General features: G+C 44.1%; 2 protein-coding genes and 1 non-coding gene across 7 annotated transcripts in view; 1 reads left to right on the top strand and 2 right to left on the bottom strand.

Moving 5' to 3' along the window:
* The window catches only part of LOC121289262 (ubiquitin-conjugating enzyme E2 U-like), a 704797-nt gene extending 543400 nt beyond the window's left edge, over positions 1-161397 (bottom strand). For both annotated transcript variants that reach the window (XM_041208515.1, XM_041208516.1), the window contains exons 1-3: positions 161316-161397; positions 158722-158870; positions 157478-157559 (exon numbers count right to left, since the gene is read on the bottom strand). In XM_041208515.1, coding sequence (XP_041064449.1) covers positions 157478-157559; positions 158722-158787 — 148 coding nt within the window. In that variant the 5' untranslated portion in view covers positions 158788-158870; positions 161316-161397. The remainder of the gene's footprint in view (positions 1-157477; positions 157560-158721; positions 158871-161315) is intronic.
* Positions 161398-174779: 13382 nt separating this feature from the next.
* On the bottom strand, positions 174780-533102 carry ror1 (receptor tyrosine kinase-like orphan receptor 1). Of its 4 annotated transcripts, XM_041208398.1 has the most exons (9): positions 532787-533102; positions 284469-284537; positions 261566-261853; positions 249779-249815; positions 205922-206049; positions 204710-205027; positions 202864-203109; positions 201241-201443; positions 174780-177945 (listed from the first exon to the last, which is right to left on the bottom strand). In XM_041208398.1, exons 1-9 carry the CDS (start codon positions 532923-532925, stop codon positions 176518-176520), a joined length of 2856 nt encoding a protein of 951 aa, XP_041064332.1. In that variant the 5' UTR covers positions 532926-533102; the 3' UTR covers positions 174780-176517. The 4 variants fall into 4 exon arrangements, with proteins under 4 accessions (XP_041064332.1, XP_041064335.1, XP_041064333.1 ...); XM_041208401.1 differs by lacking the exon at positions 202864-203109; XM_041208399.1 differs by lacking the exons at positions 284469-284537; positions 532787-533102 and adding an exon at positions 263109-263177.
* On the top strand, positions 309667-309816 carry LOC121289482. Its single transcript, XR_005945579.1, has one exon. It is a non-coding gene; the product is annotated as a U12 minor spliceosomal RNA (small nuclear RNA).
* Positions 533103-576716: the final 43614 nt, after the last annotated feature.

Below are 576716 nucleotides of genomic sequence, written 5' to 3'. Positions count from 1 at the left end.
AGAGAGAGAGTAAGGGAAGACAGAGAGAGAGAGAGTAAGGGAAGACAGAGAGAGAGAGAGAGAGAGAGAGAGAGTAAGGGAAGACAGAGAGAGAGAGAGAGAGAGTAAGGGAAGACAGAGAGAGAGAGAGAGAGTAAGGAAGACAGAGAGAGAGAGAGTAAGGGAAGACAGAGAGAGAGAAAAGGAAGACAGAGATAGAGAGAAAAGGGAAGACAGAGAGAGAGAGAGAAAGGAAGACAGAGAGAGAGAGAGAAGGGAAGACAGAGAGAGAGAGAGAAAGGGAAGACAGAGAGAGAGAGAGAAAGGAAGACAGAGAGAGAGAGAGAGAGAGAGAAAGGAAGACAGAGAGAGAGAGAGAGAAAGGGAAGACAGAGAGAGAGAGTAAGGGAAGACAGAGAGAGAGAGAGAGAGAAGGGAAGACAGAAAAAGAGAGAGTAAGGGAAGACAGAGAGAGAGAGTAAGGGAAGACAGAGAGAGAGAGAGTAAGGGAAGACAGAGAGAGAGAGAGTAAGAGAAGACAGAGAGAGAATAAGGGAAGACAGAGAGAGAGAGAGAGAGAGAGAGAGAGAGAGAGAGAGGAACCGAAGACAGAGAGAGAGAGAGAGTAAGGGAAGACAGAGAGAGAGAAAAGGAAGACAGAGATAGAGAGAAAGTAAGGGAAGACAGAGAGAGAGAGAGAAAGGGAAGACAGAGAGAGTAAGGTAAGACAGAGAGAGAGAGAGAGAGAGAAAGGGAAGACAGAGAGAGAGAGAGAGAGAGAAAGGGAAGACAGAGAGAGAGAAAGGGAAGACAGAGAGAGAGAGAGAGAAAGGGAAGACAGAGAGAGAGAGAGAAAGGGAAGACAGAGAGAGAGAGAGAGTAAGGGAAGACAGAGAGAGAGAGAGTAAGGGAAGACAGAGAGAGAGAAAGGGAAGACAGAGAGAGAGAAAGGGAAGACAGAGAGAGAGAGAGAGAAAGGGAAGACAGAGAGAGAGAGAGTGAAAGGGAAGACAGAGAGAGAGAGAGTTAGGGAAGACAGAGAGAGAGAGAGTAAGGGAAGACAGAGAGAGAGAGAGAAAGGGAAGACAGAGAGAGAGTAAGGGAAGACAGAGAGAGAGAGAGTAAGGAAAGACAGAGAGAGAGAGAGAGTAAGGAAGACAGAGAGAGAGAGAGAGTAAGGGAAGACAGAGGGAGCGAGAGAGAGAGTAATGGAAGACAGAGAGAGAGAGAGAGTAAGGGAAGACCGAGAGAGAGAGAGAGTAAGGGAAGACAGAGAGAGAGAGAGAGAGAGAGAGTAAGGGAAGACAGAGAGAGAGAGAGAGAGAGAGAGTAAGGGAAGACAGAGAGAGAGAGTAAGGGAAGACAGAAAGAGAGAGAGAGAGTAAGGGAAGACAGAGAGAGAGAGAGTAAGGAAGACAGAGAGAGAGAGAGTAAGGGAAGACAGAGAGAGAGAGAGTAAGGGAAGACAGAGAGAGAGAGAGTAAGGGAAGACAGAGAGAGAGAGAGAAAGGGAAGACGGAGAGAGAGTAAGGGAAGACAGAGAGAGAGAGAGAGAGAGAGAGAGAAAGGGAAGACAGAGAGAGAGAGAGAGAAAGGAAGACAGAGAGAGAGAAAGGGAAGACAGAGAGAGAGAGAGAGAAAGGGAAGACAGAGAGAGAGAGAGTGAAAGGGAAGACAGAGAGAGAGAGAGTTAGGGAAGACAGAGAGAGAGAGAGAGTAAGGGAAGACAGAGAGAGAGAAAGGGAGACAGAGAGAGAGAGAGAGAAAGGGAAGACAGAGAGAGAGAGTGAAAGGGAAGACAGAGAGAGAGAGAGTTAGGGAAGACAGAGAGAGAGAGAGTAAGGGAAGACAGAGAGAGAGAGAGAAAGGGAAGATAGAGAGAGAGAGAGAAAGGGAAGACAGAGAGAGAGTAAGGGAAGAAAGAGAGAGAGAGAGAGTAAGGAAAGACAGAGAGAGAGAGAGAGAGTAAGGGAAGACAGAGAGAGAGAGAGTAAGGGAAGACAGAGAGAGAGAGAGAGAGAGAGAGAGAGAGAGAGTAAAGGAAGACAGAGAGAGAGAGAGTAAGGGAAGACAGAGAGAGAGAGAGTAAGGGAAGACAGAGAGAGAGAGAGAGAGAGAGAGAGTAAGGGAAGACAGAGAGAGAGAGAGAGAGAGAGAGAGAGAGTAAGGGAAGACAGAGAGAGAGAGAGAGAGAGAGAGACAGAGTAAGGGAAGACAGAGAGAGAGAGAGAGAGTAAGGGAAGACAGAGAGAGAGAGAGAAAGGGAAGACAGAGAGCGAGAGAAAGAAAGGGAAGACAGAGAGAGAGAGAGAGAAAGGGAAGACAGAGAGAGAGAGAGAAAGGGAAGACAGAGAGAGAGAGTAAGGAAACAGAGAGAGAGAGAGAAAGGGAAGACAGAGAGAGAGAGAGAAAGGGAAGACAGAGAGAGAGAGAGTAAGGGAAGACAGAGAGAGAGTAAGGGAAGACAGAGAGAGAGAGAGAGAGAGTAAGGGAAGACAGAGAGAGAGAGAGAGGAAGGGAAGACAGAGAAAGAGAGAAAGGGAAGACAGAGAGAGAGAGAGAAAGGGAAGACAGAGAGAGAGAGAGTAAGGGAAGACAGAGAGAGAGAGAGTAAGGGAAGACAGAGAGAGTAAGGGAAGACAGAGAGAGAGAGTAAGGGAAGACAGAGAGAGAGAGTAAGGGAAGACAGAGAGAGTAAGGGAAGACAGAGAGAGAGAGTAAGGGAAGACAGAGAGAACGAGAGAGTAAGGGAAGACAGAGAGAGAGAGAGAGTAAGGGAAGACAGAGAGAGAGAGAGTAAGGGAAGACAGAGAGAGAGAGAGTAAGGGAAGACAGAGAGAGAGAGAGAAAGGGAAGACAAAGAGAGAGAGAGAGTAAGGGAAGACAGAGAGAGAGTAAGGGAAGACAGAGAGAGAGAGTAAGGGAAGACAGAAAGAGAGAGAGAGTAAGGGAAGACAGAGAGAGAGAGAGTAAGGGAAGACAGAGAGAGAGTAAGGAAAGACAGAGAGAGAGAGAGTAAGGGAAGACAGAGAGAGAGCAAGGGAAGACAGAGAGAGAGAGAGAGAGTAAGGGAAGACAGAGAGAGAGAGAGAGAGAGAGAGAGAAAGGGAAGACAGAGAGAGAGAGAGAGAAAGGGAAGACAGAGAGAGAGAGTAAGGGAAGACAGAGAGAGAGAGAGAGAGTAAGGAAAGACAGAGAGAGAGAGAGAGAGAGTAAGGAAAGACAGAGAGAGAGAGAGTAAGGGAAGACAGAGAGAGAGAGAGTAAGGGAGACAGAGAGAGAGAGTAAGGGAAGACAGAGAGAGAGAGAGAGAAAGGGAAGACAGAGAGAGAGAGAGAGTAAGTGAAGACAGAGAGAGAGAGAGAGTAAGGGAAGACAGAGAGAGAGAGAGTAAGGGAAGACAGAGAGAGAGTAAGGGAAGACAGAGAGAGAGAGTAAGGGAAGACAGAGAGAGAGAGAGAAAGGGAAGACAGAGAGAGAGAGAGAAAGGGAAGACAGAGAGAGAGAGAGAGAAAGGGAAGACAGAGAGAGAGAGAGAGAAAGGGAAGACAGAGAGAGAGAGAGTTAGGGAAGACAGAGAGAGAGAGAGTAAGGGAAGACAGAGAGAGAGAGAGAAAGGGAAGACAGAGAGAGAGTAAGGGAAGACAGAGAGAGAGAGAGTAAGGAAAGACAGAGAGAGAGAGAGAGAGTAAGGGAAGACAGAGAGAGAGAGAGTAAGGAAGACAGAGGAGAGAGAGAGAGAGAGTAAGGGAAGACAGAGAGAGAGAGAGAGTAAGGGAAGACAGAGAGAGAGAGAGAGTAAGGGAAGACGAGAGGGAGAGAGAGAGAGAGAGTAAGGAAGACAGAGAGAGAGAGAGAGAGAGAGAGTAAGGAAGACAGAGAGAGAGAGTAAGGAAGACAGAAAGAGAGAGAGAGAGTAAGGGAAGACAGAGAGAGAGAGAGAGTAAGGGAAGACAGAGAGAGAGAGAGTAAGGGAAGACAGAGAGAGAGAGAGTAAGGGAAGACAGAGAGAGAGAGAGAAAGGGAAGACAGAGAGAGAGTAAGGGAAGACAGAGAGAGAGAGAGAGAGAGAGAGAGAGAGAGAAAGGGAAGACAGAGAGAGAGAGAGAGAAAGGGAAGACAGAGAGAGAGAAAGGGAAGACAGAGAGAGAGAGAGAAAGGAAGACAGAGAGAGAGAGAGAAAGGGAAGACAGAGAGAGAGAGAGTAAGGAAGACAGAGAGAGAGAGAGTAAGGGAAGACAGAGAGAGAGAAAGGGAAGACAGAGAGAGAGAGAGAGAAAGGGAAGACAGAGAGAGAGAGAGAGAAAGGGAAGACAGAGAGAGAGAGAGTAAGGGAAGACAGAGAGAGAGAGAGTAAGGAAGACAGAGAGAGAGAGAGAAAGGGAAGACAGAGAGAGAGAGAGAAAGGGAAGACAGAGAGAGAGTAGGGAAGAAGAGAGAGAGAGAGTAAGGAAAGACAGAGAGAGAGAGAGAGAGTAAGGGAAGACAGAGAGAGAGAGAGAGTAAGGGAAGACAGAGTGAGCGAGAGAGAGAGAGTAATGGAAGACAGAGAGAGAGAGAGTAAGGGAAGACAGAGAGAGAGAGAGTAAGGGAAGACAGAGAGAGAGAGAGAGAGAGAGAGTAAGGGAAGACAGAGAGAGAGAGAGAGAGAGAGAGAGACAGAGTAAGGGAAGACAGAGAGAGAGAGAGAGAGAGAGAGAGAGTAAGGGAAGACAGAGAGAGAGAGAGAGAGTAAGGGAAGACAGAGAGAGAGAGAGAAAGGGAAGACAGAGAGAGAGAGAGAAAGGGAAGACAGAGAGAGAGAGAGAGAAAGGGAAGACAGAGAGAGAGAGAGAAAGGGAAGACAGAGAGAGAGAGTAAGGGAAGACAGAGAGAGAGAGAGAAAGGGAAGACAGAGAGAGAGAGAGAAAGGGAAAACAGAGAGAGAGAGTAAGGGAAGACAGAGAGAGAGTAAGGGAAGACAGAGAGAGAGAGAGAGAGAGTAAGGGAAGACAGAGAGAGCGAGAGTAAGGAAAGACAGAGAGAGAGAGTAAGGGAAGACAGAGAGAGAGAGAGAAAGGGAAGACAGAGAGAGAGAGAGTAAGGGAAGACAGAGAGAGAGAGAGTAAGGGAAGACAGAGAGAGAGAGAGAAGGGAAGACAGAGAGAGTAAGGGAAGACAGAGAGAGAGAGTAAGGGAAGACAGAGAGAGAGAGTAAGGAAGACAGAGAGAGAGAGTAAGGGAAGACAGAGAGAGAAGGGAAGACAGAGAGAGAGAGTAAGGAAGACAGAGAGAGAGAGTAAGGGAAGACAGAGAGAAGAGAGAGTAAGGGAAGACAGAGAGAGAGAGAGAGTAAGGGAAGACAGAGAGAGAGAGAGTAAGGGAAGACAGAGAGAGAGAGAGAAAGGAAGACAGAGAGAGAGAGAGAGTAAGGGAAGACAGAGAGAGAGTAAGGGAAGACAGAGAGAGAGAGTAAGGGAAGACAGAGAGAGAGAGAGAGTAAGGAAGACAGAGAGAGAGAGAGTAGGGAAGACAGAGAGAGAGTAAGGAAAGACAGAGAGAGAGAGAGTAAGGGAAGACAGAGAGAGAGCAAGCGAAGACAGAGAGAGAGAGAGAGAGTAAGGGAAGACAGAGAGAGAGAGAGAGAGAGAGAGAGAGAAAGGGAAGACAGAGAGAGAGAGTAAGGGAAGACAGAGAGAGAGAGAGAGAGTAAGGGAAGACAGAGAGAGAGAGAGAGAGAGTAAGGAAAGACAGAGAGAGAGAGAGTAAGGGAAGACAGAGAGAGAGAGTAAGGGAAGACAGAGAGAGAGAGTAAGGGAAGACAGAGAGAGAGAGAGAGTAAGGGAAGACAGAGAGAGAGAGAGAGTAAGGGAAGACAGAGAGAGAGAGAGAGTAAGGGAAGACAGAGAGAGAGAGAGAGAGAAAGGTAAGACAGAGAGAGAGTAAGGGAAGACAGAGAGAGAGTAAGGGAAGACAGAGAGAGAGAGAGTAAGGGAAGACAGAGAGAGAGAGAGAGAAAGGGAAGACAGAGAGAGAGAGAGAAAGGGAAGACAGAGAGAGAGAGAGAGAAAGGGAAGACAGAGAGAGAGAGAGTGAAAGGGAAGACAGAGAGAGAGAGAGTTAGGGAAGACAGAGAGAGAGAGAGTAAGGAAGACAGAGAGAGAGAAAAGGGAAGACAGAGAGAGAGAGAGAGAAAGGGAAGACAGAGAGAGAGAGAGAGAAAGGGAAGACAGAGAGAGAGAGAGAGAGAGGGAAGACAGAGAGAGAGAGAGTAAGGGAAGACAGAGAGAGAGAGAGAAAGGGAAGACAGAGAGAGAGAGAGAAAGGGAAGACAGAGAGAGAGAGAGTAAGGGAAGACAGAGAGAGAGAGAGAAAGGGAAGACAGAGAGAGAGAGAGAGAAAGGGAAGACAGAGAGAGAGAGAGTGAAAGGGAAGACAGAGAGAGAGAGAGTAAGGGAAGACAGAGAGAGAGAGAGAAAGGGAAGACAGAGAGAGAGAGAGAAAGGGAAGACAGAGAGAGAGTAAGGGAAGACAGAGAGAGAGAGAGTAAGGAAAGACAGAGAGAGAGAGAGAGTAAGGGAAGACAGAGAGAGAGAGCGAGTAAGGAAGACAGAGAGAGAGAGAGAGAGAGAGTAAGGAAGACAGAGAGAGAGAGAGAGTAAGGGAAGACCGAGAGAGAGAGAGAGTAAGGGAAGACAGAGAGAGAGAGAGAGAGAGAGTAAGGGAAGACAGAGAGAGAGAGAGAGAGAGAGAGAGTAAGGGAAGACAGAGAGAGAGAGTAAGGGAAGACAGAAAGAGAGAGAGAGAGTAAGGGAAGACAGAGAGAGAGAGAGTAAGGGAAGACAGAGAGAGAGAGAGTAAGGGAAGACAGAGAGAGAGAGAGTAAGGGAAGACAGAGAGAGAGAGAGTAAGGGAAGACAGAGAGAGAGAGAGAAGGGAAGACAGAGAGAGAGTTAGTGAAGACAGAGAGAGAGAGAGAGAGAGAGAGAGAGAAAGGAAGACAGAGAGAGAGAGAGAGAAAGGGAAGACAGAGAGAGAGAAAGGGAAGACAGAGAGAGAGAGAGAGAAAGGGAAGACAGAGAGAGAGAGAGTGAAAGGGAAGACAGAGAGAGAGAGAGTTAGGGAAGACAGAGAGAGAGAGAGTAAGGGAAGACAGAGAGAGAGAAAGGGAAGACAGAGAGAGAGAGAGAGAAAGGGAAGACAGAGAGAGAGAGAGTGAAAGGGAAGACAGAGAGAGAGAGAGTTAGGGAAGACAGAGAGAGAGAGAGTAAGGGAAGACAGAGAGAGAGAGAGAAAGGGAAGATAGAGAGAGAGAGAGAAAGGGAAGACAGAGAGAGAGTAAGGGAAGACAGAGAGAGAGAGAGAGTAAGGAAAGACAGAGAGAGAGAGAGAGAGTAAGGGAAGACAGAGAGAGAGAGCGAGTAAGGGAACACAGAGAGAGAGAGAGAGAGAGTAATGGAAGACAGAGAGAGAGAGAGAGTAAGGGAAGACCGAGAGAGAGAGAGAGTAAGGGAAGACAGAGAGAGAGAGAGAGAGAGAGTAAGGGAAGACAGAGAGAGAGAGAGAGAGAGAGAGAGAGAGTAAGGGAAGACAGAGAGAGAGAGAGAGAGAGAGAGAGAGAGTAAGGGAAGACAGAGAGAGAGAGAGAGAGTAAGGGAAGACAGAGAGAGAGAGAGAAAGGGAAGACAGAGAGCGAGAGAAAGAAAGGGAAGACAGAGAGAGAGAGAGAGAAAGGAAGACAGAGAGAGAGAGAGAAAGGGAAGACAGAGAGAGAGAGAGAAGGGAAGACAGAGAGAGAGAGTAAGGAAGACAGAGAGAGAGAGAGAAAGGGAAGACAGAGAGAGAGAGAGAAAGGGAAGACAGAGAGAGAGAGAGTAAGGGAAGACAGAGAGAGAGTAAGGGAAGACAGAGAGAGAGAGAGAGAGAGTAAGGGAAGACAGAGAGAGAGAGAGAGGAAGGGAAGACAGAGAGAGAGAGAAAGGGAAGACAGAGAGAGAGAGAGAAAGGAAGACAGAGAGAGAGAGAGTAAGGGAAGACAGAGAGAGAGAGAGTAAGGGAAGACAGAGAGAGAGAGAGTAAGGGAAGACAGAGAGAGTAAGGGAAGACAGAGAGAGAGAGTAAGGGAAGACAGAGAGAGAGAGTAAGGGAAGACAGAGAGAGAGAGTAAGGGAAGACAGAGAGAGTAAGGGAAGACAGAGAGAGAGAGTAAGGGAAGACAGAGAGAGAGAGTAAGGGAAGACAGAGAGAACGAGAGAGTAAGGGAAGACAGAGAGAGAGAGAGAGTTAGTGAAGACAGAGAGAGAGAGAGTAAGGGAAGACAGAGAGAGAGAGAGAAAGGGAAGACAAAGAGAGAGAGAGAGTAAGGGAAGACAGAGAGAGAGTAAGGGAAGACAGAGAGAGAGAGTAAGGGAAGACAGAAAGAGAGAGAGAGTAAGGGAAGACAGAGAGAGAGAGAGTAAGGGAAGACAGAGAGAGAGTAAGGAAAGACAGAGAGAGAGAGAGTAAGGGAAGACAGAGAGAGAGCAAGGGAAGACAGAGAGAGAGAGAGAGTAAGGGAAGACAGAGAGAGAGAGAGAGAGAGAGAGAGAGAGAGAGAGAGAGAGAGAAAGGGAAGACAGAGAGAGAGAGAAAGGGAAGACAGAGAGAGAAAGTAAGGGAAGACAGAGAGAGAGAGAGAGAGTAAGGAAAGACAGAGAGAGAGAGAGAGAGAGAGAGTAAGGAAAGACAGAGAGAGAGAGAGTAAGGGAAGACAGAGAGAGAGGGAAAGGGGCGACCGAGAGAGAGAGTAAGGGAAGACAGAGAGAGAGAGAGAGTAAGGGAAGACAGAGAGAGAGAGAGTAAGGGAAGACAGAGAGAGAGAGAGAAAGGAAGACAAAGAGAGAGAGAGAGTAAGGGAAGACAGAGAGAGAGTAAGGGAAGACAGAGAGAGAGAGTAAGGGAAGACAGAGAGAGAGAGAGTAAGGGAAGACAGAGAGAGAGAGAGAGAGAGAGAGAGAGAGAGAGAGAGAGAGAGAGAAAGGTAAGACAGAGAGAGAGAGAGAGAAAGGGAAGACAGAGAGAGAGAGTAAGGGATGACAGAGAGAGAGAGAGAGAGTAAGGAAAGACAGAGAGAGAGAGAGAGAGAGTAAGGAAGACAGAGAGAGAGAGAGTAAGGGAAGACAGAGAGAGAGAGTAAGGGAAGACAGAGAGAGAGAGTAAGGGAAGACAGAGAGAGAGACAGAGAAAAGGAAGACAGAGAGAGAGGAGAGAGTAAGGGAAGACAGAGAGAGAGTAAGGAAGACAGAGAGAGAGAGAGTAAGGGAAGACAGAGAGAGAGAGAGTAAGGGAAGACAGAGAGAGAGAGAGTAAGGGAAGACAGAGAGAGAGAGAGTAAGGGAAGACAGAGAGAGAGAGAGTAAGGGAAGACAGAGAGACAGACAGTAAGGGAAGACAGAGAGAGAGAGAGAGAAAGGGAAGACAGAGAGAGAGAGAGAGAGAAAGGGAAGACAGAGAGAGAGAGAGAGAAAGGGAAGACAGAGAGAGAGAGAGAAAGGGAAGACAGAGAGAGAGAGAAAGGGAAGACAGAGAGAGAGAGAAAGGGAAGACAGAGAGAGAGAGAGAGTAAGGGAAGACAGAGAGAGAGAGAGAGTAAGGGAAGACAGAGAGAGAGAGAGAGTAAGGGAAGACAGAGAGAGAGACTAAGGGAAGACAGAGAGAGAGAGAGAGAAAAAGGGAAGACAGAGAGAGAGAGAGAGAGAAAGGGAAGACAGAGAGAGAGAGTAAGGGAAGACAGAGAGAGAGAGAGAGAGAAAAGGAAGACAGAGAGAGAGAGAGAGTAAGGGAAGACAGAGAGAGAGAGTAAGGGAAGACAGAGAGAGAGAGAGAGAGAGAGTAAGGAAAGACAGAGAGAGAGAGAGAGAGAGAGAGTAAGGAAAGACAGAGAGAGAGAGAGTAAGGGAAGACAGAGAGAGAGAGTAAGGGACGACCGAGAGAGAGAGTAAGGGAAGACAGAGAGAGAGAGAGAGAAAGGGAAGACAGAGAGAGAGAGAGAGAGTAAGGGAAGACAGAGAGAGAGAGAGTAAGGGAAGAGAGAGAGAGAGAGAGTAAGGGAAGACAGAGAGAGAGAGAGTAAGGGAAGACAGAGAGAGAGAGAGTAAGGGAAGACAGAGAGAGAGAGAGTAAGGGAAGACAGAGAGAGAGAGAGAGAAAGGGAAGACAGAGAGAGAGAGAGAGAAAGGGAAGACAGAGAGAGAGAGAGAGAAAGGGAAGACAGAGAGAGAGAGAGAAAGGGAAGACAGAGAGAGAGAGAAAGGGAAGACAGAGAGAGAGAGAAAGGGAAGACAGAGAGAGAGAGAAAGGGAAGACAGAGAGAGAGAGAGAGTAAGGGAAGACAGAGAGAGAGAGAGAGTAAGGGAAGACAGAGAGAGAGAGAGAGTAAGGGAAGACAGAGAGAGAGAGTAAGGGAAGACAGAGAGAGAGAGAGAGAAAAAGGAAGACAGAGAGAGAGAGAGAGAGAGAAAGGGAAGACAGAGAGAGAGAGTAAGGGAAGACAGAGAGAGAGAGAGAGAGAAAAGGAAGACAGAGATAGAGAGAGAGTAAGGGAAGACAGAGAGAGAGAGAGTAAGGGAAGACAGAGAGAGAGAGAGAGAGAGAGTAAAGGAAGACAGAGAGAGAGAGAGAGTAAGGGAATACAGAGAAAGAGAGAAAGGGAAGACAGAGAGAGAGAGAGAGAGTAAGGGAAGACAGAGAGAGAGAGAGAGAGTAAGGGAAGACAGAGAAAGAGAGAGAGAGTAAGGGAAGACAGAGAGAGAGAGAGTAAGGGAAGACAGAGAGAGAGAGAGAGTAAGGGAAGACAGAGAGAGAGAGAGTAAGGGAAGACAGAGAGAGAGAGAGTAAGGGAAGACAGAGAGAGAGAGTAAGGGAAGACCGAGAGAGAGAGAGAGAGAGTAAGGAAGACAGAGAGAGAGAGAGAGAGAGAGTAAGGGAAGACAGAGAGAGAGAGTAAGGAAAGACAGAGAGAGAGTGAGGAGAGAGTAAGGGAACACAGAGAGAGAGTAAGGGAAGACAGAGAGAGAGAGAGAGTAAGGGAAGACAGAGAGAGAGAGAGAGGGAAGGGAGAGAGAGAGAGGGTAGGGAGAGACAGAGAGAGAGAGGGTAGGGAGAGACAGAGAGAGAGAGGGTAGGGAGAGACAGAGAGAGAGAGGGAAAGGAAACACAGAGAGAGAGAGGGAAAGGAAACACAGAGAGAGAGAGGGAAAGGAAACACAGAGAGAGAGAGGGAAAGGAAACACAGAGAGAGAGAGGGAAAGGAAACACAGAGAGAGAGAGGGAAAGGAAGACAGAGAAAGGGAAGACAGAGAGAGAAGTAAGGGAAGACAGAGAGAGAGAGAGAGAGAGTAAGGAAAGACAGAGAGAGAGAGAGAGTAAGGAAAGACAGAGAGAGAGAGAGTAAGGGAAGACAGAGAGAGAGAGTAAGGGAAGACAGAGAGAGAGAGTAAGGGAAGACAGAGAGAGAGAGAGAGGATAAGGGAAGACAGAGAGAGAGAGAGAGAGAGTAAGGGAAGACAGAGAGAGAGAGTAAGGAAAGACAGAGAGAGAGAGGGAGAGAGTAAGGGAAGACAGAGAGAGAGAGTAAGGGAAGACAGAGAGAGAGAGAGAGTAAGGGAAGACAGAGAGAGAGAGAGTAAGGGAAGACAGAGAGAGAGAGAGAAAGGGAAGACAGATAGAGAGAGAGAGAAAGGGAAGACGGAGAGAGAGAGAGAGAGAGAAAGGGAAGACAGAGAGAGAGAGAGAGAAAGGGAAGACAGAGAGAGAGAGTAAGGGAAGACAGAGAGAGAGAGAGAAAGGGAAGACAGAGAGAGAGAAAGGGAAGACAGAGAGGGAGAGAGAGTAAGGGAAGACAGAGAGAGAGAGAAAGGGAAAACAGAGAGAGAGAGAGTAAGGGAAGAGAGAGAGAGAGAGAGAGAGAAAAAGGGAAGACAGAGAGAGAGAGAGAGTAAGGGAAGACAGAGAGAGAGAGAGAGAGAGAAAGGAAGACAGAGAGAGAGAGAGAGTAAGGGAAGACAGAGAGAGAGAGAGTAAAGGAAGACAGAGAGAGAGAGAGAGAGTAAGGGAAGACAGAGAGAGAGAGAAAGGGAAGAGAGAGAGAGAGAGAGAGTAAGGGAAGACAGAGAGAGAGAGAGTAAGGGAAGACAGAGAAAGAGAGAGAGTAAGGGAAGACAGAGAGAGAGAGAGAGTAAGGGAAGACAGAGAAGAGAGAGAGAGTAAGGGAAGACAGAGAGAGAGAGAGTAAGGGAAGACAGAGAGAGAGAGAGTAAGGGAAGACAGAGAGAGAGAGAGTAAGGGAAGACAGAGAGAGAGAGAGTAAGGGAAGACAGAGAGAGAGAGTAAGGGAAGACAGAGAGAGAGAGTAAGGGAAGACAGAGAGAGAGAGTAAGGGAAGACAGAGAGAAGAGAGAGTAAGGGAAGACAGAGAGAAGAGAGAGTAAGGGAAGACAGAGAGAGAGAGAGAGTAAGGGAAGACAGAGAGAGAGAGAGAAAGGGAAGACAGAGAGAGAGAGAGAGTAAGGAAGACAGAGAGAGAGTAAGGGAAGACAGAGAGAGAGAGAGAGGGAAGACAGAGAGAGAGAGAGAGAGTAAGGAAGACAGAGAGAGAGAGAGAGTAAGGGAAGACAGAGAGAGAGAGAGTAAGGGAAGACAGAGAGAGAGAGAGAGTAAGGGAAGACAGAGAGAGAGAGAGAGAAAAAGGGAAGACAGAGAGAGAGAGAGAGAAGGGAAGACAGAGAGAGAGAGAGTAAGGGAAGACAGAGAGAGAGAGAGAGAGAGAAAGGAAGACAGAGAGAGAGAGAGAGTAAGGGAAGACAGAGAGAGAGAGAGTAAGGGAAGACAGAGAGAGAGAGAGAGAGAGAGTAAAGGAAGACAGAGAGAGAGAGAGAGTAAGTGAAGGAGAGAGAGAGAGAGAGAGAGAGAGAAGGGAAGACAGAGAGAGAGAGAGAGAGAGTAAAGGAAGACAGAGAGAGAGAGAGAGAGAGAGAGAGTAAGGGAAGACAGAGAGAGAGAGAGAGAGTAAGGGAAGACAGAGAGAGAGAGAGTAAGGGAGACAGAGAGAGAGTAAGGGAAGACAGAGAGAGAGAGAGAGAGAGAGAGACTAAGGGAAGACAGAAGAGAGAGAGAGTAAGGGAAGACAGAAAGAGAGAGAGAGAGTAAGGGAAGACAGAGAGAGAGAGAGAGTAAGGGAAGACAGAGAGAGAGAGTAAGGGAAGACAGAGAGAGAGTAAGGGAAGACAGAGAGGAGAGAGAGTAAGGAAAGACAGAGAGAGAGAGAGGGAGTAAGGGAAGACAGAGAGAGAGAGAGAGAAAGGAAGACAGAGAGAGAGAGTAAGGGAAGACAGAGAGAGAGAGAGAAAGGGAAGACAGAGAGAGAGAGAGAGAGAAAGGAAGACAGAGAGAGAGAGTAAGGAAAGACAGAGAGAGAGAGAGTAAGGAAAGACAGAGAGAGAGAGAGAGAGTAAGGAAAGACAGAGAGAGAGAGAGAAAGGGAAGACAGAGAGAGAGAGTAAGGGAAGACAGAGAGAGAGAGAGAGAGAGAGAGTAAGGGAAGACAGAGAGAGAGAGTAAGGAAAGACAGAGAGAGAGAGAGAGAGAGTAAGGGAAGACAGAGAGAGAGAGTAAGGGAAGACAGAGAGAGAGAGAGAGTAAGGGAAGACAGAGAGAGAGAGAGTAAGGGAAGACAGAGAGAGAGAGAGAGAAAGGGAAGACAGAGAGAGAGAGAGAGAAAGGGAAGACAGAGAGAGAGAGAGAGAGAGAAAGGGAAGACAGAGAGAGAGAGAGAGAGAGAAAGGGAAGACAGAGAGAGAGAGTAAGGGAAGACAGAGAGAGAGAGAGAAAGGGAAGACAGAGAGAGAGAGAAAGGGAAGACAGAGAGAGAGAGAGAGTAAGGGAAGACAGAGAGAGAGAGAGAGTAAGGGGAAGACAGAGAGAGAGAGAGTAAGGGAAGACAGAGAGAGAGAGAGAAAAAGGGAAGACAGAGAGAGAGAGAGAGAAAGGGAAGACAGAGAGAGAGAGAGAGTAAGGGAAGACAGAGAGAGAGAGAGAGAGAGAAAAGGAAGACAGAGAGAGAGAGAGAGTAAGGGAAGACAGAGAGAGAGAGAGTAAGGGAAGACAGAGAGAGAGAGAGAGAGAGAGAGAGTAAAGGAAGACAGAGAGAGAGAGAGAGTAAGGGAATACAGAGAGAGAGAGAAAGGGAAGACAGAGAGAGAGAGAGAGTAAGGGAAGACAGAGAGAGAGAGAGAGAGTAAGGGAAGACAGAGAGAGAGAGAGAGTAAGGGAAGACAGAGAGAGAGAGAGTAAGGGAAGACAGAGAGAGAGAGAGAGAGGGAAGACAGAGAGAGAGAGAGAGAGGGAAGACAGAGAGAGAGAGAGGAAGGGAAGACAGAGAGAGAGAGTAAGGGAAGACAGAGAGAGAGAGAGTAAGGGAAGACAGAGAGAGAGAGAGTAAGGGAAGACAGAGAGAGAGTAAGGGAAGACAGAGAGAGAGAGAGAGAGTAAGGGAAGACAGAGAGAGCAAGGGAAAACAGAGAGAGAGAGAGAGAGAGAGTAAGGGAAGACAGAGAGAGAGAGAGAGAGATAGAGAGAGAAAGGGAAGACAGAGAGAGAGAGAGAGAGAGAAAGGGAAGACAGAGAGAGAGAGAGTAAGGAAAGACAGAGAGAGAGAGAGAGAGAGTAAGAAAGACAGAGAGAGAGAGAGTAAGGGAAGACAGAGAGAGAGAGAGAGTAAGGGAAGACAGAGAGAGAGAGTAAGGGAAGACAGAGAGAGAGAGAGAGAGTAAGGGAAGACAGAGAGAGAGAGAGAGAGAGAGAGAGTAAGGGAAGACAGAGAGAGAGAGAGTAAGGGATTACAGAGAGAGAGAGAGAGAGAGTAAGGGAAGACAGAAAGAGAGAGTAAGGGAAGACAGAGAGAGAGAGAGAGTAAGGGAAGACAGAGAGAGAGAGAGTAAGGGAAGACAGAGAGAGAGAGAGTAAGGGAAGACAGAGAGAGAGAGAGTAAGGGAAGACAGAGAGAGAGAGAGAAAGGGAAGACAGAGAGAGAGAGAGAGAGAAAGGGAAGACAGAGAGAGAGAGAGAGAAAGGGAAGACAGAGAGAGAGAGAGAGTAAGGGAAGACAGAAAGAGAGATAGAGAGTAAGGGGAAGACAGAGAGAGAGAGTAAGGGAAGACAGAGAGAGAGTAAGGGAAGACAGAGAGAGAGAGAGTAAGGAAAGACAGAGAGAGAGAGAGAATAAGGGAAGACAGAGAGAGAGAGAGAGAAAGGAAGACAGAGAGAGAGAGTAAGGGAAGACAGAGAGAGAGAGAGAAAGGGAAGACAGAGAGAGAGAGAGAGAGAAAGGGAAGACAGAGAGAGAGAGTAAGGAAAGACAGAGAGAGAGAGAGAGTAAGGAAAGACAGAGAGAGAGAGAGAGAGTAAGGAAAGACAGAGAGAGAGAGAGTAAGGGAAGACCGAGAGAGAGAGTAAGGGAAGACAGAGAGAGAGAGAGAGAGAGAAAGGGAAGACATGGAGAGAGTAAGGAAAGACAGAGAGAGAGAGAGAGAGAGTAAGGGAAGACAGAGAGAGAGAGTAAGGGAAGACAGAGAGAGAGAGAGAGTAAGGGAAGACAGAGAGAGAGAGAGTAAGGGAAGACAGAGAGAGAGAGAGAGAAAGGAAGACAGAGAGAGAGAGAGAGAAGGGAAGACAGAGAGAGAGAGAGAGAGAGAAGGGAAGACAGAGAGAGAGAGAGAGAAAAGGAAGACAGAGAGAGAGAGTAAGGGAAGACAGAGAGAGAGAGAGAAAGGAAGACAGAGAGAGAGAGAAAGGGAAGACAGAGAGAGAGAGAGAGTAAGGGAAGACAGAGAGAGAGAGAGAGTAAGGGAAGACAGAGAGAGAGAGAGTAAGGGAAGACAGAGAGAGAGAGAGAGAAAGGGAAGACAGAGAGAGAGAGAGAGAGAAAGGGAAGACAGAGAGAGAGAGAGTAAGGGAAGACAGAGAGGGAGAGAGAGAGAGAGAGAAAGGGAAGACAGAGAGAGAGAGAGTAAGGGAAGACAGAGAGAGAGAGAGTAAGGGAAGACAGAGAGAGAGAGAAAGGGAGAGACAGAGAGAGAGAGAGAGTAAGGAAGACAGAGAAGAGAGAGAAGAGAGTAAGGGAAGACAGAGAGAGAGAGAGTAAGGGAAGACAGAGAGAGAGAGAGAGTAAGGAAGACAGAGAGAGAGAGAGAGAAGGGAAGACAGAGAGAGAGAGAGAGAGGAAGACAGAGAGAGAGAGAGAGAGGGAAGACAGAGAGAGAGAGAGAAGGGAGACAGAGAGAGAGAGTAAGGGAAGACAGAGAGAGAGAGAGTAAGGAAGACAGAGAGAGAGAGAGTAAGGGAAGACAGAGAGAGAGAGTAAGGGAAGACAGAAAGAGAGTGAGAGAGAGAGAGAGTAAGGGAAGACAGAGAGAGAGAGAGAGAGAGAGAGAGAGAGAGAGAGAGAGTAAGGGAAGACAGAGAGAGAGAGAGAGAGAGAGAGAGAGAAAGGGAAGACAGAGAGAGAGAGAGAGAGAGAAAGGGAAGACAGAGAGAGAGAGAGTAAGGAAGACAGAGAGAGAGAGAGAGAGAGTAAGGGAAGACAGAGAGAGAGAGAGTAAGGGAAGACAGAGAGAGAGAGAGAGTACGGGAAGACAGAGAGAGAGAGTAAGGGAAGAAAGAGAGAGAGAGAGAGAGTAAGGGAAGACAGAGAGAGAGAGAGAGAGAGAGAGAGTAAGGGAAGACAGAGAGAGAGAGTAAGGAAAGACAGAGCGAGAGAGGGAGAGAGTAAGGGAAGACAGAGAGAGAGAGTAAGGGAAGACAGAGAGAGAGAGTAAGGGAAGACAGAGAGAGAGAGAGAGAGTAAGGGAAGACAGAGAGAGAGAGAGTAAGGGAAGACAGAGAGACAGAGAGTAAGGGAAGACAGATGAGAGAGAGAGTAAGGGAAGACAGAGAGAGAGAGAGAAAGGGAAGACAGAGAGAGAGAGAGAGAGAAAGGGAAGACAGAGAGAGAGAGAGAGAGAGGGAAGACAGAGAGAGAGAGAGAGAAAGGGAAGACAGAGAGAGAGAAAGAGAGAAAGGGAAGACAGAGAGAGAGAGAGAAAGGAAGACAGAGAGAGAGAGAAAGGGAGAACAGAGACAGAGAGAGAAAGGGAAAACAGAGAGAGAGAGTAAGGGAAGCCAGAGAGAGAGAGAGAGTAAGGGAAGACAGAGAGAGAGAGTAAGGGAAGACAGAGAGAGAGAGAGAGAGAGAGAAAGGGAAGACAGAGAGAGAGAGAGAGAGAGAGAAAGGGAAGACAGAGAGAGAGAGAGAGTAAGGGAGACAGAGAGAGAGAGAGAGAGAGAGAAAAGGAAGACAGAGATAGAGAGTGAGTAAGGGAAGACAGAGAGAGAGAGAGTAAGGGAAGACAGAGAGAGAGAGAGAGAGAGAGTTAAGGAAGACAGAGAGAGAGAGAGTAAGGGAATACAGAGAAAGAGAGAAAGGGAAGACAGAGAGAGAGAGAGAGAGTAAGGGAAGACAGAGAAAGAGAGAGAAAGGGAAGACAGAGAAAGAGAGAGAGAGTAAGGGAAGACAGAGAGAGAGAGAGAGAGTAAGGGAAGACAGAGAGAGAGAGAGAGTAAGGAAGACAGAGAGAGAGAGAGTAAGGAAGACAGAGAGAGAGAGAGTAAGGGAAGACAGAGAGAGAGAGTAAGGGAAGACAGAGAGAGAGAGTAAGGGAAGACAGAGAGAGAGGAGAGAGTAAGGGAAGACAGAGAGAGAGAGAGTAAGGGAAGACAGAGAGAGAGAGAGTAAGGGAAGACAGAGAGAGAGAGAGTAAGGAAGACAGAGAGAGAGAGAGAAAGGGAAGACAAAGAGAGAGAGAGAGAGTAAGGGAAGACAGAGAGAGAGTAAGGGAAGACAGAGACAGAGAGTAAGGGAAGACAGAAAGAGAGAGAGAGTAAGGGAAGACAGAGAGAGAGAGATAGTAAGGGAAGACAGAGAGAGAGAGTAAGGGAAGACAGAGAGAGAGAGTAAGGGAAGAGAGAGAGAGAGAGAGTAAGGGAAGACAGAGAGAGAGAGAGTAAGGGAAGACAGAGAGAGAGAGAGTAAGGGAAGACAGAGAGAGAGAGAGAAAGGGAAGACAGAAGAGAGAGAGAGAGTAAAGGAAGACAGAGAGAGAGTAAGAAGAGAGAGAGAGAGTAAGGGAAGACAGAGAGAGAGAGAGAGAAAGGGAAGACAGAGAGAGAGAGAGTAAGGGAAGACAGAGAGAGAGAGAGGAAGACAGAGAGAGAGAGAGAGAGTAGGGAGAGAGAGAGAGAGAAAAAGGGAAGACAGAGAGAGAGAGAGAAGGGAAGACAGAGAGAGAGAGGAGGGAAGAAGAGAGAGAGAGAGAGAGAGAGAAGGGAAGACAGAGAGAGAGAGAGTAAGGGAAGACAGAGAGAGAGAGAGTAAGGGAAGAGAGAGAGAGAGAGAGAGAGAAAGGAAGAAGAGAGAGAGAAGAGAAGTAAAGAAGAGAGAGAGAGAGAGAGAGTAAGGGAAGACAGAGAGAGAGAGAGAGAGAGTAAGGGAAGACAGAGAGAGAGAGAGAGAGAGAGAGTAAGGGAAGACAGAGAGAGAGAGAGAGAGTAAGGGAAGACAGAGAGAGAGAGAGAGTAAGGGAAGACAGAAAGAGAGAGAGAGGGAGAGAGTAAGGGAAGACAGGGAGAGATAGTAAGGGAAGACAGAGAGAGAGAGAGAGTAAGGGAAGACAGAGAGACAGAGAGTAAGGGAAGACAGAGAGAGAGAGAGAGAAAGGGAAGACAGAGAGAGAGAGAGAGAAAGGGAAGACAGAGAGAGAGAGAGAGAGAAAGGGAAGACAGAGAGAGAGAGAGAGAGAGAGGGAAGACAGAGAGAGAGAGAAAGGGAAGACAGAGAGAGAGAGAGAAAGGGAAGACAGAGAGAGAGAGAAAGGGAAGACAGAGAGAGAGAGAAAGGGAAGACAGAGAGAGAGAGAGAGTAAGGGAAGACAGAGAGAGAGAGTGAGTAAGGGGAAGACAGAGAGAGAGAGAGTAAGGGAAGACAGAGAGAGAGAGAGAAAAAGGGAAGACAGAGAGAGAGAGAAAGGGAAGACAGAGAGAGAGAGAGAGTAAGGGAAGACAGAGAGAGAGAGAGAGAGAGAAAAGGAAGACAGAGATAGAGAGAGAGTAAGGGAAGACAGAGAGAGAGAGAAGGGAAGACAGAGAGAGAGAGAGAGAGAGAGTAAAGGAAGACAGAGAGAGAGAGAGAGTAAGGGAAGACAGAGAGAGAGAGAAAGAAGACAGAGAGAGAGAGAGAGAGTAAGGGAAGACAGAGAAAGAGAGAGAGAGTAAGGGAAGACAGAGAGAGAGAGAGTAAGGGAAGACAGAGAGAGAGAGAGTAAGGGAAGACAGAGAGAGAGAGAGGAAGGGAAGACAGAGAGAGAGAGGGAAGACAGAGAGAGAGAGAAGGGAAGACAGAGAGAGAGAGTAAGGGAAGACAGAGAGAGAGAGAGTAAGGGAAGACAGAGAGAGAGAGTAAGGGAAGACAGAGAGAGAGAGAGTAAGGGAAGACAGAGAGAAGGGAAGACAGAGAGAGAGAGAGAGTAAAAGAAGACAGAGAGAGTAAGGGAAGACAGAGAGAGAGAGAGAGAGTAAGGGAAGACAGAGAGAGAGAGAGAGAGAGAGAGAGAGAGAAAGGGAAGACAGAGAGAGAGAGAGAGAGAGAGAAAGGGAAGACAGAGAGAGAGAGAGAGTAAGGAAAGACAGAGAGAGAGAGAGAGAGAGTAAGGAAAGACAGAGAGAGAGAGAGTAAGGGAAGACAGAGAGAGAGAGAGTAAGGGAAGACAGAGAGAGAGAGAGTAAGGGAAGACCGAGAGAGAGAGTAAGGGAAGACCGAGAGAGAGACAGAGAGTAAGGGAAGACAGAGAGAGAGAGAGAGAGAGAGTAAGGGAAGACAGAGAGAGAGAGTAAGGAAAGACAGAGAGAGAGAGAGGGAGAGAGTAAGGGAAGACAGAGAGAGAGAGTAAGGGAAGACAGAGAGAGAGAGAGAGTAAGGGAAGACAGAGAGAGAGAGAGTAAGGGAAGACAGAGAGAGAGAGAGTAAGGGAAGACAGAGAGTGAGAGAGAGTAAGGGAAGACAGAGAGAGAGAGAGTAAGGGAAGACAGAGAGAGAGAGAGAGAGAAAGGGAAGACAGAGAGAGAGAGAGAGAAAGGGAAGACAGAGAGAGAGAGAGAGAAAGGGAAGACAGAGAGAGAGAGAGAGAAAGGGAAGACAGAGAGAGAGAGAGAGAGAGAAAGGAAGACAGAGAGAGAGAGAGAGAGAGAAAGGGAAGACAGAGAGAGAGAGAGAAGGGAAGACAGAGAGAGAGAGTAAGGGAAGACAGAGAGAGAGAGAGAAAGGGAAGACAGAGAGAGAGAGAAAGGGAAGACAGAGAGAGAGAGAGAGAGAGAAAAAGGGAAGACAGAGGGAGAGAGAGAGAGAGAGAAGGGAAGACAGAGAGAGAGAGAGAGTAAGGGAAGACAGAGAGAGAGAGAGAGAGAGAAAAGGAAGACAGAGAGAGAGAGAGAGTAAGGGAAGACAGAGAGAGAGAGAGTAAGGGAAGACAGAGAGAGAGAGAGAGAGAGAGAGAGAGTAAAGGAAGACAGAGAGAGAGAGAGAGTAAGGGAAGACAGAGAGAGAGAGAAAGGGAAGACAGAGAGAGAGAGAGAGTAAGGGAAGACAGAGAGAGAGAGAGAAAGGGAAGACAGAGAAAGAGAGAGAGAGTAAGGGAAGACAGAGAGAGAGAGAGAGAGTAAGGGAAGACAGAGAGAGAGAGTAAGGGAAGACAGAGAGAGAGAGAGTAAGGGAAGACAGAGAGAGAGAGAGTAAGGGAAGACAGAGAGAGAGAGAGAAAAGGAAGACAAAGAGAGAGAGAGAGTAAAGGAAGACAGAGAGAGAGTAAGGGAAGACAGAGAGAGAGAGTAAGGGAAGACAGAGAGAGAGAGAGAGTAAGGGAAGACAGAGAGAGAGAGAGAGTAAGGGAAGACAGAGAGAGAGTAAGGGAAGACAGAGAGAGAGAGAGTAAGGAAGACAGAGAGAGAGAAGGGAAGACAGAGAGAGAGAGAGAGTAAAGGAAGACAGAGAGAGAGAGAGAGTAAAGGAAGACAGAGAGAGACAGAGAGAGAGAAAGGGAAGACATGGAGAGAGTAAGGAAAGACAGAGAGAGAGTAAGGAAAGACAGAGAGAGAGAGAGAGTAAGGGAAGACAGAGAGAGAGAGCGAGTAAGGGAAGACAGAGAGAGCGAGAGAGAGAGAGTAATGGAAGACAGAGAGAGTAAGGGAAGACAGAGAGAGAGAGTAAGGGAAGACAGAGAGAGAGAGTAAGGGAAGACAGAGAGAGAGAGGAAGGGAAGACAGAGAGAGAGAGGAAGGGAAGAGAGAGAGAGTAAGGGAAGACAGAGAGAGAGAGTAAGGGAAGACAGAGAGAGAGAGAGTAAGGGAAGACAGAGAGAGAGAGAGTAAGGGAAGACAGAGAGAGAGAGAGAGTAAGGGAAGACAGAGAGAGAGAGAGTAAGGGAAGACAGAGAGAGAGAGAGAAAGGGAAGACAGAGAGAGAGAGAGAGTAAGGGAAGACAGAGAGAGAGAGTAAGGGAAGACAGAGAGAGAGAGTAAGGGAAGACAGAGAGAGAGAGAGAGTAAGGGAAGACAGAGAGAGAGAGAGTAAGGGAAGACAGAGAGAGAGTAAGGAAAGACAGAGAGAGAGAGAGTAAGGGAAGACAGAGAGAGAGCAAGGGAAGACAGAGAGAGAGAGAGAGAGAGAGAGTAAGGGAAGACAGAGAGAGAGAGAGAGAGAGAGAGAGAGAGAGAGAGAAAGGGAAGACAGAGAGAGAGAGAGAGAAAGGGAAGACAGAGAGAGAAAGTAAGGGAAGACAGAGAGAGAGAGAGAGAGAGACAGAGAGAGAGAGAGAGAGAGAGAGTAAGGAAAGACAGAGAGAGAGAGAGTAAGGGAAGACAGAGAGAGAGAGTAAGGGAAGACAGAGAGAGAGAGTAAGGGAAGACAGAGAGAGAGAGAGAGTAAGGGAAGACAGAGAGAGAGAGAGTAAGGGAAGACAGAGAGAGAGAGAGAAAGGGAAGACAAAGAGAGAGAGAGAGTAAGGGAAGACAGAGAGAGAGTAAGGGAAGACAGAGAGAGAGAGTAAGGGAAGACAGAGAGAGAGAGAGTAAGGTAAGACAGAGAGAGAGAGAGAGAGAGAGAAAGGGAGACAGAGAGAGAGAGAGAGAAAGGGAAGACAGAGAGAGAAAGTAAGGGAAGACAGAGAGAGAGAGAGAGAGAGTAAGGAAAGACAGAGAGAGAGAGAGAGAGAGAGTAAGGAAAGACAGAGAGAGAGAGTAAGGGAAGACAGAGAGACAGACAGTAAGGGAAGACAGAGAGAGAGAGAGAGAAAGGGAAGACAGATAGAGAGAGAGAGAAAGGGAAGACAGAGAGAGAGAGAGAGAGAGAAAGGGAAGACAGAGAGAGAGAGAGAGAAAGGGAAGACAGAGAGAGAGAGAGAGAGAGAAAGGGAAGACAGAGAGAGAGAGAGAAAGGGAAGACAGAGAGAGAGAAAGGGAAGACAGAGAGAGAGAGAAAGGGAAGACAGAGAGAGAGAGAGAGTAAGGGAAGACAGAGAGAGAGAGAGAGTAAGGGGAAGACAGAGAGAGAGAGTAAGGGAAGACAGAGAGAGAGAGAGAGAAAAAGGGAAGACAGAGAGAGAGAGAGAGAGAGAAAGGGAAGACAGAGAGAGAGAGTAAGGGAAGACAGAGAGAGAGAGAGAGAGAAAGGAAGACAGAGAGAGAGAGAGAGTAAGGGAAGACAGAGAGAGAGAGAGTAAGGGAAGACAGAGAGAGAGAGAGAGAGAGAAAGGAAGAAGAGAGAGAGAGAGAGAGAGGAGACAGAGAGAGAGAGGGGAAGACAGAGAGAGAGAGAGAGAGGGAAGACAGAGAGAGAGAGAGAGAGAGAGTAAGGGAAGACAGAGAGAGCGAGAGTAAGGAAAGACAGACAGAGAGAGAGAGTAAGGGAAGACAGAGAGAGAGAGAGAGTAAGGAAGACAGAGAGAGAGAGAGAGTAAGGGAAGACAGAGAGAGAGAGAGTAAGGGAAGACAGAGAGAGAGAGAGTAAGGGAAGACAGAGAGAGAGAGTAAGGAAGACCGAGAGAGAGACAGAGAGTAAGGGAAGACAGAGAGAGAGAGAGAGAGAGAGAGTAAGGGAAGACAGAGAGAGAGAGTAAGGAAAGACAGAGAGAGAGAGAGGGAGAGAGTAAGGGAACACAGAGAGAGAGAGTAAGGGAAGACAGAGAGAGAGAGAGAGTAAGGGAAGACAAAGAGAGAGAGAGTAAGGGAAGACAGAGAGAGAGAGAGTAAGGGAAGACAGAGAGAGAGAGAGAGAAGGGAAGACAGAGAGAGAGAGAGAGAAGGGAAGACAGATAGAGAGAGAGAGAAGGGAAGACAGAGAGAGAGAGAGAAGGGAAGACAGATAGAGAGAGAGAGAAAGGGAAGACAGAGAGAGAGCAAGGGAAGACAGAGAGAGAGAGAGAGAGTAAGGGAAGACAGAGAGAGAGAGAGAGAAAGGGAAGACAGAGAGAGAGAGAGAGAGAAAGGGAAGACAGAGAGAGAAAGTAAGGGAAGACAGAGAGAGAGAGAGAGAGTAAGGAAAGACAGAGAGAGAGAGAGAGAGTAAGGAAAGACAGAGAGCGAGAGAGTAAGGGAAGACAGAGAGAGAGAGTAAGGGAAGACCGAGAGAGAGAGTAAGGGAAGACCGAGAGAGAGACAGAGGATAAGGGAAGACAGACAGAGAGAGAGAGAGAGAGAGAGTAAGGGAAGACAGAGAGAGAGAGTAAGGAAAGACAGAGAGAGAGAGTAAGGAAAGACAGAGAGAGAGAGAGGGAGAGAGTAAGGGAAGACAGAGAGAGAGAGTAAGGGAAGACAGAGAGAGAGAGAGAGAGTAAGGGAAGACAGAGAGAGAGAGAGAGTAAGGGAAGACAGAGAGAGAGAGAGAAAGGGAAGACAGATAGAGAGAGAGAGAAAGGGAAGACAGAGAGAGAGAGAGAGAGAGAGAGAAAGGGAAGACAGAGAGAGAGAGAGAGAAAGGGAAGACAGAGAGAGAGAGAGAAAGGGAAGACAGAGAGAGAGAGTAAGGGAAGACAGAGAGAGAGAGAGAAAGGGAAGACAGAGAGAGAGAGAAAGGGAAGACAGAGAGAGAGAGAGAGTAAGGGGAAGACAGAGAGAGAGAGAGTAAGGGAAGAGAGAGAGAGAGAGAGAGAAAAAGGGAAGACAGAGAGAGAGAGAGAGAAAGGGAAGACAGAGAGAGAGAGAGAGTAAGGGAAGACAGAGAGAGATGAGAGAGAGAGAGAAAAGGAAGACAGAGATAGAGAGAGAGTAAGGGACGACAGAGAGAGAGAGAGTAAAGGAAGACAGAGAGAGAGAGAGGAAGGGAATACAGAGAAAGAGAGAAAGGGAAGACAGAGAGAGAGAGAGAGTAAGGGAAGACAGAGAAAGAGAGAGAGTAAGGGAAGACAGAGAAAGAGAGAGAGAGTAAGGGAAGACAGAGAGAGAGAGAGAGTAAGGGAAGACAGAGAGAGAGAGAGAGTAAGGGAAGACAGAGAGAGAGAGAGTAAGGGAAGACAGAGAGAGAGAGAGTAAGGGAAGACAGAGAGAGAGAGTAAGGGAAGACAGAGAGAGAGAGTAAGGGAAGACAGAGAGAGAGAGAAAGGGAAGACAGAGAGAGAGAGAGTAAGGGAAGACAGAGAGAGAGATAGAGAGTAAAGGAAGACAGAGATAGAGAGAGAGTAAGGGAAGACAGAGAGAGAGAGAGTGAGGAAAGACAGAGAGAGAGAGAGTAAGGGAAGACAGAGACAGAGAGAGAGAGAGAGAGTAAAGGAAGACAGAGAGAGAGAGTAAGGGAAGACAGAGAGAGAGAGAGTAAGGGAAGACAGAGAGAGAGAGAGTAAGGGAAGACAGAGAGAGAGAGTAAGGAAGACAGAGAGAGAGAGTAAGGGAAGACAGAGAGAGAGAGAAAGGGAAGGACAGAGAGAGAGAGAGTAAGGGAAGACAGAGAGAGAGAGAGAGAGTAAAGGAAGACAGAGAGAGAGAGAGAGTAAGGGAAGACAGAGAGAGAGAGAGTAAGGAAAGACAGAGAGAGAGAGAGTAAGGGAAGACAGAGAGAGAGAGAGAGAGAGAGAGTAAAGGAAGACAGAGAGAGAGAGAGTAAAGGAAGACAGAGAGAGAGAGAGTAAAGGAAGACAGAGAGAGAGAGAGAGTAAGGGAAGACAGAGAGAGAGAGAGAGAGAGAGAGAGAGAGAGAGTGAGTAAGGGAAGACAGAGAGAGAGAGAGAGAGAGTAAGGCAAGACAGAGAGAGAGAGAGAGAGTAAGGCAAGACAGAGAGAGAGAGAGAGAGTAAGGGAAGACAGAGAGAGAGAGTAAGGGAAGACAGAGAGAGAGAGAGTGAGGAAAGACAGAGAGAGAGAGAGAAAGGGAAGACAGAGAGAGAGAGAGAAAGGGAAGACAGAGAGAGAGAGAGAAAGGGAAGACAGAGAGAGAGAGAGAAAGGGAAGACAGAGAGAGAGAGAGAGAGAGAAAGGGAAGACAGAGAGAGAGAGAGAGAGAAAGGGAAGACAGAGAGAGAGAGTAAGGGAAGACAGAGAGAGAGAGAGAGAGAGAAAGGGAAGACGGAAAAAGAGAGAGTAAGGGAAGACAGAGAGAGAGAGTAAGGGAAGACAGAGAGAGAGAGAGTAAGGGAAGACAGAGAGAGAGAGAGTAAGAGAAGACAGAGACAGAATAAGGGAAGACAGAGAGAGAGAGAGAGAGAGAGAGAGAGAGAGAGAGAGAGAGAGAGAGAGAGAGAGAAGGGAAGACAGAGAGAGAGAGAGTAAGGAAGACAGAGAGAGAGAGAAAGGAAGACAGAGAGAGAGAGAGAGTAAGGGAAGACAGAGAGAGAGAGAGAAAGGGAAGACAGAGAGAGTAAGGTAAGACAGAGAGAGAGAGAGAGAGAGAGAGAGAGAGAGAAAGGGAAGACAGAGAGAGAGAGAGAGAGAAAGGGAAGACAGAGAGAGAGAAAGGGAAGACAGAGAGAGAGAGAGAGAAAGGGAAGACAGAGAGAGAGAGAGTGAAAGGGAAGACAGAGAGAGAGAGAGTTAGGGAAGACAGAGAGAGAGAGAGTAAGGGAAGACAGAGAGAGAGAAAGGGAAGACAGAGAGAGAGAGAGAGAAAGGGAAGACAGAGAGAGAGAGAGTAAGGGAAGACAGAGAGAGAGAGAGTAAGGGAAGACAGAGAGAGAGAGAGTAAGGGAAGACAGAGAGAGAGAGAGAAAGGGAAGACAGAGAGAGAGTAAGGAAGACAGAGAGAGAGAGAGTAAGGAAAGACAGAGAGAGAGAGAGAGAGTAAGGGAAGACAGAGAGAGAGAGAGAGAGAGAGACAGAGAGAGAGAGAGAGAGAGAGTAAGGGAAGACAGAGAGAGAGAGAGAGTAAGGGAAGACAGAGAGAGAGAGAGTAAGGAAGACAGAGAGAGAGAGAGAGAGAGAGAGAGTAAGGGAAGACAGAGAGAGAGAGAGAGAGTAAGGAAGACAGAGAGAGAGAGAGTAAGGGAAGACAGAAGAGAGAGAGAGTAAGGGAAGACAGAGAGAGAGAGAGAGTAAGGGAAGACAGAGAGAGAGAGAGTAAGGGAAGACAGAGAGAGAGAGAGTAAGGGAAGACAGAGATAGAGAGAGAAAGGGAAGACAGAGAGAGAGTAAGGGAAGACAGAGAGAGAGAGAGAGAGAGAGAAGGGGAAGACAGAGAGAGAGAGAGAGAAAGGGAAGACAGAGAGAGAGAAAGGGAAGAGAGAGAGAGAGAGAGAGAAAGGGAAGACAGAGAGAGAGAGAGAGAAAGGGAAGACAGAGAGAGAGAGAGTGAAGGAAGACAGAGAGAGAGAGAGTTAGGGAAGACAGAGAGAGAGAGAGTAAGGGAAGACAGAGAGAGAGAAAGGGAAGACAGAGAGAGAGAAAGGGAAGACAGAGAGAGAGAGAGAGAAAGGGAAGACAGAGAGAGAGAGAGTGAAAGGGAAGACAGAGAGAGAGAGAGTTAGGGAAGACAGAGAGAGAGAGAGTAAGGGAAGACAGAGAGAGAGAGAGAGAAAGGGAAGATAGAGAGAGAGAGAGAAAGGGAAGACAGAGAGAGAGTAAGGGAAGACAGAGAGAGAGAGAGAGTAAGGAAAGACAGAGAGAGAGAGAGAGTAAGGGAAGACAGAGAGAGAGAGAGAGTAAGGGAAGACAGAGAGAGAGAGAGAGAGAGTAAGGGAAGACAGAGAGAGAGAGAGAGTAAGGGAAGACCGAGAGAGAGAGAGAGAGTAAGGGAAGACAGAGAGAGAGAGAGAGAGAGAGAGTAAGGGAAGACAGAGAGAGAGAGAGAGAGAGAGAGAGTAAGGGAAGACAGAGAGAGAGAGAGAGTAAGGGAAGACCGAAAGAGAGAGAGAGAGTAAGGGAAGACAGAGAGAGAGAGAGAGTAAGGGAAGACAGAGAGAGAGAGAGTAAGGGAAGACAGAGAGAGAGAGAGTAAGGGAAGACAGAGAGAGAGAGAGAAAGGGAAGACAGAGAGAGAGAGAGAAAGGGAAGACAGAGAGAGAGAGAGAGAGAAAGGGAAGACAGAGAGAGAGAGAGTAAGGGAAGAAGAGAGAGAGAAGAGAGAGAGGAGAGAGAGAGGAGAGAGAGAGAGAGAGAGGAGGGAAGACAGAGAGAGAGAGAGAGAGTAAGGGAAGACAGAGAGAGAGAGAGAGAAAGGGAAGACAGAGAGAGAGAGAGAGAGAGAAAGGGAAGACAGAGAGAGAGAGAGAAAGGGAAGACAGAGAGAGAGAAAGGGAAGACAGAGAGAGAGAGAGAAAGGGAAGACAGAGAGAGAGAGAGAGTAAGGAAGAGAGAGAGAGAGAGAAGAGAGAGAGAGAGAGAGTAAGGGGAAGACAGAGAGAGAGAGTAAGGGAAGACAGAGAGAGAGAGAGAGAAAAAGGGAAGACAGAGAGAGAGAGAGAGAGAAAGAAAGGGAAGACAGAGAGAGAGAGTAAGGGAAGACAGAGAGAGAGAGAGAGAGAAAAGGAAGACAGAGATAGAGAGAGAGTAAGGGAAGACAGAGAGAGAGAGAGTAAGGGAAGACAGAGAGAGAGAGAGAGAGAGTAAAGGAAGACAGAGAGAGAGAGAGAGAGAGTAAGGGAATACAGAGAAAGAGAGAAAGGGAAGACAGAGAGAGAGAGAGAGAGAGTAAGGGAAGACAGAGAGAGAGAGAGAGAGAGAGTAAGGGAAGACAGAGAAAGAGAGAGAGAGTAAGGGAAGACAGAGAGAGAGAGAGTAAGGGAAGACAGAGAGAGAGAGAGAGTAAGGGAAGACAGAGAGAGAGAGAGAGTAAGGGAAGACAGAGAGAGAGAGAGAGTAAGGGAAGACAGAGAGAGAGAGAGTAAGGGAAGACCGAGAGAGAGAGTAAGGGAAGACCGAGAGAGAGACAGAGAGTAAGGGAAGACAGAGAGAGAGAGAGAGAGAGAGAGAGTAAGGGAAGACAGAGAGAGAGAGTAAGGAAAGACAGAGAGAGAGAGAGAGAGAGAGTAAGGGAAGACAGAGAGAGAGAGTAAGGGAAGACAGAGAGAGAGAGAGAGTAAGGGAAGACAGAGAGAGAGAGAGTAAGGGAAGACAGAGAGAGAGAGAGTAAGGGAAGACAGAGAGAGAGAGAGAGAAGGGAAGACAGAGAGAGAGAGAGAGAAGGGAAGACAGAGAGAGAGAGAGAGAATGGGAAGACAGAGAGAGAAAGAGAAAGGGAAGACAGAGAGAGAGAAAGAGAAAGGGAAGACAGAGAGAGAGTAAGGGAAGACAGAGAGAGAGAGAGAGTAAGGGAAGACAGAGAGAGAGAGAGAGAAAGGGAAGACAGAGAGAGAGAGAGAGAGAGAAAGGGAAGACAGAGAGAGAAAGTAAGGGAAGACAGAGAGAGAGAGAGAGAGTAAGGAAAGACAGAGAGAGAGAGAGAGAGTAAGGAAAGACAGAGAGAGAGAGAGTAAGGGAAGACAGAGAGAGAGAGTAAGGGAAGACAGAGAGAGAGAGTAAGGGAAGACAGAGAGAGAGAGAGAGGATAAGGGAAGACAGAGAGAGAGAGAGAGAGAGAGAGAGTAAGGGAAGACAGAGAGAGAGAGTAAGGAAAGACAGAGAGAGAGAGTAAGGAAAGACAGAGAGAGAGAGAGAGGGAGAGAGTAAGGGAAGACAGAGAGAGAGAGTAAGGGAAGACAGAGAGAGAGAGAGAGAGTAAGGGAAGACAGAGAGAGAGAGAGAGTAAGGGAAGACAGAGAGAGAGAGAGAAAGGGAAGACAGAGAGAGAGAGAGAGAAAGGGAAGACAGAGAGAGAGAGAGAGAGAGAGAGAAAGGGAAGACAGAGAGAGAGAGAGAGAAAGGGAAGACAGAGAGAAAGAGAGAAAGGGAAGACAGAGAGAGAGAGTAAGGGAAGACAGAGAGAGAGAGAGAAAGGGAAGACAGAGAGAGAGAGAAAGGGAAGACAGAGAGAGAGAGAGAGTAAGGGGAAGACAGAGAGAGAGAGAGTAAGGGAAGAGAGAGAGAGAGAGAGAAAAAGGGAAGACAGAGAGAGAGAGAGAGAAAGGGAAGACAGAGAGAGAGAGAGAGTAAGGGAAGACAGAGAGAGATGAGAGAGAGAGAGAAAAGGAAGACAGAGATAGAGAGAGAGTAAGGGACGACAGAGAGAGAGAGAGTAAAGGAAGACAGAGAGAGAGAGAGGAGGGAAGGGAGACAGAGAGAGAGAAAGGGAAGACAGAGAGAGAGAGAGAGTAAGGGAAGACAGAGAGAGAGAGAGAGTAAGGGAAGACAGAGAGAGAGAGAGAGAGTAAGGGAAGACAGAGAGAGAGAGAGAGTAAGGGAAGACAGAGAGAGAGAGAGTAAGGGAAGACAGAGAGAGAGAGAGTAAGGGAAGACAGAGAGAGAGAGTGAGGGAAGACAGAGAGAGAGAGTAAGGGAAGACAGAGAGAGAGAGAAAGGGAAGACAGAGAGAGAGAGAGTAAGGGAAGAAAGAGATAGAGAGTAAAGGAAGACAGAGATAGAGAGAGAGTAAGGGAAGACAGAGAGAGAGAGAGTGAGGAAAGACAGAGAGAGAGAGAGTAAGGGAAGACAGAGAGAGAGAGAGAGAGAGAGAGTAAAGGAAGACAGAGAGAGAGAGAGTAAGGGAAGACAGAGAGAGAGAGAGTAAGGGAAGACAGAGAGAGAGAGAGTAAGGGAAGACAGAGAGAGAGAGTAAGGGAAGACAGAGAGAGAGAGTAAGGGAAGACAGAGAGAGAGAGAAAGGGAAGACAGAGAGAGAGAGAGTAAGGGAAGACAGAGAGAGAGAGAGAGAGTAAAGGAAGACAGAGAGAGAGAGAGAGTAAGGGAAGACAGAGAGAGAGAGAGAGTAAGGAAAGACAGAGAGAGAGAGTAAGGGAAGACAGAGAGAGAGAGAGAGAGAGAGAGTAAAGGAAGACAGAGAGAGAGAGAGTAAAGGAAGACAGAGAGAGAGAGAGAGAGTATGGGAAGACAGAGAGAGAGAGAGAGTAAGGGAAGACAGAGAGAGAGAGAGAGAGAGAGAGAGAGAGAGAGTAAGGGAAGACAGAGAGAGAGAGAGAGAGAGTAAGGGAAGACAGAGAGAGAGAGAGAGAGTAAGGGAAGACAGAGAGAGAGAGAGAGAGAGTAAGGGAAGACAGAGAGAGAGAGTAAGGGAAGACAGAGAGAGAGAGAGTAAGGGAAGACAGAGAGAGAGAGAGAAAGGGAAGACAGAGAGAGAGAGAGAAAGGGAAGACAGAGAGAGAGAGAGAAAGGGAAGACAGAGAGAGAGAGAGAAAGGGAAGACAGAGAGAGAGAGAGAGAGAGAAAGGGAAGAAGACAGAGAGAGAGAGAGAGAAAGGGAAGACAGAGAGAAGAGAGTAAGGGAAGACAGAGAGAGAGAGAGAGAGAGAAAGGGAAGACGGAAAAAGAGAGAGTAAGGGAAGACAGAGAGAGAGAGTAAGGGAAGACAGAGAGAGAGAGAGTAAGGGAAGACAGAGAGAGAGAGAGTAAGAGAAGACAGAGACAGAATAAGGGAAGACAGAGAGAGAGAGAGAGAGAGAGAGAGAGAGAGAGAGAGAGAGAGAGAGAGAGAGGAACCGAAGACAGAGAGAGAGAGAGAGTAAGGGAAGACAGAGAGAGAGAAAAGGAAGACAGAGATAGAGAGAAAGTAAGGGAAGACAGAGAGAGAGAGAGAAAGGGAAGACAGAGAGAGTAAGGTAAGACAGAGAGAGAGAGAGAGAGAGAGAGAAAGGGAAGACAGAGAGAGAGAGAGAGAGAAAGGGAAGACAGAGAGAGAGAAAGGGAAGACAGAGAGAGAGAGAGAGAGAGAGAGAAAGGGAAGACAGAGAGAGAGAGAGAGAAAGGGAAGACAGAGAGGGAGAGAGAGTAAGGGAAGACAGAGAGAGAGAGAGAAAGGGAAAACAGAGAGAGAGAAAGGGAAAACAGAGAGAGAGAGAGAGAAAGGGAAGACAGAGAGAGAGAGAGTGAAAGGGAAGACAGAGAGAGAGAGTAAGGGAAGACAGAGAGAGAGAGAGTAAGGGAAGACAGAGAGAGAGAGAGAAAGGGAAGACAGAGAGAGAGTAAGGGAAGACAGAGAGAGAGAGAGTAAGGAAAGACAGAGAGAGAGAGAGAGAGTAAGGGAAGACAGAGAGAGAGAGAGTAAGGGAAGACAGAGAGAGAGAGAGAGAGAGAGTAATGGAAGACAGAGAGAGAGAGAGAGTAAGGGAAGACCGAGAGAGAGAGAGAGTAAGGGAAGGCCGAGAGAGAGAGAGAGAGAGAGAGTAAGGGAAGACAGAGAGAGAGAGACAGAGTAAGGGAAGACAGAGAGAGAGAGAGTAAGGGAAGACTGAAAGAGAGAGAGACAGTAAGGGGAAGACAGAGAGAGAGAGAGAGTAAGGGAAGACAGAGAGAGAGAGAGTAAGGGAAGACAGAGAGAGAGAGAGTAAGGGAAGACAGAGAGAGAGAGAGAAAGGGAAGACAGAGAGAGAGTAAGGGAAGACAGAGAGAGAGAGAGAGAGAGAGAAGGGGAAGACAGAGAGAGAGAGAGAAAGGGAAGACAGAGAGAGAGAAAGGGAAGAGAGAGAGAGAGAGAGAGAAAGGGAAGACAGAGAGAGAGAGAGAGAAAGGGAAGACAGAGAGAGAGAGAGTGAAAGGGAAGACAGAGAGAGAGAGAGTAAGGGAAGACAGAGAGAGAGAGAGTAAGGGAAGACAGAGAGAGAGAAAGGGAAGACAGAGAGAGAGAAAGGGAAGACAGAGAGAGAGAGAGAGAAAGGGAAGACAGAGAGAGAGAGAGAGAAAGGGAAGACAGAGAGAGAGAGAGTGAAAGGGAAGACAGAGAGAGAGAGAGTAAGGGAAGACAGAGAGAGAGAGAGAGAAAGGGAAGACAGAGAGAGAGAGAGTTAGGGAAGACAGAGAGAGAGAGAGTAAGGGAAGACAGAGAGAGAGAGAGAGTAAGGAAAGACAGAGAGAGAGAGAGAGAGTAAGGGAAGACAGAGAGAGAGAGAGAGTAAGGGAACACAGAGAGAGAGAGAGAGAGAGTAAGGGAAGACAGAGAGAGAGAGAGAGTAAGGGAAGACAGAGAGAGAGAGAGAGAGTAAGGGAAGACAGAGAGAGAGAGAGAGAGAGAGAGAGTAAGGGAAGACAGAGAGAGAGAGAGAGAGAGAGAGAGTAAGGGAAGACAGAGAGAGAGAGAGAGTAAGGGAAGACAGAGAGAGAGAGAGAGAGTAAGGGAAGACAGAGAGAGAGAGAGAGTAAGGGAAGACAGAGAGAGAGAGAGTAAGGGAAGACAGAGAGAGAGAGAGTAAGGGAAGACAGAGAGAGAGAGAGAAAGGGAAGACAGAGAGAGAGAGAGAGAAAGGGAAGACAGAGAGAGAGAGAGAGAGAAAGGGAAGACAGAGAGAGAGAGTAAGGGAAGACAGAGAGAGAGAGAGAGAGAGAGAGAGAGAGAGAGAGAGAGAGAGAGAGGAACCGAAGACAGAGAGAGAGAGAGAGAGTAAGGGAAGACAGAGAGAGAGAAAAGGAAGACAGAGAGAGAGAGAAAGTAAGGGAAGACAGAGAGAGAGAGAGAAAGGGAAGACAGAGAGAGTAAGGGAAGACAGAGAGAGAGAGAGAGAGAGAGAGAGAAAGGGAAGACAGAGAGAGAGAGAGAGAGAAAGGGAAGACAGAGAGAGAGAAAGGGAAGACAGAGAGAGAGAGAGAGAAAGGGAAGACAGAGAGAGAGAGAGAGAAAGGGAAGACAGAGAGAGAGAGAGAGTAAGGGAAGACAGAGAGAGAGAGAGTAAGGGAAGACAGAGAGAGAGAAAGGGAAGACAGAGAGAGAGAGAGTTAGGGAAGACAGAGAGAGAGAGAGTAAGGGAAGACAGAGAGAGAGAGAGAGAAAGGGAAGACAGAGAGAGAGTAAGGGAAGACAGAGAGAGAGAGAGTAAGGAAGACAGAGAGAGAGAGAGAGAGTAAGGGAAGACAGAGAGAGAGAGAGAGTAAGGGAAGACAGAGAGAGAGAGAGAGAGAGAGTAAGGGAAGACAGAGAGAGAGAGAGAGTAAGGGAAGACAGAGAGAGAGAGAGTAAGGGAAGACAGAGAGAGAGAGAAAGGGAAGACAGAGAGAGAGAGAGAGAAAGGGAAGACAGAGAGAGAGAGAGAGAAAGGGAAGACAGAGAGAGAGAGAGTAAGGGAAGACAGAGAGAGAGAGAGTAAGGGAAGACAGAGAGAGAGAGAGAAAGGGAAGACAGAGAGAGAGAGTAAGGGAAGACAGAGAGAGAGAGAGTAAGGAAAGACAGAGAGAGAGAGAGAGAGTAAGGGAAGACAGAGAGAGAGAGAGAGTAAGGGAAGACAGAGAGAGAGAGAGAGAGAGAGTAAGGGAAGACAGAGAGAGAGAGAGAGTAAGGGAAGACAGAGAGAGAGAGAGAGTAAGGGAAGACAGAGAGAGAGAGAGAGAGAGAGAGTAAGGGAAGACAGAGAGAGAGAGAGAGAGTAAGGGAAGACAGAGAGAGAGAGAGTAAGGGAAGACAGAGAGAGAGAGAGAGAGTAAGGGAAGACAGAGAGAGAGAGAGAGTAAGGGAAGACAGAGAGAGAGAGAGTAAGGGAAGACAGAGAGAGAGAGAGAAAGGGAAGACAGAGAGAGAGTAAGGGAAGACAGAGAGAGAGAGAGAGAGAGAGAGAGAGAAGGGAAGACAGAGAGAGAGAGAGAGAAAGGGAGACAGAGAGAGAGAAAGGGAAGACAGAGAGAGAGAGAGAGAAAGGGAAGACAGAGAGAGAGAGAGAGAAGGGGAAAGACAGAGAGAGAGAGAGTTAGGGAAGACAGAGAGAGAGAGAGTAAGGGAAGACAGAGAGAGAGAAAGGGAAGACAGAGAGAGAGAGAAAGGGAAGACAGAGAGAGAGAAAGGGAAGACAGAGAGAGAGAGAGAGAAAGGGAAGACAGAGAGAGAGAGAGAAAGGGAAGACAGAGAGAGAGTAAGGGAAGACAGAGAGAGAGAGAGTAAGGGAAGACAGAGAGAGAGAGAGAGAAAGGGAAGACAGAGAGAGAGAGAGAAAGGGAAGACAGAGAGAGAGTAAGGGAAGACAGAGAGAGAGAGAGAGTAAGGGAAGACAGAGAGAGAGAGAGAGAGTAAGGGAAGACAGAGAGAGAGAGAGAGTAAGGGAAGACAGAGAGAGAGAGAGAGAGAGTAAGGGAAGACAGAGAGAGAGAGAGAGTAAGGGAAGACAGAGAGAGAGAGAGAGTAAGGGAAGACAGAGAGAGAGAGAGTAAGGGAAGACAGAGAGAGAGAGAGAGAGAGAGAGAGAGAGTAAGGGAAGACAGAGAGAGAGAGAGTAAGGGAAGACAGAGAGAGAGAGAGAGAGAGTAAGGGAAGACAGAGAGAGAGAGAGAGAGTAAGGGAAGACAGAGAGAGAGAGAGTAAGGGAAGACAGAGAGAGAGAGAGTAAGGGAAGACAGAGAGAGAGAGAGAAAGGGAAGACAGAGAGCGAGAGAAAGAAAGGGAAGACAGAGAGAGAGAGAGAGAGAAAGGGAAGACAGAGAGAGAGAGAGAAAGGGAAGACAGAGAGAGAGAGAAAGGGAAGACAGAGAGAGAGAGAGAAAGGGAAGACAGAGAGAGAGAGAGAAAGGGAAGACAGAGAGAGAGAGTAAGGGAAGACAGAGAGAGAGTAAGGGAAGACAGAGAGAGAGAGAGAGAGAGTAAGGGAAGACAGAGAGAGAGAGAGAGGAAGGGAAGACAGAGAGAGAGAGAAAGGGAAGACAGAGAGAGAGAGAGTAAGGGAAGACAGAGAGAGAGAGAGTAAGGGAAGACAGAGAGAGAGAGAGAGTAAGGGAAGACAGAGAGAGAGAGAGTAAGGGAAGACAGAGAGAGTAAGGGAAGACAGAGAGAGTAAGGGAAGACAGAGAGAGAGAGTAAGGGAAGACAGAGAGAGAGAGTAAGGGAAGACAGAGAGAGAGAGTAAGGGAAGACAGAGAGAGTAAGGGAAGACAGAGAGAGAGAGAGAGTAAGGGAAGACAGAGAGAGAGAGAGAGTAAGGGAAGACAGAGAGAGAGAGAGAGTAAGGGAAGACAGAGAGAGAGAGAGAGTAAGGGAAGACAGAGAGAGAGAGAGAAGGGAGAGAGAAGAAGAGAGAGAGAGAGAGAGGGAAGAGAGAGAGAGAGAGAGTAAGGAAAGACAGAGAGAGAGAGTAAGGGAAGACAGAGAGAGAGAGTAAGGGAAGACAGAGAGAGAGAGAGAGTAAGGGAAGACAGAGAGAGAGAGAGTAAGGGAAGACAGAGAGAGAGAGTAAGGAAAGACAGAGAGAGAGAGAGTAAGGGAAGACAGAGAGAGAGTAAGGGAAGACAGAGAGAGAGAGAGAGAGTAAGGGAAGACAGAGAGAGAGAGAGAGAGAGAGAGAGAGAAAGGGAAGACAGAGAGAGAGAGAGAGAAAGGGAAGACAGAGAGAGAGAGTAAGGGAAGACAGAGAGAGAGAGAGAGAGTAAGGAAAGACAGAGAGAGAGAGAGAGAGAGAGTAAGGAAAGACAGAGAGAGAGAGAGTAAGGGAAGACAGAGAGAGAGAGTAAGGGAAGACAGAGAGAGAGAGTAAGGGAAGACAGAGAGAGAGAGAGAGTAAGGGAAGACAGAGAGAGAGAGAGAAAGGGAAGACAAAGAGAGAGAGAGAGTAAGGGAAGACAGAGAGAGAGTAAGGGAAGACAGAGAGAGAGTAAGGGAAGACAGAGAGAGAGAGAGAGTAAGGAAAGACAGAGAGAGAGAGAGAGAGTAAGGGAAGACAGAGAGAGAGAGAGAGTAAGGGAACACAGAGAGAGAGAGAGAGAGAGTAAGGGAAGACAGAGAGAGAGAGAGAGTAAGGGAAGACAGAGAGAGAGAGAGAGTAAGGGAAGACAGAGAGAGAGAGAGAGAGAGAGAGAGTAAGGGAAGACAGAGAGAGAGAGAGAGAGAGAGAGAGAGTAAGGGAAGACAGAGAGAGAGAGAGTAAGGGAAGACCGAAAGAGAGAGAGACAGTAAGGGGAAGACAGAGAGAGAGAGAGAGAGTAAGGGAAGACAGAGAGAGAGAGAGTAAGGGAAGACAGAGAGAGAGAGAGTAAGGGAAGACAGAGAGAGAGAGAGAAAGGGAAGACAGAGAGCGAGAGAAAGAAAGGGAAGACAGAGAGAGAGAGAGAGAGAAAGGGAAGACAGAGAGAGAGAGAGAAAGGGAAGACAGAGAGAGAGAGTAAGGGAAGACAGAGAGAGAGAGAGAGAGAGAGAGAGAGAGAGAGAGAGAGGAACCGAAGACAGAGAGAGAGAGAGAGTAAGGGAAGACAGAGAGAGAGAAAAGGAAGACAGAGATAGAGAGAAAGTAAGGGAAGACAGAGAGAGAGAGAGAAAGGGAAGACAGAGAGAGTAAGGTAAGACAGAGAGAGAGAGAGAGAGAGAGAGAGAAAGGGAAGACAGAGAGAGAGAGAGAGAGAAAGGGAAGACAGAGAGAGAGAAAGGGAAGACAGAGAGAGAGAGAGAAAGGGAAGACAGAGAGAGAGAGAGTGAAAGGGAAGACAGAGAGAGAGAGAGAGTTAGTGAAGACAGAGAGAGAGAGAGTAAGGGAAGACAGAGAGAGAGAAAGGGAAGACAGAGAGAGAGAGAGAGAAAGGGAAGACAGAGAGAGAGAGAGTGAAAGGGAAGACAGAGAGAGAGAGAGTTAGGGAAGACAGAGAGAGAGAGAGTAAGGGAAGACAGAGAGAGAGAGAGAAAGGGAAGACAGAGAGAGAGTAAGGGAAGACAGAGAGAGAGAGAGTAAGGAAAGACAGAGAGAGAGAGAGAGAGTAAGGGAAGACAGAGAGAGAGAGCGAGTAAGGGAAGACAGAGAGAGCGAGAGAGAGAGAGTAATGGAAGACAGAGAGAGAGAGAGAGTAAGGGAAGACCGAGAGAGAGAGAGAGTAAGGGAAGACAGAGAGAGAGAGAGAGAGAGAGAGAGAGAGAGAGTAAGGGAAGACAGAGAGAGAGAGAGAGTAAGGGAAGACAGAGAGAGAGAGAGTAAGAGAAGACAGAAAGAGAGAGAGAGAGTAAGGGAAGACAGAGAGAGAGAGAGAGTAAGGGAAGACAGAGAGAGAGAGAGTAAGGGAAGACAGAGAGAGAGAGAGTAAGGGAAGACAGAGATAGAGAGAGAAAGGGAAGACAGAGAGAGAGTAAGGGAAGACAGAGAGAGAGAGAGAGAGAGAGAGAGAAGGGGAAGACAGAGAGAGAGAGAGAGAAAGGGAAGACAGAGAGAGAGAAAGGGAAGACAGAGAGAGAGAGAGAGAAAGGGAAGACAGAGAGAGAGAGTGAAAGGGAAGACAGAGAGAGAGAGAGTTAGGGAAGACAGAGAGAGAGAGAGTAAGGGAAGACAGAGAGAGAGAAAGGGAAGACAGAGAGAGAGAAAGGGAAGACAGAGAGAGAGAAAGGGAAGACAGAGAGAGAGAGAGAGAAAGGGAAGACAGAGAGAGAGAGAGTGAAAGGGAAGACAGAGAGAGAGAGAGTTAGGGAAGACAGAGAGAGAGAGAGTAAGGGAAGACAGAGAGAGAGAGAGAGAAAGGGAAGACAGAGAGAGAGAGAGAGAAGAGAAAGGAAGACAGAGAGAGAGTAAGGGAAGACAGAGAGAGAGAGAGAGTAAGGGAAGACAGAGAGAGAGAGAGAGAGTAAGGGAAGACAGAGAGAGAGAGAGAGTAAGGGAAGACAGAGAGAGAGAGAGAGAGAGTAAGGGAAGACAGAGAGAGAGAGAGTAAGGGAAGACAGAGAGAGAGAGAGAGTAAGGGAAGACAGAGAGAGAGAGAGAGAGAGAGAGAGAGTAAGGGAAGACAGAGAGAGAGAGAGAGAGAGAGAGACAGAGTAAGGGAAGACAGAGAGAGAGAGAGTAAGGGAAGACCGAAAGAGAGAGAGACAGTAAGGGGAAGACAGAGAGAGAGAGAGAGAGTAAGGGAAGACAGAGAGAGAGAGAGTAAGGGAAGACAGAGAGAGAGAGAGTAAGGGAAGACAGAGAGAGAGAGAGAAAGGGAAGACAGAGAGAGAGAGAGAGAAAGGGAAGACAGAGAGAGAGAGAGAGAGAAAGGGAAGACAGAGAGAGAGAGAGAAAGGGAAGACAGAGAGAGAGAGAAAGGGAAGACAGAGAGAGAGAGAGAAAGGGAAGACAAAGAGAGAGAGAGAAAGGGAAGACAGAGAGAGAGAGAGTAAGGGAAGACAGAGAGAGAGTAAGGGGAAGACAGAGAGAGAGAGAGAGAGAGTAAGGGGAAGACAGAGAGAGAGAGAGAGGAAGGGAATACAGAGATAGAGAGAAAGGGAAGACAGAGAGAGAGAGAGAAAGGGAAGACAGAGAGAGAGAGAGTAAGGGAAGACAGAGAGAGAGAGAGTAAGGGAAGACAGAGAGAGAGAGAGTAAGGGAAGACAGAGAGAGTAAGGGAAGACAGAGAGAGAGAGTAAGGGAAGACAGAGAGAGAGAGTAAGGGAAGACAGAGAGAGAGAGTAAGGGAAGACAGAGAGAGTAAGGGAAGACAGAGAGAGAGAGTAAGGGAAGACAGAGAGAGAGTAAGGGAAGACAGAGAGAGAGAGAGTAAGGGAAGACAGAGAGAGAGAGAGTAAGGGAAGACAGAGAGAGAGAGAGAAAGGGAGAGAGAGAGAGGGAAGACAAGAGAGAGAGAGAGTAAGGGAAGACAGAGAGAGAGTAAGGGAAGACAGAGAGAGAGTAAGGGAAGACAGAGAGAGAGAGAGAGAGTAAGGGAAGACAGAGAGAGAGAGAGGAAGGGAAGACAGAGAGAGAGTAAGGAAAGACAGAGAGAGAGAGAGTAAGGGAAGACAGAGAGAGAGCAAGGGAAGACAGAGAGAGAGAGAGAGAGTAAGGGAAGACAGAGAGAGAGAGAGAGAGAGAGAGAGAAAGGGAAGACAGAGAGAGAGAGAGAGAAAGGGAAGACAGAGAGTGAAAGTAAGGGAAGACAGAGAGAGAGAGAGAGAGTAAGGAAAGACAGAGAGAGAGAGAGAGAGAGAGTAAGGAAAGACAGAGAGAGAGAGAGTAAGGGAAGACAGAGAGAGAGAGTAAGGGGCGACCGAGAGAGAGAGTAAGGGAAGACAGAGAGAGAGAGAGAGTAAGGGAAGACAGAGAGAGAGAGAGAAAGGGAAGACAAAGAGAGAGAGAGAGTAAGGGAAGACAGAGAGAGAGTAAGGGAAGACAGAGAGAGAGAGTAAGGGAAGACAGAAAGAGAGAGAGAGTAAGGGAGACAGAGAGAGAGAGAGAGAGAGAGAGAGAGAGAGAGAGGAGAGAGAGAGAGAGAGAGAGAAAGGGAAGACAGAGAGAGAGAGAGAGAAAGGGAAGACAGAGAGAGAAAGTAAGGGAAGACAGAGAGAGAGAGAGAGAGAGAGTAAGGAAAGACAGAGAGAGAGAGAGAGAGAGAGAGAGTAAGGAAAGACAGAGAGAGAGAGAGTAAGGGAAGACAGAGAGAGAGAGTAAGGGACGACCGAGAGAGAGAGTAAGGGAAGACAGAGAGAGAGAGAGAGAAAGGGAAGACAGAGAGAGAGAGAGAGTAAGGGAAGACAGAGAGAGAGAGTAAGGAAAGACAGAGAGAGAGAGAGAGAGAGTAAGGGAAGACAGAGAGAGAGAAAGGGAAGACAGAGAGAGAGAGAGTAAGGGAAGACAGAGAGAGAGAGAGTAAGGGAAGACAGAGAGAGAGAGAGTAAGGGAAGACAGAGAGAGAGAGAGTAAGGGAAGACAGAGAGAGAGAGAGAGAAAGGGAAGACAGAGAGAGAGAGAGAGAAAGGGAAGACAGAGAGAGAGAGAGAAAGGGAAGACAGAGAGAGAGAGAAAGGGAAGACAGAGAGAGAGAGAAAGGGAAGACAGAGAGAGAGAGAAAGGGAAGACAGAGAGAGAGAGAGAGTAAGGGAAGACAGAGAGAGAGAGAGAGTAAGGGAAGACAGAGAGAGAGAGAGAGTAAGGGAAGACAGAGAGAGAGAGTAAGGGAAGACAGAGAGAGAGAGAGAGAAAAGGGAAGACAGAGAGAGAGAGAGAGAGAAAGGGAAGACAGAGAGAGAGAGTAAGGGAAGACAGAGAGAGAGAGAGAGAGAAAAGAAGACAGAGAGAGAGAGAGAGTAAGGGAAGACAGAGAGAGAGAGAGTAAGGGAAGACAGAGAGAGAGAGAGAGAGAGAGTAAGGGAAGACAGAGAGAGAGAGAGAGAGTAAGGGAAGACAGAGAGAGAGAGAGTAAGGGAAGACAGAGAGAGAGAGAGAGTAAGGGAAGACAGAGAGAGAGAGAGAGTAAGGGAAGACAGAGAGAGAGAGAGTAAGGGAAGACAGAGAGAGAGAGAGAGAGAGAGTAAGGGAAGACAGAGAGAGAGAGTAAGGGAAGACAGAGAGAGAGAGAGAGAGAGTAAGGGAAGACAGAGAGAGAGTAAGGGAAGACAGAGAGATAGAGAGAGTAAGGGAAGACAGAGAGAGAGAGAGTAAGGAAAGACAGAGAGAGAGAGAGAATAAGGGAAGACAGAGAGAGAGAGAGTAAGGGAAGACAGAGAGAGAGAGAGAGAAGGGAAGACAGAGAGAGAGAGAGAGAAGGGAAGACAGAGAGAGAGAGAGAAGGGAAGACAGATAGAGAGAGAGAGAAGGGAAGACAGATAGAGAGAGAGAGAAAGGGAAGACAGAGAGAGAGAGAGAAAGGGAAGACAGAGAGAGAGAGTAAGGGAAGACAGAGAGAGAGAGAGAGAGAGTAAGGGAAGACAGAGAGAGAGAGAGAGGGAAAGGGAAGACAGAGAGAGAAAGGGAAGACAGAGAGAGAGAGTAAGGGAAGACAGAGAGAGAGAGAGAGAGAGAGTAAGGAAAGACAGAGAGAGAGAGAGAGTAAGGAAAGACAGAGAGCGAGAGAGTAAGGGAAGACCGAGAGAGAGAGTAAGGGAAGACCGAGAGAGAGACAGAGGATAAGGGAAGACAGAGAGAGAGAGAGAGAGAGTAAGAGAGAGACAGAGAGAGAGATTAAGGAAGGAGAGAGAGAGAGAGGAGAGAGTAAGGGAAGACAGAGAGAGAGAGTAAGGGAAGACAGAGAGAGAGAGAGAGAGTAAGGGAAGACAGAGAGAGAGAGAGTAAGGGAAGACAGAGAGAGAGAGAGAAAGGGAAGACAGAGAGAGAGAGAGAGAGAGAAAGGGAAGACAGAGAGAGAGAGAGAGAGAAAGGGAAGACAGAGAGAGAGAGAGAAAAAGGGAAGACAGAGAGAGAGAGAGAAAGGGAAGACACAGAGAGAGAGAGAGTAAGGGAAGACAGAGAGAGAGAGAGTAAGGGGAAGACAGAGAGAGAGAGAGTAAGGAAGAGAGAGAGAGAGAGAGAGAAAGGGAAGACAGAGAGAGAGAGAGAGTAAGGGAAGACAGAGAGAGAGAGAGAGAGAGTAAGGGAAGACAGAGAGAGATAGAGAGTAAGGGAAGACAGAGAGAGAGAGATTAAGGGAAGACAGAGAGAGAGAGAGAGAGTAAGGGAAGACAGAGAGAGAGAGAAGGGAAGACAGAGAGAGAGAGAGAGAGTAAGGGAAGACAGAGAAAGAGAGAGAGTAAGGGAAGACAGAGAAAGAGAGAGAGAGTAAGGGAAGACAGAGAGAGAGAGAGAGTAAGGGAAGACAGAGAGAGAGAGAGAGAGTAAGGGAAGACAGAGAGAGAGAGAGTAAGGGAAGACAGAGAGAGAGAGAGTAAGGGAAGACAGAGAGAGAGAGAGTAAGGGAAGACAGAGAGAGAGAGAGTAAGGGAAGACAGAGAGAGAGAGAGTAAGGGAAGACAGAGAGAGAGAGTAAGGGAAGACAGAGAGAGAGAGAGAAAGGGAAAACAGAGAGAGAGAGTAAGGGAAGACAGAGAGAAGAGAGAGTAAGGAAGACAGAGAGAGAGAGAGAGTAAGGGAAGACAGAGAGAGAGAGAGTAAGGGAAGACAGAGAGAGAGAGAGAGAAAGGGAAGACAGAGAGAGAGAGAGAGTAAGGAAGACAGAGAGAGAGTAAGGGAAGACAGAGAGAGAGAGTAAGGGAAGACAGAGAGAGAGAGAGAGTAAGGGAGACAGAGAGAGAGAGAGAGTAGGGAAGACAGAGAGAGAGTAAGGGAAGACAGAGAGAGAGAGAGAGAGAGAGAGTGAAAGGGAAGACAGAGAGAGAGAGAGTTAGGGAAGACAGAGAGAGAGAGAGTTAGGGAAGACAGAGAGAGAGAGAGAGTAAGGAAGACAGAGAGAGAGAGAGAGTAAGGGAAGACAGAGAGAGAGAGAGAGAAAAGGGAAGACAGAGAGAGAGAGAGAGAAGGGAAGACAGAGAGAGAGAGAGTAAGGGAAGACAGAGAGAGAGAGAGAGAGAGAAAAGGAAGACAGAGAGAGAGAGAGAGTAAGGAAAGACAGAGAGAGAGAGAGTAAGGGAAGACAGAGAGAGAGAGAGAGAGAGAGAGTAAAGGAAGACAGAGAGAGAGAGACAGTAAGGGAAGACAGAGAGAGAGAGAGAGAGTAAGGGAAGACAGAGAGAGAGAGAGAGAGAGTAAGGGAAGACAGAGAGAGAGAGAGAGAGAGAGAGAGAGAGAGTAAGGGAAGACAGAGAGAGAGAGAGAGTAAGGGAAGACAGAGAGAGAGAGAGAGTAAGGGAGAGACAGAGAGAGAGTAAGGGAAGACAGAGAGAGAGAGAGAGAGAGAGAGAGTAAGGGAAGACAGAGAGAGTAAGGGAAGACAGAGCGAGAGAGAGAGAGAGTAAGGGACAAGAGAGAGAGCGAGAGAGAGAGTAAGGGAAGACAGAGAGAGAGAGAGTAAGGGAAGACAGAGAGAGAGTAAGGGAATGCAGAGAGGTAGAGAGAGTAAGGAAAGACAGAGAGAGAGAGAGGGAGTCAGGGAAGACAGAGAGAGAGAGAGAAAGGGAAGACAGAGGGAGAGAGTAAGGGAAGACAGAGAGAGAGAGAGAGAGTAAAGGAAGACAGAGAGAGAGAGAGAGTAAGGGAAGACAGAGAGAGAGAGAGTAAGGGAAGACAGAGAGAGAGAGAGAGTAAGGAAGACAGAGAGAGAGAGAGAGAGAGAAAGGGAAGACAGAGAGAGAGAGTAAGGGAAGACAGAGAGAGAGAGAGAGAGAGAGTAGGAAAGACAGAGAGAGAGAGAGAGTAAGAAAGACAGAGAGAGAGAGAGTAAGGGAAGACAGAGAGAGAGAGTAAGGGAAGACAGAGAGAGAGAGTAAGGGAAGACAGAGAGAGAGAGAGAGAGATAAGGGAAGACAGAGAGAGAGAGAGAGAGAGAGAGAGAGTAAGGAAGACAGAGAGAGAGAGTAAGGGAAGACAGAGAGAGAGAGAGAGGAAGGGAAGACAGAGAGAGAGAGAGAGAGAGAGAGTAAGGAAGACAGAGAGAGAGAGAGAGAGAGAGAGTAAGGGAAGACAGAGAGAGAGAGTAAGGGAAGACAGAGAGAGAGAGAGAGTAAGGGAAGACAGAGAGAGAGAGAGAGAGAGAGAGAGTAAGGAAAGACAGAGAGAGAGAGAGGGAGCGAGTAAGGGAAGACAGAGAGAGAGAGTAAGGGAAGACAGAGAGAGAGAGAGAGAGATAAGGGAAGACAGAGAGAGAGAGAGAAAGGGAAGACAGATAGAGAGAGAGAGAAAGGGAAGACAGAGAGAGAGAGAGAGAGAGAGAAAGGGAAGACAGAGAGAGAGAGGGAAAGGAAGGACAGAGAGAGAGAGGGAAAGGAGAGACAGAGAGAGAGAGAGAAAGGAAAGACAGAGAGAGAGAAAGGGAAGACAGAGAGAGAGAGAGACATAGACAGAGAGAGAGGGAAAGGAGAGACAGAGAGAGAGAGAGAGTAAGGGAAGACAGAGAGAGAGAGAGAGTAAGGGAAGACAGAGAGAGAGAGTAAGGGAAGACAGAGAGAGAGAGAGAGAGAGAGAGTAAAGGAAGACAGAGAGAGAGAGAGAGTAAGGGAAGACAGAGAGAGAGAGAGAGAGTAAGGGAAGACAGAGAGAGAGAGAGAGAGAGTAAGGGAAGACAGAGAGAGAGAGTAAGGGAAGACAGAGAGAGAGAGAGAGAGAGAGTAAGGAAAGACAGAGAGAGAGAGAGAGAGAGAGAGTAAGGAAAGACAGAGAGAGAGAGAGTAAGGGAAGACAGAGAGAGAGAGTAAGGGACGACCGAGAGAGAGAGTAAGGGAAGACAGAGAGAGAGAGAGAGAGAAAGGGAAGACAGAGAGAGAGAGAGAGAGTAAGGGAAGACAGAGAGAGAGAGTAAGGGAAGACAGAGAGAGAGAGAGGGAGAGAGTAAGGGAAGACAGAGAGAGAGTAAGGGAAGACAGAGAGAGAGAGAGTAAGGGAAGACAGAGAGAGAGAGAGTAAGGGAAGACAGAGAGAGAGAGAGTAAGGGAAGACAGAGAGGGAGAGAGAGTAAGGGAAGACAGAGAGAGAGAGAGAGAAGGGAAGACAGAGAGAGAGAGAGAGAAAGGAGAGACAGAGAGAGAGAGAGAGAAAGGAAGACAGAGAGAGAGAGAGAGAAAGGAGAGACAGAGAGAGAGAGAGAAAGGGAAGACAGAGAGAGAGAGAAAGGGAAGACAGAGAGAGAGAGAAGGGAAGACAGAGAGAGAGAGAGAGTAAGGGAAGACAGAGAGAGAGAGAGAGTAAGGGAAGACAGAGAGAGAGAGTAAGGGAAGACAGAGAGAGAGAGAGAGAAAAAGGGAAGACAGAGAGAGAGAGAGAGAGAAAGGGAAGACAGAGAGAGAGAGTAAGGGAAGACAGAGAGAGAGAGAGAGAGAAAAGGAAGACAGAGAGAGAGAGAGAGTAAGGGAAGACAGAGAGAGAGAGAGTAAGGAAGACAGAGAGAGAGAGAGAGAGAGTAAAGGAAGACAGAGAGAGAGAGAGAGAGTAAGGGAAGACAGAGAGAGAGAGAAAGGGAAGACAGAGAGAGAGAGAGAGTAAGGGAAGACAGAGAGAGAGAGAGAGAGTAAGGGAAGACAGAGAAAGAGAGAGAGAGTAAGGGAAGACAGAGAGAGAGAGAGTAAGGGAAGACAGAGAGAGAGAGAGTAAGGGAAGACAGAGAGAGAGAGAGTAAGGGAAGACAGAGAGAGAGAGAGTAAGGGAAGACAGAGAGAGAGAGAGAGAGAGAGTAAGGGAAGACAGAGAGAGAGAGTAAGGGAAGACAGAGAGAGAGAGAGAGAGTAAGGGAAGACAGAGAGAGAGAGTAAGGGAAGACAGAGAGAGAGAGAGAGTAAGGGAAGACAGAGAGAGAGAGAGTAAGGGAAGACAGAGAGAGAGAGAGTAAGGGAAGACAGAGAGACAGAGAGTAAGGGAAGACAGAGAGAGAGAGAGAGAAGGGAAGACAGATAGAGAGAGAGAGAAGGGAAGACAGATAGAGAGAGAGAGAAGGGAAGACAGAGAGAGAGAGAGAGAAGGGAAGACAGAGAGAGAGAGAGAGAAAGGGAAGACAGAGAGAGAGAGAGAGAAAGGGAAGGAAGACAGAGAGAGAGTAAGGGAAGACAGAGAGAGAGAGAGAGAGAGTAAGGGAAGACAGAGAGAGAGAGAGAGGGAAGGGAAGAGAAAGAAAGGGAAGACAGAGAGAGAGAGTAAGGGAAGACAGAGAGAGAGAGAGAGAGAGAGTAAGGGAAGACAGAGAGAGATAGAGAGTAAGGAAAGACAGAGAGAGAGTAAGGGAAGACAGAGAGAGAGAGTAAGGGAAGACAGAGAGAGAGAGAGGATAAGGGAAGACAGAGAGAGAGAGAGAGAGAGTAAGGGAAGACAGAGAGAGAGAGTAAGGAAAGACAGAGAGAGAGAGAGGGAGAGAGAGTAAGGGAAGACAGAGAGAGAGAGTAAGGAAGACAGAGAGAGAGAGAGAGTAAGGGAAGACAGAGAGAGAGAGAGAGTAAGGGAAGACAGAGAGAGAGAGAGAGTAAGGGAAGACAGAGAGAGAGAGAGAAAGGGAAGACAGAGAGAGAGAGAGAGAGAGAAAGGGAAGACAGAGAGAGAGAGAGAGAGAAAGGGAAGACAGAGAGAGAGAGAGAAAAAGGGAAGACAGAGAGAGAGAGAGAAAGGGAAGACAGAGAGAGAGAGTAAGGGAAGACAGAGAGAGAGAGAGAAAGGGAAGACAGAGAGAGAGAGAAAGGGAAGACAGAGAGAGAGAGAGTAAGGGAAGACAGAGAGAGAGAGAGTAAGGGAAGACAGAGAGAGAGAGAGTAAGGGAAGAGAGAGAGAGAGAGAGAAAAAGGGAAGACAGAGAGAGAGAGAGAGTAAGGGAAGACAGAGAGAGAGAGAGAGAGAGAAAAGGAAGACAGAGAGAGAGAGAGTAAGGGAAGACAGAGAGAGAGAGAGTAAAGGAAGACAGAGAGAGAGAGAGAGAGTAAGGGAAGACAGAGAGAGAGAGAGAGTAAGGGAAGACAGAGAAAGAGAGAGAGAGTAAGGGAAGACAGAGAGAGAGAGAGAGTAAGGGAAGACAGAGAAAGAGAGAGAGAGTAAGGGAAGACAGAGAGAGAGAGAGTAAGGGAAGACAGAGAGAGAGAGAGTAAGGGAAGACAGAGAGAGAGAGAGTAAGGGAAGACAGAGAGAGAGAGAGTAAGGGAAGACAGAGAGAGAGAGAGAGTAAGGGAAGACAGAGAGAGAGAGTAAGGGAAGACAGAGAGAGAGAGTAAGGGAAGACAGAGAGAGAGAGTAAGGGAAGACAGAGAGAGGAGAGAGTAAGGGAAGACAGAGAGAGAGAGAGTAAGGGAAGACAGAGAGAGAGAGAGTAAGGGAAGACAGAGAGAGAGAGAGAAAGGGAGAAAGGGAAGACAAAGAGAGAGAGAGAGTAAAGGAAGACAGAGAGAGAGTAAGGGAAGACAGAGAGAGAGAGTAAGGGAAGACAGAAAGAGAGAGAGAGTAAGGGAAGACAGAGAGAGAGAGAGAGTAAGGGAAGACAGAGAGAGAGTAAGGGAAGACAGAGAGAGAGAGAGAGAGAGTAAGGGAAGACAGAGAGAGAGAGAGTAAGGGAAGACAGAGAGAGAGAGAGAGTAAGGGAAGACAGAGAGAGAGAGAGAGTAAGGGAAGACAGAGAGAGAGAGAGAGTAAGGAAGACAGAGAGAGAGAGAGAGAAAAAGGGAAGACAGATAGAGAGAGAGAGAAAGGGAAGACAGAGAGAGAGAGAGTAAGGGAAGACAGAGAGAGAGAGAGAGAGAGAGAAAGGAAGACAGAGAGAGAGAGAGAGTAAGGGAAGACAGAGAGAGAGAGAGTAAGGGAAGACAGAGAGAGAGAGAGAGAGAGAGAGTAAAGGAAGACAGAGAGAGAGAGAGAGTAAGGGAAGACAGAGAGAGAGAGAGAGTAAGGGAAGACAGAGAGAGAGAGAGAGAGAGAGTAAGGGAAGACAGAGAGAGAGAGAGAGAGAGAGGAGAGAGAGAGAGAGAGAGAGTAAGGGAAGACAGAGAGAGAGAGAGAGTAAGGGAAGACAGAGAGAGAGAGAGAGAGAGAGAGAGAGTAAGGGAGACAGAGAGAGAGAGAGAGTAAGGGAAGACAGAAAGAGAGAGAGAGAGTAAGGGAAGACAGAAAGAGAGAGAGAGAGTAAGGGAAGACAGAAAGAGAGAGAGAGAGTAAGGGAAGACAGAAAGAGAGTAAGGGAATGCAGAGAGGTAGAGAGAGTAAGGAAAGACAGAGAGAGAGAGAGGGAGTCAGGGAAGACAGAGAGAGAGAGAGAGAGAAAGGGAAGACAGAGGGAGAGAGTAAGGGAAGACAGAGAGAGAGAGAGAGAGTAAAGGAAGTCAGAGAGAGAGAGAGAGTAAGGGAAGACAGAGAGAGAGAGAGTAAGGGAAGACAGAGAGAGAGAGAGAGTAAGGGAAGACAGAGAGAGAGAGAGAGAGAGAAAGGGAGGGAAGACAGAGAGAGAGAGTAAGGGAAGACAGAGAGAGAGAGAGAGAGAGGAGTAAGGAAAGACAGAGAGAGAGAGAGAGAGAGTAAGGAAAGACAGAGAGCGAGAGAGTAAGGGAAGACAGAGAGAGAGAGTAAGGGAAGACCGAGAGAGAGAGTAAGGGAAGACCGAGAGAGAGACAGAGGATAAGGGAAGACAGAGAGAGAGAGAGAGAGAGAGAGAGAGTAAGGGAAGACCGAGAGAGAGAGTAAGGGAAGACCGAGAGAGAGACAGAGGATAAGGGAAGACAGAGAGAGAGAGAGAGAGAGAGAGTAAGGAAAGACAGAGAGAGAGAGAGGGAGAGAGTAAGGGAAGACAGAGAGAGAGAGTAAGGGAAGACAGAGAGAGAGAGAGAGAGTAAGGGAAGACAGAGAGAGAGAGAGAGAGAGAGAGAGTAAGGAAAGACAGAGAGAGAGAGAGGGAGAGAGTAAGGGAAGACAGAGAGAGAGAGTAAGGGAAGACAGAGAGAGAGAGAGAGTAAGGGAAGACAGAGAGAGAGAGAGAAAGGGAAGACAGAGAGAGAGAGAGAGAAAGGGAAGACAGAGAGAGAGAGAGAGAGAGAAAGGGAAGACAGAGAGAGAGAGAGAGAGAAAGGGAAGACAGAGAGAGAGAGAGAAAGGGAAGACAGAGAGAGAGAGAGAGAAGGGAAGACAGAGAGAGAGAGTAAGGGAAGACAGAGAGAGAGAGAGAAAGGGAAGACAGAGAGAGAGAGAAAGGGAAGACAGAGAGAGAGAGAAAGGGAAGACAGAGAGAGAGAGAGTAAGGGAAGACAGAGAGAGAGAGAGAGAAAAAGGGAAGACAGATAGAGAGAGAGAGAAAGGGAAGACAGAGAGAGAGAGAGTAAGGGAAGACAGAGAGAGAGAGAGAGAGAGAGAAAAAAGGAAGACAGAGAGAGAGAGAGAGTAAGGGAAGACAGAGAGAGAGAGAGTAAGGGAAGACAGAGAGAGAGAGAGAGAGAGAGAGTAAAGGAAGACAGAGAGAGAGAGACAGTAAGTGAAGACAGAGAGAGAGAGAGAGAGAGTAAGGGAAGACAGAGAGAGAGAGAGAGAGAGTAAGGGAAGACAGAGAGAGAGAGAGAGAGAGAGAGAGAGAGAGAGAGAGAGTAAGGGAAGACAGAGAGAGAGAGAGAGAGAGTAAGGGAAGACAGAGAGAGAGAGAGAGAGAGAGAGAGTAAGGGAAGACAGAGAGAGAGAGAGAGTAAGGGAAGACAGAGAGAGAGAGAGAGAGTAAGGGAAGACAGAGAGAGAGTAAGGGAATGCAGAGAGGTAGAGAGAGTAAGGAAAGACAGAGAGAGAGAGAGGGAGTCAGGGAAGACAGAGAGAGAGAGAGAGAGAAAGGGAAGACAGAGGGAGAGAATAAGGGAAGACAGAGAGAGAGAGAGAGAGAGTAAAGGAAGTCAGAGAGAGAGAGAGAGTAAGGGAAGACAGAGAGAGAGAGAGTAAGGGAAGACCGAGAGAGAGAGAGAGTAAGGGAAGACAGAGAGAGAGAGAGAGAGAGAGAGAAAGGGAAGACAGAGAGAGAGAGTAAGGGAAGACAGAGAGAGAGAGAGAGAGAGTAAGGAAAGACAGAGAGAGAGAGAGAGAAGGAAAGACAGAGAGAGAGAGAGTAAGGGAAGACAGAGAGAGAGAGAGTAAGGGAAGACCGAGAGAGAGAGAGAGTAAGGGAAGACAGAGAGAGAGAGAGAGAGAGAAAGGGAAGACAGAGAGAGAAAGTAAGGGAAGACAGAGAGAGAGAGAGAGTAAGGAAAGACAGAGAGAGAGAGAGAGTAAGGAAAGACAGAGAGCGAGAGAGTAAGGGAAGACAGAGAGAGAGAGAAAGGGAAGACAGAGAGAGAGAGTAAGGGAAGACAGAGAGAGAGAGTAAGGGAAGACAGAGAGAGAGAGAGAGTGTAAGGGAAGACAGAGAGAGAGAGAGAGAGAGAGAGAGTAAGGGAAGACAGAGAGAGAGAGTAAGGGAAGACCGAGAGAGAGACAGAGAGTAAGGGAAGACAGAGAGAGAGAGAGAGAGAGAGAGAGAGAGAGTAAGGAAAGACAGAGAGAGAGAGAGAGAGAGAGTAAGGGAAGACAGAGAGAGAGAGTAAGGGAAGACAGAGAGAGAGAGAGAGAGTAAGGGAAGACAGAGAGAGAGAGAGAGTAAGGGAAGACAGAGAGAGAGAGAGAAAGGGAAGACAGAGAGAGAGAGAGAGAAAGGGAAGACAGAGAGAGAGAGAGAGAGAGAAAGGGAAGACAGAGAGAGAGAGAGAGAGAAAGGGAAGACAGAGAGAGAGAGAGAAAGGGAAGACAGAGAGAGAGAGTAAGGGAAGACAGAGAGAGAGAGAGAAAGGGAAGACAGAGAGAGAGAGAAAGGGAAGACAGAGAGAGAGAGAGAGTGAGTAAGGGAAGACAGAGAGAGAGAGAGTAAGGGGAAGACAGAGAGAGAGAGAGTAAGGGAAGAGAGAGAGAGAGAGAGAGAAAAAGGGAAGACAGAGAGAGAGAGAGAGAAAGGGAAGACAGAGAGAGAGAGAGAGTAAGGGAAGACAGAGAGAGAGAGAGAGAGAGAAAAGGAAGACAGAGAGAGAGAGAGAGAGTAAGGGAAGACAGAGAGAGAGAGAGAGTAAGGGAAGACAGAGAAAGAGAGAGAGAGTAAGGGAAGACAGAGAGAGAGAGAGAGTAAGGGAAGACAGAGAGAGAGAGAGAGAGTAAGGGAAGACAGAGAGAGAGAGAGTAAGGGAAGACAGAGAGAGAGAGAGTAAGGGAAGACAGAGAGAGAGAGTAAGGGAAGACAGAGAGAGAGAGTAAGGGAAGACAGAGAGAGAGAGAAGGGAAGACAGAGAGAGAGAGAGAGAAAGGGAAGACAGAGAGAGAGAGAGAGAAAGGGAGAGAGAGAGAGAGAGAGAGTAAGGGAAGACAGAGAGAGAGAGAGTAAGGGAAGACAGAGAGAGAGAAAGGGAAGACAGAGAGAGAGAGAGAAAGGGAAGACAGAGAGAGAGAGAGAAAGGGAAGACAGAGAGAGAGAGAGTTAGGGAAGACAGAGAGAGAGAGAGTAAGGGAAGACAGAGAGAGAGAGAGAAAGGGAAGACAGAGAGAGAGAGAGTAAGGGAAGACAGAGAGAGAGATAGAGAGTAAAGGAAGACAGAGATAGAGAGAGAGTAAGGGAAGACAGAGAGAGAGAGAGTGAGGAAAGACAGAGAGAGAGAGAGTCAGGGAAGACAGAGAGAGAGAGAGAGAGAGAGAGTAAAGGAAGACAGAGAGAGAGAGTAAGGGAAGACAGAGAGAGAGAGAGAGTAAGGGAAGACAGAGAGAGAGAGAGAGAGAGAGAGAGAGAGAGTAAGGGAAGACAGAGAGAGAGAGAGAGTAAGGGAAGACAGAGAGAGAGAGAGAGTAAGGGAAGACAGAGAGAGAGAGAGTAAGGGAAGACAGAGAGAGAGAGAGAAAGGGAAGACAGAGAGAGAGAGAGAAAGGGAAGACAGAGAGAGAGAGAGAAAGGGAAGACAGAGAGAGAGAGAGAAAGGGAAGACAGAGAGAGAGAGAGAAAGGGAAGACAGAGAGAGAGAGAGAAAGGGAAGACAGAGAGAGAGAGAGAGAGAGAGAGAAGGGAAGACAGAGAGAGAGAGAGAGAGAAAGGGAAGACAGAGAGAAGAGAGTAAGGGAAGACAGAGAGAGAGAGAGAGAGAAAGGGAAGACAGAGAGAGAGAGAGTAAGGGAAGACAGAGAGAGAGAGTAAGGGAAGACAGAGAGAGAGAGAGTAAGGGAAGACAGAGAGAGAGAGAGTAAGGGAAGACAGAGAGAGAGAGTAAGGGAAGACAGAGAGAGAGAGAGAGAGAGAGAGAGAGAGAGAGAGGAACCGAAGACAGAGAGAGAGAGAGAGTAAGGGAAGACAGAGAGAGAGAAAAGGAAGACAGAGATAGAGAGAAAGTAAGGGAAGACAGAGAGAGAGAGAGAAAGGGAAGACAGAGAGAGTAAGGTAAGACAGAGAGAGAGAGAGAGAGAGAGAGAAAGGGAAGACAGAGAGAGAGAGAGAGAGAGAAAGGGAAGACAGAGAGAGAGAAAGGGAAGACAGAGAGAGAGAGAGAGAAAGGGAAGACAGAGAGAGAGAGAGTGAAAGGGAAGACAGAGAGAGAGAGAGAGTTAGTGAAGACAGAGAGAGAGAGAGTAAGGGAAGACAGAGAGAGAGAAAGGGAAGACAGAGAGAGAGAGAGAAAGGGAAGACAGAGAGAGAGAGAGTGAAAGGGAAGACAGAGAGAGAGAGAGTAAGGGAAGACAGAGAGAGAGAGAGTAAGGGAAGACAGAGAGAGAGAGAGAAAGGGAAGACAGAGAGAGAGTAAGGTAAGACACAGAGAGTAAGGGAAGACATGGAGAGATAGAGAGTAAGGGAAGACAGAGAGAGAGAGAGAGTAAGGGTTGACAGAGAGAGGGAGAGAGAGAGAGTAAGGGAAGACAGAGAGAGAGAGAGAGTAAGGGAAGACAGAGAGAGAGAGAGAGTAAGGGAAGACAGAGAGAGAGAGAGAGAGAGAGAGTAAGGGAAGACAGAGAGAGAGAGAGAGAGAGAGAGAGTAAGGGAAGACAGAGAGAGAGAGTAAGGGAAGACAGAGAGAGAGAGAGAGAGTAAGGGAAGACAGAGAGAGAGAGAGAGTAAGGGAAGACAGAGAGAGAGAGAGTAAGGGAAGACAGAGAGAGAGAGAGTAAGGGAAGACAGAGAGAGAGAGAGTAAGGGAAGACAGAGAGAGAGAGAGAAAGGGAAGAGAGAGAGAGAGAGTAAGGGAAGACAGAGAGAGAGAGAGAGAGAGAGAGAGAGAGAGAAAGGAAGACAGAGAGAGAGAGAGAGAGAGAAAAGGGAAGACAGAGAGAGAGAAAGGGAAGACAGAGAGAGAGAGAGAGAAAGGGAAGACAGAGAGAGAGAGAGAGAAAGGGAAGACAGAGAGAGAGAGAGTAAGGGAAGACAGAGAGAGAGAGAGTAAGGGAAGACAGAGAGAGAGAGTAAGGGAAGACAGAGAGAGAGAGTAAGGGAAGACAGAGAGAGAGAGTAAGGGAAGACAGAGAGAGAGAGAATAAGGGAAGACAGAGAGAGAGAGAGTAAGGGAAGACAGAGAGAGAGATAGAGAGTAAAGGAAGACAGAGATAGAGAGAGAGTAAGGGAAGACAGAGAGAGAGAGAGTGAGGGAAGACAGAGAGAGAGAGAGTAAGGGAAGACAGAGAGAGAGAGAGAGAGAGAGAGTAAAGGAAGACAGAGAGAGAGAGAGTAAGGGAAGACAGAGAGAGAGAGAGAGTAAGGGAAGACAGAGAGAGAGAGAGAGAGAGTAAGGGAAGACAGAGAGAGAGAGAGAGAGAGTAAGGGAAGACAGAGAGAGAGAGAGAGAGTAAGGGAAGACAGAGAGAGAGAGAGTAAGGAAAGACAGAGAGAGAGAGAGAAGGGAAGACAGAGAGAGAGAGAGAAAGGGAAGACAGAGAGAGAGAGAGAAAGGGAAGACAGAGAGAGAGAGAGAAAGGGAAGACAGAGAGAGAGAGAGAAAGGGAAGACAGAGAGAGAGAGAGAAAGGGAAGACAGAGAGAGAGAGAGAGAGAGAGAAAGGGAAGACAGAGAGAGAGAGAGAGAGAAAGGGAAGACAGAGAGAGAGAGTAAGGGAAGACAGAGAGAGAGAGAGTAAGGGAAGACAGAGAGAGAGAGAGTAAGGGAAGACAGAGAGAGAGTAAGGGAAGACAGAGAGAGAGAGAGAGAGGAGAGAGAGAGAGAGAGAGAGGAACCGAAGACAGAGAGAGAGAGAGAGTAAGGGAAGACAGAGAGAGAGAGAGGAAGGGAACAGAGAGAGAGAGAGAGTAAGGGAAGACAGAGAGAGAGAGAGAAAGGGAAGACAGAGAGAGTAAGGGAAGACAGAGAGAGAGAGAGAGAGAGAGAGAAAGGGAAGACAGAGAGAGAGAGAGAGAGAGAGAAGGGAAGACAGAGAGAGAGAAAGGGAAGACAGAGAGAGAGAGAGAGAAAGGGAAGACAGAGAGAGAGAGTGAAAGGGAAGACAGAGAGAGAGAGAGAGTTAGTGAAGACAGAGAGAGAGAGAGTAAGGGAAGACAGAGAGAGAGAAAGGGAAGACAGAGAGAGAGAGAGAAAGGGAAGACAGAGAGAGAGAGAGTGAAAGGGAAGACAGAGAGAGAGAGAGTTAGGGAAGACAGAGAGAGAGAGAGTAAGGGAAGACAGAGAGAGAGAGAGAAAGGGAAGACAGAGAGAGAGAGTAAGGGAAGACAGAGAGAGAGAGAGTAAGGAAGACAGAGAGAGAGAGAGAGTAAGGGAAGACAGAGAGAGAGAGAGAGTAAGGGAAGACAGAGAGAGAGAGAGAGAGAGAGTAAGGGAAGACAGAGAGAGAGAGAGAGTAAGGGAAGACAGAGAGAGAGAGAGAGTAAGGGAAGACAGAGAGAGAGAGAGAGAGAGAGAGTAAGGGAAGACAGAGAGAGAGAGAGAGAGAGAGAGAGTAAGGGAAGACAGAGAGAGAGAGTAAGGGAAGACAGAGAGAGAGAGAGAGAGTAAGGGAAGACAGAGAGAGAGAGAGAGTAAGGGAAGACAGAGAGAGAGAGAGTAAGGGAAGACAGAGAGAGAGAGAGTAAGGGAAGACAGAGAGAGAGAGAGTAAGGGAAGACAGAGAGAGAGAGAGAAAGGGAAGACAGAGAGAGAGTAAGGGAAGAGAGAGAGAGAGAGAGAGAGAAGAGAGAGAGAAAGGGAAGACAGAGAGAGAGAGAGAGAGAAAGGGAAGACAGAGAGAGAGAAAGGGAAGACAGAGAGAGAGAGAGAGAAAGGGAAGACAGAGAGAGAGAGAGTGAAAGGGAAGACAGAGAGAGAGAGAGTTAGGGAAGACAGAGAGAGAGAGAGTAAGGGAAGACAGAGAGAGAGAGTAAGGGAAGACAGAGAGAGAGAGTAAGGGAAGACAGAGAGAGAGAGTAAGGGAAGACAGAGAGAGAGAGAAAGGGAAGACAGAGAGAGAGAGAGTAAGGGAAGACAGAGAGAGAGATAGAGAGTAAAGGAAGACAGAGAGAGAGAGAGAGTAAGGGAAGACAGAGAGAGAGAGAGTAAGGGAAGACAGAGAGAGAGAGAGTAAGGGAAGACAGAGAGAGAGAGAGAGAGAGAGAGTTAGGGAAGACAGAGAGAGAGAGAGTAAGGGAAGACAGAGAGAGAGAGAGAGTAAGGAAGACAGAGAGAGAGAGAGAGAGTAAGGGAAGACAGAGAGAGAGAGAGAGAGAGTAAGGCAAGACAGAGAGAGAGAGAGAGAGTAAGGGAAGACAGAGAGAGAGAGAGTAAGGAGAAAGACAGAGAGAGAGAGAGAACGGAAGACAGAGAGAGAGAGAGAAAGGGAAGACAGAGAGAGAGAGAGAAAGGGAAGACAGAGAGAGAGAGAGTAAGGGAAGACAGAGAGAGAGAGAGAAAGGGAAGACAGAGAGAGAGAGAGAAAGGGAAGACAGAGAGAGAGAGAGAGAGAGAGAGAGGGAAGACAGAGAGAGAGAGAGAGAGAAAGGGAAGACAGAGAGAAGAGAGTAAGGGAAGACAGAGAGAGAGTAAGGGAAGACTGAGAGAGAGAGAGAGAGAGAGAAAGGGAAGACAGAGAGAGAGAGAGTAAGGGAAGACAGAGAGAGAGAGAGAAAGGGAAGACAGAGAGAGAGAGAGAGAGAGAGAGAAAGGGAAGACAGAGAGAGAGAGAGAAAGGGAAGACAGAGAGAGAGAGAGTAAGGGAAGACAGAGAGAGAGAGTAAGGGAAGACAGAGAGAGAGAGAGAGAGAGAGAAGGGAAGACGGAGAGAGAGAGAGAGTAAGGGAAGACAGAGAGAGAGAGTAAGGGAAGACAGAGAGAGAGAGAGTAAGGGAAGACAGAGAGAGAGAGAGTAAGAGAGACAGAGAGAGAGTAAGGAAGACAGAGAGAGAGAGAGAGAGAGAGAGAGAGAGGAAAGGAAGACAGAGAGAGAGAGAGAGTAAGGGAAGACAGAGAGAGAGAAAAGGAAGACAGAGAGAGAGAGAAAGGGAAGACAGAGAGAGAGAGAGAAGGGAAGACAGAGAGAGTAAGGTAAGAAGACAGAGAGAGAGAGAGAGAGAGAGAGAAAGGGAAGACAGAGAGAGAGAGAGAGAGAGAAAGGGAAGACAGAGAGAGAGAAAGGGAAGACAGAGAGAGAGAGAGAGAAAGGGAAGACAGAGAGAGAGAGAGAGTAATGGAAGACAGAGAGAGAGAGAGAGTAAGGGAAGACAGAGAGAGAGAGAGTAAGGGAAGACAGAGAGAGAGAAAGGGAAGACAGAGAGAGAGAGAGAGAAAGGGAAGACAGAGAGAGAGAGAGTGAAAGGGAAGACAGAGAGAGAGAGAGTAAGGGAAGACAGAGAGAGAGAGAGTAAGGGAAGACAGAGAGAGAGAGAGAAAGGGAAGACAGAGAGAGAGTAAGGGAAGACAGAGAGAGAGAGAGAGTAAGGAAAGACAGAGAGAGAGAGAGAGTAAGGGAAGACAGAGAGAGAGAGAGAGTAAGGGAAGACAGAGAGAGAGAGAGAGAGAGAGTAAGGGAAGACAGAGAGAGAGAGAGAGTAAGGAAGACGAGAGAGAGAGAGAGTAAGGGAAGACGAGAGGGAGAGAGAGAGAGAGAGTAAGGGAAGACAGAGAGAGAGAGAGAGAGAGAGAGAGAGTAAGGGAAGACAGAGAGAGAGAGTAAGGGAAGACTGAAAGAGAGAGAGAGAGTAAGGGAAGACAGAGAGAGAGAGAGAGTAAGGGAAGACAGAGAGAGAGAGAGTAAGGGAAGACAGAGAGAGAGAGAGTAAGGGAAGACAGAGAGAGAGAGAGTAAGGGAGACAGAGAGAGAGAGAAAGGGAAGACAGAGAGAGAGTAAGGGAAGACAGAGAGAGAGAGAGAGAGAGAGAGAGAGAAAGGGAAGACAGAGAGAGAGAGAGAGAGAAAGGGAAGACAGAGAGAGAGAAAGGGAAGACAGAGAGAGAGAAAGGGAAGACAGAGAGAGAGAGAGAGAAAGGGAAGACAGAGAGAGAGAGAGAGAAAGGGAAGACAGAGAGAGAGAGAGTGAGGGAAGACAGAGAGAGAGAGAGTAAGGGAAGACAGAGAGAGAGAGAAAGGGAAGACAGAGAGAGAGAGAGAGAAAAGGGAAGACAGAGAGAGAGAGAGTGAAAGGGAAGACAGAGAGAGAGAGAGTAAGGGAAGACAGAGAGAGAGAGAGTAAGGGAAGACAGAGAGAGAGAGAGAAAGGGAAGACAGAGAGAGAGAGAGAAAGGGAAGACAGAGAGAGAGAGAGAGAGTAAGGGAAGACAGAGAGAGAGAGAGAGTAAGGGAACACAGAGAGAGAGAGAGAGAGAGTAATGGAAGACAGAGAGAGAGAGAGAGTAAGGGAAGACAGAGAGAGAGAGAGAGTAAGGGAAGACCGAGAGAGAGAGAGAGAGAGAGTAAGGGAAGACAGAGAGAGAGAGAGAGAGAGAGAGACAGAGTAAGGGAAGACAGAGAGAGAGAGAGAGAGAGAGAGACAGAGTAAGGGAAGACAGAGAGAGAGAGAGAGAGAGTAAGGGAAGACAGAGAGAGAGAGAGTAAGGGAAGACAGAGAGAGAGAGAGTAAGGGAAGACAGAGAGAGAGAGAGAAAGGGAAGACAGAGAGAGAGAGAGAGAAAGGGAAGACAGAGAGAGAGAGAGAGAGAAAGGGAAGACAGAGAGAGAGAGAGAAAGGGAAGACAGAGAGAGAGAGTAAGGGAAGACAGAGAGAGAGAGAGAAAGGGAAGACAAAGAGAGAGAGAGAAAGGGAAGACAGAGAGAGAGAGAGTAAGGGAAGACAGAGAGAGAGTAAGGGGAAGACAGAGAGAGAGAGAGAGAGTAAGGGAAGACAGAGAGAGAGAGAGAGGAAGGGAAGACAGAGAGAGAGAGAAAGGGAAGACAGAGAGAGAGAGAGAAAGGGAAGACAGAGAGAGAGAGAGAGAGTAAGGGAAGACAGAGAGAGAGAGAGTAAGGGAAGACAGAGAGAGAGAGAGTAAGGGAAGACAGAGAGAGAGAGAGTAAGGGAAGACAGAGAGAGAGAGAGTAAGGGAAGACAGAGAGAGTAAGGGAAGACAGAGAGAGAGAGTAAGGGAAGACAGAGAGAGAGAGTAAGGGAAGACAGAGAGAGAGAGTAAGGGAAGACAGAGAGAGAGTAAGGGAAGACAGAGAGAGAGAGTAAGGGAAGACAGAGAGAGAGAGTAAGGGAAGACAGAGAGAAAGAGAGTAAGGGAAGACAGAGAGAGAGAGAGAGTAAGGGAAGACAGAGAGAGAGAGAGTAAGGGAAGACAGAGAGAGAGAGAGAAAGGGAAAGACAAAGAGAGAGAGAGAGTAAGGGAAGACAGAGAGAGAGTAAGGGAAGACAGAGAGAGAGAGTAAGGGAAGACAGAAAGAGAGAGAGAGTAAGGGAAGACAGAGAGAGAGAGAGTAAGGGAAGACAGAGAGAGAGTAAGGAAAGACAGAGAGAGAGAGAGTAAGGGAAGACAGAGAGAGAGCAAGGGAAGACAGAGAGAGAGAGAGAGTAAGGGAAGACAGAGAGAGAGAGAGAGAGAGAGAGAGAGAGAGAGAAAGGGAAGACAGAGAGAGAGAGAAAGGGAAGACAGAGAGAGAAAGTAAGGGAAGACAGAGAGAGAGAGAGAGAGTAAGGAAAGACAGAGAGAGAGAGAGAGAGAGAGTAAGGAAAGACAGAGAGAGAGAGAGTAAGGGAAGACAGAGAGAGAGAGTAAGGGGCGACAGAGAGAGAGAGTAAGGGAAGACAGAGAGAGAGAGAGAGTAAGGGAAGACAGAGAGAGAGAGAGTAAGGGAAGACAGAGAGAGAGAGAGAAAGGGAAGAGAAGAAGACAAAGAGAGAGAGAGTAAGGGAAGACAGAGAGAGAGTAAGGGAAGACAGAGAGAGAGAGTAAGGGAAGACAGAAAGAGAGAGAGAGTAAGGGAAGACAGAGAGAGAGAGAGAGAGAGAGAGAGAAAGGGAAGACAGAGAGAGAGAGAGAGAAAGGGAAGACAGAGAGAGAAAGTAAGGGAAGACAGAGAGAGAGAGAGAGAGAGTAAGGAAAGACAGAGAGAGAGAGAGAGAGAGAGTAAGGGAAGACAGAGAGAGAGAGTAAGGGACGACTGAGAGAGAGAGTAAGGGAAGACCGAGAGAGAGACAGAGAGAAAGGGAAGACAGAGAGAGAGGGAGAGAGTAAGGGAAGACAGAGAGAGAGAGAGAGAGTAAGGGAAGAGAGAGAGAGAGTAAGGGAAGACAGAGAGAGAGAGAGTAAGGGAAGACAGAGAGAGAGAGAGTAAGGGAAGACAGAGAGAGAGAGAGTAAGGGAAGACAGAGAGAGAGAGAGTAAGGGAAGACAGAGAGAGAGAGAGAGAAAGGGAAGACAGAGAGAGAGAGAGAGAAAGGGAAGACAGAGAGAGAGAGAGAGAAGGGAAGACAGAGAGAGAGAGAGAGAGAGAGGGGAAGACAGAGAGAGAGAGAGAAAGGGAAGACAGAGAGAGAGAGAAAGGGAAGACAGAGAGAGAGAGAAAGGGAAGACAGAGAGAGAGAGAGAGTAAGGGAAGACAGAGAGAGAGAGAGAGTAAGGGAAGACAGAGAGAGAGAGAGAGTAAGGGAAGACAGAGAGAGAGAGTAAGGGAAGACAGAGAGAGAGAGAGAGAAAAAGGGAAGACAGAGAGAGAGAGAGAGAGAAAGGGAAGACAGAGAGAGAGAGTAAGGGAAGACAGAGAGAGAGAGAGAGAGAAAAGGAGACAGAGAGAGAGAGAGAGTAAGGGAAGACAGAGAGAGAGAGAGTAAGGGAAGACAGAGAGAGAGAGAGAGAGAGAGTAAGGAAAAGACAGAGAGAGAGAGAGAGAGAGAGTAAGGAAAGACAGAGAGAGAGAGAGTAAGGGAAGACAGAGAGAGAGAGTAAGGGAAGACAGAGAGAGAGAGTAAGGGAAGACAGAGAGAGAGAGAGAGAGAAAGGGAAGACAGAGAGAGAGAGAGAGAGTAAGGGAAGACAGAGAGAGAGTAAGGGAAGACAGAGAGAGAGAGAGTAAGGGAAGACAGAGAGAGAGAGAGTAAGGGAAGACAGAGAGAGAGAGAGTAAGGAAGACAGAGAGAGAGAGAGTAAGGGAAGACAGAGAGAGAGAGAGTAAGGGAAGACAGAGAGAGAGAGAGAGAAGGGAAGACAGAGAGAGAGAGAGAGAAAGGGAAGACAGAGAGAGAGAGAGAAAGGGAAGACAGAGAGAGAGAGAAAGGGAAGACAGAGAGAGAGAGAAAGGGAAGACAGAGAGAGAGAGAAAGGGAAGACAGAGAGAGAGAGAGAGTAAGGGAAGACAGAGAGAGAGAGAGAGTAAGGGAAGACAGAGAGAGAGAGAGAGTAAGGGGAAGACAGAGAGAGAGAGTAAGGGAAGACAGAGAGAGAGAGAGAGAAAAGGGAAGACAGAGAGAGAGAGAGAGAGAGAAAGGGAAGAGAGAGAGAGAGAGTAAGGGAAGACAGAGAGAGAGAGAGAGAGAAAAGGAAGACAGAGATAGAGAGAGAGTAAGGGAAGACAGAGAGAGAGAGAGTAAGGGAAGACAGAGAGAGAGAGAGAGAGAGAGAGTAAAGGAAGACAGAGAGAGAGAGAGAGTAAGGGAATACAGAGAAAGAGAGAAAGGGAAGACAGAGAGAGAGAGAGAGTAAGGGAAGACAGAGAGAGAGAGAGAGAGAGTAAGGGAAGACAGAGAAAGAGAGAGAGTGTAAGGGAAGACAGAGAGAGAGAGAGTAAGGGAAGACAGAGAGAGAGAGAGAGTAAGGGAAGACAGAGAGAGAGAGAGTAAGGGAAGACAGAGAGAGAGAGAGTAAGGGAAGACAGAGAGAGAGAGTAAGGGAAGACAGAGAGAGAGAGAGAGAGAGTAAGGGAAGACAGAGAGAGAGAGAGAGAGAGAGTAAGGGAAGACAGAGAGAGAGAGTAAGGAAAGACAGAGAGAGAGAGAGGGAGAGAGTAAGGGAAGACAGAGAGAGAGAGTAAGGGAAGACAGAGAGAGAGAGAGAGTAAGGGAAGACAGAGAGAGAGAGAGTAAGGGAAGACAGAGAGAGAGAGAGTAAGGGAAGACAGAGAGAGAGAGAGAGAAGGGAAGACAGAGAGAGAGAGAGAAAGAAGGGAAGACAGAGAGAGAGAGAGAAGGGAAGACAGATAGAGAGAGAGAGAAGGGAAGACAGAGAGAGAGAGAGAGAAAGGGAAGACAGAGAGAGAGCAAGGGAAGACAGAGAGAGAGAGAGAGAGTAAGGAAGACAGAGAGAGAGAGAGGAAAGGGAGAGAGAGAAAGGGAAGACAGAGAGAGAAAGTAAGGGAAGACAGAGAGAGAGAGAGAGAGAGTAAGGAAAGACAGAGAGAGAGAGAGAGTAAGGAAAGACAGAGAGCGAGAGAGTAAGGGAAGAGAGAGAGTAAGGGAAGACGGAGAGAGAGAGTAAGGGAAGACCGAGAGAGAGACAGAGGATAAGGGAAGACAGAGAGAGAGAGAGAGAGAGAGTAAGGGAGGACAGAGAGAGAGAGTAAGGAAAGACAGAGAGAGAGAGAGGGAGAGAGTAAGGGAAGACAGAGAGAGAGAGTAAGGGAAGACAGAGAGAGAGAGAGAGTAAGGGAAGACAGAGAGAGAGAGAGAGTAAGGGAAGACAGAGAGAGAGAGAGAAAGGGAAGACAGAGAGAGAGAGAGAGAAAGGGAAGACGGAGAGAGAGAGAGAGAGAGAGAAAGGGAAGACAGAGAGAGAGAGAGAGAGGAAGGGGAGACAGAGAGAGAGAGAGAAAGGGAAGACAGAGAGAGAGAGTAGGGAAGACAGAGAGAGAGAGAAAGGGAAGACAGAGAGAGAGAGAGAAAGGGAAGACAGAGAGAGAGAGAGAGTAAGGGAAGACAGAGAGAGAGAGAGTAAGGGAAGACAGAGAGAGAGAGAGTAAGGAAGAAGAGAGAGAGAGAGAGAGAGAGAGAAAAAGGGAAGACAGAGAGAGAGAGAGAGTAAGGGAAGACAGAGAGAGAGAGAGAGAGAGAAAAGGAAGACAGAGAGAGAGAGAGTATGGGAGGACAGAGAGAGAGAGAGTAAAGGAAGACAGAGAGAGAGAGAGAGAGTAAGGGAAGACAGAGAAAGAGAGAAAGGGAAGACAGAGAGAGAGAGAGAGAGTAAGGGAAGACAGAGAAAGAGAGAGAGTAAGGGAAGACAGAGAAAGAGAGAGAGTAAGGGAAGACAGAGAGAGAGAGAGAGTAAGGGAAGACAGAGAAAGAGAGAGAGTAAGGGAAGACAGAGAGAGAGAGAGTAAGGGAAGACAGAGAGAGAGAGAGTAAGGGAAGACAGAGAGAGAGAGTAAGGGAAGACAGAGAGAGAGAGAGTAAGGAAGACAGAGAGAGAGAGAGTAAGGGAAGACAGAGAGAGAGAGTAAGGGAAGACAGAGAGAGAGAGTAAGGGAGACAGAGAGAGAGAGTAAGGAAGACAGAGAGAAGGAGAGAGTAAGGGAAGACAGAGAGAGGAGAGAGTAAGGGAAGACAGAGAGAGAGAGAGTAAGGGAAGACAGAGAGAGAGAGAGAAAGAAAGGGAAGACAAAGAGAGAGAGAGAGTAAAGGAAGACAGAGAGAGAGTAAGGGAAGACAGAGAGAGAGAGTAAGGGAAGACAGAGAGAGAGAGAGAGTAAGGGAAGACAGAGAGAGAGAGAGAGTAAGGGAAGACAGAGAGAGAGAGAGAGTAAGGGAAGACAGAGAGAGAGAGAGAGAGAGTAAGGGAAGACAGAGAGAGAGAGAGAGAAAAAGGGAAGACAGAGAGAGAGAGAGAGAAGGGGAGAGAGAGAGAGAGAGAGAGTAAGGAAAGAAGGGAGAGAGAGAGAGAGAGAGAGAGAGAGAGAAAAGGAAGACAGAGAGAGAGAGAGTAAGGGAAGACAGAGAGAGAGAGAGTAAGGGAAGACAGAGAGAGAGAGAGAGAGAGAGTAAAGGAAGACAGAGAGAGAGAGAGAGTAAGGGAAGACAGAGAGAGAGAGAGAGAGTAAGGGAAGACAGAGAGAGAGAGAGAGAGAGTAAAGGAAGACAGAGAGAGAGAGAGAGAGAGAGAGAGAGAGAGTAAGGGAAGACAGAGAGAGAGAGAGAGAGTAAGGAAGACAGAGAGAGAGAGAGAGTAAGGGGAAGAGAGAGAGAGAGTAAGGGAAGACAGAGAGAGAGAGAGAGAGAGAGACTAAGGGAAGACAGAAAGAGAGAGAGAGTAAGGGAGACAGAAAGAGAGATAGAGAGTAAGGGAAGACAGAAAGAGAGAGAGTAAGGGAAGACAGAGAGAGAGAGTAAGGGAAGACAGAGAGAGAGTAAGGGAAGCAGAGAGAGAGAGAGAGAGTAAGGAAAGACAGAGAGAGAGAGAGGGAGTCAGGGAAGACAGAGAGAGAGAGAGAGAAAGGGAAGACAGAGGGAGAGAGTAAGGGAAGACAGAGAGAGAGAGAGAAAGGAAGACAGAGAGAGAGAGAGAGAGAGAAAGGGAAGACAGAGAGAGAGAGTAAGGGAAGACAGAGAGAGAGAGAGTGAGGAAGGAAAGACAGAGAGAGAGAGAGAGACTAAGGAAGACAGAAAGAGAGAGAGAGAGAGAGAGAGTAAGGAAAGACAGAGAGAGAGAGAGAGTAAGGGACAGACAGAGAGAGAGAGTAAGGGAAGACAGAGAGAGAGAGAGAGAGAGAGAGAGTAAGGGAAGACAGAGAGAGAGAGTAAGGAAAGACAGAGAGAGAGAGAGGGAGAGAGTAAGGGAAGACAGGAGAGAGAGAGTAAGGGAAGACAGAGAGAGAGAGAGAGTAAGGGAAGACAGAGAGAGAGAGAGTAAGGGAAGACAGAGAGAGAGAGAGAGAAAGGGAAGACAGAGAGAGAGAGAGAGAAAGGGAAGACAGAGAGAGAGAGAGAGAGAGAAAGGGAAGACAGAGAGAGAGAGAGAGAGAGAGAAAGGGAAGACAGAGAGAGAGAGTAAGGGAAGACAGAGAGAGAGAGAGAAAGGGAAGACAGAGAGAGAGAGAGAGTAAGGGAAGACAGAGAGAGAGAGAGAGTAAGGGAAGACAGAGAGAGAGAGAGTAAGGGAAGACAGAGAGAGAGAGAGAAAAAGGGAAGACAGAGAGAGAGAGAGAGAGAGAAAGGGAAGACAGAGAGAGAGAGAGAGTAAGGGAAGACAGAGAGAGAGAGAGAGAGAGAGAAGAAGACAGAGAGAGAGAGAGAGAAAGGGAAGACAGAGAGAGAGAGAGTAAGGGAAGACAGAGAGAGAGAGAGAGAGAGAGTAAAGGAGACAGAGAGAGAGAGAGAGAGAGTAAGGGAAGACAGAGAGAGATAGAGTAAGGGAAGACAGAGAGAGAGAGAGAGTAAGGGAAGACAGTGAAAGAGAGAGAGAGTAAGGGAAGACAGAGAGAGAGAGAGTAAGGGAAGACAGAGAGAGAGAGAGAGTAAGGGAAGACAGAGAGAGAGAGAGGAAGGGAAGAGAGAGAGAGAGAGAGAGGGAAGAAGACAGAGAGAGAGAGAGAGAGGGAAGACAGAGAGAGAGAGTAAGGGAAGACAGAGAGAGAGAGTAAGGGAAGACAGAGAGAGAGAGAGAGTAAGGGAAGACAGAGAGAGAGAGAGTAAGGGAAGACAGAGAGAGAGTAAGGGAAGACAGAGAGAGAGAGAGAGTAAGGGAAGACAGAGAGAGTAAGGGAAGACAGAGAGAGAGAGAGAGAGAGAGTAAGGGAAGACAGAGAGAGAGAGAGAGAGATAGAGAGAGAAAGGGAGACACAGAGAGAGCGGGAGAGAGAAAGGGAAGACAGAGAGAGAGAGAGTAAGGAAGACAGAGAGAGAGAGAGAGAGAGTAAGGGAAGACAGAGAGAGAGAGAGTAAGGGAAGACAGAGAGAGAGAGAGTAAGGAAGACAGAGAGAGAGAGAGTAAGGGAAGACAGAGAGAGAGAGTAAGGGAAGACAGAGAGAGACAGAGAGTAAGGGAAGACAGAGAGAGAGAGAGAGAGAGAGAGAGAAAGGGAAGACATGGAGAGAGAGTAAGGAAGAGAGAGAGAGAGAGAGAGGAGAGAGTAAGGGAAGACAGAGAGAGAGAGTAGGGGAAGACAGAGAGAGAGAGAGAGTAAGGGAAGACAGAGAGAGAGAGAGTAAGGGAAGACAGAGAGAGAGAGAGTAAGGGAAGACAGAGAGAGAGAGAGAGTAAGGGAAGACAGAGAGAGAGAGAGAAAGGAAGACAGAGAGAGAGAGAGAGAAAGGGAGACAGAGAGAGAGAGAGAGAAAGGGAAGACAGAGAGAGAGAGAGAGAAAGGGAAGACAGAGAGAGAGAAAGAGAGAAAGGGAAGACAGAGAGAGAGAGAGAAAGGGAAGACAGAGAGAGAGAGTAAGGGAAGACAGAGAGAGAGAGAGAAAGGGAAGACAGAGAGAGAGAGAAAGGGAAGACAGAGAGAGAGAGAGAGTAAGGGGAGACAGAGAGAGAGAGAGAGTAAGGGAAGACAGAGAGAGAGAGAGAGAGAGAGAGAAAAAGGGAAGACAGAGAGAGAGAGAGAGAGAGAGAAAGGGAAGACAGAGAGAGAGAGAGAGTAAGGGAAGACAGAGAGAGAGAGAGAGAGAGAAAAGGAAGACAGAGAGAGAGAGAGAGTAAGGGAAGACAGAGAGAGAGAGAGTAAGGGAAGACAGAGAGAGAGAGAGAGAGAGAGAGTAAAGGAAGACAGAGAGAGAGAGAGTAAGGGAAGACAGAGAGAGAGAGAAAGGGAAGACAGAGAGAGAGAGAGAGAGTAAGGGAAGACAGAGAGAGAAGAGAAGAGAGAGGAAGACAGAGAGAGAGAGAGAGAAGGAAGACAGAGAGAGAGAGAGAGAGTAAGGGAAGACAGAGAGAGAGAGAGAGTAAGGGAAGACAGAGAGAGAGAGAGAGTAAGGGAAGACAGAGAGAGAGAGAGTAAGGGAAGACAGAGAGAGAGAGTGTAGGGAAGACAGAGAGAGAGAGTAAGGGAAGACAGAGAGAGAGAGTAAGGGAAGACAGAGAGAGAGAGAGTAAGGGAAGACAGAGAGAGAGAGAGTAAGGGAAGACAGAGAGAGAGAGAGTAAGGGAAGACAGAGAGAGAGAGAGAAAGGGAAGACAAAGAGAGAGAGAGAGTAAAGGAAGACAGAGAGAGAGTAAGGGAAGACAGAGAGAGAGAGTAAGGGAAGACAGAGAGAGAGAGAGAGTAAGGGAAGACAGAGAGAGAGAGAGTAAGGGAAGACAGAGAGAGAGTAAAGACAGAGAGAGAGAGAGAAGAGAGAGAGTAAGGGAAGACAGAGAGAGGAGAGAGTAAGGAAGACAGAGAGACAGAGAGTAAGGGAAGACAGAGAGAGACAGAGAGTAAGGGAAGACAGAGAGAGAGAGAGAAAGGGAAGACAAAGAGAGAGAGAGAGTAAAGGAAGACAGAGAGAGAGTAAGGGAAGACAGAGAGAGAGAGTAAGGGAAGACAGAAAGAGAGAGAGAGAGTAAGGGAAGACAGAGAGAGAGAGAGAGTAAGGGAAGACAGAGAGAGAGTAAGGGAAGACAGAGAGAGAGTAAGGGAAGACAGAGAGAGAGAGAGAGTAAGGGAAGACAGAGAGAGAGAGAGAGAAAAAGGAAGACAGAGAGAGAGAGAGAGAAAGGGAAGACAGAGAGAGAGAGAGTAAGGGAAGACAGAGAGAGAGAGAGAGAGAGAGAAAAGGAGACAGAGAGAGAGAGAGAGAGTAAGGAAGACAGAGAGAGAGAGAGTAAGGGAAGACAGAGAGAGAGAGAGAGAGAGAGAGAAAGGAAGAAGAGAGAGAGAGAGAGAGTAAGGGAAGACAGAGAGAGAGAGAGAGTAAGGGAAGACAGAGAGAGAGAGAGAGAGAGTAAGGGAAGACAGAGAGAGAGAGAGAGAGTAAGGAAGACAGAGAGAGAGAGAGAGTAAGGGAAGACAGAGAGAGAGTAAGGGAAGACAGAGAGAGAGAGAGAGAGAGAGAGAGAGTAAGGAGAAGACAGAAAGAGAGAGAGAGTAAGGGAAGACAGAGAGAGAGAGAGAGTAAAGGAAGACAGAGAGAGAGAGAGAGAGTAAGGGAAGACAGAGAGAGAGAGTAAGGGAAGACAGAGAGAGAGAGAGAGAGAGTAAAGGAAGCCAGAGAGAGAGAGACAGAGTAAGGGAAGACAGAGAGAGAGAGTAAGGGAAGACAGAGAGAGAGAGAGTAAGGGAAGACAGAAAGAGAGAGAGTAAGTGAAGACAGAGAGAGAGAGAGAGTAAGGGAAGACAGAGAGAGAGAGAGAAAGGGAAGACAGAGAGAGAGAGAGAGAAAGGGAAGACAGAGAGAGAGAGAGAGAAAGGGAAGACAGAGAGAGAGAGAGAAAAGGAGACAGAGAGAGAGAGAGAAAGAGAGAAAGGGAATACAGAGAGAGAGAGAGAAAGGGAAGACAGAGAGAGAGAGTAAGGGAAGACAGAGAGAGAGAGAGTAAGGGAAGACAGAGAGAGAGAGAAAGGGAAGACAGAGAGAGAGAGAGAGTAAGGGAAGACAGAGAGAGAGAGAGAGAGTAAGGGAAGACAGAGAGAGAGAGAGAGAGAGAGAAAAAGGGAAGACAGAGAGAGAGAGAGAGAGAGAGAAAGGGAAGACAGAGAGAGAGAGAGAGTAAGGGAAGACAGAGAGAGAGAGAGAGAGAGAGAAAAGGAAGACAGAGAGAGAGAGAGAGTAAGGGAAGACAGAGAGAGAGAGAGTAAGGGAAGACAGAGAGAGAGAGAGAGAGAGAGAGAGAGTAAAGGAAGACAGAGAGAGAGAGAGAGTAAGGGAAGACAGAGAGAGAGAGAAAGGGAAGACAGAGAGAGAGAGAGAGAGTAAGGAAGACAGAGAGAGAGAGAGAAAGGGAAGACAGAGAAAGAGAGAGAGAGTAAGGGAAGACAGAGAGAGAGAGAGAGAGTAAGGAAGACAGAGAGAGAGAGAGAGTAAGGGAAGACAGAGAGAGAGAGAGTAAGGGAAGACAGAGAGAGAGAGAGTAAGGGAAGACAGAGAGAGAGAGTAAGGGAAGACAGAGAGAGAGAGTAAGGGAAGACAGAGAGAGAGAGAGAGTAAGGGAAGACAGAGAGAGAGAGAGTAAGGGAAGACAGAGAGAGAGAGAGTAAGGGAAGACAGAGAGAGAGAGAGAAAGGGAGAACAGAGAGAGAGAGAGAGAGAGAGAGTAAAGGAAGACAGAGAGAGAGTGAGTAAGGGACGACAGAGAGAGAGAGTAAGGGAAGACAGAAAGAGAGAGAGAGTAAGGGAAGACAGAGAGAGAGAGAGAGTAAGGGAAGACAGAGAGAGAGTAAGGGAAGACAGAGAGAGAGAGAGTAAGGGAAGACAGAGAGAAGGAGAGAGTAAGGGAAGACAGAGAGAGAGAGAGTAAGGGAAGACAGAGAGAGAGAGAGTAAGGGAAGACAGAGAGAGAGAGAGAGAAAGGGAAGACAAAGAGAGAGAGAGAGAGAGAAAAGGAAGACAGAGAGAGAGTAAGGGAAGACAGAGAGAGAGAGTAAGGAAGACAGAAAGAGAGAGAGAGTAAGGGAAGACAGAGAGAGAGAGAGTAAGGGAAGACAGAGAGAGAGTAAGGGAAGACAGAGAGAGAGAGTAAGGGAAGACAGAGAGAGAGAGAGAGTAAGGGAAGACAGAGAGAGAGAGAGAGAAAAAGGGAAGACAGAGAGAGAGAGAGAGAAAGGGAAGACAGAGAGAGAGAGAGTAAGGGAAGACAGAGAGAGAGAGAGAGAGAGAGAAAGGAAGAAGAGAGAGAGAGAGAGTAAGGGAAGACAGAGAGAGAGAGAGAGTAAGGGAAGACAGAGAGAGAGAGAGAGAGAGAGAGTAAAGGAAGACAGAGAGAGAGAGAGTAAGGGAAGACAGAGAGAGAGAGAGAGAGTAAGGGAAGACAGAGAGAGAGAGAGAGAGAGTAAGGGATTAGAGAGATAGAGAGAGAGAGTGAGTAAGGGAAAACAGAGAGAGAGAGAGAGTAAGGGAAGACAGAGAGAGAGTAAGGGAAGACAGAGAGAGAGAGAGAGAGAGAGAGAGAGTAAGGGAAGACAGAGAGAGAGAGAGAGTAAGGGAAGACAGAGAGAGAGAGAGAGAGTAAGGGAAGACAGAGAGAGAGAGAGAGTAAGGGAAGACAGAGAGAGAGAGAGTAAGGGAAGACAGAGAGAGAGAGAGAGAGAGAGTAAGGGAAGACAGAGAGAGAGAGTAAGGAAAGACAGAGAGAGAGGGAGAGAGTAAGGGAACACAGAGAGAGAGAGTAAGGGAAGACAGAGAGAGAGAGAGAGTAAGGGAAGACAGAGAGAGAGAGAGTAAGGAAGACAGAGAGAGAGAGAGAGAAAGGGAAGACAGAGAGAGAGAGAGAAAAGGGAAGACAGAGAGAGAGAGAGAGAGAAAGGGAAGACAGAGAGAGAGAGAGAGAGAGAGAGAAGGGAAGACAGAGAGAGAGAGTAAGGGAAGACAGAGAGAGAGAGAGAAAGGGAAGACAGAGAGAGAGAGAAAGGGAAGACAGAGAGAGAGAGAGAGTAAGGGAAGACAGAGAGAGAGAGAGAGTAAGGGGAAGACAGAGAGAGAGAGTAAGGGAAGACAGAGAGAGAGAGAGAAAAAGGGAAGACAGAGAGAGAGAGAGAGAGAGAGGGAAGACAGAGAGAGAGAGAGAGTAAGGAAGACAGAGAGAGAGAGAGAGAGAGAAAAGGAAGACAGAGAGAGAGAGAGAGTAAGGGAAGACAGAGAGAGAGAGTAAGGGAAGACAGAGAGAGAGAGAGAGAGAGAGTAAAGGAAGACAGAGAGAGAGAGAGAGTAAGGGAAGACAGAGAGAGAGAGAGGAAGGGAAGACAGAGAGAGAGAGAGAGAGAGTAGGGAAGACAGAGAAAGAGAGAGAGAGTAAGGGAAGACAGAGAGAGAGAGAGTAAGGGAAGACAGAGAGAGAGAGAGAGTAAGGGAAGACAGAGAGAGAGAGAGGAAGGGAAGACAGAGAGAGAGAGGGAAGACAGAGAGAGAGAGGAAGGGAAGACAGAGAGAGAGAGTAAGGGAAGACAGAGAGAGAGAGTAAGGGAAGACAGAGAGAGAGAGTAAGGGAAGACAGAGAGAGAGAGAGTAAGGGAAGACAGAGAGAGAGAGAGAGTAAGGGAAGACAGAGAGAGGGAGAGTAAGGGGAAGACAGAGAGAGAGTAAGGGAAGACAGAGAGAGAGAGAGAGTAAAAGAAGACAGAGAGAGTAAGGAAGACAGAGAGAGAGAGAGAGAGTAAGGGAAGACAGAGAGAGAGAGAGAGAGAGAGAGAGAGAGAAAGGGAAGACAGAGAGAGAGAGAGAGAGAGAGAAAGGGAAGACAGAGAGAGAGAGAGAGTAAGGAAAGACAGAGAGAGAGAGAGAGAGAGTAAGGAAAGACAGAGAGAGAGAGAGTAAGGGAAGACAGAGAGAGAGAGAGTAAGGGAAGACAGAGAGAGAGAGAGAGAGTAAGGGAAGACAGAGAGAGAGAGAGAGAGAGAGAGTAAGGCAGAGAGAGAGAGAGAGAGTAAGGAAAGACAGAGAGAGAGAGAGGGAGAGAGTAAGGGAAGACAGAGAGAGAGAGTAAGGGAAGACAGAGAGAGAGAGAGTCAGGGAAGACAGAGAGAGAGAGAGTAAGGGAAGACAGAGAGAGAGAGTAAGGGAAGACAGAGAGAGAGAGAGAGTAAGGGAAGACAGAGAGAGAGAGAGAGTAAGGGAAGACAGAGAGAGAGAGAGAGAGAGAAAGGGAAGACAGAGAGAGAGAGAGAAAATGAAGACAGAGAGAGAGAGAGAGAAAGGGAAGACAGAGAGAGAGAGAGAGAAAGGGAAGACAGAGAGAGAGAGAGAGAGAGAAAGGGAAGACAGAGAGAGAGAGAGAGAGAGAAAGGGAAGACAGAGAGAGAGAGAGAGAGAAAGGGAAGACAGAGAGAGAGAGAGAAAGGGAAGACAGAGAGAGAGAGTAAGGGAAGACAGAGAGAGAGAGAGAAAGGGAAGACAGAGAGAGAGAGAAAGGGAAGACAGAAGAGAGAGAGAGAGTAGGGGAAGATAGAGAGAGAGAGAGAGTAAGGGAAGACAGAGAGAGAGAGAGAGAGAGAGAAAAAGGGAAGACAGAGGGAGAGAGAGAGAGAGAGAAAGGGAAGACAGAGAGAGAGAGAGAGAGTAAGGGAAGACAGAGAGAGAGAGAGAGAGAGAAAAGGAAGACAGAGAGAGAGAGAGAGTAAGGGAAGACAGAGAGAGAGAGAGAGTAAGGGAAGACAGAGAGAGAGAGAGAGAGAGAGAGAGTAAGGGAAGACAGAGAGAGAGAGAGAAAGGGAAGACAGACAGAGAGAGAGAGAAGGGGAAGACAGAGAGAGAGAGAGAGAGAAAGGGAAGACAGAGAGAGAGAGAGAAGAGAGAGAGAGAAAGGGAAGACAGAGAGAGAGAGTAAGGGAAGACAGAGAGAGAGAGAGAGAAGGGAAGACAGAGAGAGAGAGAGAGTAAGGGAAGACAGAGAGAGAGAGAGAGTAAGGGAAGACAGAGAGAGAGAGAGTAAGGGAAGACAGAGAGAGAGAGAGAAAAAGGGAAGACAGAGAGAGAGAGGGAGAGAAAGGGAAGACAGAGAGAGAGAGAGTAAGGGAAGACAGAGAGAGAGAGAGAGAGAAAAGGAAGACAGAGAGAGAGAGAGTAAGGAAGACAGAGAGAGAGAGTAAGGGAAGACAGAGAGAGAGAGAGAGAGAGTAAAGGAAGACAGAGAGAGAGAGAGAGTAAGGGAAGACAGAGAGAGAGAGAAAGGGAAGACAGAGAGAGAGAGAGAGAGTAAGGGAAGACAGAGAGAAGAGAGAGAGTAAGGGAAGACAGAGAGAGAGAGAGTAAGGGAAGACAGAGAGAGAGAGAGAGTAAGGGAAGACAGAGAGAGAGAGAGAGGAAGGGAAGACAGAGAGAGAGAGGGAAGACAGAGAGAGAGAGGAAGGGAAGACAGAGAGAGAGAGTAAGGGAAGACAGAGAGAGAGAGAGTAAGGGAAGACAGAGAGAGAGAGAGTAAGGGAAGACAGAGAGAGAGAGAGTAAGGGAAGACAGAGAGGAGAGAGTAAGGGAAGACAGAGAGAGAGAGAGTAAGGGAAGACAGAGAGAGAGAGAGTAAGGGAAGACAGAGAGAGAGAGTAAGGGAAGACAGAGAGAGAGAGAGAGTAAAAGAAGACAGAGAGAGTAAGGGAAGACAGAGAGAGAGAGAGAGAGAGAGAGGGAAGGGAAGAGAGAGAGAGAGAGAGAGAGAAGAGAGAGAGAAGGGAAGACAGAGAGAGAGAGAGAGAGAGAGAAAGGGAAGACAGAGAGAGAGAGAGAGTAAGGAAAGACAGAGAGAGAGAGAGAGAGAGTAAGGAAGACAGAGAGAGAGAGAGTAAGGGAAGACAGAGAGAGAGAGAGTAAGGGAAGACAGAGAGAGAGAGTAAGGGAAGACAGAGAGAGAGAGAAGAGTAAGGGAAGACAGAGAGAGAGAGAGAGAGAGAGAGTAAGAGAGGACAGAGAGAGAGAGTAAGGAAAGACAGAGAGAGAGAGAGGGAGAGAGTAAGGGAAGACAGAGAGAGAGAGAGTAAGGGAAGACAGAGAGAGAGAGTAAGGGAAGACAGAGAGAGAGAGTAAGGGAAGACAGAGAGAGAGAGAGTAAGGGAAGACAGAGAGAGAGAGAGAGTAAGGGAAGACAGAGAGAGAGAGAGAGTAAGGGAAGACAGAGAGAGAGAGAGAGAGAAGGGAAGACAGAGAGAGAGAGAGAGAAAGGGAAGACAGAGAGAGAGAGAGAGAAAGGGAAGACAGAGAGAGAGAGAGAGAAAGGGAAGGACAGAGAGAGAGAGAGAGAGAGAAAGGGAAGACAGAGAGAGAGAGAGAGAAAGGGAAGACAGAGAGAGAGAGAGAAAGGGAAGACAGAGAGAGAGAGAAAGGGAAGACAGAGAGAGAGAGAAAGGGAAGACAGAGAGAGAGAGAGAGTAAGGGGAAGATAGAGAGAGAGAGAGTAAGGGAAGACAGAGAGAGAGAGAGAGAGAGAGAAAAAGGGAAGACAGAGGGAGAGAGAGAGAGAGAGAAAGGGAAGACAGAGAGAGAGAGAGTAAGGGAAGACAGAGAGAGAGAGAGAGAGAGAAAGGAAAAGAGAGAGAGAGAGAGAGTAAGGGAAGACAGAGAGAGAGAGAGTAAGGGAAGACAGAGAGAGAGAGAGAGAGAGAGAGTAAGGAAGACAGAGAGAGAGAGAGAGAGTAAGGGAAGACAGAGAGAGAGAGAAAGGGAAGACAGAGAGAGAGAGAGAGTAAGGGAAGACAGAGAGAGAGAGAGAAAGGGAAGACAGAGAGAGAGAGAGAGAGTAAGTGAATAGAGAGAAAGAGAGAGAGAGTAAGGGAAGACAGAGAGAGAGAGAGTAAGGGAAGACAGAGAGAGAGAGAGAGAGTAAGGGAAGACAGAGAGAGAGAGAGAGTAAGGGAAGACAGAGAGAGAGAGAGAAAGGGAAGACAGAGAGAGAGTAAGGGAAGACAGAGAGAGAGAGAGTAAGGAAAGACAGAGAGAGAGAGAGAGTAAGGGAAGACAGAGAGAGAGAGCGAGTAAGGGAAGACAGAGAGAGAGAGAGAGAGAGAGTAAGGAAGACAGAGAGAGAGAGAGAGTAAGGGAAGACAGAGAGAGAGAGTGCGAAGGGAAGGAGGAGAGAGAGGGAGAGAGAGAGAGAGAGTAAGGGAAGACAGAGAGAGAGAGAGAGAGAGAGAGAGAGTAAGGGAAGACAGAGAGAGAGAGTAAGGGAAGACAGAAAGAGAGAGAGACAGTAAGGGAAGACAGAGAGAGAGAGAGAGTAAGGGAAGACAGAGAGAGAGAGAGTAAGTGAAGACAGAGAGAGAGAGAGTAAGGGAAGACAGAGAGAGAGAGAGAAAGGGAAGAGAGAGAGAGAGAGAGAAAGGGAAGACAGAGAGAGAGAGTAAGGGAAGACAGAGAGAGAGAGAGAGAGAGAGAGAGAAAGGGAAGAGAGAGAGAGAGAGAGAGAGAAAGGGAAGACAGAGAGAGAGAAAAGGGAAGACAGAGAGAGAGAGAGAGAAAGGGAAGACAGAGAGAGAGAGAGAAAGGGAAGACAGAGAGAGAGAGAGTAAGGGAAGACAGAGAGAGAGAGAGTAAGGGAAGACAGAGAGAGAGAGAGAAAGGGAAGACAGAGAGAGAGAGAGAAAGGGAAGACAGAGAGAGAGAGAGAGAGTAAGGGAAGACAGAGAGAGAGAGCGAGTAAGGGAACACAGAGAGAGAGAGAGAGAGAGAGTAATGGAAGACAGAGAGAGAGAGAGAGTAAGGGAAGACAGAGAGAGAGAGAGAGAGAGAGAGTAAGGGAAGACAGAGAGAGAGAGAGAGAGAGAGAGAGACAGAGTAAGGAAAGACAGAGAGAGAGAGAGAGAGAGAGAGAGAGAGTAAGGGAAGACAGAGAGAGAGAGAGAGAGTAAGGGAAGACAGAGAGAGAGAGAGTAAGGAAGACAGAGAGAGAGAGAGTAAGGGAAGACAGAGAGAGAGAGAGAAAGGGAAGACAGAGAGAGAGAGAGAGAAAGGGAAGACAGAGAGAGAGAGAGAGAAGGGAAGACAGAGAGAGAGAGAGAGAGAAAGGGAAGACAGAGAGAGAGAGAGAAAGGGAAGACAGAGAGAGAGAGTAAGGGAAGACAGAGAGAGAGAGAGAAGGAAAGGAAGACAGAGAGAGAGAGAGAAAGGGAAGACAGAGAGAGAGAGATAAGGGGAGACAGAGAGAGATAAGGGGAGACAGAGAGAGAGAGAGAGAGAGTAAGGGAAGACAGAGAGAGAGAGAGAGGAAGGGAAGACAGAGAGAGAGAGAAAGGGAAGACAGAGAGAGAGAGAGAAAGGAAGACAGAGAGAGAGAGAGTAAGGGAAGACAGAGAGAGAGAGAGTAAGGAAGACAGAGAGAGAGAGAGTAAGGGAAGACAGAGAGAGAGAGAGTAAGGGAAGACAGAGAGAGAGTAAGGGAAGACAGAGAGAGTAAGGGAAGACAGAGAGAGAGAGTAAGGGAAGACAGAGAGAGAGAGTAAGGGAAGACAGAGAGAGAGAGTAAGGGAAGACAGAGAGAGTAAGGGAAGACAGAGAGAGAGAGTAAGGGAAGACAGAGAGAGAGAGTAAGGGAAGACAGAGAGAAGAGAGAGTAAGGGAAGACAGAGAGAGAGAGAGAGTAAGGGAAGACAGAGAGAGAGAGAGTAAGGGAAGACAGAGAGAGAGAGAGAAAGGGAAGACAGAGAGAGAGAGAGAGTAAGGGAAGAGAGAGAGAGAGTAAGGGAAGACAGAGAGAGAGAGTAAGGGAAGACAGAGAGAGAGAGAGAGTAAGGGAAGACAGAGAGAGAGAGAGTAAGGGAAGACAGAGAGAGAGTAAGGAAAGACAGAGAGAGAGAGAGTAAGGGAAGACAGAGAGAGAGAAGGGAAGACAGATAGAGAGAGAGAGTAAGGGAAGACAGTGAGAGAGAGAGAGAGAGAGGGAGAGAGAGAGAGAGAAGGGAAGACAGAGAGAGAGAGAAAGGGAAGACAGAGAGAGAAAGTAAGGGAAGACAGAGAGAGAGAGAGAAAGTAAGGAAAGACAGAGAGAGAGAGAGAGAGAGAGTAAGGAAAGACAGAGAGAGAGAGAGAGAGAGAGTAAGGAAAGACAGAGAGAGAGAGAGTAAGGGAAGACAGAGAGAGAGAGTAAGGGAAGACAGAGAGAGAGAGTAAGGGAAGACAGAGAGAGAGAGAGAGTAAGGGAAGACAGAGAGAGAGAGAGAGAGAGAGAGAGAGAAAGGGAAGGGAAGACAGAGAGAGAGAGAGAGAGGGAAGACAGGGAGAGAGTAAGGGAAGACAGAGAGAGAGAGTAAGGGAAGACAGAGAGAGAGAGAGAGAGTAAGGAAGACAGAGAGAGAGAGAGAGAGAGAGAGAGAGAGAGAGAGAGAGAGAGAGAAAGGGAAGACAGAGAGAGAGAGAGAGAAAGGGAAGACAGAGAGAGAGAGTAAGGGAAGACAGAGAGAGAGAGAGAGAGAGAGTAAGGAAAGACAGAGAGAGAGAGAGAGAGAGAGTAAGGAAAGACAGAGAGAGAGAGAGTAAGGGAAGACAGAGAGAGAGAGAGTAAGGGAAGACAGAGAGAGAGAGTAAGGGAAGACAGAGAGAGAGAGAGAGAAAGGGAAGACAGAGAGAGAGGGAGAGAGTAAGGGAAGACAGAGAGAGAGTAAGGGAAGACAGAGAGAGAGAGAGTAAGGGAAGACAGAGAGAGAGAGAGTAAGGGAAGACAGAGAGAGAGAGAGTAAGGGAAGACAGAGAGACAGACAGTAAGGGAAGACAGAGAGAGAGAGAGTAAGGGAAGACAGAGAGAGAGAGAGTAAGGGAAGACAGAGAGAGAGAGAGAGAAAGGAAGACAGAGAGAGAGAGAGAGAAAGGGAAGAAGAGAGAGAGAGAGAGAGAAAGGGAAGACAGAGAGAGAGAGAGAAAGGGAAGACAGAGAGAGAGAGAAAGGGAAGACAGAGAGAGAGAGAAAAAGGGAAGACAGAGAGAGAGAGAGAGTAAGGGAAGACAGAGAGAGAGAGAGAGTAAGGGAAGACAGAGAGAGAGAGAGAGTAAGGGAAGACAGAGAGAGAGAGAGAGTAAGGGAAGACAGAGAGAGAGAGTAAGGGAAGACAGAGAGAGAGAGAGAGAAAGGGAAGACAGAGAGAGAGAGAGAGAGAAAGGGAAGACAGAGGGAGAGAGAGTAAGGGAAGACAGAGAGAGAGAGAGAGAGAAAGGGAAGACAGAGAGAGAGAGAGTAAGGGAAGACAGAGAGAGAGAGAGTAAGGGAAGACAGAGAGAGAGAGAGAGAGAGAGTAAGGAAAGACAGAGAGAGAGAGAGAGAGTAAGGAAAGACAGAGAGAGAGAGAGTAAGGGAAGACAGAGAGAGAGAGTAAAGGAAGACCGAGAGAGAGAGTAAGGGAAGACCGAGAGAGAGACAGAGAGAAAGGGAAGACAGAGAGAGAGAGAGAGAGAGTAAGGGAGACAGAGAGAGAGAGTAAGGGAAGACAGAGAGAGAGAGAGTAAGGGAAGACAGAGAGAGAGAGAGTAAGGGAAGACAGAGAGAGAGAGAGTAAGGGAAGACAGAGAGAGAGAGAGTAAGGGAAGACAGAGAGAGAGAGAGTAAGGGAAGACAGAGAGAGAGAGAGAGAAAGGGAAGACAGAGAGAGAGAGAGAGAAAGGGAAGACAGAGAGAGAGAGAGAGAAAGGGAAGACAGAGAGAGAGAGAGAAAGGGAAGACAGAGAGAGAGAGAAAGGGAAGACAGAGAGAGAGAGAAAAGGGAAGACAGAGAGAGAGAGAGAGTAAGGGAAGACAGAGAGAGAGAGAGAGTAAGGGGAAGACAGAGAGAGAGACTAAGGGAAGACAGAGAGAGAGAGAGAGAAAAAGGGAAGACAGAGAGAGAGAGAGAGAGAAAGGGAAGACAGAGAGAAAGAGTAAGGGAAGACAGAGAGAGAGAGAGAGAGAGAAAAGGAAGACAGAGATAGAGAGAGAGTAAGGGAAGACAGAGAGAGAGAGAGTAAGGGAAGACAGAGAGAGAGAGAGAGAGAGAGAGTAAGGGAAGACAGAGAGAGAGAGAGAGAGTAAGGGAATACAGAGAGAGAGAGAAAGGGAAGACAGAGAGAGAGAGAGAGAGTAAGGGAAGACAGAGAGAGAGAGAGAGAGAGTAAGGGAAGACAGAGAAAGAGAGAGAGTGTAAGGGAAGACAGAGAGAGAGAGAGTAAGGGAAGACAGAGAGAGAGAGAGAGTAAGGGAAGACAGAGAGAGAGAGAGTAAGGGAAGACAGAGAGAGAGAGAGTAAGGGAAGACCGAGAGAGAGAGTAAGGGAAGACCGAGAGAGAGAGAGAGAGAGTATGGGAAGACAGAGAGAGAGAGAGAGTAAGGGAAGACAGAGAAAGAGAGAGAGAGTAAGGGAAGACAGAGAGAGAGAGAGTAAGGGAAGACAGAGAGAGAGAGTAAGGGAAGACAGAGAGAGAGAGTAAGGGAAGACAGAGAGAGAGAGTAAGGGAAGACAGAGAGAGAGAGTAAGGGAAGACAGAGAGAGAGAGAGAAAGGGAAGACAGAGAGAGAGAGAGTAAGGGAAGACAGAGAGAGAGAGTAAGGGAAGACAGAGAGAGAGAGAGAGTAAGGGAAGACAGAGAGAGCGAGAGTAAGGAAAGACAGAGAGAGAGAGAGTAAGGGAAGAAGAGAGAGAGAGAGAGAGAGAGAGAGAGTAAGGAAGACAGAGAGAGAGAGAGTAAGGGAAGACAGAGAGAGAGAGAGAGTAAGGGAAGACAGAGAGAGAGAGAGAGAGAGAGAGTAAGAAGACAGAGAGAGAGAGAGAGAGAGTAAGGGAAGACAGAGAGAGAGAGAGAGAGTAAGGGAAGAGAGAGAGAGAGAGAGTAAGGAAAGACAGAGAGAGAGAGAAGGAAGACAGAGAGAGAGAGAGAAAGAGAGAGAGAGAGAGAGGGAAGACAGAGAAGAGAGAGAAAGGGAAGACAGAGAGAGAAAGGGAAGACAGAGAGAGAGAGAGAAAGGGAAGACAGAGAGAGAGAGAGTGAAAGGAAGACAGAGAGAGAGAGAGAGAGAGAGAGGGAAGACAGAGAGAGAGAGAGAGAGAAAGGGAAGACAGAGAGAAGAGAGTAAGGGAAGACAGAGAGAGAGAGAGAGAGAAAGGGAAGACAGAGAGAGAGAAAAGGAAGACAGAGATAGAGAGAAAGTAAGGGAAGACAGAGAGAGAGAGAGAAAGGGAAGACAGAGAGAGTAAGGTAAGACAGAGAAAGAGAGAGAGAGAGAGAGAAAGGGAAGACAGAGAGAGAGAGAGAGTAAGGGAAGACAGAGAAAGAGAGAGAGAGTAAGGGAAGACAGAGAGAGAGAGAGTAAGGGAAGACAGAGAGAGAGAGAGTAAGGGAAGACAGAGAGAGAGAGAGTAAGGGAAGACAGAGAGAGAGAGAGTAAGGGAAGACAGAGAGAGAGAGAGAAAGGGAAGACAGAGAGAGAGTAAGGGAAGACAGAGAGAGAGAGAGAGAGAGAGAGAGAGAAAGGGAAGACAGAGAGAGAGAGAGAGAGAAAGGGAAGACAGAGAGAGAGAAAGGGAAGACAGAGAGAGAGAGAGAGAAAGGGAAGAGAGAGAGAGAGAGTAAGGGAAGACAGAGAGAGAGAGAGTTAGGGAAGACAGAGAGAGAGAGAGTAAGGGAAGACAGAGAGAGAGAGTAAGGGAAGACAGAGAGAGAGAGTAAGGGAAGACAGAGAGAGAGAGTAAGGGAAGACAGAGAGAGAGAGAAAGGGAAGACAGAGAGAGAGAGAGTAAGGGAAGACAGAGAGAGAGAGAGAGTAAGGAAGACAGAGAGAGAGAGAGTAAGGGAAGACAGAGAGAGAGAGAGTAAGGGAAGACAGAGAGAGAGAGAGTAAGGGAAGACAGAGAGAGAGAGAGAGAGAGAGTAAAGGAAGACAGAGAGAGAGAGAGTAAGGGAAGACAGAGAGAGAGAGAGAGTAAGGGAAGACAGAGAGAGAGAGAGAGAGAGAGAGAGTAAGGGAAGACAGAGAGAGAGAGAGAGAGAGTAAGGGAAGACAGAGAGAGAGAGAGAGAGTAAGGGAAGACAGAGAGAGAGAGAGTGAGGAAAGACAGAGAGAGAGAGAGATAGGGAAGACAGAGAGAGAGAGAGAAAGGGAAGACAGAGAGAGAGAGAGAAAGGGAAGACAGAGAGAGAGAGAGAAAGGGAAGACAGAGAGAGAGAGAGAAAGGGAAGACAGAGAGAGAGAGAGAAAGGGAAGACAGAGAGAGAGAGAGAAAGGGAAGACAGAGAGAGAGAGAGAGAGAGAGAGAAAGGGAAGACAGAGAGAGAGAGAGAGAGAAAGGGAAGACAGAGAGAGAGAGTAAGGGAAGACAGAGAGAGAGAGAGAGAAAGGAAGACAGAGAGAGAGAGGAAGACAGAGAGAGAGAGTAAGGGAAGACAGAGAGAGAGAGAGTAAGGGAAGACAGAGAGAGAGAGAGTAAGAGAAGACAGAGAGAGAATAAGGGAAGACAGAGAGAGAGAGAGAGAGAGAGAGAGAGAGAGAGAGGAACCGAAGACAGAGAGAGAGAGAGAGTAAGGGAAGACAGAGAGAGAGAAAAGGAAGACAGAGATAGAGAGTAAGGAAGACAGAGAGAGAGAGAGAAAGGGAAGACAGAGAGAGAAGGTAAGACAGAGAGAGAGAGAGAGAGAGAAAGGGAAGACAGAGAGAGAGAGAGAGAGAGAAAGGGAAGACAGAGAGAGAGAAAGGGAAGACAGAGAGAGAGAGAGAGAAAGGGAAGACAGAGAGAGAGAGAGTGAAGGGAAGACAGAGAGAGAGAGAGAGTAAGGGAAGACAGAGAGAGAGAGAGTAAGGGAAGACAGAGAGAGAGAAAAGGGAAGACAGAGAGAGAGAGAGAGAAAGGGAAGACAGAGAGAGAGAGAGTGAAAGGGAAGACAGAGAGAGAGAGAGTTAGGGAAGACAGAGAGAGAGAGAGTAAGGGAAGACAGAGAGAGAGAGAGAAAGGGAAGACAGAGAGAGAGTTAGGGAAGACAGAGAGAGAGAGAGTAAGGAAAGACAGAGAGAGAGAGAGAGTAAGGGAAGACAGAGAGAGAGAGAGTAAGGGAAGACAGAGAGAGAGAGAGAGAGAGAGTAAGGGAAGACAGAGAGAGAGAGAGAGTAAGGGAAGACAGAGAGAGAGAGAGAGTAAGGGAAGACAGAGAGAGAGAGAGAGAGAGAGTAAGGGAAGACAGAGAGAGAGAGAGAGAGAGAGAGAGTAAGGGAAGACAGAGAGAGAGAGTAAGGGAAGACAGAAAGAGAGAGAGAGTAAGGGAAGACAGAGAGAGAGAGAGAGTAAGGGAAGACAGAGAGAGAGAGAGTAAGGGAAGACAGAGAGAGAGAGAGTAAGGGAAGACAGAGAGAGAGAGAGTAAGGGAAGACAGAGAGAGAGAGAGAAAGGGAAGACAGAGAGAGAGTAAGGGAAGACAGAGAGAGAGAGAGAGAGAGAGAGAGAGAAAGGGAAGACAGAGAGAGAGAGAGAGAAAGGGAAGACAGAGAGAGAGAAAGGGAAGACAGAGAGAGAGAGAGAGAAAGGGAAGACAGAGAGAGAGAGAGTGAAAGGGAAGACAGAGAGAGAGAGAGTTAGGGAAGACAGAGAGAGAGAGAGTAAGGGAAGACAGAGAGAGAGAAAGGGAAGACAGAGAGAGAGAGAGAGAAGGAAGACAGAGAGAGAGAGAGAAAGGGAAGACAGAGAGAGAGAGAGTAAGGGAAGACAGAGAGAGAGAGAGTAAGGGAAGACAGAGAGAGAGAGAGAAAGGGAAGACAGAGAGAGAGAGAGAAAGGGAAGACAGAGAGAGAGTAAGGGAAGACAGAGAGAGAGAGAGAGAAAGGGAAAGACAGAGAGAGAGAGAGAGAGTAAGGGAAGACAGAGAGAGAGAGAGAGTAAGGGAAGACAGAGAGAGAGAGAGAGAGAGTAAGGGAAGACAGAGAGAGAGAGAGAGTAAGGGAAGACAGAGAGAGAGAAGGTAAGGGAAGAAGAGAGAGAGAGAGAGAGAGAGTAAGGGAAGACAGAGAGAGAGAGAGAGAGAGAGAGAGAGAGTAAGGGAGACAGAGAGAGAGAGAGAGAGAGAGAGAAGAGTAAGGGAAGACAGAGAGAGAGAGAGAGTAAGGGAAGACAGAGAGAGAGAGAGAAAGGGAAGACAGAGAGAGAGAGAGAATGGGAAGACAGAGAGAGAGAGAGAGAGAAGGGAAGACAGAGAGAGAGAGAGAAAGGGAAGACAGAGAGAGAGAGTAAGGGAAGACAGAGAGAGAGAGAGAGGGAAGACAGAGAGAGAGAGAAGGGAAGACAGAGAGAGAGAGAGTAAGGGAAGACAGAGAGAGAGTAAGGGGAAGACAGAGAGAGAGAGAGAGAGAGTAAGGGAAGACAGAGAGAGAGAGAGAGGAAGGGAAGACAGAGAGAGAGAGAAAGGGAAGACAGAGAGAGAGAGAGAAAGGGAAGACAGAGAGAGAGAGAGTAAGGGAAGACAGAGAGAGAGAGAGTAAGGGAAGACAGAGAGAGAGAGAGTAAGGGAAGACAGAGAGAGTAAGGGAAGACAGAGAGAGAGAGTAAGGGAAGACAGAGAGAGAGAGTAAGGGAAGACAGAGAGAGAGAGTAAGGGAAGACAGAGAGAGTAAGGGAAGACAGAGAGAGAGAGTAAGGGAAGACAGAGAGAGAGAGTAAGGGAAGACAGAGAGAGAGAGAGTAAGGGAAGACAGAGAGAGAGAGAGAGTAAGGGAAGACAGAGAGAGAGAGAGTAAGGGAAGACAGAGAGAGAGAGAGAAAGGGAAGACAGAGAGAGAGAGAGTAAGGGAAGACAGAGAGAGAGTAAGGGAAGACAGAGAGAGAGAGTAAGGGAAGACAGAGAGAGAGAGAGTAAGGGAAGACAGAGAGAGAGTAAGGGAAGACAGAGAGAGAGAGAGAGTAAGGGAAGACAGAGAGAGAGAGAGAGAGAGAGAGAGAGAAAGGGAAGACAGAGAGAGAGAGAGAGAAAGGGAAGACAGAGAGAGAAAGTAAGGGAAGACAGAGAGAGAGAGAGAGTAAGGAAAGACAGAGAGAGAGAGAGAGAGAGAGTAAGGAAAGACAGAGAGAGAGAGAGTAAGGGAAGACAGAGAGAGAGAGTAAGGGGCGACAGAGAGAGAGAGTAAGGGAAGACAGAGAGAGAGAGAGAGTAAGGAAGACAGAGAGAGAGAGAGAGTAAGGGAAGACAGAGAGAGAGAGAGAGTAAGGGAAGACAGAGAGAGAGAGAGTAAGGGAAGACAGAGAGAGAGTAAGGGAAGACAGAGAGAGAGAGTAAGGGAAGACAGAGAGAGAGAGAGAGAAAGGGAAGACAGAGAGAGAGAGAGAAAGGGAAGACAGAGAGAGAGAGAGAAAGGGAAGACAGAGAGAGAGAGAGAGAAAGGGAAGACAGAGAGAGAGAGAGTAAGGGAAGACAGAGAGAGAGAGAGTAAGGGAAGACAGAGAGAGAGAGAGAAAGGGAAGACAGAGAGAGAGTAAGGGAAGACAGAGAGAGAGAGAGTAAGGAAAGACAGAGAGAGAGAGAGAGTAAGGGAAGACAGAGAGAGAGAGAGTAAGGGAAGACAGAGAGAGAGAGAGAGAGAGAGTAAGGGAAGACAGAGAGAGAGAGTAAGGGAAGACAGAGAGAGAGAGAGAGTAAGGGAAGACAGAGAGAGAGAGAGAGAGAGAGAGTAAGGGAAGACAGAGAGAGAGAGAGAGAGAGAGAGTAAGGGAAGACAGAGAGAGAGAGTAAGGGAAGACAGAAAGAGAGAGAGACAGTAAGGGGAAGACAGAGAGAGAGAGAGAGTAAGGGAAGACAGAGAGAGAGAGAGTAAGGGAAGACAGAGAGAGAGAGAGTAAGGGAAGACAGAGAGAGAGAGAGAAAGGGAAGACAGAGAGAGAGTAAGGGAAGACAGAGAGAGAGAGAGAGAGAGAGAGAGAGAGAAAGGGAAGACAGAGAGAGAGAGAGAGAAAGGGAAGACAGAGAGAGAGAAAGGGAAGACAGAGAGAGAGAGAGAGAAAGGAAGACAGAGAGAGAGAGAGAGAAAGGGAAGACAGAGAGAGAGAGAGTAAGGAAGACAGAGAGAGAGAGAGTAAGGGAAGACAGAGAGAGAGAAAGGGAAGACAGAGAGAGAGAGAGAGAAAGGGAAGACAGAGAGAGAGAGAGAGAAAGGGAAGACAGAGAGAGAGAGAGTAAGGGAAGACAGAGAGAGAGAGAGTAAGGGAAGACAGAGAGAGAGAGAGTAAGGGAAGACAGAGAGAGAGAGAGAAAGGGAAGACAGAGAGAGAGAGAAAAGAGAGAGAGAGAGTAAGGGAAGAAGAGAGAGAGAGAGAGTAAGGAAGAGAGAGAGTGAGAGAGAAAGTAAGGGAAGACAGAGAGAGAGAGAGAGTAAGGGAAGACAGAGAGAGAGAGAGAGAGAGTAAGGGAAGACAGAGAGAGAGAGAGAGTAAGGGAAGACCGAGAGAGAGAGAGAGTAAGGGAAGACAGAGAGAGAGAGAGAGAGAGAGAGTAAGGGAAGACAGAGAGAGAGAGAGAGAGAGAGAGACAGAGTAAGGGAAGACAGAGAGAGAGAGAGAGAGTAAGGGAAGACAGAGAGAGAGAGAGAAAGGGAAGACAGAGAGAGAGAGAGAAAGGGAAGACAGAGAGAGAGAGAGAGAGAAAGGGAAGACAGAGAGAGAGAGAGAAAGGGAAGACAGAGAGAGAGAGTAAGGGAAGACAGAGAGAGAGAGAGAAAGGGAAGACAAAGAGAGAGAGAGAAAGGGAAGACAGAGAGAGAGAGAGTAAGGGAAGACAGAGAGAGAGTAAGGGAAGACAGAGAGAGAGAGAGAGAGAGAGTAAGGGAAGACAGAGAGAGAGAGAGAGTAAGGAAGACAGAGAGAGAGAGAAAGGGAAGACAGAGAGAGAGAGAGAAAGGGAAGACAGAGAGAGAGAGAGTAAGGGAAGACAGAGAGAGAGAGAGTAAGGGAAGACAGAGAGAGAGAGAGTAAGGGAAGACAGAGAGAGTAAGGGAAGACAGAGAGAGAGAGTAAGGGAAGACAGAGAGAGAGAGTAAGGGAAGACAGAGAGAGTAAGGGAAGACAGAGAGAGAGAGTAAGGGAAGACAGAGAGAGAGAGTAAGGGAAGACAGAGAGAACGAGAGAGTAAGGGAAGACAGAGAGAGAGAGAGAGTAAGGGAAGACAGAGAGAGAGAGAGTAAGGGAAGACAGAGAGAGAGAGAGAAAGGGAAGACAAAGAGAGAGAGAGAGTAAGGGAAGACAGAGAGAGAGTAAGGGAAGACAGAGAGAGAGAGTAAGGGAAGACAGAAAGAGAGAGAGAGTAAGGGAAGACAGAGAGAGAGAGAGTAAGGGAAGACAGAGAGAGAGTAAGGAAAGACAGAGAGAGAGAGAGTAAGGGAAGACAGAGAGAGAGCAAGGGAAGACAGAGAGAGAGAGAGAGAGTAAGGGAAGACAGAGAGAGAGAGAGAGAGAGAGAGAGAGAAAGGGAAGACAGAGAGAGAGAGAGAGAAAGGGAAGACAGAGAGTGAAAGTAAGGGAAGACAGAGAGAGAGAGAGAGAGTAAGGAAAGACAGAGAGAGAGAGAGAGAGTAAGGAAAGACAGAGAGAGAGAGAGTAAGGGAAGACAGAGAGAGAGAGTAAGGGGCGACCGAGAGAGAGAGTAAGGGAAGACAGAGAGAGAGAGAGAGTAAGGGAAGACAGAGAGAGAGAGAGAGTAAGGGAAGACAGAGAGAGAGAGAGAGTAAGGGAAGACAGAGAGAGAGAGAGAGTAAGGGAAGACAGAGAGAGAGTAAGGGAAGACAGAGAGAGAGAGAGTAAGGGAAGACAGAGAGAGAGAGAGAGAAAGGGAAGACAGAGAGAGAGAGAGTGAAAGGGAAGACAGAGAGAGAGAGAGAAAGGGAAGACAGAGAGAGAGAGAGAGAAAGGGAAGACAGAGAGAGAGAGAGTAAGGGAAGACAGAGAGGGAGAGAGAGTAAGGGAAGACAGAGGGAGAGAGAGTAAGGGAAGACAGAGAGAGAGAGAGAAAGGGAAAACAGAGAGAGAGTAAGGGAAGACAGAGAGTAAGGGAAGACAGAGAGAGAGAGAGAGTAAGGGAAGACAGAGAGAGAGAGAGAAACAGAGGGAGACGAGAGAGAGAGAGTAAGGAAGACAGAGAGAGAGAGAGAGTAAGGGAAGACAGAGAGAGAGAGAGAGTAAGGGAAGACAGAGAGAGAGAGAGAGAGAGAGAAAGGGAAGACAGAGAGAGAGAGAGAGAGAGAGAGAGTAAGGGAAGACAGAGACAGAGAGTAAGGGAAGACAGAAAGAGAGAGAGAGTAAGGGAAGACAGAGAGAGAGAGAGAGTAAGGGAAGACAGAGAGACAGAGTAAGGGAAGACAGAGAGAGAGAGAGTAAGGGAAGACAGAGAGAGCGAGAGTAAGGGAAGACAGAGAGAGAGAGAAAGGGAAGACAGAGAGAGAGTAAGGGAAGACTGAGAGAGAGAGAGAGAGAGAGAGAGAGAGAAAGGGAAGACAGAGAGAGAGAGAGAAAGGGAAGACAGAGAGAGAGAAAGGGAAGACAGAGAGAGAGAGAGAGAAAGGGAAGACAGAGAGAGAGAGAGTGAAAGGGAAGACAGAGAGAGAGAGAGTAAGGAAGACAGAGAGAGAGAGAGTAAGGGAAGACAGAGAGAGAGAAAGGGAAGACAGAGAGAGAGAGAGAGAAAGGGAAGACAGAGAGAGAGAGAGTAAAGGAAGACAGAGAGAGAGAGAGTAAGGGAAGACAGAGAGAGAGAGAGTAAGGGAAGACAGAGAGAGAGAGAGAAGGGAAGACAGAGAGAGAGAGAGAAAGGAAGACAGAGAGAGAGTAAGGGAAGACAGAGAGAGAGAGAGAGTAAGGGAAGACAGAGAGAGAGAGAGAGAGTAAAGGAAGACCGAGAGAGAGAGAGAGTAAAGGAAGACAGAGAGAGAGAGAGAGAGAGTAAGGGAAGACAGAGAGAGAGAGAGTAAGGGAAGACCAAGAGAGAGACAGAGAGTAAGGGAAGACAGACAGAGAGAGAGAGAGAGAGAGTAAGGGAAGACAGAGAGAGAGAGAGAGAGAGAGAGAGAGAGTAAGGGAAGACAGAGAGAGAGAGAGAGAGAGAGAGAGAGAGTAAGGGAAGACCGAGAGAGAGAGAGAGAGAGGGAAGACAGAGAGAGAGAGAGAAAGGGAAGACAGAGAGAGAGAGAAAGAAAGGGAAGACAGAGAGACAGAGAGTAAGGGAAGACAGAGAGAGAGCGAGAGTAAGGAAAGACAGAGAGAGAGAGTAAGGGAAGACAGAGAGAGAGAGAGAAAGGAAGACAGAAGAGAGAGAGAGAAAGGAAGACAGAGAGAGAGAGAGTAAGGGAAGACAGAGAGAGAGTAAGGGAAGACAGAGAGAGAGAGAGAGAGAGAGAGTAAGGGAAGACAGAGAGAGAGAGAGAGGAAGGGAAGACAGAGAGAGAGAGAAAGGGAAGACAGAGAGAGAGAGAGAAAGGGAAGACAGAGAGAGAGAGAGTAAGGGAAGACAGAGAGAGAGAGAGTAAGGGAAGACAGAGAGAGAGAGAGTAAGGAAGACAGAGAGAGTAAGGGAAGACAGAGAGAGAGAGTAAGGGAAGACAGAGAGAGAGAGTAAGGGAAGACAGAGAGAGAGAAAGGGAAGACAGAGAGAGAGTAAGGGAAGACAGAGAGAGAGAGTAAGGGAAGACAGAGAGAGAGAGTAAGGGAAGACAGAGAGAGAGAGAGAGTAAGGGAAGACAGAGAGAGAGAGAGTAAGGGAAGACAGAGAGAGAGAGAGTAAGGGAAGACAGAGAGAGAGAGAGTAAGGAAGACAGAGAGAGAGAGAGAGTAAGGGAAGACAGAGAGAGAGTAAGGGAAGACAGAGAGAGAGAGTAAGGGAAGGCAGAAAGAGAGAGAGAGTAAGGGAAGACAGAGAGAGAGAGAGTAAGGGAAGACAGAGAGAGAGTAAGGAAAGACAGAGAGAGAGAGAGTAAGGGAAGACAGAGAGAGAGCAAGGGAAGACAGAGAGAGAGAGAGAGAGTAAGGGAAGACAGAGAGAGAGAGAGAGAGAGAGAGAGAGAGAGAGAGAGAGAGAGAGAAAGGGAAGACAGAGAGAGAGAGAAGGGAAGACAGAGAGAGAGAAGTAAGGGAAGACAGAGAGAGAGAGAGAGAGTAAGGAAGACAGAGAGAGAGAGAGAGAGAGAGAGTAAGGAAAGACAGAGAGAGAGAGAGTAAGGGAAGACAGAGAGAGAGAGAAAGGGAGACAGAGAGAGAGAGTAAGGGAAGACAGAGAGAGAGAGAGAGTAAGGGAAGACAGAGAGAGAGAGAGTAAGGGAAGACAGAGAGAGAGAGAGAAAGGGAAGACAAGAGAGAGAGAGAGTAAGGGAAGACAGAGAGAGAGTAAGGGAAGACAGAGAGAGAGAGTAAGGGAAGACAGAAAGAGAGAGAGTAAGGGAAGACAGAGAGAGAGAGAGAGAGAGAGAGAGAGAGAGAGAGAGAAAGGGAAGACAGAGAGAGAGAGAGAGAAAGGGAAGACAGAGAGAGAAAGTAAGGGAAGACAGAGAGAGAGAGAGAGAGAGTAAGGAAAGACAGAGAGAGAGAGAGAGAGAGTAAGGAAAGACAGAGAGAGAGAGTAAGGGAAGACAGAGAGAGAGAGTAAGGGAAGACAGAGAGAGAGAGTAAGGGAAGACAGAGAGAGACAGAGAGAGAAAGGGAAGACAGAGAGAAAGAGAGAGAGTAAGGGAGACAGAGAGAGAGTAAGGGAAGACAGAGAGAGAGAGAGTAAGGGAAGACAGAGAGAGAGAGAGTAAGGGAAGACAGAGAGAGAGAGAGTAAGGGAAGACAGAGAGAGAGAGAGTAAGGGAAGACAGAGAGAGAGAGAGTAAGGGAAGACAGAGAGAGAGAGAGTAAGGGAAGACAGAGAGAGAGAGAGAAAAGGAAGACAGAGAGAGAGAGAGAGAGAAAGGGAAGACAGAGAGAGAGAGAGAAAGGAAGACAGAGAGAGAGAGAGAAAGGGAAGACAGAGAGAGAGAGAAAGGGAAGACAGAGAGAGAGAGAAAGGGAAGACAGAGAGAGAGAGAGAGTAAGGGAAGACAGAGAGAGAGAGAGAGTAAGGGAAGACAGAGAGAGAGAGAGAGTAAGGGAAGACAGAGAGAGAGAGTAAGGGAAGACCGAGAGAGAGAGAGAGAAAAAGGGAAGACAGAGAGAGAGAGAGAGAAAGGGAAGACAGAGAGAGAGAGTAAGGGAAGACAGAGAGAGAGAGAGAGAAAAGGAAGACAGAGAGAGAGAGAGAGTAAGGGAAGACAGAGAGAGAGAGAGTAAGGGAAGACAGAGAGAGAGAGAGAGAGAGAGTAAGGAAAGACAGAGAGAGAGAGAGAGAGAGAGAGAGAGTAAGGGAAGACAGAGAGAGAGAGAGTAAGGGAAGACAGAGAGAGAGAGTAAGGGAAGACAGAGAGAGAGAGTAAGGGAAGACAGAGAGAGAGAGAGAGAGAAAGGAAAGACAGAGAGAGAGAGAGAGAGTAAGGGAAGACAGAGAGAGAGAGAGTAAGGGAAGACAGAGAGAGAGAGAGTAAGGGAAGACAGAGAGAGAGAGAGTAAGGGAAGACAGAGAGAGAGAGAGTAAGGGAAGACAGAGAGAGAGAGAGTAAGGGAAGACAGAGAGAGAGAGAGAGAAAGGGAAGACAGAGAGAGAGAGAGAGAAAGGGAAGACAGAGAGAGAGAGAGAGAAGGGAAGACAGAGAGAGAGAGAGAAAGGGAAGACAGAGAGAGAGAGAAAGGGAAGACAGAGAGAGAGAGAAAGGAAGACAGAGAGAGAGAGAAAGGAAAGACAGAGAGAGAGAGAGAGTAAGGAAAGAGAGAGAGAGAGAGTAAGGGAAGACAGAGAGAGAGAGAGAGTAATGGAAGACAGAGAGAGAGAGTAAGGGAAGACAGAGAGAGAGAGAGAGAAAAAGGGAAGACAGAGAGAGAGAGAGAGAGAGAAAGGGAAGACAGAGAGAGAGAGTAAGGGAAGACAGAGAGAGAGAGAGAGAGAAAAGGAAGACAGAGAGAGAGAGAGAGTAAGGGAAGACAGAGAGAGAGAGAGTAAGGGAAGACAGAGAGAGAGAGAGAGAGAGAGTAAAGGAAGACAGAGAGAGAGAGAGAGTAAGGGAATACAGAGAAAGAGAGAAAGGGAAGACAGAGAGAGAGAGAGAGAGAGTAAGGGAAGACAGAGAGAGAGAGAGAGAGAGTAAGGGAAGACAGAGAAAGAGAGAGTAACTGAAGACAGAGAGAGAGAGAGTAAGGGAAGACAGAGAGAGAGAGAGAGTAAGGGAAGACAGAGAGAGAGAGTAAGGGAAGACAGAGAGAGAGAGAGTAAGGGAAGACAGAGAGAGAGAGTAAGGGAAGACAGAGAGAGAGAGAGAGAGAGTAGGAAGACAGAGAGAGAGAGAGAGAGAGAGTAAGGGAAGACAGAGAGAGAGAGTAAGGAAAGACAGAGAGAGAGAGAGGGAGAGAGTAAGGGAACACAGAGAGAGAGTAAGGGAAGACAGAGAGAGAGAGAGAGTAAGGGAAGACAAAGAGAGAGAGAGTAAGGGAAGACAGAGAGACAGAGAGTAAGGGAAGAGAGAGAGAGAGAGAGAGAGAGAAGGGAAGACAGATAGAGAGAGAGAGAAGGGAAGACAGATAGAGAGAGAGAGAAGGGAAGACAGATAGAGAGAGAGAGAAGGGGAAGAGAGAGAGAGAGAGAAAGGAAGACAGAGAGAGAGTAAGGGAAGACAGAGAGAGAGAGAGAGAGTAAGGGAAGACAGAGAGAGAGAGAGGGAAAGGGAAGAGAGAGAAAGGGAAGACAGAGAGAGAAAGTAAGGGAAGACAGAGAGAGAGAGAGAGAGTAAGGAAAGACAGAGAGAGAGAGAGAGTAAGGAAAGACAGAGAGAGAGAGAGAAAGGGAAAACAGAGAGAGAGAGTAAGGGAAAACAGAGAGAGAGAGTAATGGAAGACAGAGAGACAGAGAGTAAGGGAAGACAGAGAGAGAGAGAGAGAGAGTAAGGGAAGACAGAGAGAGCGAGAGTAAGGAAAGACAGAGAGAGAGAGAGAGAGTAAGGGAAGACAGAGAGAGAGAGTAAGGGAAGACAGAGAGAGAGAGAGAGTAAGGGAAGACAGAGAGAGAGAGAGTAAGGGAAGACAGAGAGAGAGAGAGAAAGGGAAGACAGATAGAGAGAGAGAGAAAGGGAAGACGGAGAGAGAGAGAGAGAGAGAAAGGGAAGACAGAGAGAGAGAGAGAGAGACAGGGAAGACAGAGAGAGAGAGTAAGGGAAGACAGAGAGAGAGAGAGAAAGGGAAGACAGAGAGAGAGAAAGGGAAGACAGAGAGAGAGAGACAGTAAGGGAAGACAGAGAGAGAGAGAGTAAGGGAAGACAGAGAGAGAGAGAGTAAGGGAAGAGAAGAGAGAGAGAGAGAGAGAGAAAGGAAGACAGAGAGAGAGAGAGAGTAAGGGAAGACAGAGAGAGAGAGAGAGAGAGAGAGAGAGAAAAGGAAGACAGAGATAGAGAGAGAGTAAGGGACGACAGAGAGAGAGAGAGTAAAGGAAGACAGAGAGAGAGAGAGAGAGAGTAAGGGAATACAGAGAAAGAGAGAAAGGCAAGACAGAGAGAGAGAGAGTAAGGGAAGACAGAGAAAGAGAGAGAGAGTAAGGGAAGACAGAGAGAGAGAGAGAGTAAGGGAAGACAGAGAGAGAGAGAGAGGGAAGAAGAGAGAAGAGAGAGAGAGTAAGGGAAGACAGAGAGAGAGAGAGTAAGGGAAGACAGAGAGAGAGAGAGTAAGGGAAGACAGAGAGAGAGAGAGTAAGGGAAGACAGAGAGAGAGAGAGTAAGGGAAGACAGAGAGAGGGAGTAAGGGAAGACAGAGAGAGAGAGTAAGGGAAGACAGAGAGAGAGAGTAAGGGAAGACAGAGAGAAGAGAGTAAGGGAAGACAGAGAGAAGAGAGAGTAAGGGAAGACAGAGAGAGAGAGAGAGTAAGGGAAGACAGAGAGAGAGAGAGAAAGGAAACAAAGAGAGAGAGAGAGTAAAGGAAGACAGAGAGAGAGTAAGGGAAGACAGAGAGAGAGAGTAAGGGAAGACAGAGAGAGAGAGAGAGTAAGGGAAGACAGAGAGAGAGAGAGTAAGGGAAGACAGAGAGAGAGAGAGAGTAAGGGAAGACAGAGAGAGAGAGAGAGTAAGGGAAGACAGAGAGAGAGAGAGTAAGGGAAGACAGAGAGAGAGAGAGAGTAAGGGAAGACAGAGAGAGAGAGAGAGAGAGAGAAAAGGAAGACAGAGATAGAGAGAGAGTAAGGGAAGACAGAGAGAGAGAGAGTAAGGGAAGACAGAGAGAGAGAGAGAGAGAGAGTAAAGGAAGACAGAGAGAGAGAGAGAGTAAGGGAAGACAGAGAGAGAGAGAGAGAGTAAGGGAAGACAGAGAGAGAGAGAGAGAGAGTAAGGGAAGACAGAGAGAGAGAGAGAGAGAGAGAGAGTAAGGGAAGACAGAGAGAGAGAGAGAGAGTAAGGGAAGACAGAGAGAGAGAGAGAGTAAGGGAGACAGAGAGAGAGTAAGGGAAGACAGAGAGAGAGAGAGAGAGAGAGAGAGTAAGGGAAGACAGAGCGAGAGAAAGAGTAAGGGAAGACAGAAAGAGAGAGAGAGAGTAAGGGAAGACAGAAAAGAGAGAGAGAGTAAGGGAAGACAGAGAGAGAGAGTAAGGGAAGACAGAGAGAGAGAAGGGAAGGAAGAGAGAGAGAGAGAGAGGAAAGGACAGAGAGAGAGAGAGGGAGTAAGGGAAGACAGAGAGAGAGAGAGAGAAAGGAAAGAGAGAGAGAGAGTAAGGGAAGACAGAGAGAGCGAGAGAAGGGAAGACAGAGAGAGAGAGAGAGAGAAAGGGAAGACAGATAGAGAAAGTAAGGAAAGACAGAGAGAGAGAGAGAGAGTAAGGAAAGACAGAGAGAGAGAGAGAGTAAGGAAAGACAGAGAGAGAGAGAGTAAGGGAAGACAGAGAGAGAGAGTAAGGAAGACAGAGAGAGAGAGAGAGAGAAGGGAAGACAGAGAGAGAGAGTAAGGGAAGACAGAGAGAGAGAGAGAGTAAGGGAAGACAGAGAGACAGAGAGTAAGGGAAGACAGAGAGAGAGAGAGAGAAAGGGAAGACAGAGAGAGAGAGAGAGAAGGGAAGACAGAGAGAGAGAGAGAGAGAAAGGGAAGACAGAGAGAGAGAGAGAGAAGGGAAGAAGAGGGAGAGAGAGTAAGGGAAGACTGAGAGAGAGAGAGAAAGGGAAGACAGAGAGAGAGAGAAAGGGAAGACAGAGAGGGAGAGAGAGTAAGGGAAGACAGAGGGAGAGAGAGTAAGGGAAGACAGATAGACAGAGAGTAAGGGAAGACAGAGAGAGAGAGAGAAAAAGGAAGAGAGAGAGAGAGAGAGAGAGAGTAAGGGAAGACAGAGTGAGAGAGAGAGTAAGGGAAGACAGAGAGAGAGAGAGAGAGAAAAAGAAGACAGAGAGAGAGAGAGAAAGGGAAGACAGAGAGAGAGAGAGTAAGGGAAGACAGAGAGAGAGAGAGAGAGAGAGAGAGTAAAGGAAGACAGAGAGAGAGAGAGAGTAAGGGAAGACAGAGAGAGAGAGAAAGGGAAGACAGAGAGAGAGAGAGAGTAAGGAAGACACAGAGAGAGAGAGAGAGTAAGTGAAGACAGAGAGAGAGAGAGTAAGGGAAGACAGAGAGAGAGAGAGAGTAAGGGAAGACAGAGAGAGAGAGAGTAAGGGAAGACAGAGAGAGAGAGAGAGAGGGAAGACAGAGAGAGAGAGAGAGAGGGGAAGACAGAGAGAGAGAGGAAGGAAGACAGAGAGAGAGAGTAAGGGAAGACAGAGAGAGAGAGAGTAAGGGAAGACAGAGAGAGAGAGAGTAAGGGAAGACAGAGAGAGAGTAAGGGAAGACAGAGAGAGAGAGAGAGAGTAAGGGAAGACAGAGAGAGAGGGAAGACAGAGAGAGAGAGAGAGAGAGAGTAAGGGAAGACAGAGAGAGAGAGAGAGAGAGAGAGAGAAAGGGAAGACAGAGAGAGAGAGAGAGAGAGAAAGGGAAGACAGAGAGAGAGAGAGTAAGGAAAGACAGAGAGAGAGAGAGAGAGAGTAAGGAAAGACAGAGAGAGAGAGAGTAAGGGAAGACAGAGAGAGAGAGAGAGTAAGGGAAGACAGAGAGAGAGAGTAAGGGAAGACCGAGAGAGAGACAGAGAGTAAGGGAAGACAGAGAGAGAGAGAGAGAGAGAGAGAGTAAGGGAAGACAGAGAGAGAGAGTAAGGAAAGACAGAGAGAGAGAGAGGGAGAGAGTAAGGGAAGACAGAGAGAGAGAGTAAGGGAAGACAGAGAGAGAGAGAGAGTAAGGGAAGACAGAGAGAGAGAGAGTAAGGGAAGACAGAGAGAGAGAGAGTAAGGGAAGACAGAGAGAGAGAGAGTAAGGGAAGACAGAGAGAGAGAGAGAAAGGGAAGACAGAGAGAGAGAGAGAGAGAAAGGGAGAAAGAGAGAGAGAGAGAAAGGGAGAAAGAGAGAGAGAGAGAAAGGGAAGACAGAGAGAGAGAGTAAGGGAAGACAGAGAGAGAGAGAGAAAGGGAAGACAGAGAGAGAGAGAAAGGGAAGACAGAGAGAGAGAGAGAGTAAGGGAAGACAGAGAGAGAGAGAGTAAGGGAAGACAGAGAGAGAGAGAGAGAGAGAGAAAAAGGGAAGACAGAGAGAGAGAGAGAGAGAGAGAGAAAGGAAGACAGAGAGAGAGAGAGAGTAAGGGAAGACAGAGAGAGAGAGAGAGAGAGAGAAAAGAAGACAGAGAGAGAGAGAGAGTAAGGGAAGACAGAGAGAGAGAGAGTAAGGGAAGACAGAGAGAGAGAGAGAGAGAGAGAGTAAGGAAGACAGAGAGAGAGAGAGTAAGGGAAGACAGAGAGAGAGAAGGGAAGACAGAGAGAGAGAGAGAGAGTAAGGGAAGACAGAGAGAGAGAGAGAAGGGAAGACAGAGAGAGAGAGAGAGAGGGAAGACAGAGAGAGAGAGAGAGAGTAAGGGAAGACAGAGAGAGAGAGAGAGTAAGGGAAGACAGAGAGAGAGAGAGTAAGGAAGACAGAGAGAGAGAGAGTAAGGGAAGACAGAGAGAGAGTAAGGGAAGACAGAGAGAGAGAGTAAGGGAAGACAGAGAGAGAGAGAGAGTAAGGGAAGACAGAGAGAGAGAGAGTAAGGGAAGACAGAGAGAGAGAGAGTAAGGAAGACAGAGAGAGAGAGAGAGTAAGGGAAGACAGAGAGAGAGAGAGAAAGGAAAGACAGAGAGAGAGAGAGTAAAGGAAGACAGAGAGAGAGTAAGGGAAGACAGAGAGAGAGAGTAAGGGAAGACAGAAAGAGAGAGAGAGTGAGGGAAGACAGAGAGAGAGAGAGAGTAAGGGAAGACAGAGAGAGAGTAAGGGAAGACAGAGAGAGAGAGAGTAAGGGAAGACAGAGAGAAGGAGAGAGTAAGGGAAGACAGAGAGAAGGAGAGAGTAAGGAAAGACAGAGAGAGAGAGAGTAAGGGAAGACAGAGAGAGAGAGAGAAGGAAGACAGAGAGAGAGAGAGTAAAGGAAGACAGAGAGAGAGTAAGGGAAGACAGAGAGAGAGAGTAAGGAAGACAGAAAGAGAGAGAGAGTAAGGGAAGACAGAGAGAGAGAGAGTAAGGGAAGACAGAGAGAGAGTAAGGGAAGACAGAGAGAGAGAGAGAGTAAGGGAAGACAGAGAGAGAGAGAGAGAAAAAGGGAAGACAGATAGAGAGAGAGAGAAAGGGAAGACAGAGAGAGAGAGAGTAAGGGAAGACAGAGAGAGAGAGAGTAAGGGAAGACAGAGAGAGAGAGAGAGAGAGAGAAAAGGAAGACAGAGAGAGAGAGAGAGTAAGGGAAGACAGAGAGAGAGAGAGTAAGGGAAGACAGAGAGAGAGAGAGAGAGAGAGAGTAAAGGAAGAAAGAGAGAGAGAGAGAGTAAGGGAAGACAGAGAGAGAGAGAGAGAGTAAGGGAAGACAGAGAGAGAGAGAGAGAGAGTAAGGGAAGACAGAGAGAAGAGAGAGAGAGAGAGTAAGGGAAGACAGAGAGAGAGAGAGAGAGTAAGGAAGACAGAGAGAGAGAGAGAGTAAGGGAAGACAGAGAGAGAGAGAGAGGGAGAGTAAGGGAAGACAGAGAGAGAGAGTAAGGGAAGACAGAGAGAGAGAGAGAGTAAGGGAAGACAGAGAGAGAGAGAGTAAGGGAAGACAGAGAGAGAGAGAGAGAAAGGGAAGACAGAGAGAGAGAGAGTAAGGGAAGACAGAGAAAGAGAGAGAGAGAAAGGGAAGACAGAGAGAGAGAGAGAGAGAGAGAGAAAGGGAAGACAGAGAGAGAGAGTAAGGGAAGACAGAGAGAGAGAGAGAGAAAGGGAAGACAGAGAGAGAGAGAAAGGGAAGACAGAGAGAGAGAGAAAGGGAAGACAGAGAGAGAGAGAGAGTAAGGGAAGACAGAGAGAGAGAGAGAGTAAGGGAAGACAGAGAGAGAGAGAGTAAGGGAAGACAGAGAGAGAGAGAGAAAAAGGGAAGACAGAGAGAGAGAGAAAGGAAGACAGAGAGAGAGAGAGTAAGGGAAGACAGAGAGAGAGAGAGAGAGAAAGAAGACAGAGAGAGAGAGAGTAAGGAAAGACAGAGAGAGAGAGTAAGGGAAGACAGAGAGAGAGAGAGAGAGAGAGTAAGGGAAGACAGAGAGAGAGAGAGAGTAAGGGAAGACAGAGAGAGAGAGAAAGGGAAGACAGAGAGAGAGAGAGAGAGTAAGGGAAGACAGAGAAAGAGAGAGAGAGTAAGGGAAGACAGAGAGAGCGAGAGTAAGGGAAGACAGAGAGAGAGAGAGAGTAAGGGAAGACAGAGAGAGAGAGTAAGGGAAGACAGAGAGAGAGAGAGGGAAGACAGAGAGAGAGAGAAAGGGAAGACAGAGAGAGAGAGTAAGGGAAGACAGAGAGAGAGAGTAAGGGAAGACAGAGAGAGAGAGAGTAAGGAAGACAGAGAGAGAGAGAGTAAGGAAACAGAGAGAGAGAGAGTAAGGGAAGACAGAGAGAGAGAGAGAGTAAGGGAAGACAGAGAGAGAGAAGGAAGACAGAGAGAGAGAGAGAGAGTAAGGGAAGACAGAAGAGAGAGAGAGAGACAGAGAGAGAGAAAGGGAAGACAGAGAGAGAGAGAGAGAGAGAGAAAGGAAGACAGAGAGAGAGAGAGAGTAAGGAAAGACAGAGAGAGAGAGAGAGAGTAAGGAAAGACAGAGAGAGAGAGAGTAAGGGAAGACAGAGAGAGAGAGAGTAAGGGAAGACAGAGAGAGAGAGTAAGGGAAGACAGAGAGAGTGAGTAAGGGAAGACAGAGAGAGAGAGTAATGAAAGACAGAGAGAGAGAGAGAGAGAGAGAGTAAGGGAAGACAGAGAGAGAGAGTAAGGGAAGACAGAGAGAGAGAGAGAGAGAGAGTAAGGGAAGACAGAGAGAGACAGTAAGGGAAGACAGAGAGAGAGAGAGTAAGGGAAGACAGAGAGAGAGAGTAAGGGAAGAGAGAGAGAGAGAGAGCAAGGGAAGACAGAGAGAGAGAGAGAGTAAGGGAAGACAGAGAGAGAGAGAGTAAGGAAGACAGAGAGAGAGAGAGAGAAAGGGAAGACAGAGAGAGAGAGAGAGAAAGGAAGACAGAGAGAGAGAGAGAAAGGGAAGACAGAGAGAGAGAGAGAGAAAGGGAAGACAGAGAGAGAGAGAGAGAGAGAAAGGGAAGACAGAGAGAGAGAGAGAAAGGGAAGACAGAGAGAGAGAGAGAAAGGGAAGACAGAGAGAGAGAGTAAGGGAAGACAGAGAGAGAGAGAGAAAGGGAAGACAGAGAGAGAGAGAAAGGGAAGACAGAGAGAGAGAGAGAGAGAGAGAAAAAGGGAAGACAGAGGGAGAGAGAGAGAGAGAAAGGGAAGACAGAGAGAGAGAGAGAGTAAGGGAAGACAGAGAGAGAGAGAGAGAGAGAAAGGAAGACAGAGAGAGAGAGAGAGTAAAGGAAGACAGAGAGAGAGAGAGAGTAAAGGAAGACAGAGAGAGAGAGAGAGAGACAGAGAGAGTAAGGGAAGACAGAGAGAGAGAGAGAGTAAGGGAAGACAGAGAGAGAGAAAAGGGAAGACAGAGAGAGAGAGAGAGTAAGGGAAGACAGAGAGAGAGAGAGAAAGGGAAGACAGAGAGAGAGAGAGAGAGAGTAAGGGAAGACAGAGAGAGAGAGAGAGAGTAAGGGAAGACAGAGAGAGAGTAAGGGAAGACAGAGAGAGAGAGAGTAAGGGAAGACAGAGAGAGAGAGAGTAAGGGAAGACAGAGAGAGAGAGAGAAGGGAAGACAGAGAGAGAGAGAGTAAAGGAAGACAGAGAGAGAGTAAGGGAAGACAGCGAGAGAGAGTAAGGGAAGACAGAAAGAGAGAGAGAGTGAGGGAAGACAGAGAGAGAGAGAGAGTAAGGGAAGACAGAGAGAGAGTAAGGGAAGACAGAGAGAGAGAGAGTAAGGGAAGACAGAGAGAGAGAAAGGGAAGACAGAGAGAGAGAGAGAGAAAGGGAAGACAGAGAGAGAGAGAGAGTGAAAGGGAAGACAGAGAGAGAGAGAGAAAGGGAAGACAGAGAGAGAGTAAGGGAAGACAGAGAGAGAGAGAGTAAGGAAAGACAGAGAGAGAGAGAGAGTAAGGGAAGACAGAGAGAGAGAGAGTAAGGGAAGACAGAGAGAGCGAGAGAGAGAGAGTAAGGAAGAGAGAGAGTAAGGGAAGACAGAGAGAGAGAGTAAGGGAAGACAGAGAGAGAGAGTAAGGGAAGACAGAGAGAGAGAGGAAGGGAAGACAGAGAGAGAGAGGAAGGGAAGACAGAGAGAGTAAGGGAAGACAGAGAGAGAGAGTAAGGGAAGACAGAGAGAGAGAGAGTAAGGGAAGACAGAGAGAGAGAGAGAGTAAGGGAAGACAGAGAGAGAGAGAGAGTAAGGGAAGACAGAGAGAGAGAGAGTAAGGGAAGACAGAGAGAGAGAGAGAAAGGGAAGACAGAGAGAGAGAGAGAGTAAGGGAAGACAGAGAGAGAGTAAGGGAAGACAGAGAGAGAGAGTAAGGGAAGACAGAAAGAGAGAGAGAGTAAGGGAAGACAGAGAGAGAGAGAGTAAGGGAAGACAGAGAGAGAGTAAGGAAAGACAGAGAGAGAGAGAGTAAGGGAAGACAGAGAGAGAGAAAGGGAAGACAGAGAGAGAGAGAGAGAGTAAGGGAAGACAGAGAGAGAGAGAGAGAGAGAGAGAGAGAGAGAGAGAGAGAGAGAAAGGGAAGACAGAGAGAGAGAGAGAGAAAGGGACGACAGAGAGTGAAAGTAAGGGAAGACAGAGAGAGAGAGAGAGAGTAAAGAAAGAGAGAGAGAGAGAGAGAGAGAGAGAGTAAGGAAAGACAGAGAGAGAGAGAGTAAGGGAAGACAGAGAGAGAGAGTAAGGGGCGACCGAGAGAGAGAGTAAGGGAAGACAGAGAGAGAGAGAGAGTAAGGGAAGACAGAGAGAGAGAGAGTAAGGGAAGACAGAGAAGAGAGAGAAAAGGGAAGACAGAGAGAGAGAGAGTAAGGGAAGACAGAGAGAGAGTAAGGGAAGACAGAGAGAGAGAGTAAGGGAAGACAGAGAGAGAGAGAGAGTAAGGGAAGACAGAGAGAGAGAGAGAGAGAGAGAAAGGGAAGACAGAGAGAGAGAGAGAAAGGGAAGAAGAGAGAGAGAGTAAGGGAAGACAGAGAGAGAGAGAGAGTAAGGAAAGACAGAGAGAGAGAGAGAGAGAGAGTAAGGAAAGACAGAGAGAGAGAGTAAGGGAAGACAGAGAGAGAGAGTAAGGGAAGACAGAGAGAGAGAGAGAGAAAGGAAGACAGAGAGAGAGAGAGAGAAGGGAAGACAGAGAGAGAGAGAGAGAGAGAAAGGGAAGACAGAGAGAGAAGAGAGAAAGGGAAGACAGAGAGAGAGAGAGAGAGAGAAAGGGAAGACAGAGAGAGAGAGAGAAGGGAAGACAGAGAGAGAGAAAGGGAAGACAGAGAGAGAGAGAAAGGAAGACAGAGAGAGAGAGAGAGTAAGGGAAGACAGAGAGAGAGAGAAGTAAGGGAAGACAAGAGAGAGAGTAAGGGAAGACAGAGAGAAGAGAGAGAGAAAAAGGGAAGACAGAGAGGAGAGAGAGAGAGAAAGAAGGGAAGAGACAGAGAGAGAGAGTAAGGGAAGACAGAGAGAGAGAGAGAGAGAAAAGGAAGACAGAAGAGAGAGAGAGTAAGGGAAGACAGAGAGAGAGAGAGTAAGGGAAGACAGAGAGAGAGAGAGAGAGAGAGAGTAAAGGAAGACAGAGAGCGAGAGAGAGAGAGTAAGGGAAGACAGAGAGAGAGAAGAAAGGGAAGACAGAGAGAGAGAGAGAAGAGAGTAAGGGAAGACAGAGAGAGAGAGAGAGAGAGAGTAAGGGACGACAGAGAAAGAGAGAGAGAGTAAGGGAAGACAGAGAGAGAGAGAGTAAGGGAAGACAGAGAGAGAGAGAGAGTAAGGGAAGACAGAGAGAGAGAGAGTAAGGGAAGACAGAGAGAGAGAGAGTAAGGGAAGACAGAGAGAGAGAGTAAGGAAGACAGAGAGAGAGAGAGAGAGTAAGGGAAGACAGAGAGAGAGAGAGAAGAGAGAGAGAGTAAGGGAAGACAGAGAGAGAGAGTAAGGAAAGACAGAGAGAGAGAGAGAGAGTAAGGGAAGACAGAGAGAGAGAGTAAGGGAAGACAGAGAGAGAGAGAGTAAGGGAAGACAGAGAGAGAAGAGTAAGGGAAGACAGAGAGAGAAGAGTAAGGGAAGACAGAGAGAAGAGAGAGAAGGGAAGACAGAGAGAGAGAGAGTAAGGGAAGACAGAGAGAGAGAGAGAAAGGAAGACAGAGAGAGAGAGAGAGAAGGGAAGACAAGAGAGAGAGAGAGAAAGGGAAGACAGAGAGAGAGAGGAAGAGAGAGTAAGGGAAGACAGAGAGAGAGAGAGAGAAAGGGAAGACAGAGAGAGAGAGAGAGAGAAGGGAAGACAGAGAGAGAGAGGAAGGGAAGACAGAGAGAGAGAGAGAGTAAGGAAAGACAAGAGAGAGAGAGAGAGAGAGTAAGGAAAGACAGAGAGAGAGAGAGAGAGTAAGAAAGACAAGAGAGAGAGAGAGTAAGGGAAGACAGAGAGAGAGAGTAAGGAAGACAGAGAGAGAGAGTAAGGGAAGACAGAGAGAGAGAGAGAGATAAGGGAAGACAAGAGAGAGAGAGAGAGAGAGAGAGAGTAAGGGAAGACAGAGAGAGAGAGTAAGGAAAGACAGAGAGAGAGAGTAAGGAAAGACAGAGAGAGAGAGAGGGAGAGAGTAAGGAGACAGAGAGAGAGAGTAAGGGAAGACAGAGAGAGAGTAAGGAAGACAGAGAGAGAGAGAGAGTAAGGGAAGACAGAGAGAGAGAGAGAAAAGGGAAGACAGAGAGAGAGAGAGAGAAAGGGAAGACAGAGAGAGAGAGAGAGAGGAGAGAGAAAGGAAGACAGAGAAGAGAGAGAGTAAGGGAAGACAGAAGAGAGAGAGAAAGGGAAGACAGAGAGAGAGAGTAAGGAAGACAGAGAGAGAGAGAGAAGGGAAGACAGAGAGAGAGAGAAAGGGAAGACAGAGAGAGAGAGAGAGTAAGGGAAGACAGAGAGAGAGTAAGGGAAGAGAGAGAGAGAGAGAGGAAGAGAGAGAGAGAGAGAGAGAGGAAGAAAGAGAGAGAGAGAGAGTAAGGGAAGACAGAGAGAGAGAGAGAGAGAGAAAAAGGAAGACAGAGAGAGAGAAGAGAGTAAGGGAAGACAGAGAGAGAGAGAGTAAAGGAAGACAGAGAGAGAGAGAGTAAGGGAAGACAGAGAGAGAGAGAAAGGAAGACAGAGAGAGAAGAGAGTAAGGGAAGACAGAGAAGAGAGAGAGAGTAAGGGAAGACAGAGAGAGAGAGAGTAAGGGAAGACAGAGAGAGAGAGAGGAAAGGAGAGACAGAGAGAGAGAGAGGGAGGGAAGACAGAGAGAGAGAGGGAGGAAGACAGAGAGAGAGAGTAAGGGAAGACAGAGAGAGAGAGTAAGGGAAGACAGAGAGAGAGAGAGGAGTAGGAAACAGAGAGAGAGAGAGAGTAAGAGAGAGAGAGAGAGTAAGGGAAGAAGAGAGAGAGAGTAAGGGAAGACAGAGAGAGAGAGTAAGGGAAGAAGAGACAGAGAGAGAATAAGGGAAGACAGAGAGAGAGAGAGAGTAAGGGAAGAGAGAGAGAGAGAGTAAGGAAGAGAGAGAGTAAGGGAAGAGAGAGAGAGAAGGGAAGACAGAGAGAGAGAGAGAAGGAAGAGAGAGAGAGAGAGAGTAAGGGAAGACAGAGAGAGAGAGAGAGAGAGAGAGAGTAAAGGAAGACAGAGAGAGAGAGAGTAAGGGAAGACAGAGAGAGAGAGAGTAAGGGAAGACAGAGAGAGAGAGAGTAAGGGAAGACAGAGAGAGAAGAGAGAGAGAGAGAGAGAGAGAGTAAGGAAGACAGAGAGAGAGAGAGAGAGAGTAAGGGAAGACAGAGAGAGAGAGAGAGGAGAGTAAGGAAAGACAAGAGAGAGAGAGAGAGAGTAAGGGAAGACAGAGAGAGAGAGTAAGGGAAGACAGAGAGAGAGAGAGTAAGAAAGACAGAGAGAGAGAGGAAGAAAGGGAAGACAGAGAGAGAGAGAGAAAGGGAAGACAGAGAGAGAGAGAGAAAGGGAAGACAGAGAGAGAGAGAGTAAGGAAGACAGAGAGAGAGAGAGAGAGAAAGGAAACAGAGAGAGAGAGAGAGAGAAAGGGAAGACAGAGAGAGAGAGTAAGGGAAGACAGAGAGAGAGAGAGAGTAAAGGAAGCCAGAGAGAGAGAGAGAGTAAGGGAAGACAGAGAGAGAGAGTAAGGGAAAACCGAGAGAGAGAAGAGTAAGGAAGACAGAGAGAGAGAGAGTAAGGGAAGACAGAGAGAGAGATAAGGGAAGACAGAGAGAGAGAGAGAGAAGAGAGAGAGAGGAGAGAGAGAGAGAGAGAGGAAGGGAAGACAGAGAGAGAGAGAAGTAAGGGAAGACAGAGAGAGAGAAAAGGAAGACAGAGAGAGAGAGAAAGTAAAGGAAGACAGAGAGAGAGAGAGAAAGGAAGACAGAGAGAGTAAGTAAGACAGAGAGAGAGAGAGAGAGAGAGAGAGAAAAGGGAAGACAGAGAGAGAGAGAGAGAGAAAGGGAAGACAGAGAGAGAGAAAGGGAAGACAGAGAGAGAGAGAGAGAAAGGGAAGACAGAGAGAGAGAGAGTGAAAGGGAAGACAGAGAGAGAGAGAGTGAAAGGGAAGACAGAGAGAGAGAGAGAGAAAGGGAAGACAGAGAGAGAGAAAGGAAGAAGAGAGAGAGAGAGAGAAAGGGAAGACAGAGAGAGAGAGAGTGAAAGGGAAGACAGAGAGAGAGAGAGTAAGGGAAGACAGAGAGAGAGAGAGTAAGGGAAGACAGAGAGAGAGAGAAAGGGAAGACAGAGAGAGAGTAAGGGAAGACAGAGAGAGAGAGAGTAAGGGAAGACAGAGAGAGAGAGAGAGGGAGTAAGGAAGACAGAGAGAGAGAGAGAGTAAGGGAAGACAGAGAGAGAGAGAGAGAGAGTAAGGAAGACAGAGAGAGAGAGAGAGTAAGGGAAGACAGAGAGAGAGAGAGTAAGGGAAGACGAGAGAGAGAGAGAGAGAGAGTAAGGGAAGACAGAGAGAGAGAGAGAGAGTAAGGGAAGACAGAGAGAGAGAGAGTAAGGGAAGACAGAAGAGAGAGAGAGAGTAAGGGAAGACAGAGAGAGAGAGAGAGTAAGGGAAGACAGAGAGAGAGAGAGTAAGGGAAGACAGAGAGAGAGAGAGTAAGGGAAGACAGAGAGAGAGAGAGAAAGGGAAGACAGAGAGAGAGTAAGGAAGACAGAGAGAGAGAGAGAGAGAGAAGGGGAAGACAGAGAGAGAGAGAGAAAGGGAAGACAGAGAGAGAGAAAGGGAAGACAGAGAGAGAGAGAGAGAAAGGGAAGACAGAGAGAGAGAGAGAGAAAGGGAAGACAGAGAGAGAGAGAGTAAGGGAAGACAGAGAGAGAGAGAGTAAGGGAAGACAGAGAGAGAGAAAGGGAAGACAGAGAGAGAGAAAGGGAAGACAGAGAGAGAGAGAAAGGGAAGACAGAGAGAGAGAGAGAGAAAGGGAAGACAGAGAGAGAGAGTGTAAGGGAAGACAGAGAGAGAGAGAGTAAGGGAAGACAGAGAGAGAGAGAAGAAAGGGAAGACAGAGAGAGAGAGAGAAAGGAAAAGACAGAGAGAGAGTAAGGGAAGACAGAGAGAGAGAGAGTAAGGAAAGACAGAGAGAGAGAGAGAGAGTAAGGGAAGACAGAGAGAGAGAGCGAGTAAGGGAAGACAGAGAGAGAGAGAGAGAGAGTAATGGAAGACAGAGAGAGAGAGAGAGTAAGGGAAGACAGAGAGAGAGAGAGAGAGTAAGGGAAGACCGAGAGAGAGAGAGAGAGAGAGAGTAAGGGAAGACAGAGAGAGAGAGAGAGAGAGAGAGAGAGTAAGGGAAGACAGAGAGAGAGAGAGTAAGGGAAGACCGAAAGAGAGAGAGACAGTAAGGGGAAGACAGAGAGAGAGAGAGAGAGTAAGGGAAGACAGAGAGAGAGAGAGTAAGGGAAGACAGAGAGAGAGAGAGTAAGGGAAGACAGAGAGAGAGAGAGAAAGGGAAGACAGAGAGAGAGAGAGAGAAAGGGAAGACAGAGAGAGAGAGAGAGAGAAAGGGAAGACAGAGAGAGAGAGAGAAAGGGAAGACAGAGAGAGAGAGTAAGGGAAGACAGAGAGAGAGAGAGAGAGAGAGAGAGAGAGAGAGAGAGAGAGGAACCGAAGACAGAGAGAGAGAGAGAGAGTAAGGGAAGACAGAGAGAGAGAAAAGGAAGACAGAGAGAGAGAGAGAGTAAGGGAAGACAGAGAGAGAGAGAGAAAGGGAAGACAGAGAGAGTAAGGAAGACAAGAGAGAGAGAGAGAGGAGAGAGAAAGGGAAGACAGAGAGAGAGAGAGAGAAAGGGAAGACAGAGAGAGAGAAAGGGAAGACAGAGAGAGAGAGAGAGAAAGGAAGACAGAGAGAGAGAGAGTAAGGGAAGACAGAGAGAGAAAGAGAGAGTATAGGAAGACAAAGAGAGAGAGAGTAAGGGAAGACAGAGAGAGAGAAAGGGAAGACAGAGAGAGAGAGAGTAAGGGAAGACAGAGAGAGAGAGAGTAAGGAAGACAGAGAGAGAGAAGGGAAGACAGAGAGAGAGAAAGGGAAGACAGAGAGAGAGAGAGAAGGGAAGACAGAGAGAGAGAGAGAGAAAGGGAAGACAGAGAGAGAGAGAGAAAAGGGAAGACAGAGAGAGAGAGAGTAAGGGAAGACAGAGAGAGAGAGAGTAAGGGAAGACAGAGAGAGAGAGAGAGAAAGGGAAGACAGAGAGAGAGAGAGAAAGGGAAGACAGAGAGAGAGTAAGGGAAGACAGAGAGAGAGAGAGTAAGAAGACAGAGAGAGAGAGAGAGAGTAAGGAAGACAGAGAGAGAGAGAGAGTAAGGGAAACAGAGAGAGAGAGAGAGAGAGAGTAAGGAAGACAGAGAGAGAGAGAGAGTAAGGAAAGACAGAGAGAGAGAGAGTAAGGGAAGACCGAGAGAGAGAGAGAGTAAGGGAAGACAGAGAGAGAGAGAGAGAGAGAGACAGAGTAAGGGAAGACAGAGAGAGAGAGAGTAAGGGAAGACAGAGAGAGAGAGAAGAGAGAGAGAGAGAGGGAAGACAGAGAGAGAGAGAGAGTAAGGGAAGACAGAGAGAGAGAGAGAAAGGAAGACAGAGAGAGAGAGAGTAAGGGAAGACAGAGAGAGAGAGAGAAAGGGAAGACAGAGAGAGAGAGAGAGAAAGGAGAGACAGAGAGAGAGAGAGAGAGAAAGGAGGACAGAGAGAGAGAGAGAAAGGGAAGACAGAGAGAGAGAGAAAGGGAAGACAGAGAGAGAGAGAGAGAAAGGGAAGACAGAGAGAGAGAGAGAAAGGGAAGACAGAGAGAGAGAGTAAGGGAAGACAGAGAGAGAGTAAGGGGAAGACAGAGAGAGAGAGAGAGAGAGTAAGGGAAGACAAGAGAGAGAAGAGAGGAAGGGAAGACAGAGAGAGAGAGAAAGGGAAAACAAAGAGAGAGAGAAAGGGAAGACAGAGAGAGAGAGAGTAAGGGAAGACAGAGAGAGAGAGAGTAAGGAAGACAGAGAGAGAGAGAGTAAGGGAAGACAGAGAGAGTAAGGAAAAAGAGAGAGAGAGTAGGAAGAAGAGAGAGAGAGTAAGGGAAGACAGAGAGAGAGAGAGTAAGGAAGACAGAGAGAGTAAGGGAAGACAGAGAGAGAGAGTAAGGGAAGACAGAGAGAGAGAGAGAGAAGGGAAGACAGAGAGAGAGAGAGAGTAAGGGAAGACAGAGAGAGAGAGAGTAAGGGAAGACAGAGAGAGAGAGAGAAAAAGGAAAAGGGAAGACAAAGAGAGAGAGAGAGTAAGGGAAGACAGAGAGAGAGAGAAGGGAAGACAGAGAGAGAGAAGAGTAAGGGAGAAGGGAACAGAGAGAGAGAGAGAGTAAGGGAAGACAGAGAGAGAGAGAGTAAGGGAAGACAGAGAGAGAGAGTAAGGGAAGACAGAGAGAGAGAGAGTAAGGGAAGACAGAGAGAGAGAGTAAGGGAAGACAAGAGAGAGAGAGGAGAGAGTAAGGGAAGACAGAGAGAGAGAGAGAGAGAGAGAGAGAGAGAAAGGGAAGACAGAGAGAGAGAGAGAGAAAAGGGAAGACAGAGAGAGAGAGAGTAAGGGAAGACAGAGAGAGAGAGAGAGAGAAAGTAAAGACAGAGAATAAGTAGAGAGAGAGAGAGAGAGTAAAGGAAAGACAGAGAGAGAGTAAGGAAGACAGAGAGAGAGAGAGTAAGGGAAGACAGAGAGAGAGAGTAAGGGAAGACAGAGAGAGAGAGAGTAAGAAGACAGAGAGAGAGAGAGAGTAAGGGAAGACAGAGAGAGAGAGAGAAAGGGAGAAGAAAGACAGAGAGAGAGAGAGAGTAAGGGAAGACAGAGAGAGAGTAAGGGAAGACAGAGAGAGAGTAAGGAAGACAGAGAGAGAGGAAGAGAGTAAGGAAAAGACAGAGAGAGAGAGAGAGAGAGAGTAAGGGAAGACAGAGAGAGAGAGAGAGTAAGGGAAGACAGAGAGAGAGAGAGAGAGAGTAAGGAAAGACAAGAGAGAGAGAGAGTAAGGGAAGACAGAGAGAGAGAGAGAGAAGGGAAAGAGAGGAGAGAGAGAGAGAGGAGAGAGGTAGGGAAGACAGAGAGAGAGAGAGAGGAGAGAGAGAGAGTAAGGGAAGACAGAGAGAGAGAGAGTAGGGAAGACGAAGAGAGAGAGAGAGTAAGGGAAGACAGAGAGAGAGAGAGGAGTAAGGGAAGACAGAGAGAGAGAGAGTAAGGGAAGACAGAGAGAGAGAGAGTAAGGGAAGACAGAGAGAGAGAGAGTAAGGGAAGACAGAGAGAGAGAGAGAGAAAGGGAAGACAGAGAGAGAGAGGAGAGAGAAGAAAGGGAGACAGAGAGAGAGAGAGAAAGGGAAAGACAGAGAGAGAGAGTAAGGGAAGACAGAGAGAGAGAGAGAGAGAGAGAGAGAGGGGAGGAGAGAGAGAGAGAGGAAGGAAGACAGAGAGAGAGAGAGAGAGTAAGGGAAGACAGAGAGAGGAGAAAGGGAAGACAGAGAGAGAGAGAGAGTAAGGGAAGACAGAGAGAGAGAGAGAAGGGAAGACAGAGAGAGTAAGGAAGACAGAGAGAGAGAGAGAGAGAGACAGAGAAAGGGAAGACAGAGAGAGAGAGAGAGAGAGAGGAAAGAAAGAGAGTGAGAGAGGGAAGAGAGAGAGAGAGAGAAAGGGAAGACAGAGAGAGAGAGAGTGAAGGGGAAGACAGAGAGAGAGAGAGAGTAAGGGAAGACAGAGAGAGAGAGTAAGGGAAGACAGAGAGAGAGAGAAAGGGAAGACAGAAAGAGAGAGAGAGAAAGGGAAGACAGAGAGAGAGAGAGTGAAAGGGAAGACAGAGAGAGAGAGAGAAAGGGAAGACAGAGAGAGAGAGAGTAAGGGAAGACAGAGAGAGAGAGAGAAAGGGAAGACAGAGAGAGAGTAAGGGAAGACAGAGAGAGAGAGAGTAAGGAAAGACAGAGAGAGAGAGAGAGAGTAAGGGAAGACAGAGAGAGAGAGAGAGTAAGGGAAGACAGAGAGAGAGAGAGAGAGAGAGAGAGTAAGGGAATGGAGAGATAGAGAGAGAGAGAGAGTAAGGGAAGACAGAGAGAGAGAGAGAGTAAGGGAAGGCCGAGAGAGAGAGAGAGAGAGAGAGTAAGGGAAGACAGAGAGAGAGAGAGTAAGGGAAGACAGAGATAGAGAGAGAAAGGGAAGACAGAGAGAGAGTAAGGGAAGACAGAGAGAGAGAGAGAGAGAGAGAGAGAAGGGGAAGACAGAGAGAGAGAGAGAGTAAGGGAAGACAGAGAGAGAGAGAAGGGAAGACAGAGAGAGAGAGAGAGAAAGGGGAAGACAGAGAGAGAGAGAGAGAGAGAGAAAGGGAAGACAGAGAGAGAGAGAGTAAGGGAAGACAGAGAGAGAGAGAGTAAGGGAAGACAGAGAGAGAGAGGAGAAGGAAGACAGAGAGAGAGAAAGGGAAGACAGAGAGAGAGAAAGGGAAGACAGAGAGAGAGAGAGAGAAAGGGAAGACAGAGAGAGAGAGAGTGAAAGGGAAGACAGAGAGAGAGAGAGTTAGGGAAGACAGAGAGAGAGAGAGTAAGGGAAGACAGAGAGAGAGAGAGAGAAAGGGAAGATAGAGAGAGAGAGAGAAAGGGAAGACAGAGAGAGAGTAAGGGAAGACAGAGAGAGAGAGAGAGTAAGGAAAGACAGAGAGAGAGAGAGAGAGTAAGGGAAGACAGAGAGAGAGAGAGAGTAAGGGAACACAGAGAGAGAGAGAGAGAGAGTAATGGAAGACAGAGAGAGAGAGAGAGTAAGGGAAGACCGAGAGAGAGAGAGAGTAAGGGAAGACCGAGAGAGAGAGAGAGAGAGAGAGTAAGGGAAGACAGAGAGAGAGAGAGAGAGAGAGACAGAGTAAGGGAAGACAGAGAGAGAGAGAGTAAGGGAAGACAGAAAGAGAGAGAGAGAGTAAGGGGAAGACAGAGAGAGAGAGAGAGTAAGGGAAGACAGAGAGAGAGAGTAAGGGAAGACAGAGAGAGAGAGAGTAAGGGAAGACAGAGAGAGAGAGAGAAGGGAAGACAGAGAGAGAGAGAGAGAAGGGAAGACAGAGAGAGAGAGAGAGAGAGAAGGGAAGACAGAGAGAGAGAGAGAAAGGGAAGACAGAGAGAGAGAGAAAGGGAAGACAGAGAGAGAGAGAGAGAGAGGGAAGAGAAAGAAGACAGAGAGAGAGAGAGAAAGGGAAGACAGAGAGAGAGAGAGTAAGGGAAGACAGAGAGAGAGAGTAAGGGAAGACAGAGAGAGAGAGAGAGAGAGTAAGGGGAAGACAGAGAGAGAGAGAGAGGAAGGGAAGACAGAGAAGAGAGAAAGGGAAGACAGAGAGAGAGAGAGAGAAAGGGAAGACAGAGAGAGAGAGAGTAAGGGAAGACAGAGAGAGAGAGAGTAAGGGAAGACAGAGAGAGAGAGAGTAAGGGAAGACAGAGAGAGTAAGGGAAGACAGAGAGAGAGAGTAAGGGAAGACAGAGAGAGAGAGTAAGGGAAGACAGAGAGAGAGAGTAAGGGAAGACAGAGAGAGTAAGGGAAGACAGAGAGAGAGAGTAAGGGAAGACAGAGAGAGAGAGAGTAAGGGAAGACAGAGAGAGAGAGAGAGTAAGGGAAGACAGAGAGAGAGAGAGAGTAAGGAAGACAGAGAGAGAGAGAGAGAGAGAAAGGAAGACAGAGAGAGAGAGAGAGTAAGGGAAGAGAGAGAGAGAGTAAGGGAAGACAGAGAGAGAGTAAGGGAAGACAGAGAGAGAGAGAGAGTAAGGGAAGACAGAGAGAGAGAGAGAGAAAGGTAAGACAGAGAGAGAGTAAGGGAAGACAGAGACAGAGTAAGGGAAGACAGAGAGAGAGTAAGGGAAGACAGAGAGAGAGAGAGAGAGTAAGGGAAGACAGAGAGAGAGAGAGAGAGAGAGAGAGAAAGGGAAGACAGAGAGAGAGAGAGAGAAAGGGAAGACAGAGAGAGAGAGTAAGGGAAGACAGAGAGAGAGAGAGAGAGTAAGGAAAGACAGAGAGAGAGAGAGAGAGAGAGTAAGGAAGACAGAGAGAGAGAGAGTAAGGGAAGACAGAGAGAGAGAGTAAGGGAAGACAGAGAGAGAGAGTAAGGAAGACAGAGAGAGAGAGAGAAGGAAGACAGAGAGAGAGAGAGAAGAGAGAGAAGAGAGGAGAAGACAGAGAGAGAGAGAGAGTAAGGGAAGACAGAGAGAGAGAGTAAGGGAAGACAGAGAGAGAGAGTAAGGGAAGACAGAGAGAGAGAGAGAGTAAGGGAAGACAGAGAGAGAGAGAGAGAGAGAGAGAGAGAGAGAGAGAGAGAGAGAAAGAGGAACCGAAGACAGAGAGAGAGAGAGAGAAAGGGAAGACAGAGAGAGAGAGTAAGGGAAGACAGAGAGAGAGAGAGAGAGAGAGAGTAAGGAAAGACAGAGAGAGAGAGAGAGAGAGAGAGTAAGGAAAGACAGAGAGAGAGAGAGTAAGGGAAGACAGAGAGAGAGAGTAAGGGAAGACAGAGAGAGAGAGTAAGGGAAGACAGAGAGAGAGAGAGAGAAAGGGAAGACAGAGAGAGAGAGAGAGAGTAAGGGAAGACAGAGAGAGAGAGTAAGGAAAGACAGAGAGAGAGAGAGGGAGAGAGTAAGGGAAGACAGAGAGAGAGTAAGGGAAGACAGAGAGAGAGAGAGTAAGGGAAGACAGAGAGAGAGAGAGTAAGGGAAGACAGAGAGACAGACAGTAAGGGAAGACAGATAGACAGACAGTAAGGGAAGACAGAGAGAGAGAGAGAGAAAGGGAAGACAGATAGAGAGAGAGAGAAAGGGAAGACAGAGAGAGAGAGAGAAAGGGAAGACAGAGAGAGAAAGGGAAGACAGAGAGAGAGAGAAAGGGAAGACAGAGAGAGAGAGAAAGGGAAGACAGAGAGAGAGAGAGAGTAAGGGAAGACAGAGAGAGAGAGAGAGTAAGGGAAGACAGAGAGAGAGAGAGAGTAAGGGGAAGACAGAGAGAGAGAGTAAGGGAAGACAGAGAGAGAGAGAGAGAGAAAAAGGGAAGACAGAGAGAGAGAGAGAGAGAAAGGGAAGACAGAGAGAGAGAGTAAGGGAAGACAGAGAGAGAGAGAGAGAGAAAAGGAAGACAGAGAGAGAGAGAGAGTAAGGGAAGACAGAGAGAGAGAGAGTAAGGGAAGACAGAGAGAGAGAGAGAGAGAGAGTAAAGGAAGACAGAGAGAGAGAGAGAGAGTAAGGGAATACAGAGAAAGAGAGAAAGGGAAGACAGAGAGAGAGAGAGAGAGTAAGGGAAGACAGAGAGAGAGAGAGAGAGAGTAAGGGAAGACAGAGAAAGAGAGAGAGTGTAAGGGAAGACAGAGAGAGAGAGAGTAAGGGAAGACAGAGAGAGAGAGAGAGTAAGGGAAGACAGAGAGAGAGAGAGTAAGGGAAGACAGAGAGAGAGAGAGTAAGGGAAGACAGAGAGAGAGAGAGAGAGAGAGTAAGGGAAGACAGAGAGAGAGAGTAAGGAAAGACAGAGAGAGAGGGAGAGAGTAAGGGAACACAGAGAGAGAGTAAGGGAAGACAGAGAGAGAGAGAGAGTAAGGGAAGACAAAGAGAGAGAGAGTAAGGGAAGACAGAGAGACAGAGAGTAAGGGAAGACAGAGAGAGAGAGAGAGAAGGGAAGACAGAGAGAGAGAGAGAGAAGGGAAGACAGAGAGAGAGAGAGAGAAGGGAAGACAGAGAGAGAGAGAGAGAAGGGAAGACAGAGAGAGAGAGAGAGAAGGGAAGACAGAGAGAGAGAGAGAGAAGGGAAGACAGAGAGAGAGAGAGAGAAAGGGAAGACAGAGAGAGAGAAGGGAAGACAGAGAGAGAGAGAGAGAGAGTAAGGAAGACAGAGAGAGAGAGAGAGGGAAAGGGAAGAGAGAAAGGAAGACAGAGAGAGAGAGTAAGGGAAGACAGAGAGAGAGAGAGAGAGAGAGTAAGGAAAGACAGAGAGAGAGAGAGAGTAAGGAAAGAGAGAGAGAGAGAGTAAGGGAAGACAGAGAGAGAGAGTAAGGGAAGACAGAGAGAGAGAGAGAGGATAAGGGAAGACAGAGAGAGAGAGAGAGAGAGTAAGGGAGAGACAGAGAGAGAGAGTAAGGAAAGACAGAGAGAGAGAGGGAGAGAGTAAGGGAAGACAGAGAGAGAGAGTAAGGGAAGACAGAGAGAGAGAGAGAGTAAGGGAAGACAGAGAGAGAGAGAGAGTAAGGGAAGACAGAGAGAGAGAGAGAGTAAGGGAAGACAGAGAGAGAGAGAGAAAGGGAAGACAGAGAGAGAGAGAGAGAGAGAAAGGGAAGACAGAGAGAGAGAGAGAGAGAAAGGGAAGACAGAGAGAGAGAGAGAAAGGGAAGACAGAGAGAGAGAGAGAGGGAAGACAGAGAGAGAGAGAGAGTAAGGGAAGACAGAGAGAGAGAGAGTAAGGGAAGACAGAGAGAGAGAGAGTAAGGGAAGAGGAGAGAGAGAGAGAAAAAGGGAAGACAGAGAGAGAGAGAGAGTAAGGGAAGACAGAGAGAGAGAGAGAGAGAGAAAAGGAAGACAGAGAGAGAGAGAGAGTAAGGGAAGACAGAGAGAGAGAGAGTAAAGGAAGACAGAGAGAGAGAGAGAGAGTAAGGGAAGACAGAGAGAGAGAGAGAAGGGAAGACAGAGAGAGAGAGAGAGAGTAAGGGAAGACAGAGAGAGAGAGAGAGTAAGGGAAGACAGAGAGAGAGAGAGAGTAAGGAAGACAGAGAGAGAGAGAGAGTAAGGGAGACAGAGAAAGAGAGAGAGAGTAAGGGAAGACAGAGAGAGAGAGAGTAAGGGAAGACAGAGAGAGAGAGAGAGTAAGGAAGACAGAGAGAGAGAGAGTAAGGGAAGACAGAGAGAGAGAGAGTAAGGGAAGACAGAGAGAGAGAGTAAGGGAAGACAGAGAGAGAGAGTAAGGGAAGACAGAGAGAGAGAGTAAGGGAAGACAGAGAGAGAGAGAGTAAGGGAAGACAGAGAGAGGAGAGAGTAAGGGAAGACAGAGAGAGAGAGAGTAAGGGAAGACAGAGAGAGAGAGAGAGAAAGGGAAGACAGAGAGAGAGAGAGAGTAAGGAAGACAGAGAGAGAGTAAGGGAAGACAGAGAGAGAGAGTAAGGGAAGACAGAAAGAGAGAGAGAGTAAGGGAAGACAGAGAGAGAGAGAGAGTAAGGGAAGACAGAGAGAGAGTAAGGGAAGACAGAGAGAGAGAGAGAGAGAGTAAGGGAAGACAGAGAGAGAGAGAGTAAGGGAAGACAGAGAGAGAGAGAGAGTAAGGGAAGACAGAGAGAGAGAGAGAGTAAGGGAAGACAGAGAGAGAGAGAGAGTAAGGGAAGACAGAGAGAGAGAGAGAGAAAAAGGGAAGACAGATAGAGAGAGAGAGAAAGGGAAGACAGAGAGAGAGAGAGTAAGAAGACAGAGAGAGAGAGAGAGAGAGAAAAGGAAGACAGAGAGAGAGAGAGAGTAAGGGAAGACAGAGAGAGAGAGAGTAAGAAGAAGAGAGAGAGAGAGAGAGAGAGTAAAGGAAGACAGAGAGAGAGAGAGTAAGGAAAGACAGAGAGAGAGAGAGTAAGGGAAGACAGAGAGAGAGAGAGAGAGAGTAAGGGAAGACAGAGAGACAGAGTAAGGGAAGACAGAGAGAGAGAGAGAGTAAGGGAAGACAGAGAGAGAGAGAGTAAGGAAAGACAGAGAGAGAAAGGGAAGACAGAGAGAGAGAGAGAGAGAGAGAGAGTAAGGGAAGACAGAGAGAGAGAGAGTAAGGGAAGACAGAGAGAGAGAGAGAGTAAGAGAGAGAGAGAGAGAGAGAGAGAGAGAGAGAGAGAGAAGAAGAGAGAGAGAGAGAGAGAGAGAAAGGAGAGAGAGAGAGAGAGAGAGAGAAGAGGAAGACAGAGAGAGAGAGAGTAAGGGAAGACAGAGAGAGAGAGAGAGTAAGGGAAGACAGAGAGAGAGAGAGAGAAAAAGGGAAGACAGAGAGAGAGAGAGAGAAAGGGAAGAGAGAGAGAGAGAGTAAGGGAAGACAGAGAGAGAGAGAGAGAGAGAAAAGGAAGACAGAGAGAGAGAGAGAGTAAGGGAAGACAGAGAGAGAGAGAGTAAGGGAAGACAGAGAGAGAGAGAGAGAGAGAGTAAAGGAAGACAGAGAGAGAGAGAGAGTAAGGGAAGACAGAGAGAGAGAGAGAGAGTAAGGGAAGACAGAGAGAGAGAGAGAGAGAGAGTAAGGGAAGACAGAGAGAGAGAGAGAGAGAGAGAGTAAGGGAAGACAGAGAGAGAGAGAGAGAGAGAGAGAGAGAGAGAGAGTAAGCGAAGACAGAGAGAGAGAGAGAGAGTAAGGGAAGACAGAGAGAGAGAGAGAGTAAGGGAGACAGACAGAGAGTAAGGGAAGACAGAGAGAGAGAGAGAGAGAGAGAGTAAGGGAAGACAGAGAGAGAGAGAGAGTAAGGGAAGACAGAGAGAGAGAGAGAGAGTAAGGGAAGACAGAGAGAGAGAGAGAGTAAGGGGAAGACAGAGAGAGAGAGAGTAAGGGAAGACAGAGAGAGAGTAAGGGAAGACAGAGAGAGAGAGAGAGTAAGGGAAGACAGAGAGAGAGAGAGAGTAAGGGAAGACAGAGAGAGAGAGAGAAAGGGAAGACAGAGAGAGAGAGTAAGGGAAGACAGAGAGAGAGAGAGAGAGTAAAGGAAGTCAGAGAGAGAGAGAGAGTAAGGGAAGACAGAGAGAGAGAGAGTAAGGGAAGACCGAGAGAGAGAGAGAGTAAGGGAAGACAGAGAGAGAGAGAGAGAGAGAAAGGGAAGACAGAGAGAGAAAGTAAGGGAAGACAGAGAGAGAGAGAGAGAGAGTAAGGAAAGACAGAGAGAGAGAGAGAGTAAGGAAAGACAGAGAGCGAGAGAGTAAGGGAAGACAGAGAGAGAGAGTAAGGGAAGACCGAGAGAGAGAGTAAGGGAAGACCGAGAGAGAGACAGAGGATAAGGGAAGACAGAGAGAGAGAGAGAGAGAGAGAGAGAGTAAGGGAAGACAGAGAGAGAGAGTAAGGGAAGACAGAGAGAGAGAGAGAGTAAGGGAGGACAGAGAGAGAGAGAGAGTAAGGGAAGACAGAGAGAGAGAGAGAGAGAGAGTAAGGGAAGACAGAGAGAGAGAGTAAGGGAAGACAGAGAGAGAGAGAGAGAGTAAGGGAAGACAGAGAGAGAGAGAGAGAGAGAGTAAGGAAAGACAGAGAGAGAGAGAGAGAGAGAGTAAGGGAAGACAGAGAGAGAGAGTAAGGGAAGACAGAGAGAGAGAGAGAGAGTAAGGGAAGACAGAGAGAGAGAGAGAAAGGGAAGACAGAGAGAGAGAGAGAGAAAGGGAAGACAGAGAGAGAGAGAGAGAGAGAGAAAGGGAAGACAGAGAGAGAGAGAGAGAGAAAGGGAAGACAGAGAGAGAGAGAGAAAGGGAAGACAGAGAGAGAGAGAGAAAGGGAAGACAGAGAGAGAGAGAGAAAGGAAAGACAGAGAGAGAGAGTAAGGGAAGACAGAGAGAGAGAGAGAAAGGGAAGACAGAGAGAGAGAGAAAGGGAAGACAGAGAGAGAGAGAGAGTAAGGGAAGACAGAGAGAGAGAGAGAGTAAGGGAAGACAGAGAGAGAGAGAGAGAAAAAGGGAAGACAGATAGAGAGAGAGAGAAAGGGAAGACAGAGAGAGAGAGAGTAAGGGAAGACAGAGAGAGAGAGAGAGAGAGAGAGAAAAGGAAGACAGAGATAGAGAGAGAGTAAGGGAAGACAGACAGAGAGAGTAAGGGAAGACAGAGAGAGAGAGAGAGAGAGAGAGTAAAGGAAGACAGAGAGAGAGAGACAGTAAGTGAAGACAGAGAGAGAGAGAGAGAGTAAGGGAAGACAGAGAGAGAGAGAGAGAGAGTAAGGGAAGACAGAGAGAGAGAGTAAGGGAAGACAGAGAGAGAGAGAGAGAGAGAGTAAGGAAAGACAGAGAGAGAGAGAGAGAGAGAGAGTAAGGAAAGACAGAGAGAGAGAGAGTAAGGGAAGACAGAGAGAGAGAGTAAGGGAAGAAACAGAGAGAGAGAGAGTAAGGGAAGACAGAGAGAGAGACAGAGAGAAAGGGAAGACAGAGAGAGTGAGAGAGAGTAAGGGAAGACAGAGAGAGAGAGTAAGGAAAGACAGAGAGAGAGAGAGGGAGAGAGTAAGGGAAGACAGAGAGAGAGTAAGGGAAGACAGAGAGAGAGAGAGTAAGGGAAGACAGAGAGAGAGAGAGTAAGGGAAGACAGAGAGAGAGAGAGTAAGGGAAGACAGAGAGAGAGAGAGTAAGGGAAGACAGAGAGAGAGAGAGAGAAAGGGAAGACAGAGAGAGAGAGAGAGAAAGGGAAGACAGAGAGAGAGAGAGAAAGGGAAGACAGAGAGAGAGAGAGAGAAAGGGAAGACAGAGAGAGAGAGAGAAAGGGAAGACAGAGAGAGAGAGAAAGGGAAGACAGAGAGAGAGAGAAAGGGAAGACAGAGAGAGAGAGAGAGAGTAAGGGAAGACAGAGAGAGAGAGAGAGTAAGGGGAAGACAGAGAGAGAGACTAAGGGAAGACAGAGAGAGAGAGAGAGAAAAAGGGAAGACAGAGAGAGAGAGAGAGAGAAAGGGAAGACAGAGAGAGAGAGTAAGGGAAGACAGAGAGAGAGAGAGAGAAAAGGAAGACAGAGATAGAGAGAGAGTAAGGGAAGACAGAGAGAGAGAGAGTAAGGGAAGACAGAGAGAGAGAGAGAGAGAGAGTAAAGGAAGACAGAGAGAGAGAGAGAGAGTAAGGGAAGACAGAGAGAGAGAGAAAGGGAAGACAGAGAGAGAGAGAGAGAGTAAGGGAAGACAGAGAGAGAGAGAGAGAGTAAGGGAAGACAGAGAGAGAGAGAGAGAGTAAGGGAAGACAGAGAGAGAGAGAGTAAGGGAAGACAGAGAGAGAGAGAGAGTAAGGGAAGACAGAGAGAGAGAGAGTAAGGGAAGACAGAGAGAGAGAGAGTAGGGAAGACAGAGAGAGAGAGAGAGAGAGAGTAAGGGAAGACAGAGAGAGAGAGTAAGGAAGACAGAGAGAGAGAGAGAGAGTAAGGGAAGACAGAGAGAGAGTAAGGGAAGACAGAGAGAGAGAGAGAGAAAGGGAAGACAAGAGAGAGAGAGAGTAAGGGAAGACAGAGAGAGAGAGAGTAAGGGAAGACAGAGAGAGAGAGAGTAAGGGAAGACAGAGAGAGAGAGAGAGAAGGGAAGACAGAGAGAGAGAGAGAGAAGGAAGACAGAGAGAGAGAGAGAGAAGGGAAGACAGAGAGAGAGAGAGAGAAGGGAAGACAGAGAGAGAGAGAGAGAAAGGGAAGACAGAGAGAGAGAGAGAAAGGGAAGACAGAGAGAGAGTAAGGGAAGACAGAGAGAGAGAGAGAGAGAGAGAGTAAGGGAAGACAGAGAGAGAGAGAGAGGGAAAGGGAAGACAGAGAAAGGGAAGACAGAGAGAGAAAGTAAGGGAAGACAGAGAGAGAGAGAGAGAGAGAGTAAGGAAAGACAGAGAGAGAGAGAGAGTAAGGAAAGACAGAAAGCGAGAGAGTAAGGGAAGACAGAGAGAGAGAGTAAGGGAAGACCGAGAGAGAGACAGAGGATAAGGGAAGACAGAGAGAGAGAGAGAGAGAGTAAGAGAGGACAGAGAGAGAGAGTAAGGAAAGACAGAGAGAGAGAGAGGGAGAGAGTAAGGGAAGACAGAGAGAGAGAGTAAGGGAAGACAGAGAGAGAGAGAGTAAGGGAAGACAGAGAGAGAGAGAGAGTAAGGGAAGACAGAGAGAGAGAGAGAGTAAGGGAAGACAGAGAGAGAGAGAGAAAGGGAAGACAGAGAGAGAGAGAGAGAGAGAAAGGGAAGACAGAGAGAGAGAGAGAGAAAGGGAAGACAGAGAGAGAGAGAGAAAGGGAAGACAGAGAGAGAGAGAGAAAGGGAAGACAGAGAGAGAGAGTAAGGGAAGACAGAGAGAGAGAGAGAAAGGGAAGACAGAGAGAGAGAGAAAGGGAAGACACAGAGAGAGAGAGAGTAAGGGAAGACAGAGAGAGAGAGAGTAAGGGGAAGACAGAGAGAGAGAGAGTAAGGGAAGAGAGAGAGAGAGAGAGAGAAAAAGGGAAGACAGAGAGAGAGAGAGAGTAAGGGAAGACAGAGAGAGAGAGAGAGAGAGAAAAGGAAGACAGAGATAGAGAGAGAGTAAGGGAGGACAGAGAGAGAGAGAGTAAAGGAAGACAGAGAGAGAGAGAGAGAGTAAGGGAAGACAGAGAGAGAGAGAGAGTAAGGGAAGACAGAGAGAGAGAGAGAGAGTAAGGGAAGACAGAGAGAGAGAGAGAGTAAGGGAAGACAGAGAGAGAGAGAGAGTAAGGGAAGACAGAGAGAGAGAGAGAGTAAGGGAAGACAGAGAGAGAGAGAGTAAGGGAAGACAGAGAGAGAGAGAGTAAGGGAAGACAGAGAGAGAGAGAGTAAGGGAAGACAGAGAGAGAGAGAGTAAGGGAAGACAGAGAGAGAGAGTAAGGGAAGACAGAGAGAGAGAGTAAGGGAAGACAGAGAGAGAGAGAGTAAGGGAAGACAGAGAGAAGAGAGAGTAAGGGAAGACAGAGAGAGGAGAGAGTAAGGAAGACAGAGAGAGAGAGAGTAAGGGAAGACAGAGAGAGAGAGAGAGAAAAAGGGAAGACAAAGAGAGAGAGAGAGTAAAGGAAGACAGAGAGAGAGTAAGGGAAGACAGAGAGAGAGAGTAAGGGAAGACAGAGAGAGAGAGAGAGTAAGGGAAGACAGAGAGAGAGAGAGAGTAAGGGAAGAGAGAGAGAGAGTAAGGGAAGACAGAGAGAGAGAGAGAGAGAGTAAGGGAAGACAGAGAGAGAGAGAGTAAGGGAAGACAGAGAGAGAGAGAGAGTAAGGGAAGACAGAGAGAGAGAGAGAGTAAGGGAAGACAGAGAGTAAGGGAAGACAGAGAGAGAGAGAGAGAAAAAGGGAAGACAGATAGAGAGAGAGAGAAAGGGAAGACAGAGAGAGAGAGAGTAAGGGAAGACAGAGAGAGAGAGAGAGAGAGTAAGGGAAGACAGAGAGAGAGAGAGTAAGGGAAGACAGAGAGAGAGAGAGAGAGAGAGAGAGTAAAGGAAGACAGAGAGAGAGAGACAGCAAGTGAAGACAGAGAGAGAGAGAGAGAGTAAGGGAAGACAGAGAGAGAGAGAGAGAGAGTAAGGGAAGACAGAGAGAGAGAGAGAGAGAGAGAGAGAGAGAGAGAGAGAGAGAGTAAGGGAAGACAGAGAGAGAGAGAGAGAGTAAGGGAAGACAGAGAGAGAGAGAGAGAGAGAGAGAGAGACTAAGGGAAGACAGAAAGAGAGAGAGAGTAAGGGAAGACAGAAAGAGAGAGAGAGTAAGGGAAGACAGAGAGAGAGAGAGAGAGTAAGGGAAGACAGAAAGAGAGAGAGAGAGTAAGGGAAGACAGAGAGAGAGAGAGTAAGGGAAGACAGAGAGAGAGTAAGGGAATGCAGAGAGATAGAGAGAGTAAGGAAAGACAGAGAGAGAGAGAGGGAGTCAGGGAAGACAGAGAGAGAGAGAGAGAGAAAGGGAAGACAGAGGGAGAGAGTAAGGGAAGACAGAGAGAGAGAGAGAGAGTAAAGGAAGTCAGAGAGAGAGAGAGAGTAAGGGAAGACAGAGAGAGAGAGAGTAAGGGAAGACCGAGAGAGAGAGAGAGTAAGGGAAGACAGAGAGAGAGAGAGAGAGAGAAAGGGAAGACAGAGAGAGAAAGTAAGGGAAGACAGAGAGAGAGAGAGAGAGAGAGAGTAAGGAAAGACAGAGAGAGAGAGAGAGTAAGGAAAGACAGAGAGCGAGAGAGTAAGGGAAGACAGAGAGAGAGAGTAAGGGAAGACAGAGAGAGAGAGTAAGGGAAGACCGAGAGAGAGAGAGAGGATAAGGGAAGACAGAGAGAGAGAGAGAGAGAGAGAGTAAGGGAAGACCGAGAGAGAGAGTAAGGGAAGACCGAGAGAGAGACAGAGGATAAGGGAAGACAGAGAGAGAGAGAGAGAGAGAGAGTAAGGAAAGACAGAGAGAGAGAGAGGGAGAGAGTAAGGGAAGACAGAGAGAGAGAGTAAGGGAAGACAGAGAGAGAGAGAGAGAGTAAGGGAAGACAGAGAGAGAGAGAGAGAGAGAGAGAGTAAGGAAAGACAGAGAGAGAGAGAGGGAGCGAGTAAGGGAAGACAGAGAGAGAGAGTAAGGGAAGACAGAGAGAGAGAGAGAGAGTAAGGGAAGACAGAGAGAGAGAGAGAAAGGGAAGACAGATAGAGAGAGAGAGAAAGGGAAGACAGAGAGAGAGAGAGAGAGAGAAAGGGAAGACAGAGAGAGAGAGAGAGAGAAAGGGAAGACAGAGAGAGAGAGAGAAAGGGAAGACAGAGAGAGAGAGAGAAAGGGAAGACAGAGAGAGAGAGTAAGGGAAGACAGAGAGAGAGAGAGAAAGGGAAGACAGAGAGAGAGAGAAAGGGAAGACAGAGAGAGAGAGAGAGTAAGGGAAGACAGAGAGAGAGAGAGAGTAAGGGAAGACAGAGAGAGAGAGAGAGAAAGGGAAGACAGAGAGAGAGAGAGAGAAAGGGAAGACAGAGAGAGAGAGAGTAAGGGAAGACAGAGAGAGAGAGAGAGAGAGAGAAAAGGAAGACAGAGAGAGAGAGAGAGTAAGGGAAGACAGAGAGAGAGAGAGTAAGGGAAGACAGAGAGAGAGAGAGAGAGAGAGTAAAAGAAGACAGAGAGAGAGAGAGAGTAAGGGAAGACAGAGAGAGAGAGAGAGAGAGTAAGGGAAGACAGAGAGAGAGAGAGAGAGAGTAGGGAAGACAGAGAGAGAGAGAGAGAGAGAGAGAGAGAGAGAGAGAGTAAGGGAAGACAGAGAGAGAGAGAGAGAGTGTAAGGGAAGACAGAGAGAGAGAGAGAGAGAGAGAGAGTAAGGGAAGACAGAGAGAGAGAGAGAGTAAGGGAAGACAGAGAGAGTGAGAGTAAGGGAAGACAGAGAGAGAGAGAGAGAGTAAGGGAAGACAGAGAGAGAGAGAGTAAGGGAAGACAGAGAGAGAGTAAGGGAAGACAGAGAGGTAGAGAGAGTAAGGAAAGACAGAGAGAGAGAGAGAGAGTAAGGGAAGACAGAGAGAGAGAGAGAGAGAAAGGGAAGACAGAGAGAGAGAGTAAGGGAAGACAGAGAGAGAGAGAGAGAGAGTAAAGGAAGACAGAGAGAGAGAGAGAGTAAGGGAAGACAGAGAGAGAGAGAGTAAGGGAAGACAGAGAGAGAGAGAGTAAGGGAAGACAGAGAGAGAGAGAGAGAGAGAGAGAGAGAAAGGGAAGACAGAGAGAGAGAGTAAGGGAAGACAGAGAGAGAGAGAGAGAGAGTAAGGAAAGACAGAGAGAGAGAGAGAGTAAGGAAAGACAGAGAGAGAGAGAGTAAGGGAAGACAGAGAGAGAGAGAGTAAGGGAAGACAGAGAGAGAGAGAGAGTAAGGGAAGACAGAGAGAGAGAGAGAGAGAGAAAGGGAAGACAGAGAGAGAGAGTAAGGGAAGACAGAGAGAGAGAGAGAGTAAGGGAAGACAGAGAGAGAGAGAGTAAGGAAAGACAGAGAGAGAGAGAGTAAGGGAAGACAGAGAGAGAGAGTAAGGGAAGACAGAGAGAGAGAGTAAGGGAAGACAGAGAGAGAGAGAGAGAGTAAGGGAAGACAGAGAGAGAGAGAGAGAGAGAGAGAGAGTAAGGGAAGACAGAGAGAGAGAGTAAGGGAAGACCGAGAGAGAGACAGAGGATAAGGGAAGACAGAGAGAGAGAGAGAGAGAGAGAGAGAGTAAGGAAAGACAGAGAGAGAGAGAGGGAGAGAGTAAGGGAAGACAGAGAGAGAGAGTAAGGGAAGACAGAGAGAGAGAGAGAGAGTAAGGGAAGACAGAGAGAGAGAGAGAGTAAGGGAAGACAGAGAGAGAGAGAGAAAGGGAAGACAGATAGAGAGAGAGAGAAAGGGAAGACAGAGAGAGAGAGAGAGAGAGAAAAGGAAGACAGAGAGAGAGAGAGAGAGAAAGGGAAGACAGAGAGAAAGAGAGAAAGGGAAGACAGAGAGAGAGAGTAAGGGAAGACAGAGAGAGAGAGAGAAAGGGAAGACAGAGAGAGAGAGAAAGGGAAGACAGAGAGAGAGAGAGAGTGAGTAAGGGAAGACAGAGAGAGAGAGAGTAAGGGGAAGACAGAGAGAGAGAGAGTAAGGGAAGAGAGAGAGAGAGAGAGAGAAAAAGGGAAGACAGAGAGAGAGAGAGAGAAAGGGAAGACAGAGAGAGAGAGAGAGTAAGGGAAGACAGAGAGAGAGAGAGAGAGAGAAAGGGAGACAGAGAGAGAGAGAGAGAGTAAGGGAAGACAGAGAGAGAGAGAGAGTAAGGGAAGACAGAGAGAGAGAGAGAGTAAGGGAAGACAGAGAGAGAGAGAGAGTAAGGGAAGACAGAGAGAGAGAGAGAGAGTAAGGGAAGAGAGACAGAGAGAGAGAGAGTAAGGGAAGACAGAGAGAGAGAGAGTAAGGGAAGACAGAGAGAGAGAGTAAGGGAAGACAGAGAGAGAGAGTAAGGGAAGACAGAGAGAGAGAGTAAGGGAAGACAGAGAGAGAGAGAAAGGGAAGACAGAGAGAGAGAGAGTAAGGGAAGACAGAGAGAGAGATAGAGAGTAAAGGAAGACAGAGATAGAGAGAGAGTAAGGGAAGACAGAGAGAGAGAGAGTAAGGAAAGACAGAGAGAGAGAGAGAGTAAGGGAAGACAGAGAGAGAGAGAGAGAGAGAGAGTAAAGGAAGACAGAGAGAGAGAGTAAGGGAAGACAGAGAGAGAGAGAGAGTAAGGGAAGACAGAGAGAGAGAGAGAGAGAGAGAGAGTAAGGGAAGACAGAGAGAGAGAGAGAGAGTAAGGCAAGACAGAGAGAGAGAGAGAGTAAGGGAAGACAGAGAGAGAGAGAGTGAGGAAAGACAGAGAGAGAGAGAGAAAGGGAAGACAGAGAGAGAGAGAGAGAAAGGGAAGACAGAGAGAGAGAGAGAAAGGGAAGACAGAGAGAGAGAGAAAAAGGGAAGACAGAGAGAGAGAGAGAAAGGGAAGACAGAGAGAGAGAGAGAAAGGGAAGACAGAGAGAGAGAGAGAGAGAGAGAGAAAGGGAAGACAGAGAGAGAGAGAGAGAGAAAGGGAAGACAGAGAGAAGAGAGTAAGGGAAGACAGAGAGAGAGAGAGAGAGAAAGGGAAGACGGAAAAAGAGAGAGTAAGGGAAGACAGAGAGAGAGAGTAAGGGAAGACAGAGAGAGAGAGAGTAAGGGAAGACAGAGAGAGAGAGAGTAAGGGAAGACAGAGAGAGAGAGAGTAAGAGAAGACAGAGAGAGAATAAGGGAAGACAGAGAGAGAGAGAGAGAGAGAGAGAGAGAGAGAGAGAGAGAGGAACCGAAGACAGAGAGAGAGAGAGAGTAAGGGAAGACAGAGAGAGAGAAAAGGAAGACAGAGAGAGAGAGAAAGTAAGGGAAGACAGAGAGAGAGAGAGAAAGGGAAGACAGAGAGAGTAAGGTAAGACAGAGAGAGAGAGAGAGAGAGAGAGAAAGGGAAGACAGAGAGAGAGAGAGAGAGAGAAAGGGAAGACAGAGAGAGAGAAAGGGAAGACAGAGAGAGAGAGAGAGAAAGGGAAGACAGAGAGAGAGAGAGTGAAAGGGAAGACAGAGAGAGAGAGAGAGTTAGTGAAGACAGAGAGAGAGAGAGTAAGGGAAGACAGAGAGAGAGAAAGGGAAGACAGAGAGAGAGAGAGAAAGGGAAGACAGAGAGAGAGAGAGTGAAAGGGAAGACAGAGAGAGAGAGAGTTAGGGAAGACAGAGAGAGAGAGAGTAAGGGAAGACAGAGAGAGAGAGAGAAAGGGAAGACAGAGAGAGAGTAAGGGAAGACAGAGAGAGAGAGAGTAAGGAAAGACAGAGAGAGAGAGAGAGTAAGGGAAGACAGAGAGAGAGAGCGAGTAAGGGAAGACAGAGAGAGAGAGAGAGAGAGAGTAAGGGAAGACAGAGAGAGAGAGAGAGTAAGGGAAGACAGAGAGAGAGAGAGTAAGGGAAGACAGACAGAGAGAGAGAGAGAGAGAGTAAGGGAAGACAGAGAGAGAGAGAGAGAGAGAGAGAGTAAGGGAAGACAGAGAGAGAGAGTAAGGGAAGACAGAGAGAGAGAGAGAGTAAGGGAAGACAGAGAGAGAGAGAGAGTAAGGGAAGACAGAGAGAGAGAGTAAGGGAAGACAGAGAGAGAGAGTAAGGGAAGACAGAGAGAGAGAGAGTAAGGGAAGACAGAGATAGAGAGAGAAAGGGAAGACAGAGAGAGAGTAAGGGAAGACAGAGAGAGAGAGAGAGAGAGAGAGAGAGAGAAAGGAAAGACAGAGAGAGAGAGAGAAAGGAAAGACAGGGAGAGAGAAAGGAAAGACAGAGAGAGAGAGAGGGAAAGGAGAGAGAGAGAAAGGAAAGACAGAGAGAGAGAGAGTTAGGGAAGACAGAGAGAGAGAGAGTAAGGGAAGACAGAGAGAGAGAGTAAGGGAAGACAGAGAGAGAGAGTAAGGGAAGACAGAGAGAGAGAGTAAGGGAAGACAGAGAGAGAGAGTAAGGGAAGACAGAGAGAGAGAGAGTAAGGGAAGACAGAGAGAGAGAGAGAGAGTAAAGGAAGACAGAGAGAGAGAGAGAGTAAGGGAAGACAGAGAGAGAGAGAGTGAGGAAAGACAGAGAGAGAGAGAGTAAGGGAAGACAGAGAGAGAGAGAGAGAGAGAGAGTAAAGGAAGACAGAGAGAGAGAGAGTAAGGGAAGACAGAGAGAGAGAGAGAGTAAGGGAAGACAGAGAGAGAGAGAGAGAGAGAGAGAGTAAGGGAAGACAGAGAGAGAGAGAGAGAGAGTAAGGGAAGACAGAGAGAGAGAGAGAGAGTAAGGGAAGACAGAGAGAGAGAGAGTGAGGAAAGACAGAGAGAGAGAGAGATAGGGAAGACAGAGAGAGAGAGAGAAAGGGAAGACAGAGAGAGAGAGAGAAAGGGAAGACAGAGAGAGAGAGAGAAAGGGAAGACAGAGAGAGAGAGAGAAAGGGAAGACAGAGAGAGAGAGAGAAAGGGAAGACAGAGAGAGAGAGAGAGAGAGAGAAAGGAAGACAGAGAGAGAGAGAGAGAGAAAGGGAAGACAGAGAGAGAGAGAGTAAGGGAAGACAGAGAGAGAGAGAGAGAGAAAGGGAAGACGGAAAAAGAGAGAGTAAGGGAAGACAGAGAGAGAGAGTAAGGGAAGACAGAGAGAGAGAGAGTAAGGGAAGACAGAGAGAGAGAGAGTAAGAGAAGACAGAGAGAGAATAAGGGAAGACAGAGAGAGAGAGAGAGAGAGAGAGAGAGAGGAACCGAAGACAGAGAGAGAGAGAGAGTAAGGGAAGACAGAGAGAGAGAAAAGGAAGACAGAGATAGAGAGAAAGTAAGGGAAGACAGAGAGAGAGAGAGAAAGGGAAGACAGAGAGAGTAAGGGAAGACAGAGAGAGAGAGAGAGAGAGAGAGAAAGGGAAGACAGAGAGAGAGAGAGAGAGAGAAAGGGAAGACAGAGAGAGAGAAAGGGAAGACAGAGAGAGAGAGAGAGAAAGGGAAGACAGAGAGAGAGAGAGTGAAAGGGAAGACAGAGAGAGAGAGAGAGTTAGTGAAGACAGAGAGAGAGAGAGTAAGGGAAGACAGAGAGAGAGAAAGGGAAGACAGAGAGAGAGAGAGAGAAAGGGAAGACAGAGAGAGAGAGAGTGAAAGGGAAGACAGAGAGAGAGAGAGTAAGGGAAGACAGAGAGAGAGAGAGAAAGGGAAGACAGAGAGAGAGTAAGGGAAGACAGAGAGAGAGAGAGTAAGGAAAGACAGAGAGAGAGAGAGAGTAAGGGAAGACAGAGAGAGAGAGAGAGTAAGGGAAGACAGAGAGAGCGAGAGAGAGAGAGTAATGGAAGACAGAGAGAGAGAGAGAGAAAGGGAAGACAGAGAGAGAGAGAGAGTAAGGGAAGACAAACAGAGAGAGAGAGAGAGAGAGTAAGGGAAGACAGAGAGAGAGAGAGAGAGAGAGAGAGTAAGGGAAGACAGTGAGAGAAAGAGAGAGAGAGAGTGTAAGCGAAGAGAGAGAGAGAGAGAGAGTAAGGGAAGACAGAGAGAGAGAGAGAGTAAGGGAAGACAGAGAGAGAGAGAGAAAGGGAAGACAGAGAGAGAGAGTAAGGGAAGACAGAGAGAGAGAGAGAGAGAGAGAGAGAGAAGAAGGGAAGACAGAGAGAGAGAGAGAGAGAAAGGGAAGACAGAGAGAGAGAAAGGGAAGACAGAGAGAGAGAGAAAGGGAAGACAGAGAGAGAGAGAGAGAAGGGAAGACAGAGAGAGAGAGAGTGAAAGGAAGACAGAGAGAGAGAGAGTAAGGGAAGACAGAGAGAGAGAGAGTAAGGGAAGACAGAGAGAGAGAAAGGGAAGACAGAGAGAGAGAGAGAGAAAGGGGAAGACAGAGAGAGAGAGAGAAAGGGAAGACAGAGAGAGAGAGAGTAAGGGAAGACAGAGAGAGAGAGAGAAAGGGAAAACAGAGAGAGAGAGAGAAAGGGAAGACAGAGAGAGAGAGAGTAAGGGAAGACAGAGAGAGAGTAAGGAAGACAGAGAGAGAGAGTAAGGGAAGACAGAGAGAGAGAGAGAGTAAGGGAAGACAGAGAGAGAGAGAGTAAGGGAAGACAGAGAGAGAGTAAGGAAAGACAGAGAGAGAGAGAGTAAGGGAAGACAGAGAGAGAGCAAGGGAAGACAGAGAGAGAGAGAGAGAGTAAGGGAAGACAGAGAGAGAGAGAGAGAGAGAGAGAGAGAGAGAGAAAGGGAAGACAGAGAGAGAGAGAAAGGGAAGACAGAGAGAGAGAGAGTAAGGGAAGACAGAGAGAGAGAGAGAGAGTAAGGAAAGACAGAGAGAGAGAGAGAGAGAGAGTAAGGAAAGACAGAGAGAGAGAGAGTAAGGGAAGACAGAGAGAGAGAGTAAGGGAAGACAGAGAGAGAGAGTAAGGGAAGACAGAGAGAGAGAGAGAGTAAGGGAAGACAGAGAGAGAGAGAGTAAGGGAAGACAGAGAGAGAGAGAGAAAGGAAGACAAAGAGAGAGAGAGAGTAAGGGAAGACAGAGAGAGAGTAAGGGAAGACAGAGAGAGAGAGTAAGGGAAGACAGAGAGAGAGAGAGAGTAAGGGAAGACAGAGAGAGAGAGAGAGAGAGAGAGAGAAAGGGAAGACAGAGAGAGAGAGAGAGAAAGGGAAGACAGAGAGAGAAAGTAAGGGAAGACAGAGAGAGAGAGAGAGAGAGTAAGGAAAGACAGAGAGAGAGAGAGAGAGAGAGTAAGGGAGAGAGAGAGAGAGAGTAAGGGAAGACAGAGAGAGAGAGTAAGGGAAGACAGAGAGAGAGAGAGAGAAAGGGAAGACAGAGAGAGAGAGAGAGAGAAAGGGAAGACAGAGAGAGAGTAAGGGAAGACAGAGAGAGAGAGAGTAAGGGAAGACAGAGAGAGAGAGAGTAAGGGAAGACAGAGAGAGAGAGAGTAAGGGAAGACAGAGAGAGAGAGAGTAAGGAAGACAGAGAGAGAGAGAGTAAGGGAAGACAGAGAGAGAGAGAGAGAAAGGGAAGACAGAGAGAGAGAGAGAGAAAGGGAAGACAGAGAGAGAGAGAGAGAAAGGGAAGACAGAGAGAGAGAGAGAAAGGGAAGACAGAGAGAGAGAGAAAGGGAAGACAGAGAGAGAGAGAAAGGGAAGACAGAGAGAGAGAGAGAGTAAGGGAAGACAGAGAGAGAGAGAGAGTAAGGGAAGACAGAGAGAGAGAGAGAGTAAGGGAAGACAGAGAGAGAGAGTAAGGGAAGACAGAGAGAGAGACAGAGAAAAAGGGAGACAGAGAGAGAGAGTAAGGGAAGACAGAGAGAGAGAGAGAGAGAAAGGAAGACAGAGAGAGAGAGAGAGTAAGGGAAGACAGAGAGAGAGAGAGTAAGGAAGAAGACAGAGAGAGAGAGAGAGAGTAAGGAAAGACAGAGAGAGAGAGAGAGAGAGAGTAAGGAAAGACAGAGAGAGAGAGAGTAAGGGAAGACAGAGAGAGAGAGTAAGGGAAGACAGAGAGAGAGAGTAAGGGAAGACAGAGAGAGAGAGAGAGAGAAAGGGAAGACAGAGAGAGAGAGAGAGAGTAAGGGAAGACAGAGAGAGAGTAAGGGAAGACAGAGAGAGAGAGAGTAAGGGAAGACAGAGAGAGAGAGAGTAAGGGAAGACAGAGAGAGAGAGAGTAAGGGAGACAGAGAGAGAGAGAGTAAGGGAAGACAGAGAGAGAGAGAGTAAGGGAAGACAGAGAGAGAGAGAGAGAAAGGGAAGACAGAGAGAGAGAGAGAGAAAGGGAAGACAGAGAGAGAGAGAGAGAAAGGGAAGACAGAGAGAGAGAGAGAAAGGGAAGACAGAGAGAGAGAGAAAGGGAAGACAGAGAGAGAGAGAAAGGGAAGACAGAGAGAGAGAGAAAGGGAAGACAGAGAGAGAGAGAGAGTAAGGGAAGACAGAGAGAGAGAGAGAGTAAGGGAAGACAGAGAGAGAGAGAGAGTAAGGGGAAGACAGAGAGAGAGAGTAAGGGAAGACAGAGAGAGAGAGAGAGAAAAAGGGAAGACAGAGAGAGAGAGAGAGAGAGAAAGGGAAGACAGAGAGAGAGAGTAAGGGAAGACAGAGAGAGAGAGAGAGAGAAAAGGAAGACAGAGATAGAGAGAGAGTAAGGGAAGACAGAGAGAGAGAGAGTAAGGGAAGACAGAGAGAGAGAGAGAGAGAGTAAGGGAAGACAGAGAGAGAGAGAGAGTAAGGGAAGACAGAGAGAGAGAGAGAAAGGGAAGACAGAGAGAGAGAGAGAGTAAGGGAAGACAGAGAGAGAGAGAGAGAGAGTAAGGGAAGACAGAGATAGAGAGAGAGAGTAAGGGAAGACAGAGAGAGAGAGAGTAAGGGAAGACAGAGAGAGAGAGAGAGTAAGGGAAGACAGAGAGAGAGAGAGTAAGGGAAGACAGAGAGAGAGAGAGTAAGGGAAGACAGAGAGAGAGAGTAAGGAAGACGAGAGAGAGAGAGAGAGAGTAAGGGAAGACAGAGAGAGAGAGAGAGAGAGAGTATGGGAAGACAGAGAGAGAGAGTAAGGAAAGACAGAGAGAGAGAGAGGGAGAGAGTAAGGGAAGACAGAGAGAGAGTAAGGGAAGACAGAGAGAGAGAGAGAGTAAGGGAAGACAGAGAGAGAGAGAGTAAGGGAAGACAGAGAGAGAGAGAGTAAGGGAAGACAGAGAGAGAGAGAGAGAAGGGAAGACAGAGAGAGAGAGAGAGAAGGGAAGACAGAGAGAGAGAGAGAGAAGGGAAGACAGAGAGAGAGAGAGAGAAGGGAAGACAGAGAGAGAGAGAGAGAAAGGGAAGACAGAGAGAGAGTAAGGGAAGACAGAGAGAGAGAGAGAGAGAGTAAGGAAGACAGAGAGAGAGAGAGGGAAAGGAAGCAGAGAGAGAAAGGGAAAGGAGAGAGACAGAGAGAGAGGGAAAGGAGAGACAGAGAGAGAGAGAGAGAGAGTAAGGAAAGACAGAGAGAGAGAGAGAGTAAGGAAAGACAGAGAGCGAGAGAGTAAGGGAAGACAGAGAGAGTAAGGGAAGACGGAGAGAGAGAGTAAGGGAAGACCGAGAGAGAGACAGAGGTAAGGGAAGACAGAGAGAGAGAGAGAGAGAGTAAGGGAGGACAGAGAGAGAGAGTAAGGAAAGACAGAGAGAGAGAGAGGAGAGAGAGTAAGGGAAGACAGAGAGAGAGAGTAAGGGAAGACAGAGAGAGAGAGAGAGTAAGGGAAGACAGAGAGAGAGAGAGAGTAAGGGAAGACAGAGAGAGAGAGAGAAAGAGAAGACAGAGAGAGAGAGAGAGAAAGGAAGACGGAGAGAGAGAGAGAGAGAGAGAAAGGGAAGACAGAGAGAGAGAGAGAGAGAAAGGGAAGACAGAGAGAGAGAGAGAAAGGGAAGACAGAGAGAGAGAGTAAGGGAAGACAGAGAGAGAGAGAGAAAGGGAAGACAGAGAGAGAGAGAGAAAGGGAAGACAGAGAGAGAGAGACAGTAAGGGAAGACAGAGAGAGAGAGAGTAAGGGGAAGACAGAGAGAGAGAGAGTAAGGGAAGAGAGAGAGAGAGAGAGAGAGAAAAAGGGAAGACAGAGAGAGAGAGAGAGTAAGGGAAGACAGAGAGAGAGAGAGAGAGAGAAAAGGAAGACAGAGATAGAGAGAGAGTAAGGGACGACAGAGAGAGAGAGAGTAAAGGAAGACAGAGAGAGAGAGAGAGAGTAAGGCACTACAGAGAAAGAGAGAAAGGGAAGACAGAGAGAGAGAGAGAGAGAGTAAGGGAAGACAGAGAAAGAGAGAGAGTAAGGGAAGACAGAGAAAGAGAGAGAGAGTAAGGGAAGACAGAGAGAGAGAGAGAGTAAGGGAAGACAGAGAAAGAGAGAGAGAGTAAGGGAAGACAGAGAGAGAGAGAGTAAGGGAAGACAGAGAGAGAGAGAGTAAGGGAAGACAGAGAGAGAGGGAGTAAGGGAAGACAGAGAGAGAGGGAGTAAGGGAAGACAGAGAGAGAGAGAGTAAGGGAAGACAGAGAGAGAGAGTAAGGGAAGACAGAGAGAGAGAGTAAGGGAAGACAGAGAGAGAGAGTAAGGGAAGACAGAGAGAAGGAGAGAGTAAGGGAAGACAGAGAGAAGGAGAGAGTAAGGGAAGACAGAGAGAGAGAGAGTAAGGGAAGACAGAGAGAGAGAGAGAAAGGGAAGACAAAGAGAGAGAGAGAGTAAAGGAAGACAGAGAGAGAGTAAGGGAAGACAGAGAGAGAGAGTAAGGGAAGACAGAAAGAGAGAGAGAGTAAGGGAAGACAGAGAGAGAGAGAGAGTAAGGGAAGACAGAGAGAGAGAGAGAGTAAGGGAAGACAGAGAGAGAGAGAGAGTAAGGGAAGACAGAGAGAGAGAGAGAGAAAAAGGGAAGACAGATAGAGAGAGAGAGAAAGGGAAGACAGAGAGAGAGAGAGTAAGGGAAGACAGAGAGAGAGAGAGAGAGAGAGAAAAGGAAGACAGAGATAGAGAGAGAGTAAGGGAAGACAGAGACAGAGAGAGTAAGGGAAGACAGAGAGAGAGAGAGAGAGAGAGTAAAGGAAGACAGAGAGAGAGAGACAGTAAGTGACGACAGAGAGAGAGAGAGAGAGTAAGGGAAGACAGAGAGAGAGAGAGAGAGAGTAAGGGAAGACAGAGAGAGAGAGAGAGAGAGAGAGAGAGTAAGGGAAGACAGAGAGAGAGAGAGAGTGTAAGGGAAGACAGAGAGAGAGAGAGAGTAAGGGGAGACAGAGTGAGAGTAAGGGAAGACAGAGAGAGAGAGAGAGAGAGAGAGACTAAGGGAAGACAGAAAGAGAGAGAGAGTAAGGGAAGACAGAAAGAGAGAGAGAGTAAGGGAAGACAGAAAGAGAGATAGAGAGTAAGGGAAGACAGAGAGAGAGAGTAAGGGAAGACAGAGAGAGAGTAAGGGAATGCAGAGAGGTAGAGAGAGTAAGGAAAGACAGAGAGAGAGAGAGGGAGTCAGGGAAGACAGAGAGAGAGAGAGAGAGAGAAAGGGAAGACAGAGGGAGAGAGTAAGGGAAGACAGAGAGAGCGAGAGAAAGGGAAGACAGAGAGAGAGAGAGAGAGAAAGGGAAGACAGATAGAGAAAGTAAGGAAAGACAGAGAGAGAGAGAGAGAGTAAGGAAAGACAGAGAGAGAGAGAGAGAGTAAGGAAAGACAGAGAGAGAGAGAGAGAGTAAGGAAAGACAGAGAGAGAGAGAGTAAGGGAAGACCGAGAGAGAGAGTAAGGGAAGACCGAGAGCGAGAGAGAGAGAGAGAGTAAGGGAAGACAGAGAGAGAGAGTAAGGAAAGACAGAGAGAGAGAGAGGGAGAGAGTAAGGGAAGACAGGGAGAGATAGTAAGGGAAGACAGAGAGAGAGAGAGAGTAAGGGAAGACAGAGAGACAGAGAGTAAGGGAAGACAGAGAGAGAGAGAGAGAAAGGGAAGACAGATAGAGAGAGAGAGAAAGGGAAGACAGAGAGAGAGAGAGAGAGAGAAAGGGAAGACAGAGAGAGAGAGAGAGAGAGAGAGAAAGGGAAGACAGAGAGAGAGAGTAAGGGAAGACAGAGAGAGAGAGAGAAAGGGAAGACAGAGAGAGAGAGAAAGGGAAGACAGAGAGAGAGAGAGAGTAAGGGAAGACAGAGAGAGAGAGTGAGTAAGGGGAAGACAGAGAGAGAGAGAGTAAGGGAAGACAGAGAGAGAGAGAGAAAAAGGGAAGACAGAGAGAGAGAGAGAGAGAGAAAGGGAAGACAGAGAGAGAGAGAGAGTAAGGGAAGACAGAGAGAGAGAGAGAGAGAGAAAAGGAAGACAGAGATAGAGAGAGAGTAAGGGAAGACAGAGAGAGAGAGAGTAAGGGAAGACAGAGAGAGAGAGAGAGAGAGAGTAAAGGAAGACAGAGAGAGAGAGAGAGTAAGGGAATACAGAGAAAGAGAGAAAGGGAAGACAGAGAGAGAGAGAGAGTAAGGGAAGACAGTGAAAGAGAGAGAGAGTAAGGGAAGACAGAGAGAGAGAGAGTAAGGGAAGACAGAGAGAGAGAGAGAGTAAGGGAAGACAGAGAGAGAGAGAGGAAGGGAAGAGAGAGAGAGAGAGAGAGAGGGAAGACAGAGAGAGAGAGAGAGAGGGAAGACAGAGAGAGAGAGGAAGGGAAGACAGAGAGAGAGAGTAAGGGAAGACAGAGAGAGAGAGAGTAAGGGAAGACGGAGAGAGAGAGAGTAAGGGAAGACAGAGAGAGAGTAAGGGAAGACAGAGAGAGAGAGAGAGTAAGGGAAGACAGAGAGAGCAAGGGAAGACAGAGAGAGAGAGAGAGAGAGAGAGTAAGGGAAGACAGAGAGAGAGAGAGAGAGATAGAGAGAGAAAGGGAAGACAGAGAGAGAGAGAGAGAGAGAAAGGGAAGACAGAGAGAGAGAGAGTAAGGAAAGACAGAGAGAGAGAGAGAGAGTAAGGAAAGACAGAGAGAGAGAGAGTAAGGGAAGACAGAGAGAGAGAGAGTAAGGGAAGACCGAGAGAGAGAGTAAGGGAAGACCGAGAGAGAGACAGAGAGTAAGGGAAGACAGAGAGAGAGAGAGAGAGAGAGAGTAAGGGAAGACAGAGAGAGAGAGTAAGGAAAGACAGAGAGAGAGAGAGGGAGAGAGTAAGGGAAGACAGAGAGAGAGAGTAAGGGAAGACAGAGAGAGAGAGAGAGTAAGGGAAGACAGAGAGAGAGAGAGTAAGGGAAGACAGAGAGACAGAGAGTAAGGGAAGACAGAGAGAGACAGAGAGTAAGGGAAGACAGAGAGAGAGAGAGAAAGGGAAGACAGAGAGAGAGAGAGAGAAAGGGAAGACAGAGAGAGAGAGAGAGAAAGGGAAGACAGAGAGAGAGAGAGAGAAAGGGAAGACAGAGAGAGAGAAAGAGAGAAAGGGAAGACAGAGAGAGAGAGAGAAAGGGAAGACAGAGAGAGAGAGTAAGGGAAGACAGAGAGAGAGAGAGAAAGGGAAGACAGAGAGAGAGAGAAAGGGAAGACAGAGAGAGAGAGAGAGTAAGGGGAAGATAGAGAGAGAGAGAGAGTAAGGGAAGACAGAGAGAGAGAGAGAGAGAGAGAAAAAGGGAAGACAGAGAGAGAGAGAGAGAGAGAGAGAGAAAGGGAAGACAGAGAGAGAGAGAGAGTAAGGGAAGACAGAGAGAGAGAGAGAGAGAGAAAAGGAAGACAGAGATAGAGAGTGAGTAAGGGAAGACAGAGAGAGAGAGAGTAAGGGAAGACAGAGAGAGAGAGAGAGAGAGAGAGAGTAAAGGAAGACAGAGAGAGAGAGAGAGTAAGGGAATACAGAGAAAGAGAGAAAGGGAAGACAGAGAGAGAGAGAGAGATTAAGGGAAGACAGAGAAAGAGAGAGAAAGGGAAGACAGAGAAAGAGAGAGAGAGTAAGGGAAGACAGAGAGAGTGAGAGAGAGTAAGGGAAGACAGAGAGAGAGAGAGAGTAAGGGAAGACAGAGAGAGAGAGAGTAAGGGAAGACAGAGAGAGAGAGAGTAAGGGAAGACAGAGAGTGAGAGTAAGGGAAGACAGAGAGAGAGAGTAAGGGAAGACAGAGAGAAGGAGAGAGTAAGGGAAGACAGAGAGAGAGAGAGTAAGGGAAGACAGAGAGAGAGAGAGTAAGGGAAGACAGAGAGAGAGAGAGAAAGGGAAGACAAAGAGAGAGAGAGAGTAAAGAAAGACAGAGAGAGAGTAAGGGAAGACAGCGAGAGAGAGTAAGGGAAGACAGAAAGAGAGAGAGAGTGAGGGAAGACAGAGAGAGAGAGAGAGTAAGGGAAGACAGAGAGAGAGTAAGGGAAGACAGAGAGAAGGAGAGAGTAAGGGAAGACAGAGAGAAGGAGAGAGTAAGGGAAGATGGAGAGAGAGAGAGTAAGGGAAGACAGAGAGAGAGAGAGTAAGGGAAGACAGAGAGAGAGAGAGAAAGGGAAGACAAAGAGAGAGAGAGAGTAAAGGAAGACAGAGAGAGAGTAAGGGAAGACAGAGAGAGAGAGTAAGGGAAGACAGAAAGAGAGAGAGAGTAAGGGAAGACAGAGAGAGAGAGTGAGTAAGGGAAGACAGAGAGAGAGTAAGGGAAGACAGAGAGAGAGTAAGGGAAGTCGGAGAGAGAGAGAGAGTAAGGGAAGACAGAGAGAGAGAGAGAGAAAAAGGGAAGACAGATAGAGAGAGAGAGAAAGGGAAGACAGAGAGAGAGAGAGTAAGGGAAGACAGAGAGAGAGAGAGAGAGAGAGAAAAGGAAGACAGAGATAGAGAGAGAGTAAGGGAAGACAGAGACAGAGAGAGTAAGGGAAGACAGAGAGAGAGAGAGAGAGAGAGAGTAAAGGAAGAAAGAGAGAGAGAGACAGTAAGTGAAGACAGAGAGAGAGAGAGAGAGTAAGGGAAGACAGAGAGAGAGAGAGAGAGAGTAAGGGAAGACAGAGAGAGAGAGAGAGTGTAAGGGAAGACAGAGAGAGAGAGAGAGTAAGGGGAGACAGAGTGAGAGTAAGGGAAGACAGAGAGAGAGAGAGAGAGAGAGAGAGACTAAGGGAAGACAGAAAGAGAGAGAGAGTAAGGGAAGACAGAAAGAGAGAGAGAGAGTAAGGGAAGACAGAAAGAGAGATAGAGAGTAAGGGGAAGACAGAGAGAGAGAGAGTAAGGGAAGACCGAGAGAGAGAGACAGAGAGAGAGTAAGGGAAGACAGAGAGAGAGAGTAAGGAAAGACAGAGAGAGAGAGAGAGGGAGAGAGTAAGGGAAGACAGGGAGAGATAGTAAGGGAAGACAGAGAGAGAGAGAGAGTAAGGGAAGACAGAGAGACAGAGAGTAAGGGAAGACAGAGAGAGAGAGAGAGAGAAAGGGAAGACAGATAGAGAGAGAGAGAAAGGGAAGACAGAGAGAGAGAGAGAGAGAAAGGGAAGACAGAGAGAGAGAGAGAGAGAGAGAAAGGGAAGACAGAGAGAGAGAGTAAGGGAAGACAGAGAGAGAGAGAGAAAGGGAAGACAGAGAGAGAGAGAAAGGGAAGACAGAGAGAGAGAGAGAGTAAGGGAAGACAGAGAGAGAGAGTGAGTAAGGGGAAGACAGAGAGAGAGAGAGTAAGGGAAGACAGAGAGAGAGAGAGAAAAAGGGAAGACAGAGAGAGAGAGAGAGAGAGAAAGGGAAGACAGAGAGAGAGAGAGAGTAAGGGAAGACAGAGAGAGAGAGAGAGAGAGAAAAGGAAGACAGAGATAGAGAGAGAGTAAGGGAAGACAGAGAGAGAGAGTAAGGGAAGACAGAGAGAGAGAGAGAGAGAGTAAAGGAAGACAGAGAGAGAGAGAGAGTAAGGGAATACAGAGAAAGAGAGAAAGGGAAGACAGAGAGAGAGAGAGAGTAAGGGAAGACAGTGAAAGAGAGAGAGAGTAAGGGAAGACAGAGAGAGAGAGAGTAAGGGAAGACAGAGAGAGAGAGAGAGTAAGGGAAGACAGAGAGAGAGAGAGGAAGGGAAGACAGAGAGAGAGAGGGAAGACAGAGAGAGAGAGGAAGGGAAGACAGAGAGAGAGAGTAAGGGAAGACAGAGAGAGAGAGTAAGGGAAGACAGAGAGAGAGAGTAAGGGAAGACAGAGAGGAGAGAGTAAGGGAAGACAGAGAGGAGAGAGTAAGGGAAGACAGAGAGAGAGAGAGTAAGGGAAGACAGAGAGAGAGTAAGGGAAGACAGAGAGAGAGAGAGAGTAAAAGAAGACAGAGAGAGCAAGGGAAGACAGAGAGAGAGAGAGAGAGTAAGGGAAGACAGAGAGAGAGAGAGAGAGAGAGAAAGGGAAGACAGAGAGAGAGAGAGAGTAAGGAAAGACAGAGAGAGAGAGAGAGAGAGTAAGGAAAGACAGAGAGAGAGAGAGTAAGGGAAGACAGAGAGAGAGTGAGTAAGGGAAGACCGAGAGAGAGACAGAGAGTAAGGGAAGACAGAGAGAGAGAGAGAGAGAGAGAGTAAGGGAAGACAGAGAGAGAGAGTAAGGAAAGACAGAGAGAGAGAGAGGGAGAGAGTAAGGGAAGACAGAGAGAGAGAGTAAGGGAAGACAGAGAGAGAGAGAGAGTAAGGGAAGACAGAGAGAGAGAGAGTAAGGGAAGACAGAGAGACAGAGAGTAAGGGAAGACAGAGAGAGACAGAGAGTAAGGGAAGACAGAGAGAGACAGAGAGTAAGGGAAGACAGAGAGAGAGAGAGAGAGAGAGAAAGGGAAGACAGAGAGAGAGAGAAAGGGAAGACAGAGAGAGAGAGAGAGAAAGGGAAGACAGAGAGAGAGAGAGAGAAAGGGAAGACAGAGAGAGAGAGAGAGAGAGAAAGGGAAGACAGAGAGAGAGAGAGAGAGAAAGGGAAGACAGAGAGAGAGAGAGAGAGAAAGGGAAGACAGAGAGAAAGAGAGAAAGGGAAGACAGAGAGAGAGAGTAAGGGAAGACAGAGAGAGAGAGAGAAAGGGAAGACAGAGAGAGAGAGAAAGGGAAGACAGAGAGAGAGAGAGAGTAAGGGGAAGATAGAGAGAGAGAGAGAGTAAGGGAAGACAGAGAGAGAGAGAGAGAGAGAGAAAAAGGGAAGACAGAGGGAGAGAGAGAGAGAGAGAAAGGGAAGACAGAGAGAGAGAGAGAGTAAGGGAAGACAGAGAGAGAGAGAGAGAGAGAAAAGGAAGACAGAGATAGAGAGTGAGTAAGGGAAGACAGAGAGAGAGAGAGTAAGGGAAGACAGAGAGAGAGAGAGAGAGAGAGAGAGTAAGGGAAGACAGAGAGAGAGAGAGAGAAAGGGAAGACAGATAGAGAGAGAGAGAAAGGGAAGACAGAGAGAGAGAGAGAGAGAAAGGGAAGACAGAGAGAGAGAGAGAGAGAGAGAGAGAAAGGGAAGACAGAGAGAGAGAGTAAGGGAAGACAGAGAGAGAGAGAGAAAGGGAAGACAGAGAGAGAGAGAGAGTAAGGGAAGACAGAGAGAGAGAGTGAGTAAGGGGAAGACAGAGAGAGAGAGAGTAAGGGAAGACAGAGAGAGAGAGAGAAAAAGGGAAGACAGAGAGAGAGAGAGAGAGAGAAAGGGAAGACAGAGAGAGAGAGAGTAAGGGAAGACAGAGAGAGAGAGAGAGAGAGAAAAGGAAGACAGAGATAGAGAGAGAGTAAGGGAAGACAGAGAGAGAGAGTAAGGGAAGACAGAGAGAGAGAGAGAGAGAGAGTAAAGGAAGACAGAGAGAGAGAGAGAGTAAGGGAATACAGAGAAAGAGAGAAAGGGAAGACAGAGAGAGAGAGAGAGAGTAAGGGAAGACAGTGAAAGAGAGAGAGAGTAAGGGAAGACAGAGAGAGAGAGAGTAAGGGAAGACAGAGAGAGAGAGAGAGTAAGGGAAGACAGAGAGAGAGAGAGGAAGGGAAGACAGAGAGAGAGAGGGAAGACAGAGAGAGAGAGGAAGGGAAGACAGAGAGAGAGAGTAAGGGAAGACAGAGAGAGAGAGAGTAAGGGAAGACAGAGAGAGAGAGTAAGGGAAGACAGAGAGGAGAGAGTAAGGGAAGACAGAGAGGAGAGAGTAAGGGAAGACAGAGAGAGAGAGAGTAAGGGAAGACAGAGAGAGAGTAAGGGAAGACAGAGAGAGAGAGAGAGTAAAAGAAGACAGAGAGAGCAAGGGAAGACAGAGAGAGAGAGAGAGAGAGTAAGGGAAGACAGAGAGAGAGAGAGAGAGATAGAGAGAGAGAAAGGGAAGACAGAGAGAGAGAGAGAGAGAGAGAAAGGGAAGACAGAGAGAGAGAGAGAGTAAGGAAAGACAGAGAGAGAGAGAGAGAGAGTAAGGAAAGACAGAGAGAGAGAGAGTAAGGGAAGACAGAGAGAGAGTGAGTAAGGGAAGACCGAGAGGGAGAGTAAGGGAAGACCGAGAGAGAGACAGAGAGTAAGGGAAGACAGAGAGAGAGAGAGAGAGAGAGAGTAAGGGAAGACAGAGAGAGAGAGTAAGGAAAGACAGAGAGAGAGAGAGGGAGAGAGTAAGGGAAGACAGAGAGAGAGAGTAAGGGAAGACAGAGAGAGAGAGAGAGTAAGGGAAGACAGAGAGAGAGAGAGTAAGGGAAGACAGAGAGACAGAGAGTAAGGGAAGACAGAGAGAGACAGAGAGTAAGGGAAGACAGAGAGAGACAGAGAGTAAGGGAAGACAGAGAGAGAGAGAGAGAGAAAGGGAAGACAGAGAGAGAGAGAGAGAAAGGGAAGACAGAGAGAGAGAGAGAGAAAGGGAAGACAGAGAGAGAGAGAGAGAAAGGGAAGACAGAGAGAGAGAGAGAGAGAGAAAGGGAAGACAGAGAGAGAGAGAGAGAAAGGGAAGACAGAGAGAGAGAGAGAAAGGGAAGACAGAGAGAGAGAGAAAGGGAAGACAGAGAGAGAGAGAGAGTAAGGGGAAGATAGAGAGAGAGAGAGTAAGGGAAGACAGAGAGAGAGAGAGAGAGAGAGAAAAAGGGAAGACAGAGGGAGAGAGAGAGAGAGAGAAAGGGAAGACAGAGAGAGAGAGAGTAAGGGAAGACAGAGAGAGAGAGAGAGAGAGAAAAGGAAGACAGAGATAGAGAGTGAGTAAGGGAAGACAGAGAGAGAGAGAGTAAGGGAAGACAGAGAGAGAGAGAGAGAGAGAGAGAGTAAAGGAAGACAGAGAGAGAGAGAGAGAGTAAGGGAATACAGAGAAAGAGAGAAAGGGAAGGCAGAGAGAGAGAGAGATTAAGGGAAGACAGAGAAAGAGAGAGAAAGGGAAGACAGAGAAAGAGAGAGAGAGTAAGGGAAGACAGTGAAAGAGAGAGAGAGTAAGGGAAGACAGAGAGAGAGAGAGTAAGGGAAGACAGAGAGAGAGAGAGAGAGAGTAAGGGAAGACAGAGAGAGAGAGAGAGTAAGGGAAGACAGAGAGAGAGAGAGTAAGGGAAGACAGAGAGAGAGAGAGAAAGGGAAGACAGAGAGAGAGTAAGGGAAGACAGAGAGAGAGAGAGTAAGGAAAGACAGAGAGAGAGAGAGAGTAAGGGAAGACAGAGAGAGAGAGCGAGTAAGGGAAGACAGAGAGAGCGAGAGAGAGAGAGTAATGGAAGACAGAGAGAGAGAGAGAGTAAGGGAAGACCGAGAGAGAGAGAGAGTAAGGGAAGGCCGAGAGGGAGAGAGAGAGAGAGAGTAAGGGAAGACAGAGAGAGAGAGAGAGAGAGACAGAGTAAGGGAAGACAGAGAGAGAGAGTAAGGGAAGACTGAAAGAGAGAGAGACAGTAAGGGAAGACAGAGAGAGAGAGAGAGTAAGGGAAGACAGAGAGAGAGAGAGTAAGGGAAGACAGAGAGAGAGAGAGTAAGGGAAGACAGAGAGAGAGAGAGTAAGGGAAGAGAGAGATAGAGAGAGAAAGGGAAGACAGAGAGAGAGTAAGGGAAGACTGAGAGAGAGAGAGAGAGAGAGAGAGAGAAAGGGAAGACAGAGAGAGAGAGAGAGAGAAAGGGAAGACAGAGAGAGAGAAAGGGAAGACAGAGAGAGAGAGAGAGAAAGGGAAGACAGAGAGAGAGAGAGTGAAAGGGAAGACAGAGAGAGAGAGAGTTAGGGAAGACAGAGAGAGAGAGAGTAAGGGAAGACAGAGAGAGAGAGAGAAAGGGAAGATAGAGAGAGAGAGAGAAAGGGAAGACAGAGAGAGAGAGAGAGAGTAAGGGAAGACAGAGAGAGAGAGCGAGTAAGGGAACACAGAGAGAGAGAGAGAGAGAGAGTAATGGAAGACAGAGAGAGAGAGAGAGTAAGGGAAGACCGAGAGAGAGAGAGAGAGTAAGGGAAGACCGAGAGAGAGAGAGAGAGAGAGAGTAAGGGAAGACAGAGAGAGAGAGAGAGAGAGAGAGACAGAGTAAGGGAAGACAGAGAGAGAGAGAGAGAGAGAGAGACAGAGTAAGGGAAGACAGAGAGAGAGAGAGAGAGTAAGGGAAGACAGAGAGAGAGAGAGTAAGGGAAGACAGAGAGAGAGAGAGAAAGGGAAGACAGAGAGCGAGAGAAAGAAAGGGAAGACAGAGAGAGAGAGAGAGAAAGGGAAGACAGAGAGAGAGAGAGAGAGAAAGGGAAGACAGAGAGAGAGAGAAAGGGAAGACAGAGAGAGAGAGGGAAGACAGAGAGAGAGAGAGAAAGGGAAGACAAAGAGAGAGAGAGAAAGGGAAGACAGAGAGAGAGAGAGTAAGGGAAGACAGAGAGAGAGTAAGGGGAAGACAGAGAGAGAGAGAGAGAGAGTAAGGGGAAGACAGAGAGAGAGAGAGAGGAAGGGAATACAGAGAAAGAGAGAAAGGGAAGACAGAGAGAGAGAGAGAAAGGGAAGACAGAGAGAGAGAGAGTAAGGGAAGACAGAGAGAGAGAGAGTAAGGGAAGACAGAGAGAGAGAGAGTAAGGGAAGACAGAGAGAGAGAGAGTAAGGGAAGACAGAGAGAGAGTAAGGGAAGACAGAGAGAGTAAGGGAAGACAGAGAGAGAGAGTAAGGGAAGACAGAGAGAGAGAGTAAGGGAAGACAGAGAGAGAGAGTAAGGGAAGACAGAGAGAGTAAGGGAAGACAGAGAGAGAGAGTAAGGGAAGACAGAGAGAGAGAGTAAGGGAAGACAGAGAGAACGAGAGAGTAAGGGAAGACAGAGAGAGAGAGAGAGTAAGGGAAGACAGAGAGAGAGAGAGTAAGGGAAGACAGAGAGAGAGAGAGAAAGGGAAGACAAAGAGAGAGAGAGAGTAAGGGAAGACAGAGAGAGAGTAAGGGAAGACAGAGAGAGAGAGTAAGGGAAGACAGAAAGAGAGAGAGAGTAAGGGAAGACAGAGAGAGAGAGAGTAAGGGAAGACAGAGAGAGAGTAAGGAAAGACAGAGAGAGAGAGAGTAAGGGAAGACAGAGAGAGAGCAAGGGAAGACAGAGAGAGAGAGAGAGAGTAAGGGAAGACAGAGAGAGAGAGAGAGAGAGAGAGAGAGAGAGAGAGAGAAAGGGAAGACAGAGAGAGAAAGTAAGGGAAGACAGAGAGAGAGAGAGAAAGTAAGGAAAGACAGAGAGAGAGAGAGAGAGAGTAAGGAAAGACAGAGAGAGAGAGAGAGAGAGAGTAAGGAAAGACAGAGAGAGAGAGAGTAAGGGAAGACAGAGAGAGAGAGTAAGGGGCGACCGAGAGAGAGAGTAAGGGAAGACAGAGAGAGAGAGAGAGTAAGGGAAGACAGAGAGAGAGAGAGTAAGGGAAGACAGAGAGAGAGAGAGAAAGGGAAGACAAAGAGAGAGAGAGAGTAAGGGAAGACAGAGAGAGAGTAAGGGAAGACAGAGAGAGAGAGTAAGGGAAGACAGAAAGAGAGAGAGAGTAAGGGAAGACAGAGAGAGAGAGAGAGAGAGAGAGAGAGAGAGAGAGAGAGAGAGAAAGGGAAGACAGAGAGAGAGAGAGAGAAAGGGAAGACAGAGAGAGAAAGTAAGGGAAGACAGAGAGAGAGAGAGAGAGAGAGTAAGGAAAGACAGAGAGAGAGAGAGAGAGAGAGTAAGGAAAGACAGAGAGAGAGAGAGTAAGGGAAGACAGAGAGAGAGAGTAAGGGACGACTGAGAGAGAGAGTAAGGGAAGACCGAGAGAGAGACAGAGAGAAAGGGAAGACAGAGAGAGAGGGAGAGAGTAAGGGAAGACAGAGAGAGAGTAAGGGAAGACAGAGAGAGAGAGAGTAAGGGAAGACAGAGAGAGAGAGAGTAAGGGAAGACAGAGAGACAGACAGTAAGGGAAGACAGAGAGACAGACAGTAAGGGAAGACAGAGAGACAGACAGTAAGGGAAGACAGAGAGACAGACAGTAAGGGAAGACAGAGAGAGAGAGAGAGAAAGGGAAGACAGAGAGAGAGAGAGAGAAAGGGAAGACAGAGAGAGAGAGAGAGAAAGGGAAGACAGAGAGAGAGAGAGAAAGGGAAGACAGAGAGAGAGAGAAAGGGAAGACAGAGAGAGAGAGAAAGGGAAGACAGAGAGAGAGAGAGAGTAAGGGAAGACAGAGAGAGAGAGAGAGTAAGGGAAGACAGAGAGAGAGAGAGAGTAAGGGGAAGACAGAGAGAGAGACTAAGGGAAGACAGAGAGAGAGAGAGAGAAAAAGGGAAGACAGAGAGAGAGAGAGAGAGAAAGGGAAGACAGAGAGAGAGAGTAAGGGAAGACAGAGAGAGAGAGAGAGAGAAAAGGAAGACAGAGATAGAGAGAGAGTAAGGGAAGACAGAGAGAGAGAGAGTAAGGGAAGACAGAGAGAGAGAGAGAGAGAGAGTAAGGAAAGACAGAGAGAGAGAGAGAGAGAGAGTAAGGAAAGACAGAGAGAGAGAGAGTAAGGGAAGACAGAGAGAGAGAGTAAGGGACGACCGAGAGAGAGAGTAAGGGAAGACCGAGAGAGAGACAGAGAGAAAGGGAAGTCAGAGAGAGAGGGAGAGAGTAAGGGAAGACAGAGAGAGAGTAAGGGAAGACAGAGAGAGAGAGAGTAAGGGAAGACAGAGAGAGAGAGAGTAAGGGAAGACAGAGAGACAGACAGTAAGGGAAGACAGAGAGACAGACAGTAAGGGAAGACAGAGAGACAGACAGTAAGGGAAGACAGAGAGAGAGAGAGAGAAAGGGAAGACAGAGAGAGAGAGAGAGAAAGGGAAGACAGAGAGAGAGAGAGAGAAAGGGAAGACAGAGAGAGAGAGAGAAAGGGAAGACAGAGAGAGAGAGAAAGGGAAGACAGAGAGAGAGAGAAAGGGAAGACAGAGAGAGAGAGAGAGTAAGGGAAGACAGAGAGAGAGAGAGAGTAAGGGAAGACAGAGAGAGAGAGAGAGTAAGGGGAAGACAGAGAGAGAGACTAAGGGAAGACAGAGAGAGAGAGAGAGAAAAAGGGAAGACAGAGAGAGAGAGAGAGAGAGAAAGGGAAGACAGAGAGAGAGAGTAAGGGAAGACAGAGAGAGAGAGAGAGAGAGAAAAGGAAGACAGAGATAGAGAGAGAGTAAGGGAAGACAGAGAGAGAGAGAGTAAGGGAAGACAGAGAGAGAGAGAGAGAGAGAGAGTAAAGGAAGACAGAGAGAGAGAGAGAGAGTAAGGGAATACAGAGAAAGAGAGAAAGGGAAGACAGAGAGAGAGAGAGAGTAAGGGAAGACAGAGAGAGAGAGAGAGAGAGTAAGGGAAGACAGAGAAAGAGAGAGAGTGTAAGGGAAGACAGAGAGAGAGAGAGTAAGGGAAGACAGAGAGAGAGAGAGAGTAAGGGAAGACAGAGAGAGAGAGAGTAAGGGAAGACAGAGAGAGAGAGAGTAAGGGAAGACCGAGAGAGAGAGTAAGGGAAGACCGAGAGAGAGAGAGAGAGAGTATGGGAAGACAGAGAGAGAGAGAGAGAGAGAGTAAGGGAAGACAGAGAGAGAGAGTAAGGAAAGACAGAGAGAGAGAGAGGGAGAGAGTAAGGGAACACAGAGAGAGAGTAAGGGAAGACAGAGAGAGAGAGAGAGTAAGGGAAGACAAAGAGAGAGAGAGTAAGGGAAGACAGAGAGACAGAGAGTAAGGGAAGACAGAGAGAGAGAGAGAGAAGGGAAGACAGATAGAGAGAGAGAGAAGGGAAGACAGATAGAGAGAGAGAGAAGGGAAGACAGATAGAGAGAGAGAGAAGGGAAGACAGATAGAGAGAGAGAGAAAGGGAAGACAGAGAGAGAGCAAGGGAAGACAGAGAGAGAGAGAGAGAGAGTAAGGGAAGACAGAGAGAGAGAGAGGGAAAGGGAAGACAGAGAAAGGGAAGACAGAGAGAGAAAGTAAGGGAAGACAGAGAGAGAGAGAGAGAGAGTAAGGAAAGACAGAGAGAGAGAGAGAGTAAGGAAAGACAGAGAGCGAGAGAGTAAGGGAAGACAGAGAGAGAGAGTAAGGGAAGACCGAGAGAGAGAGTAAGGGAAGACCGAGAGAGAGACAGAGGATAAGGGAAGACAGAGAGAGAGAGAGAGAGAGTAAGGGAGGACAGAGAGAGAGAGTAAGGAAAGACAGAGAGAGAGAGAGGGAGAGAGTAAGGGAAGACAGAGAGAGAGAGTAAGGGAAGACAGAGAGAGAGAGAGAGTAAGGGAAGACAGAGAGAGAGAGAGAGTAAGGGAAGACAGAGAGAGAGAGAGAAAGGGAAGACAGATAGAGAGAGAGAGAAAGGGAAGACGGAGAGAGAGAGAGAGAGAGAAAGGGAAGACAGAGAGAGAGAGAGAGAGAAAGGGAAGACAGAGAGAGAGAGAGAAAGGGAAGACAGAGAGAGAGAGTAAGGGAAGACAGAGAGAGAGAGAGAAAGGGAAGACAGAGAGAGAGAGAAAGGGAAGACAGAGAGAGAGAGACAGTAAGGGAAGACAGAGAGAGAGAGAGTAAGGGGAAGACAGAGAGAGAGAGAGTAAGGGAAGAGAGAGAGAGAGAGAGAGAGAAAAAGGGAAGACAGAGAGAGAGAGAGAGTAAGGGAAGACAGAGAGAGAGAGAGAGAGAAAAGGAAGACAGAGATAGAGAGAGAGTAAGGGACGACAGAGAGAGAGAGAGTAAAGGAAGACAGAGAGAGAGAGAGAGAGTAAGGGAATACAGAGAAAGAGAGAAAGGGAAGACAGAGAGAGAGAGAGAGAGTAAGGGAAGACAGAGAAAGAGAGAGAGTAAGGGAAGACAGAGAAAGAGAGAGAGAGTAAGGGAAGACAGAGAGAGAGAGAGAGTAAGGGAAGACAGAGAAAGAGAGAGAGAGTAAGGGAAGACAGAGAGAGAGAGAGTAAGGGAAGACAGAGAGAGAGAGAGTAAGGGAAGACAGAGAGAGAGGGAGTAAGGGAAGACAGAGAGAGAGAGAGTAAGGGAAGACAGAGAGAGAGAGTAAGGGAAGACAGAGAGAGAGAGTAAGGGAAGACAGAGAGAAGGAGAGAGTAAGGGAAGACAGAGAGAAGGAGAGAGTAAGGGAAGACAGAGAGAGAGAGAGTAAGGGAAGACAGAGAGAGAGAGAGAGAAAGGGAAGACAAAGAGAGAGAGAGAGTAAAGGAAGACAGAGAGAGAGTAAGGGAAGACAGAGAGAGAGAGTAAGGGAAGACAGAAAGAGAGAGAGAGTAAGGGAAGACAGAGAGAGAGAGAGTAAGGGAAGACAGAGAGAGAGAGAGAGTAAGGGAAGACAGAGAGAGAGAGAGAGTAAGGGAAGACAGAGAGAGAGAGAGAGAAAAAGGGAAGACAGATAGAGAGAGAGAGAAAGGGAAGACAGAGAGAGAGAGAGTAAGGGAAGACAGAGAGAGAGAGAGAGAGAGAAAAGGAAGACAGAGATAGAGAGAGAGTAAGGGAAGACAGAGACAGAGAGAGTAAGGGAAGACAGAGAGAGAGAGAGAGAGAGAGAGTAAAGGAAGACAGAGAGAGAGAGACAGTAAGTGACGACAGAGAGAGAGAGAGAGAGTAAGGGAAGACAGAGAGAGAGAGAGAGAGAGTAAGGGAAGACAGAGAGAGAGAGAGAGAGAGAGAGAGAGTAAGGGAAGACAGAGAGAGAGAGAGTGTAAGGGAAGACAGAGAGAGAGAGAGAGTAAGGGGAGACAGAGTGAGAGTAAGGGAAGACAGAGAGAGAGAGAGAGAGAGAGAGACTAAGGGAAGACAGAAAGAGAGAGAGAGTAAGGGAAGACAGAAAGAGAGAGAGAGAGTAAGGGAAGACAGAAAGAGAGATAGAGAGTAAGGGGAAGACAGAGAGAGAGAGTAAGGGAAGACAGAGAGAGAGTAAGGGAATGCAGAGAGGTAGAGAGAGTAAGGAAAGACAGAGAGAGAGAGAGGGAGTCAGGGAAGACAGAGAGAGAGAGAGAGAAAGGGAAGACAGAGGGAGAGAGTAAGGGAAGACAGAGAGAGCGAGAGAAAGGGAAGACAGAGAGAGAGAGAGAGAGAAAGGGAAGACAGATAGAGAAAGTAAGGGAAGACAGAGAGAGAGAGAGAGAGTAAGGAAAGACAGAGAGAGAGAGAGAGAGTAAGGAAAGACAGAGAGAGAGAGAGAGAGTAAGGAAAGACAGAGAGAGAGAGAGTAAGGGAAGACCGAGAGAGAGAGTAAGGGAAGACCGAGAGCGAGAGAGAGAGAGAGAGTAAGGGAAGACAGAGAGAGAGAGTAAGGAAAGACAGAGAGAGAGAGAGGGAGAGAGTAAGGGAAGACAGGGAGAGATAGTAAGGGAAGACAGAGAGAGAGAGAGAGTAAGGGAAGACAGAGAGACAGAGAGTAAGGGAAGACAGAGAGAGAGAGAGAGAAAGGGAAGACAGATAGAGAGAGAGAGAAAGGGAATACAGAGAGAGAGAGAGAGAGAGAAAGGGAAGACAGAGAGAGAGAGTAAGGGAAGACAGAGAGAGAGAGAGAAAGGGAAGACAGAGAGAGAGAGAAAGGGAAGACAGAGAGAGAGAGAGAGTAAGGGAAGACAGAGAGAGAGAGTGAGTAAGGGGAAGACAGAGAGAGAGAGAGTAAGGGAAGACAGAGAGAGAGAGAGAAAAAGGGAAGACAGAGAGAGAGAGAGAGAGAGAAAGGGAAGACAGAGAGAGAGAGAGAGTAAGGGAAGACAGAGAGAGAGAGAGAGAGAGAAAAGGAAGACAGAGATAGAGAGAGAGTAAGGGAAGACAGAGAGAGAGAGAGTAAGGGAAGACAGAGAGAGAGAGAGAGAGAGAGTAAAGGAAGACAGAGAGAGAGAGAGAGTAAGGGAATACAGAGAAAGAGAGAAAGGGAAGACAGAGAGAGAGAGAGAGTAAGGGAAGACAGTGAAAGAGAGAGAGAGTAAGGGAAGACAGAGAGAGAGAGAGTAAGGGAAGACAGAGAGAGAGAGAGAGTAAGGGAAGACAGAGAGAGAGAGAGGAAGGGAAGACAGAGAGAGAGAGAGAGAGGGAAGACAGAGAGAGAGAGAGAGAGGGAAGACAGAGAGAGAGAGGAAGGGAAGACAGAGAGAGAGAGTAAGGGAAGACAGAGAGAGAGAGAGTAAGGGAAGACAGAGAGAGAGAGAGTAAGGGAAGACAGAGAGAGAGTAAGGGAAGACAGAGAGAGAGAGAGAGTAAGGGAAGACAGAGAGAGCAAGGGAAGACAGAGAGAGAGAGAGAGAGAGAGTAAGGGAAGACAGAGAGAGAGAGAGAGAGATAGAGAGAGAAAGGGAAGACAGAGAGAGAGAGAGAGAGAGAAAGGGAAGACAGAGAGAGAGAGAGTAAGGAAAGACAGAGAGAGAGAGAGAGAGAGTAAGGAAAGACAGAGAGAGAGAGAGTAAGGGAAGACAGAGAGAGAGAGAGTAAGGGAAGACCGAGAGAGAGAGTAAGGGAAGACCGAGAGAGAGACAGAGAGTAAGGGAAGACAGAGAGAGAGAGAGAGAGAGAGAGAGTAAGGGAAGACAGAGAGAGAGAGTAAGGAAAGACAGAGAGAGAGAGAGGGAGAGAGTAAGGGAAGACAGAGAGAGAGAGTAAGGGAAGACAGAGAGAGAGAGAGAGAGTAAGGGAAGACAGAGAGAGAGAGAGTAAGGGAAGACAGAGAGACAGAGAGTAAGGGAAGACAGAGAGAGACAGAGAGTAAGGGAAGACAGAGAGAGAGAGAGAAAGGGAAGACAGAGAGAGAGAGAGAGAAAGGGAAGACAGAGAGAGAGAGAGAGAAAGGGAAGACAGAGAGAGAGAGAGAGAAAGGGAAGACAGAGAGAGAGAAAGAGAGAAAGGGAAGACAGAGAGAGAGAGAGAAAGGGAAGACAGAGAGAGAGAGTAAGGGAAGACAGAGAGAGAGAGAGAAAGGGAAGACAGAGAGAGAGAGAAAGGGAAGACAGAGAGAGAGAGAGAGTAAGGGGAAGATAGAGAGAGAGAGAGAGTAAGGGAAGACAGAGAGAGAGAGAGAGAGAGAGAGAAAAAGGGAAGACAGAGAGAGAGAGAGAGAGAGAGAAAGGGAAGACAGAGAGAGAGAGAGTAAGGGAAGACAGAGAGAGAGAGAGAGAGAGAAAAGGAAGACAGAGATAGAGAGTGAGTAAGGGAAGACAGAGAGAGAGAGAGTAAGGGAAGACAGAGAGAGAGAGAGAGAGAGAGAGAGTAAAGGAAGACAGAGAGAGAGAGAGAGTAAGGGAATACAGAGAAAGAGAGAAAGGGAAGACAGAGAGAGAGAGAGAGATTAAGGGAAGACAGAGAAAGAGAGAGAAAGGGAAGACAGAGAAAGAGAGAGAGAGTAAGGGAAGACAGAGAGAGAGAGAGAGAGTAAGGGAAGACAGAGAGAGAGAGAGAGTAAGGGAAGACAGAAAGAGAGAGAGAGTGAGGGAAGACAGAGAGAGAGAGAGTAAGGGAAGACAGAGAGAGAGTAAGGGAAGACAGAGAGAGAGAGAGTAAGGGAAGACAGAGAGAAGGAGAGAGTAAGGGAAGACAGAGAGAAGGAGAGAGTAAGGGAAGATGGAGAGAGAGAGAGTAAGGGAAGACAGAGAGAGAGAGAGAAAGGGAAGACAAAGAGAGAGAGAGAGTAAAGGAAGACAGAGAGAGAGTAAGGGAAGACAGAGAGAGAGAGTAAGGGAAGACAGAGAGAGAGAGTAAGGGAAGACAGAAAGAGAGAGAGAGTAAGGGAAGACAGAGAGAGAGAGTGAGTAAGGGAAGACAGAGAGAGAGTAAGGGAAGACAGAGAGAGAGAGAGTAAGGGAAGACAGAGAGAGAGAGAGAGAAAAAGGGAAGACAGATAGAGAGAGAGAGAAAGGGAAGACAGAGAGAGAGAGAGTAAGGGAAGACAGAGAGAGAGAGAGAGAGAGAAAAGGAAGACAGAGATAGAGAGAGAGTAAGGGAAGACAGAGACAGAGAGAGTAAGGGAAGACAGAGAGAGAGAGAGAGAGAGAGAGTAAAGGAAGAAAGAGAGAGAGAGACAGTAAGTGAAGACAGAGAGAGAGAGAGAGAGTAAGGGAAGACAGAGAGAGAGAGAGAGAGTAAGGGAAGACAGAGAGAGAGAGAGAGTGTAAGGGAAGACAGAGAGAGAGAGAGAGTAAGGGGAGACAGAGTGAGAGTAAGGGAAGACAGAGAGAGAGAGAGAGAGAGAGAGACTAAGGGAAGACAGAAAGAGAGAGAGAGTAAGGGAAGACAGAAAGAGAGAGAGAGAGTAAGGGAAGACAGAAAGAGAGATAGAGAGTAAGGGGAAGACAGAGAGAGAGAGAATAAGGGAAGACCGAGAGAGAGAGAGAGAGAGAGAGTAAGGGAAGACAGAGAGAGAGAGTAAGGAAAGACAGAGAGAGAGAGAGGGAGAGAGTAAGGGAAGACAGGGAGAGATAGTAAGGGAAGACAGAGAGAGAGAGAGAGTAAGGGAAGACAGAGAGACAGAGAGAAAGGGAAGACAGATAGAGAGAGAGAGAAAGGGAAGACAGATAGAGAGAGAGAGAAAGGGAAGACAGAGAGAGAGAGAGAGAAAGGGAAGACAGAGAGAGAGAGAGAGAGAAAGGGAAGACAGAGAGAGAGAGAGAGAGAGAGAAAGGGAAGACAGAGAGAGAGTAAGGGAAGACAGAGAGAGAGAGAGAAAGGGAAGACAGAGAGAGAGAGAAAGGGAAGACAGAGAGAGAGAGAGAGTAAGGGAAGACAGAGAGAGAGAGTGAGTAAGGGGAAGACAGAGAGAGAGAGAGTAAGGGAAGACAGAGAGAGAGAGAGAAAAAGGGAAGACAGAGAGAGAGAGAGAGAGAGAGAAAGGGAAGACAGAGAGAGAGAGAGAGTAAGGGAAGACAGAGAGAGAGAGAGAGAGAGAGAAAAGGAAGACAGAGATAGAGAGAGTAAGGGAAGACAGAGAGAGAGAGTAAGGGAAGACAGAGAGAGAGAGAGAGAGAGAGTAAAGGAAGACAGAGAGAGAGAGAGAGTAAGGGAATACAGAGAAAGAGAGAAAGGGAAGACAGAGAGAGAGAGAGAGAGTAAGGGAAGACAGTGAAAGAGAGAGAGAGTAAGGGAAGACAGAGAGAGAGAGTAAGGGAAGACAGAGAGAGAGAGAGAGTAAGGGAAGACAGAGAGAGAGAGAGGAAGGGAAGACAGAGAGAGAGAGAGGAAGGGAAGACAGAGAGAGAGAGGGAAGACAGAGAGAGAGAGGAAGGGAAGACAGAGAGAGAGAGTAAGGGAAGACAGAGAGAGAGAGTAAGGGAAGACAGAGAGAGAGAGAGTAAGGGGAAGATAGAGAGAGAGAGAGTGTAAGGGAAGACAGAGAGAGAGAGAGAGAGAGAGAAAAAGGGAAGACAGAGGGAGAGAGAGAGAGAGAAAGGGAAGACAGAGAGAGAGAGAGAGTAAGGGAAGACAGAGAGAGAGAGAGAGAGAGAAAAGGAAGACAGAGCTAGAGAGTGAGTAAGGGAAGACAGAGAAAGAGAGAGTAAGGGAAGACAGAGAGAGAGAGAGAGAGAGAGAGAGAGTAAAGGAAGACAGAGAGAGAGAGTAAGGGAATACAGAGAAAGAGAGAAAGGGAAGGCAGAGAGAGAGAGAGATTAAGGGAAGACAGAGAAAGAGAGAGAAAGGGAAGACAGAGAAAGAGAGAGAGAGTAAGGGAAGACAGAGAGAGAGAGAGAGAGTAAGGGAAGACAGAGAGAGAGAGAGAGTAAGGGAAGACAGAGAAGGAGAGAGTAAGGGATGACAGAGAGAGAGAGAGTAAGGGAAGACAGAGAGAGAGAGAGAAAGGGAAGACAAAGAGAGAGAGAGAGTAAAGGAAGACAGAGAGAGAGTAAGGGAAGACAGCGAGAGAGAGTAAGGGAAGACAGAAAGAGAGAGAGAGTGAGGGAAGACAGAGAGAGAGAGAGAGTAAGGGAAGACAGAGAGAGAGTAAGGGAAGACAGAGAGAGAGAGAGAGTAAGGGAAGACAGAGAGAGAGAGTGAAAAAGGGAAGACAGAGAGAGAGAGAGAAAGGGAAGACAGAGAGAGAGAGAGTAAGGGAAGACAGAGAGAGAGAGAGAAAGGGAAGACAAAGAGAGAGAGAGAGAAAGGGAAGACAGAGAGAGAGAGAGAGTAAGGGAAGACAGAGAGAGAGAGAGTAAGGGAAGACAGAGAGAGAGAGTAAGGGAAGACAGAGAGAGAGAGAGAGAGAGTAAAGGAAGACAGAGAGAGAGAGAGAGAGTAAGTGAAGACAGAGAGAGAGAGAGAGTAAGGGAAGACAGAGAGAGAGAGTAAGGGAAGACAGAGAGAGAGAGAGAGAGAGTAAGGGAAGACAGAGAGAGAGAGAGAGAGTGTAAGGGAAGACAGAGAGAGAGAGAGAGAGTGTAAGGGAAGACAGAGCGAGAGAGAGAGTAAGGGAAGACAGAGAGTGAGAGTAAGGGAAGACAGAGAGAGAGAGAGAGAGAGAGAGAGAGAGACTAAGGGAAGACAGAAAGAGAGAGAGAGAGTAAGGGAAGACAGAAAGAGAGAGAGAGAGTAAGGGAAGACAGAAAGAGAGATAGAGAGTAAGGGGAAGACAGAGAGAGAGAGTAAGAGAAGAGAGAGAGAGTAAGGGAATGCAGAGAGAGAGAGTAAGGGAATGCAGAGAGAGAGAGTAAGGGAAGACAGAGAGAGCGAGAGAAAGGGAAGACAGGGAGAGAGTAAGGGAAGACACAGAGAGAGTAAGGGAAGACACAGAGAGAGTAAGGGAAGACACAGAGAGAGTAAGGGAAGACACAGAGAGAGTAAGGGAAGACACAGAGAGAGTAAGGGAAGACACAGAGAGAGAGAGAGAGAGTAAGGGAAGACAGAGATAGGGAGAGAATAAAGGAAGACAGAGAGAGAGAGCGAGAGAGAGTAAGGGAAGACAGAGAGAGAGAGAGAGAGAGTAAAGGACTACAGAGATAGAGAGAGAGAGTAAGGGAAGAGAGAGAGAGAGAGAGAGAGAGAGAGAGAGAGTAAGGGAAGAGAGAGAGAGAGAGAGAGAGAGAGAGAGAGAGAGAGAGGGAAGACAGGGAGAGAGTAAGGGAAGACAGAGAGAGAGTAAGGGAAGACAGAGAGAGAGTAAGGAAAGACAGAGAGAGAGAGAGAGTGTAAGGGAAGACAGAGAGAGAGAGAGAGAGAGAGAGTAAAGGAAGACAGAGAGAGAGAGAGAGTAAGGGAAGACAGAGAGAGAGAGAGAGAGAGAGAGAGTAAGGGAAGAGAGAGAGAGAGAGAGGGAAGACAGGGAGAGAGTAAGGGAAGACAGAGAGGGAGAGAGTAATGAAAGACAGAGAGAGAGAGAGTAATGAAAGACAGAGAGAGAGAAAGAGAGAGTGTAAGGGAAGACAGAGAGAGAGAGAGAGAGAGAGTAAGGGAAGACAGAGAGAGAGAGTAAGGGAAGACTGAGAGAGAGACAGAGAGTAAGGGAAGACAGAGAGAGAGAGAGAGAGAGAAAGGGAAGACAGAGAGAGAGAGAGAGAGAGAGAGAGAGAGTAAGGGAAGAGAGAGAGAGAGAGAATAAGGGAAGACAGAGTGAGAGAGAGAGTAAGGGAAGACAGAGAGAGAGAGAGAGAGAGAAAGGGAAGATAGAGAGAGAGTAAGGGATGACAGAGAGAGAGAGAGAGTAAGGGAAGACAGAGAGAGAGAGAAAGAAAGGGAAGACAGAGAGAGAGAGAGAAAGGGAAGACAGAGAGAGAGAGAGAGTGAGAAAGGGAAGACAGAGAGAGAGAGAGAAAGGGAAGACAGACAGAGAGAGAGTGAAAGGGAAGACAAAGAGAGAGAGTTAGGGAAGACAGAGAGAGAGAGAGTAAGGGAAGACAGAGAGAGAGAGAGAGTAAGGGAAGACAGAGAGAGAGAGAGTAAGGGAAGACAGAGAGAGAGAGAGTAAGGGAAGACAGAGAGTGAGAGAGAGTAAGGGAAGACAGAGAGTGAGAGAGAGTAAGGGAAGACAGAGAGTGAGAGAGAGTAAGGGAAGACAGAGAGTGAGAGAGAGTAAGGGAAGACAGAGAGTGAGAGAGAGTAAGGGAAGACAGAGAGTGAGAGAGAGTAAGGGAAGACAGAGAGAGAGAGAGAGATAAGGAAGACAGAGATAGAGAGGAAGTAAGGGAAGACAGAGAGAGAGAGAGAGAAAGGGAAGACAGAGAGAGAGTAAGGGAAGACAGAGAGAGAGTAAGGGAAGACAGAGAGAGAGTAAGGGAAGACAGAGAGAGTGTAAGGGAAGACAGAGCGAGAGAGAGTAAGGAAAGACAGAGAGAGAGAGAGTAAGGAAAGACAGAGAGAGAGAGAGAGTAAGGGAAGACAGAGAGAGAGAGAGTAAGGGAAGACAGAGAGAGAGAGAGTAAGGGAAGACAGAGAGAGAGAGAGAGTAAGGGAAGACAGAGAGAGAGGATAAGGGAAGACCGAGAGAGAGAGAGAGAGTAAGGGAAGAGAGAGAGAGAGAGAGAGAGTAAGGGAAGACAGAGAGAGAGCAAGGGAAGACAGAGAGAGAGAGAGAGTAAGGGAAGACAGATAGAGTAAGGGAAGACAGAGAGAGAGAGAGAAAGGGAAGACAGAGAGAGAGTAAGGGACGACAGAGAGAGAGAGTAAGGGAAGACAGAGAGAGAGAGAGAGAGTTAGGAAAGACAGAGAGAGAGAGAGAGTTAGGAAAGACAGAGAGAGAGAGAGAGTTAGGAAAGACAGGGAGAGAGAGAGAGAGTAAGGGAAGACAGGGAGAGAGAGAGAGAGTAAGGGAAGACAGAAAGAGAGAGAGAGTAAGGGAAGACAGAAAGAGAGATAGAGAGTAAGGGGAAGACAGAGAGAGAGAGTAAGGGAAGACAGAGAGAGAGTAAGGGAAGGCAGAGAGATAGAGAGAGTAAGGGAAGACAGAGAGAGAGAGAGAGGGAGTCAGGGAAGACAGAGAGAGAGAGAGAGAGAGAGAAAGGGAAGACAGAGAGAGAGAGTAAGGGAAGACAGAGAGAGCGAGAGAAAGGGAAGACAGGGAGAGAGTAAGGGAAGACACAGAGAGAGTAAGGGAAGACACAGAGAGAGTAAGGGAAGACATGGAGAGAGAGAGAGTAAGGGAAGACAGAGAGAGAGAGAGAGAGTAAGGGAAGACAGAGAGAGGGGGAGAATAAAGGAAGACAGAGAGAGAGAGCGAGAGAGAGTAAGGGAAGACAGAGAGAGAGAGAGAGAGGGAGTAAGGGAAGACAGAGATAGAGAGAGAGAGTAAGGGAAGACAGAGGGAGAGAGAGAGAGAGAGTAAGGGAAGAGAGAGAGAGAGAGAGAGAGAGGGAAGACAGGGAGAGCGTAAGGGAAGACAGAGAGAGAGTAAGGGAAGATAGAGAGAGAGTAAGGAAAGACAGAGAGAGAGAGAGAGTGTAAGGGAAGACAGAGAGAGAGAGAGAGTGTAAGGGAAGACAGAGAGAGAGAGAGAGAGTAAAGGAAGACAGAGAGAGAGAGAGAGAGTAAAGGAAGACAGAGAGAGAGAGAGAGAGTAAGGGAAGACAGAGAGAGAGAGAGTAAGGGAAGACAGAGAGAGAGAGAGGGAGAGAGTAAGGGAAGAGAGAGAGAGAGAGGGAAGACAGGGAGAGAGTAAGGGAAGACAGAGAGAGAGTAAGGGAAGACAGAGAGAGAGAGAGTAATGAAAGACAGAGAGAGAGAGTAAGGGAAGAGCGAGAGAGAGACAGAGAGTAAGGGAAGACAGAGAGAGAGAGAGAGAGAGAAAGGGAAGACAGAGAGAGAGAGAGAGAGTAAGGGAAGAGAGAGAGAGAGAGAGTAAGGGAAGACAGAGAGAGAGAGTAAGGGAAGACAGAGAGAGAGAGAGTAAGGGAAGACAGAGAGAGAGAGAGTAAGGGAAGACAGAGAGAGAGAGAGTAAGGGAAGACAGAGAGAGAGAGAGAGAGTAAGGGAAGACAGAGAGAGAGAGTAAGGGATGACAGAGAGAGAGAGTAAGGGAAGAGAGAGAGAGAGAGAGAGAGAGAAAGGGAAGACAGAGAGAGAGAGAGTGAGAAAGGGAAGACAGAGAGAGAGAGAGAGAGAAAGGGAAGACAGAGAGAGAGAGAGAGAGAGAGTGAAAGGGAAGACAGAGAGAGAGAGAAAGGGAAGACAGAGAGAGAGAGTAAGGGAAGACAGAGAGAGAGAGAGTAAGGGAAGACAGAGAGAGAGAGTAAGGGAAGACAGAGAGAGAGAGTAAGGGAAGACAGAGAGAGAGAGAGAGTAAGGGAAGACAGAGAGAGAGAGAGTAAGGGAAGACAGAGAGAGAGAGAGTAAGGGAAGACAGAGAGAGAGAGAGTAAGGGAAGACAGAGAGAGAGTAAGGGAAGACAGAGAGAGAGTAAGGGAAGACAGAGAGAGAGTAAGGGAAGACAGAGAGAGAGTAAGGGAAGACAGAGAGAGAGTAAGGGAAGACAGAGAGTGAGAGAGAGTAAGGGAAGACAGAGAGTGAGAGAGAGTAAGGGAAGACAGAGAGTGAGAGAGAGTAAGGGAAGACAGAGAGTGAGAGAGAGTAAGGGAAGACAGAGAGAGAGAGAGAGAGAGAGAAAAGGAAGACAGAGATAGAGAGGACGTAAGGGAAGACAGAGAGAGAGAGAGAGAGAAAGGGAAGACAGAGAGAGAGTAAGGGAAGACAGAGAGAGAGTAAGGGAAGACAGAGCGAGAGAGAGTAAGGAAAGACAGAGAGAGAGAGATTAAGGGAAGACAGAGAGAGAGAGAGAGTTAAGGAAGACAGAGAGAGAGAGAGAGTAAGGGAAGACAGAGAGAGAGAGAGAGTAAGGGAAGACAGAGAGAGAGAGAGAGTAATGGAAGACAGAGAAAGAGAGAGTAAGGGAAGACAGAGAGAGAGGATAAGGGAAAACCGAGAGAGAGAGAGAGAGTAAGGGAAGAGAGAGAGAGAGAGAGAGAGAGAGAGTAACGGAAGACAGAGAGAGAGAGAGTAAGGGAAGACAGAAAGAGAGAGAGAGAGTAAGGGGAAGACAGAGAGAGAGAGTAAGGGAAGACAGAGAGAGAGCAAGGGAAGACAGAGAGAGAGAGAGAGTAAGGGAAGACAGAGAGAGTAAGGGAAGACAGAGAGAGAGAGAGAAAGGGAAGACAGAGAGAGAGAGAGAGTAAGGGAAGACAGAGAGAGTAAGGGAAGACAGAGAGAGTAAGGGATGACAGAGAGAGAGAGAGAGTTAGGAAAGACAGAGAGAGAGAGAGAGTAAGGGAAGACAGAGAGAGAGAGAGAGAGTAAGGGAAGACAGAGAGAGAGAGAGAGTAAGGGAAGGCAGAGAGAGAGTAAGGGAAGACAGAGAGAGAGAGTAAGGGAAGACCGAGAGAGAGACAGAGATTAAGGGAAGACAGAGAGAGAGTCAGAGAGAGAGTAAGGGAAGACAGAGAGAGAGAAAGGGAAGAGAGAGAGAGAGAGAGAGAGAGAGATTAAGGGAAGACAGAGAGAGAGAGTAAGGGAAGACAGAGAGAGAGAGAGTAAGGGAAGACAGAGAGAGAGAGTAAGGGAAGACAGAGAGAGAGTAAGAGAAGACAGAGAGAGAGAGTAAGGGAAGACAGAGAGAGAGAGAAAGGGAAGACAGAGAGAGAGTAAGGGAAGACAGAGAGAGAGAGAGAGTAAGGGAAGACAGAGAGAGAAAGAGAGAAAGGGAAGAGAGAGAGAGAGAGTAAGGGAAGAGAGAGAGTAAGGGAAGAGAGAGAGAGAGATCAAGGGAAGAGAGAGAGAGAGAGTAAGGGAAGAGACATCAAGATAATGGAAGAACAGGCTCAGCAAGATTATGCAGGTGATAAGCATTGCTTATGGAACTATCCTCCAGCAAGAAGTCAATGACTTCAGGGCAAGAGGAGGACAGGGGAAAAACTGATAGAAAAACATGAAAGAAAAACAAAGAAAAAAATGGTAAAACGAATGATCATTTGTGCAGAAAACAATAAAAACTTAAATAAAAACAAAAAAAACTGCGGATGCTAGAAATCCTAAACAAAAACAGAATTACCTGGAAAAACTCAGCAGGTCTGGCAGCATCGGCGGAGAAGAAAAGAAAAACTTAAAGTTAATAGTTAAATTGTTTCTTTCAGAATGGAATTTCTTTTGCAATTTCAACCCCATCTGTCAGCCATTTAGGTCCAAAATGATGCCGAGTAAATTTACCATCTCATTTATCAATTACAAGAAAAAGAAACAGAGGATGTGAAAAGCTCAGATTTATTAGAACTGAAAACTCTGCACAGACAGGAAGAAATACCGAGTAATTATGAAACAGCAGAAGATCTGAAACAGACATCCAGGCCTTTTATTGTGGACTTTTCATTTTAAATTAATAATTGACAACATCTGATGTAGAAAACATTACAATTTTTGTTCTCCACTATATATGAATTCGCAGATATAAATAAAAGATTTATTGTGGTTTAGTTTATCGCTTACCTTCCCAGAGGGAATCTTTCAATCCCTGAACTGTGGCCACCCACTCTAACAGATCCTCTCTGACTGGGGACACGGTAATGCCCTACAGTTGAATAGAAGTATATTGTATTATTAAAGTGCCTGAGTGCCTTCAAAGACACACATTTAATTGGATGCCCTCCTTTCAACTGCAGTTTCCACTCAACATCCAGTGACCTGCTTGAATGGTGAGTGAGGACATTTAGGCTCAGTTTACCTTCCATGGAAAAAGAATCTGCCGATACTTTCCTGACTCACCCGAAAAGGTGCTGGAGAGCAGTTGTCACCCACATTACTGTACCTCAGCACGAATCACTGTCTTTAGGAAAATCAGAAAAAGTGTCCTTGTAAGCCTCGAAATTCCTGTTTATCAGTTAAATCTAAATTCCTGTTTATCAGAAAAATTTATGCATTAGTACATCTATATTTTAAACATTTTGGGTTCAGTCCATTTCCATAAAACATAGGAAAATGAGTTCTGTGGTTTAGATGGGAGAAAGCTGAAATTTCATACATAGAATGCTCACCGACTTACATTTCACTGAGCCAAGCAATTATTTCCATATTGCATCGAATGGCTCAAGAATTTTTATTTATTTGAATGCAACCAATTCAAAAATATCAACCAGCACAAAACCAAACAATTCACTAACCTCATTCATCATCCAACTATGAAAGATTGTGTGGGGAAGCAGACTGGGGTGATACAAAGTCAAAGAGAATGTGTATAAGGGGGAATGATTGATTGGCGGGGGTGGGTGGTGGTGGTAGTAATGGTGGTGGTGGGAGTCGATAGTAGTGGCAGTGAAGAGCGAAGGAAAGACCTAAGGAATCAGGAAAGGAAGAAATGGGACAAGATTGCAGACAAACAGAAGTACAGAAACATCAATGAAATAAGCCATGAGAGAGAGAAAATAAAAGATAGAATGAGTACCAAAAATAATTCAAAACTGGAAGTTGAACAAGAACAGTTACTGGGAGAGTAAAATAAAGCTTTTTGTCCACAAACAATGCTCCAGGAGATCAAGTTGACAAAATGTGGGAACCCAAACAGTAGGAAAATGACAGATGAGATCAGTCAAAAAGGGGTTAAATCATTTTACTCTGACCTCCAGATTTTGTGTCAATTTTGAGGAAGAAAATAATGCAAAGCAGATTGTGTGAAAGTGCAACATTTCCTGTCATAGAAGGTCAACTAATACATTAAACTATTCAGACTTACTTACATAGAGTCTAGCTTCTTGAAGTTGAAGATGTTCTCTTTCCAGTAATAAGTAAGTCTTAGATTGCATGGCCTTGCAGGATAACGACTCATCAAAAAAATAATCTTCTCAATCGCATCAGTATAAAATAAGGCATGTTATCCTTCCTCCACCTTTGTAGTGTCAAACAAATCAGAAAGCACTGTTTAATATTTTACAATAGTTACATAAACAAATTAAATGTAATTAAAATCGAAAACAAAACAATATTGCTAGTTGGTTATTTTGGAAGAGGAAGAGAGAGAAAGGTGATTTTGTATAAAGTGGCAAAATTCCCTTTGAACTTTTGTGCAAACTTGATTACTTAATATTAGGAAATTATCCAGTTTAATATCTTTGCACTCAGAGCTCGTCTTGTTTCAGTGTGATGATGAACAAGAATCATGCAATCTGAATTGACATACTATTATACTGTGTGATGTGAATACTTGGTTGATTTTATTTCTTACTTTGAAGGGTATTTTGGAGTAAGATTCCTTTTTTACCATTTTATATTTATCCCCTTTCTCAGCTAACTCCCACAGGTGACATGGCAAATGCATGGCTTGTTCACAGGCCAGTACCCATAAAGCTGACTGCCAATAAGTTTCCAAAACCAAGACATCACTCCTTACTGAGATTTCATTCCTTGCTAACCTGACTTAACACCTTATGAGCTCTGCTCAACACATCTCGACACGATGGGAAACCGGATAGAGTAGAACTGGCACGACTATCCTTGGTGGGCCTATGGCCTGCTAACCTTCAACACTTGAAAGTTCCCTCGAAAAACCCTTTAATCTGGCAGCAAAAAGAAAAAGCTGACATCAGTTCATGATTTAAAAGATTTTTTTTTGGTTTCCACTTCCCATCTTAGAAGTCTCTATCAATTAAATTCAAAAGCCAGCTTCAACTATGAGTTCCAAGGTCTTGCATCACACACATAACACAAGCTTATGCCACTAATAACTTAACATCCTGATTGGAAGTTTATATTATAACAGTGATCACATTTCAAAAAATAGTTAATTGGTTATGAGGTGCTTTGGGAAGACTCTGAGCTGGCAAAAGGATGGGAGCAAGGATCACTGAGCTGAGGATTGGTGTAAGGGACATTGTATTGACAGATGATGTGGGGGACACATCCAAGGACAGATGTAGAGACATGGAGCTGAGGGCAGTTGTAGGGGGCAGAGTGTGGATGAAAGGGGCATTAAGCTGAGGGTAGATGAAGGGGGTACTGATGGTAGTTGTAGGGGGAATTGAGCTAAGCGGGCTGTATGTGCCCTGAGGGTAGGTGTTGGGAGTCATTGAGCTAAGGGTAGGTGTAGGGGCACCAGGGGTAAGAGCAGAAGGAACTGAGGGTAGGTATAGGGGCTAGTGAGGGTGGGTATGAAGGGTACAAAGAGTGGACTTGAGGTATATAGGGGGTGCAAGGGGCACTGAAGCAGTGCAGCGGTAATGAGGGTCAGATTAAGTGGTATTGAGGGGGTGTAGGAGGTATTGAGGGGAGGGCATATGGGGTTTTGAGGGGCTTGGATGGAGTATTGAGGGGATGTAGGGTATATTGAAGTGGGTTTAGGGGATATATTGAATGGGGTAAATTGAAAGGGGGCTTAAGGGGATATATTGAACGGGGGCTTAGGGGGTATATTGAAAGGGGGCTTAAGGGGGTATATTGAACAGGGGCTTAAGGGGGTACATTGAACGGGGGCTTAAGGGGGTACATTGAACGGGGGCTTAAGGGGGTACATTGAACGGGGGCTTAAGGGGGTACATTGAACGGGGGCTTAAGGGGGTACATTGAACGGGGGCTTAAGGGGGTACATTGAACGGGGGCTTAAGGGGGTATATTGAACGGGGGCTTATGGGGATATATTGAACGGGGGCTTAAGGGGGTATATTGAACGGGGGCTTAAGGGGGTATATTGAACGGGGGCTTAAGGGGGTATATTGAAAAGGGGTATATTGAATGAGGCTTAAGGGGGTATATTGAAAGGGGGCTTAAGGGGTATATTGAAAGGGGGCTTAAGGGGTATATTGAAAGGGGGCTTAAGGGGGTATATTGAAGGGGGGTTGGGGTATATTGAAGGTTGAAGGGGGGTTGGGGGTGTATTGAAGGGGGGTTGGGGGTGTATTGAAGGGGGTGAGGGTGTGTATTGAAGGGGGTGAGGGTGTGTATTGAAGGGGGTAAGGGGGTGTATTGAAGGGGGGTGAGGGAGTATATTGAAGGGGGGGTGAGGGGGTATAATGAAGGGGAGGGTGAGGGGGTATATTGAAGGGGAGGGTGAGGGGGTATATGGAGGGGGGTTTAATGGAGTATATTGAGGGGAATTTAGGTGGTATATTTAAGGGGGGTTTGGGGATTTCTATTCCTAGTTACAGTCCAGCTTGTTCACAGTCTTTTGGATCTTAAAACAGATTTATCAACATTTAATAAAACTTTAAGGTCGATATTTTAAAAGATCGGCTTCCTTCAGGAACGACAAGGTAGAAGAGGATTATTTGGAGCGAATGCAAATTTATTTTTAAAAAATAAACATTAAATTTAAGCACATTAAATATATTTGCAGACATACATTAATCCTGGGCTGATCCACGGGCGCTCAATCGCTGATTTCTGGGGAACTTTCGTCTGAAATTCGACGTCTGGCAACCGGAAGTATTGTCTCGGTTGCTAGGTAACGAGTAGATTGTATTTCCGGTGGAAGCAAGGCCCCCCTCTGCTGGTCACACACGATCACTGCAGGGAAAGTCTGTGGACATCTGGAATTGAGCCTAATCCCATATAACTGTAACTCCATTTAAACCTTGCTCGGAATTCATCCAAAAAAAATCATTAACACAACGCAAAATCTCCCACCGAGCTACCAAAACCTGAGGATTTGATATAGTAAACACCATAAGACCATAAAATGTAGGATCAGAAGTAGGCCATTTGGCCCATTGAGTCTGCACTGCCATTCAATGAGATCATGACTGATCTGATAATCCTCAACTCCACTTTCCTGCCTTTTCCCCATAATCCTTGGTTCCTTTACTGATTAAAAATCTGTCTATCTCAGCCTTGAATATACTTAACGACCCAGCTTCTACAGCCCTCTGCAGTAAAGAATTCCACAGATTGACTACCCTCAAAACCGTTTAATGTTGTCATTTCTTTCCTTTAAGTTTGGTTACTGCAATCACCATTCAAACTAATAAATCTGAGGTAAGACTGGGGTTGGAAGGGCATCTCCCTCCTCCTTGAAGTCACGAACACATGAAAAAGACACTGAGCTAATATGGCAATCCTTATTTTTAAACAAAAAGCAAGAATCTGGCTAGGAACAGCATGTAGGTTATAAAAATATGCACATATGTATGTGTGTATGTGTGTAAAACGTTTATTGGGCTGACGGAACTATGGAAACCAAAAATTACTGCAAATGCTGGAAATTAGATATAAACACAGAAAATGCTGGCAATTCTCAGCAGCTCACACAGCTTCCATGGAGAGAGAAACAGAGTTAGGTTATTGACATTTCATCCAGAAGCATGGAAAAAGTTAGCGATGCATCAAGTTATAAGCAAGTGTGGAGACAGGGAAGTGAGAAAGCAGGACAAAACAAAGGGAAGGTCTGTGATAGGGTGGAAGGAAGGAGAAATTAAATGACAAAATTGCTGTCAATGATGCAGGACAAAGGGAGTGATATTGGGACAAGATAAGCAACCAAAGACGAATGTAGATAAGCTAAAAATGACAAAACCTGAATCATTACCTGTACCTGCTGTCTGAAAAAATGGGAGAAGTGATTATGATCTGAAACTGCTGAACTCCGTGTTGATTCTGGAAGGTTATAGTGCTTAATCAAAAGAGGTGTTGTTCCTCAAGCTTCCATTGAGCTTCATTAGAACAACGTAGGAGGCTAAGGAGATAAAGGCCAGAATGGGAGTGGGTTAGCACTTAAAGACTTAATACACAATCAGCAGCCATTATACATTTCTTTAAGACACAAAAACCCCACAAAAAGTGCTCCAATTGTGGCTAATAAGCTGTATTAAAGATAGTATTAAATCAATGGAAGAGGCTTATAATGTTGCCAAAAAGAGCAGTAAATTTGAGGATTGGGAGGATTTAGAATTCAGTAAATGAGTACCAAGACATTTATAAAGAAAGAGAAAAGCAAATATGAGAGTGGATCAACGAGAGACATGAAAACAGATGGTAAATGTTTCCATTGGTATATAATTAGGAAGAGATTTATGACCATAAAAGTGGGCCCATTAAAGGGAGAGACAGGTGTAATTATAATGAGGAATAAGGAAATGGCAGAGATATTAAACAAGTACTTTGCATCTGTCTTCATGGTAGAAGAAACAAAAACATTCCACAAATAATGGAGGGTTTAACAAGAATGAGGAACTTAATAGAAATCAATATAAATGGATAGTACTGGAGAAATTAATGGGATTGAGTGGTGACAAATCCCCTGAGACCTGATAGCCTGCATAGGGTTTTAAAGGAGGTGGCTGCAGGGATAGTGGATGCATTAGTTTTGATCTTCCAAAGAATAGTTCTCAAGGGCTGAAATGTAGAAACAAAAAAATCGCTAATTAAGGAGGGAGAGAAAAAATGGGGAACTATAATCCAGTTAGTCTAACAACAATTGTAGGCAAAATGCTAGAATCTATTATTTTCTGACAATAATCACCTGGGCAGCCATGGATTAGGTGCACTTAAGTTTGCAGCTCTCAGACTTAATGGGAGTGAAATTGAAGACTATATCAGAGCAAGTAGCATATGCAGTGAATAATTTTAGGGAAATGAGTGTCGAATTCAGAGCTGAGGGAAATTTCTGAAATTAGCAATGGGAGAGCTGTCATGAACGGAAAGCCAGAGATGGAGGACCTAGCCAGCAATTTTAAAGATAATTAGTAAGAGAACTGAGGGAAATTCCTGAAGATGGCTAGTTATTTTAGGTTGTTGGGAAAAGTATGGAGGTGTCAATGGTAAGAAAATAGCCACAGAATGTCTCGGTGATCAGAATGTTAGAGAATGGAGAGATGGTGATGTCAGGGTGAATGGGTGGGAGAATTTATGTAATGAGTGAGGATAGATGAGTTGCAAATAAATGAGTTTTCCTAAGTTTCTGAAACAGATCATCTAACAAACCTCACCTTGTAATCCAGGGACAGAGAACCCTCTCATTTGTATCCACCTGAAGCCCTTTAAGCAGCTCCTGTTGACTGACATACAAAGTTCCATTGTAAGAGTCTTGTGCAGGAATCAATTGTTACTTCAGCCTTCATTCTTTCCACACTGAAGGCAATGATTGCAAAAATGGCCTGATCATTACGAGCTACTAGACCAAACCATGTAAATGTGAAGAACAAAAATATTTTATGAGGTTGAAAGATGTGTTGAAGCTGGCACACATAACAATACAAAAGTGTTGTGTTTGCAGAAGGTCAAGACAAGGGAACAATTTGAAGAGTTGCATGACCATTAGAAGGACACACAGGAAGAAATATCACATAAAAGTTGAATGAATTCCAACTTGGTTATTAGCATTTAACAAAGCATAGCAATTATAAACAAACTGCAATTTAAATCAAGCCAATTTATATTTTAGAGGATCTTTAAACTCTTTTGCATTGTTGCAATAATCATTTAAAAACATTTTTGTACCTCAGTGATATTGCTGCTGAAGGATATCCAATGACAACAGTGAAAAGCATTTTGATCTCAAACTCAAATTGGTCTTTTGAATGCTACACGAGAAAAACTAAGAATATTTTAAAATAGGAACATTGAGCACCTATCAATAACTTGGCAGATAAATACACTATCCAGTGTGAAACTCCATTGTACAAAGCAGGAAGGTCCCGGGTTGATCCACGATCTGTGCTGAATTAGTTAATATCAGCAGGAGCGGTAATAGGTCTTTACAGTTGGTCTTCTTGTCCATGGGTTAGGGATGGATGCATCACTCAGGGTTCCTGCTCATGATAACTATCCAGTAACCCATGTTGGAAAGCATTTCTTTTTCTTCATTCATGGGATGTGAGTGCCGCTGGCAAGGCCAGCATTTGTTGCCATTGAGGAGGAGGTGGTACTGCTTTCTTGAACTGCTGCAGTCCATGTAGTGTAGGTACATCCACAGTGCTGTTAGGGAGGTACATCCAGCTTTTTGAGCTTTTGACAGTGAAGGATTTTTTCCAAGACAGAATGCTGTATAACTTGGAGGGGAACTTGTAGATGGTGGTGTTCCCATGTGGTTGCTGCTTTTGTTCTTTGAAGTGGTGGAGGTTGTGGGTTTGGAAGGTGCTATTGAACGGGTCTAGGCAAGTTGCTGAAGTGCATCTTGAAAATGGAGCACACTCTGCTGCTACAGTGTGTCGGTGGTGGAGGGAGTGAATATTGAATGTGGTGGATGGGGTGTCAATCAAGAGGACTGCTTTGTCCTGGATGGGGTCAAGCCTCTTGAGTGTTGTTGGAGCTGCACCAATTCAGGTAAGTGGGGAGTATTCCATCACTCTCCTAACTTGTGCCGTGTAGGTGGTGGACAGACTTTGGGGAGTCAGGAGGTGAGTTACTCTATGCAGGATCCTGAGCCTCTGACCTGCTCTTGTAGCCACAGTGTTTATGTGGCTAGTCCAGTTCAGTTTCTGGTTAATGGGTAACCCCCAGGACATTGATAGTGGGGGATTCAGCAATGGTAATTGAACATCAGGGAGTGATGGTTAGATTCTCACTTGTTGGAGATGGTCATTGCCTGGCACTTGAGTGGCAAATTTGAGGGCAGTGGGGCATTTAAAGAGGGAGATGGTGGGGACTCCACCACTTTCCTGTCTCAACCCCAATCAAAGCTTTAACCAGGAGGGTAGGAGACTTGCTAATGGGCTTCCGGGATCAGGAAGGGGGGCCACTGACAGCACCCCACTTGCCTTTGCTCCAGGTTCCACCCCACCCACCCCACTCCCTCACCCGCAACCCCCGTGACATCCTGCTCCTGCCATCACTCACCTCTGGCCTGGGATCTAGTAATGATCCTGGGTCTTGGGTGGGTATTGTACTAGCAGCAGCCACTGCCACCTGGGTGGTGCTGCCATTCAATAAAGTTGACATTGTCTGATTTGCTGACAGCTCTCAGTGGGCAAAAGACAAACTTTCCCAAGGATGGAAGGAAGAGGATAATTTTTCCGACCAAGCAGTTCTGGATGCAAGTGGCAAAGGAAGTCAGCTGCACAAGTGTGGTCCCTCGAACCTGGAGACAGTGCACCAAGAGGATCCAGAACCTCAGGAGGATGGGAAAGGTGAGTGGAACAATACTTTCAGGTGCCAAACCCCACACTCTGACTTGCCCAGCATCCTCCTGCATGATACTCCAGCTCCTCAGAACAACAAACCTTGCAAATTCACTCATTCCTCTCTCTGCAGGCAACTCATACCCCCATCTGAGCAGCTAACACCCACATTCACCTTCATCCTATAACCCTCTTGCACTGCTGTTGTACATTGCCCTCCACAACTGTAGTCCTTCCCTCCCTCCACATAAGCCACTACAAATACTTGCACCTCTGTTTTCTCTTCTTGTATGAGGAGGGCACACAACTTGGTGAGAGGCAGAGATCTGGGGTGGAAAAGGGCTGGGTCAGACAGGGGGTGGCCCTACAGTGACAGTCACCTTGTTGGCCACTAGCAATGTGTACATGCATGCTCCACTGTGAGGGAGATCTTGTTCCAGGAGACTGCAGATGTCAGCATTGACCTGCCATGACAGCCTGAGCCTCCTGAGGCACTGGTGCTCAGACATGGTGAGAGAGCTGATCCTCTGCCTGTAGACCCTGTGGTAGGGGTCTTTCTGCTTTCCAGCTGGGTGTTGGCATCCATCTCCTTTGCCAATGGAGCTACTCCGGGGTGTTGGAGTTGCTTTTGCCCCTCTCAGGGGTGGAAGGCTACTTCTATGCCATGGTGAAGCAGGGAAGTGCAGTTGATAGTGCGTGTAGTGCTCGCAGGTGAAGTGCCTACCAAGAAGTTAGCAATCACCTGTCAAATAGTGAAATGACCTCTAAGAGAGACGTGTTTTGTATAGCAATCTGTCAATGGCCATGGTTGGAGCTCTTCAGTGTAAGAGATCAAAGCCTTCTCAGCTTGTCAGTTTCACAGAAGAAGTTCTTCCTGCTCTGCATTTGTTTCAGTGACCTTGGTGAGCTGCTGACAGATTGCAGGCTAGGAAATCAGAAATGTGGGTTTAAAATAATTCTAATTGGCTTTTTCATTACCCTAAGAACTCATTGTAGATATCGGTGTGTAAGTTGAACTTTGAAGCCTTGAAAAATTCTTCCAAAAATGGGGCTCAACTTATATGCAGAATATAAAAGTGAAACTCTGCTGTGAGTGTGGGTGGTCGCTACTTTGAAATGTAATCTGCTTCAGATGCAAAGATTGGGCTTGTCTTAAACTCCCAAGAACCTTTGCAACACAACCTCTATCACCTGCTTGATCCCTTACACACTGCTATAAGGTACCAGTAGTGAAACATGCATTTGTGGGGAGAATAACTGAAGCTGACTACTAATGTGGATAAAGCATGTTGTGCCTCGTAAATGCAAAACATGATTTTTGGGGCCAGAAAAATGTGGTCGGCTTATATGCCGGGTCAATTTATATGCTGTGATTAATGGTATCTTACAGATCCAAGGGAGTTCCCAGCTTGCCTTCAGTCATGCCCTGGAAAAACTTGGAAGAGGCGGAATGGTGTTGGAATGTTGACCCATAATCAATTTTGGCATTTAACTCGCTCCACATGCACAAATCCACCTCTTGTTGCCTGTGAAAACTCCCCCACATGGTTTCACTAACCTTCTCTCATCTTTCCTCACCTACTCATTAATCAGCTACGTGGGGAAAAAAACCTGGCGTGAACCTTTCTAACCCCAGCGAACTGCAAAGTGATGACATATATTTTGTGTGCAGTGACAGCAAGAGCTAAATGGAACAGGAAGCAGCAAATAAGTCTAGATTGCATCTTATCTAATGAAGCCGTCAGTTCCTTGAAAACAAAACAAATTTTAATAGCATTTGTAGTTTGCTAAGTGCTGCAAATTTGTAGCTTTCTTTTCCGCTAACCTGCCCTCCTCCCAACCCATTTTTTCACCTCATAAAAATGCTGACTCTATTTCTATGTGAGACAGGCTCCACTTGCAATCATTGTGTAACGGGGAGTTGGAAAGCTTTTAACTGTGGGTTACGGAAGGAGCCAGAAATGGGGAACTTCACAGCCAAGCTAGATCCTGCTCTCACCTGACATAATCCAATGCATGTTAATGGATAGTGATCAGGAGTGGGGAACCCTGACAAGTTTTTGTCATCTCCAGCTCAGACAGACTGTAGTTAAACATGGCATCCTTAATACTGTACAAACCAGGAAATGAACCAGAGATCTTCTGGTACACATGGCCCAGTGATCCACTGAATCAACTAAAGGGCATTATCAAATGATAATGAGAAAATGTGAGTTCAGTTTATGTTGAAATTAACTTCAAGTCAGAGGCAATCCTTAGCTGTTTTCCAAAAGCAATTTATAGTTGACCCTGACCCCAAACTCTCATTAAAGCTATTTCCATATATAATATTGCACAGTCTACTTTGGAAAATGCAAAATCTGATGTAGTTCTGCTATATATAAGTTAAATAAATCACTCAAATTAGGGTAATTATTTGAGGACTACTAGAGATCCTCTGAAATGTTATTACTGAGATTGTTTGATTTTTTGGATGAGAGATTCAATATTATTCAAGAGTTTCAAGTTAGAAGGTTGTGTGTTCGAGTCCAGGAGAAAGTTTAGGCTGACACTCCAGTGCAGTACTGAGGGAGTGCCGCACTGTCGGAGGTGCTGTCTTTTGGATGTGATTTTAAACTGTGGCCCTGTATGCCCTCTCAAGTGGACATAAAAGATCGTATGCTGCTTTTTCAAGGAAGAGCAGGAGAATTATTCCTGGTGTCCTGACCAAAATTTATTGCTCAATCAAAATCGCAAGAACAGATTATCTGGTCATTATTACATAGTTGTTTGATGGCTTCTGTGCAAATTGGCTGCTGTGTTTCCTGCTTTACAACAAAGATTACACTTTAAAAGTATTTCATTGGTTGTTAAGTGATTTGGGACACTTGAGGTCATGAAAAGCGCTATATAAATGCAAGTTTTTCTTTTTCATTTGTAGTATTGCCAGGATCTCCAGGTGGGAGATGCTGATTTGATTGTTATCCTGCCTTGTGATCCTCATAACAAGCCTGAACTATTTTCTCTAATCTTTCTGCAAGAAAGATGTTATCACTCCTATTGATGTACTAGGTAAATTGGGGTCAGTGGAGAACAAAATAGCAGTAATTGGTGCCTACGTAGCATTTTCTGATGATAGCAAATGAGCAATTTCGCAATTAAGGGTGCCCTCAACACTGCTCTGCCAATTAATTTTTTTAACATACCTGTATAAATCAATGGTGCCTTGTCCTTAGCGATGCAACACTTCTGCTAAGTAGGATAACAGCAACCAAGAGATTGTTTTTTGTTTCCTTTCCTGAAGGTGGTTGACTCATCACTGGAATACAGATCCACAAGGCCTGGCTGCTGTCTGGTACTTTGTTCAACCATTGTTTTCTTCATGTGTGATTCTCTGCAGAAAGTGCTGGCAGACTATTTCATTGTAGAGGGTAAAATAATTGTGTCCAATCCTGTCCTCACTTGACATTTCCATCAGATACTGGGGAATAATCAATTCAGGCCAATTCCCCACCTCTCCCCGCCTTAACTAACCCAGATACTAAATGACTGAACACCACCAGTCGTGAACTAAAATATTTAAACAAGGATCTTACTACACTATATATTGTTTTTTTTTACCTTTTCTGTAGCTTTCCCTCCTGAATTTTGTTTTAAATTTTTGAGACTGGATGCACAGCTTTCTTTAATTCAAATGTCTTTTCATATTTAACCTCAACGTAGTAAATGCAGATTGGGATTTAATCTCAAAGTATGTTATGCTTTATCAAAACAAAGTTTCATAAGAAAATGATGTGTTTTTTTTTATTTGCATTTACCTCTCTTTTACATTTCCTGACAATACTGTACATTGTTTTCACATTTTAAGAACCTTGTGGTTTGATTTGAACAAAAAAAATTTAAATTAACTTTATTTCAAAAACATGTCTAAATAACTAACATCTGCTCCTGTATTGAGTGGGACAAAACTTAAAATGTCTTCAACTGGGGAGGGTCAGTTTTCACCTTCAGCACCTGTGTGGTGATCTGGTGGAGCAGATCCCCACTTGTTGTAGAACATGTCTGAGTTTGTCCTCTTGAAATAAATAGAATGGAAATCAGGCAGGTCTATAATGAGCGGGCAGTCCACTCTGTCAGATCATCACGCAGCCAGTGAAGATGAAATTTGGTCTACGCCTCTGCCCTTTCTCCTCGCGTCGCCCTTTCGTTCTTTCAGCCTCCCATTCTCTTGTTGTCTTTGTATTTTTCCATTTATTTATTACTCTATTGGAAAACCAATGAATAGATTCCAATAGATATAGTTAATTAAATTCCAATACAAATACATTGCAACAACCAAAACTATCACTCTTCATGTGAAGAGGAAAATCATGGAGGCAGCCAGAAGGTCCAGATACTAATGACCTGGAGCATACCAACAGGCTTTTCAGCTCCCTAGTGTTCAGTCACAAAGGCAGCAGGAGGCAGACTTGTGTCTGAACTATGAAAATGGGGCTTAGGTAGGAGAAATGCAGGCAGCTGCATTTTTTCATTTATCTCTGACACATTTTCTCAGTCTTTCTCCTTATCGCTATAATTCTCTCAAGTATATATCATTCTCTTTATAGGCTGCTGACACATGACACTTTACTGACTGGTGTCTTTTGCATTTTTTAATGCTCAGTAGGCAATGTGGTGACAGATAATTTATTTTTTATTACCTTCATTTTGGATTAGAACAAGATAGTGGCAGAAGGAAACTTCAACAAGTCTAGAGAATGGTCACATTTGTTCCCCATCTGCTTTGTTTTACTGGTAGCTATGTTCTCTCACTTTTTGATTAATAGTCTTCAGAATCTTTGAATGGCAGTTTTTGTTCCTACTTGCTATTTAATATTTGGTATGTTCCTGACCAACATAGTTGCCATTTGTATCTTCTTGACATTTGAATCAATCTGATGCAAATGTGATATCTGCTTTACATATTGAGCGTGATGCCTGAGCTGTAATGGACACAAGAAAATGCAGGTCGCAAGGCCTTAGTTAGGGTAGATTTTCCTTCCTGGCTCCCCAAAAGTGCAGTGTTTCCAAGATACCCATCACCTTTGGAATCAAGGGTTATGGGGAAAAGGCAAGAAAGTGGAATTGAGGATTATCAGATCAGCCATGATCTCATTGAATGGCAGAGCAGACTCGAAGGGCCGAATGACCTACTTCTGCTCCTACACCTTATGGTCTTATGGTCTAAGTATTTGTCTGCACTTCCCCTACCTAAGGCTATCATAACTCAAGATTAGGACTTCCCACTTGCTGGCTTTGTAACTGAACACCGGGGAAATGCAAAGATCTGTTGGTATGCTATTGTTCACCAAACAACTGAGTTTTCTGCCTGCCTCCATGATGTTTCTTCTTCACTGAGGAAGATATTGGTTATTGTGGTATATTTGTATTGGAACTCAATAAACTATTTCTATTCGAATTTGTTGCCTAGTTTGTATTATATTTAAACTGCAATTATGTTTACTTTTTGTAAGTTAGCAAAGTTCCCCTATGGACACATCAGAGTGCTCTGATTATACATGTGAGGGATGTGGGAAGGTTAGGCATGTGCAAAGACTTTACAAAGGAACTGTTTACATAGTTCAAAATTATGTGGAAGCAGTAACATTGAGGAGGTGGTTTGGAGGAATAGGCTAGAGAGGAAATAGAGGTAATGAGAATCAGAAAATACTTCTAAAGAAAAGAAAATAAAGAACAAAACTGGGTCCAAAATCATTCTGAAGAAATAATGCATGGACATTTTAAGCAGGGCTGGATTAATTCAGAGAAAGCTCATGAGAAGGAGACTGTAGTTCAAGAATCAGTTCTCAAAACCTCAGCATTCAATAGAAGATAAGGTATTAGCAGTTGTATGATGACATTTCACATCATAGCTCAGAAAGAAAAACCAGTAAAAACTGGGAAATCAGAGTACTGGTCCAAACTGTTTTTTTCCATCTGGTAGGGGTTACTGTTGAGCTGAACAGGGGCAAACCAGTGAGGCAAACTACCCTTGCCAGATCCACTTCATGTCTAAAAAAGAAAATGATTGGTCAGGAGCACATGTTGTGAATATTACGGGTGGGGAGGGATAACGGATGGCTGCTCCAAGCGGGCCTGCCTTGCAGCCATAATGCACTGTGGGCCATCTAAACAAGGGTCAAGTGGGACTTCCACTCCTCAGGAGCTGCCGGCCAATCTGATTGGCTGGCAGCTTCATCAGTCCCAACAGCACAAAGAATATGTTAATGGGTGCTGGTGGGACTGCAAAAGCAGGAGGAAGAAGTTCCAATGGATCTCTGGAAAGAGGAAAGTCAGGGTCTTGGGCAGCTCAGGGTGTAGGCCGGGAGTGGAGTTGGGGGGTGGGGCATGTGAGTTTAAGGCTGCAGGCTGGTAGGAAGAAAGGGGGGGTTCTATCTTGGGAGGGGCTTCCCCACATGATCAGCAAAGAGCAGCCCCCAAAAATAGATCATCCCACTTCCATCCCGTCCTTTGAGGAGATTATTTTAAAAATTGGGTTGCTCACTCCCACGCGACACCAAGGGAAGAATTTTCAGGTTGGCGAGCAGAGGCGGGGCCCAGTTGCGAACGCGTAAATGATGCGTAGTAATGTCAGGCGGGCATCCCAATGTCACCGCATGTCATTTAGATTCTCAGTTTGGCGGGCGTGCAACCGACTTGGCTGTGTGCCCGCCAAACTGTCAAAGGCCTATTAAGGCCAGTAAGAAAGCAATTAAAGTAGTTAAGAATGCTGCCCATCCAACCTTAAGCCCCCTGTTGAAAACATGCCCAGCGGGGTAAGTAAAATGCAGCCCAAAGATTTCTGTACATTAACACATAGGGCACGCTCCCAAGTTCCCAAGAAACATACCTGGTAGACAAATTGCATAAATTTTAATAAATAGAAAATGATACAGGTGTTTGCCTGAATTCCTGCTATGTGGAATAGCTAATAGAGCTCCAAGCACTAGGAGCACAAGCTATTAGCTCATCTCTTTTTGATACATCTCACCTACATATGACATTCATCAATTCTTTTTTATCATGTGAGTAATTTAGATTGTCTGTGTCATTGGTCATCTCTAGTAACACTTTCTATTCACCCTGCGTGATTTGGGCTTTAACTCCGAACAATCCAAGTTTTAACTTGTGTTCCCTGTATTCCAACAGCTCACCATAGTGGATTAACCTTCTGAATCTTCTTCATAATCTTGAAAACTTCAATTTTCACCTCATTTCAAAATCTTTTTCAAGGAAGCTAATGCCAAATACTTTACCTTTTTATATAACTTAGAATCCTATTTCCCATATTTGTCTTGCTTGCTTACTTCTGAGCAATAATGGTATTCCTATGATGTGTGATCAGAACTGTACTTCATATGAAGTTTCACATTGTATGATTCAAATACCTTTGCCCGTAATGTAGAATACAACAATCTGTTTGACACATTTCCCTTGCTAAGACAAACTTGTACCTTATTTGTACTTGTTGCTGCAGCCGAGTACTGGGCCAGTGTTTTAATGGATTGGTGTTGATAGATATTATTCATAGCGATACATTCATAGCCCATTGTCTCCTGGCCCTTAGTTTTAAATTCTCATTCTTTTGTTCAAATCCCCTAATGCCTCACCTCTCCCTATCTTGGTAACCTTCTCTGGCCCTTCTACCCTCCAACAGCTTTGTGTTCCTTGAACTTTGGCCCCTTCTGCATCCATCAGTTCCTTCGACGCCATTAGTGACCATGCCTTCAGTCATCTAGGTTCTAAGCTCTAAAATTCCATCCCTATATCACTTAGCTTCTACTTCTTGAAACACATCTCTTTAATCAAGCTTTAATCATTCCTCCTAAAATATCCTTCTTCAGCACAGTATTATTTTTTTTCTGATTATGCAGCTGCTGCCTCCCCAGGACATTTTTTTTCCATTGAGCATTTTATTAATGGTTGTTGCTGTATTTCAGCACCTATTGTATCTATCCTGGTTAACTCAGCTTTCTTATGGATTCAGTTACTCTTCCAATGAAGGAGTGTGGGAGAATGATTATGTTTGGCTGCAAGCAATACTTTTTTACCCTTCAAATTTTCTCTTTTCTGCCCTGAAGGCAGACAGGGGTATAAATTTGCAATGGGTAAAGGGTCATGGGTGTCAGTAACCATCTCTGGCAATTCTTCATATGTGAGTCTCAGACAGCAAGTATCAGCAAGCTATTATAACCAAGAACTGCCAAAAGTATGGATTTTTCAAACATGACCAGGGAATGGAGATGATGGCTAACTTTTCTCCTAGCCCAAGAAACATAAAGCCAACTGTAGCAAATCATAATCATAAAATGTTACAGCACAGGAACAAGTAATTTGGCTCATCTGAGCCAGTGGTCTTCTCCACATAAGCCACTTGGTTCAATGCTACTCTCCTGCTCACTCTCCATCCCCTTTAATACTTCTAATCTGCACATAGCTAATTCACTTTTTAAGAAATCTATGGACCCTACTTCAGCAAGATTTGTGGTAGAGAATTCCTCATCTTAACCAGCCTGTTGGTGAAGATTTTTCTCTAATCTCTTGTATAGATTTGGGGCTGAACCTGTGGTTTTCCAGGTAAGTATGATTCAGCAGAACAAAAGAATTCATTCACTCCCTTAGCCTTCAATGAAGTCCCCATTTTAAGCATTGTATTAATCAGTTTACGAGTTACAATGAAAAAATTCCTACTAATCATATCACTAATGTTAATGCAGCAGTAAATACACCAAAGATGCAATGCAGGGATGTATTTGAAGTTCTTCATACAAAACAGTTAAAAAACATTTGTGCAAAAACATTTGTGGAGAAATAAGTCCTGTTACAATATAACCACGCTGAGTACTAGCCATTCCATTGATGCTTGCCTTCTGGTTACAAACATATCAATAAGGCTGTGTCCTAATAAAATATACATACAACAAATATTCAAAAATAAAACAAGAATAAAGCACACCTCGTCACAAATTATTTGTAGGAAGTGGTTTTGAAAATGAAAACATCTGCCAGAAGGACAAATGGAACTGAGAGTTGGAATTGCTAGTTTAGTCATGTTTCCATTCTAAAAAAAATTATACATCCTCAGAGACTGCACGAAAGGCAGCTCACTTACTCAAGCAAAAAAAAAGTGTCCAGTTCTTCGTAATGGAACAAGTCGATGTTCATCCGGGTCATCCTCTTAGCCAGATGTTTAGATACATGAGATTAAGGACAAATTTCCCTCAACTTGTTTTATGTAAAGCTGCAATATTCTCCCTTCAGCATCAAATTCAGTAATGTATCACAGAAGGAAAGCCCTCATGATCCCCCAACTCCTTAGTTCATTCACCAAGTAGAACTGCCCAACACAAAAATATCTCCCCAACAAGAAAAGTTGATTGTCATCTCAAAGCTTGCATTTTGGACCAATTTATATTAAATAGTTGCATAGCAACAAATATAAGTGAAATTTAAACTTGCTATTTATATAAATTTAAAATTCTAATTTAAAATGTGTCTTCAACCAGATATATGTTACAGTTATAGTCCTGACCATGTCACCATTTGTATTCTACCAGAACCTGTGCATTTCATAAAAGTCCAATTCAGTTTTGCACAACTGCAAATTTCAGAGATCTGCTTTCAAAAGGAGTCATTTTCATAAGTGTTGATTTCAAAGAAAGTCTGCAAAATTTTATTTGTTTTTTCACTTTGGTAGAAATTGAGGCTTTCCTATGAAATATCACACTTGTTGCAGAGTATGTAACTTTTTTTATATCAAACCACATCTATTAAACACTTTTATGGCTATGTGTCGATTCTTCTTATGGAATAACAATTATCTGAAAAAAATCATTAATTTTTTAAAAATTGGTGTAGTTCTCTCAATGGTCTAATGGGAAAAGGCACTGCCCAGTATGGTTCTGAGACTTACAGACCTGAAGTTCCTTCCCTATTCTCATCCAGGCCAGCAGCTAGGACACTACAACTGGTCTCAGCACTCTCGGCTTGGCAAGAGGGGAAACAAATATTAATCATGGTACTTCCTGCTGATCGCTATTCAGTGACGGTTGTTGAATGACAAGTGTGTGTGTGTATGTGTGTATATATCACTTGACATAGGTCACAGCAATGATCTCCTCCGTTGTCAAACCACCCTTTGACACAGAATACAGAGTGCAGGCGTACCCATGAAGAGTGGCCACTGGAAGGCTGCCGGTGTCTGTGACACACAACGCAGAAAAAATTAGCACCTTTAGGATAATAAGGCAGAAAATAAGAGGAAAAAATACTTGCTGCAATGGCGCAGAAAAACACCCATTCACAGTTTGGTCAGCACCAGGATGGTAGGTGGCTGACAGACTACATCAAAGCTTCACTTATGTGTTGTCGTGTATATAAATCTTCTTTTCATTCCCTATTTTCTTTCTAAAATTAGATTATACTCAATTATAAAAACTGTGAAACCAAGTTCTAAGAATATATATATATATATTACAATTCTGCTCTAATAACAGATTCATTTGCCAACTGGCCATCACTGTCCCCCAGTAGTGTTGTCTGTATTGGGTCAATTTGCATTGTTTTATGGGACATATGTGCAAAGATTGGCACGCTAGTTCCACTAGGATGACTTGACATGGATAGATGATGAGATAGCAATGGAGTATTTGCATCATGATTTGATCCTGAGGAAGGCAAGCTTGTCACATGACCAGTGCTTGTTGATCCACTCCCGCTGCTGGGCGACCGGCTCTTTGGTGGTGGACCATGTGGAATCATTCTTGGTGGCCCTTGTTGATAATGGGTAGCTGGATATGCAGCATAACCTGCAGGTACAGGATAACTGTTAACTTGGATGAATCTCTGATGCTGGGCTATTGATGGACCAATTAAGCCTCCAATTTGGGCCTGGGGTAGGCCCTGTGCTTGATATATGTGTATAGGATACCTTGGGTTACTGAGATTACTAACCGGGCTTGCACTGAGAGATGTCGTCTGGGTTGTGGCATTCCCTCCAGATGGTGTTGTAGAACTGGTGTGACTGGATAGCCCTTCCCAGGACCTCAGCCTAGCATGGATATCCTTAAATCGTGGTCTCCTGGCTGGAATCTCATGCCAGGTTTCTGTCATTAAATCATACATTCTGGGAGGACAATCTTCTGGGCATGGGAGTAACTGCCTCTTCCGTATCATTTCTATTACCTCCTGATTAGAAAATCCGTAGTATGGTTGCAATCCAAAACTAAAAATCTCCCATAAAACCACACCAAAAGACCAAATATCTGAGTCACTGGAAAACTTGCCAAACAGTATCGCTTCAGGAGGCATCCAGCGAATTGGGAGGAGGGACTTATTTTGTACCCTGTAGTAATCAGCTGCATATATCTCTCTTGAAAGGCCAAGATCAGATATCTTCACTCTCAGTTGTTCGCCAATAATGATGTTACGTGCCGCAAGGTCTTTGTGAACAAAAAAATGGCTAGATAGATATTCCATTCCTGCTGCTATCTGTATGGAGATGTGCAAAAAATCTGCATGGTCCAGGCTAGATTTGACAGTTCCATCTTCATCACTGCTGCATCCGACGTCGGAATGGGGTGATCTCATGATGAGAAATTCATGAAGGTCGCCATGGTTCATGTACTCAAAGAGCATGCACACTGGTTGTTCCTGTGTCACCACCCCAAGGAGGCAGACAACATTGGGATGATGCAGCTCTGACATCAGGGAGGCCTCCTGCTGGAACTCTGCCCAAAGCTGAGGGTTACTGAAGTCCTTCAGGGTCTTTATAGCAACGAGTTGGGCATGATCCATTCCTGGTAGGTAAAGATGACCTTTGTAGATTTTTCCAAAGGCACATTCTCCTAATTCTTCCATAAAACGTACAGCAGAAAGAGGCAGCTCCTTAGCTTTGCACTGCTGGATGAAAGAAAAACAAAACTTTTAAGTTAAGGGGTCAATAAAGTAAAATAAAATTCAAAGCAAAATATATGAATCATTTCATTAATAAAATGATATTACTGACGTAAGAATTTTATTTCATGTATTCTGGTAAATTATTTAATGAGCAGTTTGTTTCAAAGCATGCTTACAGCTACAAGAAATGAGAAATTTCACCTTAAATAATAGTATGAAAGTTGGCAACAAATATCTCCCCATCACACTCTAATTGTCTCCCTTCCTTTCCCATTCATGTTGGGGTATGGCTGTACTAGTGCCCATGATATCTTACCAAGTAGCCATTTGTAAATCCAAACAGCTGTGTCACCAGGATATTGTATCACAGCAGAGCCTAACCCTGCCCTCTGCTGATGCCTATGGTTATACCTGCAGGCAGGATCACTGAATAGCATTCAGGAGTGGGAAACTCGGTTCAATTTTCCTTTCCTTGGACCAGAGGCACTAAGAAAACCCCAAATAAGGAGCAGCTGGCTTAGCAAAGGCCAAGGGTCTCCCAGGGCCTTGCTGGTCTGTATGACAAAATTTAACACCAGGTAATATTTTAATCTACTGAGCTAAGTATTAGGCTGCAATGACCATGTTAAACTTTAAATGTGAGATCCGAGAACAGCTGGTAAGTGTTTGAAAAAAAGCACACCAACATTCCATCCTTGACACCTCAGCTATAAAGAATTACTATGTTAGCTAAATTCTGATTTATACTGAAAACATTGGAAGTTACATTTTCTCATTGTATGGACCCCCTCCTGTCAGAAATGCATCTCAGGAAAAGGACACTAACTACACACAATTTTTCATTCATTTAAATAAACAGGAGGAAAACTGTGAGCTACGTGTACACAATTTCCTGAGATCTGCACCCTTGGCAGGTTGAGACACTGTGCTGGGAGTGCGCAGTTGGAAATTTTACCCTTATGAAGCTGACGTCTTACTCAGGAATGCCATGCCATCAGGATAAAGAGAAAAGCAAGCACAGGCGTTAACCTCTCTTGTGACTTTGTGCTGGTTTTTCCAAAATAGCCTGCATAAAACTAACTTGTAATAGATGATTTTTTAAAAAATGAAAAACACATTCTGTGCTTCTTACAGCACCTCATAACTCAGGATCTTGTTTTAGAATACACTGCAGACTCTACCACTTAATAAACACCATTAAAATCCTTCCAAAGCTGCAACAGATTTGAAAAACGAACCCATGCATTGCATGGCGATGGCAGGAAATAAAGTTTCATTATAAATGCACAGATGGTCTGTATTAAGAGCAAATCCTCAAGGGCAAGGTTGTTTTAAGCTGACATACACTATATTATATACCGAGTAATAAAAGAAAATTGACCTCTGCATGACTCCTGGTGGATTTTATTTTTGTCTCTTCGCACCAATACTGGATGACTATCAAAAGAGAAAAGAGGAGCCATAACTTTGGAGATTCAGGGCAGCTTACAACACGGCAGGAGGCTGTAAATCTGCTTGTTTTTGTTTGACAGACTGGTCTCGTACCCAGCCGATCAAACTGCACAGCAAATGTAAGATACACGCTCGGTTCCCAGCCAAGATAAACTGAACTCAGTGGAAGAAAAACAACTGACTCCAGACAGGCCAGATTTCCGCATTTTCTTTCCCTCTTTCTTAAAAAACCACTTATGTTAAGTACCAGGCAAGTCTGGGTTTCATTTACCTTGTTTCAAAAAAGAAACAATTAAAAGAGACCATATTCCTTGTGCTTTTTGTTCCCTGGACCTTCCTAAATTCTCCTCTTAAAACATTGAAATTAAAATTTTGCATGCATAACTGTAATTAATAAAAATTTTCTCCTCTCTTACTTATCACAGACAAAACACTAGAACAGCTAATCCTAAGTCTTGTAGATAAATGCATGAAGAGGCATAAAGCTAAAACCTATAGGCCAGAAAGGAACTTAGACTCTGCTCACAATGTGTGCAGAGTTAGCTGATTTCAGCTGGAGCAGCTGTGAGATGATACAATTACCTTCCGTGCTTTATAGCAAAAGAGGAGAGGGAAAACAAAATCAGTCAAAATTATTGTTCATGATTCAGTTATTCCTACTGGAAAGCATACTATTTTGTAACTGGGCAAGCAGAGGTTCAGACTCAGCTGTGATAGGGTGTCCACACTTTCTTTTGACGGTTAACATGAGGTTTGAATGAGATATTAGTTAGCTGCTGTTGCCATTGGAACTATTTCCCCATGTGAATCAACTATTTAGGAGGAGTGGAAAAAAAGTTGCCAAAAAAAATTAGAGTTGAATCTCATTCCAGCTTTTTGGGAGTAGAGTTACTTAACAATTATGGGGGAGGGTGTTACAGTAACAGTCTCCTGAAATGAAGAACATAAAGCAAAAAACAACTTAACAGGCAAAGTCCATGGGTTTATGACCAAGACCAATAATAGATACACCAGATATATCTAATGTTGGAATATGTTATGTTTTCTTATGGTTCGAGGAAACTTTGGGCCTTCTCTCCCCCAGGCTTTCCTTACTCTCCACTCTGGCTGGAGCCTGGTGTTGGAAGAAAGGACAAGGGGGTGGCTCACAGCAGTACCCCCAACCCCAACACCCCTTCTCAATGCCAGGTCCCTTGATATCTCCAGTTATAGAAGAGATCCGCTTGCTTACACAGATCAGGACGGTTTCAAGTTCAGTTCTAATCTGTGTAAATTAGCTGATTACGGCTGGAAGTATACCAAAAGGACTTAGTGAGCCTGGAGCAAACATTGCCGAATCTAAAATCGCAAGGCGTGGGCCATATTACTTATTTTTTTAAATTGAGAAGCTCTGATGCAAGGTCAAACTTTGTACTATAGAACAACAAAGTTAAAAAAGAACAGTGAAGATAACAAGGTAAATCAGAATTAGGTAATGTTAAGTTTGGGTTTCAAAAACCTGAAGATTGTTGGAGATAGGAGGATTGAATGAGGTAAGGAGTTGTATAATTTTGAGATTTGAGAAAGAATGTCTTGATTTCAACTGAATGAGATGCACTGAAGAGGAAGGTGATGTAAGGCAGCATCATTACAAAATAGGAGAAACAAAGCAATAAAGTTCAGAGGAGCATTGACCACCATTGTATAAATAAGATAAATAGTCTTTTGTAATGGAGAGAAACAGTGAAGGCTTTGGATGAGAGAAGGATTGTCTATCAGATGACAAGCTTTTCGTTACGTCTTGTCCACATGTGGGACAGGTGCTAAAACAACCTCAGATATGGAAGTAGTATTCAAGTCTCAGGACGGCCTGAACTTTACAAGGAATTAACGGGTGTTGACACAAAAGAAAGTATCTGGAAGGAAACATGAAACCATGCTGTTGGAGGCAGCTTTAGCAGTGGAGGAGATGGTAATTCTATTTGAAGTAAGAGAAAGTGAATCCACTAATGTTGATAGATGAAGCATGGATCCACCAAAGGTAAGAGGTGACTGCTGCTGGTTACACTAATGCTTTTGAATCACTGAAAGAATCAAGACTTTAATTTTCCCACTTCGGGGGGCAGAGGAGATCAAGATGTATTGACTCAGACATTCCGGCCAGAATAATGCCGTTGGTGTGCGGGGGTGGGCCCGACACGCTGACGCATAAAATGATGCGAGATGACGTCGGACGTCATTTTGATATTGCGTTCGGTGGGCAGGCTTTCGCTGGAGGTGGCTATGTACCTGCCGAACTGTCAAAGGCCTATTAAGGCCATTAAGAAAGTAATTACTGTCATTAACACCACTGCCTGTGCAACCTTAAGGTTGGCGGGCAAGTGAAGAACCCAAGCAGCCTTCCCATTTTCCAGGAAACCTCACCCACTGGCGGGATGAGGTTTCATGAAGGCTTTATAAAATTAATAAATAAGTTTGGTGAACTTGACAAACATGTCCCAGCTCATGTGACACTGTCACATAAGGGGACATGTTTAAATAATTTTTTACTTGAATTTTAAAAAACTTTTATTGTCTATTCAATCTCCCTGAGGCAGCTTCATGCCTCAGGGAGGTTGTTGCAGGTCTTTTGCGTGCACGAGGGAGAAAGAGTGCAGGCCCCGACTCTCCCTTCTCCCCCCACCTGCACAGATAGCTCTGAGCATTACGGAACGTGTATTACATTGGGCGGGCCTTAATTGGCTCCCGCCCAGCCTGTCCAACATAGGTAAGACTCAACCCTAAGTTTGAGATGTCTGGAAGTTTTGAGGTCTGAGGGCACATGATTTAAAAACAAATTTGATGTAGAGTGGAATTATATGGAAAAAGTAAATAAGGTTAAATGGTGAGTGAAGGCAGTATGAAGAAGGAATAATGGGAAAGACATCAGAGCACTGATGAAGCCCTGAGTTAATGGGGTAAAAAGTCAGTCAACAGGCATTGCATACTGCAAAGGCTCTGGGCTCTGACAATATTCCGGCAATAGTGCTGAAGACTTGCATTCCCGAACTTGCTGCGCCCCTAGCCAACTGTTCCAGTACAGTTACAACATTGGCATCTACCCGGCAATGTGGAAAATTGCCTAGGTATATCCTGTGCGCAAAAAGCAGGACAAATTCAACCTGGCCAATTACCGCCTCTTCAATCTACTCTGCATCATCATTAAAGCGATGGAAGGGGTCATCAACAGTGTTATCAAGTGGCACTTGCTTAGCAATAACCTGCTCACTAACACTCAGTTTGGGTTCCGCCAGGGTCACTCAGCTCCTGACCTCATTGCAGCCGTGGTTCAAACATGGACAAAACATCTGAATTCCAGAGGTGAAGTGAGAGTGACTTGGCATCAAGGCAGCATTTAACTGAGTGTGGCATTAAGGAGCCCTAGCAAATCTGCAGTCAATGGGAATCAAGGGGAACACTCTCCGCTGTTTGGAAACATACCTAGCACAAAGGAAGATGGTTATTGGAGGTGAATTATTTCAGTTCCAGGACATCACTGCAGGTGTTCCTCAGGGTAGTGTCCTAGGCCCAACCATCTTCAGCTGCTCCATCAATGACCTTCCTTCCATCATAAGGTCAGAGGTTGGCGTGTTTGCTGATGATTGCACAATGTTCAGCACCATTCGCAACTCCTCAGATACTGAAGCAGTCCATGTTCAAATCCAGCAAGACCAGCCTTGGGCTAACAAGTGGCAAGTAACATTCGCGCACACAAGTGGCAGGCAATGATCATCTCCAACAAGCGAGAATCTAACAATCGCCCTTGACATTCAATGGCATTACCATTGCTGAATCCCTCACTATCACATCCTGGGGAATACCATTGACCAGAAACTGAGCTGGTCTAGCCATATAAATACTGTGGCTATAAGAGCAGGTCAAAGGCTGGGAATCCCATGCAAGTAACTCACCACCTGATTCCCAAAAATGTGTCCACAATCTACAAGGCACAAGTCAGGAGTGTGATGGAGTACTTGCGACTAGCCTGGATGAGTGCAGCTCTAAAAAAATTCAAGAAGCTGGACACATTCCAGGACAAAGCAGCCCACTTAATTGGCACCCCAAGCACCACCTTCAATATTCACTCCCTCCACCACAGACACACACTGGCAGCATTGTGTACCATCTACAGGAACTCACCAAGCCTCCTTAGACAGCACCATCCAAGCCCAAGACTGCTACCATCCGGAAGGACAAGGGCAGCAGTCACATGGGAACACCATCACCTGGAAGTTCCCCTCCAAGTCACAGACCATCCTAACTTGAAAATATATTGCTGCACCTTCACTATTGCTGGGTCAAAATTCTGGAACTCCCTCTCTATCAGCAGTGTGGGTGTACCTACACCAAGTGGATTGCAGTGGTTCAAGAAGGCAGCTCACTACTACCTTCTCAAGGGCAATTAGGGATGATCAATAATTGGTGGCCTAGCCAGTAATGCCTACGTCCCAGGATTGAATTAAAAAAAATACACATTGGGCAGAATTTTGCCCGTGGCGGGTGGGCTTGGCAGGGGCAGTCGGGAAGCTGACTGCTGCCCGCGATCAGCACCGCACTGCAATTTCACGCTGGCGGGCCAATTAAGGCCCACCCAGCGTGAAACGTGAGCAGCAGTGCTCTGCGCTGCCTGTGCGGGGCGGAGGGGCATGGGGGTAAGGGAGGAGGGCGAGCAGGCCAAGTGCGACCTTCGCACATGTGCGCGAGTGAGCACTTCATAATCTCCATGAGGTACAGAGCTGCCTCAGGGAGATGAAGAGATATAATAAAAAATGAAGAAAATAAAATGTAATAAAACATGTCCCCTCATGTGACTGTTGCATGAGCAAGGACATGTTACGAATTCAAAATTAAAACTTTAATTTTATTTTTATTTGCTTTTGGAAACCTCATCCCACCCATGGATGAGTTTTCCAAAAAGTAAAGGATGCTTGGCCTTTTCGCCTATCTGCCAACTGTTAAGTTGGACGGGCAGCGAAAAATTGAGCTTAATTGATTATTTAATGGCCTTAACAGACCTTTTAATTGTCAGCGGGCTCACTGCTGACTCCAGTGCACGCCTGCCAACCGAACTATGACGCGACTGCGCATTGACGTTGGCATGCTCAGCTGACGTCAACGCGTGTTATTTTACGCTCGAGCGGGTCAGGCACACTCCCACCCGCTGAGAAAAAATTTCTGCCCATAGACTGATCTGAGGAAAAATTAGACAGCTACTAGCTAGAACAGAGCTTTGATGTGAGGTCATATGAAGAATTATGTAGGCTTTGGGAATTCTGAGGGAGTGATGAATAATTGACTGAAAAATCAGAAGGTAGCCTAGGTGAAGAATTCATAGAATGTTTTCGGGAGGGAGGCAGAAAGCAGGAAACTACAGGCCAGTTAGTTAATGTCTGTCATGGGGAAAATGTTAGAAGCTATTATAAAGGCGATATAGCAGGGCACTTGGCAAAATTGAAGGTAATCAGGCAGAGTCAAAATGGTTTTGTGAATGGGAAATCATGTTTAACCAATTTATTGGAGCTCTTTTAAGAAGGAACATGCACTGTGGATAAAGGGGAACCAATGGATGTACTGTACTTAGATTTCCAGAAGGCATTTGATAAAATGCCACATCAAAGGCTATTGTGGAAAATAAAAGCTCATGGTGAAGGGAGGTAACATTTTGGCATGGATAGAAGATTGGCTAGCTAACAGGAAACAGAGTAGACATAAAAGAGCCTTTTTCTGGTTGGCAAGATAAAACGAATTGCGTGCCACAGGGATCAGTGCTGGGACCTCAACTTTTTACAATTTATCTGAGTGACTTGGATGAAGGGACAGAAGGTATGGTTGCTAAATTTGCTGATGATATAAAGACAGGTAGGAAAGTAAGATATGAAGAGGACATAAGGACACTACAAAGTGACAAAGATAGGTTAAGTGAGTAGGCAAAGATCTGGCAAACAGAGTATAATGTGGGAAAATGTGAAATTGTCCATTTTGGCAGGAAAAATACAAAAGAAGCACATTATCTAAATGGTGAGAGATTGCAGAGCTCTGAGATGCAGAGAGATCTAGGTGTCCTACTGCATGAATTTCAATAAGTTAATATGCAGGTACAGCAAGTAATTAGAAAAGCTAATAGAATTGTACAGTTTATTGCAAGGGGAATTGAAGACAAAAGTAGGTAGATTATGCTTCAGTTATATAGGGCATTGGTGAGACACATCTTGGGTACTGTGTATGGTATTGGTCTCCTTATTTAAGGAAGGATTTAATTGTGTTGGAAGCAGTGCAGAGAAGGTTTATTAGACGAATACCTGGAATGGACAAGTTGTCTTATGAGGAAAGGTTGGACAGGCTAGGCTTGTATCTACAGGAGTTTAGAAGAGTGACTTGATTGAAACATATAAGATCCTGAGGGATTTTGACAGGGTCGATGTGGAAAGGATTTTTTCTGTTGTGGGAGAAACTAGACCTAAGGATCACTGTTTAAAAATAAGGGGTTGTCCATTTAAGACAGAGATGAGGAGAATTTTTTTCTCTCAGAGGGTTCTGAGTTTTGCCTGATTACCTTCAATTTTGCCAAGTGCCCTGCTATATCGCCTTTATAATAGCTTCTAACATTTTCCCTATGACAGACATTAACTAACTAGCCTGTAGTTTCCTGCTTTCTGCCTCCCTCCTGAAAACATTCTATGAATTTCTCACCTAGGCTACCTTTCAGTGTTCAGATGAAGAGTCATATGGACTCGAAACATTAATTGTATTCCTCTCCGCAGATGATGTGACCTGCTGAGTTTTTCCAGCTATTTTTGTTTTTGTTTCAGATTTCCAGCATCTGCAGTATTTTGCTTTTACCTTTGCCCATCTGATTTTTCAGTCAAAGGAATAAAGAAGATTGAAAAGAAGACATATAACAAGGATAAATTTCAAGGCAAGCATCTTAAGAACATTGTTAAATCAATTATTAGATCTTATAGGTCTGTAGACAGTAAAGAAAGAGACATTCCTGACAAGGAAAACAAAGTTGAAGTTGATCTTAATGTTTGAAGGAGTAATGGATGGAGGTTCTTTGCTAAGATCGTTAAGATTAGAGTTGGAGAAAAAACGTGGGTTAAAATAACGTTCTTTCTCTTTAGAAGAATTAATAACATAGGATTCACAAAAATTATGAGAAACAGATTTGGTTTATTATGGTAAGTTAGGGAAGCAGATGGTTTCTTTCTAATAGATATTCAATTTGATTTTGCTGACAATAAATTTGAAATATGGACAATTATTATTGGTAGTTCAATAGAGACAATTGATGAATTTAGTGCTGTGAAGGAAAGACATTTATAGCCACAGCAGATATGTCTGATGATGAAAATTAGCTAAGGCAAACAGTTGAGATGTCAAAGTGAACATACACACATAGCCTATTTTGGATTGCAAGTTAGAGTGGGAAGTGTAATGGAAATTGGAAGGGAGAAGATGATTCAGCTAATGTACTGAGCAATGATGACACTATTGGAATGATTATCTGGAAAATGGCATGCTTCTGATGTTAGGAAGCTAAATTGAGAGGCATGTGAGAAATGATTGGGTCACTGATATAAATGACTGGGTTGCTGATATTAATGATGGTATCTTGTTAATATAACTCACTCCCAAACAGTCAGCATCAGGAGTTCCTCCAAGTCAAATATCAGAATGATGTCTTCATTGTTTGAAAAGAATTCTCATGATAAATCAACAGAAGGATTGAAAAATAAAACAAAAAGGGAGGTCAAGTTAATAACATTTTGATGTATGCTCTTTAATTAAAATCATGCAATACTCTTGCAGCACAGGGGTAGGGTATGGTGATCTTCTGTTCAGAGCAAGGGGAAAGAAAGAAAACTTTTTCTATGTTAGTTCAGCATCCAAATTCCTTTCTAGACCAGGAAACCTTGGGAAAGAGTATTGGGAATACTCACTTGCGGTCAGGTGGAAAAACAGCACTTTTTACATTCATTAGGGGAATTTCAGGGATAAACATCAACATTTGTACTGTGTTTTTTGACAGTGATATTACAAATATTGGACTGAAGGTCAGGCTTTGATGATGAGGCTTGGCTGTGATGCTCCATATGGTGGGATAGCACTTCTCCACTTACTGTTTAGACTCATTTGGGTCAGCAAAGAGTCGAACCAAACTAGGTGGCCCAGGAAGATAAACGTAATGCAGTTTTAAAGAGCTAAATGGCTTGTTCCTGTGTTGTAACATTCTGTGATTGAGTTCTGAGGGACTGCTATACTGCAACCATACCTCAGCAAAGGTCAGAGCATTCAGGTGAAGAAAACCTGAGCAACAAATTTACCTAACTTGGCTTCCAAAACGGGAGTGTTCTCTCTCACATTTTAGAGTTGCAGCATCAAGTAATAGTCTGATATTGATATGTACCAGCAATCCCTAACAAGTTCCCAATTGCAGTTGCACTGAACATCTATCAGACAGTTGCGAAGGAAGGTAATTTTCTGTGCAGTTGTGAGGGAAAAGAAGGGGAATCACCATCAACTATCAGTCAAACAAAGGTAAACAACACACAAGATCCAAACAAAGTGATGAAAACACAATATCTTATAAAACAAGGAATCTTATTAATAGCAATATTTAAAATAGCGTCTGCTCTTTGTCCTGTGTTCCATGTGGTGGGTGAAATGGCTCCTGCCCTAAAACCTTTACTTAAATATGATGACACATGACTATGGCAATCCACAGCATACAAAAATATTTATCCAAACATCCCCCTTTTCATAAAAAAGGATGCATGCACTATCATTTGCAAGTTACTCCATATACATAACTCATAAGGCAAATATCACACATGAACAAAAATCTGTTTTTTCTATTCTGTTCCAATTTCATCTGTCCCTACATGCACATTGCACACGTAGACCACAAGTGTTCAGGTCTTTCTGTGGGACACATGCGAGTTGTTGTTAGCTGTTCATCTGATATTTGTTAGGTCCTGGGAAGATGTTGCTGCTCTGGGGAATGTCACTGCTGTGGTGAGTATTGCTGCTGTGGAACTTGTTGCTGCTGATGCATTGCATTTGTTGAGAAACAGTTGAGCTCTGGGTCTGACGGCCGTTCAGTTCCTTGCTCAGTAGGTGAAATCAAATCTGTTTCATCAGCTGCTGTGAGGGAGCAGCCTCTCTGGTTGCACATAGGTGTCAGTGGTTGCGATGACAGAGTTGGTCCTTCATTTTCACTGTGTACAATTGAAGTCACAACTTCTCTACACAAGTTCCAAGTTACCACATGGGTTGTCTTTTGTTGAGAGCATTGAATATTTGCAGTCTGACTGGATCTCCAAATCTCAACTCTGGCAATGATGTGGAAGCTTTATCAAAGTGAAATTTGGCTTTTTGTGATTTAACTTTGATCTTGTCACTCTCTACTGTTACTACTTCTGGCTTCAGTAGTTTTTTAGCTATTGGAAGAGTAGTCTGAGCATGGCATGACATTAGTTGCTGGACTGAATTACTTTCCATGCCTTCAATAGGTGTATATCTCCACGCTAAGAGTGCCTCCACATCTGTGCTGGATCTGGTTGATTCTTTGATGATCCCTTTGGCAATTTTTTAAGGCGGCCTTAGTCTTTCAATTTGACTGGGGATAGTGTGGAGAGGATGTGTAGTGCTGAATTTGCCAATCATTCGTGAAGTGTCTGAATTCTTCACATGTGAACGGAGGGCCATTGTTGCTTATCACAATATCAGGAATGTTATGATGATTGAAGAGTGATTTCAGGCATTCTACAATCTCACTGGCAGTTGGTGACATCAGTTGGTCTAACTCCCAATATTCTGAATAGTAGCCGACTGTGATGAGGTAGTCAGTCCCAGTGAGAGGGAAGAGATCTACTCCAAGCTTCATCTGTGGTGTCTGGGATCTCATGAATTATGAGTGGCTCTTTAGGTTGCTTAGCTTGATCTTCATTACAAGCACTACACTGGCCAATGTGATCCTTAATCTCATTGCTTATGTTTAGCCAGTATAGCACTTCTCTTGCCTTCCTTGCACTAGACTTGATTCCTTAAGACTTGCATGGATACACTTCAACATCTATTTTCTCACCTCTTTATAGATAATGACCCAATCCCTTTCTACAAGATGCCACTTTGGGCAATCACTTCACCTCTGTATGCCCAATATTATCTTATAGCATCAGGTATGTCCTTGATGCTTTCAGGCCATCCTTTCATCACAACTTCCTGCAGCACTTGGAGAGTTGCATCTCATTGTGTAGTTTGCTTGATGTGATCAAAACACTTATCTGTCAGGATCTGTTCAGCAGTCAATGGCTTGGCGCAATGCAAAACACTGCAAGTCTCTTTTGGTACATGAGTGTTACCAGTCCAAGCTTTTAACTTCTTTCACCTGAGATGAAGGGATTTTGCTTAGTGTCTAAAGCCTGGAACTGCAGATCTCTTTTCTTCCCATTGTGCTGGACTCTCAGCTTAGTTTGTCCATTTTCAGTGAGCATCGCTCCATCATAGGGGCTTCAACTTTATCTTTGATGACTTCATTTTTGGGTCACCATCTTGAGCAACTTCACACAAGTCTGTGATGCTCATGATGTTGCACATAGCACCGGTGTTTATCTGACACTTCACATTAACATGATGCTCACCCTCTGCAGTCACCATTCCAACTGTAACAAACCATTTTTTACCTAGGGATTAGAACACACCAACCTGATTTCAGGTTTAGGGTGATTTGTCACAATCATCATTCAACATCTTTTCAGCAGCCATCTTTATAGGCTTACTTTCCTTCTTCCAGCAAAACACTTGCATGCAAAGTGGTTCAGCTTCTTGCAGTTAGAGCACGGCTTTCCCTATGCTGGACATGCTTTCTTTTCCTTCTTGTAGTTTTCCCCACAGTATTTACATCCATACTCTGGCCTTGATCTTTCTGCTGGCCCTTCTGTAGCTTGTCCTTCCTTTTCTTCATTGACTTGTGCTGTCTCTCAGGTGAGTGTGAAGCCTCTTAGTTCTCCTTAATACTCTTCAGCTGATAACCAGCCGCCTCAGAGCTTCTGTATGTGTCAATAACTTTCTCGAGAGTAATTTCCTCTTTTCTCAGCAGGCATGCTCTCACAAACTTTGAGGGTAAACTAGCAAGTAATATAAAAAGGGACAGTAAGAGCTTCTTTAAATATATAACAAGGAAGAGAGAGGCCAAGGTGAACATTGGCCCCAGAGAGACTGAGGCTGGGGAAATAATAATGGGGAACCAGGAAATGGCACAGGAGTTGAATAAATACTTTGCTTCAACCTTCACGGTAGAAGATACTAATAGCATTCCAAAAATACTAAATAATCAAAGGGCAAAAGCGGGGAGGGGGAGGAGGAAATAAATAGATTGACTATCACTACAGAAGAAATACCAGGGAAACTAATGGGGCTAAATGCCGTAAAGTGGACTGCAGCAGTTCAAGAAGGCAGCTCACCACCACCTTCTCAAGGGCAACTAGGGATGGGCAATAAATGCTGGCCCAGCCAGTGATGCTCACGTTCCGTGAATGAATAAAAAAAAAGTCCCTTGGACCTGATGGGTTGCATCCTAGGGTATTAAAGGAAGTAGTTACAGAGATAGTGGATGCACTGGTAGTAATCTTCCAAGAATCCTTAGATTCTGGAAAAGTCCCAGAGGATTGAAAACCTAACAATGTAACACCCATATTCAAAAAGGGAAGGAGACAAAAAAACAGATAACTATTGGCCAGTTAGCTTAACATCTGTCATTGGGAAAATGTTGGAGTCTATTGTAAAGGATATAATAACAGAACATTTAGAAATACATAATATAATCAGAGTCAACATGGCTTCATGAAGGGGAAATCATGCCTGACAAATTTATTAGAATCCTTTGAGGAGGTAACAACCAGGATAGATAAAGGGGAACCAGTAGATGTAATGTATTTGGATTTCCAAAAGATGTTCGATAAGGTACTGTACATAAGGCTTTTTAATAAGATAAGAGCCCATGGTGTTGGGGATAGTATATCAGCATAGATAGAGGATTGACTAACTAATAGAAGACAGAGAGTTGGGATAAAGGGGGCATTTTCAGGATGGCAACCTGTAACTTGTAGAGTGCCACAGGGATCAGTGCTGGGGCCCACAATTATTTACAATATACATTAATGACTTGGATGAGGGAAGTGAATGTACTACCGTCAAGTTTGCGGTTGACACAAAAATATGTGGGAAGGCAAGTGGTGAGGATGACACAAAGAGTCTACAGCGGGGTATAGACAGGTTATGTGAGTGGGCAAAAACTTGGCAGATGGAATATAATATGGCAAAATGTGAGGTTATGCATCTTGGCAGAAAGAATAGAGGAGCTGAATATTATTTAAACGGGGAAAGACTACAGAAAGCTGCAGCACAGAGCGATTTGGGGGTCCTTGTGCACGAATCCCAAAAAGTTAGCATACAAGTTCAGCAGGTAATAAGGAAGGTTTTTATTTCAAAGGGAATGCAGTATAAAAATAGGGAAGTCTTGCTAAAACTATACAAGGCACTAGTTAGACCATACCTAGAATACTGTGAACAGTTTTGGTCCCCTTATCTAAGGAAAGATATACTGGATTTGGAAGCAGACCAAGGAAGATTCACTAGGTTGATCCCGGGTATGAAGGGATTTTCTTATGAGGAGAGATTGAGTAGGTTAGCCCTGCACTCATTGGAGTTTAGAAGAATGAGAGGCAACCTTATTGAAACATTTAAGACTCTTAGGGGGCTTGACAGGGTAGATGCTGAGAGGCTGTTTCCCTTTCTGGGAGAGTCTAGGACCAGAGGGCATAACCTCAGAGTAAGGGGTCGCCCATTTAAGACAGAGATGAGGAGGATCATCTCCTCATGATGATGAGGAGAACTGTGGAATTCTTTACTGCAGAGGGCTGTAGAGGCTGGTTCATTAAATATATTCAAGGCTGAGATAGACAGATTTTTAATCAGTGAGGGAATCAAGGGTTATGGGGAAAAAGCAGGAAAGTGAGGATTATCAGATTAGCCATGATCTCATTGAATGGCAAAGCAGACTCGATGCGCCGAATGGCCTATTTCTGCTCCTATGTCTTATGGTCTTACAGCAGGCTCTCTTGTTCCTAAGACAATCTTATCTCAGATAAAATCATCCTTCAGTTGCCCAACTCTCAAGATTCAGCTAGATATGTTGGCGCAGTCACATACTGATCAATATTCACCCACTCTTCTTGAGTTCTAGTGTTAAACACATAGTGTTCATAAATAATATTAGTACAGGGCTTAAAGTGGGTCTTCAAGGCCTCCAAAGTTTCACAAGACTGGTTTTTCTGCTCCTCAGTGAGGTCTAGGGTGCAATAGAGCTTGTAGCACTCCTTCGTCATCACTGATAACAGAGTTACTACTCTTATCTGTTCAGGTTTTTCATGTTCAACTCTGTGGCAACCTCATTATTTCGCCATTGAGACTGGAAGAATTGCCAATTCTCTCTCAAATCTCTCTTCATATCCCTCAGAGTACATACTCGAACATTTAAAGCCATAATGACTCACCCAGCTGGCTATTCTCTATGTCTTGCACAAAGTTGCAGATCGTAGTTTAGTTATTCCCTTGTTTTGTTACATCTGCTGGCTCCCTTACAACTATCAAAATCCGATTGCGCACTTCTAACACCATGTTCCATGTGGTGGGTAAAATAGCTACTGCCCTAAAACCTCTATTTACATATGATGACAGCAGAGGTCACATGACTATAGCAACCCACAGTGTACAAAGGTATTTACCCAAACATCCTGTAAGGTTGCACAACATAGAGTATCATTATTGGATGACTCCATTTCACATCAGTGATGACACATAGAAAATTTAGAAGTAAAAGAAGTCAGGATAATTTACATTGGCAGAGATTAATTGATTTATGTTGCAGCCATAATAATACAAGTGTTGATCCAAAATCTCAACATACAGAGACTGACTTAAAACCATGTTACATTGGTGAAACATAATACTTTACCATTAGGATCAGATCCATCTTATAGAAGTTTCTTTCAGATTGCTTGCTGACAATTTTTCTTTGGAAAAATGCCACAGCAATATTAATCTGACACTCAACTGCTTGCATGTGAGTGAGTGACCACACAGTGAGAATGATTTTCATTTCAAGCAAGACAGAACTGGGCATACAACCCAGGCCCACACAGGGAGAGCAGCTCCCCCTCCTACCTGGGAATGCATACTTCCACCATCCTGTTTGCATTTCAAGTTAATTGCACTATTGTCTGGACTTTTAATAGTACTCCATGATACACTGCCAGTGATATTTGGAAGCATTTTTTAGACATTCTGTCAGACAAAGTCTGTCATTGCTTGCTTTTTAAACTTAGGCTTTATCTTCCTGGAAATTTTAAGATGCCCATTTATGCAGACAATGCGCTGTCTGTTCCATTAATATCTGAGAAGTGGATTTTTTAAATTTTGGGCTCATCAAGGTGAGGGCTGACGGGAAATGGGACTCCTTCTCAATTCCAGTATCCAGTGTCAGCATCAAGCTTTCCTGGTCAAGTGTAGCATAAGTTAGATTCTGAGAAAAGCGCATGTCAGCTCTTCCCCAGAGGCAGCTCACAGATGAGGCAAGTGAGGCACTGTCACACCTAGAATCATGTGTGCATACATGCATGTGCAGTTGGTGCATAGGAGTCCTGGCTCCAGCTCTGATTGAGCAATGCAAGGAAGGCAGTGCAGGTCATGGTTAAAGGACAGAACTGTATGAGGGCTGTTTATTAAAACAAACAGCTCCTTCCTGTATAGGCCAGCAATTGGAGACGGTGCAGCATGATGCCAGCTGCTTATATAAGAACCGATGATCTATATCAAAGAACTGCCGCGTATCATAAGTATGAAGTTTACCAACTTTGTTCAGAGTAGACTGCCCAGTGTGGCACTGAGTCATACAAAGCTGGAAAACATCAGCTTTGAGCGTTACTTGAACTTAGCTGGGGCAATGGCACCTGTACTTCATGTGGCCTTAGCGTTCAAGAGAGGAGAGATGAAATCAGCCAGCATTTCCATTCCTGATTGCTACAAGGAAAATGCATGTGCATGGACATTAGGAGTGAACAGGCTTTGCACCCAGCTCTGATGGCCCCCTTAGAAGTCAAACTGCTTTCCATCACTGGCAGTCTAAGCTCAGGCATGAAGAATGCCCACTAGGGTGGCACAGAAATACTGGTAGTACCTGTGAAACTATATTCCAGCAGGGGTTAAAAAAGGTCCAAGGGATAGGCCAGAAATTTATAGGCTGGTCAGTCTGACATCAGTGGTGGGCAAATTAATGGAATCAATTCTGAGAGACAGGATAAACTGTACGGATTGATCAGGGATAGGCAGCATGGGTTTGTTAAGGGAAGATTGTGTCTTGCCAACTTAATAGAATTTTTTGAGGAAGCAATGAGGGTTGATGAGGGTAATGCAGTGGATGTTGTCTACATGGATCTTAGTAAGGCATTTGACAAGATCCCACATGACAGACTTGTCAGAAAAACTGACATCCCATGGGACAAGGGGAAGGTGGCAAATTGAATCTAAAATTGGCTCATTGACAGGAAACAAAGGGCATTGGTCGATGGATGTTTTTGTGAATGGAAAGTGGTTTCCAGTGGCATTTCACAGGGCTCAGCATTGGTGCCCTTGCTATTTATTGTATATACTAATGATTTGGAATTAAACAATGTAAGGCATGATTGGGAAATTTGCAGATGACACAAAAATTGGCTGCATAGTTGTGAATGAAAAGGATAGCTGTTGTCTCCAGAATTATATCAATGGTTTGGCTGAGTGGGCGGAAAAGTGGAAAATGAAATTCAATCCAGAGAAGTGTGAGTTAATGCGTTTGAGGAGGGCAGACAAAGCAAGGGAATAAATGGGAGGGCATTGAGAGGGGTTGAGGAAGTGAGAGACTTTGGAGTGCATGTCCACGGGACCCTGAAGGTTGCAGGACAGGTGGATAAGGTGGTAAAGAAAGCATATGGAATTATTTCCTTTATTGGAAGAGGTATTGAACACAAAATCGGGACGTAATGCTGGAATTGTATAAAACGCTGGTTAGGCCATAGCTAGCATATTGTGTACAGTTCTGGTCACCACATTACAGGAAGGATGTAATTGCTCTGGAGAGAGTACAGAGGACATTTACAAGAATGTTGCCAGGACTTGAAAATTGCAGCTGTGAGGAAAGATTGGCTAGGCCAGGATTGTTTCCTTGGAACAGAGGAGGCTGATGGATGACCTAATTGAGGTGTACAAAATTATGAGGGGAGTAGATAGGGTAGACAGGAAAGACTTTTTCCCTCTAGCTGAGTGGTCAATTACCAGAGGGCATAGATTTAAGGTGATTGGTCGAAGGATTAGAGGGGACATGAGGAAAAACTTTTTCACGCAGAGGGTGGTGGGCGATTAGAATTCACTGCCTAAATCGATGGTTGAGGCTGAAATGCTCAACTCATTTAAAAGATACTTGGATCTGCATGTAACCTGCAAGGCTACAGACCAGGTGCTGGAAAGTGGCATTAAAAATGAGGGGCTAGCTTCCTTTTTCTCTTTTATGGCCGGCACAGACACGGTGGGCTGAATGGCTGGCCCCTTTCTGCGCTGTAACTTTTCTATGGTTCTATGGGTCAGTGATTTCAGGTATAGAGGGAAGAAAGTTGAAACAGAACCCATAAAACAGTCCAATCTCTCCAAGATGCTGCAGAGTACTGCCAGCACAATGCCTTACAGAGGGTTATTTTCAAGGTAATCAAGATGACAATTTCATTAACAAAGCCAATCCATTCCATCACACTTATTGTGTTCAATAAGTATATATCAAGCTGATATTAATTAATTTGTTATAGAGCTTACATCATATATTTAAAGTTCTGAGTGATGTGGTGGATAATTTATTAAGTGACTGATAATCAACATTGTTATCTTTTAAATTATTTTCCCATTGTTTTATGTTGATTTATATGGTGATGAGTATCATTTAACACAGCATAAAGCCGATAATTTGTGACAAACACCCTAAATTTTTGGGCACTGACATCTGCAACTTACCACCCTCTGGAAATGCTGAACACTTCCAAGTTGTGACTAACCAGCATTAAGTAGACCTCAAACAATTTAGAGAGGCCTTCTCACCCATGCAGTGCTCCTGGCACACAGCATCCATTCACAATTTGGGAAAGCCTGAAAGACCTTTCAAAACTGACCCAGTTGTCCTCCCTTGTTACAGGGTCAAACTTTCTTTTTTGTTACTTTTTTTTGTCCTTTAATGGGCAAATACTAGCAACAGCATCTTTGTGAAAGAAAAATCAGAACTGGTAAATTTCAGGCAAACAGCAGCTTTTTACCTGTTGCTGGTGCCCAACATTCCTGCTCTCAACCCACACTGTGATCCCAGTATATCAAGGGCAGAATTTTCCCCCCATTGGGGGAGGGAAGTTCAGGAGCGGGCGCATGGAGGCACGCCTCCAATCGGCGCCTCCAATCGGCGCCCCCAATCGGGGCCATGCCGCCATTTTACATGGGCGGACCAATTAAGGCCTGCCCAGCATGATATCTGCAAGGAAGCGCTGTGCGCTCCCTGTGCAGGTGAGGGGGATTCCCTGAGTCGAGATTGCGCTCAGGGAGATCGGCTCCACAATAAAAAACGTTAAGAACAGAGAAAAAAAATTTTCCTGACATGTCCCCTCATGTGACACTGTCACATGAGTTGGGACACGTCCATCACTTTTAGTTACACTTTTATTAAATTTTTAAAAACATACATGACATCTGATCCCACCCGTCGATGAGGTTTCATGCTTTTTCCAAGGCCCGCCAGGGCGCCCGGCCTGCTCACCAACCTTAAGGTTAGATGGGCAGGTCCACTAATTACGTTAATTACTTTGTCAATGGCCTCAATGGCGTCATCCCACGTTGGCGAGCGGACCCCGCACCCCACTCACCGACCTCTATATCCTGACCCGTGTATTGTGCACTGCTAGCACCACTGAAATATTTAAACTGATCTTGTGTTGTTCTGTGCTATACCAGTAGTGCATTATCTGCCCAATTTGAATTTGGCATGTGCATGTGTATCCGGCATTGTGAATTTTGTAGATGCTAGCATAACATTGTATAATTTCTAAAGTATCTTTAGCCGCCTCATACCTTTAGTCAGTGATGCTGGCTAAGTGAGGAAATATTCCTACTTTGCCTTGGTATTTCTCCAGCCTAGACGGAGTCTGACATCACCCATTCTAACTAATATATATCCCACATATTTTATCCACATATGCGGTAGGTTTCAAGACAATCATTTCTGATATTCTTCCATAGGGACACTATTGTTGGTTTTATCAAAGCACTCTGGAAAATTATGAGACATTCTTCTGTCAAGGTGTTACTACCAATAGTTTAAAAAGCTAGAAACCATCATCAAATTATCACTCAAACCAGCTAGGCCAAAGAATTGAGTTGAAAATGATCAGATGTTGATTAAATACTGCAAATGATCAAGTGAAAAAAATGATGGATCCACATAGATCAGTGTTGTCCAATACGCTTGTCAGTTGCCATGTGGCAAACCAGCCAGAGATGTGGCCAATTGATGCTGTTCATTTTTAGAGCCACACAATACTGAATTGTGTTAAAGTTGCATCAATAGGTACGAGGATGGGTATCTCTCCCCAGACCACTTGAGCAAGTAAGAATCAACCATGTTGCTGTTAAGCTCGCTATGAAGTGCAATAAAAACAGGGCAAGCCTTCAGGACAGCAGTCTGATTGCTCTCAAAACTTTTGGGAGGAACCTAGTGTCAAAGGGGATGGTAACTGAAGAACTTGATTTTGTTTAGCTGACAGTTGGCAGTCTTCACAAAACAGTTGTGGTGTGTGAGTGATGGACAGCACTTGCATGGCTGCCAATGAGGGTTGAAATGTACGATTTTGGCAAGCTGGGGTAATGCAGCAACAACCAAATATGTTCAGCCTTTATCTTAATAGATCTGTTGAAATGGGCACATGAAAGGAATAGGGTGCGATTAGTGTAAAAGGAGAGATTAAACGAGGTTGGCCATGAGTCAAAGATCTATTAAATGTCTGGATGCTGTGTTCAGAAATGGTACATGACAGAGCATAAGCAAGGTAAGGGTCAGGGCGCAGAAGCTAATATGTAGAAATCTGTCAATTCCTTCCCTTCCCTGAGTCTTGTACTGCATTGATTCTGATTAATTAGAGACAGTTTACTTTTGAAAATGTCTGATTTTTTAAAGAATAAACTGCAGCACACTATCAGAAACAGAACACTTCAGTTAACAGATTGTCACCACCCTTTACGAGTGTATGCAACAGGCTTGCTTTGTGGGACCGTGTTTTTGCAAAACCCGTTTTGAAGTTGCTCTCCAAGCTCCGGCAGTGAGTGTATCAATCTTGATTGATTTAAAACCTCAAACCTATTTTCAAAAGATTGTGCATGTATTTTAATATTGCATTTATTCTGTGCCATGTGGGAATATGGTAATCTGATCGCAACAAGTTTGGCGAGCATTGAAATCCTATTGGACAACACTTCAAGTCTTTCAATATAATCAGATATTGCCCTTTAGTGTTCACATAACTTGTAACTTTTTGCAATAAACACATGGAGCAATTTTCACCGAATATTTGAAGGGCTAAAGAGTGAAAAAGTAGTCAAGATAGGGTCTTAAGCTGAAATGCTAGTTTAACCCATGTTTAGTGCAAGATGCCTCTTTGGTAAAGGAGTTGAAACAGTTACTTCAAGTAGGAAGGGTTGCTCGGAGTCTCATTAAACAGCTGGTTGCTACTTAAAGTGCCTGCTAGCACTCATTAAAGAGGCGCATGGCATTTAATGGCTAGTGCTTCAACTAATGCCCTCTCCTAACAGCGACCAACAGTTTGGGAATAAACACAGCATTGATATTGATTTCAAGCGCTACTTAAAGGGATACTCACCACTTAATGGGATACTCACCATTTCATGGTCATTGCTGCTGGAGCTGTGAAGAGGATGTCTGATACACAGCAGGAGACATTCTGGGATACTTTGTCAAGACTCCGCCAACAGTTGAGCAAGATTTATTCCGGAAATTCTTTGAGGACTTCACCTAAAAAGAGTAAGTGCTGTGCTACTCCACCTTATTGGACACCTTGTAGGAGTCACCAGGAGAAAGGGAGTGCTTGGTCATTGGTTTCTTGCTAGAGATCCCCCCTTGACCTGGATGAGGAATGGGAGGAGGCATGAGGCCAGTCAGAGCAGCACCAGCTGCTGCATGAGAAAGGGACAGGAGGATGAGGTGATCAAGGTGGCATCCCTCCCACTGTGGGTGCAGGACACCCCTCTCTTTTGGACCCCTTCACCAGGATGTCGGAGAACCGATGCCCACTCCTTGGCTCCTGAACCATCCTGAAATGTGCACTGTGTGCCAGTCAGCGCTCCCTACACCTTCAGTGTAAGTGGGTGTGAGGAGCCCACATACACTATTCCACAAAAAATGTGTTTTATCAGCACCTTAGTGCTAAACCTGCAGGTTGCTGGTTAGCACCTTTGGGCAAGTTCAAATTATGGCAATCAGCAGTTAGGACCAATATTGTGTGCTAGATCTGGACTTTCAAACAGGCTAGTCTTATTTGCACCGTACCTATTTCCTGCTCATTTTCATCCTTCGGCTAAAGTAACTCCCACTGCATTTTGCACAGAGAAATGGGCCCAAAATCCATGTATGTATTACATGAATGCAAAAGCTTTTAACAACCAAGAAGGGAAATGCATATTAAATGTAGTGTATGTTACAGATGATGATTACAATGGTGCAACTCAGCTATGGTGGGGGAATTCCTCAGGATTTGTTTTGTTTGAATTACGGCAGAATCCCTCCCTTTACATGCATAAACTGGAATTTTACCAGGCTTATGGGGACGGGTTGGGGGAGGGAAAGCTGGCAAAATGGAGCAGGAAGGTATTGGGGGAGACGAGACATCTTCCCACCACCATGTCATCTTGCCAGCAGCAGGAAAGTTGGCAGGACGGCTGCCTGCTGGGAGCCCAATAAACCCACTAAAGTGGCCAGCCAAGGGCTACTTCCTGCCTTTGCGGGCATTTTGCACATATTGCGGAGGGAGAGAGCCATGGCCTCATGGGGAAAGCCCCAGTGAAACCTGGCAACCTCTGAGTGGGTTCTGGGGTGGGGGGGTGGAGCACAGTGAACAAGGGGAAGCCCTCCTCTTTTCGTGCCCCATGGCCCACAGAAGGGCCCCTATGGTGTCTCCTGTGTCTCAAGGCCCCCAGCCTGTCACATGATCACGGTAGCTTGCCTGCCTGGGCTCGGTGTCCCCCAACCCCACTTACCACTTTTTGAAGGCACCCAACCATCATCTTGCAGTTGCAGCCTCAGCAATGGCCACTATGGTGGTGGTGCTACTGAGGATGCTGAGATGCCAGGTCCTCTCATTGGGCAACTTGGGAGATCCCCAATTAATTGGCCATTGCCCGGAATTTGACTTCCCAGGTCCTGCTGCTGACTGAAGTGGGGGTCATCTCCCACTTTCGGCTCTGGTGGCAGATCTTCTGCTGCCTGCATAAAATCCTACCCAGTGCTTTCCCTGCATTGCCGATGAAGCAACGGCAATGGAACAGGAATAGCTCTGAGGAATTTCCCAGCCAAAGTTTTTACTTTCGACGCAGTGGGAAAGTGACTGAAGGGAGGACAGAAGCCATATTTTTAAATGCAGGAACAGGATGGGAAAAAAAAAATAACACACATAACACAAAACACTCATTTCTTACCTTTGGTTTGTATGCATTCAGCATGGACATTTCAACATTTTGCCCTCGTACAGGTTTCGGCTGTCGCTGGATAACAGGTGTTGATGACTTTTGATTATTACGACAAATACAGATAAAGAAGAACAAGAGAGCAATTGCCAGGGGAATTGTCACACTAGGGACCAGGATGTAAAGGATCTCCATCTTGTTGTTCTCTTTGGAGTCTGGTTTGCAAAGAAAAAAATAATCTTAGCCCCTTAATAATAAGACACAACACAGCACACCTCAGTAAGAAAGAAGAAAGAACCTTCATTTATGCAACACTTCTCATGACTTGGGAAATCCCGAAGTCTTCCACACCCAATGGAGTACGTTTGAAGTGTAATGCTGTTGTGATTTAGGAAAATGTGGCAGCCAATTTGTGCACACCCAAGGTCCCACAAACAACAATCAGATAAATTACCAGATAACCTATTTAAGTGATGTTGGTTGTTGGCAAGGACACCAGAATAACTTCCCTACTCTTCTTCAAATCATGCAATGGGATTGTTTATATCCACCTGTAGGGATAGCCAGGGCCACAGTTTGCCTCTGCCAAAACATGGCACATCAAACCGGCCAGCAATCCTTCAGTATGTTATCGAAGTCAGCCTAGTTCATGCGCTTACATCTCTGGCCTGTGTTTTGAAACCCCAACCTACTGACTCAGAGGCAAGATTGCTCCCACCAAGCCAAGGCCGATGTTTGGGTAACAAAGCATAACCAACACAAGTAAGAAGACACAACACTCCAATGTGCTTCAAAAGTACAACACAACATTCCCAAAGTACTTCAGCATAAAAATAGAATGTTGCTCAGTAAAAAAACATGCATGAACTGCAGGAATGGAGTGTCATGCTTTTTAGTAAAAAAAAACTATGGTGAACTTCAACATTTCACTAATGTTACAAAATGCAATACCATCTTATAAGAGCATAACACACCTCAATAATAAAGTACAATTTACTTAATTTTAAAGTACAATGCATTTTAATAAAAAGTAAAAAAATATTTCAGCTATAAAATTGTTTTCTATATTGTAAAATACAATAACTATTGGTTTTCAACAGTGACCTGATTTCAGTGGCAATAAGATTATAGATATTATTACTCATCCTGTGATACCCTTAATTTTAGGGTTCACTTTCAAAAAAAGCTCAACAGGTGATCCTTCTTGCACATCCATTCTCTGTTAAATTTTTCTTGTCTGTCTCTATTTTATCAATACTTCTATGGCAATTGCTCCCCCAAACTTTCCTGTATTATTCCTCCTGTATCTCAAAGATACTATCCTGTAGACTGTTGCTGCTCATTGCATATTCCTGGTACCACCCTACGCTTGGACTTCTGCTTTCTCAGGGCCCTCAAGACGGTGGAACACTCGGCTTTGCTTCCTTTTACAACATCCAAGTTTTGAAGGCCCAGATTTAATATTGCCTGACCATTGATTTAACTTATCTTCTGCTTTTGTAATATAGTTGTCCTGAACTAGAGATCGTGACCCTCACCGATATTTCTCAATTCGAAAAAGGGTAAAAGTACAGTATATTGACCCAACGCATTATATCTCGTCCCCCTTCAGAAATTTCAATAGATGGTCCTTACCACACAGTGGAATTTCGCACAACTCCAATTTCACAGACTCATCTAGAGTGAAGCACCACGGAGCATCCTTGTGATTCCCTGGATTCCGGCAATATGAGTGGCCACCATTGAGTTCAGGATATTTAACCGCAGTGTAAGAATGACTGTGTGGATACTGGGAGTTCCATGGCTGACACTGTCGGCCTGATTTGGTTACACTCACAGTGCCCCGGTAATCAATACCGCTAATATTAAAACATTTGTGATCTGCGGGAGAAAAATAAGCACACTGTACAGAAACAGTAGCCTGGTAGTACAGAGCTTGAATATTGATGAAAAGAGAGACATTAAACATTTTGTCATCAGGGCAAACACAAGAATGCCAAATTTCAAACGATCAAACAATTTATACTAGAGGAGAAAAGGGTGCTGATTTGTTGGCAAGTCGACTCTGGTTGGCCGAGGCACTGCCACTGAGAAAGCAATGGGGAACTACAGGCTCCCCAAGCTCCCAGATAATTCAAAAAGATACAATGATTAAACATCTTTCTTTTGTTTGCACTGAATGGGTCTCTGCATATGAATGTATATTGTTTCTAGCAAGCGTAACTGAGCCATGTTATGAGCTTGACTGATTATCTTAAACTATCTCTGTGACAATGCCTCAGCCAATCAGGGTCAACTTGCCAACCAATCAACACCCCTTTTCTCCTGTGGTGTAAATTGTTGTAATTGTTTGAAATTTGGCATCTTGTGTTTGTCCTGAGGAGTGCAAGATGAAGAGCTTTGGCAACATGTCTCTCTTTTCAGCAATATACAATGTAGAAATACCATTCAGCAGGAAGATTAAACAAAATTAGGAGTTTTTTGATGGTTGAATTAGATTTCCTAGCAAGTACCCAAGTCATAAACTAGGAAAGTTTCAGGTTCTGTTCTTAATTTGTGTTGAGTGAGTGAGCAGAGCTCAGCCAGAGCCACCTGTGGAGCACTAATTGGCCACTGCAGCCCTGGGTTAGAAACAGACGAATGAGCTGGGGTTCATACTGTTGATAACATTACAGCAGCCCTTGCTGGAAAAATATGTATCTGGATGTTGGGTAAACAAAGAATCAGGCTCAGCTGTGATGCCCTTTGTGGTCAAACAGTTTGTTGACATTCATTACAATACATGAAGAATGGTGGCCAATTGCTGCCTATGGAACCATATCTCACCAAGGAATCAAAGCTTTTAAGAAGGGAGAAAATAGGCAAGAAAGTAAACATGGTACTTGTAATTGTGATTTGTCAATAGCCATTTTTATATTAGCCAAGAAAAACTGTTGTGCTGCACCAATATCTTCCCTTGTTTGAAAGCAGTTGGCAAGCTATTTGACCATGAAAGCTGAGTCTGACTCCCCAGTTGTTCAGTAGCTGATTGCACCACGTGCTACCTGAGCTATGTACACCAGGACTGCCCCAAGGTCTCTGCTCAGTTAACTGACCTTAGCTTAGGCAGTGGTATGGAAATTATTGCCCTGGTTTATAGATTGCCCTGGGTAGAGATGAGGGGAAAGAAGTTAATCAGGATTTTTGCTGCTGATTGTAATGCTGCTCTGCTGGTAGTATATCCGATGTCCATGCATGTAACTTTCAGGTGTAACTGTTGCAGCCCCCATGGTGGAGTAGTTCTGTTAGAATTACACTGATCATTCATGAAGAACAGTGAGTGTAAGGAGATAATTACTCACAATCATGAAATTATTCTTTGGCATCAGATACTGCCTTCAGTAAAGAGGGAAAGGAGTGTGAAAAACATTTTCATAGCAACCTCTTAGACTGCAGGACTGACTAATACTCTCTTTCAATCGAAGAACACATCCTTACTTACTCTTATTGATGGGTTCTGCCATAGGAATTCCAATGCGCATGCAGTTTGCCGCCTCTGGACTGTCGGGCATGGGGAGATCTTCACAGTTTGGCAGCTTCAATCTCATTAGGATCAAAGGATTTGACCTGGCGAAAATATATTCTGTCTTGCAAAGGTCATTTTCCAGGATTTCACACTCATCTCTGCAAAGGTCACGAGGTTTGGGTACTGACGAGGTATCATCGCAATAAGGAAAAGCAAAGTGGCACAGCGAAGGGATGGCAAACTGGGAACAACGATCTGTTAGGTGATTTGAGGTTCCAATCATCGTGAAAGCAGCTACAGTATAAATGAGCAAGATTATTAACTTGCTTAGAACTTTAAATTGTTCCAATTTTCCAAATCAGTAGCAATAATTATACCAAATAAAACTACCTGACTCAGCTCAATTTAGCTTTAGGGAATAATCAAAGTTACAGAGATTCTTTAACTAATTCCATCAACATGTATTTATTTGAGGAACTTGCAAGAGATTCTGGTTTTCCAAGAAAATTATCCTAGGACAGTTAGTTAACTGTAAATAACTCTGCCCTTTAAATGTTAAAAAAGATCCTCTGATAGGTCAGTGGGTAAATTCATTGCCAAGTGTGGAACTAAATGCTAAGGACTCTGAAGGTCCCAATTTCAATTCTAAATCCTTGCTGAGTTTTCTAATCTCAAATGGATTAGCAAGGTGGCTTCTGATGGCTCTTCAATAAAATTTGTTGGAAAATGTGCATCTTTGAATATCAGGCTAGAAAACAACTTGTCTGCAATACTTATCTACTGTGCTTGCACAACGTATCAGTTCACACATTTAGAATGGCCTCTTGAGCAGGATATTGGAAGCTGACGAGTGTCTATTGAACCATTTTCACCCAACTTGGCAAGTCCCAGAGGCTGGACCCGTAATTTACTAACTGCAGTAAAAGCTTTTAACTTTCAGTGTGGCCGGAGCTTGAGACCAGCATCTTCATCAAAGCATGAATACAGGAACAGCTCAAATAAAACACAGCAGGTCTGGCAGCATCTGTGGACTTGAAATGTTAACTCTGTTTCTCTCTCCACAGATGCTCCCAGAGCTGCTGAGTTTTTCCAGCATTTTCGGTTTTTATTTCAGATTTCCAGCAACCACAGTATTTTTCTTTTATCTTACAGGAATATCTCAACATTCTCATCCAATACCTCCCATACCTGTAATTTGATTTTCAATTTCCCCTTGCATCTGGAGCGAGTCCACATATATGCTGCTGTTTGCGATGAACCTTGCACAGGCGATACCCCTGTAGGGCTGACAAAAGCCATCTTCTTCAAACATAACTCTGAAGAGTGAAATGAAAGGCAATAATAAGTTTCATTTTGAAGTGTTTGTTTAAATCATGATGGTCACTAGAGGGCACTATTATAAACATCTTTACCAATTTCAAACCCAGTTCTCTCGTTGCAATGTTCAAAAATCATCCAAGAACATCTTGAAAAAATTAAGTTATTTAAAAAAAAACAAAGACCTTCAGTGAACTTCTAATTTTAGCTCTTTTAGCTGACAGAAAAAAACAAAATTCTGAAGTGCTCCACGCTCACAGTATTATTGATCATCTATTTCTTATTATTTATTCTTTCCACCTCCCTTGATGTCAATAGTTCTAAGGTATAGGCTGCACAAGCACTGGCATCCTTCATACAAGTGACGATTCTTCAAGAGCGTATCCAGACAGTGAGAGTAAACAGGCTATTCACAGCCAAGCCCAATCCTATCCAAAGCATGTGCACTGGGATCATTCCAAGGCATAAGCACATAATCTAAACTGAAATGCTCCTTTTCAATGGTGTCATCTTTTAGACGAGTTGTTAAACTGAGGTCCTGTTTTGGTCAATATTAAAGGACTAATGGCTGGGAATCTCTCAGTATCTTGGCCAACATCATCAAACACCGATTAACTGGCCATTCATAGCACTATGGCTTGAGTGATCTTGCTTTGGTTGCAGTGTTTGTTGAAACAATAATAATAAGTGGATTAGAAAGTAACATGTGTGAACCAATTTTGGTTCAACCATTTGGGGAGGGTTTAAACTAACTCAGCAGGGGTGTGGGAACCAGGAGAGAATATTAGAAAGTAATACCAGGGTGCACAGAATGTTGGGAGAGGCAGATAACACTAAAATAGAGAATAGTAAGTTAATAGATAGAGTCGGAGTAAGGGAGCAAGTAATGAAGTCTAAATCAGGGTTACACAGCACGTATGTGAGTGCACAGAGTATAGTTAATAACATTGGGCAGTTACAGGCACAGGTTGCCTTTGGGATTATGATGTCATGGTGATAATGGAGACCTGGCTTAAGGAACGGAAGATCTGGGTGCTAAATATTCCTGGTCACAGTGTTCAGAAAAGATAGAAAAGGGAAAAAAGGAGGTGGGGTGGCATTTTTGGTTAAGGAAAGTATTGCAATACTGGAGAAAGAGGATGTGCCAGAGGATTCAAGGGCAGGATCAATTTGGCTAGAGCTAAGGAATAAGAAGGGTGCAATTACATTGCTCAATGTAATATATAGGCTAATGGGAAGGATATAGAGGAACAAATCCGCAAGGAAATTCCAGAGAGGTGTAAACATCATAGAGTAGTTATAATGGGGGACTTTAGTTACCCGTATTTAGACTGGGATAGTGGTAGTGTAAGGGGCAGTGAGGGACAAGCGTTACTAGATTGTGTTCAGGAGAATTTCCTACAGCAGTATGTGTCCAGTCCAACAAGAAAGGAGGCATTGCTAAGACCTAGTTCTTGGGAATGAGGTGAGCCAAGTAGATCAAGTGACAGTGGGGGAACATTTAGGAGATGGTGAACTTTGTATCATAAGGTTTAAAATGACAGTAGAAAATGACATTGGTTAATCCAGAGTCAGAATAATCAACTGGTGGAGAGCGGACTTCAATGGGGCAAGGACAGAGCAGGGTTGAAAGACTGGAACCAAAGGTTGGTAGGAAAAACAGTAGTTGAACAATGGGCTACCTTCAAAGAGGAGATGGTTTGGACACAGTCAAGGTATGTTCCCTCAAAAGGGAAAGGTAGGACAAACAAATCCAGGGCCCTTGGGATGACAAAGGAGAGAAATTAAGTTAAAGAAGAAAAAGCGTGCTTACGACAGGTGTCAAGTAGAAAATACAATTGAGAACCAAGCTGAATACAGAAGGTTCAGAAGGGATGTGAAAAAGCAAATACGAGAAGCAAAGAGGGATTATGAAAATAGACTGTCAGCTAACATAAAAGGAAATCCTAAAGTATTCTATAAGCACATCAGTAGTAAAAGGGTGGGAAGAGGAGGAGCAGGGCCGATTAGGGACCAAAAAGTAGATCTACACATAGAGGCAAGAGGCATGGCTGAGGTGTTAAATGAATACTTTGCATCTGTCTTTACCTGAATTCGGGGGAGGTGCTGGAGGACTGGAGAATTGTAAACACTATGCCCTTATTCAAAAAAGGTTGTAAAGATCTGTCCTGCAATTACAGACCAGTCAGTTTAACTTTGGTGGCGGGGAAACTCCGAGAAACAATTATTCGGGATAGAATTAATAGTCATATGGAAAAACATGGATTGATTCGGAAGAGTCAGCATGGATTTGTTAAAGGAAAACTTGCTGAAGTTCTTTGAAGAAGTAGCAGAGATGATTGATGAGGGCAAGTTCGTTGATGTGGTGTATATGGACTTCCAAAAGTTGTTCGATACAGTGCCATATGACCACACAAGAGACTTGAGGAAAGTTATAGGTCCTATGGAATAAAAGGCACAATAGCAACATGGATACAAAATTGGCTGAGGGATAGGAAACAGAGAGTAATGCGTAATGGGTATTTTTCGGGCTGGAAGAAGGTTTGTAGTGGAGTTCCCCAGGGGTCGGTATTGGGATCCTTGCTTTTCCTGATATATATAAATGATCTAGATCTTGGGGTGCAGAGCACAATTTCAAAGTTTGCAGATGACACAAAACGTGGGAGAATGGTAAACTGTGAGGAGGACGGTGTAGAACTTCAAAAGGACATTGACACATTGGTGGAGTGGGCAGATAGGTGGCAGGTGAAGTTCAGTGCGGAGCAGTGTGTGGTGATACACTTTGGTATAAAGAACAGGGAGCATACTATTCTAAAGGGTGTGCAGGAGCAGAAAGACCTGGGTGTATAAGTACATAAGACAATAAAGGTGACTAAAGCATATAGTATTCTAGGGGCAAGAGCAGGCAGGTTATGATGATCTTATATAATACATTGGTTAAATCTCTGGAGTATTGTGTACAGTCTGGGTGCCACACTATAGGAAGGATGTGAACGCATTGGAGAGAGTGCAGAAGAGGTTTACGAGAATGGTTCCAGGGATGAGACACTTCAGTTATGATGAAAGATAGGAGAAGTTGGGACTGTTTTCGTTGGAGAGGAGAAGTCTAAGAGGAGACTTGATAGAAGTTTTCAAAATCATGAGGGGTCTCATGGACAGAGTAGATAGGGAGAACCAGTGGGCACAGTTTTAAAGTTTTGCAAAAGAAGCAAATGTGAGGTGAGAAAAAACTTTTTCACGCAGTGAGTAACTAGGGTTTGGAATGCACTGCCTGGAAGTATGGTAGAGGAAGGTTCAATTGAGGCATTCAAGAGGGCATTAGATGATTATTTAAATAGAAACAATGTGCAAGATTACGGGGAAAAAACAGGAGATTGGCACTAAGTTAAAATGTTCAGAGAGCCGGTGCAGACATGATGGACCGAATGGCCTCCTTCTCTACCATAAAAATTCTGTGATTTTGAGATAATTTGTAGAGACATAATAAAGCACTAAATTAGCGCAAGATATTTTTCCTTTCTTTATGGGACCATTGATAGCAATCACCAACAAATATCCTGACCCTTGCTATTCCTTCTGGGACCAATGATAGTGTCAAGTTTTTAAGATATATACATACAGATAGAAGGGTTGTTAAATGACATGATCAACTCCCAGGGAAAATAGAAAAATAACAAAGAATTTGATTGTATTTTTTTTTGAAAAAAACATTATATATGTCAGTGTTCAGTCCCCAGTGGCTTAATGGATGAATAGATAATGTTGGGACATTTGCACCAGGAGTAGCCTGCAATATGCACATGTTGTATTTCTATCACTTGCTCGGTGAGATCAGCTAACTTAGTGCAGATCAAAGTTCAAGACCTCCATGGCCTATATGGTTAAGTGCTTCATCCTTTACCAACTGGGATTGGAAAAGTACAGTATAACTTCAGATTACATACTAAAGGCAAAACTGTTCCACCTAATTCTGTTGCGCAGTCTATTAAATTACTCTGTTATTCCTATGCTGTGAATTTGGTTGGAAGACATGTTCCCATCATTGTGTCAGTGCCACTTGGACTGGCGTCTAGGAGTTTGTCTACTCTAGATGCACCGCATTGAAGCGTATAAAAATCTGACAGGGCTGGGCAGACTGGATGCAGGGATGATGTTTCCTCTGGCTGGGGAGTCTAGAACAAGAGGTTACAGTCTCAGGATACAGGGTAGGCCATTTAGGACTAGGATGAGGAGAAACTTCTTCACTCAGAGGGTGGGGAAACTGTGGAATTCTCTACCACAGAGGGCTGTGGAGGCCAAGTCACTGAATATATTTAGGAAGGAAATAGTTAGATTTCTAAACTCTAAAGGCGTCAAGGAATATGGGGAGAGAATGGGAATATGGCGTTGAGATTGAGGATCAGCCATGATCATATTGAATGGCGGAGCAGGCTCGAAGGGCTGAATGACCTACTCCTGCTCCTAGTTTCTATGTTTCTAAGCGAGGGCAAGGTGGCATAAGAATGATTAGATTTCTCTAATGTTCCCTCCCTCCTTGTGAGAAAGTATCTTGAGCAGAATTTAGTACCTTTCCCTGTGGTGAGTTTGTTGGCAGATGGGAACCCCGTGGCCTTCCCGCCTCCACTCTGATTCAGTTTGTGGTAGAAATAGCCATGGACGGCTTTCCTGCCCCACCGCCAATTGAGTGGGAAATTAATGGCTATTTTAGGGCCTTATCCTGCCGCTGCTTGTATTAATCCAGCAGCCAGCTGGGGGGCTCACATGTGGGCAGCATGACAAGCAAACTAATGTGGGGTTGCGTGCATGCTCCCTGTGGGGGGTGGGGTGCTCCTCGTTGCTCAGGGCCTGATCGAGGCACTGGCATTGGGAATGGAGAGGTCCACTGAGAGCCACCCCTTCTGCCCTTTGCTGCTGACCCCACCTCAACTCCCCCTCCTCATGGCCCCCATCTGACAAATTTCTTCCACCGTCACTCACTTATGGTCTGGGATCCAGCAATGATCCAAGGACTCGGGAGTGTCATACCTGCAGCAACCACCGCCTTCCTGGTGGTGCTGCCAGCCTCTGATTGGCTGGCAACTCTCATTGGGAAGGACTTCTGCCTCCCGGGGTCCTTGATCCAAGGGAAGACCCACTGCTGTCCTGTTAAGTGCCTGAATGGCACTTAATATGGCAGGTCTTCCCTACAAGAGGAGTCTTGCAAGCTGGAAAGCTGGCAGGCAAGCTCTCCTGTCAATCCCATTAAATGCCGCCCCCTTGTCTCTGTTCAATAACTCTTCTCAGTGATGTAGCTACGATGAAGGATTTGAAACTGATGGATTATGGGCCTTAACGCTCCTGGCACTTAGGGAGTATTTAATGGAGATGATGGAGGCCTGTCCCGCTGGCTAGGAAGTACCGAGAGCCATGTGTCACCACTTTTAGGGGAGGTCCGCTGAATTAAGTGCCATTCAGGCACTTAACTGCACAGTAGCAGGCCTATCTCAGGATCAAGTACCAGAGGGTGGAAGTCCTGCCCACTGACAGCTGTCAGCCAACCAGAGGCCGGCAGTTCTATTGAACAGAAGCCCCAGTGGGGAGGCAATGACTGTTGCAAGTACCAAACCCACCCAACGCCTAGTATTGTCACTGGATCCCAAGCCACAGGTGAGTGATGGAGGGAGAGTGGTCGGCAGCAAAAGGGCAGGTGGGTGCTCTTATCAGTACCCCCTTCCTGATGCTGGATCCCTCAGGCACTGAGTGCCTTTGAACAAGGGACCCCCCGACCCCCGTCCCAGGAGCCCGCAAGCAACCCTGCATGGGTTTGCTTGTCATGCTCCCTGTACGGTGAGCCCCCTGCCCACTGTGAGCTCCCTGCCCACTGATTGGCTAATAATAGTAGCAGCAGGATGAGGCCCTTAAGTGGTCATTAATTGTTCACTTATTTGATGGGTTGGCCATCCATGGCCCTTACCGCATGGGGTGGAGGTGGGAAGGTGGTGGGGTCCCCACCCATCCCCCTCCCACCTGATACAAAGCCCCTACACCACCAAACTGTCCATGGTGGAGGTCATTAACTGTCTCCCTAAATGGATATGGAGAAATCATAGTGGCTGCATGTCAAATTAAATTAATTCTAATAAGAGCATTAGTTGCTCATTCATTGTCCCTCAGCCCTACCTACAATGGCTGATGCTATACCAATTTTCAATATGGCAACTCCAAAACCCTAAAAAATCCACCAACAGATCATGCAGTCCCTGAAGTCTTCTTTTTTGTGTGGTTTTTGTCTTCCGCACTGAATCCATTCTAAGTATAATAAATATAATTTCCTGCAATGTTGGCAGTGTTTCCAATGGATAGCTGACACTGCTGTTCAAAAAGGGATGGTTCCCAACATAGAAAAGCTTGAAAACCACCACTGTATATAAAATGTAGTTAGTAATTGTACCTCCCTAGATTGACTTATACTTGGCGTCAACATCTAACCTAGCTGCTTCAGCCATGCAATTCACATTGCTACAGACTGGAGAAATTTTAGAAGTGACTTTCATGAACTATATATGTATGCAATATCCTTATAATAACCTACAAATCTTGGAAAAGCATACAGCAAAATTCTAATAACTCAAATAATTCAAAGATAACTGAAAGTACCACACAGAAAAATCTCTGCCAGAAAAGGTTGTACTTTAGAGAGGAACTGACTCACGTTCAACCAACATGGAATGAACTATCACTCCTAAATCCAATATTGCAAATCACATCTTCCTGAAATGGGATCACAATGCACTGCCCACAAAGTGTAATTGAGGAAAGGATATTTCATTTGAAATAAATGTGATTACACTGGAAGGCTCTAGCTCTGGAAGGCTGCAAGGCCCCACGACATTGCTGCAGGAGTTCCTGAGATAATGCCCTAGGTCTAACCATCCTCAGCTGTTTATTCATTGATCTTACCCCAATCATAAGGTCAGAAGTGGCGATGTTCACTGATGATTGCACAATGTTCACCACCATTTGCAACTTCTCAGACACTAAAGCAGTCTGTGCTCGCATGCAGAAAGACCTGAACGACAGTCAGGCTTTGGGCTGATAAGTGGCAAGTAACTTTCACATCACACAAGTGCCAGACAATGACCATCTCCAAAAGGACAGAATGTAACTTTGACATTCCTTGACATTCAATGCCATTAACATTGCTGAATTTTCCACTAACATCTGGGGGTTAACACTGATTGGAAAATTACCTGGACCGGCCACATAAATACTGTTGTTACAAGGGCAAGTCAGAGGCTGGGAATTCCACAGTGAGTAACTAATTCCTGATTCCCGAAGCCTTTCCACCATTTACAAGGCACAAGTCAGAAATGTGATGAAATATGCTGCACTTCCCTAGATGAATGCAGCTCCAACAACACACAAGTCGTTGAACCCCATCCAGGACAAAGCAGCCCGCTTAATTGGCATTTCATCCACCATCTTAAAAATTCATCCACTGCACAGTGTGTCCCATCCACAAAATGCACTGCAACAACTCACTGAGACTCCTTCCAAACTCGTGACCTACACCACCTAGAAGGACAAGGACAGCATACGCATGGAAATATCATCACCTAAAAGTTCCCCTCCAAGTCACACACCATCTTGACTTGGAACTATATTACCATTCCTTCACAATCGCTGGGTCAAAATCCAAGAATCCCTCCCCAACAGTGCTTTGGGTATACCTACACAACATGTCCGGTTCAAGAATGTGGCTCATCACCACCCTTCTCTAGGTCAATTAAGGATGGGTAATACATTTGGGCCTCACCAGCGATGCCCACATCCCAGGAATGAAAAGAAAAGGGACACCTACAATAAGGTAAGTTAAGTTCATATACATCTATTTTGAGAAACTGGGAGGAGCAGGAATTCACCTCCCAGCTGCACAAAATTACTGAAGGCTGCTGCTGGCCTGGGCTTGTTATTCCCACTCCCAGGATTGACCTGCGCCCCAATTTTCCAAGTCTCTATCTAGTATACTGCATCAGGACATGGTTAACATTGGCAGCTTGCTGGTTTTATGGAAATTAGACCTGAGGCCTGATTTCCAGTGAAGCTCAGGCCAACATCTTTGGGTGGTCATTCCAGATGTGATGCCAATTTTGCATTGCTTTTTTCTCCTATACAAGCATCTATCTCCACCTCCCATACCAACCACCTGCTTCAAACAATTATAGTTCCCGAGCATGTACTGTCAGACTGTCTGAGCTGTATGAGTCCTAGACACAGCAGGTGGGTTAATGGTCATTTTACTTTGGAAAAGTAGTGTGATAGATTTTTAGTTTTCTGAGAAGGACTGGGCAGAATCCAGTTATGATCCCTGATATTTCTCAATGTTTCCTTTCTTTCAGCGGTTCATTTTCTTTTTGTGACTTTTTAAAAATTCTTTCATGGAATGTGAGCTTTGCTGGCTGGGCCAGCATTCATTGCCAATCCCTTATTGCCCTTGAGAAGGTGGTGGTGAGCTGTCTTCTTGAACTGCTACAGTCCATGTGGTGTAGGTACACCCATACTGCTGTTAGGAAAGGAGTTCCAGGATTTTGACCCAGTGACAGTGAAGGAACGGCAATATATTTCTAAGTCAGAGCGGTGTGTGACTTAGAGGGGAACTTGCAGGTGGCTGTGTTCCTATATGCCCCTTCTGTCCTTGTCCTTCTCGGCCATGGAGGTTGTGGGTTTCGAAGGAACCTTGGTGAGTTGTTGCAGTCATCTCATTCCCATGACTACAGCTCCTTGAAACCACACTCAGTCAAATGCTGTTTTGATGTCAAAGGCAGTCATTCTCACTTCACCTTGACAGTGACTTTTAAGATTAAGACTTTTAAGATGATTTGATGGTTTCTGGGGGGGGCAGGGTTTTTCAGTCGGCGTGCGGGGGCAGGCCCAACACGCTGATGTGTAAAATGACGTGCGATGACATCGGGCATGCGTCCTGACATCATTGCGCTGTCTTATGATGTTGCCTTCGGCAGGTGTGTGCTGGAGTTGGTTGCGTGGCTGGCGATGTGTAAACGGCCTATTAAGGCCATAATTGTTAACGCTGCCTGTCCAACCTTAAGGTTGGCAGGCAGGCGAAAAGGCCAAGTGGCCTTCACATTTTTAAGAAACCTCATCCACGAGCGGGATGAGGGTTCCTAAAGTTTTTATTAATTAAAAAATAAAAAAAATTTCTAAAACATAAAAACATGTCCCGTCTCATGTGACACAGTCACATGAGGGGACATGTTTAAATAAATTTTTAATTCATTTAATCATTAATTACAATAGCGATTCAATCTCAGGTGTCTCAGGGAGATCGAAGCACTCTTTCACGTGCATGCCGACTCTCTCTCCTCCCGTCCGCACAGCTTGCGTCTTATGCTGGCCAAGCCTTAATTGGCCTGCCCACGTAAAATGGCGGTGTGGAGGTGATCACGGGCAACGATTGGCTCCATGACCGCCCCCACCCACTCCTGATAAGCCCGCCCGCCGCCTTAAAAATTCAGGCCCGGGAGTTGCAGTTACAATTAGATTTATTTTGTATTTATTCTGAAAAAATACATGTGGCTTATAAGAACGTTTTATTTTCCTCAAATCAACCTTGTGTGATGCAGATTAGTAGCCTGTTTATGAATGAGTTATAACATCCAGACAACGATCCTTTGTTAGATTTAATAAAGATTTTCAAATTTAATAGGGGATTTTGATATAGAAAAAAGGGAGAAACTGTTTCCACCGACAGGAGAACTGATAACCATAGAAAACGGATTTAAGTTAATTAGCAAACTTGCAAGGGGGAAATGAGGAGAATTTTTTTATGCAGCCAGTTATAATGACTTAAAATGCTTGTCTGAAAGCAGTGGAAGCAGATTCAATAGTAACTTTCAAAAGAGAAAATACTCACAAACTTGAAAAGGAGGATTCTTTCAAAGTGCCAGAACAGATAGGATGGGCTGAATGGCCTCCTTTTGTGGTGTAAATCTATGATTAGTTACAATCCTTATTAGAACAATCAACACCCACAGGGAAATGCAAAAATTGATACCAATCAGGGTATAATAGATAGCTAACTCCAAATGAGAGGTTTCTAGTCAGGTCTTCAGGAGTGACCAAAATTGATGTCCTCATATAAGATAAAAGCAAAAAACTGTGGATGCTGCAAATCTGAAACAAAAACAAAAATACCTGGAAAAACTCAGCAGGTCTGACAGCATCTGCAGAGAGGAACTGGTCCCACAAACAACATATTTGTGCGGTTCTGCTTTTTTAAAAAAAGGGATTAAAGTCCATAGTGATTTGCATTTCTTTTTTGACAGACTCAAAAGAGCAATAAAGGCTAAAAATTATGGTTGGTGAGAACTGAGTTCAAAAGTTTAACACTTTTTTATGGCATTGCTGGGTCCAATATTTTAATGGAGACATTAATGTATTTATTATTGTCTCTGTTAAATGGACAAAGGAAAGTTGTAAAAACACAAGTGCTCATTCCACTATTATCACAAGTGTGAATTCTAATATAATCTTTTCAAGATCGAAAATATTTTAAATGCACAGAAGAAAACTAAATGAAAATTTGTAAGCAACTCTTTTGGTTTCAATGATACTATACTCATCATTTCTAAAATTACTAAAACATAAAAAGCTCTTATTGTAAATAGTTGCATCAGCTTTCTGTAATCTAGATAATCCCCCCTTATTGCTTCAGGGCTGCCACAGGGGATAGGTGTGATAATGAGCCAGTCTTGTCCAATGGATGTAAAATACCTCGCCGGTTGGGATGACTATTGCTGTGTGCTGTAAAATTTTTCACTTTACAAATTGACATGACATATATGATGTCAGATTTGACACAGGATCCCAGAAAGCTGTATTAATGTTTCTGCAACTATATTTAAATATTTAAGATATCAGGATGACACCCATGATAAGGTAATTTAAATATAGATGAGTGTCAGGGTAAATTTGGATTAAAATCCTGCGAATGAAGTGGTTAAGCAGTGATTTGATTGATATCTTCAAAGTAATGAAAGAAATTGATAAAATAGTTAAGGGGGGGTTGGGGAATGAAAATTGGACTTTGCAGGGAAGGTGGGAGGGGTGAATCAGACATCACAATGGAGCAGTTGGACATACAGGAGGGAAAAAAAACAGCAATTTGCAGATGTCTGATTGTGTGCAGGTAAACTTGCTGAGCCTGGAGGAAACATTCCTGCTCCTCATGACCCACAGCAGTGCCATAAAGACGCTTATCTCATGGGTCCAATCCTTCTTGCCTCCTTTTACCTCCCAGTAAGCCTAAGGTCCATTTAAACTAAAAATTCTGTTAAAATGGAGGCATGTAACCCCTTAAAAGATTTCAATGACCAACCCACCTCGTCAGATCAGGTTGGTCACCCAACCCTACTAGACCAAAAGTGGGCGGATTAGAGCTGAGACTGGAGCTGGGAAATTTTTTTAAATTACCTTTCCACCTGGCACTAACCCAATCCTATCCTTGGGATGTTAAAATATTAAGGAATATGAAGAGAGTGTGAAAAATTGCGATTTTAATAAGTTGCCATGTCTAACAAAATGGCAGAGCAGTCTCAATAGGCCAATTACGCTGTCATTCCTATGGCTAACCCACCCAGCAGAAATTATTTATGGCCTGAAAGGCAGAATTATAATAAACTGCATTATGTCAGAAAATGCACCAAAGTATTAAAGTTCCAGAGAAAATAATTCTCAGGTCTTTAATACTCACATTATCTTTCAATAATTTCTAAATCCACCTCTACTGTTTCTCAAGCACCATACGTATCAAAAACTGATGGAAAACTCCCCACATTTACATACCTCACATAACTACCCAGAGCTCTACCTGAAAGTAACCATGGCAACATCAGCAAGGACACAGTGAGGTGACTTTTCCTTCAGTTTATTGAAAGGCAGATCTAGTTTATGGGCTGGATTTTACGGTTGCGCACCAACAGCAGGTCCTGCACCCAGGAGCTGGCGGCGTTCTGACTTCCAGCTTTACCATGCGAACGCACGCTATAAAATGTGCTAATTGCTGCCAATTAGTGGCAAGGGTGGGTGACAGACTGTTGTCCTGCCCAATGCAGTCCAAACGTCGGGAATTAGACCTGAAACTCTTTGCCATGACCCGGAACCTAGTCAGGTCGAATCTTTAAAGAGACCCTGGTCAGCGGGCAGTGTAAGGTGAGCCCTAAAGGAATCCTGAAGGGAAAGGAAGTGTGGGTCAGAGGGCATCATATTCCTTTGCACTGTATGAAGGTAAGTTCGTGTTAATGATTGCTTATGTCCGTCTGCAGCCTCACAAAGAACTTTAATTGTATATTTCAGCAAGCCTACTGAGGATTTGTACATTTATGTTATCTTTCCATTCATAGATGTCTGCCTCATTGGAGCAAGGGGAGAGCAGCTCCAGAAGGAGCAAAACTGCCCCAAGTTCACAGAGATGGCACTCGGTGCGCTCCTCCTTGCAGTAGAGGCTTGAGCTGATCACCTCATCCCGAGACGGGGGCAAGAGGAGGGACCACAGGCAGTCACGAGCTGCGTGGGAGGAGGTGGCCGAGCATGTCTCGACTGCAAACTTGGTCAGGCAGAGCTGGAGTCAGTGCCAGGAGAGATCCAATGGCCTCGTGAAGTTGGCAAGGGCAAGCTTGACATCAGCATGGACAAGAGGTTTCCAGTGTGGGGCACACTTAAAAAGCAAATCCAGCGGGTGTACCATGTGCCCAGCTCATCCACAGTTGCATGTTTGCATCAGCCGCAGCTCCCTTTAATCATGCCGTGGATCATTCCAACCAGGCAGCCCAAAAACTGTGCAAGCAGCAAGGCTGGAACAAAAAGCGGACAATGCTGGTAGAAGTCAACAGGTCTGACATCATGTGTGGAGCCATTTGCAGTGATGATCGATTCCTCTGAGCTCTGAAGAGAGTCGTCTTTACTGGAAAGTTTCAGTTGGCCTCTATCTCTCCACAGATGATGCCAAACCTGATGACATCTACCAGCATTCCCTGTATGTAAATCTCTTCTTCTATTTTGGATGGTGGTTGGGTGGAATAATGACATTCACCTGACTGAGAACAGTCTTTAGCCAGCCATGCGCTCATCTGACAATGTTGCTGAGACATTTGAGTGCTTGAGAGTGTTAACGCCAATTCTATGTCTAATGTTTTCAGGAGAAGTGAGCTAAGAACACCAGCAAGCGCTCCCACACCAGTGGCGGAATCACAAGGCTCAAGATCCTCAACGCATTTGGGGTACAAGTGCTGTCCCTCGTAGACATGCAGGGGTCAAGGCTTATAGGCATTGACGTGATTGGAGGGCAACCTAGTTCTGGTGAGATGACTGAGACATCATACTGGATGATAGGATGAAATGATCACTGTAATTTGAAGGTGTATTGGCGAAATGCAGGGTGTTTGGTGCTGGGGTTGCACACCTGTGACTGTTGGCAAGCGTCATCAGAGGATTCAAGTCTTCGTTCATGGGATCATAGTTTCTATGGAGTTAACTAATGCATTTTTGGTTGGGTGAAGGTGTATCTGAGTTAAGATTTAGATGTGACACTTAGTAATGTGATAACTGATGATCCCACGAATTAAATCCGTTCCTTACAGGAGAAGCTTCTTCAGTGTAGCCTCCATTGGAGAATATTGAAGAACCTCCACCCTCCACTGAGGATCAACCCTCAAAGGGTGCACCATCACACCCTCTCTCAGCACCCAGCACCATTGCAGATACTGACACTTTGGCAGGGATCAGCATGTCAGACGGGGGTAATATATACACTGGTGAGGGCACTTCACAGTCGCAAGTGCTGCTCCCAGAGATTGAGGAGGAGCAGTCCTTGGGCAGTCACAGGAAAGAGTCTGAATCTAAGTCCAATGATGAGTCTCTGGAGTTGTCTGTAAGGCGGCAGATGCTGGATGTGCAGTGCGAGGTCCATGAACATATGGCTAGTATACCAGAGGGGTTGTATGCTCCGGCCTGGACTGTGGAGGTGTGGAGGTGTCCATCCAGGCCACATGCACTGTGATCACAAACTCTTCAGAGTGCCAAGCCTCCATCATGGACAGACTGGTGACTGTCCTGGAGAGGCAAACCGGGCACATTGCAGATGCAATTGTCAGGATGCACTCTGACCTGCACACCATCACCCTGGTTCTGAGCTCAGGGGCTCAGGTCCGCCCAGACAGGGGAACTGGGAGCTTAGTCGCCCACCAAGCTCATGGAACTTCACCGGTTGGCAGGGATCACCAATTGGTCCTAGTGGCAGGGGATGCACAGTTGCAACCTCCATCTGTGAGTTCCTCTCCTGGCACCTGTGAGGGGGGCAGCATCTCCTCCGTCCAGCAGCCATTGACACAGACCTCGACCAGTGACTGAACACTTACATGCATCTGTACAAGAATCATCTTGAGGCCTAGGCCATGCAGAGGATGCCTGCCAAAGTCATCCAGGGCAAATGATGAGGCAGATCAGACACCTCTCTCCAGTGCAACTGCAAGCAAAGAGGGAGCAATGCGTCAGAGCACACGTATATGTTTCTGTCATTATTCGCATACTCACAATGAGGGGCACAGGCATGAGATCTCTCATCATCAATATTTTTTGTTTATCGTTCATATTAAATTGTAAAGTTATATTTCCTCATCTGTGTGTTCTTTTTCATAGCTGGGAGATGCGTGACTTGTCTCGGTGGGTGAAGGTAGGATTTCCAAATTTGAAGGAGGGCTGAAGAAAATGTTATTGGAGAAGTGTGGATTGTGAGGGCCTCAGGAGTTTCTCATTGTAATTGCGAGATGTGGGAGGATCTTTCTTCTCACTTGTTTTGTTGGTGTTCTGCAGGGTTCTACACAAACTGCTGCTATATTAAGGATTCCCTAGTCTTGCAGCCATCTGTCTGCTATGGGCCAGACACATGCACCGCAGTATTGCTCTGTTCCTATGTTGCATCCCCTCCTTTGTCCTCTGATGACTACTCCCGTTCTGGCCTCTCATCATCCTCCAAAGTGTTTCCTCTTTAAATAGCTATATTGTGGAAGACACAGCAGACCACAACCATCAGGAAGACCTGTGAGCTGGGGTACTGCAAAGCATCTCCTGACCTGTCAAGGCATTTGATATGCACTTTCAGAAGGCCAATGGTCTGCTCTACAATGGCCCTGGTGCTGCGTGACAGTCATTAAATTGTCCCTCTCCCTCAGTTCTGGGGGGGGTGGAGTCTCACAGGTGTCATGAACCATCTCTTCAAAGGATAACCTTTGTCTCCTAGAAGCCAACCCTCCAATGCATTGGGCCTGGTGAAAAGAGCTGATAATTGCAAATTCCTAAGGATGTACGCATCATGGCTGCTGCCTGGAAACTTGGCGCACATCTGCATTACACACAAGCTGAACATTAATTGAGTGGAAACTCTTACTATTGATGGATGCACAGGGTTGCCCCGCAGGAGCCTTGATGGCTACATGGGTGCAATCAATGGTTCCCTGCACCCTGCTGCAAAGCCTCGGGCCCTCTCCTTCTGGCTTTGGGCATCAATGGTGAAAGCTATGTAATTTTCAGCCCTCCAGTGAAGACTTTGATGCAGTGGTGTGCAGCTGGCTGGGTTATCCCTGCAAAGTCCCCAGATACTGCTTGAAAGAACTCAGTAGCAAAAAAAGGTGAGCGCCTCTGCCACCTTCAGGGTGACTGGCATCGGGTGGCCCCCAAAGCAGTTTGATGCAATCTCTCCAGAAAGCAACTCACAAAGGGATGTGACAGTTGCCCGAGAGAACCTCAGCCGCCTTCAGCACTGAGTTTCTATCATCTCGAGGTAGTTGTTGCACTGCCTGTACATCCTCGGAGCTGCATAATGTCTTCATTGTTTTTCAAATGCTGCTCTTCTTTAATAACTTCTAGTTCTGATGAAGACTCCATACCTGTAACGACTGCTTTGTTTTCTACACACAATCAGCTAGGCCAGGGTTTCGCCCTCGTCGGGCAGGCTCGGCGGGGGCAGACGGGGAGTGGTTGGGAAGCCGACTGCTGCCCGCAATGAGGGCCGGACCGCGATTTCACAATGGCAGGCCAATTAAGGCCCGCCCAGCGGGAGACGTGTGCTTCAGTGCTCAGCACTGCCTGTGTTTCGGTGGGGAGGGGGCGGGGTTTGGAGGAGGGCGAGAGCTCAAGTTGGTGCATGCGCGGGGGTGCTCACTGGAAAAGCCTCCTGAGTTACAGAGCTGCCTCAGGGAGATGAAGAGTTTTAGAAAATTAAAAAGAAAGATTTTTGAAATGTTAAAAAACATGCCCCCTCATGTGACTCTGTCATGTGACTGGACCTCCACACAAGGTCTGTGCCTGATTGCAGCAGTACTAATTGGACTGTGAACTGATGTGGGACTTCCCAAAAGGAAGGAAAGGGAAACTGGAGGGACAGAATCAGCACTAGGCCACATTTGCATTGGATGGCTGACAGAGGCCTGGGGCACAATGGTCTGCCTATTATTTGGACCAGAATTCAAAAAGAAGAATGGGAGGAAACTACAGCATTTAAGAGAAAAAAACTCTCAAAAATAAATTACAATACTGTCAAAGTAAGCATGGTGATTGATTTTTTGCATTTATACAGGCTTCTCTTTCAGGGCACACATTCTGATATCATAAGGGTATGCATTTACAGAAATAAGAAAATATTCCATGCAACTCTCAATTATGTTTGGACTGACTGTGGAGAGTAACCAACCAGGGCTGAATGATGGAGATGCAAGCATAGATAAATACTCAGAAATTTTCCTCAACTATTTTCAGAGCATTAGGAGCAATTCATTGTGCATGGGCTGTGGAAGGATTGACTTAATGGGCTCAGTCACCTTATTTTTTTTAAATTATCTTTCTCTTCTATTTTTCCCTATTTTCTCCTGATGGCACTTAAATGCTGTGGTTGCACACCTTCAATATGTTGTCCAACTGGCTATTTATTATGTATGGGCTTCGGGAATGAATGCCAACTATTAATTCAACAATGAATGTGGTTTCACCAGTAACCCAGAAATGCACACTTTCGAGCTGGGGTCACTGGATGACAATAAGGAGCAGGAGCCCTTGCTGATTTTTTTTTCTCCTTTTCTTGGCTGAGGAGGTCCCAAGACAATTGCAACACTCTTCCATCACCTTAGATCAGCTAACCAAGCATAAACCAGATCAAAGGCACTGTCCTTCCGGGTCTGCATGACACCAATCCACAGGGAGCATCAATTTACCAGCAAAGGCCTCTGGAGCCCAGTCATTTTTTAAAGGAAAGCATAATCATATTGAGAAGTACAGATACTCAACAACCCAGATTCTTTGAGAATCAAAACAACAATATTTATATAGCACCTTTAATGTAACAAATTATCTGAAAATGCTTTTCAGTGGTATTATAAAACAAAATTAGGCACTGAGCCACATAAGGAGATATTAGGGTAGATGAACTCCCAATGTCATCCCGCATCATTTTACGTGTCAGCGAGCGGGCCCCGCCCCCTGCTTGCCAACAGCAAAATTCAGCCCTACGAATTTTGCAGTGCGCACATGCATAGTTTGTCTGAATGGAATGGATCTGTGTCTATGGGCAATCAGCTCACTGTATCCCGACTTAGCTGGTTAATAATTTTTTAGGCCTTATTCTATACTACCTTACTTTGGAGAGTGGGCGTGAACAGTCGCAACCTTTTTTTATTGCTGTATATTAAATAAATGAAGAGCATGGAAGCATTTGGACACATTCAAAATTAATTTTTGAAAACTAAATAGATCTGAAGTATTGGTCAGGATTAAGCATTGAGTGCCAGGATGACATTTTTGAAATACTTCTGGAACAAGCTGGGGATTGGAGACAGGGAAGCTGAAGTAGGCATACAGGTAAACCTTTAAAATGTATTAAAATGGTTTGGGCTCACAAATGAGCCATTATTCAATGATGGTCGAGGAACAGTGAAAGGAAAAGCCTTGCTTAATTACGAAGTAAGGATTGACTAAAAGCCAGCAATCCTGCTCCTTTCATAGATGATGTGCAATCTACACTAACCTAGGGGAAGATTAGAATCAGTAGTCCCTGATCAACATGCGTAACCCGTGTCTTTCAAAATAGAATATATTTGATTCTTTTTTTCCCAGTGATAACTTTAGCCCAGATCTAAAAGCCTACTGTTCTTGATTATAAGCTCATTAATTGGAATATACCAGAGAAGCACCAAGAATAGAGCCCTTTGATGCACAAGCTGCACAAATATATTTCAACAAAGCCTGTAGCTTGTCTATCATCAGTGGAAAGTCCTGAAAAATTTTAGTCAGCCTCCTGAGAATTAGGGTCAAAGATTTCAATTCTTTGTAAACTTTTGGTTAGCATAAGCTCCAATGAATTATATACAGTGCATTAAAAAAAGTCTTAATTATCTCTTTTAAAGCATGGCTGATTTTACATAGTTGGTCTGAAGATCTCCCTTCCTATTAACTAACAGATGATCATGCAGCTGTTAAAAATTCAAGGTTTATTTAAAAAACTACCATAAGTGTACTCTTCCCAATTTGTAGTGCAATAAATAGTTACATTTAATATTAATATTGCATAAAATGAAGAGTGTGTAACCTGAATCCCAAAGACATACATATTCTTGGTTTAACCTATTTTGCAATCTGCCAAATACAATCAGGAACTTGTCCCTTACCATAGTGCCAAGTCTGAACCCACTGCTGATTGAGCAAACAGCTACAAGCTAGAAGTCTGTATACAGTTGGCAGAATGCCCTCAATCTGTTATCCTCAATATAAACAGATTCTGAAACTCTCACTCAACAAGGCTGAAGTAGGCACAAAGCAGTGTGATTCAATGCATGCATAACATTCATTCAACTCTTGGAACAAGACAAAATGCTCTTTCCCTCTCCTCTTCACAAAGAATAAAAATATATTACATGGCGATTCTCCCTATCCTACTTCAGCTAACTTCAAAAGGTTTAAAGTTATTTATTGGACTACACAAGTACAGGACCAGCACTCATGGTAGAAAATACCACTAAGTTTGAAAAGAGTGGGCTAAAAAATTAGATAAACAGTCAAGGTTAAGTTGCGTTAACTTTTAAAAACCTGCAGATTTAGGAAGGAGGAAAGCCTGATAAAGAGTTCCATAGTTTTCACAAACTGCAAAAGAATGAGTTAAACTACGCGATGATCCAATGAATCTTAATTATAATAGTGATAAGTTTTGAATATAAAGCTTGAAAGCTACTGTTCCAGAAAATCATGACAGCAAGGAACACAGGAGTTGAAATATTCTCTCTTTCTTTATGCTGCCAGCATTCTTAGTGGAAAGTTGGCTGTATTACACTGTGTTGGCACAAAGAAAATTTTCTTCCTCTCTAGTTTGGACTCAGAACACCAGGAGTATTCTACTCATTCAGAAGATCATTCATCACACAGATATAAAGCTTAAGGGAAATGGGTATAAAGTACATAGTATGGCTTCCAGGCCTAATGCTTCAGGCTGATTTGTGAAAGGGAAAAATTTATATAATGGCTAATTCTACGTCTGTCAAAACACACCTTCTCCACAAAAGGACAAAACTTGAATCGCAGCTGGCATTTCAGTAAAATTAATTACTTGGCTGAAGCAGTGAGTTTAGAGACTGACCCCTAGTATACAGCCATCAAGAGTACAAGCTGCAGAATTACAGAAATCAGGCACTATCAGGGCTGGAGAGCAGTGAGCCAGCAAGCAGTATTCTCCTGTAAATAAAGAGTTCATTTGAAATGAAGCCTAAGGCTTATCCTTAATCATTTCATGAACCAGTACTGAATTTTTAAAATTGTGTTGCAATGATGGGATCATCATGAGGGCAGGAAGGAGGCCAATTCCACAGAATCAGCTGGAGGCAGACACACGGGCCAGAATCTTCCAGCACCCCCCACCTCACCCCGACCGTGGCGGGTTCCCCCATGGCAGGGCCGGTGAGCCACTGAAATCTCTGTTCACATCAGCAGGACCGGAAGATCCCCCTGGATGATGGGTTTGAAAATTCTGGCCACTGAGTGCATTATCAAATGAATATTTAAACATGCTGGTGGGATATTGATATTCAAATCAATAAGGTGGTCTGTGAGATTCTGATGTTTCCATTCTCAAGGAGTACAAATGCTCAACAATTTACCTAGCTCTTCAGTTTTTCTGCAGTCTCTTCCTAAGACACAGTGGGTGGAATTTTCCCTGCCCGCTGACATCAGGCGTGTTCGGTGGCATGAGCGGACAATATGGTGAGAAGGCCAGAAATCGGTTTCACGATGTCATGAAGCCAGTTTGTGATCTTCTGCTCAGCCCGTTGATGGCAGGCCACATTCCCCAACATTGGACGTCAGGAACCTCATTGTAATACATCAGCATATCATTATAGGAGCAGCCTACTGGACTCACACCCTCCTGCTGGATTGTCTGCCCACGTCGGCAGGAAAACACACTGGTGCAGAACACATCTTGACAAGTGTGACAAGTTGGGACTTACAGCCAGGGACTTGCTCACATCGCGGACATCTGAGGAGCTGGAGCCCAAAAGCAACGGGACCCTGGAGAAACATCCATGACGTGCTGGGTGGATTCTTATGGACATGGCTCTGCTGTGAAGCAGCTCACGGAAGTTGAAAAGTTACCACTGATGCTCACAATGGATGATGGTCAAGAGGGTGGGAGAGGAAGGTCTATGATTGGTTGGGAGAGGAAGAGGTGCCAGGATGGGGTAGGGGGTTGGGGGGTGGGGGGGGGTGGCGGTGGTGAGGTTTGGTGGAGGGAATGAAGGTGTTGGGGGCTAGGTTGGGGGTATAAAGGTGTCAGGGGGGTGAGATTGAGGGTGGAATATGAAGGGAGGAGGGAGTAATGGTGGAGAAGATGGCAACTGGGTTGGTAGGTGTGAGGGGGGTGGAAGGTGTAAGGGAAGGAGTTTGGAGGGAAGAAGGAGTGCAGAGAGGGGAGGGAGTAAGGGTGGAGGAAGAAGTAAGGGTGGAGGAAGGAGACAGGAAGGGGGCAGGAGGCAGAAGTAAGACTGGAGGAAGAGGTAAGGCTGGAGGAAGGAGTTGGTGAGGGGGAAGCCTAAGGGTGGTGGAAGAAATAAGGGTGTCTGAAGGAGTCAGGAAGGGGGAGGGGCTGTGAGGGGAAGTCTGGGGGGTTTGGGGTGGGAGGACTAAGGGATGAAGGGTTCCGGGAAGAGGGAGTGGTGGGGAAGGGGTCTGGAGGAGGGACAGTGTTCCAGGGGGGAAGGGGTCTGGAGGGCAGATTGTCCAGGTGAATGTGCAAGGAAGGGGTCTGATGGGTCCAAGACTGCCTCCTGGGGAGGGAACTGAGGGTGGGTGTGGTATGAAGAAATGGTGAGTATGACCGAGGACAGAGTGAGGTGGTATGGTGGGAGGGTGAGAGTTCGACAGTAGCGATAGAAGGGATGGCAAGGGTGGTTGGTGGGGACTTGGAGGTAGACACGGACCCTGGGGGTAGGAAGGAGGAGTTCGGGTAGGTTAATGTGAATGGGGGTGGGATTTGCAGGAAGGAAGGGAACGTGCATGTTCACCTGGACATCCCTGAAGGAAGAGAGTTGGGGCTGGTAGGTTACGCAGGGGAGGTGGAAGGTGATGCCAGGGGGGATAATAGTGATGGGGAAATGGAAATGTGTGACTGGGGGAGGGTAAAGGATGGGAGAGTGAGTAAACCCAAAGTAGCTCCATGCTGTCCAAGTTCAAAATAAAACGACAGTCATGGTGGGTGAGATCAGGTGCTGCAGAGGAGTGTGATCAGTGGGTGGGCGGAGGTGCAGGTCAGCTCAGATGGACAACTGAAAGTGAAAAAACAAAAACAGAATTACCTGGAAAAACTCAGCAGGTCTGGCAGCATCGGCGGAGAAGAAAAGAGTTGACGTTTCGAGTCCTCATGACCCTTCAACAGAACTGGTTGAAGGGTCATGAGCACTCGAAACGTCAACTCTTTTCTTCTCCGCCGATGCTGCCAGACCTGCTGAGTTTTTCCAGGTAATTCTGTTTTTGTTTTGGATTTCCAGCATCCGCAATTTTTTTGTTTTTACAACTGAAAGTGAACCCTGGCAGGCAACATTGAAAATGCTCAGGACATTGAGGTGAGTGTGAAATGGGAAAGATCCATATGCGCGTGAGTGTGCTTACACAAGGCTCTGAAAGGTCCTGCCACACTCACACTTCTCCCTCCAGAATCACTCATTGTCCAGCTGCTCCCTCTGTGGTGACAGAGGACGAGGTTGAGGGGGTCACAGGCAAAAGGGACTCAGAGGGAGAGGACAGCCTCTGAGATTCCTGAGTGGATGATCCAGGGATGTCCAGCTGCCGCTCCTCCTCCCTCCTGCTCACCTCCCTCCTCACTCTGCCCTAAGTCATTTCCACCCTTCCTCCATACCACACCCACCCTCAGTTCCGTAGCAGGAGGAGGCAGGTTCAGCCGAGCTCCCTGACACTTGGAGGACTGCTGGGGAAGAGGCATCTGTGAGGTCCGAGTCAGATGACAAGCCTCTGGATCCAGCTTTCCAACTCATCATGGAGAGTCAGCAGAGGGCGGGGGAACATCACGCAGAGCTGTCGGAAGCCCCCAGCAGAGTGGTATGTAAGTTGAAGGAGTGCGTCCGCCTGCTCTCTGATGAAGTGGTGCCCACATGTGCACATATGGAGGTCTCTGTGGGAAGGATGGCAGACGCCATGGACACCCTGGTCCAGCAGGACGCGGAAATGCGCACAAACCTGCACTCCATCACAGCAGCCATTTGTTCACCCCTCTCCCAACCTCACCCTCTCCTCCAATGCCTTCCCCCCACCCCCGTACACCTTCCTCTCACAGTCAAACCTAGACCTTCCCCTCCCCCCACCGGTAAACCTTCCTCTCCCACTCACGGCTGGACATTCCCTTCCCCTCAGCTCGCCGATCAGTCGTAGCAGCCACGGCCAAGATTATGATGTCCCGAAGTAGATTCCAGATATCAACAGAGACCTCCCACCTTCTGTGAGCTGCTTCACAAGAGAGGCATGTCCATGAGAATCTACCCAGCATGTGATGCACGTGTTCCTCCAGGGTCTGGTAGCTGTAGGACTCCGGTATCTTCTGCTCCTTGGACGTTCACAATTTGAGCAAGGCCCTAATGTTAAGTCCTGACTTCTGCACATCACACTTGTCCAGAAGTGTTCTTGGCTGGTGTGTTTTCCTGCCAACGTGGGTGGTAGATTTGACATGGGGGGATGATTCTGACGAGCAGGCAAGATAATGAGATGCAAATGCATTGAAATTAAGTTCCCAACATCGGAAAGCAGGAAAACCGGCCCACCATTGACGGGCAGAGCAGACGATGGCTAACTGGTTTCACGATGAGTTGAAACAGATTCTTGGCCTTCCCGCCATATTGTTTCCTCCCCACCGCATCACTACCGCCATGATGTCTGCAGCCAACAGGGGCAGAAAATTCTGCCCTTGGGTGAAGGCTGAGGCTAATAACAGTGCTCTACTGCAAAAACGTTTTTAGTTGGGAAAAGGGCAATTGTTTAAATTGATAACATTTCCTTCCCCCTGTTAAGTATTGGTCTCCTTTCAAATATCCTGCCATTTCCCTACCTACTATGAAGATCAATCATTTTATCAATGCCTACGGGCAAGATAAAGGAAAGCAGGCCATCACAAGACAATTCTTGCACCAGAGGTGTTTACTGATGAAGAAAACAGAACCATTCTGCCTCTTTACTTTGAAGGATGTGGGATGGGATCTGTCCATATTGCAAAGACCTTTAGGGAAGCAAGCAATTGACTAAAATTTGTCTTCAAGGCAAATACCTCTCATCGTTACTCACACAACTGAGACATGGACAGTTTTGAAATGAATTTCATAAAGCATTTAAAGAAAGTAAGATCTTCAACAATTTTCTGATCTAAAGTTCTAACACGTGCAAGATGTAATGTCAGATTGTTGCCTAGGAGTGAAAGGTAATAAAATTTCTCTCAGGGCTCTGTGCATATACAAAATATTTTGTACTATTCCCCCTCTTCTGAGTTCTCCCATATTTCCTCTTCCTCATCTTAAGATGCTGATCCACGCTGGGATATGGTTCCTCAGTTCCAGACACTCTCCACTACCTCATCCAAGTGTACATCTTCAATTGTAAGACTGCACAGTTGGTGTTTACTAGTAAGATCAATGGTGGGGAGGGAGAAATCCAGTCAAACTGTTCCCATTTTCAACTACTACCCACTGTCACAAGCCTGGCACGTCACACACAACCCTCCTTAACCTGGAGAAGATCCAGCCAATTGCAGCACCATAAACATTGCCCTAGCTGAGGTCAGCTTGCTCAGCAGACACTGGGATTAAATCTAGAAATTTACTTACAAACAGATGAAAATAACAAGCAGGAAAAGACCAGTTGGTCCATCAAGCCTATCCACACTTAATGCTTGGAACATCGAGACTAGACTTTTTATATCCTCCCTTCCCCCAAATCCTACAGCCATGTCATTTCTTGGGGGAGGCAACATGGCTTAGTATAAAACTATTTATGCATCAAATCACTGGGAAAGCTGTTCCACATCCTTCATTTTAAAGGAAACAAGGAGAATAGAATAATTTTGATTTATTTGTGATACAGCAGTTGAGCAACAGAAAGGAGCCAGCAATAGGCTTGTGCCAAGACCTTTTAACACTTGAAAAATCTATCATTGCCTTTGAATGCATTTTATCTGCTTGTGAGGACTGTGGGCTGTCCAAAAAAACCATCTAGTCCAAACAAAAGTCAAAAACCTCCCCCTCAGATATGCTTTTGGCTGGATCAAAGCCCCATTCCCAACTCTCTTAATGTTGTTCTACCTCAGAAGATAGTTGAATTGTGCAATGGTATTGTAAATCTGGTCTCCTAAAGGAAAAAAAACACTGCTTGAACTACAAGTCAACTTACAATTTGGATAATTGGTCAATGGCCTACTGAAAGACATTCTCAACACACATGAAAGATGCTATTTTGCATGTTGTTTGGGATAGGGAAGAAAAGTTGGCACTATATTATTGTTGACTCAGCACTTCTTGGTCCCTCTTCAGATACACAGAGTAATAGACTTTTGATACAAAAAGATGAATTATATTTTTAGAGAGATGTGAAATTTTGAAATTTAAAAACTGTCTATTCCAGATGCAGTGCATCTCCCCATATAAAGTGACTGTCATATTTCCACCCATTTCTTTGGAGCTTTAAGAAATTCATGTTTCTTGTGTTATTTGATGAGTTTACTATGTGTGTCCCCTCAACACATTCCTAAGATAGGCACTGGTCACAACAGGTATCTGATATACTGTTTCAATCATGATGTCAATTTATAACAACTTTTCAGTCATATTGGTACATTAGGACCAGATGAGCAAAGTGATCGTCTTGTCTTCAGCAGTTTATTTTAATAGTTAAAAAAGTAATAAAGGTGGCCCAGCAAACTAGAGGCCAGTGACTGACAATTAATTTGAGTAAATTTACAGAAAGCCTTATAAAGGATAAGATCATGAAGCATCTAAATAAAACCAAAATCATGAAAGACAGCCAATATAGGTACATTGAGGAGGTCTTGCCACTCTAAATGACTGATTTTCTTTGTGGAACTTGATAGGACTTTTTAAAAATTTGTTCATGGGATGTGGGCATTGCAGGCTAGGCCAACATTTACTGCCCATCCCCTAATGCCCTTGAGAAAGTGGTGGTGAGCTGCCTTCTTGGCAGTGGATGTGGTGTTGGATTTCAGTAAAGCCTTTGATGCAATTCCTACGGAGAGGCTCGAACTAAAAATAAAGAAAGCAGAAATCAGTGTAGATATTTTATAATGGCTACGCCGTTGGTTGACTGACAGCCTAGAGGGTAATGGTACAGGGATTGCCATCAGTCTAGGAGAATGTTACCAATGGAATCCCACAGGGAGCAGTTTTGTTGAATATCTTCATAAATCTTCTGGAACTAGAAGTTAAAACTGTAATGGTCAAATTTGCAGGGGCCACAACGCAATTGAAGGCAATGGACTATAATGTGAAACAGAATACTGGGAATTGGGTAGACAGGTGACAGTTAAAATTCAATATAAAGAAATAAAAGGTGACATGGAGACAAAAATCCAGGAAGAGAGAGAAATAAGCGCATGATACAGGAGGTGCTGATTGACAATAAATTGAAGTCATCACATCAATGCTGGCAGCAGTAAATAAAGCAAATCAGATGCTCAGATATATTAAAGGCCAACAGAGCCATAACAGTGAGGTCCAACCTCACTTACAGCATTGTGTATCGTTCTTGTGGCCAAATTACAGAAAGGCTATTTCAGCTATTGAAAGGATACAGAAGAGAATAAATAAAATGATTGAGGGATTAAATTACAAGGACCAATTATGCAAATTGCACATGCTCTTACTGGAAAAAAGAAAACTGAGAGGTGACAAGATTGTAGTTGATAGGACGCTAGAGGGACTGGATAATGTAGACCATGACAAATTGTTTCATCTTATCCAGTTCAGGAGAGCCAGAGGACATGGTTACACATCTAGGTGGTATATCAGGGGCATGTTTCAGTGAATGAATGTTCAATCTATGAAACAGGGAGATACTAGAAGCAGATAGTACTGATTCATCTAAATGCAAGATTTCTTACAGAAAATATTTCAGGACAATACGTAAGTAATTTGAGACATAATATAAGTTAAGTGTAGCAAGTTTGGTTGGAATAGATGACTTTGTACCCAGAGTTCCAAAAGGTTTCTACCAAAAGAGGCTTTCTTCACCTCATGTTTGGGTGTGTGATGACTAATTGATAGAGATCGATTGCTACAATCAGACAACAACTCAATTAGAGTTGTATCATGAGACCACCAGTATAGAAGACAACAAACTAGAAGGACCTTAGTCATTTTTCATCTAGAAATTCCAATGTCTCTTTAAAGTTATTGCATTATTAAATGTTTGACACAAGAAACTTCTGTTAATAAATACTCAATAAGTCCTTACTGCTTGGGGGCTTCTCTGCTGCCCCATTTAATAAATACACTGTCAATATGGAATTGAGTGAATTTGATCAGGTAGGTTCCAGGTTCCTTCCCAGTTCTGTGTTGAGTTAGCTGATCTCTCGCCAGATAGCACTCAGGCTACATTGACAGGACCACAGCTCAGCTAGAGTTAGTATCTTCCAGAGAGTAGTAGAGAGAAAAATATTTGTTGACTAATCAACACAGCATTGTAACAGCTATAGGGCAAGATGATACAATGTACCGGAGCACAGTGCAATTGTGGGGAATATGGGAGTGATATCGAGCATGCTGATGTATTATTGATCTTCGATGCATGTCAAAGGTGCAATAATTGGAGTCATTTGCAAAGCGGATAATACATGCCTCATAATGACCCATTCAGAGTGGCATTGGTTGTGGCCTCTGCCACGGCGGAATAGAAAATGGCAATGTGTTTACGAATATAACTGTGGCACCAATAAAATCAAAGCAACTGAGGTTTTAGTATTTTGGAATGTTTGCATCAATTAAGGTGTTGTTACCTTGGTAATATGAAGTGGAAGATATTTGATTCGGAGGACGATGCATTGATACAGCCCACTACCATCCACTACAAAATCTTCAACACAATCTGATTTTTAAAAAATTGAACGTCTTCTCCCCTCCCCTCTTAAGGACGCTGGTTCATGCTCAGGCATAAGTCTATACGTGCTCAGCCTGCCCAGGAGGCTAATCTGCATCTGTGAACCCACGCAGTGAGGTTGGTAGCCTTTTGACTGAGGGGCGCTAGAGCACCATTCTGCCGCTACTTGATGTACACAGATACACTTCCAGGAAAAGTAACACCTCTGTGATTAGGACAGAAACCTTGACTGATTTTTAGATTCCCCTTCCTAGCCTGGGGGCACCAAGGTTAACTGCAGCACTCATAATGCTACCCTGGAAGGGATCAATTAAGCCAACTCAACATACCGGATTTAAGATCACTCTATTCTGTGCAATTCAGTTTCAGGTAAGGATAGAGAATTGAGGCTGAACATCAGAATCATGACCCATCCGGCAAAATTCAGCTCTTTGTAGCATTCCTCTATTGGCCATTCCATGAACTGAGGGTATCCGAAAACTCAACAGGCAATTGTAATGAAGGATCAGCTGCTGAATCAGCTAAAGGTTATGATTGTTTGAAGCATCTGTTATCACCCCCTTTGCTGAGATCACAAACACTGCTCAGTAAACACTCTGGGCCTCACGGGTGCCAAACATTTATTTTCATGCACACTAGGACTTTTAGATTGCGCACACTGCCCAACTATTGCAGTCTGTTGTCCAAGAATTTTATCATACTTTCTGACCTATCAACCAGGGAGCCAAATTTTGCCAGGTACACTGGTTATTCTGAAGGTCAGTTATCAGTTGTGAAATGGACGCAGGTTTGAGTATTTTTTAAGCAGAGATATAATCATAATTGCATTATATAGAACTAAACACAAAATGTAAATTAATGTTTGGATCGTAAGTTAACAGGTCTTGCAGAGCACTATGAGGTTTATAAACAGAGGGGTACACAGCAATGAGGTCAGAAAATGATGGTATGTGATGTGGAGTTACTGGTATTCTTATGAATTTACAGCTCTAGTCCTTCTCAATTGTAGAGGTGCTGGGGTTGGAAGGTGCCGTGGAAGTAACCTTGGTGAGCTGTTATAGTGCATGCAATAGACAGTGAGCACTGCAGGCATAGCGCACTGGTGGTGGAAATGGTAGTGACTTCAGTGGTGGGGTGCAGATCAAGCAGTGCTCTGTCCCAGTGTTGAGTTTCTTACTGTTGTTGCAAATGCACTCTTCCAGGCAAGTAGTGAGCATTTCAATAAGCCACTGACTTGAGCTTTGTAGGTGGTGGAGAAAGGTTGAAGGATTAAGAAACCACCCTTTACTGAGTTTCCAGTCTTTGTTATGTTTATGTAGCCATGCGGCTTATATGGTTGGTCCAGTTATGCTTCTTGTTAATGCAACCCCAACAACAACAACTTCCATTTATACACCATCTTTAACATAAAAAAATGCCCCAAGGTGCTTCACCGAAGCATAAAGAAAACAAACACTGAGTCAAAGAAAGAGAGATTACGAAGTATGACCAAAAACTTAGTCAAAGAAGTGGCTTTTAAGGAGGTCCTTAAAGAAGGAGAGGGAGATGGAGACAGAAAGATTTAGGGAATGAATTGCAGATTGTGGAACCTAAGTAGCTGAAAGCATAGATGCCAAAACCATAGCTAACAATAGTGAGGCAAGAAGAATGGGGCAAGAGGCCAGAATCAGAGAATAGAGAATTCAAGGAAAGGGGCCATGTAAGGTGAGGGTAGTTTACATTGATAGGAATGGATAAGCCATTGGGGAAATTTAAGCATGAAAATGTAAATCCTGAAATTGTGTGATGGAAGGGGGATCTGGGTTCCAGTTTAGGAAAAAAACATGTCTTTCACCTCTTCAAATGCTTTATAGCTAATAAAGTACTTTCAAATTGTGGTCACTTCTGTAATACAGGAAACATGGCAGCCAACTTGCACATAACAACATTCCAGAAATAAAATAACTGACCAGATATTTTCTTTGACTGATGGTGGTTGAGCCTTAAACTTTAGTTAGCACAAAGGGAAAACTGGCTCTTCTCCAAAAAGTGCAATTATATCTTTTACAACAACATGAGGAGTCTTGGTTTAATGTCTCATTTGAAAGAAGGTACAATCGGCAGTGAGGGTGCAGGCAGACAGTTATGCACATGGGGTGGGATTTTCTGGTCCCACCAGTGGGACTTCTGGCCACTCTCCAAATTTTCCCGTCCTGCCCGCAATGATGCCCGCTTTAGGTAGAACCAGAAAATCCTGGCTATGGTCTCTCACGTATATAGTTCCAGGATTTGTGCCATTAAGCCGATTGATGTTTCTCCAGCTAAAACTTCTATTTTTTTTTGGTGTACCTCTTGCTGCTAAAAGCTTAAGACAAAGTTTGCAGTAATTGTGGGTTAATTTAATCAGATATTAGAGCACCAAACATTCAATTAATTAACATTTACTTTGGTTCCCTCAAATGCTCACTAACACAGCTTACAGTGGAAAATTGTGCAATGGTAATAATACAGTTCATCATCTCAGGTGATGTCTTGTATAAACTGAAGTATGACCAGCACTAGATTGACACTGGGTTAAAACCCAGCTCTACTTGGCTTCATGCTGCAGCTGTTGTGTTGGATTGTTGTAAGATCAATTGTTGCATTCTCATTTTATGGATACCAGTTGTAAACTGTGCATAGTTACACCTTCATTTATTCTCAAACCAGGACCTTAATTTCATTGTTCACCAGATACTCAGGGGTTCAAACCTTTTCAAATAGAGTTTCTATTTTGTAAATGGAAAATTGCACTGTTATCAGTGTTAGAATTACAGAGTTTGCAAACCACAAGCACTAATTACACATTCCAGCACTCAGAAAAGCAGTCATTAGAATTAATGCTTAACATTTTACCTGAAGTCCTTCCTAGTTTCATTTAACCCAGGAAACTCCCATTATTTTTCTGTTGTTATGCAAATCAGATCTGAAAGGTTGACTTTACAAATCTCTGAATTAATGTCTGTCTCACAAAGACAAATTTTAGTTATGAATTCCTTCTGATCCAAAGCAAACCCATGGTGAAGCAGTGGATAGCCAAATGGGTGTAGAGTGCATTCTATACAGCTCCCATCTTTCAGAGTAAAGGTCATGTCCCATGGTTGCTTCTGGACCATCCCTCTGTCAGGTTCCTAATGATAACATATCAATGGTTGCTACATGAAGAAATCCTCATGTATACTAATTTAACAGCAACACCTAAACACGCCATTGACAGATTCAGCTAATACCATGTTTCCTATGCATTCCTATAACTCTTCTATCCCTCCTAAATTTGGAGAATGCAGAAGAAAGATATATAGATAGATTACCAATAATGCAGAAACTTTTCTATTCTTTGATTGACATGCCTCCTCTATACACCAAGATCCCATCCACCCTTCCAATTCCAAAGAACCTGTCTAGCTTTTTATTCAGAGAGGGCATGTTTTGTGTTATCTGGCCAACTAGTTTTAGTTTAGCTTTAAATCAAAATAAACTGATCCAACAATGCCGGTGCTGGGTTTTAAATGACATGGGTGTAGGAAATCACGTGTGGCACAACCTGTTCAATTATACTTTCATGAATGTGCTCAGCATACAATTACCCTAGATCAGATCAAACTGGGCTATATTTCTACAACAAAGGGAAGATTTATTGATGAATGGAGTCCTCCAACGTAGATAGCTGTTTCATCAATTTGACTATAAATATGAAAAGTATTATGTGTAAAATCACTAAACTCCAAGGACATAAACTCAATTTGATTCAATGTGGAATCATTGTAAGAACAGTACTGTCTCACTTTTGGTTAAAGCCATCGTTGGATTTCAAACTTCCTGTACAGGAAATAAAGAAAAAAATGGAAAGATAATCATACCAGAGCATTGTTGCTGGTTTCAGAGTGACAACAGCTTTGGCTGGTGAGCAGGATGTACACTCATTCTCTTTGCTGAGAATAATAAGGGAGGACAAATTGTAAAAGAGAAGCAATATAAATCTTAAAGGAAAATTCAGTCCAACTCATCTCCCACACCTCTGCCCTTACCTCTTCCCCTCCTTCCCAGAACCACTATAGGGTCCCCCTTGTTCTCACTTTTCACCCCACCACCCTCCACATTCAAAGAATCATCCACCGCCAACTCCAGCATGATGCCACCAGCAAACACAACTTCCCCTCACCTCACCTGTCAGCATTCTGTAGGGACTGTTACCTCCGTGACACCCTGGTCCACTCCTAAATCACCTCCAACTCCTCATCCCTTCCCACGACATCTTCCCATGCATTCATAGAAGGTGCAATACCTGCCCCTTTACCGTCTCCCTCCCAACAGTCCAAGGTCCCAAACACTCCTTTACTCCTCCTCCTTCAATTCGGTCTACTCTATTTGCTGCTCCCAATGCAGGGTCCTCTACATTGGGGTGACTGCTTTGTGGAATACCTTCACTCAGTCTGCAAGCATGACCCGGACCTTCCTGTTGCTTGCCATTTCAACACACCATCTTGCCTTCGTGCCCACATGTCCATCCTTGGCCTGCTGCAATGTCCCAGTGAAGCCCAACACAAACTGGAGGAATAGCACCTCATCTTCCGATTAGGCACTTTACAGCCTTCCGAACTTAACACTGAGTTCAACAACTTCAGATCATGAACTCTCTCCTCCACCTTTACCCTCCTTTTTAATCCAATTACATTTTTATTTTTATTTATTTATTCATTTAATTTTTTTTTTAAATCCTTTTTCCCCAAAGTCCCCCACCTCACCAAACAAGGCTTTATGTTTTGCTTTCAGAGCACTGGGTCTTGTTCTGCTATTAACACATTCTGCTAACTTACCTTTATGCCACTATCAGCACCTTCTTTGGTCTTTAGCTTTACCATTAAATTCTCCTTGTCCTGTGTCCATGGCACCTTTGTCAAATTCTCCTTAGCTCTCACCTATCCCTGACCTTTTATTTTGCTCCGCCTGCTCTGCCCCCAACAGTATAAAATCCATCACAGTTCTACTTCTCTTTAGCTCTGAAGTAGTCACACAGACTCAAAAAGTTAACTGTTTCTCTCTCCACAGATGCTGCCAGACCTGCTGACTTGTTCCAGCGTTTTCTGTTTTTATTACAGATTTCTAGTATCTGCAATATTTTGCTTTCACCGTTCACAGCCTGATTTTAACTCAGAATAAGTAAATGGGTTTTGAATGGGTTAAAATCAGACCATCAGATTTCTACAATGGTTCAAGTGAATAAAGACAAAACATGATGTGATGCTGAGTCATACGAACCAGGAAAGTCCTAGGTTTGAGCTAAGTTAGTTTACCTGAGTGGGTATGTTGGTTGGATGCTTATATTTGGCCTCAGTAGTTCTTGGGCTAATGAGAGGAACAATCTATCAGCATTTTTGATCCAGATCACTATCCAGTGGCCCTCACAGGGCAATGCACAAGTGGACATGTGAGGGTAGGATTGAGCTGCCTATTTTGTGTGCTATGGTTGATACTGACTGCTAATGGTTTAGAAATGTAACATAGTCAGTTGGGTGGAGGGGCCAGGGAATTTTGGTTTCTGCAGAACCATACTCCAAAATAAGTCAAAGCTTTCAAAACAGTAGAAGAGAAACTTCTCTTCAGGATATTGGGAAGTGTAGAGGAACAGAGGGATCTTGGTGTGTCTGTCCACAGATCGCTGTAGGTGGCTAGATGGGTAGATAAGGTGGTCAAAATAAGGGGAAAAAAATAAAGATGGAGCCTTACAAAGGAGTACTGGGGGAAAGAAATGAAGATAATTCTTTTGCTATTCTCTACAATTTATCAGTAGTAGTTTTAACATTAAAGGGAAAATTTTTGTGGACCTGCATGCTGGCCAGCTGCCTCCGTTTCCTGCCCAGGCCTTTTTCATGAGGACTGGAGGAGAGCGGCAGGAAGTGGGGGCTAGTGAACTTTCCCACAGCAATGACCAGGCCAGGTAAGGCAATTAAGGAGTTCATTAGGAGCTCCCTTTGCCTTTCTGCCCATGACTTCTTTGTCAATCTCTCTTTAGACCCCACCTTTCGTTGACCTCCTGTAAGTGGGAAACCCGAACTCAGTGCTGAGTTGAAATGGATCCCATTTTTGCTGAAGCAAGAGCCTTCTCCCACAATGGAAGTTATGAATTTTTAGAATAGAAGTGTGTGCTCTTGAAGAGCAGATAGGTTATGTAGAACTGCCAAGCTGTCAAGTTATTTAAGTGGCCAGCACTTTAATAAAAATTAAAAGTTTTCTTGCCTGTGTCTGAGTGTTGAGAAAAATCAGCTTTTGCTATTTCAACAGCTGTTTGTTGACATTATCCTAAGCGCTATCATTATAACATATTAATGCAGTCAAGCTTCCCATACCCTATCGTTATCACAGTGGGGGCTTTAAGTTCACAGTTTGATCAACAGATCAGTGAGACTATCAAAAGATTAGCTGTCTTTGATGCAGGGTTAAGAATATAAATGATTGTTTCATAAGGGATTAAATACTTGAAAGGATTCAAATGTATTGAATGAGTTTTCATGAATAAAAGTTTTTTTTTAATTTATACTTAAGTCCGTAATGGATATTTAGATCTAGTTTATTTAATCTCAGCATGGCTTCTGAGGTCTGTCAAGGGGTTTACCAGGTGAATTGGTATGGAGGGTGTAAGGGCAAAGGGTGGTGGGTTGGGGACATGAGATGGCAGTAAGTGGGTGAAGGCTATAAGGAGCCACGGGGGTCGGTGTGCATCATGAGTTGGCATAGGGACTATAATAAGCCATGGAGCTGGGTGATGGTCATGAGTTGGCACTATGTTGGCATATGGGCTATAAAAGGCCATTGGGATGGCTGGGGGAGCGGGGTTAGCATGGAGGGAATGAAACATCATTGTAGGTAGGTGGGTGGGGGGCATGGGTTGGCATGTATGGGCATGGAGAGTGGGTGGGAGATGAAGGGGTTTGAGGGGTTAGGGCTAGAGGGCCTAATGTTTAAAAAACAACTAGGACAAACTGAGGCAGACCCTTTAACTAGCCCACCTTGGCTCTTGGCAGCACCTCTGGCCATTTCCGATTTGCATCTGGGGCTGGTGGGCCTGACTCCAGTCTGCACCCATGCCCCCAGCCTGCACCCACGCTCCTAGAATGAAGATCCCGCCACTTAGGGTGCTTATTCCCTCGAGTTGGGTGCAGTGAACCTGGAGATTTCCTGACTGTGCACCCACCTCAGGAGTGAAAATCCAGGTCCTGATTACACCAGAGATGGTCCAGAAAAGATCTGAGGATCTCACCTGGACTGGAGAATTTTAGCTATGAGCAGAGATTGGACAGGCTGGGGCAGTTTCCTCTGGAACAGTGGAGACTGAGTGGACATGTATAAAATTATGAGGGGTCTAGGTAGAGGGGATAGGAAGGCTCCATTCTCCTTGTTTGAGGGGTCCATAACTGGGGGCATAGATTTAGAGTAAGGTTTAGAGGGGATTTGAGGGGAGAGTTTTTTATCCACATTACCCTAAGCGCTATCATTATAACATATTAATGCAGTCAAGCTCCCATACCCTATCATTATCACAGTGGGGGCTTTAAGTTCACAGTTTGATCAACAGATCAGTGAGACTATCAAAAGATTAGCTGTCTTTGATGCAGGGTTAAGAATATAAATGATTGTTTCATAAGGGATTAAATACTTGAAGGGATTCAAATGTATTGAATGAGTTTTCATGAATAAAAGTGGTGGGGTTCTGGAACTCACTGCCTGAAAGGGTGATAAAAGCAGAAGCTCTCATAACATTTAAAAAGTACTTGGATATGCACTTGAAGCGCTATAACTTACAGGGTTTTGGACCAAGAACTGGAATGTGGGATTAGGCTGGATGGCTCTTGGGTGGCTCATGTAGACATGGTGGGCTGAATGGCCCCCTTCAATGCTGTAAATGTCTCTGATTCTATGTATTACGTGAGCAAGAATATCCAATGTTTATGATTTGGGCGGAGAAAGGAGGGGAAGTGCAGGATTTTCATGTTCCTTAAAACATGGGCTATTGGCACATGCAAATAAATCACTTTCCCACTTTGCATACCCAGTGAAAAGACCATCACTCTTGAAGTTGCTAAGTTGTGTCAGGGCACAATTCAACAGGTACCAGCTACCAGTCCACATGTTGGCCAAATGACCATTCAACATTCAGCATAAATAGTTATCAGCAGCTATTCAACTGTAAGGGAAGAGCATGAATTAAACAGAGTCCTGACTGTCTATTTTCTTGTCAGCATTGTGTACTGCAGGGAGGCTATAACATAGTCTAGATACACAGTGATGTCCTTATACAATCGCTCAGGCTGGAAATCATACTCAACCCCCCAACTCAGTGAAGCTATTTATGCCTCCAACTTGCATTTATACAATACTCCTCCTGTGCATAAATACTTCTGAGTGTTTTACCCCAAGGAGGAAAAGGATATATAACGGATACCATATATAGGAAAGGGGAAAAACAGGAAAGATTAGGATAGGTAGGCAAAAAAAAAGACAAGGATTGAAGAGATTTTTGAAAGCAAGGAGGCAGGTGGCAAAGCAGAGGGAATTGATAAGAATTCCAGAGGTCAGAAGTGTAGTGGCTGAAAGATTGGCCATCAAGGACACAGTGGAGAGGGTAAGGGGGTAAAGAGAAGTTCAGGGTTAGAGGAGTAGAGACATTAAGCAGGAGACAATCACTAAAGTAGGGTGGGCAATGGTTTGAAGGCATTTGAATTTTGAAATTGATACACTGGGATGAGGGGAGGTAACGAAGCTTATAATAGACAGGAGTGATGGGAATATGGAACTTGGGGCAAATGGACTGTGGTGCTATGGATAAGTTGCTTCTTGTAGAAGGTTGCAGCAAGAGGTCAGCTGCAGGGTATTAGAGAAGTCAAGCCCTGATGTGACAATTAAGGCACAAACTTTGGTTTCAGCAACAGAAGAAAAAAAATGCTGGCAGACATGGAGAATACTGGGCAATTGCAAGAAGCAGTTTCAGGAGCAGAATGGATAGGGGAGGAGAAAGCTGAGCTTGTAGTTGAGCAGAATGTCAAGATGGCAGGGTGGGGGGGGGGGGGGGGGGGGGGGGGGGGGGGGGGGGGGGGGGGGGGGGGGTTGCGGTGGTGGTGGTCACACCTAGCCTGACTCAGTTTTGATCAGATGATAATGAGGGAGGTTAATGGCAGAGGCTCAGAGGTGCTGACAAGAGTTTAACAAGATGGTCTCAAATTTGCTGACTTAGCTGGAGGAAGTTTGGCTCACTCATGGCTTGATAACAGACAGGCAATTTGAGGTGTGGCAACTACCTTTGAGTCAATGAAGGTGGCAGCAAGGTAGAGCTGGGTGTTGTCAATACATGCACAAACTAACCAATTGTGGGCAAGCTTTGTTATGTGCATCCATGTTCTCTGGAGTTGCATTCTAAGCCAAGACATAATGCTCACTAATGTTGCCATTGAGCTCTTTGAGGGGAATCGGGGGAGGGAACATAAGGGTGGGGTAGAATTCTTGTCAGTGTACAGACAATGTGTTAAACAGGAGAAATTTTCTTAAGGCTCTGCGTGCATAGACATATACATGGCACACATTACATCCACCTACTGTTCATTTATTTAAAATTGCTAGGACTTTAATCAATTTGGTGAGAGGTTCAGAGAAAGTCTGCAATGATGTCTGAGTTTATGTTAGTTTCTTGTGCTACCTTTGAGTTTACGCAACGCTACTCCACTAACACTATCCTGCTGGGCAGATTTCAGTGAGCAAAAGCAGTCAGAGCAACTTTAAGCTTGATAGTATGTCATTAGGATTACTGAATCGTCAGACCAGGAAGATCCCAGGTTTTGTCCCAAGTCTGAACAGACTTATTTGAACTCTGATGGAGAGATGGTGGGGTTGTTTGAAATTGTCCTCAGCACCCCTGAAGAAGGAAGAATTGGGGGATTCCTGCTGCTGATTGCTATCCAATGGCTGATGCTGGAAATTCCACTTGTTGATGTTATGTTAGCAATCCAACGGTGATTGCTGCTGTTTGGAAGATTTGGGCCACAGACTTTACTCACAGGAACTAACAGTAAGCCCATGCTTATCAACATCATCATGCTTATTTTTATCTTTTTATTAACAGTGATATATGAATAATTCTTGGTGATTTTGAGATATGCAGCACTTTGGTTTTGCCAATGTTCACTTCCATTGCAAAGTTCATGCCTACTGTTCCTATTTTATCTACTAGTTCCTGTAATCCTCCTTCTGTGCTTGTTACAAGTGCTTTATCATCTGCAAATCTAACTGATGTTATCATTTGCTCCCCAATCTTAATGCCAGATTTTGTGTCTTCAAATGCTTCTTTGATCATTGTTTCTGCATAGACATTGAAGAGGGCTGGTGATAAACAGCACCCTTGTCGAATTCCTCTTCCATTACATATGGTTCTGACTCATCATTTGCTATTCTCACTATTGCTGTTTGTTCCAGGTACAGATTTCTTATGAGTGTCTAGTTCTCCAGTCTACGCCAATGCCTTTTAGCTCTGTGACGAGATATCATAGAAGGAAGAGAAAACAAACACGTGCAAGAATTCAAGTATTTAAGAAGCATATCTGCAGATGGAAGATGCAGCAAAGAAATAAGCACAAGGATAGCAATGGGGAAGGCCATTTTTGTAAGAAGAGATGGTTACTAACCAGAAAGCTGAATAAACAACTTAAGAAGCAACTTGTAGACAACTTGATTTGTAGTGTTGTTTTGTTTGGACGTGAGACTTTGACCTTACAGAAGAAGGAGACCAACTTGCTAAGCAACTTTGAAATGTGGGTTTGGGGGAGAATGGAACGGATCAGCTGGACAGAAACAGTAACAAATGATAGTGTGGAGAGGGAATGAGCAAAGAAATTTGCTGAACATAATGAGGAACAGACAAAGACTGTGGGTAGGGCACATCTTAAGAGGAAACAGGCTTGGAAGAAACATTTAAAGAGAAGATTTAAAGGAAAAAGGAAGAGAATATCAATGCTGGATGGCTTGAAAATTTAAGGAAATTATTGACAAATGAAAAAACTGGCACAGCACAGAGAATATGGAAAGACCAAGGCAGATCACTCATGGTGATGATGATGATGATAAACAGGAATATGTGGAAATAATATTGTAATATCTGAGATAGAAACAATAATCTGAGACGAGAGAAACTACCTTGGAACAATATAAATTTGTAAGTGACAGCAGGTGATACTCGTCTGACTAACTTGAATGAGTTCTTTAATGAAGTAACTTGGAAGGTTAATGAAGGTGCCGCTGATATTGTATATAAGATCTTTCAAAAGGCATTTGATAAAGTACCACATAATAGATTCATTTGTAAAATTGAAGCCCTTGGGATCAGAGGAGCAGTGGCTGCATGGATACAAAATTGGCTAAGAGACAGAATGCATAGAGTAGTGGTGAATTGTTGTTTTCAGACTAAAGGGAAGTATACAGTGGTGTTCCCTAGGAGTCAGTATTAGGACCACTGCTCTTTTTGATATATATTAATCACCCCAACTTGAATACACAGGACATAATTTCAAAGTTTGCAGATGACACCTAACTCATAAATATAGTAAAAAATGAGGAGGATAGCCACAGACATCAGAAGGAATTAACAGATTGGTGAAATGGACTGTCATGTGAAAAATGCAATTTAAATTAGAAGAATATGAAGTGATCCTTTTTTCATTCTTTCACAGGATGTGCTGGCTGGCTCAGCATTTATTGTCCATCCCTAATTGCCCTTGAGAAGCTGGTGGTGAGCTGCCTTCTTGAACCGCTGCAGTCCATGTGTTTTAGGAATACCCACAGTGCTGTTAGGAAGGGTGTTCCAGGAATTTGACCCAGCGACAGTGAAGGAACAGCGATATATTTTGGTAGGAAGAATAAAGAGAGGCAAAATAAACGAAATGGTACAATTTTAAAGGGGATGCAAGAATAGAGAGATCTGGGAGTATACATACACCAATCTTTGAACGTGTTAGATCAAGAAGAGAATGTTATTAAATAAGCATACAAGATCATTGTGTAAAGTCAAAAGTAAGGTAAATTTTTAAAATCATTGATTAGGCCACGGCTGGATTTTTGCATCCAATTGTGGACATTATACTTTAGGAAGGGTGTCAAAGCCTTAGAGGATGTAGGGGAGATTTACTCAAAGGGTACAAGCAATGGGGGACTTCAGTTACATAGAAGACTAGGAAAGCTGGAGAAACCTTAGAGCAGAGAAGGTTAAGGATGGATTTAATCAAAGTATTCAAAATCTTGAAGGATAGAGTAAATGGAGAGAAACTGTTTCTTGTGGCAGAAGGTTTGGTAACCAAAAGCAGATTTAAGGTAATTAGCAAAAGAATCAGAGGTTTGATTAGGAGAATTTCTTTATGCAGTGAGGCATTATGATCTGGAACGCACTGACCGAAAAGTTGGTGAAAGCAAATTCAATAATAACTTTCCAAAGGGAATTGGATAAATAGTCAAAAGAGAAAAATTTACAGGGCTATGGGAAAAGAGAAGAGGAATGGGACTATGTGGATAGCTTTTCCTATCAGCACAGAGCCAGTCATGCTTGGCCAAATGGCAGCTTCCTGTGCAGTATCATTATATGATTTTATAATTGTAAGACTATCATGTGAACGGGTCAATAGCTAAATATGACATGTAACACTGAACCATACAAGCCAAGAAGCCCCAGTTTTGATACTTGGCTTGTACTGAATATTACAAAAAAACTCTGTATGCCAGGCTAGGCAACCTGCTCATTTTTGTTGGAAAATACTGGAGGTGTTAATTGTATTCACATGGTGGACATTAATTGGGGATTGAACTCTCCTCATATAGATGTTGTTGAAAAAAAGAGACATGCTATTGAAGCTTTTCATCTTGCACTCATCAGGCTGATCTGAAGAATGCAAAAGCTTCACCAGCGCCTCTCCTTTTTCAGCAACTACCGACCAACCATTCATATAGGCATAGGAGCAGAGTGAAAGAGAGGTTGTTGGGTTGAAGGCACATGATGTGCAATATATGTCTCTGTAAATAAAAGCTTATAAGCCAATAAAGACTAAGCTCCAATGTTTTATCCTTCATCATCTGGTTATCTGAGTTCTAACATAGAACCATAGAAAAGTTACGGCACAGAATGAGACCATTCAGCCCATTGTGTCTGCACCAGTCAAAAACAGAGAAGAAAAGAAATTAACCGCTCATTTTAAATCCCACTTTCCAGAACCTGGCCAATAGCCTTGCAGATTACAGCACTTCAGGTACAGATCCAAGTACCTTCTAAGTGAGTTGAGTGTTTCAGCCTCAACCATCATTTTAGGCAGTAAATTCCAGATGCCCACTGCCCTCTGCGTGAAAAAGTTTTTCCTCATGTTCCTTCTAATCCTTCTGCCAATCACCTTAAATCTATGTACCCTGGTAATTAACCCCTCAGCTAGGGGAAACACGTCTTTCCTGTCTACCCTATCCAGGCCCTTCAATTTTGTACACCTCAATTAGGTCATCCCTCAGCCTCCTCTGTTCTAAGGAAAACAACCCTAGCCTATCCAATCTTTCCTCATAGCTGCAATTTTCAAGCCCTGGCAGCATTCTTGTAAATCTCCACTGTACTGTCTCCAGAGCAATTATATCCTTCCTGTATTGTGCTGACCAGAACTGTACACAAAATTCCAGCCCTAGCCTGACCAGTGTTTTATACAGTTCCAGTTTACATTCCTGCTTTTGTATTTAATATGTCATCCAATAAAGGAAAGCATTCCATATGCTTTCACATGGTGGACATCAGGCACTCTCAGGCTGCTTGTCTGGTGTCTTGTCTGGATGAACCAAAATGTCTCCCAATTAAACATTCAGCAGACTCAAACCATCGTCTTTAGCCTGCCTTAGTACACCTGCTGCTGAAATCCTCACCTGTGCTTTTGATATCTTCAGACTCAACCAGCCCTCTCATCTTCAACTTTCCATATGCTTGAGTGCATCCAAAACCCTGTTGATGGTATCCTAGCTCACATCTTGCCCTCTTCATCCATCATTCTTGTGCTCACAGGCCCACACTGACACTTGGGGGAGAATTTATAGCTCGTAAGGCGGGTGCGCATCCGACCCCACCCAACGTAAAATGACGTGTGATATTTCAGTTGGTGGCTGTGCACTAGAGTCGGCAGTGCACCCGCCGACAATTAAAAGGCCTATTAAGGCCATTAAAAAGGTAATTGAAACAAATTTTTCGCTGCCAGTCCAACCTTACTGTTGGCAGGCAGGTGAAAAGGCCAAGCAGCCTTTGCATTTTTTAGGAAACACCATCCATGGGCGGCATGAGGTTTCCAACAGCAAATAAAAATAAAATAAAAATGTATAAATTTCATTTATAACATGTCCCTGCTCATGTGACTCTGTCACATGAGCAGGGACATGTTATAAATGAAATTTATACATTTTTATTTTATTTTTATTGTGACTCTGTCACATGAGGGGACTTGTTTTATAACATTTTGAAAACCTTTATTTTTGATGTTTTAAACTGTTCATCTCCCTGTGGCAGCTCTGTGCTTCAGGGAGCTTTTCCAGCACGTACCCACACACATGCCCAAACGTGTGCTCTCGCCCTCCCACTGCCACCCCCACCCCCCACCCCCCCACCCCCACCACAGCAAACACAGGCAGCACTGAGCGCTGCTGCTCACGTTTCATGCTGGGTGGACCTTAATTGGCCTGCCAGCATGAAATCACGGTCCGGCCCAATCGCAGGCGGCGGTCGGCTTCCCGTCTACCCCCACCGAGCCTGCCCGACGAGGGAAAAATCCTCCCCCTTGGTTCCCAATGCCGTGATTTTAAAACGCTCATCCTCGTGTTCAAATTCTGCCTCTCTCCTCCCTATCTCTGTAACATCCTCCAGCTCTACAACCCTTTGAAAACTCTGGCCTCTTGTGCATATCCCACTTCCTTCACTCCACCACTGTCAGATGTACCTTCACAATCAAGGCCCAAAGCTCTGCAATTCCCTTTGTAAACCTTTCTGCCTCTGTCTCCTTCTTTAAGACACTTCTGAAAACTTACTTCTTTGATCAAGCTTTTAATCGCCTGTCTTCGTATCGACTTCTTCAGCTTGCTGTCGATTTCTGCCTGATTATACTCCTGTGAAGCATCTTGGGATGTTTTATTATATTAAAGGTGTCTTGTGATCACTCTGTTGTGATAACCTCCATGATCAGACAGGTCAATAACACTGACTGTACAAGCTCACATGAATAATGACAGACTGATAGAATTACCACTTGAGCGACAAATTTTGGAAGAGGAGAGAATATTGAGGGAGCAGAAAATGGAATTAATTGAACTACAAAGCAAACAGGTTCAACACATGTACAAACAGTAGAGCTAAAAGCACATGTTTAATAGGTGGGTATCCATTTACCGAATTAGGCAGTAGAAGACATTCTCTGAATGACAACTGTTTTATTGTTAAACTACAGTTCAGTACAAATACCAGTTGCCTCTCTTCCCTCCTGGATCCTTCTCGTGTCTAGAAGCAAAAACCCCATACTAGGGAAAAACCCGGCTCTTAAGTACAGGCTTCAATGAGCAATGCTCTCGGTTCATTCTGAAGCTTGTCCTGGCTTATTCTTCAAGGAACCTGCATTTCTAACATTGTCAGCACATATACTTTGTTATATAATTGTTTTTTCTTTAAATAGTGAGATTCTGAAGCCAATGAGGATTATCTATTAGGTTCCACTGTCTGATCTCATTAGTTAGGTTACACTTTTGGCTTAGTGACAAACATGGACATCACAGGAAGAGCACTCAACAGAAGTGGTTATAAAGCACTATTCAAATAGTTGTACATGTAATTTAAAAGATTAAAAAAAAAATCTTTTAGCTAATTTATGATAAACCCATGTAATCTCTTCTGTGCCCCTCAGGAACTGATTCCTTCTCACTTTGAAGCAGAAAAGTGTAATAAATATTAGCTGTGGAAACAGGTAACAGTACAGAGAAAGATATACTCACTGCGTTGCCTTTCCTGAATTTGGAGTCGGTGGGGGTCCTACAAGGGGGAAAAATATGGAGTGTTAATATTCCTGAGTAAAGGCATTATTCCTTGCCTTCCATTTGTGGTAAAGTGCTGTTTACCTTCAGGTTCCTAGTGTCTCATGCTTTGATTTATACCCAAGAATAGAAAATTAAAATTTGACAGAAAGGGATGATGTTTACCTGTGACAGATGTTTGGTGAAAAAGCATTTCACTGCCCAATGATGAATAGGTAAATATATTACATGGTGTGAAACTGAGTCACAAAGAGACAAGAACGTTCCAGGTTCTGTTGAAGAGTCATACGGACTCAAAAGGTTAACTGTGTTCCTCTCCGCAGATGCTGCCAGACCTGCTGAGTTTTTCCAGGTATTTTTATTTTTTGTTCCAGGTTTAATTGCTGGCCTGTGTTGAGGTAACAGATCCGAGTTCAGTAGCAGAGTTGTTAAAAATAGTTCAGAACACAGGCTAGGGAGGACAGAAGACAAAAATCAGACAGACTTCCTGCTGACCAGCAGTAAATCCTGCTAGAATGTGCATGGATATTGGGCATAAATCAGGTCAGGCTTGATGGTGCTGCCACTTCATTGTGAGTTTGAACAGTCTGCTGATGTTTGCTGTCTGTGCTCCCATATAAATAATGATAAGGTGCAGACATAAGGTGTCACCCATGGAAATTGATCCCAGCATAAGTCAATACCTTTGGAAAGGAGGGGGTAAATGGAGAAATGTAAGAATAAGTAATTAGAAATATAAAAGAAAGCCACCTAATAGTCTCACTGAGCTGAGCTGAGCTGCTAAAGGAACATTAGGCTTTTGTTGTGCAACTCCCTGTATGGTTGTCTTTTTTTATAATGTTTTGTTGAAAAGCAAGCAGGGTTTGTAATTGTGTTGAATGGGCGAATCCTGCACCACATGTAGATTTATAGGACAGGACTTAGGTGAGCTGGGGTGTTCAAAGGATATCAGTTTGAGGTGATTGGGATCAGCAGTTTTATTCTAATCAAAGGCTGATTTGAGGCTGTTACAATGATACGATGAAAACACAGGGATCAGGTCCTAGAACCAGTACTCTTTATGGTGGCATTCAGATAATATCATTTTTAGCCATATTTTCTTCTTCCTTCACTTGGCCTGTACCTGTACCTGTACTTGAAGCATGTCCTGATCTTAAGGATGCTGCCAATGTTCCCATAGCATTCTGTCAGGAAACACTATCCATGGGTGAGTCTGCCCTGTGATTTTCCCTACTGCTTCCTTGGAGATATAACTGCCACGATTTGTCATCTCCCTATTTGAAGTGACTCAAACCTGAAATATCAAGCCTGGTGCCCTGGCTGAGATGCGCTAATGCTCAATGCCATCAGTCGATTTCCAACATCTTATTTTAATGTTACATGCAAAGCTACAATGTGGTAGTGTTTCACAATATAAATGGTACTCTTTTTTTTCAATCCAAAACCAATGTCATTTGTGTGCTGGTCATTTTATAGGTAGGTGGGGGTGGGAGAGAGGAGATTGTAAAAGGAGCGATGTTTATTGTTGGAGAATGGACTACTTTCCATTTTGAACACCCAGTGACCACTGATAACTTTTAATTGCACACAACAGTCATTCTGTAATATTTATTAATGAATTGATTCTACTCAAACTCAAAGCCAGGAGATGGACAACAACTTATATAAGATAGCACCTTTAACAAAATAAAAGATCCCACAGCCCTGCACGGGAGTATTATAAAACAGAAAAAGCCATATAAGGAGATATTACGTCAGAGGACCAAAAGGCTTTGTCAAAGAGGTAGGTTTTAAGGAGTGTCTTAAAAGACAAAAGATAGGTGGAGAGATTTAGGGAGGTAATTCCAGAGCTTAGGACATAGGCAGTTGAAGGCACAGCCACCAGTGGTGGAGCGATTAAAATCAGGGATGCTCAAGGAGGTCAGAATTAGTTCAGTGTACATTTCTCAGCGGATTATAGGACAGAAGGCGATTGCAGAGATAGGGAGAGAGGAGGCCATGGAGGGATTTGAAAGCAAAGATGAAAATTTTTAAATCAAGATGTTGCTTGACCAGGAGCCAATGTACATCAGTGAACGTAACATTGATAGGTAAACTGGACTTGGTGTGAATATGGGTACAGGCAGCAAGGTTTTGGATTACAGCTTAAGTTTACAGAGGGTAGAATGTGAGAGACCAGCCAGGAGTGTGTTACAATAGTCAAGTCTAGAGGTAACGAAGGTTTGAATGAGGGTTTAAGCAAGATATGAACTGAAATAGGGGTGAAGTTGAGCCATGTTACAGAAGTGGAAATAGGCGGTATGAGTGAGGGGACAAATATGTGGTCAGAAGCTCATCTCTGTTGTATGTTGATTGGACTGGCTGAGGAATGATTGCGGAGACAGTGGTATGCCTAACCAATAACTGGTTTATTAGATATAACTGAACTATAGACACATATACAAGACGAGGTATTAAAGCTAGCAACGTTCTCCCTCTTGACTCTTTGTCATGTGTCTCTTACATTTTTTAAAAATTCATTTACAGGATGTGGACTTCACTGGCTGGGCCAGCATTTATTGCCCATCCCTAGTTGCCCTTGAGAAGGTGGTCGTGAGCGGCCTTCTTGAGCTGCTGCAGTCCATGTGGTGTAGGTACACCCACAGTGCTGTTAGGAAAGGAGTTCCAGGATTTTGACCCAGCAACAGTGAAGGAACGGCGATATATTTCCAAGTCAGGATGGTGAGTGACTTGGAGGGGAACTTCCAAGTGGTGGTGTTCCCATCCATCTGCTGCCCTTGTCCTTCCAGGTGGTAGTGGTCGTGGGTTTGGAAGGAGCTGTCTAAGGAGCCTTGGTGAATTCCTGCAGTGCGTCATATGCATGGTACCCACTGCTGCTACTGTGTGCCGATGGTGGAGGGAGTGAATGTTTGTGGATGCGGTGCCAATCATGTGGACTTCTTTGTCCTGGGTGGTGTCCAGCTTCTTCAATGTTGTAGGAGCTGCACTCATCCAAGCAAGTGGGGAGTATTCCATCACACTCCTGACTTATGCCTTGTAGATGGTGGACAGCCTTTGGGAAGTCAGGAGGTGAATTACTTGTCGCACGACTCCTAGCTTCTGACCTGCAATGTAGCCACAGTATTTAAATGGCTGGTCCAGTTCAGTTTCTGGTCAATGGGAACCCCCAGGATGTTGATAGTGGGGGATTCAGTGATGGTAATGCCATTGAACATCAAGAGGCGATGGTTGGATTCTCTCTTGTTGGAGATGGTCATTGCCTGACACTTGTGTGGTGCCAATGTTACTTGTCACTTGTCAGCCCAAGCCTGGATATTGTCCAGATCTTGCTGCATTTGGACATGGACTGCTTCAGTATCTGATGAGTTGCGAATGGTGCTGAACATTGTACAATCATCAGCAAACTTCCCCACTTCTGACCTTATGATGGAAGGAAGGTCATTGATGAAGCTGCTGAAGATGATTGGGCCTAGGACACTACCCTGAGGAACTCCTGCAGTGATGTCCTGGAACTGAGATGACTGACTTCCAACAACCACAACCATCTTCCTTTGTGCTAGGTATGACTCCAACCAGCGGAGAGTTTTCCCACTGATTCCCATTGACTCCAGTTTTGCTAGGGTTTCTTGATGCCACTCTCGGTCAAATGTGGCCTTGATGTCAAGGGCAGTCACTCTCACCTCACCTCGGGAGTTCAGCTCTTTTGTCCATGTTTGAACTAAGGCCGCAATGAGGTCAGGAGCTGACTGGCCCTGGCAGAACCCAAACTGGGCATCGGTAAGCAAGTTATTTCTAAGCAAGTGCCGCTTGATAGCACTGTTGATGACTCCTTCCATTACTTTACTGATGATCAGTAGTAGACTGATGGGGCTGTAATTGGCTGGGTTGGATTTGTCCTGCTTTTTGTGTACAGGACATACCTGGGCAATTTTCCACATAGTCGGGTAGATGCTGGTGTTGTAACTGTACTGGAACAGCTTGGCCAGGGGTGCAGTAAGTTCTGGAGTACAAGTCTTCAGTAGTATTGCCGGAATGTTGTCAGGGCCCATAGCCATCAGTGCCTTCAGCTGTTTCTTGATATCATGTGGAGTGAATCGAATTGGCTGAAGACTGGCATCTGTGATGCTGGGGACCTCCGGAGGAGGCTGAAATGGATCATCCACTCGGCACTTCTGGCTGAAGATAGTTGCGAATGCTTCAGCCTTATCTTTTGCACTACTGTGCTGGCCTCCTCCATCAATGAGGATGGGGATATTTATGGAGTCACCTCCTCCAGTGAGTTGTTTAATTGTCCACCACCATTCACAACTGGATGTGACAGACTGCAGAGCTTAGATCTGATCTGTTGGTTGTGGGATCGCTTAGCTCTGTCTATCACTTGCTGCTTATGCTGTTTGGCACACAACTAGTCCTGTTTTATAGCTTCACCAGGGAGGGTACAGGCTCAACATGTTCCCTCTAGGGTGATAGGAAGGAGTAACAAGCCCCATAGAACCATGGATGACCAGGGATCTTCAGGATATGATGAGAAGGAAAAGAGAAGCTTTTAGCAGGTACAATGGGAGGCAAATCAGCAGAGGCAATAGTGGAGTACAGAAAGTGCAGGATGGAGCTTAAGAAAGCAATTAGGATAGCAAAGAGGGGATATGAGAAAGCTCTGGCTGGGAAAAGTAGGGAAAATCCCAAGATATTCTATAAGTATATCAATAGGAAGAGGATAACCAACAAAAGAGTAGGGCCTGTTAGGGACCAAGGGGGCAATCTACGGGTGGAGCCAGAGGACATTGGTGGAGTGTTGAAAAAATACTTCACATCCGCCTTCACCCAAGAGAATGAAGATGAAGGTATGGAACTTGGGGAGAGGGACTGCGAGGTTCTTGAGCAAATTGATATAGGGAGTGACAAGGTATTGGAGGTGTTGGCAGGCTTAAAAGTGGACAAATTTCCAGGTCCAGATGATTTGTGTCCCAGACTGCTGAGGGAGACAAGGGAGGAGATTGCAGGGGTTCTGACCCAAATTTTTAATTCCTCTCTGGCCACGGGGGAGGTGCCAGAGGACTGGAGAACAGCAAATGTGGTTCCACTATTTAAGAGGTGCTGTAGAGTTAAGCCAGGGAACTACAGACCAGTGAGTCTCATGTCAGTGGTAGGGAAACTATTGGAGAAAATTATGAAGGAGAGAATCTATCTCCACTTGGAGAGGCAAGGTTTGATCAGGGATAGTCAACATGGCTTTATCAGAGGGAAGTCATGCCTCACAAATTTGATTGAATTTTTTGAGGAGGTGACCAGGTGTTTAGATGAGGGTGGTGCAGTTTATAGTTTATATGGATTTCAGCAAAGCCTTTGACAAGGTCCCACAAGGGAGACTTATAAAGAAGGCAACTGCACATGGGATACAGGGTAAGTTGATAAGGCAGATTCAAAATAGGCTTGGTTAAAGGAGACAGATGGTGATGACAGAAGGCTGCTTTAGTGTCTGGAAGCCAGCGTTCAGTGGTGTACCACAGGGATCTGTGCTCAGTCCCCTATTATTCATCATTTATATAAATGACATAGATGACTATGTGGGGTGTAGGATTAGTAAGTTTGTGGATGACACAAAGAGTGGCCGGATGGTTAATAGTGAGGTTGAGTGTCTTGGGTTACAGGAAGATATAGACGGGATGGTCAAATGGGCAGATAAGTGGCTGATGGAATTTAACCCTGAAAAGTGTGAGGTGTTACACTTTGGAAGGAGTAATTTGACAAGGAAGAATTCAATGAACGGCATAACACTAGGAAGTTCTGAGGAACAAAGGGACCTTGGCATGTGTGTCCATAGATCTCTGAAGGCAGAGGGGCATGTTAGTGGGGTGGTGAAAATGGCATTTGGGACACTTGCCTTTATCAGTCGAGGCACAGATTACAAAAGTAGGGAGGTCATGTTGGAGTTGTATAGAACCTTGGTGAGGCCACAGCTGGAGTACTGTGTGCAGTTCTGGTCGCCACATTATAGGAAGGATGTGATTGCACTGGAAAAGGTACAGAGGAGATTCACCAGGATGTTGCCTGGGATGAAACATTTAATTTATGAAGAGAGGTTGGATAGACTTGGGTTGTTTTCGTTGGAGCAGAGAAGACTGAGGGGCGACCTGATCGAGGTGTACAAGATTATGAAGGGCATGGACAGGGTGGATAGGGAGCAACTGTTCCCTTTAGTTGAATGGTCAGTCACGAGGGATACAAATTCAAGGTGAGGGGCAGGAGGTTTAGGGGGGATGTGAGGAAAAACTTTTTTACCCAGAGGGTGGTGACGTTCTGGAATGCACTGCCTGGGAGGGTGGTGGAGGTGGGTTGCTTCACATCCTTTAAGAAGTACCTGGATGAGAACTTGGCATGTACATAACATTCAAGGCTATGGGCCAAGTGTTGGTAAATGGGATTAGGTAGGTAGGTCAGGTGTTTCTCACATGTCGGTGCAGACTCGATTGGCCAAAGCGCCTCTTCTGCACTCTGTGATTCTGTGACATTTCATTTTTAGGTATGCCTGGTGCTGCTCCTGGCATGCTCTCCTGCACTCTTCGTCGAAGCAGGGTTGATCCCCTGGCTTGATGGTAATGGTAGAGTAGGGGATATACCAGGCCATGAGGTTACAGGCTGTGCTCAAGTACAATCCTGCTGCTGCTGATGGCCCACAGCGACTCTGGATTTCCAGTCTTGAGTTGATAGATCTGTTCGAAATCTGTCCCATTTAGCATGGCGGTAGTGTCACACAACACAATGGAAGGTATCTTTAATGTGAAGGTAGGACTTTGTCTCCACAACAGGCTGTGTGATGGTCACTCCTACCGATACTGTCATGGACAGATGCATCAACAGCAGGCAGGTTGGTGAGGATGAGGTTAAGTATGTTTTTCCCTCTTGTTGGTTCCCTCACCACCTACCACAGACCTAGTCTAGCAGTTATGTCCTTTAGGACTCGGCTTGCTCTGTCAGTAGTGGTGCTACTGAGCCACTCTTGATGCTGGACAATGAAGTCTCCCACCCAGAGAATATTCTGCACCCTTGCCACCCTCAGTGCTTCTCAACATGGAGGAGGACTGATTCATTAGCTGAGGGAGGGCAGTACGTGCTAATCAGCAGGAGGTTTCCTTGCCCATGTTTGACCTGATGCCATGAGACTCCATGGCGTCCAGAATTGATGTTGAGGACTCCCAGGGCATCTCCCTCCTGACTGTATACCATGTGTTCACCATCTCTGCCAGTGGGACAGGAAATATCCAGGGATGGTGATGGTGGAATCTGGGAAATTATCTGTAAGGCATGATTCTGTGATGATGCCTATGTCAGGCTGTTGACTAAGCTTCCAATTTTTGCACTAGCTAAAGTCCTCCTAGTGATGAGGACAGGGCTTCATTTGCTATTGTCGTTTCCAATGCCTATGTCGATGCCAGGTGGTCTGTTCGGTTTCATTCCTTTTTTGTGTCTTTGTAGCAATTTGTTACAACTGAGTGGCTTGCTAGGCCATTTCAGAGTCAACCACATTGCTGTGGGTCTGGAGTCACATGTAGGCCAGATCAGGTAAGGAAACAGATTTCCTTCCTTAAAGGGCGTTAGTGAACCAGATAGGTTTTTACAACAATTGACAATGGCTTTCAATTCCAGATTTTTATTGAATTCAAATTCCACCATCTGCCGTGGCAGGATTCGAACCCGGGTCCCCAGAGCATTACTCTGAGTCTCTGGGTGAATAATTTAGTGACAATACCACTCTGCCATTGCCTCCCCTGTGGGAGGTCTATTTACACAGTCCCCCACATTAACCCTTACAATCATAATATTACAATCTCAGGGTCAAATATGGCACAAAGTTACAAACAGCCTGGTTTAGTCTCAGACAGTTGTTAGGATGAGGGATGGAACAGAGCTCAGGAACGGAGTTTGGATCAGGGACTGAAAGCAATGGTTTCAGTCTTCCCAATGCTTAACCAGGGGAAACTTCTGCACATACAGTACTGGGTGTCGGATAAGCAGTCTGATAATTAAGGAATAATGGAGAACTGAGGTGGTGGGCAGGTAGAAGTGGGGAGAGGAACAATTGTCTATGATTTTCATGCCCTTATCATGGAAAGTGTCAAATCCCCAATTGCCTCTTCCAACAGGGTGGCACATGTGATTGGAAATTTAGTAACTGATGGACTGCAGACATGTCCCCGCATTGCACTATGCTACAGTGATGCCTGTACCTTGATCAGATCAAAGTGAGGAACTTTCAATGGAGAGGTGCATTAGGGTCCCATTTCCTTCTTTTCTTTCTTTCCAGCTTAGGTTTCAAAAAGAAAGAAAAAAATTCAAAGATTTCTGTTCTTCTCTCTTGAAAATATCTCAGCCAAGTGTGCATTCTTCACATGTAAAGTGGCACAGAGAACGTTGGCAGACTATTCAACTACTTAACATGACAGTCAAATCCAATCCTGTCCTCACCCAGCACACACTTTCCTGTATGAATCATAGTACAGTAATCAGGAATGACAATTCTGTCAGTTGGTTTTCTCCCTTTTCTAACGCAGTAAAATTGAGATCTCCAGTATCTTGCCAAATCAGCTAACTCAACACCGACCGAAGGTTAAAATGAGGAGCTGACTGGCCTGAATGGTTCAGTCTCATATTGATTGATCGAGCCATTAGGGAGCAGTTAGCTTAACTGCTTTAAGTATTGTGGTAACCAAAGTAAAATGTAGTCACTGCTGCAATAAGAAAGAACTACAAGTTTACTCATTGCATTACTATCAATAAACTATAGGAGAAAAAACACATTTAAATGCTCTTTAATTTCTTTGAGAATTTACTTTCATGATACTGTAAATTCATCACCTCAACTGATTCCACATTGAAACCATCTATACTTCATCTTTGCTCAAATTACCTACATAATTGTCGTCCAAGGCCTTACATTTTCCCTCCTGTAGAGTCGGGACATTTCCTGACTCCACAAACCTGACCCACAAGACAGTGTACAGGAAATTAGGATTTTCGACTTTGGAGGGTGTGGAGTTCTCTGGGAGTTGGGCCAAGCGACCCTGGAACGAGTGCAGAGGCTGCCAAGTACAGAGGTGGGCTGGGCAGAAGGCCTGCTTTGTTGCACTGGCACTTTGTCAAAGATTTTTTTTTAAATGTTAAAAATGTTAAAACAGAAAATGGCCCTCCAACCCTCATCATCTCCAACACTCACTCCCCATGCCCCATCCAAGCCAACCCATGTCACCTGATGCCCTCTGGCCCCTCATATCCTCTATGCCAACCTAATGCCCTTCACCCATCCCCATGGCCCTTTATAGCCCCTATGCCAACTTCATGCCCCTGCCCACCACCCTTTACCCTTACACCTATCATGCCAACTCACCCAGTATACACCATGGGCAGATCTCAGGAGCCATGCTGAGTTTAAATTAAATAAAGTTCTAAATGTCTATTGTAGACTTTATTTTTTTTTAAAAAAAACACTCATTCATAAAAACATTCACTATATTTAAATTCCTTCAACTACATAATCCCTTTTAAGAACAGCCATTGCATTCAAGTGCTTAATCCCTTATGAATTCATAGGCCAATTTCAAAAAGTCTATAACCACTTGGAGATGTCAATCAAACTGTGAAAAAGAGGGCACCCCACTGTGATAGTGGAAGTTTATGAAATCAGTCACACAGCGCAAATTCAGTAAAGGTAGCCCTCAGGCTTATGTCAACAGACAGAGAAAAAGCTAGCAATGATTTTTTTTTAACACTCCACACAGTTGTTTCAAAAGCTTAAAGGTCACGGGTTTTAAATGCTTTGACAGTTGCTTTTGGCACTCTTGACATTTACTTTGGACATTTTTGACAGTTCCTCTTGACAGTTCCTCTTGACAGCTCTCTTGACAGTTCTCTTGACAGCTCTCTTGATTGTTCCAATGGGCAGAATATTACACTTGTCAGGTGGGCGTGTGCCCAGCCTAAACAAATGTAAAATGACACATGATATTTCAGTTGGTGAGTGCACGTGGTAGTTGGCAGCATGCCCGTTGACAATTAAGAGGCCTATTAAGGCCATTCTAGTCATTATTAAAAGAATTTTTTCGCTGCCTGGCCAACCTTATGATTGGTGGGCAGGTGAATTGGCCAGGTGGCCTTTGACTCTTTTGCGAAACCTTATCCACGGGTAGGATGAGGTTTCGATTAGTGATTTAAAAAAAAATTTCAAATAAATTTATATTATGTCCCTGCTCATGTGACAGTGTCACATGTTTTTCATATTTTTAAATTCTTTATTTTTATTTTAAAAATCTTCACTCCCTGAAGCAGCTCTGTATCACAAGGAACTTTTACTGTGTGCGCTGGCGCACATGCACGAACTTCCATGCTCACCCTCCTCCCACCCCCACCCCGGCAGCGCTGAGTGCTGCTGCATGCAATTAACAGCCAGCCAGCGTGAAATTGAAGTCGGGCCAATTGTGGCCAGTGGTCCATTTCGCGTCCACTCCCGTTTGCCCCCACGTGATAACCTGAAAATCCTGGCCAATGAGTTTATGCACTTTTTACACACATTCATGTCTAATTTTAACCCCAAAGGATATTTTACCTCTCTCAAAGAGCAGCTTACCTCTCCCAAAAGGCAGCTGACCTCCCCAAAGGTGTCTCAGCACCATGTCCACAGGGATACACTACCTCTCCAACAGGGAACCCCGCCTCTCTAAAGGACTTCGCAAAGACTTGTTCCTATCAGGACTAATCTGCACATATCATGATTCCCCACTCCTGGCTAATGAAGATCAGATATGACTTCAGGCAGCTGCTGTTTTACATGGGCAGCCTACACCACAAAACGCACATGTGCAAATCCTGACCTGATGCCATTCCTGCAACCGTGAAAATTGTAAGTGCTGTGTTCAGGAACAGGACTTGCATATTTTGGCCTATTCCGCCATTTTTGCAATGATGGAAAGCCTTTCTACCATCATGAAAACACAGTGAACATGCCAGAACTATTTTGCATAGCTGGAACTTTTTGAAATCCTAATGACAGTATCCAAGAATCAGTATATTAGTGCCACTTTTACTTTGGTCATCTGCCTTTCATAGCTCACTGCGAAATAAGGGGGCTGGATTTTTAGCAGGTGCTCTGATGGGAGTGGAGATGGGTGGGTGTGGAATTGCACGCCTCTAGTTTTGAGAGACCACCTGACATCCTTAACTGGACAGCAAACCTAATTAATCTGGCCATTAATTGGCTAATTCTGTGGAAATCACATTGAGTGACTATTTTCTACACTACTTCTGATCTCCATTTCAGCTTAACAGCAGGAATCAGAAGCCGCAGAAAAATCTTGTCCAAACAGTCTGACCCTTCCGCCTCAAATGGCCTGAATTGTCTGAGAGCCTATGAACTGTAGTTGTTTTTACATCTTGGCTTCTAATTGTGCACAGTTGGTTTTTGACGTAATACAATTTTTCCCATAGTTAAAATTCAGTCCACTGATATGTGGGGTCGAAAATTGTATGGGTGCAGGAGATACTGTTAACCATTTACAAAATGCTTGCAATGGGTTTAAGGAAAATTAGCTCCACAACTGACAGCAAATTGGGGATGATGGCGCTTCAAAGTCTTGAATATCACTTTGAGTGTTGCCTTCTTGTGACATCCTAGCACCAATATAAAACTGCCTTTAGAGTTGGAGCTGCCTGCTACATTTCCTCAAAAACTATGTAACATTTCAATGTAGATCTTACCAAATTTGACAAAAAGCACACCCGTGGTTGAAACAGATTTTTGTCCATTTGTAGCTACACACTGGAAATAACCCGTGTCTGTGGTATCAAGGTTTCGTATTCGGAGACGAGAGCCATAGCTAGTCAGTCGGTAGGATATTCTCCGTGGTTCCTGGACAACTGGTGCATCATTCTTCAGCCAGCGTATGGTAGGGGCCGGATTGCCAGACACTTTACAGTATAGCTCTGCAGTTTGGCCAAGCGAGGTTGTGATATTATTCATTGGCTCATCTAGGATTAGATAATAATCTGAAAAAGAGTTTTACAAAAATATCTTTACTTGCAGGTCAGCAAAACAGTTCAATGAACATGGAAGAAAAGTAAAATACATTCATCAACAAGAAAAATCAAGCACTGTTGAGATTGATCAGTGGGTAACTCCTTCAGAAAGTTTGGTAGTGAGCCACACAGACCACAAATGTTTAGGCTGCATTCACTATCTCTGTATTGAACTGGTTGATTGAGTGTCAGTTAACTAGAGAGGACAGTAAAAAATACCAGTCAGATCTCCCACCCTTTCACAGCTTGATTCAGTGGTAGCATTTTCACTTCTGATTCTGTTGAGGTTTCAAGCCCCACTCCAGGATTTGAATGCATAATCTAGGCTGACATTTCAAGGCATTATTGAGGGAGTGCTGCATTGTCGGAGTTGCTGGTTTTTGTCTGATACATGTAACTGAGGTTGTTCCGATGACAATATTCAAAGAGGAGCAGGGAAATCTCCTGTTGTGCTGGGCAATATTAATCCCTCTTTGAAAATAGTTTAAGTGTTGATTTATCTGATTGCTGTTTGTGGGACCTTGCTGTTTTCATTTGGTCATCACATTTCCTAATGTAACAACAATGATTACTTCAAAAGTAATTCTTCAGCTGCATTGGCTCCTCCTGAAAAATATACTTGTGTAGATGTCAGCTGAGGAAAGGATTAGGCTGGGTTATGATAGTATTTATTAAATGGTATTAAAGATAGCATACGTGATGCCTCTGTGGTCAAACAGGCTGAATAAATTGAATTTCTTAGCTCATGAAGAATGGGCACCCAGATAAGGTAATCAAAATTGTCTGGAGCTCCTGAAATGGTCCGCATAATAAGTTAGCACCTTTAATGAAGAGGGAAACAAGAAGAAAACTAGGCAGAAAAAAATTAACTTCTTTTTTATATAAAAAGGGCAACTAACTTGACACAAATGCAATCTTGATATCCAGAGAAAGAAATTTCCTGGCTGTGAAACATTTGACTCCTGTTTTAACATGCCCTCGTTTACAAAATTTCTCTTCTCAGACATCTTAACCTGAGCTGCTAAGTTGTAATGTTGTAAAACACCCAGCAAAGAAAGGAAAATCTTCAAATCTGTTTAAAGTCTTTTTTCCCTCTATTTATCACAAAACATGTTTGACTGCCAATCTCTCTAAAACCATCATTTCTTAAATGTTGCAGCTTGTACATCTCTTGCCAATTTTAACTGCTAATTAATTTGTAAATTCCAAACACTTTGTTACCTACTTTCAAGATGAGACATACCGCTGGTAGTTCGGCATGGGAGCTACCGCGTTCCATATTCCACTGGCAAATCCAACAAAGTCATTCTACAGTAATGAATCATCAGGGCCACCTGAAGGTACAGCACACGCACGGGGATTGGCAGGCTTGTGGGAGTAAATTAAAATTTCAAAACGCCCTAAACATGAGTCTTACAAATAATAGACTGTCTGAGTTTTAATAGCACTGATTGTGTATTAATAAAACTAAGTATTCAGTGAGGCATATAACCACCCACCATTCTCTTGAAGTTAAATATTATGTCCTACTTATATTGCAGAGCTGCTTCCAGAACAACTAAGAAAAACAGTTGCTTTTAATTTCTAGTCTATAGCTTTATTTCTCTCCACCATGCTCTCCCAAGTTGTTGGGAAAGTAGGAACAGATCACCGAGCGAAACACCATTGGCCCATTTGGCCAGGCTAAGCCACCAATGGCAGAAATATAGAAACATAGGGGACAATTTTCTCCCCGTTGGACAGGCTGGGTGTGAGTGGGCACACGTCATACGCACCTGGAAGTGCTGAGTGCTCCTTGTGCAGGCGAGGGGAGGAGGGGGAGTCGGGACCTGTGCTCTTTTGCGCATGCGTGCGAAAGAGTGCAGAAATCTCCCTGGGGCACAGAGCTGCTGCAGGGAGATTAGTTTCATTATGAAGAATTGAAATAAAGAAAAAAAAATTATTCAGACATGTGCCTCATGTGTCACATGAGCTGGGACATGTCAATGAATTTTAATAAAAATTTTTATTCAATTTATAAAACCTTCATGAAACCTCATCCCACCCGTGGATGAGGTCTCATGATAAATGCGAAGGCTGCCTGGGTTTTTCGCCTGCCCAATAACCTTAAGGTTGGACGGGCAGCCCAGACAACCAGCTTAATTAGATTATTAACAGCCTTAATAGTTCTTTGACAGTTCGGTGGGCATGCAGCCAACTCCGGTGGGTGCCTGCTGAACTGAAGGTTGGAATGACGCACGGTGACGTTGGGATGGATGTCATTTTACGCATCGGTGAGCCCCCACCCCCCACCACCCCCCACCACACCCCCCACCCCCCCACCACATCCCCCACCCCATTCCCCGCACACTGACCAGAAGACTGAGGACATAGAAAATAGGAGCAGGAATAGGTCATTTGGCCCTTCGAGCCTGCTCCACCAATCAATTGATCATGGCTGATCCTCTATCTCAACGCCATACTCCTGGTCTCTCCCCATATCCCTTGACAATTTTGGAGTCCAAAAATCTATCTATTTCTTTCTTAAATATATTCAGTGACTTGGCCTCCACAACCTTCTGTGGTAGAGAATTCACAGGTTCACCACCTCTAAATGAAGAAGTTTCTCCTCATTTCAGCCCTAAATGGTCTAACCTCTGACTGAAGAGGTTTCCCCTTATCCCAGTCCTAAATGGCCTACCCCATATCCTGAGACTGTGACCCCTTGTTCTAGAATCTACAGCCAGAGGAAACATCATCCCTGTGTCCAGTCTGTCCATCCCTGTCAGAATTTTATACATTTCAATGAGATCTCCTCTCATTCTTCTAAACTCCAGCGAATACAGGCCTAGTCAGCCCAATCTCTCCTCATATGACAATCCTGTCATCCCAGGAATCAGTCTGGTGAACCTTCGCTGCACTCCTTCTATAGCAAGTAAATCTTTTCTTAGGTAAGGAGACCAAAACTGCACACAATATGAAAGGTCACCAACAACTAAGTTAATGCCCTATTGTGCATGTTACTGTACTTAGATGGGTCTTAGCACCTCTAGAAATAGCAAAACCACCACCAAGCTCTGAAGAAGGCATATGGATTTGAAATGTTAACTCTGCTTATCTCTCCACAGATGCTGCCAGACCTGTTGAGTTTTTCACGCATTTCCTGTTTTTATATCACCAACATCTAAACAGTAGTGATTCCAAGTAACTGTAATATAATCAACACCAAATCCTGGCCAATATTTATCCCTCAACCAGCATCACTAGACTACAAATTACCTGGATATTTATCCTGTTGCTCTCTGTGAAACTTACCCTGTTTTTCAAACTCTGCCATAGGATCTTTTATGCCTACCTGAGAAGGCTGTCAAGGCTTTGGTTTAGCGTATCATCTGAAATATCTCCAACTGTGCAGCACTCCCACAATACTGCACTGAAGTGTCTGCCTGGATTGTGCGTTCAAGTTTCTGGAGTGGAATATCTGAACTCATGACCTTCTGACTCAGTGATGAGAGGACTATCACTGAGCCACGGCTAGATGATAAATCTGAAAATATTGTACAAGATGCACTTAGGTAATCCTTTTTGATCCCTTGCTATTCAGCTCTCGTCTCATAGAGCCACATGTTTTTTTCTCAATATCTTCCAGTTCGTCCCTGATTACAAAGAATAGAACTCAAAAGCTCTATAACCACAGCTGCCATCTTGTTCCAATATTAGAGAGTTGATTTGCCAACATATGGAACATTCAGTAATTTATGATATTAAGGCATCAAAATGACAGACAGATCCTGCCATCTGAGACAGAGATTCTTTATACTGTACAACTGTAAGTTTAATTAAAACCAATTGGAAATTCTGTTCCCCACCACGTACCAACCCCTCGACCCTGTTACTTTCTGTTAAGAATTAACCCCAGAACAACCATTCTTTGTTTTATTACTCAAAGAAATCCTTTACACTCTCCATAGCAACTTTATGCAGAACATAAGCTAATTTCTCAGATTGGTTTATGTTGGCTAGCGTGTGCCTGAGCCTCCTCACTTTAAACTTATCTCAGACTCAGCAGGGACTCTAGGCTCTTGCAGTTAAATAATTAAAAAAAAATACTTCATAGATCTTAGACATCCCAGGAAATTCTATTTCCTCCTGTCACACTTTTTTCTCCAGCTATTTGCTCTCATGGAAACAGGGTCATTCAGAAATAGAGCTCCATATGTGTCACTTATATACCTCGCCTAAGCAGCCGTCGTTTCTGTCTGTGTCTGGCAGTAAATGCCGGTAGACTATTGAATGATAGAGAATATCACAGAGAAAAATAAATTGCATTTATTTAGTGTCTTTCACAATCTCCGAGCGTTTCAAGCAGCTTTAAAGCTAAAAACATGCTGTTGAAGTGTAGGAAAGGTAGCAGCCAATTTTGTGTATAGGAAGGACTGCAATGAAATAAATGGCCAGATATTCCAGTCTGAGTTTTCAATCTCTGGAAGGTGTAGACTAGAAGCAGGGGCGGCCGCAATTCCCCGTGACTGGCTGGCCTGCCTGTTAGCTGCATGTTCCTACCTCTAGGCCATTTTGGAACATTTTGGTTTGGGGACATTGACAGCTGAACCCCTTCCCTCCCTGCCCCCTGCAAGCAGCAGGCCAGCACTCCAGCATCGTTTGAAACCACAACCCCCACACCCCTTCCATTCCTTGAATGTCTCAGCTGACACTCTGAGAAAGCCATAGCTCGGGCTACAGGTCACCTGAGCAGTAGTGATTCCAAGTAACTGTAATATAACCAATACCAAAATCCTGGCCAATATTTATCCCTCAACCAGCATCACTACACAACAGATTACCTGGATATTTATCCTGTTGCTCTCTGTGAAACCTTCCTTGTTTTCCAACGCTGTCATATGATCCAAATTAACAGTCTGGCTACTGTGGCCAGTATAAATTTCATTTTCAATCTTTTTGAGCTGCTCCCTCTCTCTCTTACCTCCATCAGAAGCTCGCACTTCTGCCAGTGAGACTGCTGAACTCTCATTGTCAGAAAGCTTCCTATTGGCCTTCCGGCCTCGAGAGCTGTCCACTATGTTTAATTGTAAGCTGAGTGCGCTCCCAAGCCACTAATTGGCCTGCTCATTAAAAATTGCATTGGGCCTCAGGGGCCAACATGATGCGGGGTCAGGGACTGGAAATGATCTGGCATGGGATCCCAGTCCCAGAATTAAAATTTAGCCCACATCTTGTCCTCAAGCAACATCTACAACTCAGTTTTGAGCAGGCATCATCATATATTGATCCAAAGCAGTAAGAAGAAAGAGTTGCATTTATATAGCGCCTTTTATGACCCCAGCATATCTCAAGGCACTTTACAGCCAATGAAACACTTTTGAAGTGTAGCCATTGTTGGAATGTAGCAAACATGGCAGCTAATTTGTACCCAGCTCAGTACCTCACTCTGGCTCTTTGTTCTCAAACTTTATGCATGTAAGAACATCATGAATGAGGCAAATATCCAGCAACATTTGCCTTTTCAGTTTGGTCCTTCAAGTGATATTTCAGGGGTAGAATTTTTCACCGATGTCACCATGTGTCATTTCACACTCGAGCGTGTCGGGCGCATGCCTGCCCGCTGAGGTGGAAATTCTGCCCCATGACTAATGGTATGGTATAGTTCCCCTGAACCTTCAATACCGGAGGTCTGTGACCATTCTTTGAGGATGAGCAATTGACTGTTCCTAGGTTATGTTACCTTGATAAGTCCGGGACCTGAGCCACCAGAAGGAGCTTCTCCAATTCAGTGAGTAGAGCAGCATTTCCCAAGCTGTGGGTCACAACTGCTTTTGGTGTTTCAGAAACAGCGGATGGGGTTGCAAGCTCTCTCTCCTCCAAGATTGCACCCCTCACCAGTACCAAGGCCCAGATGGTAGCCGGTCTTGCCCTTGCCCTGCTTGTTTCTCTGTCTCTCTCCGAGGTGGGGCAATAGGCAATGATTACCCAATGAGTGGGTGGGGAGGCTTCATAAATATCTCGTGTTGGCTGTAAACCCTGAATGTCCCATGTTTGTACCGAGTGGGGCAGCAGCTGCTGGCCTCTCCCGAGGATAGGTCCGGGTTATAAAATGGGTATATATTCTCTGGAGTTTAGAAGAATGAGAGGTGATTTCATTGAAACCTACAGAATCTGAAGGGGCTGAGAGGGCAGACACTAAAGATTGTTTCCATTGGTCGGGTGGTCAAAACCACAGGGGCGCAGTCTCAGGTTAAAGAGCTATCATTTAGGACTGAGATGAGGAGAAATTTCTTCACTCAAAAGGTTGTGAATCTTTGGAATTCTCTACCCCAGAGGGTTATGGATGATCCATCATTGAATACATTTAAGACTGGCACAGAAGTATTTTGGGGGTCTTGGGGAATTTAGGGATATGGGGAATGGACTGAAAAATGGAGTTGAAGCCCATGATTAGCCATGATCGTACTGAATGGTGGAACAGGCTCGATGGGCCATGTGGTCTATTTCATATGTTCTTGTGTTCTTATGCAGCAGGACACATACACAGCCACCGTCTTTGTAGGGGGCAATCTGCAACAGGCATCATGCATGGCCATGCAGGGCCAGGATGAGAGGGGCTTCACTGAGCCTTCTGTCAGTGGGGAATATGGAGCGCTTGGCTGAAACCTACATAAATACATGAAATAATAATATTTTTCAAACTACTTTAAAGCACAGATTTTCATAGTTACGTACCATTTGCTGATCTATAACATATGAATTTTAATAATTATATACTAAATATTACAATGTTGCTTTATTTCCATTTTGACTTTATTGCCATCTGTGGTCAGTGTTAAAATGGGCAAACATTGGAAAATAGTTTGGGAAGCACTTGGGTTTAGTGTGAAAGTCACAATCAATGAGCAGTACTTTGGATTCAAGGGGCTGAACCTTCTGGTCGGTGTGTGGGGGCGAGCCTGGCAGGCAAAATGACGCACAATGACATTGGGCTTGCATCTTGATGTCACCGCGCGTCATCTCAATATTTTGTTCGGCGGGCGTGCACCGGAGGTGGCTGCACGCCTGCCAAAATGTCAACGTCTTCCCCCCGCCCGCACAGGCAGTGCTGAGCGCTACTGGCCATGCGTTACGCTGGGCGGGCCTTAATTGGCCCGCCCACGTAAAATGGCGGTGTGCAGCCGATAGAGAGTGGCGATCAGCTCCGCCCCTGCCTCCGCTCGCCGTAAGAAAAATTCTCCCTAAGGCTTCTAAATTTCCATCATTGTTTTCCTTTGCTTTGAAGCGGTTAAATAGTTTGTGGTTGGTCTGTTATAAATTATTACACTTAAACAAAATCAATTATTGGATAACTATTTTTGAAAATATAGATTTTTTAAAACTATCTTTTCAAGTGATTTAAGAAAATAAGGCCCACTTCTTGGTGCTTTGCCATGCAAATACTGACCAGTGTTTAACTGAGCTACGTAGAACAATAAGGCCACAGCTTTGATTCCCAATCTGTGCTGAGATACTCAGTCTCAACTGGAGCAGGAGTTTTGGTGCCGTAACAGCCTCAGAACCTCTAATCCGGAGGGTGGAAAAATCAGTCACTATCCAATGTCCCCATTGAAAAATGTCTGTTGACTTTGGGTGAGAGCAGGCTGAAGAGCAGAGGCTTGGATGTGATGTCTTCCATGGTCAAACAGCTGGTCTCACACATGAGGAATGGGCAGTTAGGTGAATATTGGAGAGCTGTTGGAAACCTTAGCATAGTCAGCACCTTCAGGACAGTAGAAAAAGGAGGTCAGGCAGGTAGAAGGAATGTTTTATGTTAACCATTTAAAATAGAATAGGCAGAGCCCAATAAAAGATATCTTCATGAACACTCTGATTGATGTACAGCATAATATCAGTCAATCACTCCTGTTCAGTGTGTTGTTAGTGATCGAAAGGTTCACCAGTGCCATTGTGTTAAGGTTGCCTGAGCTAATATAGGACCCTTCAAATGTTATATCTACACTATTTTTAATTTTCCAGTGTAGGCCTGGCATCCAACCCCGATTATTTGAAGAAGAAAAGTCTGGTCCATGAGTGTTCAAGGAATTATTTGCTGATTTGAAGCCATTCATCCCCAGGAACCCGATAATACTTGCTGTGTACTGTGTACAGACTTTCCCATGATTAGGAGATTCTGGATCAGCTCCCAGACTAGTCTAAAGTTCCAGCTCCTACTAAAATGAACAGACCAACTTTGAGCTGCAGCCAATGCTTCCCCATAACCATGTCACAGGAATGCTTGTGGGGAGGGCAAAGAGGATCTGAGAGAGCTGGTCTCCCGAGCCTGCAAAATCAATGTTATTTCAAAGGAGAGGGTAGGACCATCTTACAAGGCTTGTTTCTGGTGGGCGGAACTCCAAAAATTAATTCTTACCTGTAATTTTATACTGCTGACGTTTCAAGTCCGTATTACCCTTCATCAGAACTAAGACACATAGAAATGAGATGAAATATAAGCTAGTAGAGGGGGCTGGGTGGGACAGGTAGAGCTCGATAGGGGGCCAGTGATAGGCGGAGGCCAAGAAGAGATTGCCAAAGATGTCATAGACAAAAGGACAAAGGGGTGTTGACGGTGGTGATATTATCTAAAGGATGTGCTAATGGATCCATTAAGGGTAGAAAGCAGGGTGAGCAAGTAGCAGATGGCCCTAGTGGGAGCGGGGGAAGGAATCGAAAGGGGCTAAAAGGTGGAGGTGAAACAATAGATCAAAATAAATTTAAAAATAGGAGGGAAAAGAAAAATATATTTATAAAAAAATTATAAATTATCGGCAAAAGGGGGATCGGAAAAGGGGTGGGGTTGGAGGAGAGAGTTCATGATCTGAAATTGTTGAACTCAATGTTCAGTCCAGAAGGCTGTAAAGTACCTAGTCGGAAGATGAGGTGCTGTTCCTCCAGTTTGCGTTGAGCTTCATTGGAACATTGCAGCAAGCCAAGGACGGACATGTGGGCATGAGAGCAGGGTGGTGTGTTGCAATGGCAAGTGACAGGGAGGTCTGGGTCATGCATGCGGACAGACCGAAGGTGTTCTGCAAAGCGAATACCCAGTCTGCGTTTGGTTTCTCTAATATAGAGGAGACCGCGTTGAGAGCAACAAATGCAGTAGACTAAATTGAGGGAAGTACATGTGAAGCGCTGTTTCACTTGAAAGGAGTGTTTGGGCCCTTGGACGGTGAGGAGGGAGGAAGCAAAGGGTTGCACCTTCTGCGGTTGCATGGGAAGGTGCCGTGGGAGGGGGTTGAGGTGTAGGGGCTGATGGAGGAGTGGACCAGGGTGTCCCAGAGGGAACGAACTTCACTTGCACTTTCCTCAATTTATTTCAATCTATTGTTTCATCTCCACCTTTTAGCCCATTTTGATCCCTTCCCCTGACTCCCACCCGCCATCTGCCACTTGCTCGTCCTGCTTTCTACCCTTAAAGGATCCATTAGCACATCCTTTAGACAATATCACCACTGTCAACACCCCTTTGTTCTTTTGTCTATGACATCTTTGGCAGTCTCTTCTTGGCCTCCACCTATCATTGGCCCCCTATCGAGCTCTACCTGTCCCATCCATTCCCCTCTACCAACTTATATTTCATCTCATTTCTTTGAGTCTTAGTTCTGATGAAGGGTCATACAGACTCGAAACGTCAACTGTATCCCTCTCTGCAGATGCTGTCAGACCTGCTGAGTTTTTCCAGGTATTTTTGTTTTTGTTCTAGAGTTCCAGCATCCGCAGTATTTTCCTTTTATTTTATACTGCTGTCTTTCTTGTAGGCGTGCTCACAGCTGCTCAGCTAGCTATTAACACTGGCAGTTTGCTAAGGCTGGCCCAGGATATATTGACCTTTACACATCCTTTCTATCGCGGGAGCATCTCAACTTTAAAATTTTTAATATTTTGATGTGTGTGTGGATTTCAACGCCACTGGCCCAGCTGTCATCTCTGTCTATGGTAGGCCCTCAGACGGTACAGTGTTGCAAAGCTACTTGGGGTGGGTGGGGGGGATCTTCTATCAACAGGGATAATGATAAATAAAATCTTGCCTTGTGGAGGAACTTTTCTTCATATCAGAGTCTACACAAATGAGTGTGGAAAGGGTACATGGCCTTGGAGAATATTAAAGCTTTGCACAATTCTCTCTTCGGCAATCCCAATGCATTTCACTATGAGGGCATGAGATAGTGATAAGCAGCAGTGACTCTTGTTATCTTTTCTCCCTCTAGTCTACGGATGTGAAAGCCATTGCAACACTTGCACAGCCGTTGGGCTTTTATGTGGAGACAGTAACCCTGTATGCCCAGTTTAACGGTTAAAAGCAAGCCAGTCTCCACCTGGCCAGGAAGGCCCAACGTGATTTAATGGCCATCAGCTGTTAATTCGCTGAGGTCAAGACTGCTGCCCCCATCTGGGAAGAAGTCCTGCTTCTAAGAGCTGCCAGCAGGCTGGCAGCTCTACAGTCCTGGCTGCACAACTGAGAGGTGTGGCCACTGCTGGAACTGCAGTTCACTATGTGGATCATCGCTGGGCTCTGATACCAAGCAAGATGGTTTAGGGTGAGGGGTGGTAGAACGAGTGGGGACAGCACGGGGGGTGATCAAGTGGGGGCAGCAAGTACATTTGTGGGGGCATGGGCCGGTGGTGGGGGGTTGGGGGGGGGGGGGGGGGGGGGGGGGGGGGGCTCAGTTAGGCACAAGGTGCCCAAACAGGAAGGAAACCGCCAAGCCCATAGTCAGGTGACCAGGGATTAACTAGCCCCGCCACGTGCTGTGGACCTCCACTGGTAAAATACCAGTGGTGGTAAGAGGAGGCCCTTAAGTGACCACTAATTCACTACTTAAGGACTTAAATTGGCCTAAGGGTAGGCAGGCACCCGAAAGCTCCCTAGCTACTGGTAAAATTCCAGCAGAAAATTTCAACAGGTATGGCACTTCTCGCCATGCTAACCAATTTTATGCCCTCTCTGCCTGCAAGCCTGCTTCCAGGGGAATGTAAAACACTGCCCAATATTTCAGTGAGCGGTAGAAAAATGGTGGGAACAGTTAGTTTTGATTCACTGAGATGCAAATTAGATAGATTTTGTTCAGAAAATACTATTTTGGGATAGAGTATATGAGTAACTTGAGACATAACATGTGATAAATGTAGAATGCGTGGAAGGAAAAAGTCAACTTCGAACCCACGGTTCCCAAAGCTCTCCACCACTGGGGTTTTCCTCACGTCATGTCTGGGTCTACTGTAGACTAATTGATAGCGGTTGATTGTTACAATTAGTTAACAACTCCATTATGGTTGCATTATGCAACTACTAGGATGGGAGAAAGCAAATGATTTGGACCTTGCTGGGCTTTTTTCATCCAGCAAGCCCTGTGCTCAGCAGCAAAGGAGATCAGGATCAAAACTGAAACCTTCCTGTTTTGTACCACATTTAAGCCAATGTGTTTAATCCCTAATCACTGGAATGATTATTTCTTGCCAAGTTTTGTAACTGATGCTCAAGAACACTGGCCTTTAGCTAACTCACTGCAAATCTCGTTTTCTTAGCCTCCATTACTAGTTGATCTCTCAAGTTCTTGATAAAAAGTGACAAATATTTTATTATTGCTAAAAAAAGAGACATGGCCAAACTTTTCATCTTGGACTCATCAGGACACTCGCAAGAATACCAATCTAAAGGGGAAAGCAACAATTTATGCTGATTGGCTGGCAAGCGGCGTTGTCATGGAGAATGCACCATTGATGGTGACTGACAGTTAACTGCCAAGCATTGTTTGAAATTTTAACCAGGCAGCTTGACCCTGATTGATCAAGGCATTGCCCTAAGAAATGAGTCAGTGAATGACTGTCACTTATTTTGTTTAGCTGAAACAGGAGCACTGTATGTACATGCCCTTTCTGTCTGCAAAGAACAGGGCTCTGTGTATTAATATACATAGCTTCCAGTACACACACATGCATTACACTGTGAGCCAGACTGACAATCTTAAATTGGTTGTCAGCAAAATTCTTAGCACATTGAGGAATATTTAACAAACATTTTACGACACAAAACTGGGTGGGATTGTGAGTTGTGAGGAGGATGCAAGGAGGCTTCAGAGCAATTTACAGGAGTTGAGTGTGTGGGCAAACACATGGCAGATGCAGTATAACATGGACATATGTGATAATATGCGGATAATACATGGATAATACGCTTCGGTGTGAAAAACAGAAAGGCAGAGTGTTATTTAAATGGTGATATATTGGGAAATGTGGATGTACAAAGGGATCTGGGTGGCCTTGTACACCAGTCAATGAACGTAAACAGGCAGGTGCAGCAAGCAATTAGGAAGGCAAATGGAATGTTGGCTTTCATTGCAAGAGGATTTGAGTTCAGAAGTAGGGATGTCTTACTGCAGTTATACAAGGCCTTGGTGAGACCACACCTGGAGTATTGTGTGCATTTTGGTCTCCCTACCTAAGAAAGGATATAGTTGCCATAGAGGGAGTGCAGCGAAGGTTCACAAGGCTGATACGAGGGATGGCAGGACTGTCATATGAGGAGAGATTGATTCGACTGGGCCTGTATTCACTAGAGTTTAGAAGGATGAGAGGGGATCTGATTGAAACGTATAAAATTCCAACAGGGCTAGACAGACTAGTTGCAAGGAGGATATTTCCCCTGGTTGGGGAGTCTAGAACCAAGGGCCACAGTCTCAGGATATGGGGTAGGCCATTTAAGACTGAGATGAGGAAAAGTGTCTTCACTCAGGGTGGTCAGTCTGTGGAATTCTCTACCACAGAAGGCTGTGGAGACCGGGTCACTGAATATATTCAAGAAAGAAATTAATAATTTTTTTGGATTTAGGGGCATCAAGGGGTATGAAGAGAAAGCAGGAATATGATGTTGAGATAGAGGATCAGCCATGATCATATTGAATGGCGGAGCAGGCTCGAAGGGCCTACTCCTGCTCCTAGTTTCTATGTTTCTAAATGTCTTCCAATCGTAGAATCACATCAAATGTTGGACACTGGGTATTGAGTTTTGCAAGCATGGGCTGGCTGGGTACAGTCTTTACCCTGCCCATTGTGAAAAAACATGTACATACATTGTGCCTGTCTCAGCTAAACAAAATAAGTGACAGCTTTTTGTTGTCTCATTCCTCAGATCAAGCTGCCAGGTTTAAATTTCAAACAATGCTTGGCAATTAAGCAACAGTCACTATCAGTGGTGCATTCTCTATGGCAATGCCACATGCCAACCTATCAGCACTCTCTTCACATACAGTATAAACTGTTGTTTTCCCCCTTATATTGGTATTTTTGTGAGTGTCCTGATGAGTGCAAGATGAAAAGCTTAGACATGTCTCTTTTTTCAGCAGCACTCAAGTTCTGTACTACCAAATGACTATAAATCTTTTATGTTATAATTTCATGGAATTGTACCATTTCTCCTCAAAGTTAAAAGCTCACCTCCCCCTTCTCTACTCTGGCAGAATTTCAAATCCTTTTGTGCTGTTATGCGGTATTTTAAATAACAGATCATAAAAAACCTTTCAGGTTCTTGCATTAAAAGGAAAATTAATATTTGCTACCAATGTCCTATGTCCTGTACAGGACAAAAAAAGCAGGACAAATCCAACCCAGCCAATTACCGTCCCATCAGAAAAATGATGGAAGTGGTCATCAACAGTGCTCTCAAGTGGCACTTGCTTAGCAATAACCTGCTCACTGACACTCAGTTTGGGTTCTGCCAGGGTCACTCAACTTCTGACCTCACTATAGCTTTGGCTCAGAATTGGACTGAGTGTGGTACCAAGGAGTTCTAGCAAAACTAGAGTCAATGGGAATCAGGGGGGAAACACTCAGCTGGTTGGAGTCATACCTAGCTCAAAGGAAGATGGTTGTGGTTGTTAGAGGTCTGTCATCTCAGTTCCAGCACATCACTGCAAGAGTTCCTCAGGGTAGTGTCCTAGGCCCAACCATCTTCAGCTGCTTCATCAATGACCTTCCTTCCATCATAAGGTTAGAAGTAGGGATGTTTGCTGATGATTGCACAATGTTCAGCCCTATTCACGACTCCTCAGGTACTGAAGCAGCACATGTCCAAATGCAACCAGATCTAGGCAATATCCAGGCTTGGGCTGACAAGTGGCAGGTAACATTCACGCCACACAAGTGCCAGGTAATGGTCATCTCCAACAAGAGAGAATCTAACCATCGTCCCTTGACATTCCCATCACCAAATGTCCTTTTGGAAAGAAAATCTGCTGTCCTTACCTGGTCTAGCCTACATGTGACTCCAGACCCACAGCAATGTGGTTGACTCTTAGATGCCCTCTGAACAAGGGCAATTAGGAATGGGCAATAAATCCTGGAATAGGCAGTACCGCCCACACTCCATGAACGAATATAAAAAAAAATCCCCCACTGTCAACATCCTGTGGGTTACCATTGACCAGAAACTAAACTGGACCAGCCATATAGATAATATGGCTACAAGAGCAGATCAGAGGCTAGAAACCCTGTGGCAAGTAACTTACCTCCTGACTCCCCAAAGCCTGTCCACCATCGACAAAGCTCAAGTCAGGAGTGTGATGGAATACTCAACGCTTGCCTGGATGAATGCAGCTCCAACAACACTCAAGAAGTTTGACACCATCCAGGGCAAAGCAGCCCAATTGATTCCACAAACATTCACTCTCTCCACCACTGATGAACAGTGGCAGCAGTGTGCACTATCTATAAGATGCACTGCAAAAATTCACCATGGCTCCTTAGGCAGCATCTTCCAAACTCACAACCACTACCATCTAGAAGGGCAAGGGCAGCAGATACATGGGAACACCGTCACCTAGAATTCCCCTTCACCATCCTGAGTTGGAAATATATCACCGTTCCTTCACTGTCGCTGGGTCAAAATCCGAGAACTCTCTCCCTAACAGCACTGTGGGTGTACCTACATCACAGACTGCAGTAGTTCAAGAAGGCAGCTCACCACCACCTTCTCAAGGGCAATTAGAGATGGGCAATTAATGCAGACCTAGCCAGCAATGCCCACCTCCCGTAAATGAATTAAAAAAAAATAGGCTATGACCTCTTCCCTGCCTTTTCTCTGTTTTTTGAGGGGGTAAATTTTCCATTTCTTCTTTCCCTGCCCTCAAAAACACTTAACGCCATATTTAAAGCCATAGGCCTGAATTTTACCCTTGATGGACGGCGTGAATGGCAGGCCCGTGACCAGCTGGGAAACGTGCCCCACAATTGGCCCCCGACCGCAATTTAACAATGGCTGGCCAATTAAGGCCCACCCAGCGTGAAACACGTCTTCCCCGTGGTTGTGAAGGGCCAGGTGGGGGCGGGGGCCTATCGGCTGCTGCATCCAATGGCGGCCCGGCGGCCGGTTCAAAAACAGCACAGGCAGCTCCTTGAAGTCTGCCAGGGAAGAACATATTTGCAACATTCTAAACCAGTGCAGCTGGAGACACCAGGCAAGAGGGCAAGTTGGATGGGCACTTGGACCTTCGCTTTACCGACGAGTGCCTTGCCGTCCTCTGGGAGGAGGTGGCTGCCAGGAGGGACAATCTTGTCCCCAGAGGTGGGAGGAGGAGGCACCGCACCTCACAAAGAGACCATGGGAGATGTCAGCACTGGTCAGTGGCCACGATGCTGTGTGGTGCACATGGTGCAGTGCTGCGAAAGGTTTAATGACCTGCTGTGCACAGGAAGGGTGAGTACCATGTTGGCATGGATCATATGTTGAAGTGCTAAAGTCTGGCTTCTCATGCACCTGGGTCACTCGCACTCTTTGAACCAGGCACCAACGCAGATATCAGCACCTCAGTGGGTGTTAGATCGTTCACTAGAATGTAGTTGCACAGCAGTGAGGGCACTTCACACTTACTTGAGGAGGAGGTGGAGGCAGAGAGTGCCCAGGGCACTGGCAGTCAGAGGACTGCTGGAGACCAGGACAATGCTGAGACGAAGGCAGGTGATGAGCCTCTGAAGTCATCCATTAGGTGGCAGATGCTGGATGTCCAATGGGATATGTGGGAGGATCTGGTGGAAATCCATGAGGGCATGCGTCTCCGTTGTGGAGGAGTCCACGTGGACCATCAGCACTGCGTTGGCCCTCATGGCCGTGTGCACGGCCTCCTCCATTGAGAGAGTGGCAACTGTCATGGACAGGCAGCTCCAGGAAGAGAATCAGGGGTTCCTGGGGTTGCGCTCAGGCCTGCAAGCCCTCACACGGACAATGACCTCAGGTGGTTAGTGCCAATGTGGGAGATGGATGTGGCACCCAATATCCCAGCTAGGTGCCCATACATCAATGGTGAGCGGGAAGATCCAGAGTGTCCTCACATTGGTGCATAACCTGCTTGTTGTCTCTGCAGGCTCCTCTCAGGGTGATCTGGATGAGGGCAGCAGTTCCTCCACCCGATGAGGCTGTGGCGTCCAATGAGGCTGTGATGACTGGGGAGATGCCAGCCGTGCACTGGCTGCTCCCTCCCAGGCGGGGCCATCACAGGCTCCATTGGCCAGAGGACGACCAAGACACCAGAGTTAGCAGGCTATCTCCACTGCCATCGAGGTGGGGGCACCAAGATGTGGCATTCGCAAACCTAAGTTTAAGGCACCATAAGCACAAGAGGGACTGGTCACCGGTGATCTTCTGTTGTGTAATGTTTGTTTATGTTTACTAGTCTGGAAATGAAGACCGGAGAAGGTTATGTTAATTTGTTTGGATTGTCAAAATTAGATAAATTTTGTTTTTGTCATAATGGCCTGAGTATGCTTCACCTTTTTATTTTTTTTTGGTGCAGGGTACGCCAGTATGTAAAGCTGGATGTGAGTGGCTCTAAACTTTATCGCACAGGCACTGGGTGGACTTTGGGTTCAACTGAAAGGGCCATTTCAGACATCCGGGATGGAGGCAGTAGCTCTGGCATGAGATGGTACCAGATCTTTCGCAACCTAGCTGAAGGAGCATTGGATCAAGGCATCCCTGGTGTCCCTGTGTCCCTGGAGGGTACCAAGATCTGCCTCCATGTTCTCCTCACCCTGCTTCTCTTCTGACTCACTACTGGATTCATCCTCTGTGGTCTGTGCAGCTGTGTCAAGATCCTGTTCCTCCAGTGGGTTCACTCTTGCCCATGCCAGATTGTGAAGAGCGCAGCATACAACCATGATCAGTGACACCCACTCTGGGGGGGTACTGTAGTCCACTCCCTGAACGGTCCAGGCATCGGAAACGCATCTTGACAAGACCAATGGTCCTCCCTATCACTGCCCTTGTGGAGGCATGGCTCTCATTATAACGCTGCTTTGCCTCTGTTCTTGGGTGGTGGAGAGGCATCATAAGCCACCTTTTCAACAAATAGCCCTTGTCACCCAGCAGCCATCCACCCGGTCGGGCTGGAGCACTGAAGAGCCTCGGCACCTAGGAGAGTCTCATGATGTTCACGTCATGGGAGCTGCCAGGGTACCTTGCACAGGCTTGCAGAATTTGCATCCTGTGGTCACATAGTATCTGGACGTTCATGGAGTGGAATCCCTTCCTGTTAATGAAGACACCCAGCTGACCCCAGATGGCCACATGTGTGCAGTCAATTGCAACCTGGATGCGGAGGAACCCAGCAATTGCTGCAAAGCCTCTGGCTCGCTCAGCCTGGCTGGCCTCATTTGTAAGGTAAAGAATACAGATCAGTACCTGACTGAACAGAACTTCTGTCACCAGTTTGACGCAACTTTGGACAACTAATTGAGACTCCACAAAGATCCTCCACTGACCCCTGGAAAGAGCCAGAGACGTAGAAGTTGAGGGCCACTGTGATCTTCAGAACCACTGGCATGGAGTGTCCACCCACACAGTCGGAGCTGATCTGAGGCCCAATCATCTGACAAATGGAGGTCATGGTCTCCCTGGAAAGGCAGAGCCTCCTTTGGCATTGCACCTCAGACATATTGAGGTAGTTGCATCGCCGCCTGCAAACACTGGCAGCAGGATAGTGGCACCTTCTACCTGCTGGCCCTGCGCCAGCACCTCTCCTCCCACAGGTCGTTCCCCTGGAAGCTGCAATGGGACACCTGGCCCCGTCTCCCTTCTGACCCTCTCTTCCTCCTCAGAGGAGGTGCCATCAGTAGAGACCACAATCCCCATTACCACGGTAACAGAAGGCTGTCTGATACCTGGAAGATCCACATGGTCAAAATCCTCCGGGGGCCTTGGAGACACCAATGAATCCTGAAATGAAGCCTGAAAATGCTAAGAATGAAGCTCAGAACTAAGATGAAGCTGTTTTGTTCAAATAAGCAGCAAACTATCTCCTAAACTCTTCATTACTCACACTGGCAACGCTGCTGACCCCTTTTCTCCTGTCCTTGGATGGGGTTTTGCAAAATGTGGGATGCCCGCCTGCCCGTTTTGCCCCTGCGACAAGCGTGAAGTCGCACGGGCAACATAAAATCGGGTTCAGCTGGGTTTTTAATGGCCTTAACTGGCCTCTTAATTGATGGCAGGCTGGGCTCCAACACCCGCATGCGCCCACCAACCTGAAAGATTACATGCATGCAGATTGACATTGCGTTTTTACGCCTGATTGGGTCGGGCGTGTGTCCATCTGTGAGGTGTAAAAGTATGTCTATAGTATTTATTTACTTTGTGCTAAAGTAAAATAATGACATTACTGTAATGGACTCTTTGTAAAGTTATTGTGCATTTTACCTGATGTGGCTCATTGTCATAATTATAGGTCAACTGTTAATGGGTAACACCATGGAATAAGCAGCTACGCATTCACTGAAGCTTCAATAAGATAGACCTGCGCCACACAGTTTGTTGCTGTTGTGTGCAGTTAAACAGGGCAGATGCATGGAACCTACACTTGTATGTGGAGCCTTCAGAAGGTAAGGGGAGGAAACTAGTAGTAAAAATCATATAAAAAAAAAGGAAAAGGCACAGCAGGTTTCTGCTAGTTGTACTCCCCCACCTCTAATCATTAACTTCACCACAGGGAAGATCAAATCCCAGTTGTGTAAATTGCCTCCTCCCTCCACTCTGAGCTCCATAATTAATGTTATAAACCATTCTTGACATGTTTGCAGTGTTTTGGCTTGAGGTTCAATCCTGCCGTATCGATCTATAACCACAACTATTCTCTCATATTTTCCCGCTGCATATGCGATGTCTTCTCAATGCCATTGGAAAACGTTTCCTTTCTGGTATTTTATGTATTAAATTACTTTGGGAATGTTAAATGCTATTTAGGCACAGGTTGGCTGTATAATTCTGTATAATTAAAACATATGGGATAGAATTTTGCCCTTGGCATGCGGGCTCAGCGGAGGCGGGCGGGAAGCTGACCACCACGCGCAATCAGGACCAGAAGGCAATTTCACACTGGTGGGCCAATTAAGGCCCACCCGGCGTGAAATGGGAGTGGCAGTGCTCAGTGCTGCCTGTGCAGGCAGTGGGGATTGCGAGCCGGGCGTGCGTGACCTTTGCGCATGTGTACGAGTGCGTGCTATCTAATCTCCTTGAAGCAGAGAGCTGCCTCAGGGAGATTAACTGATTTTTTAAAAATTTAAGATTTTATAAATGATAGGAAACACGTCCCCTGATGTGACTCTGTCGCATTAGCAGGGACGTGTTATTAATGAAATAATAAAGTTTTTATTTAATTTTTATTTGCTTTTGGAAACCTCACCCGCCCGTGGATGAGGTTCCAAAAAGTGCAAAGGCCACTTGGCCTTTTCACCTCCCCGCCAACCGTAAGGTTGGATGGGCAGCGAAAAATTTCTTTTAATTAACTCTTTAATGGCCTTAGTAGGCCTTTTAATTCTCAGTGGGTGCACAGCCGACTCTGGCGCGTGCCCGCTGACCGAAATATCGTGCAATTGCGTGATAACGTTGGGATGCACGCCTGATGTTATCGCGCGTCATTTTACGTTTGGTCGGGCCGGGCACACGCCCACCCACCGAGCTAAAAATTTTACCCATGAAAGCAATGAGCTGCCAGCAAACATTAACAATAAAATTGGGCAACCAGTGTAATTATCTCAAATGATTTTTGAAAGTCCTTTCAAGTCTTGAAAATTAAATTTGTGACATAACAAAAATTTTTTTAAAAGATTTTTTGCGCTATGGTATCCGCAAATCCTCTATGAACATTGGAAACTTTGCAGGCACTGTAAAACACCACTCGAATTTGGAGGCTATCTTCAAATAAAAATTCTAAATTTAGATTTAATTAACAATGTAGAACCTTTTAGTAACAAAAGGTATTATTGCAGAGATATTTGGTAAACCAGGAAAGATGTAAATGACTAATTTTTTAAAACTTTCTATACTTCTTAGCCCTCATTATAAAAATCCCATCCTAAATAGATAGCATTTAAAAATGTTAGTAACAAAGATATATTTATTAGTTGATTTCCCATGTTACTGCACCATCAAGTGTGGTCTTTGGGGCAGGGCATTAGTGAACCATGGCCTTCATATGTAATTTAGCCATAATTTTAAAATTATACATTTTATGCTTCTTGTTATATTATACATTGGTTTAACATTATTTAAAGTTACGGAAATTCAGGAGACACAATACCACTGGTGTGAGTGTGTGATTACAGCATCAAATGTGGACAGAGGAATTTATGATAGAAAAAATGGTGGGGAATTCCCACGGGGATTCCTGGTCTTCTTTCACACTCCCTACAGAAACAATATAAACAGAAAATTGTGGCCATTTATGTGGTTTTCACCACTCTCGCACTGGAAAATCCCTGTGGATACTCCAGGAAAAATTATTTTACAGCAGCTAATCAAAACACAGTTACAGCCCCTCTGAGGAGATTGCTCACAAATTTCCTTCCAAATCCTTAGAGTGTATATCCGTCTCCCACCTCCGCACTGCAGCAATGACATTCCTCTCCTGTCAGAGCAATGCTATGGCAGATCTGCCAGTAATTCTTACAGATATTTATTCCCTCTTCAATTTCTTGCTCCTCTCCTGAGGCTGATGACACACTAATGGACCAGATTCCATTAGTGCAGGCTTACTTTTGTGATGGAGTGGCATCAGATTATTCATCTGTGGAAAGCATTAAAGCCAAGTCTAACCCTCACTTGAGGTCCCCACACACACATATTTTCCAACAGGGGCTCATGGGATGATAATCAGTGGTGAAAACTCTGGCAGGTTTTCCCATCCATCCCCCCTGTAGTTTCAAGGACATCGTAGCACCCCTTCCTGGATGAGATCAGCTAACTCCATATAGATCACAGACTGAATCTGGAACCTCCTGCTTGATGCAATCATGCTCACAATAGAAGCTGCATTTACTCACTGAGTTCCTGACACAGCTTTTTCATTTGTTTTTACACTTAAGAGAGCACTGGTCTTAAGAAATTTCCAATACGCTCTGGCATCAACCTCCAATATGTAGGAAAAGGGCAGCAAATCACTCAAAGATTTTCTTTCACTGTGGGTCAAAGTTCCGTCCATCACTTCACAATTACCTACAATGCCCTTGCTTCAGATCAGGAACTTACTGTGGGATTGTGCTGCACTCCTGCAAAATCACAAGCTCAACACCTGGAGCACACACATTTACTACGCAGAATTGCAGGCCATTCAGCTCAACTGGTCCTTGCCAGTATTTATGCCTCCTCCCACCCCTCTTCATCTAACCAGATCAGCATTCTTTCTCCCTAGTATGCTTGTGTAGTTTCTCCTTAAATGCACCTATGCTATTTGCCTTAACTACTCCATGTAGCGAGTTCTATATTCTATCTATTCTCTGGATAAAGAAGTTTCTCCTGAATTTCTTATTGGATTTATTGGTGATTGTCTTACATTTATGGTCATAGTTTAGGCTGCCCATACAAATGGAATCATCTTCTCTGCACCAACCCGGTCAAACCCTTCAATAATCTTAAAGGCATCGATCAGAGCATCCCTCAGCCTTCTCTTTTCTAGAGAAAAGAGTCCCAGTCTGTTAAATCTCACAATTAACATGACCAGAAAAACAGCAGGAAGAATAACAGGTGTTGGTAACAGTGGAGGTTGATGACTTTTGAAGAACACTGCAGAAAATAAAGTGAGAATAGCTTCTTTTAATTAATAGAAGAGAAAGCTAAATGAGAGGCTCAGAGGACTGTACATTATAAGATTGACAGGCTGTCCATGTAAAGTTATGTATTTTAGAATGAAGACTGTTTCATTTGAACCTAGACAATTTCACAAGTTTGACAGCTACAGAAACCTAAACTACACTGTTCTGACAGCATCAAAGCTCCAGAATTTCAAGAAAACCTTGAAACACACATCCTGTTTGAATTACAGTATCATTTTGGTGTCTCAGCATCTCAAGCCAGGCTCCAACAAAACAAATACTCAGTAAAATCACTTGCAGATGTAGACCATCCCAGAAGAATATTTCACTCCTTTTTATAGAATCTCTTTCAGTTTTACTTCCAAAATTATTAACAGCATGAATGCTATTGTACAGTATAATAAACACATGTGTGTGGAAGTTTGAGGGCTGGGGTGAGCAGCATTCTATCATTCACTGGAGCTTTACTATTTGAAAGGTTGCTTGCCTGAGTCACTGGAACTGTTCCATGCTGGGGTGGAAGGCTGCAACTGAGTTTCATCTGGTAAATCCATTCCTGGAGGAAACCAAAAGGAAACACTTATTAATGTCTACAATATTAAGTCTGAGTAAGAACCTACCATACTTCATCAAACCTACCTATCCATCAAAACCCTCTTTTGCTGTGGTGGTGAACGCCAAAAGCTTTTCATTCCTGTTTTTTGTTTAATGAATCTGTGTTGTTTGAGGTAATACATGTAATCAGAGGAAATATTCTCTGCATCCATTATTAGCATTGGGTACAGTACCACCATTACCTCCCAGAAATGTACCTTAGCCAAATTCAGTGCAACACCCACGCCACCATTTTTCACATTAGTCATCCCTTTGACTTATAAAAGTGAGATTGTTAATTATTGCCAAATCAGAGGTAGTTTTATATAGCTTCACCGTTCACTAGGAAGTGGGTTCAGACAGGCTAACTCATTTCACACTGGACCCTTATTTATATCCATCAGCAAGAGGAAATCTTCATTCCGTCAATCTCAACTGAAATGGATCCCAGGTCCCAGGAAGGAAAGGACAATGCTGCTAACCCACTGCATTACCCAACCCTCCAGATACCTTTTCCCAATCCAAATGTATTTTCTTCTTATAAGGAGCCAATTTAACTAGGCTTTTTTGAGTCAAAGAAAGAATAAGTTTATTAGTTACAAAAGGCCGACGAAAAAAATAATAGACATAACACACACACACACAAACACTCACACACACACACACACACACACACACACACAAAGACACACACAGACACACACAAACACAGACATACGCACACATACAAAAGTCAGGAATGAGAAGTTAAGAGTCCAAATAAAAGTTTAAAAAGAGTTATACAAATCAGTCCTTGGCTTGTCCATTAGGCGTAGATTGTGGTATGTTGCAGCCATTAAGTTGGGCAATTTTGGTACAACTGACTGATTCACATTCTGTTGGAGACACTTTTTGGCTTGTCCCAGAGGGAGAGATGAAATGGTTGTCTCTTCAGGGTTAACTGAAGAGGCTGTCCTGTTTCTTTCTGCTTACTGCCTGCTAGACAACTTGTCCCTAGTGAGAGAGAGTGAGAGAGAGAGAGAGATCTTGTTGTTCTTCTTCTTTCTTCTATCACTGTTAGCACTGGTTTTCAGCCAGTTTTTAACCCATTTTCTCTGTGTATTCCCAGGAGTCAGTTTTGCTTTCATCTCAGAACTTTATAACTCATTTTGATATATAAATCAACAGGAGATTGGTTTTTTTTGGATTTCTGATGAGATGTACAGGAAACAGTTCACTGACCCCACAAACACAAGAGATTAAAGCCCAGCCTTTTGCATTTTACATATCATTCATTCAAGTGTCTCTGTTTGAAGTGGGCCTTTGACACCTCTTCAGGTGCAAAATTCCATTTTCTCAGGACAGGTCTGTTAGTATAATCCACAAAGGAATTTTCCCAGAAAGTGATCCCTTTACAGGATCAGCCATCTTTTGATCAGTTCAATGTGCCCATAGGTAGTTGGGGAAACTGTAGTCCATTTTTCATGGACGGTATCCGGGAGCCTATTTTACTCCAAATGAGGTGAGGGACTCATCCATTCTTTTCCAGCCTTGAACTGGTTGACTGCAATTTTAAATTACAGATAACAAGAATATTCACCCTGAGCCAGCAGGGCCTCTTTAAATATGCAAATCAGGTTCTGATGATGCCACAACAAAAATAAAAATACCTGGAAAAACTCAGTAGGTCTGGTAGCATCTGCGGAGAGGAACACGGTTAACGTTTCGAACTCTTCGTTCTGTTGAAGAGTCATACGGACTCGAAATGTTAACTGTGCTCCTCTCCGCAGATGCTGCCAGACCTGCTGAGTTTTTCCAGGTATTTTTATTTTTGTTTTGGATTTCCAGCATCCGCAGTTTTTTGCTTTTATCCTGATGATGCCACCATGGTCCGCTCTGCTACCTTAACCTGAAGCCTGAGCAAGGGAACAGTGGAAGCTTCCTCACCAGGAAAACCTGCCAGGAACAATGGCAAGGGCCAAAAAATGCCCAAATGAGATAAGTTTGTAATTTTTTTGTCTAGTTGTCTTGTAACCGGGGGAACAGGAGTGCTGTTTTATCTGTTAACACTTCAATTAAGTGCCTTTAATTATCCTATAGGTAATATGTAATGCAAGTTGTCGTTGCTTTTGTTGTTGTTCTCCAAGATGAAACCAATGGCCAGGGAGCCACTTTCCACTGACTTCTCGGCAACGTTGGTCAGGACATCAGCAATTGTCACATTAATGAGACCTGGCAGTTAAAATTAATCCTGACCCCTGCTACTGTTCCAGGCAACTGACCACTTTTGTGGCCACATCCCTACCTGGGAGTTAAAATCATGCCCCCAATCTTACCTGGGCCATCAGCAGGACATATTGTGATTTTTTTTACAAAAATGAGAGGGGAGGGATTTGAAGATGTCTTTACTCATCTTGCTCTCATGAACCTCTTAGCTGTTGACTACAGCATGGATCAGAGGCTGCACCTTCCAGTCGGCGAGTGGGGTGCAGGGACTGCTCGCTGAAGTGTAAAATGATGCAGGGTGACGTTGGGCGTCAACCCGCATCATTTACATTCTCAGGCCGGCGAGCATACAGCAAACCAGGCTGCGCGCCCGCCGACCTGTCAATGGCCTATGAAGGCCATTAAAAAAGTATTGAAATCATTAATGGACCTGCCCGTCCAACCTTAAGGTGGTGGGCAGGTCAGGAGCTCAGCCCAGCTTCCGAAAAAACATGAAACCTCATCCACGGGCGGGATGAGGTTTCATGAGGGATTTAAAAATTTCAGAATAGTTTAAAATAAAAGTTATGGACATGTCCCAACTTATGTGACAGTGTCACGTGAGGGGACATGCCAGCGAAATTTTTTCTCATCTCTATTTAACGTTTCAAACCTGAGTCGATCTCCCTGAGACAGCACTTTGCCTCAGGGGGATCTGTGCGCTCTTTCGCGTGCATGTGTAAAAGACCGCACTCCCTGCTCAGGGAATCCCCTCGCCCGCACAGGGAGTGCATAGTGCTTCCTGGCAGACATCATGCTGGGCAGGCCTTAATTGGCCCACCCATGTAAAATGGCGGCATGCCCCCAATTGGATCAGGAACCCGCCCACCCATGACAGGGGGAAATGTTGCCCCAGGACTAGAAAGCAAATCCTTTGTTGTCTGCTCATTTTGTAAGTATACATGGAAGAAACTAAACTGAGTAGAAAACCAATTTTAAAAGGGGAAAAGTAGTAAGTATCATTTGTAGCCTGACTATAATCTCCATGGGTTACACAGGTCTCCGGCGATGTCACTCATGGCAAGCATGGTTAGGATTCCACAATGAAAAGATGCGCATATAGCTTCACGTGATGCAGGGAAGATAGATGGTTTCCCTGATTAACTTTAGAAGACAGAGCAAAATTGAAATATCTAAAATGTAGGATAGCAAAGGATTTGATGTGCAATTGGTCTTTTCTTGTTCCTTGCTTTATGTCCTAATTTCACAGCTGAGCAAGTCTCCATGAGCATGTCAGATGTCAAGGTGTGTAGATAAACACCAATGTGATACGGTATTATATTGAAATTGAATGAAGGAAGGTATCACTACTGTTGTGTTTACTCTTATTCACGCCAAATCTCAGCTCACTTCGAAACAGACCAGTCCTCACATATATCAATTCATTAAACCAATCAAAAAAGACAAAGTTGGTTTTAGTAGAAAAGATGCTTCAATTTACTATCTAATGAAACTAATATGCAGTATGAGAGACAAATTTTGCATTTTGCTTATTGATCACCCTGGGGATTTGCAGTTTATTGGATTGCCTGCTAGGGTACGCACTTAACTGTCACTTAGAGCAATCCAGTAACATGATTTGGAACCAATTTACTCTCAAATCAGATCAAACTTTATGATAATGGTGCAGCCAGATCATTCTGATGAGATTACTATGCTATCACTGTCTACCAAAGTGCGAGAATGCTTTATAATGGTATTCTTAATTTCATTCCTAAAAAAATAAGATTCTAAACTGTTTAACGGTTGGAAAAAATGCTTGGAAAAAGAGGGCAACTGTTCAGATTAGTGGATAGCACCTGTGTCCTTCTCACTAAAACGTATGCTCTGGCCTGCTCCGCAGAAAATCGAGTGTAAATCATGGAAGCAGTGGGAAGGGTATGTGCGGCGTCTACTTGTAGGAATGGGTATGGGGTTAATTGATTGAGTCTGTCGGCAGCTCACCAGTTGAAATCCAACAACCCCTTCATTTATCTAAAAATGAAAATTCCCTTCATACTTTACATGCTAAGCCAGCATCCATGTTTACTCATTAGCTTATCAAGCATATTTCTACACCTAGCTTCTTTTGATGGTTTCAAACTTGCAGTCTACTTGACTCCAAATGTAATTAAATCACACAGACAGAACCACCTATACTTACCTCCATTAATCTACTTCACAATAAACAAGAAAAATATTATGAAAATTATTATACTTTCATCACACATAGGCAAGGAGTGCCAAAGTAAATTTTCGCCAACCAACATGAAGAGAAGTGGCAGAAAATCTCACTGTAATCAGCATTGTCATTAGGACTCGGTTGCATTGAAGGGTGAAAAATATTAATCTGACTAGGACTGTGAAGTTAATGACTCCTGCTTATATCTCTCATACTTTCAGTAGAATCTAATTTTAGTTCCAGCACTCTGAACCCATCCCTTCCAAGATTCCCATAGTTCCATGCAAGTCACCAGGGAAGAATTCACTGCACCGTTTCTCTGTTTGCACTCATCCTCAAAACCAACAATGCTCTCACCACAACTTCACCCTCGCGGTCACACATGCTGTTTCTTCTTGCCTCATATATTCAGAGCTCTTCAACATAGCACATATTTATACACTTCCACTCTTCATGCAGGAAAAGCTGGCACTCAACAGAAGGGAATATACCAGAAGGGAATATACTATGTGGGGGAGATGGTACATTGGTAATGTCACTGGACTATTAATCCAGCAGCCCAGGCTAATCTTCTGGGGACAAGAGTTCAAATCTCATCACAGCAACTGGTGGAATTTAAATTAAATTAATAATCTGGAATTGAAAAGCTAGTCTCAATAATGGTGAGCATGAAATCATTGATTGTCGTAAAAACCCTTCTGGTTCACTAATGTTCTTTAAGTAAGGAAATCTGCCATCCTTACCTGGTCTGGCCTGCATGCAACTCCAGACTCGCAGCAATGTGGTTGACTCTTAATTAGCCTCTGAAATGGTCTGGCAAGCCACTCAGTTCAAGGGCAATTAGGAAGGGGAAACAAATGTTGGCCTTGCCACATTCCATGAAAGAATATTAAAAAAAACTGGAGGAGATCCTGTCCCTCTATGGACACAGACACCTATGGAAGAGGCTAACATTGACGTTATTGATAGACAGAGACCGCACAGCATTGGAGGTGGGCAGACTGATAGGCACACATAGCAAGGGGTTGAGCATCCTTCCTTCCCACTCAACTCTCTCACCCAGACATTAAGCATGACAACCTGGTGGTGCATTTTGCTACCACTCATCTGCTACTGTCCACCGTTGTCGCTATTTGCTAACCTTTATCCCTCTGCCATATCTCTCAGTCCAGATGAACGGAGCCTTGCAGTCACCCAACCGATGAGGAGAATCCTCCAGAAGATGTAATATCATTCACTTTGACTTTCATAAGCACCGGCACAGAAATGGGTACAGAAATAGGTGGTGAGTTAGAGGGTCTGGCAATGGATGACTCTGAGCACAACTGAGCAGGTCCAGATCACAATGGATAGAACTGGTCCAGGAAACAGCTCACACAAGAGACAGTTAACAATCTACAAAATTAAAAACTATAGATGCTGGAAATATGAAATTAATTCTAATGAATGACCTTTGATCTGAAACGTTAACTGTTTCTCTCTCCACAGCTGCTGCCAGACCTGTTGGGTATTCCCAGCATTTTCTGTTTTTATTTCAGCTCATATCCTAATGTTGCTGAAGAGGACAGACATGCAGAATTTAGGTTCCCATCCTTTAAAAGAAAGATGCCAGCAATAACAGAATGCACTGGATTATTTGTCAGCAAGCTTCTCAAACATAACAGAGTGTATGGAGATGTTCAGTAGAAGTGCTGAGCTGCAGTCCAATAGCAGGGGCAGCTGGCAATGGGAATAGACCATATTGCCTTCTTTCATGAAAACAAGTCTGGACCCAAACAACCCCAGCTGAATCCAGACACTGCCAAAAATCTTCATACAGGTCCTCTCAGACCTGAGCACCTAGTGGTCACCAACTACAATCATCTCCTGAGCCCTTAGCTGAACAGCCTTCCACCTCCCATACTGCAACCACTGGGGGAGCTATTGTGTTCCATTGTTTGGTGTTTGGTTGTGTGTGTCTGTTGCCTGCTCACTGTGCTGTGTGCTGTGAGTCAAGTCTGTAGGTGTGGTGACAAGGAAACTGAAACAAGCAGTAAACATGAGAAAGCGGACATTTTAAACGTTGCAATAAAATGCCTGTTCACACACAGAACCTGGTAGGAGTTCTCTCTGCGCATCCCTGAGGCATAAAATGCAATATCTGGTGATGAAGATAGACAAAAGTTTAAATTTACTGGCTCCAGCACCTTTCTTTTCTTCACCGGGACATCCATCCATGCCATTGGATCAATGGGTTCCAGGGTTCAAAACCTATTTGGCGGTGACATGTGTGGACAGTCTGCAGGTAACAGGGACCTGCAAGAAGGCAATACTCGCCAATTGCCTCAGTGCAGGCGGCCAGCGAGCTTTCTAGTCAGATCATAGAAGAAACATCTACATCTGATACGGCAGTAAGAGTTCCCATAAAATACTTTGGGCCAAAGAAAAGCGTGATGATCAAATGATATACATTCCACCAGAGATGCCAGTGAAATGGTGAGCCCATAAAACAATAATGGCAGCGTTGTGGCAATTGACTTCCACATGCAAATTTGGCACTCTATCCAACAAACTAATTTGTGATCAACTTACTGAAAAGAACTTAAATTCCACGAATTAGGGAATGCCTCCTCATGGAGGATGATGATTTAACCTCGGAAAAAGCCACAACCAAATTGAATCCACCTTGTTTGGTTTGAAGAGGTTACACAGAAATGCACCCTTGGGCTCGGAGGGTTGCAAACACAGCTCGCTCACCCAGCTCAAGTTCAAGGGTGACGGGCAAAGAGACCTCAGCTGTCTCATCAATGCTTACTCCAAGTACTCTTAAAACATGTGCCTAAATTGTGGAGTTACCCATCAATTCACACCATGTCCAACTTGATGGAAAAAGTGTAACTCATGCTCAAAAATGAACTACTTCGCAAAAGTGTGTAGGGCATTGAAGAAGTTCATCAGTTCGACACTTGGAGGTATCTATTCCCAAGAATGAAACACAGCATGTGTACATCATCATGGACAGTAAAGCACCAGGTCATTTAAGGATTGCTCAGTCAAGATCGCGGGAATTTCAATATCACTTCTCATCAATGTTGATGCAAAAGTATCTATATTAAGCAACAAACTGCCATTGTTACTATTTGCAACTTTCTCTCACTCCTGTGACAGACACTTTTCATGCTTACGATGACTTGATTATTCTAGTTTTGGGAATGACCACGGCTCTAGTGTGCGACAAGAATGTCACCCTAGGCAGGTTCGTTCTACATGGTCAAAAGCAAAAGCCATATGGAAGTAAATCTTTTTGATAAGCTTAGATTCAAATTTGAGGACTCCATAGAGCACACACTAACCTGATGAATGACATTAACTACGCACAAAAGCATCCTTCCTTATTTGCCAGATTTGGGGAGGTTAAGGTCTGTTGCTCATGTCAACACATCAGTTCCACCAGTTTTGCAAATTGTTATTTGCAATCTATGTCAAAGGAGGTGGAAAGACTTGAAGCAGATGATATTGAGCGAATCAACTCATCTCCATGGATATTGAATCTAGTCACTGCACATGCAAAAATGGAGAATTTAGACTATATGTTGACCTTAAGGTGGTCAAAAAAGCAATAATCCCAGACAATTATCCACTTATTACAATCAAAGAATTATCAGCATCCTTCCATGACTCCACAGTTTTTCATGAAGCTCAAATGAGGCTGTGTTATCTCCAGATATCATTAGCAGAGCAAAGCCAATATTTTACAGCATTTGTTACTCACAAAGATGTGTTTCAGTACTGCAGAATGCCCCAGGGCCTAAGTTCAGCACCTCATGCACTCCAGAAGATCATTTCTTCCGTCTTGTCAGACATTAAGGGGACGCTCAACCTATTCAATGACATTGTTGTCCATGGAAGAATGGAAGAGACTAAGCTGAACATGATCAGCAGCACTCACTTGACTTGTACAACACAACTTGATGTTCAACAAGAACAAGTATAAATTCATGGGATCCAAGACTGACTTTCTAGGGTACAGAGTGGCAATAGCTGGAGTAAAGTCTACACATTTCAAAGTCAAAGCCATTCATGCACTTCTGACCCTGTTTAACGTGAAAACGTTGGCATCGTTCCTCGGTATTACCAACTTTTATCACAAATTTGTTCCTAAATATACAGAAATCATGGCACCTCTTTGAAAGCTACTGCGCAAAGATGTAAATGGAAATCGGCAATTGCACAGCAAACAGTGTTTGACAGGTTAAAAGTGAAGATAGCATCTCTGCTAGTCCTCATGCATTTCAACCCACACATGGAAACATATGTCACAACGGATGTATCAGGAAACACAATTGGAGCTGTACTTTCACATTACACTGAAGGAAGCAAACGACCAATTGCTTATGCATCACATCCATTGTTGGAAACTGAACGCAAGTGCTCTACTGAAAAGCAGGAAACACTTGCCTGAATCTATGCTTGTGAACATTGGCACATGTAACTGTCTGCTAGAAAGTTCACTCTCTGCACGGATCATAAAGTGCTGACTGCATTATTAGCCACGTCAGGATCAGGTCATCAACCTCTATTCATCTACAGATGGTTAGAATGTCTTCATCAGTACAACTTAGAGGTTGAGTACCTTGCAGATTCACACAACTGAGTCGCTGACATTCCTAGCCAGAGTACTATTGCAAACAGCATTAGCGATAGCGAAGTGACATGCAACATTGAAAACAACATGACTGCAGTGATTTCACATGCGACCGCAAATCTTGTTATGCCAGAGTAGTTGAAGGCAGAGCCAGTGACGGACAACATACTGCAGAAAGTAAACCGGTATCTAAAAACTGAGTGGGCTCACAAAGAGGTAGAACTGGTCCTGTATTGCAGAGTATGCAATGTGCTTGCATTTTTTGATGACAACTTTATTGCACGTGGAACTTGAGCAGTTATCCTGAAAGTGCTTCAGCAACTTATATTGCATCTTGCTCATGAAGGGCATCTGAGTGTCGAAAAATCTGTTAAACTGTGTTCCGCATCTCTACAACTGACCCCGTCACCAACAAAACCATGGCAACAACTCCAAGTAGTTTTTTTTGGAGAAGTGCAAGCAGCCACCAGCAATCAATGTTTTTTGCTCATTATTCATGATCCAGATTGCAAATGGCTAGAAATTGGTACAACAAATTCCATAACCATCACTTCAGTCATTGACATTCTAAACAAACTGTTTACAAAATGGGATTTGCCATAGACTATCGCTACGGACAATGGACCGTATTTGTTTCCAGTCAGTTCACGGAGTTCCTAACAATCCACTGAATTCACCATGATCTTACATCGCAATAGAACCTGCAATCGAATGGAGATGCTGAAGGATTCAACAAGTGATCAAGGGCAGTCTGAGAGCCAACATGATGGTGGGGAAAACATAAAAACATGGAAAAATAGAAAATAGGAGCAGGAGTAGGTCATTCAGCCCTTCGAGCCTGCTCCGCCATTCAATATGATCATGGCTGACCATCTATCTCAATGCCGTACTCCTGTGCTCTCCCCATACTCTTTGATTCCTTTAGAGTGCAGAAATCTATCTATTTCCTTCTTAAATATATTTAGTGACTTAGCCTCCACAGTCTTCTGTGGTAGAGAATTGCACAGGTTCACCACCTCTGAATGAAGACGTTTCTCCTCATCTCAGTCTTAAATGGTCTACCCCGTATTCTGAGACTGTGACCCCTTATTCTAGACCCTCCGAGCCAGAGGAAATATCATCCCTGCATCCAGTCTGTCCATCCCTGTCAGGATTTTATATGTTTCAAAGAGATCTCCTCTCATTCTTCTAAATTCCAATGAATACAGGCCGAGTCGGCCCAATCTCTCAACAATCTTGCCATTCCAGGAATGAATCTGGAGAACCTTCGCTGCACTCCCTCTATGGCAAGTATATCCTCTCTTAGGTAAAGGGACCAAAACTGCACACAATACTCCAGGTGTGATCTCACCAAGGCCCTGTACAGCTGCAGTGAGACATTCTTGCTCCTGTACTCAAATCCTCTTGCAATGAAGGCCAACATACCATGTGCCTTCTTAACTGCTTGCTGCACCTGCAAGGCTTTCTTGGCCATTCTTATGACTGGTTGTAACTTTCACAACACTGACCATTCTTAAGCCTTCACGGCTTCCAACAAGAATGTGACAGAGAAAGCGGAAGAAATTGAAAATCAACGGGTAAATCAATTGGTAAAGTAAAACTGTACTTCAACAAGAAAACTCTGCAAGGAAACCATAATTTGAAGTTGGAGAATGGGTTCAAATCACAACGGCAAACTTGTATCACTTCTACCAGGACCAAATCAGATCAGGCAGTTGCCTGGTGCCATTGTTTGTTTGTTGGATGACAAAATGAAACCAGAGACGTTTGACAGTGAGCAGACCAGGATATTTCAAGGACAGTGATTATGAGGATACATTTCCTTTTCTGATGAGTAACCACAAAGTTGATCGCCTCATTGAGATGTTCATACGGAATCACAATCTCAAACTCATGGATCTCAGTACCATCATCAGAGACTTCCTAGGCCCAACCATCTTCAGCTGCTTCATCAATGGCCTTCCTTCCATCATAAGTTCAGAAATGGGGATGTTCACTGCTGATTGCACAATGTTCAGCACCATTCACAACTCCTCAGAAACTGAAGCAGTCCATGTCCAAATGCAGCAAGACCTGGACAATATCCAGGCTTGGACAGACAAGTGGCAGGTAACATCCACACCACACAAGTGCCAGGCAATGACCATTTCCAACAAGAGAGAAACTAACCATCGTCCCTTGACATTCAATGGCATCCGGGGGGGTTACCATTGACCGGAAACTGAACTGGACTAGCTATTTAAATACTGTAGCTACAAGAAAAGGCCTGAGGCTAGGAATCCTTCAGCGAGTAACTCACCTCCTGAATCCCACAAGCCTGTCTATCATCTACAAGGCACGTCAAGAGTGTGATGGAATACTCCTCTTGCCTGGATGAGTGCAGATCCAATAACACTCAAAAAGCTTGACACCATCCAGGACAATGCAGCCCACTTGATTGGCACCCCGTCCTCAAACATTCACTCCTTCAACCACCGATGAACAGTAACAACAGTGTGTACCATGTACAAGATGCAAGACAGGAACTCAACAAAGCTCCTTAGGCAGCACCTTCCAAACCCATGACCACTACCATCTAGAAGGACAAGGGCAGCAGGCAGATGGAAACACCACCACCTGGAAATTCCCCTCCTCTGCAAGGAAACCATAACTTGAAGTTGGAGAAATCACAATGGGTTCAAATCACTTACTATCCTGACTTGGAAACTGTTGCTGGGTCAAAATCCTGCAACTCCCTTCTTAACAGCACTGTGGATGTACCTACATCATATGGGCTGCTGCAGTTCAAGAAGACAGCTCACCACCATTCTCAAGGGCAATTAGGGATGGGCAATAAAATGCTGGCCTAGCCAGCGAAGCCCACATCTTTGAATGAATAAAAAAAATCTGAAAGACACTTTCTGAGTAATGGACACTCTGAACTCTAAGAAAAGAGTCGACGTACCTATGTTTGTTGTTTCTTCCTCTTCTTCTTCTGCTTGAGTTCTCTGCCCAAAGGCAGGTCTGACCTACAGCGCTATGACTCCCACCCCCGGGCAGGGCAAGGAGGCAGATCCCAAATCCACCCCAGCAGGGTGGGGATCGAGCCCCACACTTTTGTCAACAATCTGATCCACCATCCAGCCAACTGATCCAACCGCCAACCCCCCACCCCGCTGTCCCCTCCCAAAGAATCCAAGGGCAGGATCCTCCCCCCGTAGGTGGAGCTTTTGTGGGAGCAGGCATGAGTGGGTGCATTCCCGATCGGCGCCCCCAGTCAGGGGCGCGCTGTCATTTTACATGGGCAGGCCAATTAAGGCCCGCCCAGCGTGATGTCCGCCAGGAAGCACGATGCGCGGCCTGTGCGGGCTGGAAGGTGGGATTCCCTGAGCCAGGACTGCGCTCTTTCACGCATGCGCGCAGCACTGGTCCTTGTGACACACCACTCGTTACATCCTGCCAACCAGAAAAAGACCCATTTATGGCTACTCTCTGTTTCCTGTTAGCTAGCCAATGCCAACATGTCACCCCTTACACTATGAGCTTTTATGTTTCACAATAACCTTTCATGTAGCACCTTATCAAATGCCTTCTGTAATCTAAGTACAGTACACCTACCGGTTCCCCTTTATCCACAGCACATGTGACTCTTTCGAAGAACTCCAATAAATTATAGATTGCAGATAAAGTGCTGAAGTTGCCTGTGGCAACCTGGAAAGAACTAAAGGCAAAGTCCTGAGCTGCAGTGGCTTTGAATGCAACGGGCAATGTTGTGTCAGCTGTGGCAGGTCTTATGACAGGAGGTGACAAAACTTAAGCACTCCCCTGTGAGACGCCCACGGAACTCATTTCTCATTATCTTGACTCCCTTCTCTCTCCCCTTGTCCAGTCCCTTCCCACCTACATCCGTGATTCCTCTGACACCTTATGTCACATCAACAATTTCCAGTTCCCTGGCCCCAGCCGCTTCCTCTTCACCATGGACGTCCAATCTCTCTACACCTCCATTCCCCCACCAGGATGGTCTGAGGGCCCTTAGCTTCTTCCTCGAACAGATGCCCGAACAATCCCCATCCACCACTACTCTCCTCCGTCTGGCTGAATTTGTTCTCACACTGAACAATTTCTCCTTCAACTCCTCTCACTTCCTCCAAATAAAAGGTGTGGCTATGAGTACCCGCATGGGCCCCAGCTATGCCTGTCTCTTTATGGGGTATGTGGAACATTCCTTGTTCCAGTCCTACTCCGGCCCCCTTCCACAACTCTTTCTCCAGTACATCAATGATTACTTCGGTGCTGCTTCATGCTCTCGGCAGGACTTGGAAAAATTTATTAATTTTGCTTCCAATCTCCACCCCTCCATCATTTTCACGTGGTCCATCTCTGACACTTCCCTTCCCTTCCTTGACCTCTCTGTCTCAATCTCTGGTGATAGACTGTCCACCAATATCCATTACAAGCCTACCGACTCCCACAGCTACCTCGACTACAGCTCCTCACACCCCACTTCCTGTAAGGACTCCATCCCATTCTCTCAGTTCCTTCGCCTCCGTCGCATCTGTTCTGATGATGCTACCTTCAAAAACAGTTCCTCTGACATGTTCTCCTTCTTCCTTAACCGAGGTTTTCCACCCACGGTCGTTGACAGGGCCCTCAACCGTGTCCGGCCCATCTCCCGTGCATCCGCCCTCACGCCTTCTCCTCCCTCCCAGAAACATGATAGGGTCTCCCTTGTCCTCACTTATCACCCCACCAGCCTCCGCATTCAAAGGATCATCCTCCGCCATTTCCGCCAACTCCAGCATGATGCCACCACCAAACACTTCTTCCCTTCACCCCCCACCGGCGGCATTCCATAGGGATCGTTCCCTCCGGGACACCCTGGTCCACTCCTCTATCACCCCCTACTCCTCAACCCCCACCTATGGCACCTCCCCATGCCCATGCAAAAGATGCAACACCTGCCCCTTCACTTCCTCTCTCCTCACCGTCCAAGGACCCAAACACGCCTTTCAAGTGAAGCAGCATTTCACTTGCATTTCCCCCAACTTAGTCTACTGCATTCGTTGCTCCCAATGTGGTCTCCTCTACATTGGAGAGACCAAACTTAAACTGGGCGACCGCTTTGCAGAACACCTACGGTCTGTCCGCAAGAATGACCCAAACCTCCCTGTCGCTTGCCATTTTAACACTCCACCCTGCTCTCTTGCCCACATGTCTGTCCTTGGCTTGCTGCATTGTTCCAGTGAAGCCCAAGGCAAACTGGAGGAACCGCACCTCATCTTCCGACTAGGCACTTTACAGCCTTCCGGACTGAATATTGAGTTCAACAACTTTAGATCTTGAACTCCCTCCTCCATCCCCACCCCCTTTCTGTTTCTTCCCCCTTCCCAATAATTTATATGGATTTTCTTTTTCCTACCTATTTCCATTACTTTTAAATCTTTTATGCCCCCCCCACCCCCACTAGAGCTGTACCTTGAGTGCCGTACCATCCATTCTTAATTAGCACATTCGTTTAGATAATATCACCAACTTCAACACCTCTGTGTTCTTTTGTTCTTTTGTCTGTGACATCTTTTGATTATCTGCTCCTATCACTGCTTGCTTCTCTCTACAACCACATCACCCCCTTCCACTTCTCTCCCCCCCACCCAAACCCCCCCTCGTCCCCACCCCCGTCCCCACCCCCCACCTTAAACCAGCTTATATTTCACCCCTCTCCTTGGATTCACCCAGTTCTGTTGAAGGGTCATGAGGACTCGAAACATCAACCCTTTTCTTCTCCGCCGATGCTGCCAGACCTGCTGAGTTTTTCCAGGTAATTCTGTTTTTGTTTTGGATTTCCAGCATCTGCAGTTTTTTGTTTTTACCTCTGTGAGATATCTGGTCCTGGATATATTAGCTCTGTTGGAAGATTAAGGATTCCTGCAAGTTGCATCCTTCTTCCAGATACAGCTCTGTTTGCTCCTTACTCCTGCTTCTCCTCCTCCTGCTGCCAGACTGGAATTCTCAGATGGACCCCACAAAGCAGAGTGTGATGCCAGAAGTTCTTTAGCTGTTCAGAACAATCCACGAGAACTTCAATATAGTACCAGAAAACGCTGTGATCCAAGCTAAATGTCTCTCAATACTTTCAAATGGTTTGTCGGAAAGCAGGTGTTGTGTTTAAATGTAGTTGAAAATGGCTGCCTCGGTTATTTGTTGTGTTGGTCAAAGATGATAGCAGGATCTGGTGGTAGCAATATGGACAGAAACAGAAATGGAAGTTTTGATACGGGCCTAGGCAAGCTGTTTGAACAGAGGAGCATTACAGTCGAGCACTGTCGTGTCCTTGCCCCATTCCCACATGTGTGCACATTTTAGCAGGGGTTACTGGAGAGTATTCAGGAGGGAACTCTGGCTGATTTTTCTCCAGGGATCCCAAGACAAAGTCGAACACACCTATTGCCATGCCAGCTGAGATCAGTGAACTCAACACAGACCAGAAATCAAAACAGGGACCTCCCGGTCTTTATGAGCCACTATCAACACTGTTCTTAAGGAAATTAGGATAATAAGCATTACATAGGACAGTTTTTGATGCTTACAGATAAACCCTAAGGTAAAGTTGAATCATGGCAGACAAATATCCACATTGGATTAGCATCCCTCCTCTTCTTCCAAACATTCTATGAGGCTGGTCATTAGTGTCACTACTAGTGCTGGATGCAAATAAAAATTACAAGTGGCACAAAAACCAAAGAGGCAATAGGAAAAATTGTAGGTAAAAATAAAATGGTCAAGAACTATCACAAATACACTTGCATTATGTTAACGTGTTTTCCATGATTGCAATCTGATAAGAATGGTATTATTTTATGTGCTAATCCCATGCTGCTAGCTCTAACTACTTACTGCTGCAGTGTTCTTGATGTCCACACATTTTGTTCTACTGGAGTCATTTCCAAACAAAAAGGTCGTTCAACCCATTCGGAGCACAAATAACTACCCCTGACATGGAGTCCAACTTAATCTCTCAAAGAAAGAAACTTACTCCCTGCCTCCCACAATGTAAATCAAGCAAAACTCCAGAAATTCCATGTAGACTTACACACTCAAACACCTCGACTGGTGACTTTCCTTGGTGTGCTGCTTCTATAGTCCCGGTAGTTCAGTAACAATAACGTCCCATACCGTACTCTATCATCTTTGATCTGCATCCATCCTTATAATTCGAAATTCCATTGTCACCTATTTCCTTATTTTGTTTCCAAAGGAGTAAACATACACAGAAAGGATGGCTTTCTCTAGGATTCCATTACACGTATTCATGGAGAGATAAAATCATTCTTCTAATTTCAAGCCTTCCAAATTTAAATTTGCACCATCCAGTTCTACACTCATAGAAGCCCACCATGTGTCACTACCTTCAGAGGATATAGAGAAAACAGGGGAGGTGGGGGGAAATAAATGTTTTTCAAAGGGGCATGCCAAGTTAAACCTGACCTGCCCATTGAGAAACAGATTAGTGGCACTGTTAGTTTACCATTCAGCCTGATTTTACCTTCTATTAATTCAATGATGAGTAATATTGGGTGGGGCATAAAACTGGGATTCCACTCAGCCAATCATATGGGTTTCCCATAGGTTAAAAGTACCCCATCTGAATTTAAAAATCAAATCATATAGACATCTGTAGCACCTTACCAACAGCCCCAGTGGGGTCAGTCTTGATTCAGCATTGGCTAGAGATTAACATCCCCTGTCTGTGCGGCTCAACTACTCAGTGCCGTGATCAGCTGAGTCATCAGTGCAGCTGAAATTTCTCTCTTATTCACAAAGAGCTGAAATAAATAGTTTCGCTCTTAAATCTTCAGACAGTTTATATAAAACAGTTAGCAACATGTAGGACCTGCAGTGAGAACACATTCTAAGTGTGCTGACAGTTAATGACATTCCTGGCATTGAATGGAAGTAAATATATCCACCAACTATCCCCTGACAGTACTGAAGTTAACGGTTAAAGTGAGCCACTCTGAAGGGGTGAAGAGTGAAATGTTAACTAAACCACTAGCCCTGTAAAGCTGATAGATTTTTATACTTGTCATGGTATTAGAGGGGATTATTTTTGGCCATAGATCAATCCATGCTCTTCATTATTAGCTAAGTGTTAAACTGCTAAGCTGCTGCTAATTGGCAGTGAAGGGTTTAATTAATGTTTGTTCAATGTTTTGTTTGAAACGGCCAGTGGGGACCAGCTTCATTAGCACTGGAGATCAAATGCAGAAATAATTAATTTATTTCTGGACCCGTTTCTGTATGTCAGCATTGTCCTTTAGGGACTGCCGTGTGATCTCATTTGGTGAAAGATCTCACTGTGCTCCAGTGCCTATCTTCACCTCGATGTTTAGGTGCCTGAAGAACACAAAAAAAGGGCTAGAAAGTCATCCTAATGGCTCAAGAGCTTATCTTTTCATCTCTGAGCCCTAAAGACCAGGGAGGTTAAGGGTTCAATCCCAAGCACGTGTCAAGTTAACTTTTCTCAGGCAGGAAAAGAGAAAAAGTACCCCTAGCCAAGTGGTTATGGTACTGGGTTTGTAACCCCAAGATCAAGAGTTCAAATCTCACAATGGCAAACTATGAAACAATGTAACTCCATCTGAATAGGAACAGATGGAAACTTGTACTTGAAAGAGTTACTCCTGGGTTAGCAAAGATAAAGTTGGTTGTTATTCTTCAACTCCTGAAGATGAAGGTAGGATTGGGTACCATAGCACTAAGTTATAATTTGTATCTTCAGTTCTGGCCACTGGATTTTGTCTAAGTGTGGAAACCTATGGATAAACATGTGACAGACAAGCTGAGCAGTCCACACTGCTGGGTTTGGGGGTGTGCCCTCCTGACTGGGCATCCTGTGGCAAGGGCGGCCCCCACTGAAAGATCACCATCCTGAAAGGGCCTGCCTGACTGGGCCCAGTGAGCTCCACAACTCAACTTAACTTTGAGATTGGTGGCACTGCTGGGACTGAGGAGCTGCTGACCCTCCAATTAATTGGCAGCTCTCGGGTGCGGGACCTCATCTCTTAAGTGAGCAAAATCCCTGACTACAGGCAGTTCATTGCCTGAGGACTGTAAAATGCAGTCAGGGTTTATGAACATACAAATTAGGAGCAGGAGTAGCACACTTGGCCCTGAGCCTGCTCCACCATTCAATAAGATCATGGCTGATCTGATAATGCCCTCAACTCCACTTTCCTGCCTAACCTGATAGATTCTTAACTAACAAAGGGGTCAAAAGTTATCTACCTCTGCTTTAAAAATATTCAATGATCCTGCCTCTACCACTCTCTGGGGAAGAGGCAGGGTCACGACCCTCTGAAGGAAAAAAAATTCCTCAAGTGAGAGACCACTTGTTTTTAAACTGTGACCCCTAGTTCTGGTCTCTCCTACAAGGGAAAACATCCTTTCAGCATCCACTCTGTCAATTCCTCTCAGGATCTTATATGTTTCAATAAGGTCAACTCCCATTTTGCTAAACTCCAATGGATACAGGTCCAACCTGTTCAACCTTCGCTCAAACGTCCTCTTCCCAGGAATCAGTTGAGTGAACCTTCTCTGAACTGCTTCCAATGCAATTATGTCCTTTCTTCAATAAGGAGATCAAAACTGTACACAGTGCTCTAGACGTGGTCTCACCAATGCTCTGTGCAACTGTAACAAAACATCCCTGCCTTTATATTCTATTCCACCTGCAATAAGCGACAATATTCCATTTGCCTTCTTAACCACTAGCTGCACCTGCGTACTATTGTTTTTGTGATGATTTTTGGCTTCCACGATCAGCCGAGGCAGGGTGGCCCCCAACTTTCCGACTAGTGGAAGGGACCACTGTCTTCCCATAAAATCCCAGCCAAGGTTCCTGAAGGCTGCTCTTATATAAGTTCAAGTGGTGTGCACTGAGCAGGAATGATAACCTTTCAAGTGCATAGCCGACGAATCCACTCTACAAGATGAACTACAATGCAGGGCTGAAATCTCCAAGCGAGAAATTTTTTTTAAGGAAATGGGTGGGGGGGTGGAATTATAAACAATAAAACAAAGTTCTTCCAGTGACTTGCTTTCTAAATGCACTATGTGATACTGAACCATGCAGGGCAGCAAAGTTCCAGGTTTGATCAGCATTTAGGTGCACTTGCACCAGGTGGGTGGCAGTGGGTCAATAAGATGAAAGACCACCACTTTCTCAAGAGCAAGGGGGATGGGCAACAAATGCTGGCCTTGCCAGCAATGGTCACATCCCATAAAAAGAATAAAAAAGAACCCTGATCTACCTGAATTACCTGACTTCAGCAGCGACATCAGTTTGAACATTAGTTGGCATCAGCATCCGTGGATATCCAGTGACTCTTACTGTAAAGTGTTCATGTGTGAACATCTTACAAAGCTAGGGTCTAACATCAATGTTCCCCTCGGTCAAATAACTTGCTGACACTCATTTTCTAGGCTATATGTTTGAGAACTACTGGCGTCCAGGATGTTGGCTGTATTGACAGAGTAGATAACTCATCAAAGTTAGTAGCTCATGTTATTTTTCTAAGGATTATGTACTCATTCCCACTTTTCTGATTATTTGCTCATGAAGAAAATAGATTTCTCATGCCAAAAGGACATTAAACAAACTGTTGCAGCAAACAAACTGGTTGGGGCCTAATGGTTGATTTACTTCACTGAAGCAGGCAATGGGAATATTAGAAACGTCCTCGAGGGCATATTGGTGAATTAATTATATCTGGTACATCATAAAAATTGCTGAGTGGTTCACCAGTGCACAAATCATGATGTACAGAAATCCTGGTAGTATTCATTCTGAATTTACTAAAGTCGAGGATTCTGCATGGATATCCAGACTTCAGGGTTGATTTAAAGACCGGCAGTGACACCAGGATTGCTACACATATGCAATTAGAGTGCAAATAGCTGCTCAAAGTTCTTGCACATGTCTAGAGTCTCAAAGTACTCACTCATGGAATACTTCAACGGTTGCATTTAAAACTTTCTGATTGTGGCCAAATACCTTTTCTGAGAATTACAGCCCAGCAATCTGATGAACAACAACTTGCATTTATAAGGAAAGAATTTATATAGCATCTTTTAAGTCCTCAGGAAACCTCAAAGCAGCTTACAGCCAATTAAGTACTTCTAAAGTGCAGTCACTGTTGGAATGTAGGAAATGTGGCAGCCAATTTGCACACAGCAAGGTCCAACAAACAGTAATGTGATTAGAGCAAATAATCGGTTTCGTAGTGATGTTTGTTGAGGGATAGATATTGGCCCAGGACACTGGGGAGAAATTCCCCGATTGTCTTGGAACAGTGGTCATGGGACCTTTTACATCCATCTGAGAGGGCAGGTGGTTTATTTCTCATCTGAAAAATGGCACCCCCAACATTGCAGCACCCTCTCATTATTGCACTGGGAGGGTCAGCCTTGATTCTTTGCTCACATTTCTAGATTGGGGCTTTCAGAGACAAGAGTGCTACCAACTGAGCCACGGCTGGCACTGTACAGCATCTCAAATGTAGGAATACACCTCCAGGCACTTCACAGGTTCATATGAAGATAAAAATGACAGTGAGCCAAGGAAGGGAAAATTAGGACAGATGACTAAAAACTTGGTCAAAGACACAAGTTTTAATGAGGATCTTAGAAGATGAGGGAGGTGGGGAGACTGAGATTTAGGGAAAGAATTTCAGAATTTAGAACGGAGATGATTGAAGGCATAGTCATCAATAGTGGCAGGGAAGGTGGGGTGGGTGACATTTTGGTAGCCACTGTTGTGAAGTGTCTGTTTTTTGCTTTTCCTTCCTACCCAGTTTTGGGTCACTCCAGTGTAACTTGGCTAACTCTCAAGTTTGGGGCATTCTTCTTCTATATAGTTCTGCAAAGGGCAGGTTCTTTTTATTCATTTATGGGGTGTGGATGTTGTTGGCTAGGCCAGTATTTATTGCTCATCCCTAATTGCCCTTGAGAAGGTGATGGTGAGCTGCCTTCTTGAAACACTGCAGTCCATGTGGTGTAGGTACACCCACACTGCTGTAAGGGAGGGAGTTCCAGGATTTTGACCCAGCGACAGTGAGGGAACAGTGATATATTTCCAACTCAAGATGGTGAGTGTCCTTGGAGAGGAACATCCAGGTGGCGTTGTTCCCATGTGTCTGCTCCCCTTGTCCTTCTAGATGGTAGTGGTCATGGTTTTGGAAGTGGTGTCTACGGAGCCTTGGTGAATTCCTGCAGTGCATCTTGTATACTATACATGCTACTGCCACTTTGTGTCGGTGGTGGAGGGAATGAATGTTTATGGATAGGGTGCCAATTAAGTGGCTGCTTTGTCCTGGATGGTGTCGAGCTCCTTCAGTGTTGTTGGAGCTGCACTCATCCAGGCAACTGGGGAGCATTCCATCATACTCCTGACTTGTATCTTGTAGATGGTGGACAGGCTTTGGGAGTCAGGAGGTGAGTTACTCACTGCAGGATTCCTAGCCTCTGACCTGCTCTTGTGGCCACAGTATTTATATGGCTAGTCCAGTTCAGTTTCTAGTCAATGGTAACCCCCAGGATGTTGATAGTGGGGGATTCAGTGATGGTAATGCCATTGAACGTCAAGGGGCGATGGTTGGATTCTCTCTTGTTGGGGATGGGCATTGCCTGGCACTTGTGTGGTGCGAATGTTACTTGCCACTTGTCAGCCCAAGCCTGGATATTATCCAGGTCTTGCTGCATTTGGACATGGATTGCTTCAGTATCTGAGGAGATGTGAATGGTGTACACGTCTGATGGTGGAAGGAATGGGTCTGATGGACTAAATGACCCTTCCTCTTCCTTAAACACTTGAAAGGAATCTGAATATTACAGACAGAATCTGTTACGTCAGAAAGACTCATTATAATACATTTGAATTAATGTTCTCTCAGCCATCAAAGATATATAGGGCTGAATTTTACATTGATCGGGTGGGCGTGCGCCCAACCCAATTTGGCGTGAAATTATGCAAGATGACTTTGGGCAAGCATCCTGATGTCATTGTGCGCTTGAGCAATATTTCACTTGATGGTTGCCCGCAACAGTCGGAAACATGCCACCCTAAAAGGGCAATTAAGCCCTTTGACGATGCAATTGTCTGGTTTTTTTTGTCGCTCGTCAAACCTTACGGTTGGTGGACGAGCAAATCAGCCAGGCGGCCTTTACATTTTTCATGAAACCTCATTCAAGGGCGGGATGAGGTTTCCATTATGAAATAAAATTAAAATAAAAATCTGTGGGCAGCATTTTTATCATCTATATTTTCAGGTGCCTGATTGTGATGCTCGGACATTTATTTTCTGCTTTTTAAAACTCTATTGGAGCATTTTTAGGTCTGCAGCTCCCTGAGGCAGCTCTCTGTCTTCAGGGAGCTTTCTCTCAGTGCTTGCCCGCATTGACGTCATCGCTCACCCTCCTCCCATTCCCACCCTGGCAGGTCTGAGCTTTTCAGCATGCATTTCTCACTGGCTGGCCGTTAATTGGCCAGCCAGTGTGAAATTGCAGTCGGAGGCCGATCGCGGGTGGTGGTCTGTTTCCTGGCCAATCCCAGGTCTGCCAATCGCTCCCACCCACCAAGATAAAAATTGAGGCCATAGTTCCAGAAAGGGACAAAACATGAGCCCTCTCGTCCTCCCCTTCACTGATTATAATTTAACTCTAAACAGACTATTTCATTCAGCGTCGTAGGGATGTCATAATAGCACGGTAGGGAATAATCAGCTGAGTTCTGGGTGAAGCATATTAATGAAGCAACATGCCAGGAACTATATTACAACTACCACAACAGTAGCTTGCATAAGAGTTCAGCTTTAATGTAAAAAATAACTGCCTCAAGTGCTGCACACATGGAATAGCACAGGGAAACAGACACCAGATGACATGGAGAGAAATTAGAGGGATGGGCAGCTGACAATCCTTGACAAAAAAACTGAATTTTGAGAAGGCATTTAAAGGAGAGAGAAGTAGAGATGTTGAGCAGTTTAGGAAGGGAGTTCCAGGAAGAGGGGCTAAGATGACGGATGACTCTGCCACCAATCTTGCAGTGAAAAGGGATGATAGGATGCACAAAAGATCAGATTTCTTTACATCTATTCCCTACTGTACATGAGCTGGGAGTGAACCCTGCTAACTTTTGGCAATAAAGCATTAAATTCCCTGGCACCAACATCTCACTTCAATGAACAAAATAAAAGAACTCATCCATTAGCATTTCATGGTAGTGATATTGTCCGATATAGCATGCATCCAGTTGTGCAGCTGGTGACAATATTCTGGGAGCATTATGGAGTTAAGATATCTGAACTGTATGAAATGCTGAATGAACACGAAGTTCCCCAGGGGCACTAGATTCATGAAGGCACCCAGAAAAGTTTAATTCAGGGTTAAATCCCAAAATGTGGTTGGAGTCACTTAATGCCCATATAAAATTATCCCTTCCCTCATATTAGGTCACTGCTCTTAAAGGGAACTCATTCATCATTAGCATTTGCTGCCGGTCCCTGCTGTTTATTTTTCTACCTTTACCACTTTTTTTAATGTGCAATTTTGCATTTTTTCGACAAAGGAAATTACAGTTAGCTACTTAATTGGCCTCTTTCCTCTGGGACATTTCACACAGTGCTGCTTATAAAGGTATCCATCTGGGTACTCACTGGAGTCGTACATTTTAGCGAGGGGAAGGATGATATTCAGAACTGGCATACCAGGCTCCTGTATTACACCTCTCAATTATAACACATCATTATGCTGCAATATATTCAGTGCCATTCTTGCTTGGTCATGTCTGAAGCCAGCTCCATGGCCTTACCCCTCACTATGTCTATAACTTCTTCCAGTTCTACAACACAAGATATCTGTGCTCCTCCAAGTCTGACCTCTTGCAGTTCCTTGACCATCAGTGCCCCACAATTGGTGGCCGTGCCTTCAGCTGCCAAAGTCCTAATCTCACTAAACCTCTCCGCCTCTACCTCATTCTCCTTCAAAAAGGCGCCCCTTAAAACCTACTTCTTTGACCAAACATTTGATTGCCTGTCCTAATATCGCTGTTGAATTTATTTGATAATGCTGTGAAATACCTTGGGATGTTGTATTACATTAAAGGTGCTATATAAATGGAAGTTGTTGCTGTTGTGGTGGTGGTGGTGAAAATATGATTTCCCAATGGAGGTCATCATAAAACTGCATACACATGGAAACAAACTTAGAAACAATTCCCACCTAGACTTCCATGATGGATTTGTTAAAGTATTACACAAAGGATGGTTAATTAGGCTTGAAGTAGTGTGAAGTTAGGTAAACCATGTATGAGAAATTGGCTGAAGTGTAGAAAACAATGGTACTTGTTAAGAGGAGTCACGTTGGAGCTCAGGGTCATACTGAGTGCTAATTGTATATTAATTGTATTTAATTGTAAACAGGTGGTGAGCATTAACTGGGGATTCAAGTGTGCCCCTGGCATCGGCAACGAAGATCATTCATCGTCTGCGAAATTGGTTAGCGGGGAGAAACATCCGAGCTAAATTGCAGCTTCGATACACTGAAATTTCTCCCAGAACCCAACCTCCGCCAAAGCTCCCAGTTGGTCCCAGCCATAAATTTTCAGATAACTATACTGTCTACGAGATGGTCATCGAGAATCATTTCCGCCTACTGTCATTTGGTCACCGCAGAAAGCGCTAACAGCAGGAACACAGGCAGTCAGCCAAGACGCTGAAGTTACCACGCATGTTAAAAAGCCAGTTCAGCCTGGACAGCCAATCCAGTTGAAGCTTTCTACGGATCAGCCATTCCTGTGATTTGGAGGACGATTGGATGGGATTATTGTGAATTCTGACCCTTTATGGGTAGTGTTATCTACGGAAAGGAGTTTGTGTTACTGAGTAAATTGCTCCTGGAGTTACAGCATTGGATAATCAGATGGGAACATGGATTTCTATCGCTTTGTGGGATTTAAAGCTCCTCTTCTCATGTAAATCAACTCAGTAAACATTCATGTTAATAAAAAATTAAAAAGGAACAGAGATGCCTTAAACTAATGAGTAAGGAAAATAACGGTCCGGGTTAACGCCCGTGTCCTCGCCGCCTCGTGCGAGAGGAATTTTTGAGCGGTAAAGGTCGCCCTGAAGGTGACCCACTTACTTTGTGGGATGCCACAGCGCAGTGATCTGTCCGGCCCCATCCCCCAAAACCATCCAAAACATAAAAAGGAACAGATGCTTTATCAACCCTCTTAATCATATTTTGGTTTGATGTTTGTAAGTTTCCTTTAAACTTTGTCTTTCATTTTACAGCTATCCTAATTTAGGGGCTGTGTTTACTTTATCCCTTGTTTTGTTAATTTAGTTTATTTGGTTGACTCCAAAAGAGTTAAAAAGGAACAGACTGAAAGTATGGTGGTTGGGACTGGAGGTGCATGTTTGGAATGTAAATAAATGCTCTGTAAATAAAATTGCTTAAAGATTGGCTCCAGTTCTATCCTTCATCACTCACTTTCGAGAGTATAACAGTGAGTGGGGTCACAGTAGCTCAAAAGGTCATGGGTTCAGAACCCACTCCACACACTTAAGCAGATATTCCAGGCTGACATGTCAGTGCAATACTAAAGGAATGCTGCACTGTCAGAGATACCACCTTTCAGATGTGACATTAAATAAGATTCCACCTTCCTGCTCAAGTGGACATAAAAAGTCCCATAGCATTATTCTAGAAAAGCATTCAGGGAAGGTCTTCTGGTGTTAAGGGCCAACATTTAGCTATCAACCAACACCAATAAAACTGATGATCAGGTCGTTCATCTGTCACAAAAGTATAATAATTATCATTTTATTATTGTGATTTATTGTTAAAGTAGGTTAATAGAGGGGTTTAGATAGTTTCTCTGTGTGTGTGTGTGTGTGTGGCGGTGGGGGGTGGGGGGGGTGGTGGCGGGGTGCGGTGGTGGGTGGGGGGATTTAATTGAATTGGAGACCAGCTGGTCTGGAGGCTTTGACTCATAAACAGAAGCTCGGCTTGAAATGCTAAATATGTAAACATGGCTGAAGTTTTAGAATGTGAGGTGAGTAGAATTTGCATTTTTAGATAAATCAGGGTAGTTTGAATCTCAAAGAGATGGTAGGGTGTTACACATAGCTAGAGAAGCTAGGCCAAGCAGTGTGTTATTTTTCCCAAAGATTACTGATAACAGTAGCACTATGAAAAGATTTATATTATGCGAAAAGCAAAATTCCAAAGACATATGGGAACAACCGAATTTGCATTAAAGGGAGGAACATGTATAAAACAGAATGAGGTTATGTGATAGGGAAGGCATTGTAAGATCTACCAGAAGTGTGAAAAGCATCAGCAATTGTGCATGATGTTGCTGTTTATTGAAACCTAAGCTGGGAAAAGCCACTTTGAATTCTAATGTCCAGGGTATTGTGTTAACTGGCTGGAATCTATTTAAAATTTATTTTTTTGTTTACTGTTGCCTTAACTGGGGTACAACTGGAAGCCAGATTAATTAGGGGTTTTAGGAGTTATTATAATAGTAATTTGTAAACCTATGTATGTGCTTGAAATCTCTTCTTTTGTTAATAAATGCTTAACGTGGTTTTGTAAAAAAATCTCTAGAGTCTTGATGGACTTGGTGGACTGAATTCAAGGTACGCATCTCAAAATAAAATACAAATTGCAAAATTTTTGTAACTATGTGATCAAGCTTCCTTCATGGATTTGATCCGTCTGGCTCACGTCATCTGCCGCGTCATAACAAATTGGGGACTCTTTGAGGTATATTTGAAATTCTTGGATTGGTTTGGAGTTGGTGAATCTTAAGGTTACAAGTATAAGAAGCACTTTGAATTTTGGAGTTGGTGTGAGGAATTTTTAAAGTGGTGAGAAGGAAAAAATGGCTATATCCATAGCTAAAACATTTTTGGAAGTAGAAGATATAACTCTGATTGGGTCACAAAAAATATCTAAGGGTAAGTTCACAGAGTTCATGGATAAGTTGTAGTTGAAGTTATCTGCAGGGGCAAATAAAGCAGACATAGTTGAAGTGATAGAACTGCATTTAAACTTGTAAGTGATAGCTGACACTAGTGAGTCACAGCTGGAGGTAGTGAGACTTCAGCTATAACTGAAGAGGCTTGAATTTGAACAAGCAAAGGAACTGAGAAACTTGAATTGGAGGCAAGTGAAATAGAGAGATATTTCAAAAAGAAATGGAAATGCGAAAACTAGATTTCCAGAAGGAAAGGTTAACAGTGGAGGAAAGAGAGAAGGAAAGAGACAGAGAGTACTGACTTAAAAAGCTGGACTTTAAAAAAAAGACATCAGATGCTGAGGAAAATTCTGATGATGAGAAAACCGTTAATCTAAAGCCCAGTGGGGGGATGTTTAAATTTGTGAATTTTAAAGAAAGAGATGTGGAGGTGTTTTTTTAATTTCATTTGAAGATAGCTAAACAGATGAAATGGCCACAAGAAAATTGGACATTGCTATTACGATCTAGGTTAGTGGGTAGAGCACATGAGATTTATGCTTCACTGTCAGAAGAAATGTCAGTGAAGTATGATGTGATAAAAAAAGGCCATTTTGAGTGTAGATGAGTTGGTTCCAGGCAGAAATTTAGGAATATAAGAAAACAACCTGGGCGAACTTATATTGAGTCTGAGAGAGTAAAACAAAGCGATTTTAACTGGTGGATATGGGCATTAAAGATAGAGATAACAAATGCAGCTCTTAGAAAAATAAGTATTTTGGAAGAATTTAAAGATTCAATTCTTTCTGTAGCGAGAACTCATATGGAGGAACAGAGGTTTAAAATGGTAAGACAGGCAGCAGAGATAGCTGATGATTATGGGCTAGATTTTTCGTCCCGTGGGTGGGTGTGCACCCGACCTGAATGGGAGTAAAATAGTGCATGACGACATTAGGTGAGCATCATGAAGTCATTGCACACTGGCGCAATATTTCTCTCGGTGGGCATGCGCGGATGCCAGAGTGACACCTGCCATTAATTAACAGGCCACATAAGGGTATTAACAGTCCAATTGACTGCGATATTTCATTGCCCTTGTGATTTCGCACTAATCGCACGGGCAAAATGGGAAGGCTGTCAGCTGACATTTACACAAACCTCATCCAAGGGTGGGATAAAAATGGGTCAGCAGCATGCCAGTGTAACTAGTGAGCAATATTGGAGATAGTTTGCAGCTGATTGTTTATTGGTGCTTGGCAGCTTCATCCCTGTTTGGGGCTTCATTCTTAGCATTTCCAGGCTTCATTTCAGGTCTCCTTGGTATCTGCCAGGCCCCCGGAGGATTCAGACCACGTGGACCCTTCCAGGTGTCAGACATCCTTCCCTTATCCTAGAATGGGGATTGTGGTCTCCGCTGGTGGCACCTCCTCTAAGGAGCGGCAGATGGGAGAGGAGGCCAGATGTCCCTATGCAGCTTCCAGGTGAGGGACCAGTGGAGGAGAGGTGCAGGCACAACGGGTGCAGGGCCAGCAGGAAGTGCAAGGTGGAAGGGGCCGCAGAAGCCTCCACTATCCTGCTGCCAGGGTTTACAGGCAGTGATGCATCTATCTCAATATGTCTGAGATGCAATGCCGAAGGAGGCTCGCCTCTCAAGGGAGACCATGCCCTTCACTAGGGTAGGCGGTGGCATAGTGGTATTGTTACTGGACTGGTATGCCAGAGACCTGCGGTAATGCTCCAGGGACCTGGGTTCGAATCCCACCACAGCAGATGATGAAATTTGAATTTAATAAAAATCTGATGACAATCATTGCCGATTGTTGTAAAAACTGATCTGGTTCACTAATGTCCTTTATGGAAGGAAATCTGCTGTCCTCAACTGGTCTGGTCTACATATGACTCCAGACCCACAGCAATGTGGTTGACTCTTATTGGTACTGAACAAGGGCAATTAGGGATGGGCAATAAATGCTGGCCTAGCCAGTGATGCCCACATCCCATGAACGAATATTTTAAAAAATTGCCAGATGATTAGGCCTGAGATCAGCTCCGACTGTGCGGGTGGACACTCCATGCCAGTGGCTCTGAAGGTCACGGTGGCCCTCAACTTCTATGCTTCTGGCTCTTTCCAGGGGTCAGTGGGGGATCTGTGTGGACTCTCCCAATCAGTTGTCCACAGTTGCATCAAACTGGTGACAGAAGCTCTGTTCAGGCAGATACTGACAATTATGTACAAATGAGACCAGCCAGGCTGAGCGAGCCAGAGGCCTTGCAGCGATTGCTGGGTTCCCCCACATCCAGGATGCCATCGACTACACACCTTCAAGGTGCCAGCGGGTCAGCCAGGTGCCTTTGTCAACAGGAAGGGATTCCACTCCATGAACGTGCAGATAGTGTCTGACCACAGGATGCAGACTCTGCAAGTTTGTGCAAGGTACCCTGGCAGTTCCCATGACGCTTACATTCCAAGACACTCCCAGGTGCCAAGGCTTTTCAGTGCTTAAGCCCGATTGGATGGATGGCTGCTGGGTCTAAGGCTGTCCTTTGAAGAGGTGGCTCATGATGCCTCTCTGCCACCCAAGAACAGAAGCAGAAAAGCGTTACAATATGAGTCATGTCTCTACAAAGGCGATGGTAGAGAGGACCATAGGTCTTCTGAAGATGCGCTTCTGATGCCTGGACCATTCAGGGGGAGCAGTACAATACCTCCTAGGGTGGGTGTCACTGATCGTGGTTGCATGCTGCTCTCTCCATAATCTGGCACTGGCAAGGGGGAACCCAATGACGCAGTTGCACAGGCCACAGATGGTGAGTCCAGTGGTGAGTCCGAAGAAGAGCACAGTGAGGGGAACGGTGAGGGTGTGGAGCCAGACCTCGGTAACCTCCAGGGAGGCAGGGACACTGTGATCCAAAGCTTCTTCAGCTAGGCTGCCAAAGATCAGCTTTAACCTCATGCCAGGGCTGCTACCTCCATCCCGGATGTCTGAAAGGACCCTTTCATTTGAACATAAAGAACACTCAGTGCCTGTGCAATAAAGTTCAGAGACATGCACGTCCAGCATTATATACTGGTGTATCCTGCACCAATAAAATAAAAAGGTGAAGCATACTCAGGCCCTGACGACAGAAACAAAATTAATCTCATTTTGACAGTTACAGACTATTTACATCAACTTCTCATTCCCAGATCAGTATACATTAATTAAACATAAATGAACATAAAATCACCTGTGACCTGTCCCTCTTGTGCTCATGGTGCCTTTAACTTACGCTTGCGAGTGCTTCGTCCTGGTGTTCCCCCACCTCCACCACCCTTGCTGGCACCGGCATTAGAGATATCCTGCTGATTCTGGTGTCTTGTTGGTCTTGATGACCTTGATGGTCATCCTCTGGCCAGTGGAGCCTGTGCTGGCCCCACCTGGGAGGGAGGGCCAGTGCCATGGCTGGCATCTCCCCAGTTATTGCAGCCTCATCAGATGCCAGAGTCTGGGGCAAAGGGGTGGAGGTGCTGCTGCCATCATCTGGAGCGCCTTGAGAGGAGCCCGCAGAGATGGCAGGCAGCTCATGAGCCAATGTGAGGTTGCTGTGGACCTCCCTGCACACCATTGATGGACGGGCACCTAGCTGGTATACTGGGTGCCTTATCCATCTCCCACACTGACTGCCTGAGGTCAGTGACTGTGTGAGGGCTTGCAGGTCTGAGCGCAACTCCAGGAACCCCTCATCCTGTCCCTGGAGCTGCCTCTCCGTGAGAGTTGCCACTCTCTAAATGGAGGAGGCATTGCCCTTGCCCATGACAGTCAATGCAGTGCTCATGCTCTGCAGGGAATCCTCCATCACGGAGGCCATGGTATGCACACTTTCATGGATCTTTGCCAGATCCTCCGGTAAATCCCACTGGACATCCTACATCTGCCGCCTAATGGACGACTCCAGAGACTAATCATCAGCCTTCAGCCCAGCATCACCCTGGTCTCCAGCAGTCCTCCGAGTGCCCTGCACTCTCGGTCTCTGTCTGCACCTCAAACGATTGTGAAGTGCCCTCACCAATGTGCACCGAGGTACTAGCCGCTGAACTAATTCCCACGAGGTGCTGGTATCTGCGCTGCCTGTTTCAGAGAGCAGGTGTGATGCAAGTGACACTGACGCCCAGTGGTCCTCTGGCGTCAGGGGTGGCCCTTTGGGGTCTGCAGATGGGACACCTGCTGGCGAACCTAAAAGGGAGAACAAGAACATGTCATTAGTTAAAGTCATCACACTGTCACTGTGCATGCCACGAACTCTGGTTTGACAATGGAGATCTGCATCACGGTGCCATCATCTTTCAATGGTCAACCAGGTTCGAGGCTCCCACCAATGAAAAGACTACACTAGAAAGGTTGCACAATCTGAAACTCTCACCTCTGTGCACTGCACTCTTACCTTTGTCTGGCACCCCTGCCTCTCCACGCCTGGTTGCACGGGGAGCGTGCTGGCGCTCCAGCTCCAGGGCATCTTGCCTGAACCGGTAGAACATCAGCAGGTTGGGCGGGCCTCCACCTGTATGTGCCCCCTCGGTTTGAATATGGCTTGTCTTCTCCTGAAAGGAGAACATTGATTAGTCTGCTCTCTACCTGCAGCGCCAATGCAGCCTGGCCAAACTCAATTGAGGAACACCTCACAGGGCACATCCGAGTTGTGGCCCTCGAGCCGCAAGGCACTCAGTCCAAGCAGCCAGGGCTCATTTCCTTGGCCAGCTCTGGCGTTTGACAGTTGGCACTCAGACTCTAGAACCGCTGAGGTCTATGGGTGGGTGGCTACACCTTAACACTTCTGCACATTGACTCATGCCAACACGGTGCTCACCCTTCCTGAGCATGGGTCACTGAAGTACTTCCGGCACTGCACCCATGTGCACCGCACCACTTCATGGCTGCTCAACCTGGCTGCCAACTCCTCCCATGCTCTCTTGCTGAGGTGAGGTGGCCTCCTCCCATCTCTGGGGACTAAGATGTCCTTCCTGGCAGCCACCTCCTCCAGCAGGATCACAAGGCACTCATCCGAAAAGCAGGGGGCCGAGTGCCCACCTGACCTGCCCTTCCACCTGGTGTCTGCTGCCATACTTGAGGGCATCTTCAGAACGGCAGCCAGAACTCCTTCCCTGGCAGCCTTTCTGTGGCTGCCAGGGTCTTCTTTATACTGGCCTCTGCGTCACCATTGGGCTGGCAACAAACGGGCCCCCGCCCCCTCTTGGCCCTTCCCGGCCACTGACAAGCTGTGTTTCACGCTGGGGAGGCCTTAATTGGCCTGCCAGCATGAAATCGTGGTTGGGGCCTGATCGCAGGTAGCAGTTAGTTTCGTGGCTGCGCCCCGGCCCAACCACTGCGCCCGCCTGACGAGGGCAAAATCCAGCCCTATGAGTTAGTTCATAGATTTAAACCTTTTTGTCATCAGCTTTTTAAATCAGAGAAGGATAGAAAGTGGGAAGGTGAAATTAAGGTGGGTAGTCAGGGAAGAGAAGGAGTAAGTGGAAATTCCCAGGAAGTTATTTTCTTCAACTAAAAAGGAAGGTGCTAAGGGTAGAAATGACAGTCGAAAATTGAGGTGTTTTCATTGTAATAAAGTTGGGCACACAAAGGCAATGTGCTGAAATTACAGGGAAAATCTGTTGGAATTATTGGAATGCAGAAAAGTTCCAGGAGTAAAAGTTCTGTAGGTTCTGAGGTCCCAGCACAGGAAAAACCAGTGGTTTGTGCACACGTAAAACAGGAAGACTCAGTGATAAGTGGGAATGTGTTCACAATTACTCAAGGAAGTTCTGAGGAGCAGTTGCAGAAATGTTTAAAGATTTTGTATGTTAAGGGAAAGTCTTTCCATCCGTACAGGGTGGAGTAGGTAAAGATATAAAAATTTTAAGAGACACAAGGGCTAGTCAGTCTTAATGTTGTGAGATAGTGATATTTGTTGTTCAGAGGGAGTATTGCAGGAACAGATGATAATAAGTGGGGTTCATGGAGATGCTAAACCTATTTCATTGTGGAAGGTAAATTTAAAGAGTAAGTGGAAAACAGATGAGGTGATTGTTGGAGTAGTGGAAAATTGCCCATTGCAGGGGTTCAATTTACTTTAGGTAATGGTATAGCTGGGTCACAGATATGGATATTGCCATGGTAGTTGAACAGCCTGTTTTCAACAGAAGGGTTGCAGAAAGAGCATCCTGGATTGTTTCCAGATTGTGTGGTAACAAGTTCACAAGCTCACAGGTTGAAAACAGCAAGAACAGAAAGTTAAAAGGCAGGAGAAGTTATTTAAGTTCAATTAGCTGATGCTGTCTTTGATAAGATTGTTCAGGAAGAAAGAATGGAAGATAATGCAGCTAAGATATTTAGCTCAAGGCAGTTGGTAGAATTACAGAAAGAGGATCCACAAATAAAGTTTATATCAGACAGCTTATTAAGAAATAGAGGCAGAATGCATTTCAGAATGTTATTACCTTAAGGGTGGTGTGTTAATGAGAAAATGGTGGTGGTATCAAGTTTGAATAGATGAAAACTGGAGGGAAGTATATCAGATTGTTATACCATATGGATATAGAAATGAGATCCTGAGAATAGCTCCTGAAATTCCAATGGGGGGACATTTAGGAATTAGAAAGACACAGGTGAAAATACAGAAACATTTTTATTGGTCTGGATCGCATAGAGATGGAGCTACATTCTGTCAAATGTGTCACACATGTCAGATGATAGGGAAACCACAAGCAGTGATTAAGCCAGAACATTTAATTCCAATTCAAGCATTTAAAGAACCTTTTACTAGGGTCATAATTGATTGTACAGGACCCCTCCCTAAGACTAAAAGCGGAAATCAGTATTTACTGACAAGAATGGATGTGCCTACAAGGTTTTCTAAAATGATACCTTTGAGAAATGTTACAATAAAGACAATTGTGGAATAGTTGACTAAACCTTTTACAAGATATAGTTTCCCAAAGGAAACAAGATATGGTTTCCCAAATTTCATGTCACAGCTGTTTAAGGAAGTAATGAACAGTTATGGGATAGAACAGTTTAAGTCAACAGCTTACCATCCTGAATCACAAGGGGCTTTGGAAAGTGGGACAATCAAATTTTATCACAAAGATTGAATTGCTGAGAGGATATTGGCAAGTACCATTATTGTAGAGAGCAAAGAAGATATTGGCTTTTATGACTCCAGATGGACTATATCAGATTAACGTCATGCCATTTGCTACGTAAAATATGCCTGCAAACATTTCAAATACTGACAAACAAAGCAACTGCAGGACTGAAGAATTGTGCTGTTTATATTAATGACTTGATAGTTTTCAGTCAAACATGGGAGGAGCATCTACAATGTCTGGAAGAATTATTTAGTTGATGACAATAAGCTAATTTGGTGATGAACTTGGCTGAAAGTGAATTTGCAAAAGCGCAAGTTATATATCTAACGTGGCTCCAAGAGATGTGAAAGTCAAGGCTATCATGGATTCCCCTGTGCCTACAACAAAACGAGAAGTTTCTGGGCATGAGTGAGTTTTACTGGAAATTTGTACCAAATTTTAGCAGTGTGGTTGCTCCATTGACTGAGCTATTAAAAAAGAACAAGAAGTTCCAATGGACACAGGAGTGTCAGAAGGCATTTGACAGTTTGAAAACTGTATTGGCTATACCACCAATTTTGGCAGTACCCAATTATGCCAAGCAATTTAAGTTGGCCATTGATGAAAACAATATAGACATTGGAGCTGTACTGTTGCAAGGAGATGAAACTGAAATTGAGAAACCGAGAGGGTATTTTTCACAGAAGTTGGATGTACAACAGAGAAAATATTCAATGATCGAAAAGGAGCCTCTGGGTCTGGTGTAGCATTGCAGCATTTCAAGACTTACACCGCAAACAATTTGTCAGAAACAATTGTTTATACAGACCACAATCCTTTAAAGTTTCTGGACAAGTTTTGAGACTGAAGTGCAAGGTTGTTCAGATGGAGTTTATTGTTGCAAACATTTAATCTACAGATTATACATGTGGCTAGATGAGAAAATCTAATTGCAGATGCATGGTCGAGAGTTTAAAGCTCAAAGGGAAATTGGACATTTAAAACCTGGACACTGGACCGGAATGATTTCTGTTGATACCAAGGATGTGTACATGTACTATTATGTTAATGCATGCATCTGGTAATGTAATCGTATAAGTATGTAGATAAGTATAAGGGTTAATGTAAGATGGGTTAAGAAAATGAAGTCGTCTTTTAAAATTATGACAATTCATTTTCCCATAAGGTAGGGGGTGTCACGAAAGTATAATAATTCTCATAATATAATTGTGATTTATTGTAAAAGTAGGTTAATAGTGGTGTTTGGATGGCATTTCTGTGTGTGTATGTGTGTGTGTGTGGGGGGGTGCATGTGTGTGTGGGATTTAATTGAATTGGAGACTGTTGCTCAGGAGGCTTCGACTCAAAAAAGAAGCTAGGTTTGCAATGCTAAGTACATAAACATGGCTGAAGTTTTAGAATGTGAGGTGAAGTTCCATTTTTAGATAAATTGGGGTAGCTTAAATTTCAAAGAGATGGTAGGATGTAGTCAAAGAAGCTAGGTCAAGCAGTGAGTTTATTTTCCCCAAAGCTTACTGATAACATTAGCACCATGCAATGATTTATATTATGAGAGAAGTAAATTTCCAAAGACAGATGGAAACAGTGGAATTTTCATTAAAAGGAAGAAATATGTATAAAGCAGAATGAGGTTATGTGTTAATGAAGGTAGCTAAAGATCGACCAGAAGTGTGAAAAGTCTCCAGTAGTTGTGCATGAAGCTGCTGTCTACAGAAACCGAAGCTGTGAAAAGCCACTTTGAATTCTACTGTCCAGGGTATTGTGTTAACTGGCTGAAATCTATTTAAAATCTTTTTTTTTGTCTACTGTTACCTTAATGGGGGGTGGGGTGTAACTGTAAACCAGATTAGTTAGGGGCTTTTGGAGTTATTATAGTAGTGATTTGTAGACCCATGTTTGTGCTTGAAATCTTGTGTTAATAAATGTTTAATTTAGTTTTATAAAAAATCTCAAGTGTTAGTGGACTTATTACTACTGAATTCAGGGCATGCATCTCAAAATAAAATACAAATTGCAAATTTGTTGTGACCACATGATCAAGTTTCCCTCGTGGATTTGCACACATCGCCTGCCGGGTCATAATGCATCTCATAGCTATTTGTGGGACCCTGCTGTACACAAATAGACTGCCACATTTGACTACATTGTGACAGAAATGACACTTCAAAAGTATTTCATTGGCTTTAAAGTACTTTGGGATATCCCAAAGATGGGAAAAGTGCTATATAGATGCAGGCTTGTTTGTTCATAATGGCTGAATGGCCTCCCTCATCCACTTAAAAGCATAAGAAATTAAAGTAGGAGGAGACCATTAGGCCCCTTCAGCCTTCTCCACCATGCAATAAGGTCATGGCTGATGTGATTGTGACCTAAATTCCACTTTCCTGTGTCTGCACCCCATAACACTCAACTCCCTTGTAGACAAAAAATCTAATTCAGCCTTATATATATTCAACAACTCAACCTCCACTTCTTTCTGTGGTGGAGAACTCCAAATACAAACGACCCTGTGAGAGAAGAAATCCTCCTCGTCTCCATGTTAAATGGGAGACCCTTTATTTTTATTCTGTGACCCCTAGTTCTGGATTGCCCCCATGTGGGGAAACATCTCTCAGCATCTACCCTGTCATGGTCTCTCAGAATCATATGTTTCAAAAAGATCACCTCTCATTCTTCTAAACTCCAGTAAGTATATGTCAAAACTGCTCAACCTTTCTTCATAAGACAACTCCTTCATCCCAGGAATCAACTTAGTGAACCTTCTCTAGACTGCCCCAATGTAATTATATCCACCCTTAAATAAGGAGACCCAAACTGTAGGCAGCACTCTGGGTGTGATCTCACCAATGCCTGGTACAGTTGTAGCAAGACTTCACTACTTTTATTCTCTATCACCTTTGCAATAAAGGCCAACACTTCATTTGTCTTCTTATTTACTTGCTGTACCTGCATGCTGGCTTTTCATGTTTCATGTATGAGGATGCCAATCATCTTGTGATGGTTCTATCAATTGCCATCAAGGTAAGAGTTTGTTTTTACATTTTCTACTGGGTGTTTTCAAGGAAGAACAGAAGGCATCTACCAAACCTATGAACAGCAGTGCACATTTGCATCTTGCGGGTCGCAGATGTCTTTTGTGCATGGGCCACTCAATTTGATTACACAGGAACATGAACAAGTCTTGTCTGGCTTGATTTTGTGTTCCTCTTTGCACTGCTCCTAGATACTTGAATGTAGAGTTGTGACCATATTAGCCACTACTGCCATTCATGCTGCCCACACCAGATACGTAAATACTGCATATTGCCCTCTATTCCCAATAGTGCCCTGAGACACCATGCATGCAGCCTACACCAGATACCTGAAAACTTTCATACTTGTTCACTCACACAAATGACAATTTGCCTGGATGCAAATACATCATCCCTCTCATTCCCTCACATACTGCATTGTGATTGCATTATGGGGTTCCATATTGTTCTCTGTTTGTTACCCTTGCACACTACCAATTTTACCTAGCTATTAGAGCAAAGATAAAACAATCTCTGGGATGTAGGGCTCACCCACCGGAGAAGATGATAATGCAGAAGATAAAATATCGAGGGCAGGAATTAAAGATTATAACAGTCCACTCCTGCCAGCTTAATTCTAAGTAGGTTTAAGGTCCTAAACACATTGATTTAACAATCTTACTCTGCTGTGGGTTTAAATTTGTAGAAAAATTAAATTAAATTTAATAATCTTACTCTGCTGTGAGTTTAAATTTGTAGAAAAATAAAATAAGTTGCAGCCTCCTAATAGCTGAGAGTTTAATGAACTGTCCAGTGCAATACTGAACAACTGTCCAGTGCAATACAGATGAACAATTTCCAATTTAGGCACTGGGGTGGCGATCAGGAACAAATACCCTGGGAAATTTCAGTTTTTCTCTTACGCCCATCCCACCCACAGATGGTGATGGGAAATGTTGCATCACTATCCTGGCTGAGGACAGCTAATTTTACTACAGAGCACAAACTGAATTTTTTTTGTTTTTCTTTATGGTTTGGTAAGACTCTTGTGAGCTGTATTTATCCACTTAAGAACTAGAGAAAGCTGTCTTAAAAAATATTTGATCTTATGCTTGAAAATCATTAACAGAATAACTGAATCTTAGCAAGCAAGTCCTTAACGATATCATCTTCTTAGCTAGTCTCTCAGGATTGAGGATGATATGCTTCCACTCTGATTAGGTGGGTTCTGAAATGGCCGCAACCAGCAATCTACAGACTTTGCCTCATATGAGCAGGTGGTGCTTGAAGGTTAGGTTAAATGGTTTGTTTATAGGTCTGTGTGCTCCCTCTGATGCCTCGAATTCATTTCTGCATATTCCTCGCGAAGTCTCTTGATGAGTTCCTGAATGAGCCTTCTCCATTTTGGCCTGTCACAAGCCAGGGTTTCTCATGAGTTAATGGGTATTTTTGACCTTTTCAGGGATGCTTTCAGGACATCCCCCACTGTAAATTGCACAGTGCTACATAAATTCAGCATATTCATCCAGGAAACTTACGTGCTCAAATGGTATGTGGTTGTTTTGAATTTTATTCATCATTCATCTGCTCCAAGGCGTTTATGACCTACCAAATTGCTGGAACTATTTCAATGCATCACCTCATAGATGGGAGCTTGCTGTAAAGATGGGTGCATCTGATGCCAAAAAATCTATTATCTTAATGCATCAGAGAATATCAATGATAGACAAGAGAATAAACAAACCGTGCTTGAACAAGTGCCCTAGAAGAGTTCAAACAGGCATTTCCACAATGCAGGGATTGCATCTGACAATCGTTTCCTGAATCAGTGAAAGAAAGAGACAGCTTCAATCAGTTGTGTTCCATTGCACGCATGTCTAAAATGCTCCCCTTAACCTTCCTTATTGGCAGAATATGAATGTTGCTGGAAACTTCAAGGAAGATAAGCAGTGAATTATGTAATCATTTCCTCAAAAAACACATAATATCTTAGCATCTTATTTTCTGCTAGTTTTGTTGGAGTTCTTGTCTGAGTAAAGCTTATGGAGCTTTTATGTACATAACATTTACCAGATCACAAGATGGATTGGAACACAAATACTGTAGCCCTTCAGTCCATTTTATCTCTTCTTTGCAGAATACCAATTCAACAATCTTCCCATTACAGAAATTAGCTGTTTCTTAAATGAATCCATTATCCTTGCTCAAATAGTCTTGCTCGCCACTCTCCAAGTTTATCACCCTTGCTGCAAGGAAATACTTCACAATATCTCTCCTAAATTTGCCAATTGCTTCCTAAACTCTGCTGTCTTGGCATAACTGGAATTATTATTTCAAGAGTACTTTCTCTAAGCTGTATTTTATCTATCAAAAACTTGCATTTATGCACACGAACAGGAGAGAGAGAGCTCATCCTGAGTGAAGCACAGCCAGAGTGTGTATTGGCAATTTGGTGCAAAGTGGGAATTCTGTGCATAGGGGATGAGGTGCTCTTAGCATTTTTTCCTTGCTATCCAATTTCTTAAATCTTCAGAGCCTGCGTCTTGCCCTGCTGCAGTAGTAGAGGCTACAAGGGAAAGGAATCACTGGTAGTGGGTAAAGTATTTATTACTTTAATCGCTTATTGTCTAAGGTCTTTTTGTGGTTTATAGTTTGTATATTCTACAGTAACGAGGATCAGGAAAGAAATCCTAGAGTAATTGGTTTAAAAAGTTTAATTTAAAGGGATAAGTCATGGCAGGAGCACTCAAAGCCATGGTGTGCTCCTCGTGCTCTATGTGGGAAGCCAGAGACATTTCCAGTGCCCGGGACCAGCACGTGTGCAGGAAGTGTGTCCAGCTGCAGCTCCTGGAAGCTCAGGTTTCAGAGCTGGAACGGCGGCTGGGGACACTGTGGAGCATCCATGAGTCTGAGAGCATCGTGGCTAGCACGTTTAGAGAGGTGGTCACACCGCAGCTGAAGGGATTTTAGGAAGTAAGGGAATGGGTGACCACCAGCCAGTCCAACAGAAACAGGCAGGTAGTTCAGGAGTCACCTGGGGTCCCACTCGCAAATCGGTATTCCATTTTGGAGGCTGATGAGGGCGCTGGTTCATCCAGGGAGTGCAAGCAGAGCCAAGCTTCTGGCACCACAAGCAGCCTGTCTGTACAGGAAGGGAGGAAGGGAGGAAGAGCAATAGTAATTGGGGATTCTATAGTCAAGGGAACAGATAGGCACTACTGTGGCCGTCAACATGACTCCAGGATGGTATGTTGCCTCCCTGGTGCCAGAGTCCAGGATGTCATTGAACAGCTGCAGAGCATCCTGAAGGGGGAGGGTGATAAGGCAGAGGTCATGGTACATGTTGGTACCAATGACATAGGTAGAAAGAGGGATTAGGTCTTGCATCAAGAATTCAGCGAGTTAGGCAGTAGATTAAAAAGCAAGACCTCTCCGGTTGTAACCTCTGGATTACTCCCAGTGCCACGTGCAAGCAAGCTCAGAAATAGGAGAATAGCACAAACGAATAAGTGGCTTAAGAGTTGGTGCAGGAGGGAGGGTTTTAGATTCCTGGATCACTGGGATCGTTTCTGGGGAAGGTGAGACCTGTACAAGCGGGATGGTCTACATCTGAACCAGAGCAGGACTAACATCTTTGTGGGCGGGTTTGCTAGTGCTGTTGGGAGGATTTTAAACTAATTCGGCAAGGGGAGGGGACACAGAATGTTAGCAGAATAGGGACACATCATAATATAGTAAAACAATCAAGTCAGAGGGAGAACATCTGCATTAAGTTTCAAGGGAGTAAGGCAAGGCTGGATGGCCTCTACTTTAATGCCAGGAGTATTACAGGTAAAATGGATGAGTTAAGGGTGAGGATTGACATGTGGCATTGTGATATAGTAGCCATCACTGAGATGTGGTTGAGGGAGAGGCAGGATTGGCAGCTCAACATTCCAGGATATAGAATCTTTAGGCGAGACGGGAGGGGATAAAAGAGGAGGAGGTGATGCAATATTAGTTAAAGAGTCAGTTACTGCAATAAGGAGAGATGATATCTTGGAGGGGGCATCGAATGAAGCTTTGTGGGTAGAGCTTAGGAATAAAAAAAGGGCAGCCACATTGTTAGGTGTTTATTATAGACCCCCAGATAGTCAGCGGGAAATTGAGGAGCAAATATGTGTGGAGGTGTGTAAAAACAATAACAGTAGGGTAATTATATTAGGTGATTTCAACTTTCCCAACATTAATTGGGATAGACATAGTGTTAAGGGCTTGGATGGAGTGGATTTCTTGAAATGTGTACAGGAGAACTTTTTAGGTCAATATGTAGGGGGTCCAACAAGAGACGGCGCAGCGCTGGACATAATTCTGGGGAATGAAGCTGGACAAATGGTTGAGGTTGTGGTGGGGGAGCATTTTAGTGATAGCGACCACAACATGATACAGCTTAAGTTTGTTATGGACGAAGAAATCGACAAGTTGCAAAAAAAGGTTTTGGATTGGGGGCGGGTGGATTTTAGTAAAATACAGCTGGAACTGGCCAAGGTGGACTGGGAACAGCTACTTGTGGGGAAACCTACAGAGGAGCAGTGGGGGGTCGTTCAAAAAAGAAGTGGGGAGGTTACAGGCTCAACATGTTCCCTTTAGGGTGATAGGAAGGAGTATCAAGCCCAGACAACCCTGGATGACCAGAGATATTCAGGTTACGATGAGAAGGAAAAGAGAGACTTTTAGCAGGTACAAGGGAAGCAGGTCAGCGGAGGCATTAGTGGAGTGCAGAAAGTGCAGGTGGAGCTTAAGAAAACAATTAGGAGAGCAAAGAGGGGATATGAGAAAGCTCTGGCTGGTAAAAGTAGGGAAAATCCCAAGATATTCTTTAAATATATCAATGGGAAGAGGATAACCAGGGAAAGAGTAGGGCCCATAAAGGACCAAGAGGGCAATCTATGGGTGGAGCCAGAGGATATCGCTCGAGTGTTGAATGAATATTTCACATCCATCTTCACCCAAAAGAATGAGGATGAAGGTACTGAACTCGGGGAAAGAGACTAAGAGGTTCTTAAGCAAATTGATATAGGGAGCGACAAGGTATTGGAGGTGTTGGCAGGCTTAAAAGTGGACAAATCTCCAGGTCCAGATGATTTGTGGCCCAGACTGCTGAGGGAGGCAAGGGAAGAGATCGCAGGGGCTCTGACCCAAATTTTTAATTCCTCTCTGGCCACCAGGGAAGTGCCAGAGGACTGGAGAACAGCTAATGTGGTTCCGCTATTTAAGAAGGGTTGTAGAGATAAGCCAGGGAAATACAGGCCAGTGAGTCTCACATTAGTGGTAGGGAAATTATTGGAGAAAGTTCTGAAGGAGAGTATCTATCTCCACTTGGAGAGGCAAGGTTTGATCAGGGATAGTCAGCATGGCTTTGTCAGAGGGAGGTCATTTGATTGGATGTTTTGAGGAGGTGACCACGTGTATTGATGAGGGTAGTGCAGTTGATGCAGTTTATATGGATTTCAGCAAAGCCTTTGACAAGGTCCCACATGGGAGACTTATAAAGAAGGCAAATGCACATGGGATACTGGGTAATTTGATAAGGTGGATTCAAAATTGGCTTACTTGTAGGAGACAGAGGGTGATGACAGAAGGATGCTTTAGTGACTGGAAGCCAGTGTCCAGAGGCATACCACAGGGATCTGTGCTCAGTCCCCTATTATTTGTCATTTATATAAACGACATAGATGACTATGTGGGAGGTAGGATTAGTAAGTTTGTGGATGACACAAAGATTGGCCAGGTGGTTAACAGTGAGGTTGAGTGTCTTGGGCTACCAGAAAATATAGACGGGATGGTCAAAGGGGCAGATAAGTGGCCGATGGAATTTTAACCCTGACAAGTGTGAGGTTATACACTTTGGAAGGAGTAATTTGACAAGGAAGTATTCAATGAATGGTATGACACCATGAAAATCTGAGGAACAAAGGGACCTTGGCATGTGTGTTCATAGATCTCTGAAGGCGAAGGGGCATGTTAGTGGGGTGGTGAAAAAGGCATATGGGACATATCAATCGAAGCATAGATTACAAAAGTAGGGAGGTCATGTTGGAGTTGTATAGAACCTTGGTGAGGCCACAGGTGGAGTACTGTGTGCAGTTCTGGTCACCACATTATAGGAAGGATGTGATTGCACTGGAGGGGGTGCAGAGGAGATTCATCAGGATATTGCCTGGGATAAAACATTTAAGTTATGAAGAGAGGTTGGATAGACTTGGGTTATTTTCGTTGGCGCAGAAAAGAGAGGGACGACCTGATCGAGGTGTTCAAGATTATGAGGGGCATGGACAGGGTGGATAGGGAGCAACTGTTCCCCTTAGTTGAAGGGTCAGTCACGAGAGGATACAAGTTTGAGGTGAGGGGCAGGAGGTTTAGGGGGGATGTGAGGAAAAGCTTTTTTACCCAGAGGGTGGTGACAGACTGGAATGAACTGCCTGGGAGGGTGGTGGAGGCAGATTGCCTCACATCCTTTACAAAGTACCTGGATGCGCACTTGGCACATCATAACATTCAAGGCTATAGGCCAAGTGCGGGTAAATGAGATTAGGTAGGTAGGCCTGGTGTTTCTCAGGTGTTGGTGCAGACTCGATGGGCTGAAGGGCCTCTTCTGCAGTGTGATTCTGTGATATGATACCTTTTCTCAACTGCTCCGCCTTCAGGTACCAAGCTCTATGAGGGCGTTGACAACCATGGACTTCCATTGGTCTATGATTATGCTTGGCAAAATACTGCAGTGGTTTGCCATTGCCTTCCGTAGTATGACTGACCAGCAAACTCTCCTGCTCTTTACCATCTACCATCAGGTGTATGGGAAGGATTTTATCAACCTGTTTAGCCACATTATGAACACACCTTCCATAGCAGTGGGACTTGAACCCAGAGCTCCTGGGCCAGAGGTAGAGTCACTACACTGCACCAATCACAATCACAACTGCTAGCCATTTCAAGATACTTCATAGCTAATTGATTACTTTAGAAGTCTAGTCACTGTTATGGAGGCAGTCAATTGGCATACAAGATTCCACAAACAGCCAATGAACACATCATCAAATAACCTCTATGAAGTCCCCTTTAAGAAAGCCCTTTCTGAGCATGAAGATTTTAGTTTATCAATGTATTTCCTATAGCGCTTCCCTTTGCTCCAAGTCCATAGTCCACCCATTCCAAGGCTTAGTATCATTTAACTACTTTGCAATAGAATTGTAGTTTCAGGGAATGTACCAAGTGCCTCGCTCAATATCACCCTGCACTGTAGCTTAGCCCCCTTGTAACTAGCTTATGTTTTAGTCCCGTTTGATCAGTTAAAATATCCTTTAAGATATCTATGTCTTATCCTGATTTTAGTTTGCAAACATGCCCAGGATTTTCTGGCCCCATTGTGGGCTGGACCTGCTGTGGCATCCCAGCCAGAAGTCCATTGACTTGCGGCAGGACTGGAAGATCGCGGTGGTGGCCGGGTACAGAAAATCCCACCGCAAGTCTCTTATCCAAGACCTTTTGGAAATATCAATCATAATGCTTCTCATCTGTGCAGTGCAGTGCTGATGCACTAGAACGTTACCAGGGCTACAAGGAGATGATGAGGAGAGTGTAGATAAACTAGGCTTGTATATAGGAGATTAAGGGATGATTTGATTGTGATTGTTAGGATTTTTGAAAGGAAAGTTTCAGAGTATGTAGAAAGAAACATTTTCCAATGTTCGGGGAGAGTTTGGGACAAGAGGATATAACCTTCACAGCAGAGCCAGGCCATTCAGGAATGAAGTTAGGAAACACTTGTATAGGGTGGTAGAAATGTGGAACTCGGTCTCACAAAAAGAAATAGGTGTGAGCTCAAATAATAATGTTAAATTTGAGAGTGATAAATTTTTGCTAGCTAAGGGTAATGAGGGGTATGGAACGTAGACCAAAGGATGGAGTTAGGATACAGATCAGCCATGAACTGGCTTGATGGGCTGAATTGTTTATTGTTTTTCTTAAAATCCTCTGCCAATTTGGAAAGGAAGAAAAGAGGGAAGGTGTGGCAGTATTGATTAAGGAGAGCATTGCAGTGCTGGAGAGATGTCCCAGAGGGGTCAAGGGCAGAATCTATTTGGCTGGAGCTAAGGAACAAAAGTTGTACAATTACATTTCTCAGTGTAGTCTATAGGCCACCAACTAGTGGGAAGGGTGTAGAGAAACAAATTTACAATGAAATCACAGAGAGGTGCAAAAATTATAGAGCAGTTATAACAGGGGAATTTAATTATTCAAATATAGACTGGGATATTTGTAGTGTAAAAGGCAGAGAGGGCAAGAGTTGCTCGAGTGTGTTCAGGAGAATTTTGTATTGCAAGATGTTTCCAGTCCCATAAGAAAGGAGGCGCTGCTAGACCTGGTTCTTGGAAATGAGGTGGGCCAAGTGATCAAGTGTCCATAAGAGAACATTTAGGCGACAGTGATCATTGTATTATAAGGTTTAGTTTGGCTATGGAAAAGGACAAGGAACAATCCAAAGTAAGAATAATTAACTGGGGAAAAGCCAACTTCAAGGGATAAGAATGGATCTAGCACAGATTAATTGGAATCAAGGTTAGCAGGCACAACAGTAACTGAACAATGACTGCATTTAAACAGGAGATAATTCAGGCACAATCAAGGAATATTCCCATGAAGGGGAAAGGCAGGGCAAACAAATCCAGAGCTCCCTGGATGACAAAAGAGATGGATATTAAGATGGAGAAAAAGTATGCTGATGACAGAAGTCAGGTGGATAATACAATGGAGAATCAGGCTGAATATAGAAGTTTCAGAGGGGAATTTAAAAAGCAAACAAGAGAAGCAAAGTGAAAATATGAAAAGAGCCTTAAGAAGCTTAAAGCTGACATGAAAGATAATCCCAGTCTTCTATTTGCATGTAAATAATAAATAGGTGGTAAAGGATGGACGGGGCTAATTAGGGACCAAAGGGGGGATTTACGAGTAGAAGCAGGGGCTGAGGTATTAAATATTTTGCATCCACCTTTCCCAAGGAAGATGCTGCTACATAGGTCGTGGTGAAAGAGGGGGTAGTTCAGAAACTTGAAGGGTTTAAAATTGATCAGGAGATGGTATTGGATAGGCTGTCTGTGCTTAGTTGATAAGGCACCAGGACCAGATGAGATACATCCAAGGTTACTAAGGGAAATGAGAGTGGAAATTGTGGAAGCACTGGCCATAACGTTCCCGCTTTCCTTAAACTAAGGGGTGATGCCAGAGGACTGGAGAATTGCAAATGTTACCTTTACACCCTTTTTTGAACATGAGTGTAAGTCCAGCAACTATAGGCCAGTTAGTCTAACCATGGTGATGGAAAAGCTTCTAGAAATGATAATTCAGGACAAAATTAATAGTCACTTGGGCTAATTGAGTTAATTTAGGAAAGCTAGCATGGATTTGTTAAGGGAAAATTGTGTTTAGCTACCTTGCTTGAGTTTTTTAATGAGGGAACAGAGAGAATCGATGAGTGCAATACCATTCATGTAGTGTACATGGGCTTCCAAGCTGCATAACTGACATGCGAGCAAAGTTAGAACTCGTGGAATAAAAGGGATAGTAGCAACATGGATACAAAATTGGCTGAATTAAAGGAAAAAGAGATTAGTGGTGAATAAATGTTTTTCGGACAAGAGGAAGGTTTATAATGGAGTTTCACAGGGATCAGCTTTAGGACCTCTACTCTTCCTGATAAACATTAATGGTCTTGGTACACAGGGCATAATTTCAAAATTTGCGGACGATAAAAAACTTGGAAGTATTGTAAACTGAGAAGATGATAGTGTAGAACTTCAAAATGAGATACACAGGCTGGTGAAACGGACAGACAGGTAACGGAAGTAAATTAATGCAGAGAAGTGTGAAGTGATTCATTTTAGTAGGAAGAATATGGTGCATTCACAGTTATACCGTTTTACTCGGTGACATCATTGCAAGCTCCGGAGATCAAAATCAAAATCAAAAGCTAAACTGAATTTCCAAAATAAAAAAAATGCATGCAGTTTAACAGAAATAATTTTGCAAAAAAAACTTGATACAGAAAATTAAATGTGAACTAGGAACTAGGTACGTGTACCACTTTCCCCTTGATCTCCAACTCAGTTCAAAACACCGGGTTTGTCACAGCAGTTATGTACACAGAACGTGTCATTCGGGTTTCTTTTAATGCTTTGATTATATAATCAGGAAGGGGAAATAAAGTTCCTCTGATTGTTTTAATATTCCTCACCCCTCTATCACAGAAGTTTTTTTAAAAATGGGTTTTGCTGGCACTGTCTATCCAGCCAATGATGTCATTGGTTTTCTGCACATGCATGGACAAGTGCGCATGCATAGTCAGGTATTGGTGGCCACCTTGTGTTGGCAGGAGACACAGTGTATAAATCAAAGGGTACAATTCTAAAGGAGGTGCAGGAGCGGAGGGACCTGGGTGTATAGGTACATAAATCATTAAATGTGGCAGGACAGGCTGAGAGAGAGGTTAATAAAGCACACAATATCCTGATCTTTATCAACAGGGGCAAAGAGTATAAAAGCAAGGAATTTATGTTAAACTTGTATAAAACACTGGCTCAACCTCAACTGGAGTATTGTGTCCAGTCCTGGGCACCACGCTTTATGAAGGATATGAAGGCATTAGAGAGAGTGCAGAAAAGAATCACGAAAATGGTTTCAGGGATGAGGAGCTTTCATTTATGTAGATAGATTGAAAAAGGTGGAACTGTTCTCCTTGAAGCCAAGAAGCTTGAGAAGAGATTTGATAGAAGTATTCAAAATTATGAGGGGTCTGGATAGAGTAGATATGGAAAAACTTCTTCCATTGGTGGAAGGATTGAGAACCAAAGGGCACAGATTTAAGGTGATTGGCAAAAGAAGCAATGGTGACATGAGGAAAGACTTTTTCATGCAGCCAATGGTAAGGATCTGGCATGCACTGTCAGAGACTGTTGTGGAAGCAGGTCAATCAAAGCATTCAAGTGAGAATTTGGATTATTACCTGAAAGGGAATAACGTGCAGGGCTACAGGGAGAAGGCTCTCCTTCAGAAATCCAGCACCGGCATGACAGACCAAATAGCTTTCCACTGTGCTGTAACCATTCTATAATTATATGGCGTGTCACTCAAGGATGTTTATGAGATAGACTCAACAAGATCTATCCCTTCTAAAGCTGTGCTGGCTGTCATTTATTAGGTTACTCTTGTACAGGTATTATTCTGTTTTGCTGAATTCTTTTGGTCCCAGTCTGGAATAATGTGTCCCATTCTGGGCACCACACATTAGGAATAATGTGAGGACTTTGGAGAGCACACAGAAGAGATTGTTATAATTATGAGGTTTATAAAATTGTTAAGCTTTGGGGCTGTGTCTTTAATTTAGGGTAAAAATGAAGGGGCCATGTGACCTGTTCTGAAGTCTGCCTGACAACAGGCCTGGTTGTTAAAGATTAAAGGAAGGCCTGGGTTGTTTTGCTGGAAAAACGGTGCAAGGTCTTCACACTTGGAGACAATGGCAGTAACATTTGTGCTTACAGTGATTAGACTGCTAATTTCCATAGTTCTAGGAAGGTGTTAAGAAGGTCAGGTTATAAGCAATTACACTTTAAACTATTTTAAACTACAAACAATAGTCCAAGATAAAAGAGGGTTGAGGTCTCACCGATAGCTAATTAACATTTCTACATGGATACAAGGCTCATTTGATTCATATTGCCATGGCGCTTTGAGTGGGGAAGGGTTTCTAAGAGGTTCCAGAAAATCACTGTCACAGACAGACCGCCAGGATCTAAAAGAGATGGAGCAGTGGAGGCCAAAACTCACTATGGTTCACTATACAGGAATACGGGTGAGAGCTTGGGCTTGAATTAAAAAGACCAAATTTGTAAAGATTTGGAATGAGGCTGGGAGATTTGCCTAACTTGTGCAAGAAGGAGAATTGCCAGGAAAAACCCTCACCAAGGAAGACAGTTCTGGGGTTCAAAGTTTCCAGCCTGGAAAAGGAAAGTAACAGAAGTAAACTCTGAGGAACTGAAAATCATTTTGCATTAGCTTCAGGAAAATCGGATGACTACTTAATGGGCACTGTAAAGTATACCAGTGAAGTGAAATTTTTGGTTGTGTTAAAAGTAAAAGGGGAAGTTCTGTTCTCTAAAGTATAAGTTGCCTAGAAAAACAGTGCTTTTAATCTGGTTGTTACAGTAAAAGTCTTAAATAAAATGTGAAATCTAGTCATGTCATCCTTTCAGCTGTCAACTGGAAGTTTGAATTTCTTTTTGTTTAAGTTATTGGTTTCTGTGGGGATTGTAACCAGATTTATTAGAATGGTCCCAGGGATGAGAGCTCACTCTTATGTGGATAGACTGGAGAAGCTTGGGTTCTCCTCAGAGCTGAGAATTCCAAGAAGAGGTTTGATAGAGGTAGTTAAAATCGTGAAGGGTTTAGATACAGTATATAAAGAGAAACTGCCTCCAATGGCCAATAGCCAGAGGCTTCAGATTTAAGGTGATTGCCAAAAAATGAGAGGCAATAGGACAAAAAATGTTTTATGTAACAAGTGGATAGAATTTGAAATGTTTTGCCTGATAGGGTAGCTATCAAAAAGGAATTGGTTAAATACTTGAAGGGGAAAGAAATTCACAGGGATATGGGGAAAGTGCAGGGTAGTGGGACTAACGCATTTGCTCTATAACAGAGTAAGCACAAACTCACAAACTCTTCTGTGCTGTACTATTCTATGTTCAATTAATACCATTAGTTTTGATATTAGTGAGATTAGGCAAATGGGACTGTAATACTGATACACAAAATGTTTGTTCTGCAATGATATTCAATATATGTCACTAAAGGTCTGAAGTGGCCATTTCTATTCCATTGAACAAGTCAGCATACATTATTCCCCCAGTTGTTCTGTACTGAAGATGCTGGCTCATGTTCACATGTGAAAAGTAACCATAGAAGTTCAGTCCAATGTCCTGCTCCCTTCTATGGCCCTGCATCTTTTGCTGCCTCAAATATTTATCGACTTTTCTTCAAAAGATGCAATACACCACAACAAATGGGTGCGGCTAAGCATTCCATGCTCTAACAACTTAGTGTAAAGAAATTATTCCTAATATTTCACTTCACTATCAGCAACAATTTTAAATTGATGCTGTTTTGTCACTGGCACCCCAACAAAAAGAAATAGGCTGACAAATCCCTCCCACTACTCCCGCTCCATCAGTTTTACTGCATCAGAAATATGATAGGAAACCTCCTGGAAAAGAAAACAGCTTTGAGGCATTTCCTAGCCTTTTTCTTCCCCTATTTGCTATCATAACCCTTCATTATAGCCCCAGTACCTCAAATGCTTCTACAGAAAAAGCCTTCAAATGCAAATGTTAGATTCAGCTGCATCTTTTTTATACCTCATGATGATATAAATTATTTGACCATTTGTCATTGTCTAAAGTAAATACTGCTCCAAATGTCTAAATGACTTTACAATGTGGCCAGAGAGACTGAGCTGAGCATTACACAGCAAAAGTATACAATAAATCTTAGGTTATAAGCTTGGGTCAAAATGTTTTTTTACTTGCATAGATGTCAGGCCAGACTAAATATGGACAGAGAACAATTAGGTAAGAAATAGTGGGAATACAAAGGAGAAAATAAAATGAGTACTATAGAGGAAAAGTCTGATGATTTTGAATAAAGGTTTATACTCATGGAAATCCCAGGATGCCCATTATTCTAAAATAACATTTTCTTTTGTTTCCCTCCTCTCCTGCAGGTGCCAACTTTTAATGAGATATGGTTCCATTGATGCTAACAACCTCCCAGTGCCTCATGCAAGTAACTATTCTTCTCTCATCAGTTAAAACAGTGAGTGTTGACAGGTTGTTAGATTATGAAAGGCATTACAGCCCAGCCTGAACCTGTCCTCACTTGACAGCCATTCACCTGCACTTTGCAACAGAAACAGGAGCCCTGACTGACTTCCCCCATCCTTACCCCAGAGGACACCAAGACTAATTGTAATTGACACACTGCTGACCTGGCTGATACCGTAATTCAGGGATTGAGCTTCAAATCTGCCCAGTGTGTGTAACTGAGCATTACATCGTGAGGTTCATTTACCTACTGATTCACCAGGGTATCCGTGCTTCCATCTCCACAAGCTCCATGTATTTCACTGACACTGATGATTACAAGATCACAAGATAATTACAGAGGGAAGGCCAGTCAGCACGTCTTGGCTTATAAATCTCCTCACTATGGGAAAAATATAATCCATCTGAGGGATTTACTGTTATTGAGCTTTATCAGCCTGCCAATTATAGAGAAGCCATTATATATCTGGGAGATTTCTGTTTGGGGAAGACATGTTGCTCAAGTATTCCTTCTCTTGTGAAGATTTGGAGAGAGCTGTAATTTCCTATCCTGCATGGACCCTCTATCTTGATCCAGTTGGCACTTTTTATGGTTCTCACCTCTTCTCTGATTGGACTCTTAGTATTGAAATCGGAAAGAATTTCTTATTGGAGTAATTTGCATTTGCAGCTGTGCTTTTTGTCTCAGTTGTTGCTTTGTTCTCCTGATTGTCTTTCTAATACGCTTCTGCATTTTCTTGTATTCATTCCAATGAGTACCGTCCTTTCCTTCCTGCCAGATCTGTAGAGGTCGAAGAGTTGCTCATATTTGCTGAGAAAATATGCCAGAGAGTCTCAAAAATTTTCAAAGATCACTTATATGTAGCACATATGTATTTATTTAAGGGGTCCAGTTGGTGAGAAAAAAAAAGGAAATAGCAAAGAATAAGAGGGAGCAAAAAAATTGAGACGAATAGTGGGGAGGGAAAGAAAGAATGAAAGTAAGCAGTAAGTTAAGGCTATTTTTCAATTTGTTTTAATCTTTTTTCTCTTATTTCACATTTGGTTCCCCATTTCCTCTTCTAAAGGACTTGACTCTTCCTGGGGCACAGTTACAGTTCCACGGGCACTTGTTACCTCAGGATATCACTCAACTGCTTCTCCTTCATTGATGAGCCTTCACAGGAAAAGTCAACAGGCTACTTGAACACAGGGGTGAAACTTCCAAGTGCAAACCACATCCCCACCCAACCACCATGGGTGCATTTGCTGGATTGTAAACAAGGGGGTGCAGCTCCGGCTGATTTTCTCTTCCTTAAGGTAGTGACAAGAGTTTGATCACACTGCTCCACATGAAGATCTCATAAAAGATCTGGGATCAAAACTGAGGCTTTCCTTATTTATAATGTTCAACTATGCAGTCACAGTAGCACTATGGTTAAATTCCTTAATATAACCTTCAAATAAACTTTCTCCTGCATGGACAAGGTTGTGAGCACAGCACCAAGTAATGCATAGGAAACAATTACATTGTTCTTATATTTTCTCTTGCTGCATTTGCAGACATGATTAAAGTCAGAACAGTTCCCTCAATGGCATTGTGGGTAAATGCTTCCTCCTAGTTCTACAAAATTAGCTGATTTCCAAATTGCCCTCTCCTTACCTTGGTTAGGGAGATGGGAAAAGAAGAAACATCAGCTAATGTCCTGTTCCTCACTGCAAGACAGTAGGTTCACACTGGAAAGTGCCTAAGTGACAAGGCTGGGTAAAGAGAGGATTAGGCTGAGCTGGGATTCCCTGTTGACAGCCAGAGTCTGACAGCCTTTATTATTCAGGATAACCTGAAAAATGGCCACTTGGGCAAGATTCAAGTGGCTGCTTGCGTTTGTGGAGCTATATCTACTTATGGATCCTTACCTTCTGAAGTGGTGCAAGATGGGGAGCAAGAGACAAACAGGGTGCCCATTTATCTCTGGCAACTGGGCTTAAAACCAGCCTATGAAATGAAAATTTCTTCTGTTGGTTGATAAGTCCTTTGTGAAACAACTTTGGGAAGTGTCAATCTATTTTCCAATGGGCATAGTCCACACCAGAGAACTACCTCTAAAATTAGCACTTATGGGCAATCTCACTCAGAGAGACCACAGAATGGTTGGTGTGGTAAATCAAAAAAAATGTGTGGTGCAGTAGAATGTGAACTTCTGAGGTTAGGGCAGAAGCACGTTGTTGGGCCAGAGTAGAGACATTTCATTCTGCGTTTTTATCTGTCTTGAGAGTGCACAATGTTGAATTGGAAAGATTTCCACTGACCTCGTAACATCTCTGAACTTGACAAGCAAAACAATTCACACGATCATTAGAAAAGAGGAAACAGAAGAACATAAACAAGGGGAAGAAAAAAACGTGATAATGAGGACAGTCAGCCTATGATATGGCACCACGGAAAATGACGTCATGTAGAAAATGTTTTGAGAGAATGATTTAAGCAATCAGCTTTTGAAGTCTGGTTAGCAAAAAAAAATCAAAACAGACTCCCTGTGGAATCAACTTTCAATCATGACAATCTCTCCATTGTGTCATTTCAAACTGGATTTAAAAATCTCAGACTCGTATCCCGCCCAGATGGTGTATGTTGGTAGATCTACATGGTGCCTTTTGTTTTTAGTTGGTGTTAACACACATCCATGAACTACTACAGTAATGTCTTGTGACATCCTTGACAGAATGGAAATTATATCAACTTCTGTTGGCACCATTCAGCTCCTCTGCTCATACTAAGTGGGCCTGGGACTGATTATGTGTCATTAAATTCACAGCCAATATTCTTCCAATAAATCTAAACTATTTCACTGAAGAGTTCCCTCAGGTAAATTACACACACATGTTGGTGCAAAAACAACCTTCCTCATGTTTTTTGCAAGGGACCATTTTTACTGGCTAGGAGTTAAGGAATTAATACGGCTCAGTGTTATTATTTAACAAAAAATAATTCTATTTTAAAATGTTATGAACTGACAGGATTTTGTACTGAAGAGAAAATGGAACTAAACTATTTAATAATGAACAGTGTCTGACAACTATACTGCCATCAAATTCTCCTGATGGCTTAAATGCATGGAATTAAGCTTCATCTTTCACATGCAGTCTGTGCCAAGCTAGATCTCAGCTGGAATCCTCTTGATCTAAACTAGGGAGGGGGGTGGAAATAAAGGCAGAGATCTTGCTTGTGATCAGCGTTTGGTGACCCCTAATATTAAATGTATCTGTTAAATTTGGGCAAGGACAGGATAAGACATATCCCAGGCCTTCAAATAATCTCTAAATTCACACATGAGAAATGACCACTTTGGGTGAAGGGACCATGAAGCTGTATCACAACAGTCAGCACTTTCAGGGGAGAAAAGCAGAAATTGGGGAGAAAATAATTAAATTTCACTTAGTTGCTTAGAAACAAAAATTGAAGGAAAGTGAGAATTGTTTGATAATCACATCATTACGTGTGCAACCACAGCCTACAGTTTTCTACAGGCAGTTCAGAAAATAGAATGCATTGGAGCATTAGGGTGAGGACATAAATACCGCTGATTACAGTTGCTGATTTTAGGATGTGCTTCCCTCCGTTGTTATTACAATGATATAATACCTTGGGCTTATTTACTGAACAAGACAAAAGGCACCAATCACTAATAAGGGATTGGGTAAAAATGTTGTGGGTTCATTTATTAAGACTAGGCACATGAGAACAGTTATATATAGGTATATGGCTTGAAGTCATCAGAGCTGTGTGTGTGCTCTGCTCAAAACAAAAGTGAAACTAAGACTGGATGACATGGCACTTTTCCCTTCGTGTGATTTCATATTGATGTCCCTCAAAGGCATATCACAACATTCTTCTGATAGCTTATAAGGTGCAAATGAACAGAAACAGTCTATGTCTGGTGTGCTGACATCATTGATGTTTACTCACTGCAGATATGGAGCCACTGGACAGACTCAAGAATTTTGTTTTGGGACTGCTCACTTGTGATTTTTAAAGGAACTCTGCACATTGCTATTCAAATTGACAGGCAGCCAAGACCATGATCTTAGAGAAACAGATTGTCATAGAATTATGCTGCACAGAAGGAGGCCATTCAGCCCATCATGCCTGTGCCAACTCTTTGAAAGAGCTATCCAATTTTTTTCTTTTCAAGTATATTTCTAATTCCGTTTTGACAGTTACTATTGAATCAGCTTCCACCACCCTTTCAGGTAGTGCATTCCACATCATCATAACTCAAGTCCTTAAAAATATTCTCATCTCATCTTCCCTGTTACTCTTTTGCCAATGCTCTTAAATTTGAATTGTCTGGTTACCGACTGAATGCCCAGTGGAAACAGTTTTCTCCTTATTTACTCTATAAAAATCCATCAAAATTTTAACGCATTTATTAAATCTCCCCTTAACCTTCTCTGCTCAAAAGAGAATATTCCCAGCATTTGCTGCTGAGAGAAAGAGAATCACTCAGTGTTCCTGCTCCTGAAAATGACCACAAGCAAGGGAAGAGAAAAGAGCAAGAATCCTCACACCAATCAAAATTTCAGTAAATTCCATTCTGAGCATCATCTGGGCCCATCCCTTCACCCCATGTAACAGGATCCTTGTCCTTGCATAACCACAAATCCCTGAACAAATTAAGCAGTATTTACAGAACTCTAATGAAGGGTCATTGACCTGAAATATTAACTCTGTTTCTCCCCATAGATGCTGGCTGACCTACTGAGTATTTCTAGCATTTCTGTTTTGATTTCTGATTTCCAGCATCTGTAGTATTTTGATTTTGTATTGAAGCGATGGAATGAATTGTTTGAGGACCATGTGACATCTCCCTCTCAGTGAACAGGAAAATTGTTGCTCACCCATCATCAAAACTTTTCCTCACCAGTGGAATGAGAGACATCATTTAACCTTGTTCCAATCTAACATCCTCCTCGCTGTTGAGAGGATCTGAACATACCTTGGCAAACTGGCTTCCACCAATAATCATCTGAGCATCCTCACTCTGTCATCCTCCCCTTCCTCCGCACCACCTTTTCCTATCCATCTCACCTATCCAGCTTCTCTCCCCATTCTCTTCACCCATGTCCCATCGTCACCCACTTCCCAACACCATATCCTATCCCACTGCCACCTATCAGCAAACCTCGCTTCCTCTTCCTGCCTACCATTCTCTTTTTCCAATACAACTCCATCCTCTTTTCCTTCCATTATTTGGGCCCAGTTATATACCCACTGTCTAAACTTGCTTGACCTGAAAACTGCACTCAGTCTTCATCCTCCATGTGCAAGGCCACAAGAGCTAGTACAATAGCCTTCTTAATTCTGTAGCACACTTTCAGTCAACCATTTGTAACTAAAAATTCTGACTTTTATTTTTCTAATGGAATAATAATGGCCTAGTACACTTCTTGCATTATAATGACTCCCTCCTGCAGTGACGAAGCTTACTTTGTGCTTCCCAGTTCCTCAGCCAGTTTCAAATAATTCTATTCTGACCCAAACTGTCATTTAAATAAGATTACTATATCAACATGCTATACAAAATAAGGAGAGAATGGATTATTTTAAATTTGGGATTGAATTACATCTGTGTGACCTGATTCAATTTTCCCCTGCTCTCAATCTCACTTCACCTGATGGCTACACTTGATCTAGATTCTCCACGTGCAATGCCATGAGAAAATGAATGGTAATTTATTACAAGTTCCTGGATATGTCACACTTAATTAAGTGTCTGCCTGGATTCAGGGGCAGCATTCTCACAGAGTAAGATCATAGATTCAAATCCCGCTCCAGAAATTTGGGCATATAATCTAAGATGACATTTCCCCACAGGGGAGTGCTGCACTATTAGAGCTGCCATCTTCCAGGTGAGGTCTGAAACTCAAGCCTTATCTGTACTGGATGCAAAAATCCCATGGCACTTTAAGAGCAGGGGAATTCTCCCCAGTTCTTCCAGTGTCCCTCAATCAAAATCACCAAAATAAATTATCTGGTTTGTAGTATCATGCTACACACAAATTGGCAAACACACTCCCCCAGAGTCAGCATGGATTTACAAAAGGGAAATCATGCTTGACAAATCTACTGGAATTTTTAGAGGATGTAACTAGTAGAGTTGATGAGGGGGAGCTAGTGGATGAGGTTTATTTGGACTTTCAGAAGGCTTTCAACAAAGTACCACATAAGAGATTAGCGTGTAAAATTAAAGCGCATGGGATTGGGGGTATCGTATTGAGATGGATAGAAAACTGGTTGGCAGACAGGAAACAAAGAGTAGGAATAAACGGGTCTTTTTCCGAATGGCAGGCAGTGACCAGCTATTCACAATATATATTAATGATTTAGATGAGGGGACTAAATGTAATATCTCCAAATTTGCAGATGACACAAAGCTGGGTGGGAGGGTGAGCTGTGAGGAGGATGCAGAGATGCTTCAGTGTGATTTGGACAAGCTGAGTGAGTGGGCAAATGCATGACAGATGCAGTATAATGTGGATAAATGTGAGGTTATCCATTTTGGTAGCAAAAACAGGAAGGCAGATTATTATCTGAATGGCTATAAATTGAGAGAGGGAAATGTGCAATGAGACCTGGGTGTCCTCGTACACCAGTCGCTGAATGTAAGCATGCAGGTGCAACTGGCGGTAAAGAAGTCAAATGGTATGCTGGCCTTCATAGCGAAAGGATTCGAGTACAGGAGCAGGGATGTCTTGCTGTAATTATACAGGGCCTTGGTGAGACCAAACGTGGAATATTTTGTGCAGTTTTGGTCTCCTTATCTGAGAAAGAATGTTCTTGCTATAGAGGGAGTGCAGTGAAGGCTTACCAGACTGATTCCTGGGATGGCGGGACTGACATATGAGGAGGGATTGAGTCGGTTAGGATTATATTCGTTGGATCTCAGAAGAATGAGGGGAGATCTCATAGAAACCTATCAAATTCTAACAGAACCAGACAGGGTAGATGCAGGAAGGATGTTCCTGATGATGGGAGAGTCCAGAATCAGGGGTCACAGTCTGAGGATACATGTAGACCATTTAGGACCGAGATGAGGAGAAATTTCTTCACCCAGAGAGTGGTGAGCCTGTGGAATTCACTACCACAGAAAGTAGTTGAGGCCAGAACATTGTATGTTTTCAAGAAGGAATTAGATATAGCTCTTGGGGCGAAAGAGATCAAAGAATTTGGGGGGAAAGCAGGAGTTGGATGATCGGCCATGATCATAATGAATGGCGGAGCAGGCTTGAAGGACCGAATGGCCTACTCCTGCTCCCAGTTTCTATGTTTCTATGTAATGACAATAGTCCATCTGCAGAAGTACTTATTTGGCCGTCAAGGGCTTTAGAGCAACCCAAGACACGAAGATGCTATGTATAAATATGAGTTCCTTCTTTTCTATAATACCTTTGCCTCTTGGGCTTTATTGATAACATTCCTATTATTAAACAGTTTGTCCTCAAGCTCAATATGAACAAAGAATAAGGGTTTGTAGACAGGAAGCATGTGCAGTTGAAAGATTTTTACTTTTACACATCACACATATACATCATTGCTTTGTTGCACGATTTCAATTCAAATTGATGTTTTATACTTTAAAATTTACAGAGCTATTGATGATAGGTAATGTAAACACTACACAGGTTAGAGACAAGATTATACAGGTCATACACATTTTCTGATTTCCATTTTCTGATCAAAGGAAAATTAAGTACACATTATAGATCAGCACCATATCCAAAAAAATAAACAGATCAATGAATAATAAACTAGAAAAAAAATCACTTCAACCCCTGAACTAAACACCAGAACCATTTAACAGGTTAACTTCAACCAACAGTTTGTTACAGTGTAAGACACCTTAGAATTCAGAAATTGTGTTGTCGTTTAGCCCCATACAGCACATCTCAGCAAAGTTGTTTTAAGGCACGAGAGCATCATGAAGTTCAATGTTCAGGTTTAACCTTGGCTTTTAACAGGAAAATTATTTTTAATGCAACAATGGTTTACAATGCAGGTTAAAAAAAAACTGTAATAACAACTGCTTATGCCATTTCAAGGTCATAGGCTATTCTGTGGGCTGGACATAAGACAGTTCAATTATGGTAATGATTAACCCATTATCACAAGGCAGCAATACATTTACAGACATCAATGGAAGACTTCACTACTTTCTTTACAATTACTTTTTTTTAACTGTTTGAATAAGGCAATCATTCAACTGGGGCAATGGAATAATTTGGTTGGACCAACACATAATGGGTGGCATAGGATCAATTCCATGGAGAAATCCCAGTCTCCTGCTGGAACTTTGGAAGGGTTTCAGTGGAACACCCAGAGAATTAGCTAAAACTACCAAAGTTACGGTAAGCGATCAGGACAATCTTCATGGCAACTCAGGGACTCATGACTCTCACATGAAACTAATAGGAGGCTATTTGGGGTATGGAATCTATGGAATTGAGCCAGATAAAAATCAGCTCCATTAAACAGCAAGAGCCATAAGAGATGCAATGGTTGCCATTCATTCATAAAAGTCGAATCTTTTTTTCACATTTTTTTTATTTGCTCATGGGATACAAGCACTGCAAGCAAGGCCAACATTTATCGCCCATTTCTAGTTGCCCTTGAAAAGGTTGTGGTGAGCTGCTTTCTTGGACTGCTGCAGTCCATGTAGTGTAGGTACACCCAAAGTGCTGTTAGGAAGGGAGAGGGAACACTTGATTTTATCAGTGGTACACCTCAGTCACCTAAATATTTGCTATGGCTAAATTGGAATAATTCTGCTGGGTCTTCTACTCTATTAGAGATTTTAAAATCTCTCCCCCATCCTGTACAACTGTACTCTAAAGAAAAGCAAAGTGAGAACTCGGAAGTGGGCATTCAGCCAATGACTGTTATTTCCATAGACCACATGCAGTTTGCCCTAGGATGGGACCTGAGCTACATATTTCATCTCCCAAAAGATTCTGCAGTTCTGGTAAATGATGCCAAAAATCTTTCATCCTACATCTCTGACCGTTTCTCTTCCTCGGCATAACATTTCTGTGCTATTCAGGAACCATCATGTTCCACATAGCTTATAATCATTTTACAAGTTCTTACAGATGTTCATCTAACTCTTTTCAGAAAAAGTGTTATTTGACATAATATCAATTGCTTTTGTTAGGAGTTTATTCCTCATTTTGAGAATTACTTGGGAAGAAATTACAGTGTCAGGTTACACTTGATACTCAAAACTTCCAAAGTGGAAATTAAGTGACTTGCTTGCTTCTCGATTATCCATTCCTCCCCACTCTAAAAATATCTAAGTCATTTTTCCTCTAAATTTTCTTCTTTCCCATAACTTTCAGTCCTGTGCGTTGCTTGGCATAGTTTAGCCAGGGCACACAAGTGATAGAATAGCATCTTTTAATTCTCAATCTAAACCACCATCCCCTTCCACTGAGGAGCTAAAACAACCCCCCCCCCCACCATCCTCCAATCCCGCACACACACACACACACACACACACATACACACACCACCCCTCCCCCACCACCCCCGGTCACATGAAGTCTGAGACATTAAAAGGGGTTACATGGGGAAAAGTGTGGGAAGCACTGACCTAAATACTGTTGCCACCATGAGAGTTGGCCTCTGATTTAAAACAAAGACAGACTTCCATTTATACAGCACATCACAGTCAATGAAGTACTTTTAGAGTGTAGTCACTGTTGTAACGTTTTTAATTCTTTCATGGGATATGGACATCATTGGCAAAGTCAGCATTTGTTGCTCATCTCTAATTGCCCTTGAACTGAGTGGTTCACTAGGCCATTTCAGAGGGCAGTTAAGACTCAACCACATTGCTGTGGGTCTGGAGTCACATGTAGGCCAGACTGGGTAAATCAGACTTTAGGGTTTTTTATGACAATCAATGACAGCTTCATGGCACCATTACTAACATTAGTTTACTCAATGGAATGTATTAATTGAATTCAAATTCCATCAGCTGCTGGAACATTATCTTGAGCCTCTGGAGTACTAGTCCAGTGGCATTACCACTACAGCACTGTCCTCTCTAATTTGTGGACAGCACGTTACCACAAACAGCTATGTGATAATGACCAGATAATCTGTTTTTTTGTGTGATGTTGGTTGAGGGATAAATATTGGCCAGAACACCTAGGATAACTCTTCCATCTACCCAAGCAGGCAGATGGGCCATAGTTTAATGTTTCACCTGAAAGAAGGCAATCCATTCGTGCAGCACTCCCATCATACTGTACAGCAGTGCCATGCTTGATTTTTGTGCTCAAGCCCTGGAGTGGGACTTGAACCCAGAACCTTGGGAGGTGAGGGTGCTACCAACTAACCCACAACTGACACATACTGAATAACCAATGTTCATCAAATAGGTCGCAACAAGATTTCAGAGTTAATGATATCTCTCTGAAAAGATCCAAGTTTTATATCTTAGGATTAATAAGTCTGCATCCAGAGGCCACTCATCAGAATACGGTTCTACAGGCATCAGTCGTCATTTAGCACCTCATGCAAGTTGGAATGTCTGCATGCCTGCATGGGGGGCTGGGTTTCAGAGGGAGAATATCACCACTGATCACCTGCCTGTACTCACTCAACATTCACACTCATTTCCTAGCAGTGATAATCAGGAGCAGGTTGATTCCCTGCCGGGTCCCCTACCCTGACCCATTTACAGGTGCTGCAGTAAACTGTAGCAGCACCTCAACCACTAATCTGGCTCAGATCAGCTACTCAGCACAGACCATAGATTAAACATTAGCTCACTGAGTGAGTAAGATGCTGGTACAGTCACGTTCTCTGACCGATTCAGACTTTAAGTGCTTACACTTATAAGGTGTCACAGGTGTTTCAGAAGATTTAACACAACTTTCTAACTGTTAAGTTATTGGGTCAATCCCATAAACATGAAATGCATGATAAAACATTTTTTAAATAAAAATGTTAAATGCTGCCAGAATTTTCCAGTTCCAGAATACTGTCTAAGTTATCCACAGGACTTGTATTTGAGCACTCCACTAGGACTCTGCTTCAGACAGGCTCAAGAGTTCACAGGTATTGAAAAGGAAGAGACCCTCATTCCATGTCTTCTTCATTCCTTGTCTTCACCTGACAAACAAATGCCCCTTACGTAGTTTCATACATTGTCGAAACATCCCAACATGCTTCACAGATTGTAATACATGCAAAAAAAGCTGAGGTACCAAACTATAAGGGGTCAGCTTTAGTACAGTCAGACGAAAAGTCACGAATCTGAAACACCGGGCAGAATCTTGTTGAGGCGCTGGGGATCTCACTAGTTGGCTGGAGAGCTGCTAAGAGTCCCATGCTACCTCTTTTTGAGAAGGGCCGCCGAACAATATGCCAATCAGGAGTGGTGAGACCAGTGGTGGGCCTTACCCTGGAATCAAGATCCCGCAGCGGAAGTCTTGTCTACCGAGGACTATGGGCCAATCAGAGGCTGGCAGCTCTTGTGCTCAGCAGCGCCACTGGGGAGGCTGTGGCTGCTGCTGGAAGGACAGGCATCAGAGTCCCAGGGTAGTAGAGTGATCCAGGCCACAGGCAAGTAATGAGGTGAGGAGATTTTGCAGGGTGCAGGAAAAGGGGTAAGGGGCTCTGGGTGGGGGGAAGGGGGTATCAGCAGCAAAGGCGGAGGGAGTAGATTGGCTTTCAGTGGGCTCCACCTTCCCGATGTCCAGACAAGACATTGAGTGCCTTTGATCAAGGGACCCCCCCCACCCCCCCACCACCACCCCCCACACCACCCCCGCCCCATTCTGCCACCCCCTTTCCCCCTTGGAGGTGAAAAGGTGGCTGCACAGTCTTATTTATTCTGCATTCTGCATGGCGACATACCACTGGGTTAATACCAGCAGCAGCGGGATGAGGCCCTTAAGTGGTCAGTAATTGGTCACTAAAGGACTTCAATTGACAGCGGGGCAGGAAGGTTGGCCATGGGCCATCCCACTCAGAGTTAATACTGGTGGAGGTGGGAAAGTGGGGGGTTATGGGATGCCACCATCCTGTCTAAGTAAATGCCCTTCTTGCCTCTAGGCTCATCACCAGCAGCACAAGATTCTGGCCATTAACTCAGTTTCTCTCCGAGATGCTGCCAGATCTGTTGAGTATTTCCAGTATTTTCTGTTTTTATTTCAGATATCCAACACCCTCAGTATTTTGCTTTTGCCTTTAGCAAATCTGTGCTAACTTTTTTTTAATTAACCCATACTTTTCCAAGTGACTCCTAATTTTTATCATTTCTAAAAGCTTTCCCAATACTAGGGTTAAACTGACTGACCTGTAGTTACTGGGTTTATCCTTACACCTTTTTTTGAACTGCAGCAAATGCAGTTCTCCAGTTCTCTGGCACCAATCCCATTTCTGAGGTGGATTGGATGATTAAGGCCAGTACCTCCGCAATTTCAATCCTTACTTTCCTCAAAATCCTCAGATGCATCCCATCCAGTCCTGGTGATTTGTCAACTCTTAAATACAGCCAGCCTCTCTAAAACCCTTCATGATCATCTTTCTAGCCTATCCAGTATCTTAAATATCTCCTCATTCACTAAGCCTTTGGTAGCATCTTCTTCCATGACAAAGTATTTGTTTAGTACCTCAGCCATGTCCTGTGCCTACATGCGCTTTTTGGCCCCTAATTGGCCTCTTACATTTTTTACAATTTATGTCTATGGAAGACTTTTGGATTTTTTTTAAGTTATGTTGCCAGTCTATTCTGATGGTCTCTCTTTACATCTCTTATTTCCTTTTTAACCTTCTCTGTGCACTTTCTATATTCAGCTAGGTTCTTGCACGTATTATCAACCTGCCACCTATCATACGTACCCTGTTTCAACTTCATCTTACTCTCCATCATCCAGGGATTTCCGGCTTTGATTGCCTTACCTTTCCCCATCATCCAGGCAGCCCGTTATTCCAATCTTTGATTCCAATTTACTTGAGACAGATTTATTCGTATCCCACTGAAATTGGCCCTCCTCCAATGAAGTATTGTTACCCTAGATTGATCCTTGTCCTTTTCCATTGCAAACTTAAACTTTCTGATACTATGATCACTGTCACCTGAATGCTCCCCAACTGACACATGATTTACTTGACCCACCTGATTCCCAAGGACCATTTCCAGCATTGCCTCTTTCCTACTTGGACCAGAAACATACTTATCAAGAAAATTTCCAGATGCACTTCCAAAGCTCTCCCTGTTCCATTCCCTTTACACTATTCCTATCCAAATCTAGGTTCAGGTAATTATCACTGCTCTATAGTTCTTGCATCTCTCGATAATTTCTCTGCAAATTTGTTCCTTCATATTATTCCCATTAATTGGTGACCTATAGAATATACCCAGTAAAATAATGGTATCTCAATTGCTTCTTAACTCTAACCAAATGGATTCTGTCTTTGCCTCCTCCAGATCATCCTCTCTTTCTAAAACTGAAAAAAACAACTTAAAGGGCTGGTTAGCTCAGCTGGCTAGGTGGCTAGTGTGTGGTTCAGAATAACGCCAATTGGTGGGTATGCTTCCTCTTTCGGCTGAGGTACACTTGGGACTCGCCTCCTCACCCTGGCCATAGCAAGCCACCACTGAAAAAAAACCTGCCAAGAAGACAGCTCAGGGTGAAGCATTAGTTGACAATGAGTCAAGGACCTACCTTCGGGCAGAGCATACACGAATGAGTGAATGTCCTCCTTAATCAATGTTGCAGTTCTCTTCCTTTCTTGCCTTCCACATCTTTCTTGAACATCTTATATCCTGAAATATTTAGCACCCAGCTCTGCCCCATTTTGAGACATTATCATCACAGCAATATATTCCCTATCTGCACCTGCAGCCCACCAACCTTATTTGGCAATACTTTGTGCCTTTACCTACATGCACTGTAAACCTAAATTAGACCTTACAGCGTTCCTTCTTCGTCTGACCCCAATTTTGACCCCACTTAGTACATTAATATTTCTTACTTTAGTGCTGTCACTCTCCCAATCCTTTGGGCATCTTGTTTCTCCTGGTACATTCTGGTTCCCATTCCCCTGGCAAGTTAGTTTCAACCCTCCACAACAGCATTAGCAAACCACCACCAGGATATTGGCCCTGGCTCTGTTGAGCTGCAACCCATCCACCCTTAAAGTCATGATCTAAATAAGGGTCAGTGATAATTTTCTTTAGAAGAAAATGCAGATTATTTCCCCAAATTTGAAGCGTTGTAGATGTTTTTAAGACTTATTTTGCATTGTCTAATGGGGATCTGGTTGGTGCAATGCATCGACCGGAGCCCCTTCATCCCCAGGAATAATGTACCATCTTAATAGGAAAAAGGAAAAAGAAGGTAATGTCATTAAGGGTTTGTGGTCTGGTGAACTTATAGTGCAACCAAGAGGGAGAGTGTTTATTTAACATCACTGATTCATTGTTTATCAAACAGCTTGCGCATTTACTTTTTAACCTTCTCCCTACAGTTTCTATATTTCTCTAAAACCGACAGAATAAAGTTCTATTCCATTACGCTGAGAATTTTACCATGTTTTGCAAAGAATTACAGAGAAACTGGAGCACAGGAACAGGGCCATAAGACCATAAGACATGGGAGCAGAAATTAGGCCATTCGGCCCATTGAGTTTGCTCTGCCATTCAATCATGGCTGTTAAGTTTCTCAACTCCATTCTCCCGCCTTCTCCCCGTAACCTTTGATCCCAATACCAATCAAGAACCTATCTATCTCGGTCTTAAATACACTTAATGACCTGGCCTCCACAGCCTTCTGTGGCAATGAATTCCATAGATTCACCACTCTCTAGCTAAAGAAGTTTCTCCTCATCTCTGTTCTAAAAGGTCTTCCCTTTGCTCTGAGGCTGTGCCCTCGGGTCCCAGTCTCTCCTACTAATGGAAACATCTTCCCCACGTCCACTATCCAGGCCTTTCAGTATTCTGCAAGTTTCAATCAGATCCCCCCTCATCCTTCTAAACTCCTTTGAGTCTAGACCCAGAGCCCTGCCAGTTTCTGTTGAAGCTTAACCTTCATATAAGCAGCAGCCCTAATCTCATTTGCACAACCTCCTTTCATATCCTTTTATCCCCCTTCCCTTTTTACCACTTATTTAACCATGTTGACATGGTCTCTGCAACAATCACTTAATTTTGGTAATATGTTACACAGCCTCTCAATCCCCTGTGTTAAAAATGTTGCTCTGACTTTGTTGTCCTAAATGTCTTGCATTTAAGTTTATGTCTACGTCCTCTCATTCTGGATCCCTCAATCACTGGAAGCAATCTGTTTTCAGTTACTCTATCCCATTCTTCCATAATCTTAAACAGCTCAATCACACCTTCCCATAATTTCTTTTGTTCTAATGAAAACAGGCTCATTTTTTTGCTTTTATCTTTTTATTTATCAATGTCCACGCAATTTCCTCTCTTCCTTTCTAAGTTGTCATCAATATTCACTGTTGAAAACCAAAATTATTTCTTAAAAAAGCTGTGAAATGTATCAAGGTGATGTAAACATTATGCTAGTTTCTTTAAAAAAAGGCTTGTTGATTTTTAAACAAGCATCTAACGGGTGTTTCAGGATAAAATAAAAGCATACAGCTCCTTTAATGTTAAATTTTATGGCGGTGTAGTTGCCTTCTTCATGTTTAGATATTAAAGGCACCATTAAACAGGCAGTAAAAAAGTTTCACATTACGAAAGAGGGGTGATAGGTTTATAGCAGAGCAGTGTTACTAATGACATGAACCACTACAGCCCAAAGGCAGTTAAGCTTTTTGGAAATTTAATCCATCATTTGTGTCTTTTATGTGCCCTTCAATTACCCCCTGGGTAAACTTATTTAATACCCACATCAGAAATTTTAACACAGGAAGGGCGAATAACTGGATCTGATTTCTCAACGTGACTCAGTAAATGTGACGATGGAAACCGTATCTCCCCGTTTTAGAAGTTAAATTGTGCTGCCCTGGTAATACTCAGGTTATATTGGGTTGGTCCTGATCTTCTAGATTTGTTTCAGTATTAGGTTTCAAATCTGCAGAAAATGGCTTTTGTAATGTAGGCCTATGATTCCTTAAAACTTAACGGTTACCTACGTTTAATCAGCCCAGGATGTGCAGTAATTTGTCATGGTATGATACATTCCTGGGCATGCAATATAGAAACTGAGAACGTGCATGACCCAACCATCAAGCAATAGTTCAAGTGGACAGAACAAGTATTATTCTGGTTTTCATTGCTCTATGATGAGAGGCTGTATTTGGAAACGGACTATGAGCCATTTCAGAGCTATATTAGTTTCCAAAGTTTAGTATCATTAGGATATTAATGTGAGCTTCAATAACTTCTACTTTCTAGTGCTGTGTCATATAACCCCAGTGCATGCATTTTCACCGTCCCTCTAATTTTCTGCCCTGCTGTCCTGGTGATTCTACCTGAGGTACAAGTGAGCTATTGAGTGAAGTTGGATCACTTGACCACATGCAGATTGGGTCACACACATAAGCAGCTCTGTGCAAGAGCTAAAAACCTCTGCCAACAAAGGGTTTGGAGGAGAGAGAGAATGGCCGGAATTTTCTGCGCCCATTTGCAGTGGGGATCAAGGCAGGGGGTGGGGAGAACAATACGTCTGAAGGCCAAAAACCTGTTTTACACTGTCGTGAAATAGTTTGCAATTATCCGCTCCGCCCATCAATGGCGGGCCGACATTCCCGCTGTCCAACGTTGGGAACCTAATTTCAATACTTTAGCATCTCATTATAAGCCCTGCTTAACGGAATCATCCCCCCACGATGGATCATCCGATCACATTGGTGTGATTGCACGCCAAGGTGTTTCACAATAGCATTTAACAGGCATGTGCCTGGTGAGCTGACCTTCGAGGGGAACTTGGTGGTGAGTACACACTAATGTTGCGCAGCGCTCGCGAGGGTCGCCCGTTTGACTTCAAGGAAAAGATGCTGCACATTCAGGCGAGGGCACAGGCAAGTCACTTTTTCCCGGCTGGCTGACAGTGCAATGCCAGGGCAAGGGCTGCACTGCGGTTGAGGTTAGTGGGTTCAAGGCAGCACGGTTTGATGGTAGCGTACATGCACATGTGAGGGGGAGGGGAGGGAAGTGGCCATGCATTAGGAAAGCCTTGTATAAAGAGAGCATTCATCCGCACCTGAGACAGTTCAGGCACAGCTACACTGACGTGCGTGGAGTTGGGCCTCTAGCTTATCTGCCCACTCAAGCAATGCAGAGGCATGAAAGTGCCACCAAATGCTTCAGAGCTTTACACCCCCCCCCGGGCACAGACTGCAAATTAATGTTTTATAGGGCTGTAGAACAATTGGACGACTGGGCACTTTGTACAATCTCCTTGCTAAAGCTGGCCATGGAGCAGTCACTGGTGGAGGCGCTCACAGCCCCTTGCAATGTCATCATTAAGTTTTGGACCAGTGTCCCCCATGGTTCAAGCTAACAGTGCAGCCTTGCAGTGTGGGTTAGGAGAATGCCTGTGCCTGAGCTGAGAGCACAGCACGCAGTCCAGTGGGCAAAGTTGCCGCCAGTCAGGTGGAGTGAGGTGGAAGTGGGTGGGGTTTTGGGCAGCCATGCAGCTCACTAATCTCTGGCCATCTAAGTGGTGGCCGGCACTCTCAAGCATGCGTTAAGATGGAGCTGGAGCCACACATGTAACCATAAGAGGTCCCTCGGAGAACAATGCTGACTCACATGTCCCTCTCTGTCATCCTGCAGGAGGAGTACATCAGGAGCATGGAGCCTGGTGACCTAGCTGTATGCCTCATACAGGCTTACAGGGAGCAGAGATGAAGGAAAAGAGAGTGACAGAGACACCTGGCTGGGCAGAGGAAGGAGCAGCACTCTCAAGAAGGGGCGGCTGGGGCTCCTGTGCATGCCACTGAAAATCCACAGCAAGCCATCGCTGGTTGGTGCCTAGCTCGACTCAGGGTCTATAGATGGCACTTGTCATTCCTGCAGATGACTGAGAACCAGTGTCGCCAAAGACTGCAAATATCCAGGGAACCAGTTGGTCACATCTGTCAGCTGCTGCAGGATTTGGTGCCACGGGGACTTGGAGGGCATCCACTGCCAGTGGCCGTGAAAGTGACAGCAGCGCCCAATGTTTAAGCCACTGGCTCCTTTCAGGGCTCCACAGGTGACCTCTGTGGGATCTCACAAGCCTCCACCAACAAGTGCATCCAAGAGGTCACTGACGCCATATTCACAAAAGCACAGAACTACATGCATTTTACCTAGGATCAGGAAAGCCAGGAAGCAGGAGCGCTGGGATGTACGCATATCTTAGGTTTGCCACAGGTGCAGGGTGCCATCGACTGCACTCATGCTTAGGTCTCTGTGGCAACAAGCAGTTGACTATGTCAACTGCAAGGGCTTCCACTTGCTGAATGTTCAGCTGGTGTGCGACCACCATAAACATATCCCATAGGTCTGCGCACAATTCCCAGGGGGTGCCCACAACACCTACATTCTCAGTAGGTCTCAGATCACTGATGTCTTCCAGGGTCCACAGAAGCTCCAGGGTTGGCTTCTCGGGGACACAGCTGCTGACGCCCGTGTGGCAGCCTCTGACTGCAGCAGAGAGACGGTATAATGTGGCTCACGGTGCAGCTCACAACTTGTTGGAGCTGACCATCTGGATACTGAAGATGAGGTTCTGGTGCCTGGGCCAGTCTGGTGGAGCCCTGAAATACAGTCCACAGAGGGTGTCACTCATCGTCATTGTCTGCTGCGCCTTTTACAACCTGGCGCTGCAACGGGGAGACAAGCTGGCTGAGGAGGAGATGGAGGTACTGCACATCTCCTCTGATGAGGAGGACGTTGACAGGGAAGAGGGTAATGAAGTCCTTGAAGGCAAGGATGATGGCAATGAGGCCATCGCGACGTACGGACGAGGCAGGCACAGTTGAGCACTCTCACAGCCGATTGATTCAAGGAGGATGATGATGATATGCAGTGATGACACTCCACAGATCCTCACATTGCATCCGTGAACGTTTAACTCCGGTCTGGCTGGTGGCAGTGCACGTGCCCACTGTGATAAGGCTCCTGTCATGGAAATGCAGCGGATGCCCTTAGTTCCTACATTCCAGGAGGATGATGATGACATGCAGTGGGGACACACCATAGATCCTCACATGGCTTATGTGAATGTCTGGCTTCAGTCCGGCTGATGGCAGATCACTTGCGCTCTGTGAGCAGGGTCATATCAGAGAAATGTAGTGCGGAAACTTTAACTTCTCTTGATCCTATGGCATCCTTTGTGAGCTGAACCCTTCAGGACCACAATGTCACTGGACACAGATGCTGATGGGATGGGGGTGCCAGCCACACCTCAAAGGTGCTGACAGCACACAGAGAGAATGAGGGAACTCTGTGCCGCCGGCCCAGGACATTTTGGCAGCAATGTTAAGTCCCATCGAGGTGCAGGCATGACTGATATGTCCAGTGACTGTGGAGGCACACCATCAATGTGCTGGGAAAGTTGCACAAAGCACAGGACGGAGGCCCTGGACTGAGACACCTGCCTTTATCTTGTGTAGGGACCAAGGTTTCACATCAGACTGACATCATAACAAGGAGGTATGGACAGGGTGACATTGTAGAGAGTATATTTACAATAGTCAACATTATTTAAAAGTGGCCCACGCGCCAAAACTACATTTTCTGAATATTCCTAACTCTGCTGTTACATCTTGGTGCTCCCCGACATCCACAACGGAGGTGGAGGCAGCCTGCTGACTGCTACGTCCTGTCTGTGATGACCTTGATGGGTGCCCTCTGGAGGGCCCCGGCCTGGTTTCAGGGTCCTGCTGTGTGGTAATTGCACCCTCCTTGGCCTGTGGAGCTGCTGTTGCTGAGGTCACAGGAGAGGGGACTTGGATGGGCTGAACACTCCCAGAGTCACCTGGGTGGATGGCCCCAAATTGTGCACCTGCTGATCCTCCTCCCTATGGGTGCCTGAGGGCCCCTGGCTGACTCCTTGAGGAGCAGGTGAAGCTGGAGTGAGATCGAGCTGCCCTACATCCCTCTTGCGTTGACACTGTTGGAGGATAACTATGATGTCAACGATGGAGTTCAGCCCGCGCAGTAGTGCAGGACTGACGTACTGGACTAAGGTTTCCATGGCAGCCGCCAACCTACCAGTGTTGACCTCAGTGCGTTGGCATGCCAGCACTATCCCCTCAGAATGAAGGCAGATGGACTCCTCCATCATGCCTTGCAATCTGAGGAGTGCAGCGGACATCCCTTCTTGATGTTCCCAAGCTTGCCTTTGCAGCTTCAGCAACTGAGGTATGACTGAAGCCAAAGGCTCATCATCTGACTCTGACTCAGCAGATTTCTGGCCTCCAACAGTCCTCTGAATGATGGAAAACTTGGAAATCCCTGCTGCCGCCTGCTGTGGATCAGACAGTTCGATGTGCTCACCAGTTGGATTGGTGAGGCTACTCCAGAACTAGGTTCCACCAAGGCATGTGCCTCTGTGCTGGTGGAGGGTGTGGGTGGGCACTGTGATGGGTCTTCAATGAGGGTGTCATCAGATTCTTCTTCCAAGGTGTCTTCGGAGCTTGAGTTAAGGACCTGGGTCATGGGCCCCTCGGCTGTTTCCCAGATCTCGCTGCAAAAACAAAGAGAAACGATTAGTGCGTGGCAGGGGACTGCAGAACAGGGGAGCTGACTCACAGCATGATGGATGTTGCACTGCTGGATCCTCACTTGGTTGAGCACCACCAACCTCACCATCAGTACAGGAATGGTCCAGATCGTCGCTGGCCAGCTGGATGACTCTACTTTCAATGTCTGTTAGGACCCTTACATCAGGCATTCCTCCACCAGTTTGCAACCTCTCCCTTTTGTTGTGTGCCAGCTTGTCCTGCATGAAAACAGACGGAGAGTGTAAGCAGTGCACCTGCCAGGACAAAAGGGAAGGATGCCTGGCATGTGTGGGTGGCGAGTGGTGCCATGGATGGAATGAAGACGATCCACAAGGGCAGATGAAGATGTGTGTGAGAGAGTGAATGGTGATGTCCCTTGAACTGGCAGTGAGTGAGATCCTGTGGCTGTGATTGGCTTCTGAGTGTGTGAGCTGAGATTGATGAGAAAAGTGACTTACCCAGGTGGAACAAAGGAGATCATTCATCCTCTATCGGCAATGGGTGACTGTCCTTTTTGTAGAGCATTGGTGCTAACCACAGCCTCCCATGCTGCATTTGTCACCTTGCTTAATTGTCTTCGCCCACACCGGTGGGGGGGGGGGGGGGGGGGGGGGGGGGGGGGTGCGGTTGTAGAGGGCTTCACGACCGACCTCCACTCTATCCAGTAGGTGCTCAAGGGAGGCATTGCTAAATTTGGAGACAGCATGTTTTTCTCCCTTTGGCAGCTATGACCAGCTGCTAGCTCAGAGAATGCTCGCTCTGTGCAGGGGCGCCCTTTAAATATGACGGCCAGATTACTGAAAGCCTGAGCTGACGGCGGGGTGGGCGAATCAGAGGCTGCCCTGCCAGCAACCTGGCGTCTTGCCCGGGAATGCATTATTAATGATGCGGAATGGGACGATATAGCGTGAAAACCCGCCATTGCGCCAGTGGGTAAAGCGTCCTTTTTCCCATCTGCTCTGGCACTTATTGCAAATGTGGGATGAATCCGCCCAATATTTTACTTAACAAAATGGGGCATTTAGGGAGGCCTTCAGAAACAGCGAATAAGACAGTAAAACAAGGGTAGATGAAAAAAAATTATAGAAACTAAAGTTGCTTTTACACTACAGCTGCAGTTTTGGGTGGGCAACATTATACTGCAGCATTATGCTTCTACCTATATAAAATATATTTACACTCAACCTAGTTAACAAAAGTAATTATAAATGAAATAAATTTAGCTCAGTTCATCTATTCAGAATTCCCCTAACATCCCCCTAGTTGCAATGTTTCAATTGGTTCTTGAATGATTTCAGGGCTTTTACCTCCACTGAATGTCCATTCCAGGTGTTGATTACTCTTTGTCTGCTTTTCTGTTTTCTTAATTAATTTGTATGTCTCAAAATACAATGCCCCTATTTAAGGCTGAAAAGCCTAAGGTTTTCCAGTCTTACTTCATAACTCAGACCTCTAATATTATGAGTCAGTCTTGTGCCTCATCTATTCATTGTTTTGAGTACTTGAATCCCTTTTGCCTTGGTGACCAGGTATTCAAGGTGTGATCTAACAGTCATTGACCAATTTTCCTCCATTTTGTACTCTACCATTTTGGCTGCATAATTCAACACCTCTTTGCTGATTGCAACTCTGCATTGGTTGGACATTTTAAACCTTATCCTTAAGTTTCAGCCTTGGTTTGGTGGTCAAACTCTTGTCTGAGTCAGACTTTTGAGAGCCCAAGTCCTGTTTCAGAGACTTTAATCGAGTCTTGCAGTTCTGTGCATCTGCACTGTCGGAAGTCCTAACTTTCAGATAAAATGTTCAACTGAGGACACCACTGCCTGCTTAGATGGATGTAAAAAATCCTCTGGCACTACTCAAAGATGAGCAGGAGAGTTTCCTGACTTCCTGACCAAAATTTATTCCTCAACCAATGCCATCAGATCAGATTGATTATTTATCTGATTGTTATTGTGGAACCATATTGTGCACAAATTGCCTCTCATTTGCCTACCAAACAATAGTGACTGGCTGTGAAGTGCTTTGGGATATCCTGAAGAGGTGAAAGGCACTATGCTTTCTTTATCTATGTCACCACTATTCCTGGACTCTATGGGCTGGATGTTTACAGAGTTGGGAACACTCCGGGGACCATTAAAAATGGCGGGCAGGACCCAGATCCAGAAATCCCACCTCCATTTCCTACAGTTCCCATGTTCATCAGTAGGGGAACGGGGTTGGGACATGAAGTACACGTGAGGGAAAGCCAATCTCAACTGAATCATTTAAATTCAATGCACAGGACAAGTAGATCAGATTTTCACTCCCAGAATGGCCTCAACCAACAGTGCGTGCTCCACGACTTCACTGTGGAAACATAAGTGCTTGTGAAGGCCACATAAGATAAGTCAAACTGTTTATTTAAATGGCCAACCCTTTAAATTCTGAGGAGGGACCAAACAGCTTGTTCTGTTACTCAGTTGAAATAAATCAGTACTTGCCATTTCAATAGCTGTTGGTTAACATGAGCCTGAGGGCTACCATTATTGAATGATTACAGCTTACCTGCTCCCACCACCTGTCATTATCATATTGGGGGTGGCTGTAAACTCATAGTTTGATTGACAGCTCAAAGAGGTTATTAAGGGATTAGCTGTCTTTGATGTGGGGCTATGAATACAAATGTTTGTTTTATAAAGGACTAAGTTATTAAAGGGATTTAAATGTATTGAATAGGCTTTTATCAATGAGAGTGTTTTTCTATAGTGAAGTCTGTAATAGAGCTTTATTTTATTAGCATGGTGCCTGAGATCTGCCCATGGTGAATACTGGGTGTGTTGGCATGGGGGGCTATAAGGGCAAAGGAAGGTGGGTGAAATGGGTTAGCATGAGTTGGCACAAAGTTGGCTTATAAGGGGTCATGGAATTAGTGGGAGGCGGGTCATGGATTGCCATGACTTTGCACTAGGTTGACATAGGAACTATAAGGGGCCATGGGATTGAGTGGGGATCATGGGTTGGTATGAGTTGGCAGTAAGTAGGCATAGGGGCTTTGTGGCCATGGGGGTCAGGTAAAGGGACATAGGTTGGCATGCAGTGTATGCGGGGCCATGGGAGAGTAAAAGGGTATAGGTTTGGGGAGAGAATTCAGAAATCTGGAGTGCAAAGGGACTTGGGAGTCCTAGTCCAGGATTCTCTTAAGATTAACTTGCAGGTTGAGTCGGCAGTTAGGAAGGCAAATGCAATGTTGGCATTTATTTTGTGGGGACTAGAATATAAAAGCAGCGATGTGCTGCTGAGGCTTTATAAGGCTCTGGTCAGACCACATTTAGAATATTGTGAGCAATTGTGGACCCCATATCTCAGGAAGGATTTGCTGGCCCTGGAGAGGGTCCAGAGGAGGTTGACGAGAATGATCCCAATCCCAGGAATGAATGGCTTAACATATGAGGAACGTTTGAGGATCTGGGTCGATACTCGGAGTTTATAAGGATGAGGGGGGATCTGATTGAAACTTACAGAATACTGAAAGGCCTGGATAGAGTGGACGTGGGGAAGATGTTTCCATTAGTAGGAGAGACTAGGACCCGAAGGCACAGCCTCAGAGTAAAGGAAAGACCTTTTAGAACAGAAATAAGGAGAAACTTATTTAGCCAGAGAGTGGTGAATCTATGGAATTCATTGCCACAGAAGGCTGTGGAGGCCAGGTCATTGAGTGTATTTAAGACTGAGATAGATAGGTTCTTGATTGGTAAGGGGATCAAAGGTTACAGAGAGAAGCCGGGAGAATGGGGTTGAGAAATGTATCAGCCATGATTGAATGGCGGAGCAGACTCGATGGGCCGAATGGCCTAATTTCTGCTCCTATGTCTTATGGTCTTATGGTTTGCATGGTGGATATGAGGGGCCATGGTGGGCAATGAGGGCATGGGAGTGAATAGAAGGCATAGAATGGCATGGAGGGTATGAGGAGCCATGGGAGAGACTGGCAAAATGCATTGGCATGGATGGGCATAGGCAGTGTGTGTGGGGATGAGGGATGTGAGGGCTGAGGACCTAACATCAAATAAAACATCTACACCATGGTGGGCCTTTTAACCAGGCCGCCTTGGCACTTGGCAGCCTCTGTGGCCAGCTCCGAACAGTTTCTGGGGGGTGACACGCCCGACTCCAGCCCACACCTGTCCAACCCCCAGAACAAAAATCCCACCTTTGCAAATACCTTTTCCCATGAGGGTGCTCTGAGCTGGGAAATTTCCCAACTCCTGCCACCCTCCTCAAAGATGAAAATCCAGCCCTAGGTGCCTCCTATTTTTCCTTCCCATATACAGTACTTGAGTCTTGGTTCTATTAGATTTTATCTGCTATTGCTCTGCCAAGTTACACATTTTCTTCAATTCACTGTGCGAGAATGCACAGAGTGACTTGGTGCTGAGCCCTGCAGACCAGGAAGCTTCAGGTTAAATCCCTGGATGTTTTGAGTTAGCAGATCCTAAACTAAGCTGACAGTAGCAGACAGAAAATCATACAACAAAGGTCCCGTGCCAACTCTTTGAAACAATCATCCAACTAATCCCCCCACTCCCCTGTTCCTTCTTCATAGCCCTGAAAATGTTTCCTTTCGAGGTATACAGCTAATTCCCTTTTGGATACAATTTCAGGTAGTGCATTCCAGATCACAACGACTTGCTGCATAAACATAATTCTCATCTCACCCTGGTTCCTAAACTGGTGTCCTTTGGTTTCTGACCCTTCTTCCACTGGAAACAGTTTTACCTTATTTACTCTGTCAAAAATCTCTGTAATTTTGAACACCTCTATTAAATCACCCCTTGTCTACTCTAAGGAGAACATTCCGAGTATTTGCTGGGGAGGAAACGGAGAATAACCCAACATTCCTGCTCTGATCACACTTGCACAGAAGTGGTGGTTTCTGTTAGGAAACAGGGTAAACGTACAGTAATCAGTCAGGAATAAGTTCAAGCCACACTTGAAGAATACCTTACATGAAGAATAGGCACTCGGGTGAATGACTGCAGTGTAATAATATCTTGAGGTATAGTCGGAATTCACATGAAGTAGAACTACAAAATCTGCTTCTATTGATCTGTGGTTAGAGAACAGTTTGTGTAACACATGGCAAGGTAATTATGGTTTGAGCTCCCTAAAGCTATTTACAACCTCCTTCCAATCCTTGCAGCTCCCACTCTTAGTTCCATTGCTTCAGACTACACACTGTGAGGGGAGCACAACACCAGTATTCTGAATTTATTGTTCCAGCAAGGAGCCAGAGTGCATTGTTAGATACGAACGAAAGGTAGAATCTATCTCTCATAAAAACGATGTAGTCGAAGTCAGAGTTTCTGTAATTTACAATGTGATAAAGGCAGGAATTTCTCATTGGAACTATCAGGGATATGTGGTATGGAACCTAGAGTTAAGAGCAGGTTCAATTTTCCTTGCAGACATGAAACAAAACAGTACATCATTCCACAGCAAAGATATTTTCTGTGTTTCTCAGAAGTTGCCTTCATATCAGTGAGACAGAGCTTAATGAAAGCATAATATTATGCTTCTGTCTCTTTGTAATTTTCTGTTCCTATCCACACAACTCACTATCCCTTCTTAGTGTCATCTATAAACTCAAAGATCCAACTGTCTATTCCTTTATTCAAGTCATTAATATTTGCAGTGAAAAGCTGAGGCCCCAGCCCAGATTCCTGGGGAGCTGTACTTGTCACATACTCACAATCGGGAAATGTTTTCTCTACTCTCTGTCTCCTATCTCCCAACTAATTACAGTAGCAACCCGTGTTACAATGTTACCTCCAATTCTGTGCTTTTTCATACTTAATCAATTTTGTGGAACCTTATCAAATATTTTTTGCAAGTCCATAGACAACATATTTTCAAAAAAACTTAACTTCCTTATTCAAACATGAGCTGCTTTTCATACATCCTCGATCAGCTCATACTTGTCCAAGTGCTTAATCACTGTCCCTGATGGTAGATTCCAATAACTTCTCCGTAACTGCTGTTTCCAAGGGTCCATGGTTCTCAAATCACTTGCACCCATACCAACCCCTATAAAACGTAATCAGTTCACCTTTTGAAACTCTTGACAGGGGACTGGTCTCAGTGGAAACAATGCAAGCTGCCTTCCTCAATTGAAATGTGTCTTGCCTCTGGCTTACCACAGGCAAAGCCTTTTTACTAAGGCATTCTTTTCTGGAATACAAGTTATTAAAAAGAATCAACACTACCAAAAATTAATTCTTGAAGCCTTCTATTCTTAAATATGTATAGCTTGCAGAATGTGTGAAGCTACTGCGAATGGAAATTGTCTTGTTCATGAACATGTTAAATATTGGGAGAAAAACTAATAAAAAATAAGAAATCCAGTAGGGAATTCAGGTGAATCTACTTTATCTAGAGAATGGTTAGAATGCAGAACTTGCTACCGCAGATTGGCATTGAAGCATTTAAGGTAAAGCTAGATAAGTACATGAAGGAGAAAGGATCAGAAGAATATACTGATGGGATCTAATGAGGTAGGATGGGAGGAAGCTCATGTTGAGTATAAACACCAGTATAGACCAGTTGGGCTGAATGGCCTGTTTCTGTGCTTTTGTTTTGCATTCAATCACCCCTACAAGTTTTACAACTTCCTTTTAAGTCACTTATTTTTAAGCACGTCTCCAAAAGTTAGAAGTGCCAGATGTGTCTGCTGTGATAAAGTCAGTGGCAGCCAAAAATCGTGGTCACTGTCAAAACAATTGTTCAAATCCTCCATTTCTCTGCAACAACAGGGCTGCCAAAAGTGTCCTTCGGTGAGGGAAATACCGGACGCATTTTCCATTTCTGATCATTTTTCAGAGATCTTGACTTGAAAGTGTCTGGGGTTGGGGTGGTTTGAGGTGTATTTTATCAAGCCCACAAGAGAAATGTGCAGGTTGGCTTAATTAGGTGAGATGCAAAATCTTAATTTTCCGATGTAGGTTATGATGCAGAGGTAAAGTCAGCAGCGTATTTGCTTAATTTCAAGCCTCATACAACAGGTGCATACTGGTAACACATTTGAATACTTATTAGCATAAAACTTTTTTCATTACATCCTGCCTTCAAGATAAAGTCAGTGGCCCATGAGAATCTCATGACACCCAGTTCACAGTTGTTTAAAGGTGGCGTGCATTAGTTGGCTTTGTGCAATTGTGGGCAAGGTCAGCAATTTTCCTTGTTCAACTGTGCGACACAAGGGCAGGGAGGAGAATGGCAGTTTGCATGGAGGCTCAGGACTGGCAAGGGTGAATCAGTGGTTAGGGGGATTCTGGAATTGGGCTGGGGCATGGAGAGTGGAAGAGGGATCCAGGGGAGGACAGATGGTGGGGTCTGAAGCAAGGAGGAGTGAAGTAGGAAGGGCCTGGCATCCTGGGTGTAATAGGGGGTGGGCTGGTGGGAACAGTCAGTCAAGGTAAGAAAATGAAGGGCCAAAACGCGAAGTCAGTACTGGCCAAATGTGTGCCATCTCACAGTGTTGGCTGGTAGAATTCTTACAGGGCTTTGAATTCACCTATAACATTTCAATTACTACCGCTGAGATTGCTCTCAGAAAATCTCCTTTACAAAGCAAGGAAGGGAAGGTCAGGTAAGCCTGCAAGTTTAGCCATGACCCACAGCGTGATGAGTATCACACTGGGCCTAACATGAACATTCAATAAAGAGTGAATGCAAAAAACACAACATTGTTTTTTTGACAATAAAGGAAATGTCCCTAATTCCCCTGTAACTATCAATGTGCACCAACCATGAGGTGTGCCAGTACATTTAGCTCTTTGACTAAACTAGTCTTAACAAACATCAATGATATACACTGATGTCAGAGGGGAGGGGGGTCAGTGGCATAATAGCATTGTCACTGGACTAGTATTCCAGATGCCCAGAGTAACACTGATGACCTGGGTTCAAATCCCACCAAGACAGATGGTGAAATTTTAATTCAATAAAAACCTGCAATTAAAAATCTGATGATGACCATAAACTGTCGTAAAAACACATCTGATTCACTAATGTCCTTTAGGGAAGGAAATTTGTCCTTACCTGGTTTGGCTTACATGTGACTCCAGACCCACAGCAATATGGTTGACTCTTAAAATGTCCTCTGAACAAGGAAAATTAGAGATAGGCAATAAACGCTGACCTAGCCAGTCACGCCCACATCCCATGAATGAATAAAAAAGAATGAAGTGAAACTAATGTAATGTAAAATATTTACAAGTGAAATTTAATTTTGAAAAACACCTTTGTGCTTTCAAGTGGTGGTAGAGTTGGGCAGGGAAGTTGTGGCCCTGTTGTTTCACCAGGAGGCTCATTTATAGCCCACCTATAGCTGGTGTATTTTCAGCTGACAGTGGGTTTCACCACTTCCCCGGCTGTGTGATTGTACGTGTCTCCTGTGCATGCCACCAGAACTTTAAATTTTAATTTAATCGCGTGGGAAATGGGAAAAAGTAAGAGAGCTGAAGTGGCGCACACTTCCAATCACACCATCAAGAATGGCTCACCGTTGATGGAATCCCCTGTATGTAAATTGGGTGAAGACGAGGCTGGATATACATATGTTGCCTCCAAGACAGAATATTCAGCAACACTCATTGTCCGACACCACACTTGAAGACTGGTCATGTGGGCAAGATATTGTGTCCTCTGTAAGTGTAAACCAGTGTGAGGGAGCATCTTCCAGAGAGGAGGGAGAAAATTGAGTGATGAAAGCAAGAAAGGAAATTGGAACAGGAAATTAGGCAGTTGTCATACTCCACTGGAAAATTCCTATGTGGATTACACTTGACCAACTAGTCCAGAGAACGGAATGTTGCACCAACAAAGGTGTCAAGGCCTATTTCATACAGAGACACTTCAAAGGAAACGATGCAATGCAAAAACTGAACTGCAAACTCCTATGATTGTGGAGATAATGAAGGTTGATTACCATCTCAGCAGAAACCATCTCCTGTGAGTTATATCCCAGACTATGGACATGAAGTGAGTTGAAAAGAAAGTGGATTTGGGCAAAATACATGTTTGTTTTTTCCTTTCCAGGAATACACAAGAAAAAGGGTTAAAAAGCCAACTGCAGCCTTAGTTCTGTGTGCTAGTTTTAGTGTTCAAGGCCTAGTATGTGAGAGTGTGCAGTGAAGGTCACAGCTGAAGAACATCAACTAGGCATCCCTGCACTTGCAGGTAAAGAAGTCCTCTCTCTCTGACTGCTGAAAGCAAGTCACAAGTCAGTAAAGCTATAGTTGAAAAGGAAACAGGACAACTCCTTTCAGCTAACCTGCAGAACCAAGAATATCCAAACCAGCTGCTTAACTACTAAAGTCAGCTCTACTAGAATCACCCATCTTACCGGCTGCAATGTTTCATCATCTACCCTTCACGGACCAGCCAAAGACTGATTTGTATATTTTTAAAACTTTTATTTCTGGACTCACTTCTCATTTCTAATCTGCATGTGTGTTGTGTTTTATTTGTGCTTTTCTTGCATTTTAGTAACCAATGAACTCACTCTTTCGTTAACTCAAAAAAGCCTGGTTAAATGAGCTCCTTTTAAAACATAAATACATCTGGACTGGGAAAAGGTATCCATGAGGGAAGGGATCATTTTTAAATTAACCTTGTTGCGGCCAACCAAGAGGGTTGAATAAAGAAGGGGAACCAGTTCACCCCTCTTCACCTGGGAGCATAACAAGTTGGGGTATCTTTACAGGCTCATAACAAATTTGGGGAACCTCGCCCTGGGACCGGTCATAACAATACAAAATTTACACCAGATTGGGCACGCAGCCTCAGCAAGTGTAGAATCAGGATCTGGAAATTATTCCAACTACAATTATTTTTATAGATGATAAGATTTTTCAGAGTGCAGAGTTTTGCAAGACTCAAAGACCAATCCAAATTCAACAGGCAGCATTGCCACAATTTTCCAGACAGTGGTGAAAGGTAGGTTGTACCTCAATGTGAAACAATGAGTTCATTACATTTGTAGGAAACTATATTATGAAAGAAGTGAAGGCAAAGGGCATACTAGCAGAAGCCATTAGTCAAGGAGGTCAAGAAGATCATCTGAGCTTCCGGCAGGAGGGTTTAATTTGTGCTTTGTTGGTTGCTGAGTTTGAAGGACAGGGGCCAAGAAAAGAGAGTAGCAACTTGCCATTATATAGTGCCTTAAGGCAGTTCAGAGGAGCACAAGTGGCAACATTTTTCCAAAGAAGATGTTATTGGCGCAGGTGACTAAACACAGGGTCAAAGATATAGGTTTAAAGGAGGGTCATAAAGGTTGGGGGAGAGCACGGAGAGGCAGAGAGGGAATTCCAGAGCTTAGGGCCTAGATGGCTGAAAGCACAGTTGCCAATGTTAGGCCAAAGGAAGTTGAGGATCCATAAGAGGCTAGAATTGGAGGAATACAGAGTTCTAAGTAAGTTGTAAAAGGTTACTGTGCTAGGAAAGGGTAAAACCATGGAGGGATTTATATATGAGAATGAGGTAAATTATATGATTATGTGATAGCAAGCTCAGCAGTTTAAAGCCTATAAATTTCAAGAGGGAGGGACCATGAGTAAGATCAAGAGCTCCATAGCCTTGAGATGCTCAGAATGGCTGTTTTAAAGTAGGAGTTGGTACAATAAGTTATGATTTCAGCAGCTTGAAAGTAAGGGGAATGAACAACACATAGATTGGAGCATTTGGAGGAAAAAGAGAAATGTTCAGAACAGCAAATGATATCAATAAAACAGGAAAAGACAACATTCATTGGGCAGACTTTAATGCCCTCCCATGAAGCGAGTTTGGAGAGAGGTGGCTTTTAATTGGGTGTGAGGGTGCTGGGTGGGGATGACGTCACCTTTGTGTCTCTGTTCAAATTAAGTCCAGGGCGGGAAGGCTTGTGGATGGTCTTCCCACCCCAATGTCAACTGAACACCTTAAGTGGGCAAATGATGCCCAGTTAATGGCCTCATTCCACTGTTGTTGATATTAAACCAGCAGCGAGTGAGATTGTTGCCACCTGGGAAGCCCAGGAAAGCAAACCCTATTGTGTTCCAGGCATCCTGCGACAGTCCTGATCGAGGGACCTGGCATTCGGAAGGGGGTTAGGGGTCCGGTCAGAGCCAACCCACTACCCTTTCCTCCAATCCCCCCCCACCTTCCTCCCCAGCCAGTCACACCCTCCCCGTGACACCCTATCCTGCCCCCACTCACCTGTGTCCTGGTGGCCTGGATCCCTTGCTAATTCTTAGGCTCTGGTTGGTGTATTACAAGCAGCCACCAGCAATCCTGGGGGTGCTGCCTGCAATGGAGAGCTGATGGTCTCTAATTGGCTGGCCGCTTCCCGGGGTGCGGAATTTCATTGATTGCAGGGAAGCCCTGCTGCTGGCCACTTAAGTACCTGACTGGCACTTAACACAGCGGGCCTTCCCCAAAGGAGGCAATGTGGGCTCTCCCTTGCTAGCTGGCGGGCGAGACCTCCTGTCACCTGGATTAAATCCCACCCACCGTGACAGAGTGGGCGGGGGCAGAGCTTGAAACTTGAGATGTAAGATTTTCCTCCTAAATAACAAGCATTTTCCTGGCAGTTCTCCAATCAACAGACAATACAGGATGTTCTTGAAATAGCTTCAGTTCCAATGGGATTGTTGAAAGAGATAATGTTATAGTGTAGCAAACTGACATCATACAATGTTTCACATTCCTTTCTGCACAGTTGTTCACTTCCCTCTCCTGTTTTGGGAAATAATGAAAAACACTCATGTACCTTAGCAAACAAAACTCTTGCTTCTTGTTCCCCCACCTGGCCCCGCCCCGATTTCATGCACTTTCCCCACAGTCAAGCACGATCTAATGCTGTCCTCATTTAATGTCTCCACGCGTGGGACTTCTCCTGCAGCAGTCACTGCATTGTGGTCAGGAACAATAATACTGGTGGCTGATATTTTCCATCTCTAGCCAAATCTTCCCAACAGTAGCTCAGCAGAGCTCATGGATTGAACTGTAAACTTTTTTGAATTTTATGGCTCTATATCACACTGTGCAATGCAAGGGCATGCATTTACCTGCCTCAGCACCCGCAGAACTAATGGGAAGTATATAAAATAAAATTAAAGGGTTTTGTTTTCTTTCGCTGTGGTTGCAAATAGGACAAATGAGTGAGGAGCACAGTATCAGCATGAGGGCTTGCGTCTGTGTAATATAACCCAAGTCAAGCTCATCTCACAGGATTAGAGTCAGGAAAGAAGAAACAGGTCAAATACCAATGCAAATAACAAAGAATCTTAAGTTTTCTTCCACACTAGTTGTTGAATCTTCAAGTAGAAGCAAGCGCATCACAAAGACACTACGTCACATACATTGTATGTTTCCCTGCACTTGTTCCAAAGTCAGTTACACAAAAAAAATCACTTAAATGCAGTCCATGTGTGCTGGGTTTTCAGCTAGAGGTGGCAGAATAATCTGACCCATACCCAGTTCTGTTGGCACCAACATCTTCACACTTGTGGCCACTTCTAGTGTGTGTGTGTGTGTGTGTGTGTGTGTGCGCACACGGCGGGGGAGGAGAGTGGGGTGGTTTTGGGAGAAGAGTGAGACACTGCCTGAAAGGGGGTAAAGGGAGAAACCCTCAAAAACATTTAAAAAGTGCTTGGATATGCACTTGAAAGGCAGAATTTAATGCTGGGGACATGGGTCCCAGTGGCACATCTGGAAGTGGATGGCATTGCCCCTTGGGGTGGAAACGGCTGGCCAAAAACGGTCACGCAGTCCTTGGCCAATTACCAAGCTACAGGCATTGGGCCCATCCAATGAAGTAACGGGGGCAGGAAGGAAGGCAGAAATCCCGGCATCAGCTGATGGCAGCACAGAAGCTGATGCCATTTTAAAAAGCCAGTCAGACCTACCTGTGGTGATTCAATGGTCTCTGACTATTTCTCTGACTGCAGCTGAGGGGACTCACCATACAACACCCATCAGTTTCAATCCAGGAAAAGTATGAAGGAGGATCTGGGTCCATCAGTGGCCACAGCAGCATCCAGCATCCTGCTTCCTCAGTGTCTGCGGACTTCAGCGAAGACAGAAAGGCAAGACGCTGGAAGCTGGGGAATGACACAGAGCACACAAAGGATGGCCCCATGGTTCAGCGATGCCTTTCTCTGGGTTCATCTCTAGGCAGCTCAGGAATGGCAGGAGGTCTTTGCCAGGCTGATGGAAAGAGACCCTCTTGCCTGACCAAGGAAAGCTGCACGGAGTTAACAGCAAAGGTTAGCAGCCTTGAGATCCAGCAGTTCAACTGGGTCCAATGCTGGGAGTGGGTTCAATGACTTTCCCTGCAGTGCCAGGGTAAGTCTGAGTGAATGATGGGCATGCTGTGGCTGCCAAGTGAACAACACATGATGGGTCTCAAGGTGGGCAGCGATCGGCCTGGCAGGCTAAGCAATAGCAGCAGTGGCCTCAGGAGGAATGGCTTTATGTGGGTGACAGGCATCTGCCACTCGGTATCAACATCCTCCATGTCATGTGAGAGTGGATATGTGAGAAAGATATCCCGGAGGAACCATCACGGGCCTGATGGCTGCCATGTGAGGAGGGGGTCAGTTAGTCATGATCTGGAGACTCACTCTCCCCTTCTGCCTGTAGGAGAAAAGACCCCATTGTTGTAAAAGTTGATGTTTCACCGTGAAGTCTGGAGGCTTGTATGGTTAAACATAAGCCATTTATTATTAGCTAATAACTATGTACATACCCAAGGTACTGCATGGGTCTCCATGCCGGCTCCTTCTAGACTCTACTCCAGAGAACATCCTACTATTAAATGTCTCCCTACATCATACTGTGGGCGGTACTGTTCTCCAGTCCCACATTAACCCTTAATCTGCCTAACACCCTTATCCCCCCCCAAGTCCTCAACTAAATACATTTAGAGTGTAATCTTTACTTGCTACTCATTCTCCCTCCCCCTTAACTCTCTGATATCATAAATTCAAATGGTCTGGAGGTTTGACAATTCTTCGGGATTTTGTTCTGTCAGGATTGGAAGAATGGTAGTCCTCAGTTGCTTTGGGTTGACTTTGTTGGTCTGGTATTGAACTCTGTGTTTCCAGTACTCAGTTATCTCCACTTGATTCACTTTTAGCGCTCCTTTGAGTTGTGTTTCTCTTTATCGATAACCTGTTTGCTTTGTTCGAACACCGTGGGTTTGTCCTGTTCCTTCCAAAAGGAAAGTGCACTCCATTCATTCCTGGAGTGGACTTGGATTTTCTTTTTCTGTGGGATCCACTATGTTCTTCCTAGAATTTTACATTTCACAATTCCTTCATTTTATTTCCACTTGTTTCACAATTTCAGTCATGTGATTTTTCAACAACTCAATGGTTCTCAGTAAGTTTGAGACATCCTGTGTTTTGTTTTTCTAGTTCAAGCTTCAGCGTTGGATTTACATTTTCCGATCTTATTTCTGTTTATCCTTCCTCTGTATGCAGCAGAGCTTTGTCCTTGTCCGTCATTTCTGTTTCACTGTTAGCCAGGTCTGTCTCCGGCAAAGTCTTAACTTGTTTCAGTTCTGTAATTGTGCTACTCATGGTTTCATTATCCGCTCACAGCTTGGAAAGATCTACTGCTTTTCTTTTCAATGCCTCCTCTTTTCCATTCATCTGGTTCTTCAGCTCTTCAGTTTCTTGGACCTCTTGGCTTCCTCCTGGAATATTGAACATTGCTGAGTCTTTTCTGCCAACTGGTTTTTCAGTTTGTTCAGAATGATACTAAATTCATTTTGCTTTTCTTCGCAATTTTCCAGAGGAACAAACTTTGGCCTGAGGGATCCTTGTAGCTTGTGAAAGTCCCTCAACAGGTTTTCCTTTTCTCTGTAAAGCTCAATTATTTCATCTTGAGTTTTCTTGTAATTCAACAGAGTCTCTTTGAGTTTCTTCTGCTGTTCCTGACAGTCTTCATTTCTTCATGCATTTGATCTTGAAGGACAATCAGCTGTTCTTTCAACTATTTATTTTCTTGTTGAGCTCTTGCCAACTCACGCTGTGCTTCAGTGCATTGCTTTGTTGTTACTGATAGCTTCAATGCTGCTTTGCTGAAGTAGAACTCAACATCTTTTTTGGCTCCTCATGTTTCTCCAGGCCATGTATTGATTCTTCAAAGAGTCTTTCCAGACAGCAACTTCCTTGCGTACCTTTTCTACCTGCTGTTGTGCTTGGCTATACTTCTGGTTGAGTTCCTTCAACTCAGAATGAATATGAACATTTTCCTGTTGAATAGCTTCATTTCCTTTTTGCAGGCTTTATTTCTTTTGTGTTATCTGATAGCTTTTCTTTATTCACAGCAAGCTGCTCACTCTGCACTGCCACCTGCTGTTGCAAATTGGGAAATGTGTCAGCACTTTCCAAAAGCTCTATTTTTAAGCCTTCCGGCTGCTTCTCAGTCTCTTCTTTCTTCTGCACTAAACTCTTTGGCTCATGCACTTCATTGCATTGACATGGTCTGTGACCATCTTCTGATATACTTGAGTATTGTCTCTCTTAGCCTGGGGTCTCCTGTCTCTCTCACTCTGGGGTCTTTTGTCTCCCACAGTGCTTTGTTTGGGGTGTTCTAGACCTTTTAAGGAATGCACCCTCCAAAAGTTGAAGATTAAAATATTTGTTAAAATCTTTTAATATCTAACTAAATGTGGTTGAGGATTCATCTATACCTTGGTTTAGGATTACTTCATCTGCAAATACGCCAAACAAGTATAAACAAACTTGTACTTCTGATTTCTTACTTAGCCATTATGTACTCCTGTAATCTAAAAAAATTCTTCTCCAAGACTCCCAATCTTGAGTCTGATTTATCCCTTGCCTTAGCAAAAATGGGTCTGGTGGTTTTAATTTTCTTTCCATGGCCATTTGATTTCTCTTTAAATGCTGTTGCTCTTTTAATAATGTCTGTGCAGGAACCATTTTTTTCTCTCTTCAATACGGCTCTGCAGCTGCCCATTTTTTCTCCGTGATCATTCCACACTTCGTCGGGTTCAACAGTCTTCCCCTTCGATCGTGGGCCTTTTTAAAAAAAAAACTTTCAAAACTGCAGCAAATCACCCCTCTGAGTTTCCTCTCAGGCAACTACAGGCCAGTTAGCCTAACATCTGTCATAAGGGAAATGTTAGAAGCTATTATTAAAGATGTTATAGTAGGGCACTTAGAAAAATTCAAGGCAATCAGGCAAAGTCAACATGGTTTTGTGAAAGGGAAATCATGTTTAACCAATTTATTGGAGTTCTTTGAAGGAGTCACATATGATGTGGATAAAGGGGAACCGGTAGATATACTGTACTTAGATTTCCAGAAGGCATTTGATAAAGTGCCACGTCAAAGGTTATAGCAGAAAATAAAAGCTCATGGTATAGGGGGTAACATATTGGCATGGATAGAAGATTGGCTAGCTAACAGGGAACAGAGAGTTGGTATAACTGGGTCTTTTTCTAGCTGGCAGGATATGATGAGTGGTGTGCCACAGGGATCAGTACTGGGGCCTCAACTTTTTACAATTTATATAAATGACTTGGATGAAGAGATCAGAGGAATGGTTACTAAATTTGCTGATGACAAAAAGATAGGAAAGTAAATTTTGAAGAGGACATGAGGCTACAAAGGGACATAGATAGGATAAGTGAGTGGCAAAGATCTGGCAAATGGAGTATAATGTGGGCAAATGTGAAATTGTTCAGTTTGGCAGGAAGAATAAAAAATAATCTTATTATCTAAATGGTGAGAGATTGTAGGGCTCTGAGATTCTGGGTGTTCTAGTGCATGAATCACAAAAGGCTAGTATGAAGGTATAGCAGGTAATTAGGAAAGCTAATAGAATGTTATTATTTATTGTGAAGTGAATTGATTATAAAAGTAGGGAGGTTATGCTTCAGTTGTACAGGACACTGGTGAGACCACATCTGGAATACTCTGTACTAGTCTCCTTATTTAAGGAAAGATGTAAAAGTGTTAGAAGCAGTTCAGAAAAGGTTTACTAGACTAATACCAGGAATGGTGGGTTGTTTATGAGGAAAAGGTTGGACAGGTTAGGCTTGTATCCACCGGAATTGAGAAGAGCAAGAGACGACTTGATTGAAACTTTTGAGATCCTGAGGATCTTGACAAGGTGGATGTGGAGAGGATGTTTTCTCTCATGTGAGAATCTAGAACTAGGGGTCACTGTTTAAAAATGATGTGACATTAAAGACAGAGATGAGGAGAAATTTTTTCCCTACAAGTCTCTTTGAACTGTTTTCCTCAAAAGGCAGTGTAAGCAGAGTCTTTGAATATTTTTAAGGCAGAGCTAGTTTCTTGATTAATAAGGGGGGTGAAAGGCTAACGGGGGTATGCAGGAATGTGGGGTTGAGGTTACATTCAGATCAGCCACGATCTTACTGAATGGCAAAGCAGGCTTGAGTGGTCTACTCCTGCTCCTAATTCATATGTTCATATGTTCAAGCTGTGAGAATCAGGGCAATTCTTTTTTTTTCTTCTAACTCTGCCATTTTTTTAAAACTTCAATTCAGCTCGGCCACCTCATGTCATGGCGCTGGCTATATACCCTTTCTGCAGCTCTCCCTCAGCTCTGCTCCAGATCTGCTGAACCCAATGGCTGCCTATTTTAAATGGCAAGCATGGCTTTTTTTACTGTATTTTTTTTTTTGGTCATCCTTCTTGTGATTTGGCTAGGTCTCTTGGCTCTGCCTTCACTCAGGTCTGTCTCATCATCTATACAGTGGAGTCTTCTTTACAGCAGATTCTTCTTTTGTCAGTTTTTTACTTTTTTATTTTTTAATTTACTCTGCCTTTTTTTTTATAATGAGGCTAGATTGCTGCACTCTGCCTTTTTTGATCAAGTCTGGCAATGGACCTCCACGTGCTCTGGTGGAGTCCTCCAGCCTCCATGTCTGTCATGGAGCTTTCTACATCGGCAATCTTCAGCTATGTCTTCAACTTAAGTGCACTTCTCTCAGGTCAGTCTTCGGATTCTTTAGTTTTTCATACCTTGGGATTCCAAGGTCCTTCTCCAGCTACTTGGAGGCTTTGGGTTCATTCATTTAGCTGTCACCATGTTGTAAAGGTTGCTTGTTGCTGCACAGAGAGGTCTAAATGCTTGTATGGTTAAACATAACCCATTATTGGTGACCCATAACTATGTACATAACCAAGGCACTGCCCTGCTGGCTGCTGTCTCCATACCAGCTCCTTCTAGACTCTACTCCACAGACTGGCTGCTATCATGTGACTCTCTACATCACACTATGGGTGGTACTGTTCTCCAGTCTTACATTAACCCTTACTCTGAACACCCTTATCGTACACCCAGCACACCAGGGAAAGGGGAAGACAGGTGGAGGTGAGCCAGACCTGAGAACTCTGACAGCCGCTGTAGTGGAGGCCCTTGGCCTGGCCAGGATGGCCTGGCCATTGCTGATGGAGAGATCGGAGTGATGGGTAATGAGAGCGAGGAGGCCCAGAACTTGCTTCCGCCTCTGAGCAGAAAGGAAGTATGCGACACACATGGATGGGGGGAGGACAGGGAAGACCAAAGAGCTAATTGTTTTCCCATGCTGGTTTCCGAACTCCAGAGGGACAAGTTGCTGCCTCGACAGAGGCCCTGCATTCGAACTCTGAGGAGGAGGGCCTTCAAGCCTCAGAGGATGCAGTGACACATCTTTCCTCAGCAGCCATCATCAGCACAGACACATTCACCTCAATAGGTGTGCGTTCACAAATCAGTTTGGGATCACAAGCTGGTGAGCACCTCACTGACACACGGGAGCATCTTACAGAGGCTGTGACAATAAGAGCCCTGACAGGTGGAGGACTGTTAGAGGATGGGCCCACGCTGAGCCCTAGATGATGACAAGCCTCTAGTGTCAGCCACACTTGTGCTGGAGTTGCAGCGTAGAACAGGAGAACATCTGGTGGAACTGCCAGAGGTTATTGTGCAGCCATGCGCAGATGATGTAGAAGTCCACCCAGGCCATGAGTTCTGTCATGTGTCAGGTATGTGAGCACGTGGATACCTCCATGGTTGGTGACTGTCAAAGAGAACTAGGTACAGCAGACCACTCAGTGGCTGCCAGTTATGCATGCAGAGCTGTCGGAGCTCTTAAGGCTCAGTGGCCAGTGCTCACATTGATGACCTAGAGAAAAAAACTAATCTCCTGCCACAAGTAGGAGTTGAAAAAATTGAAAGAGGAGACAACAAGGCTCCCAAGAAACCTGAAAAGGATGATGAAAGACTTTATCTTTACACCTATCCATGCTTATTTACTTAATTCAAGAGTTTGTGCTGCTCTGAAATTCATTTTTATATTGAGAGGGTGAGAGGGGCCAGAGCACCTGGAGTCCCCTTCAATTGCCCGTCTGTCTCCAGTAGACAGGAAGGTGCCATTGTAACCGAGAGGGAGGAGATGCTGTAGCCTGCCACATCTTGGGGATTCCTCTCTAGGTGCTCCAAGGGTGAACAGGCACTCAGCCTCTCAGCTAATAACCTGACCAGTTCCAGTGGAATCAGCCACAGAGAAAGTTGCTGCACTGGTGCAAGAGTACCACAGCATGCTGGGGCCCTCCAGCTCTCAGGCACACACAGGACAGCCTCCAAGGTCATTTCCATCCATGAAGCATCATGTCCAATTGCCTGCCTCCAACTCAGCTGAAGATTTCAGGGCTACACATTGTTGGAGCACTCGAAGCATGTTAGAAAGGGCACTTTAGACTTTTAATGTTGAATATTAGTCTTGTGTTTGATTAGAGTTTTGGTGCTTTTATTGACGTGTTCATTATTCAGTGACTGATGCTATAAGAATGGCTTTGGAAACCCTTGGATCCCAAATATTTGTCGAAATGGCTGAGGGTGGAGAGTGTCTGTGGAATGGAGCAGCTTCTTAGCAAAGGCTGGCCAATGGCCCCTGATAAGTAATATGTCAGATATCATGGGGGTGACATGGTATGTTGGAGATGCAGCTACACCTCAAAAGGATGGTGCCTACGGGAATTGGTTGAAAATGAGGTTCTCTCGAGCCTCCTTTGCACACATTTCCATGCCTCTGACTTCTACTGCAGGCAGTTGATGTAGCCTCCCTGTCTCGTCTACCATACATCCTTGAATGAGGAGGATTGTGTCTCTTCCACATCCTTATGGTGCAAAGCCTTACCCCTCTGCTGCACCACTTTGTGCAAGGTTCTGCAGGCAACAGAACCTCACTGGATCATATTGCAGAGCCCTACTGGAAGAGTCCATGCAACTGAATCTCATCTTGACAGTCCTAATGTCTGCTTGACGTCTTATTGTCTGCTGATCTGTAGCTGACATTGTACCATTCCTCGGCCTCTTTGCGATGGTTCCTGACTAGTATCATGAACTAAGGCTGGAGATGGTTGCCCTGTTCCTGAGGATCCATCCCTGGAGCCCTGCATGTGGCTGCAACAAGTGTGGCACCTGAAGCACATCGGCCTCATGGCTGCTTCCTGGGAATCGGGCACACACCTGCAGAATTCACTTTCTGTAGTTGCACACAAGTTGATGAAATAGAAGCTCTGTTACTGAAGACTGCAGGCTGCTCCAATGGAGCTTTGCTACTCATGTTTGCAGTATCAATGACACCTTGCACACATGGAAATCCTGTGCCTGCTATGCCCAGAATCCAACAGACTTCTCAGCTGGCTTTCAGGGTCTGTGCATGAGAGAACAAAATCTCCAGCCATCTTAAACAGGGCATTGGTCACCTCCCGTATGCAGCAGTGTGTGGCTACCTGGGATTTCCCGCACGTCTTCGGTGAATCCTTGGAATGATGTGGAGGTTTGAAGTTGAGCACTGAGGTCGGTTTGTGTACCCAATGGCATTGGGTGGCACCCAGTCCCATCAGACACTAGCTGTCCTGCAGCATCATGCAGCGTCAGAGAGGTACAGTCTTCTCTGGCACTGGCACTCGGATATCTGTTGGCAGTTCATTTGGGTGCTGATGACTCTGGGACGTGTTCCACCGTCTACTGCCTCTCCCCCACCGCTGTTTTATGCAGCATTCTGGTGCCTCCTGTCGAGCTGCAGCCTGTACTTCATGCTGCTCCTACAGTGCTGGTCATAGTGGCTCTGGGCCTTGGTGCTCCCTCCATCTGTACCTCTCCTCCAGCACTCGTTGTTCCAGGAGGACTGGTTGGATATCACCCCCCTTTATTGGCTGTTGCCCCTCTGCTCCTCAGAGCTGACCTCTCCCTTTAAGGCTTTTGCCTATCAGTTCCCGCCCCTCTCTTTTGCCAGAATGCCTCCTTCTCTCTCTTTTCAAACAGAGACTATACTGCAATGAAAGGCTGGTCCAATTTGGCTGCCCTTCCACTCAAAGTCAGAGATCGCGCCTCTAATCCACCACTTTTTAATGGTCAGGTTTCTAATGGCTCCCCATGCACCACTCGTTTAATTTGAAAGACTACATTTAATCCAGAGATAAAAACAAAAAACTGCAAATGCTGGAAATCCAAAACAAAAACAGAATTACCTGGAAAAACTCAGCAGGTCTGGCAGCATCAGCGGAGAAGAAAAGAGTTGACGTTTCGAGTCCTCATGACCCTTCAACAGAATCTGCTGAAGGATCATGAGGACTCGAAATGTCAACTCTTTTCTTCTCCGCCGATGCTGCCGGACCTGCTGAGTTTTTCCAGGTAATTCTGTTTTTGTTTTACATTTAATCCAAGTCTGTGGTATGCAAATAAGTTTAAAGGCTCCTCAGCTACCTACATTATCTAACTGCCACTTCCAGTGGCCTCACTGCACCCCCACCCCCACCACCTGTGGTGTAAATTTCTATGACCTTACAGGGAACGTTTGAATAATGCAGAGAAGGATCATTAACCATTTCACAAACTGATCCTCAATTGATGGTCAATCCTGGGGTCAATATTAGAAATATTTTTTAATACTCATAAAATTAATTTTATATTTTTGTGCATTTAAAAAAATATTTATTTCCCTTTAATGCAATTGCAAATGAAACTGTATTAATGCAGTGGATGCTGGCACAATCTGTTGGTTTCCATGTGGACTTTGTTAACTTTTTTTTAAATATGCTTCTAGGAAGGGAATAATGGAGCATTTTAAGATGCTATTTTCCAAAGCTGACGTCAATAAATTATATTTGAGAGTTGGCCAATATTCAACTTTGTTACTGGATCAGGACTAACTACTCCAATGCATTGAAGGAACTATTTCTTCAGAGAGATGCATTTTCAGCTGGAAATTTCAAACCCTTACAGTCCTGGAAGGTGTGTTTTCATAAAGGGAAGGGACTGGGAATTGGGAATGGAAGAAGGCAGTGGAATAGAAAAATGTCATTTCCTCGCTTCCCTCATGGCTAACTGAACAAATGAATCACGTGCAAAAACAGAATTATCTGGAAAAACTCAGCAGGTCTGGCAGCATCGGCGGAGAAGAAAAGAGTTGACGTTTCGAGTCCTCATGACCCTTCGACAGAACTTGAGTTCGAGTCCAAGAAAGAGTTGAAATATAAGCTGGTTTAAGGTGTGTGTGTGGGGCGCGGAGAGATAGAGAGAGAGAGGTGGAGGGGGGGGTGTGGTTGTAGGGACAAACAAGCAGTGATAGAAGCAGATCATCAAAAGATGTCAACAACAATAGTACAATAGAACACATAGGTGTTAAAGTTTAGTTGGTGATATTATCTAAACGAATGTGCTAATTAAGAATGGATGGTAGGGCACTCAAGGTATAGCTCTAGTGGGGTTTTTTTTTTAAATAATGGAAATAGGTGGGAAAAGGAAAATCTTTATAATTTATTGGAAAAAAAAGGAAGGGGGAAACAGAAAGGGGGTGGGGATGGGGGAGGGAGCTCACGACCTAAAGTTGTTGAATTCAATATTCAGTCCGGAAGGCTGCAAAGTGCCTAGTCGGAAGATGAGGTGTTGTTCCTCCAGTTTGCGTTGGGCTTCACTGGAACAATGCAGCAAGCCAAGGACAGACATGTGGGCAAGAGAGCAGGGTGGAGTGTTAAAATGGCAAGCGACAGGGAGGTTTGGGTCATTCTTGCGGACAGACCGCAGGTGTTCTGCAAAGCGGTCGCCCAGTTTACATTTGGTCTCTCCAATGTAGAGGAGACCACATTTGGAGCAACGAATGCAGTAGACTAAGTTGGGGGAAATGCAAGTGAAATGCTGCTTCACTTGAAAGGAGTGTTTGGGTCCTTGGACGGTGAGGAGAGAGGAAGTGAAGGGGCAGGTGTTACATCTTTTGCGTGGGCATGGGGTGGTGCCATAGGAGGGGGTTGAGGAGTAGGGGGTGATGGAGGAGTGGACCAGGGTGTCCCGGAGGGAGTGATCCCTACGGAATGCCGATAAGGGGGGTGAAGGGAAGATGTGTTTGGTGGTGGCATCATGCTGGAGTTGGCGGAAATGGCGGAGGATGATCCTTTGAATGCGGAGGCTGGTGGGGTGATAAGTGAGGACAAGGGGGACCCTATCATGTTTCTGGGAGGGAGGAGAAGGCGTGAGGGCGGATGCGCGGGAGATGGGCCGGACACGGTTGAGGGCCCTGTCAACGACCGTGGGTGGAAAACCTCGGTTAAGGAAGAAGGAGGACATGTCAGAGGAACTGTTTTTGAATGTAGCATCATCGGAACAGATGCGACGGAGGCGAAGGAACTGAGAGAATGGGATGGAGTCCTTCCAGGAAGCGGGGTGCGAGGAGCTGTAGTCGAGATAGCTGTGGGAGTCGATGGGTTTGTAATGGATATTGGTGGACAGTCTATCACCAGAGATTGAGACAGAGAGGTCAAGGAAGGGAAGGGAAGTGTCAGAGATGGACCACATGAAAATGATGGACGGGTGGAGATTGGAAGCAAAATTAATAAATTTTTCCAAGTCCCGACGAGAGCATGAAGCGGCACCGAAGTAATCATCGATGTACCGGAGAAAGAGTTGTGGAAGGGGGCCGGAGTAGGACTGCAACAAGGAATGTTCCACATACCCCATAAAGAGACAGGCATAGCTGGGGCCCATGCGGGTACCCATAGCCACACCTTTTATTTGGAGGAAGTGAGAGGAGTTGAAGGAGAAATTGTTCAGAGTGAGAACAAGTTCAGCCAGACGGAGGAGAGTAGTGGTGGATGGGGAACAAAAGCAGAATTACCTGGAAAAACTCAGCAGGTCTGGCAGCATCGGCAGAGAAGAAAAGAGTTGACGTTTCGAGTCCTCATGACCCTGCGACAGAACTTGAGTTCGAATCCAAGAAAGAGTTGAAATATAAGCTGGTTTAAGGTGTGTGTGTGGGGGGGCGGAGAGATAGAGAGAGAGAGAGGTGGAGTGGGGGGGGGGTGTGGTTGTAGGGACAAACAAGCAGTGATAGAAGCAGATCATCAAAAGATGTCAACGACAGTAGTACAACAGAACACATAGGTGTTAAAGTTAAAGTTGGTGATATTATCTAAACGAATGTGCTAATTAAGAATGGATGGTAGGGCACTCAAGGTATAGCTCTAGTGGGGTTTTTTTTTTATTTATTTTTTTATTTTTTAAATTTTTTTTTTTAAATAATGGAAATAGGTGGGAAAAGGAAAATCTATATAATTTATTGGAAAAAAAAGGAAGGGGGAAACAGAAAGGGGGTGGGGATGGGGGAGGGAGCTCACGACCTATCCCCACCCCCTTTCTGTTTCCCCCTTCCTTTTTTTTCCAATAAATTATAAAGATTTTCCTTTTCCCACCTATTTCCATTATTAAAAAAAAATTAAAACATAAAAATAAAAAAAAACCCCACTAGAGCTATACCTTGAGTGCCCTACCATCCATTCTTAATTAGCACATTCGTTTAGATAATATCACCAACTTTAACTTTAACACCTCTGTGTTCTATTGTACTATTGTCGTTGACATCTTTTGATGATCTGCTTCTATCACTGCTTGTTTGTCCCTACAACCACACCCCCCCCCACTCCACCTGTCTCTCTCTCTATCTCTCCGCCCCCCACACACACACCTTAAACTAGCTTATATTTCAACTCTTTCTTGGATTCGAACTCAAGTTCTGTCGAAGGGTCATGAGGACTCGAAACGTCAACTCTTTTCTTCTCCGCCGATGCTGCCAGACCTGCTGAGTTTTTACAGGTAATTCTGTTTTTGTTTTGGATTTCCAGCATCCACAGTTTTTTTGTTTTTATCTATAGTGGTGGATGGGGATTGTTCGGGCTTCTGTTCGAGGAAGAAGCTAAGGGCCTTCAGACTATCCTGGTGGGGGATGGAGGTGTAGAGGGATTGGACGTCCATGGTGAAGAGGAAGCGGTTGGGGCCAGGGAACTGGAAATTGTTGATGTGACGTAAGGTGTCAGAGGAATCACGGATGTAGGTGGGAAGGGACTGGAAAAGGTAAACTGGGCGACCGCTTTGCAGAACACCTGCGGTCTGTCCGCAAGAATGACCCAAACCTCCCTGTCGCTTGCCATTTTAACACTCCACCCTGCTCTCTTGCCCACATGTCTGTCCTTGGCTTGCTGCATTGTTCCAGTGAAGCCCAACGCAAACTGGAGGAACAACACCTCATCTTCCGACTAGGCACTTTACAGCCTTCCGGACTGAATATTGAATTCAACAACTTTAGGTCATGAGCTCCCGCCCCCATCCCCACCCCCTTTCTGTTTCCCCCTTCCTTTTTTTTCCAATAAATTATAAAGATTTTCCTTTTCCCACCTATTTCCATTATTTAAAAAAAAACCCCACTAGAGCTATACCTTGAGTGCCCTACCATCCATTCTTAATTAGCACATTCGTTTAGATAATATCACCAACTTTAACTTTAACACCTATGTGTTCTATTGTACTATTGTTGTTGACATCTTTTGATGATCTGCTTCTATCACTGCTTGTTTGTCCCTACAACCACACCCCCCCCCCACTCCACCTCTCTCTCTCTCTGTCTCTCCGCCCCCCCACACACATACCTTAAACCAGCTTATATTTCAACTCTTTCTTGGACTCGAACTCAAGTTCTGTCGAAGGGTCATGAGGACTCGAAACGTCAACTCTTTTCTTCTCCGCCGACGCTGCCAGACCTGCTGAGTTTTTCCAGGTAATTCTGTTTTTGTTTTGGATTTCCAGCATCCGCAGTTTTTTTGTTTTTATCTCAAATGAATCACGTGACTGTACAAACCAGGTTCCCTACATTGCACTGAATTGGTTGGCCCTGGCTGAGGTAATGATAGGGACATTCAATTGGTCTAGGGTTAGCGGTAGGCAGGAAAGTGTTTTATCGTGAAGCCACCCACACCCACCCCTCCCCACTCCACCCCCAACCAGTCAAAAAATTTATTAACACCTACTAGAAAATGGTGGGGGAAAGGGTGTGGCAGAAGAAGAAACCACTCACTTCTGGTGTGAAAGCTGACCCTTCCCCAAACCACAGTCAATCTAAACACAGGGAGCAATTCATTCTATTCAGAGTGGGAGGGATGGATGATAAATTGCATGGAATTTTGAAGAAGAGAACAAAATAAACAGAAACACAGAACCCCCAGCAATCCATTGCTTTAAGATGCTCCCCTAAAACCTACCTCTTAGGCCAAACTTTTGGCCATCCATCTTCATGCCTCTGTTATTGTTTTATAGTTCCCAGAGAGTTGAAATTATCACACCTTTAAACTCAAATGCTGGAGCTTCATCGAATGTGTGTCTCAGATCACACCATGTGCTGCAGACTGACACAGTGTTAGTTTCATACACAGTCTGTCGTGCAGTAGTGAGTGATGTGGCACTAGGGATACTTATGTTTATACACCCATGAACCTATTGGGCTGTAATTTCCAAGCTCCAGGGCAGTGTAACTTCGGGGGTACCCCAAAGATGCGGAGGAACACCCCCCCGCACCCCCCCATGACAACCCCACCCCCGGGAAATTCTCAGGTAAGCTTTGTATGCCAATTGCCCAGGACTTTCAAACTGGGAACCACTCAAAGATCCAATTTAAATTGCAAACTTCAGATGGTTCTGACTGTCTTACAGCAATAATTACCTTGAAAAAGTTAGAAGACTTAAAACCACTTCTAACTCCTGGGTAACTATTGTACTGACCTCTCCCCAACCCCCACTGGACTCCACCCACCTGCCCCCACGGGACTCCCCCTATCCCCCACTACAACCCCCCAACCCCTTCCCACAGGACTCCCCCCCACCATCCCCCACCTTATCCCTCTGACTACCCTTCCCCTGACCTCACCCCCTGACCTGACCCTCCCCCTTCCGACCCTGCACTGCCCCAAACTGACCCCTGGCCAACCCCCCCAACCCCCTCTCCAGGTCCCACCTAACTTGACATTATACATGGTATGATTTAGGTGGTACAATGTTGTGCCTCTTTGGCCTGGCAGTACTTCTCCTCCAGCTCTGTGCTACTATTCTCCTCCTTGTCTTTCTCTTCCAACCACTCTAGGTGCTGTCTTCTACCAACTTCTCAGCTTCCTGCTGTGCTCACTCAGCTTGGCTTTCCACATTTTGCATTTCCTCTTTTAAACACTCCAGCATTTCTCGCAGTTTGTTATTGGTCTCCAGTTAATCGTTCTCCAACTGTGATATCTTGTTAAGTTGCATTTGGAATTCACTAATTTGCTGTCTTAACTCTGCCACTGATATTCTTTTCTTTTTCACTTTCTTTTATTTAAAACACATGCTATTGAAGTTTTGGCCTGAGGTTCAGGATCTTCCTCTTGGATGTCTCCTCTGCTATCTGCACAGCTTCTTCCATATGCTCATTTTCAGCATGGCACAGAATTTCCTGCTCAGCCTTCAGTTTCTCTAGGCCTGCAACTTTATTCTCTAGTTCTCATCTTTTTTCTTTTAGATTGCTGTAAAGTTTCTGGAAATCTTCTTCGTTCGCTGTCTGAACTTCCAAAATTAGGTCTCTTTCCTTTTCTGTCAAGAACTCCTTGTGTCTTTCAATATTGACCTTGAGAATTTCAATATCTGACTGCAATCCATTCATTGGGCTTTGTATGTTATCTCTGATAACAATGACATTTACTCACTCTGTAGGCTCTGTGACTCTGGCAATCACTTTCTTGCTTCTAATTGGAGGATGCATTTCAATGGGTGTACTCCCATCAACCTTCAGTGATGCCTCCTTCATCTCATGGTTCACTGAGATCAGCTGCAGTGCTTTGCAACTGCTCAACCCCAGAATAGCAGGACCACCTGTTTCAGTGATATAGAACATGCAGTTATAATGTCTTTTCCTTTGTGTTCCTCTGATTGGGTCATTCCCAGCTGTCAAATCTCAGTTCTCCCCAAACGTCATTAGTATTTCATTAAATTGTCATTAGTCATCAGTATGTCATTAGTTTTAGGGCATCTTTCCTTGAGTAACCATTTTCTTTCAGGCAAGATCTTCTGGTACAGTCTGAATGGAATGATGTCACTCTGTGCTCCGGTGTCAAGTTTCAGCTTCAGATTTATGATTGTGGGCTTATTTCTCACCATCTTCCTGATCTGAATGGGTGTGTGAATTTCTTTTCTCTGGGAACTTTGCATCCAGCCATTTCAGCCTGTTGTGTGGTTCCTATGTCTATTGTGTCCTCGAACTCATCATCATCTCCCAAGGTATGTATGTTTTGGTTTCTTTTCTTTTCCATTTGCTCTGTTGCCCTGTGGCTGGTAACTCCTTTACCATCTTCTTTCTTTGTCCTGCACATCTTCTCACAACGATTGGGCTTTCTACAAACTCTACAGTTTGATCCGTATGCGGCATATTTCTTTCTGTCTGTGAATTCATGTGGCTGTCCACAGCTCTTGCACATCTTTCTCTCTGTCTAATGTGTATTTTTTTTGTTGCTGTTTTACTGTATTGACCGTGCTGCCTTCCCCTTGACTTAACTGAAGGCTAGCCATTTGGACAGTCAGCATCTTTGTGGGCAGGATTTTCCCTTCGTCAGGCAGGCGTGGTAGTGAAACGGTCCGCACCCTGCGATCGGGCTCCCACTGTGATTTCATGAAGGCTGGCCAATTAATCGCCAACCAGCGTGAAACGCGCGCTGAGACCCTCAGTGCTGCCGGGGTGGGGGCGGGAGGAATGTGAGCGCTGAAGTTTGCTCATGCATGGGGTGCGCTCACTGAAAGCTCCCTGAAGGCACAGAGCTGCCTCAGGGAGCTGAAGATTTTTAAAATGAAAAGTGAAGAATCCACAAATAATATAAACATGTAAAATATGATTTTTAAAAAAGTATTATTTTTTAAATCACTTTTGGAAACCTCATCCATCCATGGATGAGGTTTCACAAAAGATGCAAAGGCCCCCTGGCCTATTCGCCCACCCACCAACCAGAAGGTTGGATGGGCAGTGAAAAGTTCTATTTAATTGCCTGCTTAATGGCCTTAATAGGCCTCTTAATTGTCGACGGGCATACTGCTGACTCTCATGCGTGTCTGCTAACTGAAATATTGCACAAGTGAGTGAAGATGTCGAGACGATTGCCTGACATCATCACGCGCTATTTCACGCTTGGGCTGTCAGGCACGCTAAGCTGAAAATCCTGGCCCATCTGTTTAATCATGGCTTCATGTACTCTGGAAATGTCTACAGCTTGCGATATTATGAGCTTGTCCTGTCCAATTGAAGTTTTTTGTATATCAGGGTCTGCAGAGCTCAGAATGAGCTGATCTATTAGCCTTTCATCCATTTCCTTGAATTTATATTTGCTAGCTATGTTTGTCAATCGTGTTAAGAAATTATCAGCAGGCTCACCTGCTTCCTGCCTCAAACTCTGAAATTCATATCTGTGGATCCAATAGTTTGATCTCCGCTGGAGATGTGTGTTGAGTTTTCCAAAAACTTTGTCTGATTTTTTACTGTCATTCATATTCACCTCCTAGCTATTGAAAATATCCAAACCTTTTGTTACTGCCCACAAAAAAGATGTAGCTGATCCTTTCCTTTTTTGAAAGCTACCGCACATCAATCTGCTCCTTTGTTTAAACCTCTCAAATCCTTCTACGACATCATCAGCCTCCCAATTTATCCTAAGGCTAAAGCTGCACATTCATTGCTGTAGCAGCGACCATTTCATTTTTGCACAATTCACTCAGCATTTCTCTCTGACACTACTTTGGTTTGATTTTTCTCAATCTAATTCAGGATTAAATCCATTAAAAATGTTTGAATTTTACTCACAGACACCTGCTACCACCATGTTATGTCTTGTGGTTCCCAGAAGTTTGAAATAATTACACTTTGAAACTGAAATGCTGGAGCTTCATTGAATGTATTTCTCAGATCACACTGTGTGTTGTGGACCGATATACTATTAGTTCGATACACAGACTGTAGTGCATTAATGCTGGCACTCTGGATATTTGTGTATCCATCTGCACGAACATATCATACTGGATTAAGATAGCAATACAGCACTCTCCTTCTTTGGCTCAATGGTAATTTTTTGTTTGATTACACTCCTATAAAGCACCTTAGGACTTTTATCTATATTAAAGGTGATATATAAAAGCAAGTTGTCATCATCGTTTTTTCTAAAAATCCAAAGGCAGCCCTAGCTTCAGCTACAGTTCTACACACTAATTGAAGTAACATGAACCAGCACTGTGCTGTAGGACACACTCTGCCACTCTGGCTGTCAGTCACAACAACGTTTTTCCTTTTAAAAATGTTTATGTAATTAGTCATGCTTTTAGAATTTGTTTTCGTAGTTCAGGGTTAATATTGCAGCACCAAACATATTCCTGATGCCTCAGTAACTTTATCATTAATGGTGTTTTCAGCGTGAACTGAAAACAAACAAAACCACTTAGCTCAAGAATTTGGAAGTTTTCTGGAATTTGTCAGCAGTCTAAGAGTTAAAAACCATTAGGCTGGTATGAACAAAATCTGACAAACGAGAAACAAATCTAACAGACACTGTTACATATTAGCAAATAACTGGCTCAAACCTCATTACTGTAGTTAATTGGAAACACAGGGTTGTTTTCACAGTAAACATTTCAAATCAATGGTTCAACCTAGATTTAAACAAAGCTATACTGGGCATTAATCCAAAAGATTGTTGAACTGTTCAACCAAGAAGGTAGAAATGAACTGTCATGATAGTTCAGTGGAAAATGCAAATCAGATGATCACACGCTAAATCCACAGAGCTGGCTGATTCTTAAACCAAAGCTCCAGTAGAGATAATTGGGTTCTTAGGTTAGGGAAGAATCCATGCTACTGATTATTATCTAAACACTGTTGAAAAGTGGTTGTGTGAGGACACTGGGTGAGGATAGTTCCAGGCTCAGCTGTGGTGCACTCAGTAGGAAAGTGGTTAATGTTCCAGAGAGTCACCATTACACATAGAATCATATCTCATCAAGGAATCAAAGCCTTTTAAAAAGGAAGGGAAGGGAAGGGAATATTGGAGGAGAAATGGCTTCTGCCTATGGCTTCATGGGTGCGGTGGGCTGCAATAGACAATGCATTTCTTGCTACTCCATTCCCACTTACAGTATGGCTCACAGCCCAAGTGCCTGTGTTTCAAGTGGAAGTTTAATTTCAAAATGTTAATCTGACAAATGTTGTGGGATTCTCATAACAACATAATTCCCTTAGGTACCAACTGGCAGAGCATGCCCACTCCATCCACTGGCACCAAGGGTAAAGAGAGCGAATCAGTGGTTCTTAAAGGAATCCTTGTAGGCTGCACAGAAAAAGGCAAGTTCAGGGGTTTTTTTTGAAAAAGAGTGATTTTTGTGAGGCCAGAATGGGCAGCCAGAAGTCCTGCCCATACTAATCAGATGGCCTCCTGTGAGCCTTGGCTCCACCCACCTAATAACAATGAAGCTCGGTCCTCAAAATGTCTTAGGCCTCACACTATGGGCTTCAGTGAGGTGGTACAAAAATACTGACCACATGGGTTTAAATTATTCACATTTATTTAAAAACAATTCAAGATAATTCTCAAGTTGCTAACCGGTGAATGCTTCTGAAAACAGGGACAATGTACATTTATATTGCAGTTTTAGCTTGAAGCGGGGTTTCTTATACGAAAAACAAACTAAATAACAGAAGAATAAGACTAGCTATTGCATGTGCTTGTAAATGTCAATGGTTGACAGCACACAGCGTGCTCTGACAGTTTAATATCACAGCCTCTAGGCTACGCCTTCAAAACATTTAATTAGATTATCAAGGCCTTGTACTCAGTGCTTAACTTTTTGTTAAATCCTGTAAATGTTCATTGTAAACTGTGAGCAATTTGCTCAGTCCACACACCGCAGGTGAATAATCAGTGCGCCATGATGCTTGCACACATGCATCTGCGGTATATGCACCAATGAGAATTCACAAGTTAAGAATTAGGAGATGACCTCCAGGAGGTTGTGTCACACCCAATGCAAGATCTTAAACAGCATTAACTTATATTTAAATAGCACCTTTAACATCCCAAGGTGGTGTATAGGAACAGTAAATGACAAAGTATGACACTGAGCCACATTAGGAGATATTTGAGCAGTTGACCAAAAGATTGGTCAAAGAGATATATTTTAAATAATGTCTTAAATGAGGAAAGTGAGGTAGAGAGGTGAAGAGGTGATGACGGCATTGCCACCAAGCGTGGAGTGATTAAAATCAGCAATGCACAAGAGGCCAGAATTTGAGGACGGCAGGTATCTTGGAGGCTTGTAGGGCTTAAAGAGATTACAGAGATAGAGAAGGGCAAAGCACTGCAGAAATTTGAAAACAAGGATGAGAATTTTAAAATTGAGGTGTTGCCTGACTGGGAGCCAGTGTAGGTCAGCGAGCATAGGGGTGATAGGGGGATGGATCTTGTTACAAGCTAAGACACAGGCAGCACTGCTTTGGGTGACCACAAGTTTATGGAAGATAGAACTTGGGAGACCAGCCAGGAGTGCATTGTATAGCAAAAATGTGCTTTATGTTAAATATGATTTTTAATCCACCAGCTAGAGACCCAACTGAACATTTTACAAACAGAGACCAAAGATGACTTGAACTCGCAGCCAAAGATTACTTAGACTGGCTTAAACACACTAAAGCTAACCTCTTCCTTTATTAAACTCAAAAAAATCTCTCCAATTTGTTCTTTTATGATCACAGCACACACGTCTTCTTCTACTTCTTAGGTTGTCCCTCGGGGTTGAGGATGACTTGCTTCTACACCAAAAATGAGTTCTCAGGTGACTGGAGTCCAGCGCGTGAGCTACAGTCTCTGTCAGGTGGGGCAGATGTTGGTAGGGGAGAGGGGTGGGTGGGGTGCCCGGGTTGCTGATCACTCCTTTTGCTGTCACCACTTGACTTTAGCTAGCCCTTAGTGATGAGACTTGAGGTGTTCAATTTCTTCCTGGATGCTTTCCCTCCACTTCGGGTAGCCTTGGGCCAGGGGTTCCCAGATGTTGGTAGGGATGTTGCGCTTTCTCAAAGGGGCTTTGTGGGTGGCCTTGAAGCATTTCCTCTGCCCTCCTGGGGCTCTCTTGCCGTGTTGAAGCTCTGAGTGGAGCACTTGTTTTGGGAGTCTCGTGTCAGGCATGCAGACAACGTGGCCCGCCCAGTGGAACTGAGCGAGCGTGGTCAATGCTGGGGACGTTGGCCTGAGAGAGAACACTGACGTTGGTGCACCTATCTTGCCAATGGATTTGCAGGATCTTGCAGACACAGTGCTGGTGGTGCTTCTCCAGAGCTTTGAGGTGCCTGCTGTATATAGTCCACATCTCTGAGCCATATAGGGAGGTGGGTATCACTACTGCTCTGTAGACCGTGAGCTTGGTGCTGGGTTTGAGGTCCTGGTCTTCAAACACTCTTCCTCAGGTGGCCAAAGGCTACATTGGCACACTGAAGGCGGTGCTGAACCTCTTTGTCGATGTCAGCCCTTGTTGACAGTAGGCTTCCAAGGTATGAAAAGTGATTCACGTTGTCCAAGGCCTTGATAATCAGCCTCTCATAACACATAAACAGTTAAACACTCATTGAATTGGCAAATATATCATTTTCACAAAAACCCTTTCACAGTCAAACGAGGAGTGGGAAAAGAGGGGAGTCATTTGACCCCTCTTCACCTGATCATAACAACTGCAAAAGTCAAGTATAGATGTAATGAAGGCATGAATGAGGGAGAGGAGTGGAAACAGGGGTGAAACTGGGTGATGTTACAGAGGTGGAAATAGGCAGTCTTAGTGATGGTGCAAATGTGAGTTTGGAAGCTCATCCTGGGGTCAAATGTGACCTCTTTGACCAATCTTTTGGCCATCTTCCCTATCTTCTTATGTGGCTTCGTGTCATACTTTGTTTTATGATGCTCCTGTGAAGCGCCTTGGGGCATTTTATTATATTTGACCAAGGTTGGCTTAATTGCAGATTGTTGCCAGGGAGAGAGAGATGAAGTTGATAGCTAGGGAATAGAGTTTGGAGCAGGGAGCAAAAACAATGGCTTCAGTCTTCCTAATATTTAATTGGAGTAAATTTCTGCTCATCCGGTATTGAATGTTGGATAAGCAGTCTGCTAATTTAGCAACAGTGGAGGAGACGAGAAAGACAGTGGTGAGGTAGATCTGTGTGTCATAAAGTGTAGATGTGAAAAGTAACGCTATGCTTACTGATGATATCGCTGAGGGGCAGCATGTAGATGAACACAGAGATACCCTGCATATTTTGTGTCAGTGCCAAGCAGAAACCGGTTAAACCTGACATTCCCTACCCAGATAGCTATTCTTCCTGTGTTAACTCAGACATTGAGGCTCTGAAGTGCATCATAGCTGAACTCAGCATCATTTCCACCAACATCTAAATGTGCACTTTCCAGCATGCTTGACTTTCAATAGATCGCAATGAAATAGCGGCCAGAATCAGGCCATCTACCAATAATTTAGCACCAGGTTCCCCATGAACATGTTGTGCATTAACAATTGAGAGGTGGTGCCCAATCAGCTGCACTCCAGCCCTGAGCTGAGCAGCGTACACATCAACCGGAGTCAGCTATCCCAGGCCAACCATGACCCGTGGTGCTAGGATATTGTTATGTTTAAGGGAATTCTGACTTAGAGGAGCTCAGTCATAATCCCACAGATGGGATTTGCACCATTGGCTCCTCAGCCAAGCACATACACCAAATGTCTGAACTTGCGGTTCCTGTCATACTGAGCAGGATTACTATTGCAACAATGCAGATCATCAGTAGGGTAAAACTAACCTGTCTCACGATGGTCTAAACCCAGCTCACGTTCCCTATTAGTGGGTGAATTCTACTTCACAACAATAGGAAGGGCCAATACTGAAGGACTAAAAAGTTATGAACGCTTGGCTGCCACATGAAGCCCTGTGGTAGCTTTTCTGACACCTACTGTTTAAAACCCAAAAGGCCAGAAGGATCGTAAGGCCCCATTTTCATGGTCTGTATTCACACTGAAAATCAAGATCAAGCTTTTGCCTTCTGCTCCACGGGAGGTTTCTGTCCTCCCTGAGATTGCCTTTGGACATATGCATCACAGTGTGACAGGTGTAATCCCCAAGTCAAACTCCCCATCTGCCACAGTCCCTGGAGTAGATTGCACCCGGCCACTTCCGACCAGAAGCAAGAGCCCCTTGGGACTTGCTTCCCCGCCTCACCAGGTAAATGAAAAAAACGTCCAACAGGCCAATGTGATGCTTCTAATGTGTGGCTGAAGAGAGTTAGCATGCTTTCTGATTTTGTGTGCTACTTCGCTTCTCATTTTCAGCCTACATTGGCTAGTAGCAGTGCAAAAAGGAGAGCCAAATGTGTAAGTCTCTCCCTGTACACAGCCTTTCCATCAGCAAGTCCCTTGCGGCCCCAGACTAAAGCTTCAGAGGAACCTGGAGGAAGTTTGGTCCCCAGACAAGCAGTGTGCAGGCCCGTGACATGTGGACAAGCCCTGGCACTCATGAACCAAACTCTCAGCAATGAGCAAATAGCTCCACTGCCTTGGATACCTCGGGAAAGTTGAAGGCTAAGGGAATAAACCCTGACAAAAAACCTTGAGTAGAGCCCAAAGCCAGACTGATGTCTAAATAGGTCATCTTTCCAGCCACTCTGGCAATCACGCTGGTGCCAAATGTAGTGCTTTGCATTCCTTCGAACTCAACCAGGGAGGTGATGAGAGGGACCCTGATGTTTGGGCATTCCAGAGCCTCGAAAAATTTTGCCAGGCTTGTGACCTGGAGAGGGCACTTCAGTTTCGCCGCAGAGTGTTAACACAGCATGGGAAACAGCAGTTATGCGTGTTAAGCTCAACTTAATTGCCATAGAGAACAGGTGCCATGGGCTGCATTCAGCGGTAGCTGGCCAGCCACCACTCACCTCAAGTCGGGCAAACTTGCTTGCCTAAGATCCAAGAGAGAGAAGTGTGCCAAGTCCTCATCCGAGAGTCACTGTATGCTGACAATGCTGCACTAGCATTCCACACAGAGGAACACCTTGCAGTGGCAAATGGACAGGCTCTCTCACCCCTGTAAAGTGTTTGGTTTGACCATCAGCACCAGGAAGGCAAATATCATGGTCCAGGATGTTGCCATACCACCATTTTTAATATTGATAATGTGACACAGGAGGTTGTTGATGACATCTAGGCTCCACAAGCTCCAGCAATTTGTCACGTGATGCTGAAATCAACACACACATTGCAAAAGCTGCAGCTGGTATGTCCAAGCTGAGTAACAGTGTGTGGAACAACAACAACCTGACCAAGAACATCAAACTGCGAGTCTACCAAACCTGTTCCCTCAGCACACTTCCCGGTGATGAGACCTGGATAACACATACTTGGTAGGAGAAAGGGCTGACTAGTTTCCCAACTTTGCTGTCTCAGACACTTCCTCTGCATGTCTTGGCAGGACAAATTCATCAACACAGAGTTCTTGAATTGTGCTAATTCCATCAGCATACACTTGTTGCTAAGCCAACAACGTCTGCACTGGTTCAGCCATGTTCATCAGATGGATAACATCCATATACCCAAAGACCTATGTAAGGTGAATTGGCCACTGGGTCATGACCTCATGGGCATCCATATCTCTGCTACAAGGACAACTGCAAGTGAGATATGCAGCTGGCGGACATTATCAACCAGAGGAGGGTCCTGATGGCCATGACCTCTGGGCTGTTTGGAGGGACACTGGGAGAGGCAAACAGAAATGGAAAGCTTAGCTAGCCGAGAAGAGGGACCAGAGAAAACAGAAGCTAGCAGATTGTGCGCCTTCTCAGCCCACTGCTTTCATCTGCAACAAACACATCAAAGGCTGACATGCCAGAGTGGGGCTCCTGAGCCACACTTAACATGGTGCAAACCACAATGAGGCAGAAGACTGCCATATAACTGCATAACTTTCCACAGGTAATAGTAATCTGGAGTAGAAATGTCTTATGAATAAATCTGACTGACCCTTTACAGGATAGAAGCAAAATACTGTGGATGCTGGAAATTTGAGACAAAAACAGAAAAAGCTGGAAAAATCTCAGCTGGTCTGGCAGCATCTGTGGAGAGAGAAACAGAGTTAAAGTTTTGAGCCGTTATGATCTTCTTCAGATCTCATTATGAGAGCTGACTTCTACTTTTATTCTATCGAAGAACAGGGTTCATTGGAAATTAATAACATTGGGTTAATAAGATAGAAATTAAGTAGAATGTTATTTAAAGAAAACACAGTAAAATATGTATTTACATTTATTTAGGAATAATTATGCCTTATAACATTTGGGGTGATGCCCAGAATAAACAATGATGTTCTACAACTATAACTTCTACTCTTGCACCCTTGCAGGCACATAGATTGAGGCTGCCATTAATCAACTCAGTACACGTTCCTTCTATTTGATCTATTTTGACAGTTCTTTTGCTTTATATTAGGTACAAAGTAGCAGCTGTTTTATGTCTATCGTTTGGTTTGCCTCCTGAAGGCACCACCAAACTGATGCTGCAATGCAGTGCAATGGGTGCCAGCAGCTCTCCCTGGTACCTCATCCAAGTGGTCAGTCTGCAATATGTGTCTTGTCAGGGAGTGTTAATAGGTTATTTGGCCATGAGGACCATCAACCATAACCTCATCCAAAGGTCACTCATGCTCTTACCAGCAGGAGTCAATGGCTAGATGTCAGGGTAGGGAAACTGGGAAATTAGAGATATGAGATCAATTCCAATATTTCTCCTGCTTTCCTAATGGAAATGAGCTACTTCAGAACAGGGATGGAACCTGCAACATTCTGAACAGTGTAGATAAATATCCCATTGAGCTACACTTACCACCTGAGCCACTAGGGGAGCTTTACTCATTAACTCATAACACCAAAAGCTTTACTTAAACAGCTCGAGCAAATTAGTTAGGTAAATGTCACTATTATTGTGCAAAGTAACAGCTCAATATTATTATAATGCACAGTTAATGAGCATCCATGCCTCTCTGCAAAAAATGTCAATCTTGTCAGGTACTTTTTAGATGTGCAAATCTCTTAATAATGTCATTATTGTGAGGCTAATTAACAGCCGTGACCCACTGGTCAGCTGTATAATTTCAGGGCTCCACCAAGAGCATGGAAAGAAAAGAGCTCATTCTGTGTGTGAGGGAATGCTTTGCATGGCCAATTGATTCCTTTCCTTCCCCATTTACAATATTTAATCAATTAAAGAAGATCAATCTTCAGCCAATGGCTTACACCATGGAAACACAAAACAAACAAACAGACAACCAATCGGGGACAAGTGCAACCTAATCCTCTCTGCATGACAGTGCATCATTATTCTTCCACTGTCATTCCCTATCAGCAGGTACCCAGAGCAAGATCCCAGCCATTGTCTGCCATGCTTTTTCTCTCTCCTGTGCGGATTCACATTCTTTTTTTAATCCTGGGGAATGTGCTCTTTTTCCTAATGAAATCAATGTTTAACAAAACCCCAGTGAGACAGAGCTCTTGCTGCCAAGTAGCTCGATCAGCCTTTTACGTGGCAGCTCTCCACATATTTCAATACACTGAACACAGTATTTGGATACAAAATGGATTCTTCTAGGAGCAAAAACAAATATTGCTGGAAAAACTCAGCAGGTCTGACAGCATCTGTGGAGAGAAAGACAATGTTTCGAGTCCGTATGACTCTTCTTCAAAACTCAAGAGAAGTAGAAATGTGGTGAAATATATACTGTTGGGGGGGGGGGACACAGATGAAGCTGGATAGAGGACCAGTGATAGGTGGGGGCAAAGGAGAGATTGCAAAAGATGTTATAAACAAAAGGTCGAAGGGGTGTTGGTGGTGGTGATACTGGCTAAAGGAGGTGCTAATGGTGACATTAAGAATAGAAAGCAAGAAGAGCAAGTGACAGATGACCCGAGTTGGGAGGGGGGTAGGGGGGAACAGTGTGGGAGAAAAGATTAAAATAGGCTAAAAGGTTGGCATAAAACAATGAATGGTAATAAATTTTTAAAATAATAATAGAAATAGATGGGGAAAAAATATATAATATAAAAGTAAATATTTGAAAAAAGGGGATCAAAAAAGGGTGAGGATGGAGGAGAGAGTTCATGGTCTGAAGTTGTTCAACTCAATGTTAAGTCTGGAAGGTGAGCTGTTCCTCCAGTTTGTGTTAAGCTTCACTGGAACATTGCAGCAGGCCAAAGATGGACATGTGGGCATGAGAGCAGGGTGGTGTGTTGAAAAGGCAAGCGTCAGGAAGGTCTGGGTCATGCTCGTGGACAGACTGAAGGTGTTCTGCAAAGCAGTCACCCAGTCTGTGCTTGAACTCTTCAATATAAGAGGGGACCGCATTGGGAGCAGCTAATGCAGTAAACTAAATTGAGGGAAGTGCAAGTGAAGAGCTGCTTCATTTGAAAGGAGTGTTTGGACCATTGGACGATGAGGAGGGGGGAAGTAAAGGAGCAGGTGTTGCACCTGCTGCAGTTGCATGGGAAGGTGCCGTGGGAGGGGGTTGAGGTGTAGGAGGTGATGGAGGAGTGGACTAGGGTGTCTCAGAGGGAACGGCTCCTAAGGAATGCCGCTGGCGGGGGAGGGAAGATGTGTTTGGTGGTGGCATCATGCTGGAGTTGGTAGAAATGGCGGAGGATGATCCTTTGAATGCAGAGACTGGTAGGGTGAAAAGTGAGGACAAGGGGGACCCTATCATGGTTCTGGGAGGGAGAGGAAGGTGTGAGGGCAGAGGCACGGGATATGGGTCGGACATAGTTGAGGGCCCAGTCAACCACCATGGATGGGAAACCTCGGTTAAGGAGGAAGGAGGACATGTCAGAAGCACTGTTTTGGAAAGCAGCAACATTGGAACAGATCCAACGGAGGCAAAGGAACTGAAAGAATGGGATGGAGTCCTTACAGGAAGCGGGATGTGAGGAGTTGTAATTGAGGTAGCTGTGGGAGTCGGTGGGCTTGTAATGGATATTGGTGGACAGGCTATCACCCGAAATTGAGACAGAGAGGTCAAGGAAGGGAAGGGAAGTGTCAGTGATGTACCATGTGAAAGTGATGGAGCTTCTAGGAGCAATCTTGACTTGCATGCTGTTTCACAGAATTCACCTCTAAAAAGTCGCACAAGCCTAATATTATAATAACATCTCACTTGTAGTACAACCATAGCAGTGTCATAGAAACAAGATGGCCTTGATGATCCGGTGGCATGCAGTAGCCCCTGCAGAGGTGGCTTGGTACCTGACACTGCTGGAGGTACAACTCCAGCTATAACGAGAGTAACTGGCAATCACTGCCAGTGGCATAGACCGCCACATTTTCTGGTTAACCCTATTCAAATAGGTCAGCAAAGCACCTTCTATGCTGCTGGCCTATATATATCTTTCCTAGCCAGCATGAAGACTCATAACCAAGAAATGAAAATGCAATTAAAACTTACAACAATTAAAATTATAGGTGACTGTTCATACAAAGTTAACTACAGATAGGGAGACAATTCAACATAGCCTTCCCTTGAAAGCCACAGTTCTCCCTTCACAATGTAAAACAGCCTCAAGTAATTCCAGAGTCTTTACCTCCACTGCCCTACCTAGAAGACTATTCCAGATACTGAACACAATATGCATGATATTTATCTTGACCTCAATAGTAAACTTGCCTATGGTCAGTTGGGACATTTGCTCCCTTGAACTGCAGGGATGCTGGTTTTACTTCAACAACTGCTCAGGATTTGTTTATTTTCCATTCAAAAACTCATCCTGTATGACAAGATGGTGTCAACTTGGCTTCAGTGGTATCACTCTCATCTCTGAGTCAGAAGATAGTGGACTCAAGCCCCACTCCAGACACTTGTGCACATAATCAAGGCTGACACTTCAATGCAGTACTGAGGAAGTGCCGCATTGTTGGAGATTTGTCTTTTGGATGAGATGTTAATCCGCGGCTCTGTCCGCCCACTCAGATGGATGTAAAACATCTCATGGCACTTTTGAAGAGCACGGTAGTTCCCCTGGTATCCTGGACAACTAGTGGAACAACCAACAACCACTGCCATTAAAACACATTACCTGGTCATTGATTTTATTGCTGTTTATAGGTCCTTGCTATATGCAAGTTCATTGTCTTGATTTTCTGCATTACAACAGTGTCAACACTTCAAAAGTACTCCATTCACTGTGAACTACTTCGGGACATCATGAGGCCATGAGAGACACTCTATAAATGCAAGTTTTTTTCTTTATAAGCACCCTATATTCGCCTCCTTCCCAACAGGATCAGTTTTTGTGATGGAAGAAGATCAGATTACAGGCACCAGCAATCAAGACAAGCAGAATTTATATGTGTATGAAATGGTTCACCATAACTGAACTGAAGTATGAGATAGTCATGAATGAAATGGTTTGTGGCATATAATATTTTTCATGCCTTCTAGCACAAGTTGTTCCCTGTGGCAAATAAGTTTAGAAGGAAAAAAAATAATGTGATATTAAAATCCTGTTGAATTTGTCCTTTGGAGAGGAGTGGAGAAAATTGGAATGGGACAGAATTACTGTTTGGTCCCCGACAAGCTATATCTGGTCTAAACTCTACCACTTTCAGAAACAGTGACAAAAAAGGGAGAATTAAAATTGAAAAATTAGAGATGTAAAAAAAAAATCAAAAAAATTGAACAGTAAGTATAATATTCGTGGAAGCAATTTAAAAAGAATTCTCAAAATTTATCACATAGTAAATCAATGTGTGACTAAGTACACACAAATATTAATTATGGGAAAGTGGAGCAGGATCTCATACTGATGCTAAGAGCAGGAAGGAAGATTATTAACAATAGAATTAAACAATTTCCATGCCAAAATTTTCTGACGTTATGTCATAACAGTAAACACACATAGTAAACACACTGAGCTGACAAAATAGAATTTACAAATGATTTTCACTTGTCGTCTCTACTGATTTGTGATATGTGAAACTTTATATTAGTTTCACATAACCAAGCAATCCATCTTAAAGAAGTTCTTCCAACAGCTGATGGCTAGTCGGCATGCTTCACTTTCCACAAACAACACTACAGAATCTGTTTAATCTTTGATGTGGTAAATGCAGGAATTGGGAGTCTCCCACGTACTAAGCACCCTGAAATTTGCTTTACTCTAAACAGCATAAAGACAGCCACAAGTGTGACTTTGTCTTTGAGCTGTGAATTGTAGACATGTACATTCATGCTGTAACCTATTAATATAACTGAATTGGCAAGTTCATCGTGAACCTTTATACATCCTATAACCTTTCATTAAATAGTATGGGGAATGGATTTTAACTACCAGATGGTTTCTGGTGTGAAACCGCCGGTTTGAGTTAGTTCTCTGCATGTCCATCATTGGCAGTTTAAGGCCATGGCCATTTTAATGTTCCAGCATTGTTAACATGCTGCTGTAGCGAGCAAGAAACGACTGCCAGGCTTTGGAAAATTAAGTAGCACCTGAGCACCTGGCAACTGGCTTTGACTATATGTGGGAAGTGAAATACTTGGAAGAGTGGGGGAGGGGTGTCTGAAATTTGGGGCAAGGGAAGCCTATACCTTCCACATCAGCTTTGGAGAAAACCAAAGGAAAATAAAGTACTTATCTGGATGGCCTTTTCAGCTACCTAAGTCTCTTTACGCTCACCTTTGCCTGGCAGGAAAACTGTAGCAGCTACTTCAGTCAGGCCAAAGTTAACATTGCAGTCAGGGCCAAATGATACCAGTTATATATGTGAATTAGGACCCCCTGGCTTTGGGCAGGCAACTTAACTGCCTGTCCAGAAGCATCTGTTAAAATCAGACCTTGGCAGCTTTATCATGGGTAAGTAACCATAACTCAGTTAGATTTAGAATAGTTATGGATAATGATAAGGTTGGGCTGGGAACAAAAGTTCTAAACTTGGGAAAGGCTAATTTTACTAAGATGGGATCCGATTTGGCCCAAGTGGACTGGGAGCAGTTACTTGCAGATAAAACTGTATCAGAGCAGTGGGAGGCATTCAAGGAGGAAATAACGAGAGTGCAGGGAAAATATGTTCCCGTAAAGACAAGGTGGGGGAACAAGTCCAGAGAACCTTGGGTGTCAAGGGACACAAAAGGTTAGGATTAAGAAAAAAAGAGAAGCTTATGGCAGATACCGGGGGCTCAACACAGCAGAGTCTAGAGGAATATAAAAAGTGCAGGGGGGAACTTAAAAAGGAAATTAGGAAAGCATGAGAAAGCATTGGTAGGTAGAGTAAAGGAAAACCCAAAGGGTATTTATATATATATAAAGAGCAAGAGAATAACTGGGGAAAGAACAGGGCTAATTAGGTACCATAGAGGTGTATGTGGACCCGAAAGACGTAGGTACAGTCTTCACAATGGCAAACAACACTGCAGGTTTAGACATCAGGGTGGAGGACTGTGAAATATTAGAGGAAACTAACATAGAGAGAAGAGGCACTAGTGGGATTAGCGGCCTTAAAAGTGGATAAATCCATAGGCCCAGATGAAATATATCCCAGCCTGTTGAGGGAGGCAAGCGAAGAGATATCAGGGTCCCTGGCAGTAATGTTTAAATCCTCTCTGGCTAAAGGTGAGGTGCCGGAGGACTGGAGAACTGGTAACGTTGTCCCATAATTTAAAAAGGGAGGGAGGGATAGACCAGGAAATTACAGGCCAGTCAGTCTAACCTCGGGAAGTTACTAGAAAGAATTCTGAGGGACAGAATATATCTGCACTTAGACAGACATGGATTATGAGGGATAGTCAGCATAGTTTTGTTAAGGGAAGGTCGTGTTTGACAAATTTGATCGAATTTTTTGAGGAGGTAACCAGGAGTGTTGATTAGGGTAATGCATTTAATGTGGTCTACATGGACATTAGCAAAGCTTTTGATAAGGTCCCTCATGACAGACTGGTCAAGAAAGTAAGAGCTCAAGGGATCCAAGGTAATATTGGATCCAAAATTGGCTGAGAGGCAGGAAGCAGAGGGTGATGGTAGAGAGATGTTTCTGTGACTGGAAGTCTGTTTCCAGTGGGGTTCCGCAGGGCTCGGTGCTGGGGCCCTTGCTCTTTGTGGTGTACAGAAATGATTTGGACTTAAACGTAGGAGGTATGATCAAGAAGTTCGCGGATGACACAAAAATTGCTAGGGTGGTAAATAGTGAGGAGGATAGCTATAAACTGCAGGTAGATATCAATGGAGTGGTCAGGTGGGCAGAGCAGTGGCAAATGGAATTCAAGCTGGAAAAAGTGTGAGGTAATGCGCTTGGGGAGGGCTAACAAGGCCAGGGATTACACTATGAATGGTAGGACCCTGGAAAGTACTGAAGATCAGAGGGACCTTGGTGTGCATATCCACAGTTCCATGAAGGTAGCAGGGCAGGTAGAGAAGGTGGTTAAGAAGGCATATGGGATACTTGCCTCTATTAGCCAAGGCATAGAATACAAGAGCAGGGAGGTTATGCTGGAACTGTATAAAATGCTGGTTAGGCCACAACTGGAGTACTGCGTGCAGTTCTGGTTACCACATTATAGGAAGGATGTGATTGTACTAGAGAGGGTGCAGAGGAGATTTACCAGGATGCTGCCTGGGCTGGAGGGTCTAAGCTTTGAGGAAAGATTGGATAGGCTGGGGTTGTTTTCCTTGGAGCAGTGAAGATTGAGAGGGGACCTGATAGAGGTGTGTAAGATTATGAGGGACATAGATAGGGTGGATAGGAAGGCACTTTTTCCATTAGTAGATGGGTCAATAACCAGGGAACATAGATTTAAGGTAAGAGGTAGAAGGCTAAGAGGAGAGTTGAGAAGAATCATTTTCACCCAAAGGTTGATGGGAGTCTGGAACTCACTGTCTGAAAGGGTGGTTGAGTCAGAAACTCTCGCAACATTTAAGAAGTATCTAGATATTTACTTGTGTTGCCATAGCCTCCAGGGCTATGGGCTAAGTGCTGGAAAATGGGATTAGTGTAGTCAGATCCTTGTTGACCAGCATTGACACGATGGCCTGAATGGCCTCGTTCTGTGCTGTAAACATCTATGAGTAACCCTAGACACTTAATTGCAGACATAGCCAATTTCTGCTGGGTGTGTAGAGAGCAAGTCTCCACAATTACTTCAATATTTTTCAGTTTCATACTAAATCATTTGAACTTTTCATACATTGGGATACCCTTTGAAGATGTCATTATTTTATTTCTCAGCTTCTCCCCTCAATTCTCTCCCCTTACTCCATCTAATCGTTCAATGGGCAGTCATGGAAGTTGTGGCACCATCTCTGATCCAGACAGTCATCAATGCATTGTCCATTCAGTCATTCTTCAAATCATAGACTCTTTGATCTCAGAAGGATGCCATTCAGTCAATCATGTCTGTGACAGCCCTTTGAAAGAGCTATCCAATTACTCGCACTCGTCCAACTTTATCCCTGTGAATCTACATTTTTTTCCTTTTCAAATATATCAATTGCCTTTTGAATGTTACTATTGAATCTGCTTCCACCACCTTTTCAAGTATTGTATTCCAGATCACAATAACTTGCTGCCTAAAAAAACTGTCATCTTCCACGTCCCCACCTGGTTCTTTTGCCAATTATCTTTTTCCCCCCTTTTCTTTCATGGGATGTGGGTGTCGCTGGCAAGGCCAGCATTTATTGCCCATCCCTAATTGCCCTTTGAACTGAGTGACTTGCTAGGCCATTTCAGAGGGCAGTTAAGAGTCAACCACATTGCTGTGGGGTCTGGAATCACATGTAAGCAAGAGCAGGTAAAGACGGCAGATTTCCTTCCCTAAAGGGCATTAATGGACCAGATGGGTTTTTAGAACAATTGATGACAGTTTCATGGTCACTACTAGTGAGACTAGCTTTATATTCCAGCTTTATTAACGGAATTCAAATTCCACCATTTGACAAGGTGGGATTTGAACACATGTCCCCAGAACATTAGCTGGGGCTCTGGATTACCACTACACCACCATCTCTTAAACATGTGTCCTCTGGTGACTGACCCACCTGCCACTGGAAACAATTCCTCCTTATTTACACTCTCAAAACTCTTCATGATTTTGAATATTTCTTTTGAATCTCTCTTCAACATTCCCTGCTCTAAAAAGAACAATTCCAGTTTCCATTGTCTCTCCACAGAATGAAAGTCCCTAATTTCTCATATCATTTTACTGAACTTCCTCCATACCACTCCTCCAAGGCCAGGCATTTTTCCTAATGTGTGGTATGAAAACGGGGCACAATACTACAGCTGAGCTGTAACCATCTATTTGTAAAAGTTTATTTGCATTTGTACTTTATGTCTCTATTTATAAACTCCAAATTATGTTTGAGAGTTTAAACAATAAACTGTCAGAAATATTTGTGGTTTAGGCACAGTTTGCTCCTGTCCTTACCCAACATTCATACAGGCATGTTTTCCAGAAGGAATCAATGGTTAGAGAACAGGAAAAGGAATCCAGGCTAATTCTTACCCCTCCCATAACCAGGGCCGGTGAGGCCAATTAGTGACTCAATTACAGGCTGATCTGAGATCAGATAAAACATCAGAAAGTGGGAATTAAAAATGGAATCTTCTTAAAGATAAATGAGAGATGCAATGGTTCGGTTTGACACATTATGACATGTGTTTGTAAATAAACAAACAGAAACATGTTCCCAACAGTTTTTGCATGAAGACAGTGCCCCCTCAAACTCCTCCAATGCCACATCTGTGATTGGGAATGTGCCTTGTGATGACTTGCAGACATGAACCCAGATCAGACCACCATGCGGTCATGTATCACTTTCTCAATCATAAAGGCAGAAGGGAAAATAACTTTGTTATGATTCACTACATGTTTGACATGCTGGGACTGGACCTTAAACCCAGTTATAGCTTTAGCAAGGTGCAAACCAAAAAAAAAACAGCAGCTCTTGGTAGTGCTAGAAGACTGGCAGAATTAGTGAGGAAAGTGAAAACATTCATGGCAGATGTTCAGAATGCTCTCCAATAGCACCACAGTACAATCCAATCTAGACTGGCTCATTCCAAATCTCTTGCAGATTGGTGATTGAACACAGTAGAAAAGGAGAGCAATACAGTTGGGAAATAAATGTTTCCGTGGGCATTCAAAGTGCTCAGTAACAGGAGAAGGTCATTAGCCTCAACACACCTGCCCTTTTAACAGCACCTCATCTTCCGACTAGGCACTTTACAGCCTTCCGGACTGAATATTGAGTTCAACAATTTTAGATCATGAACTCTCTCCTCCATCCCTACCCCCTTTCCAATACCCCTTTTTTCCAATAATTTATATAGATTTTTCTTTTCCCACCTATTTCCATTATTTTTAAATGTATTTCCATCCATTGTTTTATCTCTACCTTTTAACCTATTTCGATCCCTTACCCCCACCCCACCCCCACTAGGGCTATCTGTACCTTGCTTGTCCTGCTTTCTATCCTTAATGTCACCTCTAGGCACATTCCTTCAGATAATATCATCACCTTCAACACCTCTTTGTCCTTTTGTCTATGACATCTTTTGACAATCTCCACCTATCACTGGCCCTCTATCCAGCTCTACCTGTCCCACCCACCCACCCCTTAAACCAGCTTATATTTCGCCTCTTTTCTATTTTTCCTTCGTTCTGGTGAAGAGTCATACGGACTCGAAACGTTAATTGTGTTCCTCTCCACAGATGCTGTCAGACCTGCTGAGTTTTTCCAGGTATTTTTGTTTTTGTTTTGGATTTCCAGCAACCGCAGTTTTTTGCTTTTAGCCCTTTTAACATGATCATTTCCATATACCTGCCTGATCCCCATATCCGTGCATTTCTTCTACCTCTCCAGAAACAGATCTTGTTGTCTCTTGAATCTATTTACATTTCCTGCTTTATTCTTTGCACTTTGGGTGAAACATTCTGTGGGACCTCTGTTCTTACCTCTAACTTCTTAAATTTCAACTAATTTCCTTGTATTTTAATCCGTCTGCACAGTGAATGATTTGTTGCATCAACTTGATCAATCACAGGAAACTGTTCCTTGCAAAATTGCTTCAAGCATTGTGGTCACTATGAAAAGCAGAAGTCTGATATTATGTGCCTGGTGAGCGTAGAAGCAGAAAATCATGGTCTGTGTCCATTCTCGCTCCAGTGGGTTTTTTTTTCATTGATTCGTTCATGGGATGTGGGCATTGCTGGTTTGGCCAGCATTTATTGCCTATTCCTAACTGTCCTTGTTCAGAGGACATTTAAGAGTAAACCACATTTACATGGGGTCACATACAGGCCAGACCAGGTAAGGACAGCAGATTTCCTTCCCTAAAGGAAACACAGTAGTGAGCCAGATGGGTTTTTAACAACAATCAGCAATGGTTTTGTGGTCATCATTTGACTTTTAATTCCAAATTTTTATTGAATTCAAATTTCATCATCTGCCGTGGTAAGATTCAAACCTGGGTCCCCAGAGCATTACCCTGGGTCTCTGAAATACCAATCCACTGACAACACCACTATGCACCGCCGCCTCCCCCGGTCAGAAACTGATGCAATTAATGACTTGAAAACATACAAAGAAATGTGCAAATGTCCTCACGCTCTTCCTCCTTCACTCCCAACCCCTTGGAAGATTTCAATGCTTGTAGCTGAATGAAGTAGAATACAAACACTGGGCAGCCTAGGTCCTGTGAAACCTGAAGAAACACTGGACCAGAGATCGTACTGCGTCCAAATTGAGGTGCAATCTGGATGCAGCACATGCTGGACATACCTAATGAGGCCAAGGGCAGGACCAGGGCAAATTAATCAGCTGATCTCATTATTATAGCACTGGTAAATGGTAACTATCTGTCAGAGCCCCAGAGGCTCCGCATTAAGCTAAATTTTTTCTTTATTTTTTGGCGTTTAATTTGGTTTGACAATAATTCAGTAACACAGCAGCGTAACGTTAAAAAAAAAGCATAAACAATGCAGTTTCAGGATTCAATGGAAATTCCGTCATTTTTTTTTTTTAATGCACCAGTAGCAATGCTGGATTCTATCCAATCAACTTCAGGATGATTTTGGGCCAATGAATGAAAGTGATGGATGAAATCGGTCATGAAGTTGGGGCTCCACCATGCATCACTTCTGTTAGATGCTGTACAAACCGAGCTCTCATTGTTGCTCACCCAAAGCAATCTCATCTTCTGTCAATGAGTCTGCAATCCGCACGGACCCAATTAATTTAGCACCAGCAGGTCTGTCTTTTCTCCGCTTTCCCATTGCCGAGGGCGTTCATCTCAGAGTTGATTACAGTTATAATTGTTTGATATGAGCCTCCCCCAATGTCTAATTCTGTGAGACTACACCCTCATGTGGTTCCACTCAGACCTGTCCAAAGATAGCCAGAACATCTCCAGGAATGCTTTTTATTCATATCCCCCACCTCCACCACATCACTTCTGTCAAAATTTCCACAAACTGAATAATGGGAAAAACTAAGCCATCACTTCTGTCCCCTACTGTAAAGTGCTCTCCCCTGCCACTGACCTTTAGCCTCCTCTGAGTGAATGTAACTAAGTGAAGCATTAAGTTCCTCTTTAACCCAGCACTCAGTTTCATACTTCATATCCCGACTCCCAATATTGTTTAATTCCACCTCTATCTCACTCTTTTCTCATTCCCTGTAGTTAAAATCCTTATTCACACTTTTATCATTTGAAAACTCTATTTCTCCAATGTCTTCCTTGCTGACATCTCATCCTTCACCTTCCATAAACTCTGACTTGCTGAAATCTAAGCTGGCTGCATCATTCCCATACCAAGTCTTGCTTGTCTACCGCTCTCGTTCTCACCGGTCTATACTGGTTCCCGGCCACCAACATACTGAGCTTAAAATGCACATTCTTCAAATCCCTTCATTGTACTCTATCTCTGTAACCACCAGCAGCATTACAACCTTTTCCACACCCTATGTTCCTGCCATTTTGTAAAGCATCTATTCCCTTTGTCTTACCATTAGTGGAGCCTTCAGGCATTTTGTCCTTATTCTCTATGAGAGAATCAAAGAGGGAGGGAAAGACAGAGCACTCAAAAGAGAGTGAAGATAAAAGAATGATGGAGAGAAGAGACAGAAAGAATTAGAGTTCAAGTTGTGCAAAGAATCAGATTGACAATCATATTTTGCCTGTGACCATCATCACAGGCAATTAACTTTTTCAAATTGTTCGGCATAACTGCACTTCAGAAACCATTTTGTTCTCTGTTCACTACCAGAGTTCTGCTGTCATTCAGTAGTCACTCCTCCCCATTACTCTTCCTTTTCCTATATTCTATTGTGTATTCCTCTGTTATTCATCCATACCTCTTCTGCTCTTCCATGCTTAAAAGAGAGAGAATTATAAAGCTGGGGCATCCATTCTCTAAAATTTGAGCATGACTCCTCACTGGGAGAGTGGGATTGATGAATATTCCTCCATATCTATCAAGATTTTAGATCATGAAAAATTATCTATTGGGTGGAATCAGGTGTGCGGCAGCAGGTGTGAAAAAAGTCATACCCACTGGCCACAATGGCAGGTTTTTGTATTGTATCGTCCCATTGCCAGCGCATTAACACATTCCCAGGAAACACGCCAGATCACTGGCAGGGCAGCCTCTGATTCGCCAACCCCACCGTCACCTCAGGCCTTCAGTAATCTGGGCGTCATATTTGAAGGCAGCCCCTGTACAGAGCTAGCAGTCTCTAAGGGATCAGAAGCTGCTGCAAAGTAATGGCTGCCAAAGGGAGGAATCATGCAGCCCCCACATTTAACAACATCTCCCTCAGGCACCTACTGGACACTGTGGAGGCCAGCCATGAAGTCTTCTACCCCCGCTTTTGGCAAAGACCAGCAAACAAGGCCACCAGTCCAGCATGGGAGGCGGTGGCAGAGGTGGTCAGCACCAATGCCCTGCAAAAGAGGACAGCCACCCAGTGCTGACAGAGGATGAATGATCTCCTCCGTTCCGCCAGGGTAAGTCACTCTTCTCATTGCTTTCAATTCACACGCTCACAAATCCATCACATATCCACAAGGATCTCACTCACTGCCAGTTCAAAGGACATCACCATTCACTCTCTCACACATGCCTTCATTTGCCCTGCAGATGTTGTCCTCATCCAGTCCATGGCACCACTCACCACCCACACATGCCAGGCATCCTTCTCATCTGATAAAAACAAAAAAACTGCGGATGCTGGAAATCCAAAACAAAAACAAAAACAGAATTACCTGGAAAAACTCAGCAGGTCTGGCAGCATCGGCGGAGAAGAAAAGAGTTGACGTTTCGAGTCCTCATGACCCTTCGACAGAACTTCTCAACTTCTCATCTGGCCAGGCAGGTGTCTTGCTTACACTCTCTCCATCTATATTCATGTAGGACAAGCTGGCACACAAAAGGGAGATGTTGCAGACTGGTGGAGGAATGCTTGACATCAAAGTCTTCACAACTTTGAGAATAGAGTCATCCAACTGGCCTAAGACGATCTGGACCATTCCTGTGCTGACAGTGAGGTCAGCAGTGCTCAAGCAACTGATGATTCAGAAGTGCAACATCCATCAGGCAACCATGCTGTGAGTGAGGTCCCCTGTTCCGCAGTCCGGTCCTGCACTAATTATCTCTCCTCGCTTTCACAGACACATTTGGGAAGGAACTGAGGGGGCCCATGACCCAGGGCCTCAACTCAAGCCCTGAAGGCACCTCAGAAGAAGAATCTGATGACACCCTCATTGAAGAGCTGTCAAAACACTCACCTATATCCTCCACCAGTGCAGAGACACACCCCTTGGTGGGACCTAGCTCTAGAGTAGCCTTGGAGTTACATTCTGGTTACATTCGCATTGTCTGATCCACAGGAGGAAGAGGCAGGAACTTCCCAGATTTCCGGCACTCAGCGGGCTGCTGGAGGCCAGAAATTTGCTGAGTCTAAGTCAGATGACAAGCCTCTGAATTCGGTCATACCTCAGTTGCTGGAGCTGCAAAGGTAAGCTCGGGAACCTTAGGAAGGGATGTCCGCTGCACTCCTCAGATTGTAAAGCAAAATGTACTCCTCAGATGGAGGAGTTCGTCCCACCTTTAGTCTGAGGTGATAGCGTCGGTATGCCAAACGCACCGAGGTTAACACTGGTAGGTTGGTGGCTGCCATGGCAACCTTGGTCCAGACATCGGTCCTGCACTGCTGCGCAGGCTGAATTCCATTGCTGACCCCATGGTTGGCCTCCAACAGTGTTAACACGAGAGGGGCAGGGCAGCCCGATCTCACTCCAGCTACCCCTTCTCCTCAAGGAGTCAGCCAGGGGCCCTTGAGCACCCATAGGGAGGAGGATCAGCAGGTGCACACCCCGGATCATCCACCCAGGTGACTCCGGGAGTGTCTGGCCCATCAGAATCCCGTCTTCCTGTGACTCCAGCTTCACAGGCTGAGGAGGGTGCCACTGCCACATAGCAGGACCCTGAAAGCAGATAGGGGCCCTCCAGGTCTCAGCCACCAAGGTCACCACAGACAGGGTGTCATAGTCTGCAGGCTGTCTCCACCTCCGCTATGGATGTCAGGGGAGCACCAGCAAGGTTAGGAAGGTTAAGAAGATGTAGTTGCACAGCCTGGGCATGGGTGTTACTCATTTATACATAATGTTTATTATTGTAAATAAACTCTCAAGAATGTCTCCTTGCCTATGGCTCCTTGTTATGATGAGCAGTGTTTGTGTCACTCTGATGTGAAACTTTGGATCCTGCACAAGACAAAAGCAGGTGTCTCAGTCCAGGGCCTCTTCCCTGTGCAGTGTGTAACATTCAAAGCAAAGTGATGGTCCGGCTTCACACTCACTGTACACGTTACTGATGCCTGCACCTTGAGTATGCTTGTCAGTGCTGCCAGAATGTAATAGGCAGATATCACAGAGTTCTGTCATTCTCTCTGTGTGCTCTCAGCACCTCTGAGGTGGGGCTGACCCCCCATCTCTTCAGCATCTGTGACCAGCAACACTGTGCTCCTGAAGGGGTCAGGTGCTGAAGGATCAGGTGCATTTAAAGTTTCACAGCTGAGTCTCCATGATCACAGAGCGTAAGCGAGCTGCCCTCAGCCAGACAGGAGTCAGACATTCACAGAGGTAATGTGAAGATCTATGGAGTGTCCTCACTGCATATCATCGTCATCCTCCCAGAATCAAGCGACCATTAGGACCTCCGCTGCATCTCTAGGACATGAGCCTGAGCACTGAGGGTATGTGCGCTGTCATCAGTCACACAGGAGTCAAATGTCCACAGATGCAAGGTGAGGATGTCGGGACTGTCCTCACTGCATCTTGTCATCATCCTTCACGAATCTGGTAGCTATGAGGACCACCTGAGCGCAGCTGCCTCATCTGACCAGTGCAATGGCCTCATTGTTGGCATCCTCGCCTTCGAGGACCTCATCATCATCATCCCCTTCGATCCTCATTTTCCTCACTGGAGGATACATGCAGCTCTTCACAGAATCACAGAATTTTAATGGCTCAGAAGGAGGCCATTCAGCCCATCGTGTCTGCAACGGCTCTCCAAATGAGCATTATGGCCTAGTGCCATTGCCCTGCCTTTTCCCCATACCCTTACACATTGTTTCTATTCAAATAATCATCTAATGCCTTCTTGAATGCCTCAGTTGAACCTACCTCCACCACACTTCCAGGCAGTGCATTCCAGACCTGATCCACTCTTGAGAAAAAACTTTTTCTCACGTCATATTTGCTTCGTTGCAAATCACTTTAAATCTGTGCCCTCTCATTCTTGATGCTTTTATTAGCAGGAACAGCTTATCCCTCTCTACTCTGTCCAGTCCCCTCCTGCAGGATCAAAGAGAGAGATGTGTGGTTAGCATAGGTGTCCCAAGAACCTCCCTTGGTTAAGCCTAAAGGCCCCTTCATGCATGCAGGAAAGTGCTGGCGACCACTTGGATGGCCAGTGTGAGATGCACTCACTAGTCGTCCAAAACCCCATCCACCTCCACCCCACTCCACTTGATTGATAGACGACAGCTTTGCCCACTGACTGGATGCTGTGCTCTCAGCTCAGGCGCAGGCATTCTCCTAACCCGCACTGCAAGGCTGCACTGTTAGCTGGAACCATGAGGGATACTGGTCCACAGCTTAAATAAAGACATTGCAAGGTGCATTGAGTGCCTCCACCAGTGACTGCGCCATGGCCACCTTAGGCAAGGGGATTCTACAATTTATCCAGTTGGCCAATTGTTCCACTGCCCCCTAAAACGCACATGAATTTGCAGTCTGCCCGAGGGGTGAAAGGTTCTGGAGCATTTGTTGGCACTTTCATGCTTTATTGTAGTTTGAGTGGGCAGAAAAGCTTCAGAGGCCCGACTCAAAGTGTGTCAATGGAGCTGCAGCTGAACGGTCTCAGCTGTAGAAGAATGCTCACTTTTGACAAGCTTTTCCAAGTCCATGGCTGCTTCTCTCACTCCCCTTCTCCCTACCCCAGTATGTGCTTGAGTATTTCCTTCAGGCTGTGCTACCTTGCCCCCCATGCCACACACCCGCCCCCCCCCAACCCCAGCCTGGTCCGCACTGGAGCCCTTGTCACGGCACCACACCAAAAGCCAGCTGGGAAAAATGACTTCCCTGCACCCCCATGAGTGTGCAGCGCCTCTTTCTTCATGTCCTGTAGGCGATGCCCGTGCGCGCTGTGCAAGGTTGTGTGCACTCACCTCTAAGTTCCCCTCGAAGTGCAGGTCACCAGGTGCACACCTTTCAAAGGCAGTTGTGAAGAACGCCTCTGAAGTCACGTTGATGTGTGCGGTAAATTTGAGATGGAGAATGATTCTGGTGAGCAGGGCTGATGATGAGTTGCTTAAGTATTGAAATTAGGTTCCCGACTTACAGTGGCGGGAAACACCACCCACCATTGACGGGTGAAGCGACAATCGCAAACCAGTTTCAAGGTGGCATGAAACCGATTTTTGACCTACTTGCCATATTATCCCCCCTCCCCCGCCATGATGCCCAACACCAACGAGGACAGAAGATTCCAGCCATTGTGTGGAAAAAGGTAACATCTTAGTCCACTTTGTTCAATATTCTCAAGAATTATTTTCTGATGACTCCCCAATGTGGGTTGGCACGTGCAGTGCCAGTGTGGAACTGAACCAGCTAAGAAGTTCGTAGGTTCAACTCCTGATGTTTGGTGAATTCACTGATGTACAGCTTCAATGGCAAAAGTAATATGGTAGTTGGTTTCAGTATCCCTGGTTTGAGCGAAGCGAGATGACACTCAGGTTATGATGCCTTAACCGTTGAGCCATTGAGTAACCCTCATAGTCCAACCCCACACATAAAAAAACAGCCATTAAAAGGTACCAGACAGCACCTAGCACCTGTGAAACCGTAAGGCAGTATCCTCCAGAGAGGAGGAAATATATAAATATATATACATTCTGTAACCTTGGGCCCTCTATGCTGAGACAATGAAACAATAATGTTCTGAAAAGATAATTCAAGCACACTTTAATATTCAACTTAAGAAGCAAATGCCTGTCATTGGAACTAAAGAATCAGAGAGATCTGACAGGCATGATGTCTGATCATCATCAGTCAGAATTATGGCAACTGCTTAACAAAAAGTTCAAACAACAAACAAAAGCTGAGCTCCAAGTATTCAAGTCTTCAGTTTGTCATTATTTGAGGAGTCCTTTTCTATCCTGTGTTCATGGAACCTTGACTACTAAAGCATATTGGGAACTGTAAGAAAGCCACCTTAGATTGCTCATTTTATCTCATCAGTTTAAAAAAAAGGCATGCTCAAAACCAAATGGAGTATATCACTTGATACTCATTCAATACATATTTCACATCCCAAAGACAGTTGATCTATTATAATTACAGCAACCATTGAAAGTGTTCGATAAACTGCCCAATTACAGGAAAACAAGTTCAACATGCTCAGAAGTGTATTACAGGGTATAAATTATGAATTTTAATTGCCCCTCATACAACCCAAATAGAAGTGATGAAAGCCTATCATTGAAAGAAAGAATAATTAATGTGATGTACATTTTTTTTAGTACACATTAGTATACATACTATTTAGAAACCAGTACAATGAAGGAATTATATATTTTCTTCCAAAATGACCTAACAAAAGTTCTAGTTCAGTGTTTTAATGATTGGTCTCCTTCACAAAACTCACACAAATGCCTCAAATTCACTTTCAGGTTCCAGGGCATAACTTTGATTATTCTGCTAGCCCTTGAGCAGCTGGGTATACCTGTAGCACTCCAACAGCCAATTTATTTCACCTTAGCACTGGACTGCTGTGTAAGCGTGTGAAGGTTTTATTTCGTGTCCTATTGGAAGAGTGTGGAGTGTACTCCACCTTTTGCATACCACAGAGACTCAGGAATTGTATCCACTTTCCAATGTGTAACAGTGCATAACAGGAAAGAGTGAGATTAGTTTGCTTTTTTTTGCATATAATGTGTACTTGCATGCAATTCATAGCTGACTTTAAGGTCAATTCCCAGCCCACCCCATTCCCCTTCAATTTCATCCCGATGTTTTGTGAGGATAGTGACTAACACTTGATTTTAGACACCTGTAGTCCTTTGGTACCTTACTTATGTTCTTCATGCGTAAACCTGGAGTGAGCATAAGCAAATTATTTAAACACAGAGCAATGACAGCCAAGTCTGTTTTCATTTTGCCTCTACTCCCAGTCCCTCTCCTCAAGGTGGTGGTTAATGCTGGCATACAATTCTATGGGTCACGCTAACCTTCTGATAGGTCAAACTTGCCATTATTCACATGCCAAACCTCCTTTCAGGAAAAAGGTAGTATGAAGAAATGCAGAATACAAAAACAAAAATCATCCCTCTGATCCCTGGCTCTTTATTCACGTAAAAGCTGTTCATTTCTAGCATCTTTCAGTTCTAATGAAAGATCATTGACCTGAAAGATGAACCCTGCTTCTCCCTCTGCAGATGCTGCCTGACTTGCTGAGTATTTCCAGCATTTTCTGTTTTTATCTTAGTTCGGAAGGAAAACTTGAAGAGAGAAAAAAAGATCATTCCTGGACTACATAGCACCAGAGGGACAGGTTCACAGTAGATGGCTGTCTTTCTCCAAATGTGATGACATTTTCCCTTTCAGAAGCAGAGAAGTTCCCAAGTCCATAGCCTTTGGGGATTGCTTTCAACAACATATTCAAGCACATTCTGTGCCTAATACCTTTAACTCATTTATCACTTTTACAACAATAAGACATTGGCGACACCAGGTTTTAATATACAGCTGAAAAAACTAAGGGCACAAAAAACACATTGCATATTCAGTCTTTGAGAATATTTGCTACCTGCCTGAGGTGAGGCCATTTGGAGATTGAGGTTGTCACTGGGGTGATTAATCACTAAGACATATCCTATAGCCATTACTTTTTTTATTTGCTCTTCCCTGACCCTTGTCTCTTGTATGTCAGTAGGAAAGTGCTAAGCTGTCTTTTATCCACCTCAAAGATGCAATGACTGCCTCTGTGATGGATTTGTAAGCTACCTCACCTTTCTCAAGTTTCCAACCAATACCTCTGTGACAACCTTCAACATTCACAGCAACTGCATCAATTCACCATCATCAGCTAAATATGTTCATGATGTACCCTGTCCAGTTTAGTTCTGTGCATTGAATTCTATTCTCAAAATTAATTGAACTGAAGAACGAAAATGTGAGTTCCAGATAGCTTAGTGAGTGGTCATTGTGTAATGTGGCTTGCAGTGTTCCTTCCTGCTCCCTGCCAATCTGGCTGACTACAACTGTGGGGACAGTCAACATGTACCAGCTGGGCTCAGTAAATAGGATTGCCAACTGTGATTAAATATGTTCCTGGAAGTTTCATCACATGACCTGTCCTACGGTCCAGCCATTCGTCAGCCAACACATCCACCCTTGTGTACACTGCCTTCCTATGCCAATTGGAAAGCAAAAAGACTCATTACCCAATTGGATGATATTTGACTGTCAGCCAAACAGCCTTTCATTGCCCCCATTTTCAATAATATTATATCTGATAAAGCAAAATATTCAAAGAAACTGACAAATAAACGCATCTTTTTTAATGATCCAATGATTTTTCTCCAGGATTACACACAGCAGTGTCCTGAAGATTGCTCTTCAATTCCTGGAGGCTCCAGGCCAATCCTAGAGGGTTAACAACCCTATCAGCAACCCTGGGCTGCGCCAGTGCTTCCTCATTTACAAATCCATACTTGGTCTCGCTGATCCATTCCAGCCTTCTTCAGCAGCATCTGCTCTTTGCTCTTCCAAATCTGGCCTCCTGTTCATCTTTGTTTCTCTGATATTCTCCTCAAATGTCTCTCTACTTTTAAAATCCTTCTCAAAAACTACCTTCTCAGTCACCTCTCTGAATCCTTCTGGTAACCAGTTTGGGATGTTTGCTACATTAAAACAACAGTTTAAATGCAAGCTCTTGTTAACAGTCACATTCTGCTGGAAAACATATTTCAGTGGATATTTGATAAATATAAGATCAGGTTCATCATGGTAAGCCCAGTTATACTCCCTGCTGATGGTCACAGACAAGTAAAAGATGGCTACCTCACCAAGGTATCAGAAAACAGGAACTGTACCCTAGTAATGATCAACATCTTCGAGAGGATGAGTAAAGAAAACAGGAAAATGTCAATGTTTCTACTAGAAAATAGCAACGCGATTGGGGATTGTTGCCAATATTATTGGAAGAGAGTTGTTTCTGTTCTGAAATGAACAGCTAAACGTAAGCTAGAGAAATCTGAATTTGTTTCGTTCATCAGTGGAAGCTTCATTTTTTACTTTGAATGGTATTGTTTTCTTTAGCCATAAATCAGTATTTGACCAAAGAAAATAGCCCTTGGAGGCCAAACCCTTTTCAGAGCACCACTATAGAATACAGACAACTTTTGAGTGAATTTTAACATAATTCTAGGTGCCCATTCTTGTATTTGAGGACTGTACCCAAGGTCAGCATGATTTCATACAGCCAGAAGGGATTTGCATAATAGTTGGTACATAGGATGGACTTTGTTTCCTCAGCAGCCCTGTTAATCCTGCAAAAAAGTGTTCCTACATGAACTTAGTGGTCTGTTTGTTGACTATTTTTACATACCACGAATATAGGATACAACTCATTGTAGTCGATCTAAAGACTTATTATAAACCTTTCCTAATGTTGATAACTGATTCAATGGCCAGGATTTTACGGCCCCCTTCCGCCAGATGGGCTACTATGGTCCCGCCGAACTGAATGGAGATTTAAGTGGCTCGCTGCATTCGCAGGGGGGAGACACTCCGCGGCAGGACCATAAAATCCTGGCCAAAAGGGAATTATTAGCTGCAATGGCTTGTCTCTGACCTCTGCGATCTGAATCAGGGTGATGATGGTGTGCATTTCTCCATTCTTTGAGAGCAAAGTTTCAAGACAAATTCATCCAAGTAATCTCAAACCAATTCATCATGCTAGATGATGCACAGGGCAAAACTGTCCTCAGTTTTAGCACAAGTTGGCAGTAACATTCATTCAGAAAAGCAAGGGTAACAGGAATGGCAGGTTCAAAATTCATAGCGGTCCTGTAGACAGTCCAGTCCTGTGATTATCAATCACTTGCATTACTGGGCAGTACAAATGGCACGCCATTCTGCATGGCCTGTCCTATCCCTGGCCTCACAATACTTAGAACCATAGAATGTTACAGCATTGAAATAGGCTGTTCAGCATATCAAGTCTGTGCTGCTGGTTTTTTTTCACTTGAGCTGCAGATCTAATCCATTTCTCCTACTCATTCCCCCATTCATTAAAATTCCTCCTTTGCAACAACTATTTCTCTTCTTAAAATATTTAGGGACTATACTTCAACAGTTTCTGGGAGTGAATTTCTCTTTCTAACCAGGTACTATATAAAGAGATTTTTCTCATTTTCTCTTTCATTCTTAATCATTCCCTTAAATTATTGTCTCACCAACTAGTGTAACATTTTATAATCCTTAAAACCTCTATCAAGCCACCTGTTAGCTTTTAACCCTAAATCCTCATCCCCAGTAACATTCTGTACTAGTGAATCTACTGTACCTTTTCCATTTGATTTTATATCCTTTTAATTTAGGGGTGCTCTGAATCTGTGGTCTAACTAAGGTTTTGCACAAATTCAATATTTCCTTCTCCTTGCAATGCTCTTTCAAGTACAAAACTAAGGCTTCTGCAAATGTTTAAAGCCTCACCCAATGGCACTGCTAACTTCAATCACCTCTGTACTTGCACATCAAAGCCCTGCTGTTTCTGTACTCCATTTAAAATCTTACCACTCAAGGAATATTTTCCTGCCTATTCTTACTTCCAAAATGCATTACGCTACATCCCACAAAATAAGTAATTTATTTATCCCTTCCAAGAATAGGAGTACATATTGCTAAGTCTTATATCTATTGGCATTAATATGGCCTGTAAGAATAAAAACCATTGACTTTACCCAGAAACTACTCAAGCAAAACAAAATGTACTTTGAGAATTAGAAACTGCTTATTTTGAAAGTGAATATCAGGAGGGGACTAAGTAACAGAAAATTCCACTCACTCATCCGTAGAGGACTTAGCCCCTTCCCTTACTGCTTCAACAATACAAGGCTTATGCAACACTCTTGCTATTTAGTCTGTGAAGTAAAATGATAAGAAACAGACCATCCATTTTGCTGGGTTAAAATAAAGTAGTTGTGATCATTTCCTGCAGAGCTGGTTTAAAATTATACAAACTGATTGCATTTTTAAAAAACACACTCTCCTCCAACACGACTGAAATATACTTGACAGGCACCAGAGGGATATAAACTTAGATTGTTTATTTTTTGCTGAAAATGTGCAGAAGCCTTACCATGACACCCTGCCTGTATCCGGCATGGAAACATCTGTAATATGTATTCGGGGCACCACTGGTGATAAGGACTTTTACAGGCAGATACATGAGGGCCATTGTAATTGAAGAAAATAATATGCTTGCAGAAATTCGTGCGTCTTGGTTATGAAAAACATTTTTCCCCTCTTTGTTTCTCTCAAGGGCACTAAACTCATACTGGCGTATAACTGTTTGAGCATTAAGTTTGCCCAAGTAACTATTTCTGAGCCTAGATGGGATGTATTAGCAGACCATTCAACTATGGGAGTAAGAGTAATCACAACCGAGATGCATATCATCGCCTCACCCAACATCCAATTTCACACAGTTTCCATTCAGAGCTACTTTATAGTCATCAACACTTTCTGATTTGTCTGAAGCCAACTGTAGCATCACGATTGCCACCAAGAGTCAGCCAGATCAGTACAGAATTAATGATCCAACCTGGATCCTCCTGGTCTATATGGCACAGTTACATATTGGGAAGGGAGGGAAAATATCTTGGAATTTCAGAGCAAGATTATTTCTATCCTTTCCTGATTCATTGCTCATACCCATGAGTTTCTTACTTCTCAACTATTTTGATACATTGGCAATTGATATATATTTATTAAGAGTTCAAAAGAGATTTGACAGGGCTTTTTCAGTCACAGTGTTGTGCGTGTCTATGTTTAAGAAAACACTAGCTGAGTTTTATTGAAAAGACCTTGTTAGTTTTCTTCTGGATGCTTGTTATTTAACAGCCTATAACAAGTTAAGCAGACCAACATGCAGTCAGGTAAAGATGAGGTAATTACTGGTTTGAAACACTTGCTGGCAGGATCCCTAACTTATCTGGTGCTTTCTGGAGAACATGATGGATTTTCAGTGCATTCAAACTCAAGTCATTACTCAACTGTCTGAATGGAATTTCGTAATGTTTCCTCTACAATCCAGATGGTAAATATTTTGTCAACTGGGTGAAGGTCTCTTTCCTGCTTGCTAAGGTTACTTTAATTGCTGGGTGACCCTGACAGTACTGCCATCAGAAGGGGGGATAAAAGCTATTTCATTCCATTGTCATTCATCTATTCACCAATTAGAATTCCTTGATTGACTTTACAGAGCCGGTGGTTCAGTCAATAATAAGATGTTGAGGGTGTGAAGCTAAACCAAGAAACTTCCAGGTTTAATCCACAGTCTGAGCCGAGTTAACTGACTGCAGCTAGGGTAGCAGTCGGAGCACTACAAGCATTCTCCCTGGGTTACTGAAGGGGAAAATCAGACTGAGTTCTTGCTTCAGATTACTATCCAGTGGTCCCTGTTGAAATTTTTTTTCATTATTCGTTCACGGGAGTGGGTGTCTCTTGCTGGGCCAACATTTATTAAAACACATGTGCAGATGTGAAGAGGATCAGATTTGAAAACGATGTTCCTGTCAAAGAACCTGCTGGCACTCACTGTTGCATTATATGGTACTTCACATCATCCAAATGTTTTAAAGTGCTTCATGCAATCAATTACTTTTGGGTTGTTCTGTCAAACAAAACTACCATTCCTCGCTAGCACAGCCCGCAGTCAAACGAAAGACTAGGTAATTTTTTTTTTGGATTACCAGTTGGAAATGGAAGGTTGGGAGAATAACTCCCTATTCATCTGAGAATAATGTCATCTTTAAAATCCTCCCACATACTCTCTCAGCAGCAGCTCTGATAGTTCCTCAGAGTGGCATGTTAGGTTGTGCACTTGAGTCCAGAAATGGGGCTCAGTCTTCAGACTCAGAGATGGGAGTGCTACTAAATGAGTCAAGCTGGCATGAAAATTGGTCACTTGGGCCACTGCCCATGAGAACTGTACTGCAGAATGATTTGGCCTTCACCAGGGAAGAAGACTAAGGGCAGAATCTTGCTGAGATGTCGGGGGACTCCCCTGCTGGCTGGGGAGTCCTGCACTGCCTCTCTTTCCGGGAAGGCCCGCCGAACCACAAGCCGAGCAGGCAGTAGCAAGGCCAGTGGTAGACCTTCCCCTGGAATCAAGACCCTGGCATGAAAGTAAGTGAAGGTAAGTAATGTGGTGTGGGGGTTGTGGGGTGGGAGTTGTGGGGAGAGGGGTGCATGGGGTCAGCAACAAGGGCAGGGGTGGCTCTCAGAGGGCCACCCCCCTTCCTGATGTCCAGTCCCTTGACACTGAGTGCCTTTGATTGAGGGATCCCCACCCACCACAGGGGGAGTAACAAGCTGGCTGCCCGGTTTTAGTTGCTGTGCACGCCGCATGGTGACAGGCCTGTCTGCAGCTGGGTTAATCCCAGTGGCAGTGGGATGAAGCCCTTAAGTGGTCATCGGTTGGCCACTTAAGGGCCTCAATTGGCAGCGGGACAGAAAGGTTGACCATGGGCCTTCCTGCCCAGAACTTGATTCTGATGGAGGTAGGAACGCAGCAAGGTTCAGGTATGACACCATTTCGCCTAGTTAAATGCCCTTTCCACCTCCAAGCTCCCATCCAGAGAGAGCAGGAGAATTGCAATTAATTTGTTCCCACACTCTTCTACTGTCCCTTAGAAAAATACCACCACACAAAAGAAATTACCACCTGATCTGCTGGAAAACTGCTTCTGCACCAACAGACAGCAGAAATCGGTCAATCTTAAAAACACAAATTACCTCATATCATGTTTGATATTCAATTTAAAGACACATTACAGAATGCTCATCAGAAAGGTACCAAAAATACCAGTAATAATACTTGGAAAAAAGCTTCCCAAGTAACAAGGAAAATGAGTATGCAATTTTCCTTGTGTTCTTTTCTCAATGAACACTACCAAACAAAAAGAGATTGCAACTAAAGCCAAACATTGGTGTCCACTTATAGGAAGGCGAGGGGAGCAGTGAAAACTGAGAAAGAAATAAAACAGATAGCAGACATGGCAATTAGACTGTATTTTTCAAAGTCAAACTTCAACTCGTCATTTTGGAGGCAGAAGTCTCAATTAAAAAGGTAAACATAATTTGAACAGGATATCCTTGTCAGTTTGAAGGAGTTTTGGGAAGAATGTAGTCAACTTCAAAATAGAGTCAATTTTATGAACCTTTCAAGTGGATTAAGGACATTCTGACTGTTTGGTATCTGACCTTGATGAAAATCACATGACTCTCAGTCCATTCCCTAGTCAGTGAACATACTGCTCCACAAATCACAGGCTAACGCCTCATTAATTTTTTTCAGCTAAGGGCATCTACAGATGTAAAACTGCCTCTCCTTACCCCAATCCAAACCTACATGAATATACATTTAAAAAATTGCTGGAAGTTTATTAGCAAGAAATCTTCACATTCCCTAATAAACAAAGCAGAGATGGCTGTATTTGGTACTGTTACAGTTGGAGAACACACTTGTTCAACGGAACATAAATAATTATAACTTGCAAAAACTTTGTCATCTCAATAATGAGTCTTGTTGAAACTAATGTCAAACACCTGATGTCAATACACAGCTCAGAATGGCACAACAGTTCACCAACTATTTGCTTCAAATTAGGGACAGCAAATTCCACTCAGCACTATGTTTCACACACTGATTAATACACTTGTATGCATTACTTAAGCACAGTCACACTGACTCACTTAAAAAGAAAAGCAGCAGGATTATTGCATTTTTAAAAAAGTATAAAGAGAAAGAGATTTTTATCTACCAATTTACTTTTCTCCTCTCGACTCATGTAGGGTATAGATATATGAGGCACAAAACTTTTCTTATTCATTCAGAGGATGAAGGCTTTGCTGGACAGCCCAGCAATTATTGGTCAGCCCTGACTGCCCCCGTGAAGGTGATGGTGACTTGCCATCTTAAACTACTGCCACCCTTGTGTTGAAGGCACAACCACAATACTATTACGTAGGGAGTTCCAGGATTTTGACACAGCAGTGATGAAGGAACGATAATAATTCCAGATCAGGATTGTGAGAGACCTGGAGAGGAGATGTATTGTACCCATGTGCTTGCTGCCCTTGTCCTTCTAGGTGACAGCACCTCCCAAACACGTGATCTCTGTCAAGGAAGCTTTGGCAAGTTGCTGCAGTGCATCTTGCAGATAAACATTGTAGCCACAGTGTGCTGGCGGTTGAAGGGGTGAAAGTTTAAGGTATTGGATGCTTTGAGTGTTGTTAGAACTGCACTCATCCAGGCAAGTGGAAAGTATTACATCACACTCCTGTCTTGTGCCTTGTAGATTGTGGACAGGATTTGAGGAGTCAGGAGGCGAATTATTCAATGCAGAATTCCCACTCTCTGCCCTGCTCTTGTAGCCACAGTATTATATAGCTGGTCCTATTAGATTTCTGGTCAATGTCAACACCCAGAATATTGAAGGTGGGGGATTCAGCGATGGTAATGCCTTTTTATATCAAGGGAAGATGGTTGGACACTCTCTTTTGGTGATGGCTATTGCCTGGCATTTGCAAATATTAATTGCCACTTATCAGTACAAGCCTGAATTTTTGTCCCGGTCCTATTGCATCTGGGCAAGGGCTGCTTCATTAACCGAGGAATTGTGAATGGAACTGAACACCGGGTAATTGTGAACATCCCACATCTGACCTTATGATGGAAGGAAATAGCCAAAGCTGGTTGGGCCTAAGATACTGCCCTGAGAAATTTCTGTACCGATGTCCAGGGATTGAGATGATGGGCCTCCAACAACCACAACCAATCTTCCTTTGTGCTAGGTATGACTCCAACCAGTGCAGAGTTTTCATCGATTGCCATTGATTCCAGTTTTGCTCGGACTCCTAGATGCTACACTTGTTCAAATGCTGCCTTGATATCAAGGACAGTTACTCTCACCTCACCTCTGGAATTCAGACTTTTGTCCATGTTTGGAGCAAGACTGTAATGAGATCTGAAGTTGAGTGATCCCGGTGGAACCCAAACTGAGCATCGGTGAGCAGCTTATTGCTGAGTAAGTGCTGTTTGATAGTACTATCAATGATACCTTCCATCATTTTGCTGATGATTGAGAGTAGACTGATGATTGACCAGATTGTGTCCCTTTTTTTGTGGACACGACCTGGGAACTTTCCACATTGTCTGGTTCTGTCCAATGACTTCCAAACAAGTTATACTTGCCAATAACTTCCCAAACAGTCCCCTACCAACTCTGGCTCTTTCAAACTGTGGATTTATTACAAACATCTGCAAAGACGCTGACCTGATAATGTTGCTGCAATGTTTTGATGTGATCTGTGTTAAGAGCTTTTCCTTCTGATTTTTCTCCCTTTCATCCTCCCGTCTTGAAGCTGATGAACTATGCTCTTGTACAGTCCCGTGGGTGCAACCGGCTCTCTGCAATCTTACCCAATTGAAATTCTTCAAGCATGAGACTAGACAGGCTATGCAACAATGGTGGTGGTGATTGGGGGAGCGGGGGGTGGGGGGGTGGGGGAAAGCTCACTGTCAAGACTAATCCTGTCTCAACCTAACATTTACACATGTGCACTTCCCAGCAAGGATTACTGCCTTGTGAGAGTTAGCAATGGTAGGCAATTCAACAATGGAAGCATCACAGCCAAGTCTGACCCTCTCCTCACTTAATGTCCATACACACACTGGGTATCAAACAGGAGTAGGAATCCCGTTCTGAACTTTTCTCCTTCCTAACCCATGAAGTCAATGAAAGACAACCACTGCACCAGCTGAGATCAACTAATTCAGTCCAGTCCAGGGATCAACCCTTAAGTGAATGACTCAGTTTCATAGTGGCCAATGCACTTAACTGCTGAAGTATTGGGGTGTTCTACAAGAGCGAACATATTTTCAAGCTGCAGATCACATTTTTGCCAACAACAGAAACAACTTAGTCTTAATCCCATATGTGGGCTTTTTCAATAATGGTTTCACACCAATCACTTCTGGTAGCAGATTCAATTTAGAGTTCATTTTCATAATGTGTTTTCTTTCCAAACTAATAAACTTCCTGTGAGAATGTTCAACCAAACAAATCTGGTGGTTAGGATGTTCCCTTCAAACTTTCTGTCATGTTGATGAATGGCCAAGGAAGGTGACACAATGACATGTCTAATTACCTTCAAAAACAATTCTTCATGTCATCATTTTTGGACAACAATTCAAAGGCTAATTATTTCCTCATTTCTTAGTCCACTTACTAACCCTGGCTCTTTCAAACTGTGGATTTATTACAAACATCTGCAAAGAAGCTGACCCGACAATGTTGCTGCGATGTTTTGATGTGATCTGTGTTAAGAGTTTTTCCTTCTGATTTTCTCCCTTTCATCCTTCCCTCCCGAAGCTGGTGAACTATGCTATTCAGTCCCAAGGGTGCAACCGGCTTTCTGCAATTTTACCCAATTGAAATTCTTCAAGTGTGAGATTAGACAGTGACTGTTGGCAGGCTATGTAACCAGAGGGGGAGGGGGCATCTAATCCAGTTTCAACCAAACATTTAGACTAATGCACTTTCCAGCAAGGATCACTGCCCTGTGGTTAAAGCTTAGTCATTGTCTCCATTGCGCAGCCTAAAAACACAGAAGAGACCATGGAGCAAATCTAGTACAAATCGAGTCTAGTTCTTTGACAGCGCCTTCCAACCCGCAACCTCTACCATCCAAAAGGTCAAGAGCAGTAGACGTGTGGAAACACCACCACCTTTAAGTTCCCGATGGGAGCCACAAACCATTCTGATTTGGAACTATAATCGCCATTCCTTCATTGTTGCGGGATCAAAATCCTGGAGTTCCCTTCCTAACAGCACTGTAGGTGTACCTACACCACATGGACTGCAGCAGTTCAAGGTGGCTCACCACCATCTTCTCAAGGGCAACTAAGGAAAGGCAACAAATTCTGGTTTAGCCAGTGAAACCCACATCCTGTGACAGATTTTTTTAAAAATCCTGCTCTGCAAATTTCACTATAGATCCATAAATTCATAAAATCTTAGAATGATATAACACAGAAAGAGGCCAATCAGCCAATTTTCCAGTGTTGGCTCTGTGGTAGAGATATCCAATTAGTTCCACTCCCTAATCTCTCCCCATAGCCTTGTAAATTTCTCCCCTTCCAGTACATATCCAATTACCTTTTGAAAGTTATTTATGAATCTGCTTCCACAACCCTTCCAGACAATGCGTTCCAGATTGTGACAACTCTCTCTGTGCATTCTTTTTCCTTAGTGTCATCTCTGATTCTTTTATCCTTTACCCAGTGAATCATTGGAGTAGCTTTATTTTCCTCCCTTATGGTGTAGCTAACTAATTAAAAAATAAGTATTGCTTTTGAAACTCAAGGTTTCCTCTCCCTATGTATAAATATTTACAACGAGCAGACAGAGGGGGGTAAATAATCACTAAACAAGATATAGCTGTGATGGGTGGCTTTTTTGAAGTCTTTGAAATAAAAGTCAAGAAATAAGCTGAAGTTGAGCCCATTGTAAACTGTGCAGATAATAAGCAATTCTGCATTTATATGCATCTAACCTCCCAAGCAGTATGGACTGTCAAAATCTCAATCAAAAACCTTTGTATGTATTAAGGACAAAGGCAACAAACTTTTCAATGGAAATCAAGAGACAAACTTATTTTATATCAATATCCCAAGGAAATGAACTATTTCAGGTGAATGGCAGAGCTGTAAGAAATTAAGACCTAGTTTGATTCACATGCTTCTATGCCTTTGCCTGACCCCACATAATACTGAAATGGGAAACTGAACCATGTTCCAATACTTCAGAAGAAAAGAAAATGGCAAAAAAAGAGGAATTATCAAAGCAGGATATTCTCTACTTCTCAATATCGTAAAAACGTTCATTTATCTTAATCATGCACCATTGTCACCATGAAAATACAACAATAACTTACATTTACATAGCATCTTTAACATAGTAAAATGTAATCAGGCAAAACTGACAATGGGCCAAATAAAGGAGATAGTAGGACAGATGACCTCACACTTAGTCAAATAGGTAGATTTTAAGCAAAGGCTTAAAAGAGTAGAATATGTTCCGATGTGAAATGAAGAATTAGAACAGACATTAGGACATTCTATGGAAGGAGCAAAAAGCCACAGCTGGATCTGTGACAGGAACATCATAAACACATGGGTCACTGGGTTAACAGATTCAAGCCCAAAAGCAGTCTCAATCAACATCTGCACTTGCACTATTCAAACGTTTACTGTTTCCAGGTCTATATACTTACTGACAGAGAGATAAGTAGTGGCTTGATGGTGGCAGGAATGGTGCCAAACATACCACAAGTACAGCATCTGACACATCAGCCACTGATCAACATCATAAGCATCTGGAGAGATGACTTCAAACCAACAACCAACGGGGTATAGTATGGCTTTATTTCTTGGATGTGGGATGGGTGGAGAGAAAAATCAAGGAATCAGTTAACATTCTTTTGCATGCAAATTACAGCAGTGACATCACAATAGTGCTTGTACCTCATCAACAAAGACTCTGACAACAGCGCCCTTAGTGGCTCACCTGGAAATAACAACACATAGTGTGGCACTGAGGCAGGTGGGGCAGGAAAATGCCAAATTCCATCACCAGCCTATGCTGTGTTAGCTGATCTCAGATTGGGATGAGTGGTGGGATGCGCGGTGGGGGGAAAGTAGCACTGGGAACACAACTGATCTCAGGGCCCACAGTAGGGCATTTGGCAAAGGCTTCATAGCTGGCAAAGTGTCAGATAGAGGAAAGAAAGACATAACGTTACAAGGATAAAATGAAAACTGAACTATAAATTCTACTAGAAGAAAGAAAATGAAAGACAACACATCAGAAAGTAATAATGAGGAACTGCCTAGGTTGCGCTAAGCCATGTAGAGTTAAAGGTCCCAGGTTCAACTCTCAAAGCTATTATGAGTTAATTCATTTCAGCCAGGATGCTTTACTATGCCAATGCCCTGGGCCAGACAGACATGGGATTATCACTGTTGATAGTTATTCATTGTGCTGGCTGTAAAGTTCATGGGTGTGTACACCAGTTAAGACCAAAAATTAGGCTTGACTTCCACTTGAACAGCTTAGCAAACCCACTACATAGGAAGAATGGCCACTTGAACAAGATACAGAAAGGCTGCCAGTGTCTGTGCATTCAAGTCACAGCAAACATCATGCTTTCAATAAAGAATGTGAGGAAGTAAAGGAAGAAACAGACATTTGTTATCCTGCAACTGTATGGCACAGATGTCACATGTAAAACAAAAGGCTAGCTATGGTTAGATAAAGGATATGAGATTATATGAATAACTTCCATTGAAAGCGGCAGAGATTGAACAGTTTCCCATTTATCCTGTAGATTATCTTTTACACTTGTGGGTAATTTGCTGGAGGTGAGGTGCAGTACTGCAATGAGGAAAATGAAGGATTGGTGCAATGAAGCAGCTCGGTTTTCACTGAGATAGGCTTTGTGGTGGTTCCTTGGATCATGACATGCATATCATCATGGAGAGGGCAGCCAAATTTTAGGAAGATACTTGTCAACCATTTCATGATTGACAGAGTTTTCCTGAGTTCGAAATAGGCCACTTAAAGCTGGTGCTGTTCCTTGCTGTTATGGCGCAGTGGATGGTAAATACAAAGCTGCTCAAATCCCAGAGGGAAACTTGAAAGAACTGCCACAACTGTTTTCAATTTGTATTTTTATTTCGAGAAGCGTGCTTTGAATTCAGTCGTAATAAATCCACGAGTCTAAGAGGTTTTTTTTTTTAGAAAACTAAATGAAACATTTTTAATAAAGGAAATAATTTTAAGCACATACATAGTTCTACAAATTATCACTATGATAACTCCAAGCTCCCCTAATTAACCTGATTCCTAGTTACATCCCTGTTAAGGCAACAGTAATAACAAAATAGATTTTAACAGACCCAATCAAAGCACACGATACCCTGCACAGGGATATTCACAGTGAATTCTCTTAGCTTCGGTTCTTATAGGCAGCAGCTTGGTACATAGAGGCTGGAGTCTTTTCACACATGTTAGATCTTAGAATTCGTTCTCCTCATAACTTAATCTCCTTTAGACATGTTTCTTCCTTTTTAATGTAAATCCCAATGTTCCAATAAGTCTTTGGACTTCAACTTTCTAATAATACAAATCTTTCATAGTACCAATTTTATCAGGAAGCTTTTAGAAAAATAAGCACAATGTTTGGCTTCTTCTGGCTAAGTGAAACATTTCATAATCTCTTTTGAAATTCAAACTACTCTGGTTTATCTAAAAATGCAAATTTTCCTTTACACCTCACATTCTAAAACTTCAATCATGTTTACTTATTTGGTATTTCACACTTAGCTTCTCTTCAGATACATCAAAGCCTTTAGACCAGCTGTCTTTAACGCACACACACACACAAACATACACATGTATGCACGCACACTATCCAGACTCCACTATTCCTACTTTGCATTAAATGTCAATAACATTATGAAAATTATTATATTTTCATGACACACCCCTCCTTATTGAAAAATGAACCATCATAATTTAAAAAGACAGCTTCATTTTCTTAACCCATCTTGCATTATCTCCTATACTTATTACACTATTACATTACCAAATGCATGCATTAACATAATATATAGACAAATCCATTGTATCAAAATAAATCAACCCAGTCCAGTGTTCAGGTTTTAAATATCCAATTTTCCCTTTGAGCTTCAAACTCTTCACAATACATCTGCAATTAGAATTTCTCACCCAGCCACATATATAATCTGTAGATTAAATGGATGCAATAATAAACTCCATCTGAATAGCCTTGCACTTCAGTCTCAATGTTTGTCCAGAAATTTTAAAGGATTGTGGTCTGTATAAACAATATTTTCTGATGAATTGTTTGTCATGTAAATCTCAAAATGCTACACCAGGCCCAGAGACTCCTTTACAATCGTTGAATATTTTATCTGTTGTACATTCAACTTCCATGAAAAATACCCTATCAGTTCCTCAATTTCAGATTCATCTTCTTGCAATAGTACAGTTTCAATGTCCATATCGCTTGCATCAATAGCCAACTTAATTTGCTTGGCATAATTGGGTACTGCCAAAACTGGTGATGTAGTCAATACAGTTTTCAAACTGTCAAATGCCTTCTGACACTCCTCTGTCCATTGGAACTTCTTGTTCTTTTTTAATAGTTCGGTCAATAGAAACAGCACAATTGCTCAGTCTTGCAATTACTTGTTTGTCAGTCTTTGAAATGTTCGCAGGTACATTTTTCATACCAAATGGCATGATTTTAAACTGATATAGTTCATCTGGTGTCACAGAAGCTGATATCTCCTTTGCTCTCTCCAATAACAGTATTTGCCAATATCCTCTTAGCAAGTCAATCTTTGTGATAAAATTCGATTGTCCCACTTTCTCAATGCAATCTTATAACCATGGTAGAGGATATGAATTTGCTTTTGTTACCACATTCACCTTTCAATAGTCCACACACAGTCTGTGCATTCCACCCGGTTTCACTACAAGCACAATAGTTCAAATCCAGTTCCTGCAGCTGGATTTAATGATGTCATTTTGAAGCATGAATTCAATTTCTTTCCGTACTTGTGATAACTTTGCCAGATTTAATCTGTAAGGATGTTGCCTTATCGAAGATGAAACTTCTACACACTCATCATATATAGCTAAATTTGTCCTCGCCAGCTTATTCCCACAAATAGCTTTGTGTGGCTGCAACAGCTTCTCCAAATCACTTTGACTCTTGTTTGGAAGGTAACTCAATATTACATTTAAATTTTCAAGTACCCGCTCATTATCCAATTTGATTAGAGGAAAATCAATTTCAGAATCCTGCATTTCTACCTCTTTCTCTTTATCTACCATCACTAACACCTCCTTTTGGTTCTCTTCCCTGTCAAAGTACTTCTTTAGCATACTTACATGATGTACCCTCTGCTTCTTTCTTCTAGCTGGAGTATTTATTAAATAATTTACTTCACTCAGTTTCTTTTCAATCCTGTAAGGCCCACTAAATCTTGCCTTTAACAAGTCACCCAGTACTGGTAACAGAACTAGCACTTTTTCCCCAGCAATGAAACTACGAGCTGTAGCTTTCCTGTCTGCCTTCACTTTCATCGCCTGCTCTGATATCTTTAAATGTTCCCTAGCTAACTCACATGCTCTGTCCAATGTTTCTCTGAAGTTTGATACATAGTCCAGGAGAGTAGTTCCTGAATTTCTCCTGAATCAATTTTAGTGGTCCTCTTACCTCATGACCATGAACTAATTCAAAAGGACTAAAACCTGTAGATGCATTAGGAGCATCCCTAATAGCAAATAATAAGAATGGAAATCCTCTATCCCAATCCTGTGGGTAATCCTGACTCTACGCGCTCATTATAGTTTTTAAAGCTTGGTGCCATGTTTCTAAAGCCCCTTGTGACTCAGGATGGTAAGCTGTTGACTTAACTGTTCTATCCCCAAACTATTCATTACTTCCTTAAATAGCTGTGACATGAAATTTGAACAGTGATCTAATTGTAATTATTTAGGTAAAACTTATCTTGTAAAACATTTAGTCAACTCTTCTACAATCCTCTTTGCTGTAATATTTCTCAAAGGTATTGCTTCAGGAAACTTGGTAGGCACACCCATCAGCAAGTACTAGTTTCCACTTTTTGTTTTAGGGAGGGGTGCTACATAATCAATTATGACCCTAGTAAATGGTTCTTCAAATGCTTGAATTGGAATTAAAGGTGCCAGCTTAATCACTACTTGTGGTTTCCCTATCACCTGACATGCGTGACATGTTCTATAGAATTTGACATTTCCATGCAATCCAGGCCAATAAAAATGTTTTTATATTTTTGCCCGTGTCTTTCTATTTCCTAAATGTTCCCCCCTTGGAATTTCATGAGCTATTCTCAGAATCTCATTTCTATATCTGAATGGTATAACAAGCTGATGCAGTTCCCTCCAGCTTTCATTTACTGAAACATGATAAGGCTGCCATTTTCTCATTAAAACATTACCCTTAAGGTGATAAAATTTTGGAATACATTCTGCCTGTTTCTGAGTAAACTGTTTGATATAACTGTCTTATTTGCATATTCTTTTTCTGTAACTCCACCAACTGCTTTGAGCTAAACACCTCAGCTGCATGTCTTCCAGTCTTTCTTCCTGAACAATCTTATCAACACTGTGTCAGTTAATTGGACTCCCATGCCTTCTCTTTGCTTTTCTTGTTTCAACCTGTGTTTTTTCTTGTTGTTCTTCTTGTTTCAACCTGTGAGCCTGTGATCTTGTTATCATACAATATGGGAACAATCTGGGATGCCCTTTCTGCAACACTTCTGTAGAAACACTTCTACAGGCTGCTCAACTACCACAGGCATCACCTACATCAGGGACCCAGCTATATCATTATGCAAAATAAATTGAACCCCTGCAATGGGCAATTTTTCACTACTCCAACAATCATCTCACCTGTTTTCCACTTACTCTTTAAATTTACCTTCTACAATGGAATAGGCTTAGCATCTCCATGAACCCCACTTATTGTCACCTGTTCCTGCAATGGTCCCTCTGAAAAACAAATATCACTAGCCCTAGCTCCTGTGTCTCTTAAAATTTTAACATATTTACCTACTCCACCCTATACACACGGAAAGACTTTCCCTTAACATACAAAATCTTTAAACATTTCTGCAAGCTGCTCCTCAGAACCCTCTTGAGTAAACTGTGAACACATTCCCACTTCTTTACCTATCACTGGTTCTTCCTGTTTTACCTGTACTGTTTTTTTCTGTGCTTGAACCTCTGAACCCACATTACTTTTACTTCCAGAACTTTTCTGCACACCAATAATCCCAACAGATTTTCCCTGCAATTTCCAATGTATTGACTTCGTGAGTCCAACTTTATTACAATGAAAACACCTCAATTTTCAAGTGTCACTTCTCCCCTAGCACCTTCCTTTTTATTCTGAGAAAAAACTTCCTGGGAATTTCCACCTACTCCTTCTCTTCCCCGACCTACCACCTTCCTTTCACCTTCCCACTTTCTATCCTTTGCTGATTTAAAAGGATGATGAAACAAAGGTTTAGCTCTATGAACTAACTCATAATCATCAGCTATCTCTATTGCTTGTCTTACCATTTCAACCCTCTGTTCCTCTACGTAAGTTTTCACTACTGAAGAAATTGAACCTTTAAATTCTTCCCAAAGAATTACTTCTCTAAGCGCTGCATATGTCACCTCTACCTTTAATGCCCATATCCACTGGTCAAAATTACTTTGTTTTACTCTCTCGAACTCAATATAAGTTTGCCCAGGCTGTTTTCTCATATTCCTAACTTTCTGGCTGTATGCCTCAGGAACAAACTTATAGGCACACAAAATAGCCTTTTTAACACATCATAGTTCACCAACATTGCAAATGGCGAGGTATAAATCTCATGTGCTCTACCCACCAACCTGGATTGTAACAACAATGTCCAGTTTTCCTGTGGCCATTTCATCTGTTTAGCTATCTTCTCAATTGAAATAAAGAATGCTTCAACATCTGTTTTTTCATACTTTGGAAGAGCTTGTACAAATTTAAACATGTCCCCACTAGGTTCTAATCTGGAAATAAGTCCTTCCACAGCTTCTGGTGCCTCTGTTTTAACTGACAGCAGTTCAATCTGGAATTTTCTCTCTTTCTCTTTTTCTCTTTCCTGGTTTTCTAACCTCGCCATTTCTAACTCCCTTTGAGATGCCCTTTCTCTTTCCTGTTCTTTTTCTGCTACCTCTAGTTCCAGTTTTTTTCATTTGCAACTGAACTTGAGACTATTTCAATGACCCACCACCTAGTGAACTTGTTCTCTTTTTCTTTCCAATTTCAAATGCTGTGCTAAACCTTCAATTGTGTCTGATTTCCTTACCCTTGCCGATAATTCTAATTGTAATTTATCTGCCAATTCCATTAACTTAGTTTTATTTATCTTTTGTAAACCAACCAAGATTATAACTTCAATTCCCAGATAAGTTTTAGCAACTGCCAAAACCATATTGCAGTCTCACCACTTTAAAAAAAATCCACACCAACTCCTAAGTTCAAAGTGCTTCCCATACTCGTAACCTTAAGATTCACCAACTCCAAAACAGCAAGGAATTTCAAATATATCCCAGACGAGCCCCCAATTTTGTTATGGCACAGTGGATTGTAAATACTAAGCTGCTCAAATCCCAGAGGGAAGCTTGAAACAACTGCCACAACTGTTTTGCAATTTGTATTTTTATTTTGAGATGTGTGCCTTGAATTCAGTAGTAATAAATCCACCAAATCTTAGAGGTTTTTCTTACCCTAATTAATCTGACTCCCAGTTACACCCCCATTACAGCAACAGCAAAAACAAAATAGATTTTAACAGACCCAGGCAAAACACATGATACCCTGGACGGGATATTCACAGTGAATTCTCTTAGCTTCCGTTCCTATAAGCAGCAGCTTGATACATAGAGGCTGGAGGCTTTTCACACTTGTTAGATCTTAGAATTCCTTCTCCTTACACATGACCTCAACTCCTTTCTCCTTTTTTAATGTAAATCCCATTGTACCAATATGTCTTTGGACTTTACCTTTCTAATAATAAAAATCTTTCATAGTACCAATTTTATCAGTAAGCTTTGGGAAAAATAAGCACAATGTTTGGTTTCTTCTGGCTAAGTGTAACATTTCACCCTCTCTTTTGAAATTCAAACTACTTTGCTTTATCTAAAAATGCAAATTTTCCCTTTACACCTCACATTCTAAAACTTCAGCCATGTTTACTTATTTGGCATTTCAAATGTAACTTCTCTTCTGACACATCAAAGCCTCCAAACCAGCAGTCTTTAATTCAATTAAGACACAGACACACACACACACACACACACAATCCAGACCGCACTATTCCTACTTTACAATAAAACCCGATAACATTATGAAAATTATTATATTTTCATGACATTGCACTTATCTTGAATTTGCCACACAGTGAAGATCATGTCTGTGGTGTCTTGGTAGGCTAAAACTACATTGTGACTCTGGAAGGAGTTCCTCAGCTACTGGGAAGAGACAGTTGAGGAGGAACCTTGTAATGATTTTCCCTGTAGCAGACAGTAGGGAAATGCCTCTTCAATTACTGCAATCGGACTTGCCTCCCTTCTGCAATACAGTCACGATCAGTGTCCCTTGGCATGCGCTCTTCATCCCAGATGAGGAGTATGAGGTTGTCTTAGAGCCCCAGGATGCAGATGACACTTGTATGTCCGTTCACTCAGAAACTGAGCTCCAGGTCATTGTCAACTCCTTCTCTGAAGCATTTGAGAAAATGGGTGTTCACTAAATACCCAGAAAACTAAGGTCCTTTACCAACCAGCTCTCACAGCAAAGCACCTCTCCACATCGATTAAGATCAACAGCAAGATCCTGGAAAATGTGGACCAGTTTCCATATCTTAGGAACCTCCTCTTGACGAAGACAAGCATAGACGATGAAATTCATCATCACCTCCAATGTGCCAACACAGCTAGATTATTTGGAAGAGGTCAAACATCCGTGCTGACTCATGTGAGACCGTAGCTTATGACCAACAAAAATGGAGAAGATTAATTTGTGGAGACACTGAAAGACATCATCATGAATGTGCAGAGGTGAAGTTGAGGCATCAGAGGGAGTGCACAAACCTCCAAATAACCCATCTACTCAACCCCTCAAGCACTATCTGCATGTGGCAGAGTCTGCAGCTTGTGCATGGGACATATCAGCCATCTCAGAACACATCTTAATGTAGTAAAGCATGTCATTCTCATTCCCAAGGGACTGCCTAAGAAGAGAAGATAGCCTTCAGTGATTTCTTTGCTGCTAATATGGGTTGTGATATATGGAGGGCAACAGGTCAGAGTTGAAGAAAGGAGATACGAGATTCAATGCCTTGGGGATTTGTTTCATTAATTTCTGCCCAGAGGTTAAATGTTGGGTAGAGTCCATGAAAGGGTGGACTGTACATGGTCTACTGTCACATTGAGATCATCATCCATTCAGCTGTCTCTGCCACTTCCTCTCTTCCCCTTGTCCAGGCCAAATCACCCCTAGAAGTTGTCCTCGCCCTAGCCCTGAACCTGCATAGTTCTCTACTACCTCCCCTCATGTCCTCACTTGGCCCGTGTTTTCCATTTGACCCACCTCATGCTCCCTCTACCCTATTCCCACTAAACCACTGACCACCCAAGTTCCCTTCCTGGATCCCATGTTAGCAGACATTGTTAACTGTTCCCTTTCTTCAGGTACTGTCCCCGTCTCTTTCAAATCTCCCATTTCTTCCAAAAGAAACATCCTTTGACCCTTCCATCCTTGCAAATTACCACTCCATCTTCAACCTCCCTTTTGTCTTCAATATCCTAGTGTCACCTCCTAAATCCAGGCTCATCTTTCCTGGAACTCTATGTTCAAATCTCCCTGCCCCTGCCACAGTACCAAAACAGTTCTTATCAAAGTCACAAATGACATCCTATGTGACTGTGGCAGAAGTAGACTATCTTCCTTGTCCACCTGGAACTGTCAGCAACTTTTGACATAGTTGGCCACACCACCTTCCTCCGGTGCCTCACCATCTTCATTCAGCTGGTGAAACAGCACTCATCTGGTTCCATTCTTATCTGTCTGATGATAGCTAGAGTATCACTTGTAATGGCTTCTCATCCTGTTCCCACATTGTTACCTCTGGTGTCCCCTAAGGATCTATATCCTTGGCCTCTTCCTATCTCTCATCTACCTCATCTCATCTTCTTGGCGATATCATCCAAAAACACATCACCGGCTTCGACATGTATGCTGATTATGCTCACCTTTACCCCAAGACCACTTCTCTCAACACTGCCACTGTCTCCAAATTCTCAGATTGCATGTCTGACATTCAATACTGGCTGAGCAAAAATTCCTCCAATTAAATATTGGGGAGACTGAAGCCTTTACCTTCAGGACTGCATCCTCTCCCCTGCAGATTTACGTCCGAGGTGATCTTCCAACCACCTATCCATACCATCATTAATACTGCCTATTTCCAACTTTGTATAATCACTTGACTTCATCCCTGTCTCAGCTCATCTGCTGCCGAAACCCTCATTCTTACATGTTACCTTTAGATTTGACTACTTCAATGCACTGACGCTGGACTCTCACACTGTACCTTTTGTAAACTTGAAGTCATCCAAAACTCTACTACTGAAGACCTAACCTGTTTACTTATCACCCCCGTGCTTGCTGACCTGCATTGACATATTAAGCAATGCCATGATTTTAAAATTTGCACCTTTGCTTTCAATTTCCTCTATGGCCTTCCCTATCTCTGTAATCTTCCAGAGCCCCGCAAACCTCTGTGATTTCTGTACTTCTCTAGTTCTGACCTCGAGCTAATTTTAATTGCTCCACCGTTGGTGGCTGTGCCTTTAGCTGCTCTGGTCTCAAGGTCTGGAATTTCCTCATTTTCCGCCTCTCTTTCCTCCTTAAAACCTACCTCTTTGACCAACTTTTAAGCTTCTGCTCTAATATCTCCTCATGAGTTGCTATATTCTGCCTTGGGCCCGTTTACTATGTTAAAGGTGCCACATAAATCCAGGTTGCTGTTATTGAAGTGGTCTTGCTTGGTTGAATTGCAATATTTTCACTTTACAATTTCTAATATCAATGTATAAACGTCTACTGTTAACTCAACCGTATGTGTAAGTGTGTGGGGTGAGAAGGAGCCAAGGTTAAAATCATCAAGATATGTCCTGTTTACAGCCTTCCTGCTGGGACAAAGATAATCCAGCTTCAAACTGGGAAATTTCTGACAACTCAGCAGTTGAGGCCAAGAGTTTGCTCATCTGTTTCTGGATTGTGCCACCTCGTCACATTCACTCCTGGTGAGATACATCACAGAACAATCAGACTGTCATAATTATTCTGCCACAAGACTGAGAGATTAAACAGAGCCCAAGGACTGTCTTCAATTTCTTGACACATCCAAGCAGAATACAATCCTAACTCTGGGATAAACTGTCAACTTGCCACACAGAGTTTAAACTGGCCTTGTGGATCAGCTGCTGTTAGAGTAATCACTCAAAATCAATGGAAATGAAAGTCAGGTAATTTCTATAACAGATTTTTGCACATTGGAAATTTACCACACTGTGATGAAAAATGTTCAGATTTTATTATTAAAAATTGAAGAGCCATTGAATCCAATATTAAACCCTACAAGTGGCTTGGCAGCAAATATCAGCAATGTTTGAAAAAACAGTGGAGGTTGTCCATTCCCATGGACATTGTGTTGTAGTCCATGGAGATAGGAAGCATTAAACATGAACAGCTGCTGTTGTAATGGGAAATGTTGCAATTTCAGAAAGAAACCTTCCCTCTCCTCCTGCATTTCTGGCTGTTGCACTTGCCAAAAATTACCACTGGCGACATTTACTTTTGCTGTTAACAAATACACAGGCAAGCAAAATTTCCTTTAGCTGGTGTGAGTTACCTAATTTTGACATTTACTGCCAGTTGAATCTGAAAGTGTTCCCAAGAATAAACAACCTACATTTATATTTAGAATAAAAGGGAATGCACTCTTTCTCTATTCTTGAGTGGGTATCAAAACTTGCCAACAGCTGTCCAAGATGTAAGCTTGGCATCAGAGTCAACAGTTCCAATCCCTTAGTTTGATGACTACAGCAATGAAAGTAAGCAAAATGAGGCAGGGAACAAGTTAAAGAAAAAAAGTGTTAAATGAGAGTATACAAGTATATCAAATGAGGACTCCTCTGCTGGGGACACCATTCAGTCGCTCAGATCACAGTTTCAATCACTAGTTTGTTCCATGTTGGTTGATTTCAGTCACGACACCAGCTGGAGTGTTACAATTGTTGTCAAGACCTTTGGGCTAGGAAGGTGGGTGGATAAGAAATTAAAGATCAGCCTGGGCTCCTGATCCTGATTGTGGCCAGCAGTACTGTATACACATGCACATCTGGCAGACTCGACAGCAATATTCTCCTAGGAGGAAGTGTCTGTTGCCATTCACTACAAAGGCCATTTGGACTAGGTACTGGAAGACATGGTGCCTATGTACAATTACATAGTATGAGTTAATATCTTCGGAAAGGGGGGGAAAACAGGGGAGGTACACAAGGAAAGGAGACTACAGAGTGGGAAAAAAGCAAACAGTTCACAAATTACCTTCAAAACTGTGCTCTGTGAGCTTTTTGCTCAATTATGAATACACAAGACAAAATAAACTGATGTTAAAACAGATAATGTAATTTATAAATGACATCATGATGGAAATCATAATTCAGAGTTCTGCCTCCCAGCTTCTTCACAGTAAAAAGTGCCCTTTTAATAATAAATGTTCATCTGATTTTCCTCAACCTACAGCTAGTTCTGGTAGGAAGCTATCCAGTCATCACATGCTGCCTCTTACTGTTGACAGCAACTCTTATTAGAAACATTTAGGCATTGTTTAGATCCTGGTAGTTACATGTAAACATATCAAGAGTTCACGAGACAGCGAACTCATTGGCAATTTTCCTAACCTTTAACAGCATTCCTAAACCTTGGAATTCTATTCTCCCAATTCTTTGCAATCTGCTGAAATGATGAAAGCACCATGTGTATTGAGCATTCCTCAAGTTCATTGGTTACAGCTGGCTCACTGCACTGAGTCAATGGTTTATACAATTGCATCTTTAATTGTTTCTTTCGTAAACTCCTGAAATCAGTGCGTATAATTAAAGTGGAACTCAAGCAGACTTATTGAACTGAAAAGGAAGGCCAGAACAAACCTAATAACCAGCAGACCTAATTGCAGCAAACTTTTAAGCCAGAAGGTAATTAAAGATTTAGTGTTACTGCAAATATAATTGTTTGGTATTTCTTCAAAGGCAGTGAGGGTATTGAATTGAGTTAGTACAACTTCTGTTTCATGGGTTGAGACCCAAAAGAGATTGGACAAAACTCTCCTTGATCAATTGTCAGGGTCCTGCAGCGTGAGTTGTGTCTGGCAAGTTCCCACTATCTCAGGTTATAAATGTATTAACAAATGTGATACTAAAACTTGTAGGCAGGGAAGAACTCACAGTCGATCCTTGGGTAATGTTGAGTTAGGAGATCTCAGTTGTCTACATAGGGAGGAAAATCCAGGGAATTCATTTATTTAGTAAAGTTTTTTTTGGAGGGGAATTTTGAATTCTAATATTGAGGGGGTTCGAGGAAACTGAGCTTATGTTTCATCGCAGGAGATGATTGAGACATCGGGCAGGATAGAGGGAGCTGTCTTCTTGAGCTGTTTCCTTGAAACTCTTTTGCACTTTGTTTTTGAAAAATCCTCCTTTAACCTTCTTTTTAACTTAAAACCCTTTTTAAAGTTTTGGGTTTAGAAGCAAAGTGCATTTGCACAAATTTAAAAAAGGAAGGCTGCAGGTTGGTGATATTTGGAGAGTATGTATTAAAGAAAGATCCTTCCACTGTTACCCTGAATATTATGAAGAACATATGAGCCAGCATCTCAGTCAAAGGTCCCAAGAAAATACACAGACTGAAAAAATGGAACACTCCTTCCTTTAGAGTTTTGGATGAAGTTAGTTTCAAAGGGAGGGGGTGGAGTAGGTGTGACTAATACCTCTTCTGACCAATCCCTGGGCAGGGAAGGGGTAAGCAACCAAGTTCCAACTTCCTGTGAGGAGAGAAAGGAGGTAAACAAAGTGCATGAGTAGTCAGGTTTTAAATATATATATATATATATATATATATAGACAGCATGCTGCAGAAAATTTATGATGGCTCACAGGGTCAGAAATGCTGGAGGAACAGCTGGAGACGTCATCTTCAAGACGAGGAAGATGTCTCCCTGATGTGCGAACAATGCTAAGTTTGAAGCAGAGAAAAATACAGAACAATGGGAGAAAGCTGGAGATTAGGATTAGTTCTAGATTGCACTATCAAAGAGATAACTGATATTATCCTATGTAAAAAAAACTTGTATGATTCTGTGGAGCTTCTTCCATACATTCATTGAACAAAGCAAATATGATCATTACTATTGTACCGTTTGTTCACTTGCTGTGAAATAAAACAGTTTAATGATTCCGTGCATCACTATGTTTGCTTTGTCTGCTCTTGCAGAAATTGAAGTAGTAAATGTACAAGAGACACAAATAGTCTGTTCAGGTCACAGAGGATATTAGTGTTATACCTCTGGGTTATGGTTATAAGTATAGAAAAGACAATGTGACTCAACTCCCACAAAAAGACCCTCAGACCACTCATGGCAGCAACTGACGCCACTGAACTGAAGTATCTATGGCAAACTTGAATTTATAATGCCAGTTGATCTGTGCTTTAAATTCCCAGTCTCAGAAGAGCAATGCCCAATATAAACAATGATGTTTATTTTGCCCACACCACCAGCACACGTGAATACTTAGATCAAAGTCATTTTGTGCTGTAGAGCTCCATTTAGAGCATTTTGTTGCTTAATCCCTTAAGAATACCAGAAAAAAATTGTTTTGGCATACCAGCAGTCAAAGAGGTCTGGAGGTCCGTCTTCCCTCATAGACTCAGATTTAACAAAAATCATACTGGAAATTTGGGCAGGCATCAAAGTGCCCAACTGTCTAAGGCAATAACTGAATTGTCAGTTCATAAACCATGTTGTACTGAGACAGACTTAAATAATTAAAGCCCAGCTCTATTCTTAGTGTAACTGTAGATGAGATAAAGGATCTTTCATGATTAAAGTTGAAATTTGTGTCTGATTGAACAAAGTTGTTGGCATGAAACATTTGCATTGTGCCACAGGGCTCACTGTCACACCTTACCCGAGCGCTTGAATGCTCTGTCACACTGAGGTATGGCCATCTCAATCCATACATGTATGTGTGAGAAGCAGATAGATGTACAGGTTCACTGGTACAAGCTTCCCTCCCCCCAACCCCCACTCCCCATCCCCTCACCTAGCAACCTTCTCAGTCACCCTCAATTTACTACAAAAAGCTCACGTGTATGGCAATTCCTTTTAGAAAATTTAGAAAATCTAATACTGATGGAGCAATGGCAACAGAAGAAAAATATCACACAAATGACCTGGAAATTATTTGTTGAGCCTTATGAGGTTCCCCTTTAAATTTACTCTATGTAGCACAGTGCCTACCAACCCTGAGGGCCTATTATATTGGAGCTGATGCACATGGTGCAGAACATCCACTGGATTATTGGGAAACTGGTTGCACATCAAAATAACGGTCAGTCAGTCTCCAATTCCAGTGAAACTCCAGCACTGTTCCAGTGGGAACTTCCTGCCACTACTCTTTCATCCTGTGGATTGAAGCTACAGAAACCTGGGCAGGATTTTCAGGTCGTCAGGCAGGCGCAGTGGGCGGGCCCCAGACCGCTGCCCGCAATTGGGCCCCCACTGCAATTTCACGCTGTCTAGCCAATTAATGGTCAGTCAGCATGAAATATGCGCTGAGCACCTCAGCCTTGCCGGGGTGGGGCAGGAGGAGCGCGAGCTCTAAAGTCTGTGCATGTGCGGGGGAGCCAGCACTGAAAGCTCCCTGAGAGCACAGAGCTGCCTCAGGGAGCTGAAGAATTTTCCAATGAAAAATAAAGATTTTAAAAATAAGGGAAACATATCCCCACACGTGACTCAGTCACATTAACAGTGACATTAAAAATGATGTTTAAAAGTCTTTTTTTTAAAATTACTGTTGGAAACCTCATCCCCACCTTGGATGAGATTTCCTAAAAAACGCAAAGGCTGCCTGGCCTATTCGCCTGCTCGTCAACCATAAGGTTAGACAGACAGCGAAAATACAAATTAATTGCTAGTTTAATGGCCTTAATAATCCTCTTAATTGTCAGTGGGCGTGCTGCCGACTCTGGTGCACGCCTGCCGACTGAAATATCACATAAGTGTACGATGATGTCAGGACGCTTGCCCGACGTCATCGCGCACTATTTTACTCCCGATTGGGTCGGGTGCACACCCACCCACCTGCCTGACGTAAAATTCTGCCCCTGTTGTAATGGATTTGTGTTGATATGTAAATGCTTGACTTTGACAATGCAGGTTGATAGATCCTTGCTGTGGGTAAGTGGAGTGCTCCGTGCTCTCATACAAAGCACTGGTGTGCTTTTCCAGCAACTGGCAATCAGTCAAAATGGCGCCCTTGCTGCTCTAATGTTGCCACCAGGGACACAGATAGGCCCTGACACCTCTGCACAAAAACAGGGATGTACAGTAAATGCAGCGTAAATCAATACTCAATAAATAACATCTTGCAAGTTAAGATCTTGCATGGAAAAGCTAAACAGCATTTTTTCGGGAAGGTGAGGGGGAGTAGGGAAAAATGGCAATTTCAACATTAATCAGAAATTCCAATTGCAAACTCCATATAAACTAACTGAAAGATAGGGAGTTCACAAAGAATGTAGGCCTGATAGTTGAATGTTTGTACTTGACAGCTGGTAATAAATCACATTAACAGACCTATAAATCCAATAGTACATCCTTTACACCTATTGGGATCTAATTTTTCTTTTCAAATTTTTATCCTGCAATTTTCCCTCTGAATTTCTCTCCTTACTTCTCCCACACTAGTAATTAGATACCAAGACATTCTTCATTTGTGAATCTCAACACCAAGGGTGAGATTTTCCCTCTTGGGGTGGGAACCAGAGGTCAGAATGTTTCTGGGCCCTGGACCACCTGCGGGGGGAAGGAGTCACTCATCTGTTTTTCCTTGGGCAACCAATTAATGGCCAAAGGGCAGGTTAGCCATCCAATTAGGGACAGCGGGCGGGCTCAAAGCTGAAGGGCCAATCGGAATGGCATGGAGGTGGGATGGAGCTGGGGAAACAGCATGCCAGCCAGTGGGGCTGCAATCTCAGACCCAGCGAGGTCAAAGCTCCAGCCCCAAATGTCTGGTGGCTATCCAATCATGTTTTTTGCGGGGGGTGGGGGGGTGGAAATCACAGCCCTGAATAATCCTGTCCTCATCCAGTGTCCACATTTCTATTTATTCCAGGTCACTGTGAGTGATCTTGATCTGAACTGTTTTCTCCCCACCTAGGCCAGCTACCCTGAAACCAATTGTAATCGCTCTACCACTGCTGCATTGAACTCAGCACGGACCTAGGCCTTTGCTGGCCTGTTCCACACTGGGTACATTTACTCAGTGAACTGTGACTGTGGACACAAAACACTTTTACTTCCCATTTAACAACTGAATTATTTCATTTCATTGGCAACATATGTGTCCCTTTTTTATAGTATCTCAGACTGATGATTTGTTTCTGATAAGACAGCCCTCTGGCCAAAATGCTTCCTTTGGAAAGAGCATATGTTCTGAAAAATCCTCACTAAATTCAAACAAATATTCCTGAGAAATCTACTGTTGCTAGGGTCTTCCCACGTGATTCCAAGCACAGGTGTCTACTGGTTTGTTCAAAAGGAAATACCTCAGTGATTAAAACTCAAATTGAAGCAAGAGTTGAATCTCAAAGTGTAACTGGATCAGTCAGAATGCTATAACCTGGACCCAAAGCTCACAGACCCTGCATTGAATAGTCCAGTTTTTCCATGTAATCCAATGCAACTTTAGCTCTGTGCAGAAAGCAACTCACTCCCTTAGGGAATAGCACAGGAGACTAAATCTTTCTGCACAAATCTCACACAGATTTATAAATGTGAATTTATATGAGAAAAACAAATGGTGTGATCGTCATGGAAAAGGTTGTTCCTTATCTGTGTCACAGTCTTCTTCAGAACAATGTGTGCAAGAAATTATCTCAACGTGTTTTCAATGCAGGTATCATCACTCCCTAATGACTCAGTTGTAAATACATAGCTCAGTGTGGAACTGAGTCAAACAGACCACAAAGATCTCAGGTTGTGTCGATTAACAAGATGGCAGTAGGGGCATTGCAATTGACCTTATCAGATCTGGACTAAGGATAGGGGAAAACCAGGTAGGCTCCCTGGTTCTAAGTGCAATCTAGTGATTCTTACTGAGTGAAGAGATTAAAGAGACAGGAATAAACAAGAGATAGATTGATAGAGAGAGTGAACGATAGAAAGAGAGAAAAAGAAAGTGGGTGTGTAAGCGAGAGAAAGTGAGTGTGAGTGAGAATGAAGAAGAAAACGTCAGTATTGTGCTCAGCCACGATGTTCCCACAACTACTTCACCTTTTAACACTCACTAAGCAGGTTTAAACATGAAGAATGGCCACTTTGGAAAGACGATTGAAAGTGAGGCAAGACAATAAAATGTCAATTCCATTCCATGCTATTGCTTAGACTCCACTCAGTTGAAGGTGAATGAAATCTTCAGCTTTAAGACACAGCTTTAATAAAGGATGGTCACCTCTGAAATGTTTTCAGGGACCCTTTCTAACAATCCCAATCTCATGAAGATACATTCTTACCACCATGCATGTAAATGTCTTTATTATTAATAGTTAACAAGTATCCTTTTTGTGCTTGGTCCTTTTCCAAAACAGTGATGATTTCCTTTTAAAAGCTTTTGAAGTAAATTCTTACAATTGCACATAGATTTGTTTCAATGCTCAACCAGAATCCTGTCTCCTAGTAACCATGAAATATTATTCCTAACAATACCACAATTTATTTTTCATAGCCCTATAAACTTTGAACAGAATTTACTTATCCTCTTCAAGGTTACTTTTTGGAAATTCAACACATCACAACTGACTTTTGCCAACTTTTTCTTCTCCTCTCCTGAAGGAAGTAACTCTTAATTGAGACACAACCCCATGGATATTGGCTATATTCAGTACCTCTCCCAATTTGCCATTCTTCATTTGCAACCCAAACAATATCAGCATGCTATTCTACTCTGGAGGGCTTCACAACCAAACCCAACTCTGTTCTCAGTAGTGGTCGCATGAGAACCTTCCAGCTTAAGTTGCTGAATGGTGATCAAGTACAGGAGCCCTGGGTTTAGGGGCCGAAGGCAGTTGTAGCTTTCTAGCTGGAACACACCTGCCTCGCCACAGAACGTTATATATCTTCTTACAAATCGCAACAAAATTATTCTGCTGTCTTTCGGACAGAGAAGAGAAATCTGCGCTAGTTAGCCAGCTGCTTCAGTCTGAGCTGCTCTACTACACCAAACCTGGATTAGATTTCCATGCTGCACAGTTCAGCACTATTACTGCAGTTTCCTGTGCCCTGGATTTCTCAAAGGAACATTATTAAAATATCCACAATTCCCAGCATTACCCACCCAGATTCGACCACCCAAATTGATAGGAATTTGATAAACTCTCCACTTGTTATTGGCTTCTTTCACCCCCAGCCACACCCCATCTATTGTAGGCCCATACTGTGCCTCTAATGTAAAGGGACAACAACTTTCTACGTATAAAACAAATAGGAATGTCTTACAAATGCAAAATTCACTCCACATCAATAAAGGCTTTAAACTATGTATAGCAACACTAAATAATTACAAACAGATTGCCCAAAGTATTATCTCATTGTTTGAAAATGTTACCCAGTTCATGTAAAGCCCTTAAGCCCAGCTAACTTTTTTTTTGCATATCCTCCAGCAATTTCTTTTTCTTCAAAAGGTTGGATTCCTGGGAGTGCGGTCAACACAAAGCCAAGTACAAAATTGTCCAATCACAGATGATTGTTAGTCTGTGCTGCTCCAATGCACCAAACCTGGATTCCATTTCCCTGCTGTTTTCGCTAGAAACAGATACAACCCACTTTTCATCTCTTGTGGTCCCTCTCTGTTTTATCTACGTCACCTGAATGTCACACAGATTATCTCAGAATTAAAGAATTGACATTCTGTGCGCCAGTGTCATTGAGCTACTTTAGAAATGCCTAGTTACACATACACTTTTTAATTCCTGTATTACAGATTAGATTTCCTCCACTATTTCCCTTTTTCTCCCTGATGGGATAAGGATCCACAGGGGAAATGTTAGGGGCCTCCCAGCCAGTGAATTTGTCAGTGGGAGGTTCCCCCAGCCGACTGCCTTCCCACGCGCCCCTGAGCTGTCCCCATAATACGATGGGCAGGTAAGGCCAATTAATGGCTAGTTAAGGGCATGTTTCTGCCCCCACCACAATCATACAAGTAGTAGGGCAAGGCGGAATGAAGGAGGCCAGCCCTCTCCTTCACCATCTCAAGTGAAAGGGCAGGAAGGGACAGGGGTACCACCGCCAAGTTGTTACCCTTCTCCTTTGCAACTCAGCCCATTGGCCTCCAAAACCGTCCCCATAACCCTCATTGCCCACCCTCCCTAAGGTCTGTGATCCCTCCCCTTACCTCCAAGTCTGGCATCCATGGATCTTCTCCTTGGGACTGCTTGTCGTCCCAGCGATGGCTACTACGGAGTTCTGGTGCTATTAGGACTTCTCAGCTGCTGGCCAGGCAGCACTCGAGGGCAGGATTTCCTGCCCGAGGGGCCAAAGGCCCACAGTTACCTCGTAAGGTTGCCCCCAGCGTATTATTGCTGCAGAGCAGCCTTTCTAGTAAAAGGTTAACTGGCTCGCAACCAATTTTTGTATTGGGATGGTGAGCAATACCCACCCCAGTAAAATTCAGCCCCACATGTGCCAAGGCAGCAGGTTCACACATGAATGGTAGCAGGCTGTTTGCAAATGCGACAGAGGTTAACTCCATCTTTTCAGAGTGATGTGTCCACTTTCCTACAGGGCTCACTGTATGGTAATCAGGAGCTGATTCTTATCCTCTAGTCCAGTGGTACTGAGGCTAACTATTGTGCCCAACTGCTGACCTGGCTGCAATAAGCCAGCTCCGCACAGATCCAGGATCAAACCAGAGCCATTCTTGAGCATGTATGGTTCAATTTCACATCTTATTGTGCAAGTTCCCATTAATCTGTCAGGGAGGTATGCAGAATAGGTTTCATGAAAGTTAGTTGACTAGTGACTGGAGTGGGGTTATTCACTGACCTGATGGGATCAGTGTTCGGATCCAGTTCCAACTGGCAAGATGAAAACTTTATGTCTCTGTTAATTGCCCTGTTGGAAAAGGAGATAGAGAAAGAAACAAGCAGAGGAAATGGGAATATTTTTTAGTCAGAAACCACCAGTGAAAGTATCCTTCCACTGTCATTTAGGTGAGACTGAGATTTCAATGGTGTTTGATGTCAAATGCAAGATATTCCGGACTCTCTGGGCGTGACCAGTTGAGTAACCACTGTCCGAGGAAAGGTCAACCATGTTTATCCGAAACTTCCCTTTGGATAATCTTTGAATATTTGGAATTCTCTATCCCAGAGGGCTGTGGAGGCTCAGTCATTGAATATATTCAAAGCGGAGGTTGATACCAAGACATCAAGGGATATAGGAATAGTGCAAGAATATGGCATTGAGGTAGAAGATCAGTCATGATCTAGTTAAAGGCTCAAGGGGCTGAATGGACTAGTCCTGCTCCTATGTTCTTCTCTTTGGGTGGAAGAGGTTGTCTCAATTTTATCCTGATTATTGCAGGACACATAAGACTTAGTCACTGTTTATAAGTCAGGTTGAGAAACCGAGGATAATGCAGCAAGCAGTCTCGTGTTTACTCAACGAGCAATGGCTGTTTTTTATATGTTCATTCACAGGAAGTGGACATCACTTAGAAGGCCAACATTTATTGTTCATTCCTAATTGCCCTTGAGAAGGTGAGCTGCCTTTTTGAACAGCTCTGGTTCACATGGTGTAGGTACGTCCACAGTGCTATTAGGGAGGGAGTTCTGGGATTTTGACCCAGCGACAGTGAAGGAACAGCAACGTAGTTGCTAGTTAGAGTGGTGTGTGGCTGAGATGGGAACTTGTAGATGCAATGTCCCAATGCATTTGCTGCTCTTGTCCTTCTAGGTGGGAGAAGTCCTATGTTTGGAAGGTGTTGTTGAAGGATCCTTGGTTAATTCCTGCCTTGTAGATGGTACATACTGCTGCTACTGTGCATCGACGGTGGAGGGTGTGAATGTTTATGGATGTGGTGCTAATCAAGCCGGCTGCTTTGTTCTAGATGATGTCGAACTTCTTGAGTGTTGTTGGAGCTGCACTCATCCAGGCAAGTGGAGAGTATTCCATCACACTCCTGACTTGTGCCATGTCAAGAGGTGAGTTACTCACCACAGAATTCCCAGCCTCTGATCTGCTCTTGTAGCCACAGTATTTATATTGCTGGTTCAGTTTTCTTTCTGGTCAATGGTAATCCCCAGGATGTTGACAATGGGGAATTCAGCAATGTTAATGCCATTGAATGTCAATGTACCCATCAACAATCATAACTGGGTTGCAGCAACATGCACTGCATTTAGGTCTTTTCCTAAAGTTGATATCGATATATTATCCTAACTGGGGAGACACTCACTTGGCATCTCTGGTATATCCCAGAGCTCCAGTCTTGGTCCATTGTTATTCTTCATATGACATTCTCAACAATGTTATACAGATTTTTAGGGGCTGTCACTTTAAATACCAGGGCAGTTGCTACATTGGCTGACATCAAGAGATGGATAAGCCAGTACCTTCTGCAACAGCACTGGCATCCTACTACTTGATTCCTGCAGGAACCTTGTATCTGAGCTATTTAATTCCAGCTACTTTCCTTGTACCTTAGCCCCTGGTGTAATTTACTTACTTAGGTATAACTTCAGTGTCTCACTTGACCCTGAACCACATCCCACTCATTACCAAAATCATCCACTTCACTTCTGTAATGTCACATACCTCCATAATATTCCATATTGCTGAAGCTCTCATCCGTGCTCGTCACCTTCAGGTATCTGAAACTCCATCTTTCACAAATCCTGTACTATGCCCTACTTACCTATCACTCCTAACCAGCACCTTTGGTTACCTGTTCCCTAGCATGTGATTGGTTGATAGCTGTTGGCAAATAATGGTTAGTCTATACAAGAAAATCATTCTGCCCATCTCTCTGCAAGAGCAACTCAGCTAGTCCCACTTCCCCACCTTTTCTTTTGGGGGGGGTGGGGTGGTTATCCAATTCTCCTTTAAAAGCCCCAATGCACCTGGCTCCACCACCCTTCAGGCAGTGCATTCCAGATCCAGACCAGTAGCTGCACAAAATTGTTTTTCCTCATGTCGCTGTTAGGTTTTCTAGCAATTCAGCTTAAATCGGCGTCCTCTATTTCTCAAGCCTTCTGCCAATGGGAACAGTTTCTTATCTACTTTGTCCAGACTTCTCATGATTTTGAACACCTCCATCAAATCTCCTCTCAACCTTCTCTTCAAGGAGAACAGCCTAAACTTCTCCAATATATTGTCACACCCTCATAGCTGTACCCACAGATGTATGAAAAATGAACACTATTTTTTTTTAAACATAGAGAATGGACAATTTGTGCTGTAACAAGATGGATCAAGGGGATCAGGTGTCCTCCCTCCTTGTCTGCCAGTATACAGGAAACTGCCCAAGGCTGGAAGTAGTTGCTTGTCTGGTCAGGACACTAAGATGTAAATTACCTTTTGCAACATTCCTTTGAGAAGACATTAAAAATGCAACTGACCTCTCCTGGATTTAACAGCTACCATTGTCCAGGTTTCAAGATAAACTGCTGCACAATGACCACACAAACTTAATGACTGTAGAATTAAATTCCACAGAATAGGCATGAGGAAAAACCATTCTATCACAAGGAGATGCAAATGGTCAAGATTCAAACCCCATTGTGTGTCAATGCTAACTTTGTCAGGGACCATTTGTGTAGGCAATGAGCACACCAATACTGTGGTCACCTGACAGAAACCAGCTTGTAATAAAAAACACATTATTAACATACATTTTGAGAGCAGCCTCTTGCCAGTCAGTTTGGGAGATAAAGACTAAGGAAGGGATCCCGCCCAGTAAAAGAAGAACCCTGCCCAGAATCCACTAATAGGCAGAGAAGTGAGGCTGGTGTTTTACCTATAGATTTGCAGAACCTAGCCAGATATCACAACAGGGGCTTGACTACAACTTTGACTGGAGCAAAGCCAGAAACCTACTATTGGAATAAGCCACTGTGAATTCATTGCCAGAAACTTCCAAACTCCATTTTCTTCAGTGAACTGAAAGGAAATCATCAGGCCTGCAATGTTTCCAGCTTCCATCATGAAAGGCAAGAGTAATTGAGACTTTCTGACTTTTCTAAAATCCTCAGTGCATGTTACCTCTTTTGTAATCACCTTCTCTTATGCATGTGTGTCGTGCGTGTGCGTGTGTGTGTATATGTGTGTGTGAGCGAATGGGTGCCATTGCAATTACATTCAGGTGAATTTATTTTTAAACTTATGAGAAAACCTGTCTTGTGTCTGTTCTTGAAAGTCACACACTCAAGGGATTGAAACACTTCTTCTTTAAAACACATCTTGTTGCAGTTAGCTGAGAGATGAAAGTAAAGGGGGAACCATCCTACCATCTCTCTCCCTGCCTGTAACACTATCTATGAAACAAAGTTCCTTATCCCTGGAATCATTCCTGTAAACCTTTTCTGGGCCCTCCCTAAAGCCTTCACACCTTTCCTAAAGTGCAGTGCCCAGAATTGGACACAGTACTCCGGTTGAGGCTGAACCAGGTTCATCATATCTTCCTTGATTTTGTACTCTATGCCTCTAAATTATAAAGTGCAGGATCCTTTAAGCCTTTTCAACTACTCTGTGAAACTTCCCTGCAACCTTCAATGATTTGTGCACATATACCCATAGGTATCTATACTCTAGAATCCCTATAGAATTGTACCCATGATCTTATTTTGCCTCTCCTCATTCTCCCTAACAAAATGCATCACTTTACATGTCACTGCAATAAATTTCATCTGTCACATGTATGCCAATACCACCAGAAAATTCCAACCTCCACTATTTTCATGTCCTCTTGAAGTCGATCATCATCCCCCTCACAGTTCACAGCATTTCCAATCTTTCTGTCGTCTACACATTTTGAAATCGTGCCCTGCACACCCAAATTGAGGTCATTAATTTAGATCAAGAAAAGCAATGGAACTAGTACTGACCCCTAGGAATTCCACAGTCTACCTTTCTCCATTCCAAAATACAACCATTCACCATTACTCTCTGTTTCCTGTCACTCACAGCTTTGTATTTGTGCTGCCACTATCTCTTTTATTCTATGGACTTCAACTTTGCTAGCAAACCTATTATGTGGCACTTTAGCAAACTTCTTTTGGAAGTTTATGTACACCACATCAATTGCATTACCTTCATCAACCTTTCTGACCTCATCAAAAAATTCAGCCAAGTTAGTGAAACATAATTTGTCTTTAATAAATCCTTGGTGGCTTCATTAATTAATCCACACTTGTCCAAGTGGCTGTTAAATTTGTCCAAGATTATCATTTCAAAAAGTTTTTCCATCACTAAGGTTAAAGTGATTGGCCTGTAATTGTTGGGTTCATCCTTATATCTTTTTTTAAAATAAAGTTGTAATATTTGCAATTCTCCAGTTCTGTGGCACTACCCTTGTACTGAAAAACGGTTGGAAGATTATGGCCAGAGCCTCTACAATTTCCTTACATGCTTGAGTACATCCTATCTGATCCTGTTGACTTATCTACTTTTAAGTGTAATGGGGAAAGGTCGCTGTCTAAGACCTTTCTGCCATAGGGCACCGAGGGGCTGGGAACTGTTGAGAGCCCCTCGGGCTGTACAGCTCACAATGAATGTATGCATTGAATACTAATTGTATTATAATTGTATTGAAGCACCTCATGATGTATGTTAATAACTCCAATATCATTTCCTGATTGTCTGCATTGACCATATTGAAATTATTGTAATATTCATTGATTGTATTGATGCACCTCGTGATCCATGTGTAAAAGTTTAATCTGATTGTACTTTTTGTGATGGCAATCTTGAAATGTTTTGTAATGTTCTTCCAGATATTTTATGAATAAAGTATATTTTTCAAAAAAAACTTTTAAGTAGTCAGCCTTCTAATAACTCCTCTATCAATTTTTTAGTCTTGCCAGTGCCTCAACTACCTCCTCTTTCACTATCAACTCCAGCAGCATCTTCTTCTTTGGTAAAGACAGATGCAAAATACTCATTCAGTGCTTCAGCCATGGCCTCTGCCTTCAGGCACAGATCCCCCTTTTAGGTCCCTAATCAGCCTCACCCCTCCTCTCATGACTCTTTTATTATCCACGTGCTTTTAAAGAAGACTTTTGGATTCCCTTTTATTTTAGCTGCTAGTATCTTCTCATGCTATCTTTTTTCCTTTTAAGCTTCCTCTCTGAACTTTCTATATCCTGTTTAGTTCTCACTTGTATTGTCAACCTGACAACTTTCACCACCCGAACACACCACCCCCACCTGCCCCTCCACCCCACCATATTTTTCTTCTTCATCTTATTCTCTATTTCTTTTGCCATCCATGGTGCTCTGACTCTGCTTACCCCACTTTTCCCCCTTATGGAAATGAGCCTCAACCTTAACTGAACAATCTCCTCTTTAAAAGCATTCCATTATTCAGCTACAGTTTCATCTGCTAATCTATGATTTTATCAACTTTTCGTCAACCTGGAATGTTAATTCCCTTTCTCTCACCACAGATGCTGCCAGACCTGCTGAATATTTGCAGCGTTTTCTATTTTTATTTCTGCCACCCCTTCTTTGTTCTCTCCTTCCCTATCTTTCCTGAACACTTCGTAACCGGGAATACTTAGTACCCAGTCCTGCCCTATTTTTGAGCCAGGTCTCTGTTATTGCCACAGCATCTTATTGCTGTAAATCTAAGTTCAACCATATTGCATTCCCTTTTTATTCTGGCCCCACCTAATATTTTACTATTTTTCACTTTGGTACTATCCGTTTCTCTCAATCCTTTGTGCAACTTGTTTGTCCTTTCTAATGCCCATCCCCTGACAAGTTTAAATCCTTCCCAAAAACAATAGCAAACCTCCCTGAAGTACACCAGTCCTGGTTCTGTTAAGGTGCAACCCCCTTTGACATGTTTAGCTCCCACCTCCCCAGAACAAGTCCCAATGTCCCAGGAGTCTAAAGCCCTCCCTCATGCACCACCTCTTTAGCTACATATTCATTTGCAATATGCTCCTATCTCTATCACTATTGTTTTCCCAATCTTCCTCCCCTTCACACACTTATTGCGAAGCCACCCATGGTACCATGGACTTCACTCTGACAGCACTTCCCAGAAGAACCATCACTCTCACAGTATACTGGGAGGGTAGTCAGATGCACTCGAAGGAGTCCTGCATTATCTGCTTGGTCCTCCTGTCACCATTCCTCTTTCCTGCAGGACGACCACTTCTAGAAATGTGCTATCCACGCAGCTCTCAGCCTCATGGATACATTGCGGTGAAGCCAGCTGCTGCTCAAGCTCCAAAACCCAGAGCTTGAGCTCCTCCAGCTGACAAGACTTCATGTACATGTGGCTGCCTAGGACACAGAAGTGTCCTAGAGTTCCCACTTGGAATAGCATGTGCATTCCACAGAACTGTGTTGCCTTACGGTGCCTCCATTTGTTAAACTATTAACTAAATTAAGAGAAATAAACTTAAGATTTAAATAAAGACTCACCAACTACAGAATCTGTAAGCATGTATTTGATTTGATTTCATCACTATCTATGTCCTAACACCTTGCTATTCTCAGAGTAATAAATATGGAATTCACTACTACAAAGAGTAGTTGTGGTGATTACTGTAGATACATTTAAGAGGAAACAACAGAATTACATGAGGGAGAAAGGAATAAAAGGATTTGTTGACAGGGTGAGGCGAATTAAGGTGGGAGGGGGCTTATGGGGGACATGAACACCAGCAAAGACCAAATGACCTGCTATAAAATCCTATATAATCTTGTGAAATATAAATGGCACCACTTCATTGAAGTTGTCCTAAAATTCTTTAACTTTGATCAATTGGGCACTTATTCCTAGGTAAATGCCTGAAAACAAACCAAAAAAATGAAAATGCTGGATTGGAAAATAACATTATGCATGCAATCTGTGAACAATTATAAGGACTATCTAATGTAGAAAGACTGAAAACCTGTCTCAATTCAACAGCAGGAACTGTGAGACAGAGGAGAGAACACAACCTTTTCGTTGGGGGAAAATCAAACTGCCAAAATGCTGCAGGACCTGAGAGCTTGATAAGACAAAAGAGTAGGGGATTGTATGGGCCACCAGCTGTTATATAAACATTAGGACATGGTTTTCCCCCAAATTAATCAAACTTGGGTTAATGGCCAGGATATTTAGGAGGATGCTGATTGGGGAGCATTTACAGGTAAAAAATCTTTAATGCAAGTTGTCTAAACTAATACAGTTCAAAAGATGTCTTTGGACATGTAGGCAGGGCCACAGTATAAATGTGACATTCTTTTCTGCTAACATGCCATCATTTAGTTGCTTCCTTCATTGGGTAAGTCTGCATTTTTCTATGACAAATTGAAGAGCCCAGCTTTATCTGCCATCATCCTGTTTTGTTGGTCGATGTAACCAAGCATGAAGACCAAGTCAACAATGTTTTTAAACAGGCTTGGAATTGGACTGTGTAATGCTGAAGTCATTCTATCCCCTACACAATAAATAAAACAGAAGCAATTCAATCATTTAGTACTGACAAGGATTAACTCATTTAACCCTTTATAATCATCAAAGCCAAGAACAAAAGCTCTAGCAAGTTACATTATGGAACAGATATTTGAACCAGAGGTCATAAGGCACCTAACTAACTCTTGAACAGTGGCTTATCTATGCATGTGAAGATCAACATTTCCGAAATTCATCGCCGTCTTCCATACCATCCATATATAAAGCAGAGGGAAGGAATAAGCCACTCCAAACAATAGCAAGCAATAGATCCATGAGATGTGCTTTGTCCACTGAAGCTAGGGCATTGACTCATTGAACAGGAATCCCAATAGACAAGCAGTCTTTGTATGGTGAGGTTGAAAAGAGTCCAGCTGAACTAGCTGCCTTGCTCAAAATGAGAAAAGATTGGCCATTTTGCTGGGCCAGTGTTTGTTTTTAACATCATTTGTTGCTACATCAAGCCCTCTCTCTTTACCATGTCCAAGAATGCATTTGTACAAGTGCCAGACGTCTGAGCGTGAGTACTCGATAAAAAAGGTCAAAGATAGCAACTGGAGAATGGCAAATGGAGTAATGGTTAAGAAAAGAGTTAATAAAGCAAAATAAGTCCTCCACACGCCAACAATAAAACATATATGGCTCTGTGCTTTCAGTTGTAGAGCAAAGCAGACCTTTATGCGAACCATTTCAAGAACACATAATTACAACCTGTTTCTCTGTGTACAGTGCAGGAATGTTCATTCATGTGCAAATTTCATATTCTTTCATTATATTAATCACTATGCTTGTTCCCCCTTAGCATCTGCCACTTAATGATCAGACACATCAAAACTCCACGTGTTGGGAGTATCATACGTGAGAGGAGAACCTGATGTTCTCATTAAGCTGATGATCAGAGCACTGTATGCTTTCTGTTAGTTTCACTCACTGGAGAACAAGGGAAAGCTGTAGAGGCAGCACTAACCTGGAACAGACCTCGTGAAAGGGTTCTATAAAATTACAGGCTTTCTGCTTTAAAAGAGGATCCTGATTCAATGCCGTTTTTTGCACTTCATAGAAAATGAAAAACAAAATATTTTAATGTCGTATTTATACTATATTGTTGCACAATTAGCTGCATTGTCATAGCAAGTGAGCAGCGGTCATATTCTGACGGCTTTCTTGCACTGATATCAAATTGGGTGAGGCAGAGTTGAGAACTCAAATGCATGTATTGTATCCACCATTAGTTCCAGTATTTATGGCTCATCTGCTCTGATAACTGAAATAAATCAGTGACTCACAGCGGCCATATCAGCAGTAATAGAACAGCAAACTTAGATGAAATCAGAGCTGATTCAAGCATAGACAGATCATGCCTTTTGGTTGAGGGATGCATCATGGATTTATGACAACATTGACTTTAACAACTCTGCTTATGCTTGTTCATGACTGCACCTTCAGCAGTCCTCCTTTGTTTGAAAAATGGTCAAGCAGAAAAATCCTGGCTCTGCCTTCCACACTTCCCCCTGTGATACTGTATGCATTTCATAAAGTTGACTGTCAATTTGAGCTTAGCATTTCATGAACACAGACCATTGAACCTCACTAGTAAAGCCATTCTTTTCATTACATTACACATTTACTCTGTGTAATTATCATTTCTTAGATGTTTCTTATTTCTGTAGTTAGAATATACTTTGCTTACTTTATTAGATCAACGTTTACAATGCTAGAAGTGGTTAAGAACTTAGCATTTTTTAAATAAAAATGCTTCTATGAATAAGGTTTTCTTCCTCCCTTTCTTACTTCAGACATTAATTTACGCTGGCAAACAGATTCACTGACAGCCCTTGAGAATATCATCCATATGGTTAGGCTTCATGTAGAAACATAGAAAGATTCATAGCACAGTAAGGAGGTCAGTCAGCCCATCATGTGCATGACAAGTTAAAACAAAGTTCAGGGTACTGTCTGGGAGTCCTCCTATTGTATAAGAAAGACTATATTACATTTTAAGCATAATTTTTTAAATGTAGAATGAGAGCAATGTGACATCCCTCCAATGCACCATTTGGCTGATCTCAGCTGATGAAAAGCTTTGCAACTGAAAGCACAAAGGTGTTTAAAGCCATCTCCAACCAAAGGGATAAAGAACAAATGACAAAAGGTAAGGGCTATCAATAAGTGTCTATATTTTATAACAAAATCTTGCATGTGGCACACACTTTACTTCCTCTGTCATGATCTTAAAAATCAAGTTTTTTCATGACAAGATATAAAATCTCAATGCAGCACAGACATGATGGGCCAAATGGCCTCCTTCTGTGCTGTAGCTAATCTGTGTTTCTATGATGTAAACATTTCTAGTATGGTTAGCATACCAAAAGCCACTATTATTTTGCACTCTTGCCCATTTGCTACCCCTCAGCTTTTTGCTCTCCATGGCCCACCCCTGGCTGCATCCTTCCCCAACAACACACCCTGTTTAATACCTGAAAATCCTTCTTCCTCACAGCCTGTGAGTTGCACCAGGAAGGAGGTCCATGACCGCCAGCTCGCACCACTCAGCCAGATGGCACTTCCCCACGTGGCACCCTACAATCAGTTGCACTAACTACCCCTTTCTATGCCAAACCAACCACTTCCCAGCCAAAAGTGTGGGAGAAAGGCAGAAAGACAACGGCAAGAAAAAACAAATTTTTCTGGTTCTCTCTCTCTCTTGAAGACAAAGAAGCAAATCATAATGCAGATAATTACACAGAGAAAATTGTGTAATGTAATGAAAGGAATGGCTTTACTAGTGAGGTTTACTGGTAAGAGAAGGGCATATCCTCCAACTTACCATCAGCAACCCCCTAGGTGAGCCAATAACAATAAATAATAAATTTAATTAGAAAATGCCGGAAATACTCAGCAGGTCAGACAGCAGCGGAGGAGAGAGAAGCAGGCTTAATGTTTCAGATTTATTGACCACTCATCATTGGCCTAAAACATTAACTCAATTTCTCTCCACAGATGGTGCCTGGCCTTCTGACCACAATGGGCATTTTCTGTTTTTATTTCAGATTCCCAGCATTCACAATATTTCACTTTTTTACCATGGGTGAGCCACCAGTTAAATATTGAAATCCCACCTGCCATGAGGGTTGGAAGGGGTGGGGAAGGGGTGGGGAGGAGGTGGGAGCATAGAGTATATGACTTCAGTGCTACTGATCTAGGTAATAGGGGTGGAAGGGGAAATTTGGTCAGGGTTCGTAGTACAGGATGTTTAAACACTAAATAGTCAGTGATTCTTTGTTGGAAGGTGCAAGTTTATGTGGACATCAGCTGGAGGAGGTTCAGACCTGGCTACACTGCCATTCACCATGCTCACTCACTCATAAAACGTGACCACCTGGACAAGATACTGGAATGCGAACTGAAAAAGAAATAAAGACTCTGTAATTCTGATGTAATTATGCATCTTATTACACAGAACACCATTATAGCAGAACAGACTGTAATAAGCACTAAAGTCTAACAGGACTGAGGAGGTAGATCAGGGAGATAAGACCACATTTACTCTTATCAAACTAATCCTGGCTCAATCTGAGGGACATTCTTCATTTAATAAACCATTCTAGCAGCACAACAAGGACCCTTTTTGTGATCCTGATATCTTTTTCAGACCATGGCAAAAAGAGAATAGATTCCCATCTGTTTTAACATTGCAGTGCTGTCTAGATTGTTTTTTATTGGCAAGCCAGAAATTCTGAAATACAAACAGCAAGCAGCATAAACAAATAATTAAGATGGCAATGAAAATGTGCATCCATATAAACTTGACAACAAAGATATTCTTAGACAGTTTAAGGAGACTGCTGATGAGGTGAATTGAAATGTCATCTGGGATTGGAGCTGGAATGTAACTCAGGCTAAAACAAATAAAAGTATATCTCTTGACTACAAGTGTCCTACAGGAAATAGGTTTGGAACAGGCTCAACCCAATTCTGAGTGAATGTTATTTCACAGCACAAAACCTCCCACAGTTATGCACTAAATTGGCAATCTCAGTCAGATTCTCACTGATCACAAAAATGGTGCAGGAAATGGAAAAACATCCCACTGATTCAGTCCAGGATTGCTCTTTGACTTTAGAGGTTAAAGTACAGTACTTGCTTGGCTGTCATTTTTTGGCTCTGGTAGCACTCACCTCCTGAGTCAGAAGATCATGAGTTCAGGAAACTACAGTTCAGTGTAGTACTGAGGGAGCAATGCACTGTTGGAGGGTCTGTGCAACATTAAACTGAGGCCCTATGAGCCCTCACAGGTGGGCAGAAAAAGTCCAGGATAGTATTCAAAGAGGAACAGTGGTTATTTATCTGTTTTTAGAACTGTTGTTGGCTCTTGCACTTATTACTTCAGCAACTACACTTGATAAGTACTTCATTGACTGTGAAGCACTCTGGGACGTTCAAAAGTATTAAAGAAATGCAAGGTTTTTCTTTACTCTGGTTATGATGTTCTGTACCTGACCAGGGAATGTTTGATGCCTGTCCAAAATGACAACTGTTCCTGACATCCCTCAAGCACAAAATATAAGCACAGACGTCTTTAACTGGCATGTGTTTTTACTCACCCCTCCAATTTTAATAGGCTGGAGCTAATTATTAACTTGTGAACTGACTAATTATAAATATGAATGAACAGGAACAAGAGTTTGAGCTGATTGTATTCTGACTGAGGATAATTTGTAATGTATAACATGCATGGTTTACTCCTGCAAGTCCATTGGATTTGGTTAGTCAGCAGGCCATCATAACAGGTACCGAGTTCCAGACAGTTTACAAATCTCAGCAATTTGCAAACCCGTTCAAACGGGATACCACAACTGTCAAACAACATACCTGAATGTCCCACCCCTTGTGGTATCACACCCCTTTTGCTCATGATTGAAATATGCCCAAAAGGCAAATCTGTCAAGTCTTGCACATCAAGCATAAGATTCACACTTCATCAAACTCTCACATCAAGTGCTGCCAGTCCATTGCCACTGACCAGTTCACTTATCTTAAATACTGCATTACTATTACCAAATTCCCTCAATTAAAATTAATGCCTTGAAGCTTCTAATACATGAAATCTACCCCAGGTTCCACTAGAGAGTCATCAGTGTACACATTGCGCTGTAGAATAATAGCATACATCGGCCAGCAATAACTGACTAGCACTGATGCCTGTGCTGGAAGCCAAGTTCTGAGCAGTTAGAATTTGGATGTGGTGATGCTGCAGAAAACCAGGGATTGCCAATCAAAAGGTCATTGACTTTTTTTCCTTTATTATTTCAAGGGATGTGGCATCCCTAGCATAGCCAGCATTTGTTGCTCAGCCCTAACTGGCCTTGAGCTGAGTGCCTTGCTAGGCCATTTCAAAGGGTAGTTGACCACATTGCTATTGGTCTGGAATCACCAGAGTCAGTAAGGATGGCAGATTTCTTTCCCTAAAGGGACATTAACAAATCAGGTGGGTTTTTACAACAATCAATGATAGTTTCATAATTACCATCACTGAAACTAGCTTTATAATTCCAGTTTTATTAACTGAATTTAAATTACATCAGCTGCCACAGTGGGATTTGAACCCCAGGCCATTAGCCTAGGCCCCTGGATTACTAACCAAGTGACCACCATCTCCCCCTTGAAACATATGCTTCTCTCTCCACAGATGCAGCCTGGCCTGCTGAGTATTTTCAGCATCTTCTGTTTTTAATATTATAAGTGCTATCCCCAGAAGCACTAGGGAAAACTATCTCCTCACGTGGATCTCAGGGCCTTGTTCATTTTACACTGAGGCTGCCGCATGACTGAAAGGTGTTGGACAGGAGCTGAAACCTGAGTCGAAGGAAGGTTCCAGATTTTCCCCTCTTCCTACCCAAGAGCAAATGTATCAAATACTAATTTCTTTCGAATTCCAGTGACACCAATGCTTCAAAACCCACTCTCCCCCGTATGCAAACAAACACTTCCTGAAATGTGCCCATTCTCCTGACTGCTTTACATTTTACATTTTCTGCTAGACTGCAGTAGCATAAATGAACTAGCAAACATCCAATAGCACCAAGCTGCCACTTGATGTTCCAAAGAGAAAGGCTAGCAGCAATAGAATACTTGTATTTCCAACATATACAAAGTTATCCATCAAAAAGAAATCTGCATTTATATAATGTTTTTAAAAACCACAGGGCATCCCAAAGCACTTTACGGCTAACGAAGTACTTTTGAAGAGTAGTCACAGATCTAATATGGAAAACACACAGCCAGCTTGCGCACAGCAAGATCCCACAAACAGCTATGTGATAATTCTTTTGTCTTGAATTCGGGATCTAGATGGTGTTTCTTGAGGGTTTGCCTGTTACCCTAAGAATGCTACCATAGACCGTTATTCATTAAAAAACAGTTCTGTTTATTTACAGATCTACATACATCTCAGAACTCCACACAAGATTGTACATCTGCTTCCCACCAGATTGCAGTCCTAGTCATGTGACATTGCATCATAGTTACATCAGTGTCAGGTGCTCCTGATGTTACCCCTTTTACTCTACAATAATGACCAGATAATCCCAGTGTGTTTTGTGTGATGTTGATTAAGGGATAAATATTGATCAGGACACTGGGGATAACAGCCCTGCTCTGTTTCATCCATCAATCAACCAGAAAAGTAGAGTTAAAACCAGGATTGTAAATAACAGAGCAGATGCAGCCGTTTGTGTTCTACAAGGCCTCTGTAAACTTGCCTTGCAATGTGAACGGGTTAATATGAATAGAAGTGCTTCTGTTTACACTCTATAAAACTGAAAATCACATAGAACATATAGCACAAAAACACGCCATTCAGCCCTACTTGTCAATGGTAGTGTTTATATTCCATGCGAGCCTCCTCCTAAACGAATCCGTAAACTGAGGCCCACTCAGGTGGACATAAAAGATCCCTTGGTACTAGTTCAAAGAAGTGCAGGGGGTTGTTATCGCTGGTGTCTTGGCCAGTATTTATCCCTCAGTCAACATCACTAAAACAGATTATCTGGTCATTATCCCGCTACTGTTTGTGGGAGCTTACTGTGTACAAATTGGCTGCTGCTTTTCCTACATTACAGAAGTGACTACATTTCAAAAGTACTTAATTACTTAACTGGCTGTAAAGGGCTTTCAGATATCTGATGGTTGTGAAAAGCTCTATATAAATGCAAGCTTGTCTTTTTTTTAAAATTCCCTCTTGTCAACACATCCCCATACCCCTCTATTCCCTCCTCTGCATCAAAGAGGGGAAAGATCACTGGACCATTCTAATGTTAGCCTATTTGAAGGTGTGAATGGTGCAACACAATTCAAGTTATTTTTTCCCTCTTACCTAAGCCTCAGCAGAGGTAGTGCCACAAATGTTCTTAGTGCCCCTGACTGGGGAGGAGTCGGGAAGGGGGATTAAATTGCTAAGCAGTGACCCCCGCTGAAAAAGAAGTGCACAGATGTCAAGGATAGACAAGATCAGATTCAGATCTGATGTTTATCTGCCACCCCTCTCCTGCCAACATCTGTAAGTGTCGAGTCAGGCCAGTGCGAGGTCCTCCCACCATCATGTATCCTGGAATACTTATCATTGAGGCTTACAGGGGAGGTGGGAAGAAATAGCCATTTGGGGAGAGGTACAGGATAACAGTTAGTGGCTTGGGACACAGACCACCAGCACAGAATACAGTCAATAGGAGAAGAACATATGCAGAAAAAAGCTCAAAAAATCCTGGAAAATTGAATTAAAACAAAGGCAACAAGAAAAACATGAGCTATCTTTGGGATTTTTCTGTAGGTCACTTTCTTACTTCACATTTTCAATCGGCTCAGCAGGAAGCTTCAGCGGAAACCAGCATTCCTTCAATCAACCTTTTTGTTCTGCATTAAAATGGCTTCTAGCATTTGTCTTGACCCTCAAGAAATGTTTCAGACCTGGTTAGACACATAAAGCCGCATGCAGAGTCTTCTGTCAGCTTAAATTGAAATCTGCTTGCTTAGTATTTCTTTCTTGACCCAGGATTGGGGGTGGGGAGAGGGAGGCGGTGGGAGCAAGAGGAGGAGGAAGAGAGCCTCCACCCAACCCCCTCCTCATCCAGCCGTCTTTCCCATCATGTGGTGACACATGGGTTTTGACTTAATGAACAGAGCTGCTAACCTTTGTGACCTGAAACCCTCCCCCATTCTAGAGGAAAAACAAATTTGCTTAGACCCTGGTGATTTGCAGCTCATACACTAGTCTGGGATTCTCAGCTTCACTTTCCAAGGGTAAAAGGCACTGATTCCTGGCTTGTCACAATATAACGGTTGCCGATCTGACCTGCCAAAGGAGAGGACTCGGGGCACTGCAAAATCCCTAGTAACAATGCTCTTTTTTTTGGCAGCCTCCATCATTTTCCATGTGTTAAAAACTGTGTTAGCCTGTACTGTGACCTCTGATTTTCACTCCTCATCATGAGGAGACTCATGCTGGGATACTGTTCCACAGGCACAGGCTGCTCTATGCACCTCTCAGCCAAGTGGCCGTTCTTTGTCCACTTACTTGGATAGCCAGTGTTGGCAGGCTGAGGGGGGCATTGCAACCAAGCTCAATCCTGTCCTTACCTAACACCCATTGATGTTCATTTTCTGGCAGGAGGTCCTAGATATTCAGCAGGGTCCTGGCGAATTAATATTTTTCACCCCCATCCTTAGTGCTTGGCCAAACATCACATCCTCACCACCAGCCCAGCTCAGGCAAACCAATTCAGCATAAACCACAAATTGGAAAAAAGGACCCTTTAGTTCTATTTGGCTAAGTGGAACACCAAGTAGTGCAGTTAACATTCAGAGCCAGAATAGTGATACCACCAACCATTTACAAACATTTAAAGGGGGGAATCTTTCATCAATAAATCTTTCACAATTACTCCCACATTTTCCACTGAAGTAAAGGACAGAAATGGCTGCTGCGTCTTCTCCCGCAGTTACAGAACTTATTTTAAAACGGATACACCGTGTAATGGGACTCAGATCATAGAGCAAAACAAGGACGTTCTGTGTTCCTGCCAGTTCAATACACATATCACACTATCTGTACAGAGTACAGTATGCCGAGTGCACTTAGCTAAAAAAAACATTTGCAAGGACTATAAAAAAGTTTGTGCTGTGGTTTAGATCAGGGCATCAGCCACTTTGTGGCCATTTGTTGAGTAGAGTTAATCAGCTCCACAACCTAAATGAATCTTCAGGCAAACAAACCAAAATGACTCTCTCTTTATGGAAGTAGCTGAGTTGAGAAATTTCTGATCGACAGATTAATGGTCTCGAATGAGGCAACAGTATTTTCCCTTCCTTGCATATAAATAAAGTCATGGCAACGAGATCCTGACATCTCCCTCATGATCACTGCTTTGTTAGCTGGTCAATTACTTTTTAAGTGTTGCTCCTCCTTCAGTTGTAATAGCTGCAGAAGGAGCCATGGCTGTGATTGTGGGCCTGTCTCCCAGATTTCCACTGTACAAGAATTGCCCCACCTTAGTAAACATCGCCACATCTTAGCTTGTGCCCCTTCAGAATCAATAAGTAAATCATTCTTTAACCAATCAATTAAAAGTCACAATTACAATTTTTATTTTCTGGCTGTGAATCTTCCACAATGTTTGGAGGAACGTTAGATCAGCCTACATGATGAAAAACACATTGCTGGTCTGCTCAGAATTACTGTACAGTGAATAGCCAGAGAACCAATGACAGCAGCTGCTTATACTTAGCACTGGCACTATGACTCCAGTGGGGATGGGTCTAAACATATCAAGGTAATACTGCCAGAGGAGTATTCTGTTATTCTGCATTAGAGCACCACTGCTAAAGTAGAGGCTACTGCCAGTGGCTGTGCAGCAAGGCAATTACGGCAGATTTTTTTAATGTTATAATTTGAAACAACTGAACACCATAAATAAATGGGGCCCTACTCCACAAAAAGCCACTAGCAATTAGACTCATTGGCAGCCCTGTAAGTATTTATGGAAGGTGTATTTACATGCGGAGTAAATATACTAGTCCACAATGACCAGTTTTTGCAGCTGGCAGCAGGGAAAGGATTGCTCGTTCTGGCTTTATAATCGATCCCAATCAACTCTGCAGCTTGCAATTCAGTCAAAGGTTCTTGTCCAATTATCCCTCCCCTGGTTGAAACTTCCCCAAACTCATACCACGCGGCTCTTTCTCTCTGTTTTGTAAAGGCCTGTGAGAAATCAGTTTAGGTGAGACAGGCAGACAAGAAACATAAATTAGGAACAAAGCTGAGCCTGATTCTGCCCTTACCCGATAACCACAGATGGCGTTAGCTATTAGAAATTTCTCTTTTTCTCTTCTTAATCCTTGGATAACTCCTTAATATTGAAGGACAACTGTACAACCCTGTCCCTGCCCTTACCGACCATCACTGGATCGGCTGAAGTTGAAACAGTGATGGAATCATGGACGTTTTGATCTGTCTGGCTTTGTACCACACAGCATAGTTCATAGGTTCATAGCATGGGTTTTATAAATTGTCTCCAACTGTGGTGAAAAAACAAACAGAGGCTGCAAAATGTTCTAATTCGATTAGTCAATTGTTTTGCTACCACTGTACCATCCTGTACCCAAAGAGAGTTACTTGAGCACCAGCTTCTTCCCCAATGCCAGTGCTGAAAGGTTCAGGTGTATTTCTTGGTCTTGCTCCAATGGTAAAGCTTCTTCTCTCACTGGTTGGTCAGAAAACTGGTGTTTCTGTGTTAACTTCTTTTTCTGGTCAGTGTTCTTCCATCCCTTTTCTTGCTTTCCTTAAGACATTGACACCTTGTTGGAAGGTGGTGGAGGTGGAGGGGAGAGAGGAACTTGGTGAAATTACAATCACTAGGGAGGTGGTACTGAGCAAACTGATGGAGCTGTGGGTTGATAAGTCTCTGGATCCTGATGGACTTCATCCTAGGTCTTAAAAGAGGTGGCTAATGAGATAGTAGATGCATTGGTGTTAATTTTCCAAAATTCACTAGATTCTGGAAAGGTTCCATCAGACTGGAAAGTAGCAAATATTATCTCTCTACTCAAGAATGGAGGGATGCAGAAAACATGAAACTATAGGCTAGTTAGCTTGACGTCTTTTGTGGGTAAGGTGTTAGAGTCGATCGTTAAAGAAGTTATAGCTGGGCACTTAGAGAAACTCAAGGTAATCGGGAAGAGTCAACATGATTTTATGAAAGGAAAATCATGATTAACCAATTTATTAGAGTTTTTTGAAGGAGTAACGTGTGGTGGATAGAGGGGCACCTGTAGACATACTGTACTTGGATTTCCAGAAAGCATTTGATAAGGTGCCACATCAAAGTTTATTACAGAAAATAAAAGCTCATAGTGTAGGGGGTAACATATAGGCGTGGATGGAAGATTGGCTGGCTGGCAGAAAACAGAGGGTATACATAAATGGCTCTTTGTCTGATTGGCAGGGTGTGACAAGTGGATTCCTGGAGGGGTATGTGCTGGGGCCTCAGCTTTTTACAATTTATATCAATGACTTGGATGAGGGGAGTGAAGCAAGTTAGCTACATTTGCAGATGACACAAAGATAAGTAGGAAAGTATGTTGTGATGAAGACGTAAGGAGTTTGCATACAGATATAGATAAGCTGAGTGGGCAAAAATCTGGCAGATGGAGTATAATGTGGGAAAATGTGAAAATGTTCACTTTAGCAGGAAGAATAAAAAAGCAGAGTATTACTTAAATGGAGAACAACTGCAGAATTCCAAGGTGCAGAGGGATCTAGGTATTCTCGTGTATGAGTCACAAAAAGTTAGTATGCAGGGACAGCAAGTAATCAAGAAGGCTAATGGAATGCTATCCTTTATTACGAGAGGAATTGAACATAAAAGGAAGGATGTTATGCTTCAGTTATACAGGGCATTGGTGAGACCGTACCTAGAACACTGTGTGCAGTTTTGGTCTCCTTATTCAAGGAAGGATGTAAATGCGTTGGGGGCAGTTTAGAGCAGGTTTACTAGATTGATACCTGGAATGAGTGAGTTGTCTTATGAGGTAAGGTTAAACAGGCTGGGCTTGTTTCCACTGGAGTTTAGAAGAGCGAGGGGTGACTTGATTGAAGTATACAAGATCCTGAGTGGTCTTGACAAGGTGGATGTGGAAAAGATTTTTCCTCTTTTGGGTGAGTCCAGAACTAGGGGGCACTGTTTTAAAATTAGGGGTTGCCCTTATAGGACAGAGATGAGGAGAATTTTTTTTCTTTGAGGAATGTGTGACTTTGGAACTCTCTGCCTCAGAAGGTGGTGGAGGCGGGGTCACTGAACATTTTTAAGGCAGAGGTAGATAGATTCTTGTTAGGTAACGTAATCAGAAGTTATTGGGGATAGACGGAAATGGAATCTGAAACACAAATAGATCAGCCATGATCTTATTGAATGGCCGGGCAGGCTCAAGGGGCCAAATGACCTACTTCTGCTCCTATTTCGTATGTTCCTTTGTTCTCCAAATGGGCCATGGTTCAGGTGTGACCTTCAACAGTGAGTCAGCAAAGTATTTGGATGCAAGGAATATTACAGCTGAGCTATCGGTTCTCAGCTGGGGTGGGGGAAGTGGGAGGAGGTGGAGAGAAGGAGGGGAATGGATAAAGAAGAGGGGAGCAGAGGATAGACAGAAGGAAAGGGGAAGGATAGATAAGGAAAGAGGGGAAGGATAGTTAGAAGGAAGAGGAGGAAGAATGGATGGAAGGAAGGTGGGGAAGGATAAAAAGAATGAAATAGGGGGAATGATAGATAGAATGAAAGGGGGAAGAGCATGAGAAACATGAGGCCTTTGATAGAAAATTAATGGAAACCCGGGTACTGGAACATATTTGATTCATTAACCTATTACAGTTCATTCTGGAATGCTGTTTCTTAGAGGATAACTATTCCTTGTGTACAGTGCTCCAGAAGTTAGTGCAATGCAGTCTCTAAAGGCAATTCATTCCTGGACAGAGATCTCCGAGAGGCAGCGTGGACAGGGTTAACGATAAGCACAAAACACTGCCTGTTCAGTGAGCTGTGGGAGGTGTGCTATGAGCTTAACTGGAACAGCAGGAGCTCTGATGGAACTTCACATCAATGCTCAATGCTGTCTAGTCGGGCATCTTAACTTCCTACCATGACTGAGTCTCTATTTTCTTTTGTGCTGTCTATCCCCAGATTTCTCAGTCACAGAGAAATCATATTTCCAGCAGGGAGAGGGAGTGGAAAAATTTAATGAAGTCAAATAAATTTAATTCACTAAAGTCAAATTTAAGTGGCTGAAATAACCACAGCCAACTTAATCGACCATTTCCAAAATGTAACTGCATTTATGCAAAAGGAATTCTATAAAATGGAAGGAAAAGGCTAAATAGAAGGAAAATTAATATCTGCCGACTCTAGGTAAGTTTCTGTTCAGCTAACCAGGAATTAAAACAAACCCCAAAACAATTTGTTTAGTTTGGAAGTGTGATTGGGAATGGATTCTTTCTGGTTCCCTTCTCCGAATATGCCTCCAGTGCAGTTTTCAATCATCTGTGCAATTTCTGCAATAAATGTGCACTTGGGCAGTCTGCTCCAGGTCTTCACCACTGCTGCTCTTCTTTCACCCACTGGAAGATGTCCCAGCATTGCAGCATCTCTCCTGTTATTTATCAATCTCTATTGCAGAATAGCTGAGGTGCTTTTATGGGGGTAGAAAAAGGAACAATCACTCCTGTGTTGTTCAAATCACTCAACTGGGACTTAGTGCTTTTTGGACGAGATGGTAAACTGACGGCCTGTCTGCCTCTTGGTTGGACATTGATTCCATGGCACTATTTTGAAGAAAAGCAGAGTTCCCCCTAGTGTTTAAGCAAATATTAACCTACAATATCAATAAAAAAGATTATCTGGTCATTATTGCATTGCTGTTTGTGGGTCTTTGCTGATCTACACTGGCTCCAGTCAAGTAATGTTTTAATTTTAAAATTCTTATCCTTGTTTTCAAACCCATCCATGGCTTCGCTCCTCCTATCTCTGTAATTTCCTCCAGCTCCACAATCCTCTGAATATCTGCATTCCTCTAATTCTCGTCTCTTGAACTTTGAAAATTTTAATCACTCCACCATTGGTGGCAACCTCTTCAGTTGCCTAGGTTCCAAGCTCTGGAATTCACTCCCTAGACCTCTGCATCTCTCTACCTTGCTTTCCTCTTTTATGACATTATTTAAAATCTATCTCTTTGACCAAGCTTTTGGTCATCTTCCCTAATACCTTCTTATGTGGCTCAGTGTTATAATTCTCCTGTGAAGCACCTTGGCACTATATAAATGTAAGTTGTGTGTAATATTGGTTGTTGTGTTTCCTACACTACATCAGTGACTACATTTCAAAAAGTGCTTCATCAGCCATAAAATGCCTCGGGACGTCCTGAGGTGTCGAAAGGCACCTCTTTTATTCCTTCACTCCATATTTTGACATTCTGATGTTGATGCCATAACATGATTTCAACTTTTCAATCTTTTAGACATTCCTTTACAACCCATTTATATGAGTAGTGAATTGCTTTCTGAATCAGTCATATCACAAGGTACATAAAATTGAGGCCCAATCTACAATTAGATTTTCATTACCATTGAAGCCCAGCCACAACAGGCTAGTCTATCGCTATACGTGTAGATGCTGCCACTATGGAGCCTAGAGACAGCCTCTCTGTTTCTCACCGTACCTCCTGACCAGAGAGTCAGTTGACTAGCATAACTCTCTGCTGCATGACTAAAACAAAACTGCCTCCCTGAACCCTCAGTTGGAAGCTTGTTCGTTTGCTCGTTCTTGCAAAAAACAAAGGCTGCGAGATTGAAACCATGCACCCACAGCCTGTCGGGTAAGATACTGTGAAGAAGTTAATGTTTCCAGAAAGCCTTAGGGCCCCTGTTGATTTTCTGACCTGAGTGAAAAGACTAACTGGAGCAGAAAGCCCCAACAGGGTTAAGTGGAGGCAGGTGTTCAATGGACATGATAAGCCATCTTTCACAACACTCCAGAAATTTTTAGCTTTCTCAATCTTGAACAAAGCAAACCAGACTTACCTCGGCACTTAACGAAAGAATACAGGCTTTTATTTGGATTGTGTGAGTCAAACCCCCAGTAAAACTAACATTCCCTAATTCCTAATTTAGCAGCAAGCAGAAGAAATTCAACAACACTCCTGCAGGAAAGTGGAGGATCTCAAAACTGTTTGGCTTATTTTTCTTGTGTTTTTTTTTGCACTCATTAATTTGAGCACTCATTAAGTTGAGGAATATTACTACCGGAGAAATGTCCATTTTACCTATCGAGGGCACCAACTGTCAGTGTTCAGTATTTCTGGCTCATTGGTCAGATGCAAACATTAGGCAGATAGTATCATTACTGTGCTAAAAAGCAAGCACCAGCCCCAAACTATATGGAACCTGGCTTAGGCCACACTTAAAGGACTGTGCACAGTTCTGGTCTTCATACTACAAAAAGGATATTGAAATACCAGGAAAAGTATAGAAAAGATTTACAAGAATGTTACCAAAAATTTAAGAGGTTGCAACTATCAAGATAGATTAAGCCGGCTTTTTTCTCTGGGAAAGAGAGGGACCTGTTAGAGATCCTTAAAATTATCAAGGGGCTGAATAGGGTGAAATTGCAGAAACTGTTTTTACTTGTGGACGAGTACAGAACATCGTGCATAAATACGAGCTAGCCAGTGCAGATCAAAGAAAGAACTTAGGAGGAATTTTGTAGACAGAATGTGGTGAGAATGCAGAGCTCGCTGGCACATACAGTGATTGAAGCACTGAGACACTTAAGGGAAGGCTTGATACATACATGAAGAAAAAAGGAATAGAGGAACAGTGGATCAAGCTAGAAAAGGGGAATGATACTGGGAAGAGGTTTGTAGGGGGTGTAAATACTAGCAAAGACTAGTTGGGCTGAACATCCTCCTTCTGTGTTGTAGGTTTTAGGTATGTAACTGTTCAGTACTCAATTTGGTGATGTAATGTCAGTTTAACCCATTATTTGAAAGACAGCATCTCCAGAAATATTCCTCAGTATTACACTGGAGTCTTGAACCCACAACTTTCTGACTCAGAGATAAAAGTGGGGCCATTGACACAAACCAAAGCTGCCACAACTTTGGCTGATTCAGAATTGACTGTTTCCCATTGGCTTGATTGGTGAAAGTGTCTATTCGCATGGAATTGAGCTTTATTGAGTAGAAAGGTACAAATTTCAGTTCTGGTTTTTGCTGATCTTAGCAACGAGGGGCTCCACAATGGTCTGAGTCCCCAATTCCTGATAGATATTCACTGACTCCTGCTGAAAAATGTGCAAATACAAACATAACTACAGGTCAAGTATCCTGGAACTCCCTTCCTAACAGTACTGTGGACTGTAGTGGTTGAAGAAGGCAGTTCACCACCACCTTCTCAAGGGCAATTAGGGATGTGCATTAATGCTGGTCTAGCCAACAATGCCCACATCCCGTGAATGAATTTTTAAAAAATCCTTTATCCATGTATCCAAAAACGGAATGATTTATAGCGTGGGAAGTTTGTGACCCGAGCTGACACAAACCTCGCTGACTGGACCTGACTTTTAGCAAAGGTCTAATTGTTGTGCTTACCTTGTCGTTCATCTTACCTTGTACCCAGCCACTGTGCAGGTTTTTTGCTTCTGACCCAAACTCTATCATGGTAAGTTCAACCAAGAAAATGCTGTCCCCGGGCAAATAACGATATCTGATCCAAATGGAATCAGCGAGTCTTTAGAAGTACAGGTCTGAGTGCCAAGTCCATCTGCCAGAAGCTGCTTTCCCTTGCTTCACAAACTGTTTAACTGAGGGACACAAAACCTTTCTCGAACTCCTCAATACCAGCTAGGTTTCCACAAGTCACTATTTATTCATCCTAACATACCCAATATCCCAATACAGTAGGCAAATCACACCCAGAAACTGAAAATACCCAAATACCAAAATATAAGCGACCCCAGGGGTTTCAGAATAAACCATATTCAATCTGTATCAAGTTTGGCAAATATACTTACTAAAAAGAACCAGAATAACTCCTTTCAACTGGTTAAGAAAAGCATGCAGCTGACTTCTACTGAGTTACTCAGATCAACAATGATGGTGGTAGGGGCACTGGAGTTGGCTTCAATACCCCAAACTTAATTGACCTATTCCTGATCAATATTTATTTTCTCTATTGGGAAATGCATGAGTGAAGGTCAGGATAGAAGGTGAAGTGGGACAGCACTTGACCGAGTGTAGCACCAAGGATCTCTAGTAAATGGGAATCAGGGGGAAAACTCTCCGCTGGTTGGAGTCATACCTAGAATAAAGGAAGATGGTTGTGGTTGTTGGAGATCAATCATCTCAGAGCCAGGATGTCACTGCAGGAGTTCCTCAGGGCAGTGTCCTCGGCCCAGCCATCTTCAGCTGCTTCATCAATGACCTTCCTTCCATCATAAGGTCTGAAGTAGGGATGTTGCTGATGATTGCACAACGTTCAGCACCATTCACAGCTCCTCAGATACCAAATCAGTCCATGTCCAAATGCAGCAAGACCTGGACAACATTCAGGCTTAGGCTGACAAGCGCTCGCACCACACAAGCCCAGACAATGACCATTTCTACAAGAGAGAATATAACTATCTCCTCTTGACATTCAATGGAATTACCATCACTGAATCTCCTACTATCTACATCCTGGGAGTTGCCATTGACCAGAAACTGAACTGGACCAGCCATATAAATACTGTGGCTACAAGAGCAGGTGAGAGGCTGGGAATTCTGTGGCAAGTAACTCACCTCCTGACTTCCCAAAGTCTGTCCACCACCTACAAGACAAAAGTCAGGTGGAATACTCCATTTGCCTGCATGATTACGATTCCAACAACACTTAAGAAGCTCAATACCATCCAGGACAAAGCAAATTGCTTGATCGACACACAATCCGCCTACTTAAATATTCACTCCCTCCACTATCGATGCACAGTAACAGCAGTACCATCTACAAGATGCACTGCAGCAACTCACCAAGCCTCCTTCGATAGCACCTTCCAAATCTGTGACCTCTACCACCTAGAAAGACAAGGGCAGTAGACTCAAGGGGACCTCACCACCTGCAAGTTCCTCTCCAAGCCACTCACCATCCTGACTTGGAAACATATTGTCATTCCTTCTCTGTCACTGGATCAAAATCCTGGAACTCCCTCCCTATCAGCACTGTGAGTATATCTACACCAGATGGGCTGCAGCAGTTCGGGAAGATAGCTCATCACCACCATCTCTGAAGGGCAATTTGGGATGGGCAACAAATAATGGCCTTCCCAGCGATGCCGACATCCCATGAAAGAATATTTTAAAAATGAGCTTGGGTGTGATGCACCCCAGTGCAAAATAGTTTGCCAAAGCTTAACTGTCTAGATTCAAACATGAAGAATGGTTATTTGGACAAGGTATGAGAGTGCATCTGGTGCCTGTGGAACTTTAATTCAGCAGGAGTTGATGTCTTCAAGAAAGGGGGTGGAAATTAGGCAAAATGAAAATAAAAGCTTAATTTGTCTTAATATAAAATTTTGTGTCATCCTTTCTTTCCCCTATTAAGCAGGTAAACACCAAATGGAATAAATCACTCAAACAGTTTGTGCTTTCGTGGCTCTATGTTAGATTGAGGCCTATCCCATTAAGACCTGGTAAAAGCTGTGTTATCTCCCAGCCAAAAATTAAACCAGGACTTTGTTAAAAAGAATTTGCCCATGTAAATGCATCACAAAGAAATCTTTATTTTGTTATTCTTCAGTACATGTTATTACTGAAAAAAAATGACAAGAATGTTTTTTTGGAAATGGGTAATTTTGCTATGGGAATTTGCATAACTTGTAAGAGAGAACAAAGGGCATCTCGACTCAAAACTCCGAGAGCTGTGCACTCATTAAAACCCAAACCCTCAGGCTCCAAGGGCGATGATGAGGGATGGATTATTAGAAACGACAGTCATAATGATAAGGGCGAACACATAAACAGCCCAAAGGGAGCAAAGGAGAGGGGGGCCATAACAGAAGCAGATTCACATGTGGCACTTCAAAGTCTACTGCTGTCCCCAAGGACAGACTAAAAACAGCAGTGTGTTTAGAGGATCGGCAGAGGGAAATATGATAAGAGATGGGAATGCAAGGTGAAAAGCAGCAGGTTTTACGAAGCACAGCAAGGCTTAGCGGCAGAACTTGATGAAAGAATGGATAAGTAGTGACATCATCAAAAGCTTTCCTTTTCTCATGGATCTTGGGTCCTCTTTAGGCTCCTCTATTTCCCTGTAATTGGTTTAGTTTGGTGGACTATTGCACACGATCACGGATCTTGTCAGTTTGAGTTTGGGGCTACTGCTGAAATATGTTACCCATTTCCTTCAAGCTGCAGTTATCACACCTTCCTGGTAATAAGCAAGAATGTGTATTTATATAGAACCTTTCATGTCCTCAGGCTGTCCCTAACAATACTATAACCACAAACAGATTTTAAATTGCACACAGCGTAAAAGTGGCAGCCAAATTGCCCTCAGTCAGATCCCACAATCAGCAGACAGTTAATTTGTTGTGGTGGCAATGGTGGAGGGATAATTGTCAGCCAGGATACTGAAAGAACTGAGTTCTGAAGAAGAGTCATACTCAACTTGAAATGTTAACTCTGTTTCTCTCTCCACAGATGCTACCAGACCTGCTGAGTATTTCCAGCATTTTCTGCTTTTATTCCGGGAAGAACTCTCTTGTTCTTCAAATTGTGCCATATGACCCTTCAGCTCCATGCAGGTGGCAGATGGAATCCTGCCTTATATTTAATTTGAAAGGCAGCCCTGCTGACAGTGCAGCACTCCCTCACTATTGCACTGCCTAGATTATGTACTAAAGTTCTGGATTGGGGTTTGAACCCACGGCCAGAATATTGCTCTTGTTGGGCGGGCGCGTGCCCAACCCGAACATGTGTAAAATGACACGTGATGACGTCGAGCACTTGCGCGATATTTTGGATGGCGGGTGCGCATGGGAGTAGGCAGCTTGCCTGCCGACAATTAATAGGCCTATTAAGGCCATTAAAGTACCAATAGAATTAAATGTTTCGCCGCCTGTCCAGCCTTATGGTTGGCGGGCAACGAAAAGGCCAAGCGGCCTTTGGATTTTTTGCAAAACCTCACCAACAGGCGGGATGAGGTTTCGTTCATTGATTTAAAAAAAAAATTCTAACATGTCCTCTGTCACATGAGGGGACATGTTATGAATATTTTTAAATTCTTTATTTTCATTGTTCAAAATCTTCATCTCCCTGAGGCAATTCTGTGCCTCAGGGAGCTTTTCCTGTGTGCGCCCACACACATGTGCGAACTTCCACATTCGCCCTACTCCCCCCCAAACACAGGCAGCGCTGCAGCACGTGTTTCACGCTGGGCAGGCCTTAATTGACCCACCAGCATGAAATCATGGTCAGGCCCCGATCGCGGGTAGCAGTCAGCTTCCCGATCACTCCCACCCGACAAGGGCAAAATTCTGCCCCATAACATTCTGACTCAGATGTAAGAGTGCAATCACTGAGCCAAGACGGTCAAACATGTGAGATATCGAGACAATATATTTTAAAACATTAATTTTGCGCCAGCAAAGTGATTGGATAAAAAAAAGCAAAAGACTGCAGATGTTGGAAATCTGAAATAAAAACAGAAACAGAAATACTCAGCAGGTCTGGCAGCATCTGTGGAGAGAGAAACAACTAACTTTTCAGGTCTGTTCAAAGGTCACCGATCAGAAACATTAACTCTGTTTCTTTCTACACAGATGCTACAAGACCTGAGTATTTCCAGAATTTTGTGTTTTTATTTCAGAGTGTAACAAATCTGATTCACTCTCCGGCATTCCCATTCAGTTCCCAATATGAGCTATGCTAATGGCAGTGAGATGTTGGATAAAGGATGTGTTGCCTCACTAAAGGGGAGGGAACAACAGATTACAGAGAGTGCAAAAAGGGAAAATCGCTGCTGGGTTGTTCAATTCTCTGAACTGGAACCTTGCATCTTTCGGATGAGATTTTAAACTGGAGCCCTGTCAGTCTTCACAGGTAGAAGTAGAAGATCCCATATGCCACTATTTTACAGAAAAACAGGATGGTTCTTCCCAGTGTTACAACCAGTATTTATCCTGCAACCAACAAAAAAAAATGGATTAGTTGGTCATTATCACATTGCTATTTGTGGTATATTGCTATGCATAAAATGGCTGCTCCATTTCCTGCATTAGAACAGTAACCGCACTTCAAAAGTACTTCATTGGCTGCAAAGCACTTTGGGCCATCCCGAGAGTGTGAAAAGCATGATATAAATACAAGTTTTTCTTTCTAGCTGCCTTATAAGTGGGCAGGGCTGCAGGATAGAGCACAACTTATATTGCAAGAGGAATGAAGTACAATAAGTTTTGTGGCAAATGTACAAGGCTTTGGCAAGACTACCTAGGAGCACTGTGAGCAGATTTAATCTCTTTACCTAAAGAATGATGTATTTGCCTTGGAGGGGATGCAGCGAAGATTCACTGGATTGGTTCCTGGGATGAGGCGGCTGTCCTCTAATGAGAGGCTGAGTAAATCGGGCCTAAACTCTGTGGAGTTTGGAATGATGAGAGGTGATCTCATCGAAACATACAAGAATCTGAAGAGGCTTGAGAGGGCAGACATTGAAAGGTTTCCCCTGGAGAATCTAGAACATGGGGACAGAGTCTCAGGATAAGGAGTGGATCATTTAGGACTGAAATGAGTAGAAATTTCTTCACTCAAGGTTGCGAGTCTTCGGAATTCTCTGTCCCAAAGGGTTGCAGATGCTCTCTCATTGAGTATATTCAAGACAGGGAGACACATTTTGATCTTTCAGGGAATCAAGAGAAATGGGGAGCAGATGGGAAAGTGGATTTGAGGCAGAAGGTCAGCCATGAAGATACTCAATGAGAGAGCAAGGGTCGCAGGGTCTACTCATGTTCCAATCCTCATGCTCTTACAAATGGCTTATCAAGAGGCAATATCATGGACAATGGACGGTGAGCTGGTTGTAAAATGAAAGCATTAATCAATGTTTAACTCAACCAAATCTCAAGAGGCAAAGATCAGTAAATCCTTTTAACATATTAGATCGCAGTAATGACTTAACTAATCAGAAACTGCAAATTCAAATGAGCTTTTTTGTTACTGGTTAAGTGTGTACAAGTATGACATAAATGGAAGCCCAGGCTAATACTCTGGGGGCATGGATTCCAATCCCACCATGGCAGCTGGTGGAATATAATTTCAATTAATAAATCTGGGATTATAAAGCTAGTCTCAGTGTTGGTGACCATAACACCTATGACATAAATGGAAATGTCCTCATGTCCAATTGTAAAATGGACACCAGAATCATTTCTGATCACCCAATCTGACCTATTAAATTAGCTAATTGATTCATTCAGAAGAGATTGGCTACCACAGTGAAACTGCAGGTGAAGCAATGACTGCTGCAGTATGGAGTCATACTTCCCAACAAAATCTCAGGTTCCATCTCCAATCTATGTTTCACTCATTCCTCAGTCACTGTGACTTGGTAGAGAGATGACCTCAGCGCTTCTGGGCTGGCGTGGAATTTGGAGTTCTTGCTCTGATTACTATTTTGTGATTCCTACAGAAAGTACAGGCAAGTGAACACCGCCTGAATGCATGGTCAACCTCAACAGTGATGCCTCTTGCAGTCAAATAGCCTGATTATATCCATTGCTGAGAATCACACATGAAGGAAAAGCCATTTGGTGATGGCCACCAATATGCCTCATCTAAAAGTGTTTGTAGATACTGCCATGGGTTTAGCTAACAGATACATTATCAGGGCCTATGGAAAATTATGTCAATTATCATCACAAGTTTGATTTGCCAGGAGTGTAAGTAGAAGAAATAAAGTTTCTGCCTTGGTCTAGTGCAGTGAGAGAAGTGAAAAGTGAGAATGGCAGGAAATAGATATTCAGTAGAACACACATTTATTAATATTTAGCACCATGTTTTCTTCTGACATATATACAATCATGAAGTCATTTTGTTGGTTTTCTTCTCTCCTCTCAAAGATACTGCCTTGTTTTGAGGTTAATTTCCACAGGTGGTAAGGGTCTGATGAACATGATTTAATTTTTTGAGGTGTTAACAAGAAGAATCAATGGGGTGCATTTAATGTAGTCCATATAGATTTTAAGCAAGGCTTAATAAGGATCCACATGGCAGACTAGTAAAAGTAAAAGCCCATGGGATTCAAGGCAAAGTAGCCAAGTTGAATTCAACATTGGCTCAGAGCAGGAAGCAAAGGGTAATGGTCACTGTGTGTTTTTGTGACTGGAAGATTGTTTTCAATGGGGTTCCACTGGGGCCAGTACTAGGTGCCTTGTCTTTTCTGGTGTAAATCAATGATGTGGACTTGAATGTAGGGGGCATGTATAAGAAGTTTGCAGACAATACAAAAATTGGCCTTATGGTTGATAGTGAAGAAGATAGCTGTAGACTGCAGGAAGATAAATAGATTAGTCAGGTGGGAAGAGCTGCAGCAAATGGCAGATCAATCCAGAGAAGAGTGAGGTAATGCATTTGGGAAAGGCTAACAAGATAAGGGAATACACAAGAAATGGTAGGATACTGAGAGGTGTAGAGGAACAGAGGAATTTTGGAGTGCATGTCCACAGATCCCTGAAGGTGGCTGGACAGGTAAGTAAGGTGGCCAACTAGGCAAACAGGAAGCTTTCCTTTATTAGCTGAAGCACAGTATGTAAGAGCTGTGAGGTTATGCTGGAATTATATAAAACGCTAGTTAGGCTGCAGCTGGAGTACTGTGTGCAGCTCTGGTCACTGCAGTATAGGAAAGGTGTGATTGCACTAGAGAGGGTACAGTGGAGATTTACAAGGACGTTGCTTGGTCTGGCAAATTTTAGTTATGTGGAAAGATCTGATAGATGAAGATTCTCTTCTTTGGAACAGAGGAGGCCGAGGGGTGACCTAACTGTATAAAATTACAAGGGTATTTGACAGAGTGGATGATGATGGATTCTCCCATCGCTTCAACGGATAAGTGAGGAGATGATAGAATTCACTGAAAGGTACTTTTGGTTGAGGGGTTCATAACCAGGCAGCATGGATTAAAGTAAGAGATAGGAGGCTTAGAGGGGATTCAAGGTGGTGGGGATCTGGAACTCAATGCCTAAAAGAATGGTAGAGGCAGAAACCCTCATATCACTTAAAAAGTACTTGGATATACACTTAAAGCACTGTAACCTACAAAGCTATGGACCAAGAGCCAGAAAGTGGGATTAAGTTAGATGGCTACTTGTGGGCCTGCACAGATATGATGGACCAAATGGCCTCCTTCCATTATGTAAATTTCGATGATTTCTTTGAACACGCCTCCAAGGTGTTATCCAAGCAGCAATTATCCACAGGAGGCTGCACAACGTTTTAGCAGGCTGTTCACCCATGGCAAGATCATGACTGAGCCTGGTCCAGCCCTCAGTCAGCATCCACATCCGTCCTTTCTAGAAGGTGTTACTTGGTTCGGAGCCTCAGGAGAGTGAATCCTTAATGGACTGATTTGTCTCCCAAGCCCATGGAAACTGAAGCCAATTTTATGAGCCTAACTGTTGCCCTCAGTGAAGTCAGCAAGCTCAGTACAGACCAGTGGGACCTTCTGGACTGTATATATTAACACCACATCACACAATGCAGTCACCAGTAAGCAATCAGGTCTCAAAAACCCACTTTCAACTAAGGCACATATAACATTTCAAAATGGATCCTTTTGGTCTGGTTGATGTGTGTCTTATGGGTTCAGGCCACAGATCTTTGATCTAATGAAAACACAAGAGCCTGAAGTTCACTGTTTTTATATAAGTATGAAGCTGTTCTTCGTGTTTCAATCAGCCTCAGTCTTAAGCCAGACATTGATTTTTTTTTAAAAACACAGAGATTATGAGAACTATACTGACAAACAATAATTAACCTCAACTTCAAAAGCAAATGCATAGTTTAGATTCCAGACAGAAACGATTCTTCAAGAAACCGGATTTTATATTTTTAAAAAATTTAAAACAGACAGTAATTAAAGTTATGAAAGAGCAGACAAAGCTAAAAGTCAGTACACAAATTTCATTTCACCTGTAGCTTCCCTGGCAATGAACATCAAGAATCATCTCATCACCTTTTACTCCAACTCATTCTTTCCCACACGTACAAAACGGAGGAATTGCATTGCTCCCTCTATCCTCCCATCGTCCTACAATCACTAGGGTTTAAAGTACAGCATTAACGGGGTCAGGAGCCAGAAGAGCGGTGTATGTGGTGGACTGGATGATGCCAGTGAGGTGCAGGTGAAGAAGCCGGAAAGAGCACTGAATTCGGGGATTGGGGTTTGGGGGGTGGTGGGGGTGGAAGATGACAGCAGCAGTACTGGGGAATGGGGAAGAGAAAGAGAGAAGCAAAACTAGAAGCATGATTTGGAAAAGAAAAGAGAAGAGGAGCCAGGAGCATCGAAGAGACAGAAGCAGGAACAATACTTGGTGTTTATGGGGAAGTGGGAAGAGAAAGTATGAGAATGATTATTTAAATTCACTTACAGGATGTGGGCATCGCTGGCTGGGCCAGCAGTTATTACCCATCTCTAACTGCCCTTGAGAAGGTGGTGGTGAGCTGCCTTCTTGAACTGCTGCAGCCCATGTGGTGTAGGTACACCCACAGTGCTGTTAGGGAGGGAATTCCAGGATTTTGACCCAGCGACAGTGAAGGATCGACGATATATTTCCAAGTCAGGATGGTGAGTGGCTTGGAGGGGAACTTCCAGGTGGTGGTGTTCCCATCTGCCTGCTGCCCTTGTCCTTCTAGATGGTAGTGGTTGCAGATTTGGAAGTTGCTGCCTAAGGAGACTTGGTGAATTACTGCAGGGCATCTTGTAGATGGTACACAATCTGCCACTGTTCGTCAATGGTGGAAGGACTGAATGTTTGTGGATGTGGTGTCAATCAAGCGGGCTACTTTGTCCTAGATGGTGTCCAGCTTCTTGAGCATTGTGGAAGCTGCACTCATCCAGGCACGTGGGGAGTATTCCATCACACTCCTGGCTTGTGCATTGTAGATGGTGGGTAGGCTTTGGGGAGTCAGGAGGTGAGTTATTCGCCACAAGATTCCGAGCCTCTGACCTGGTCTTGTAGCCACAGTATTTATATGGTAGTCCAGTTCAGTCTCTGGTTAATGGTAACCCCAGGATGTTGATAGTGAGGGATTCAGTGATGGTAATGCCATTGAATGTCAAAGGGCAATGTTTAGATTCACTGTTGTTGTGTGGCGCGAATGTTACTTGTCACTTGTCAGCCCCAAGCCTGAATATTGTCCAGGTCTTGCTGCATTTGGACTGCTTCAGTATCTGAGGAATTGTAAATGGTGCTGAACATTGTGCAATCATCAGCGAACATCCTCACTTCTGACCTTATGATGGAAGGAAAATCATTGATGAAGCAGCTGAAGATGATTGAACTTAGGACACTACCCTGAGGAACTCCTGCAGTGATGTCCTTGAACTGAGATGATTGACCTCCAACAACCACAACCATCTTCCTTTGTGCTAGGTATGTCTCTAACCAGCAGAGAGTTTTCCCCCTGATTCCCATTGACCCCAGTTTTGCTAAGGCTCCTTGATGCCACATGCGATCAATTGCTGTCTTGGTGTCAAGGGCAGTCACTCTCACCTCACCTCGGGAGCTCAGCTCTTCTGTCCATGTTTGAACCAAGGCTGTAATGAAGTCAGAAGCTGAGTGACCCTGGCGGAACCCAAACTGAGCGTCAGTGAGCAGGTTATTGCGAAGCAAGTGCCACTTGATAGCACTGTCAATGGTCCCTTCCATTACTTTACTGATGATCTTGAGTAGACTGATGGTGCGGTAACTGGCTGGGTTGGATTTGTCCTGCTTTTTGTGTACAGGACATACCTGGGCAATTTTCCACATTGCTGTGTAGTTGCTAGTATTGTAGCTATACTGGAACAGCTTGGCTAGGGGTGTGGCAAGTCTAGAGCACAAGTCTTTAGTACTATTGCTAGAATATTGTCAGGGCCCATAGCCTTTGCAGTATCCAGTGCCTTCAGCTGCAGCTGTTTCTTGATATCATGTGGAGTGAATCGAATTGGCTGAAGATTGGCATCTGTGTTACTGGGGACCTCCGGAGGAGGCCAAGATGGATCATCCACTCGGCACTTCTGGCTGAAGATTGTTGCAAATTATTCAGCCTTATCTTTTGCACTGATGTGCTAGACTCCTCCATCACTGAGGATGGGGATATTTATGGAGCCTCCTCCTCCAGCGAATTGTTTAATTGTCCACCGCCATTCATGACTGAATGTGGTTGTAGAATCACTTAGCTCTGTCTGTCACTTGCTACTTATGCTGTTTGGCATACACGTGTTGTAGCTTCACCTGGTTGACACCTCATTTTTTGGTATGCCTGGTGCTGCTCCTGGCCTGCCTTCCTGCACTCTTCATTGAAGAGTTGATCCCCTGGCTTGGTGGTAATAGTAGAGTGGGGGATATGCGGGCCATGAGGTTACAGATTGTGGTTGAGTACAATTCTGCTGCTGCTGATGCCCCATAGTGCATCATGGTTGCTGAGACTTGAGCTGCTAGATCTGTTCGAAATCTATCCCATTTAGCATGCTGGTAGTGCCACATAACACGATGGAGGGTATCCTCAAGGTAAAGGCAGGACTTCAACTCTGCAAGGACTGTGCAGTTGTCACTCCTACCAATACTGCAGCAGGCAGGATAGTGAGGATGAGGTCAAGTATATTTTTCCTTCTTGTTGGCTCCCTCACCATCTGCCGCAGATCCAGTCAAGCAGCTATGTGCTTTAGAACTTGACCAGCTCAGTCTGTGTTGGTGCTACCAAGCCACTCTTGGTGATGGACATTGAAGTCCCTCGCTGAGAGTACATTCTTGCCCTTGCCACTCTCAGTGCTTTTTCCAAGTGGTGTTTAACATGGAGGAGAACTGATTCATCAGCTAAGAGGGGGCAGTATGTGGTAATCAGCGGAAGGTTTCTTTGCCCATGTTTGACATGATGCCACAAGGCTTCATGGGGTCCAGACCCAATGTTGAGGACTCCCAGAGCAACTCCCTCCTGATTGTATACCACTGTGCTGCCACCTCTTCTGGGTCTGTCCTGCCGGTGGGACAGGACATATCCAGGGATGGTGATGGTGGTGTCTGGGACATGATCTGTAAGGTATGATTCTGTGAGTATTACTATGTCAGGTTGTTGCTTGACTAGTCTATGAGACAGCTCTCCCAATTTTGGTGCAAGGCCCCAGATGTTAGTAAGGAGGACTTTGCAAGATCAACACAGCTGGGTTTGCCATTTTCATTTCCAGTGCCTAGGTCGATGCCGAGTGGTCCACCTGGTTTCATTCCCTTTCACTGGCTTTTTAGCGGTTTTGGTACAATTGAGTGGCTTGCCAGGCCATTCCAGACGGTATTAAGTGTCTACCACATTACTAATGACACTGGTGAGCCAGATGGGTTTTTACAACAATTGACAATGGTTTCATGGTCATTATTAGACATTAAATTCCAGATTTTTATTGAATTCAAATTCCAACATCTGCAGTGTCACAATTCAAACCCAGGTCCTCAGAACATTATGAAGGGTTCTGATGAAGAGTCATACGGACTCGAAACATTAACTGTATTCCTCTCTGCAGATGCTGTCAGAACTGCTGAGTTTTTCCAGGTATTTTTGTTTTTGTCCCCAGAACATTACCCTGGTTAATAGTCCAGTGACAATGCCACTACACCAATACCTTCCCATATGATCATAAGGGAGAGCAATGTGAAACCAGTGGTGATGAGAAACCAGAATTCCTAATATTTAAATAAAGTTCAAGAAAAGTATTTTACACTCTTAAGGTTAATAAAATGCAAAACCCATCTACATAGCAGATTCCAAAGTACTGGAAATGCACTAAATAAAGTATCAACCATCTTAGGTTGGCGGGGTGTACCCTTCAGTCATAGAAAATAAAACTCATGTCCTCAATACTTGCAACCTGTTCTGGCTTTCTTGTACTTCAAGTGAAGGAATGTTTGGCGTAACTACAGTTTAAGTTACAACCAATGTCCCACTGCACTTTCAGTGTAATTACTTGCTTTCACTATTCAAAGATTTTTATTCAGGATTAAATTTTAGCTCCCAGCTCATTTTTGAAGCAGAGGAGTGCTATGTCAGCAATTTTGAAGGCTGTCAGTCAGCTTTTGCTAGTTTGACATGCAGGGATAATGTCTCCACTCCATGGCCCTCATTTCAAATTTCATTTGAAAATTTTGTATGATGAGTGAGGTGAAGGCTTCAGTTAGTGCAACTATTTTATTTAATCTCAACCAGGCTGATAGTGTGGATACTATAACTAACTCAGAGAAGAAGGGGAAAGAAATTACCCAATTGCTCCTGATCATTATCAAAGGGCTTCTGCTAGAACATGTAAATTTGGATGCCTGGGCTCATTTGTAAAGCCTCTGAAAGTCAAATGGTATATCATTCATTGTCCATGCTGATGTATAAAACAAGAGAAGAAAGCAAGAAACAACAAATGGGCAACAACTCACTTCTTCCACAGACCATTTCATAAGCAGCTCTAGCCACTTTGATGGGATGAGAATGCATCTGAGTTGAATGCATTGGAATCAAATGTTGAAAGAAAAGATGGTGGCTGAACAATGGGCCACCTTCAAAGAAAACTTATTGCCGGCAATGTCAAGTTATATTCCCTTGAAGGTGAAAGGTGGGACAAATAAATCCAGAGCACCCTGAATGACGAGAGAGATAGAGATAAAGATGAAAAGGAAGAAGTGTGCATACGACAGATGTCAGGTAGAAAATAAAGGAGAATCAGACTGCATATAGAAGGACCAGAGGGGAAGTGAAGAAACTAATAAGAAAAGCAAGGAGAGAGCACGAAAGGAGGCTGGCAGCAAACATAAAAAGGAATTCCAAGGTCTTCTATAAGCATGTAAATAATAAAAGGGTGGTAAAAGAAAGAGTAGGGCCGATTAGGGACAAAAAAGGGGACTTGCATGTGGAGACTGGAGAAATGGCGGATGTATTGAATGAGTACTTTGCATCTGTCTTTACAAAAGAGGAAGATGCTATCCAGGCCGAGGTGAGAGGGTAGGTAAATGGTACACTAGAAGAACTTACAATGAGAGGAAGGAGGTTGGAAAGGTTATTTTTACTTAAAATAGATAAGGTACCAGGACCAGATGAGATGCATCCTAGGGTACTGAGGAAAGTGAGAGTGGAGATTGCAGAATTGCAGAGGCATTAGTGATAATCCTCTAGTCTTCCTTAGACACAGGGGAGGTGCTAGAGGACTGGAGAATTGCAAATGTTACACCTTTGTTCAAAAAGGGATGTAAGGATAAAGCTGGCAACTACAGACCAGTCAGTTTGACCTCAGTGATAGGAAAACTTCTGGAAACTATAGTACAGGATAAAATCAATAGTCACTTAGACAAGTACAGGATAATTAAGGAAAGCCAGCATGGATTCATTAAGGGAAAATCATGTTTAACTAACTTGCTGGAGTTTTTTGAAGTAGTAACAAAAAAAGGTTGATAAGGGAAATGCTGCTGATGTGATATATATGAATTTTCAAAAGATATTTGATATAGTGCCACACATCAGACTTCTGAGCAAAATTCTAGGTCATGGAATAAAAGGGAAAGTAGATATTTGGATAAGGAATTAGCTGAGTGACAGGAAACAGAGTAATGATAAATGGTTGTTTTTTAAATCGGAGGAACGTTTGTAGTGGAGTTCCCCAGAGGTATTAACAAGAGTAAGGAGGTAATGTTAAACTTGTATGAGACTTTAGTTGGGCCTCATCTGGAGTATTGTGTCCAGTTCTGGGCACCATATTTGAGGAAGGATGTGAAGGCCTTGGAGAAAGTACAGAAAATATTCACAAGAAGGAATCCAGGGATGAAGTACTATAGCTATAAGGATAGATTGGAGAGGTTGGGATTCTTTTCCCTGGAGAAAAGAAGGCTGAGAGGAGACTTGATAGGGGTATTCAAGATTCTGAGGGGGATGGACAGGGTAAATAGTATTCAAACTGTTCCCACTCAAGGGAACGTCAAGAGCTAGAGGGCACAGATTCAAAATAACTGGCAAAAGGAGTAAACGTGATTTGAGGAAAAACTTTTTCAACCAGAGGGTGGTTGGAGTCTGGAACAAACTTCCTGAAAGGGTGGTAAAGCCAGGTTCGATTGAGGTATTCAAAAGGGAATTGGATTGTTATCTGAAAAGAAATAATGTGCAAGGTTAGGGGGTTAAGGCAGGAGAGTAGGACTAGGTGGAATGTTCTTTCAGAGAGACAGTTCGATGGGCCAAATGGCCTCCTTCTGCATTGTAAAGATACTGTGATTTAGCTCACTAAGGGAAAGTTCCATACCAATGTTCTCTGAGTCCTACAAGGTAATCAAAGAAAACTTGAAACCTACCCCACATCTCCACTATTTAAGCCTGGCAGGTTGTCTCCCGTGGTCATCATTTCCGCTTGACCCAACTGTCAGACCACTCTAATGCTGCTTACACTGGACAACAAAGGGTGGTAATGGAAGGTTTCCAAAATGTAGTATGAGGATCTGGCACATATAGGGTTAATGTGAGTCTGAGTAAAGTATTGCCCACACAGCGACGTAAGAGAACACATGACCCACACCTAGCAATCAGTCTAGTGTTTGATAAAGCAGTATGCACAAGCAAGCATGGAGGCAGCTCCAAGCTTGAACACTTTATTGTATATATAGCTATTGCAGTTAAATACATACAGTTAACCTACTTCAGACTACAAAGGCTTCATTAAGCTCTACCAAATGGTATCAACACCCTACAATAGTGGTGGCAGCAAATGGAAAAACCCAAAACCTCGCAAAAAAATGCAGAGAAAAACTAAAATCCTGAAAGACTGAAGAAAAATTCAAAGAAGCATTCTGACCTGAAGGAAAGCTCAAGAAGCTGATGCACAGTGGAAAATCGTCAGGGAAAAGCTCCAAAGAAAGGCTTGGAAGCTGAAGGCAGAAATTTAAAATTCCTCACTACAGCAGAAGATTCCATAGGATTTCTTTAGAAGTCTAGCTTCAATTCCCAGAATCCAGAGGTAGCAGACAAAACAGGGGTGAGCTAAAACTTTTAAATTACAGGATACAGCAAGTCCTGAGAAACTTTTAAAAAGTTCAATGGTCAGAAATTGCCATTTAAAAGCTCCATTGGAATAATCAGATTCCCAAGTTGCAAGCTAAACATGATGCGTTCGATCTCACTCCGAGAAGAAAGGAAAATATAAATTAATTAATTAATTCTGAAAAATTGCAAGTAAAGAATAAACTTTAAAGATCAGCAAAGGCTAGAATTTGACACTTTCGTCACGCTAAAGCATAGCACTGAAATGGGGAAGTCTGTAGCCCATCCTTCCAAGCAGCCATTATTTAAAATTTTTTCAAGGCTGAGCGCAAGTGCCATTGCAGCAGGAGCCCGCCAAAACCAGCAAGTCCTTCTCTTCAAATGAACAGCAGTCTCATCTTGAATTTCAGCAACTTCTTAAAGCTGAACCTACACTTTAAAATTGTTTAACCGTGGATTAGAAGCCTACTCTTCCAGACCAATTTGGACTTATCCAAGGCCAAGATCAATCAATTTGAAGAAAAAATATTCCTTAGATACATGATTGCTTCAGGTCTGGAGAAAAAGACAGAAGCTGAACACGTTAACACACTGCTTTAATCAGTAGGCCTGATGGCGGACGATATTATTGCTTGACAAAGAATCAACGCATCATCTACTAAATTTGAAGAAGTACCAAAATCATTTGCTGTTTATTTTAACCAAACAAGTGCCAAAATCCTCAAAAGGGCTAAATTTAATGAGCATGTCCATCAGTCAGGAGAACCTGTGGACTCATTCATTATTGATCTGTACAGGATGGCTGAAGGCTACAAATAGCTAAAATCTGAACTTATCAGGGATAGAATAGTTGTAGGAGTAGTGGACAATACACTCTCCAACATGCTGCAAGTAAAGGAAGATAACCTCAAGAAAGCTACCCAGATTGTTAGGCAGTCTGAACTCCATGTGCAGCGCAGGTCCATTTTAAGAGGAGAAAATAAACCATAGCACAAAGGAAACCTCACAATCCAGTTAGTTAAACAGCACAGAAACAGGGACACTCCAGGCCAAGGGAAATAATAGCCTAACTGACCAGTCGAGCAACCATGCCAGCGCAGTGAAGCAAAGCACCCCCACAGGCGAGATCAATGTCCTGCAATTTGAGCCCAATGCTTTCAAAGTAACAGAATTGGACACGTCGACAAGCTGTGCAAGGCCAAAACATCTAAACACACAAAAGACCTAAAGATGATTCATGGAGCAGAATCTTCGGCTCGGTGAGCGGGGGTGGGGCCCGCTCGCCGAGGCGTAAAATGACATGCGGTGACGTTGGGTGTGCGTCCCAACATCAAAGCGTGTCATTTAGATATTGCATTTGGCAGGCACTTGCTGGAGGCAGCTGCACGCCTGCCGAACTGTCAACTGTCTATTAAGGCCATTAAAAAACAAATTAAACTTATTAGCAATGCTGCCCCTCCAACCTTAGGGTTGGTGGGCAGGCTAATAGCCCAGGCGGCCTTTGCATTTCTCTTGGAACCTCACCCACAGGTGGGATGAGGTTTCATGAACGTTTTTAAAGTGTTTTAGAAGGTTTTAATGAAATTAATGGACATGACCCAGCTCATGTGGCAGTTTCACATGAGGTGACATGTCCTTCAATTTTTTTCTACCTATAATCAATGTTTCATAAGTGAAAATAATCTCTCTGAGGCACCATCTCTCTGTGCCTCAGGGAGATTGCTGCGCTCTGACACACGCATGCGCAAAAGAGCACACTCCCTGACTCAGGCAACACTCCCGGCACACACAGGTAGCACTCAATGCTTCCAGGTGCACGTCACGCTGGGTGGGCATTAATTGGCCCGACCATGTAAAAATGGCAGCGCCCAGCTGATCGGGGGTGCCAATCGGCTGCGCGCCGCCCACGCCCACCCCCGCACAACCCCACCGACGGGGAGAAAATTCTTCCCATGAGGTCAAGGCTTCATACCAAGAGGGCACACAGCCATGCTTCTTGGGTGAGGTCAAAGATCCTGGATTTTTGTATTGGAATGCATACATTTCGGTTAATGGCCATCTCACAAACTTCAAATTGGACTCAGGAGCCAGTGTTACAGTCCTATCAGACAAAGAACCATGGCTGAGACACCTCTGTTTTCAAACAACAGACACATCACTCTCTATAAGCCTGGAGGAATCCAACTTCCAGTCATAGGCATGATTCTGAAACCACTAATGTATGGCAGCAAACAAACCTTCAAGCTGACATATGTCATCCGTAAGCAGCCTTCTTCTCTCTTAAGCAGAGATGCCTGTGTAGCCCTGAATCTCCTCAAATTGGCAAAGATGTCAAGATAACCACTGTCATAAATTATACAGAACTGCAAGTTCCCGAGAGCTCAAACAAGAAACAGTATCTTGACTGGGACTTCAGCTCTGAACTGTCTTATCTTTTTGCAGAGCAGGTTTATCCATTTTGGTCACAGGTGCCAGAAAGCCCTCCTTGGTCAGACCAGTCAACCACTCAGATTGTTACCACAACACCTCCAGTGGAGGATCGAGAAGAGAGCAACCAACAACCAGAAGAGGCTCAGCCTCCGGCTCCGACGACTGTTGATGAAGTCGACACTGTGGCCACAGAGCAAATGCTGCAGCCCCCAGCCAGCATGACAGAGACACAGACCATCCTCGAACCAAGCAGCAGCCTTCTGTTACACAGCACACAGCCAAACATAACCGTGAGCTTATTAAAAAACCACACCCTCATCACAGGAAAAGCCATCTTCCATCACAGAGGATATCACAACGACCCACAAGATGAAAGAAGAAATAGAAAAAATAACATGGAGACAAGCACAACATTCGTCCATTCCACAAGAATCGGGATGGCACAGCAACCACCTTTCACCACAACTGCCGAATCAACAAAGAGCAGTTCAATACCAAGAAATGGAAAAAGAGGTTAAAAAGATACCCAGATGGCAGAACAATCTTCAAATCAACAGAGTTTACCTGCAATGACAGAGCTTACCACTCCTCCGACAATAGTACGATTTAGATATGGAAGAGTTATAAGGCCTCCAGACTGCCTGAATCTATGAACTCAGAGACTTGAATGGGGGAGATGGGGTAGTAATGACAATGTAAATACATGAGGTAAACTAGGATCACTTGAAATACATTGAATAAAGACTTGGCGGAAGGTGTAATAAAAGGCTCTGGTTTATATAGGGTTAATATGGGACTGAGTATAGTACCACCACAAAGTGATGTAACAGAACACTTGACCCGCACCTAGCGGTCAGTCTAGTGTTGGACAGAGCAGTGTGTACAAGCAAGCATGGAGGCAGCTCCTAGCTTGAACCCTTTATTGTATAGATATACATAGTTCTTGTAGTTAATAAATAATAGTTAAACTAGTTAAGACTATGTAGACTTTATTAAGACCTACTGAACAGTATCCAACAGCTTATAACACAATACATGTGAAATCATAATTCATCATACGTTTTATGGGGAGGGAAAAAATTTCCAAAAAAATAGTTGGGATTTAACACATGATTTTTTTCACTCTTCTAAAAGTCAGCTTGCAGCTTTTTCACATGACCCTGGAATTATATTTTTCACAAAGAACCACAAAATCAGCTCCAACTCATTCTTTGGAATTCCTTTGCTTATTTTGGAGCAAGATGCTTCTGGGCCAATCAGTTCTGTTTTATCTCAATCTCTTCACAGAATTTACTTGTCACCTAAACAATATTTTTTAAAAAGTGCTCAATCCCTGTTTTGTGATTTTTTTTTACCCTGGACTTGAGCTATAAAAATGTATGGCAGATTGCCATTGCAAAATGCTAGATTTTTCTCCTCTTCTTCCTCTCCTAAAGTGGCCGACACTGGTGGTTTTATGGGTCCATAAACACTAACTCCCCCAGTTAACTCAGCCAAGTGGCCAATCTTATGCAAGCGAAGATTACGAGTGTTGATGAACTATTTTGACATGGAGTCCTGAGTCCGAGCTGCCATCCACACTGGCAGAGTTGGTGCTTTGAATATTGGGGACCACAGTTTATTTTTCTCCTCTCTAGCCTGGAGCCAATTATAGCACCTATACTTACGTTTTGTTAGGATCAGCTAACTCTGCACAGCTACTGAATTGAATGTGAAGTCTTCTTGATCTGTGTGACTCAGTTCAATTTTAGCTACTATACCAATGTTCTCGGTCATTGGGGAACACCTTCCCTTTTCCCTTGAAATGTTTTCTCAATCTGTAGTTCATTTTCATCTTCTGCTGGACTCCAGTCTCCTCCACAAGACAGCATACATACACCTCTCCCAATGTTGCCATTGCACAGCCATTCAGATGCAGAAAGAGACACCGAGTTGGAGTATTCCTATTTTCCCCTCCCTCCCCCACATGGAACATATAATGCCTCATATCAAAAATGTAGGTGAATAAGGGAAATACAACATGTGAAGCACATACTGTTCCACATAGTGCTCACTCTACAAATGCTGAGCAGATACCCAAGTTTCATTAATCACAGGTGCTGCTTTGTACCTTCAGCAAAGCATGCACAAATTCGAGTCCTCGGATGGCCCAGTTAGTTACATACACTGCCAGATGTGAGACTGAAGAGTACTAAGATGAAATTTGGTGGGGTGTTAAATAGGAGGATAGGCTTAGATTACAGGAGGATATAGATGGGCTGATCAATGGCAAATGGAATTTAATCCGGATAAGTGTGAGGTTTTGCATTTGGGCAGGACAAACAGGTCACTGGAATACTCAACCTTGGGAAATAACAAGGATCAGAGGGACCTTGGTGTGTATGTCCACCGGTCCCTTAAGGTAGCAAGACAGGTAGATAAGGTGGTTAAGAAGGCATATGGGATACTTGCCTTTATTAGCTGAGGCATAGAATATAAGAGCAAGGAGGTTATGCTGGAACTATATAAAACGCTGGTTAGGCCACAGCTAGAGTATTGTGTGCAACTCTGGAATCCGCATTATAGGAAGGATGTGATTGCACTAGAGAGGGTGCAAAGGAGATTTACCAGGACGTTGCCTGGGCTGGAGAGTTTTAGTTATGAGGAGAGATTGGATAGACTGAGGTTACTTTCTTTAGAACAGAGGAGATTGAGGGGGGACATGATTGTGGTGTATAAAATTATGAGGGACATAGGGTAGACAGGAAGGAACTTTTCCCCTTGGTGGAGGGATCCATAACCAGGGAGCATAGATTTAAGCTAAGGGACAGGAGGTTTAGAGGTGATGTGAGGAAGAATTTTTTCACCCAGAGGGAGGTGGGAATCTGGAACTCAATGCCTGAAAGGGTGGTAGAGGCAGAAACCCTCATAACGTTTAAGAAGTATTTGGATATGCACTTGCAATGCCATGCATACAAGGCTATGGGCCTAGTGCTGGAAAATGGGATTAGAATAGGTGCTTGTTTGACTGGTGCAGACCCAATGGACCGAAGGGCCTTTTTCTGTGCTGTAGATGTCTATGACTCTATATCCCAGATTTGATCTCCAGTCTGTATTGACAGCTCATTTTATCTGGCAATAGGGATATTAAAGTTTAACTTACCATCCTAAGGTAAAGGGGGTGGGGTGGGGTGGGGGTGGTGGTGGTGGGGATTTGATCTGCGTTAGTAAATCTGTGGATGCAGACATGGAATGAGGACATGATTGGACACAGCCACAATGCCTCCATGATCAAACTATTGTCTTGGCTCAACCATGACAAATGACCATTTGGATGAGGCCCCAGAGGTTGCCTGGTCCCATGAAAGTATACGTCAACATGAGCCAGTAATTTGAGAAGACAGAATAGTACCCAAAGAAAGACTTGCATATATATCTCCTTGAAGACCATGTGTTTTCCCATTAACTTTTAGTTCTCATTTTCACTTAACACCACCTACAAGATGAGAACAATATTTCCAAAAAAATCAAGATTGAAAACACCGATTGCTTACAGTTCATTAACTAATGGAAGATCATTGCAATGTAAAGATGATTTTTTTTTTCAAATCTGATGTGCTGTCATGAAGGTGAGCATTTCAGATAATCTGAAAAGGTTTTATTGAGTTAACCAGACAGTTATTCCATACCCAGTACTCTTCTTGTCTAGAGGTCTGATGCATAATTTTCCCATATTTACATCATCCACTGCCACCCCAATTCCACTCCAACATCGCAAGTCTCATGCTACTGTTCTGCCCATGTTTACACTGTACCATCTGTGCAAAATGCCACCCCCATCCCTCCCTTTTCTCAATACTCAATGTTAAACTCAGCTGTACACATATGTAAGATACACATCACTGATTTAAAAGCTGCGTAAAGAATGTGCTGACATATGGTTATGATAATAGAACTGCAGCTACACTCGTAGCTAAATGAGTGAATACTCTGGTTGGTGTAGTACCCAGCTAAGCAGACCAGGAAGGTCTCCAGTTCATTGTCTGATCTGTACTGAATTCACTGATCTCAGCCAGGGTCAGTGGATGGGAATCGCATGGCTAGGAATGGCCATTTGATGTGGTACTGAGCCACAGAAACATATCCCCAAATGAATCCATGCTTTTTGAAGAGTAAAAATGAAAATAAATTAAATAAAAGTTCTTACAACTCTATCTCAGAGCGGAGGTATTCATTTCCATAGGAACTAATTCAGTTCTGCATACTTAATATCCTCCAAAGAGCCACTCATAAATGATAACTTTTCACAACAGTTTTCATTCTTTTGTTTTCAAATAATTCTGAAAAGAATCACTTTAAACATATAATGTGCATTTGAAGAATTTGCCCCTTTCAACTTCTCTACCCAAGTATTCTTGCTGCTGTCATATTTTCTCTCTTTCCCCGCGCCTCATCTGAAAGCGCTGGTCTAACTGGGGAATGATTTCACGGCCACCAGCAGCCCTCCAAATACAACACCCTCAATATGCAATGAATGCTGGTTTATTGTCCAGTCACAGTCAGCCAACTTGTTCACAGGGTGGTCCAACAAACCCAAAGCAATGAAATAAATAACCAATTAAAATGTTTTGGTGGAATTTGTTGTGGGAGGGGCGTTGGGTGAATACTATTTGTGACATCATGAGAATTCCCTGCACTTCTTCATAAAAGATCTCCCCTCTGAATAATTTAACATCTCCTCTGAAAGACAGCATCTCTGACAGCGCAACCCTCTCTCCTTACAGCACTAGAGTATCCGCCTCGATCATATGCTTAGGCCTCTGGAACAGGGCTTGAACCCACAACCTTGAGTCAGAGATGAGGGTGCTACCACTGAGTCAAACTGGCAAGAAAGACATACATCTGAAGAAACCCATCCAGAAGACAGTGGACTGCCTCTCAAAAGTCTAATAGAAAATCAGTAACTTTATTTTTAAGTGTTGTGCAAAATAAACAATAATTGCTTGAAAAATATTAACTTTTGCACAAGTTTTGGTAAGGAAACAATCTCAGTTTCCATTCTCAACCCACAGGGAAGTGGGAAGATATTGCAGAAGATGTGGGGAGAGAATGTTTGATGCTCAGCCAGCAGAAGATGCACCCTGCTGATCACAAAGTTATTAGCATTACTTTTTTTCTTTGCATAAAAAGAGTTATTGTTTTAACTCAAAGAAGCACCAGGATGTTGAAGTATCTCTAGGGGATTCTCAACAAACCATGGACAGGGAGCATTTGACGGAAAAGATCCATTCACCAACATACTGCTGTGAAGGATTTATCATATTCTGTGCAATAGGGCCCAAAGAATGGGGAGGAGCCTAATGTGTTCTTCATCCAAAAGGAACTTAATGTTTCTCCGATGAACATGTGAACAATGACAAACAAGAAAAAATCTTCTTGCACTTTTGCCCCACACAATTATGTTAACTTGTATATAACAATGTGTATATTCCCTATCACCCAAAAACTCTCGGATCTCCATCTATAATATACACTAACAGATGCGTCATATAAGGGACTCTCTCTTTATGAAGCTAATAGAAATGCACTTGAGAAATCCAATGTGGCCTCCAACTAATGTTCTCCCTTTATATCATTGCTAAAGGATAAAGAAAAATAAGTAGCAGGCCAAGTGACGCAAGTGCTTCAAAGTTAAAACTGGATAAATATCTATTTGGGAGTGAGGATGGTGGATACACTATGGGATAGGTTGAGGGTGTGATGTAATGTTATAAAACAATAGAAATGCAAGTGAAGCTGAAGGTTGGGATGCAGAGAGAACATTTGCAGAAGAACAGCAGATCAAGGTTCAATAGTAGAGATTCAAGAACAGATAAGTATTCTGGAGTTTTGCTTGAATAATTTTGGATTCGGAAGTATTATGCAGAACCTACATCAATAGACCAAGACCACACTTCAACCACAGCTGCAGTGATTTCACTTCGCACAATCAAAGTTATTGTTTGTGTAAATCTAAAAAGTCAGGGCCTGACTGAGCTGGGTCCAAGGAGTGAGAATCCTTTCCCTTACCTTCGATTTACACTACAACTGTAGCATTGGCATGGAGCCTGAATGGGAAGGTAGATTCATTGGACAGACTGTATGGGATCTGTGGAAGAAATAAGTTTGATGGGCTGAAAGCAATTTACATTCTGTACTTTAAGTTATTACACCCTTTATGCTTTGGAGTATCTTAAAAATTCAATAAAACTTATATGTGAACCTATTAGGAGCAGCAAGAGACATGAGAGGACATTAACACAGCTGACAAACTATTTTCCAATGCAGAAAAACACACAACAATGAAGAATATACAGTTCATAGCATGGACAACATATTTATAGTAACACACTTAAATAGACACACCCAAAGCATTTTCTTTGAAAACCATCCTTTTCTACTTCCTGCCCTCAAGTGATGATCCCACACCCCACTCCCCTCCCCCACCCCGATGGCGAACAGAGCATAAACTCAAAGAACCATAGAAAAGTTATAGCACAGAAAGAGACCATTCAGCCCATCGTGTCTACACCAGCCAAAAAGGAAAACAATAAAAAAACTAGCTGCCTATTTTAATCCCACCTTTCAGCACCTGGTCCATAGCCTTGCAGGTTACAGCACTTTACAGTTCTCTCTCTCAAAGAGACCATATAGAACCATCCGTACAGTTATCACAATGGGCATCAGCGGAGTACAGATCGCAGATTGAATGAAAAAAACAATTGTGTCCGAAATAGGTTTTTGATCATTTTGAAGCTTCACTTTTGTAGAAATTACAGTTTACACAGTTTTGCACTTGCATGTATCCAAGATTTTATATGTTTTCAACCATTTATAATGTATGCCGGGAAATGTCATTCTCTCCTATCACAAAACCTCAGCTTATTTTTTTTTAAATTCACTTACAACATCTTCCAGGGAAAAACACAAAAATCTCTGCCGGAAGCAAAGGAACACAATTGTTTACAAAAAGAGGCATAATTGTTGAGTTTTGTTGAACAGAGGAGAAAGCTAACTCTCCGATACATCTTTTATTCTAAAAGGTCCCACCACTGAAGTTTATTTTCAAAATAAAAACACTCAAAACGCAACTTTGATTTTTTAAGAGGTTGTTCTCCTCCTGTTCTTCAGAGTGCTCAGCAATGCTGAAATTCTAAAGGTCAAAAAGCCAAACAACCCTGTACACATAGAACAGTAGGCACACTACTTGCTTTATTGTGAATGAAGAAGTTAAGTAAACAGAGGCTGGTGTCTGATTGTGAGCTGCCATTTGTAACAACCAAACAAAGACCTAGGCTTAAACAAACACGCTTTTCTACATTACTGTTACAAGCAGCCATCTGTGCTAGTGAAACAAGAGCCCCAAAATCATAATCCCAGACAGGTTTATAAATGGATTAGTTGGAGCTAGCCTACTTGGTAGTTACTGACAAACTTCTTGCTGGGAGATAGGTTTGGGTTATCTCCCTGATAAGGTTGAGGATAAACTCTCTCCACTGCTTCTCAAATGAATGCAAGATCCAATTATTTTCTGTCTGCAGGCCCTACGTTTGATGCCAGATCTGTGCTGACTTAGCTGATCTCAGTTTGAAAGGTTGTAGAGCTGCTTCTATTGTCTCTGGCTCACTTGGTGGGGGTGAGGATGGATGAATAAATTATCCAGAATTCCTGGTCCTGATCTCTGCTGGAAAGTGTAAACATATGGACATACATCAGAGACAGCATTGGGCTCAGCTATGATGCTACCATAGTCAATTGACCCATTAACACTCAGTACTTGGATTCGCCCATGAAGAATAGCGACTTGGGAGAGATACTAAAAGATACCATGGAACCACGCCAACATCTTGTCTTGGATAGGGGCAGGGATAATTGGAGAGAGATTTATGTGTTGAAGATTTAAGGGCTAGTCACTAGATTCAGATTTCTTTTTGTCTACAAGCATTGATTTGGCAAGGCTTGGCTCCCCTAAATTTCACTAAGATACTCCTCTCCCCATCCTCTCCCACCATAGTTCTTTCAGCAGTGAGTAAAAGGAGCAGCTGAGATGACACTGCCAGCTTACATTGCTGTTTAGTGAGAGAGGGAAGAGCTCGTCACCAGCCTGCTCCTGCCATTGAGGTTTCTAATGGTGAAAAAAGCATAAAAAAAAGAGTCAATAATATCATGAGTGAAGTGGAGGCATAATTGAGGCAGGGAGAACCTTGCCTGCAATGTATACAACATATTCTGATAGATCAACTGATGCAGCAGATATCTCTGAAGACACCCCCAGGTTGTGAATTGGAAAAACAAAATCATTTCAGTTATCAAAATTAGGGAGTAAAAGTGAATAGGGACAGTTATAAAATGTGAAAATTAATTCTCCTCATCATATATACTGCTGGATAAGATGCCCAATGTATAAGTCAGTTCCCCACAATTTCAAGCCAAAAATCCTGCAAAAAAATCTACAATCCATTGTTGCTGAGTCAAAATCCTGAAACTCTCTACCTCTGCACTGTGGGAGCTCCTTCACCACATGGTCTGCTGTGGTTCAAGGAGACAACTCACCACCACCTCAAGGGCAATTAGGGATGGGCAATAACTGCTGGCCTTGCCTGTGACACCCACCTCCAGCGAAAGAATAAAAAAGATGTTCCACCAATCAGGGTAGCTCCCTGGAGAGCAGGAAGTTTGATTTCAATGCACGTTGATCGAATCATGCTGTCACTGTTGTACAAAGATAAGGTTAATGAGTGGAGCGGCCCGAGAGTTTGAATTTGGAGACTCCCAGAGAGGTGAGCTGGAGAACGGGAATGTGTGACTGACAAGAAGAAAAAGCAGCATGAAGAAGTCTTAGAAAGGGCAGCATTGTAGTGGTCTCATAAAAAAAGAAGCAGGAGTTAGAGTAGTGAGAGAAGTGGAAACGGTGTGAAGGGAACAGCACAAGAGTGCCCAAAATAGACCAGATTGTAGAATCAAGCTAGAAGCTCATAAAATGAACTACAGCCCAATCATCATTATGCTTAACATGACATGCCTACTTCAACCAAACAATGAGCTAAGTTTTCACCTTAGGTGAGAGTACATATAATTGTCTTCCTTCGAAAAGCACTATTATAAGCTTAAAAATGGTCAGGAAGTTAGATATTGAAAAAAAATCAAAGTAATGGACATCTAATGTTACTTTCAATGTAAGGAGAAAAGTGCACAAATCAAGACTCGGACTGCAGCCTTTGCAAGAATTGCAGATGTGATTCTAGAGAGGCTGAGGCAAAAATAGAACCTGCAAGGGACAGTGTTATCAAACGTGCCATTTATATTGAAGCATATGTGCTGCCAAATTCCTGATGCACTATGGTCACTTAGAAGTGTTTCCTGATCTAAACGAGGCAGAGCTGATTTCTAAACTTACTTTGCTAAATGAAAAGAAAGTCTGGGTTTACTCCAAAACAGGGCCACAGGAATGAACCAAGCATTTTTTAATAAAAGGCTTTTTCCTCTGCTGGTTATAAAGACACCTTCTATCAATATGAGTTTAAATTATATTCAATATTGTCACAAATTACCTTTGCAGGTTACAATCTTGATTATTGGAGAATTTTAGAAAAATGTTTCTTCCAATTGTTCCCCTCCTTCCTGTGGCTGCTGCCCACATTAGCGTACAATTCCATGGACTCTTGGAATCACATCCCAAATTACCTCCCTAACTGAGATCAAATAACTGAGTTAGGGTTCACTCCGGGGAGCTTGCTGAAATCATCTTTGGTTTCATGTCACCTTTCCTAAAGGTACTGACTGCATGCCGAGGTTTGGTTCCACAAGCATCTGGCTCCCTTCAGTACCTCATTCAAATGGTCATTATTCATTATGGGTCCCAATGGTGAGAATCAGCAGGTTTTTCAACATGATAGGGGTTGGGGAGGGGAAGGTTACAGACAATCCTGTCTTCAGTGGATATACATACATGAGCATTTTTACCAGCAGATAGCTGGATAGCTTTCGGTAAGGGAATTGGGGCTGCTTTTGCCTTAGTCATGGGGGCTGCAGCCAACCGTAGCTTTCAAACCACCAAAACCCCCAGCTGAGAGCACTAACTCAGCACAGATCAGGGATCAAATCTGGGGCCTTTCCAGTCTGCGTGGCCCAGCTGCAATAAACTTGTTGAGCTGTCAGGGAGCTCCTGACATGAATTTTCTTTGGTTCTTCCTCTTAGTAAGTGAACTGTGATCAGAAGCCAACTCCCTCATTACTGAGTGAAAACAAGTTATCTATATTGCATGGGATTAGCAAATTAGCCAATCACATTCTTTACATTCTGCTTAGATACCCAGGGCAATGTTTATTAAACCACTGATCTTCAACTAAACCCTCTTAAAGGCAAAATAATCTTCAAAGGGAAAGGAATTCTTAAAACTCTGACTGCCAAGGGGATTACAGTCTCTATGGGTACTGATGTCAATTATGCAACAAAAGGCAGTTTGCAACAGAATAAATTAAAAAGTAATAAAACTTTTACATGTGGCAATTAATTTCAATTCACAATTTTTTAAAAGCCTTTATTTTCATGAAAATGTGTTCCAATGATCATTTCTTTTGTTGAAGGTGCAAGGGTTGTGTGGCATGTTTGCAACGGTATGTGACACAGATTTTGAGATGGTTTCTGTCAGTATAATGTGCTGCATGTGGAATCATTCAGGAAAGGAAATGTTGCTGGCTTATTATTATGGTGGATGTGGGTTTGATATCCACTTTGCTACTATTATTCTTTGCAACTGTGAATCAGCCTTGGTTCAGTGGGCAGCACTCTTACCTGGGTCAGAAAGTTCAAGTCTCGCTCCAGGATGTAAGCACAAAATTTTAGGCTGACACACCAGTGTAGTACTGAGGAAATGCTGCACTGCTGGGGATGCCATTTTTTGCATAAGACATTAAACCCTGTTCGTGCTCTCTCAGGTGGATGTGGAATAACTTATGGCACTAATTTGAAGAAGAGTAGGGGAGGTATCCCCGGTATTCTGGCCAATATTTACCCCCTCAGTTAACATCACAAGAAAGCAGATTATCTGGTCATTATGCTGTTTGTGAGAGCTTGCTGTGCGCAAATTGGCTACTGCTTTTACTAGATTGTAACAGTGACTACACTTTTAAAAAGTGCTTCATCGACTGTAACGCACTTTGACACATTCAATGGTCATGAAAGGTGCTATATAAATGCAAGCCCTTTTTCAAAATTGTTCACTGGGAGGTAGCCACATACATTGAGCAATGGTAGCCCAGCAGGACTTGATCTCCTATTCACCTGCTAAAGTACCCTATCTGAACTACTTTGAGTGGGTAAACACCAAGTCTCTTGGTGAGTGGCAGGGACAGCACCTGAGAAGACAAATCTTACCTGGTCTTTCTCTAGCCTCTCCTAGTGGCCAATTAAAGCAATTATTGACATCAGCCAGGAAATGGGCAAGGTGCTTGTCTTTCAGCGGCAAGCTATGAGCCCAAGTACATGAAGAGGGAAATCTTATACCGCTCAACGTTTTTAGAAAGAGGTATTACATAATACTTCTCATGAAAGTATTGCTTCTTTGATTACTTTCACGGGAGTTAAAATGTTTGCAAACTGTGCCACTTAAAGGGAGGGTAATCTCATGAGAGTACTCTTTATTCAGGGTTCTCACTTTTATTATAAAGAAAGATAGAAAGGACTTGCATTTCTTTAGCACCTTTCACAACCTTAGGACATCCCAAAACACTTTACAGCCAATGAAATACTTCTGAAGTCATTCACTGTGTAATAGATTGAAAAAATATATTGCTAAAGTTATAAGCTTTTCAACAAAATAAACATCCATTAATTTTCTTTACGAAGATACACCTAGTAGAATTGGGATGCGAGGTACCTGGATGGCAGAATGGGCTACTTGGGTTGGGCGATATCGGGTTGACTTTCATGGCCTGGAGCCATGAACTCAATTATGCTTAAAACAGCTGCACTGCAGCTTCCCCATTGAGTGTGAATCTGGAGCGGAGATGTCTGGAGAGCTAAACATTTGATATAAATGAAAGCCACAAATATACACATGAACTTTTTTTTGCAATATATAAGTGAGGAAAACTTTAAATAAAAAAACTCTGCTTTTTGATGTTCTTTTCTCTTAAGGTAGAGAAGTAGACATTTGTTGCAAAGTAGGATTAGTGAATATCAGTAAGTAACAGGGAAGACTGAAAAGAAAGCAAACATAATTAAAGTTCTACTACACCTGATTATCATTCAATACACAGGCAAGAGCTTTCACAGAGATAAGATTATCAAAATATATGCTCAAGGATTCAATGGATGGCGTGATTGACTGCTCGTCTCATATAGAATCTTAGAATGGTTACAGCACAGAAGGTGGCCATTTGATCCACTGTGTCTGCTGCGCTGGCTCTCTGAAGGAGCAATTTACCTGGAGCCACTCCCCTGTTTTCTCCCCATTGCCTGTCATTATTCCTGTTCAGATAATAATCCAATTATCTCTTGAAGGCCTCGATTGAATCTGCCTTCACCACACTCTCTGCCAGTGCATTCCAGATCCTAGCCACTTGCTGTGTGAAAATGTCACCATTGCTTTTTTGCCAATTACCTTAAATTTGTGCCCTCTAGGTTCTCGATCCTTCCACCAATGAGAATGGTTTTTCCCTATCTACTCTGTCTGGACCCCTCATGATCTGAATACCTCTATCGAATCTCCTCTCAACCTTCTCTTCTCCAAGGAAAACAGTCCCAACTTCTCCAATCTATGTTACTGAAGTCTCTCATCCTCAAAACCATTCTGGAGGATCTCTTCTGCACTCACTCGAATGCTTTCATGTCTTTGCTAAAGTGTGGTACCCAGAATTGGATGCAATATTCCAGTTGAGGCTGAACTACTGTTTTATACAGGTTTAACATTGCAATTCACAGCTGGAATTTTAGTAGCCTCTCAAGCAACTATGCACACACAGTGTGTACAAAATTCATCTTTTCAATATGATGTTACTGGCCATGGCTCTCTAGTAAGGGCTTGTACAAGCCAGCCATGTACAGTGCATTGTTGAATTAGACAAGTAGGCTGAACATTCAGAACAAAATTCAACACCCATTCAATGCTTGCCATCAGTAGCACTTTGTTTCCAAGACTCCATCAAATGCTTTGTCATGAGATGGGTCATGCTTCATGCTCTGATATATCATAATACATGGTTCATTTACATTGTGGAGCCAAGCTAGTTCATTAATGGCTGAATAGTCCAGTACTTGGGACCACCAGAGGTACTTTGCTTCCAGATTATGGAGTCATCCTGCACAGTAAATTCTGTGCCTCCAGAGATTTGTGTGCCAGCACTGTTTATATTACAGCACTCTCCTCAAAATTATAAACATAGTATGAGAGAAACTACCTCTCTAGGAAAGACAAATAATTCTGCCCGCATAGCTTCCAGGCGAGAGGCATCAGATGACACGTCTGACTATTCATGTGTTAGAAGCAGTTATCAAAGTGCCAGGGTCTAAAGGGCAATGAATGCTTGTGTGTGAAATCATCAGATGTGACATTTCTGACAGGCAATGAATTGTGACCATGATCCTGCTGTTTGGGAAACAGGGGATCAAATATCAAATTACGAGGTATTTTGAGCACAGAGGATTTTTTTTTAGAAAAAGCAGCTGTTACCTCTCCTTCTATCATTACTCAAAAAGCTTTTTTTTGGGTCCCAGGTGACTGTTAAAGAGAGAGCTCCTGTGTGTCACTTTTAAGAAGGGCTTGTGGACCTCTAAGGTTAAAAGGTAGACAATCTGTGAATTGTGCTCCACTCGTAACATTCGCCGTTGGCCAGATCAAATTTCCATAGGCTCTTTGAAAGCGCTCTATTCTTTCCTTCAAAACAAGATTGGAATTGAAAAAAAATGCAATGCAAGTTCTTGAAGGGCAGGATACTTTTGAGCACTTTGAATCCTTAGTACTCACCCCTCTTGAAAGATAGCATGAGAGGTGGTTTTCCTGAAGAATAGATTTTCTCTGAGGTTAGACATCCTGTATTTTGTAGAATGAATTTTATCTAGCACCTTCAGGTGTTTGCTTCCATCAACTTCTTTACATTTTCAACTTCTGTGGTATTTTTGAGTAAATCCCTCTACTTTATTTTAACATTTCAGATCAATGACTTCTCATCAGAATTAGAAGTTAGAGTTTAACAGTCAAATATTTACCGTAAATCACGGTGTATAAGGTGAACCCATTTTACCAGCCCCAAAAATCATGTTTTTGTATATACTTGGGATATAAGTCAACCCACCTTTTCATCACATGGTCCTCACTCACAGACTGAAAAGTTATCCTATCATGGTCATAGACAGTTGACCTTTTGTATATACCTGGGATATAAGTCAACGCACGACATTCCATACTCACATTAGTAGTCAGTGTCAATTTTTCAACCCACAAACCCTCGTTTACTGGCACATTATAACTGGGCTTAAGGGATCAAGCAGGCGATATATGCTGTGTTGTGAATATACACGAGACACATCCACTCTTTGCATCAGATGTCAATGATATTTCAAAATGGCAACCACCTGCACCCACTTTTCATCGTATAAGTCGACCCCCATTTTTGGAGAGATTTTTTGAGACTTCAAGGTTCTACTTGTACATCGACATCTACAGTAACAGACATGTTCAAGTTCTTGAAGTGTTTCCATGGAGTGAATATAAAGAAACTGTTTTGAGTGGCAGAAGCGTCAGTAACCAGAGGACAGAGATTGAAGGTGATTGGCAAAAGAACCAGAGGTGAGATGAGGAAACCCATTTTTACACATCCAGTTCTTATGAAATGAAAGCACTGCCTGAACGGGTGGTGGAAGCAAATTTAGTAGTAACTTTCAAAAGGGAATTGAATACACATTTGAAAAAGAAACATTTGCTGGGCTATGGGGAAAAAAACAGGAGAATGTGGCTGAATGAATAACACTTGCAAAGAGCTGGATCAAGCATAATGGGCCAAATGGCCTCCTTCTGTGCTGTATCATTCCAATTCATTGGAGTACAAAGAGGTCATAAGTTTGAGTTTGGCCTGCACTAACTTAAATGCAAAACACTCGCTGTGAAAGCATATTTTGCCAAACAAGTAGAAAATGCCAGGAAGAAATATAAAATTGCCGGACCATTAGTTACAGGATCGTCTGATTTTGAAAGAATCTTTCGTGCATTTAAGCCTTTTATAGTTGATATTAATACTGAAGAATTGACTAAAGATTTCTTTCTTCCAATTTTTTCCCAAATGAAATTGGGCTCTTTCTTTTACTGGGGTTACTTTAAGGCTTTTAAGTTTTTTTTAATCAATAAAAAGTCAAAAAGAAGTTCTTAGAGTATTTTTCTCCATTAAATATCATTTGAAGTTAAATGGTTGAAAGGGTTTTTAAGTACAGACATTCTTTACAATATATATTAATGACTTAGATGAGGGAATTGAATGTACTATGTACTATATTTGCGGATGACACAAAAATAGGTGGGAAGGCAAGTGGTGAGCATGACACAAAGAGTCTATAAAGGGATATAGACAGTTTAAGTGAATGGGCAAGAACTTGGCAGATGGAATATAATGTTTGAAAATGTAAGGTTATGCATTTTGGCAGGAAGAATAGAGGAGCTGAATATCATTTATATGGAGAAAGACTGCAGAAAGCTACAGCACAGAGGGATTTGGGAGTCCTCATGCATGAATCCTAAAAAGCTAACATACAAGTTCAGCGAGTAATAGGGAAGGTAAGTGGAATGTTGGCCTTTATTTCAAAGGGAATGGAATATAAAAATAGGGAAGTCTTGCTAAAACTATACAAGGCACTATCAGACCACGCCTAGAATACCGTGAACAATTTGGTCCCTTTATCTAAAGAAAAATATACTGGCATTGGACGCAGTCGGGAGAAGGTTCACTAGGTTTTTCCCAGGTATGGAGGGATTTTCTTAGGAGGAGAGGTTGAGTAGGCTGGGTCTGTGCTCTTTAGAGTTTAGAAGAATGAGAAGCGAACTTATTGAAGCATATAAGATTCTTTGGGGGCTTGACAGGGTAGATGCTGAGAGGTTGTGGATGGATAGAAGATTGGCTGTCTGGCAGGAGGCAGAGAGTGGGGATAAGGGGGTCCTTCTCAGGATGGCGGCCGGTAACTAGTGGAGTTCCACAGGGGTCAGTGATTTCACTTTATACATTAATGATCTAGATGAAGGAACTGAGGGCATCCTGGCTAAGTTTGCAGATGATACAAAGATAGGTGGAGGGACGGGTAGTATTAAGGAGGCGGGGAGGCTGCAGAAGGATTTGGACAAGTTAGGAGAATGGGCAAAGAAGTGGCAGATGGAATACAACGTGGGGAAGTGTGAGGTCATGCACTTTGTTAGGAAAAATAGAGGCATAGACTATTTTCTAAATGGGGAGAAAATTCAGAAATCTGGAGTGCAAAGGGACTTGGGAGTCCTAGTCCAGGATTCTCTTAAGGTTAACTTGCAGGTTGAGTCGGTAGTTAGGAAGGCAAATGCAATGTTGGCATTTATTTCGAGGGGACTAGAATATAAAAGCAGGGATGTGCTGCTGAGGCTTTATAAGGTTCTGGTCAGACCACATTTAGAATATTGTGAGCAATTTTCAGCCCCGCAGGAAAGATGTGCTGGCCCTGGGGAGGGTCCAGAGGAGATTCACGAGAACGATCCCAGGAATGAAAGGCTTAACATATGAGGAACATTTGAGGACTCTGGGTCTATACTCGATGGAGTTTAGAAGGATGATTGAAACTTACAGAATACTGAAAGGCCTGGATAAAGTCTACGTGGGGAAGATGTTTCCATTAATATGAGAGACTAGGACCCGAGGGCACAGCCTCAGAGTAAAGGGAAGACCTTTTAGAACAGAGACGAGGAGAAACTTCTTTAGCCAGAGTGCAGTGAATCTATGGAATTCATTGCCACAGAAGGCTGTGGAGGCCAGGTCATTGAGTGTATTTAAGACCGAGATAGATAAGTTCTTGATTGGTAAGGGGATCAAAGGTTACGGGGAGAAGGCGGGAGAATGGGATTGAGAAACTTATCAGTCATGATTGAATGGTGGAGCAGACTCGATGGGCCAAATGGCCTAATTTCTGCTCCTATGTCTTATGGTCTTATGGTTGTTTCCCCTTGTGGGAGAGTTTACAGGGCATAATTTCAGAATAAGGGGATCACCCATTTAAGACCGAGATGAGGAGGAATTTCTTCTCTCAGAGGGTAGTGAATCTGTGGAATTCTACAACGCAGAGGGCTGGAGAGGCTGTGTTGTTAAATATATTCAAGACTGAGATAGACAAATTTTTAATCAGTAAAGTAATCAATGATTATAGGAAAAAGGCAGGAAAGTGGAGCTGAGGATTATCAGATCATCCATGATCTCATTGAATGGAGGAGCAGACTCAATGGGCTGAATGGCCTACTTTTGCTCCTACATTTTATGGTCTTATGATGTTACTAGCAAGCAATTCAGTTGGTATCCATATCTCTGGTCAAAGGCAAGAAGCCAGGATTCCTGTTCATGACTGCTGTCCAGTGACCCCTGCTGGCAAGTATGCTGGTATGGCTGTGAAGCAAGAGCAGGATCAGGTTTGGTTGAAATATCCCACATGATCAAAAGCTCTCAAACCCACTGTCCAGCCTCATATTGAGTTGAGCTGATAGCATCTGAGAGAGAAAAAAACAGTTACCACTGTTCCTGTTACCATTTGAACCCGGATGAGGTAAGAGATATAACCTAGGGTAGATTTTAATGACTTTTGTCTTCCTTTAGATTCATGTAACCTCACACTCCCATTCTCCTCTCTAAGAATATGGTGGATCTATCAATGAAGAATTGATGAGACAGATAGCTGTCATCATCTTAACCAATCTTCGTCACTCTGCTGCTGCAGGCGCTGACTCCTGGTACAGGTAGCAGAAACACTCTACCAATTAATTAGCCAGCCTAAATTTGTGAGTTTCCGCTTGGTTGTGCTGTTTCATTCAGCGTAATTCACCCAAAAATGCTGTAAACAGACCAAAAGATTACAGAATTCTAAACGTAAATTATGTTCTGTGCAAATCAAGTTTCCATGATCTTTTGCATGCCAGAAGCACAACCTACCCTAAAAACTAGCCACACTCTTGGGATGTACTAATTACCAATGGGAGTTTCTGCTATTTGTGCTTGTTTGCATGGTTTCAAGGGTTCTCTTAAAAATTAAGTTGGTTCTTTTGGGCACAAGAACAATAACAGGCACATTTTAAATGATTTTGAATATATTTTGTAATTTATTAAGAAACTGACTTGTGTACCTCAATGTAACTAGAAAATAGTTCTGTATATTTTTTTAAAAAGTCATTTTCAGTCATTTAAAATCGGGCTACTCGCAGGTGATGAATTGATACTGATTGAATGGTTTTTTTTGTACTAACACCATTTTGAGCTGTGGTTATCAAATTGCAGTAAGTCATGACTCAAATATATCAGGCAATATTTTATAAAGCAATTTTTTTATATGTCGTGTTTTAAAATGTTGTCCAATTGCGCTTGTTCATAGCAGTTTTTCGGTCCAGTGAAGTGCAATGAGTTTCCACAGAAACTCTAGAAAAATGAATCACTTTTCAAAACAGGTGCAGAACCTTTCCTGATTACACCCAAAGAGGAAGCTCTAACCCTTTATGCATCTGCAGGTTTCAAAAACAGGCAAGGCACCAGTCAAGCCCAATTCTATATTATCCAATATCTGCAAAGACACACTTCCCATTAGGGTTCATCAGTTAGCCTTCTTCTGCACCGTAACAATTCTGTGGTTTTGGACAATAATTTAGTGCAGGATCCATAGAGTCATAGAGGTATGCAGCACTGAAAGAGGCCCTTCAGCCCATCGAGTCTGTGCCGGTCAAACAAGTACCTAACTATTCTAATCCCATTTTCCAGCACTAGGCCCATAGCCTTGTATGCCATGGCATCACAAGTGCACATACAAATACTTCTTAAATGTTATGAGAGTTTCTGCCTCTACCACCCTTTCAGGCAGTGAGTTCCAGATTCCCACCACCCTCTGGGTGAAAAAATTCTTCTTCACATCCCCTCTAAACCTCCTGCTCCTTACCTTAAATCTATGCCCCTGGTTATTGATCCCTCTGCCAAGGAGAAAAGTTCCTTCCTGTCTACCCTATCTATGCCCCTCATAATTTTATACACCTCAATCATGTCCCCCCACCCCCCGCCTCAATCTCCTCTGCTCCAAGGAAAATAACCCCAGTCTATCCAATCTCTCCTCATAACTAAAACTCTCCAGTCCAGGTAACATCCTGGTAAATCTCCTCTGCACTCTCTCTAGTGCAATCACATCCTTCCTATAAAGCGGATTCCAGAACTGCACACAATACTTTAGCTGTGGCCTAACCAGCGTTTTATACAGTTCCAGCATAACCTCCCTGCTCTTATATTCCATCCTTGGCTAATAAAGGCAAGTATCCCATGTGCCTACTTAACCATTTTATCTACCTGTCCCACTACTTTAAGGGACCAGTGGACTTGCACAGCCAGCTCCCTCTGATCCACGGTACTTCCCAGGCTCCTACCTTTCATTATGTATTCCTGTGCCTTGTTTGTCCTGCCCAAGTGCATCACCTCACATTTATCTGGATTAAATTCCATTTGCCACTGATCAGCCCATCTGGCCAGCCCGTCCATATCCTCCTGTAATTTTCGTGTCATCCGTGAACTACTGATCAACCCTCCTACATTCAAGTCTAAATCATTTATATATACCTCAGGCAGCAAGGGACCCAACACCGATCCCTGTGGAACCCCACTGGACACAGGTATCCAGTCACAAAAACACCCCTCGACCATCACCCTCTGCTTCCTGCCACTCAGTCCATTCTGGATCCAATTTGCCAAATTGCCTTGGATCCCATGGGCTCTCACTTTCATTATCAGTCTCCCATGGGGGACCTTATCAAAAGCCTTGCTGAAGTCCAAGTAGACTACGTCAAATGAATTGCCTTCATCTACACACCTGGTCACCTCTTCGAAAAATTCAATTAAATTGGTCAGACATAACCTCCCCTTAACAAAACCATGCTGACTGTCCTTGATTAATCCCTGCCTCTCCAAGTGTAGATTCATTCTGTCCCTCAGAATTGCTTCCAACAGTTTCCCCACCACTGAGGTTAGACTGACGGCCCATAGTTCCCTGGTTTATCCCTTCCTCCCTTCTTGAATAGCAGTACCACATTGGCTGTCCTCCCATCCTCTGGCATCTCTCCTGTGGCCAGAGAGGTATTGCAAATTATTGCCAGCGCCCCTGCTATCTCTTCCCTTGCCTCATTCAACAGCCTGGGATATATTTCATCCGGAGGTTGGAGATTTACCTACTTTTAAGCCTGCCAGACCACTGAGAACCTCCTTCCTTTCTATGCTAATTTCTTTAATTATATCACAGACCTTCTGCCTGATTTCCACACCCACATCGTCCCTCTCACTTGTGAACAACGACACAAAGTATTCATTTAGAACCCTACCCACATCTTCCAGCTCCACACACAAATTACCACTATGCTCCTTAATGGGCCCTGCTGTTTCCCTATTTATCCCCTTACTCTTAATATACTTGTAAAATAACTGGATTTTCCTTTATTTTACCTGCCAATGTTTTTTCATGCCGCCTTTTTGCTCTCCTAACTTCCTTTTTAAGATCCCCCCTACACAATCTATACTCTTCTCGGGCTTCCACTGTTTTGAGCCCTCGGTATCTGCCATAAGCCTCCCTTTTTTCTCTTTATCCGATCCTGTATATCCCTCAACATTCAGGGTTCCCTGGATTTGTTGGTCCCACCCTTTGTCCTTACTGGGATATGTTGGCCCTATACTCTCCCTATTTCCTTCTTGAATGAGTCCCACTGCTCTGTCGCAGATTTACTTAAAAGTAGCTGCTCCCAGTCCACTCTGGCCAAATCTTAACCGACCTTATTCAAATCGGCCTTCCCCCAATTTAGAACTCTGATTTCTGGCCCATCCTTGTCCTTTTCCATAACAACCTTGAATCTAACGGAGTTATGATCATTATCTGCAAAATGCTCCCCCACTGATACCTCTACCACTTGCCTGGCTTCATTCCCTAAAATTAAGTCCAGGACCACCCCCTCTCTTGTAGGATCTTCTACGTACTGGCTTAAAAAGCTCTCCTGGATGCATTTTAAGAATTCCGCTCCCTCTAAACCTATCACACTATGACTAACCCAGTTAATGTTGGGGAAGTTGAAATACCCCCCTATTACTACCCTATTATTTTTGCACTTCTCTGAAATTTGCCTACATATCTGCTCTGCTATTTCTCTCTGACTGTTTGGGGGCCTATAGCACACTCTCAGCAATGTGATTGCTCCTTTTTTGTTTTTAAGTTCTACCCATATGGCTTCATTTGAGAAGCCTTCTAAGATGTCATCCCTCCTTACTGCTGCAATTCAGCCGTGGCTGATTTTATTCCTCCCTGGTCAAAGGCTGACAGGAACCAGTTCTAAAAATCAAACTGTTCAGGAGCTGTGCACTGGAAGATGGATGAGATGACAAGAGGATGAAATAAACCTAGAAACAATGATTAGGCAACATTACACTTTGGTTTTAAAGGTTTATAGAACGGAAGGAAGGGAAGTCTGAGAGTTGAGAGTTTTGAAGTCCCTGAAGTGAATATGTAAGAGGGTGTGGCAAGCCTTTATTTTGATGCAGGAAGAAAGAGATTCTTTTAAGATCAAATATATTCAGCTGAGGCAGAGCAAGAACGCAAGTTTTAAGACCTACAGAGAAATATAGTAGAGTGAGGTTGGAGGCAAGAGGTTGAGAAGGAATAATTATCAAACAGGTTTTCTTTTTGTATCTGTCCAGCTGAGGGAGATAAATGAATACACATATTTCAAATGACAAGATCGCTGAAGCATCCTGGTTTAATGACTTGTTTCTACTGCAGGTAATTCAACTCCCTCACAACGTCAACCTCTGTAATGGCTCCAAGCCAGTTTCCCCACAATTTCAAACATAGTTTAAAGAAAGAAGTTTATAACAAAGAAGGAAACAGAAAATAGAAACCTAAAAAGGTAAAGTTAATTCTAACTTTCTTTAATAGATTCCTTAAATGCATTAGAAATATAACGTCCCATTTACAGAAATTTCTTTAAGAATGAAATAACACCTTGTGCTCAATAGCTCATTAATAAATACACTGTCCAGTGTTATACATAGTCATACAAAGCAGAAATGACCCAGGTGAATGAGTCAACCTGAGACCCACCCTTAGTGCCTCTGGGCTAGGAAAGGGAATTGAAAAACAAATAATCAGCCAATGATCCAGTTTCTGATCACTATCCAGTCAATCCTCCTTTTGGAAAGTATGTGTGGACTTTGGGCAAGGGCAGGACAGTTTTGACACTTGCTAGTTGGTGTACCATTAGCACTGGCTTCTCAGAGTACCTTGTCTAAGTGGCTATTCTTCATAATCTGATCTATTCCATTATGAAAGTAAATCTTCATAGCCCAGTCTAATCCCGTTCCCTTCTGATACCCACATGTGCACAAATTCCAGCAGGAATAATCTAGATAGTGTGAAGTTAGGGTGATGAACTGCTAGCCTATAGTCCTCAGCATGTGGAGGTTCAAACCCATCCTTGTCTTTGCTACATTTAAGGCTTGATGTGTTGCTTCCTTGCTTAAATGCATATAAAGAAAAAGCCACAGGCTTGAGCCCCATCCTGATCAGTGGAGGCTTTCTGTATGAAGGGTATGGTAGTTAGTGATTATGTTACTGGAATAGTAATCCAGAGGCCTGGTCTAATAAATCATGGGTTCAAGTCCCACCATAGCAGTTTGGGAATAACTTAGACAGTGATCAGCAGCAGCAGTGCATTTTGACTTCCCCACTCCCTAATCTATGGGTACTGAGGCCAATTATAGGCTCTAACCACCACTCTGGTTGAGATTAGATTTCTTGATCTGCTTGGCTCAGCTACTCACTGTCTTAATTGATCATTTTTGAATGACAAATTTGGAATTCAATCTAGAAAATATAGATTTCCTTTAAATAACCAGTCAAAGATTAAAACCACAAGAGAGGCAGTTAAACTAGCAACAATGTAAAAAAAAAATTATGTGTTTAATTCTAATGGAAAGTAGCTATGTCTTTGAAGTACTCAACCATGTAACCATAATTACAGGTAGCTATTACAAGCCCATTTTGAAACAACCTCAAAGAACAAACATTTAATAGTTAGCTGTGGCTCAGTTGGAAGCACTCTCGTCTCTGAATCAGAAAGCCATGGGTTCAAGCCCCACTCCAAGGGTTTGAGAACAAAATCTAGAGAATGCAGCAAAGCTGTAGGTGCTGCCTTTCCAATGAGAATATGAACTGAGGCCCTGCCTATCCTCTCAAGTAGGCGTAATAAAACACTTGGCATAATACGAAAAGGAGTAGAGGTTATCCCCAGTATCCTGACAAACATTTATCCATAAACTAATGTCACAAACACAGATTATCTAGTTATTTATCCCATTGTTGTTTGTGTGACTTTACTATGTGCAAATTGACTGCCTCAGTTCCTACATGGCAACAGTGACTACACTTCAAAAAGTACATTATTGGCTGAAAAGTGATTTAGGACTTTTGTTCTTTACCTTAATCTCCTGTGTCTCTCCGTGAGCAACAGCTCCTATTCTATCTCATGCTATGGTCACCAATTCCCTATTAACAGTTCAAATTCATCTCACTAATAACCCAGTGGATAAATGTCCTGCCTAGGTCTCAGGTTATTAAGTGGTTTGTTATTTGGCTTCAGCCAGGGTAGCAATTGGGACACTATTATGAACAGCCTAGCTATGTGTTAGGGAGGGAACAAAGGACAGCCAGGATTCCCATCCACAACCACTGGCTTGTGATCATGGAAAATCTGGAAAGCCTGATATGTGGCGATCAGATGAAGGCAGGGTCTGGCACCACAATAACATTACCATTGTTGAATAGCCTGACAAAATTCAATATCCAGGCTTATAACAAAGAATAACTCCCGTACTCTTCTTCGTATTATGCCATGTGATTTATTACATCTACTTGTTGATACAGCAGAGGGTGACCGATGCCCATGGATCTATGCGTCAACACCTACTACAGTAGAATGGAAAACATTTGAAAAATGTAAACTGCTTGCGATGACACAAATCGTTCTCCCTCCTTGGTTCTTCAGTCGCAGACTAAGCTAATCCAATGATATGGTGACTGGTGTTTAATCAATTGAAAATTCAGCTAGTTCATATGTGCAAGATCGAAGTATTCCACTAGAGCACTGCTTATAGTTCCTGTCCTGAATGCTAATCTTGGCTCCCTCACCTGCCATCCACATAAGCACCAATTTATAAACTGCTTTATATAAAAAGAACTGGAACACTGTGCAGCATTAGAATGTTCTAATAGTGCCACAAACCCCATGCCAAGATAAATAACACTGAAAATAAGGTTGCCACAGGACAAGTTTACATTTCAACCGTATTGTTGAGAAAGAGTCATCCCGCCAGTTATTGGAATGTCAGAGTTATGGTACTGAAGGAGCAAGTTCAACTCACATCATTGGAAATTAAATTCAAATAATCTGGTAATTAGTCAGCGAACAACAAGGAGGAAAGGAAATGAGAATAAAGCTATCAGATTGTCATAAAAACTGAACTGGTTCACAAATGGCCTTCAGTGAAAGGAGCAATACATGCGAGCAGAAAATGTGGCCTCAGGCCTTTGGACTGGATGATACCAGCATTACCCACATCCTGGAAACAAATAGTTGAGGGGTGGGAGGGAAATAGCTCCAGCATTTCCCTTGTGGAAACAGCTTACACTTGTAGGTACACCGCTCACACAGCTCACAGAATGAGGGGACAGGATGCCCAGTCACTAGTGCTGGGAACGGTGCAGGCACAATGGGAAAGAGAAAACACATTTTAAAAACTATACAGGTAATGATTATGAAATGTGCAGATTCTTTAGAAACAATTCTAAAATTTAAATAATGTTTTGATTGGCTTCCTTCTTCATCATATTTCTAGCATTTTTTATTTTTATTTGAGATATTTTCCACTGTTAAAGACATATACAAACATATTTGGAAATCAAGCTTTTTAAAATGCTGAGTTGCAGCTGGGTAAACATTCAACTCAGCATAATTCAGATGCGGGCTACAAACACCAAGGGACGAATCTTATTTATTCCATTTTTGTACAAATCTGGATCCAAGTTCTTTCTGAATTAGGTGTTTATCTGAATCTAACTGTGGTGCAATTGTATTTACATTTCCTCAACCCAATTCTGTTCCTGTTTTTAAGTTTCATTCTCTCGACACATTTAACCAAATACTTTCTCCTCTTGATTTTCTCTTCCACTCAATTGGGTTATGCTTCCATTTGAATCGGTGGTCCTTCCAGTACGACATAGCAATCATTTTTATGTGCATATCCAGACAATGAGTGCTGCTAGGCTTATTCTGAGGCACATCAAAGTCGACAACAATCCAGTCCACAACTGCATCCAAATGGACACAGAGGTGTCAGCTGTGGCTCAGTGTTCAGCACTGTCACTTTTGAGCCAAAAGATAGGGGGCTGAATTTTGCTGTCGGCGAGCAGGGGGCGGGGCCTGCTTGCTGACGCTTAAAATGATGCACGGTGATGTCGGGAGGAACCCCCAACGTCATCACGCCCCATTTAAATCATCAGGTAAGCGGGCCGGCAGCAAAATCAGCTGTCCGCCCGCCAACCTGTCAATGGCCAATTGAGGCCATTGACAGGATCATTAAAACAATTAAAGGCCCTGCCCGTCCAACCTTAAGGTTGGTGGGCAGGCCAGGAGCCCCAGCGGGCTTCTGAAAAAACATGAAATCTCATCCACCGGGGGGATGAGGTTTCATGTAGAGATTTAAAAAGTTTAATAAAGTTTTAGTGTAATTTATGAACATTTCCCATCACATGAGGGGGACATGTTAAGGATTTTTTTTTCTTATTTTTAATGTTTTTAGAACTGTCAGCGATCTCCCTGAAGCAGCACTTTGCCTCAGGGAGATGTGTGCTCTTTCGTGTGCATGCGTGAAAGAGCACACTCTCGCTTTTGGGGAATCCCTCCCCCACCGCCCGCACATAGCGCTTCCCACCGGACATCACGCTGGGTGGGCCTTAGTTGGCCCGCCCATGTAAAATGGCAGCGGGGATCGGCTCCCCGCCCGCTGGAGATTGGGTCGGGCCCGCCCGCCCAACAGGCAGAAAATTTACCCGGTGGGTTCAAGACCCACTTCAGAGATTTGAGCACAGAATCTAGGCTAACACTGCAGTGCAGTGATGAGAGAGTGCCACATGATTGGATGTGCTGTCTTTCAGATGAAATAAGGCCCTGCCCATCTCTCAAGTGAACGAGTAGTGAAGATCCCCCAGTGTCCTGGCCAATAACAATCTCACAACAAATATAACAGATTATCTGATCATTTATTTTGTTGCTGTTTGTGGGACCTTGCTGTGTAAAATGTTGGCTGTTGAGTTTCCCAAATTCACAATAGTAACTGCACTTCATAAATAATTCAATGGACTGTAAAACAATTTGGGATGTTCTGAAGTTATGAAAGATGCTACACAACTGTAAGTCTTTCTTTCTTAACTGTCCAGTTGTAGGCCTGGGCTAACGATGAAGAATCCCTAGGCCCATCGGTGTAGCCCTATTCCTAACCTAGTAGATATCAGCCAGCACTTTAGACTGGGAATAAAAGCCTGCTGCCTTCTTTGTCTCTGTGACTTATCTACACTCTGAGCAACAAAGGAGCCCTATTCTTGCTACATTTAACATGGAAGAAGGGAGAGAAGGAAAACCAATGCAATGTCCCTGGCAATACAGGGAAAATGAAAATAGTACTCAAGGCTCAGCATACTATGGGGGAACTGCCAAATGGGATAAAAAGGAACATTAGAAGTCACTTTATCATATCTGAACTTAAGGAAAAATACCTTTGAAATTTTTTTTTTAGAGATTTTAAAGTATATTAAAATGTTAAAAAAGGCTTCTGAATAGGGATGGTTCAGAATGCCTTAGGTGTAGGTGCAATGTTATCCACTCTATTAATATTGCTGGGTGGGATGCCCAGGAATCATGGTAACAAGGCAACAATTGGACATCAACAGTCATTTAGACATTGTAATTGCGTTTTCTGTTCTGTGGCTGCAGACCTTCCCTGATGTTGAAGGAAGGTCCGTAAAAGTTGACATGAAACCGCTGGCTTATATAGGCAACCTGACTCAGTTTACCTGCACAGCAGAAACAATAGCCACCTTCAATGCTGGGAAACTATGGCCCAGATCGTCCAGTCTCCGAATAGCAACGCACCAGGAAGTTTGAACTTCCAATAGGCAATCCGCCTAACCCTGGGACCCTCCAAAATAGTCTCCAATTCAGAGTTAGAGTCTGAGGCAGAGCACGGTTCCAAGTTACTTACCTGGATAGTTACACAGGAAAGGTGAGACAGGTTAAAACCCAGTCTAACTCCTGGGAACTATACCACTGACCTCCTGATCATTTACACTGACCCCCCAACTCCCCCTAACTTGACCTAACTAGCCCCCACCGTCTGACTCCCCCACAACCTACCTGACTCCCCCCAACCCAACCTCACCATCCTCCCCCTTATCCACTTACCTTACCCATCCTACATCTCATCCACTTTCCTCACCCACCTACCCCCTTACCCAACCAACCTCCTCACCCACCCTATCCAGTTGCCTCCCTACTCCCTTACCCATCCTACCCTCTCAACCACCCTACCCCCTTCCCCACTTACCCTTCCCACCCTACCCCCCTTACCCAATTACCTTCTCTCTGTAGCGTTTCAAAGAAGCTTTGGGATACTTAAATTCTTTACTTACCACAATACAGCAGTTAGTGCTGTAAAAAAGGGGCATGGCTTCTGCAAGTATTCTTTTTGCTGTTCCCTCTGAGGTTTCCTGTGCTGACTAAATTCTGCAGGATGCTCCATTGGAAAATTGCCCATGAATATCAGAGGGAGATAGGTGTGTATTTGTTTGTCTGATCAGGGTTGGAAATGGGAGTTATGACCCTGAACAGAAGATTTGGACCCACATCTCTCAAGGCAAGCACTCACCATCCATCAGAGGCCCTAGAGTCAGCTCATTTACTCTGCAATGCTGCCACTTAGGCTGATCTGGTGTAAAACTGGTCACCGCACTGATTGTGACAAAAGACCTAGTTAAATAAATGTGTAAATAAAGATGGCCCTAAGTGAAAGTTTATGATTTAAAGAGACAGCACACCACCGAATGGGAAACAGGAAAGTGATGAGTAGAATTACAAGTTAAACGAATCACAACAATTAACAATAAAACAATTAGCAAGTGAAGGCAATTCAAGGGCAACAATTTAAATCCACCATCCTATACTGTTAACACTCTATAAACAAGGGAAGAGTGAGCATGGTGTTCGTGGATTGAAGAGAAGGGATGTTTCAAAATACTTACTTCATTCCTCTCAGACCTGTTGAGAGCTCTCCAGCCAGGAATAGAGGTGTACCATTGCTTCAACCTACACAACTGGAAATCTCTAGTTTGTGATATGACTGTCTTCAGAGTGTCTTGCTTCCCTTCACTTCCGCTCATGGCCTGACATTCAAATTCAACCCACGTTTACCATGATGGGCATCATGGGCTCAAATCTTATAGGGCAGAATATTGCCATCGGCTTGTGGGGGCAGGCCTGACACGCCAACGCGTAAAATGACGTGCGATGATGTCGGGTGTGTGTCATTGCGCGTCATTTCGGTGTTTCGTTTGGCGGGTGCGTGCTGGAGGCAGCTGCATGCCTGCCGAACTGTCAACAGCCTATTAAAGCCATTAAAAAAGCATTTAAAGTTGTTGACAACACTGCCCGTCCAACCTTAAGGTTGGCGGGCGGGTGAAGAGCCCAAGCTCTTCGAATTTCAGGAAACCTCATCCACGGGTGGGATGAGGTTTCCTGAAGCGTGTATAAAATAAATAAATAAATCTTCATGACTTCAGAAACACTGTCACATGAGTGGACATGTTTAAATAATTTTTAACTTCATTATTTAAAACGTTTATTATCTACTTAATCTCCCTAAGGCCGCTCCATGCCCCGACTCTCCCTCCTCCACCTGCCCGCACAGGTAGCGCTGAGCACCACGGAACGTGTATTACGCAGGGCGGGCCTTAATTGGCCAGCCTGTGTAAAATGGCGGCACGCAGCTGATCACGGGCGGCAATCAGCTCCACGCCTGCCTCCGCCCAGCCTGCCCGACATGGGTAAGATTCAGCCCATATTGATGTGGTGCATTCGAGAACTCAGACAGCCAGCTCTCTGCCCAAGCAGCTCCTTGATGGAAACCCTCATCAACAACACTTACATATTTGAAAAGACTACAATACACACCAGAAAACAACAAAAAAATGGCACGGAGGGATTTCAAATTGTATATTACCTTAATCAAACCAGCGACTGACCATTTATGTACAAGTAAACCTCAAAACACTGACAGTCCCCGACATTCCATTCGTTAATTTAACTGTTTTTCTTTACATCTATAATAAAATGTTCCCCTATCATATAGAGGGGTAGACCAAAGAACGTTTCTATATAGAATGATACTATATAGAATGATACTATGTAGCTGGCATCCTGCCTATGCCAGTTCTTTGAAAGGGCTATTCAATTATTCCCACTCACCTATTGTTTTCCCATAGCCCTGCAAATTTTTCCCTCCAAGTATTTATCCAATTCTCTTTTGAATGTTACTACTGGGGGAAGGGGGAAGGAAAATTGGGTCAAGACTCTAGTGCAAGGGAGGGGAAAGGGGAGAAATCAGCTGAAGGTTCTGTTCCTGATTGCTAGGTGTTGACCATGCTAATAATAAGTGTGCACGCTAGCCTGTCATGTTTACTGTCCGGGCTTATCCATTTTAAATTGCAAGGTACCAGAATACAAACAGTACCAGTGAAACAACAGCCATCAGACGTCCTCCTAAACAAAATAAGATGAAACAGGAAAAACATGAAAGAACTGGAAAGACACTGAACATATGACTTTAGAGGAGCAGTCAAATACATGGAGATAATTTGCATATTTGGACATTAAATTCTGCAATTATAGGGATATAATTTTTAAGTAATACAAAGTGATAAAACAAGAAGGCCCACTCTTCACTCAAACATGCCATTTATTAAACCAATCAGAATGCAAAGATGTTTAAAATTAATGTTAAATCAATCTTACTGAGCTGCACTAAGAAGAAGCAAAATGCTTCCTAATTTCTTTTGACACCTTCACGATCAACAAAGAGTCCAGGCAGGAGTCTATTAAAAGAGTGTGACTTTGGAAGTAAATTTCTAATGGCTAGTTTGTTGGCTTGGGTGGTTCCAAACACATAATTCACACTAATGCATGGAATGTTAAAGAGCAGGAATGCAAACAGCTTGTTACCCTGTGTAAGGATTAGCATTCAGGCAAAATACACTGCACTTGGAACAAAAATAACACTACTTATCCTGGGGACACTTAACATTTCTAGAAATTAATTTGCACACAAAGGGCAGGTCTAAACCACGGAGGAACAGTTACTGTAAAAACAAATGCTCTTTGTGAAATTTTAAACAACAAAATAGTTAAGTGTGACTGAGGGGGAACAAGGCTTTTTAAACCATCAAATAGCAAGCCCATCAGCACACTTTTTTTTCACCTTCTTCACACCAGCCACCACCCCCGCACCCCCACTCTCCCCTACCCCCCCGAGCTTAATGGCACAGAGTCATCCCAAACAGCACAATGTAACTTTGATCTTTCAGTCAGCTCCAATCAGTATTAAGATAAGGCTGTTCAAAGTCTGACCATTTTAACAATCACCAATCATTCTCTTCTGTCGAAGCAGTTCTCCAGTCAATGATCCATTGATAACACCAGGATTTGAAGCTCTTATTTTTTTGTAGTCCAATTCCACAGCCTTGGGGACTAAGTAATAAATCTATACAGGTGTTGCAGTCTGTCACTAACAGACAAAAATAAGAGCAACCCATCTCTATTATTCGACTATTCACTTGCTCTACTGACTTTGCCTTTCCCCAGTTTTCCCAAATTTCTTGCCTCTGCCTCACCTGAAGGAGCTCACTCATGCTGGGGCCTGGTTCCAGGGGCACCCCCTTCCATCTTGCTCATGTTGCCATTCTCGTGAGCAAGGCTAGGCTCCAAGGCCAGCCTCACATACAGACATGCTCATTTTTGAGCAGGGTCCCCTGTGTAACAAAGAAGAGCAGGAATCCAGCTTGGTTATTACCCCCCTTCCTTTGTTTAGGATAGCTAGGAATATTCTAGCATCTCTAGCACCACCAGAGCAGAGATTAACTCATTTAGTACAATCCAGGGATCAAACTTGGGATCTTCCCAGTTTGTACCACTCAGGACCACAAATGGTGATACTTTTCTTCACTGAGTCATTGCTAGGATCCCATTCAACATGCTCTTAAAGACTTGATGAATTAGAACCAAACAGTGACCTAACAACAATGTATAAACACTCATTAAAAAGCTGAATGAGAAAAAGGCAGACAATATCCACAGGGAGAACAGAAGTGATGAAAAGTAACTATGCTAATCTGTAGGAGATGAAGTACAAAGTCTGAGGGATCTTTTTGTAAACATCTTAAAAGCTAATTGTTTCCCATCCATTGAAAGTTTCTTCAGAAGAATTCAGTAGCTGAGCAGTCTCACTTTATTTAAGCCTTTATTTTAGGCCCACAAAGATCAAAATCAGTCAGGAAATCCTTCCATTCTTCCTTCACAGCTCACCTGAATCTGACCAACAAAGCCCCAAGGTAGAAACCCAGAGACAACAACCTGCGAGCCAGTTAGACCAAAAGGAATAAAGACTTCTAGCGAAAATTAAATGGATATACATATCCACAAACTACAGCAAAAATATACAGAATCACAGAATATTACAGCGTGTTAGCAGGCCATTAAGCCTGCCAAGTCTGAACTTGTATTTTTTTCTACATGATTGCCTCCTATGCGCTTAAACATTCCTCTTTTTTAAACAACAATCTAATTCCCTTCTAAAGGAACTTATCGCTCAAGTTCACAATTGCATAGGAGTGTATGCAAGCGTGTGTGCATGCACCATTGCATATGGTCGTTCCGAGTCAATGTGTGTGTTGTGCAGGCGAGTGAGTGTATAAGGGCACATGGGCAAGAGAGGGCGTGTGGGCAAGAGAGGGTGTGTGAGCAAGAGAGGGCGCGTGGGCAAGAGAGGACACGTGGGCAAGAGAGGGCACGTGGGCAAGAGAGGGCACGTGGGCAAGAGAGGGCACATGGGCGAGAGAGGGCGTGTGGGCGAGGAGGGCGGGTGGGCGAGGAGGGCGTGTGGGTGAGAGAGGGCGTGTGGGCAAGAGGGCGTGTGGGCGAGAGAGGGCGTGTGGGCGAGGAAGGCATGTGGGCGAGGAGGGCGTGTGGGCGAGAGAGAAAGTGTGCATGCTAGTGTTTGAGTGTGAATGCAGACAAGCGAATGAGTGAGTGGGTGAGCAAGCGTGTAATTGTCAGAGAGTGTGCAGGAGAGTGAATGAGTGTCTTCATGCAAGTGAGTGACTGTGCAAGTGACAATGTATATGGGGTGAGTGCATGCATGGGCAATTGAGCGAGAATCTGCAAGTGTGTGAGTGCAGGTGAACGATTATGCAAACAGAAGCACACATGGTAGCAAAGGGAGGCAACTGTTACCTGTATAGTTTGTTTGGTCTGTTTTCTCACTCTGGCTGCTAGCAAGCGTCAAATGTTGCTGTTATGAAATTTCATCTACACTGGGGAAGCATCATAGCCAGACAATAAAAGTCACAAAATCAACATTTTACTTGGAGTACAAATTAGCATCACCCTGCTGCAAGAAGATGCAACTACTCAATTTTAGAGACAAGGGCTGGAGAGGTTTGCCCATTTGTTATGATGTAGTGTGATATTGAGCTCTGCAGACCTGGCGAGACTAATCTGCCATTTCCGATGTAAGTTAATTTGATCCTGTTCCCTTGCCATCCTCTTCATACTACAGAACAAATTCAACATCTACACAGGCAAATATTCTGCATGCACAATTAGCATCAAATCACAATCTTGTTGTTGTCTGGCGAGAACCTTCAGAATGGTAGTAAAGCAGAATGCTTTGTGAGCCTATATGGACAGCCTGAAAACCCAGTCAGATTGGCAACTACTTACCCTTGCTACTAGTGGCACAAAATAATCCAGAGCTACTAAAGAAACCCCACCCCGAAGTGATTTACATTGTCAGGTAAATAGGGTAAGAGATTCAATTCCCATTCTGTCCAGGTTAACTAATATTAGCCAGGACAATGATCATCACATTGCATCCAGAAAAAGTGCGTGTGTGCGTGTGTGAGTGAGAGAAAGTGCAAGCATCTGTGTGTATTTTTGTGTAGATCAGGCGAAGACAGGGTTAGGCTCTGTTGTGATGCCTCCCATGTTTGAATAGCCTATTTCTGATACCATCTGGGTAAATACATGACTAATGGCCAGCTGGGCAATTTGCCACAGGGCCACAAATAGTCATGGGCACCCCAGCAACCTCCACCCCAGGGACCATCTACGAGAGAGAAAGGGTGAAAGCTGCTCAAATGAGTCCCATTAATTAAAAAATGTTATGTCTGTTCCCTTCTCCCAATTATAATATCAGAAAGTTATTATGATCCACACTAACCACAACTTCAGCAGAATCCAAGAACTGGTGCAGCGTCTGCAGAACACCCACTCACTCCATACCAACCCTCACTTTGTCTCTGTTATTTTTCCTGTGGTCAACTCAATTTTATTTTGTTTGCTTGCTTGAACTATAAAGTTGAAGTATCTCAAATTCCAACTGTAGGACATAATTTTAAAAATCTTTTCATCGTCACCCCCCAGTATTATAATAAATTGTGAATTTTAATTCTGCTTCATGCCAAATCACAGTGTATGCAGAAACATACCCCTACTTGCCAGGCTAATAAATGTTAACTCTTACTTGGCTAAATAAGCTGGGAGAGGAATGTTCTACAGTCTGCACCAATCCAGTTTCACTGCAAAACCCAATTTTATTTGGTTTATTTGGAATCCAGATGAAAGCCCCAGGCCCATAATGAAGGACATCATCAAAGTTTTAAAGATTGAGGCAGAAGATGTATCCAGATGTGGTGGTTAAATGATGGGAAGGAGAATGGGGGAGATCAGAGACATAAGATACAGTTTGAGATTCTGGGAAAGAATAACCTTCGAGTAGATTGTGTGGTGCAATAAGTCTTAATTTCAACACTGTGAGGATGTAGCTAGGAGGAAGAACAACCCATGAATTGCAAATTGAATTGCTCTGATGTTAGCCTCGCACAGACAGTGGCTCACTCTCAACATCCCAATGAATTTCATAACGTTGAAGCACTGGTGTATTGGTTGCTATTTAAACATGCTTCAGGAAGTTAGGGCCAGTACTTAACAGCACATTAATAAGGAGATTTTTAATGAGGAGATTTATATTCCTGCAATGCCACCCAATCTCTCTGGCTCAGAGAAGGAACAATTGAAATTGTGCAGTCTCATTCCTACAGGTAGCAAAATTGTTGCTGGAAATTTTGAAAAGTTAAAATTTAAAAAATAATTATCTTTTAATCCAATCTTGCTTTCACCTTCTATTTCTCTTTCTGCACCTGTTCTGACTCACTACTGTATTTCCTTCTGACTTCTATTGTACTCACTACTGTGTTTCCTTCTGACTCGTAGTCTACCCACTACTGCATTTCCTTTTCTCTCTCTGCTGTATTCACTACAGTATTTCCTTCTGATAGACTACTGTACTCACTACTGTATACCCTTCTGACTCACTGCTATACTCAGTACTGCTTTTACATCTGACCCCTACTGTACTCACTGCTGTATTTCCTTCTGACTCCTTCTCTACTCACTACTGTGTTTCCTTCTGACTTCTAGTGTACTCACTACTGTATTTTCCTCTAACTCACTATTGTATTTCCTTCTCACTCATTACTGTACTCACTACTGTATTTCCTTTTGACTCCTACTGTAATCAGTACTGCTTTTCCATCTGACTCCTACTGTACTCACAACTATATTTTCTTCTGGTCCACTACTGTACTCACTACTGCATTCATTACATTTTGAGCACTTCTCAGCACTACTTCTGAGCACTAGTGTACTCGCTACTGTATTTGCACCTGACTCACCACTGCACGCACAACTGTATTTTCTTGACTTACTACTGTATTTTCTTCTAACTCACTACTGTTCTCACCAGTGCATTTCCTTCTGACTCAATACTGTAGCCTCTGTTTTTTTTTCTTCTGACTCACTACTGTACTCACTACTGTATTTCCTTCTGACTCACTAATGCACTCACCCCTGTATTTCCTTCTGACTCACTACTGTACTCACTACTATATTTCTTACCATATTCACTACTGTCGTTACTACTGTATTTCGTCCTGATTCACCATTGTACTCACTACAGTATTTACATCTGACTCAAGACTGTATTTCCTTCTGGCTCACTACTGTACCAACTGCTGTATTTACTTCTAACTCAATAAATATCTGCGTCAGAAGAAGGAAATAGGGAGAGTACAGGGCCAACATGTTCCAGTAAAGATAAAGGTTGGGACCAACAAATCCAGGGAACCCTGAATGTCGAAGGATATACAGGATTGGATAAAGAGAAAAAAGGAGGCTTATGGCAGATAACGAGGGCTCAAAACAGCGGAAGCCCTAGAGGAGTATAGAATGTGCAGGGGAACTTATAAAGGAAATTAGGAGGGTAAAAAGAGGGCATGAGAAAACATTGGCAGGTAAAATAAAGGAAAATTCAAAGTTGTTTTACAAGTACATTAAGAGTAAGAGGATAACTAGGGAAAGAGTAGGGCCCATTAAGGGCCATAGTGGTAATTTGTGTGTTGAGCTGGAAGATGTAGGTAGGGTTCTAAATGAATACTTTGTGTCGGTGTTCACAAGTGAGAAGGACGACATGGGTATGGAAATCAGGCAGAAGGACTGTGATATAAATAAAGAAATTTGCATAGAAAGGGAGGAAGTTCTCAGTGGTTTAGCAGGCTTAAAAGTAGGTAAATCTCAACCTCCGGATGAAATGTATCCCAGGCTGTTGAGTGAGGCAAGGGAAGAGATAGCAGGGGCACTGGCAATAACTTTCAATGCCTCTCTGGCCACAGGAGAGGTGCCAGAGGACTGGAGGACAACCAATGTGGTACTGTTATTCAAGAAGGGAGGAAGGGATAAACTAGGGAACTACAGGCCAGTCAGTCTAACCTCAGTGGTGGGGGAACTATTGGAAGCAATTCTGAGGGACAGAATGAATCTACACTTGGGGAGGCAGGGATTAAATCAAGGACAGTCAACATTATTTTGTTAAGGGGAGGTCATGTCTGACCAATTTGATTGAATTTTTCGAAGAGGTGACCAGGTGAGTAGATGCATTTGACGTAGTCTACTTGGACTTCAGCAAGGCTTTTGATAAGGTCCTGCATGGGAGACTGATAATGAAGGTAAAAGCCCATGGGATCCAAAGCAATTTGGCAAATTGGATCCAGAATTGGCTGAGTGGCAGGAAGCAGAGGGTGATGGTTGAGCGGTGTTTTTGTGACTGGATGCCTGTGTCCAGTGGGGTTCCACAGGGATCAGTGTTGGGTCCCTTGCTGCCTGTGGTATATATAAATGATTTAGACTTGAATGTACGAGGGTTGATCAGTAAGTTTGATGATGACACGAAAATTAGTGGGGTGGTAAATAGTGAGGAGAACAGCCTTAGGTTACAGGAGGATACAGACAGGCTGGTCAAATGGGCTGATCAGTGGCAAATGCAATTTAATCTGGATAAATGTGAGGTGATGCACTTGGGTAGGATAAACAAGGCATGGGAATACACGATGAATGGTAGGACCCTGAGGAGTACAGAGGATCAGAGGGACCTTGGTGTGCATGTCCACCGGTCCGTTAATGTAGCAGGACAGGTAGATAAGATGATTAAGAAGACATATAGGATACTTGCCTTTAAATGCTGAGGCATGGAATATAAGAGCAGGGAGGTTATGCTGGAACTGTATAAAACGCTGGTTAGGCCACAGCTAGAGTATTGCGTGCAGTTTTGGAATCCACATTACAGGAAGGATGTGATTGCACTAGAGAGAGTGCAGAAGAGATTTACCAGGATGTTGCCTGAGCTGGAGCGTTTTAGTTATGAGGAGAGATTGGATAGACTGGGGTTATTTTCCCTGGAGCAGAGGAGATTGAGGGGGGAGACATGATTGAGGTGTATAAAATTATGAGGGGCATAGATAGGGTAGACAGGAAGGAACTTTTCCCCTTGGCAGAGGGATCAATAACCAGGGGGCACAGATTTAAGCTAAGGGGTAGGAGGTTTAGAGGGGATGTGAAGAAGCATTTTTTCACCCAGAGGGTGGTGGGATTCTGGAACGCACTACCTGAAAGGGTGGTAAAGGCAGAAACCCTCATAACATTTAAGAAGTACTTGGACGTGCACTTGTGATGCCATGGCATACAAGGCTATGGGCCTAGTGCAGGAAAATGGGATTAGAATAGTTAGGTTTGACCGATGCAGACTCAATGGGCCGAAAGGCCTTTTTCTGTGCTATAGACCTCTATGACTCTATAACTGTTCTCGCCACTGTATTTCCTTCTAACTCACCAGAGCACTCACTACTGTATTTCCTTCTGACTCACTAATGTACTCACTACTGTATTTCCTTCTGACTCACTAATGTACTCACTACGGTATTTCCCTCTGACTCACTACTGTATTTCCTTTTGATTCACTATTGTATTCACTACTGTGTTTACTTCTGACTCCTTCTGTACTCACTACTGTATTTCCTTCTGACTCACTATTTTACCAACCACTGTATTTCCTTCTAACCAATACTGTTCTCACTACTGTATTTCCTTCTGACTCCTACTGTATTCACTATTATATTTCCTTCTGACTCACTACTTTACCAACCACTGTATTTCCTTCTAACTCAATACTGTTCTCACTACTGTATTTCCTTCCGACTCCTACTGTATTCACTACTGTACTTCCCTTTGACCCCTAATGTACTCATTACTGCATTATCCTGTGTTACTGTATTTCCTTCTGACTCACTACTGTGCTCACTGTAGTTCATTTTGACTCATTAATGTAATTCCTCCTGGCTCACTATTGTACTCACTACTGTATTTCCTTCTGACTCCTATACTCAATACTGTATTTCCTTCTGACTCACCACTGTACTCACTACTGTATTTCCTTCTGACTCATTACTGTATTTCCTTCTGATTCACTATTGTACTCACTACTGTATTTCCTTCTGACTCACTACTGTATTTCCTTCTGATTCACTATTGTACTCACTACTGTGTTTACTTCTGACCCCTTCTGTACTCACTACTGTATTTCCTTCTGACTCACTACTGTACTCACTACTGTATTTCCTTCGGGCTCACTACTGTACTCACTATCATATTTCCTTCTGACTCACTGCTGTACTCACTACTGTATTTCCTCCTGAGACATTACTGTACTTACTATTGTATTTACTTATGACTCACTATTGTACTCACTGTCTTCACTTATGACCCTTACAGCGCTCACTTCTGTATTTCTTTCTGACTAACTGCTGTACTCACTCCTGCATTTCCTTCTGACTCCTGCTGCACTCACTACTGTTTTTCCTCCTGACTCACTACTGTACTCACTACTCTATTTTCTACTGTAGTCACTACTGTCATCACTACTGTATTTCATTCTGACTCACCACTGTACTCACTATTGTATTTCCTTCTGGCTCACTACTTTACCAACTACTGTATTTCCTTCTAACTCAATACTATTCTCACTACGGTATTTCCTTCTGACTCCTACTGTATTCACTACTGTACTTCCTTTGACCCCTAATGTACTCATTACTGCATTACCCTGTGTTACTGTATTTCCTTCTGACTCACTACTGTGCTCACTGTAGTTCATTTTGACTCACTACTGTACTCACTAATGTAATTCCTCCTGGCTCCCTATTGTACTCACTACTGTATTTCCGTCTGACTCATTACTGTATTCACTACTGTATTTCCTTCAGACTCATTACTGTATTCACTATTGTATTTCCCTCTGACACTACTGTACTCACTACTGTATTTGCCTCTGACTCACTACTGTGCTCAGTACTATGTTTCCTTCTGACTCCCCATTGTACTCACTACTCTATTTCCTTCTGACCCCCACTGTACTCACTACTGTATTTCCTTCTGACTCTTACTGCACTCACTATTGTAATTCCTCCTGAGTCACTACTGTACTCACTACTCTATTTCCTTCTAACTCTTGCTGTACTCACTACTGTTTTCCTTCTGATCCCTACTGTACTCACTACTCTATTTCTTACTGTTGTCACTACCATTGTCATTACTGTGTATCCTTCTGATTCACCACTGTACTCACTACAGTACTTACTTCAGGCTCATTATGGTACTCACTACTGTATTTCCTTCTGACTCCTATACTCACTACTGTATTTCCTTCTGACTCACTGCTGTACTCACTACTGTTTTCCTTCCGATCCCTACGGTACTCACTGCTCTATTTCTTACTGTTGTCACTACCATTGTCACTACTGTATATCTTTCTGATTCACCACTGTACTCACTGCTGTATTTCCTTCTGGCTCATTACGGTACTCACTACTGTATTTCCTTCTGACTCCTATACTCACTACTGTATTTCCTTCTAACTCAGCACTATTCTCACTACTGTATTTTCTCCTAATTCACTAGTGTACACGCTACTGTATTTTCTTCTGACTCCTACTGTTTTCACCACAGTATTTCCTTATGACTCACTACTGTAACCACTACTGTATTACCTTCTGACTCTGACTGTACTCTACTGTATTTCCTTCTGACTCACTACTGTACTCACCACTATTTCCTTCTGACTCACTACTGTACTCACTACTGTATTTACCTGACCCTTACTGTACTCACTACTGAATTACCTTCTGGCTCAGTACTGTACCAACTACTGTATTCCCTACTAACCCAATACTATTCTCACTACTGTATTTTCTTCTAACTCTGGTGTACTCATTACTGTATTTCCTTCTGACTCATGACTGTATTCACTACTGTATTTCCTTGACTCCTGCTGTACTCACTACTGTATTTCCTTCTGACTCACTACTGTACTCTCTACTGTATTTGCTTGACTCACTACTGTACTCACTACTGTATTTCCTTCTGGCTCCTGCTGTACTCACTGCTGTTTTCCTTCCAATTCACTACTGTACTCACTACTCCATTTCCTACTGTAGTCACTAATGTCGTCACAATTATTTCTAACTCACCACAACTGCACTCACTACTATATTTACTTCTGACTCACCACTACACTCACTAATGTATTTCTTTCTGACTCACTACTGTACTCACTACTGCATTTCCTTCTGACTCCTACTGCACTCACTACTGTATTTCCTTCTGAATCCTGCTGTACTCACTACTGCATTTATGTCAGACTCAATACTGCATTCATTACTGTATTATCTTCTGACTCCTACTGTTCTCACAACTGTATTTCCTTCTGAATCTTGTTGTACTCACTACTGCATTTCCTTGACTCCTACTGCACTCACTATTGTATTTCATTCTGACTCCTACTGTACTCACTACGGTATTTACTTTGGACTCACCCCTACCGTATTTACTTCTGAATCCTGCTATACTCACTATTGTATTTACTTCAGCCTCACTACTACACTCACTACTTTATTTCCTTCTGACACTACTGTGCTCACTACTGTATTACCCTCTGACTCCTTCTGTTCTCACAACTGTATTTCTTTGGAATCCTGTTGTACTCACTACTGTATTTACTTCTGATTCACCACGGTACTCCCTACTGTATTTACTTCCGATTCACTACTGTATCTTTCTGACTCACTACTGTATTTCCTACTGTAGTTACTACTGTACTCACTACTATATTTCCTTCTGATTCACCACTGTACTCACTACTGTATTTCCTTCTGACTCACTACTCTACTCACTACTGCATTTCCTTGACTCACCACTGCACTCACTACTATATTTCCTTCTGACTCACCACTGTACTCACTACTGTATTTCCTTCTGACTCACTACTGCATTCACTACTGTATTTCTTTCTGACTCACTACTGTATTTCCTACTGTAGTCACTACTGTTATTCACTACTCGATTTCCTACTGTAGTCACTACTGTAATCACTACTGTATTTCCTTCTGACTCATCACTCTACTCACTACTGTATTTCCTTCTGACTTACTACTGTACTCACTACTGTATATCCTTCTCTGTTCTTGACATTTTTTTCTCAATTCTTGAGTCTCATTGGTTAAAGAGGCAAGACTATTTGCCCCGTGACTTACTAAGGTCCTAGATGTCCTTTTGCTTTTGCTACATTTATCAGCTCACATTTCCAGCAACTGACAGTGCAAATAAATTTGAGTTGGGTGGGAGGTGGTTGGATAAAGTGTAACTGATGGGGCACACAGCGAGATGTCCCATTCCAGCAAAACTTGGGTGTATGTTGATTAAACTGCCTTCAATCAGCATTTCTGTAGTTTAAGGCACCAAATTTTCAGAGAAGATTAATTTCACATTGCAGAATCAAACAATGATAGAATTTTCACAGGTCATTGATCTGAAACCTCCTCAGAGGCTGCCTGACTTGCTGAGTATTTCTAACATTTTCTGTTTCTATTTCAGATTTCAGCATCTGCAGTATTTTGCTTTTGCTTTAAAGTTCCAACTAAGCTATCCACTTCCCAAGCACATCAGCTTCCAAAATCCCTGATCCAATGTGGAATCATAATCCAGTGTAAATTGTATATTTGCTGTCCAACAGTGAAGTCTTGCCCAATTGCACACAGATTCATGTCAGGAGTAAACATTTTGCACAGTTTAGATTCCTCGACAGAACTGGTGAATAAATGGGCTCCAGAATCCATTATAAAAACATCAATTTTTCCCCAGCTTTTGGGAGGAGTAAGGATAAGCAAAAGCACATTTTGTGAAGAAAAAATGAACAGTGTGCAAACAAATAGTTTTAAGGGAGAGATTCTGATAAAGGATGGCATTCTACAAAAAGTAAGAATATATCTTGATTAACTTTCCCAAGCAACTCAATTAGATCAACAGTAACAGGAGTGACCCTCCAATTGATCTATCTCATTTGCCATGCAACAGCACAGTGGACTATTGTCTTCATGACTGAGAGGGACACACATCATGGTTTAAATTTCCCTTTATGCAATGAGTTTACTGTAATGATTCTGGGCCTTTTTTTGTCTTTTGCCACAATTTTAAAGTAACCACAGTTTACAAATCAACCACGTATTATACTGAGTTTTTTTTAACATGATGCAAGAACCAAATGACATCCCATGAATGACATTTCTTTGAAGTACCAAACAAATTTGTGTTAAATATGCACTGTGGAATGAAACAGAAATGTAATTTAAAGAGTTGGAAAGTAAGTTCATTCTAAATTGTAAAACCTCTGTTAACCTTCCAAGGAGTTTATTATAAAGACTGATACCAGGCCTAAAGTTCCAGGGAATGTGATGGTTTATTCACAAGCTCCATCCTCTTCACATTTGAATTGCTGGCCAGGGCATTTTTCTTGTGCTAGTTAAGCAGAAGAATTCACACCAGGCTGTCGACTTACAATTTACAGGGGGCTGAGTGGGGGAGAGGTCTCAAACTGAGAACTCACTCATCTCCTACACAAGAGTTAGATTGCATTGTACATCCGCAGGGATAGAGGCTGCCAGCCCTGGCACCCTGGGGAGGAGAGAGGTAAAAAAAAGCGGGGGGGGGGGGGGGGGGTAGAGGAGGTGAAATGCCTAATCCCTTCACATTTCAGACACTTATTGTGCTGACAGTTTATTGGTAAATTGAAACTATGCAAAGAACTGCCGAACGCTGCATTTCCCGAATTCGAAAAGCAGAACCCAATTGCCACTTAAAAGGCTGAATGTTTGCGCAGCGCACACTTGTGTGGCCACTTATAGAAACACTATATAAAACAAAGATAGACTTTAAACTAGGGTTTCATATATAGAACGTTTTAAGTTCGATTCCAAGAAAAACAGAATAAAGCTCGCACTTGCTAAGCTTGGGCTGAAATTGACAGGCTGTCCATGTGGTCAGTGATTCCTCTCCATTTACTCCAAGTTCATGAAATGAACCATCCTGGGAGAATAGCGGCGGATTGTTTTTTTTAAATATGCACATTATTCTATCCGGATTTATCATCCAAATGACAAATGTTCCAATGCTTCCACACAACTGCCAAGTACAACCGCGCGCACAGATTTGCACCAGATTTATTTCCATTTACAAAAAAAAAGAGCCCTTGAAAGTCTTAAATAATTCTGGATCCCGTTTTAACCACATCAGATTCTCAGCAAATGCTGTAAGAAAAGAAAACCTCAGTTTGCAGCTGATGTTGCCCCTCTTACCGTTAGCGAAGTGCTGAAGCACCAGGTTGGATCCCAGCAAGAGGAGGAGAGTTTGGAAGTTTGTAGCCCAGCCTTGGGGATGTTTAGCCCCGGGATGGTCCATCGCCGGATTCACTGCCGCTGCTGCTTCTTGTCGCATCCACACTTGAGCTGGGCTTTGTTTATCTCGGGGCTGCTGCTGAGCCAGAGAGGGCTTTTATTTTCGCTGCTTTGCTTCCTCAAGCCCGCTACTGCTTCACCCTGTGTAAAATCTGTACCAACCCATCTGTCGGCTCGCACACGGGCTGCTTGCTGCTGCTGCTCTGACTGGGGGATGATACACACACTCTGCGGCTCTCTGAGCTCCCAGTCCCCGGGGCTTCGGCTCAAGGGTTCGGAGAACAGCCCGGCAGCGCCATCGTGTGGAGCCCGACAGCAGCTCGGCACCGCCACCGTGTGGAGACGGAGAGAAATACAGAACCAAGCCCATGAGGGTAAAGAGGAGTCAGAATCTGTTTCTCTCGCGCCCCAATGAAAGAGTGCGGCACTATCCAGCAAAAAATTAAAGGAAAAAAACTGAAAGCCTTGCATTTATATAAGGGGAGCAATCAGTTTAACCTTGGTGGTGGGGAAACTTCTAGAAACAATAATTCTGGAGAAAATTAATAGTCACATGTACAAATGCAGATTAATTAAGGAAAACCAGCACAGATCTGTTAAGGGGAAATCATTTTAATTAAGTTGCTGGAGTTTTTTGAAGAGGCAACAGAGATGGTTGATGATGGCAATGCTGTTCCTGTGGTGTACATGGACTTGCAAAAGGCATTTGATACAGTGCTACACAACAGACTTGTGAGCAAAGTTATAGCTCATGGAATAAAAGGGCAATGTGGATACAAAATTGGCAGAGTGTCAGAAAATATTAGTGGTTAATGGATGTTTGTCAGACTGGAGGAAGGTTTGTAGTGGAGTTCTCTAGTGGTTGGTATTGGGACCCTTGCTTTCTCTGACATATATTAATGACTTTGACCTTGGTGTACAGGGTAAAATTTCAAAATTGCAGACAATAGGAAACTTGGAAGCATTGCGAACTGTGAGGAGGATAGTGTAGAACTTCAAAAGAACATAAACAAGCTGGTGGAATGGGCGGACGGGCGGCAGATGAAGTTCAATGCAGAGAAATGTGGAATGATTCACTTTGGTAGGAAGAACATGGAGAGACAATATAAAATACAACTCTAAAGGGGATGTAGGTGCAGAGGGATCCAGCTGTATATGTACATAAGTCATTGATGGTTGCTGGACAGATTGAAAGAGAAGTTAATAAAGCATACCGTATCCTCGGCTTTATTAGTAGGGGCACAGAGCACAAGAGCAAGGAAGTCATGTTGAAACAAAAACAGAAAATGCTGGAAAAACTCAGCAGGCCTAACAGCATCTGTGGAGAGAGAAACAGAGTTAACTTTTCGAGTCCATATGACCCCTCATCAGAGCTTCAGAAGTTATGTTGAACTTGTACAGAACACTGGTGCAGTCTCAACTGGAGTATTGCATCCAGTTCTGGGCACTGGTCTTCAGGAAAGATGTGAGGGCATTAGAGAGAGTGCAGAAAAAATTCACGAGAATGTTTCCAGGGATGAGGAAATTCAGTTGTGACGATAGATTGGAGAAATTAGACTGTTTTCCTTGGAGAAGAGAAGGCTGAGAGATTTGATGAAGGTATTGAAACTTATGAGGGGCCTGGACAGAGTAGATAGTGAGAAACTGTTCCCACTGGTGGGAAGGATTGAGAACGAGAGGGCACAGACTTAAGGTAATTGGCAAAAGAAGCAATGGTGACATGAGGAAAAACTTTATTGATGCAGCGAGTGGATAAGTTCTGGAACGCACTGCCAGCGAGTGTGGTGGAGGCAGGTTCAACTGAGGCTTTCAAAGGGAATTGGATCATTGTAGTATTTGAAAAGGAAAAATTTGCAGGGCTATGGGGAAAAGGCAGGGGAGGGGCATGAGGGCCAGCACAGGCATGGTGGGATGAATAGCCTCCTTTTGTGCTGCAATCATTCCATGGGCTGGATTTTACGTGCCCCGACTGGGCATTTTTTTGTTGGGGGAGGGGCATGTAAAATAGGCCAGGTGGCTGGCACAGTATCTTCTCACCCACACGCAATCTGACCCCCATAATACTACATTTTGGGCACCAAAATTGAAAGCATCCCCGTCATATGTAAATAAATAATTAAAGGTTAATTAGGCCTATTAGCAAACCTATCGACCCAGATAATAACCGGCCCACATCATAATATGGCTGGTGTGGGCAGGAGGGCGCGAGTGGCCAGGCCATTTTATATGGCCTAAATGAAAAAGGGTGGGTAGGAAAGGGGGACGCCTCATTCAGAGGGTGCCCTGCACGCATCAGCAGCACACCCCCTCGAGCTATCACCCCTCTTCCTTCTGCGCTGCCGTCCCTCCAAAATCTGGCCTACCATCCCTCTCTCAGCCCTCCCTGGGCTCTAGGATCCATCCCTGCCCTAAAACCTTGTCCTAAAACCCTGGAACACCCTCCCTAATGGCACTGTGGTTATACCAACGCCACATGGACTGCAGCGGTTCAAGAAGGCAGCTCACCACCCCCTTCTCAAGGGCAACTAGGGATAGGAAATAAATTCTGGCCTAGTCAGCGATGCTCACATCTCGTGAATGAATAAAAAGAAAGTTACCTTTCTGGGGCAGCCATGATCTTCTTCATGCTCCTTCCTGTTGTCCCAGCAATGCCCACTAACAATCAGATTGGCCATCAGCTCATGAGGTTGAGACCTTCCCCTCCCACTGAGGTGCAGAAATCCCACTCTCAAGTAATTCAGCCCACCCTCAATGTGACATGGCTATGGGGTGGGCTTGTTCTGATTGTGTCAGCCTTTCCTTCCAAGGAGTGAGCCGTCTGCCCCACCACCCTGTAAAATGCAGTCCTACGATTCATCTCCAGATCAGAAGAGGTTTAGGGGACACCTAACTCAAGTGTATAAAATTATATAGGGGATAGGAAGGCTCCATTCCCTTGGCTGAGGGGTCTATAACAAGGAGATATGGACTTAGGGTAAGGGATAGGGGTTTTAAAGGGGATTCAAGGAATTCACCACAGGGTGATGGGGATCTGGAACTCACTGTCTGAAAGGATCATAGAAGCAGAAATCCTCATAACATTTAAAAAGTACTTGGATATGCACTTGAAGCGCTGTAACCTACAGGGTTGTGGACCAAAAGCTGGAACATAGGATTAGGCTGGATGACTCCTTGTCGGCCAGTGTGGACACAGTGGGCTGAATGGCCTCCTTTCAAGGCTCTTTGATCTGACCGGTGTGTTATAAAACCTTCACCTCTGAACTGCGTGGTTTTAAATTTGTACCCAACATTTTACACTCAGATCGCTTTCCAAAACTTCCTATGATATTTTCATCCCAAGGTTTCTCATTTCTTTTACCTGCAATATTTTACATTTTTCTGGATTATATTTTATTTGTCAATTGTCTCTCCCAATTGAAAAACTGATCAAAATCCTTTGACAATTTGTTAACTGGAGCCTGTCCTTACAGCTCTATGGTATTGTCTGAAATTTAACAAGCACACGTATGTTTTCTGCACTGACTTCATTTCAGTAGTTAAGAAACATGAACTACATTACTGCTCTTAGCACCTGCCCCAGTCTCAATCCATAAAGTCGAATTTAGCAAACTGTGCTACTGGCAAGAAACCTCATCTGCTTGTCATACATATTGGGGAATTAAATACAGCCATTCCAGGATTTTCTTTATACATAGCCTTTGCTGGGCCCTATCCGCAATGTACATGTAGAAAATGTGAGTCCTCACTCTCTTATATTGGTTTTATTCTAACATCTTAACCAGATCTATTTGTTCTCCGACCTCCCTTGGTTTCTGGTTTCTTTTGAAGTTTCATGTGAGACGTGGTCAAAAGTCTAAATAAACCATCATAAAAAATTCCATTATTTGAAATGTCCTTCAAGAATCAAGTGAGTTTGTCAAGCAGATCTTCCATTCTAAATCCATGTTGGCTGGCTCTCATTAGGTATTGTTATATTCCTCAGTCGGACTCCTCGGAATCATTCTGTTATTTTACCTATTGTCACACTTCTGGACATTTAGACAGCTGGATCAGATTTCTTCCTCTTTTTAATACTGGTACTATGTTTGCTTTCAATCTCATGGAAGTTCTTCTGTATGTAATGATGCTTCCACAGCGTCAGCTGTGGCTCAGCTGGTAGTATTCATGACTGTGAGTCAGAAAATTGTGGTATCAAGGGACTTGAGACCAGTATCTAAGCTGACACTCCAGTGCAGCAAAGGGAGATGGTTGGAGGTGCCATCTTTCAAATGAGATATCACGCCAAGTCTTCACCTGCTTTCTTAGGTGGACATAAAAGATTCCAACGCACTATTCCAAAGATTCTTCCCAGAATCCTGACAAATATTTGTCTCGTGCAACTTTCTACAACGCATTATCGAGTAATTTATCTCATTGCTGTTTGTGGGAGTTTACTGTGCCTCAGGCTGCGGTATTTCCCAAATTATAACAGTGAGTATTGGTGGGATTTTCCACACCCGCCCACCGCCGCGATCTTTCAGTCCCGCCACAAGTCAGTGGACTTCTGGCTGGGGCTCCGCCTCACCAAGGGTGGGTCCCACCCGTGAAAATCCCAGCCTATATTTCAAAAGTACTTCATTGCCTATAAAGAGTTTGGGATGTCCTGATGTTGTGGAAAGTGCTTCATAATGACAAATCTTTCTTTCTTTCCATATACATATGTGCATTTTATTGTTCAGAAAAGTGGACATGCACATGCAGAGTGAGAACATGATTGGGCTAGATTGTGATGCCTGCTGTTGTCAAACAACTTCCAACAGTCACTGTCTAGGCTCATATCTAAAGAATGGCAAACATTGTGAGTTCTTAACTGGTAGATTCTGAGCACATTAGAAGGCAGCACCTTAAGAAAAGGAGGGAAATATATTTTAAAGATTACACTATTGTGAAGCAACTTTAATGCAAAGCTTTGTAGAAGATGTTGAGCAGGATATCTCTATTAACTTTCAGTAAATGATCTCATTTCATTTTCATTTAAATCATCAGATTAACATTATGTCATACCTTGAATTAGAACTAAAATTGTTTAAATGCTCCTGCACAATATTAATAGAATTAAATGACATAACCCTACACGTGATGGCAACAGAGAGGAGTGGAAAATGTTTAAAATAAGCTTTGTAATTTAATTTTTCACTGGCATCCTTAAATGGGCATTGTCTTTCCCTTAATGTGGCACTACCTTTGCCTTAAAAGGGCATTGTCTTTGGAAAGCACATGTCAAGAGGTTCAAAGACTGCCTTTCTTTGGCGTGCACTAAGTAGGTTGCGATCATAAAACTTGGATGGTGGGACAAGGGGCCTTAGGAGCAATTTGGCAAAAGGCATATTTAAGATTGATGTCAGAAAGTACTTTGCACAAAATTTGCAGCACAGAAATATGCTAATTGGCCCAAGTGGTCTAACCCAGTGTTTATGCTCAACACAAGCCATCTAATCCTATTAATATTTCTTTCTATTCCTTTCTCCCTCGTCTACTTATCTAACCTCCCCTGAAATGTATCTATGCTTTTCACTTCAATTTCTCCGTGTGAGAGCGAGTTCCACATTCTGACCATTCTCTGGGTAAAGAAGTTTCTCTTGAATTAATTAGTGACTATTACATATTTATGGCCTCTAGTTTTTGATTCCCTAATAAGAGCAAACACCTTCTCTACATCTATCCCATCAAATCCCTTCATAATTCAAAAGAGCTCTATTCGGTCACCCCTCAATCTCCTCTTTTCCAGAGTAAAGAGTCCCAATTTATTTTATTTTTCTGAATGGTTCAACCCTCTGAATTCTGCTATCATCCTTGTAAATCTTTTTTGTACCTTCTTCAGTGCTTCTATATCCTTTTGTATTATGGAGATCAGAGAGTTTGGTCGAAGCAAGATTCTATATAAGTTTAACATAATTTCCCTATTTTATAATTGTGTTCACCTGGACATGAACCCCAGTGCTCTGCTGGCAGTTTTTTATGGCCTTGATCTTTTTAATATCTGTTCTCCTAGGGCAGGATTTTGCCCTTGGCGGGCAGGCTTGGCCATGCAGGTGGGAAGCTGACCGCCACCCGCGATCGGGATCGGACCGCAATTAAGGCCTGCCCAGAGTGAAATGTGAGCAGCAGTGCTAAACGCTAAACGCTACCTGTGTGGAAGGGGGGTGGAGAGGGCGAACAGGCCGAGCGTGAACTTCACGCATGCGCGTGAGTGAGAACTTGAAAATCTCCCTGAGGCATGGAGCTGACTCAGGGAGATGAAGCGTTTTTGAAAAAGAAAATAAAAATGTTGTAAAACATGTCCGCTCATTGACTCTGTCACATGAGCAGCGACATGTTATTAATTACATTGTAAAACTTTTATTTTTATTTGCTTTTAGAAACCTCATCCTGCCCATGGATAGGTTTCCAAAAAATGCAAAGGCCGCCTGGCCTTTTCACCTACCCACCCACCATAAGGTTGGACAGGCAGCGAAAAAGTTATGTTAATTGATAACCTAATGGCCTTAACAGGCCTTCTAATTGTCGGTGAGCATGCTGTCGGCTCCGGTGCGCGCCCACCGACCGAACTATCGCGCAACCGCACGTTGATGTCAGCACGCTCGGCCGATGTCTTTGCACATCATTTCACGCTCGAGCGGGTCGGGCGCACGCCTGCCCAGCGAGCAAAAAATTCTGCCCCTACATCATGAGATACTTCTCACAAAGTGTGTAAAGTTCCAGTCAGGTTAGTGAAGGTGGAGTCACTTAAGAAACAATTTAATGCTGTTCAGGATGGACATTTCCAGAGGAATGAGCTAAGGTAGATCTGTACTTATCATGTGAAATTTGGAAGGATTTTAACACTGGGAGTGAAGCACTTCTTCCACCTTAAAATAAATTAATTAATAGAATGTTGCAACATTTGGCCCATGAATCTATGCCAGTGGTTTTCTTCACATGAACCAACCAGACTGATCCCACTCTCCTGCCTACTCTCCATACCATTTAATAATCCTCTTTTTCAAGCTACTAATTGCTTTTTAAAATAATTTATAATCTTGTTTTAACATATCTCGTATACTCCATTTCTCCCCTCTTAATCAATTTCTTGGTCCTCCTTTGCTGAATTCTAAACTGCTCCCAATCTTCAGACTTGCTACCTTTGCTAACTGCTTTATATGACTCCTCTTTGGATCTAATACTATCCTTAATTTCTTTTGTTCACCACGGTTGGCCCACATTTCCTGTTGTGTTTTTGCGCTAGAAAGGAATGTATAACTGCTGCATTGCATACATTCGTTCCTTAAATATTAGCCATTGTCTATCCACGTACGTCTATTCACTTTTAATGAAGTTCCCCAATTTATCTTAGCCAACTCATGCCTCATACCTTTGTAGTTTTGTTTGTTTAGATTTAGGACCCTAGCTTCAGATCAGACTGCTTCACTTTCCATCCTAATGAAGAATTCTATCATGTTATGGGTGCTGTTCGCTAAAGGGCCCCGCAAAACAAGATTATTAATTAACCCCTTCTCATTGCAGAATACCAAATCTAGGATACCCTGTTCTCTAGTCAGTTCCTTGACATACTGGTCTAAAAAACATCTCATACACACTCCAGGCATTCATCCACCACAGTATTATTGCTAATTTGGTTTGACCAGTCTATATGTAGATTAAAGTCACCAATGATTACTGTAGCACCCTTGTTACATGCATCTCTAATTTCCCCTACTTTATCATTACTGTTTGGAGGCCTAAAGACAACTCCCACTAATGTTGCTTCTTAGCTCCACCCAGACTGATTCTACATCTAGATTTTCTGAGCCAATATCCTCTCTCACTATTGCATTGATTTCATCCTTAACTAACAATACCATGCCACCTCCTTTTCCTTTTTGCCTCTCCTTCCTAAATATCGAGTACCCTTGGATATTCAGTTCTCAGCCTTGGTCACCTTGCAGCCATGTCTCCGTAATTGCAATCATATTGTACCCTTTTACATCTATTTGCGCTGTTAATTCATCTACCTTATTGCAGATGCTCTGTGCATTCAGATACAATGCCTTTAGACTTGCCTTTTTAACATTTTTACACATCTTTTTTGTAGTTTGGCCCTATTTCCTGCTAACCCTTGTTTCTTCTGTCTTTCACTTTTGCTTTCTATTTTTCTGTCTTTCATTTCTAGCTTTGTTTCCCTCTCTTGTGTCTCCCTGCTCAGGTTCCCACCCCCCCCTGCCAATCTAGTTTAAACCCTCCCCCACAGTACCAGCAAATACCCCTGCGAGAATATTGGTCCTGGTCCTGCTGGGATGCAACCCGTCCATCTTGTATAAGTCCCATCTTCCCAGAATCAATCCCAGTGGCTCAGGAATCTAAATCCCTCCCTCCTACACCATCACTCCAGCCACGCATTCATCTGGTCTATTCTCCTATTCTTGATCTCACTAGCATGTGGCACTGTGTGTAATCCTGAGATTACTACATTTGACGTCCTGCTTTTTAATTTATTCCTAGCTTCATATATATTCTGGTTTCAGGACCCCATCCCCCCTTTTACTTATGTTGTTGGTACTGATGTGAACCACAACCTCTGGCTGTTCCCCCTCCCTCTTCAGAACCTCCTTCAGCCACTCAGTGACATCCTTGACGCTGACACCGGGGAGGCAACGTACCATCCTGGTGTCACGTCTGCGGCCGCAGAAACGTCTATCTGTTTCCCTTTCAATAGAATCCCTTATCATTATTGCTCTCCAACTCTTTTTTCTACCCCCATGTGCAGCTGAGCCACTCACGGTGCCACAGACTTGGCTCTTGCTGCATTCGCCCGAGAAACCATCTCCCCCAGCAGTATCCAAAACAGGAAATCTGTTTGAGAAGGAGATGGACCCAGGGGACTTCTGCATTACCTGCCTATTGTTTTTACTCTGTCTGGCAGTTACCCTTTCCCTTTCTGTCTCTGCACTCTTTACCTATGGTGTGGCCACCTCACTGTACATGCTATCCATGAAGATCTGAAACTTGTGGATGCTCCACAGTGACTCCAGTCACAGCTCCAACTCCAAAACATGGATTTTGAGTAGTTGCAGCTGGTGACATTTCCTACACATGTGTTGCCTTGACTTCCCACATGACACAGGAGGAGCATTCCACTTGGCTGAGCTGCCTGCCATGAATTACCCTTAAATTATTCCCGTTACTTTCTCTAGCTTAGAGAATATTAAGGACAGAAGAAATACTCACCAGATTCCACTTCCAAGGTCATCATTCTTCTTACTGAGGAATGGTTGAAATGAAAGGATCAACGAACTCCCTCTCTCACCAAACTCCAACTTAACCACTCTAATGCAGCCCAAAGCGACACCCCAGTGCTTGTCTTGTTCAACTTTAAGATACCTCTTTGAAGTTGTATTCTCTGCTTTTTGATTCTACTTGCGTTGATTCCTTCAATAACCTGTATATCCACATACCAAGGCTCTCATTTGACAATGCAGTTTTGGCTTTCTGCAGGGCGCAAGCTCAATGGGGAACGTCAATATACTGGCTAGTTGTTCCAATTTAAAGGGATGTGCCCACTTAAGTACAAGTAGCTGCATATTTAAGACTATATGCTTAAATCTTGAAATGAGGCTAGAAACCGCATCTTCTATCTCAGATACGAGAACACAAACACTGGACCAAGCTGATGTGTTCTACATCCATCTATGCTTACATATTCACCTCTTCTGCAAAACTGAGTGGAAATACTTACTTACTCTTTCTGACATTCTGTTACGTTCCACTACAAACTTGCTTCCTTCATCTCTTAGTAGCCCTCTCTCTATTTTGACTTTTCTTTTTACTATCAATAAGCCTATAAAAAGCCTTATAATTTCTTTTAATTTATTTGTTATTTATTTTCACATAACACCTCCTTAGCCTTTCTCTTATTGTAGCCTTCCTAAATCATCCTTACACTTTTCCTGGCTCTTAGATTTATTATCTTTCCTGTAAATGCAACATATTTCTATTATCATTTCCAAATTTGATTTCATCTCTCCATCACATTTGAATCCATCGAAACAAAGCTTTCAGAACAGTCCTTTTTCCCTCTTATTGGGTCTCTTCCATTTTCTGCTTAAATACTTCTGTCACAACAGGCAGGGTTTTCGTTTGCCTTTCCACTGCTACAGCAACAGTACTGGAATGGATGTCAGCAGAAGGCTGGGCTGGAACCTCACTTAACTTTTACATTTGGTATTTTTTCTACTGAGTAACTAATGCACAACAAGGTAACAACAAGGGTAACATTATAAACATTGAATTAGAAGGGGGTAACTTCTAGTGATAATCATAATATTATCAGATTTAAATTGATTAGCCAAGTTACTTCTGCAGACAAACCCTAGTGATAGTACCAAGATTTAAGAGAGCAAAATCTGCAAGTATGAAGGGATTTGGGCAAGGTTGATTGAGAGATGCTACAGGGTAGGGATAATGTCAGTACAGGTAAGAAACAGAGGGCTTCTAAAGCTATAGTTGTGAACAAGGAAGCTATCTGCATCATTTAGATTAAAAAGGTGGATGCATGTAACAAAAATGCCTTAATGGTGAAGTCCGAGAACAAATTGAAATAAAGCAGAGGTATTTTGCCATATTCATGGAAAGTAGCTACAAGGTAAAAGGGACAGCTAGAAAAAATAAAATAGCTAAACAGCTAAAATAAAATCTACTATTAGATTTGGCAAACAAGCAATGGAAAAGAGGATTGTGGATAGGAATGGCAATTATAAGAAGGCCTTTTTCAGTTCACTTCAGTTCAGAGTCAGAGGGTGATCAGGGGCTACATAGGACCTTTAATAAATCCTTCATGGTGGATTTGGGTGGAGTTTGTAGAAATAGCCAAGATGCTCAATGGTTACTTTGCATCTTTTTGTTATTACTTCAGATGGCAAAAGAAGCAATGGAGGCATGAGGAGAAACTTTTTCACGCAGTGAGTGCTTAAGATGTGGAATGCACTGCCTGAGAGAGTGATGGGGGCAGGTTCATTTGAGACATTCAATAGGGAATTAGCTTATTATCTGAAAAGGAAGAATGTGCAAGGTTATGGCAGAAGATGGGGAATGGCACTAGGTGAATAGCTAATTCAAAGAGCCAGCACAACATGATGCGCCAAATGGCCTCCTTCTGCACTGTAAGAATTCTGTGATTTTGTGTTCTGTTGTTGCCAATGTTAACCGATGATGTGACACTTCAATTAAATGCATGGAAGTTGGTTTAGAATTAGTTCTGATTAGGATTAGGACTTATAAGGCAGTTTGGCTATCGATGGTATTCACCCTATTGTACTTAAAGAAATGGGGATTTGTTATGTCAGCTGTTGATTCACATATTTAACAGTTTGTCAAGATCTTTAAGATTGTGAGGTGTGATATAAAAGCAAGCAGGAAACAATAATATAAAGAAATGTACTGGTGTTTTAAAAATGTAAAATGCAGACCAGATCAGCAAAACCAACTAATGCGTGAAGCAAAGTGCAGCCAAAGGTGCTTAATAATATGAAAATAATGGCCTAAATAAACCTCCTTACTTTAAGGAGCCTACTTTAATGGGACAGCTCCCAAACAACACATATTTTTTATGGGTGAGGTTTGTGCTTTGGCGGGAGTCACAGTCTCACTGAAGTAATTAAATTTGGGTCCAGAAAGTTTAGCCCATGATTTTAATGTAGTAATAAGGCTGCAAATTGTGGCAGTGGGTCATTACTTATATGGCTTCCCCGACACTGTTCCAATAAGTACTCCCAGGCCAGTACAACAGTGTTTGGAGACGGGTAAAGCCTTAATCCGCAGTGTGTGAGTCACTAATTTTTAGAGTAGATATAAATGCTCATGAAGGATGGATAAAGACCATAGAACTGTCAAGCTGTGAAGTTATTTAAATCCTCAGTCCTTTAAAAATTAAAAGAAAGTTTCCTCAAAGGCTGTCATTATGTCATTATTAATGCTTGGCTGCTTTCCCCAACCTACAATTATCTCAACTTAGGGGTCATAAGTTCACAATTTGATTGACAGTTCAAAGAGGTTATTAAAGGATTAGCTGTCTTTGATGTGGAGTTATGAGCATATTTGTTTTCATAAGGGATTAAGTACTTGGTGATTTAAAAGTTTTGAATAGGCTTTTGTGAATTCAAGTTTTTTTAATATCATGAAGGTTGTAACAGATATTTAGACCTATATTTTATTTCATCTCAACATGGCTCCTGAGGTCTTCCTGTGATGAGTTAACAAGGAGAGTGTAAAGGTAAAGTGTTGAGGCTGGCCCATGGATTGGCATGATTTGGCATTAAGTTGTCACAGGGAGTATATGGGGCCATGGGGTGGGTGGGGAAACAAGGGTTGGCATGGGGAGTGTGTGTGTGGGTGGGGGGTGGGGGGAAAGATGGGATGTAAGAAGTAATGGGTAGATGGCCTAAAATTTAAGGAAACACTGGGAAAAGTCAGAGAAAAGCAAGGTGGGGCCTTTTAAACAACCAGCCTCAACACTCCTGGTGGTCGCCTCCAATCTGCATCTGTGGATGATGGGCTCAGCTCCATCTTGCACCCTCCTCCTCCCAACCAGCCCCCACCCCCTCCCCTCCCCCCACGCTCCAGGAGTGAAAATAGGGTCTGATGGGGCACTTTCTCCTGAGGTGGGTGTGGCAAGCTGGGAAATTTCCTGACTTGTGTTACCCGCCTCAGGAGTGAAAATCCGGCCCTATGTCATTAATTCTTCCTGCTCTCATGGTACCTAGGCATGGCAATAAATGCTGCCTTGTCAAAGTTACTCACATACATAGGACAAGTACAAATATATACTTCTTTTGCAAAATTATGATTTTTTTTTCCCCTTGTCATACCAACAATCCTAGAGCCTCTTGATGAGATTACCAACTAGGTCAGTTTAATTAGGGGTGATTTCTTTGGGGAAATCATCTACCGAAGCTTAATACCCACCTGGAACAAGGCTACTCTGGTCCAAAAACATTTCACAGTATAGCAGCAGAAGATTTACTCCAGTCAAATCCCATTAAATGTCTTTTGATGGAGGGAAGGTCATTGATGAAGCAGAAGATAGTGGAGGTGAAGATACTGCTTCCAGGAACTCCTGCAGTGATGTCCAATGGCTGAGATATTGACCTGCAACAACCACAGCCATCTTTTGTGCTAGGAGTAACTCCAGCTAATTTTCCCCCTTATTCCCATTGGACTGAGATCTTGGATGCCACACTAAGTCAAAAGCTGCTTTGATGTCAAGGGTAATCACTGTCACCTCACTTCAGGGATTCAGCTCATTTGTCCGTGTTTGGACCAAGGCTGTAGCGAGGTTTGGAGCTGAGTGTCCTTGGCAGAACCCAAATTGAGTGTCAACAAGTAGGTTATTTAAGTTTGATAGAACTGTCAATGCCCCCTTCCATCACTTTGCTGATGATTGAGAATAGGCTGATGGGCAATAATTGGCCAGATTGGATTTATGCTGCTTTTATTGACTATACTGCACCAGCCCGGCTAGAGGGAGGGCTAGTTCTGGAGCACAGGGTTTCAACACTACAGCTGAGAAGTTGTCAGGGCCCACAGCCTTTGCTGCATCCAGTGCACTCAGCCACTTCTCCATATCATCATGGATTGCATCAGATTGGCTGAGGTCTGGCTCCTGTGATGGTAGTGACCTCAGGAAATGACTGAGATGGGTCATCCACTCCACACTTCTTCATGAAGATGGCTGCAAGTATAGCAACCTTGTTTTTCACTCACATGCTAGACTTTGCCCTTATTGATGATGGGGACATTTATTGAGCCTCCTGCTCTCCTTAGTTATATAATTGCCAAACACTATTCAAGACTGGACGTGGCAGCTCTTCAGAACTTTGATTTTATTATTTGGTTCTGGGATTGCTTAACTCTGTCTATCACATGCTGCTCTCACTGTTTTGCATGGATCTAGTCTTCTGTTGTAGATTCACCAGGTTGGCACGTCATTTCTAAGTATGCTTTGTGCAGCTTTTGGCATGCTCTCCTACATTCTTCATTGAACCAGCATGGGTCCCCTGGCTTGATGTTAATGGTGGAATAGGGCCAGGAGTTTCTAGGTTGTGGTCGACTACAATTCCACTGCTGCTGATGGCTCACAGCGTTTCATGGATGCCCAATTTTGAACTACTAGATCTGTCTGAATCTAACCCATTTAGCATGGTGGTGGTGTCACACGCCATGATGGAGGCTGACCTCATTGTGAAGATGGAAATTTGTGTCCATAAGAACTGTGTTGTGGTCGCTCCTTTCAATACTGTCATGGGCAGATGCATCTGCAACTGGTAGATTAGTGAGGGTGAGTTCAAGTAAGTTTTTCCCACTTGTTGATTTTCTCACTACCTGCTCCAGGCCCAGTCTGGCAGTCAAGTCCTTTAGATAGGCATAACTCTTTAATGAAGGAACCAACATTAAATTGTCAACAGCCCTTGTTTGACTAATCAGGTTAAATCTAATTATGTTACTAGTAAATTCTTCTTTAACAATTCAAAGTGGAAAAGTTGTTATCATTCTGGTACCGTAACTAGGTGGAATTAAAATCAGTTGAGGGAGAAGTGATTTTGTTGTTATTGCCTATAACTCTCCAAAGGTTCATGACCAATGTTGAGAAACCGCAGCCAAAGCAAGTAAGGCATTAGGTTGCATAAATGCAGTTATTCAATGTAAAACAAAGCATGCTGTCTTCTCTGGCAGGAGTACTGTGGAACCAGGAGGAATGTTCCTGCCCCGCCTGGTTCCAGATCAATTAAAAAATATTATTAATCTTACCTATTCAGTGACAACAGCTGGATGAGCCACGTCCACAACTAGAATGGTGCAGATCTTGTCTTTGCTCCACTTATAACAGCATCAGTTCCCTGAGGGGTCCTAGAACAGATGCCAGGACCTTCATTACCTTATTTTAGGCAGTTAGCCTGGATGCCTGAAAAATGGCCTGACACAATTTCAGATCAGACTTTATTTTTAGGCGTCTTGGGGTGCAGCACTTTAGCCCCTGGCACTGGGTTTCATTCACTGGTAAAATGGGAACAACCAGGCCCAATTTCTACCCTTAGGCCTTAAATCCTGAGATGTCATGAAAGAGCAATTAGTAACCATAAAATGCTTAATACATACAGCAGGTTGATCAGCAACTGAAAGAGGAAGTTAGACTTTTAGATGCTGATTGACCTGTTTGCATTTTCAGTCTATATTTCAAACTTTTTCCTTTTATTTCTGGTTATGCAAGCATCTTGACTTCCTACCCAATATTGTAATCCATAGACCTCTGTTAACTGCTGGTAAATCATGCAAATTGTAGCATTTCTACATTTCAGCCCAATGAAAAGACCAATGAGTGTCAAGTGGAATAAGGGCTTTTTTAATGTTATTCATCTACATTTAATATGTTGTTTTTACAAATACTAGACAAAATGATAATTTGTTTGAAAATCCTTAATGACTTTTTATTTTAAACAAGAAATAGAAGACATCGAAACTTCAATGCTCAATGCCATGTAACAGTTAATGTCTGCTTGCATCTAAGATTCCCCCAGATGCCGATATTTTGAATCTCATTTGTTATGTAGATACCAAAAGTGTGAAGGTCAATCTTCTTGACTTTATTTGGCATGTGGTATGGTAAAATCATGGCATGGGCAGAAAGTTAAAAAATGGAATAGCAAGTTTAGTCCAATTTACCCATTAAGTCCCTTACTTCAACAACACTAACACACTAACAATGACAACAAATTGCATTTTACCGTAGCATAGTAAAACATCTCAATGTGCTTCACCGGAGCATTATCAAGCTAAATTTGGCACCAAATCACAGAGGCATGAAGCAGACTAAAAGGTTGGCCAAAGAAGTTGTTTTTAAGGAGTGTTGAAGGAAAGAGAGGTGGAGAGGCCAAAGGAGGGAATTCCAGAACTTAGAAGCTTGACAGTTGAAGGCACAGCCAACACTGGTAGAACAATTAAAACTAGGGTGCTCAAAATGCTACAATTAAATAGTGCAATTATCTTGGAGGATTGTACAAGGTTACAGACAGCGAAGGGCAAGGCCATGGAAGCATTTGAAAACAAGGATAAGAATTTTAACATCAAGGTGTTATTTAACCAAGAGCCAATGTAGTCCAGCAAGCACAAGGGTGATGGTTGAAAGGGATTTGGTGCAAATTAGGATAAGAGGAGCAGAGTTTTGGATGAGCTTATAGAGAGTGTAAGGTGGAATGCTTTTCAGGAGTGAATTGGAATAGTCAAGTCTAGAAGTAACAAAAAGGCATGGATGAAGGTTTCAGCAGCTGATGAACTGAGGCAGGGACAGAATCAGGCAATGTTACAGAGATGGAAATGGGAGGCCTTCATAACAGCATGGTCATGTGGTCAGAAGCTCACTTCAGGGTCAATTGTGACAACAACGTTGTGAACAGTCTGGTGCAGCCTCAGACAGTTGCCAGGGAAAGGATGGAGCTGGTGGCCAGGGAACAGAGTTTGTGGTGGGGACTAAAGACAATGGTTTCACTTTTCCTAATATTTAGTTGGCAGGAATTCTTGTTCATCCAGCACTAGATGCTGAACAAGCAATTTGGCAATTTAGAGATGGTGGAAGGGTCTAGAGAGTGGTGGTGAGGAACATCTGGGTGTTGTCAGCTTCCATGTGGAATCTGATGCTGTTTTTGGATGATGTTGCCGAGGGGCAACATGTAGATGAGAAATTCGCATTCCACAGATCACATACTCCGACGTAGTGTATACATAGCTCAGTTCTTCTCCTGGGAAGAGTGTTTTCCCAGGTAGAATCTCTCCAGAATTCTCCCTATCTTTAAAACTATATTTTATGTCCAAGAACAGTTGTCTTCTTGGCATTTCTATAACTTGAGCAGTTCAATAATCATTTTGCTAAACTCATTAATATAATGAAAAGTCACAACCTGAAACATTAATTCTGTTTCTCTCTCCACAGATGCTGCCAGAGCTGCTGAGTATTTCCAGCATTTTCTGTGTTTATTTCAGATTTCCAGCATCTGCAGTAATTTGCTTTTGGCTGCTACACTCACTATTGAATTGCCTCTATTTGCACTTATTTATCTAATTGCCATTATTATTCCCAACCAGATATTCATCCAGTTTCCTTAATAACACCACATCAAAGAAGATAGTCTAAAACAAAACTGTTATTTTACAGTGATTGGCATCATCATAAAAAACATGATACCGCTATAGTTCAATGAAAATTAACATAAACACCACAAAACGTACTAAAGATTCTTATCCTATATTTGGAGGTGGAATCTTTCTGGACATTAGCCTCCAAGAGATGGCAAAGCATATGTGGAGTGGAGTGCAGTAAGTTCTCACTTAAAGTTGTGGTTGCATTCCTGAAATTCATGACTTTAAGTGAAACAACTTTAAGTGAATCCTCGTTTCCCATAGGAATCAATGGTAAAACCGGAGTTAGGTTCCTTCAGACATTTCTCACCTGGAAAATCCAATGTGCAGTATTTTGCATTCCTAGCTGAAATAACTTACAAAATAAAATAAATCACTAAATATAAAAGAAATGCAATATACAGGAAATTTAAATACAGATAAGTGTAAAGAAATACGCTCATCCGATTTCAGATTGATCAGACTCCATCTAGTGGCAGATGTTGGTTGATGCAGGTAGCAGCTGAAGTCATCCCAGGATGGCAGTGCGAGCTGAGAGCGGGAACAAAGGGCAGGGAAGAGGATCAGCTGAAGAAGTCCCCGCTGGGGGCAATGTACACCGGGGACTTTAAAAGTAAAAACGGAGGGCAGGAACAGGAGCCAGGAGAAAGACGGATTTCAGTACAGAGGGCAGGAATGGAAGCACTGGGGATATGTCATGTGTGCATGCAGGGTACAGAACGGGGAGTCTGTGGTGAACGATGTTATAGTGAACCTGGCAATGTTAAATGGATATATTGTCTCTATTTTATCAACAATATTAAAGCAAAACAACATTAACTGAGTCAATGTTAAGTGGGAACTTACTGTGAATGAAATAGAGGCACCAAAGACATGTGTCCTTTGACATGTTTAGGAACGTCTGTGGGATATGTAAATGTGGGTCCTGAGGTGAAAACGAGTGGGCATATAAAATCAATGAAACATAGAAATTTGTAACACAGAAGGAGGCCATTCATGCCTGTGAAAATAAACAAAATGCCATCCAGACGAATCCAACTTTTCAGCTGTTATGGCCTTACAGGTGATGGCATTTTTAAAAATTCATTCACGGGGTGTGGGCTTCGTTGGTTGTGCCAGCATTTATTGCCCATCCCTAAATGCCCTTGAGAAGGTGGTGGTGAGCTGCCTTCTTGAACCGCTGCAGTCCATGTTGTGTAGGTATACCCACAGTGCTGTTAGGAAGGGAGTTCCAGGAATTTGACCTAGCGACAGTGAAGGAATAGCAATACATTTCCGAGTCAGGATGGTGAGTAGGTGGTGGTGTTCCCATCCATCTGCTGCCCTTGTCCTTCTAGGTGGTAGCGGTCGTGGGTTTGGAAGGTGCTGTCTAAGGAGCCTTGGTGAGTTCCTGCAGTGCATCTTGTGGATGATGCACCCTGCTGCTACTGTGTGTCAGTGGTGGGGAGAGTGAATGTTTGTGGATGTGGTGCCGATCAAGTGGGCTGCCTTGTCCTGAACGGTGTCCAAGCAATGGGGAGTATTACATCACACTCCTGCCTTGTGGATGGTAGGCAGGCTTTGGGGAGTCAGGAGATGAATTACTCGTCGCAGGAATCCTAGCCTCTGACCTGCTCTTGGAGCCATAGTATTTATACGGCCAGTCCACTTCAGTTTCTGGTCAATGGTAACCCCCAGGATGTTGATATTGAGGGAGGTGATGGCAAGGGGAGGTGATGGCATAGTGGTGTTGTCACTGGACTAGTGCTCTAGAGATGCTGGGTAATGGTCTGGGGACCCAGGTTCAAATCCTGCCATGGCAGATAATGGAATTTGAATTCAATAAAAAAACTGGAATTAAAATTAATGATGACCAGGAAACCATTGTCAATTGTTGTAAAAACCCATCTGGTTCAATCTTACCTGGTCTGGCCTACAGGTGACCCTGAAATGGCCCAGCAAGCCACTCAGTTATAACAAAGCCACAAAAAAGGAATGAAACTGGATGGCCCACTTGGCATTGACCTAGGCACCTGCACTGTTGCTGGGTCAAAATCTAGAACTCTCTTCCTAACAGCACTGTGGGTGTACCCACACCACATGGACTACAGCAGTTCAAGAAGTCAGTTCAGCACCATCTTCTCAAGGGCAACTAGGGATGGGTAATAAATGCTGGCCCAGCCAGCGAAGCCCATGTCCCATGAACAAATAAAAATAATAATTCAGTGATGTTAATGCCATTGGACATCAAGGGGTGATGGTTGGATTCTTGTTGGAGATGGTGGTGCGAATGGATTGGACTTGTGTGGTATGAATGTTACTTGCCACTTGTCAGCCCAAGCCTGGATATTGGCCAGATCTTGCTGCATTTGGACATGGATTGCTTCAATATCTGAGGAATCGTGAATGGTGCTGAACATTGTGCAATCATCAGCGAACATCCCCACTTCTGACCTTATGATGGAAGGAAGGTTATTGATGAAGCAACGGAAGATGGTTGGGCCAAGGACACTACCCTGAGGAATCTTATGCAGATGCAAGTACTTTTCAAATGTGATGAGAGTTTCTACCTCCACCACTTTTTTCAGGTAGTGAGTTTGGGATTCCCGTCATCCCCTGGGTGAAGGCATTTCTCCTCAACTGCCCTCTAATCCTTCCACCAATTACATTAGATCTATGATTCTGGTTATTGATCTCTCAGCCAAGGGAACTGGGTCCTTCCAATCCATTCTATCTAGACCCCTCATATTTTTATACAGATTAATTGAGGGATGAGGAGGCATATTGCACCCCTCACCCATGGTAGAAAAGTCATTCTTGAGCTCGCCAACTTTAAAAATGGCTGCCCCACAGCGATAATATGCTGGGGTCAGCCTTAACAAGGTGAGAGTGGATCTTTGGCCTCTCAGGGACAGGAAATCCCACCCTCGAGAGCTGCTAGTCGATCAGATTGATTGGCAGCTGATTAGTTCTACAAGCGCCAGAATGCAGTAGTGGCCACTGCTAGAACTACAAGTGTGTCCTGAGAAGAAGATCCATGGATGAGGGACTCACAGGCTAGTACAGGGTTTTTGGCTGGGGAGGATTGGAGAACCTAGAAAAGGGGGGGTGGGGTGTTGGATTCAAGAGTCTGGTGGGGAAGGTCATAGGTTGGATACCATCTTGGGAGTGGGGAGTGTCCCTGATGGGCATGTGGGAACCCCCAAAGGATCTACCCCACATTCCTTCCAGTCATTTACCCCAAGTTGGGAAGTAGTGGGCTGCCTACCGTGTTATGTCAGCAGAAGTGGAAACAGGCCCTTAAGTGGCTTTTAATTGGGCCTCAATAGGCCTAAGGGAGGTGTGGGCTAGCTAACGCTTTACCTGCCCACTGTAATATGAGGGACAGCTTAGGGGTAAGTGGGAAGGTGGTGGGCTGGCTTCCCACTTTATTTTATGTGCCCCCCACACCATTTCAAATATGCAGGCGGGAGGGGCAGTAGATTTCCTCCCTAAATCTCCCCTCAGCCTCCTCTATTCCAAGGAAAATAACCTCAGCCTATTCAATCTTCCCCAATAGATAAAAATTCTCCATTCCTGGCAACATCCTCGTAAATCTCTGTACCCCAGTTTGTGAGATCACATTCTTTCCCTAATGTGGTACCAGAACTAGTTTTATAAAAATTCTAGCAAAACCCCCCTGCTCTAATATTCTTTTCCTCAGCTATTAAAGAACAGTATCCCCTATGCCTTCCTAACTACCTTATCTACCTGTCCTGCTACCTTCAAGGATCTGTGACCATGCATTCCAAGATCACTCTGGTCCTTTGTGCTTCTCAGTATCCTACCATTTATTGTGTATTCCCTTGCCTTGTTTGCTGTCCCCAATTTCATTACTGCATCTTCTCTGGATTGAATTCCATTTGCCACTTATCTGCTCATTTAATTAGTCCACTGATATTTTATTACAGTCCATAGCTTTACTTCTCCCTATCAACTGCATGACCAATTTTATATCATCTGCAAGCTTCTTAATCATGTCACCTACATTTAAGTCTAAATCATTGAAATATGTCACAAAAAGCAAGGGATCTGGCACTGAGCCCTGCGGAGCCCCATTGGAATCAGCCTGCCAGTCACAAAAATGCCAGTCACCCATTACACTCCTCTTTCTGTCTTTGAGCCAATCCAATTTGCCACTTTCCTTTGGTTCCCTGGACTTCTATTTTTCTGACCAGTCTGCCATATGACACCTTATCAAAAGCTTTGCTAAACCCTTTTCAAAATAAAAGCTAAATACCACGGATGTTGGAAATCTGAAATATAAACAGAAAATGCTGGGAAAACTCAGCAGGTCTGGCAGCATCTGTGGGGAGAGGAATGGAGTTAACATTTCAAGTCAAATGACTCTTCTTCGGAACTGAAGGGAGGTGGAATTTGATGGGTTTGTTGAAAGGGGGAAGGGAGAGGTAGAATAAAAGTGATGGTCAGGGATAGGTTAGAGGGTGGGGGAGATTAAATAACAAAGATGTCATGGGACAAAAGGCAAAGAGAGTGGTAATGGTTGTAGTAAAGAAACAAAGCATTGATCCAGAGTTAATGGCAGAATAAAGTCTGAAAGCAAAAACATGAAGACAAGACACAGACCAGGGCACTTCCCAAAAAAAATGAATCAAAATGGGGGACAGAGTTTACAGCCTGAAATTGTTGAACTCAGTGTTGGATCCAGAAGTGCCTAATCGGAAGATGAGGTGCTGTTCCTCGAGCTTGCGTTGAGCTTCAGTGGAACTGCAGCAGGCCGAGGTCAGAAATGTGAGTGTGAAAGCAAAGTGATGAACTAAAATGGCTAGTGAGCAGAAGGCAGGTGTCAAGCTTGAGCACTTGAGTGGAAGTGTTGCTCAAAGCAGTCACGCAGTCTGCATTTGGTCTTTCCAATGTAGAGCAGACCGCATTTTGAATAGTGAACACAGCAGACTAAATTGATAGAAATCGCTGCTTCACCTGGAATGAATACTTGGGGCCTTGGACAATAAGGAGTGAGGAACTAAAAGGGCAGGTTCTACACTTCCTTTGACAGCATGGAAAAGTGCCATGAGAAGGGGACACGATGTTGTGCATGATAGAGGGGTGGACCAGGGTGTGGAAAAGGTCCCTTCAGAATGCTGATGGGAAGGGGAGGTGAAGATGTTTCTGGTGGTGGCATCATGCTGGAGGTGGCAAATTTGGCAGAAGATGATCCTTTGAATGTGGAGCCTTGTCCTCACTTTCCCCCCACTAGCCTTCACATTCAGATTAGGCTGACTGATGCGCAACTATTTAGTCTTTCTCCCTATAAGGCACAAAGTATACTTGCACTTTCCCTTTACAGTTTAGGATATAAAGCACACAAACAGGCCATGCCACCCAACTGGTCTATGCCGATGTTTGTACTCCATAGGAGTCTCCTCTTATTCTTTTTCCATCTGCAATAAGGACTCTGCATTGGATTTCTCATCTTGGGAATTTGCTTCAAGCAAAATACCAGTTAAATCCTGGGCAGCTTGGATTTGGCAGCAGAAGTCTCGGAATGCAAAATATCATGTCCAAATACCAAGAAGAATTAGTGCACGAATAAAAATACAAGTCAAATAATATACTGGGTGATCCCAACATCGGATGAATTCTGACCCGGGCATTGGAGTGGTATGGTATTATGCTGGACGTGGCCAATTAAGAAGCCACCTCCAGGAGTCCCGTCCAGTAAGGGATGGTGGTTGGGTTCCAGCATGGGAGGTCCATTCAGCACAGCCTCTGGGCAGCTGGCTGTCATTATAGGGGTGCAATGCCTGACCAATAGCAGTTGCAGCAGCAGCACCATAGGGACACTTTCAGTGGGAGGGAAGTAGTTGCCATTGCAGCAGGACAAGCATTAGCATTGACATCAGCCTCTGTGATGTAGCCTGCTGCCTGGGGATAGACTCCCTTTGTGAATTACTGCCAGCAAGTAAATTTATACTCTCAACTGAGTCACATTTCGAACTTCCCACTACAAAGTCATCTCTGATCCATTTTCCAACTCCTGACCTGGCTGTTCATCTCAGGAAAAATCTCTTGCGGCATGGAAAATTGCAGATAAGTGGCCCATTATTATCCTTAATTGGATTCCCACCAATATGACAGGCTGCTGGTAAACCTGCTAATCCCCCTCTGGGAAAAGTGGATGGAGGCAGGAACCTGTCGGGGAGCTGATCCACCTGCCAAGTTCCCTTACACCCCTGAGTCCAAAGCCACCTCATCAAGCCTGGGAAAATTCAACTCACTGAGTGCAAAAAATGAACTTGCCAGCCAAAAATTTAAAAGTGATTCTTTAAGAAGCCTCATCCCACAGGCCTGTCGTGCCTGGTTCAAATGATGAAGAACCTTGCTAATATGGAAGCGGTAAAAATATCACAAGATCCAGCTTGAATGAGTCTTGTGCTGGCCATCAACACAGCCTCTTAAGTGCTGTCTTTTTCTCCAAATAAAATGAGGCCTGGCCCACACCCAAATTTGTGGCCCATGTTCCCATTCAATGAGGTTCTCCATTGCCAATGGAGCCCCATAAAATCATTGCTCTTAGATCTGCATCAAACAAAAAGAATGGCAGGGACAAAACCTCTTTAATAGTAAACTGACAGGACACATCGACAGCCAGTCAAATATATCATGTTAATTCTATGGAAATTGTGAAAGATCACAATATGGCAGATGTGTTAAATTAATTCTTCTTGGCATATGCAGGCAGTAGACAAATTCCTGAGCTGCTCATTTTAACTGTGGAATCTATCAAACATGGAAGAGTCAGTAAATCAGGCATCCAAGGAAAGTCAACAAATTGACTTCTGACTCTCAGATGTCAGAATTCCTCAGAAACTGATAAATATATTCAACTCACATGCAGGCAAAAAACAACATTGCAACTTGCCAATAGGATGTTTGATTAGAACCTAGCAGGAATTGTTTAAACCTCTGGCTTTAATGAGCAAAAAAGAGTTGGTATAAAATGCTACTGAGTGTGACATCACACGTTCATGACTGTAAAATTCACAAGAAGAGACAATAAGCCATGTGAAAAATGTACAACTGAAGCAGAAGGTTTATTTTAGTGGAACAATTTCTGAAATATGTAGATGGTTTTTTGACACAAAATTGAGGCCGACTCAGCACATCTGAGGGATTGAATCTGGAACCTTTTTGATCTATTCACTTACTATCACACTAGATTTGCCTTTGAGTTATCTAACAGACTATGTGTGCTGTAGTCTAGCTTAAGTTACTCGGTGCCCAGAATTACTAAACCTTCTTTTGCTTTTAGTTGTAGCAGTCAAGTAATTGCAAGCATCTGTTCAGCAAGTTTGGGTGTTTAGCTGTCAATCATTTCAGTAACAGAAACTTGAAGAGGATGGGCCTATTTTGCAAATATATTTAAGAGGAATTTACATTGCGTTTTAAAAGAAATTATGGGTACTCCACAAGTTTCCAACACAATTCAAAATCATTTAGAAGCTTCAGTCTTTTATCTTAGCACTTATTCCATATTCCCTGCTGTGCTAGAAAACCCAGGGGGCTGCATCAGTTTTTTTACAACAGACAGTAAATCTACAGCTCAGGAGAGCTCTGGGATTCATTACACCAACAGAGCAGAAGAGAAATGTCCAAAGTAACTCGTGCACAGTTAGAAATGTGAGAGCAATTAACAGTTTGTGCAGTTTTATGGTTTTACAATGAAACTTAATACACCAGAGCAATTCAACATCACACTGTTTCTCATGGAGTAGGGACAAAAATTAACAGAACAATAATTGCTAAAGAGACATGGTAATACCAACATATCCGAGTGAGTCACGTCCAGGGAGAGGTGTTAACATTTATATAGTTGACATTTTAACACTTGTCAAAGGGCAGTTGTCACTCTTCTACATGCCCATCTCTTTTTCTCCTCTAGTCATTCACTCCTTTCCTGACAATATATGACCAATGCAGGTGCCAGTCATAGTTAGACAAAGAAGGGTGGAAGGAGGTTTGAGTGCAGCATGAATTCTGGCAGTCTGGGTAGAATGGTCTGTTTCTGTGCTGTTCCATGTAATTCTTTATAACATTTTGATACTATATTCATTTTTCAAATGTGACCCTAGACAATGAGAATTAATCAACTTGTCTAACTGGTGGTAATCACAACCAAGCCCAATACTGCTCTTACCCAACATCCATATAAGTGCAACTTTCTAGCTAGAATCATTGTATAGCAAGCAGAGGTAAGAGGCCTGAGGGGGTACCTGCACAGATATTTACTTTCACACTGTCCAAACAGATAAACTGCTGCTTTATCAACAGTACATCCAGAACAGGCTGTAAACACAGCTGTACAGGCAAAGACACTTGCAATATTTCAAAATCCTTTCTCGCCTTTGGGCACAAACGCATGTTTGGCACAGAAAACAGCTTGGTACACAGCTTTTGAGGTGTGATGAGCAATCACATTAACTGACATTGTTAAAATGAACAGTTTTGTGAATTAATACCATGGCCAACAGCGGGGCTGAAAGAATTGAAGATTCTTACTTATACCTAATCTTCCTTCTCACATCCTACTTTTCCCTCATCCACAATTTCTTAGGATCTATAAGCTGCAGGTGGCATAAGCATGCACTTCTTGCTTTCTGCCAAATACCCCCCACCCCGCCGTGGCCTCACCGTAACCCAAATTTGTGCCTTTCTCCTTTCAGAAACCCAGGAGCTGCCACCTGGCCAGGCAGTTTTGCAAGGGGGTGAGGCCGAAGCAGAAGAAGAGACAGGTTATGAGGAATAATTTGTTTTCCTATGATGAGAGGTTGAGTAATATGGTGCCACGCAGGCTCAGACTGCTGCCATTTTGACTGTGGCTACCAGTGCTCAACAACAGTCTCAGGTTCTCACAACAGTCCAGCAACCTGTCCTCCATCATGTTGCTAGGATTGTTGAGATGCAAGTCTATAGGAGTGGGGCATGAATCTGCTGTCTTCTCTCAGGCTGATGGCATTTGTCCTCCCACCTCTGCCACTCTACCTGTGCCCTTGCTGTTTCCTGTCAGCCAACTAACCCAGACTTCTACTGCCCATACTGAGGTGGTGCAGCCTGAATCAGGCCCACAAGGCTAAGAGCAGCTCGAAGCCATCCTGTTAGGTCATCTGCAGTCTTGCCTACTGAAATTCAGCAGCTTTTCACCAGCCATGCTGCAGTCTGTGCAAGCTTTTATTTCAGAATTGTGGACAAGAGAATGCTGTGACCTACATACAAAGAGATGGTAAGGTTGGAGATAGTTGTTGAATGGGAACTTGGGTCTGTGTTTACTGGTATTGCAGTCCAGTGAACCGATCACAGACAGCCTGGCTGGAAAGGACATGTGCTGATTATCTATTCCTTTCCTCATGCTCCTTTTCCTCCTCCTCCGTTTCTAACCATTTCCTGGTGGCAAGGACTGTGGCTTTATCATGGCGAGATTGTGCAACATACAGTAGAACATGACAAATTGTGACACATGCTCTGGTGAGTACTGCAGGACTTCTCTAGTGCAGTCCAGTCAGAAGAAGTGTTGTTTCAGCAACCCAATGGTCTGCTTGATGCCATTTTTTTGTGGTAGCATGGCTGCCCACCTGTGCATGGATTGTGCAGCAGAGCCATGAACCAGAATAGCTCTTATCGTCTAGTAGTCAGCCTCTGGTTTGATGTAATGGCTCAAATACTGAGAGTACAATGTAGAATAAAGGCATTACGACTGCTTCCAGAATACCTGCTTGATATGCTCTGAGTATAGCTGAGTGGAAGCCTTTGAGATTTTGACACATCTCAGCATTTAGATGCGACACTCACAAAGCCACGTGTGCACAGTCAGTCATCTCAGTTCCAGGATATCACTGCAGGAATTCCTCAGGGCAGTGTCCTAGGCCCAACCACCTTCAGCTGCTTCATCAATGACTTTCCTTCCATCATAAGGTCAGAAATGGGGATGTTCACTGATGATTTCACAATGTTCAGAAATGTTCGCAATGCCTTGGATACTGAAGCAGTCCATGTCCATATGCAGCAAGACCTGGACAATATCCAGGCTTGGGCTGACAAGTGGCAAGTAACATTCATGCCACACAAGTGCCAGGCAATGACCATCTCCAACAAGAGACAATGCCAACCATTTCCCCTTGAAATTACCATCATTGAATCCCCCACTATCATTATCCTGGGGGTTACCATTGACCAGAAACTGAACTGGACCAGGGCATATAAATACTGTGGCTACAAGAACAGGTCAGAGGCTAGGAATCCTGTGGTGAGTAAGTCACCTCCTGAATCCCAAAGGCTGCCCACCATCTACAAGGCACAAGTCAGGAGTGTGATGGAATACTCTCCACTTGTCTGGATGAGTGCAGTCCATCCAGAACTAAGCAGCCTGCTTGACTGGCACCCCGTCCACAAACGTTCACTCCCTCTGCCACCGATGCAGTGACAACAGTCTGTACCATCAACAAGTTGCACTGCAATAACTCACCAAGGCACCTTTGATAGCACCTTCCAAACCCATAACCTTTACTATTTAGAAGGACAAGGGCAGCAGATACATGGGAACACCACCACCTGCAAGTTCCTTTCTAAGTCACTCACCATCCTGATTGGAAATATATCACCATTCCTTCACTGTTGCAGGGTCAAAATCCTGGAACTCCCTTCATAACAGCACTGTGGGTATACCTACACCACACGGACTGCAGCAGTTCAAGAAGGCAGTCCACTGTCACCTATTCAAGGGCAATTAGCGATGGGCAATAAATGTTGGCCTGGCTGGCAATGCACACATCCCCATGAAAGAATTTTTAAAAATGCACAGCACCATGGGAGGATTCACTTTCCTGACAAAACCACATCCACACCCACCTGCTTCTCTCTGGAAAGAGAGAATGCAATGTGTTCCCTTGTCCTGGCATAAAGTGCACACAGTACACATCCCTAAAATAACAGTGAATGGCAAACTGTGAGATGTTGGAGATGTTTTCTGCTTCAGCCTGATGCGAAGAATTTCAAGGCCACAGTCACCTTTACAGCCACTGGCAATGTCGTCCACACCCTGCTTTGAGGCTGCAGGGCTATTTGCAACAGGTGGCAGATTTCAGTGAGCACCTCCTTTGTAAAATGGAGACATAACACACTGTTCCTCACTGAGCTTAAAGTAAGACCTGGAGACCCTGGTGGATATGGCCTTCTGCCAATAACCCTTCTCTTCCTCTACCTTTGAGAGGCTTGTCCTTCTCTGCATTGCTCCTGTTCAATTTCCCTGTCATGGTCTCTGTCATCCCCAAGGGGGGTGATAACTTCAGCACTGATGAATGGGAGCAATTGTTGTGAAATGAGGCCTGTACCACATGCAACTTTACTACCTTTAAATGAGAGTACAAAGCACCAAACACTTCTACAAACTCAGCATCAGCCAGTATAAATCAAACAGCAACTTAACCTGAAAGCAGATGATGATCAATTTAATTAGCACAGTTTGAGGATTCCTTCCTGCAGCTGAACACATGTTCAGCTGTGTATGTTTACAGAGGGTGTTAGCTGGAGCATTCAGGTCAAAAATGGCACCACTACTGTTTGGTTTTTGAAATGCAATCATTACTGTATCTGGTTTGCTGTAGTCATGTGACCTCTGCCATGAGGGACTCCCTGCAGGCAGCCATCTTACATTCAGTTCAATAAAGACACTACATTGGAAAGACTGTTGCCTTTGAGCTCATAACATGGTGTCAGGAGTGGAGCTGAGATTGAGTTTTGAAAATCTGGAAGAGAAACCACAGCTACCGAAAGAGGAACACTGAAATGTTCCAACCTGCTTAAAGCTGCTAAAGAAAAAAAAATAAGGAAAAGCTAACACAAGCTGAAGGCTGCAAGTAAAATACTGGGTGAGACAAAAATTTTCCTCTCCCAGCTCCTGTCGAAATGACAGGAGATATGCAGCAGAACTGGCAGTTTTTCCACTTGCAATGGCAAAACTACGAGATTGCAAAAGATTTAATTAACAAGCCAGAGCCAATACGAGGAGCAACACTTTGAACAATACTGGGTAGAGACTGTACAAATTGTATTCTATCCTAATTTTCTTTTTTATTCATTCACAGGACATGGGCTTTGCTGGCTGGGCCACCATTTATTGCCCATCCCTAGTTGCCCTGAGCTACCTTCTTGAACTGCTGCAGTCCATGTGGTGTAGGTACACCCGCAAGGAGAGAGTTCCAGGATTTTGACCCAGTTACGGTGAAGGGACGGTGATATATTTCAAAGTAAGGATGGTGAGTGACTTGGAGGGGAACTTCCAGGTGGTGGCGTTCCATCTATCTGCTGCTCTTGTCCTTCTGGATGATAGTGGTCATGGGTTTGGAAGCTGTTATCTAAGGAGGTTTGGTGAATTCCTGCTGTGCATCTTGTAGATGGTACACACTGCTCCTACTGTGCGTTGGTGGCTGAGGGAGTGAATGTTTGTGGATGTGGTGCCAATCCAAAGTACAGGAAAAACAGACTGCAGAAATTTTGAAAGCCTTGAATACATGCCTTGAACTCCAGGTAAAAGTAATTTATGTGTTCTTATGTGTTCAACATTGGGGTTCAAGGTGAAAAAGAGACCAGTGTGTGACTGCAGTAATACATCTCGCAGACTCGTGTGAATTCTGGCAACAAAAAGATGCTCTCATTAAAGATAGAATTGCCTTAGGGATCAGAGATCCAACAGTAAGAGTAAGCTTACTGAGAGAAGAGAAGCTTACTCTCAAGAAAGCGATGGATATGGAGGTTGTAAAACATCAGCTAGAGCACATGTATGGCAGAACAGACCAGGAGATTCATTATGCTGAGAGACATTCCAGGCTGATAGAGCAGAACAATCACAGACAAAGGGCAGGATGCAAATAGTGTGGAGGACATCGTACAGAGGAAAAGAAGGATTATCTAGAGTGGGAAAGTAATGTTTTAACTGCAAGAAACTGAATCATTTCACACACAAGTGTTTGGCTAGAAAGAAGCAAAATAACTCTGTACAGGTAGCCACTGGACAGATTTCAGCAGAAGAGTCTGATGAAACACTACACACAATAGGTTGGTTCTGTCAAGTCCATAGCTGATAAATGGTTTATGACTGTTAGAATGAGGAATGCAGAAGGAGAGCATGAAGTGAACAAGAAGTGTCAGATTGACATTGAGTGCGTCATGCAACATCATGACCTTCACAGAGATGAAAGCAAAATACTGCAGATGCTGGAAATCTGAAATAAAAACATACAATGCTAGAAAAACTCAGCAGGCCTGGCAGCATCTGTGGAGAGAGAAACAGAGTTAATGTTTCTGAAGAAGAGCCATAAAACATTAACTCTGTTTCTCTTTCCACAGATGCTGCCAGACCTGCTGAGATTTCCCAGCATTTTATGTTTTTAATTTATGACCTTCACAGACCTGTGTGAAGTAGTTCACATGCTGATCCAAAAATGGAGCCCTCAGAAGTAATATTGAGGCTATATGATGGCATGATACTCATACCAAGAGGACAATTAGTTTGAGAGCCTAATGCAATGGCAAGAAGGAAGATCTGGAGTTCCAGACCACAGATGATTTGCAACAACCACTCATCTCAGCTGGAGCAAGTCTAAGGCTTAGACTGGTGACACTAAATGTGCCAAAAGAGATTTGCAACTTAGGCAACTTAGCACACAAAGCCGTTGACTGCTGAACAGATCCTAGAGGAGCACAAAGATGCGTTTACAGAGTTGGGATGTCTACCTGGAGAATATCATCACAAAGTAGATGAGAGTGTAAGACCAATTCAGCATCTGCCAAGAAGAGTACCAGCTGCCCTCAAGTCAAATCTAAAAAACGAGGTAGAAAACCTGGAAAAGAAGGGAGTAATCAAGAAATTGACCACTCCTACAGAATGAATTAGCAGCATGGTAGCAGCATGGCAACCTGTAAATCTGCGAGTATGCTTAGACTCAAAGGATCTAAATAAAGCAATGAAGCGATCTCACTACCCCATGCTAACCATTGAAGGAATTTTGCCACAACTTGCAAGGCAAAGATCTTTGCTACCCTAGATGTGAAGGATGGTTAGTGGCAAGTGAAGCTGGATGAAAGCAATGGCTTTCTAACTACATTCTGAATGCCGTTCAGGAGATATAGGCGGTTGCACATGCCTTTTGACATTTCCACAGCTCCAAAAGAGTATCAATGCGAATAGCATGAGATAGTCAGTGATCTTCCTGGAGTTGAATCCATAATGGATGATCTACTAGTCCATTCATGTGGAGACACAATGGAAGAAGCCATAGCGGACCATGATCAGAAATTAATACGACTGCTAGAGAGAGCTCACCAATTGAATCTGAAGCTGAAAAAGAAAAAATTGCTATTGAAGATGCCTGACGTCAAGTACATAGTCATGTACTGATTGCAAAAAGTCTTCGCCTGGATCCTGACAAGGTGAGGGCTGTAGCAGCGATGCAGCGACCAACAGGTGTGAGAGCAGTGCAATGATTTGTTGGATTTGTGAAATATTTAGCAACATTTTTACCTAATTTGCTGTTGGAATGTGAACTATTACACAAATTCACTGCCAAGGATGTGCAGTGGTATCAGGGCATAGAACAAAAAGCAGGGTTCACTAAAATGGAACAACTAGTGAAGACAGTGCCTGTGCTGAAGTACTGTAATGTCAATGACAAAGTCACCTTGCAAAGTGATGCCAGTGAGACAAATCTTGGAGCAACCCTAATGCAGCAAGGACAACCAGTCGCATTTGCATCCAGGGCATTAAGGCAAACTGAACAATGCTGCGCTGAGATTGAGAACGAGTGACTGGCTATTCTTTTTGCTTGTGAGCATTTTCATCATATCTGCTTGGGAGAGACAAAGTAACAGTGAAGTCCGACCCCAAGCCACTTTAAAGCATTTTTCTCAGACTGTTACTATCTGCTCTAAAGCTTCTGCAAAGAATGTTACTTTGTTTACAGAGATATCATCTGGAGGTGACATACAAGCAAGGGAAACAGATGTACTTCGCTGACATGCTGTCCAGACCAACACTCTCAATGACAACAGTTGAGGATGCTACAACAGAATGTGAAATTTTCCAGATTCAATGCGAAGCAGCAGCTCAGCATGCTCTGGAAGTCATCAAACCAGTAGAGGCATTGAATCTGACGGACAGGCACCTTGCTCAAATCAATCGTACTACCCAACAAGATGCAAGAAGTTGTGATGAAAGCATGGCCTGAGAGAATCAAGGACACATCTGTGGTCACAACAGCATACTGGGAATACTGAAATGAATTGACAGCCTAATGTTGTATCTTGTACAAAGGAAATAAAGTTATCATCCATAAGGAGATAAAAGGAGAGATACTGAAGTGCATCCATGCAAGCCATCAAGGAATTGAGTCAAGTCTGAGGAAAGCAAAGTAAGTTCTACTGGCCAAATGTGAGCTATGAAATTAAAGACCACATTGGCCAGCATGGTGCTTGTAACAAGTATCAAGCTAAACAAGCTTGAGAGCCGTTGACGATGCTTGACATCCCAGACAGACCATGGATGAATCTGGGAGCAGACCTCTTCAACTATAACAGGAACTGATTATCTTGTCACTGTAGACTACTATTCTGACTACTGGGAGTTATACCAGCTGACTTCAATGATGACAGGAGAGATAGTAGAATGCTTGAAAGTTCACTACAGTCAGTACGGCATTCTAGACATTGTGATGAGTGACAATGGTCCTCAGTTCACGAGTGAAGAATTCAACCGCTTCACAAAGGATTGGGAAATTCAACACTATACATCCTGTCCACGCTATGCCCAGTCAAATGGAAAGGCTGAGGTGGCAGTGAAAATTGCCAAAGGAATCATCAAGAAATTAAGCTAATCTAGCACAGATGTACACAATGCAATCCTTGAGTGGAGAAACACACCAGCTGAAGGCATGGCAAGTAGTCCAGTCAAAAGATTAATGTCACGTCACTCTCAAAGTACTCTCCCAATAGCAAAAAAAGGCACTGACACTAGAAATAGTAACAGCGTGAGCGAAAGAAATCAAGGTGAAACAGCAGAAAGCCATATTTCATTTTGACAAGACTGCCAAAACCATTGCCAGAGTTGAGCATTGGAGAACCAGTCAGGCATAAACCTTCAATGCTCTCAACAGGAGTCAGCCCACGTGGCAACCTAGGACATGTGTACAGCAGTTGTCACCTCAATTGTATGTAGTGTTCCTTCACTGCAAGTGGTCAATCAGGAAGATGGGATCTTACTGGCTGCACAGAGTACAGAATGACCATCACTCCCAGTGGTTCTCTGATCCTCAGCCATGGTGATGGAACAACACGCGCCATGGGAACAACACTCCCCAGAGAGGGAAAATCACCCAGACAAACAGTTAATGACAACGTGCATGCATACCATTAAGAGACTTGCACGATTTAATGATTATGTATACAATGCATGTACAAAGACTGACTAGATTAATGAACAGCTTGTTAATACACGAGGACAGTTGTGGTATAGTGGGTAACTTGGGCAACTCACAGTTACACATGATAGTGCATGCAAATTTGTCATTTGTTCATTAGGAAAAGGGGGACGTTCATGTCTTTTGTTCATTATGAAAAATGGGGATGTTTGGGTTTTGAAATGTAATCATACCACATGTCCTTTTTGGCTTGCCATAGCCATGTGACCTCTGCCATGAGGGACTCCCTGCAGGCAGCCATCTCACTTTCAGTTCAGTAAATACACTACACTAGAAAGACTGTAGTCTTTGAGCTTGTAACAGCTACAATGAAGCCAGCATTACACATCGACTAATGACATGACCTGCCTACTCTGCATACTTCTGATGCACACTCCTAATGCTCAGGCTAATGCCTTCAACAAAATGGCATCCAGCACAGCCGACACTGGAAGTGTGTGCATGCATGGCATAGATACTATCCTATGTACAAAATAGCACATGTAGCATCAAAAAGAAAGACACAAATGTGCTGAATTTTGCAGGCTATGTGTCAGATGCATTTTCTGTCAAACTTTTTTTATTCATTCATGAAATGTGGACATTGCTGACTAGGCCATCATTTATTGCCATCCCTAATTGCCCTTGAGAAGATGGTGGTGTGCTTCCTTCTTGAACTGCTGTGGTCCATGTGTTGTAGGAACACCCACAGTGCTGTTAGGAAGGGAGTTTCAGGATTTTGACCCAGTGACAGTGAAGGAACTGTGATATATTTCCGAGTTAGGATGGTGAGTGTCTTGGAGGGGATATTCCATGTGATAGTGTTCCCATGTATCTGCTGCCCTTGTCCTTCTAGGTGGTAGAGGTCAGAGGTTTGGAAGGTGTTGTCGAAGGAGCCTTGGTGAGTTGCTGCAGTGCACCTTGTAGATGGTTCGCACTGCTGGCCCGGTTCCTCGGTGGTGGAGAGAGTTAATGTTTGTGGATGGTGTGAAAATCAATTAGGCTGCTTTGTCCTGGATGGTGTCAAGATTCTTGAATTTTGTTGGAGCTGCATTCATCCAGGCAAGTGGAGAGTATTCCATCACACCCCTGACTTCTGCTTTATAGATGGTGGACAGACTTTGGAGAGTCAGGAGGTGAGTTACCCACCACAGGATTCCCAGCCTCTGACCTGTCTTCCCAGCCTTTTAACCACAGCAATTGTATGACTGGTCCGATTCAGTTTCTGGTCAATGATAACCCTGGAATGTTGATAGTGGGGGATTCAGTTATGGTAATGCCATTGAATGTCAAGGGTAGAGATTCTTTCTTGTTGCAGATGGTCATTGCCTGGCACTTGTCTGAATGTTACCTGCCACTTATCAGCCCAAGACTGGATATTGTCCACGTCTTGGTACATATGGACATGGACTGCTTCAGTATCTGTGGAGTCGCGAATGGTGTTGAACATTGAGTAATCATCAGCGAACATCCCCACTTCTGCTTTTATGATGGAGAGAAGGTTATTTTTGTCTTCATGTATCATACATCATGTATCAAGGCTGTTTTAAGGGTTGTGCTCATTTTCTTTGAACTTCTTGATTGACTTTAGCTGGGTTTTTTTGGTCGAAGTGTATGAATAAGGAAATGTCATACTAAGGCACTACTCTGACACTTCGTTTCTGAATTGTGACAACAGTGTAGCTTTAGTCTGTGCTGAATCCATACTATAACAGTCTGAGAACACCCAATGCTGACAAATGGAGCAAATGTTTCATTTCACAGCAGTAACACCCTTCACCTTGAAAAGCAAAAAAATAAATTCCCATTGCAACTTAAATTCAAGAACATAGAAATGCACATTCATCAAAACGTTCCACTCACACCATTAGATATGTGCTGTTTTCCACTTCTGCACACTTGACTGGCAAACCATTCTCATAGCCCATATATCAGATCTCAACTCGCTACTCACAACCACATTAGAGAAGCATAGGTTGATCTATTCTCCACATATCTTTTGATAAATTGTCTCAGGCTAGAATTTTCCGCTCCCGTTGGCAAAGGGTGTGTTTGTCAGGTGTGAGTGGGCAAGGTGGCGAGAGGGCCAAAAATCGGGTTCACACCATCATGAAACCAGTTTGCGATCGTCCACTCCACCTGTCAATGGTGGGCCACGTTTCCCATCATCCAACATCAGGAACTTAATTTTAATGCATCTCCATCTCATCATTGTGGCTGTTCACTGAAATAATCCCTCACATCAAATTTACCTCCCATGTCAGCGTGACTTCAGAGCAGCATGATTTATGACTGCCTTTAAAAAGCTTGCACCTGGTGAGCCGAACTTCAAGGTGAGTGCATACAACCTTGTGCAATGCTCACGAGCATTACCCGTAGGACATCAAGGAGGAGGCGCTGAGCATTCGGGGGTGGGGGGGCACAGGCAAGCCGCTTTTTCCCGACTGGCTTTCAGTGCAGTGCCGGGACAAGGGCTCCAGTGTGGGTGGGGCCGGGTGATGGGGGTCAAGGCAGCACAGACTGATAGTACATGCCAGGGTGGGAGGGTGGACTTGTTAAAAATTGTCAAAAGTGAGCTTTCTTCCACAGCTGAGACTGTTCAGCTGCAGCTCCATTGATATGCTTGGAGTCGGGCCTCTGAAGCTTTTCTGCCCACTCAAACAATGCAAAAGCATGAAAGTGCCACCAAATGCTGCCGAAATTTTCACCTTTGGGCACAGAGTGCAAATGAATGTGCGTTTTAGGGGGCTGAAGAACAACTGGCCGACTGGACAAGTTGTAGAATCCCCTTGCGAAAGGTGGCCATGACATAGTCATGGTGGATGTGCTCAGAGCACCTTGCAATGTCTTTATTAAGATTTGGACAAGAATCCCTCATGGCTCAAGCTAACAATGCAGCCTTGCAGTGTGGGTTAGGAGAATGCCTGCGCCTGAGCTGAGAGCACAGCACGCAGTCCAGTGGGCAAAGCTGCAGCCAATCAGTCAATGGAGTGGGGCGGGATGGGTGGGGTTTAGGACAGCCATGGAGTACACTACACACTGACCATCCAAGTGGTGGCCAGCACTCTCTGGCATGCATGATGAGGTCTTGAGTTGCATCCGTAGCCGGAGGCTTAACCAAGAGAGGTCTTAGGACACATATGCATCTCTCTCCCTTTGATCCTGCAGGAGGAGAACATCAGGATCATGAAGACTGGTGATCTAGTAGTGTGCTTCATGGCTTACAGGGAGCAGAAAGGAAGAAGGCTACAATGGAGGCAACTAGCTATCCAATGGGAGGAACCACCCTCAAGATGAAGGGATGGCAGGGCCTCGTGCACACTCAGCTGAAGATCCACAGCGAGACATCACTCATAGACACCTCGTTAGACCAAGGGTCTATAGATGGTGCTTGTCATTCCTGCAGATGACTGAGAAACAATGTCGCAGAAGACTGTGCATGTCTGGGAACTGGTCACATATGCCACCTGCTCCAGAATTTGGCACCACAGGGAAATGGATGCCATCCACTGCCAGTAGCCTTGAAAGTGACCACGCATTCAGTTTTTAGTCCAGGGCCCCTTCCAGGGCCCAACAGGAGACATTACGGGATCTTGCAAGCCTCCACCCAGAAGTGAATCCAGGAGGTCACAGACACCAACTTCACCAAAGTACATAACTTTGTGTATTTCGATCAGAATCAGAAAAGCCAGGAAGCAAGAGCGCTGGGATTTGCCCAGATCTCTAGTTTTCCACAGGTGCAGGGTGCCATTGATTGCACTCATGTGCCACTTAGATCTCCATGGCAACAAGCTGTTAACTACGTCAACCACAAGGGATCCCACTCGCTGAACATTCAGCTGGTGTGTGACCACCATAAACGCATCCTATAGGTCTGCGCACAATTCCCAGGGCCCGTCCGTGATTCCTACATCCTCAGCAGGTCTTGGATCCCTGACATCTTCCAGGGTCAACAGAGGTTGCAGGGTTGGCTCTCGGGGACAATGGCTACCCACAGAGGACATGGCTGATGATGCTCGTGCGGCGGCCTCAGACTGCAGCATAGAGACGGTATAATAAAGCTCATGCTGCAACCTGAACTTTGGTGGAGTAAATGATAGGCATGTTGAAAATGATGTTCTGGTGCCTTGACAGGTCTGGTGGAGCACTGCAACACAGTGCCCAAAGGGTGTTGCGCATCATCGTAGCTTACTGTCTGCCGCACAACCTGCTGTTGCAACTGGGGGAAGATCTGGCTGAAGAGGAGATGGAAGTGCTGCTTGTCTCCTCCAATGAGGTGGGCATCAAAGGGGATGAGGGTGATGAGGTCCTCAAAGGTGACGATACTGGTGATGAGGCCATTGCACTGGCCAGATGGGGTAGGCGCAATCGTGAGGCCCTAATAGCCACAAGATTTGTGGAGGATGATGATGAGATGCAGTGAGGATAGAATTAGCCACATTCACAACCAATTAAGTACCTTTTTCTTGTGTAATCACTGCTGTAATGTAGGAACAGTGGCTGTCGATTTGTGCACGGTAAGATTCCATAAACAGCAATGGGAAATTGACCAGATAACCTGTTTTAGTGCCATTTGTTGATGGATAAATATTAGCCAGAATTCCCAGCTTCCCCGCAAATAGTACCTTGGAATGTTTACATCCGCCTAAGAGGGAAGACGGGGTTTGAGTTTAACATTTCATCTGAAAGACAGTTTCACCAATAGTGCAGTGCCCCCTCAGTACTGCACTGGAGCATTAGCCTAGATTGTTGAAAAGAGAATCATAAATTTTTCTGTTTGGGGACAGATTAACTCCATGCAGAGGACAGATCTGTTTTGTTCAATCGTGTTTTAACTCCAAGCTTTATCGTTATGGGACTAAACCTATTATTCCCTGAATGTTTGGTGGAACTGTGTCCAATTAGATGTGACTATCCATTGGATATTGTGTCTAGAACCCAGATGTTGCAGGTTGTAATCAATCACTTTGAGTAGATCCAAACCAGATGGCATCCAGCCCTTTGAGGTTCCTTGCATTATAGGGATAAAGGTTGAAAGTCATCTTAGCTGTGCCTTGAAAAAACCTTGTCAGATAACTTCTCGTTTGTTCTACCCTCTTATGATCTTTTGGTCTTATCCTTTACTTCTTCAGTCTGCCTTAATTTAGCAAGTTACCTCACACATACCCATTGCTGGTAGATTAACATTTTTCTCACAAAATATTGAGGGTTGCTTAATTTCAAAAGCATTTCAAACTATAAAAGTGGAAGTGAAATTTAAGATTTTGCTATTAAACAGATTATATGGTAATATTTATGTTCTTTTTTAAAATTTGTCTCCTCTAAACATACATGTTAATCTAGGTGACCAGCAAGAGCTGACCAACATTCTCCAAAAAACTGGCAGATTAACATCAACCCTGAGTAAAGGAATGAGGCTGACAATGCAGGATACAGGCTTGTCATAACTTAAAATGCAGGTACACCCAAGATTGCATCACTTCTGTTGCAAGGGAAAAGTTTAAGGTATGCAAAATTGAACTAAATATAAATTACTGAAGGACCTGCAAGTGCCGAAAGCAAGATTTATTTTTCAGATAATTTGGGGTATTACTCCCTATTCAGTAAATATTGATTTTCAACACTTTATTTGGTGAATATTGTTGGCATTCTGTAATTCTATCTTCCATGCAAACAAAAAATACGAATACAAAAATAATTGTAGGAACCTCAACATAACTTTACAGCATCTAATTCCTTTAATTGGGAATCTACCACCAGATACAATAAACTGAAATTTGCTGAACGCCTATTGTAAACCATTATTTATGGTTAAAAAAAAATCAGAAGTGTATAGCTTGAGCTACTTATGCGATTACTTATGCAACTATATAATCTCCTGAGACTTTTGCCCTGCTTCACAGAGACCCTCAGCGAGGAAGCTGATTATCAGAGCACAATCTCCCATTAAAATCAATGTTTGATGTTGAGTTAGGAATATTGGGACAAGAGTATGGGCCATTTAGACCCTCAAGCCAGTTCCACTGCCATTCAATGAGATCATGGCTGATCTGTAACCTACCCCAGTTTGTGAATTAACGCTACAGTACTGTGATTGCCACAGTAGGCTGTGGCAGAACGGCATGGGGAGTGGGAGGGAAGGCTCAGTATGTTTGGTGCCATCAAAGTGAGCATTGTTTATTAGTTAAACTAAGGAAAACTAAGGAATAAACTAAGCATTCAAGTGCTTTTTAGTTTTATTACTCACAGCAGCATTTCTGACAGTCTGGGGTCACTGGTACAAAGTGCAAAGCATCAGAAATTATGGCCAGGGTTCTTTAGGTCAGTGAGCAGGTGGTGGGGCCCGCTCACCAATGTGTAAAATGATGCAGGATGATGTCAGGCGGAACTCCCGACGTCACCATGCAACGTTTCCATTCTCAGGTTGGCGGGGGTGCAGCTGAATCAGCTGTGCGCCCGCCGACCTGTCAACAGCCTATTGAGGCCATTTAAAAAGTAATTGACTTAATTAATGGACCTGCCCGTCCAACCTTAAGGTTGGTGGACAGGCCGGGAGCCCTGGTGGGCTTCAGTAAAAGCATGAAACCTCATCCACAGGCGGGATGAGGTTTCATGAGGGTTTTTAAAAATTTAATAAAGGTTAGAGTTAAAGTGATGGACATATCCCAACTCATGTGACAGTGTTACATGAGGGGACATGTCAGGGAAATTTTGTTTCTGCTCCTTGACCATTTTTAAATTTGGCGCCGATCTTCCTGAGGCAGCACTGAGCCTCAGGGAGATCAGTGTGCTCTTTCGTGCGCATGTGTGAAAGAATGCACTCCCAGCTGAGGGAGTCCCCCCTCAGCATAGCACTTCCTGGCAGACATCACGCTGGGTGGGCTTTAATTGGCTCGCTCACGTAAAATGGTAGCGCAGAGGTAAGCCCGCCCGCGCCCGCACCCACTCCTGCACTTCCCCCACAACAGTGAGGGAAAATACTTCCCTATATATACCTATTTATTTTGATGGGGGGAGATGATGGTGTAGGGGATATGGGTTTCCAGTTCCTTGCCTTAAACTACCATCCAAAAGTTAAATATTGTTATATGTAATTCAAATCATAAATCCTGTGCATTGTGAATATGGTTATTAGTGATCACAATGTTCCCATTTTACACCTTATTACAGAGTAGAAATAGCACTAAGCTATGAACTCCTTGAATAACTTGTCAGCATTACAACCTTGATGAGAAGGTGGGAAAGGGAGTCACAAAGCAGATATTAAAAACAGTTGTTACAGAAAATCATCTCTCCATTGTATTAATTTATGATTATTCCTGCCCCTCAGCAGCTTCTATGTTTGAATATTTTTGGGGCTGAGTAACTGAACTCCAATTAAGCTTACACTTAAACACTGACAAAGTCTTTTTCTTTTTTGGATTCTGTGCAGTACAAAAACTTTCTAAAACCCTAAACTATATGAAACAAATTACTGTTGGCAATAATAATGCACAAATAATTAAAGAATTTGTACGACATTCTCTTCACTATGTTAATAGATGCTATTGCCCATATACATCTTTTAAAGCAGCGGATGAGGAATGTGAAATGAACATGTTGGGCTGGATTTTATGGGAGAGTGGGGGTGGCATATTACTTGTCCCACCATTAGAAAAGTCAGGCATAAACTGACTGACTAAAAAAGGCTGTCCCACAGTGACCACTGCAGGTGGTCTTAACAGGTGGGACTTACACCCCTCAGTGGGAGGAAATCCCATCCTTGGGAGATGCCGGGCAATTTGATTGGCCAGCAGCTTCAGCAGTGCCTGAACTCAGTAGTGGGTACTGCACGCAGTGTCATGGCGAAGAGAGAAATGAATCCCCGAGAACCTGGACTCAGGTAAGTCTGGGATTTTTGGACAGGGGTATCAAGCACCATGGGGTGTTGGGGGAGGTAGGAGGGTTGGGGGCGTGGGTCTTGGAGGCCAGGCAGGGAGGCACAAAGGTGAGGTGGTATCATCTTTGGGGGCAGCGGGAAGGATGTGTCCCCAATGTACATTGGGCACCCTCTCCCACCCCCCCCAAAGGATGTAACCCTCCTTGCTTTTTCAGCTCAGATGGTGAAAAAGTAGACTCCCCACTCTCGTCCGTGCCAATTGCATTATGGCGTGTCAGCATAATTTTCGGATAAATTGGCTTGTTAACAAGCCCAATTTTCCATTAATGATTTTTAAAAATTAGTGGATAGGCTGCTGATTTCAGCACCTACCTGCCTACTGTATTGTGGGAAACTGGAGTGTTGATGTAGGGCTTGCAACCCATAATCATCAGGCCGGATTTTACACATGCAACCGTCCCGATTTGCAAACACAAAATCCTAGCCATTAACTGCTAGCACATATTATTCTTTAAATCCTATCAAAATATTTTTCTTTTGTATTTGAAATAAATAATTACAGACTGTAATCACGAAAAAAAATTGAACCTGCAGGAATTAATTTTGTTTTCAGGTGGGCCTGATTGCCTCTAACCTAGTGCTGACAATCTAATATAGTCTTCATAAAGATACTGAGAACTCTTTCCCTCATTACTGCACAACAAGAAAGTGATTTTCTATTAGGAACACATAACCTAACTTATATAGCTTTCACAGTTGCAGAATATAGCTGGTATAGCACTTGCAGTCAAAAAGACCTAAAGTCTGCATCACACATCACAACAGTCCAATCCCAAATGTGGCATGGACTGGTTGAGCTGAAGTGCCTGTTTCCATGCTGTATACCCTATGTAATGAAGTGAAAGTCAGTACTCCACCCAATCTGCCCTTCATTTTATTTCCTGACCATTTCACAAGTTGCAATGAAAGGAAGACTCAGATAAAGCCAATTGATAAATCTGCACCAATGAAACGTCTTCCCATTTTAAACAAGTTGATACATATACATATCATATAGGGATATGGATAGATATAGAGATAGTCATAGGGCAGGACTTTTAGGTCGGCGTGTGGGTGCGATCAGCGGGCCAGGAAGCGATCAGGGAACAGACCGCTGACCGCAATCGGCCCCCAACTGTGATTTCATGCTGGCTGCGTGCAGCATGCGCTGAAATGCACAGTGCTGTCGGGGTGAGGTGTGGGGGGGGCGTGGGGGTGCTGACATAAGCACGGGTGCGGGTGGGCACTGAATGAAAGCTCTCTGAAGGCAGAGAGCTGCCTCAGGGAGCTGAAGACTTTAAAACCAATAAATAAAGTTTTTAAAATCCAGAAAAAAAATGTCCACACATCACAATCGGTCACCTGAACATATAGATGATGAAAATTCTGTCCATACTTATTTTTATTTAAGAACAGAAACCTCATCCTGCCCTTGGATGAGGTTGTTGAAAAATGCAAAGGCCGCTTAGCCCATTTGTCCGCCCGTCCGCCAACCATAAGGTTGGACAGACCACGATAAAATCGGAGACAGTTACAACTTTAATTCCCTGAATTGGCCTCTTAATTGTCAGCAGGTGCACTTCCGACATTTGCGTGCATCCGCTGACTGAAATATCGAGTGAGCATGGGTGACATCGGGACACTCCCCGGCGTCATCCCGTGTGATTTCGCGACCGATCAGGTTGGGCATGCGTTGCATGCCAACCTAAACATTCTGTCCATAGAGAGAGATACAGATGAGATACATACAAAGATTGAGATTTATAGGGATATCTGTATGTAGTTAGATATTTATATTTATTGAGTGACAGAGTTATAGATACATATATATAGAGATACATAATGACAGCCCCATAGAGGAATCTATAGATTGAGATATATAAATAAAGATAAATAGCATGAGCTAAAGTTAAAACTTTCTTGTTTCAATTTTGTGCACAAGCAACTTTGAAATAAGTTAGGCCTGGTTGCTTGGTTCTGGACCTCACCACAACTGGCTTGATTTCTCGCCATCTAATCTGATTCTTGCAACGCCATGGCATACAAGGCTATGGGCTTGGTGCTGGAAAATGGGTTTAGAATAGTTAGGTACTAGTTTGACTGGTACAGACTCAATGGGCTGAAGGGCCTTTTTCTGTGCTGTAGACCCCTATGACTCTATGACTCTTTCAGTTGGGTTGGGTTGATTTGTTCTGACCAGATTCAGTCCAACATTATCCAACCCTATCCCACC

This window comes from Carcharodon carcharias, chromosome 16 (genome assembly GCF_017639515.1).
Source record: "Carcharodon carcharias isolate sCarCar2 chromosome 16, sCarCar2.pri, whole genome shotgun sequence".
Taxonomy (NCBI): Eukaryota; Metazoa; Chordata; class Chondrichthyes; order Lamniformes; family Lamnidae; genus Carcharodon; species Carcharodon carcharias.
This window is presented reverse-complemented; position numbering and strand designations above follow the sequence as displayed.

Bases quoted from the DNA above. Each gene is read 5' to 3' on its own strand.
- ror1 (XM_041208398.1), bottom strand. From the start codon at position 532,925: ATGCGACAAGAAGCAGCAGCGGCAGTGAATCCGGCGATGGACCATCCC. The intron at 249,816-261,565 runs GTAAGATCTACA...TCCCCCTTGTAG, and splicing joins TGTGCTTTTTGTCAAATTTG to GACCCCCACCGACTCCAAAT. The intron at 177,946-201,240 runs GTAAGAAATGAG...TCTTTCATCCAG, and splicing joins TGAATGCATACAAACCAAAG to CAGTGCAAAGCTAAGGAGCT.